The sequence below is a fragment of the Hemiscyllium ocellatum genome, chromosome 11, assembly GCF_020745735.1.
Source record: "Hemiscyllium ocellatum isolate sHemOce1 chromosome 11, sHemOce1.pat.X.cur, whole genome shotgun sequence".
In the NCBI taxonomy this organism is placed as follows: Eukaryota; Metazoa; Chordata; class Chondrichthyes; order Orectolobiformes; family Hemiscylliidae; genus Hemiscyllium; species Hemiscyllium ocellatum.
In genome coordinates, this window is record NC_083411.1 from 85,317,163 (window position 1) to 85,893,878 (window position 576,716).

At 39.4% G+C, this 576,716-nt stretch overlaps 2 protein-coding genes across 9 annotated transcripts; one reads left to right on the forward strand and one right to left on the reverse strand.

The window, feature by feature from the left end:
• Positions 1–24,762: 24,762 nt before the first annotated feature.
• Positions 24,763–401,732, reverse strand: dacha (dachshund a). 6 transcript variants are annotated; one of them, XM_060832649.1, is made up of 12 exons: positions 401,212–401,732; positions 226,568–226,683; positions 167,768–167,899; positions 120,607–120,779; positions 110,477–110,612; positions 104,804–104,884; positions 67,310–67,455; positions 62,810–62,957; positions 54,949–55,092; positions 53,387–53,455; positions 51,627–51,666; positions 24,763–25,596 (listed from the first exon to the last, which is right to left on the reverse strand). In XM_060832649.1, coding segments are annotated over exons 1-12 (1,629 nt in total). In that variant the 5' UTR covers positions 401,655–401,732; the 3' UTR covers positions 24,763–25,595. The 6 variants fall into 6 exon arrangements, with proteins under 6 accessions (XP_060688632.1, XP_060688628.1, XP_060688633.1 ...); XM_060832645.1 differs by having other exon boundaries at positions 110,477–110,687; XM_060832650.1 differs by lacking the exon at positions 401,212–401,732 and adding an exon at positions 400,713–400,808 and having other exon boundaries at positions 110,477–110,687.
• Positions 401,733–406,291: 4,559 nt separating this feature from the next.
• Positions 406,292–515,250, forward strand: chm (CHM Rab escort protein). Of its 3 annotated transcripts, XM_060832214.1 has the most exons (16): positions 406,292–406,363; positions 427,253–427,319; positions 436,000–436,072; positions 437,071–437,116; positions 441,066–441,187; positions 443,505–443,946; positions 445,182–445,298; positions 449,555–449,675; positions 454,107–454,329; positions 477,382–477,459; positions 492,385–492,489; positions 494,131–494,191; positions 495,943–496,039; positions 498,667–498,765; positions 505,412–505,581; positions 514,129–515,250. In XM_060832214.1, the coding sequence occupies exons 1-16, from the start codon at positions 406,343–406,345 to the stop codon at positions 514,438–514,440; spliced, it is 2,154 nt and encodes a 717-aa protein (XP_060688197.1). In that variant the 5' UTR covers positions 406,292–406,342; the 3' UTR covers positions 514,441–515,250. The 3 variants fall into 3 exon arrangements, with proteins under 3 accessions (XP_060688197.1, XP_060688198.1, XP_060688199.1); XM_060832215.1 differs by lacking the exon at positions 437,071–437,116 and having other exon boundaries at positions 406,298–406,363; XM_060832216.1 differs by lacking the exons at positions 406,292–406,363; positions 427,253–427,319; positions 437,071–437,116 and having other exon boundaries at positions 436,032–436,072; positions 441,043–441,187.
• Positions 515,251–576,716: the final 61,466 nt, after the last annotated feature.

Consider the following 576,716-nt stretch of genomic DNA (forward strand, 5'->3'; position numbering starts at 1 on the left):
TGGTCTTTTGTTTTCCAGTGTCAGGAGACAGATTAGATATAAAGAGCATTAAAAAAACTATGTTTAATTAAAAAAAATTCAATGTTTTTTTTAAAATGTTGCAACAAGCAATAATGAATGACCACCAATAGTAAGTTGCCTATACCTTGTCCATCATGAGTTTGTTCATGGAAATATTCATATTTCCATCAAACATTTATTACTCCCCACTATACTGAATGTTCTATGATTGGATAGTATTCTTATGTAATTTTAAATGTTTAGAAAGCAATTTTTTAGCAACAAATCTAAAGAAGATATAGATGTAATATAAACAGCAAAATGTTACTGTTCAGTGATAGATGGAGTAGCAGAATAAAATTGTAGTTTTGGAACTAGGATATTAATAATTTTATATTTAGCAAACTGAACAAATTTACACACTGGCATCTGGTCAGCAAAATAGTATTCAAGTTAGGAGAAAATGGACATCTGGCATGAATTCATCTTTTTTATATTTAAATAGCTTTATTATTTCTGTCTGTTCATCTGCTCTTAGGGAGTTGCATGTAATGAAGCATGTAGCAGTAACTAGGCTATACCTCAGCTGGGAAATGCCAAATGATATTATGCATTTCTTAAAAGTATGCTTAGGATTTTTCTTTTCTAAAATGTGAAGGTAAAAAGAGACAAATTGAAATTTTTTTTTGAAAGTAAGTTACCAAGAATTGTATAATACTTTTCAAAAACGTTGCATGTTTCTCTTGTCAGAAGTTGAGCTCTCTGGAGACTTTATAATCACATTTGTACCATGAATACTTAAAGATTGTAAGATTATGCAGATGTTCAAGGGTTCTGGGGAATCTCAGACAGCCTTTATGCTTTGAATGCCAAATTTGAATTTTAAACCACACCTTTGAGAAGTAGCACAGGGCAGAGATTTTGGTTATTTTCTGTTTGATCAAGCAATGGGCCTGTGTGTTTGAAAGCAAATGAAACATATACAATTTTATTTGCATATTATTTCTATATTTGTTTTATTTACTTTGAAAACTAATCCAATTTTCATCAAAAATCTTTGTTTGAGATAATTTGCCTGCATAATAAATGTTTTAAGAACAGAGAGATAGATTAATTTGCAGAAAACTTGTACCCACTCTCCTCGCTTGCTGTTGGAGTTGCATTCCTGAAAATTGCAACTTTATAAGAAACATTTATTGCTTTGGGAATCAATGTTGAAACTGGAGTTAGGAGAAATCAAACATGATACCTGTACCCTATAAGGTGAAATACAGGGCTTCAAATGGTGAAGTTTTTATGTTGGTAAATGAAAAACATTAATTTTTTTAAAAAATGTTTAAAAATCTGGAAAGAAAATGTAACCTTTTATGCATAGTATCTCCTGTAGTGGATACTTCAAAAATACAGCTTGGAGTGCAACTATCCAGGGGTATTTATTTATTAGGTTTGGTCGGGGGTGGGGTGCATCACTTCTTCCTGGCTGTTACCAAGTGATGTTTTTTTCAAGGAGCTACAGTACTCCTGCTCAGTGGATGCCAACTGCAGGGTCCACAAGGGCCACCGCTTAGTGAGGCTGTTCCCCTGTCAATGTGATGTTAATTGTGGCTCGTTAGTAATCATGGCTTGAGCCTGGTGGGGGAGATGTTAGATTTTGGCTGGGCTGGGAAAAAGGGTAATGACCACTCCAGTCTGGATGGACTTCAGTGGCTCCCATGACATTACACTTGTCATGGGCCACAGGAGTTCCACAGTTCTGGCTGCCAACTTGATGGAGTTGGGAGGGAGCCACATTGAGGGATGTGTCAAGTTCCATCATGGACTGTCGCTGCTAATCAGGATTGGGGTAGGGGAGGGCCCCACGACCATTCTGCCATGTCTGGTGCTATCCTAGGTACGTAGTGGAGGAATGGCAGTGCAGCCTCTTGTAGGTAGTGAGCTGTTGTCGGGCAGCTCCAGTGGATGGTTTAAAGCCTGATGCATGGGGCTTGCCTGGTGTTGATCTTGGGATAAGCAGTGTCGAACAAGGAGAGGCTGCAAATTAGAAAGCTGGGCACATAACAATCTCAAGTCGAAGATTGGAAGAGGTTATGCAGAAGTGACACCCATCAAGTCGGGTTCAGTAAATCATGAAACAAATCTTACAACATTGCAGTGCAATTTCAGTTTTCAATCCTCTGTCAACATAAATAGCTAAACTTAAGCAAGGACTTCCTATACATCATTTCTGTGCATTCCTTGCAAAAATAATGTGCAATATTGTTTTGTTATGGATGCTAATCCTTAGAACAGATTGTTATTTTTGTGGTACGCATTCTACGAATAATGTGAACTAGAAATGTCAAAATAATAAACATATTTGCAGTACTTAATCCACTGACTGTTTTTTTTATGCAATGTATAGGAATATTCAATGGATGCATATTCTTCAGAATGTTTAGCTTTTGTACCATTGATTTAAGCTGTTGGACAATAAAGAAATGATGTCAGTTATGGTGAGGATATTGAGATTGCTGATGTTTGACTGCTCCCAGGGAAAAAAAAATCAAGAAAGAAGAAATTAGAGCCACAATCTCTTCGATCCAAAGATTGTGCCCTAATATTCATTACTAATCAAGCATAGCTGCTATTTTGGCTGAAGTGCCCACTTTATTACATTATTCTGAAGAATTGACTTTTGATTTTGGATTATAATTTATATCAGCAGTGACAAACAGGTAGTGTTCCTATCTCGGTATCAGAAGGTCCGGGTTCAAATCCTACCTCTTCCAGATGTGTGTCATACCGTCTGTCACAACACAGGGTTAGCCGCGCCCCCCCGCCCCGAATTTTAAGCCAGCGACACAGAAATGATTTACCCCCTACAGTAGTCCGTGAAAATTAGAGAGGCCAAGAACTATTTAAAGTAAAAATTAACAACTTTATTTCTTAAAGTAGAACAGAAAATAATTAACTAACAACTATTTATAACTCCTTCCTCTAACCTATCTTTTACTTTCGGATATAGGTTTAGAGTGAGAGGGGAAAGATATAAAAGAGACCTAATGGGCAACTTCTTCACACAGAGAGTGGTGCATGTATGGAATGAGCGCCAGAGGAAGTGGTGGAGGCTGGTACAATTGCAACATTTAAGAGGCATTTGGATGGGTATATGAATAGGAAGGGTTTGGAGGGATATGGGCCGGGTGCTGGCAGGTGGGACTAGATTGGGTTGGGATATCTGTTCGGCATGGACGGGTTGGACCGAAGGGTCTGTTTCCGTGCTGTACATTTCTATGACTCTAGTCGATAAAACCCCCGAGTAAGATTTACCAAAACTTCAGATTTCAACCAGGAAGCTATCAAGTCTTCCCTTTGCATCTTCCTCTGTAGATTTTCTTCAGGATTTCTGTTTGACAGGTCATTGACAGATAAGGTACCTTTAAGAGAGCTGTGTTTCGGGCAGTCTGCACATGCTGCTGACTTGGCAGTTCTCTCCCAACTGTTTGCGTTTTCCCGGTCTTATACCCCCAAAGCATCAGATTGTGTCATTGGGTTTTAATATTATCAATATACTAAATTCAAACTTGACTGGAGTTTGGTTTTTTTTGGGGGGGTATAATTTAAACTGATTGGCCTAATGCAAATTTGGTTGCATCTCCAGGCAACTAGCTGCAGGACCGAAAGGTTACATTGTACCTTATTCAGAACAGTTGGTGCTGTCAGGTAGTTCTGCTAGGTTTTAATTTTCTTAAAGGTACAGTACACTTCTACACCTTCATAATATCTCTGAACAAATTGATTAGAAAGTATCTAAGCATATATTAAGAAACACTTCTTGGGGTTCAAGTAGTGCAATGGTAGTATCTCAGTTTCTGGGCCAGGAGGTCTGTGTTCAACTCCTACCGCTGGAACAGTGAGATAACTGTTCAAACAGATTGAGTTTACAGTGTTGTGGTTTAATGAGGAGGCGTGAGCTTTTAGTTATTATCTCAGTAAAGATATGCTCCAGTATTATCCTTCATTAACTGATTGTCTAGAGTTGAACAATATGTTTACCTAAATGTCATAAATTTATTCCAATTTTTATTGAAGTTGTAACTAAACATGCAGCTGTTTTTAAAGATTATATACTTCAATCTTTCCAATGCCAATATAGACCAAACGTATCTAGCAAAATATGTGAGAAAGGAAACTGTGGATAAGTGATGAAGCAGCATTGCACCAAAGCTTCAGTTTAACTGTTAGCAACATGGGTGTGTGGCTGTAAAAGCTGGGTGCAAAGGAGGTTGCCTATTAAACCCTCAGAGGATAATAATGCTTGTACGACAAAAGATGTCATGGTAAGTTCACACTTGTCTACAAGACTTCAAAGATATAATATAGAAGTTGAGTGTACCCCTGTTGATTTCACCAGTTAACTAGACAATAATAATCTATTTTGGTTTCTATTCCTTGATGAACACAATCTCAATTTTTAAAACCTCTAAGATCATTTCACAAACACAATAGTAAAAGCTAGGATAAAACAAAATTCTGATCTTCTGAATCGCCACTGTTTGGTGGAGACCCAGCTTATTCCCATGTGAAAGATATGGAAAATCATGGTTAAGCTAATTTAAAAGACCTATTGGAGAATTGACCAGCCACTAAAGTGGCATCAGCCCAGTTATTTTATTTAGAACCACATTTTCCAGACCCTTGGAACCTATTTTGTTCCACTCCCTCTGGACTTAGCAACTGGAAAATGGACGATTGAAACACAGTACTGGCTGATGATCACTTGTCATATCTTCAAAAGTTAAGAACTACAGTTAACACATTTTAAAATAAAGAAGTTGAATCTCGGTATTGCTGTAGCTAAGTCTCGGGGCCTAGTTAATTAACACACATCTGAAAATTCGAAGATTATAACAGCATTTAAATTCTGCAGCTGTTCATGTCACTCATTTTTCTGGTTTCTGTACTTGGCTGTTGTCCAAATGATTTGTTCCACAGTATAAATTTCTGTTTAATTTTTTTTAAGATCATCCAAACTATCAATTTTAAAATTCTTGATCAAAAGAATTAAAGGGAAGGTTTGCTGTGGCTTATGAATTTGTCCGTTTCCTGGTGAAGAAAGTCAGAGGTTGCAAATTTCATTTCCTTACTGCTAGATTTTGTTAATACCCATGACATTTAGGTCCAAATTGTAGTGTGTAGTGCATATGCATACTTCTGATGTGAGCCATATTAGGCAACACTTTATTGAGGCTGTTAGAGCGCACAAGCAGAGAAAGGTGTGGATTGGATCTGAATGAAGGCTCTGTTGAAAGTATTTAATCAGTTATGAGCTTAATTAAAAAGAAAGAAAGAACTTCCAACATCTATGGGGTACTACCTAAGCCATTGGCCTAGAATAAATAAAATCCAGGAAGTAAATGTTGTGCAAAGATTGGTTTGTGTGAGATTGGTCTTGTGTGAAAGGGCATGGCCCCAGTATTAGCGTAGAAGGGAACTATTGCACTGGGAAATGTGCTGGGACTAATGTCCTGGTGAATCAAAAGAACTAGGACTACAGTGAGGGCTTTAAACAAATTGGCTTGAGGGGGTGCTTAGGAGAGGCTTACAAAGCAAAACGATAGGACAGCATAAGAACTATTTTGATAACGATACGAAGAATGGGACAGGAAGGTACAGCATACACAAACATAGAAAATCAGCAATAAGTAGTAAAGGGGGAAGTAATGGTAAAAAAAAATCAATGAAAGACCCTTTACTTGAGTGCATGTAGCATTCAGAACAAAATAAATGAATTAATGGCATGTGAGATTAATGGGAATGATCTTACAGCCATTATAGAAACAGAAGAAGATTAAAGCTGGAAACTAAATATTCAAGAGCATGTGACTTTTCAAAAGGCAAGAAGGAAAGGGGGTGGTGAAGTAGCTTTTCTTTTAAATTACAGAATGGAATAAAAACAAGAAAACGAACTTGGATCAGACAATGTAGAATCCAAATAGATGATGGTAAAAATTAATGGGGAAGAAAACACTGGGAAGTGTTGTCTATAGGCCCTCCTCATGGTAGCTACACATTAGACCAGAACATAAGTTAGGAGATAATCAGGACATGTAAAAAAGGCAGTACATTAATCATGAATGGATTTAATCGTCATAGAGATTGGGGAAGTCAAATTAACAGAGGTATCCATGAGGAAAAATTCATACTGTCTATTTGGGACAGTCTCTGTGAACACAATGCTGTGGATTCAATTAGTGATCTCTCTATTTTAGATCAGGTGATATATAATGAGACAGATTTAATAAATAATCTCCACATAAAGGATCCCCCAGGAAACAGTGATCATAGCATGGTAGAGTTTAGCATTTAGGTGAGAGAGAGAGAAAAAAAACTTGCATCAGAAATAAGTGTGCTAAACTTTAAGTAAAGGTAATTTACAAAGAAATGTGGACAGAGTGAGCTAGGGTTGAGTGGGGAAGCAGTTTAGCAACAAAGATATGCGAAGAACAATGGCAGACATTTAATAAAGTAGTGCATGGCTCCCAACAAAGATATATTCCAGTGAGGAAGAAGGATTCTAGGAAGCACATATGTCAACCATCGTGAACCAGGGAATTTAAAGGATAACATGACATTGAAAGACAGAACAACGTGACAAAGATTGGTGATAAGTCAGAAAACTTGGAAAATTTTAAAAACTAAAAGATTATTACAGAACAATAAAAAGGGAGAAGATAAATGTTGAGAGTAAACTTTCAAGTAATATCAAGATGTGCAACAAAAGCTTTTTTCAAATAATAGAGGAGGGGGGGGGGGGAGTAAACAAACTCCCTAAACAATAAGGTTTGGGAAATAATGGAGAATCAGGAAATGGCAGAGTTCAATGAATACTTTGCATCGGTCTTCACAATACAAAATATTAATATATTCCAAAATTACTAAATAATCAAGGGGCAAAAAAAGGAGAGGAAAGAAACTCAATAACAATCAGTAAAGTACCAGGGAAACACATGAGGCTAAAGACCAAAAGGTCCCCTGGGCTGATACAACATATCTTAGGATATTAAGAGAAGTAGCTACAGGGATAGTGGATGAACCAGTAGTAATCTTTGAAGATCCCTTAGATTCTGATAAATTCTCAGTGGATTAGAAAACTGCCAATGTAAATTTTTTATTTTAAAATGGTGGGAGACAAAATAACAGATAAATATAGATCAGTTAGCTTAACATCTGTATTCAGAAAATATCAGTGTATGATAAAGAATGTAGTAGCAGAGTATTAAGTAATACATAATATAATTAAGTGCCAGCATAGCTTCAAGAAAGGAAAATCATGTCTGACAACTTTATTAGAATTCTTTGAGAAGGGGACAAGCAGAATAGATGAAGGGGAAGCAGTAAATGTAATACATTCTGGATTTTCAAAGGCATTTGATAAGTTACCATATGTTAGTCTACTTAATGGTGTAGCAGGTAGTATATTACTGTGGATAGAGGATTGGCTAACTGGTAGAAGACAGAGAGTTGAGATAAGGGAAGCATTTTCAGAATGGCAACCTGTGACTAGTGAAGTGACACAGTGATCAGTGCTGGGACCATGATTATCTACAATATGCATGATGGAAGTGAATGTACTATAGCCAAGTTTGCAGATGACACTAATAAGTGGACAGGCAAGTGGTAAGGTCAACACAAAGAGTCTGCAGAGGGATAAAGACAAATTAAGCAAGTGGCCAAAAACTTGGCATATGGAATGTGATGTTGAGAAAAGAAGAATAGAGGAGCTGAATATTATTTAAATAGGGGAAGACTGCAGAATGCTACACCATTGAGGGATTTGGGAGTCTTTGAGCATGAATCACAAAATCTAGCATATGTATTCAGTAAATAATAGGGAAGGTAAATAAAATGTTCATCTTAATTCCAAATGGAATGAAGTATAAATATTGGGAAGTCTTGCTCAAGGTATTATTTAGACTAAACCTGGAATACTGTGAACAGTTTCTGGGTCAGTTACCTAAGGGAAGATATATTGGCATTGATAGTAGTCCACTAGGTTAATTCCAGCTGTAGACGGACTGTTTTATTACAGGTTGACCTGGTTGGGTTGGTACTCATTGGAGTTTTTAGAAGAATGAAAGGTGACTTTACTGAAACATACAAGATTCTTAGGGACTTGACAGGGTAGATGTGGAAAGGTTGTGGACAGTCTTGGATCAGAGGACATAATATCAGAATAAGGGGTCACCCATTAAAAGCGGAGATAAGGAGGAGTTTCTTCTGTCTGATGGTAATAAATATGTGGAATTCTTTACAGCAGACTACTAGAGAGACTGGGTCATGAAGTACACCAAAAAGAAAGACTTGACAAAATGTTTTCAGGATGAGGTACTTCAGTTAGCTGGTTGGATTGGAGAGGCTAGGTAATTTTCTTTAAAGAGAAGATTAAGAGGAGTCACTGTAGATATGTTTAAAGTCATGAGACATCTCAACAAAATACGAGATTCCCATTGTTCCCATTGGTGGATTGTTCAAGAATTAGAGGACACTACTATAAGGTGACTGATAAAAGAATCAAAATGAAATAGCAGCAAATGTTTAGGATTTGGAATGAATTTCTGCAATGTTGTGGAGGCTGGTTCTATTGCAGCTTTCAAAAGGCAATGAGATACGATGTTATTTTTCCTTTGGTTCTAAAGTCTGTGGGGTAAGGGCTCGGGAAGGGGACTGGCTGAGTTGTATTTGAATGGACAGCAAGGATTGAAAGACTCTTTTTGTGCTGTAGATGAAACTATGAATGAGAAAACATTTTGCTTGTTTGATCAGTGAGTGAAAGGCAATGACCACAAACAGAAGTAAAGTTTAAGCTCAAACCTTTAAGTCAAATTTCATCTAAAAATGTGTGGTGTCACTGAAAGTACTCTCTATCAAACACTGTTCTTCAAATAATCAAATGTTTTCACACTGTAAGCAAATTAAAAGTTAATAAAGATAAATTATCCAGTAGCATATGGTTCATCTGTGTCAAATTAGAAAGAATCAGGCTTAATTTGCATTCTCAGTTTGTGAGGAGCTTTAGCTAGTTCAGGAAAGATTATGGATTAAAAAGATAATTTTGAATGGCATAATGGAAATATATATTAACCGGATCTTTTCATGCACTATAGAACGTTGCATATGATTTGATTTTTCTCCCCTGATATTTCAAAGCAATATTTCAAGAATTGTCTGAAGGAAATTAGGATAAAATGCTTTCAGATATAATTTTTCAACTTTATTCTTTATTAATTAAATTCACGAGTAAAGCTAAAACACCAAAACACAAGAAGTTTGTTTACTACGGCAAATAAATTCAAGGGCTTAGATGCCTTGAAAACAGGGCGAATAATGAAATATTTTGTTAATGTCTTGAATACCTCATTTGTTTTGTACTTAATGTAGAATCATAATACTTTTGATACTAACAAAATGCAATGTGACATATCTAACTCAGGTAGCCATATACTGGAGAAACAATTAAGAATTGCCTTAAAATGTGTTCTCAAAATGGAGTCTAGATGTATTAGATACTAGGAAAGGAAGGTGCTATTTACAAGTAGATTAGATGTTATCCAGCACTCTAGAATCCTCCACAACCAGAATTATCTACTAACCAGAATTTCTGGTATTAAACAAATGCAAATTATCATGCTATAACACAGGAGTAAATCATTCAGCCTCGGGGGACTACACTGATGTTTATGGTTCACTCACCACAAACCCTCCTCCTAACCTGTCAGCTTTCATTCTGTTCCTTTCTTTCTCATGTGTTTATCGAGCTGCCCCTTAAATGTATCTTATAATCTCCTCAACCACTTTGATCAACATTCTAACCAGTCCCTAGGTCAAGAATTCTGTCAAAAATCCCCCATTCGATGTGATATATCTTCACTTTTAGACAAGATATAAAACACTCCATCAAAACCAAGGGCTGAAAATGTTTGTAAAGGGAGGTACAGATTTTCTGGATCTATATGAAATCCTTTGTAAGTAAAGGTCCAAGAAGCTAGTGAGTAAACAGACGACACTCACTTTCAACAGTGTAGCATGGAAATATCTGTCTGCATGTTATCTGCTTAAGTCTTTGAAGTTAAAAATCACAACACCAAGTTATAGTCTAACAGGTTTATTTGGAAGAACAAGCTTTTGAAGCGCTCCACTTTGTCCACCCCAGTCCAACACTGGCACCTCCAAATCATAAGTCTCTGGTCAGTTTTAAATCCATGATTCATCACATCAACATTTGGAAGCACTTATAGAGGTGTACAGGACAGAAATAGACCCTTTGGTCCAACTCATCCATGCCGATCAGATATCTCAACCTAATCTAGTCCCATCTGCCAGTACCTGGCCTATATCACTCCAAACCCTTCCTATTCATAGACCCATCCAGATGCCTTTTAAAATGTTGCAATTGTACTAGCCTCTACCACTTCCTCTGGCAGCTCATTCTGTACATCCCTCTGTGTGAAAAAGTTGCCCCTTAGGTCTCTTTTATATCTTTTTGCCTCTCACCCTAAACCTTTGCCCTCTAGTTCTGGGCTCACCCATCCTAGGAAAGAGACTTTGTCTGTGGACATAGATACCACTATTACGCGTGGGGACACTTCCCACCTTGTGCATGGCAGGTACTCATGTGACTCAGCTGAAAATGTGTTGCTGGAAAAGCGCAGCAGGTCAGGCAGCATCCAAGGAACAGGAGGAACATAAGCCCTTCTTCCCAAAATGTCGAATCTCCTGTTCCTTGGAAACCTCATTCCTGAAGAAGGGCTTATGCCCGAAACGTCGAATCTCCTGTTCCTTGGATGCTGCATGACCTGCTGCGCTTTTCCAGCAACACATTTTCAGCTCTGATCTCCAGCATCTGCACATCTCACTTTCTACTCATGTGACTCAGCCAACATTGTCTATCTTATACGTTGCAGGCAAGGATGCCCGGAGGCATGGTATTTGGGGAAACCGAGCAAAGGCTACGACATCGGATGTATGGGCACTGCACAACAATTAACAGACAGGAGGGTTCCCTCCCAGTTGGAGAACACTTCAGTGGTCCAGGACATTCGATCTTGGACCTTCGGGTGACCACCCTCCAAGGTGGACTTCGGGACAGGCAGCAGAGAAAAGTAGCCAAGCAGAGGCTGCTAGCTAGGTTCTGACCCATAGGGAGGGCATCAACCGGGACCTTGGGTTCATGCCACATTACAGGTGACCATTATTGCACTATACACACACACACACACACACACACAGAAACCCCTACACACACACCCACACACGAGCACTCCTATAGACACATACACAGGCGCGCACACAGACACCCACACACCCCCTTACAGACACACACACTCCCATATGCACCCCCTCACAGACTTAAGACACTTATGCACTCACTACACACACATACACTTTCTCACACTCACAGCCCCCAACCCAGACAGACACACACAGACAGACAAAGACCCACATGCACACATATTTTTTGGGGGGTGAATTTGTACTTGCAGGGTTACATTGTACTTTGCTCAAAAACTGCATGAATTCAGTTATCTCACTTTTTAGATTAGAATCAATCTAAACATCATGGCATAGACAGAGAACACGGGGGCCAACACCTTCAACATATTATTTAGCTATCACCATTGTTAACAGCTAACCTGAGAATGCAACTTTTTAAAAAAAAGTTTTGTGATTTACACATGAAAGAAGTGAAACTATCACTGTATTCTAACAGATGAAAGGCTTAACAGACAATCAATTTTTCAATGTATAATTTCAGTTACATCACACTGTAAAATTTTGGCTATAAATCCTGTGTGTTAGGATTGAGGCCTTCACTACCACCTGATGAAGGAGCGATGCACCGAAAGCTAGTGTGCTTCCAATTAAACCTGTTGGACGATAACCTGGTGTTGTGTGATTTTTAACTTTATCCTATCTATGCCCCTCATGATTTTATAAACCTCCATAAGGTCACCCCTCAGCCTTGGACGGTCCAAGGAAAACCTATAGCTCAAATCCTTGTAAATCTTTTCTGAACCCTTTCAAGTTTCACAACATTTTTCTGATAGGAAGGAGACCAGAATTGCATGCAATATTCCAACAGTGGCCTCGCCAATACCATGCACAGCTGCAACATGACCTCCCAACTCCTGTACTCAGTACTCTGACCAATAAAGGAAAGCATACCAAACGCCTTCTTCACTATCCTATCCACCTGCGACTCCACTTTCAAGGAGCTATGAACCTGCACTCCAAGGTCTCTTTGTTCAGCAACACTCCCTAGGACCTTACCATTAAGGTGTATAAGTCCTGCTAAGATTTGATTTCCCAAAATGCAGCACCTCGCATTTATCTGAATTAAACTCCATCTGCCACTTCTCAGCCCATTGGCCCATCTGATCAAGATCCCATTGTAATCTGAGATAACCTTCTTCGCTGTCCACTACACCTCCAATTTTGGTGTCATCTGCAAACTTACTAATTCTTATGCTCACATCCAAATCATTTGTATAAATGATGAAAAATAGTGGACCCAGCACCAATCCTTGTGGCACTTGACTGGTCACAGGCCTCCAGTCTGAAAAACAACCCTCCACCACCACCCTCTGTCTTCTACCTTTGAGCCAGTTCTACACACACACAGAGTGATAAAGGTTTGTAACTCTCCTCCACAAATAACAGTTGATGCTAGGTCCATTGTTAATTGTAAATCTGAGCTTAATTTTTGTTCAGCAAAGCCATTAAGGGATACAGATCAAAGGAGATACATGTAATTAAGCCACAGGGCAGCCATGATCTCATTAAATGGTGGGACAGGCTCAAGGGGCTGAATGGCATATACCTAATCTGGTGTTCAATGTACCAAACTTATATTTACACATTTAATCACTACATTCCTTTACTGTATCAATCAAATCACTTAAAATGCAGTTTTTTTCTAATGACTGAAGCACAGCCAGTTTTTAAGACCCCAACAAGGTGAGTGCCAAGGCTGCCAGTTGCAAAACTTCACATTGCGGGCTGACATACAGATTTGCTACTACCATTCCTTAGCCAAGCGATCTTCCCCAAAGGCAAGATGGCCCAGGTGGTCAGGCTACCAAGTATGTAGAAACCCTGAAATGCTGGTACTGCGTTGGCCTGCTGAACAAGTGGCAGGAGATCATTTAAAGTGTCTGTCTCTAGCAGCCAATCAAAGTGGATTGGGATAGAGTTCAGAGTGTAGGTCAAGGGAGAAATGGTCAAGAGTGGACAAATTGGAACTCCATTCAGAGAGGGTCAGAGCTGGAGTGGGTTGGTGGGATAGTGAAACACACTTCAGGAATGGTGTAAATCAGACCATTCTTCAGAAGGGATTCAGATCATCAATCAGGGTGGAGATGGGTGGACAGATCGGAGCATGTGTTGGTGTCTGAGGAAATTGGAAGGTGAGTCAGGTAAGATGAAGTTTGGAGTGTGGGGCCTTTGTCTGGACAATAGGAATATCCGTTGTGGAAAAATAACATGCAAGATGTCTTGCTCTAAAAAGCACTTTGATTGATTCATCAACAACTGCAACGGTGAAAAACTGACACATTGAGATAAGGTATTTTCTTTACAAATGTTAGCACAGTCTTCCATTATAAATGTTGACATTGGACGTTTTAATATTAAATGTTGACATAGAAAGCTTGAGTCAAAATCTGTGATATGAGAAGTGTGTGGGCTATGTACAAGAGTTTCAATACTGTAAAAATTAAAATGCATATACAGGGTGACACTGAATTGAGATATTGCAAATGCTGTTTGTCCCCAGAATTTACATTTTTTTCACTCTATTTTGTATACTGTTCTACAATGTTTTCTTTGGCTGGTGAACTGGTGAAGAAGCCATTGTGTTTCTGCAGTAATATTAAATGGAGCAGTTCCCTCTTGATCACTGGGGTTAGCTACTAGGGTGTCTGAGAATAAGTCCATTTGCGTGAAGAGGACCCCATTTAATTGTGATACAACACCGGAGCTCTATGATGAACCAGATCATGGATGTGATACTGGAAATGAACAGGAAGAGATGCACCGTGGTTCCAGTATGGGTGCTAACAGTTCTGTCATGACCACAATCAGAGAGGATTGAGAGCAAATGGCCAGGAAGGTCAATTCTCAATGTCAATCTCAGAAGCCTTGCGGCAATGTTGCAAGTGATAAGATTCAAAGCACATTCACTTGAACAGAGTTAAAATTAGGTTCAAGAATTTGAATGAACTCATGACAACAGTTAAGATATCTTCTATAAAATTTCATTCCCACCAAACCACCAGCCCCTCATGCCACTGGATATGCCATAGTCTATCACTCACTTAGCAGCACTCACTGGGCATTCAGGACACATAGCATACAATTCCTCTCCCTCACCCTCACACACATGCCACTGCTGCCAACGTCACTCACAGCCCTCTTGCCACATCTAGAAAGCTCCACCTATTCAACAATGGCAGACTTATTACACAAAAGCAGTGTAATGTATTCATTTACAATTGGCCCCACTGTTGCAGTTCAAGGTGGCACAAAAGGGAGAAAAGCCAAGCTAGTGAGGGACTGGATGTTTCACCTCCTGAGCCCTGGGGAGGAGATGGTTCTCCACATCATGAGGTTGACTGCAACATAGCCCATGACATTTGACATTGACGACAATATTGGTTGAGGATGATGGTAGGTTCTTGCCTTATCTCCTTTAATTCCCAGCTCACCAGCATCTTGCTATCTAGCAACGATGAAGAAGCTGCTGATGGTATGACCAGAGATCTCTTGCTTTTGCACCCACTGACCCCTTCCCTTATAATCAACGTTCCCAATGCAATTTTCTGTTTTCAGACACATTAGGCTGACTGTCCAACCCTAGGCGGAGAAGATTTAGTAACTCATCTTTCTGAAGAAACACCATCATTTGATCTGCCATTCTTAAACACCAGCCACTGGCACTGCATTCAATTTCAATCACACATAGTGTTGGGATTAGTATGTACTGAGTCACTAGACACGAGTTGGCATCACCAAGCTTGGGAGAAGATGGTTCATCTCCCATCTCACAGCTGGTTGTGGTTACATACCAGTTCTGCTGTAGAATGACATTCCAAGAAATATTAATAGGTAAATACCTTTAACGCAAACTAAAATGTTGGCTGGTTAGGAAGGAATCAGGAAGCACAGCAGAGTCTGGCTGGAACTTGGTAGAGGGAATTACAGCTACTGATCCCTCACTACAGCCTCGGATCCATTTTCCTGTTGTGCTGAAGAGCAGAGAAACTGGAGTTGTTGCTCCCATTGCTGTTCCAGTGTTTATGATTAGATTCCCAATAGTGTGGAAACAGGCTCTTTGGCCCAACCAGTCCACACCGACCCTCTGAAGAGTAACCCACCCAAACGCCTCCCTCCTAACTAATGCAGCTAACTCTACGGGCAATTTAGCAAGACCAATTCGCCTAACCTGCACATCTTTAGACTGTGGGAAGAAACGGAGCACCCGGAGGAAACCCATGCAGACACGGGGAGAACGTGCAAACTCCACACAAACAGTCACCCGAGGCTGGAATTGAACCCGGGTCCCTGGCGCTGTGAGGCAGCAGTGCTAACCACTGAGCCACAGTGCCACACCATGTAAGGCAAGTTACCAAATCCTTTGTTCCTCTACGTGAGAATTTGGTGACTCTCCCTGCCAGATCCAGGAACCTTCCACAAAATCTTCAGAAGCACTCCAGGGTACTTTTCAGTAAGAACAAGTCAAATGTCTGGCCCTTTAAATAATGTTAGTGCCGCTAACTGCTTTACCCTTGATGATCGCATACAACCAGTGCAGCTGTGCAATGTCGTGGTTGTACCATTTTAGAACATAGGACATGTCCACATCAATGCCTTTCACTACATGAGATGCCAAGCAGGCCACACTAGAAACTGCTGACAGTGTCGCAACGTACACCCAGGAAAGTGGGTCAAAGAAAGTGAGGCCTGCAGCCTCCGTCCAAGGCGCCAGAGGATCTTTTCAAATTCAGCAGAGATTTTCCTGCACATCCACCCTCCTCATCTACTGCATCAGTTGCTCTCGATGTGGTCTCTGCTATACCATGGAGACAGGATGCCAACTCATAGGAGCATTTCAGAGAACATCTCTGGGACACATGCACCCATGGTCGGCACTTCAACTCCACCTCCCAGTCCACTAAGGACATACAAGTCCTCCTCCACTACCAAATCCAAGCCACCCGACCATTGGAGGAAGAACACCACAGCTTCCGTCTGGGGACCATACAATCACATGGCATCAACATCAACTTCACTAGTTTCCAAATCTTTCCTCCCACCACCTCATCCCAGATGCAACACTCCAACCCGCCCTCTTGAACAGACCTACCTTCCCACCTAGCCACTCCACCATCCCCTCTAACCTTGCAAAATCAGCCCCCCCCCCACCACCACCACCACCTGCATCCACCTATCACCTTCCCAGCTACCCTCTCCCCCAGCAGCCCCCTATTTATCAATCACTCCCTTGGTATTCCTGCTGAAGGGCTATACCCGAAACATCGACTCTCCTGCTCCTCAGATGCTACCTGACCCTCTGTGCTTTTCCAGTGCCACACTTTTAGACTCTGACACCGAGGAAAGCAGTCACTTTCAAAACTGTCTTTTCTAGTGGCATTAAGGGATATGAGTTTTGTGCCCTAAATGGTTGCCCTGGGGTGTTGGTTGAAAATCTGCCTTAAAACCTGGTGTTGGTAAATTTGAGGAGAAACATAACTATATTATATTCTGGCATTTGAGTTTTTACCCAAATGGACAGCAACCAATTTTAGCTTGTTCCTGCAATTTTAAGTTGCAATTCCAAAAGTCATGCTACCTCTTAGTTTATTATTCATTATTTTTCCTATGTGAGCAGCAACGATCAGTGCATTCCAATTCCGGTGCTCAATTGACTCTTCTTGGTGCAACCATTAGCTTATTTTGATGTAATTCCTACGAACAAATGACAACAAAAAGCAAGATCATCAATTAATCATTGTTTTGGATTGTGGCTGTAAGTTTAATAGACTGTTTGCTTTCACATCTTCCTCAAAGAATCAGTCTTGCAAAAGTTCTTGATGTTTAAAATTCAAGGACTGGAATACTAAATGAGTTCAGTTAAGAGACTTCCAGTTTTCATCATTTCATTTTGTCTCCATAGGTTAAACAACGTGAAAACTCACCAACTAAAGCTCAAAGTTTCCTTTATAGATGTGTGTTGGTTCTCATGTCATTTTTAATTTGATCTTGTGATTGTATTCCATTTACATCACTCAGCACACGTGTGTTGTGTTTTTTGGTTTCTGCACTGAATTAGACAAAGTGGGACCTTTTATTTATGTCACTTTTTGTATGGAATTCAAATATTTAAAAAGGAGTTAAGAAACTTCTCTTAATTAGAAAATGGGTTTTTGAGGAATATCTATTAAAATAGTTCCATGTTGCACACTTCATTCCAGATCATGATACTTCTTGTCCTTTATTTCGTCTAACATCACATGTTCTGTCACCTTCGTTCTGTTCAAATAAACAGAAATGAGAAACCTTGTCTTTGAAAGGTCTCAAAGCGATGCTAGGATTAGGTTCCTGTAACTACTTGGTGCAATCATATAACATACTTCTTAAACACTGTCTTCATGGAGAAAATTGTCTCATTTTGTCTCTTAAAGCATTTCCCAAACCAATAATAAGTGGAAATTACTACAACTGATAAACTTCGCTATCCAAAGACAATTGCTTCACCGATCGAAGTGTTGCCACCTTTCACTTGCTACTGTTGTGATGTCTTAAAATCAAGTCCTGCCTTTTTGTACATTTTTATATATCAGATAAAATATAGGGAAGCCATGGCATAGTGATAATGTCACCAGACCCAGTAATCCTGATTCCCAGGCTAAAATAAAACAAAGAACTGTGGATGCTGGAGATCTGAAACAAAAACAGAATTGCTGGAAACTTTGCAGCAGATCAAACAGCATTTGTGGAGAGAAAAGCAGAGTTAGTGTTTCGAGATCCAGTGACCCTCAGGCAGAACTGAAAGCAGCCATGAAACAGTGATATTTATTGCTGACAATAGCAAGGTGGTGTTGTGGGTGGGGAAAGGAATGTGATGAATAGATGGAACAAGTGCCAAGAGAAAGAAAAAAAAGCAGAAAAAGGGACAGCTGGTAGAAAGCCAAGAAATGGTGATCATCTCTGAGAGAAAATCTGTTATTTCTGCATCTTGCCAGTTTTTTCCAACTTCTCAACTATAGTCCTGACTGATTTATCCTGCAGTGTGGGTATGTTGAAATTTGGGATATCAAACTGGTCCTTCATCCCTTCACCTATATTTCGGAATTTACTGCGTTTGAACCATGTCTTTCCTAACCTGACAGAGAAGAGGGGAAACCTGTTTAAAATCACAGGAGAGATATGAACACTGAAATATATCTAAAGCAGAAAATCATTTAACCAAATGTTTGTTGTTAACAGGTAGAGTGGAAACCATTTTAAAATCACTAAGGAGACATGACGGGCGGCACGGTGGCACAGTGGTTAGCACTGCTGCCTCACAGCGCCAGAGACCCGGGTTCAATTCCCGACTCGGGCAACTGACTGTGTGGAGTTTGCACATTCTCCCCGTGTCTGCGTGGGTTTCTTCTGGGTGCTCCGGTTTCCTCCCACAGTCACAAAGATGTGCGGGTCAGGTGAATTGGCCATGCTAAATTGCCCGTAGTGTTAGGTAAGGGGTAAATGTAGGGGAATGGGTGGGTTGCGCTTCGGCGGGTCGGTATGGACTTGTTGGGCCGAAGGGCCTGTTTCCACACTGTAAGTAATCTAATCTAATGACCACTGTAACATCTGTAAAAGGGAAAACTTGTTTAATTTTATAAAGAAATGATTGCTGTGAACAGATGCAGAGGAAATATGTATTAAAGCACGAAGAGATGTGATCTTTGTGGAATGTGCAGAGCAAAGAATTGATTAGCCTTAGAAAGAAAGTGAACGCTATAAAATGCATCAACTGGTTATTTGTCTAGTTTCACAATGAAATGCAAACTTCGTAATAGTTTTGAGTTGTGCTTAGTTATATGACATTCAGAACAGTGAAGGAACTAGCATGATTTACCATTTACAATTGTGTAAAATAAACTATGATTGGGAAGGCAGTCAGTTTATGGGCCATGTCCCCCATGTGAATATTTGTGTAAAGTACTCATCGTCAGACCTTCAAGTCTCTCCATTTCTCATGTCACTTGAACACTACAATTGGCCTAGTTGGCAGAATAAGCTACCAGTGGTAGAACTTCGTACAACATGATGAGCCAAGTGAGTGAATACCTTTATTTGCCACCTAAAGATAGGGTATTAGTCCAGCGACTGGATGAACAAACCACTGGGATGGAGAAGTTGGATGGGAAAGGGTGGAACAAGCCAACGTATTGATGCACAAAGCTGAGGGCCAATGATGGATAAAGCCATGAGGCAACAATCACTAAGGTGTGCGGTGGGAGGGTATATCCAGACCCACTGTGTGAGAGGGCCAAGAATCACAAAAGGGCAGGACAAAGAATGGACATCAACACAAGGCAAAGCCACATGAGGCGGTTGACAGTGAAAACAGTGGCAAGTCTAAAAATAGCAACCTTAATTGAGGATCCAAGGGGTCAATAACTGAATTTCTGGTGGACAAGAATACAAAGGTAATTGGTAAGATGATGGAAAGGCCTGGAATCCCAGGGTCCACCCAATGACAGGATGGACAATGAAACTATCCTAGTTTGGGTAATTTGGGTAAAAGCTGGGAACAGGCACGAACAAATGTCACTGCTCCTTTGCACCCTGAGAATTAGTTTCAGATGGGATTCAACAGTTTTGAGCTAGGTGATTTGGAGTATGGATAATCTGGGGTGGTGTGGGGAGACCATAGAGATGAAGGAGGAGTTAACAAGTTGCTGTATCTGTTACCCCGATCCACAACTAGTGCCATAAAGCACCAAGTTGCTGGATCCAATACTGGTCATGTCTCGAGAAACCAAGTCAATTTAGTTTTAAGAATGGAAATCCTATTAAAATGACACACACAGCCTCCTCCAAAGCTTTCAATCTTAACTTCAAATTGGTCATTCACCTCTCATCCCACTTCTATTAACATTAAAGGTGGACAGATTTCAGGGAAGTGGGATCCTATTTTAGACAATTAACATATTAGAATCTCATCCAAATTAAATCAATCAACCCAACTTGGGAAGGTCAAAATTATCAGAGTGTGTCCATTCCCATGCCTTCTCGAAGCAGCCGTTCAAACAAAAAGTTTAACAATGAAAAACATCTTTTATTGTACTCACCAGCTCCCATAATATGTCTCAGACTATTCCTCAGTAGAATACACGTATCCCTTAAGAAACGAGCAAACCACCAGGTGTTGCAAATGTTCATTTTTCAAATATAAACAAGGTTCAGGAGAAGCATTAGAAGTAATCATTTTTTTAAACCTTCTTAAGGTTGGAAAAACAATCTTTTTTTTAAAAGCCTTTATTTCTGGAAGTAGCATTAAATTAGGATTCAAGTCAACTTATTTATATTCAGACTCCCAGTGCAACACAATCAAAAACTAGGCAGCAATAACTAGGCTAAAGGAAGTGTTCAGATTAACATCCAATGTCTAAGTATTGATCAACTTTATTAAACAGAAACTAACAATCTACTTTATATTTCTGAACAGCTTAATCAAGATGATCACCTTGTGATGATTAAAGACTCTCAAACTTCACCAGAGTAAAACTTAAATGTTTATCTTATGACACCGTCCACCAACTTTAGGATATATAGTTACACAGCCCCATAAGGTGAAATGGCAGATAAAAATAATCAAATATGATGTTCCTGCCATAGTTTAATAGGGGTGATGTGTTCTGCATGGCAACACTTATAATGCTTGTGTTCATATTACAAGATTAATAAGAGATCATTTGTCATACACAAAAAGCACTTTTCTCCTCCTCAAATGGATTACTTTTAAATAACCTTTTGACAGAGTCAATGAACATTAGTCAGTTGGCAAGATCTAGTTTCCACCATAAATTGAATAGCAGAAATGTGTTTTTCCAGCTTTGAAAAGACTATGCAATCCAGATGCCAATAATCTTGATGCTTGTCTTCACTATTATCTCCATTTAAAACAAAACAGTAAAGTTTTATGAATTAAATGGATGCAGTTCAATAAACATTCTTTTTAAAAAAAAGCTTCTCAGCAATTTGTTGACCGAACAGCTTTCTGAGACCCACAACCTGGCACCCTTCAAATTGTTTTCAGCTGACCCAACAATGACTGGTCAGAGTTCAGTAATAGGATACTTATCACATGCTGATAATTAAACACATTTCAAAGTGAATTACATCTTTCCCTAATATGTGGAACAAAGTCCTATGCAATAGAGAGATTCTAATTTGTCTCAGGCTGAAGGAGATTCAGGTGTTGCTTGTTTACTGCTCTGAACTTCAGTTTACCAAAATGTGCAAAACCTCCAGTAATGAGAATTCAATGAAATTGTTCTTACTTTATTTGAGATCTTCAGACAGGATGTACAGTATCAAAAACTGAATGAAGCCCAAGTTTGGTTTCATCACCCAAAGAAAATATAGAGTTACCTACAATGGAAATTGATTTTAATATCTGTAATTTAATATTCTGCAAGATTCGGTCTCTAGTTTAGGTTGGTACCTTCATTTAAAAATTGAAGAATCATGTTGGAATTGTGGGAGCAATATGTGGGCAGTGGGAGGAAACAATTGCTGGCTTATATTTACAAAAGTACACTTCATTTATGGTATAAAAATTAAATTGTTGCTTCAAACCTCTGAAGCTATGGGATTGGCTGGACTTGTATATTTGGTGTGTGATCATTTTTAGTAGGATTGGTCAGGCAGAAAAAAAGGGGAGTTAAGCTTTGTCATTGTAAGGTGCTGCATTTTCTTCTGTATATTAGATGCATATTCTAAAAATTTGCATTGGTTTTCTTCCTGTTATAAACAATTCTATTTACTCATTTTTATCACCAATAGGAAAAATGAATGATGTTCACATTTTATAATCTGATTTTACTGTGACTATTATACATTTGTGTGCAAAATTGATTGGCTGAATGTTCAAGATGTTCATGTTCACTTTGGTACAATCAGTGCTGGAACACATCATCCAGTTGTCCTTCATTGTGTCAAGTGGCATTGGTGAGCAGTGGTCACTACTAAGTAAAAACAATGACTGCAGATGCTGGAAACCAGATTTTGGATTGGTGGCGCTGGAAGAGCACAGCAGTTCAGGCAGCATCCGAGGAGCAGCAAAATCAACGTTTCGGGCAAAAGCCCTTCCTCAGGAATAAAGGCAGAGAGCCTGAAGTGTGGAGAGATAAGAGAGAGAAGCGTGGAGAGACCCTCCTCTAGCTTATCTCTCCACGCTTCAGGCTCTCTGCCTTTATTCCTGATGAAGGGCTTTTGCCCGAAATGTTGATTTTGCTGCTCCTCGGGTGATCACTACTAGCTGATCTTGTGGAGATCTTAAATCCATTGTGCGCTTAAAGTACAAAATTACAGCCAAAACTATTGAATGAGCTCAGACCAATGAAAATAGCAAGTAGTTTAAACCAAAAAGTTAGAATGGTTTCAGATTGTGACTTGGTATTGTCAGAAAGATGAAATGTTTTGATTGTATAAAAGAAAACATTGTGGATGCTTTAAATATGAAACACACAAAATCAGAAATTGCTAGAGAAATTCAGCAAGTCTGGCAGCATCAGTGGGGAGAAAATGGTTCTGAGGTAGGGTCACTTGTCTCAACATTTAACCTTGTTTTCTCCCCACAGATGCTACCAGACCTGCTGAGTTTCTCAGCAATTTCTGCTTTTAGTGCGTTTCAGATAAGATTTTGGGTCTGTCAAGTGTAATTGCACCCATCAGAACATTGCTGCCACTCTATGCCCAAATAAGAATCCAGGCTGGAAGTTCAAATACTTGATTATTAAAACAGGTGCTGATTACATTTTCCACAATGAGAATGGAGCATAAACAAATTGAAGATCAGCCATATTTAACAGCAATGCCATATGAAAGGAAATGATTCAGATCCAAAACAATGTCATGAATGCTGGAAAGGGAATTGGTGTTTTGGTTGAAGTAACAGCAGCTATAAGGTCCAAAAAAGATGCCCATAATGTGTTTTGGCATTTAAATTCACATGATGGGAATTGTATGATGTGATTAAGAGAACAATGTAATTAAGACATTCTGATTCTGAAAGTCTAATGCTGTTCCCCACGGCCATCTCTGCCTACATGGAGATTATCATCTATTTCTGAAGTGTTGCTGATAGCTTACATAAACTCAGAATTTTAGTGAGATGAAATTACTATTTGGGCAGGATTCTAACTTTTGATGGATCAAAGCTGACTTTTCAATAGTTTGTCATAGTATTATCAGAAACCTAATGACATTTCTGTTATCTGCCACCGCATCTGGGGTATGAACTCTCCCAAAAAGCACACAGCAAAATTTATAGTTCATAGTGCCTCATGCTGCACAGGTAATATTTCCACTGTTGTCGATTTTGGGTTCTTATGCCCTGAATAAGAGATGTGTAATCAAAATGGGTTTAATAGCCAAAAGCATGATGAAATCCAGTCTTTTCATTGAACTACACAATTCAGAAACGAATGACTGCACGATTGCTTTTGAAAAGGCCTAGCTTCACCAATGTCTGAAGAAGTAGGGGCAACTTTTTTCACACAGGGTGATGTGAGCCATGGACTGAGCTACCAGAGGAAGTGGCGGAGGCTAGTAACATTGCAACATTTAGAAGGCATTTGGATGGATATATGAGTAGGAAAGGTTTGGAGGGAGATGGGCCTAGATTGGGTTGGGATATCTGGTCGGCATGGACGGGTTGGACCGAAGGGTCGGTTTCTGTATTTTACATCTCAATGACTCTAAGTGCATAACTCCTAATCCAAATTTTTTAATCCTGTAGATGTTAGTGTATGTGTTCCTGATGCACTTACTGTCTCATAGCTACCATGTGAGCATCTTATGTTCAAATAAGTAAGATGAATACAGTCTCCTTAAATGATATTGCCTATTCTTTCAGCAGATTACTTAAATTACAATATTCTATGTGCAAAATGTGACTCTGACAAAGCTACTTAAGCGTGTGCTACCTGTACGAAATCTTAAAATTTCTATAACAAAATTCCAGCTATATTCTTGCAGTAAGGAGTGGAATTTTCTTTGTATAATTTTTCTTAACAATGAGGTACAGAGTGTAACTCCTAATCCATCGGTGTACACATTAATAAAGCAAAAATATGAATGATCTGAATTAACCAACACAGTCTCTTAATTTACTTCGTTATTTACAATTAATTTCTTCACTTAGTGATGATTATGAGGGGAAATGTTCCTATGTGGAACAGAGTGCAGACATAAGCCATTTGCCACTGAGGTTTTTTTACAGTGTTGTATTAAGTTGCTTGTGTAAGCTTTCTTTAACAATGTCTGCATGTGATGTGCAGGGGACTTATGGCATTTTTATTTGACTACACAGCTATAAACTTAATTATCAATATCAGCACCATTTTTTACTGACAATCTGAATTGAACAGCATGGGACAATGTTGTTGTGAACAGTTTTGCAAAGACAAAAGACAAACTGCAAAGTTCTATTAACATTGTATCTTTACTAGTTAACATTCCTTTCTCTGATCAGAGTTGAAGTTTCAACTAAATATTCTGAACGAAAGTATGGTAGCGTACACGAGCAACTAGCCATTTAAAAAGGTTTCATTTCCTAACATTACTACTGCATAAATTTCACTTCCCTCCCCAATATTTGAGCAGAGTGTAAAAGATGTTAATGATAAACCAATGCGTCTCTTTAAGATGGATCACAAAACCAAAGGACGTCATCATTCGGCAAAACATTTGTTACTTTCTCCTTTTGTTTTAAAAGGTCATTTTTAAAATAGACCAGTTTTCACAGAGAAAGCTTTATTCATAATTACAATAGACAGTTTTGTTGCAGAATTCCTTCAGCTGTAACAAAGTCCTTCGGTTGTCTCTGGGCTAATTGCGTTGAACAGCCTCGAATCAAGCTTATTGTGCTGTAAATTCATCAATTCATAAAGTCACTTCAGTCTAAGTTGGCCCTCAATGTGTTCTTCAAAATAGCATAACACACTACTTTTTAATCAGCCAGTATGTCTCTTGCTATGTACATCAACTGGCGCAGCTAACCTGTTACAAAAACATTGCTGCATTTTGGCAATATTACCTGCAGCACAGATGATGCTACAGCACTAATCCATCACATTGGGTGTGTTTTTAATTTTTTTTAAATTATGAATCCTGTAGACAAATGTGTCAACTGAGGCTGCACTGAAGGAAAGAGGCTTGAAGTACGTGCTGTACCCAGCCGTGGTTTCACTGGAGTGTGGAAACGTTGTCAGTACATGGTTGAGTTCAATTTAAAAATTGTCCATCAATACAGAATGGATGTTTTCATGTATGATCTATCTGCAAGAGAATAAAAACATTTTAGAGTTTATCAGGCAATGAAAGAATTTAGATTTAAAATTGTGTGGTAGTGCAGGGAAAGGACTGTGAAGTCTGACCACAAACAGAAAGTGAAACATAGTGGAATAAGAATTCAACTATTCAACCCATCATGCAAATTCTGTTTTTTTTGAGAAAAATGACCGTGTCCATTACCACATGATTGAACCTTCTCTCAAGTGAATCCAGTTTGCTTTTGCATATTTGAATTTAATTGCTTAGTGATGATCTAATCAACAACCTAGAGAGTGACTTCTTCCGGCATAGTGGAGTCACTTGGGGACAGTATTGGTTGAGTGCTGCACTTTATCTCGCCCTGGATTGTGATCGAGCTGAGGGCTCCTGTTGAACAAGAATTTCAGCTCTTTTTGTTTGATTAGAGTTGTACCTCTAAGAATGAATCCACCCAGGTTCTGATAAGAGGTGATCAGCCAGAAACATTGGCTCTATTCTTTGTCTTCACAGATGCGCCCCTGTTGAACATATCTAGACTTTTTTCTGTTTTTACTTAAAATCTTTCTTTTGACTAGCCTGTACAGCTGTGCACAATTTGTTCACACTCTAATTATCTATTTCCTTGCATAAAACTAAAGCAAAGTGTTTTTGCCCTGCATTCACCTGTCTTTTCAATATATTTCATACTGTATCCATAAACAAAACTTGCACCTTCAATGTTTTTAAAAGAAACCATGCTTTTTTGCATTCTTATTAGTCTGAGTGTCTCTTGTGCTGGAACTGGCAATCAGTGCTGCTAATGACATCCTTTGTGTGACTCTTGACCATTGAATGCTCACTGCCCCTCAACTCTGTCACTTTTTTTTAGAATTTATAGAATCCCCACTGTCTGGAAACAAGCCCTTCGGCCCAACATGTCCACGCCGACCCTCCGAAGAGTAACCCACCAAGACCAATTCCCTTACATTTATCCCTGACTAATCCAGCTAACCTACACATCCCTGAACGCTATGGCCAATTCACCTAACCTGCACATTTTTGGATTGTAGGAGGAAACTCACACAGACACGGACAATGTGCAAACTCCACACAGACAGTCACCCGAGGTGGGAATCGAACCCAGGTCCCTGGCGCTGTGAGGCAGCAGTGCTAACCATTGAACCACAATGCCGCACTTTATTCACCACTATATGCACCAGATCTGATTACATCCTAAACAAAACTTATACCTTGAAAGTATATATGAGTTTGTTCAAAAACTAAAATAAAACAAAGCACTTGATTGGAGATCTGAAACAAACCCGTGACCTACAGTCCAGTCACCCACCATACTAAAAACATTAACTGTTTTCTCTGCATAGATGCTGCCAGACCTGCAGAGTTTCTCCACCAATTTGTGCTTTAGTCAGCATCGCAGTTTAGATTCCCTACAGAGTGGAAACAGACCCTTCAGCCCAACAAGTCCACACTGACCTTCTGAAGAGTAACCCACCCCCTCTGACTAATGCATCTGACACTATGGACGATTTAGCACAGCCTATTCACCTGACCTGCACCTCTTTGGAATGTGGGAGGAAACCGGAGCACGCAAAGGAAACCCACGCAGACACGGGGAGAATGTGCAAACTCCACAGGGCAGTCACCTAAGGCTGGAATCAAACCTAGGACCTTGGCACTGTGCGGCAGCAGTGCTAACCACTGAGCCACCGTGCCGGCTAGTTAGCTCAATTCCAGTGTTATTTTACATGAGTAACTACTTTTGGCATGTGACTGCATTCCCTGCAAATGCAACAGCAACAAACACAACTTTTCCCTGTCAAACTAACACTAGTTAGTATCACTGGATCAGATATCAGGTAATTTCAACTCTTTGTATCAGAATGATACATTATTAGGTTCTTGGAGCATCCTTGCATCTCATTCACTACCAACTACATCCAGGCTAATTTTTTAATTTGACTGTTCTTTTTTAAGTCTCTTTCTTTTGCATTTTGCCCCTAATTTTTGAAATTTGGGATGAATGTATTCCCCTTCTATTGTGCTTGTTTATTCAATAGAAGATACAATTGTGTTTCTTCCTCACTCTCTTTTACTACATGGGATTCGGGGAGAGCTTACCAACTGGATGCAAAATCTGTTTGATAGTAGGAGACATATTGGTGGTTGAGGATTGTTTTTCAGAATGGAGGCCTGTGACCAGTGGTGTTCCGCAGGAATTGGCGTTGAGTCAATTGAGTAGTTTGTCATTCATACACAATTATTTGTATCAGAATTTAGGAAATGTGGTTTGTAACTTTGCAGATAACCAAAACTGGTGCTATAGTGGACAATGAAGAAGGCTATCTCTGAATATAAAGCGATCTTGATCAATCGGGCCAATGAGCGAGGAGTGGCAGATGGAATCTAATTTAGATAAATGTGAAGTGTTATCTTTTGTTAAGACGAACAAGGGTAGGACTTATACAATTAATGGTAGGGCCCTAGGTAGTGATGTTGTACAGAGAGACTGAGAGGTTCAGGTACATAGTTCTTTGACAGTTGCATTACAGGCAGACAGGATGGTTAAGAAGGTCAGGCAAGTGTGCAAAATGCTTTCTTCATTGCTCAGACCAATGAGTGTAGGAGTTGGGATATGTTGCAGTTGTACAGAACACTGGTGAGGTCAATTTGGAGTACTATGTACAGTTCTGGTTGCTCTGCTATAAAAAAGAATATTATTAAATTGGAGACGGTTCAAAAAAAAGTACAAAGATGTTGCCAGGACTGGAGGGTTTGAGTTATGAGAGGCTGGATAGGCTTAGAGTTTTTTCACTGGAAGACAGGAGGTTGTAAGGTGACCATTATAGAGGTTTATAAAATCGTGAGGGACATAGATAAGATTAGTAGTGAAAGGGCTTTTTCCTAAGGTAACGGAGTCCAAAACTAGAGGCGATATTTTTAAGCAGAGAGGGGAAAGAATTAAGAGTCCTGAGGGGCAGCTTTTTCATACAGAGGGTGTTTCCTACTTGGAATGAACTACCTGAGGAAGTGGTAGATGCAGATACAGTTATGGCATTTAAAAAGACATTTGGACATGTACATGAATAAGAAAGTAATATAGGCCACACACACACAAATGGAACTAGTTTAGTTCCATACGCAAAAGAAACTGGCATGGACGGATTGGACTGAAGGATCTGTTTCTGTGCTGTATGACTCTGTAATGGTACATGTTCCCCATTGCTATCCAACACAAACAAACGCAAACTTCTTCTGAAGATGCTAAAAGGATTTAACAACGGATCAGAAGTGGGTTAATGCATGCCAATAATCCAATCCAACAGTTGGCTTAATTAGTCATTATACTGCATTATTTCTGAAGCAGAGCAATGTTTGGGTTAATAGCATATAGAGAGCTCAGCTGACACCTCCACAGTAAAGTGTCATATAATTTCAGATGCACTGAAAATAAGTATACAAAGGGGCAATTGTGCGCGATGCTTCTTGATTCCACTTTTTACACTAAAAAAATGCAGAATTAACCAGAAATTGTGTAGTGCAACAACCCACATTGTGTCCAACTTCCATCTACCCCAGATGTCCCTATTTAGAACCCTGTGATATCATCAAAATTCTCCATTCCTTTGTGCAATGGTGAATCGTACCGTATTATGAAATCTGTAAATGAAGTAGGGTTGTTATCAAGCATACCAGTTATGAAGTGACAGCTTTAATTCTGTATTTATCTTTCAACACAATTTGATTAAATAAAAAACACTGGATCATGATTTTATCCAGTTTTTCAATCTTAATTCTAATGTCACTGTTTAGTTCGTTTAAGAACAGGAAAAAGCTAATTAGTAACAGAGCTTTGTGCATTTATCATGTTTTAGAGCCTACAACATGGTCAGAAATGTAGGAGCAGGAAGGATATAAACAAGAATAGCAAACAGGAAGAAGACAGAATGGTAATTCTCCAGAGCATGACCAACTTGGGAATTTTATGACGACAAGATTTCATTGATACTTTATAAGTAGAACGTGTAGTCACGTCCTTGCTTGGATGTGTAGCAGAATAATTCAGTCTATGAAACATACCATGTAAGGATATATTCCCGTGGGTTGTAAAACAAAAGCTTTTTTTTATAAATAAGCCTTTCAGTGCCTAAAGCTGCATAGGCAAACACTGTAAATGTGTAAACCACATTTGATATCTCGGAGCTTTATCTTCACCTGCAGGAATCTTTCACTTTATGCATCAAAACAGATGCACACTCCAACCTCCCATCCTGGAAGAATTATTTACTGGTTTAATAAAGATTTTTTCCACTTTGATTTCAGATGTTCTAGCAATTCATTCCTCACACTTATACAGGCTCTGGCTCATGTCATGGCAGGAGCTGTTGCTTGACCCTTCCAGCTGAATGTGTGAACACTGATGAATCTTGTCAGCTTTAGGTCCATTTGTGCTTTGCACAACAGCAAGACCTCTACTCTGCTGTTTTATTTTTAATTTGATGGAAGTCATTTAGTTGCATAATTCTACTTATCTGATTTTAATGTACACGTTCATTGCTTACAATTTTTAATTTTGTCAATTTGTAAATTCCACAAATATGACTGTCAATATTTATGTATAGATAGATATTTACTCATTTTAAGTATTATGCATTTTGAAATGCTTAAGTTGCTTACTATGTGCAGTAAAAGCATATTAAAACTTAAACTGGGAAAAGGTTGTTCATCCGTGGACTAAATGTGTTAATTGATTTTAAAAGGAACTAATACCACACCAACGCTTCAGCTGTATTGCTGCTGACTCCACAATCAGAGTAAAATAACTCTCCAGAGATGAACCAAATAGAGAAGCTTGAGTCTTCCCAGTGGCATGAAGAAAACGAGCTTCAAGTAATCTCAGTAAGACAATTGCAGGAGATTTCGTTAAAAACTTGAACAAAAGGCACATTGTCCATATAACGTCAAAATTTCCCACTATTGTCTAGAAGGAAGATTTTATATATAAGGCTGAATATTTTAAACAATGTTATAATGGTCCATTCTGCATTTGAATACATAATATAATGACTGACTGCAATCTGTTTAACTCATCATTCATCACTGAAACATTTAAGTGGCTTGATTCTATGTGTCTTCTGCCTACATGGGAATATACAATAATCAAGTTTTCTCTCTGTAATTTGTGCTATTTAACTTTGAGTAACAATATTTAATATTATTGCTAGTTTCCTGCTTGAATGGTGACTATACATTTATCTGTTAGTTTTAAATGTCAGTGTTTTCTTTATCATGCATGAATTTTCTTCCCCTTCTTATGTGAAAAGGAAACTCCATGTGTTGTGGCCTGATTTTAACACCGGTGAGCATCCACCCCATGAAGATATCTGAAGCCAGTGAGAAATTCATAGTGCACTTGATAGTTCTTGAAGCACAAATTGTTTCCTGTGAGTATTAGCTAAGGAAACAAACTTCCCCAAATATGTGATACTTTGTCCGTTTTCCCACTTTTTATGTCCTGCCGTCATGGAAAAATAAGATTTTCAATTCCCCCACTAACCCCATTCCATCTGCCAGGGATTCCGTATGGATCGATTTGAGATCTTTAAAGCAGCAATGGAGATTTCAGGAAAACTGTCCAATGACCCAGGGCAGGTAAATTCACAACTTCAAATGGGCAGCTGATTCAAAGCTCTTGATGAAACTACAGATATGGATTTGATTTTGTACACATGCCTAAACCAAAGTTGGAAAGATGGTCTGACCCAGAATCTAAGTATAATTTCCTATGATTGATTGCATTACCTTTTTTTCTGTAGACTCCCTATTAGCAGAAAATAGTAAGTAATTAGAGAGAATAAATTACCCCAGTTGAATGAAGTGGTTAATGAGAAGTTTGCCTCTCATTGGTATGTCTTTGAAAATTGATAAATGTGTACTTTAAAACTGCACAAGTTCAAATAGCTTCCTTCTGTGGAGTAATTTCTGTTGGATATTAGCAGTAAGGAAATTAACCTATCCTCAGAAATACTTTTGGAAATGTATTTGTTTGATTTGACCTTTTGACCAATCAAATGTTGTAGGTATTCAAAATATCCAAACCCTTATTTGTAACTCTTGGATGTAGAGATTTGTTGTACGGCATTAACATTTTCATTTTCACATTTCGTAGTGTTTCCTGTGCAACAATTTTCCTGTTCCACTAATGTGACCTGGTTGCTGATTATAGTTCTGCATGGTAGGGACAGAGGATGAAGGGTCAGGAGCCAGATTCTCATGCTGAAAGTGAGACTCTGAACACTGGACTAATCCCATCTCCGTGAGAGATGGTGGACTTTTTGAGGAACCCAGGCCTGAAGTGGAGGCAGACCAAGTCCAGAGCGAACAACCTAAATAGACCATTTCTATTCCTAAAAAGTCTCCGCCTGGGGCGCTGAGGCAGTTAGTGGCTCCCCATATATAATTTTGAAACACTTTAAACCGCCCCCTCACTCATTACCTGCTTTATAACAGAACTTCCAGTTCCTATTCTAATGGTTACAAGTCATTGTTTTTATTCAAGTAGAATATAATTTTAATTAGATTCTCTTATTACAACAATGTTAGTTAGAAAATGTTTTTAATCCAAGCATTTAAGAGTGTTCCACTGCATCAATAGCTATGCCTTGGTTCTTGCGTGTGGATGGGAGTTGAGCTGATGTTGGATGGACATGTAACTTCACAAAGCCAAGTGCAGCAGGTAAGAGGGTTTTCATCAATGTCCAAAAAACCAAAAGAACTGGAAATGCTCAGCATGTCTAGCAGCATCTGTGAAGAGAAACCAGAGTTAACGTTTCGGGTCCAGTGACTTTTCCTCAGAACTGTTCGGAGGAAGAGTCGTCGGATCTGAAATGTCAACTCTGATTTCTCATTAATATCGTGTCATGTGATTGGCAGCTAGGTCTCTCTGCCTAAAATGGATTTTAAGTGACTTGGCAGACATGCTGTTTTGTCATCAGGCATGCCTGTGTGCACTCAGGTGCTAAAGTTACACTGAACATACTAATATACTATAATAGTATCTTCATAGCATTTATCTAGCCTTGTCTGCTACCATTTCCAGACTTCAGCTCATCGTGGACATTTGCTGTAGCAATTCTCTAATTGAGCAATTGGTTTCCAAGTTTAACCACTCATTGCATTAAAAAAAATCCATACTTTAATGTTGATTCTTCTCCTAGTCACCTTAAATCAGTGGAGAGAGACAGACACACACAGTTAATGTTTAGTTTGATGTGATTCTTCACAACATTGGTTTCTCTTTCTAGAGCTGTTGCGAGACCTGCTGAATTTTTCCAGCATTTTTTTTTAATTTCAGATTTCCAGAATCTGAAGTTATTGCTTTCATTCACCTTGAATCAGTGTTGAGTTCCTGACCTTTTTCTGTCAAAGCAGTTTTTGCCAATCTCCTTTGTTAAAGTCCCTCATGATTTTGAACATCTGTAAAATTTCAACTTAACCTTTCAGAAAGCAAACACTTCAGCTTCTCCAAACTACTGGTGTAAATGAAAACCATCATTCTACGAATCATTTTCATCAATCTTTCCCTCCTTTAAAGCATTCAAATGAAAGGTAGTGCTCAGTATTGGACGTAATAGTTCAGTTGAGGCTTAATCAGTGTTTTATAAAGATTCTTGTCAACTTCCTTGCCTTGCACTCCTATGCCTCTGTTTATGAAGTCCGGGATACGGTGTGGGTCTTGTATGCTTTTTATTTTAATCATTTTTTCAACATACCTGCCATCTTTTGTTATATATACCCCCACGTGTCATTTATTCTTGCACACCTTTAGAAATGTGCCCTTTATTTTGTATTTTCTTTTTGTTTTTCTTCTCATGAAAATATATCATTTTGCAATTCATGGCATTAAATTTCTTCAGTCAATCATTTCACAAGCCTATCTGTCCTCTGGATGTGTATCACTTTCCCATCCAAGTTCACAATAGGGTTTTGTAGTCCTCTGCACATTTTTAAATTATGCCTTGCGGTGGACCCAAGTCTCGGACATGAAATTGAACCAGGAAAGTAGTGGCCCTAGTTTCAATACCTGAAAAAAACACCTTCCTCTAGTCCAGTAAACAAACTGTTTACCACTATTGTTTCCACCCATTTTGCTCTTATCAACACTGTCATAACATCAAAAATGTTAAATTAATCACACTTCTTACCTTGTGACAAATTTGTGCTGGCTTTCTTTTTAAATGAATCTACTTGTTCAATTCCTTTCCTCTGTATCAGATTATCTAATCTGTAGCTGCCATACTTTTTCCTCTACATCTTCTTTTGAACATTTGAAAGGATGGAAGTATTCAGCTGTTACCTGCCTATTTTGCTCACAAAGCATCCATCATTGAGGCTAGTTATTCTTGAACAATCTCGGATTAAAAACAAGTTATAAATATGATCTGCAACATTCTTGTTTTATGCATAGCTATCAAACTGTGAAGAAACTGATGACTGTACAGCTTTATCCTCACTATTACAGTACACAGCATGTTGAACAATGTTGGAACAACTAAATTTGATTCCTTTTTGGTGACTAAACTGGTAATAAATAATAAGGAACAAAAACAGAAATTGTTGGAAAAGCTCAGCACGTCTGGCAGCATCTGTAGAGAGAGAGTTAATGTTTCAGGTCCAGTGACCTTTCCTCAGAACTCCACAAATGGATGCTGAGTCGATTAACTTGACCATTATAGACATTTTAATATTCACCGAACTGCCAGCTTATCTAAACTTTAAAAAATCTCCCACTGTGGTTCACCGATTGTGATGCCTTTGTTAAATTAACAAAGGTGTAGACATTCTGGACCTCTTCATATTCTTCCTCAATTGCAGGCTGAGAAAATCAAATTATACCTTTTGGAAAGAGGCTATATTACATCCTGGTTGAAACTTTTTTCCGACTTTTTTTTATTTGTTTCTTCAACAGAAAATGAAAATGCGTGCAAGGGAGAATACAAGCTGTAATCTAACTAATCAATTCTATCCAATCTGGACTCCAAACAAGAGCCTGGCACTCAAACGTAACAGAAAATTAGTTGTGAATCCTCTTGAAATTCATGATTCTAATTGCCAATAGAAATGTTCATAATTGAGTACTGCATGATTCAACTCTTGTGCAGTTGGTTGTTATTAGTGCTCACAATGTTAAAACATTTATTTTGCTGTTTTATCTGATGCAATAAGCCAAGTCAATTTGTTTACATTAAAATATTAACTAAAATTTACCTTGACTTCACTAAAAGTGGACGAATGTTTCTGAGACAATAGTAACTTGACTGTGAACAACTTGAGAAGTCCACTTCTACCTCCTTCCCAAAATCCACAACAGACTGTTCTAGTTGCTCCATTTTCAGTCTGTTCTTGCCAATCAGAACCAATGTTTTCCTATTTCAACTCTCTTGTTCAAGGTAGGTAGTTTACTTCCTTGCAAACTATTCTAAAGAGGCAAAAAAAATGATCTTAATGTTTTCCAGAAAGAACTCTGGAAATTCCCCTTGGATATCTTAAACACCTTGCAAAGCTGCAGAAGGCCATTATTTGAATATCTTCTTCTCTTCCATCCCCAATTTATGATGGTTTAAAAGCTCTCCACTTCTTCCTGCGCACCCAATACCACTTGTTCTTTGCTTGGTTGAGCTCATCCTCATTTTGTGTGATTTGTTGCATTTTATATTGCCTCACTTCCGCCATGTCAGGTGTAGTTATGGCTGGATCCCAGTTATGGCTGTACCTTTTGAAAGGTACGTGAAACATTCTTTATTCCAGTTCTATTCTGAGGAGGGAGAGTGGGATGCATCTACACCTCCTTCCCTGATACACAAATGATGTCAATGGTGCTTCTTTCTGCTCTTGTCTGGAATTGGAGAAAATGTAATCACCAATTTTCCATCCCTCTCTCTCACCTGATCCATCTTTAACCCTTTCCTTCCTTCAACTTGCTGTTTTTCATTTCTGGATGTAAGTTGTCCACCAAAATCTACTATAAACCGAATGACTCCCATAATAAAGCCCTTCTCCACTCTATACAACTTGTCCCCACCAGCATCTTTCCCCCCCACCACCACCTCAACTGAACTCTAGACATATTCACCCCTTCTTCTTTCTCCCTCTCAGAGCAATGATAGCGTTTTCCTTGTCCTCAATCTCCACGTTACATGTCTCCATATTCAAAGCATCATTCTCTGTCATGTTCGCTACCTCCCAGCAGAATACAACCACCCAACACATCTTTATTCCCTCCACTGTCAGCATTCCACATGGATCATTTTCCTCAAATAAGGACCCCTCCCCAACCCCCGACATCATCCCATGCAATTCAACTTCCTTTTAACTTAATCTCTCCCCTTACTGTCCAAAGACCCAAACAGACCTTCTAGTTGAAGCAATGATTTACATGTACTATTTTCTATCTATCTACTGTGTTCACTGTTCACAATGTGGTCTCCTCTACGTAGGGGAGACCAAACACAAACTGATGGCCACTATAGGGAACACCTCTGCTCTCTCTGTATGAATGAACCCAGCCTCCTAGTGTTTGTAATTTTGATAAGAAACTTGCTCCCGTACTAACATTTGTCCTCTGTCCATTGTAGCAGCCCAGAGAAACTCGATGTAAGCGGGAGGAACAGCAACTCCTCTTACACCTGCAAGAGTCAATATAGAGTTCAAAAATTTCTGCTCTCCACCTTGACTTTAAACTCTCCCAGTCCTATGGCTTGTTGCCATTGCTCAGCTGAGTAGACACTATTTTACATCTCTATTTGGTGTTTCAGCATTCCCTTTTACACTCTGAAACCTCACAATCAGTTCCACTCTCCTCTCCTACCCTTCTGTCTAAAGTATTTAAAGAAAAACATTTTTCCAGCTCTGAAGAAATCACAGCGGACTCGATGTTAACTCTGCTTCTCTCTCCACATATGCTGCCAGACCTGCTGAGTTTCTCTAACTCAGTGTAAAATTTTGAATCCATAATTCTTCCTCAGTCCAAACAATCCATAATTTCCTCCTCTTACTGAAATGGTAGCCTTTGAAGAATGTGCCCAGCACAAAAATTTCCTGTACTTGGCAAGTGTAATAGTTATCTGTTACATGGGTGGTGACTTTGAAAGCAATTGTTCAAATACTCCCTAGCATCAAAGGAAATTTATTTATTTTTTGACCTAAAGGATTTTGCTGCATTGTCACATTCCTACCTTACTTATCTCATTCATAATCCACATCAAACAATGGCTTATGATTCCTTCGTTAATTTAATTTTTTTAAAAATCTGCCTCTGTGTTATAACAGACCGAAAGAATGCACTGTCACTCCATTCTCACTATTTTATGGGTCACAATATCAAATAAAAATACATTTTTGAAATAAATACTATTTCAAATTCATGGTTTAAATGACAAGATCTAATTCAGTGCAGTTACAGGTTTATTATCAAAACAAAGCTTTTTTAATCATTGATTAAAGGAGACAGAAACATGGAAGTATAAACCCCTTTGCAAAACAAGAAATTTCTTCTTTACCTAAGAAAGTACCAATGCGCGCATTTTGGGGTTATTTAGTTACAGCTTGGCTTTGGTCAATGAGTTATTCTTCAAATCTAATGATTACATGTCAGAAGTCTGCTGCTCTGATTCTCTGACACATGTGGCAATGCCTCAGAATAATGTTCTGGGAATATAGTTCAAATCTCACCATAGTGGCTGGTGGAATTTGAAGTTAATTTTAAAAATAAAACAAAAATTCTGCAATAAAAAGCTAGCCTAATGGAAACAATTCAGCCATTATTTGATTATCGCAAGACGTCCCCCATCTCCTGCCAATCCCACCTCAGAGTTGTCTATCCTGGTCTGTTGTGACTCCAAGCCCATAGAAGTGTGGCTGACTCTTAACTGCCCTCCAGGCAATTAGGGATGTGCAATAGGTGAACACATTTTTGTTAAAAATCTCTAATATCATTGTCCCCAAAGTTCTACAGACATTAGCTTGCTCAGGAAATACATTTTTGAGATGTGTCTTCAATCACTGTTTCAAAAGAACAAATGGGTTTCACCCTCAGCTGAGTGTCAGGATTTTCTGTTTAGAAATAAGGGATCAGCTGAAAAACTTGTTCACAGAAAGATTTTTTCCAACTGAATAAGAGAAAGTAAGCACCTTTTCAAGCCACTCACTACTCAAAACAGCCTTGGGGAATCTAAGCAAAGCTAGTGTATATTGTCAGTCCTGTGATTTATAGAAAACCACTTTTTATTTGGAGATTTTTCTGAATGCTCACAGGGAATCTTCAATTTCTTTTTTTTTGAGAAAACCACTCCAGGCATTTCCAGAAAACATAGTGAAACCATTTTCCACAACGTTTCAAAATTTAAAAAAAGTTAAACTCTAAGCAATGTTAAATAGAAAGCATCTCCCAGAACAGAAGTAATAGGACCATCAGTGACTGGCAAATAAGCTCTCTGCATGCATTGTTGGAAGATGATGTACTTAAAGCTCTTTCGTGGTTCAGCAAGCTTATTCAGTGAAAGGTTCAGGCTTTCAAGGTGGCTCAGTATTTGATCCTATTCATTGATCTGTGCTGGGGCAGTGCACTACTGCATTAGGGAGGTAAAAACTAGCTTCTGTTCTATTAAATGTAGAAACATATGTCTGTATGTGGATATTGTATAGGCCTAAGTTAGGCTTGGCAATGATGCCCATACAGTTTATTATTATGCTTATATTCACCATGAATTGGAATTTAATCTCAAATGCATTCCCCATGTTCTTCTGGAATGATATACTTTCAGTAGAGGAAAGGAGACTTTCAAGAGAGAGAAGTAGAAATTTGAAAACAAAAGAAATCTTGTTGTTCACTAAGATCACTGGAACCTCTTTTTTGTTTACAGAGGCAAAACACTGCTGAAAGTTTTGTGTAAGGTTTACATCTGGGTCTTGAATATTTGGTTTGGCAAATCACACTTGCCTTGTTATGTGATCTACTAATTTAAACTATTGACTCCCGAGCCCATTGCATTCTAAAGAATTTCATCCACTGAGCACTATTCTCCCTGCATCTGTACTTAGTCAATAAAATAATGTTCAGCACTTTTTATTTGCTACTCTGTGTACAAATTAATTTAGAAAACTGCGTTGATATAATGTGCGGCTGGGGATTTTGAAGCAGCTTTTAGCTCTGTTTGTGAAATGGAGTCAGTCCCAACAAAGGTAATCAAAATTAATGAAATCAGTCGTCAGTGCCAGCCCAGCAAAATTCTGAAGTTTGACATAGAGTAAAGAGAAATAATTAGATTTCACTGGTATAATGGATAAATAGTAGGAGGCCATTAAGGGGAAACGTTCTGTGGTCAGCCACTGTCAGTACTGTTATATACAGCCTAAAAGCTGCAACTGAGCTTGAACAGATTCTGCATCACTCAGCACAATACAACGGGGCACCGATAATTTGAAATGACTTTGTTTAAGATGCATTCTTCCAGACCCATCACATCAGATTAAGCACTTTGCTGTGGAGGTCCTTGAAATTTTATAAAATCCAACTTTTTCTCACTGTTGCTTGATTTTAAAAAAAACATGGTTTGTTTATTTCTGCCCTTACCTTCACCTCTCTCTTGTGCATTTCCTTCAGCTAGGAAGGTGACACAGCCTGACCTGTAGCACACTTGATCCGGTCAATTCTCCAGTTACGAGTGGTAAATACTATGCTTGTATATAGAGTGATGATTTGGAGATGCTGGCATTGGACTGGGCATGTACAAAGTTACAAATCACACAACACGAGGTTATAGTCCAACAGCTTTATTTGGAAGCACTAGCTTTTGGAGCACAGCTCCTTCATCAACCACCTAATGAAGAGGCTGTGCCTTGAAAGCTAGTATTTCCAAATAACCTGTTGGACTATAACCTGGGTGTTGTGTGATTTTTAACTCTGTATGTAGGGTGAACAGCTGAGGTCTATCTGCCCTCTTAAACGGATGTAAGAGATCCCATAGACTCTTCAAAGAAGGGCAGATCAGCTCTCCTAATCTTGGCTCTCATTTATCCCACAGCTAAAATCACCCAATAAAGATCTGGTCATATACCTCCTTGTGTTTGTGGGATCTTCCCGTACTAGAAAGTACTTAATTAACTATAAAAACCTTTTGCATATCATGAAATAGTGAAAGGTGTTACAGAATTTTTAAAATTTTTTTTCTGGAGCTCAAATCCTTCAAGAATTATGTTTCACATAATGTCTTGTGTCCCAATCCTATTCAAGTGTGGCAGTTGTGACACTGTATTTATGTTATGTCCGTGATTTATTCTGGACATTTGATTGCCCAGGACAGTTACAATTACTGTTTTATCCTTTCATTATAATCTGAATGAGCCCCAAACTTTTGATTGTAGCTTTTACCGCTTCTATACTCTGAAATTAGTTTTTCCATTTAAAATAAAATTGCACCAGCCATGATTAAGCATAGGTGTTTTGAAGTCGTAGGTTCTTTTGCTGGGCTGGTATGTGTTTCTGCAAATGTTTCATCGCCTCACTAGGTGACATCATCAGTCTGTCATTGATAAGGTGTAGGTGCTCTGTCCTGCCTGGTATTTATGCTGTTCCTTGGTATTTGCAGTTCTGTATCTGAGCGATTTGTGTACGGGATCCAGTTCAATGTGTCTATTGATTAAGTTCTGTTTGGAGTGCCAGGCTTCAAGGAATTCTCTGGAGTGTCTTTCTTTCGCCTGTGCCAGAATGGTTACATTGTCCCAGTTGATTTCGTGTCCATGTGGTTGGAAATGAAAGAGTACTGGTCGTATCTGGCAGTGGCAAATTGGCGTTTGTACACTTTTATGGTCAGTTTTCTTCCTGTTTGTCCTATGTAGTGTTTTTCAGCCTTTGCAGGGTATCTTGCAGATAACGTTCAACCTATTGGATGTGGCTGTCAGGTCTTTAACCTTTTGTGAGGAGCTGAGGGAAGGTGCTTTCTGGTTTGTGGGCCACTAAGATTCCCAGGGGTCTGAGTAGTCTCTGATATGTCTTTGATATATGGTACGGTTGCTATCGTGTCTGGTCATGGAGTGTTTTCTTCTATGGGTTTGTTCCGTAAGTAACGGAGGAAAGTGCTCTTGGGGACAATGCAAGAATAGAGCTCACGCTGTTGGTACCACTCTGCACTGCACATCAACCATCCAGATAGCTGAGCTAGCCCTTTGGCAATATAAATAATCACACTACGCCTTACATGACAATATTCCTGTCAGTTCAAAACCCTTATACTTTTGTCCTGTATTATATATACAACTCCATATTCATTTGGTATGTAGAAATGAAATCAAAATGCAATTGGATTGTAATTTTAACATGGATCAGTATTTTCTGATTATCTACAAATTGTTGCCATGATCCAGTGTTGAGATTTAAACAAATGCCTCCAATGTAATGGTAATGACCTTTATACCATTAGCCTTTGAATCCATGCAGTAAATAAATTAGAGTTGTGTTTTGTTTATAAAGTCAATCTGCAAAATACTAGGCTATATCTGTTATTAAAGAACTGTGGGCAGGAATGCAGGATCAAAGTCTCCAACAGCCAATAGGATCATTCAGTAATTGAGCACAGATGATTGAATAGTCTACTTTCTTAAATTGAACCTGCAGCCCAAGAGCCTGCCAACAGCTCTTTAACATTACTGCAATCCTTTACACTGGCTGAAATTCTGGTATTTTAACAGTATTTTGTTCAAATGATTTTCCCACTTGCTGTAAAGTTTGTATCATTTCAGCCAGCAGAACTATATTGCGCATATGGTGACTGTGGGCAATGCTTCCTGAACTCATTCTCCCATGATTTGGACGTGGTCAGGATCCTAAGCCAGGACTATGAGAGCAGGGCAGGGCAGGGGGGCAGGCAGTTTCTCTCTCTCTTTTTTTATTTATTTCTTTCTTCATTCACAGAATGAGGATATTGTTGACTGGGCCATTATATATTGCCCATCCCTCATTACCTTTGAGAAGGTGGTGGTCAGGAGCATTCTTGATACACTGCAGTTCATTTGGAGTAGACAGATAAACAGTACCAGTATGAAGTGTATTCCAGGATTTGAAGCAGTGACACGGAAGGCAATATATTTCCAAGCCAGATCTGAGGAAAGGTGACTAGACCTGAAATATTAACTTGATTTCTCCACATAGATGCTGCCAGGCCTGCTGAGCATTTCTAACAATTTCTGTTTTTATATCCAAGTCAAGATGAGGAGTGACTTGGAGATGTTCTTATAGCTGGTTATGTTTCCCATGCATCTGTCCTTCTAGATGAAAATGCCTATAGGTTTTGAAGGTGCTGTCAAAGGAGCCTCGATGAATTTCAGCAATGCATCATATAGAGAGGACGTGGTGCTAATATTGTGAACTACGTTTACCTAGATGGCATGAAGCTTCTTGGGTGTTGTTGAAGCTACAGTAATGCAGGCAAGTGGGGGTATTCCATCACAACCCTGACTTGTGCCCGTATAGAAGGCAGACAGGTTCTGGGCATTCAGGAAGTGAGTGAGTTACTCACGACAGTATTTCTAGCCTCTGATATGCCCTCATAACCACTGTATTTAAAACGCTAGTCAAGTTCATTTTCTGATCAATGGTAGTCCCTACAATGTTAGGCAGTATTGGTAATAGTTTTGAATGTCTGAGGCTGAATATTACATTCATTGGCTGATAGCTTGTCAGGGGAGATGGTCAGCACCAGAGATTGGCTGTTTTTTTGTACTGACTGTCCTGACTGACAGACTGGTCAGCCAATAAGCCTGGCCCTGATGTTTGGCCCTTCTGAAACCGCTTTCCTGAGCCCTGTGGCACTCCATGGCCCCCAATACAGATTTGGGAATCACACACGAGCTATGGTTTGAGAAGCCCTGCTGCACAACTTGTGCTACTCTTTAAAAATGTTTAGGGCACAGTCCTTAAATTTGACTAAATCCTCAACACAAATTCCTTAATAGAGTGTGCATCAATGGAAACTGTTTAAAAAGTAACTGAAGAACTAAAAGTTCCAAGTACTGTATGCCTTAATTACAAATGCAGACATTTAAATAATTATATGTTTGAATGTGTTGTAATTTGTGGCTATAGGTTACAAGCTGCTGCAGAAGCACTGATTTACACTAAAAACAGGCTTGAAATGATTGTGGGTGATATCCTTTGGGTGTTTGATAGAATTGTCACCAATTTTCTCTATGAACTAATTTAATTGGCTTCAAGTTATTTAAGATAATTTAATTCCCACAGCTCAGATGAAATTGTTAGAAGTTTGTGAAGAACAATATTATGTAAAAGACCATTTAAAAATATTTTTCTGTATTTTTGGTTATGGACTGAAATAGGAAAAGAACTAGTTTTAAAGATTGAAGGATTGCTTACTTGTTAAGAACAAGGAACCTTACACTCATTTTAAGTGCTGTTACACAACTACTTGTTTAAGCAGTATTGAAATCTGGTTATGGATCAAACAGTGTACAAGTGGGCAATTGACTGACAATGTATAGCTGATTGGTAACTGATCACCATACCACACACCAATGACAACGGATTCTCGCCTACCAATAACTGTCTCCCAGGTAGTTGAATATCTTGGGAATATGCATGTTTGGGAGAAGCCATCAGATGCCCCCATGGCAGGAGCTGTCTCTTTTCACTCCTGTGTTTGTTTTTAAAAAAACACTTTAAGGAGGTCCATCTCTATTTTTCCTTTTCACAGTTGCTATAATGTGTGGTTCTTTAACCAGTAAGTCAGAGACTTTTAAGTACAAGCCAGCCACCCCGTGCCTTCTGCAAACAAATTAAAGTATCTGGAGGAAAATGAAGGAGTAACATGACCTAACAAGCCAAAAGAACCATCTTTGTGAATTTTGTGATGAGTCTGGCAATAGGAGGGGGACTGATTTTGAGCGTGAATGTAGGTGATATCTACAAAATAGATAAGTGCTACCCCAGTTGGGTGTAACAAGTGAGTCAAATTTTCAAGCTGATGTCTCCAATGCCACTCAGAATCTCTGTCAAAGATTTTTTTTCATTCAGCCTGCAAAGATGAACCAACATTCCTTAATTTAGAGACTTAGGATTTAAATTTTGCAGTGAACTGAAGTATATTCTCATAGTGTTGGCTCATACATGGAAGTCAAGGCTGCTGCACATACCAGGTCTCCTTATTGATTTGCCTTACTTGTCAGATAACTATTGTCTTTTTATTGAATGAATGAAACTATTTATGTAAGAGCGTAACAATTTCCACCACAAGAAGTAAACCAGCAAATAAATAGTAATGGAGAACTTAATTTGCAAGTATTACTTATGATTCTTTCCAAAAGAAACAGAAGACCAAAAGTAATATTCTTGCATCATGACCACAACGTTCTGTTTCTCCCCTACTGTAGAGCTAGAGTTAGAACTGAAAAATGTGAACCAAGACACGTCAAAAGCTGAAATAAAAGCAAAATACTGCAGACGCAGGAAACGAGAATTTGCAAAGTATTGGAGACAATCAATGATCAGGCAGCTACTGTGGAGAAAGAAAAACAGAAACAGTGAACACCGAGTCCAGCTTAACTCTTCTTCAGGATAAATAAGTCATACTGGATTCTCAACATTAATTTCTCTCCACAGATGTTGCCAGACATGCTGAGTTTCTGCCATACTTTCTGTTTTTATGCCAAAAGCCAATTGTATTTATTCCTGGCTAAGAGCTTGAATCACAACTGCCAGTGAACCAGATCAAATGGACTAAGGGGAATGCTTATGGTCCACTGGCCTCTATTTGTTTTATATATATTTTTATGAGCCCATCTGCTTCCTCACTTGAGCCAATAGGGGGAGAAGTGTTCCTAGAAAATGGGTGATTTAATGGTGGAAGAAATCATTTGGTTGTGTGTGATTGCACTTCTGGATCTAGAAAAACATTTCCAGAAATTTTGATCCACTACTGTAATCCTGATGGTACCCAATGGGTAATGGCACCAATCTCCGACCAAGTTCCAGCAGGAAAGTGGATGAGGCCCCATGAAATTTCCATTCCCAGCATCAATTATCTGAAATTCTACATGAATAGAATCTATTTATGGGAAAGCATATACAATCTAATTCAAATTTGTTTTTTTAAACAAAAGTTTCACCTTTCATAAGTAAAATCACAAAGTAAAAGCTATTTAATATAGGAGCTAAATTTTTCTGGTCGGTTTCCTTTATTGAGTTTCATAAATTTGTCTTGTTGCATTGAGTACAAAGTACCTGTAACTACATTTTTAATCAGTGAAATGAAGGCCTCAGTATCAGTGGTGATTGAGAGCTTTCTTTCCTTCCTTTCTTATAAAGAACACTGATTTGAATATGCAAACACATTCAACATCTCTGCTGTTCCAGTTCATTGCATTTCAGTAAGAATTAGCACATTATATTGCACAGTCAATATCTCTTTGGTATTGTTCTAGTCTGTCTGTACCATGTATGAATCACTTAAAATGGGGGCAGGAGAGGTAAATAATGGTCGGAGTTAAATGACCGTACTCCTCATCCGAGGCAGAGGGACATTTCATTGACTAGGAGGATCTGGGAGTGGACTCTACTGCATTTCCACCTCCACCCAGAGCAGCCTTTCCACTGGATGTTAATTCAGGTCTACAAGTGGCCAGTTAAAGCTGTTTAACCAGCTTTGTGCAAAACCCTGTAGAGCAGCATTTTTTGTGGTAAGTACATGGATAGGAAAGGTATAGAAAGATATGGGACTAGTTCAGTTTAGGAAACTGGTCAGCATGGACGAGTTGGGCGAAAGGGTCTGTTGCTGTGCTGTGTGACTCTATGACCCTGAGTATCCCTCCCTTTGATGTAAGAGACTCAGTTATCTGATTAAGGCACCTTTTCTCTCAGAGCATAAGTCTGCTGAGGTGGCCCTGCACTCTATTTTCTGACTCCCAGTTAAAGACTTCTTTCTTGCCACTCCTATTCTGCCCTCGTTCAACTGTGGGCTGCAATCCTTGTCCAGGCCTTTGGTATCAATCACCATTCCTGTGGAGGTCAGGCAAGGAGAGCTGCCAGTGGTTGTCTGATAGCCTTTCAAAGCAGCGCAATTTCAGCCTCGATTGGCCATTTGAGGCACCCTGACAAATGTGACTTAAAGCACTGAGCAGGTCTCTAGTTGGCAGGTGTGATCCCCATTAAATTACCCTAAGTATGTCCTGTTTCATGGTTTTCAAATTCACTAAAATCTGACCCCTATTACCCAGTGTGCTTTTTGATGTTTGGGGGCTCCAGGTTTGAAGAGATCTCCAGGATTGAGGCCCAGACTGGCAACTACACTTGCAGCCTTGGACCGAGGGCAATAATCACTTGCTCCAATAGTTTTCTATCCAATGGCTGCTCTTAGCCACATGGTAGTGAAGGAGAGAACTGGGGCATCAGGTACATAATTCTTTTAAGTTTGCGTCACAAGTAGACAGCGTGGTTAAGAAGGTGTTTGAGTACAAGAGTTCAGACATCATGTCGAGGTTGTGCATGACATTGGTGAGGCCTGTTCTGGTTTTCATTATAGGAAGGATATTATTAAGCTTGAGACGGTTCAGAAAAGATTTACCAAGATGTTGCCAGGAATGGAAGGTTTGAGTTATAAGGAGGGGCTGGACAGACTGGGACTTTTAACGCTGGAGTGAAGGAGGTTGCGGGGTCACCTTTGTAGTGGTTTACAAGATCATGACAGGTACAGATAAAATGAATGGCAAGCATGCTTTCCCTAGGGTGGGGGATATCAAGACTAAAGAGCATACATTTTAGGTGAGAGGAGAAAGAGATTTTAAAAAAAGAGATGAGGGGAAACTTTTTTTTAAACACAATGGTCCATGTGGGGAATGAATTTCCAGTGGAGGTGGTGGATGCTGGTACAGTTCTAACATTTGAAAGAGATTTCCATAAGTACATGAATAAGAAATGTTTGGAGGGATATGGGCCCAAGTTCAGGTAGGTAGGACATTTCATTTGGGATTATGGTCTACATGGGCAGGTTGGACAGAATGGTCTGTTTCCATGCTGGATGACTCCATGAGAGAGCAGTAGAGCAAACTGTACCCATTTACCAAATCCAGTCGGCATTGTTAGTTAGCATGATAAATCTTTTTTCTTTAACTGCAGAATAAGCCCAGAGGTACAGACATTACCCTAAAGCAATCACAAGGACAACAGGGGCCTCTGTAACTTCCCCTTATCCAACATAATTCAATGTGGACTTGTAGCTATCTGGCCACAAACTCTTCAGCACTTTTATTATTAATGGGAAATGTGGAGAGAGATTTTGTGTGCACTCTGTAAGTTTTCAGTTTGTTGATATGCTTGTGATGGTTTGTCCTTAAACACCATTCCATCCACCAACGAGCTTGTCTGAATCTTGCTCCCAGGCTGTATTCACAAAATACAGAGAAAACCAGAATTCTGCTTGTGGGTGCAGAGATGCAATTTTTTTTTATCTCTGAGGTGCTGCTAGAAGCAATATAATTTTGCAAAAATGTTTGTCCGTTTTCACTGCAATACCACATGCCCTCCATGAAAATTAGTCCTGCACAGGTTCTCCGAACTCTTTTCATTATTTGCATCAGCACTCAGGAATTTACTGATCTCCATTGGAGAAGGTGTATGGACAGTAATGACAGGGTAGGTCACAAAAACACATTGCAGTATGCTCGGTCAAGATCAAGGGCATTCTGAAGGTACCTAGGGAAGATGTGTATTGTACTCTGTCTGTAGCATGCCTAACCTAACATTGTGAATCGTGGACCAGAGAACACTGTGTGCTATGAACTTTAAACATCATGAAGCACTGATTTAAAAAGACAAGTTTTGGATTTAAAAAAAGGACATGATTAGTTTATTTAATAAATGTCTCTTTCTATTTTCTCCAGTCCTTTGAATACAACAGTGCCTGAGGTTGCTTTGTGCTGAATTGTGATTTCAGATATCTTGATGCAAATGAACATGCAATTAATGTCTCACATTTTTTTTCTGCCTTTTTAATCTATTCAAAAATCATTCGAACAGGGTAAAAACCCACATGTCATCTAGTGTTAAATACTATCAACTCAATCATTTTTTTTAAAGCTTTGGTTAGCATTCCTATAAATTGTATACTTTGTCACCTAATCCAAACTCTTTCAGTCTTCATTTTGCATATAATAGCCAGATTTGCCCATGTTATTCAATCTTTCATTTAGCATTCAGACAATTGGGCTGAATTTGAAATGGATCTTGAAATGTAGGCTAACTGCTGAGAACCTCGCAGCTCATGAGTGACAAAAGGGCATTTCATGCTCATGAAAGAGACCCTGTATGTAATTCATCTCTGCTAGTGTTATGCCCTCTATATCCCACTACAGTCACTAACTATGTTGCTATGGTGATACCAAAGGAACAGTTTGAATGTGCAAATGTTTTATTGCAGTTCAGGGAATTTGATGTCCAGAGTAGAACTTGCTCAAAATGCCTACTTTTTCATTAATGTTTAACATACTTGTAAATGCTTCTGTACTATACAATTACTCATTCAACTAAATCCATAGTATTACCGATTCTGATCCCATTTATGTGAAGTTGAAGTAATGATTTAATACCACTGAAATCCTTCCCATTTTGGAACAGTGAATGTTCTGCTAAAGGAGTTAAGTAGTGTGCGGAAAACAAATTTAGACGTTTGTTTTTAATAATCTGAAACACTAAAAGTTGACTTGCAACCAATCTCTACAATATTCTAAACTGGTTATGTGGATTCCATTGCAAGGATTTACAAACATGTTCTGTTGAGCTATATTTAAGTGACTAAACCTCTGCTTTTACTGCATTGCTCATCTTTCCTTCATACTGATTACGCATGTTAATCAGCTCATATCACCACATTCTGCATCTGATTAACCGTTACATTCTACTCCCACTGACAAGCCCGGTGATCGTGTAGGTTTCCATGATATATTGCTTAAATTGTAAAAATACTATGTATTTATCTGAAATACAGCAGTGAGGAAAGGTATAAATACTGAAACTGGAATTTGCGTTTTCATGGTCAATTGCTGGGAAGGCTGCTTGGAGATTGTCACCATGGTTTCCTGCATCTTACCTAGGACATGTTAATTGAAGAAAAATCTGAGGAACACTATGGAAATTGCAATGTCTCTCTAAATTTAATAACATTTCCCACATGCATTTGTTTTTCTGAGCCACTGATTATGAAGGCGGACTGTTGGAGGGCATGGGAGTCCAAAGTGTGCTGTGCTAAATTGTGACTTGAGTCATTTTGATAGAATGATAAAGACTTTAAACATTTTAATATCAAGTGAAACAGCAACTGTGAACATTTTTCACCACTTGGTGAGGAATTTATTCAAACTCAGTGACAGGCCATTTGCACATGCTAGTCAGGGCACGTAAGATGTTGAGCAGAGGAAAAAAGAAGCTGATTTTGGTCTCTAATACTTTTTTTAAAATAATGTGTTCGTGAAACTCATCAGGTTTTCTCTTCACCTTCATGAGAAGATAAATATCCCATGAAAAATTGAGTTCTATTTTTCCACAGAGTGTCCACAAAGCAAAAAACAATTAAGTACTTTGTTTGGACACACATTTATATATTGTATACTTGCCTCTTCCTCCCAGCCTACTGCCCCCACCTTCTCATATTAAAGAAACTCCTATTTGTCACTTTTTCTTACCATCTCCCTTGATGAGGGTGTGAAAGATTCATCAAATAACTGGCCAGTGTAGGTTGGGATGTTTGCTTGGTGAACTATGAGATACCACAAGCTCCAGTGAACAACACAATTCACTGTAAATCTGTGCACACATTGCCATTATCTTTCTGATCACGTGCAACATCATGCTAAAACTCTAACAATAATATCGCCCAACCCCCAAAGACCCTTACAGCTGAATACATGATTACAAGCTTTCAAATGCATTTTCCCCATGTATTGTCCCTGCAACAGTAATTTTGAGATTGAGATTCATCAGCTACTTGATGGCTAAATGTTTTGGAATACTTGAGTAGTTGGTGTCAGCCACCCTTGTTTTGGACATTTTACAACTGCATACCAAGCTTACTCAAACTACTTAGTCCTTCATATGAAGTTTGGCGCTGTGACTGTCAGAAACTGTCAACTCTGATGAAAAGTCACTAGACTTGAAATGTTAACTCTGTTTTTCTCTCTGCAGATGCTGCCAGACTTGCTGTGTTTCTCCAACACTTCAAATGGAGTGTTTTGCTGTTTTGCTTCAAATTTCCAGCTTCCGCAGTTCTTTATTTTTATTATGCCAAAGATGTGGACCCAATTTAAGAATAAAATTAGGAAAACTTCATAACTTTGTCCTAGATTATTCTGAGGGCTGCAGGAAGCCTGTTCCATTATTGTAAATCCAGAAAAAATAATTCTATATGTAAATCCTATGTCATCAGAGATTGGATGCTGCTGTTATTGAAGACAGACCAAAGTGTCCATCTCTGTCATTCTAAAGCATTGTGGTCAGACTGATGTTGGAATCTGCAGAATAAGTGGGTATCAAATCAACCAATAGTTGTAAAAGATGCCCCTAGAATCTGCAAATTCACATCTTCAAGGCTTATTTTGGATATGTAAAGACAATGATACTGCATTTTAAGATGCCCATCCATGTCCCACTAGTTGGTCAATTAGTCAAAATGTTTGACTGAACTAGAGTTAACTGTTAAGTTACACAACAATCTTGAATGTAAAGGAAGAACTTCAAGCCTTTCAGTGGGTGCCACGGTGGCACAGTGGTTAGCACTGCTGCCTCACAGCGCCAGAGACCCGGGTTCAATTCCCGACTCAGGCGACTGACTGTGTGGAGTTTGCACATTCTCCCTGTGTCTGCGTGGGTTTCCTCTGGGTGCTCCAGTTTCCTCCCACAGTCCAAAGATGTGCAGGTCAGGTAAATTGGCCATGCTAAATTGCCCGTAGTGTTAGGGGAATAGGTGGGTTGCGCACATTGTAAGTAATCTAATCTAATCTAAAACCTTTTTGGAACAGACATATTTAAATCCATCCTTGACAAATGTGACCATCATCTCAATTAATGAAGACGTTGAATAGGGTCCATACCTCATTTCTTTTTGAGAGAAGTATTTAGTTCAATTTCTTTTGTGTGTGTGGTATTTTACAAATGGAATTTTTTATAAAGCAGTTGCAGTTCAACAAATATTATCACAGAATGAAAAATAAACAAGGGTAAAAATTCAAACACAACTTCTCAATAGGCCAGACCTGCTGCTATGGTGAGAGCCTTTAGATAAACATGATGGGTCAGCAAAGGGGTTAGTCAAGATTTCCATTATTGTGTCATTTCAAGTAGTTTATGTTAGCTTTGTCACTTAAATATTTAATTTTGAGATTTATTAAAAAAGAACTCTCTAAATTCTCCATATGATCAAACAATTACAACTTGGAGAAGTCCTTCTCAAAAGACTTAAAGTGAATAACAATAGTAGGACAAATATTAAATATCTCTAATATTCCAATTTTGATAATCAGGTTAATAGTCAGCATTTTTCCTTTTTGGGGTCGTAGATGATTGAGAAGCTTATTGTATAGCTAGTTTCTTCTGAAATTTCCCTTTAATTTTTAATGAGTAAATTTATGGATGGAAAAGTTACTGAGAATAAAAGAAATACAAACAAACAAACGAAGTCTAGGAAAGGAAGAAGTAGCCTGCAATCAAAACTCATGTTTACAGCATATCATGTGTAATGAGAAACAAATCTGGGTTCAACATGGGTACATAGACTTTTCCTGTGGGAAAATACAAACAAGCAAATATAAAAGTCCCTCAATCAATGGTTGTTGCTCTGTGAATGTCGGGTCAAACAATAAAATCCAAAAAGGAAAGGACAGTGAAATTCTGCAACATGTCACCTGAGTTTGTTGGGTTTTGAGTCCATCTGGCCCAGATCTTGAAGTCAGCATCAGGTACTGACTGTGAATTAATATACTCCACTTACCATTTTTCATTGGAGCCTTTGCACATTCTGATACTAGCTCCTGAAGAGAGTCAGAAGATTAATGTCAAGCATAACTCTGATGCGGTTGAGCTCCTTTGCTTATCAAGAACTGAAAACAAACACTCTTTTTAAGGTCTGCCTTCAATTCACTGACTGTGTTGAATGGAGTTGTAAACCTCAAATTGCATAGCTTCACCCCCACTGACCACACTAACACCCCCCAACTGCTGACTGTGCTGCTGCTATCTTTTGTTCCATCAAAAATCTCAACACATTCCTTTATCTTCTCTGTCCCCTGCACTCCCTAACAATGCCGATTCTACTGACATTACCTGGACAGGAGCCAGGGTTTTTTGGTAGGTGAGTCTGGGAAGGGAGATTTCAGGAGTAGGTGAACACTCTCCATGCAGGAACTTGGGCAAAACTGGAAATCGGAAGTTTCAATTTCTGCTCCAAGTGCAACAAATGTCCATGAGTTGAGATTTCTACAGTCCTAATATGCATTGTAATATGAGTTCAGTTGAAAAGATCCCCATATCAGAAGATTTGGGATTGTTCAAAGTTTTGGAGAAGATTTGTAGCTCGGGTGCTCGTTGTTGTGGTTCTGTTCACCGAGCTGGGAATTTGTGTTGCATACGTTTCATCCCCTGTCTAGGTGACATCCTCAGTGCTTGGGAGCCTCCTGTGAAGCGCTTCTGTAATGTTTACTCCGGCATTTATAGTGGTTTGTCTCTGCCGCTTCTGGTTATCAGTTCCAGCTGTCCGCTGCAGTGGCTGGTATATAGGGTCCAGGTCGATGTGCTTATGGATTTAATCTGTGGATGAGTGCCATGCCTCTAGGAATTCCCTGTCTGTTCTCTGTTTGGCTTGTCCTATAATAGTAGTGTTGTCCCAGTCGAACTCATGTTGCTTGTCATCTGAGTGTGTGGCTACTAAGGATAGCTGGTCGTGTCGTTTCGTGGCTAGTTGGTGTTCATGGATGCGGACCGACAGCTAATGGTGGCACTATAAATGCCAGAGGAAACATCACAGAAGCGCTTCACAGGAGGCTCCCAAGCACTGAGGATGTCACCTAGACAGGGGACAAAACGTCTGCAACACAAATTTCCAGCTTGGCGAACAGAACCACAACAATTTGGGATTGTGTCATCTTTAGTAACATGTTGTGTCAATGTTTCGCTAATATTTGAACATAACTGGCAAATGATAGTTTAACCATTTGAAATGGAAAAGAGAATGTATACTCCCTCCACTAAAAGTAGAAAGTGCTGGCTCGTTGATTCGGTGGTGTCAACAACATAGTATTTGTTTTCTAATTCTTGTACTGAAGCTCTCTGGTTACACGAGTAAATTTCTGTAGATTTTTTGCCAAGTTGTTGCAGAAGGTAAACTATGGCATTAAGGATGAAAATTAAACTGGACAATTCTTATACCGTTTAAATTGTGTGCTCTTAATTTATGATTGATCAGCATTGCTTGCTGCTCTGGGTGAAATTCGTGCCCGAAAATTGGGCTAGCTTTTAAATGGTACAGAACATGTGACCAGGAGGACAGGATAGAGAGGGGAATATCTGATCACATTTTACTCTCTCTTTGCTTCCTTGTTTCAAATCATTCACCATAGCAGAATGGAGCTAGCATTTGTTATATATTAGAAAAGATAAAATGTCCTAAACCTCTTTTTTTATTATATCATGCCCCTTTCGACCTCTCAACGCTCCAAGTTTAGTACTTTAGTAAGGGATACAACTCACACCCACCTTGTACTGTAGCTGTGGTATCAAGTTGAGTCCCACAGTGTTCAGCTTCCATCTCGGGAATTACTGCGTCTAAAAACAGGAAAATCAAATCAGTTGATGCACACTTTTCAACTAGCCGCCTTTTTTCTTTTACATTTCTATCTTTTCAGATGCTACGATTACTTGTTGTGTATGTAATATCCTAAGTTGAAGAAGAGTGAGTACTGGGTTGCATGAGCTTATCATGTGATCACTAATGAGCAAAAGGGTTTAGTTCCAACAGTTCAGTAACTCTATTAACCTCTGATCCCATCAAATCCACAACGTGCATAATGTTCCGAGGGTAATTTTTACACACATTGGAATGTGTGTGACTATAATTAAAATGTGTTCATTATGCATAATGAAAAGCTATAACATAATTTGGAAATGAGTCCAAGTCATGTGAAAAAATCATTTAATTCATTTGTTATTATCCTCACAATGTGATTTTCGGTGTGGCCATTCCTAGGTGATGCAGATTAACTCCACCGAAATGACTGTTTTGCCTTTAGAAATGAGACAAATTTGGAAATCATACTGAATTTCCGTCTCTTATAATCTTATGCAACAATTTAAATCAGTATGTTGATAACATTTAATTTTGCTAAAGGAATATATTCTCTTTAAGCCTACTAATAGCCCTGCATGGAGATAATTCTTCAATGTTTACCAATCTTCCTTTGCATATTTTGTAGTTACTGGCATTTTGCACAGGAACATATAATTAAAAGAAAATTTAATGTTTATTTGCACCTGACAAAATAATCAAGGGAACAAATCAGCACATTATACTCCCTCATGGCTGCTGTTTTTACAAATCCTCCATCCATAACTGGGTAATCAATCATGATACAAGCCCCCTATGGAAGACTATGCAAAGAATGTTCCCCATTTCCCCAAAGCAACAAAAAAATCAATTACCTTAAATTTATATTCAATAACGATGTTTGAAAAGCTCAACATCATGGTTCAGTTAATATTTAAATCCTAATTTGCCAAATAAACAACTCCATATGGCTAGCATTTTAATGGTTAAAATTGTGCCTAATGTCCCTCCTTCAGGGGAAAAATGAAGAACCTTAATTCAGTGCTCAAGGAAAAAGAAGCTTGTATTTGTGGTACACACCCATGTTTGGAAGTGATGGTGGTAACAAGTGTTGAGTTTTTTTTCTCCAGTAGCTCTCCTTTCAACTCAAACTCCCAATCAAAATTATGTAAGAATTATTAAAAACTGAACATGTTGGAAATAACCAAGTATTTTCTGTAAAGACTTTTTAAACTGACATCTGTTATCAGATTTAATATCACTACTTTTTTGTTTTATTGTCCATCAGTAAGTTTACTCACACGAACTGTTCATTCTTCCCACAATTATAAAGACAGCTAACCCTTCATCAGTTCTGATGGGGTGTCTATCACTACAACTATTATTCAAAATTTTCAATTCCTTTTCATATTTTTAATGAGCCCTGATGTGCACTTGCCCCTATTTGATTTTCGATCACAAGAGTTGCATTATATAAAAAGTATGAGAGTAGTACCATTGAGCACCCTGAGACTTTCTGTGGATGTAGCCTGTTGTAAAGCTTGTTCCACTTGCTCTCGTCGTTTTGACTCAAATTCAAGTGCTTCTTGTAATTTCCTCTTTGCCTTTTTCTCTTTCTTCAGTCGCTTTTGAATTGTTGCTGGATTCGTAAAATACAAATTCAGAGCAATGTATTTATTTTTATGGTTCACAAGACTGAAAATGTAACATAGTCAAGATCTTTCCATACACTTTTTTTATTCTGCACACTTAGGGGAAAAAAAATGAATCTCACATAATAAATCTTGAATTTTAAACAAACACTATCTATTGCATTTCACTTGGATATACCGAACATTCTGTACCAAAGAGATGTAATTTCTGTAAAGATTTATATTGTGGGTTTTTTTCAACTCATTACGGGTTCCCATGCTTTCTACTTCAACTTAGTTTCCTCCAATATAATTATTTATGCAATAACACCTTTTCACTGTTTTCAGGAAGTAAATCTGTAAAGAATCTTATGTTCATACTGTGATTGTATGTTCATTACATTGCTTGTTGGCCAGTTTAGTCACATGAGCTATTTTTCTCTCCGCCTTCAAAACTGATATTCCAATATGAAGGACTGAACTTTTATGAGCAAATAATTGTTGGGACATACAAAATCTAATCAGGTACTCCAAACTTGTGCATTGTTTCGCTGTGGCAAAAACTGAAAAATCTGACTGTCATGAGAAATTTGAACAATTTTTTAACGAATTCTAATTATAATGTTTGAACTGTTGCAATAAAAAAAGGTGAAAGTGGAATCAGAATGAGTAGACAAAAGAACATTGAAAAATGCTGATTAAAAATTTTGGTCTGCTTGGTTATCTCCATGTGTTCAGTGGTATAATTCACTCTGTTAGTGAACTGCCTGTTTTTCTTAAGTGGAGTCCCACTTGTCCATATCTACAAGCACTGTGGTGGAACCTAGGAGTGTAATGGTGAAATCCCCTTGTGGCTTGGAGTGAATTTTTGTGCCTTAAGCATATGCAATCTTCTAATCTTTGTGAAGCAAACACATGCTAACTACTTTAGGGAATCCCAGCATGAAAGCGATAACTAACTTTGGTGAACACTCACGTCATATTTCTCCTACCAGGACAGAGCTTTGTCTCTTAGTGCTGAGTTATTATTGCCTTCTGTTAATTTGCAGTGTCCATGTTTGAATTGAAGCTTTTCAAAATTTAACAGTATGACAAGGTGATTTGATTATGTTAGGATGATCATACATTCCTTCGTTTGCAAATTCTTCAAAGTGACATATTTTGAATTTCAAATAGCTTAACTATCACTAGATTGTAACTCTGGATTGGATGATCTGGAGCAGGAAACCACTTTTATTTCTTCTCAATGCTACTGAAGACTGTATTTTGTGCAGGTTCTAATTTGTCAAAACTGGCTTGTGCTGGCTAAAACTTGGGTTACTCCTCTAAGGTATTTGCGTCAAAATAATAATATTATCCAGTTCTAGCTGCAATAATGAAGCTAGAAAAATTTAATGAAATAAATGGACTTCATCTTATGAGGAAATGGTCTGAGCCTTTGACGTAGCAAGACAATAGGACGAGTAATCAATGCAAAGAAATAATCCTTTAATTTCAGTTAATCTCATTAATGGGTATGATTATGATTTTTTTTGTTAAGTCATGAAAGTTCAATGATTGTCATTTATATTGACGATAAGAAGGATAAAGTCATGGTTCAATATGGAGGGTGCTGCAATTTGTCTACTTTGTGAAATGAAGAGCAAGAATTCAATCATATTTTAGAATATAACTAATTTCCAGATGGCAATTCTAGTATTTGGGGAATTGCAGATTTTTATTTGGAGCAGCTCCTCTCATAATGAGAACAAAGATCACCTTGATTTAAACAAGTGAGAGAAGGTGTTTGAAATTCAAAGTATGCCATTTTGAAGAATTCACAAATGAAGAAATGTTTCATTATCTTAACATCATCAACGACCTTGTTATTGTCACATGATATGAATAAAAGTTTTTAAAAATTCAATATATTACTACTTTGCTTGTGGCCTGACCTTATATTTGTTCTTATGGATGAGATCATTATTTTGACCAGGTATCCTTGAACAGGGTTTATCTGAACATCTAAAATGCATTATTACCAAACGGTCCTTCAAAAAAGACACTGGTAAAATAAAATGATGGTCAAATAAACACTGATTTTAATTGCTGAAATAATTTCAAAGCTATCTTATGAATCACTGTGCAGCTTGTTTCAGCAATGCTTTCCCCCTCATTCAATCAGCAGCGATAACAAATTATGTCCTCTCTTCCTGCAAAGTTACAACGATGAAAGTAATTCCTCAATAGTGTGTGAAAGTGATCACAAAATAGGGTCACCATTTAGAAAACTCTTTTTCAACACTAACACTGGCTCTTGGGATGGCTGACACCATTGTTTTTAATACTGATACCAAGCTTTGTTGTCAGCTATTCACTCAGTGCTTCTCCTTAGCACCAATCTGAAATTAAACCTTCTGTTTGCACCATCTATCACATTTGATCCCAAGATGAGCTTCTGGCCTGATATACATGTGACACCATGAAGACTGCCTAGTTTCATCTTTGTAACACACCCCCAACTTCAGTTCGTAAGCCCAAAACCTCATTTATGAATTTATTATCTATAAACTCGATTATTCGAATGCCCTCCTGGCTGGTCTATCCTGGATTTTAAAATTGTCATCTAAAACTCTGTCCATGTATTACCTCTTGTTGTTTGACATAATTGCACACCAGTCAAGAAATGTTTTGATTTTTGAAATGCACAGCCTTGCTTTTATTTTCTTCTCTGGGCACATTCCTTCTGATCTCTAATTTCCTCCGACACTCTAATTCTCACCACCAACTTTAATTGTGCCACCACTAGTGACTGAACCTTCAGTTACCCATGTCCCAGATACTTGAAATTCTCTTGCACTTTTCTCCACCTCTTATCCTTGCTATCCCTTAAGACATTACTTAGAATCTCCCTCTTTGAGCATGCTTTTGATTATTTCACCTGACATCTCTTTTTTTTGTGGCTGTGTCACAATCTGTTTTATGATGATTATATGAAACACCTTGGGGCCACGTTTTATTCACAGGTATGATTATAAGGTAAGTTATATGAAATGCACCTGCATTGCTTCCTGCAAAGCAATGCAATTGCTATAAGCTAGTGCTAGAAGGAGCCCTGGTAGTATTGTAATTATATCATTAGACGTAGAAAATCTTGTAACTGGTTATATAAAGCTATTGAAAATAGTTACAGCTGATTTAGAAATATATAAATATATGAAATATGGCAGACCAAATTGACCTCTTCTATTACTTGGGTTTCAGATGGTTGTGTTTATTATTATAGAATGCATCTCTCATCAAAAATAGATCTATATTGTTAATGAATAAACTGATCCCAGATTGAATAAGGTGACAGTAGCTCTGCATTTATGAATTGCAGGTGAGGGGTAAATGCTGTCAAAACTGTAACTGGGAGTTGAAGGTATTCTAACAGTTTAAATACCAGTCTGCAATGTCAGTAACAGACAGTAGCTGGTGGTGTTTAAATTGTAAGTTAGTATTTGCCTATAAACAGCACCCAGAAGGTGACAACATTCCTGACTGGTACATTTAGACTTCCCTTTACTTCTATACATGTAACAGTAAGTGCAGGGTTCTTTTGATGCTGAACAGTAGCACAAGTTTAAACAGCTGTTTGGCAAACTATCAAAACCACATGTGTTTTTTTCCTCCCCTAACAGTGTACCTGTAGTATTACAGACTGTGCACATACTTATCTCCACAAAGCGAGAGAGCCATGTCATCAATTGAAGACTTCTGAGTTGACATCACACCTTACCAGATATAATTGTACAAATACTATTTACTTTTTGGCTGATAGTGAATGATGTAGAATGGGCCAAAACTTGTATTGGTGTTTATTCTTTACACCAGTTGAGCCAGATGGCCTATTATGCTGCTGCAAATTTTGTGACAAAGTTATCAACCCATTTTAAAAATTAGACATGTGAACTTCAAAAGTCATATAAAAGTGCAAAAAGATTTCAGGTGACTTGTACTTTGAATAATGTCATTTGAATCTACATAGATTTGAATTTACATAGATGACTTAGCATTGGGGACCACGTACAGTGTGTCAAAGTTCACAGATGACACTAAGATGAGTGGTAGGACAAAGTGCACAGAATGTTTGCAGAGGGATACAGAAAGGTTAGGTGAGTGGGCAAGGGTATGGCAGATGGAATGCAATGTTGGTAATTGTGAGGTCATCCATTTTGGCAGGAATAACAGCAAAATGGACTATTATTTAAATATGGTGCAAAATTGCAGTGTGTTGCTGTGCAGACGCACCTGGGTGTCCTTCTGCATGAATCACAAAAAGCTGGTTTGCAGGTGCAACAGGTAATTAAGAAGGCAAATGGAAAATTATCCTTCATTGCTAGAGGGACAGAGTTCAAAAATAAGGAGGTTATGCTACAGCTGTATAGCGTGCTGGTGAGGCCACAGCTGCAGTACTGTACACAGTTTTCAAATCCGTACTTGAGAAAGAATGTACTGGGACTGGAGGGTGTGCAGAGGAGGTTTAATTGATTTGATTCTAGAGTTGAGCAGGTTAGCTTATGAGGAGAGATTGCATAGATTGGGACTGTTGAAATTTATTGGAATTTAGAAGAATGAGGAGGGATCTTATAGAAACATGTAAAATTATGAAGGCAATAGATTAGGTTCCTTACAGTATGGAAACAGGTCCTTTGGCCCAATAAGTCCACACCAACCTTCCGAAAAGTAACCCAGATTGACCCATTCCCCTACCCTATATTTACCCCTGACAAATGCACCTAACACTGTGGGCAATTTAGCATGGCCAAGTCACCTGACCTGCACATCTTTGGATTGTGGAACGAAACCAGGAAACCCACGCAAACATGGGGAGAATGTGCAAACTCCACAAGTCGGTCGTCCGAGGTCAGAATTGAATCCAGCTCCCTGGCGCTGTGAGGCACCAGTGCTAACCACTGTGCTACTGTGCCACCCTAAGAAGGAAGCAGGGAGGGTGTTTCTACTGGTGGACGAAACTACAATTGGGGGCATGCCTACAAAATAAGGTGGGTGTTGGGATTTAGGACTGAGTTGAGGAGAAACTGCTTCATCCAAAGGGTTGTGAATCTGTGGAATTCCCTGCTTTGTGAAGCAGTTGAGGCTACCTCATTGAATGCTTTTAAGGCCAAGATAGATTTTTGAACAGTAAAAGAACTTAAAGGGTATGGTGACCAGGTGGGTAAGTGGAGCTGAGTTCATGGAAAGAGCAGCCATGATCTTATTGGATGGTGGAATGGACTTGAGGGGTCCTGTGGCCCAATCCTGCTCCTATTTCTTACATTTTTATGAAACGTGTTTCTTAGATCTCAAATGATAGGAACATCAATATTATGAAATGGAACAGCTGGAGTGCTTTTTGTTGGTTGTAAACTATTGTTTTTTCGGCATTTGCGGTGGAGGATATACTATTGCATAAACATATAAATAAAACTTTAGTTTGGCATGTTTATTTGGATGCAAATTTGTATGAGTAACAGAAAATGTACCACAGTTTGCATGCAACTAATTAAATCAAAACAAAACATTAAATTTAATGAAGAAAAATTATATATGTGTATCTAGATAAAATTGGCAGTGGACTGATTCCATTTTGGTTTTCTACAGCACGACAATGGAATTGACATTCTAGTGACAGAGAGTTGGTGGAACAATGCAGTATAGAGCAAATGAGAACTTTCAACCAAAATTTGCTATCTGTTGCATCTACAGTATCAGTACAATGCGGGGCCAATTCGAAGGAAGAAAGATAGTGATTCTTAACTTTGCCCACATTGTAATGGTCACCCAAAAGTAATTAAGACTTGTAATAAGTAGGATGATTCATTTATTGTCTTTAATTTAGCGATGGTGTGTAATGTGAGGGGACCTTTAAAAGGAAAAATAAAACTTTTTTCTTAAAACAGTTAGTCGTTGGACAATGTCATGAATATAGCAAGGATTTGGAGATGAAACTGGTGAAGTCCTCCTAATAGCTGTAGACTATAAAGTGGTATGTAATTGGAGTCAGGGTACCTAAATGAGCAGGAACTGCCATTGGCCTCACCTTGATGGGCTAATGTTGTCCATAATTGGAGTGGCCAAACTATTTGCTGTTTCTAGGCGTTGAATTGAAACCACCGAAGGTAACTATAACAACAAATCCAGTTTTTCACATCCCTGCTCACCACTCACTGACCTGATTCACAGGCTGCCTCCCCAACACCCACCCACCACATTCCTGGAACAGCAACATGGCCAGGCAGGAATACAAGAGGATGATCTTCATCAAGCATCATCATTTGGTCTCTGACTCTGAGCTGCCAGCTCAGATACTGACATTATTTTCAAGGGTAGAGCTGAGGCAGATTTTACATGTATTCAGTCAGTTTTTATTAAATGGCTTGCAGCCAGAACAGGGAGAAAAGGTCTCTGCAGATCCAACTCACCTACTGTACACTGTTGATCAGTAATAGAGGGAAGGAATAAAGATTTGCAATACTTTAGTGCCATTTGTGATCATAATATTTAATAGCATTTTGCAATGTAGTTCCTACTGTAATAAGGTAGGAAGCACTGCAACAAAATGATTTGCGTAAAAGAAGTTCCCACAAACAGTAATGTGATAATGATCAGATATTATTTTTTGATGTTGACTGGAATATAAATATTGACCAGAACTGTGGCTGAATCATACTGGTGCCTATTTCCCATACTCTTCAAAATCATAATGTGGGATATTTGCACACTGCTTAGAACACGGGTGAGGCTTTGATTAAATGCCTCACCCATCAGTACTGCTGCAGGTATCACTTTTTGATTTTTGTGTTCCACTCCTGTAGTTTTAGAGGGAGAGTGCTACTAACTGAGCAATGAGATACTTTTTAGAGAAGGGAAAGGATACTATAAAATGGGGAATAGAGGCTGTGTTGACTCCTACCACGAACCAATCTTGGATGATGTGTTGGAAAATTGGAATTGGTCAAATTAACTTGTTGCTCCTCTAGTTTATTCTTCTGGATACATGGAGAAAGGGAGGTGCAGTGGCCTACTGAGGGAAAGTGTGGCGTAAAATATAAAAGACCTCAACCAAATAGGACACACTCTGCTAAATATTTCAAATTTTCTCCAGAGTGAGGAACCAATAGAAATATTGTGGGAATATCCTAATGGTCTGGTTGATGAAATTGCATATGGTTGCACAGCCCTCATTGCTTAACATCCAAGTGTGACTAGATTACACATCTTAGCCATAAACCAGGGTGACTGAACAGTTTCTATTGTCTAGAAACACTGGACTAATGTGGTTACGGAAATACTGGTGGACTGATACAGAATACAGGTTTTGTGGCTGCTGCCAGGATACCAAATATTAACCAATGACCCAAACCTGCAGGAACAAAGTCTTTTTATTTATTCCAAGGATTCTTCCCCCTCCCATAACTTGGGGTTTGGCACCTCTGTTGACTATTTATGTGAGTGAACTTGTAGTTTGCCACCTTTTACCTTCATCACCATCAATGTCACTCTCTGGAATCCATTGTCAGAATCTTTGTGCTGTAATGCATTTGTCCATAAGGGCCTTATCCCCTACTGAGCTGGTCGCCTCTTCATCTTACGCACCCATTATTATCTTTGTATCTGAAGTGTCATCAAGCCAAGTCTAACTTGTGCAGAGCATTAAGCTGTTATCGTTTTTTTAATCTGCTTCATTTTAACGAGACCTACCTCTATTGTGCTGTTCTGCTGTGAGTTGCCGCTCTAAGGTTTCTCTCATTTCTCTCTCCCTGAACAGCTCCAGTTTGAGTTCTTTCTTCTCCTGTTGTATCTGCTTTTCTTGCACACGTGCATTGTCTACAGCCACCTTCAGCAGGCCCTATACAATCACAGAACAGTGCTGAAGTTAGAGCAACAAATTCCCAGTAACACAATTCAGATCCTTAATATAAGTTTGGAAACAGAAATGTTTGTTTTTGCATATTTTTACAATCTTCCAACTCTTATCTAACACTCTATGAAATATCCTACCAAAAATACAGCCCGGTGCATTACTTAAATTAGAAGTCAAAGTTTTTGAGGAAGGAAGAAAAATTACCAATAATGTTCACCTCTGATCAGATCTATTGGAGTTAATAAGTGTGATTCATTTTCAGTCTGAACTTAAGCAAAACAACAAATGTTTTGCATCTCTGGCCTTCTGAGACAAATTGGACAGTTTTCAAAGTTTGGGAATCTTGAAGGTTTTTTCAGTCTGTTTGGCCAAGAACAGATCACTATTATTATAGGAAGTACAAACTGTGGGTTTATTAAGTGCTGGGTAATTTTCTTAGGTGAAAATGACCAGTGTGCACAGGCACAGGGCACTTCCTGACCTGGGAAAAGAAGTTTAAGTTTGGTCCAGAGGCAATGTAAAGCTACAACTTAGATAAACAAATGCCTTGTGGTGGCTAAGTTTATTTTACTTGATAAAAGTTTAATTATTTGTCAAAAATCCTCACATTACAGAATGACTAATATCTGAATGTATAGGCTGGCCACAGGTGACTTTCATACTACTTCAGGCATCATCTGGAAAATACTTAGAGGCCCGTGCGTCCTCAACCATTATCATCCATAATCTTGCAGCAATTTTAAAGTACTTATTTTTCAACCAATCAGAACTAAGCTCTTGAGCACACTTGTTTTCTATATTGCAGTTACTGCATAAAATATTAATAGCTTTGCAGTTTTAAGCCTTTTTCAAAGAATATGCAGAAATCAACAGCTTTAGTGGTCTCTGTGCAAAGGAGAGTATTTTTGCATTTATTCAAAAGAAGGAAAAGGCTCCAGTAAGAAAAGCTGAATTAAATATAGGATAACAGGAGGAAGAGGTTTGAACAGTAGTTTTTAGGTAATTAAAAGCAATAAGAGAAATGGCAAAGATTTTAATGAGTTCATAGTTACTGATAACAGCCAACATTTACAGGGCACAGGGAGCAGGTAGAATAAATTAGCATAAATACGTTTAGAGGAATGTAATGTGACACACAGCTGGTTGTGATGGCTGAAAGAGTAACATGAGCGAATGTCACTTGAAAGAATGTTAAAGATTTATAAATCAATTGGTTAAGAAGTAGAATTTTTTTTTGCAAAGAGGAGAAAGCTGTCTATATGCACCTTTTGAATATAGGAAGGAATATTGTGAAGGGATTCTGAGAACTTTTGTGCAAATGCTGTTGATGCAGTATTGAAGAAATTGAGCTATTGGGATTAAGACATATTGAAATTTTACAAAATAAGTTTCAAAAGAGAACACTTTCTACAAACTATTAATCAAGGAAACAACCTATTGAACATGCAACCTTGCAAATAGACCTTTTTTCTAATATCATATTTAAATTGGATTTGCCACCCAAAACTAGGTTGGGGTTTGTAAATATTATCTAAATGTATTTTTTAATTTAAAATCAAAGTGTTTAATTAGACTGAGCTCATGCCGATGTTATTTATTATGCAACACATGAGATGTTGAATGGCTAATGATATAATTAATCATTATTAACTACAATTTTCCATATTTGTTGCATCACTGCTTCCTGTGATTAGGTCTGCCTTTTTTGATGGGAGGAAGGGATTATATTCAAGCCTGTTCCATAACTAAAGCAATATCCCAGCGGACTGCTCAATCAGTATTGCACTGTGGAAAGTTGTTGGAAGTCTGTTAAGCTAAATGCAATCTCTAAAGGACTACAATTTGTGATCATTTGGGACATGATTATGGGCCAGTCTGATTAAATGACTCTCTTTCAGCCAGGACAATTTGATGTCCCTAAATCTTATTAAACAAATCTCTTAGTTGTTATCTTTTTTTTAAAACCAGAAATTAGTCTATCAGTCATCCGTGAGTTATGCAAAAACATATCACATCTATCTTTTTATTGAGAACTTGTTAAGCCTGGTCACACTTGGATTGCTTCACCGATGCTCTCAAGTTACAGAAAATAGCATTTCATCTGTACTTAAAATTGCCATTACAAATTTCCACAGTAATTCTATTTAATTTTGCATAATATTTCCCCACTTCTTGTACAAGTGAATTAGCTGAATGTCAAGACTCTTCACACTGCTGCCAATTTTGTGCCCTGAATTTCAATCGGCAGTAACATGTCCTAACCGATCATCATTGTGCCTCATTCTCTTTTTTTTCCCATTGTGTCTTCACTAAAGTAGAACATTTTGCCAGGGATTGCCTGTTTATAATGCATATGTTGCTCATGACAAATCAACAATCAAATTCATAATGAAAGTTTAGGGAATTAATCAAAATATACAGTTGCTACACCACAGAAGTGGGACTGATTCAGCACTCCCCTTAAACAGGAGGAAGAACAAGGATGTTGGCAAACAACAGCATTGAGAAGACAGAAAACATTGAAAACCAGGATGGAGAAGCCAAAACCAATGAAATAAAATAAACTGGGAAATTTAACAGAAATGTGCAAGTGCTTCAGGGTCTAAAGTGGTTCCTGGAACTGATCACCAATCTGCACGTGTAGGAGAATGATGTATGAATACAAGTTCATCCCTTATCTAAAAGATAGTGGATGCCCAATAACCGTTAAATGCATTTCACTTCAGGGTTTACTGCAGAAGGAAGGACACAAGGGATATGCATATTCTTCTTTTAGCTTTATAAACATAAATGAAAAAAAAAATTCCCATCAATTTACAGGTTGATCATGTGTTCATCAAGGACAAATAATGCTGTATTGAAACTAGGAGCAGAATGAAACTAATCAGGGTATATTAAGGTTTCCTTCAAAAAATAAATCAACTTCATTTCAGTGTGAAGGTCAGTCAGTTGAAGTCATTGCTTTATTTTCCATTACACTCTGGGTTTTTATAACAGACAATGGCTAAATTTATAGACAAATTTACAAACATTGCAGTAATCAGCTTTACTGTAAAATTATTACATTTTGATTCCCATGAGCTTTAAAATTTTCAGTAGGGGAAATTACAGAAGTCCCTGTTTTGGACAGCAACTGTGTACTTCTGGATTACAGTCTGCAACTTTAACGACACACTGATTTATCAAAATTCTGTCATCAGCTACAATATAATATTGCATACTGTTTTAAGGTAATCAATTTTTTAAAGTGCACTTTAAAGTATTTAGATAACAACATCAATAATATGTTGTACATGTTAATTCTATCTTCACCTTTTTCTTCTGTAGATGAATTTGTTTTCTTCTGTACAATTTGCAGCCAATTAATGCCTTGCAGAAATGCTAAGCCCGCCCATCAATCCCTCATCAAGGGGAATGAAGTTTATTTCTGTCTACCCTATTTACGGCCCTCATAATTTTACACATATCAAATACATTCCCACTGCTCCCCAATCAGTCTCCTCTGCTCTAATGAAAATAACCCTAAGTCTATCTTTGGATTCCAGAACTGCAGGTGATAGCCATTGGCCTAACCGACATGTTATACAGCTACACCATAACCTCCCCGTTTTTAATTTCCATGCGCCTCCATACTTCCAAGTTCAAAGGCACTTGGTCCCAACATTAGGAGGGGAAGGTTAGAGGGGACTCCTGAGAACTACCGCTATGCCTTTGTAATGGACCCTATGTGAACCCCACTCCTCCCTACTTCCCACTTTCACTCGCCTGTGCCATCAACGATCATGGGTTTTTGGATGATGTCATACTGGGAACAGGCAACCTGCACCAGCATCCCACCAATGGCATTCCTCAGCAATGAAGAATGGCCAAACTCTGACCAACAGCTCTTGTTAAGTGGGCCCTGGGGGTCCTTGATCCTTGGGAACACAATCACTTTGGTCAGTGCCTGAATAGCACTTAATCCAGGTGATTCTTCCCAAAAGAGGTGATGTGGGGCCTTTATCACCTCCATTATGTATGTATCTCTCTTTCAACCCAAAATTGATTAAGCACAAGTTATCACCCTCAGCTCAGTGTGCATTTTGTTTGCATTTACTGTGAAGCACTGTACAATCTTGCTATAAATACAAGACATATTTCCTCTTTTAACATCAGGCATTTTAAATTCACAATTATGGATGTCCCCACCTTCCGCTGCCACCGCATCTGCCCAGTTGGGTTTCCCTCCCATAATTTGATTGCAATGGGATCGATGTGCACTTCAATGTTTAGAAAACCATTATATCACAATAAACACACAGTAATGTCCTTAGCTTTTTGATGCTATTTAAGTTTACCTGAATATTGGTTAGAAGTGTTTCTATTGAAGATAGTCCATCAGCGAATAAAAATGGAGCAGGAAATCCAGGTGGCAAGGCTTGCCCAGCCATGTGAAACTTTTCAATGCTGGTTCTGATGGCAGGCATCATGAGCTGAGTCTCATCTACACAGCATAGAAATGAAATCATTAAGTAATGAAAGGATTCACAGCACAAAACAGTATAATTCTAGAGCATGAAATCCATGTGGAGCAGCAGGCATTTGTAACTAGATGATGCAGCTAAGAAATGGCACATTTGCGCAAAGAGATCAAAATGTTGAAATCACTATTGTGTACCTTAGCATTCCTTTAGCTCCTTTCAATTATTTGATTATTTATGAACTTATAACCAGTGTTTTGAAGCTGATGAGTTGACTGGGTAAAGAAGTTACTGAGAAAGAACATAGATCTATGACATCAAAGACACAACAGTGCAACAAACAAATGTCAGAACTCTGTCCACCACTCTCCCTTCAGAATGTGTAACTGAATTTATATTCTTAATATGTGGGATATGTGTATCCTGCAAAATATTAAAACACCAGTGTGCAAACATTTTTTTAATGACCAGTTTAGCCACCTTGCTTTAGAAAAAACATCACCAATCATTGGAAAGTGCCTAAACATTCTTGAATAGAAGTACAGCTCCTGCTGCATGGGCTCCCAATTAATTATTGTATATTTTAAAAGCATAAATTGATATGATATTGTCTAAATTTTAATTTCCCCAAATCTCTTGAAGATTCAATGTTTAGCTATGACACACAATGTTATTTCCCATTTATTACTCCATAATTAGACTTCTGATTCCTAATTGCATGTTAAAAAAACACCCCTTGATCTGTAAAAAATGAACCTTATATCATTTTATTCAAAGCATTACCTTTGATTCACAGATAAAATTTAACAAAGCATAGTTTTTGAAGTCCTGCCATTCACTTCTCTCTGCCCTCTGTGTTCATTGAGGAAAAACCTGAGGCCACAAAATAGATGTTGGTGTCATAAATACAGGCAACTTAAACTCTTTTTTTTCAAACTGGTTTGGGGAATACTATTCTAGTCATAGAGTCATAGAGGTGTACAGCATGGAAACCCTTCGGTCCAACTGTCCATGCCGACCAGATATCCCAACCCAATCTCGTCCCACTTGCCAGTACCCGGCCCAAATCCCTCCAAACCCTTCCTATTTCATATATCCTTCCAAATGCCTCTTAAATGTTGCAATTGTACCAGCCTCCACCACATTCTCTGGCAGTTCATTCCTCTGCGTGAAAAAGTTGCCCCTTAGATCTCTTTTATATCTTTCCCCTCTCACCCTAAACCTGTGCCCTCTAGTTCTGGATTCCCCAACTCCAGGGAAAAGACTTTGTCTATTTATCCTATCCATGTCCCTCATAATTTTATAAACCTCTATAAGGTCACCCCTCAGCCTCCGATGCTCCAGGGAAAAGAGCCCCAGCATGTTCAGCCTCTCCCTACAGCTCAAATCCTTTAACCCTGGCAACATCCTTGAAAATCTAAATCAGCTGTAACTAACATACGGAATGCCTGTTTCAAGGCATTGTAATGCTAAGTAATATCTTCATCATAAATTACATCTAAATCTATGGATATTACAACATATCTTTCCTTATCCCATTAGCTCAATAACTGACCATTTGTCTGTAAAGCAGAAGACTAGTTGCTTGATTCTTTTGACACTATCCAAACTTTGTCTCTTGACTGAAGAGTTTCACCATCAGAGCAAGTTAAATCACTCTTTCCAGGCAATTCACCAAACAATATTAGGAATGTCCAAGGTCTAACCTGTCTTGTTTCCTAACTCAAAGCATGATCTATGATCAGAAGTCTCAAAAGTAATTTTAAAAAACGAGAACAAAATGCATTTCTAACTCTGAATAAACAATTTCCCAGTTTTCTGATTGCAATGCTAAAATGAGTGTTGTTTTATACTGACCACGGTTAATGGCTTGCACTGTTTTTGCAATGGTTCAAGTTCAATGTTCAATAAAGTTTTCAATACTTCTTTCCCATAAGCAAACAGTGTTGGTTTATCCATCTCCAACAATTCAGTGAGATAAAGTCACCCATGTTTCGCCTGGTATCTAGAGATTGCTTGTCATCCTTTTATTAAATGTCTTCCTGTTGTTTAAAATTTCATTTTTTATGTTTGGTTTCAGTCATTGAAAATATCTGAAAAGTTGCCAGGAAATCGGTCTCCACAGTGCTAGGGGCCTGAACTGGTATAGCTGCTTTTCAATCTACAGCTGTCACTGCTGAAATAATTCATTGCAAAACAGCCTGAAAACTGAAATGTAAAACAAATACGGATGGTAAGATATGAGGTCATATAAATTTTGTGGGCTGCATGTCTGCACTGTTGCAGGATTTTCCAACAAATGTCAATACTTGCATATAGGATTCATTTCAAAGCATTTAAGACAATTTCCCTTTTACTGACTAAGTGTAACAGTGGACATGCTGATGTTGACTAACTCCCTGCTCCCACAGGATCACGCACCACTCTTGGTAATCAGCTTGTTAAGAACTGATTAGTGAGTTCTTGATGCCAACAGTGGCTTCTCTGCTTGAGGCTAGCAGCTTCCTCATTCTAAAATCGATTGGTTGCGTTATCCTCTCCAAGAAGTGGATGGTGGGTCAGTGACTCACTTGCTTCCCTCAGAGTGGAGGTAACAGCGAGGGAGGTGTTAGAGTCATGAACAGGGTGGTGGCTTTTAGCAGTCACCTTCCTCTGTCCCCCACCCCCCCAAATGCCCCCCCATTCGCAAACTGAGCAGGCAGGTCACCCTGGTTACTCCAAGCAGGTGACCAGCACTATTCTCCCCTGCTGGGAACGCAGGTAAATGAAGAGCTGATGAGTCAAAGCCCTTAAATGGTCAATTAACTGACCACTTAGAAGATGTAATTGCTTTCAAGTCAGGAGTCCCCCTTTTGAATATTCTCGTTCAGTGCTGGTGAGAATGTGAAATGAGAATTTCTCCACGACCAACTCACCAGACTGTTTCTCATTCTCACCACTTCTCTCCTCATCTCCTGGGGAGAAAAGTTCCATTCTAATACATTTACATTTCAAAATTCTATTCAATTTGAAGATAACAGCACGTGTGCTTTAGAATTTTTAAAAAAATCTGTTTCTCTCTCTCTGCCATTTTCTGGTGATATTTTAGAATGCTCTTAGCATAAATGACCAACTTTGCCTCTTGCCTCCTCCTTCTCCATGGGTCCTGACTGCCAGCAACATAGTTTTTGAAAAAAAAATTGCTAAGTACTTAAATGTCTAAATTATCTCAGTCTGTTTCAATGATAATTCAGTTTCCAATAATTTACTTTTCTCACGTGGGCAAACATTTCATACCTTTTAGTGAACAGGGAGTATTTATACAAGCAGGAAGGAATTGTTTTGTACTTTTTCTAATCAGTCTGTTTGGTGATGTTATGACACACATCTGAAGTAGGTGGGACTTGAACCCAGGCCTCCTAACTCAAAAGTAGCATCACTACGATTGTGAACACAACAGCTTCTTGGCCATGAAAGAACATAACAGCTTTCCCGCTTCTGCATGTTCAGGCCAATGGCAGGGGGTGGGAGGTTCCCCACCACCCCCATTACGAACTTTAAATTCAGTACATCACGATGCAGCTACACCGAAGTTGTTCCATAAAGTTAGCAAGGGTAGTCTGTTCAATGGGAACTAACTAGCCTTTCCCTAGTATCCACTCTAATGAGTCCCCTTAGTGTTGCATATGCATTACCAAGAACACCTCTCATTCTTTTAAACTCCAGTGGGTACCAGCCCAACCTGCGTAACCTTTCACACACAAACTAACCGCTTCATCCTAAGCATCAGTAAAGTGAACTTTTTCAGACCAGCTTCTACCATTATATTGCTGCAAATGTGTTGCTGGTCAAAGCACAGCAGGTTAGGCAGCATCTCAGGAATAGAGAATTCGACGTTTCGAGCATAAGCCCTTCATCAGGAATGGATTCCTGATGAAGGGCTTATGCTCGAAACGTCGAATTCTCTATTCCTGAGATGCTGCCTAACCTGCTGTGCTTTGACCAGCAACACATTTGCAGCTGTGATCTCCAGCATCTGCAGACCTCATTTTTTACTCTACCATTATATTCTAATGCAAACTTTTTCCAAATAAGAAGGGCAAATTGTTCATAGTCCTCCAGATATGGTCTCGCCAAGGTTTTCTGTACAGGTGCGGTAAAACTTTCCTACTTTTACTTCCCATTCACATTGTAATAAACACCACCATTTCATTTGCCTTCCCAATCACCACCTGTACCTGCTCGCTAACATTTTGTGATTCTTGTAAGAGGGTTAATGCTAATTCTGCCTGATGCCGTTGTACTCTTATTATCCTGCTATAGCCTTTTGAATGAATTTTACCAATTTCCATTGTCTGATGTTAGGCTAGTTGGCCTGTAGTTTCCTGCTGCTTGTCTCTCTCATTTCTTGAAGAAAGTTATGTTAGCTATTTTCTTCAGAATCCAAAGAATTTTAGAAGATGATAACCAAAACTTCTAAATCATCTCGTCAGTCATTTCTTTTAAAAGCTTGGGATGTAGGCCATCTTATGTTCTTAGCAAGGCACGCGGACCTGGATGTTTTCCAGGCACCTTTTCCATGGTGACCATTGACATTTAAGTTCTTCCCTCACAATTGCCTCCTAGTTTTCAAGTATCTCTGGGATATTATCCATGTCTTCTACAGTGAAGACTGACACACTCTGCTTGTTCAATGTTTGCATTATTTCCAGAATTTCTGGCATCACATTTACTTCATTGCAAATCGATTTAAATCTGCGCCCTCTTGTTCTTGAAATTTTTGTGATCTGAAGCAATTGTCTGCTGTCTACTCTGTCCAGACCCCTCATGATTTTGGAAACCTCAATCAATCTTCTTAGTCAACTTCTCTCCAAGAAGAGCAACCCCAACTTCTTAAATTTTAATGGAAGTGACCTAATCGCTGGAACCATTCTTGTAAATCTCTGCACTTTCTCTCTCCAATGCCCTAAATAGTGGCCCACAGTATTCCAGCTGAGGCCTAACCATTGTCATATGTGGGTTCAACATAATCTTGCTCTTGTAATCTCTGCCCTTACTTTTGATTAAAAAGCCTGGGAAGCTGTGAGGTTTACTAACCGCGCTCTGTACTTGCCCTGCCATCTTTTTGTAACCCATATACATATTGTCTTTCTGCTCCTGTAGCTCCTATACAGTGATACTCATTTTATTTCAATAGTAGGATGGCAAGGTAGAAAATAATAATCAAGTAGTGTGAACACCTATAAAGAAATTATACAGTGAGGGATAACATGAGAGAGATTTCTTTGGATAAGACTGCTTTCACAAGTGAAATAAATTACAGATTATTTCTCCCAGCACTTTCGGATTCCATATGATTTAAAAATGGGATTTAACTTGCACAATGACCATTTAAATATAGGCGTTCCTAATTATGGAAATTATAATTGGTAACCTGTTCTAGAACTACACCAATATTATTCCGGTTACATCATAACTGGGTTATGAATAGAAAAATGGAAGGAAAACTATGAGTCTAAGCAGGAATTTATATTTACAGCATGTAAATTGAGTGGATCAAGTTTGGGATTTTTGTTTGTTTTTTGGTTTGGTGTTTGTCAGTCAGTGAGGGTTGATGTTGGTACCAATACCCAATGAAGATGTAACGGCTGTTTTGATGCTGATTTTTAGATAATGGCTGAGAATAAGAATTTTATGGAGGAAGAATGAAGAAAACTACTTCCACAAAGTTTTTTTTTTACACTCAGTACTACCAGGGGTTGAAGTTTTGCCATGTCCTTTTCAATTAGTACAGGCTGAGCAGGTTAGGAGTGTGTAAAGCTATTTAGATTCCACACAGCAGCCGTTACTGAGGGGCTGATGGCTTGTCTTGAAAGAGAAATCTGTGACTTGTGCCAAACCCTTTCACTTTTCCAGAAGGAAATGAACAATCACAGGAGCTGCAGGCTTAGCACGTAGGGCTGGGTAAACCTTAACTGCCTTGATATTGACCTGAACCTAATGCTGGAGGCCATGAGGGAGAGAGGAAAGATCCTCCTTCTCCTGCAGTGTTGCTAGAAAAGGCCATTGTAATGTGCAGTAAGGATCCTTTCTACTTCACTGCCATCATCCTCCAGCTCAAGTTTGTCAACCTTGTCTTCTGCACGTACTCAATCTCTATGAGCTGCCTTCTTCCAGGTTCACTTATCTATGGAGCACCATGATGTAGAGAGTACAGCAGGTCACCAATGGAATGGAAACTCTTGCAGTTGGAAAGTACCACCTAACTGGTCCTGCCATCAGAATCCCACCTTCAGAAGCCCTATGACTGACTTGTTCAGTACCTCTCCAGTGAGCAGGCTGTATCAGTCACATTGCACTTGTGCCTTTTTCTGGGGTTCACAGGATAACTCGTCCCCAAGGATGCATTTTTGAGATTGACAATGAAGGTCTGGAGCATTCTGGAATGGTAACTCCAATTTTAACAGTAAATGTGTTTGACTCCCAGTGCCTTCCTGCCCTGTATCCATCTGCTACACTAGGTTCTGCCCCTCCTGTGTTGCCCTTTAATGCCACATGGCTGAAAATCCAACGTTACAACAGAAGCTTCTGTTCTGGATAAAGTGGCTGCTTCAGTGTCCCTCATAGCCTTATTCTCCTACTCTTGATGCCCCTGTGATGCCAGATTGTTGCTGAACCCTTTATATCTTTAGAGCTCAAGTGATGAGTGCCCGTTGTCCCTTCAATCTCTGCAATGCCAAAGCCATCCCCTTATCAAACATCCAGTCCCCCTTTACCACACTAATCAGGAGCCAGGGTGATACGCTGAGGCAGTCATGAGGTGGTTACTCATTTTGTACCTGCCTCCCTTCGGTCTGTCAGCTTTTGTGTTTGTGCTTTTGGTGGGGGCAGCATAACAGGGGAAAGCCATAGTGGTCAGGTCTCTGGCACTGAGCCTGGTTCTGTGGCTTAGAAGGGAAGGGGGGAAATTAGAAAAGCACTACTGATAGGAGACTCAATAGTGAGAGGAATGAACAGAAGATACTGTGGTCATGAATGGGACTCCCAGAAGGTTTGTTTCCTCCCAGGTGCTAGGGTCTGATCAAGTCTACAAGATTCTGAAGGGGGAGGGTGAACAGCCATTGGCACCAATGACATAGCTAGGAAAGGGATGAGGATCCAAAAAGTGATTTCAGGGAGTTAGGTTGGAAGCTAAAAAGCAGGATGAGAGGAGTAGTAATCTCAGGATTACTAGCTGTGCCATGAGCTAGTGAGGCAAGGAACATGGAGCGTAACAGCACAACATGTGGCTACAGAGCTGGTGCAGGAGGGAGGGCTTCAAATACAAAGATCATTGGGGTACCTTCTGGGGAAGGTGGGATCTGGAGATGAAGGATGGGTTGAACTTAAACTGGAGGGGCACCAATGTCCTGGATGGGCAATTTGCTAGAGCATGTCAGGAGGGTTTAAACTAGTTTGGCAGGGGGATAGAAACCAGAGCTACAGAGTTGTTGAACAGTCAGAAATAGAATGCAGAGAGTCTGTCAGGAAAGATGCACAGTTGATAGGGCAAAGGGATGAGTCAGAGTGAGCCTGTTTCAATGCAAGGAGTGTCAGGCATAAGAGTGATGAATTTAGAGCATGGATCAGCACTTGTGACTATGATGTTGTGGCCATATCCGAGACAAATGGATTTCACAGGGGCAGGAATGATTGTTGGATGTTCCAGGGTTTAGATTTTTTTATGCCCCACCCGGTTCATTTTAAAAGAGGTGGGGGAGTAGCATTGTTAATTAGAGAGTGCATCACAGCTGCAGCAAAGGAGGTTGTTGAGGACGGTTTGTCTACTGAGTCAGTATGGATTGAAGTCAGTGACTGGAAAGGAGCAGTCACTTTATTGGGTTTTCTATAGACCCCTCCCCCCAATAGCACCAAAGAGACAGAAGAACAGATTGGACAGTAGATCTTGGAAAGGTGCAGATGTAACAGAATTGTTGTTATGGGTGACTTCAACTCCCTAATATTGATTGGAACCTCCTTATGCTGATGGTCTGGATGGAGCCGATTTTGTCAGGAGTGTCCAGGAAGGAGTCCTGACTCAATCTGCAGATAGGCTGCCTGGAGGAAGGCGATGTTGGATTTAGGGCTTGGCAACGAGCCAGGCCAGGTATCAGCTCTCTCAGTGGGAGAGCATTTTGGTGACAGTGGCCTCAACTACCTCACCTTTACCATGGCAATGGAGAGGAATAGGAACAAACAGTGTAGGAAGGTATTTAATTGGGGGAGAGGGAATTATACTGCTTTAGACAGGAGCTGTGGAGTGTAAATTGGGAATAATTGTTCCACGGGAAGTGCACAACAGAAATGTGGGGGCTGTTTAAGGAGCAGTTGTTGCGCATGTTGGATAACTTTGTCCCACTGTGACAGGCAAGGAATGGTAAGGTGAAGGAGCCTTGGATGACTAGAGAAAAAGGAGCTTCTCATTAAGAGGAAAAAGGAAGCTTACTTAAGGTTGAGGAAGCAAGGATCTGGCACAGCTTTACAGGATTACAGGGTAGCTAGGAAAGAATTCAAAAATGGACTGAGGAGAGCTAGGAGGGGGCATGAGAAGGCAGGAAGGACTGGAGAAAACTCAAAGGTGTTCTATACTCATGTGAGGAATAAGAGAATGATCAAAACGAGGGTAGTGCTGATCAGAGACAGTGGAGGGAACTTGTGCCTGGAGTCTGGAGAGGCCCTAAATGAGTTTTTTGCTTCAGTATTCACGAGAGAGAGAGAAGAGAGAGAGAGAGAGAGAGAGAGAGAGAGAGAGAGAGAGAGAGAGAGAGAGAAAGAGAGAGAGAGAGAGAGAGAGAAAGAGAGAGAGAGAGAGAGACCTTGTTGATAGAGAGATCACTGCGGACCAGGTTAATAAGTTTGAACAGATTGATATTAAGAAAGTGGATGTGCTGGAAATTCTGGGAAGTATCAAGATAGATAAGTCCCCAGGACCGGAGCAGATATATCCAAGGTTACTACGGGAAGCAAGGAATGAGATTGCTGTGCCTCTGGCGATGATCTTTGCATCCTCATTCTCTATGGGAGTAGTGACGGATGACTGGAGGGAGGCGAATGTAGTTCCTCTGTTCAAGAAAGGGAATGGAGAAATCCCAACGAATTTCAGACCAGCTAGGCTTACATCTGTGGTAAGCAAGGTACTGGAAAGGTTTAAAGTCTGGTTGAAGATTTGTAGCTTGGGTTTCCGTTGTTGTGGTTCTGTTCGCCGAGCTGGAAGTTTTTGCTGCAAACGTTTCGTTCCCTGGCTAGGGAACATCATCAGTGCTATTGGAGCCTCCTGTGAAGCGCTGCTTTGATGTTTCTTCCGGTATTTATAGTGGTTTGTTCTTGCCGCTTCCAGGTGTCAGTTTCAGCTGTAGTAGTTTGTATGTGGGGTCCAGGTCGATGTGTCTGTTGATGGATGTTCTTGCCACTTTGCGGCAAGCGGCAAGAACATCCATCAACAGACACATCGACCTGGACCCCACATACAAATTACTGCAGCTGAAACTGACACCTGGAAGCGGCAAGAACAAACCACTATAAATACCGGAAGAAACATCAAAGCAGCGCTTCACAGGAGGCTCCAATAGCACTGATGATGTTCCCTAGCCAGGGAACGAAACGTTTGCAGCAAAAAAACTTCCAGCTCGGCGAACAGTACTGGAAAGGATTCTGAGAGATAGGATTTATGACTATTTGGAAAAACATAGTTTGATTAAAGATGGTCAGCATGGCTTTGTGAGGGGCTGGCCATGCTTCACAAACCTTACTAAGTTCTACGAGAATGTGACGAGACAAGTTGACAAAGGTCGAGCAATGGATTTGGTGTATGTGGATTTCAGTAAAGCATTTGATAAGGTTCCCATAGTAGGTTCATTCAGAAAGTTAGGAGGTATGGGATACAGGGAGACTTGGCTGTCTGGATACAGAATTGGCTGGCCGAAAGAAGACAGTGAGTGATAGTTGATGGAAAATATTGAGCCTGGAGGTCGGTGACCAGCGGTGTCCCACAGGGATCTGTTGTTGAGCCTCTGTTCTTTGAAGTTTTCATAAATGACTTGGATGAAGATGTGGAATAGTGGGTGAGTAACTTTGCTGATAATACAAAGGTCGGTGGTGTTGTAGATGGTGTTGAGGACTATTGGAGGCTATTGACAATAAGACATTGACAGGATGTAGAGTTCAGCTGAGAAGTGACAAATGGTCTCCAACCAGAATAAAAGCATTTTGGAAGGTCGAATTTGAATGCTGAATACAGGGTTAAAGACAGGACTATTTGCAGTGTGGAGGAACAGCGGGATCTTTGAGTCCACATACATAGGCCCCTCAAAGTTGCCACACCAGTTGACAGGGTTGTTAAGTAGACATATGGTGTTTTGGATTTCATTAATAGAGAAATTGAGTTTAAGAGCTGTTAAACCACACTTGGAATACTGTGTCTAGGCCTGGTCACCTCATTATAGGAAGGATGTAGATGCTGTGACAAAGATGCAGAGGAGATTTACCAGGATGCTGCCTGGATTGGAGGGCATGTCTTATGGACAGAGGTTGAGTGAGCTAGGGCTTTTCACACTGGAGAGAAGGAAGAAGGGAGGTAACTTGATCGAGGTGTATAAGGTAATGAAAAGCATAGATGGAGTAGATAGCCAGATACTTTTCCCCAAGGCAGAAGTGGTTGTCATGAGGGGTCATAATTTTAAGGTGATTGGAGGAAGGTAGAGGGGAGATGTCAGAGGTTAGTTCTTTATGCAGAGAGTGGTGGGTGCGTGGAATGCACTGCCAGCAGTGGTAGTACAGTCAGATACATTAGGGATCTTTTAAGCGACTGCTGGATGTGCACATGGATGGCAGTAAATTGAGGGATGTGAAAGTTAGGTTGATATTAGATTAAGATTAATGCTCGGCACAATATCTTGGGCCAATGGGCCTATACTGTGCTGTACTCTTCTATGTAACCCGTCTGGCCATTTTTTTTTAAAACAGAAAGCAAAAAATACAGCCTTACAAATTCAACCAGTTGCTAGTTAGCTCAATTGACAAGACAGCTAATGTATGGCTTGGAATAATATGAGCAACGTGGGTTCAATTCCTGCTCCAGCTGAGGTAGATGTAGAAAACTTGCTTTGTGCTCTGCCCCATGTCTGATGCAGAATGATTCCCTTTAATGTGTGCCCTCTGTCAGAGCTGGTGATTTACTGCTGATATAAAGACCGGCATCCTTAAAATTATCCCGGTGCCATTGCAGATTTTGAGTGACGCTAAAAAAAAATCAGACCTCAAGTTCCAACTCCGCTTTCAGGTATCTGCTGCCTACATCTGGTTAGAGTAGTAATTGCCTACTAACTTTAGAAGGGAGAAAAGATGAGAACATAAACTTAGGATGACCACAATACTCCAACATATTCTTAAATGATCCTCCTATTATCTTGTCTCTATTGCTTTTTTTGTCCTATAGCAACAATGGAATTTCTAGTGGTATTGGTCTCAGCCGTGTTTTCCCTGTTGTATCAAAAGATTAATAGTTATTTAGTGTTCTACAACAACAAACTAATTCCTGTAATATTTATACATAATGTGTTTACAACTGCAAATCACTAAAGTGGTTAAACAAATGTTTAGAATTTTAGATTTCCTTTCTGGGCAGGCTTTGAAATCTCTATCAAGGCTGATTCCACAGTCAAATAAAAAGAAGTTCTGGTATTTCTGGATGTGAAAATAGGTCATCTTTTCCTGGTTATAGTTTTCATCATGCAGCAGAATGGAATATGGGGCATTCTTACTACTTTATAACAGCACCAAAGAATGTGACCTGTGTGGCTGAACCGAAAGCACACATACTTTTTTGAGAGTGACAAACGGTACACTTTAAATGTATTCAATGAGATGGTTGATTTTTTTTTTGTTTTCCAATGCTAATTCTATTCACAATTTTAAGATTTGCAGCACAATGTAATTACTTCTCCTCCACCTCTAGCCCAGTCTATATTAGTCTTTAACTGCCATTTAAACTGAATTGATATTTTCATGCACCCAGCCCATCCCCCATTCCCTAGTCAGTATCCCATCAGCACAGGGAAATAAATAGAAGTGTGAAAATAACCGAGGTATGATTCATTCTCATAATCTGCCCGTGGAGAAGCAGGAGGAGATCACACACTAGATTGAGCTTCTAGAAGAAGACAAATAGGACAGGTATGGCACTAAGGGTGGGAATTAGGATGACAGTAGCAGAGGTCACATCGATTTTCAATGATAAGATAACCTCTTGCTCTCTCCTACCTATTATTTATTGACTGCCTATCGCACAAGAGAGAGGTTTTAGATGTGTTCTTAATGACATCATCAGGTTTCAAATTTCTTTAAATGTAATTATTTAATTGTTATTTTTCCCTTTTTTTGTCAATCTCATTGGAAAAGATTTTAAAATATTTAAAATATTTGAAACGCCTTAAATTGTCTGCTATCAAACTTCCAGAAACTGCTTGTCGGACAAAAGGGGCAGACTGCAGCCTGGATCCCAACGGTGAGATTTTAAAGCACATCTGTGATTATTTTGGGTCATAACTTCCAATTTCAGTCATTAACAAGTATTTCTGGTGCCGGGCCTCATTTTTGTAATGTGTTCTCTTGACCTTTCACTCCTTATGCATGATTTTCCGCAGCCGTTTACTGGTTTGATCCATGATGATAACAATGAGGCCCTCAAAAATAACCAACAATTTTTTTTCGGTACTTCTATAATTGAATCAATGTGCAAAATGATCACAGTATTTTAATGACCGATTTGTCTGTCTCAAAAAACATTTTCAGACTCTTGCCTTAGGCCAATATGGCCTGTTAAAGTGATTTGACTTGTGTACACCTATTTTGGGATTAATTTCAAACAGCATATGGATGACCAGCCATCACATTTCTACATTGATATTTTCAGCCAAGCTTCTCTAGCTACATTCATTTTTTTTTATTGTGGCATGGCTGATAGTTGAGAGAATTTGGCAACACTTTACAAAAAAGACATGTGAGGTGAAGCAATAAATAGTATTTTTTTTAAATGGCTACCAGCACAGCCACTGTGTAGTCACAATGTGAAAATTATTTTACAACCAGAAATTGCAGCATTTGTAAGGCCGAAAGCATCCATTGATTTATAAGTTGTCACCGTGGGCTGATCATTCAAAGATATGAGAGATTTTGCATTGTATACACAAGCCTAATAGCACCCTGGCAGCCAGAAATATTTGAGTAGTTAATGTGACCAAGGTCAAAATTAATCCAAAAGGGTTTAATGTTTTTTAAAAAAGTCTACAGATCACTTAAAGATATTTTTGGTTCATTATTCGCATAATATACAGAGTCCAATATTTTCAAAAGTTTGATTTGCTAACCTGCAAAATGATCTATTCAACCTCTTTTAGCTTAAATGACATTAAATCTGTCAAAATTAGTTCCATCTGTTCTCATGATTTTACCACAGCGTTTTCATTTGAAGGTGGCCTTTCAAAAGGAAAGTGTTCAGAAATGTTTCAAAAGTTGAAGCAGCCAACAAGGGCCAAAATCTTTGTCAAGCCCAGCTTTTTGAAAAATACTAAACCCGCAATTGGATTGTGCCATTCACTTGTGACCAGCTCATCCCAGTTCTGTGAAGTTGGGTGGTTTATCACCCTCACCTTGACCTCCTTCCACCTATCCCACCTCCATCGCCCCTCCCCCTAGTCCCTCCTCCCTACCTTTTATCTCAGCCGGCTTGGCTCTCTCTCTCTTATTCCTGATGAAGGGCTTATGCTCGAAACGTCGAATTCTCTATTCCTGAGATGCTGCCTAACCTGCTGTGCTTTGACCAGCAACACATTTGCAGCTGTGATCTCCAGCATCTGCAGACCTCATTTTTTACTCGAAGATTTTAACCTACTGCGAATCCTCTTACAAGGATGCCTTCCTTGAAGAAGCTCTCTTCCTCCCTCTACAAGGATTTCAGTGAGTCCCTCTCTCACTGCACCCCCCAGGTCATCTCCTCTGCACAGAAGCTCTTCACCGCCCTCCTAACCTGCAATCCTCTTCCTGACCTCTCCGCCCCCACCCCACTCCGGCCTATCACCCTCACCTTGACCTCCTTCCACCTATCCCACCTCCATCGCCCCTCCCCCTAGTCCCTCCTCCCTACCTTTTATCTCAGCCGGCTTGGCTCTCTCTCTCTTATTCCTGATGAAGGGCTTATGCTCGAAACGTCGAATTCTCTATTCCTGAGATGCTGCCTAACCTGCTGTGCTTTGACCAGCAACACATTTGCAGCTGTGATCTCCAGCATCTGCAGACCTCATTTTTTACTCGAAGATTTTAACCTACTGCGAATCCTCTTACAAGGATGCCTTCCTTGAAGAAGCTCTCTTCCTCCCTCTACAAGGATTTCAGTGAGTCCCTCTCTCACTGCACCCCCCAGGTCATCTCCTCTGCACAGAAGCTCTTCACCGCCCTCCCAACCTGCAATCCTCTTCCTGACCTCTCCGCCCCCACCCCACTCCGGCCTATCACCCTCACCTTGACCTCCTTCCACCTATCCCACCTCCATCGCCCCTCCCCCTAGTCCCTCCTCCCTACCTTTTATCTCAGCCGGCTTGGCTCTCTCTCTCTTATTCCTGATGAAGGGCTTATGCTCGAAACGTCGAATTCTCTATTCCTGAGATGCTGCCTAACCTGCTGTGCTTTGACCAGCAACACATTTGCAGCTGGTTTTTAAGGTAATGGTTCAGAAAGCATGAAATCTGAAGTTGCATTATCTCCACCCAATCTGACAATGTGTCAGAATCATTTGGTGGAGAATCAAGTTGTCTCCTCCGGATTCTGATGGAGAATAACATATTATCTCTTGCTCTTTGCAAAACTGTTGCAATAATGATTAACTCATTTTTAGATTTGTACCTATAGCGATCATACTTTGAGCTATGACTTTTACATAAGACCAACGTCACTTCTTTTGAGACTCACAGGTGGGTTATCCTCTACCACCGATAATTCAACAGAACCCTTACACTCGGCATGTAGGGGGAAAGGTTGGAAGTGTAGAAAGGAGGAAGAGTTCATATGGTATAGTGGTAGCGTCCCCACCACTGCACCAGGCAGCTCCAGACGTGCAAAATAGTTTCTCTCAATAGACTGATAAGAAAATATCTAGAAAGGAGTGAACAGTTCCAGTGCAAAAGCTCTCAGAACCCAATGTGGCATTAACAGTGAATATCATCATTTCAGGTAAGAACAATGGAAGAATCTATCAAACAAGAATAAAAAGGAAATTCTGAAGACAAATGGGTTTTTCACTTTTTAAATACATTACTGTAATAAGAAGATAGTTAGAGAGCAGCCCTCATGAAAGAAACAAGGGAGTAAAAGAAGCCCTTGAGAAGCCAGCCTTCAGGTCAGGGCCGGTGAGGGGAGCAGAACAAGAATAAGCAAGAATTTTTTTTTGTAATTTCAATGGGTTGTAAATCTTTGGCATTCTGTCCTCACAAAGGGCTGAGGAAGTTCTCTCTGTATGTCTAAAGTCAAGCTTTAATACATGTCTGATGATGAAAAGAGTTATGGGGATGGTTTGAGGAAAAAGCATTGAAATGTTCGATCAGCTGCGATCATATTTAATGATTTGGGTTGGAGCAATGGAGTATTCCTGTTCCTGTGTTCTTCACGAGCCACTCTGAGGAGCCCATGTCCCAAAGCACACCCAGTCTGTGGAGCTCTAAATAATATTAGAGATTTCTGAGGGTAAATGGGCAAAACCTTAAATGGTGCAAAAAAATCCACATAGGCTTGGAAGGATAGAAAGAAAGGGGAGTATAGATATTTTCAGTCAACCTGCTCAAACATATTATGGGACACCACTGGAGCAGGTGGGTCTTGAACCCAGAATGCTGCACCACAAAAGGCACAGGAAATGAGCATTCCCCCATCCTTCAAAATGAATGTCACTACCATCATTTTTCATAGTGTGTGGCCAATGAGGATCAAAAAGACAAGTTATACTGAGGTTCTGGTATTGGTCAACTTGTAATTGTGCAACAAAAAAGTAAATTGAAATGGATTTGAAGAAAAGATTAGATTAGATTCCCTACAGTGTGGAAACAGGCCCTTCGACCCAACGAGTCCACACCAACTCTCCGAAGAATAATCCACCCAGACCCATTTCCCTCTGACTAACACACCTAACACTATCGGCAATTTAGCATAGCCAATTCACCTGACCCGCACACCTTTGGACTGTGGGAGGAAACCGGAGCAAACCCATGCAGACACGTGGAGAATGTACAAACTCAGCCAGTTGTCCAAGGCTGGAATCGAACCTGGGACGCTGGTGCTGTGAGGCAGCAGTGCTAACCACTGAGCCACCGTGCCATCCCCAAAAGGTCTAGCAGAAGAAAAGGTTGAATAGTCTGAAGATATGTATAGCTCCGATCTTGAATTTGCAGATTAAATGTACGTGTCAGATTTGTTTACTTAAAATAAAAGTTGTGAAAAAGGAACTTTTTTTTAAAATCCCACTGCAAAATTAAGAAAACTTTAATTTAGCCCAAAAAGAAGAAAGAAGCATCCATCTTAGCTGTAGAAGGTAGAAAACCCCTTTCAGAAAGTAGGAAATCACATTTTGACTATTAACTAAAGTAGGAAAAAACATCAGTAACCAGTACAGGTATAAAACATTGACGTTCAGTATAGAATCATAGAGATGTACTGCATGGAAACAGACCCTTCGGTCCAACCTGTCCATGCCGACCAGATATCTCAACCCAATCTAGTCCCACCTGCCAGCACCCGGCCCGTATCCCTCCAAAGCCTTCCTATTCATATACCCATCCAAATGTCTCTTAAATGTTGCTATTGTACTAGCCTCCACCATTTCCTCTGGCAGCTCATTCCATACATATACCACCCTCTGTGTGAAAAAGGTTGTCCCTTAGGTCTCTTTTAGATCTTTCCTCGCTCACCCTAAACCTATGCTCTCTAGTTGTGGACTCCCAACCCCAGAAAAAATACTTTGTCTATTTTTCCTATCCATGTCCCTCATAACTATAAACCTCTATAAGGTCACCCCTCAGCCTCCCACACTCCAGGGGAAACAGCCCCAGCCTGTTCAGCCTCCCCCTGAAGCTCAGATCCTCCAACCCTGGCAACATCCTTGTAAATATTTTCTGAACCCTTTCAAGTTTCACAACATCTTTGCGATAGGAAGGAGACCAGAATCGCATGCAATATTCCAACAATGGCCTAACCAATGACCTGTACAGCTGCAACATCACCTCCCAACTCCTGTATTCAATACTCTGACCAATAAAGGAAAGCATACCAAATGCTTTCCTCACAATCCTATCTACCTGCGACTCCACTTTCAAGGAGCTATGAACCTGCACTCCAAGGTATCTTTGTTCAGCAACACTTCCTAGGACCTTACCATTAAGTGCATAAATCCTGCTAAGATTTGCTTTCCCAAAAAGCATCCTCTCATTTATCTGAATTAAACTCCATCTGCCACTTCTCAGCCCATTGGCCCATCTGATCAAGATCCTGTTGTAATCTGAGGTAACCTTCTTCATTAAAAGTAAAAAGTGAGGTCTGCAGATGCTGGAGATCAGAGCTGAAAATGTGTTGCTGGTTAAAGCACAGCAGGTTAGGCAGCATCCAAGGAACAGGAAATTCGACGTTTTGGGCCAGAGCCCTTCATCAGGAATGAATGATGAAGGGCTCTGGCCCGAAACGTCGAATTTCCTGTTCCTTGGATGCTGCCTAACCTGCTGTGCTTTAACCAGCAACACATTTTCAGCTCTAACCTTCTTCATTGTCCACCATGCCTTCAATTTTGGTGTCATCTGCAAACTTACTAACTATACCTCTTATGCTCACATCCAAATCATTTATATAAATGACAAAAAGTAGAGGACCCAGAACCGATCCTTGTGGCACTCCACTGGTCACAGGCCTCCAGTCTGAAAAACAACCCTCCACCACCATGTGTTGCAGTCCTGTTTGGCTCAGTGCTGTTGGAAAGGACTTCCAGGATTCTGACCCAGTTACAATGAAGGAATGGTGAGACAGACCCAAGTCAGGTTGGTGTGCAGCGGGCGGAGTCGCCATCCTTCTTTTGCCTTTGTTCTTCTGGGTGATAAAAGTTGCAGGTTTGGAAGGTGGTGTCTGTGAAAATTTGAACTATTGCATCTTGTATTTGGTATACAGTGCTCCACTGTCAGTAGGAAAGAGTGTGAGTGTTGGAGTGGTGGATGTTATCGATCAATCAATCAGGCTGCCTTCTCCTAGATGGTGTCAAGCTTCTTGAGAGTTGGAGTTGTACTCAGCCAGGCAGGTGGGCTATATTCCATCACAGTGGCTTGTATCATGTAGACTGGCTTTTGTGAAATGAGTTATCAGTCACAGCATTCCTAATCTATGACTTGCTCTTGAGCCAAAGAATCTATATAGCTGACCCTATTCAATTTCTGGTCAATGATAATTCTCAGAATGGTAAATGGGGGATTCAGTTACGATGACGTTAATATTCATAAGCGGCAAGAGTTAGATGTTTTTCCTGTTATGGATGGTCATTATCAAGTACTTTTGTGGCTTGGATGTCACTTGTTAGCCCAAGCCTGGATGTTGTCCTACTCGTGCTGCACAACGGACACTGACTGCTTCAGAGCCTGAGAGGCTGTGAATGATGTACTCTGTGTGACCTTGGGCAAGCATCGTCACTTATGAGATTATGATGATGGAGGGGAAGTGAAAGTTATTGGACCCGAGGCAGTACCCTGAGGAATTCCTGGAGCTGAGATGGTTGACCATTATGCAGGGTAAGACTTCAACAAGCATCCCCGTTTCCCCACTAACTGTAGTTTTACTAGGGCCGCCTGATGCTACACTCATTCAACAGTGATTACTACCTCATATCTTGAGTGCAGCTATTTTTGTGGAGAAAGTGAGGTCTGCAGATGCTGGAGTATCAGAGCTGCAAATGTGTTGCTGGGAAAGCGCAGCAGGTCAGGCAGCATCCAAGGAACAGGAAATTCGACGTTTCGGGCATAAGCCTGATGAAGGGCTTATGTCCGAAACGTCGAATTTCCTGTTCCTTGGATGCTGCCTGATCTGCTGCGCTTTTCCAGCAACACAGTTGCAGCTATTTTTGTGCACATTTGTCCACAAGGTTATAATGAGGAGAGGAGTTTTCTGGCCCTGGTTCAACCCAACCTGAGTGTCAATGAGCAGGTTATTTCAAAGCTTTACAACACCATTCAAGTCAAAAAGCAATTGCCTGGCCCAGAAATCCGGTATACAGCAGGAAAGAAAAAATACCTGCTCAATAGAGCTGACATCTGACATGATGGAAATTTCTAAGACTAAAGGTCCCGCAGATGAGATGAGACAGCTACCTAAGTTGGCAGTAAGATTTCCTCTGTCAAGGGAATTCACAAGATTAAGCATCCTCCAGATAAGTTAATGGATCAACTACCAGGTTTAGCAAGAATGACTTCCTTCACAAAGTGCATCCAAAAGGTAAAACACTCTCCAGAGAAATGGTTAACTGATCAATCAGGGTCAATAGTGGCCTGAGAACCAGTCTTGCGAGTCAGAAGGGAAGTGGACATCACAGCTGATAAGACAGAGGGATGTCATGATAACATCAGTTCAGTTGCTTCTCACAGTTTGAAGGGCCATCTTTACCAGCACCCTTCCTGATATTGTGCACTGCACACATCCCAGGGAACTACTGGCTTCAGTAGCACTCTAATCGAAATCTCATGCCCAGCATGTTTGTATCTGGCTGTTCGGTTCCTCTAACGCTTGTCAAAAACATTTCAATGATACCATTCAGTCTCTTTGAGATCAGTGTGCATAATTAGAAAAGCTTAAGCAAAAACCATTAGAGCATTGTTAGCTGCTTGTTTTAAAAAAATGCATATCGGCTAGGAACATGTTCTTCTCTAGTATTTTAAAGTCTGAAATATTTCCAACTTTTTTTTGTCTGACAATTAAGTGCTATGAATTCACAAAACTCTCGTGCTGCACTCAGTGAGGAAAAATAGCTATCAACAATACCTTTTTGCTACCTTTGAGTGCAAAACTAGACAGAGAGAATGCATGTTTTTGTCATCATTTGCTGGGAAGGGTTCTGACATAATTGTGGACACTATCAACCCAGTTCCTCATGGATGTGGACCCGCAGCACAAATTTGCTCTTAATTCTTCATAACTGTCAGACATCTTAATAAGGTTCACACAGTAGGTTGATATGACAGCTATCAGTGCTGACGATTTAGTCCTTTGCATTTGTTTTGGATCCAATATAAAAGAAGCTTTATTCTACACTTAACCATTCTTGATATTTGAATTAATGTTTTCAAATATTCATTTCTTCAACTATTTATTGATGCAAGGTGCATTAATTGAAAGCTAGGAATAGATTTGGGTGCTTTTGCTATAAAGCTATCTATTTGATAGATTTCAAGTCGGGTAAATTCAAGTATAGCCAGCTTTTGCACACACAATGGCAGGATGTTAAACAACACTAAATTTAAACAGTTATCTTTTGTCATGCTTGTCATAAAATGACATCTGATCAAAGCTCCAAAGGGCATTATCAAATAGAGGATATTGTGGTTAACCAGTTGTATATGAAAATGGATTGGTTAAATTGTAATCTTGCTCCATACAGTGTTTGGACTAAATATTGTACATTTTTTTTGCATTAGCTCATCTTTGTTTGAGGTTAAGGGCAATGCTTTTGGGGCACAATCTGCTTTATTATTGCCCCCATTACGTGAGTTGGTGTTTCTCTAATAACTGGTTCCCTCCATCCATTTTAAGTGACAAAACTACTCTATATCTGATCAAATCAAATTCAATATATCAGATTGAATTTATAAATGGTAAAAATAATAAAATCAAGATGGATAACACAACTAACAAGCATTTACTGGTCAAAGCTTTCTCTGATCATATTTCAAGTGATATTGTATGTGCTTGTGAAAAAGGTAGGTTTTCTCTCATCCTCCTCTGAGCTAAGTAGGACAGCTGCTGTATATTTCCATTCTTATCCATCTAATTGTATCCTGAGAATTACTTTACAATGCGTTCTCTTCCACCTCCTGCATTGTTCCTTTAGTGTCCTCCCAAAGATCTATCTTTGAATCCCACCTATTTGTCAACTGACCCCTGGCAACATGCATATAAAGGCAAAACATTAATTTTCTTACAATACCCTGATTAAACCCATGCCACCTCACCACCATTTCTCTCAACTCCATTGTTGCTTGCTTCTCAGGCTGCTTATTTAATACCCTTGGCTGGATGAGCAGAAATTTTTCCAACTGGGAAGACCTGAAGGCATTATTTTCAGTCTATGCACCAAACACTGCCTAGCTACCAATTCCATCTCTGCAGCAGCATGTGCTTCTGCCTCTCTAACATCACCTGACGTTTCCCCTATTTCCATAAGTTTACTGCTAAAACACTAATGAGTCTGAGTCACCTGTAGACCTGACTATTTCATTGCACTCCTAGTTGGTCTCCCAATGCTATCCTTCATAATGTTGAGCTCAGCTGTCTGTGTGTTCACTTGCAGCAAACCACATTCCGCATCACCTTTCGTATTTGTGGATCTAATACATTGACTCTTGGACAACCTTGTTTCCAAATCCCTCCATGGCTTTGATGCTGTCATCTCTAATCTCCTCTAGCCCTGCAATCCTCCAAGGTATTTGTGCTGCTTTAATTCAGGCCTTGGGTGACTTAGTGGTTTGCAATTGTTCCACCAGTTGTGGCTGTGCTTTCAGCTCTTTAGGCCCTAATCTCTGGAATAACCTCTTTGCACACTCTGCCTTTCTGTTTTCAGGGCACATCTAAAACCCATCATTTTGGCCAACTGGTCTAATACTTCATTTTATGACACTCCTATAACGTGCCTGTAAGTTGTTTCATTGCAATACAGGTGCTCTATAAATAAAAGTTATTTGTGTTGAATATAGGCTCCACATTTGAAAATGATTAAATTAGATTCCCTACAGTGGGGAAACAGGCCCTTTGGCCCAACCAGTCCACACCGACCCTCCGAAGAGTAACCCACCACCCCGACTAATGCACCTAACAACTATGGACAATTTAGCATAGCCAATTCACCTGACCTGCACATCTTTGGACTGTGGGAGGAAACCCATGCAGACACGGGGAGAATGTGCAAACTCCACACAGACAGTCGCCCAAGGCTGGAATCAAACCTGGGACCCTGTGAGGCAGCAGGGCTAACCACTGAGCCACCGTGTCACCCACTAAATTGCTCGCCCCTCTTGATTTCATAGACCATGGGTGAATTTTCTTTTTGTTTTAGTGACTAAGTATGGACATAGACATAGAACATTACAGCGCAGTACAGGCCCTTCGGCCCTCGATGTCGTGCCGACCAGTCATACCAATCTGAAGCCCATCTAACCTTCACTATTCCATGTACGTCCATATGCTTGTCCAATGAGTTAAACAAAGCAGGAAGTACGTCTGCTCAAAGGCAGGGCAGGTTTTCCTGTGTGATTATGTTCTTCTCAGCTTATTACACATTCATGTGTGTAAAATTCTAAGTTTATGATAATTTCTGAATCTCACTGGGTTCCAGCAGGTTCCAGCTTCCAGATTCCATATTTAAAACCAGCTGGGCAGCACTTCACTCTTGACTATCACACCCAGCCATCTCCCCAGAGACCAGCCAAAAAGCGGTGGCAGGCTTCAGCAAAGCATCCCTAGATAGTCTCCTGAAGCAGGCAATCTTTCCCACTGAATTATAGTTCTTTCATTTCATCCCTAAGAACTCAATTCTCTCTCTTTCCCAAATACAGCACCTAAGTTCCAACCTCAAAGACCTGATTCCTCCTCTCATTGCAGCCTGAGGCCTGACTGTCTAAAACATATGAAGATCGTTTCCTTTATATCAAATGGTTAAAAGGTGCTGTTCATTTACATTTTTAGAGTAATTCTAGGAGTATATTTACCACTCTTTTAAACTTCTATCAAAGAAATTGTCCAATAAAGATTTACAATACTTTGATACAATTTCAATTTTTAACTTAATCACGCATGATAAATCTACCTGAGTAAACATATTGTTAAGCTGAGATCAGTAACACAGACAGACATTCTAAGGCTGCAAGACAAATATAGACAGAAAAACCTTTGTATTCAATGAAGATGACTTGATTAAATCTCAGAATGGCTGTTACAGATATAAGTAGTTGAAAAAGCATTTCCTTTTATTTTTGTGCTGCTAATGAATGATAATGCATTTTATTTCAAGAGAACTTAAAGCAATAAATGTACAGTTCTCCATATTAATAGTTCAACTGCTGAATGATTGATGCACCACTTTATCTGCACATTAAATCTATCATTTGCATACTACATAATAGGTTTGGTGATCAAAATGGTATTACATAATATTTCTTCTTCAAAATATTTTTGAACTAAATCAGGTTTTTACACAGTGGTTGCTATTCTTTAGGAATTTGGGAAGTTAGTTTGTTGGGTCACTACAATGTCACACAATTCTATAGCATGCATCGTGTGCAGAGAAATAGCCCAAAAAATTTGCAGGACAGTGACAAAGTGTATACACTGAAGAGAAGACGAAGTAGAACGAAAAAGGGAACAGAAAGTTTAACAAAAACACAGGAAAGCAAAGTGGGAGGTAATTAGGTTGAAATGTCAGGTAGAGAGTTTACATCAGAAGGTAAGAGTGCATAGTAGCCAAAAGAGTGTTACTAATCGTGGAAAATGGAACCAATGCTAGTGAGAACACAGATGATGAGGAGGTGCTGGTGTTGGACTGGGGTGAACTAAGTAAAAAAATCACACAACACCAGGTTATAGTCTGATAAGTTCATTTGCAAGTACTAGCTTTCAGAGCATTGCTCCTTCGTCAGGTAGCTAGTGGGGCAGGAAAACTTGTACTTGCAAATAAACCTGGTGCTGTGATTTTTAACAGAGAGAGAGACAGTGGACTTGTAGCTACAACTGCCAGCTGACAACTCATTATAAAATGTAGGAGCAGAAGTGGGTCATTCAATCCATCATCTACTGTTCAATGAAACCATGACTGATCCAATCATCCTTAACTCCACTTTCCTGCCTTTTTCTTACAACCCTCAATTTTCTTATTGACTAAAAAATTGTCCATTTTAAAGTTGAATATAGTTAATGACCCAGCCTCCACAGCCCTCTGCAATGAAGAATTTCACAGATTCACTATCCTGTGAGAAGAAATTTCTCCTCATTTCTGTTTTAAATATGTGGCCCTTTACCCTGAGATTATGCCTTCTTGTCCTCGACACGTCCCATAATGGGAAATAACCTCTCCACATCTGCTATGTCAAGTCCCCCAAAAATCTTGCATTTCTGAATAAAGTCGCCTCACATTCTTTGAAACTCAAATGAGCACAGGCCCAACATGCTTGTATATCAATCCTTAGCTAAAGGGGGAAAAACTGTTCACAGTATTTCAGGTGTGGTCTAGTGTATTCTTTAGCAAGACATCCCCATATTTATAGCACAGCAGGTCAGGCAGCATCCAAGGAGCAGGAAAATCGAGGTTTCAAGCAAAAGCCCTTCATTATTCCTGATGAAGGACTTTTGCCCGAAATGTTGATTTTCCTGCTCTTCAGATGCTGCCTGATCTGCTGTGCTTTTTCAACACCATTCTAACCTTGACTCTGATCTCCAGCATTTGCAGTATCCATTTCTGCCTAGTCCCATATTTATACTCCATTACCTTTGAAATAAAGGCCAACATTCAATTTGCCTTCCCTATTACCTGCTGAGCTTGGAGGTTAACCTTGTGATCAGTGTAAGAGAACTCCCAAATCCCTCTGATTAAATATGGATCAGGTCGTGGTTAAAATAGGGGATGAATAGAGGAGCTAAATATTACTCATAGGGAGAAAGACTGCAGAAAGTTACAGGACAAAGTGCTATGTAAGAAATTGTTAGTACACATGTCTCCTTGCAAGTCCCGAAGCACTAAGCAAATTTCCTTTCTGATTAATAATTTGGCAAACTGGCAGTTTGTAAGCTAGCACTGAATCATCTACATTTGCTGCGCTACTTCCACAAATATATATAATTGAAATAACCTAGCATATTTTAACCTTTTGATTTTGTTGCAAAGCAAAAATTACTTAGCAGATGCAGTTAATAATTTTTAATCCTCTGATTGAAATGTTTCCTTGAATTGAATATGCAGTTAATGACATGCACAAGGGTTATGAATCACTCAGGTAGCTTGTGCTGATAGGCTGGCTATAGTTTGGTAACCTAGCAGTTACTATCTTAGAATCATGACATTCCAGTGATACACAATTTGGGTGTACTATAGTCACAAAGCAATGAAAGTTAGATTGTTGTGTTGTCCATAATGAATCCATTCTCTGTCATGTAAGCAAGTCCCTCTTTTCCAACTTGCAGCCAAATCTCCCACAACACAACGTACAGAAATAAAATGGGTCATTCCATCACCCTAGCAGCACCAGTTCAGTAAGCTTTATGAGACCATAGCAGTTTTCCTTAATGGCCTCAAAATAAAATTTCACTGTTGTGTGGCACTTTGTCAAACAGCTTGCTTGACTGAATACTGATCAAGTTCATCCAACTGAGGCAAGTAACAGCCAGAATACTGAGCTATTAAACTGCGTTGCTCTGCCACAAACAAAGTATCTGGGACAATTTAGCAACTCCTTGATCTCATCATCTTGACTACATCCAAAGTCTTCAGTTATAAATTACGTAGAAATAATCTGATTGTCCAGGAAAGATGTTCAAACCAGCCCAATATTGTGAAAGTCATCTGTTAAAATTTAGGTGTTCTGGCAAATTTAGTACATCAAATATGATATTTATGATGCTGGAATGTACATTCCCAACTTTTCCATTAATCGCTTGTAAATATTTTATGAATTGAATTACAGTTAGAGAAACAGATGGAGTAAGGAATCCATGAAATATTATGCACATTATTCCATTTTTCTTTTAATTTTCCTTAAACGATGTGTTTTCCATACTGGGATCCCTCTGTCACTTAACATAAATTATAACAAAAACCATTCTCTTCACAGTTTCTGAAAGGAGAGCTTTAAACAGGAAAGAAAATCTTCGCAGATCAATGAACAAATTCCAATGAGACTGTGATACATATTAATATAGTTGGTTATTAGTTTGGGCTAAAGCTCAAAAAGGTTTGCTAGTCAGCTTTCTCAATTTGTAACTGTTTTTGGGACTCTTGGTCATTACCAACATCCTTTCTCATATGCTAGTATTGTTCAACAATCACTTCTGTCAAAAGCATAAAATGAAGCTTCTAATTGAATTATATAAAGCTTAACTTTCCAGCTCAATCACCATCTAAACACTTGCGAATTATCTCCTTGGTCCATTAGTAAGTTAAACATTTAGCATCTATCTAATATTACAATCCATTATCATATAAAAAGCAATACACTGGTTTAATGTTGTTTGCTGAGTCATGACAATCTAATCTAGTGTTTTTCTATTTGCCTGTAAACATTATATATGCGCTGAAGGTACGCTGGGTCAATAAAGCTAGTTTTGCAGTAGCCCAGAATTTGTTGTGGCTATGTACCATCCGTACATTAAGAGAGATTAATTCAGTTCTGCTGTTTGATGCAAACAAAAGCTGAGCAAGACCATCAATTATATAATCTTAACAAGTCCTGCAATTTTCTTTGAATAAAACATAAGGAAAACACAAAATAACCTTGGCTGGAGTTAAATAATAAATACAAGTTGAATGATCTGATTTGCTTTAAAATGTACAAAGTAATTCAGCTTTTGCATTTCTTTTTCTACACTCTTCATTGTACCTATAGTACAGAGGTAGAGATTTATCAGTGGACCAAAGCAGTTTGACTGCCTGTTATGCCTGGTATTTATTCAATACCACTGACTGCAGTAACACTGAATATCAGGCCCTGTACGTAGGGGTGATTGATCCAATTCCATTTGTTTTATGTCACCATGTGAGGTGAATGTCTGTCCCCTGGAGTGCAATAGTTGAATGCTGTTGCAAGTACCAGCAAGGTACCTATTCTGTTGTGGAGGAAATAGAAAAGGAGTTACACAATGCACTACAGTAAAACTGAGGCAATCTTTTGGTGATTCCAAATTATTCGGCATGTGGAGTGCACCTGGATATTTCAAACAAATAAGCTTATGTGAATGTTGTCCATGGGTATTGAGCTGAAAGTGTGGTTCTTGAAGAAGTCAATTCATCCACATGACTCAACATTGTCCCAGAAATCAGAGACAGGGATCTACCTGATTTAACTATTATGTTCCCTGCTACTGGGAGAAAGTGAGGACTGCAGATGCTGGAGATCAGAGCTGAAAAATGTGTTGCTGAAACGTCGATTCTCCTGCTACTTGGATGCTGCCTGACCTGCTGCGCTTTTCCAGCACACATGTTTCAGCACCGTTCCCTGCTACTATCAACAGGTTTGAGCTATGCCAAGTCTGAGAGATCAAAGCAAAAGCAAAATTATTATTGGCATAAGAAAATACCTTGTTTGAACTGAGACAGAATCTGGTTGTCAGTTATGAATACTAAACATTATGTAATGACTGAGTAAACTGGTGTAGTGAATTGAACAGGAATTAGTAAGATGCTATGATTGATAAAGTAAATTAAAGGAGGGGGAAATGAGACTCCTTCTAATCTTCTAGTTAAGGTGTTAAGATAATAGTCTGAGCACAAGGACAGAGACCATTATCACTAGTAAATATCACATGTAGATAATATTAAATTGACAATAAATATGACCCTGAACCAGTACTTAAATCCAGGTAATTTTATAAATGGATAGTTTCTACTCAAAGCTAATGGACTGTGGCTGTTGTCTATATGTGATTACGTGAAAGTGCCCAATGAATGTTTAATACAAGATCTTATTTCCTGCAAAATACTTCATAAATGTGTTTAGACTGAGTATGTTTGACGTTTAAAGATCACGACCCATGTTAATACCTGAATGTATTGAAATTTCACTAATGTGAATGCATCTGAAGACATATGTCTGACTTACTTTTAAACAAAATAACCAGACTAATAAATAGTAAATAATCAAATAAATAGATTGGCAATTGATACATTCATTGAGAAGAACTTCAGACTTCACCAGATATGACTGCAAAATGAACATTTGCCACTGGAAGAAGTGATTTCAGCTTTTCAGGATAGAATTTTACACTCTATTTACAATGCGCCTTAATGAAAACTGAAGTAAATTATCAAAACTGATAAACAATCCTAATTCCCAAGCAGCTATAGATTGTTCTGCCATTGAGACACTATGATTAAAATCATAAGCAAACTTAAAATATAACACATTTCCTAATAGATGTATACAATATATTTGCATTAATGACGACATAAGAATGTGTACAAACTATTTCTGTTCTTTACCAAATGAAAGTGTGTAAGCCTGTCCTATTTTATCTTGTGTAAAAATGTGATTTTGTTACTCTTATTGAGATATAAGATTATGTATGGAAACCTAGATGATTGTGAATGCCCAACTGTTGATTTTTGTGTGAACTTCGAATACAGGCCATCAGCAAACATTATCTGCTGCTGTCAGCCCTCCTTTGTCAAACCTCATAGTTGCTGACACTGACCACAGTATCTGAATTGATTATTTGGAAGAGTGAGTGTACTGTTGGAGGTTATTCAGCCCACTATGACAGTACTAGCTTAGAATTCCTAAATAGTCCCACTGCCGGCCTTTTACCCTGCTGCCAAGGTAATGGTTCTCTCAGTCAGCAGTGATCCAAATCCTGCTTAGGCAGCTTCTGCACCATGCATGATCAGTTAGTTTATTCATGCGGTTTGATTCAATGGACACTTCTCTGCCTTATCCACTTTAAACTTCTATTTAGCCAGATATGAACATTTGGCCATTAGCCAACATTTTAAATGAGTAAATAAACAAATCCGTTGGATTTGTTAATGGAACATGACTTTTTTTTTGAACGATGGTAAATTGTGGAAATTAGTCACTTCAATGTAATTATTGGGTTTTTTTAGGATGGCCATGAGTCATTAGGATTTCTGGCTCCAGTTATGCACCAGGTGTCAGGAAATTCCAGAACAAGTAATGTTGCTGGAATTGATCCCAGTTGTCAACACAACCATTGTCAGGACAAACTGGCTCCGGCTTTGTGAACGTGAGTCTGGGTAATGGTTTAGCCGATTTTGTTGACCAAATTCATACTAGTTGAAAAGAAATCTCACATCATCATCTCCTGCAAGAGGTACTGTTGAATTTAAATCTCTAACCAATAATGATTATCTGTCTGCTGTTGGAATACAACAACAGGTGAAGATGAGCTGTTCAACATTATTTCCTTGATGACATTTTAAATTTTTTCTCAATAAGTACTTCTCATTTGACAAGATTTATAAAAGGTTCTGTGAGTAATGAAAACATAGCAGCTGCAGTCTGCAGGAGATTAATTAGTTATATTGGAAGAAACACAGGATGGAATTTTCTCCTCATGCATCTATGAATAAAGGGGGAAACTCTGTTGCATTTAATAGAAAGCAGCTTGGTGTTCCAAGAAGTTATGTGGTATTGTGCCATCCTATCTCAGCCTGTGGAAAGCCCCATGGAGTGCTAGTATAAAATATAGAGTCAAAACAGTTTGTGGGCAGATATCCAGTCCAGGCTTTTTTCCTTTCTGCTGCAGGAGTTGGCTCCTAATGCTGCAACAGTTTGTCAGGCATCAAGCATCTTCTAATATCACACTCAAATGCTTATTGTTCCTTCTATGACGTTGTGAGGGCAGAAGGCATTGCCCATCTGTCCAGTCCTCTCATAGCTTCCAATTCTTGGATTAAAGGAATATTCAGGAGATTAGCTAATTCAATATAGTCAGGCACTGAACCTGGAACCATATCATTCTGTACAGTTCAGCTACTTGCTGAACTTTCAGGATCACAGAGCACTTTTCTCCAAACAGAAAAATATGCAATCAAGTTAGACAAATTTACTCCTTATTATTTGGCAGATCACCACTCTTATCTCAACATCAACCTGTTTTAGTGCATTAACAAGAAAACCCTTTAATTCCTGCTATAGGAAGGATGTTGTGAAACTTGAAAAGGTTCAAGAAAGATTTACAAGGATGTTGCCAGGGTTGGAGGGTTTTAGCTGTAGGGAGAGGCTGAATAGGCAGGGGCTGTTTTCCCTGGAGCATCAGAGGCTGAGGGGTCACCTTGAGGATGTTTAGAACATAGAACAGTACAGCACAGGAGCAGGCCCTTCAGTCCACGATGTTGTGCCCAACATGACTCCAAATTAAACTAATCCCTTCTACCTGTCCTTGGTCCATTCCTTGCATATTCACATGCTTATCTAAAACTCCCTTAAAAGGCCCTATTGTATCTGTCTGCACCACCACCTCTGGCAGCATGTTCCAGACGCCTACCACGATGTGTTAAAAACTGTTTATAAAACATGAGAGGCATGGATAGGGTGAATAGCCAAGGTATTTTCCCCAAGGTAGGGAAGTCCAAAACTAGATAGCATACATTTAAGGGGAGGGGGGAAAGATTTTAAAAGGAACCTAAGGGGCAACCTTTTCACACACAGGGTGGTGCAATGTTTGAAATAAGCTGCCAAAGGAAGCGGTGAAGGCCGGTAAAATTACAACATTTAAAAGGGCATCTGGATGGGTTTAGAAGGATTTGGGCCAAATGTTGGCAAATGGGACTTAATTAATTTAGGACATCTGGTCAACATGGACAATTCCATGTTTCCATGCTGTACATCTCTATGACTCTCTAAACTGATGCTTTACTATTAATATTGGGATATTTGACAGATAAAGTTGTACCTTTATATTTTAAAGCCACAATTTTCAGATCTTGATGGTATGAGATGACCTGAATACTTCAGGAATTAAAACTAAATGCTATTCTCTAAAAATAAGTAAATAAATATGAAGCAGGAATGCAAAGGTTATGTGCATTTTAACAGGTTTCAAACCAGGGTGTATGTGCCCCTACATTTAAAACATAAAATTAATCACTTTAATTGAGTTGTTTGGGTTCACTCGCACAGTTTTTTTTAAAAACCATGTATTCTGTGTGTATGGATTTAAAATAAAATTACTCAGCAGCTTGTTGATATTAAAATATGGAATTTGTCCTTTTTATTTATATAAAACAAAACATGTGAGCTCAGACTAGCCACAGGGCTGTCATTAATCTTTGCAATAAACCGCTCCAAATAGCAGTAACTGTTGAGCATTAGTTCTGGTTGAAATTAACATTTTTCAACCGTCCAGTGAGGCATTACTGTGTTGGTGCATTAGAACCAGCTTTCAGCATTAAAAGCTGCAGAAACTGGCTGTAAGATGTGTTTGGTTACTAGCCAGGGCAAGACCTCTGAGAAGGAAAAAGAAAGTCACTATTTCCATAAGATGAAAGCAAGTAGTAAAGATAGTTCAGCGATATGCTTAATTGGCAGACATCAAACATGAGGATTAGAAGCACTTGTGTCAAAAATCTGAAATGTGAAATTAATTTCCAAGTTTCCCTGCTTATTAGAAATGATAATGTTTTTGTTTGTAGCAAACCTTCTGACACGCTTTGCACCATCAGTGGAATAAAAAGGTTCAATTTTCAGAAAACATTCAATGCCGATTCATTTGCACCACACTATTAATGAAAATGATTTCGTAGGAAGTCATCATTGAAGTTTTGGCTGCATAATTGATTTTGAGAAATGTAAATGAGATTAATCTGAAAGCTTGGTCAGAATTCTGCTGCTGCCTGAATATCCAACTTATCAGCTGTGATATCAAAACAGTATCTGTCAATGTTTAGTGCCCCATATCAACAAGGAATTTGAAGTTTCTTATTCCTTGTAAGAGGTTACATAAAGTTGAATTGGATGCACTTTAATTGATCCCAACTAGTGACCTGTCTAAATACAAGCCTACTTGACAAGTAATTGGTCAAATTTCCATCTCCATTTCAAATGTTTCTTCCCTAACAGTACTGTAGACACACGCACACAAACACACACACACACAGCATTTCAAGAAGGTGGCTTTCCACCACCTTTCTTTTGTTCTCCAGAACAATTAGGGATGCACCTTAAATACCAGCAATGCTTACATCCCATGATCAAATAAAGCAAAAGTTGGAAATCATATTAACCCATCTTGACATACACAGTCACTTGGGCCTTATAGAACTTATATTAGTGTGGTTAGGGAAAACTGGATAAGAGTTGCAAGACTGCTGGCCTTTATTAGATTGTAACTTTGACAGCAAACACAAGCGGTTGCTTAGTAATTTCACATGTTTTTACACTTATTAAGCACTGAGCACTTCTCTTGATAGAAAGATCAGCACTATTTTGCTCAAGGGCCTTTTGACCATACAGTGTTCTGCTTGGTATTAATGGTATTCATAATTCATGTTTCAAATCATTGAGTCTGATAGACCAGTGGTGTTTCAATTCCAGATTTGCTGGCATACTGCTCGGCTCAAGGCCAGTGTTCTGAGTTTCAATGGTGTGGCTACAAGAGCTAGCATTTGGGCAATTTACCTCCTCCACCTCTCATCTGGCCTTCTAGGCACAGCATTTCTTCTCAAGAGCAGGAGAAAGGAAGGATGCACACATCTGTTCCCTTGTTGCTAAAGATGTCACACCGTGCACCATTGACTTTGTCAAATACCGACAGGGCGTGACAATCAATGTGGCCTTGAAAGTCTTGACTTCTTTTAGTCAATTTCAAAGATCAGCTACAGACTTTGGTGGCATCTTACAGGTTGCTGATGCCCTCGTTGCCAGGGCAGGACATTATATTCATGTTACGGTAAGCATGATAGCTTGGGCAGCTGGTGATATTATCTCTGAACACAATAACTTTTGTCAAACAAAAACAGAAAATGCTGGTGAAACTCAGCAAGGGAAAGAGATGAGTGGAGAGAGAGGGAGAATCAAGGAATTATTCTTAATAGGAGCAGAGAGTGGATGAGATTGGGTTGGCTGTGAGAAAAGCAACTCGTGTCATGATGAGGTCAAGTTTGAGGATGGGGTAAAAAATGTGAAAGGATGGAATCTGGCTCTGAAGTTATTGAACTTGATGTTGAGTTCTAGAGGCTGCAGGGCCCCCAGGCATAAACTGAGATGCTGCTCATCAACTTCATTGCTGAGTCTCACTGGAACACTGCAGCAGGCCTGTGGCAGAAATGTCAGCATGCAAGGCAGTCACCCAGTCTATGTTTCAACTCCCCAGCCTATTCCCAGAAATGGAAACTAAGAAAAGGAAGAATCTAAGATGGACCAGGTGAAGACAGGAGCAGGGTGGGAATTGGAAGCAAAATTGATCAAATCTTTCAACTCTGGATGAGAAGGAAGCAGCATTGACGATGTCTTCAATGTACCAGAGAAGGAGCTGTGGGGAGAGGCCCAAGAACGATGGGAACAAAAGAAGGTCTACATCATAGCTTTCTCTAGATGTGCGTTCAATTTCTAGGAAACTGCTATGATTCTGTTAACTTCCAACAGATCTGAGATCTTCACTCCAATCCCAAAATGATAGATGAATCCTATGAGACAAAGAATACCCCTTGAAGATGAGGCTGCTAACAACTCTATGGAAGCCGGAGATGGAAGAACAGATGCAGTACTGCCAATCCCATCACCTCATTAGGAACACCATTGAGAAGGTCATCATGCTTCTGAGGATGGCATTCCCATGCCTGGTCAGTTTGGGTGGTATTATCTAATACTCTCCTACAAAGCATTCAGTTATAGTGGTGGCATGCTGCACTTTCTATAATGTAATCCTCCAGAGAGGTGTGGACCATAAACTCTGAAGTCCTGGAAGAATGATTGTCAAGAGGAGCAAGGGTTACAGGGAGAAAGCAGGAGAATGGAGTTGAGAAACTCACCAGCCATGACTGAATGCCAGAGCAAGCTCAATGGGCTGAATGACCTAATTTCTGCTCCTATACTTTCTAATCAATTTATGATCTCATCCAGGGAGACTGGCTGGAGTAAGAGTTCAGATGAGAAGAGGGAGATGACACGGAAATCAAGAGTTTCTCTCGAGATGATTAAGGTGGATCTCCTTGTTACCCAGCAGGAGGAAGACCTCCCTCTTCAACCTCAGTCTCCAGCATTAGATCCAGGTTGACATCAATGAAGTGAGATCTGTCCTGCCCTAGATGCTGGACTTCCTGCTCTATTGTGATTTCTTGCTTCCTTCTGGTGCTGTGGAAAGGTTTTGTCACAAGCAGCTGATTTCTTTCTGAAGACAACCATCAGCCTCCATAATGGCTCTCTGAGATGACTAAATGAGTCCCACAGTTTCTCTGAACTGCTTCCATTCCTGATCTCATTGGCTCTAAGTGGACAGGAAACTTGTCTCTTATATCAATTAAGGGTTTAGCCATGAAAAAAATCTTTTAACTTTAATCACTTTATCCCATGGGTGGTGGGGGGAGGGGGGAAGGGAGGGTTCTGGTCTCATTGTGTACACTTTCCTATTTCCCACCTACAAATCAAAGATTAAACTCTGGGCATTTGACTTTTAATATAAATGGCTTAAATAACTGGGGGAAATTATAATCCATCCACAAGGACGGACTGCCATTGGAAGCTTCTAAAAGTTGAGCATTTATTTTAATACCTTTCCTACTTAAAACTCTCATCAGCTAAGTTTCCTCTGGGAAACTCTAGAAGTAAGGGAGGGGTAGATGTGCCATAACCCAGAGATGAGTGCCTTTCAAGCACTGCTAATGGACTAGAATGAGCAGGAGTGTTTCCACCAGCCCAACAAGTTAGCTTATAAACCACCCACATGCTCTCACCACCATCCCCCTGTCATTTCCCCTTAGTATAAAAATGTATTCTTACACACCTCACCGACCATCCTCTTATCCCATTCCTGCCTACCCACCCACCCCCACTTGGGCATTCCTACCCAACTACAATCAGGCTGGTTCTCTGACAACAAGTCTGAGAAAAGAGTTATGACAATTAATGAACAAAGCCAGGAAGTATCCTCTCCACATCCCCCAGCATTGAACATACTGTGCAATATATTTTGGGAGCAAAGTAAATACTGGGAGCAATGTCATTCGAAACTATTTTAAACAGTCCACTTTTGATTGAGTTCTTGCACTGTTATAATCCCACATAAGACATCCCTCAGACCCACTGGTATCAAAGACCAGCATCACAGTGGGGAGGAAAGAAACACACTCAGATTTGCCATGGGTTCTGTATTTAGTTCACCAGTACTAATTACAGGTGCACTCTAAAACAATTCATATTCTTATCTCAAACAACATATTACAAATTGCTGTAGAGAATTTCAAATAGCCAGTACCAAATTGCTTCTGATGTGTTTGTGTGTAACTCAAAAGGAGAATGTGTTGATCAATTCCATATGTTTTATCCCCATTTTGCATACACTGGCTATTATTCAGTGTAGTATTTCCTTAGTATTGCCAGGGCCCTCTCTGCTTTCTTTACATCTGTGACAGGGTCACATCTTTTTGTTGCTTTAAATGTACTTTGTATCAGATTAAGAAAAAAAGATAAAATGTTTCAAAGTTCAAGGCATGTCCCGTCCTGAAGAAACCTGGCCATATCGAGAGTTTTGAGCCTACCTTTCTTTTCTCTCCAAAGATCTAATTTTACTTGGCAATGACAAATTGGAAGCTTACAACAGGGAAACTCTGAGACTTCAAACTAAGTGCAAGACAATAAGATGGCTTTATAAGTGAACATATAAATTTGCATCCTGCAGTTATTATTGTTTGAAAATAACTGCACAAATAATATGTTGGGAATTTTAGCCACTAAGAAGTTTTCAATATCTTTTTTTTCTCTAATCCATTCATTTTTATGCTCTTCCCACCTCATGTCCTTTCTCAATATTGTACACCACTCTTCAAGAATAATAGGGCAGGTAACTAAACCATAGGCTTCTGTTAATATTCTTGAACATGGTGCAGAAGACCCTGACTTGCTTTCTGTAAAAAGTACTTCTCTTCTGCTTGGTATAACTTCTGATGACCTGTTATGTGAGTTGCCATGGGTATTGTGGTTCGGGATCCTCTTTGTAATACAACATTGCATTTACATTCTCCAACACTGAGTAGCCATATTAAGCTTTTATTAAACGTTACAATCTGATCCAAGTAATGATGTACATTCTGTTTTCGTTCCAGTGTGCCCATGTTTAATAATTTCCAAAGATGAGCAGTACACTGAAGAAGGAATCGTAGCCGAACATTACGTAGCATCAGTCAGATTGCTTCAGATTTTTCCCTCTTACATGATTTTCTTCAGTCGATTTTGAATCGCTTTTAAACATGAATCATAAATTACAGCTCATAAAAACAAATTTTGTCCCACATACACAATGCCTCCATTATTTTATATTTAAATAATCCCACCTAAAGTGAGTTTCACAGCTAAAAGACTTCAGAAACAAAGCACCCCAAATATCTTAGTGCTCATACCTCCCCTACTTCAATTCTCTTTCCCTGGGGTCAACTCTGCAGGATTTTAAATATACACATTGGGATTTATATTAATCTTGTTGAACAAGAATAGCTTATTGTTCTGTAGAACATTTTGGATCAATGTTTACATCAGCAATGAGAATTCCTGTTGAGATCAATGCTTAATAAAAGCAAAAGCTTTATTGGAAAATCCTACTTGCGCTTAACTGGAAGGAAATGACTGCAGCTGGAAATGTTAGGCAACAATACATCAATCCTAATGTATAAAATATGTGGTCCTTTATTTGGGCATTTTTACATGGTAATATTTGCCTAATTATAGTAACCTTTACATGTCAGAGTAAATTATTAAATGACCCGTACCTTTTTTGCTTAAAATCGCATCTGCAATAGCAGCAGTTCTTATAAATGTACAGGTTGACATTTTGCGAATATCCATGAAACTAGCTCACCAGTGAATTCCTTCTACCTGCTATTTTTAGGTCACCCATTTATATATTCCCATCTGCTTTATTTTAGTGGTGACTTTAATTCTTAAAATAAGCCATGTACATTTTTCAAGCAGAAGTGTAAGACAAAGATGAGAGAATTGAGATGGTGAAAAGAGTGGGAGAAGAAAGATTTTCTGCAATTACATTAAAAAGTGATAAAGCTTTTGCTGACTTATCTGAATATGATCTTTCTAATCTCTTCCACAGAAATTGAGATCAAAGAGTATTCAGGGAGCTTTAACAACATGGTTATATAACTGTTGTCTCTCACTTCTCTTAAACTAATATTAGATTAGAAAGCTGTCCTACCTTTCTCCTTTTGACTTCTCTTTATATTGGGTCCATTATCATGGTCAGTGAGCTCTCCTTCTCTAGTCCCAGGCTGACCAGCTGTTGGCAAAAAAAAGTAATAATCTAGTTTATTCAACTGAACCAACACCAGAAATTTGTATTTTTTTTAATCCATTCACATTACATTGTATTCTCACAAATCCCAGATATTTAGCTTCTTATTAACCTGGGTCTCCTACCTCAGTTCCTCATCAGGAAGATATTTGAGTATTTTTTTAAAAAAACAAATATCTGAGCACATACTTGTAAGCAATGCCACATCTCCCCGCTCTGTTGACATATTAGCTCTATCGTATGTGATAATGCTTTTAAATATAAACTAATGATCAAACAGCTTTTAACCAACCAACAGAATAGTTTCCCTGCCCATTAGAGACTGGTTAGTTTTCATTTTCAGTGATGAATAGTTTTATGATGGACAGGCAATCTGTCCTGTAATTCACTGTCTAAGTATTGAAGATGACACTTACCCTTTTACTGTATGTGATTGTGTGTGGTATTGATCTTCCTCTAAATGATTCATTTAGTGTACAGCGTCTGTTGTCACACTTGAGAAGTTGCATCTTGTGAATTCCACTATTGCAAATTACAATTTCTGACTGGCTTCCAATTTACATTCACAAATCACAAAAGAAGAAACCGGCAGCATGCGAAACAAACTTGGAAAAAGTTGATAACTAAACGCTGAATGACGAATCACTAAAACAATGGGTTGAATTTTACAGGGGTGCAGAAGGAAAGTCAGCCAGAGGTCAACTCATTCCAAGTAACCTCACCATCTAGCCACAACCCACTGTGCATTAGGTGAATTACTTCTGCCTGTCAGTGGGAAGGGGTCCCTAGTTTAGGAGCTGACAACTAACACAATCAACTTGCAGCACACTTAAGCTCAACAGAGGACCCTGCGGACAGCACGAACCCTCCTAAAGCGGAGCATGGCTGTCCCACAAAGATATGTTTAGGACAGGATGGGATCCTAGACTAGAGGAAGATGGATTGGGGTTATCCATTTTGTAGGAGAGCCAACATGGGTATCGCCAATGGACACAGGGCAACATGATGAATGATATGCCCCCTTTACTTAGTGCCTTTTTACCACACGTGATTAAAATACAGCCTATTCAATTCTGCCTGACTGCACACCTCAACCATATTTTGGTCAAGGCGATTTATTTTTCAGATCGATAAGCTTTCTAACAAACTTAATTGGCCTCTTAATTATTTAAAAATGGTGGGTGGACTGCTGATATCAGCACCAGCACACCACCTGTATTTCTGGAGCTCCACTCAGAAGCAGAAATGAAAGACTGTAGGCTGGCCACTCGACCGGATTTAAATGCTCTCCCACGGAAAATACACCTAGCAGGGGCATGCTAAATTCAACCCAATGCATTAATCATGTATTTACTGGGCTTAAGACTTTCAGCAGAACAGATATTAAATCATGAATTTAAGATTTTAGTAACTTGCTTATAGTGTCGCATTTCAGATTTTGAAATTGTGGCTTTGTTGCCTCCAGCAGGGTAATTTACTTGATGAGGTAATGCTTATGTTATCGCTCTTACAATATCAATGCCTAGTTTCTTTATAATAGGAAGAATTCAATAGATTTGTATTAACGCTAACTATTACATTTTGCAGGCACTAAGTGTCTGGACTGATATTCAGCTATTATGTTACATAGAACTGCAAAGCCCTCTTGAATGTCCAACCTGTCCATCGTCCTTCCCACCTATCTGCTCCACCCTTCCTTCTGACCTATTACAATTACCATCTACCTGCATCTACCTATTGCCTTCCCAGATACTTTCCCCACCCATCCCAACCTTCTTATTTATCTCTCGGTCCCCTTTCTCCTCCTCACTCCATCCCCCAAACATCCCTGAATAAAGTCTTATGCCTGAAGCGTCAACTTTCCTGCTCCTTAGATGTGGCCTGACCTGCTGCACTTTGACTCTGCTCTTGTAGTGTGCCATGTTTCAAGTGATTGTGGAGTAAGATGCAGTATGACACCTTTTTATACTTTCAGGTCACATGTAAACATGCAGTGGTGATATCACGATCATGTCTTTTAAAGTACACTGATCTACAACCACATTACAAATGCCTGTACAATGTTTCTATTGCAGGACTGCACCTATCTTGAACCTTCTGATCATGCAACTTCCCAGACCTTTCACAATTAGCAAAAAAGATTCGAGGAGGTAGATTTTCAAATGCTTGCAAGGTTAGAACCCAAAGTAGGTGCAACTTCAAAATCACCATCTCACAGGTCATCTCAGAATCCCAAATTGGGATTAGAGTTTTCTTCAAGGATCGATGTGGGTAGGAAAGGTAGGGTTGGCAGGCATGCATTGGAAACAATCTAGTTCACTATCAATCATCAGCCCACTAGACTCTTGTTAAGAAACTTTTTACAGAGCATCTTCAGTCTTGAATGCAGTTTGGATTTCAGCAAACCCCTGCATGTTTGTGCCCAGCTGCTGAGTTTATCACTGGTACATTAGAATGTTCAACAGAATGCATGGAAAACTGAGATTTGAGGAACCAATGATCACTGGTACAACTCAGTACCATTTCTTTTTTGTTGGAATGGTCACTGTCCCGACATCCAATCCCTTCTTTTCTACTGAGCTACCTCCGAGAGTTGCCAGAGGCTGATGTGTGCTAGCTACTTGCCTTTGTTGCTGACAAGAGGCAGGCAGCTCCTATCTTCTGTAGACATTTGATGTCACTCGGACTGAGAGCCAAGCCTGCCCCCTTTCTAATTAGGCACTTATTTTTTTTAAAAAGGGGAGATTGAGATAAAGTGGTAATGGCACTGGACTGGCTATCTAGACTGCTAGAATTTAAATTCAATTAATTTATCTGTAATTGAAAGCAAGTCTAACTAATGGTGCCTGTGACAGCTAATACTTATCACTATAAAAACTTAGATGGTTCACTAATAGCCCAATATGGAAGGAAATCCTTCCTACATGTGGCTCTTGCCATCTGAAATAGTGTAGTAAGCTACTCAATTAGGGCTGAGTAACAAATGCTGGCTTTGCCAATGATGCCCACATTGCATGGAAGCACAAAGAAGAAAAATTTTAGAATACCATCACAAGGACAGGGCTTTTAAGGAACAGAATCAATATACTGAATTCTTAGTTTGTGAGCTAGATGTGGATTTTCAGAACAATCACACCCTGCAGATGTCTGTTCCTGCAAATTGCAAGGTTTTTTTTCGCAGTGTTGCAACAGCAAGATTGGGTGTTCACAGAATATAGCAGGACATATTGGAACAAGTTTTCCCTGCATCCTGGTCTCTCCATTGAAAATTGCTGGAATAAATGGTGTCATTTCTTTTATGACTACTTCTGTATAAAATATTAAAGATAGGATGTGCAACCATTACACTTTCCTTCTCAGAACTGTATAAGAAATGGCAATCTAGATTAAGCATTCAAGTCTGTGGAGTGGGTTTTGCAGCTTGTAACTTTGATTCAGACATAAAATGGGACTGCTGCACAAAGATGAACAATTATCCACCAATTGCTACAAGCGACCTTTGTATAGGATTATGAAATATGATGAATTCTTCAATTCCCCCACCTCTCCCAACATAAAACATGTATTTATTACCCCCTGCACTGCTTGCTAAACCCCGACTCATCCTTATTATTACCTCTTCCTCTTTGAAATGTCTGTTAAATGTCAGCATCCTTCTCCCTCAAGATTCAACTCCACTTATCTCACCTTTTGAGCTCCTAATCTTTCCCACTAACCCCTTCCAACTCAGGTAGTGGAGGTGAGAAGCCTCAAACACTTGAATTTGTTTCCTGTCTTTCTAGGTTCTCTGAGACAACTTCCTTTCATAAATCAGATTGTATTTTCCAAATCAATCAAGTAAATCAGAAACTGTCTTTCTTTCCATTTATCTTTCTTGCCGTTGACTGCAATTTATTTCTCTGTAGGAGAAATTAAAATCTGTATCTTGGATGTAATGTCCTATCCAGCCTTCAGTAGTACACATGAGAATTTGATTTGATTTCATTCTGTACTAACATTAAGTTTAAGAAGAAAAATCTTTTCTCCCTATTTCTCTGACCTTGGATTGGTATCTATCCCTTTCTGGCCAGCTATTCTGCTCTTGTTCTAAGTAATTTTGAACTTCATCCTGTTTCACACAGTTTCAGAAGTGTGTCATAAAACAAAAAAAAAACAAAAGAAGATGATTGTAATTTGTGCATCAACACCCTATTCAAACCTCACCATGTCCTAAATATAAGCTTAATCTCTGAAATTGGTCCTTTTTTTAAAAAAAAAGGTTAACAAGAAAACCAACAACTGAAAGTTTGAAAAGCTATCAAAACACACTTGAGAATTTGGCACTGTCAAAAATATTGTTCATATCCCAATATTTTAGAGAAGCTGAAATCCTCAATAAGAACTTTAATAAAAGCATCAGGTCATTTGAATTTATACATTTAATGATGTTATTGCAGCATATGCCTATTCACATTTATTCTGACCTCTAGAAATGGTAGTCATTAACAAAGAAAAAAACATAAATTTATGAAAAAAAAATCTAGAAGTGTTTTGAGAACTTTCTGAAAACCCAAGGGACAGAATACTTTTCACAATGACGAGGTTACAGAAAAGAACCAATTACGGCTATGGGCATAGAAATTTTGATGTGGGAAAACTTTAAAACAAATATTTATGCAGACAAACTCTGTACATATCTAATATAAATATTCAATGGGTTTTGACATTAATTTCCAAATAATATGATATATCAAAGTTTAAATGTTCAATAGTTACAGCAGTTGCATTTTTTAAACCTAGTTTTGAGTACAGAATGTCACTATTCATATAAAAAGTGACAGCATCTGAAAGGACTTTATATTAAAGCTTGAAGCTCTTTGCGAAAAAATACTAGTAACAACATTTACATGCATGCTTTGTTAAAGGAGGAATATTGCAAATATATTAGTGAAAAGCCTATACACAATAAGAATTTAATCTTGCTTATTACATGCAGAAATTTCTCAACGTATTTACAGTACCTCTCTCCGCTGGTGAAAAAAATTGTAAAACCTCTTAGACTGCAGTGTTTGTCAAATGCTTTTACAAATTTATTTCCAATTCCCTTTGGGAGAGACTTTTTTTTTTACAAATAACCCCAATTACACATGTGTTGTGGGACACACTGGCAATTATCTTGGAAAATCTACCTGCATGCATTGATATGTATTTGGAATTCTTCTATATATTCGTACAAGCATGGCTACATTTATTTACCAATTTTCTAATGACTTGCCATTTCCTAGTATTTAACTGGATTATGATATGATTTATGGTAACTTCAAGATAATTGGTCTTGGGGCTAAACTGAAATAGCAACTTCTTTTAAGATTCTGATTCATGCCAGCATGTAAACCCCCAACAAAAGTAACTATTGAATTGTTGACATCATTATTCTATCTTAAAATAAGGTGATAATTAAAGCCTTGAAATATGCATTAAATCACTAATGGGTTAAACAGTCTATAAATTTCAGAAATAATTAACTCACATAAACAAGAGCTGGAATTTTTGGGCTGCGCAATAGTTCAGACAGCTCAACAACAAGAACTTGCTTACATATTCTGTCAGAGGCAATGTCATGTTGGGATGGTGAGCTAGACACACTGCTGCTCTGATGTGAAGAGGGGTGACTTCCAGGTCGATGACTGTCTTCAAGGGATGGTGCTGGGGATGGGCTATTATGAACCCGCTCCTGGTGGCAGAACAAAAATTCAAGAGGTTGTCCAAGTAGATGAGTGTAACCTTTACTGGCTTGTAGTGGCATTCCCTACATTCCGAAATACAAGGTTAATTTTCATTATTCATTCAGGTTTGTACATACTTAAATATATTGTTATTACTGATGAGACTGTGGAAAACACTGAAGTTACACATATAGCATTTTCAACACACTTCCATTCAAATCCAAAATTCACAAAATATTATGTTCTTATTTAACTCATCACCTGGGTGGTTTCTGTGCATTTATATTCAAAGTTATGTATCGATTATATTTCCATTCCAAAGAGAAAATGAATCTCTCTGCACCAGTTTGCCTAAATGATTATGAAAGATCTGTATTGAATAATAATTTACTTCAAGTAAAATTGGCTAAACAACCTACTGGTCCAATTTTATAGTGCATAGAACATAACATTCTTTCTGACACTATGCTTCACGCAACATGTTTGCTTCACATTGTAAATGATTTCCATTTTCAATATATTCTCGTCTGTGTAGACTGGATGCCGATACGATGCACATGCTTTAAGTCGAACATAATGTTTCTGTTAGTTATATGAAAGTGATCAAGTAACACTAGCCGAATAGTGATTTGTGTGCTCCTGTTGACTTAAGTGAATGTCAGTCTGGAGGTGTCAAACATTCAGCGTCTGAAACAGCTCAAGAGAACTTGCTAGATGCAGCTTTTGATAGAAAAGATGGGCTGAATTCAACATAGAAACTCTGTCCAGAGACTAGCAATGCCTACTCAATACACAGACATACACAGTCAAGTTCCTATGTATCCAACTTTCTGCTCAAATGGCTGAAGGACAGAAAGAGGCAACAGCAAAAAGTTGGAACAAAATGAATGTGACAGAGGTATCTCAGAAAGCATTGCTGTAGCATGGGTTTCATAGTTATGTAATATGAAAGTCATTACATGAATGTTTCACAGAAAATGAATTCTCATTTTACAAAAAAAGAACAAATTGCAGATTACTATAAAACAATGGTTTCGTATTGCAGCAGAAACAGGTCTATGAAGTACAAAGGTACTTTCGAGAACAGGGTTTTCAAAAATGATCTGATAAGTAAGCTTCATTATGGATGCAACTAAAAAAAAGCCTTAAATCACTGCAGCTAAGGTTCATAATAAGGCATCATCTACTGCAGATCAGATAATTCAATAATTTATGACAATATCATAGGTTTTCAGTAGCTGGATCTTTCAGTCCAGTTCCTAGCCAATAAGCAACCAATGATATTCAAGTGTGTTTCACCTCCAAAATGGATAACATTATTAAGGAAAGTCACAAAAGGGCCACTTTAAGTATGAAATGAAATATAGAGTGGTTATGTTAGTCAGAATAAAACAAGTGTAAAAGTTGGAAAGAACTGTATACAAAAACAAGGCTTTATCAGAATGCCTGCATAATTTCACAACAAGGAATTCAATAACTATTGTGAACTCTTGTCTTTTTATGGCTATAGATTCATGCAATGTGTACTTAGAGCCAAGGTGTTTGTTTACAGGTGAAGCTTATTGGTTCTCAGCTATAACTGAGCAGGTTTGAACTGGACACAAGTTACAGAGACACAGACACAGAGAGAGAAAGAGACAGAAGGACGTGCATTTGTTCTCCCTAGCAGTAGATGGCTGTTTTCTGCAATTAAAAACTCAGTTTAAAATTGAAGAAAACCAGATAACTTTCCTTCAGCAGTTGCTATGAGGTATGACTCTGAATTGACAGATTCACTCAGAAATGTTTCTAACTGGTCATCTTGTACTTCTGACAAATCAGTGGAAGCTAACAGACAGAATCAACTAAACAAAATCAGGAAGCAAGGACTGGCTTTCCAGTTTATTCTACCTCCACCAATAATCCATCGCTATCACAATGGGATATAACACAACATAATTCTTAAAAATTGAAATAGGAGGTAAATTTGAAAGCAGAGATCAGTTGGCTTCAATCCTACATTTAATAAATATGAAGACCACAGATCAGAAACAGAAGTAGGGGAAGGAATGCAGATGTTCTAGCGCCCTGAGAAAGAGTAGAAAACTGTGACCAATTTGCTTTGATAGGGAGGAGGACAGCCTGTTTAGTACAATATAGTTAGAGACTGGAAGAAAGAAATACTGTTCCTAAGAGAGATGAGGAAGGTTAAGGCAGGATGCAAAAGGTAGGAAAAGGCTGTCTGCTAAATAACAAGCTTTAATGATATGTTTGGGAGCGTGGTGGGTTTGTTGGTCTTCCCTGATGAGACTAGTCTTTAAATTTTGTATTTAAAAGAATAAAAATAATTTTCAGAGAGGATGATGCTGCATGAGTGTTAAAAATGCATTTTCATTAATTTTGCTATGTTTTAGTTTCTTAAATAGTGCTTCGTTTGACGTGTCAGAGTTTGTTTCAATGAGAACTGAATATATTTTTAAAGTGTTTAGTCCAAGGAAACTGGAATTTCCCCAGAGCTATCTGAGATCTAAGGGTTAACATCTGCTCACAGCAGCACACTCAGGAAATGTAGAAATTAATTTTGGTCTTGCAGCACTGAAAACAAATCCCAACTGTATAATAACAAACATATCCCATATATGTTCATTGTACGCTTCATTTGTCACATAGTGTTCAGTGAAGAAGTTTTTGCAGGCTTTGCATAGTCAACAAAGGGGGTGAGGTCATGCATTTCCATTATGACCTTATTGACCCTCACAGGTAATAACGCTGTGTTTAGCAGACTGAGCTGACTGGCTATTTGGCACAAATACTCTGAAAGGGTTTAAAATAAATTACATTCATGAATAGTAGTATTTTATTAAACTGGCCAGTGAGCAGGTGCTAATCCCGGAGAGTCCCACATATGTACATATTTTGGAAGGGGGAGCGCACTAAATTTCTAAGCATAACCCAAATAAGAAAGCATAGATTTTATTATTTAACAGCGGTAATTACAGCTTTGACCTCTCTTTTAACTGTATCTTCTTCACTCCAGCATAAGACCTTACTTGCTCATGCACCATGGTGACTGCTTACTATTTCAAAGTGGCATTCTTTTTTGTCCACCTACTTCACTTTCTAAAAACACTAAGTGAAATAGTTGTGTCTCCAAAGTGGATTGCAGCTATTTCTGAATCTAGATCCAAATCTATCCTGGACTTAAAACAAAAGATTTGAATTTATTTAGTGACTTCTTGTGTCTCTTACAAATGCCTTAAAATGCAGTGACTTAAAGGTAAGTGTTTTCATTCATGTAGAACCACCGAACAACAGTGAAATGATTGACCAGGGAGATTGATTTGTCATGGTTATGATTTCAAAAACCTAGCTGGGTCAACACAGGAGGCATAGCCTCAAACTGTCCAGCTCCAGATTCTGGAGATTCAGCCTAAATTTTACACCTCAAATTTTGGCACCCAGTTCAAATCCAAAATCATTAAATGGTGAAAGTGCTGTCAATTGCGCCAGGATGACACCAATCTATACCTACAACAACTCCAATGGCTTGTTGGTTAAGTCAGGAATAATTACTTCTGAGAATCCAGGACTAGTTTTCACCTTGGTCTAGTGCTGAGATGCCAATGTTAGGGAGCTGCAATGGACTTCAGCAGCTCTTGGTTAGAAGGGGAAATGGTGCCCAGGGATCCGCTCCTGATTACAGTAATCCCCTTCATGTCAGGAGAGAATGAAACTCTGCTGTGTATAGTTATCGTCATTTCAGTTTATATACAGTGAGGGTCAGTCATGAGTAAAGCCTGTTTGGACAGGATAACACCCTAACCAGGTGCCTTCAGAGTACAAAAGATTGAGAAAATTGAGGAATTACAGGAATAAACTTTTAAACATCTATTCCTAGCAGTACTGAAGTGGGACTCTACATCATGAAAGAATCTTTCTACCATCACAAGGGCCATGATTTCATCATGTTCAGCAGAATTCACAACTTCTCATACTGAAAAAAAAGAAGTCAATGTCCAAACCATGACCTAGACAATAGCAAAGATTGGCAATGAACATTTGTATCCACAAATGCCAGACAATGACCATCTTCAACAAAAGAGAATCTAAGCAACCCACCTTGACATTCAATGGCATTACCATCTCTGAACGCCCATCAAATTCCTGGAGTTTACCAGAAAACTAAATCAGATTAGATGAAGGGCTTTTGCCCGAAACGTCGAATTTCCTGTTCCTTGGATGCTGCCTGACCTGCTGTGTTTAACCAGCAACACATTTTCAGCTCTGATCTCCAGCATCTGCAGACCTCACTTTTTACTACAACTAAATCAGACTAGTCATCTAAATACTGTGGCTACAACAGCAGGTCAGAGGTTTGGAGTTCTGCAGTGAGAGATACTCCCCCCACTGACTTCTCCAAGCCTGTCCTCTATCTACAAAGTACAAGCCTGGAGAGTGATGGAATACTCCAGATCTGCCTGAAGGAGTGCAGCTCCAACTACTTTCAAGAAAATCAACACCACTGTAGGACCAAATAGTCCTGTAACTCCATTCTCTGCAGCACTGTGGGTGTCTCTACATCACATGGACTGCAACAGAGCAGCTAACTGTCACCTCAAGGGTAATCATGGATGAGCGATGATCTAGTCAGCCAAATCTACATCCTGAGAATGACTGGAAGTTAATTAAGGCCCCTGAGAAACATTTAAATTTGAGACTAGGTAACTATTTTAATGCAATGTTATTTATTGTAAGGCATGAGTAATTTAGGAATTACATTTAAGATAGAACTAAACAAACCTATTATCAGTCAGTGAGCTAATGAGTCGACATGCATTCTGTTACTCAAGCCCTACAAGCAGCGCCTCATTAGGTAACTACTATCCTGTGAAAGTCTGTTTTAAATCTGATAAGTAACTATATCATTTGCTAAATAAATCAAGTGACTAATGGTATGACATTAAATCCAGCAATGAGAGTTTAATGATGAAAGTAATCATACATGTGTGAGCAATTGAAACTATCTTACCATACTGAAAGGAAACAATGTTGAATGTGTTTATACCAAATCATTTTCTCTGGTTAGGACAGCTGAAAAAAAGAATACTGTTTTGATTTATATTGTGTAAGCATTGCTGATGGAATATTTATTATTACGTGGTGAATCACAATTATCAGAATGCACTTCACACGGTCAATTATTTTTGGGCTTTAGCAGCCTTTAAATGGGCTGTATGGTGGCTGAGTGGTAAGCACTGCTGCCTCAGTGTCAACAGTTCCAGTTTCGGGCAACTGCCCTGTGTGGAGTTTGCACATTCTCCCTGTGCACTGCGGGAGGAAACCCACGCAAAGATGTGCAGGTTTGGCGGATTGGCCATGCTAAATTGCCCAGAGTGTCCAGGGGTGTGCAAACTAAGTGAATTATCCACAGGAAACGCGGACTTGCAGGCACAGGGCAAGGGGTGTGTGTGGGTGGGACACTCTTCAGAGGGACCACGTGGACCTGATGGGCCAAATGGCCCGCTTCCACATTGTAGGGATTCTCAGATTCTAAAATAAATGCTGTTATTGTCCTACAAAAATAAAACAGTGAGATAGCTAATAGACTGATGAATTTAATTTTATGATATGAAAGAAAAATGATTGGCTGAGAACATTGGAAAGCTGCCTATACGAAATGGAATATAGCTTTATTGTCCAACAAAACAGCAAGACTGAGCTTTAATTTAACATCTCATCAGAAGGAAATGATTGCCTGACTAAAGAAAATGGTATTCATTTCTCCCAGTAGGAATCCTCACAATGTAAAGGTTGCGATTCTAGTATTAGCACTGTCATGGGTAAAGGGCAGCTCACCACTAATTATGATTGTCAATAAAAAGGTCACATTCCATTGCAGAAAGCAGTGATTTTATTTTTGCGTCCAACTATGAAAACAACTAATACAAGTTGTGACAGGTTTATAAAGGTTAAGGTGATGACATTATGATTTTTGCTTCTAGCAATGATGCTATACTCTAAAGGCTTGAGCCATTACTTCCTGTCTTGACAGGAAATATTTTCTGAACTGTAAAATGTTTTGAATGCTGTGATTTGATCTCCATATTGTATCTGTACTTTTTTTTTAGAAAAGGAACTATTTCCCATTTTTTTTAAAATTGAAAACTGTCAAATGCTACAGCCTGTCAATTACTCTGTAAATGTTACTTTGTGATTGCTATCAACTACTCTTAATTTAATGGAGGCATTAACCCATTGCTTTACATGGAGAAACTATAGGTTAAATTTTCACTCCTGTGCTCGGAGGGTGGAGTTGCATTTCTTGACTCTGCAAACCCAAACCAGCAGGAAGTGACCCAGAAGTTGAGATTTTTATTTTGGGATGGAACAGTCTTTCAGACCCGAACCAGACAATTCCAGTGGAAGGCCTACCTCCATGTCCCGGTGCTGTACATAACATTTTAAAATGTTAATACACTTCACTCCCCATGCCCCATACATAACATTGCATAAGCTCTATGCCCCTCATTAACTCAGCATACCCTCCCTTTCACCTATGCCCCTTACTGAACTCCATGGCACATTATAATGCCTCACAAACCTCTCCTAAACTAGTGCTTATGTATGCACCCCAACCCCTACTCTCTGCCCTTACCTCTATGATATTAATTCACACAATCTGAGCCATGAGCAAACTTTGGGATCCATAGTAAAATTAGAGATTTATTTCATTTAAGTATCTATTGCACTGTTCAGTGTGTATTAAAAAATGACTACATTTAACTTACTTCCACTTCTTAATTTCATTCAAAGTGTAAAACACTTTATAACAAGAAGCAATAAAATGTGAAATTCCACTTCTAAGCAGTTGGAGTTGTCAATCAAACTGAAATAGCAGGTACCTTACAGTTAGAATGTTAATTGGGAAATCAGTCATGTAGCTCTAATCCAGAAAAGCTTCCAGTTTATATCAATTTACAAAGTGAACTAGCAAGAGTTTTTTCTTTAAACACTCCAAGACTTTATTTTTAAAAAGACACCAGATCTTAAAATGTTTTGACACTTTTGATAGTTTTTTTTAATGACTGGTCTTCTTGAGAATCACTGTTCCAAATTAGTTTATATATATTTTCATGCTTGCTTTTAACAATTCCATTGGGCACTTGGTCTCCCTCAAAAGTATCCCATGAGCAAATCCACAGTGGTACCTTATCTCTCCAAAACAGGTACCCTGAATATCCAAGCAAAATCAAAAAGTTTACAAGTGCTTCTATCAGGTGTAATCTATGCATTTTGTGTCTTGCACATACAGAGTACCAACAGTAGAGACATCTGCTGATTTGTACAGCTGCCTCAGCAAAATATGCATTTGTAAAGCAGGTCTTCCCTCTATTCCCATCACTACCAAAAATGCTAGATGCCTGATTCATGAGTGGGGCTTCCAATTTTTTGGCCACATCAGTATTTTCACCCCAATGGACAGTCTTCCCATTGTGAAAAAATTCAGGCCTATGTATTTCCAGTGTTTGCATTGTAGCCAAAGACAAACTTCAATGCCCATGCATAATATCCAAACAATTCCTTGGAGAAAAAAGCTACTGTAGTCTACTGACCTATCACTACCACAAAACATGTATAAGATGTCAATAAGATGGCATAACGGCATTACTCTGTGTGTAAGAAAATTAACTTTGGTCACAAACCATAAGATGCAACAGCATAAAATTAAAAGTTCAAACTCTGCTCAGATTGACACAACACTATGAACTGCAGTGATTATTGACCTTCAGAATTCTACAATTCAATAACTAGCTCTCAGTTTGTAAATTCTGGCTTTTACTCTTAATGGACAAGTAACACGCAAGCGCATTTAGAAAACTGAATTGTCATGGGAAAGTTTGGTTATTGCTTTAAAATTTCTAACCTAAAATGAAACTTATCACCATAACTCTAAGGTTGGGAAATGATATTGCCTCACCATTTGCTGGTATGGGGCATCTTACATAGTTGCATGACTGGCAACACCTTTCCCAGAACCCTTCAGCTCAAAAATGTCTTGTATATTGTTGAGAACACATGTTGATAATGGCGAAGGGTTACAGGACACTTGAGGCTTTGTTGAATAGCCAGTAATCTAGTAATAAACAAATAGACAATGAAGGAGTGTGCATTTGATCGTGTGAATTCAATGTCAAATTGGGTTCAGAAGTGGAGAAAAGATTTTAAGAGAGCAGAAAGAGGAACACAGACAGTGAAAAAGAATAATTAAAATTTCAACATGCAAAATCTCCAATGACAAGTTACTGCAGAAAAGAATGAAGGTTCACACTTTTTTAGTTGTTCACTTTCTAGACCAGAGAGGCTGATTTGAAGTAATTAAGTTATTTCAAAATTAAAAAGGTACTTATGATGCCAATTATAAAAGTCGCATTTAAGCGACAAGTTTAATGGAAAATTAATGCATAGATGCAGAAACTTTATGAAACTCTGAGGAAATTCAAGGGAAAGATGCTTATTTCATAATGCTAATAGCAGAGTGATGCAAATCGTTCACTAACTTATGGCAATTCATAATTTACAGGGTTTATCCTCTTCGTCTTTGTCTTTAGCTGATTTATGCATTAATAATTGCATTCATCATTATTTTTCAGTAAATTTCAGTTCATTAACTTTCCTTTAATGCAGTTACTTGATTAAGAAAACAGTTTAAATCAGAGGAGAATATTTGCATTATGAAATATATTATTGATATTCTTATTTTTTTAAAAATGTATGCACCTGTGAACAACACCTTGAAATTTAACTAATTTTCTCTCCTTGGGAGTATTCTAAAGATTTATAGTAGGTGTTTGGCATATATCTTGAAGCAACAATGCAAATAATTGCATGTTGATTCTTCAGATAGTGTTTTCAGGGCTGAAATTAAGTTGAAGCAGCTGGAACATCCCAGTACTTGTTAGGTACTGTTATGCATTCATCATTTTGCTGCTCCAACTTCTTAGATCGCTGCAAAAATGCGAACTTCTGGATTACAACAAGGAGGCACATTAGGTCATGAGCAGGCATCCAACATATTACTTTTCTCAGAATAGTGCAGGGCGCTGCTTGAAAGAGAGAGGATAATTACTCACTGAACTGAAGATTCCTAGGAAAATGTTCTTCTATTTCAAAACATACATGTGGGTAGAGATTACATTTTTATGCTGAAAAACTTCCTCTAGATTTTTCATCTTTGCAGAATGATAGTCAAGCTTGCAGGTGACTTTGTCACAGAATGGTTGTGCATCCAAGAGGAGGAAATTGCAGGGCAAGGGTGCCCACACAACTCTTTTGGACCTCCTTGTAGGTCAGTTACAGAACAGCAAGGATAGATGTGTCAACACCCACTCTCAGTTAGGAAAGATATATTAAATGGTAAAAAGAACAAGATGTAGGGAAGTAAGGATTCCAAAGTAGATTGTGGTGAAGTGGAAGTTGCAGTTGAAATAAAAAAAGAATAAAGTTCTTTTAAAAGAAAAGCTATCAGCCATTTGAAGCATATCTAACACTATCCATCCTAACCTACCCACCGCATACCCACCAGTGATGAGGTTAAAACAAGGACTTAACATCTTAAAAATATGCATCATGTGATATACAGTACTGATTCAATATAGATAAGGAAACTGAAATATGAATGTTGATCTTGGCTTATGGAAAGGCCCAACAGTTGTTTTTAATGTATCAAGCTGTGTGTGTGTTCAGTTATTTGTATCCTGACATAAAGTCAAGTTTACACACTGAAAATTTCAAGTCAAAGTACTGTACAATTGATTTGTGATTCATTCTCTTATTTTGCAACTTAACCTCAAGAATTAAGGCTTTTGACTCCCTTCATTCTCAATTAATAAGTCAGGCCACATTTGGATGTGGAATAGCCTTTGGAAAAATAAAACCGTACATCAGCTTTTTAAAAAATTATTGATTAGAGGCAAAAACATAATCCTGATTACTAGCTATTTCTACACAGAGATACAATCTTACCTTAATAACAGAAGCTCCTGCTCGGGAAAGGGGACTGTGCATTTGGGCTGCCACTGCCATGTTAGCTATGGTGCTGAGGTGACTCATCTGGCTCATTGCCATGGTAACCGATGCAGGAGGTAGGCTGACAGGGATGAGGGGGTGGGGCATCATCATGAATGGCAACTCTAGTCCTTTCAAATAGGGAGAAAAAGAAGATTATACATATTAATGTCTTTATTTTCTGCTTGAATGTGACCTGTATTCATTTCTCCTGTTTTTTTGTTAAAGTGAACCATCATTATCACTCTGATTAACATTTTGTGGTTTTTGTGACAAGTATATGTAAGAACCCTCGAGTATCTGACAGCAATGTCAGTACAGATTTTAATGTTCCACAGTTGTAGCATTGGACCTGTGGGCACTTCTTTTGTTTGGTTAACTTCGAACCAGCATCTCAGTAATGAAGGACTCGATGATATCTTAATACCTAACTAGCCCACGAGGCCTATATTAAATTTTTTTTTGTCATAGTTTTAATATTACTTATCTGATCTCTAATGAATAACCATTTTCTGTAAAGGGTTCACCAGATAACCTATGAGTAAATGCATCAGATCAGGCAAAACTTTGCTAATATTATAATTGAAAGTGTAAAGAAATGTCAGCAATAGAATTTCATATAAATAACAATTATGACTGAATGGTAACAATCTGTCTTGTACCAAGGCTGATATGAGCAATAACAATTTTAGAGAAGTGGTGGCATAGTAATAATGTCACTAAAAATCTCAAACACCAGATTAATATTCTCAGAGCATGGTTTCAAATCTCACGATGGTAGATGGGGATATTTGAAATCAATAAAAATTTGTGATTAAAAATTTGGTCTAATGGAAAGGCAGCTTGTCAGAGTCCCGGAGGACCAAAGGGCTGTTCTCTCATAAGAAACATATGACTAGTGGTAGGTTTAACCTAAGAGTCACCATGCTTCAGATGAGAAGCAAGATTGAGAAGGCAGGACTTTCATAAGAATCTTGGCAGGAATGTGAATCAGACTAATGGTGACCACATAATCATTGTTGATTGTCATAAAATCTCATCTGGCTCACTAATGTCGTCTTAAGAATGAGGACTGGCACCCTGCCACCCTCTTCCCCCACCCCTGCCCCCTTACCCAGTGTGGGCTATATGTAACTCCAGTCCCACAGTAATGTAGCTGACTCTTAACTGCTGTATATAGTCAATAAATGCTGGCCATGCTTCGGCCATCCACGTTCTACAAATGAGTTTTGTTTTAAAAAGTAATGAAATTTTGGGATCTCCTCCTTAGTACACATGCTTCTCTTTTAAACTCAGTATTATGCTAGAAAATTAACTTGTAAAGTTAGTGTAAGTTACTTTGTACAACATACATTTAACATTGTAATGGCTACATTGTTTAAGAAAACATTAAATTGTGGCCATTTAGAGAAACGTGTTTGTGAGTATCTTTACCCCATTCTCAAACACAATGTTTATTGATAAATGTATTCTATGAAAGCTGTTAATTACTCTATGATGGCTGTCTTCCTGATTTTTCTGGTGCACATTTTTTAACATTTATAAAGAGAATAAATAGGGTTTCTTTCATATTTAAAAGACAACCAATGGCAGGTTATATTTAATTCGTACAACACTAAAAATATAGAACTACATCTGATGGATAATGCATGCCATTAACAATGCTACTAAATAGGCTATTTGTAATGTGGGGCAGACAGTAAGATGCACACTGAATTTTGAAAAATAATCTAAATTAGCTAAGGAAACAGTTGGTGTAAGTTTCATTCAGTCACAGTTGGACATAGAATCAGATCTTCTTCACTATTGGGGGATTATCTAATGCATGCGAAAAGTTGAGGAAATAATGGTCCTGAAGCTAGATATAAAAGGGTGACCTTTGCCTTTGGAATCTATCATGACTGGGTTCTTTTCACATTAACCAGCAGTCACTGGTGATCAGGGGAAGCAGGCAATTCATCTATTAAAGGCAACTTTGGAGCCTCCACAGAACTAGTTAGTTACTTTAACATCAGAGGTAACTATCAGCAAACAGAAGTTCAATTACTTCCTGCTAGAAAATTGTGCCAAGACAATTAACAGGAACATAATCAGAAAATGCCATAATTTTCATTATTTAATATCTTTTTAAAATATTTGCATTGCAACTAAATAAGAGCATTTAAATAGAAACATCGATTCTCCTGCTCCTTGGATGCTGCCTGACCTGCTGCGCTTTTCCAGCAACACATTTTCAGCACTGCAACTAAATACTCTAGCACCAGATTTACAGATGGTGTTCTAATCAAGGGGTATTGTTGATTTAATCCATTATCACTTCTAATCATAAGTCTATTTATTACTGTATTCCAGTAGAACAACTTTTCAAAGCAAATTACAAAATTTTGAATGGTCACATGAGAGTTGACTTCCACAAGTTCCTTCGGCAAATTTGAGCATATCTTTTTTGTGTACACAGCATCATATGTGTTGTGCATTTTGCTAAAAGTTCATTCTTCTTTTACTTGAAACTGTATATCAAGGAGAATCAGCTTCTGTTGCTATCGAATAAACCAAGTATGTCACTCATAATGGCAAAGTTGAAATGAGAGTGATAGGAGGACATGATTTGGCAACAGTGATAATCTTTATTCAAAATGATATCAGTATTTAACATAGGTCCTTTAGATAGAATAACATCTTGGTTTGTAAAAATTTATGTTGTCTTGCTGGCTTCCAACAGCTGGAACATCGATGCGCATAAACCTATAAGATTAAAATGGTCAATTTTTGAATGGATAAGTAGCCTGTACATTTTAAATAGCCTTCCAACATGTTTCCATCTCTCGATTGGAATTCAAAGCTACCATGTTATTTTGTTTTATTTGTTATTGGTTGAGATCTTAATTTTTGTATCACATATATAAAATAGAATTATGTACAGGTTTTCTTTTATATACAGTATGTGTCTATAAATATAGGCACAATCTCCTTTTTCCCCTAAGTGTAGGAGTGTGTTAACTGGTGAATAACATGGCACCACTCCCAGTGAAATAGCTCATTGGATCTCGTACCAATCAGCTTGTTACAGCTGATGGGCATGTGAGGCAAGTACCTCGCCCTATCACAGGTCTCGACACTGGCAACCTGGGTCTACTAACAAACCTAGAAACTTCTAGTTTCTATTTGAAGTTACTAGCTTAATCCTCGGATCCAGTGTTGGAAAGGTATTTATCTTCTTTCTTCTCACAATGTAGAAGATTGGAGTGTTTGTTCTCAGAGGTTGACCACTGACCATCCCCACCCCAAAGCCTTGGCTTCCTACTGTCTGCAAAGTGTCAGCAGGTAAGTTGTCTTGATTTCCCAACTGAGTCAAGAAATATACAACTGACCTTCTCACCCAGCACCAAGGTGGTGAGAAGGGCCGAAGCTTCTCTCCAGAGCAAACTCACCCAATTATCTGCTTTTCTCACCATGTCTCTCCCCACTGCCATGGAGGGGGAAATTGCACTGTGTGCCTGTAAGTAGCGAGCATTTCTGGTAAAATACACTCCCAGCTAAATCATATTCCATGTTCAATGCCATACTTTGCGTAAGCCCAGTTATCGCTGAAACAACATAATATAAAAACAATTGATTTCTGGTGCACAAGCTTAATTATTGAAAATGTCGAGACTTTATAGGTTGGTAAGTTACAGCCCATATAAAAATAGAAATTTTTAAAAAGAATTTTGACTCCATTTTTAAATAATTGAAACTTAAATGGAGACTATCTTCCTTTGATATCAAAATGGAGGCCTGGATTGCAAAGCTCAGAAATCCCTAAAGCATCACTGCACAGAATGGAGCCTCCACTCCATGGCTCTGTTCCTGGTGACAAGGACATGGTTATTCAGTTAGTGGAAGCAGGCAGCCCACGTACGTACTCTCATAACTGAGACTCCCAAGCAATTGAAATTTCTCAATGGCATCCTGCTACTCCTGGAGAGGGAGCCACAGGCCATATCAATCGCCCTTCTCTCATTCTGATCCAAAGCTGGTAGATTTCCTCCCACAGTCCAAAAATGTGCAGGTTGGGTGAATTGGCCATGCTAAATTGCCCGTAGTATTAGGTGAAGAGGTAAATGTAGGGGTATGGATCTGGGTGGGTTGCACTGCAGTGGGTCGGTATGGACTTGTTGGACCGAAGGGAGTGTTACCACACTGTAAGCAATCTAATCTAATCTAATCAAGAATCAAAAGATGATCTCGCGGAAGTCCACTACACTTCAGTTCTTTTTTCAAGGCCTACACGTAGTCCAGAACCACACCTACAATTCCCACAGACATCCCTCAGCATTCATTTAAATGGCACGAGCTTTTTTTGCAAGGTTGTTATAGCAATCGAGGTCAACATTTAGTCAGAGAAGTAAATAGCTCAAAGGAAATCTCAGGATATGGGTACTCATGACCCAGTTGGAAATATTATCGAGTGGGGTTCTTGGAGTAATCTAAAATCTCAAGTGTTATTAGACAGCAGATAGAGAGAGCTTGCACTGCATTATTCATCAATGAAAAACAGCCACAAGGCTGAACAAGGCACAAATCTAGTAGATCCAGATTCCATCTCAAATTCTGACCACACCAGAACCCCATGCTAAGAAAGGAAATTCTGTATATGGGATAAGACCAGGGCAAGTACAGCTGGAATTTGATCAGGAGTTGAAGGGGAGGACTTGTTCAGGTGTCAATTCAGCTGCATGTACTGGTGTTAACAGGTGTACATAAAGTAGATGACATGCGAACACTTAGTCAGACTTCAATGCAACTGTCTCAACCATTTAATTATGGATGATTGTCAGCTCTGTCATCTTGGCGTTCAGTTTTGGCAGTAAATACGAGCTCATCCATGAATAACATTGCAATTGGAAGGTCACTGAGATAAATGTTGAGGGAAAAGCTTGAAATATAACGCAATCATTGCCAAATCAGTAGCTGTTGAAGTCAAGGCTAACATGTTAAGATATATAACTTTGCATAGCTCCATTCTTCTTAACTATTCAATTTGTTCTGTGCAGGTGCATTTTTTTTGCAAGCCTGCATTAATCTCTTGTGGAATTCATGGGAAGAACTGTTATCCTTTCTTTACATAGTTAAGTATATTTCAGTCCATTCCCTGCTTAACCATATTCCAACAAAAGCATGGTGGAAGTAACTATTGAAGCAATACAAACCATCTTCCTGTATATCTTTGTTTGGTGCTTAATCAATAATAGTCAGTAGTATTTAAATAACTCCTCTATAATTTATGACTACATTTTCAAATACCAGAAGCAGGCAAATTCAACCCCCTTTCCCACATCAGTACCACTACACATACAGATGTCACACATGGATATTTGGCACATATAAATCACAATGTTAAATTGCACTTGTATGCAAGTCATTTCCCTATAATTAGAGTGTTTACAAATAGGCATCAAATAGTGGTTTAATGTACCAGATTGTACTGATGATGTGATGAGTTGTTTGGAGTTCCCAAGGAGACCCATGGGTGTTAAACTAATTGCTGCTAAGAATGAGGATCCCTGTGTTCATGACTGGCTATAAATCCTCCCATCCCTGCAGGCCAGGGAATTCCTCGTGAGTTTGATATTGTTATTCTTGCTCAAGGGTTAGATACAAAGAGTATTTTCTGATTGACAGTCAAGCTTAACATATGACGTGAACAGAGCACCACAATGTCACTCTAATATTATGGATATGTCCTTAATATATAATCAATTTAGACATTCTGCTGTAAGGTGCAGGAAAATTATAAACTGTGTTATTTCGGTTTCTGTTCCAATTTTTGTCCCAATCTTTCCACTCCTGAAAGGTTTGGGGATATGGTTTGTGAAATGTGTTACCGATGAATGATCATACTATCTGGTGGCTTTCTGAAATTTAAAGTTTATTTTTTGTGCCCTTTAACCCATTATCAGTCATTTTCTACAGACATAAATTATTTTGGCATCCTTCCAAAGCTACCATTCACACAAATATAGCACAGGCACACACATACATCACTAGACCTTAGTGGTCTAAGCAGGTGAGTGTCTGCAAGATTGTATAATCAGACAGTATGGCATAGCTGACTATGTGTTTTGACCTTGTGGTAGTGGGTAACTTACTTTTTCCTTACCCCATGAAGATGAACTTTTACCTCAAGAAGGTGAACAATTGGATCAAAATTAAACACCACCTGAGGAAACCTGACACCTCACTGAGCAATTGAATTCATGAATACCAGTTAAAATTAGGTAGATATGAAACAGTGCATAAGATGATACATTACATGGAACTACGCTTTGTTAGATTAGCTGTGGCTATCATATCATCCACTAGTGGTGTTATATTTTAACAGTAATGACTTTAATACTTGCTGTTCAAATTGGCAACATGAGATCTATAACAAGTATACTTCAAATTAGTTTAATCATGCGCCTGAATTTTCAGTTAGCTTTTGTTCAATTTATTTGCAACATGAGAATTCAGGTCTCAAATGGTTATTTAACTTTTTAAAGTGATAGTTCATTGTTTGACAAAATTACACTTTGGATAAGATTTTACAGTGATTTTATTGGTGCTTGCCTATTAAAATGTTTCAAGATCTGTCATAGAATTAAAAAAAAAGGTACTTGGGAAGCTGGTTCTATGTGTAAATAATTTGCATTTTTTTAAAAAAGCCATGCTTTTTTTGAAGCTAAGATGAGCACACGGGTCTACTCTGGTTATGTGTTCCTGGTAATCTATTAGTGTTCATGTAACACCACCAATATACGATCTATCTATTCCTTTAGACTAAATTCAGTAATATTATCTTCATTATGCTTGTGTTTGTCCTTTTAAGACACATTTTCAACAACTACTGTTGTTGGCTTTATTCAATGGTCTGTGAAATGCAAGTTTTCTGATTTAACTCAAGTCATTTAACAGGATATTATCATTATTTGACACAGGCCACTGTTTTGGAGCCAGTGTATTGGTACTGTGCTGCAAGGATAGCAATATGCTCTGCACATCAATAACAACCATTCGCTCCGTGTAGACTATCGCAGAAGGAGAGTGGTTTTTATTAGCTTCCTGAAAGGTTAAGCAAAGTTAAAGAAGTGGGTCATAAACTGAGTTTCTTTGGAGTCTCATCCTAATCATATTTAGTGTCAATTTTATCAATTTTCCAATTAATTTAGAATGAGAAAATACTTACAGTTTAAAAAATACAGCAATGGTAAATAATAGAAAATATCCAAACGAACCCTGGTGATCTCAATGAAATATTTTAAAAGACATTATTACATACCAAATATTGGATATAGTACATATCAATATCCAGTTTAATATTCAGAATTCTTCCTATTTTTGAAATCTTTATAATAGTCTAGATTTATAAATATACAGAATAAAAGAAATATGCCCTAGAAAGCAATACAATTTGTAAGATGCATCATTTCAAATTTGATTTTTTTTTGCAACCTTTTGCTTCCAATTATTTAAGTATTGTTAGAATAATATATCCATTCAATTGTTTAAACTGAATGTACTGGTGATGCTCAGTGGAGTAGTCATGTTGGAAATTAATATTTTTATTGCATACTGGTGTGTCATATTTAAAATGAGAACACATTAAATTGGTAATAGAGAAATCTTAAAATCAATGTGCATGAGATTGCTCATTATGCAGATAGAGATCTGTGGGTAAACAAGCAGGTGGTGTTTTTCATTACAGATTTGAAGACTGATTATTTTTGATGATAATATGAATTAAATTTCTTCTCTGTAGAGTTCTGACTATTACATAAGGGAACATTCTTAATAGATAGAGAATGCCTACAGCAACACTAATGGCTTTGGTAAATACCTGAGGCAAATGTGCTGTCACCTTGACATCCATAATTCACTGGATGCTTGCAGAGAGATATTTGTAGTGGTGTTTTAATTATAACCTTCTGACCTTAAAGAAACAATGGGATGTCTTTCATTGTAAGTTAACACTTGGCCTAAATTTGAAACTAAGTCAAATTTATGACAGATTGGGATTATAGTGTAATCATTAATTGTATTGATGTTTCCCTTGAGCTTTTCACTCTCAAGTATACATAAAGTTTAATTGAAGTTGAATAAGTTAAATAAGGAGACAAATTCTTCATAACAGGTAAATTTAGTGGTAATGTCCATTATTTTTCAAACAAAGCATGATTACTACTTGAAAAGGACTTCGAGGTAGAACAAAGGAAGGAAAATCCCTGGAATAGAAAACTATTCAATGTTTCAATGCTGGAACTGTCAGACTTTCTGGATGGAAATAATCCAGGTTGGTCAGATTTGTCTCCTGCCCAAATCTGCCTTGTCACCTTTTGTGGTGTTAAAGTTCTGAAATTTTGCTAGCTGTACCTACTCTGATTCAATAAAACCAGCATTGAGTTCTCTATCCTGGAAAACCACTAATATAAAACAATCTGATTTAATGTTATGTTCCTCAGAGTACTTTATTTTTAGTATACTGGACTTTGTTCGTTGGATAAGGCCAACGATTACGTATTATAAAAGAAAAGAATCTCGATTTAAAACCTAAATATTTTGAGTTCAAAGCTTCTATGGCAGTCTAGATACTCAAGATACTTGCCAATATTATGGCCAGCAACAAGATCAATAAAAAATCTTTCATGTTGAGAGATACTTACTTTCCTTCAAATTAAAATAAAAACAAAATGTGATGTACACCATGACAAAAGAACAGTTCAGTCATTCTTTAAAAGTACTGAATAATAACACACCAATCCATTTACTTTGTGGAGTGTCTATACAATGAATTGCTATGAAATGCACTTCACTGTGCACTGTCATGAAAGTTTGATCAAACTCTAGTTTTAGAGCCTAAAGTGGTTTATAAGTGCACTAAACCAAGTGGCATGAGATCACCTCTTGGAGACTCATTCTCACAGTCTCAGTTTGCACTAACAGCAAAATAACTTCATGCTTCATTTGTGTCTTTTCCTAGGAAAAGAAAATTGGAAGCAAAACACTTCACCACGGTTGATCCTGTCCTCAGAAACATCTTATGAAATACACTGAACTCAAGCAGCAGGCCAATTTGTTTTACTTATGGGTAAGTACTTATGGAGTCATAGAGATGTACAACATGGAAACAACCCTTCGGTCCAACTCGTCCATGCTGACCAAATACCCCAACCTAATCTAGTCCCACTACTTGTCAAAGATTTTTGCAGTATGTAAAAGTCAAACTAGTAATGGGTTTTAATAACTAACTTATATGTTGACTAGCTTGCTTTTACCAACACTGCAATGTTTGTGGATTAGAATATCAGGCTTAGCAGCACACAACTCATTTAAGAAAACATTATAAAATTCACAAAGCAAGTTTGTTGAAAAGTCAAAGATAGCTCCACAAAATAAATGAGGAACCTGCTTTTGTAATTCAGCATCTACTAATTAAAACATCATTCTCTGGCCCCCGTGGATTCCCTAAATCCTCTGGATAACCCACAGCAGATTCACTAACATGTCAACATGCTTTCAACAGCTAGGGTTTAGGGATGCTTCTTTTCCTAAATACGTTTGAAATAATCTCTAAAACAATTTTTTTTTCAAAAGGTTAGGGCATTTAGAACAGTTGACTGTTTTCAGCCTGGGATTCTCACCTACAGGTTTAATTTCCCACAGTTGTATTTGATCTTAACAGCTAGATACTAGACTGACAATCAACTAGTTCGGACTTGGTCCTAATTACCAATGTAATCAGTGCCTGGTGGATCAATATCAAGGGTTCAGAATCCGTTGACAGCAGTCTTGTTATCCCTACAGATTTATGGTTCATTACTTCCCATTTCCAACTAAACTGGAGCTCAGAGTTGTGCCAGCTGGATAATTAAGGAGGAGTTGGGATTGGTGGGATTTTGTAATGTCTGTGCTTTGCACATTGCACACTGTGAGAAATGTACATGGGTTGAAAATACAAAGGAGTAGAGGTATCTCCCATTAGACATTAGAAATCAGGTGTGACTTAAGACAGTTCAGATTCAGAACACGAGATGTTGACCCTGCAGCACACACTGAGCATGTTTCTATACTGTTTGGCTCCACATGACTCTATGCTGGCACCAGCACAATTGCAATGAGATTAATCCAGAATGGAAAATGTTAAAAGAAAGTTTACAGGAATTCCACAATAGTGCTTAATCCCATTCTTAACTCCATTGCATTCCAGAGGATGGAGAGCTTTACTCATTGTAAACAAAACAAAGAATTATTTGGAAATAACAGGCTTACATTTTTCTCTCCATGTGGTGGAGGGGGATGGGATGAGAGTAGAAGATGTGCTTACTGTTACATGGAGTATTTTTGGCTTCAATGTCATAACTGAACCTTCCCAAACCAGGTACAACACTGGGCAGATTGGGTTCAGTTCAATAATGTGTCTCAACTCAGGCAGGATAATAGCAAGAAAGACAGGTAGGTAGAGCATTGGAGATGTCTACTGGCTCATTGTCCTGGCCTGAGTCCTATCCTACCAAAATAGCAGGTTCTGCTGCTGATTCCTTGCTTCCCACCACCCCCCCCCTCACAACTCCAGACAAAGAATGGGGACCTTGCCCTTTTGCTGAAATGCCTCCATCTACTCCACTGTACTACCCTCCAGCACTACCTGGTGAAGATGCTAGAGACCCAACATTACTAACGAATGCATGAGAGAAAGCAGAGAAAAGGCTTCTCATCCCTTTGTTTCAGCTCTAATGACTCACTGATTTGGTGCAACAGCTAATCCACCTGAACCTTATGACATCTGCAGGTGGGACCAGCAGGAAATCTGGAAGATCGCTTTTGGATCAATGGACTACTCGTTCCAACATCCAGGTGAAATTGCCAGGGGACGATGAGGAACAGAAGAGATCTACTCATTCTGCAGCATGAGGTAGCCTCCTGGTGGTGACTGGCTTTGTTAGTTTGGGTAAGATCAGGCCTGCTGCCAGATTCTCCCAGTGTGTGTGAACCCCAACAGTTCATTGGAAGGGGTTCAGGAACCCTTACCCCTTCACCGTGGAGACACACCTCGGTCATAGAGCGGGAGCTACAGCCTCAGGCCACCTGCAGAGCCACCTCCATGGTCTCTTTGCAGTACGGCTGCAAATCGTTTTAATCATTTTGTCTATTCTTCACCTTCAGGCTCCCTTGATGTCCTGTTGCCTTGGTGCCCATCTCTCCTGTCACCAGCACAACTCTGTTTGCCATCATTGTGCCAGCTGGGTCAACTCTCACTCCCCAGGTGGTGTCTAAACTCAGCCAGCTCCAGAGAGATTGCTTGGGACAGGGGAACAAGTATCAACAGCAGGGTTGGAGTTCATATTTGGTCCTGGCTGTGGTGGGTTAATCAACTGTCTTTAGTCATGCCTCTTCAACTGAAAACAGGATGCTGCCTGACCTGCTGCACTTTTCCAGCAACACATTTTCAGCTCTGATCTCCAGCATCTGCAGACCTCACTTTCTCCTCATTCTACATGATCAGCCAAGCCAGTACCCTGTTCCTGCTTTCACTCTCCGAATCAACACACTCCCCACCCCACCCCCAATATCCTCTGATCTCTTTAGCCCCAAAAACTATACTTTTTTCCTTGTTGAAATCATTCCATGTTTTGGCCTCAACCTCTTTCTGTAGCAGAAACTCATCACTCTCTGGGTGAAGAAATTTCTCCTCCTCTCAGTCCTAAATGGCCTATCTCTTATCCTTGGATTGTGACACCAGTTTCTAGACTTCCGAGCTATTGGGAATACCCTTCCTGAATTTCTAGTCTTGTTAGAATTGTATAGGATGCTTTGAAATCCCTCTATGCCCCAACCCTGCCATTCTACTAAACAATAATGAATATAGTCCTATTTGATCCAGTCTCTTTTCACATGTTAGATCTGCCTTTCCAGGAATCAGTATGGCAGTCTGAGACAGGTCCTTTGCCACCCGCAGCAGTGACCCTGGTCCCAAGAAACTGGTTTAAGATTTTGGTGGTACCAGAAGGGTGAACAAAAGTTCTAACCTGCCAGAACATCACTGTCATGAGGCAAATCCACTCCATATTTTAAAAGTTATGTACTACCATCTAATGCTCTTGTAAATTGTGTTAAGTCTGAACCTTTTTATTTGAATTCTTACCTTCTTCCCAAAAAAGCTATTTTTATCTCATCATTTGGTGCAAAGTGGAACTTTACTGATCTGTATGCCTTTTACCACTCCCAAGTGATATAGGTGCTCTCTGAACCATTGGTATGTTATGGCTGCTGTACAGTGAAAAAGAGATTATCAAATCACAGTAATGCCACTTGAAGTCACGAGTGTTTAATGCAAGTTGAAAGCTAGTATATCTAGAATGAGCTTAACTGTGGCTCAATAGTTGCGTCACAATCTATCTACGAATAGTAATAATTAATGTTCCAGTCTGCTTTGTGCTGATATAAGGGATTCAAGCTGATGAAAGCACTCAGCTGTACCTCATGTTTTAATCAACTCTCTGACAGCCCTTCCTGCATAAAGCACACTAGAGTGGTCATTATAACCATATTTAACCATCGGTCAAGTGTGTAAAGATATTATGATAATACTCAACATTTAAAAGATTAATATCAAGAAATGAATATTTAAATCCATACCTATGTTCCCAAACATTTAATCTTGTGAATCTAATCGTAAGGTGTCCTACAATTTTTGCTGAAGGGCAGTTTAACTTGGTAAAGAGTACTGATGGTACTCTGATATTGTACTGGATTCAAGAACAGACAGTCTTAAATAGCACAATAATTTTCTTATTTTTCTGCATGATAGATATGAATTGTAAACCCAATGATAAGCTGGGCGAAATAGGATAAATGGAGATCTGAGTAGATTAGCATACGGTCCATTTATAACTGCAGATTCCTGCATGATTTCAAGGATATGTTTGCTGCTCATTTCCATCAATCAAGTTATTGCTGTTTTCCCCCTTTGTGTTCTCTCCTCATACACATTCACGTCAGAATTCCTGAAGAAATGTAAAATTGGACTCAATACTGACTTTCTTTCTCTCTATATAGATGTTGTCGGACATGCTGAGTTTCTCCAGCTCTTTGTTTTCGTTTCAGTATTTAATGCCTCTCTTTGCCTGGGCTAGTCTGGACACAACTGGGCATTATCTGAAGTTTGCAGTTGACAGAAGGTTCAGGTCACTATTGGCATTTAGCCAGAGGTGGCTGAGGGAATGACCACACAGAAAGTCTGGAAAGCAAAGCCTGAAGTGGGCTTCTTGGGACAACCCATTTATAGTTAGTGTCTGATCAATGAGCTCAGGATCAGAAAGAGTGGGAGCTGCAGAAATACACTCTTACTCTGCCTACAATTACAAACCCACCTCCGAAGTATATAACTTCCATCTGACCTTCTGTAACTATGGGTCTGGAATCTCTCGTTGGCATTGGGCCACTGGTGGGTACTATGCAGCAGCTGCCTCTATCTCCCAGCGGCACTAATAGCAACAGGACTGCTGGGCCTCTGTTTGTCCACCAGTGTCTGAAGACCAGGATTTCTGGTCTCTCTGGGCCTCTAACGCAGGCGAGATCTAATGCTTGCTGTTTTAATAAAGAACAAAGAAAATTTACAGCCCAGGATCAGGCCCTTCAGCCCTCCAAGCCTGAACCATTCAAATGAACTGTCTAAACCTGTCGATCAATTCCTAAGCATTTGTATCCCTCTGCTCCCCATCTACTCATGCATCTGTCCTGACACATCTTAAATGAATCTACCGTGACTGCCTCTACCACCTCTGCTGGCAACGCGTTCCAAGCGCCCACCACTCAGGATCAGAAAGAGTGGGAGCACTTGTGGTAGGCTTTCCCCAGCAAACCTGATGGAGGGCTTCTGCCTATTCTCCAATCACTAATTAAGACCAACGTTGCAAGCAGTAACTTCTGCCTGTAGAGTCTATTTGGTATATCTTGAAAGGATGGAGATAAACAGATAGAGGCAGTCTGGGTTTCTATTTCATGAAAAAGAGGGCTAAGTGGTAACTTAAATGAAGCCTTTAAAATTATTTAAGGTTTTAGCTGTTACAGGGAAAAGACAAAGGAAGTGGAGTTAAGGGTTATCAGATTAGCAATGATCTCATTGAATGGTGGAGCAGACTCAATGAGCTCAATAACATTTCTGCTCTTACACCTTATGGTCTTATAATTGAATGGGCAGAAAGAGTGCTTTCCCTATGGGTAACTGCATAACTAGAGGGCATCAAGACAAGATAGATTTGGTTTTGTTTACTCGTGGAACCCTGGCATTGCTGACAAGGCCAGCATTTATTGCTTGCCCTTAGTTGCCCTTGAGAAGATGGTGGTGAGCTGCCTTCTTGAATGGCTTTAGTTGACGTGTTGTAGACTGACCCATAATGCCTTAGGATTTTGACCCAGCAACAGTGAAGACAAGCAACATATTTCCGAGACAGAACAGTGAGTGGCTTGGAGGGGAACTTGAAGGTGGTGATGTTCCTATGGACCAGCTGTTCTTGTCCTTCTAGATGGAAGTGGTCATGGGTTCGGAAGATGCTGTCGAAGGATCTTTGGTGAATTGCTGTTGTGCATCTTATAGATAGTACACATTACTGCTACTGAGCATTGGTGGCGCTAATCAAGCGGGCTGCTTTGTCCTAAATGGTGTCAAGCATCTGAGTGCTGGAGCTTTATTCATCCAGACAAGTGGGGAGTATTCCATCACACTCCTGACTTGTGCCTTGTAGACTGTAGACAGCCTTTGGGGCTTACAGAGGTGAGTTACTCTACAATGGGGGACTCAGTAATGGTGACACATTGAATGTCAAGGTACGATGGTGAGATTGTTTCTTATTGGAGATGATTATTGCCTGGCATTTGTGTGGCATGAATGTTAATTGCCACTTGTCAGCCTGAATATTGTCTAGATCTTGTTGCATTTAAACATGGACTGCTTCACTATCTGAGGAGTTGCAAGTGGTGCTCTACATTGATGATTGCACAATGAACATCCCCACTTCTAACCTAATGATGGAAGGAAGAGCATCAATGAAGCAGCTGAAGCTGGATGGATCTAAGACACTACCCTGAGAAACGTCTGCAGAGATGTCCTGGAGCTGAGATGATTGACCTCCAACAACCAGAGCAATCTTCCTCTGTGCCAGGTATGACTCTAACCAGACAGTTTGAATTCTGATATCCGTTAATTGTTTTGCGAGGACACCTTAATGCCAATCTCGATCAAATGCGACATTGATTTCAAGAGTTGTCACTCTCACCTCAACTCTAGAATTCAGCTCTTTTGTCCATGTTTGAATCACGTAGCAAAGTCAGGAGCTGAGTGGCCCTGGCAGAGCTCAAACTGGGTGTCACTGAGCAGATTATTACTGAGTAGGTGCTGCTTGATAGCACTGTTGATGACACTTTCCATCACTTTAATGATTACTTCTATCAATAAAGAAATTCTATTGGGAATTTAGGAAAAAAAAACTATTTACCCAGAGAAGAGTTAAGAATGTGGAATATTGTGACTACAGTGAAGTAATTGAAATGAATAGCGTAGATTCATTTAAGGGGAAGCCAGAGAAGCATATCAGGAAGAAGGGTTTAGAGAGTTATGATGATGCTTTTAGATAAGAGAATACAGGAAGATGATCAGGTGCAGTATTAAACATGAACTGCTTAGGTTCAATGACTTGTTTTGATATTATATATCCTATATGATCCTATGTGATAAATAACAGTTGAAAGTTACCCTCCAAGTCATGTATTGTACTGTCTTGAAAATACATTACTGTTGCTTCATTGTTGCTGGGTCAACATCTGAATTCCCTTTCTAACAGGGCTGCAGTAGGTCAAGATGACAACTTACCACCACCTTCTCCAGGGCAACTGAGGAAGAGCAATAAATGTTTATCTAGTAAGCATCATCCACATACCACGAACAAAAGCTGATATTCTGGACATAATTACACAAATTAAGTATACTTCTCAAAACAATTGTCCTTATGAATGTTAGATACTTTGTGTTATATGACATGGAAATGGAAATCAGACCACAAATAACTTTATCAATAGCTTCAGATGTATGCAAGTTCAAAACTAAGTTGATGAAAGATGTTTTCCTCCACATGCTCCACTCAGCGTCGCTCAAAATGGTTGGCACCTTTAAGAGTGTTCTTCGTCCAGGTCATGTTGTGTAGTCCAAGCAATTCCCACATATTGGTGGGCATGTTGCCTTTGTTCAGGGAGGTTTTCAGGGTGTTCTTATTGTGCATCCTCTGCCCTCAGTGATCAATTTCCATTGCGGAGCTTGAAGTAGAGCATTTGTTTTGGGAATTTTGTGTCCTCTGTGATGGATATAGGAATTACAAGGCTATTGAGAAATTCAGTTTATAATGGAGAAAGTAGAGTCAGATCTTTTATCTTGACAGACTAATGATGCCTGTTGTTATCTACTGATAAATGATACAGCAACTTCACAGCAAGAAGCAGAGCAGCAGTTAAATGCTAGTATCTAGAAGTATCTGTCCATGTTGCCATTAGCTTCATGGATGCAGCATTTCCCTGTATGCCTCACTATTGGCATATGTTGAATGCTGTAGCAATACATTTATATAGTAGATATGAACTAAACCCACCAAAATATTTAGTGAGTAATTAGCAGAAAAAGTATCCTTTCCTTTAAACAGTGTGATAGTGTTAATCACTATGTTTCAACATTTGAAATGAGAGTTAATGATGAGAAAAGTGGAGTTTCATTCTTTCTAGTCATGCTCTGTTTTAGGAGATTACAAAACATGTCAGTTTTGTTTTTAAATCCTTTCCATTTGCCTTTTTTTATCCTCCCTCTCTCAATACAATCATTCTCTCTCTCTCTCTTTTGTATTTCTGCACCTGACTTGTCATTGAGTTCACGAACTTTAATTCACACTCCAATTCTTCCACTGTTTACCTCCAAATCCTTACACCTGACTGATTAAAATATCATTCTTTTGGTGGCCCTATACATTCAAATTTTGGATGCCCTACTACTCTCTTTGCAAAACTAACACTGAATGCTGCCAGCAACTGTTTCAGGAAATATGTTTTCAGCCGAAGGGTGCAAGAGTAAGACTAACGAAAGGCAGATATCATTAGATCTCTTCTACAGTCAAATCTGGTCCAATTTCGATACTCTACTCTGGAAAGTTAAGAAAGTAATAGCCAAGCTTTTCCACCTCAGTGTTCAGCAATTTCTAGTGTTCCAATGAATTAAAAATGAACACATAAACAAATCATTTAGTAAAGTATCATATATAACGTACGGTCATAATTCTATAATTAAATCTTCATTTATTTTTATACAAACCGAAGTTGCTGGTAAAGCTCAGCAGGTCTGGCAGCACCTGTGAAGAGAAATCAAAGTTAACATTTCAGGTCTCCGAGCGGTTCTGAGGGAGGGTCGCCGGATCTGAAACATTAACTCTGATTTCTTCACAGATGCTGTCAGACCTGCTGAGCTTTTTCAGCAACTTCTGTTTTTGTTTCTGATGTACAGCATCTGCAGTTCTTTTGTGTTTTTCTTCATTATTCTTTAATATCTATTAAAAAGTTTCAACCTTAGTCAACTGTACACAGTTTCTGAAAACAAACAACCAGATAAAATCTAATAAAGTAATGAAGATGTCATTACCAATTTAACTGATGTGGTCTTGAGTTAGTTCAGCAAATTATGCACTGTAGAAACATTTAAAAGATGGTGGCATGAAATAGACTGGTATGGTGACCCAACATTATGTTGGCTTACCTTGTTTCCTTGGGCTACTGATTGAGTGGCCCATGTGAAATTTCTCAATGATATGGGAGTATGCAGCTGCTTGCCCAGAATAAAAATGCTGAATTGGCATTATTCTGATGCTACACAGTTCAATGAGCTATTGTGATGCCAGGATGCCAAATGTGGCCATTACCAGATCCTGGCAACTTCTGCATTATGCAGTCCTGAAAAGAGAACAATATAAAGGGCCAGGCAAGCTGGTTGACATTAAGTTAAACTTGCAAATTTTTTTTTCTCAAATTTGAAAGTTGAGTTTTATTGTATCTTTACACAGGGATATCAGAAGATCTGTCCACACGAAGACTGCAACAGGTGGCATTGCCAGTATCTATGGCTGCTGCTTGCCAGGGTGAAGAACAACAGAATTTGTGAAGAGGGAAAGCTCTGTTCTGCCCCACGGTCTGTCAACTTTGAGTCAAACTTCTTCAACTGTGACCATAGGCAGCCTGACAAGCCAACAACTGCACCCAACACCTCTATGTAATATTACCTCACTACGACCTTGTATGCTGTGATCATCATCAGAGTCCTCTGCAGTACGACTTGGCTGGCCACCTCACCTTTAGGTGAGGAAGAATACTAATGCTTTTATCTCGCAGCCTGGCTGCAGGCCATTCACGCCCAGCGACACTCTGTGTGCTGATCCTGAGCCTCCAAGGTGTGTGCCATGGCGGTAACTGGGCTCGTGGCTCCACATGTTGGACTGTCTCAAACTGAGATTCATGTGATTGGGCAGGCAGCAGTTCTTGGGTATCTGAAACTCAACTTGGTCTGAGGGAACAGGGCTGGAGTGGGAAATATGACAAACATTTTCACAGCATCAGGACGATTTGCCTTTCATGACAGACAGCAGGATGAAGGCAACTCAGGATACACGAGCAATCATAAAAACAGGAACATATCATCATCATCCTCATCCTCAATGTACTCAGCCACACTGAATGCATCCAGCTCAAGGCATTTTAAAAAAACTCTACTCTTCCAAAGAATGCAGTTTACTTCAGGTAAATACATCAAATTCACCCAACTCCATATATTTCTATGGTGAGCATCTGGGTGAGATACTGGTATAATGCTGTTTCTCGAAGTGTTATTCTCAAATAGTAACTTCCGAATTTCCCTGTTTAGCAATGCAGTCACAGTTAGTTAATGTATGATTTCCACAGAAATAACTAAGTGCTGCTAGCTTTACCATTAATTCTACCACACACCCAGGTCCAATGATTCAGCGTGGTATTCTGAGGTAAGATTATTTCGACATTGTACTATTAAAAAATACAGAATTTTACTGAATAACTTGTGAGAACTGTATAATTCAATACAAATATGAAATGTATTATGCTGAAAATTACTTAATTTGCATGAATCATAGCATGGCATTTCATTAGTTACATGTAGCCTTTTCTGGAGAAACAGAATACACACCTCTGCTATGCTTATTGTTCATTTATAGAACAGAAAAGGATGCATGCTTTTTTATTGCTTTTAATAACAATTTTATGAGTATGAAATAGGATTTAAGTGTTTATATTGGGTCTGTCCCATAAATCTCAGCAGTATGTCTTTTTAAAAATGAAAAGTTTTATGGATCTCAAGACATAAACATGTAGATTTCCTGGGACATATAAAAATAGAAAGCAAATTGTAGCTGTACATGTTGCAAACAAAGCCTCCCTCCTTCCTGGGCAAGAATGCATTCCGGTATTTTGTTTGATGTGTGTGTATATTTAGAAAATCAAACATGTCCTGCCCAGGGGGCTCCAGGTGTAGCTTTTACTCTGGCTTTCTCACCAGCTCCTGCCTGCAAATAAAGTATTTGCATCAAGCTGAACCAATAGAGTTACAATACCTTTTATGACCAAAGGCTAGATATGCAAATTTTGGTCAGATATAAATTGTGACAGAGGCAAGGACTTAAATTATTGAGTTCAGAAATATAACCTTTCTGCATGTCAAGGTAATCATGCAATTATGGTCATTTCGCTTCAGCAACTCATCATTTATTAGGACCAGTCTGATGATTCTACGACTGTGTCCATTGTCAGCACACATCTTTCTCAACAGTTGTGAAATGCATGGTATAATGCAATTGTACAGAAATGTATCTGTACTAAGCACAGTTTATTAAATGGAAAGTTATGTTCAGAGGAAATTGTATGGAACCCATGGAATTACTTTTAGGCAGTGATGTGCACCGTGCTAAGAAATTGTCAGATTTTTTACTAGCGTACACCTTAAAGTCTGATTAATGTGCAACTTCCTTCTTACAGAGAAAACCATTAAAAGTGTGGGGCTGACATTTACTGATATTGTGGCCTATTGTTTAAAAAGGAAAATGCTCTTCAAATATTATGTGGGAAATCTTTCCCTCTCATGTACCTCTCTACCTTTTGCTCCAACGGTACAGTGTCCACATGCCCGGTAGACTGCAGTCTAGAAATGATGCAACCTGGGAGTGTCATTTGCGAGGCCAGTTTCAAGAACTTACCAAACAATTCTGCAAAAGCAATTAGTATGTTGACCCATTCACAGTTTGATAAACACCCTCTTAGGCAGCGACTAAAATCTTTTTGGTCTCCCCATGACAATATAACATCCAGCCGTTCAGCCACAAGGGTACTTTTCATGCGGTAAGGAAGACAGATGAACAGTACAATTCTTCACAAATAGATGGTGTCATACAGAAATGGATCCTCATCTTAAAATTTTTCATGCAAAATCAGCAACAAGATTCTGAGTAGATGGGAGTCTTCTCATCAGCATTTTCATAACAGACACAGTCCTTCTCTGGAAAACTGGCTTGCCATCTTTTTGTACAGTAATACCACCTGGATGATTTTGACAGCTCACAATACTAGTAATACCAGAGTTCACTAACAAATTGCATGTGTTTGTCATATTTCTTCTGAGCACTGCCATCTGCCAGGAGTGGTATTTCATGGTTCTTCACCCTGGCTCCTGCCAAGGAATCATCTGGCAGTACCTAATGCTGCACAAAAAAGGGATTACAGAAGAAATACAACTGAGAATATTGATAATTTTCAGTAACTGGTGAAGAATGAAGATGAATGAGGCAGCGGAATGAAAAGCAATTAGTTCACCAGCCTTTACAGCTGTGTTCTTGGATTGGCTCCCCTGGCCTTTTATAACCAGCACACACACCCAAAAGGAAATCAAACGCATTGTTTTCAAATGGCAATTATGTTTTTGTAAATGCCCAAAATCTCTCATTTCAATATTGAACGAGTGGTTTGCTGCACCGATTTGTTAATGACATTCTCAGTAGATCCCTTTTTGTTTGTAAAACTTAATGGAATGAAAATATGAATATTTAAAATGCTGTGATTTTATTTGATTAGATGTATGACAAAAATAGTCAATTTCTCTCACTGTAGGCCTTAAAGCAATGACAGGGAGCTGATGACTTTGTGGCATTATCACTAGACTATTAATCCAGAAATCCAGGGAACATTCTGGGAATCCGGGTTCAAATCCTACTATGGCAGATTGTGGAATTTGAATTCTACAATATTCTGGAATTAAGAGTCTAATGCTAACAGTATTCCATTGTAGGAAAAGCCTTTTTAGTTCAATAATGTTCTGTTAGGGAAGGAAACTGCTGTATTTACCTGATCTGGCCTACAGACAACTCCAGCCCTACAGCAATGTAGCTGACTCTTAACTCCCTCTGAGGGAAAATTGCTGGCATGGCCATTGATGAGCACAGCTCATGAATTAATGATAATAAAACTTACACACTGCTGTTTAAAACAGCTTTTCTTTGTCTCAAATGCAGTACCAACGTTAAAATCCTTGATCTACCCCACCCCCCCCACCTCATGTACCTCCATCTACTGTTTCAATAACACATTAGAATCACACTTCTTGGGCGATGCTGCAGGAGCTGTGCAGCAGCCTTTCCTTCTGTTTCCACTTGCTTTCCTTGTCATTGATGACTAGTAAACATCGCATTTGAATAGACTGAGAGAATTGGACTGAATGAGAATGTTCATCGGGGCTGAAGTGTTCTAGTGATCCCTTCAGATCCCTGCATCTTCATGAAATGTTCTGTAAATTTTCTGAGCAGAAAATACCGTCAATCTACTAACACTACCATTCCTGAAAAATATTGTTTTATATTTTGAAAATAGGAGCAATTGTTGCTCTGTCAATGTACATTTAGGGCATCCCATTTACAACTGCACTGCAGGCCAATTACGTAGGAACAACTCTGTCCTTAAGCTGCATTGAGAGCAATGAGATATACATTCAATGAAGTGTCAGCAGCCTGGATCCAAAAGAATGATCAGTTATGGAATTCAGAAGACATGATGTGGTGGCAGCAGGTGTTCATGAGTAAGCCTCAAATAGTTGAAATGAATTTCACGTTGAGTTAGATGACAAAACAAAATCAGAGAGAAAAGCTAAGTGGATCATGCAAAAACAAAATGACCACCACTGCAAAAATGTGCACACACCTTTGGCGCACAACAAATTGTCTTGCAGGCATTTGAGAAATGTACACAAAAAGTCAAACTCCCATTTAAATAGCTGGGAGATAAGTAAGTGACATCACAGTAAAAACCCAAACAAAGCTCTGTCTGCAGATGTGTGCTGAATTTTTCAAAGTCATGTCATTGGATCCACTGATGTGAATTTCAAAGCCTAAAGCGGGAAGCAGGTAAGCTTATTGCTAATTTCTTTAAGACTGAATGATACACAGTCAGAAAATGGAAATTTTAAGGAAACAGATGAAAGGCATTATCGTACACAGGGCTCTGCATCCCTCAATATATAAAAAAAGGATTTGATTAGCAAGGGCAAGTTTGCAATTTCACACATAGCAGACACTGCAAGAGTATGAATCATGTAACTGATCACAAAATGTTAGCATTCAGGTCACTGGGAAGGCAAACAGGTTGTGCACCTTTGCAATAAGGGAACAAATGTAGGAAAGTTTTGCCATACCTGTAGAGGGCATGACTGAAACTTTGCTTGGAATACTGTTCTCTGTCTCCTCACAATAGGAGGAATAAACTTACATTGGAAACAATTCAGAGGTACCCTAGGCTGATTCTTGGGATGATGGGACTGTTTTATGAGGAAAGATTGAATTGGTCCCATATTCAGTGGAGTTTAGAAGAATGAGTGATAATCTTAGTGAAGCAGAGGATTCTGAGGGGATTTGATAAGGTTGATACTAAGAGGATGTCACCTCTTTTGTGGAAAATATGGTACTTGAGGCGTAATTTAAAATTAAGGGATCTCCCATTGAGTAATTTCTTCTCTCTGAGATCGTTCATCTTTGGAGTTCTCATCCACAGAGGTCGGTATAGGTTGGGACACTGGATGTATTCATGGTTGAGTTAGATTGATATTTGACTGACAAGGTTGTCAGGAGCTATAGGGGCTAGGCATGAAAGTGGGTTGAGGCCACAAACGTGGCCATGATCGTGTTGAATGAAGGATCAGGCTCAATGGGCTCATTCCAGCTCCACTTCAGCTGGTGTGGGAATTAAATCCATGATGTTGGCTTCACTCTGCATTGCAGACTACCCATCCAGCCAACTGAGCTAACCAACTCCCAGTCACATAAGTACAAACTGAACTAAAAGGAGAGCTTGAGTTAGAGATCCAAGAGATGGAACTTTCGAAAGAATTAACCAGAGTTTCAGAACCAAAATATTATGTAAATTTCATCATGGTGAGTGGGATGTTAAATGGATAGCTAAGATTTTGCCTGGATCCTAAAAATACCAAACCAAACACTTAAGAATAATCACTACCCTATCGTAATGCTGGGAGAGGTTGCACTCCCATTTGCAGAGACAAAAGCTTTCAACAAACCTGATGCCAGAAATGGCAACTAGAACAGGACATCTGACAAGAAATTTTCATTGTGACTGCTGACAACATTCGACACCCTCATTCGCCAATATAAGCTCCCACGCCACCTTTTGAGGTCAAAAGGTGAGCCAGGAGGTGTTCCAGCAGAAAATAAATTGAACAGTCAGAAGGCTTCAAGGAGTAGCTAACACAGCTGATGATATAACCAGAAAAGGCTATGATCAAGCTAAATGCAGACAAATGCATTGCAAAGAATACCAATCCTTTGGAATAGTGTACACATCTGACAGATTCAAGTTCAAAATCTCACGAGCATCTCAGAAATGGAAGCTTAAAATGAAGAGAAAAAGTCGAAGTTTCCTTGGTTTGCTCCAATACAAGTTCTTTCACATTAGAACACAGAAAAAATGCACAGGGGCTAATTTAAAAAAAAGTTTAGTCCCAGTGGCTAGACCACATGTGAGCAAACTCAAAGGAATACCATATAAGAATATAAGACTTCCACATTGCAACAGGAGAAAACTCTCTGCAAGTAGGTGCTGCTACAGAAAGACTGAAAGCAGCTTTGTTGCAAGAAGGAAAATTAGATGATTTGCATCCCATGTTCAGCTGTCAGCTGAGACCAGAGATGCCAACATTGCAAAGGAGCTTCAGACACTAGTGTGAGAATATCAGGAATTTCATAATTAGCTCTGTAGGACAAAGTTCACAGTGACAGTTATATCATCCTCCACTGGAGAAAATCTACAAGAAAAACACGTAGAGCACTCGGAAAACTGTAGAAGCTCCTCAGAGACTTCAGTTAGAAGTTCACTCTAACCACAAGCCAGGAAAAGTACCATTGCCAGCTGATATCCACAGGACAAACAAGACGCAAGATCCAGGTGCAAAGACTGTATAGATCCATCATGTAGTCAATTTCAAACAGCTGAAATTGAGTCTAATTAGAGATGAGATCAGCAAAATTGAAAAGTTGCAGATGTTTTCTCAGCAAGTGTTCCCTACAGGGATGGTCTGATAAGATACAGAAAGTACAAGCAATGTCAGTTCAGTCTATCAGAGGAGGCACCTCTCTCGAAGACAGTGGTCTGTTCGCCTGATCTAGAATAATGATGCCCAGACTAAATGTTGTCAGAAGATAGGCGAAAGGCATGTGGGAAAAGGGAATTGTAAGTCAAAGCCAAAGCAATGCGTTTAGTAAACGCACTTACAAATACATTGGAAGAATGATGTCTAAATTTAATGTGAACCAGAAATATATGGATACACATCAGAAAATGATAATAGTTATTCAGGCACCACCAAGACCATGGCATACAGTTAAAGTCAAGTGGCATTTCATAGTTGGAGACAACTACTAAAAATTCTCTTTTATCTAAGAGGCAAAAGGTTTGAAGGCTACGCCATGATCTCAGCAGTACAAATTATGCTTGCTGAACAAGGGATTCCTCGAAGAGTAACACATGACAATAGAATCCAATTCAACTCGAGAAATTCAGGAATTTACTGACCAGTATGATTTCAACATGGGTTTATAGAAAGGCATGTCCAGATGGTCAAGACAAACCTCATGAAATAGTGAGCCACAAATGAAGATCCAGAGGATGTCTTTTTGTCACTTTGATCTACAGCCCTCAAGGCTGACAAGTAATCATCGTAGATCTGTTGGATGGAAGGGAGTAGAAGGCAACCCTGTCAAGAAAGTGCATTCCTCCATGTAAGCAGGAGAATAGGCAGATTGCAGAAGGTCAACAAGCTTGCTATCTTCCTGCCTGAGCTGTTAAAAAGACAAACAATACATGTACATGATCCAATCAGGAAACCTGGGACCCACCATTATTTTAGTGAAGTTGAGACTTTAAAGTCAAAGATCCTGGTGACAGAAGCCAGTATACAGATAAAAAAAAAGAGTTCATAATCAATCTGCACCTGAGCTGGAAATGCAACATGATTTATGAGTAAGTTATATCAACATCATCAAGTGGTCCAAGGTCAATAATATCACCAATAAGTGGCACCACTTTAGTGACATCAAGCACAACTTACACAACATTAAGCAATAGTTACGTCATCTTTGCAGCATGCCAATTCACTACTGACAGTGATGAAAGTCACTTCTAATAGATGAAGACACAACGTTGTACAAACTAAACAACACCATGAATAATATTGAGAAAATAAAATAAACTTCTGCTTTTTTCTCTCTTTTTAGATTAATGGCAGGCAGTGGGGGTGAACATACAGCTTTAATGGAGACTTGTTGCTTCAGCTTACCCATATCAACCATACAAGCTAACAATATCATGTGATATTGCATTGCTTTCTGTGATGCCATTGTTGTGATGATGGATCAAAACCCCAAAGTATTGATGGATATGTTGAACTATTAACTCCAATTTGTTTTCTTTTAAAAAGTACTGCTACAGTCAAAATATGACAATGGATGTAAATTCAGTGACTGTCTAGCAGAATCCTGTGCAGATCCATGGAATATCCATACTTCAGAGAGTCAGGGATAATTCTAACAGAAAGACTGAAAAAGAACAGAAGTCAGACTGCCCACACCTCTCTCAGCAGAAAGCCATCTCAAACAGTCATGTTTGTGTTTTACACTTCCAGGAACATAGAAAAGAAAGAAACACAAAAAATTTCCACCCTGGATTGTGTATGTTAGTGGCCTGATATACCAGTGTGTGCACTTGTGTCTGTGAAGGCCAGTTTTACAGCAGCCACTTAACACCCTGGTATGCCAGTTAAAAAAAGGAAAGGATATTCTTTCGCTCCAAGTATTAGCCAGCCAATGTCAAAAGGAACTAGGGAAAAGAATGCCAATCAGCCTGCAAAATCAAGAATTTCAAAATTAAATGCTCAACTATCTATGTCCATGTTATTGGTGCCATCCAATATAACAGATGCAATGACCTACTATCTACTGTTCACACAAAGATTCATCTGTATACCTTTACCTTTTAGATTTTTTGGACTCATTTCTTATTACTAATCTGTGTATGGTTCAATATTATTTATTCTTCTGTTTAGTAACTAATAAACCCACATTTTTGTTAAGTCAAGAAATTGGCTCCTTGTAAAATATAAAGTTAGTTTGAGTTTGGGGAAAAGCCAACAATAAAGAAAGGGATTCTTATTAAATTAAGCTTGCTATGACCAAACAAGGAGGCAAGCAGATAAAGAAGTGGAGGTAGTTCTTCCTTCTTCACCCAGGAGCATAAGAAATTGAAATATACCTTCTGGATCTCTAACAAATTGGGGAACCTCACCTAGGAACTGTTTATACCAACATAAATCAGCATAAACAAATTTAAATTATTATTTTCAACATACTAATAAATACACTATCAATAGTTTTAACTAATTCTCAAGATATGCAGATTAATTAGACAAGTACATTTTTAATGAGTTTTTAAAAAATTAATGACTGAAACACTTGTATTGATCTAGAGTCATTATATTTTTGTTAAAGAAAGAGGGATGTTACAGATAACTTGTCTGGAGACATTATTATACATATCTGGAGCCAGTGGGACTTGAATACAGGTCTCCTCACCTTAGAGATAGGGACAATACAACTCTGCAACAAGGACTCCACAAGATGGATGTGATGCTGTCACAAAATTTGCAAAGAAATAAGAACTAATTGTTATTAACAGCTACATCCAGAATGCCACAGTTACAGCAGCACTGTAGGCAGGCACTGAACTACAACATATGCAGTGCTGAAAGAAATGCATTCAGTGAAGCTCCAACACAGAATTTAAAAATATGATCATTTTAAATTTAGAGGAACCAGAAGACATGACTGATCATCTCATAGAATTACGAGATTCCCATTCCTGCTTACTACAGGAAAACATTACATATGGTGGTTCTATACTAACATTTAAATAAAAGCTAATACAAGCAAAATCATATTTTTCTTGCATATTTGTATTTTAATTCCAACAAATGTTCTGCAAAGTCTTCATGTTTTCCCACAACGGTGACATTTATTTAATGCATTACATACAACAGTGCACTCCAAACCCTCAACAGTCAGGTAACTGAATACGAAAGCAGCAGTATGTACCAGATTACTGAGGTAATCAAAAGGGACTGCCTTTGAGTTTCGTAAGGGAAGAACAGAGTGGGGATCTGGGGACAGCATTCCAGACTTTCAATAAGAGCACTGCAACAGCACAGGGGTATGGCACAGAGCAAAAAGATGCAAAGGAGCTCTAATTCGGAAAACCCCTGCTCTGAAAGATGTAGCGTATGGATGTGGGGGAAAAGTGTGTTTGAGGTGGTAGTGGTAGAGATTTGATTATTAGTAATGACCCCAAAAAAAGAGGTGAAACAGTAATGAAGGAGGTAATGTGTTTAATATCAAATGGATTTGGAATTGTGCTAGATGAACATTTTAGAATTGATATACTTGTGAAACTTTTCAAAAAAGGAGCTTTGCACCCCCCCCACCCCCCCAACCCAACCCCCAATTGCAAGCAAATAATTCACTGATGATTCTAGTACAATATGAATCCTGACTAAGATTTTCTCCTCCTTACTTTTGTGACATATTTTGTAGGAGTATCCTGGCTCGAAAACAAACCATGCTACTACAGTTATTTGCACATCAGTGTTTTTCTTTGCCCTGCAATACATTTTCACACACCTTATGGCAGATGAAGCAATGTAATGTCCTGAGTGACATTCAACACAGTCAGTGTCGACTTAAAATAGATTAATCAAAATTGCACTAACCTTTCTTTCCAGAGGAGAAATGAAGTAAGGATTAATATTTCTCTTGTGACTAAAATCAAGAGCTTTTCTTAAATCTTAAAGTTAGTTGTTCATTGGGCAAAATAAGCACAAGAACATTGTTTCTCTCTTTCTGTAACAATGCCTGATTGCTTATCAGTCACAAATTCCTAGTCATTTCTTTCAACGTGTTTTTTTTAAAACTCATTTTCCCTGTTAAAGTACCGATCTGAAATATCCAAATCTCTCTACTGGATTTCCAATTCCTTCCCCTCTCTTCCTGCTTCCCTATCTGCTCCTCAGTGCGCCTCTCCTTCTCTTTTTCATTGTGATACATCATTCCTTACATTGTCTTTTCTTCCACCTCCCACAGATACTTGAAACCAGCCTTAATATCATGATTGACTGTTCTTGGGTGCAGGCCCAGACATTAGAGACTGGCAAGTGAGCCTGTACTCGACCAAAAGTAAGGAGGAAACATTGGAAGGGAGTGAGGTCAAATATTTGGGTTGTAGTACATCTTGAGACCGACCACGTGGTCATTGTACACCGCTACAATCCTGACAAGTCCAGCCACACCTGAAAGGTACTGCAATATACATTGCTCTGTTATAGCTCGGACTGGGAGAGAAGGTACAAGGAGATTGTACTGGGAAGGAGGATTAATAGAGAAGGCAGGATCACCTCATCCATTCAAATCCCACCACCATCATCACAAATGCACAAGAAAAACTCTACATCATCTACAAGTTAGATGAGTGCAACTCAATATTTGGCAGGACCTTCTAAACCTGTGGCTCGATGGGGCATAATGGCCCGCTTCTCCACTGTAGGGATTCTATGATTCTATAACACTTCCTCTGAACAGATCTAGGCTACCTAGATCACTGGTCCCCTATGCTACAGGCAAATTCCTTTAATTACAAATAGCAAGGCTTTTATATGTCTCAATTGATTCCAAACTCAGCTCCACTAAACTGGCCAGAGTCTCATACGTTGAAAAATGGAGGCTCATTTGCTTCCTGCAGCTTTCACAGACATGGAAATTCCAGCTTTTTCCTCAATAAAATGGTGTATCTTGAGTTGAATATATCTTCTGAAGGTTGGCAAATAATATGTCAGATTTACAGATCACCCGTACTAGACTGTCAGTTATAGAACAAAAAACAGTATAGTGGAGGAACAGGCCCTTTGGCCCATGATGTTGTGCTGAACATGATGCCAAATTAAACTAATCCCTTCTGCCTGCCCTTGGTCTACATCCCTCCATTCTTTTCACATTCATGTGCTTATCTAAAAGTCCCTTAAATGCCCAATTGTATCTGCCTCCACCACCATCCTAAGCAACATTTTCCAGACTCCCACCACTCTGTTAAAAAAAAAACTTGCCCCTCACACCTCCTTTGAACTTTCCCCCCTTAACCTTAAAAGCATGACCCCTAGTTTTAGACATTTCAATTCTGGCAAAAAGGTTCTGACTGTCAACCCGATGTATGCACCTCAAATTTTATGGACTTCTATCAAGTCTCTCCTCAGCCTCCACAACTCCAGAGAAAACAACCTGACTTTTTCTAGCCTCTCCTTATAGCCCATCCAAGCAGCATCCCAGTAAACCTTTCTGCACCCTTTCCAAAGCCTCCAAATCATTCCTGTAATGTGGCGACCAGAATTGAATGCAATACTCTAAGTATGGCCTAACCAAAGCCTTATAAAGCTGCATCATGAAATCCTGACTCTTGTACTCAATTCTCCGACCAATAAAAGCAAACATGCCGTATGCCTTCTTTACCAACCTATCTGCTTGCATGGCCATTTTCAGGGAATTATGGACTTGAACCTCAAGATCCCTCTAGACCTCAATGCTGTTCAGATCCTGCCATTAACTGTGTATTTTTCCTGAACATTTGATCTCCCAAAGTGCAGCACCTCACACTTAACATGGATTAAACTCCATCTGCTATTTATCTGTCCATTTCTGCAACTCATCTATATCCCGCTGTATTCTTAGTCTGAAATGTATACACTGCATAAATTGCATTTAGATGTATCAATGCAACAAATTGTTAATTGGCAGACTTCACCAGTTTTGATTTCAAAATTAATTCATATTAAGTAGTAAGTGCAAATGATCAATTTCCCAGCAACTAAAGAGGAAAGTAATACTTTCCATATACAATGGTAATGCATCTCTTCCTTTGTATAGTTTGTACTCCTAACAGATGAAGGATAATGGTATTTTCTTACACCTAATGGGATGGCCAACTAGCTACATCGTTCCTGTTAACCTGTGCTCTGAAGACTGGGAGAGAAACATGAGATGTACACTTTCCGATATTGGATCTAAGAGCACCCGAGATGCACCATCTTGATTGTGGTATGATTTGCCTATTGGAAAAGATACTACCATCACTGTAAGTTACTGAGCATTTCATTAACATACGATTGCAGGGATCCTTTCATTGCCTATTCAGCACATTATTTGACATTTTATAATTCGTACCAATTCTGAATGAATCTCATTTCCAGTGGAAACAGGCCTATGACTGAACTTAATGGTTTTGGCTGTGGCCCCATCCAAAGGCCGGAAAGCTGGGAGCAACTCCGTGGTTGCAATTACACATTTCCTGACAGAATTCATCGGGCAGTTAACTGCCTGCCATTGGACCCTCTAAGAGTGAAGGTTTCACCTCCAATAACTCCTGGTTAATCATATGGTCAGCAGCTCTCGAGGCCCATCAGTGCGACCTGGCATGTAGCCACTGCTGGGACTACAGAGGGCCCCAGACCGGTGACAATGGAGGAGACCTTGGAGTACAAGTAGGTTGGTCAGCTCACCAAGGACAGTCAGACTGTCTTCCGCCGATACAGTAATGGGTCATTGTGTAAGATGATGGGGGAGGGGCTGAAAATGCGTTGCTGGAAAAGCGCAGCAGGTCAGGCAGCATCCAAGGAGCAGGAGAATCGACTTTTGGGCATGAGCCCTTCTTCAGGAAGAAGGGCTCATGCCCGAAACGTCGATTCTCTTGCTCCTTAGATGCTGCCTGACCTGCTGCACTTTTCCAGCAACACATTTTCAGCTCTGATCTCCAGCATCTGCAGTCCTCACTTTTTCCTCTGATGGGGGGAGGGGGTCCTTTCCATGGGGCAGATGTTCTTGGCATCAGAGATCTCCTCCATGAGCCAGAAAGTACCGAGCCACAAATGCCCCATGAACAACTACCACAATAGGTTGCCCTTTTACTTGGTACCCTCCTCACGTGGCACATGTCATCCTCTTCCTTGATGGAATTCCAGTGGCGGTGGGAAAACACTTTTTAATGGTCATTTATTTAACAATTTACGTGCTTCAATTTGCCCCGAGGCAGGAAATCCACCCTATACATTGCTTAAATCAACACAGCCAGGAAGGCATCAGGCTTTTTACTTCCCACCTTCTTTCACAACACTATGGGCAAAAACCTAGCCCCTTCCCAGGTGGGAGATGGAGAGTTGAGCACTGCCCTATGCAACTCCAAAACATTAGGAATTGGGGAACTGGTGCAATAGGTGTGAGATTCAAAAGATTGAGACAGACGTAAGTATAGCAATGATCTGCACCCGGGAACACTTGACCACGACAAGCTCGAGCTGCAATAATATCCTTAGCTTTGAAGCACAAATGCATGTTGTTAATAAAATAGTTCACTTACTGCCAGAACTGTAAAATACTCACAGTAGAGACAACAATTAATCTTAGTCAGTGCCAAACCTCATTTACTAGAACATTCTTTCATTATTGCTTATTGCTAATTGTTTTCAATTCCCAGTTCTTTTCAAGAGCACTTCATTCATTATAGTATAAATCTGATGCCACCTCTTGTTATTTGTCCCTGCCTAGTCCCCCCCACATAGCATGTATAATTCAAGAAAATGTCCCAGTTTTTTTTTTATAAAGAGCTGACTGTGATCTTGTCAACTTCTCCATTGTTTCATAAAGAAAACAGTCACTCAGAGCTTAGGATGTTCCTGGATTAATTTCCAAACATAATGTCTAAACATTAATCTAGAAAGCTCACAACTGACAGTTGTGCAAAACCAATATCACTCGGGGCTGCATGACACTAATCAGGATCGTTACAAACAGTTACACAATAGTAGCTTGCAAACACATAACTATTTTAGCGTAGGAAAACATCACAAAATACTTTCAAGGGGTATCAGAAATAAAAAGACACCAAACATTTCTAGTGGATATCCAGAGCACTGGGTCACAGTGATAAGCCTTAATGAGACCCTTAAAAAAAGTAAAGAAGGTGGAAAAGAAACAGTATTCAGTGAGTGAGTTTCAGAGCATGGGGTCTAACTATCTTAAGCAACTGTCACCAAACGTTGGCAAAGGAAGGGACAGATGCACTGGAGGAAGCTGGACGGAGTTAAGAAATAGGGATGGTTAGACACAAAGAATGAATCTTGAATGAACCTGCAAGGACCTAAAACTCAGGTTTTAAAAAGATGCATGGGTCAAGAGGCTGTGAGAATGGATTATCTCAAAGTATCATCAGCTCTTCTTCAGCATATTCGGTTGAAGAATCCTGGAAACTATGCAAACTTAAACGTTAATGCAGAATTTCCAAGGAAATTTAAAGTTATTGTGAGTATGCCGCTACCTAAACAGGAACATTTCTGGGATTTCTTAGAATATATAGAATTTGGACTGGACTTTGTACCAAACAAGCTGGCAAACATTTTTGCAATAGAATTGAAACAATGTGAATCATCCTCAATGTTATTTTGAGGTCTTTTGGTAAAAGCCTTGCTGCTATGACTTCAGGGCCTGGTCCACAGAAATCATTGAACTCCTTCAAAAAGTCTGCTGAGAAACGAACAATCCACCAGCAGACCGTATGTGGGAAGAAAGAAGCTATTAAATTCTAGGAACAGTGCAAAAATAAAATTCAACAGTAAAGAGGCTTGTTTTTCATAATTATTACTGGAGCCACTTTGATCATGCTTACACAAAAACAACCTTGGTTTATAAAAAAAGCTCATTCTCCCTTTGATACAGAATGTTTATGGATATTTTCTGCATCCGTGATCAAAGAAGCAGGTCAAACTATGTTTCCTTGCGTTGTTAATCAATTTGAAATTTATGAGGGGCTGAAATATGCACAACATACATCAGCCATTACACAGCCTGATATACAGTTTCAGGATCAAATAAAGGGAACTAATGCACTGGCAGTTCCACTGTTACTTTGCAGTTACTTTAAATAAACTGGATGCACTGATTTTCAGCACCAAATATCACTGCAAAGATATGGTTCAAGTTTCTTGCTATGCACTCAAGCTAATATGGAATAACAAGAAAGGTAAATGTAAAAAATTGCAAAACTTGTTAAATGATGCATTGTGTCCAAAGGCCATTTAATTTGGGAACTTACAGGTTGCAAACCAATTTTTATAAATTATGTTTGGTTTGAGTTCTCCTGATCACTATACAAATCACAGCTTCCTGCTATTTCTAATGTGTTTTTACTAGATTGCTTTACTAGATTGAATTTTTAATGCATTGCTATAAGCTATCCAAAATACGGTCCCAATACCAAAACACCACTTTCCTTCTCATTTTTGCTTTCCAGTTTCATCAACAAATGTGGCCCAGAGGTCCCTAGTTCTGTCTTATACAACTCCCATTCTGCTCCCACTCTGACCTATCAGTCTTTAGCTTCCAAAGTGTTTCAATCAAGCTTCAGGAACATTACCTTATCTTTGACCCTAACAGTAACTGTAGAGCTTAAGATCTTGGACTCGTCTTCTATTTTACCCACAACTGGAGACCTAGTAACACAATATATGTCTGTTATATCTGGAGACAAAAGAACATGGTTGCCATTTGAGGTAGGGACCTTTTGATGAACACACAGCTGATAGAGAAAGGTGACACCCTTGGTGTGGTGTTGATCTTTTGTTTGTTCTCTAGGTTATTGACACAGCTCTGGCTAGGATATTACACTTTAGTTCTCTCATTACTTGAGGAGGCTGTACATACTTATTGAGAGATTTGACAACCTTTAAAACTGATGGACAGTGATCTCAAGTTAAGTTGTCAGATGTATAATACCACGCTAAAATAAAAGAACTGCGGATGCTGGAAATCTGAAACAAAAGACAGAAACTGCGAGAGAAACTCATGGTGTCTGGCAGCATCTGTGGAGAGAAACCCAGTCAACGTCTCTTCAGACCTGGAAATTCTGAAATTGACATAAAGCATCAGACGAATCACAGATGAAAGGAGAAATTAGTGGTAGGAATAGAAATCTTCCATGGGGCAGGAACAAGTAGAAACAATGGGTCTCCCAGGTCCCCTTGCCTGGGAAGATGACAGATGCAGGTCTATAGGGTCGGAGGGACTATGAGCTTGGAAGCCATGTGAGGGAGGTGGGGAAGAAAAGATCCCCACACAGGATAGGATTAGTAACTGTCTGAAGAAGGGTCACTGGACCCAAAATAATGTTAACTCTGATTTCTCTCCACAGATGCTATCATAACCTGCTGAGTTTTTCCAGCAATTCCTGTACTCCTGACAAAGGGTTGACGTCTCCACCTCCTGTTGCTGCCTGGCTTGCTGTGTTCGTCCAGCCTCCCAACTGTCCACTTTGGATTCTAGCATCTGCAGTTTTTTTTTGCCTCTTTGAATAACTCTCAGGCATTGGGTTTACCACTCTCCTGCAATTTCAATTGCTCTTATTTTCAAACCTTTACCTATGGCACTGCCATAACTAGTTTTAATCCTCCCTCAAAGCCAAAGTGAACATTCTGCTCTGTTGTCAGCGGTGAAGGTGGAAAGATGCCATCTGTGTTCAATAAAATCAGAAGCTTTACTTCAAATATGGTATGTCTCTCTTCCCTACTGCTTTAAGAGTGAAAGGCAGTTCTCATCTAATGAAGAAGCATCATAATTTGAAATTTCACTTTGAATAATGATCATTCCCCCGCCCCACCCCATCCCACCCTATCCCTCCCATCCTTTTGAAACATGTCTGCTTGCAATCTATCCAGGAATATACAATACCCATGGGGTCTAATCCTTTTCTATCAATGAAGCTGAAATAAAGCAGTATGTTTTGTCGTAAGAGGATCACCTAAAAAATACACAAGGGAATCATGATTTTTCTGCTGATGTGGACATTTGGTTAGTTAAGAGCGAAGACCTTTCAAATGTAAGTTTGAACGGAAGTCACACACCACTTTACTTAAAAAAACTATGTTTGCAACTCAGACCTCCATCACACTTGAGGCTCACCAAAAAGAATCTTGAAGTGGGATGGCCACTGACTGCAAAATCCATACTGAGCTGATTTTAATTTTCTTTGAGATAAATCTCAAAGTCTGGATTTTGTTAGAGCAAGATGACTTTCTCCATGTCAATGAAATGGAGTTGGCAGCACAGAGGGACACCAATCCCTTGCTGCATGTTTAGCCCAATTGTTCATCACTAGAAAATTTTGCTGTATAATTCTGACCAGATGGGCCCTCAAAATAGTCAAAGTCACATTAAAAATCTGATGAAAGGCCATCCACCTGAAATGTTAACTTCGTTTCACTCATGACAGATGTTGCCTGATCTGTGAGTGATTCCAGCGTTTTCGGTTTCGATTTTTAGATTTTCAACAATAGCAGTATATCATCTTGTGCCCATGAAGTTTTTTATTGTGGCTAAATCTTAAGGTTATTTCCTTTAGATGGCAAATATATTAGACTTTTCTGATGAAATGAGCATCTTGCCTAAGTTACCAACAGTTCACAGAATTCAATTGTAAATTGCCTCTCTTTACATCAGAATATTGGTTACAAAGGTATGTAACCATTTCTCTCTCTGTTAGTGCAGTGTTCATCTTGGTCTAACTCATGTAAAATTCCTAGATAATTTAATGGTTGAACACTTGGTTCTCAACTTGATTTTAAACTAGAGCTTTTGATTCAAAGTTGAAGATTGTTTACATATTCATCTAAATACTGACTACAGTGCAATGCAAATAGACTTTCCATATAGAGGTTAATCATTTGAACAGTTAAAGCATCTAAGGGATAATTTGCATAATATCTAGGTGTGAAAAGAATCAAATTGAAATGTTCAATATCTCCTGAAATATTTCAAACATAAAGATTTTTCACTGTACGTAAAGTCAAGTGAAATTATGAACTTGATTATACTCGCCAGAATCAAAGCTGCTGTTCAACACTAAGATACCCTTGATCTAATGATGCTCTTAGGAGTTAAGGACTCAAAGTGACAACTTGGGCAGGATTTTCCAGGTGGCTTCTGAACCCAGTATCCAGTAGGGTCAGAAGCCAGAAGACAGGTCCACCAATGATTTCCTCAAATTAGACAGACAATCAGAAGATAACCCTGTAGCTTGAAAGAAGTGGTAAGCTGGCATAGCAACTGAGTGCAATAGACATCATCCAAAATGAAACTGTACTCTCTCCAACTTTGTCAGACTTCGAAAGAAGCTGTCGCAGGATATCACGTTGTGGTAGGGCAGTGAGGAGGTCAACCTCTCTACATGGTCTGCAGCTGCTGCAGAAACGAGCATGCCAGGACTCTTCCATGCTTGCCTTGGGGGTGCTGGACCCCTGATCAGCCATTTCCATGAACCTAAATTGTCTCCCACCAAATTGGCCTTACTAGGCCTTAAACTGGTTTAATTAAATCCAGCTCTTTGTGTGCAGTGACATAGCTGCAGTCTGACCAGTAGGAGGGAAACGGGTAACAAGAAACACAGTTTTCCCTGTGAAATGCTTGACCACTCCATAAAAATAGAAAACCACCTTAAATGGGCTTGACTGTGTGCTTTTTTTGTGGGCCACAAAGGCCACACAAATGACATCACAAATATTCATATTCCTCATGCTAACCAAACCAACCCTGCAGCTTGCACAAAGTAGTTAAACTGACCTTTCAGTCCATCACAGCTGCTGGATTTCTCAATGTTTTTCACAACTATCAGTATAAATTATAAAACCCTATTACATTAAGTTAATAGAAATTCTAACCAACAGGTTTAAAACGTTTTGCAAAAAAAAGTTAGTAGAAATTTGAATTTGTTCTATAGAAGCCCATTTTGTTTCCATGTGTGTGTGCCCACTTCACTTCCAGTTCACTTCCACGCGATCAACATTGAAATAGTAACGGATGTTTGTAGCTCTTGTAAAGCTATATCTGTTTGATGACAAAGTTACATCTGTTTTATTGTTTTAAATAGTTTTCCAAGAAAGGTGAAAAATGACAAATGTTCTTATATCACATAAGGTTTAACGCTACGACTTTATAGAGCAAATTCAAAATCCTTTTGGGCACTTTAATGAGCAAGCCTAACATAATATGTGCTGACTTGGCTGGGTACCAATAAGCAGTATGAGTGTCACATCAGGTGATAGGAAATCAAATCTTTCTTGATTCATTTATTTTCATTTTTATACTCTCAGCAGTGAAACTTTGTGTATTTATTTCTGTCGCAGTTCTTAAGTTTGTTACCATGGCAGCAAAATGAGATTTTATAAATCTGACTCCTGTTTACAGACTCCACTTTAACACCACTCATTTTATTATAAGAGCATCATCTGTTGGAAATATGAACAATTCCCACATCTAATTACAACCAGGATTTCAGGGTCATTAAACAAAATACATTTGCATCAGCAAGAGTGGAAATGGAGACTAAAATCACAGAGCATCAGCCATGAACTTGCACTTGATTTTCTTTCCTTCCGATCTTAAAATTTCCTCCTTGACCTTCTTTTTGATTTTGTATAACCTTATCTCTGTGTTTCAAAATAATGTAAAATCTTGGATTAATTGCCCTGAATATGAGACAGAAAAAATCTGATTCGCATAGACAACCTTTTATAAGCAATTCCTTGGGACTTTAGTTAACAAATAGTCCCCCAGTTACATACGATGTATTTATAAATCTGGTAGTACAAGATTGTTTTAAACATCACATTTAAAAAGCGGCTTGGCTGTTTAATTGGCATTATTTTATATTCTAAATCAGTGTCACTAACATCTTCTAATTTACCTTGACTTTGAAATTATGCTACATGAAGATCAGCACACAAATATTTGTTATAAGCCAAAAATCAAATTTTTGCACTTTACATCATCATATATAAAAATTGTTAGGCCCTTATCCTTGCGGTGATGTTAATTGTATCAAAAAAGGTCTTGTCCTTTAGGAGAAATTCATTTGTTAAATAATCTTTTTGAAGATGACAGAATTCAGAGTTTGAGAAATTCAGACAGAAAGCCTGAGAGCTATTTTTAGAATAATGTTGGAAACACAGGATAGGTACGTAGACTTAATTACAAATATATCTATTTTAAATTCAAAGAGTATGTGAAATTTATCATTTTAAAAATGGACAAGCTATTAAATTAGTCATAAAGGAAATGGCAAAATATGTGTAGCAGTTACACCCGAACGTTCCTATGATCCGTGCTGGAAATTTTGTGCAATATTCAGTCGAGGCCGTTTTAAAAGAAGTTACCTGGAACTTATAACATCATGAAGGGCACAGATAAGGTGAATGAAAAAGGTCTTTTCCCTAGGTTCGGGGAGCTCAAAACTAGCAGACATATTTTTAAGGTGAGAGAAGAAAGATTTAAAAGGGACCTGAGAGGCAACTTCTTTTTAACACAGGGTTCATGTGTGGAATGAACTGCCAGAGAAAGTGGTGGATACAGGAACAGTTACAATGTTTAAAAGATGTTTGAATATGTTCATGAATATGAAAGGTTTGGAGGGATATGGTCCAAGTGCAAGCAGAAGGGACTAGTTTAGTTTGGGAACCTGGTGGGCGTGGACTGGTTGGACTAAAGGGTCTGTTTCTTTGTTGTGTAGCTCTATGACTATGAGAAAAATCGTTATAACATTTAGAAAGGAACTATTTGAGGTTTTGAGAGAAGCATGGTAACAGTAAGTGAAATTTATCTTGAGCAGGCAATTTTATAAAACTGTTGCAAGAATTATGAAGCATCATCTTTTGTGCAATTAAAGTAAGGAAAATGTGGGCTATATCAGGAGCTAATAAGTGATTCATTTCAGGTACGCATCATAAAAGATTCTGCTATGAATTGGCCTAATCTGCATCCACCTTTCTTTGCTGGCTTTGCAATCGTGGTTCATGATTTGTTAAATAATACATGTGATTCTCTCTTAAAATGTCAACCTTTAGTCCCAATCCCACTGCAGTAACTGTTGTGATGTTGATTTTCCCTGACAAGATTCCATTACAATTGACTGCCCAGCAGATAAACTTGTAGATCAGGAGCTAGTCAGTTTCTTTCACCTTCAGCTGGCTAGACTTTCTGTGTTTCCAGAGCTGTATTCTCAATTTCCAGAGGGCTAAGATTGCGTGGTAAGATGCTTTCTACTTTGCTGGTAGATTGAGCTGTCAAATGCAGCTCTTCTGTCATCTGCTGATCCAACTCTACCTTTTTTTAAAATTTGAAAACAAAATTAGTGTCTGCAAAAGTCAGCACACTTCATGAAAGCATTCAGACCTCCTCTAAACAGCTATTGTAAACACAAACAAATATCCAAGCCCCTTGCATGTAGCAATTGACCACTGGGTACTTCCTCCAAATAATGCACCACTCACAGATTTGTTTCTGTGCTGCATGACTCTATGGATAGGTACATGGATAGGAAAGGGTTAGAGGGAGATGAGCCAAATGCAGGCAAATGGGACCAGTTTAGTTTGGGAAACCTGTCAGCACAGATAAATTGGACCGAAGGGCCTGTTTCTGTGTTGAATGGCTCGATGACTCTGCAAGTTCCAGTGGCAGAAGAGGTCTCTTTTCCATGGATCTTGTGAATTGCTGCCATATTGATTGCCTGTACTGTTGCAGGAACCTTGTTCATCCTGAAACTGGCAAGGCAGAGCAACTACAAACTACTCTCGTTGAGTCAGGGCATTATAAATTCAGAGGTATGTGACTAAACTACAGTTATTTATTTTTAAGAAATGAGAAAACTTCCATTTATATATCACCTTTCACACTGTCAGGATTTCCCAGGATATATACAGTCAATGATGACTTGCGATAACTTACAGATATATACAGATAACTTGCAAAGTTATCATTGCTGCAATGTGGGAGGTTTATGTTACATTTATGAAGTGAGTTGTATGTTTTGACAGAGGCACACAAATATTAAAAGAATATTGTATTTTGTGTCTGTGATTGGATTGTAGAGGGCAAGAAGTTTAAATGATCACGTGGGCTGAGATGATTATACTGTGGGAGAAAAAGCCATCAGCCTGCAATTTAAAAGAAAACAAGTAAATGTAGTGACTTCCGTAGGAACTCCCTATTTTCAAACTTTATCTGAACTCCCTGTTTTGCAATCAACCCTGTTCAGTATTTTCACATTGTAATCAGGATTTAATGGATAATGTTCAAGCTATCAACAATCATTGCAACTCCCCTTTAGTCAGGAGTGAGTCATGAGGCCATTTACAAGTAACATTAAATCTAACAAATATGACTCAGATTCTTTACACCATGAGAAAATTAAAATTTTTCCTCTTGAACTGTGAGGCGCTTTCAAATTCTGTTGAGAGAACCAGTTCAAATGAAGTGGAAATAGTTTAGGCATTTGAGTTTCAAACTAATGGGAATTGAATCTGGCATACCAGGAAACTGAGATTGCCTTATGCTGTTTTGAAAAAAAGAACATTGGTGTAGATTTTTCCATCCTGATGTTAAGGTGGTGAGAATAGGATGCAATACCCAATGTACTAGACAGCAATCATCTGAGATTGACCCATCTAAATATTTCCAAATAACCCCCAGACCAGCTTACTCTGGCATTAGAAGTTGGATAGTTGTATCTGCCATCAGCCATTCTAAGGCTACAGCCAACATTGAAAGTATTGTAGCCACACTGACATAAACAGTAACATGAAGAGGAAAAAAAAAAGTCTTTCCCAGAGCTTTGTGGGAAAAAGGAGCTACTGGCCCTAAACTAACAAATGACCATGTAAAAAACTGGGGAAGGTAACAGAGCCTGCGAGCAAGGGATGGAGTGGTACAGATTCAAACCCCTTGTTTCAATGGTTGGCGATGTGAAGGTTTTGTTGAATGGTCATTTGTTGAGAAAGAATTGACAATATCGGCATGAACATCTTTAAAGGTGTTCATATAATCCAATAATTGTACAACAGCCACTTGCAACATGTATAATTACTTGCTGACAGACAGGATGTGCTGCACACTGGATATGTCTGCCATTATGGAGAGGTTCCTTAGCTTTATTTGTCAAGACCATTTGAAATTATAGAACATTACCTTGTACCCTCAAAAACAAAACCATGCTTTGGCCTTTCTGCTAATTAATAGTCTCTCTCTACTTTTCCTTTGGGAGTATTAGAATGACTATCACTGATGCACTTGTCATTCTTTGAGCTTGAGGTTTAACTCTTCAGTGTGTAAGAGATTGTCATATTCCAGCTTCAACCCTTCCTCCCCCATATCCCTGTTCAAGTTGATGCTAATTTGTATATGCTGGTGCTAATTTAAATCAAAAGGGACATGTTCTGGTACTGTAATGCTTTGTTCTTCCTTATTTGCTGTCCAAATTTCAATTCGGTTGACCAGGTCATCCTTGTCCAATACCTTGACTGAAAGTAGCATTGCATCTCCAGCAATAGCTTCCATTTTGTCCTAACACCTTGACCTGCCGATACCTCACAATCATCCATGTTTGCTGCTATCCTACACCTCAATTACATGTTTCCCATTAGGGAAGCATCTTCTTTCTGAAGTGGGTACCTGTTTCATGCTCAGTCTGCAAAGGTGCCAAGCCATCTACACTCACTCTTAAGAAAGGAAGGCTTGCAGAATCTTCAGTCCATCAGGCAGCTAAGAGCAAATTGACAATGAGTTTCCCAACCGAGCACCCTGGCTAACTGGAGCTGCTGGCCAATCAGGGGCCATAATACTCAGCAAGTCACAAGGAGTCTGTAACTGTTTCCACTACAGCTATATGTATTGAACCTCTCATCCAAATATCCATTTCTCTTATTAATACTCATGTTGAATATGAATATATACTAAAAGATATACATAGGAGGGTTTGCATTGTTAGGCATTGTTTACTTTGACTACAGCAAGGAAAGTAAAATGGTAGGACACAAACTAACCAAAACAGTCTTCATTAAGCCATTCATTCTTTCTGCAGAATTAGAAGGACCTAAGATGGTGGGAAAATATCTAGTAAGAGGGAAATTACCCAAAATAATTTTTAAATATTTATATAGGGTGATTAGAAGTGCAGATTCTTATCGACTATTCATTGACATTCATGTCATGTTTGGTCTGCCAAAAGGTCAATCTCATTGTTTGCTGATGCTTCATCCTGAGCCATTTTCCTTTGGAGCTATTGTCAGTGGTGGTCTGCCATTGCCTTCTACTCTCAGGTGCAAGGCAAAGGAGATGGGTTCAAAGCTACATCAGCTGGAACAGAAATTGAATACGTGCTTGTTGATGTTATTTTGCAACACATTCATAATTATCTAGCTGAATTATGTAATGGACCCCTTTCTTGAATCTGTTAACAGTAATTACTAAGATCAGCATTCATTTTTATTTCCTAATCATAATTTCTATTTCCTTTGGTGCAATGTAACTGTGCTCAACAGGTTAGCCTGACTGCAGATTTTTTACCTGACTCATAGCTCATTTTTAGTCCGCTTTGGTAGCCAGTGGATTTATACTGAGACATTGCCACTTAAATTTGTTTAATTATTAATACTAATCAGATAGGATTTTTAAAAAATTACAACCAGATTAATTCCAATCACAAAGCTGGTTTATACTTTTGACTTGTTTATTCAATTTCACTTTTTACAAAGGTGTTAGCAAAGGGTGAGATTGGCTAAAAATATTCTTGACTATCCCTGTGAATACCCACTGCAAGTTCAATACTTAACTGAAGGCTTCCATTTTAATGCACTAAAAACAATTAAGTAGAAATTATATCACTGGAAGTACATGGATTTTATAACTGCTGTTTATAAAGCAGAAGATACTCCGCTGTATGCCTCTAAAAATAATTTCAGATTGTTTGTGCAATTTGTTCCAACCATTGCCTATAAAAAAAACATTGTTAGGATAACAGTCAGAGATGGAAACTTTCAGAAATATCTTTTTCTTCTTATATGGCAAGTAGCAGAATCAATCAACCAACTGTTTTGTGTAAACTTGCACACTAGTGTTAATATTTTATGGATTGCAAAACCCAGGCAGTAATAAATTGGAAGTAATTTACTAAAACAATAAAGCATGGTATTTTGAATTTGAAGCACAGCAGAACTGTAACAAGCTGCTAGTCATCAGGGAATAGCAATGCAGAATCATGTAAAAACCATTGAATATGATAAAACTACTGCAGTTAAAGTAAAAACTACTCAAGGCTGTTGCAGAGTTTCCTGCCAATCCAATGAATCCTCAAGCAGACACTGTTCAAAGGGCTTCGCTGTTTATCACAAGTGAAAATGATCTGTAACTGATACTACAATTAATCAAAGTACAAGGCTAAAGAATACTGAACTGTTTAATACTTGTACTCACAATGTACAAGTTAATATAAATTATTGAAAACATTTTTGATGCTGCAAATCATTTTCCCAGCTGTTTCTTGTAATTAAAAGCTGAAACCTTGAAGGTATGTGATTGCCACGTAGCACAAGTGGACCAGATTTACAGATCTTGTAGATTTTATGCATGGGAATGTAATGTTAATCCCAGTCTTGTGTAATCAATCCTATTTGCACTATGCAACAACATTGTTATATTGCACTGAATTCTGCCTTAATTCAGCATCTCTCAACATAAAAGCCAATTCAAAATGAATTTACATCTCATAAGAGTGGCAAATTAGAATTGATTCTAATCCCACTAAATCCATCATTTGCCTGACTGCAATACATTGGAAATGTGTACATTCCACCACCTTTCACTGATATAGATTCTTGTTCAGTAATTAAGCAAGCAAACTCCATTTGTGAATAATTCTCCAAGCTCTCTTTCCAAGACTCCAAGATGAAAAGGAAACCAATTGTTAATGCCATTCATTACTGGAATATCCCTATAACGAGCTTGTATTCCTGCACAGTAGTTTGTCCTCTTTCTTACTGACTACTAGAAAGGAATTAAGTCCAAAATTAAGGTAAAAGGTGCACACAAGTACGAACAAGTGTTTGTGAACAACTTTGTTTCTCATTTTCAAATTTTTCTCACTAGTATTTCACCAAATGACATTTGTCCATGTATATATTTATATATGTTGCACACACAGCTTTTACAGAACCACTTAATGTCTATTTGCATTGTCATACACACTGGAGTCAAATTATAACAGAGTTAAGCTAAAGGTATTTTTGATGTCAATAGATTGAGTCACTCAGATCCCATGCAACAGATATCATAAACGAATGAACATCCAGAAGACAGCAGTGAGAGGCAGCTAGCTTAGGCAGTAGCTGACATTTTTCCTTACTTGTCAACTAGGAATACAGGTGAATGCTTAAGCTCCAAAATCAATAGCAGTTAATTAAAATGTGCTTTCCTACTTAAAAGTATAATTTTAACAGTGCACAGATGCAGTAGTTTGTTCCAGTTGTCCCATGTAAAACCTTGTCATAAGCTATTAGATAACTGTCAAATGTAGCAGTAGTTTACCTTATTCCCAATCAGTAATTGATTGATACTTGGGATGTGCCACCCTTTCCATTGACACTGATGTGTTATTTGTTTTTAAATTTGATCTGACTTTTAGAAAACTAAAATAGGATAAAATCCCAGTTTCATTTAATCCAAATCTCTTTGTTCCCCTTTGCAGAGTTCATTCCAAAGTCTCTTGACCTGTCTCTTTATTTGAAAGCATCCAATTTCTTTTCATGATTTTCTAGAGTCTGTCAACCTACAGTCTCCACTTGTCATATTGTTTCTGCCTTGTAATCTTTCTTGTCTTTATTCTGCTCATCAATCCATTCTTAGCCTTATAGTCTATCACTTCTTCAAACTTGAATATCTTCATTTCTCAGTTTTCCATTTGTTTCCATTCTCTGTTTCTTCCTTTCCTATCTTCCCTTGAAACATCATTCTCTAACTTTCCCAAGAACCTGTTGTCCCTTCCACTCTAAAACTGGGATGCCAATGCTCTGTATAACTGGCAATTTTTTTTTTGTCAATTATTAATCTGATGATTTGTTTTTCTACAAGCCTCTGACTCCCAAGAGACTTGAATCTCATTCCTTGTATCTCCTGGAACACTGTACAATCAAGCATGTATTATGGTCAGGATACGTATTAACTTGTCAAATATTGCATATACACATTTGAGATGCTGAATGGCTAACTATTCTTAGACTGAAGTCACATGTTTTATTTTGTGAATGTAGTGTTCATGGAAACCTCAAATAACCATTCGTCTACTGTAAGGGATTTTGAATCACCCATTAATACTTTCAAACATTGACTTTTGACCAGCATCTTATACATTGTTTTGTGCGAGTCAGGTGAATTGGCCATGCTAAATTGCCCGTAGTGTTAGGTAAGGGGTAAATGTAGGGGTATGGGTGGGTTGCGCTTCGGCGGGTCGGTGTGGACTTGTTGGGCCGAATGGCCTGTTTCCACACTGTAAGTAATCTAATCTAATCTAATCTAATCTAATCTAAACATGACATGTCAGATAGTGAGACTTGATCAATATTCTAAGCTCCAAAAATATTTTTTTGGTTTGGATCCATTACATAAACATTGAACAGATATTCACCCTGATTTTGCCCTTGAACCAAATGAGTTTGATTATTTTCTTCACCTTTCAATTCCAATTATTCTTTCTGTGCAAATTGCTGGGTGTGCAAATGATAATGGCACGGTGAGGGGAAACAAGACTTCTAGAACCTTGGTGAATGATATGACAGAAAGTCAATCTCCTGAACAAATTATGCTTAAGGATAGCAAATGAAAAGAACAGGAAAGGGAATTAACTGTACTTAGGTGCGGAAAAAGAAATAATGGGGGAGAAAGAAATAAGGAAAAGTAAGAAATGCATCTTTTTAAATTGAGATTTCACATAACCTCTAGGAATGATTTATCTGCAGGAGTGAGACTTCATAGTTTTGACTGTTCCCATTCTGTGCCTACAAAATTGATTGACATAACAGATCAATACATTCTCCCATTAACTTAGTTGTTATATATTAAAGTAGCAGCCCTATCTACAGTGAATTTGTTCTGTACTTATGGTGTCAAACCAACAGTTCCTTGACAATCATTTGGAGATTGATAGCAAATGACCAGTTTTTGTGAGTTGAGGTTGGCACTGATAGATCAACCTACTTACAGGCAATTCACAACTCCTCCCTGACACATATTACAGTGCTTTGTTTTAACACACCAGTAACAGTGTCATGAATTTGCTGTTACTTCATCAGCAGAATTTGAGCCAGTGAATTTGTGAATATAATTTATAAAGTAGTAGATTTTGTTAGGATACAGAATGACATTGTGTAAGTGAAAATAATATTGTAATATTGACAAAATTGCAAAACGTCTGAAGATAACTTATCGTGACAAATTAACTCCAAATGACTATGTCTTAAGTGGGTTGTACTTACAAGCTGAGAACTCACCTGTACCAGAATTAAGTTCTTCATTTTCAGACTCTGTGCCATTTTGACTACCATTACCATGGAGATTATTCATTGTTGCAAGCTTCAGCTTTTGTAACTTCATCGCTTCAGCCATGGCTGCTGCTGTTAAACCTGGTAAACAAGTGATTAAGGTAACATGTCACTACTGTGATTCACTTACTGTGGTACGGAAAATTGTTAAAAACATTGCAATTGCGCAAAACACTGCTGTGCAATTAATAAGTACCACCTATTGAATAATTAATAAATGGGAGACAATCTGAAAGCTATAACACTGAAACTTGAACCTAGGCTTCCTGATTTCAAGAAAGGGACACTACCGCAGTGCAGCAAGAACTCCCCCATTGCCCGATATGTTGCTGTTTTTGTGCACATCAATTCAAAACTATGGTTTAATTCATATAATCAGACTGAACTTGCAAACATCTATATAATGTGCTCATATAGGTTCAAGCTTAAATATAACATTTGCAATTAGAAAACGTAACTTAAAATGGGGGTCTTTATTGACATTTACATCCACTCTTTCTCTGAAGTCCCAAGTAATCATTTCTATTCTGACTGTCCAAAGCAGAGGAAAATTATTTGGATAGAAAGTGAGGATCTTTCCACTCTACTGTCTTGACAAAGGAAGAGGCTTTGATTTGTCTCTAACTATTTCCCAAACCCCATAACATGTTACGGATAGAGGGAAGAAAAAAAAACAATTTAGGGATTTTTCAAAATAAAAATCACTGAAATAAAATTTAGGTACAGTACAACTGGTGAAGATGTGACTTTGAAGAAACAACAGTCCACTTTATTCTTAAAGATGTGATATAGTAAGTAAAGACAAGGTCCTTATTTCCCTGTTGTGTTTATAGGAAATAGACAAGTAAAATTATATGCCAATACATGGAGAAACACCTAAATAGAGTACAGTTTAAATGTTTCCTAATATTAATGATCATGTTGATACATTATGAATTAATCACAAGGAATCACTGCAGTAGATGACAAATAATGACCTGATCCCCTTTGTTAATTTTTTTAAAAAATAACTCCAATAGTTCGCAACACAAATATTGTCACACAGAGACAAGCAGATGCCACAAGTTAAATTTCATGGCAGCAATGGAGAGCCGGGCACCTGCTACCAAAACTGGAGGCATCCTCACAACCTGATCTTTTGGGAGATCCTGAGGGGAATGAGTCCCCAAATGGCAGTGAGAACTCTGCCTGCAGAAGAGCCATTTCATTCTAGAATATCTCCCAGGGGAGTAAGAACCCTTCCTCAAAAGCAGCTGATCAACATGACGCCAACTGAACCAGTCAATACTGCTTTTCTGCTACCAGCTCCTACAGGTTTCCAACATCAGAGGTCAGTGACTACTACTGATAATTCTCCTGAGTCTCCATTACGGAAAGAGGTAAGTAGAAACCGAATGAAGGGGACATCCTTAATTATGCTCTGAATGCCTTTGAAGGAGGGAACAATTCCCTCCCACATAAAGTTGTTGCCTGGGCAGTTTTATCCTCCATGATGAATTCCCCATCCACCACTGGTTGAATGCTGCCAGTGGTGAGATGCAGCCCCTTAAGGGCCTCAGTTGACATCTAGGCAGGGTCCAGCCACAAACCCTCCTGTACCTAGTTTAATCGGGGTTGGTGGGTAGTCAACAAAGTCTCCAAACATCACAGCCTCCAAGTTCACCCTCGGGTGACAGGGCATTAAATTCAACCCCACCATTTATTTTCTATGTTGTAACAGTGACAGCTCTAATGACTATAAAGAACTCTGAGATGTCCAGTGCTCATGGAAGAAATAAAAACAACATAGGGATTTTTCAAAATCCCTAAATGAAATGATTGAAATGACACACAAAGTCAAAAAGAAGACAGTTTAAACGAATATTTTTGAAACAATGTGTTTTTTTTCCCTTGTTTTTGGTCTTAAACAGTTGTTAAATACGAAAGCTATTCAAAGTTGGAAATCAGTCCATCAGCCCCTTTAAATCAAAATGACAGGTTAATATCCCAGGTGTAGATTCTTCATCGGAAGTGGAAACATTAACCAATCTTTGTTCTTTATGGATACCGAAGCACTTCACACTTGCAGCAGAGAGAAACTTCTTTCAACTTTTCAACATTTGCAGCAATGTCCTTATTCATCAAAATGTTTGAAGGTAACTATGAATTCAATGTTTTTCAGTTGACATAAGGCCAATTTTACTCAAGTTTTCTTGTACTCTAATTTGGCAAACTAACTGCTCAAACACCATGAAAATGAAAACCAGTCAGTACGGGTTTCCTCTTACTTCAGTTTCTAGAGGCCTTCAGGTTCTGTAAATTAGTATAAACCTTTTTCTGTGTGTTCAATATTTAACAAAATCATTCACTTGAATGGTGCGTACAATAAATTATTGTTTTTCATTTAATAAATCCTGAACAGTAACTTATTAACTGATTCGTTTGGATTTTGTTTTGCAAGTTACAGAAGTATTGACATCTCAACTAATGGATTGCCTATCATACTCAGCATTATAACAATAGGCAATCTCCATAAGACAAGCCCTATGGATTCTTATATCACAATACTTGTTTTCATTTACTTAATATAGCACTGTAAAATTCTAATAAATGTATAACCCAATGGGAAGAATGTTGCTCTTTTGTTAGAAATTTTGCAAACTAACGAAAAGGTCAGTTTAGTTGCTTTCCATCATTTAATCATTCATTCAGTAATCCAATGTAAGCATTAATAGAAAATAACTGGTACAAAAGCACTTTCTATATAAAGGTGGTAAGACTTCTATGCTGTTATCTGTGGGTGAGATTTGGCAAGCATTGCAGTACACACAAAGTACTGATTTTCCATTATAATACTGAATATTATAATAAGACATGTGGTTTAACACTTCTCCTCAGGCCCACTGAGTTAGATGCACTTTCAGCCCAGTCTACATCTGTGTCTTACCCGGACATCCAATTCTCATCAAAAGCAATATACTCTTGACAATGGGAATCCAAAATAAAAATAGAAGATGCTGGAAATACTCAGCAAGTCTGCCAGTACCTGGAGAGAGAGAGAGAGACACACACAGCTAATGTGTCAGGTCAATCAGCAGTTCTAACAAAAGGTCAGCAATCTGAAACATTAACTATTTTTCTCCCTTCCCAGATGCTGCCAGACGTGCCAAGTACTTGAAGTCTTTTTTGCATCTACTACCATCATGACTTAGCACACAGTGTGCTCAAAGATGTTACAATTTGCTGGGTGTATTGGCTGGTCTGCCAGACAGCCTCCTATTACCGCCAATGAGCATGGAGGCATCTAGCTCCTATGTAATAAGGTGCATGATGCAGAGTTTGCCCTGTCTGCAGCCACTTCCACATCTCGGTTATAGCTGCAAAGCTGGGAGCATTGCATTGCTGACCCCATGCCTGTCACAGTCTTCATGTGGACAGACCACCTATTTCCCAGTTATCCTGTGACGATGCAACAACAAACTCTGGCAAGTACACTGGAGCACCTCCAAAAACACCCAGAACTTTCCACAAAAAAAGTTTCAAGAGTTGAAATAAGCTACCATCAGAATTCCCTTTTTCCTCAGGGCTCCACTATGCAGGGCTTGTCAAGAGCTGCAATTTGCCAGTATTGATATCCTGGCATCAGGATGTCGGGACAGTACTATTTCCATCTGCTCAGGCTCACATCAGGATTGTAGCTTTGCGATAAACACATTGCATATAGTGTCCTGCGGTACTACCTACCTGCCTGTTAAGGAAACAAAACATATCTGATTTCACATCCTCAGGATTGCGGTTAGTGTCAATGACCTTCTCCCATAATCCACCACATGCTGGATTTGGTATCCATCTATTTTTAATTTAGTATATATGCTTTACAACTTCTGAAAATACTTGCAGTAAAGAAGACTATTATGCAAATAATTGTAGTTAATGCAAAACCCTTAATCTTTTAAGCATGAAATGTGAAACTCTTTAAATTGAACACTAATTTTTTATAAATGGCTTCCTTATAACTCAATAGGTCTTTCAGATAAACAGATGGTAAGTTTGCAGAAAGAGGTCACTTAGTGTCCCTGTGGCTGAGAAATGAGTTACTCAGTGCAATCCCACTTCCCAGAATTTGGTGTCAAATATTAAATGTGAAAGGTAAACACTAGATTTAAATGTGGTTTGGTTTGCCACTCACATAGGCGTAAGTGGGTACTGCATATGCTGGAGATTAGAGTCAAGATTAGAGAAGATCTTTTGCCCGAAACATCGATTTTCCTGCTCCTCGGATGCTGCCTGACCTGTTGCGCTTTTCCAACAACACTCTACTTTTTCTGTTCACATGGGGTGAGTCAATAATCTCATAGTAAGAGGGCAAAAGCTGAATGATATTTGCAACTCAGTATTATTGTGGTGAGGCCTTTCAGTCTGTGTTAATAAGGGTCAGGGAAGTGTGAAGTAGACACAATCTCTGAAAGGTAATTCTTCAACCTCTTGATAAAACATGACATTAGAACTCAACAGTGATCCTGGAATCTTTAGAAATTAAAGAATAATTTCCTCAGATACTGCATGTGAAAACACTCATAGATGCTTTTAAAAAGTTGAGTTCTAGTCAAATTTCCTATAACATTTCAGTTAATTTGAAACAAACAGATTTGGAAATGGCAGATCATCCAATCAAACCTACAGGAATGTGTCCAATAATATTTCAGTAACCCTACCTTACATAGACATCTGCAACCTGGACGAAGCAAGTGCTTTAACCAGAGGAACCTGCATTGACTCAGTGGGATCATGAGGGTCAGAGCAACGAGCAGATTTGCAAATAAAAAGGGCACAAAGTATCTGCTGGAATCTCATTTGAAACAAAGACACATTTTAAAGCCATAGTAAGTGTATTAATTTTCCTGTATGATGGGTATTTAAGGAGAAAGTGAGGACTGCAGATGCTGGAGATCAGAGCTGAAAATGTGTTGCTAGATAAGTGCGGCAGGTCAGCAGCATCCAAGGATCAGGAGAATCAACGTTTCGGGCATGATTCCTGAAGAAGGGCTCATGCCCAAAACGTCGATTCTCCTGCTTCTTGGATGCTGCCTGACCTGCTGCGCTTTTCCAGCAACACATTTTCAGCTCTGATGAGGATTTAACTATGTTTATTTTTTTAACACGTGTTATTGAACCAAAAGTAATACATCAAATGCCTGCTGTCTGATTTACCCTTTACAACTCAGGATTTTGAAAATGCAAAACTTCTGCAAATCAGAGACAGCCATTTGTTTTATCTGTCAGTTCACTTAACCAACTATGAAGTCATGAGAATCTTTAAATCCTTTGAGGACTGCGGTATTTCAGCCTCCAAGTCATAAATTGTAATGTTTCCATTTCTTCACAATACTCTAAGAATAAATTTGTGTTTTTAGGTTCTGCACCAAACTAGGTTGAAACATTTATTACAACAAAGTCTTGGAAAATTCACTTGTGTAAAATGCTTGCAGATATTAAATAAATAAATTGAGTGTTTTGAAAGCTGAATAGATCTATCAGTACTCAATGGATTAAGTCCTTGGAGGATCACAAGACACTTGGACCTCACTACACCACATAGGATGTTTGGTCTCTCTGGCCTGTACAATAACATAAAACTCTTACATGTATTATTGTCAAGGTACAAAATATAGAACAACAGATTGTTGGGAATGTAATACAAAGGTACATGTTGCCCCAAGAGATTACACAAGCCTTTGTAATTCATCTCCCTACCATCTGCTATTTTTAAGCCTTTGTCTCCCTAAGTAAGCCAAGCATCAGCCTGGTTTAGTGATCAGCAGAACTGAAAACACAATGTGTAATTAACAAGCATACGATAAACATATGACTATGTTGGAGATGTAGTGAGATAAAAAAAGTTGTAGTTATGTAGCTATCCAGAATTCCTGGCTCAACTACTGAATATTCATATGCAGCGCAATTCTCTGTATATTGTCATTTCATCACCTCTCCCACATACTGCCCCAAATACACATTCCTCATTGTGCTCTCTGAGTGAAATTATTTAGGTTGACATCAGCCCCAGTTTCTTGTGGGAGAGACCATCTCTGCCCCAGCAAAAATTCTGAAATTTGGCTTGACCTGTTTTATAGTGGTAGGGTAGGATTGGAAGTGAACAGCAGTTTGTGCCTGTGTAGTTCCCAAAGGCAACTGACCAGTCAAATAACCAGCTGCCTCCTCTAAAATGGGACTTTAGAATCCCATGGGTACAGAGATTAGACAAGAACAGATCTGTTCTAAATGCCTCTTTGGAGGGCTGAGGTATCCCTACAGGGCATCTCGTAGATGGGTGGGGTGTGCAGGGATCTTTTTGGGGGTGAGAGCACCTGGTATCATTTTGGGGGAGGAGTCAAATACCCTTTGGAACAGTTAACAATGGAGACAATTATCCATAAATGGTCAATAAGTCCATGGAAACTGTCCAACTTATCAAAATCTGTCAACAAGTGTCAACTTGTGCATAAGTGTCCTGGAGTATCAACGTGTGGGGGTAACCATTGACCAGAAATTGATCTGGACTAAGATACTTAAATACTGTAGCTAGAGGAATAGGTCAGTGGCTATGAATACTGTGGCAAGTGACTGACCTTCTGACTCCCCAAAGCTTGTCCACTACCTACACGACACAAGTTAGGAGTGTAATGGAATACTCCCCACTTGCCTGGATCAGTACAGTTCCAACATTGAAGAAGCTTGACACCATCCACCAGAAGCCCAGTTGACTAGCAGCCCATCTAACATCTTCAATATTCACTCCTCCCACCAATGACACAGAGTAGCAGCGATGTGTAAAACATGTTCTGCAACAACTCACCAAGGCTCTGTAGAGATCACCTTCCAAAACCATGACCTTTACCACCTAAAAGGATAAGGTTAGCAGATACAGATAGTTCTCCTATTACGTGATGGTTGTGTTCTTGTGCAACCCCACATTATAAAAACAGCACTTAAAGTGTTGGTGATGTAATCGTGTTACAGATATGTTTGAAGAGTTCACACTTTAGAAACAATGTCCCCAATTTGTCAATTGCATTACACCAAAATAGTGTTAACAAAATGTGCATTATAGCAGAAAAGACCAAAACTTGCAAATTTCCCTTCAAGCCACACACCATTCTGACTTGGAACTAAATCATTATTCCTTTACTCTCACCAGGTCAAAATGCTTGACCTCTCTCCCGAATAATGCTGGATGTCCCTCCACCACATCGACTGCAGTGGTTCAAGAAAGCACCTCACAATTGTCATCTGCAGCACAACTAGTGAAGGGCAATAAATACTGGCCTTGCCAGCAATATTCATATTCCAAGAATGAATGAAAAAAAAATCTCCAAGTACCAATTCGGGAAGGAGAAAAGTAACAGGCTTAGATTCCAACATTTCAGGCTATACTCTAGATAGAAAAGCACTGTAATTCAGTCTTTTTCTTCATTCCTGGGATGTTTGAATTGTTGATTAGGCTAGTGTTAATACTGATTATTGCCCATGCTGGATAATAGGTGGGTTGGCATGGAAAAAGAAGAGAAATAAGTGAGGGATGAGTTGGCAGTACTTGGCATATGGGTATAAAAGATCATGGGGATAATGGATCCATATGGGTAAAAGATCCATGAGAAGCAGGCATGGGCTTGCAAAGATAGCATGGAGGGGCATATATTGGATGGATCAGGCATAGGAGGTGTGAGTATTATTTAGTTTTAGACTTTGCATATAACACCCAGCTGAGGCCCAGCTTGCCTCAGGGAAGAGCTATGCTCTTTGGCAATTCTCACATCACCTGATCCTATTTCTAGTCCAGACCCCAGCCGTGGACTGAGTATCTGAAGTTCAGCTGGCCATTTTTAAATGAAACCAGACTAATGAAACTAGGCTTTCTCTCACCTCCATTCCCCCAATCCAGGGAGAAAGTAGAATCTTAGTACGCATTTCAAAAACCCACTCTTGTACTTGTGCGCTTATTTAGAAGGTTGAAAACTCATTTCACATGAGGATACTCACAGTCAGCAACTTCATGACACTAGCCTGGGCTTGAACATGTGCCCGAGAGAAGCGACCAAACAACATGGTATTTCACCAGACACATTTTGAAGATACAGTTTTCAAAGTATAAATATTTATAGGCACGGAGGCAAAATGTTGTCTGTGGATAGTAGTGTTTAATGGTTAATATCAATTAAGCTGCCTGTGATATATATCTCTTTATAATTTTCAATGAAATATAATAGTTCTCTCTCTCTCTCTCTCTCTCTCTCTCTCTCTCTCTCTATATATATATATAAAGTCAAAACTGTCAGCAGAATTCCCACATTCATTCAGAACCTAAAGGGATGAAAATATATGGCAATAAATATATGTAACAGTTTCTTTTCCTCTTCCTCACCCTGAAGGGAACATTTTATTATCTCAGTCACATGGAGGTTTTCATCAAGTAGAGTCTTTGTAAACTTGCCACAAGTGAACTCTCTGTGGTTTTACCTGACTAAAATCTGGTTAGTCAGTTAGGAAATGTATACTTGCAGTATTTTTTTTCTTAATCTCTCCTTCCCAGTTTTCCCTCTTCTGACAATAATTATTATCCTATAACACCAAACCTTTTGCAATATCATCTGCCTTCACCTCGTGGTTTTGCTGCGAGCTTCAGGATGATGTTATGAGTTATTACATTTCAAAATTATTAAACTATCTTGGATTTCAGCAAATATTAGTCACTTGTAAATAGCTGTTGATCTCCCCTGTTTGGGCTGAGGCTGTTTCTTTTATTCATATCTGATTTATTACTGTGTTCCTTGCCTGCAGAAGTGAAAAGACACAATGACATCGCTTTAACATATTTTATAGGTCATATCAAGCACCTATTATATTGAGTAGCATATTGTTCTAACACTGGATCAGCTCCAGTTAAACCTTTTTTGCCCTCCTTTATGGGATACAGACATTGCTGGCTACGCTAACATTTATTGCCCATCCCAAATTGCCCTTGAGAAAGTGAGGGAAAGTTGCCTTCTTGAACTCCTGCAGTCCATGTGGTGTAGGTACATCCACTCAACTATTGGGATAAATCTAAGACCTGCAAAAGTAGGCACTGGAAAAGAAGCTATGTTGATTGAAATGGAACAATACATGTTGCTGTAAGTGCTTCAGTGAATCACCTAATTCTAACAAAGAAAGACAAAACAAAAGAGTTGGTGTTGCTGGCATTGCCTCAAGCTTCTGATTCAAAGGTTGATAGGTGCAGAAGCTTTTCTGAAATAATATTTTACAAGATCTTACAACTCAATGAGAATGGTCAAGAGCACATCTTTATTTGTAAGCATCTGAGTAAATGGAAAGTCGGATGTTGGTGCAAAGATTCTGCTCCAATGACATCCTCAAAGTGTTTAAAAATGGAATTTTCTCCTTTGGCTTGAGGCACTGGCTATTAACTGCGCAAGTGATTTAGTGTATGCGTTTTAACAATGTCAATATGTTATCTTTTGCTAACTACAAGGTAAAATTCACAATAAATATAAGTTTTTGACAATATAATGTGCCAATAAATATTTCAATGTACAAAATAAATGTAGACACTTAATGCTTTCAAATGTTCTCTCAGTTTTGTTTCCAGCTGAAAGCATCAAGTTTTGCAATAATCAGCAAGAAAACAAAAGCTGTGACTTTCAAATGCTAGAAAGTGTTGCTAAGCTACGAGCTCCAAAACTCAGAACAATCATTTAGCCAATATTAATTCAAACGATTGTATCTTTAAGTTAATTTATCAGGAATGACTGGCAAACTTATTAAAATTGTTCTGGAAATCTGATAATTTTAAATGTGCCCAGTTATTCATTCATCACATAGATTTCATCAGCATGACTAAAGCTTCAATCAGAAACATGAATATTATGACTTTAAAAAAACAAATCGTGCTCCTATACTTGGCCCATTACTCAGCATCTAATTTGCAGCTGACCTATAGGACTTGTATAAAAGCTGACAGGAAGATTACTTTTTTTTAAACAAGCCAAATTAGATGAAGTTTTGTTAGGATTTGAATTCATAGTTTTGACTCTCAGAGTTCAAATGCAACCGAGTTCAGGCATCTTAAAGCAGCCCATTAATCCAAATAAATTTTAAATGGGATCATAGCCCTTTGCACATTAGCATGAAGGCCTTTCTGCCAAAATGTTGACTGAAAATCAATTTGTTGAGAACTGCTAATTATTACAACGAAAAAGTGCAAAGGCCTATGGAGTCAATATATTTCAGTACGAAATTTAAAGACTTATTTAACTGTACCCAACTTGTGTAAAAATACACAGGTTGGTAGCACCGTTAAGCGAAGTATCAATAATATAGAAATATAAAATGTTGCACCTGTTTGAACCAAAAATGAATTGTTTGTCAAACTATTGAATATTTAAACTCCACAGTAGACATTTTTATTAGTCTTGCTTCTTACACAAAGATTCTCCCAACAGCACACACATTTCAATCCTGACAAGCAAATTAACTCTGCAGGCTGAAATATTGAGACCTACATGGGAAGATATTCTGCACGAAGTATTGTTCACTGAATACAGTTCACTGAATTCATTCATGGGATCTGAGTGTCACTGGCAAACTCAACATTTCCTGTGAGTTCCTTGAGTCGGTACAACAATTCATCAACATTAGAGTGGTGCTGGAAAAACACAGAGGGTCAGGCAGCATCCAAGGAGCAGGAAAATCTATGTTTCGGGCTAAAGCCCTTCATCATTACCTTAAAGATACAATAGTTTGAATTAATATTGGCTTTTGCCTGAAACGTTGATTTTCTTGCTCCTCACATGCTGCCTGACCTGCTGTGCTTTTCCAGCACCACTCTAATCTTGACTCTAATCTCCAGTATTTGCAGTACCCACCTCTGCCAACAAAAATGCGTCATTTTACTTTCTATTTAAAGTAGTGAATAACATTTCAATATTTATTTTATATAGTTTTTAAGTCCCTAGAGTTAAAGATGAAAATGGACTTTACTTAGAGAATTTCAGAATGTTGGCCAAAATTGCTCTACAATTCTTTTTTTCAAAAAGAACCTGCATTTATATAGCAACTTTAAAATTTCAAGGCATCTCAAAAGGCTTTACAGCTTGCAAAGTATGTGTAGACATTGTTATAATATTGGAAAGACAAAGTTTAAATTGGTCAGATGAATGGGATTTTCCTCTAAATGTAAATTGAATTTTACATGGAAGAGGCATTTGAGGGCACTTTGAGCTCAAAGAATAGGTGAAAATCTACTTATCAGGTTTCTATGCAATAATTTCTGCATTTGTATCTGGAACTGGCAATCCTGATTTCAGAATGCTGCAGTTGTATTGGAAAGATCTGCCATTGTCATTTGGTCTGGAAGGAAATTTAAACTCTGGATGAAATGAAGTCTGCATTGTCTGAATTGAATGCAGGCAGAGAAATTCAATTTAATGTGGCATAAGAACATAGAACAAAAGAACTAGGAGCAGGATTACGCATTGCTGCCCCTCAAGTCCGCTCCACCATTTGATAAGATGATGGCTGATCTCATCTCAGCCTCAACTCCACTTCCTGCCTACTCCCCATAATCCTTCAACTCATTACGAGTTAAAAAGCTGTCTATTTCCTCCTTAAATTTACTCAATGTCCCATCATCCACCTCGCTTAGGGTAGTCGACTTTTTACATTTACCCTTTGAAAGAAGTAATTTCATTAAAAAACTGAAAGAACTGCAAATCAGAAACAAAAACAGAAGTTTCTGGAAAAGCTCAGCAGGTCTGGCAACATCTGTGGAGTGAGGTCAGAGTTCATGTTTCGGATTCGGTGATCCTTCCTCAGAACACCGGACGTGAATCATTAACTCTGACTTCTCTTCACTGAGAAGTCAGATCTGCTGAGACTTGCTGAGCTTTTCCAGCAACTTCTGTTTTTGCTTCTAACTTCTCATGATCTCTGTTCCAAATCTGCTACCTCTTATCCTAAAACTATGACCTCTCGTTCTAGATTGCCACATGAGGAAATACCCTCTCTGTCTATTTTTTCTCACAACAGCTTCAATTTATACAGTATCATTAATGTTTATGTTAACATTTGTATTAAACTATTTCTAGCATTTCTAAGGCACAATATTTCACATTTTATAACTTGATATCTGTTAGCCAGGCCATCATTTCATGGTAAGTCAGAGGTTTTGCAAAAAAACATACATTTTACTTCAGTACTGTATTATCATTAATAAAAGTTTACACCATTATAATGAAACTATGTGGAAACTAAGCCATATTATAGGATATTAGGACAGAAGCTTAAAAGCTTGGACAAAGAGGTAGATTTTAAGGCAATCGTAAAGAAAGTAAGAGAATTACAAAAGTAGAGCAGTTCAGGGAGAAATTCACAAGTTCAAGATCTAGGCTGTTCCATCAGAGTCTGTGACTGGAATCCAGCTCAATTCTTTTATTCAGTTGATACCTAATACCTAATTTCCCCTGTGCCCCAGGCCAGCAGAGCCTGCTGCATGAAGGGATCACTTCAGTGACTGGCCATTCCACATCCCCCCCACCTTACCCACTTTTCACACAGAAATCTTGCCAAGGAATAAAACTGGTTTCATTCAAAAGACCTGTTGTTTTATCAGACGCTGGTTAAAAACAAATTCTAAAATCAATATCTTTGCATATTGACTCCAATGATGGTTTTTAAATTTTTTGCTGACTGTGTTTTGCTGTGTCTCTCAATTTGTGTATATAGCAAATCATCCTTTAATCCATAGGCACTGGTATCAAAGGAACTTGGTTGGTTATCTCATCTGATCACCAGTGAATTACACATCTAAACTAGGGGTTAATTGCCAGATCGAGGACAGTATGACATGTATAAACATACAGGCTTCATGCCACATTAGACTCAATCAGCTTATGAAAGCCATTTCTAAGCTGCAAACAAAAGGAAATAATGTTGAGAAAAACTCATTTTTTTTTATAACAGTAATTCTTAACACTTGTTTGTGTTAACATTTATGCCATAATTAACACGTATATCAAGCTATTTCTAATGTTTGTGAAATTCAATATGCCACATTTATAGCTTGATATCCATTAGCTAATTTCCAGGTCAGTATTTCATGATAAGTCAGAGATTTGCAACAACTGCATATTTTACTCCCATGCTGTATGAGCATTAATTTATCAATGTTGGGAATGAAATTGGGAAAAGCACAGCAGATCAGGCAGCATCTGAGGAGCAAAAGAGTCCACGTTTCGGGCTTAACCCATCTCTTGCTCCTCCAATACTACCTGACCTACTGTGCTTTTTCCAGCGCCACATTTTATTGACTCTGACTTCTCCAGCATCAGCGGTCCTCACTATCTCCGAATGAAATTGGAAAGAAAGACCAAGGGGTATGTAAGAACTCCAAAGGTAGTTTAAGGATTTTACAATATTTTGAAGGAAATCTTAGGATTCAGGGAAGGTCCTGGATTCTAGAAACAGTAGAAGGTTAGGTCTCAGGATCTCCCCATGAGTCACCCTCAATGCCAGCACACTTGACTATTCCTAAGATCTGTGGGAAACAGATGAGCTCAAAGGGTTGAATATTCCCCAGTCTCTGAATGATGGATACTGGCAAGTCAGTTGGGAAAATATGGCAAGATCAGCCAAACTGAAATTCTCAATGTCTAAGAAAAGAAGTTTGATTCTGCAACCTCCATTTGAATGGTGAGACGAGAATCTCGTTAGAGTGGCAAGAGGACTCATTGTATCCATTTGCGTGTATTAGCATGCCATTAGACCTAATGTCATCTCATTAATATGCAGCTTGCTATTCTTCCACCCACAGGATAGAAACTAGACAGCAATAAATCCAAACATGAAAGGCAGAGCGTGTACCTTGCAACTACAGCTCGCCACTTGTTCTGAGAGATCTCTATCTTTGATATATATTACCAACATCTCACACCCCATTGCCAGTAAAGATCACCAATGCTGTCTACAGAAATTTGCACTGGACATGGATCTACCTCACTGCACCCCCATGGCACATCTCCGACCCCATTTGCAATACAGTTCAGTACTTCAAGAATGCACTGTGGAGGGCACCAGCACCTTTCATTGCAATGCTGCTGCCAGGACACTTTGTGCACATGGGCAGGCACCCATCTCATGGACTCAACCAAGGTGCCCCTCAGAGATCTTCATTTACTCTCTTAGTGCTCCCTCACTTTGTACCTCCTTGCATAGAAATCAGTCAAGGGTCCAGTCACTCTGGGCTGCCTGTCCAAATTGGTCATGGGGGTCAACCTAATGAATATGGTTTATCAGGGATCATTACTGCTTTAATGAGGTTGGGAAAGTCAGTTCTAGTGATTGGAATGCAGATGGGACAAGAACTGGGAAGAAGGGAGAAACTCAGCATATAAGGCATGGAGGCAATAGTGCTTTGGAGAATGTGAATTACTGGTGGGGGGAGTGGGGGGAGGAATCAAAGGTCTTAACCAACTTGGCTTTAATGGAGGGGAGAGTGAAGAGTCATAGTTGACTGACTAAGATGTAGCATCAAGGTCCAGGAGCAATCTTGGGACATGAGGCAATAATTCATAGTGGTGTTTGAGAACGTGTGGAAGGTCAGTACTGATGGAGTAAACTGACAGTGCACGGAAGAAAGAAAGGAACATGGAGGATTAGGAGCACCCCTTGATTACTAGGCACAGCCTGTGACTCACGCTCTCTATCTAGTGAGACTTTCACTGCCTTCCATTCTCACGTGAATCAAAAATTCACAAAGGAAATTAAAAATAGCTGCCAACACAGTTGGAGTGCACGGAGTAGGGATTATTTTCTCCTATTTGAGTACATGGGCTCTACTCATAAGTGATGTGAGGCTTTTAAGGAGCAATTGCATCAATCATGCACCTTCACAGTAAAGTTTCAGACTATCTATAATCATAACATCCTGCGTGCAGAATGCCTGCAATGTCCAATTCTTTGGGATGGAAATCCAGTCCGCAAGCAATCTTGACCGTGTCTTTAGTCAGTGCGAATTGAAAGTGGTTGCCCTTGTGAAGAAGAAATAATCACAAGCGTCATTGGGTACCACCATGCACAAAAAGACAATCCAAGCTCCCAAAGGCTGCACGGGGGCATTGAGCTAATAGCTCCTGACTTTCTGTACTTTTGCTGTTGTTGGATAAAAGTGAATATTTTCAATCACATAAAGGCTTTCCAATCCGTGATGTCTCCACATTGAACAATGATTTCCGGTAAAATTCAGCCCATAGTTTTCCAGACGTTCTGCAATCATATAGCACTGAGAATGTATTCTGAGGATTTGTTTGTTCTAAAAAGGCATTGTATGGACTATGGGTACTGAACTCAAATTACTAACAGCCGCACCAAACAACAGACCTCCATCACCCTGCCATATTCCTGTCTAATAATTAATCTCCTCCTGTGAACCAACCATAGCCCCTAGTCCATGCTCAAGTAATCCAACAACCACTTGCCCCATTGTCTTTACTTTTTTGCCTTACAGCACTAAACATAACTTTTCCACTCCTTAAAACTAATGGACGGAAGTTCAAAGCTGGGAAAAAGTCATTTCCTGATGTTCTCCTGACCTTTGCCAGAAGCACAGAAGCTGAAAATACAGGAAGACCCATTAGGGAGTTTGGCAACTGTAACTACAGAATTCCATAAAGAATTCAAATTTAGCCAAGAAAATATTTAAAAGTTAACTTTTAAACTATTTCCAAGTTTACAAATGTACAATGAAACTGCAAAAAATGATCTGGAATAAATACATTATTTAACTAATTAATTAATTGAGGCACATATATAACAATGGTCATTTGAGTGAAATATATAATGGAAATCGGTAGGAGAAAGTGAGGTCTGCAGATGCTGGAGATTAGAGCTGAAAATGTGTTGCTGGAAAAGCGCAGCAGGTCAGGCAGCATCCAAGGAACAGGAGATTCGACGTTTCGAGCATAAGCCCTTATTCTTGAAGGAGGGCTTACGCCCGAAACGTCGAATCTCCTGTTCCCTGGATGCTGCCTGACCTGCTGCGCTTTTCCAGCAATACATTTTCAGAATGTATTGCTTGCACTTTTCAGACCTTGGTGTACAGGATGCAATTTCAGAATTTGCTAATGATATGAACATTTGAAGTGTTGTAAGCTGTAAGGTGTATCATTAAGTGAGATAAATGTTTATCAAGCAAAGTTTTTGAGGGATATGGGCCAATGGAGTTAGGCCACCATTCAGCCATGATCTCACTGAACGGTGGAACAGACTCGAGAGACTGAGTGGCCTACTCCTACTTCTATGTTCCTTTGGTGGAGTGGGTAGACAGGTGGCAGATGAAGTTCAATTTGGAGAAATGTGAGGGGACACAACTTGGTTAGAAGAACATGAAGTCAATATAAACTAAAGGATCAAACTCTAAAGGGGGAGCAGGAATAGCGGGACTTGGGTTCATATGTGCATAAAAGTTTCAGGACCGGTTGAATTAATAAAGCCTACAGTATCCTTGCATTTATTACTAGTAATATATACTACAAGACTAAGGAGCTTACTTTGAGATTATGATGTTATTTGGATGTCAGCTGGAGAATGATGGGGGTTTAGATTAGAGTGGTGCTGGAAAAGCACAGCAGCTCAGGCAGCATCCGAGGAGCAGGAAAATTGACGTTTCGGGCAAAAGCCCTTCATCAGGAACAGAGGCAGGGTGCCTCCAAGGTGGAGAGATAAATGGGGGGAGAGGTGTACTGGGGAGAAGGTGGAAAGAATACAATAGGTGAATGGGGGTGTGGATGGAGGTGATAGGTCAGAGAGGAGGGTTGGGGGAAGGTAGCAAAGAGTAGATGGCCTGGGGGTTGCAGTGAGAGAGAGAGACTCACTGAGTTTCTTGTGGAGAGAGGAGGAGAACTTCTTCAAGGGTACTTTTGCCTAGCTGGAGAATGACGTCCAGTTCTGGGAACCACAGCCAGGAAGGATGTACATACCTTGGATAGAATACAGAAGAGGTTTATGAGAATGGTTTCAGGGATGAGGAATTTCAGTTATGAAGACAGTAGATAAGCCAGGCTGCTCACCTTACAGAAGGCGGAAAGATGATTTAATGGAAGTATTCAAAATCATGAGGGGTCTGGACAGATTTAGAAGGGGGAAAATGTTCCTACTCCTGAAAGGATTGAGAAATAGGGAGCACTTACAGTAACTAGTAAAAGACACAGGAGTTATACAGATAAATGCTTTTTCATGCAATAAGTGATTAAGTCTGGGATGCATTCCCTTGAGAGTGCAGTGGAGGCAATTCAATTGAAGCATTCAAAAAGAAAGTAGATGGCCATTTGTAAAGGGACAATATGCACAGATATAAGAGAAAGGTGGGAGAACGTGCATGGATATGGAGGAAAAGATGGGAGAATGTCATTAATTGAGATAGTCTTTTGAAGAGCTAGCAAAGACACAAAAGGCTGATAGTTCTGTAACCATGTGATTCTGGTTTGTTTGCACAAAACATTAAAGTTTCAAACTTAAACATATAGTTCTTTATACAAAACCATGCCAAATATGTAGAACATGAACATTACATCGCAGTATAGGCCTTTTGGCCCTTGATGTTGCGCCGACCTGTGACTACTAATTCTTTAGATCTGACTAAACTATAAATGTAAATGTTTAATGGTTCTTTAGCTGCATAGATGCTCAACTCAACTTGTTTCTTGTAAAGAAATACTTAAAGTTCACAAACCAATATCACCACATCAGCTTATTATATATTGAGAAAGACTTTAATGAATAATAAAGGTGTCCTTTAATAGTGCTGCTATGTTGCTGATGGTTCTTTGAAATCCATATCTCATGACAATGATGCAGTGCTGATTCATACATCAAATGCTTGTTATCGTGAATAACAGAAAACACGGAAACGACTACCTTGTCACTCCTATCTACAACAAAGCACCACGCAAACAGTCTGGATGAGTATGAGAATATAAGAGATAGAGTCTTGTGTTGACCTCATGAGTATGCAGATCTGTCAGTAGTGAATCCTTAAATAATGAGGATTAAATACTCTAACAGCTTCACAACAATTACTTAAATAAGCAAAAGTGTACTAATGCAGTGTTTGTATGGAGAAACAAGACTAACCTCTAAAGAGCGGATAAAATTTTTAATGTTAATATAGAAAGAGGTACTTGACATTTTGCTTCTGTTGAAAACTCGCTAAAATTTCAATAAATTATATACTGTGAAATTTTTAAGCTTATTTTGCCAGATTGCAAATATAGTGAGCCAAAATGAAGCTGGAGCAGTACAGATACACTTATTTGGAGTTAATTGTCTCAAACCCAGGACATTGCTGCAGGACTTGCTCAGCACAGTGTCAAACTATTATCAGTACAGAACTGGGGATGTTCACTCTATATTGCGGTTATCACTGTATATGGGTTTGAAGGGTTAATACTAGTTCAGTAAACACCACCCTTTATGATGTTGCAGGGACTTGGTCAGAGTGAGGAAGCAGCTTGTAGGAGATGCACTGAGGCTTGAATGCTTCTAAAGTCACTGTAGTTGTCTAGATCATATTCATGCAATCTGTGAATAGCTGCAGTAGTGCAATAAACTCATTGTTTACTCAACAAGACTCTTTCAGTTTGACCAGCAAGGTCATTTTCCTAAGGCACAGTTGACCATTTAATACTTGAAGAAATCCACCCATAACATAGTGGCAGCTGCAAACAAGAGAAAACAGCTATACGGTCTACACCACTCAAGATAATAAAAGCATCTGCAACTTAGAGTCAGATCACAATGATACCAATGAACAATTACGCAAGACAAATTCAAGTCTGACTGAAGTGGTTAAGAGACAAGTTCAACCAAAGTATCCAATCTTTTGAACTTTTAAAGAAGAATCCCCAATAATAATAATGGATATTATATCACATCAAGAATGAATCTCCAAGTAACTGAGGACATGAACAAGCTCATTTCATCAATAATTTAATCGCTTAAAGGTGACAAGAAATATTCAATGAATTGAAGTGTTAAGTTTACGTACTCCATCACAGACCTACTAATGGAATGAGAACCAAATTCCGCTGACACAAATTTAAGGTATGGTGCATATAAATGCACAGAAGACACTACTAAAAGACAAATGACATGCAAAATATTGAAAAGCAAACCAATTGGCTGCTACAGCAGTGACATTTCTAAAGAACAGCTGTACATCATTGAAGCTCTCCAAGAAAGAAATACAAGATCTTCCTGTTCAAGACGGAACCATCAAGAAGGCAATCCAGGTCAACTACCTTCTAGCCAACAAATTATTATTCTTCCATATCCAAGTCCAAGTCCAAAAGAACATGTTCAGGGAGATCAGCAAAACCCCCAAATAGTGTGAATTTGTAAAGTCAAAGACTGAGGGGACTGGGGGTGGGATTACGAGAATAGACGACTGTATGGCATATCAATTATGGAGTTAAGAAAAGCTTTGTTGCACACAGGGCTGAAGAAGGAGTTCCTACTAAACTGAATTCAATAAGCACAACCAACATGTTGTAGTTATCATGCATTGGTGAGGATAAAGAAACAAGTGGAAGAAAATAATACTGGGACTAATGTGCTCCTGACAGTCACTCCAGTCATGTAGTCATGTTCAATGAAAGTCATTGCAATTATGCAATAAAGTTTACACTTTATCTCAACAAGATTCTTCTGGAAAGGTGGATATCCTAATCCACACTAGGCTGCCTCAGGCCTGAAGGAACTCACACACAGTCAATAGATTCTCAAGCAATGAAACAGTCTATACCTGGGTACAGTAAGATCTACGCAACAGCCAGGTTTGGAGTAAGAAATAGCAGGAATATATATGTTACACAAGTGTTATATAATTGGGAGGTCCATCAAGAGTCTAACCATTTCCACTGGCCATTCCATGGTATGAATATTGCTGAATCCCATACCATCAGCATTCTGTGGTCAACTTTGACCAGAAATGTTGCTGGACTGGTTATATACAATGGCTACAAGAATGGGAGAGAGGCTGAAAATGCTTTTGTGAATGACTGATCGCTTGTTTTCCTAAAGCCTGTCCAGCAACTGCAATGCACATGTCAAGGTGTGATGAAAAATGCTCCATTTACCTGGATGGGTTCTAGTAATACGGGACAGAAGATCATTGAAAGAAAAATCTGCTTGATCAGAATCCCTTCCATCATCTTAACCTCTTCATCACCAGCAGAAGTCTATACCATCTATAAAATTTGGAGCAGCACTCAAAGATCCTTCACTAATACATTCCAGAGCCGTGACCTCTACACCTTGTGGGCAAGGGCAGCAGATGCATAGGCACCTTCAAGGTCCTACCAGCCTGGCACTTACTGCCATTTTCTTCATCTTCACAAATCAAATTCCAATGTAACAGCACCCAGGCAGTAAGTACATTACACAGATTACAGACATGCAAGGTGCAACTTCTCAAGGCTTGAAGAATATTTGCTGGCTATGCATAAATCACGTGAATTAATCCTTCCTTTTAAAAAGGTTTCACGAGAAATTCAGTGGCATAAAATGTAGCATACTTCTGTGGCTAAAGGAACCAGCATAGTTTATAATCTGTGGAGGCCATGCAGCGTATATCAGAGACACAAATGCACATAGCCGTCTCCTCTGTATTTACCCAAACACATCAAAACAGCTCTTTCCTAACAGCCCAGCTGGTCATGCCAGGACCTGTATTATCCAAAGTTAATTAAAGGCCAGGCATCACAAATAGATAAAGTAAATTTGTTGAATTTCTTCTAATGAAAATATCAAAAAGTACTCAGCCAAGGATTTTACAAGGATTTTGGTGTATTTGTTCAGGGTTTTTGCCACATCCTCTCAAAGGCCGTAACACTTTTGGGGACAGTAGTCACAATTATTGTAGCTCTGCTGAACCAGAGGGAGATGGAGCAGGCGCTGTAGGGAAGAAATTCACAAGTGAACTCCTCCTTACCCCTCAAGATGAACAGGAAGATGGCCCAAAGCCGCGACTAAGGGCATCCTGTGTACATAATCTGTGTTCCTCCTTATATATCCTCATCAAGGTCTTCATTTGAGTTCTCTGCAATGTGACTTGTTTATTACCTTGTCTCCTCGTGGGCTGGTGAAGGAAATATGCCTCACTCCTAAACTGGTCTAGCTACAGCCCACGTTTTGCCAATTGATTCATCACTTGCTGACCCAGCTCTATGCTAGACTCCAAAATAAAACCAATTTGAGATCTGAGCTGTTGGCTGTGAATGTCAAGTGATGGGGCCTCTTAATCATGGCCATACTGATACTACTCCTCCTCCTAAGGCTTCTGGGACAGGGGAGTAGCAGATTTTGATTGTGTAAAAGAAACACATGGAAAGGGAAGTTTCTGAGAGAGAAGAGGACTGGGTTGTAAAGCAACAAGGTCCATCCTCACACTATCAGCCACGTTCTCATCAAAGCAGTTCACAGAAAGAAGTGCACTATAAGTTGAGTAAGTTCATGAGACACAAACATACCATCATTGTCAGTATCCTCACTAATATCAGCTACTGCATTGCAGCTGGTACCGTGCTATAGAAAGCCATAACATTCAGGAACCTATAAAGATACAGGCACTCTTCCATCCACCAATGCTGCTCTGACCCTTGTATCAAGTGCCATCCTATTTATCCAACAAGTGAGGGTGATGAATGTCAGCAGCCCTGTAGCACTATATTTGGACGAAGCCTCTGCTTTCATGGGATAGCTCTCTCATCATTGTAGGTAAGGTGTCAACTTAGAAATTACTGTTAGAGACAGGCTTGTAGGAGGCCTAATGAAAAATAACATCTGGGCCAAAGTTTGAACAAAGGTAATAAGTGATGTAGAAGGAGGCCTGTGCGTGAGACCATGGCTACGAAAGTGACAGAAAGAGACAGTTGCTAATTGCAATGGAGTTCTCTGCCTGAGACGGCAGTGGAGGTTCACAGGGTTTCTGTGAGATCTAGACCAATGCTGCAATATTCACAGAGTCAGAAATTTAGATGCTACCATTGCCATATAGCCACCAACTATTTCGATGTCCCCATTTCAGTTAGTGTGGCTGTGACTAAGATATCGTGAGATATTCACACTGTCACTGGACTAGAAATCTCAAGGCCATAGCAACTGGAGGTGTTTAAATTTAATTCATAATTCTGGAACTGGAAATTATTAATGGTAACCATGAAATGATCACCAAGTGTTGTTGAAAATAAATCTATTTGGTTCACTAATGCTCTTTAGAGAAAGAACTTGCCACCTTTACCTCAATTGTCCAGATTCAATTGTCAGTTGTCCAGACTCTAGGCATGCATAATGTGATTAACTCTTAATTTTAGTCAAGAACAACTAAGGGCAGACAGCAAATGCTGGCAATGCTTACATCCCAGGAAAGAGTAATATACATCATTGAGGAGAGCTAATAGTCATAATGTTCCAAATCACAGCCATGCATCGAAACAAAGTAGCCTTAAGTCATAGTCATAGAGATGTAGAGCATGGAAACAGACCCTTCGGTCCAACCCATCCATGCCGACCTGATATCCCAACCTAATCTAGTCCCACCTGCCAGCACCCGCCCCATATCCCTCCAAACCCTTCCTATTCATATACCCATCCAAATGCCTCTTAAATGTTGTAATTGTACCAGCCTCCACCACTTCCTCTGGCAGCTCATTCCAGACACGTACCACCCTCTGTGTGAAAAGGTTGCCCCTTAGGTCTCTTTTATATCTTTCCCCTCTCACCTTAAACCTATGCCCTCTAGTTCTGCACTCTCCAACCCCAAGGAAAAGATTTTGCCTATTTACCATATCCATGCCCCTCATAATTTTGTAAACCTCTATAAAGTCACCCCTCAGCCTCCCACGCTCCTGGGAAAACAGCCTCATCCTGTTCAGCCTCTCCCTATAGCTCAAATCTTCCAACTCTGGCAACATCCTTGTAAATCTTTTCTGAACCCTTTCAAGTTTCACAATGTCTTTCCGATAGGAAGGAGACCAGAACTGCACACAATATTCCAACAGTGGCCTAACCAATGTCTTGCACAGTTGCAACATGACCTCCCAACTTCTGTACTCAATACTCTGACCAATAAAGAAAAGCATACCAAATGCCTTCTTCACTGTCCTATCTACCTGCGACTCCACTTTCAAGGAGCTATGAACCTGCACTCCAAAGTCTCTGTTCAGCAACACTCCCTAGGACCTTACCATTAAGTGTGTAAGTTCTGCTAAGATTTGCTTTCCCAATCTGCAGCACCTCGCATTTATCTGAATTAAACTCCATCTGCCACTTCTTAGCCCATTGGCCCATCTGGTCCAGATCCTGTTGTAATCTGAGGTAACTGTCTTCACTGTCCACTACACCTCCAATTTTAGTGTCATCTGCAAACTTACTAACCGTACCTCTTATGCTCACATCCAAATCATTTATGTAAATGACAAAAAGTAGAGGGCCCAACACCGATTCTTGTGGCACTCCACATGTCACAGGCTTCCAGTCTGAAAAACAACCCTCCACCACCACCCTCTGTCTTCTACCTTTGAGCCAGTTCTGTATCCAAATGGCTAGTTCTCCCTGTATTCCGTGAGATCTAACCTTGCTAATCAGTCTCCCATGGGGAACCTTGTCGAACACCTTATTGAAGTCTAATTCATGAGTATGGAAATCTTCAAATGTGCAAATGATAGATATGGGGATCAGAGATTGATGTTATTGAGCAGCAGGATAAAGATTTGCATAGTCAGATTGCAAAAACAGGACATGCGAGTTGAGAACAGATGAACATATGCCCACATTAGAAATAAAAGTCCAATTCACAATTTATTTTCACCACTAATGCAACCACAGTATTGACTTTTATCTTGGAAGGACAGTCCAGGAATTCCCAATGTCACATTTCACATACACAACACTAGTATGAAGCCAAATAATTATTCCAATAATAGTATTCCAGTTTCAGGCTGGAAGATGATGATTCATTGCAATAGCAGCCATTGGTAGTACCAAGATGAAAAAATGTCTCCCTAGTGGGAAAGAATTAACTGAAGGAAATACAGTTAAACTGGGCCGAGTTATTCATCGGAAGGATCAATAAGATCCCATCTGATATTGAGCAAGTGCCTTGCACATGATTTGCTAGAAAGAGAAAATCTGACAAAGAGAGAGCAAGAAAATCCTCCAACAATACAAATTCCTCTGATAGCTAAAGTGAAAACAGAATCTTTAGAGCAAAGTGAGACAAGGGTGTCTGATTAAGACAAATCAATCAGTGCCACAACTGACTGTCAATGTAAAAATTCAGGTTCAACAGTCAGAAATGTTGATGGAGCATAATTAGACTATTGGATATAGATGGAGAACCCCAAACAAAAGGACTAAGAAGCCAAAGAGGTTACTGAAAGCCTCTAGAAAGGAAAGGGAAAAAAAAGCAGAATCTTCCTGAAAGGCATCTGCAATGGTGTATTAATTGGGAACCGACGTTGTCTTCCAAACTCACGTGTATTATAAATCTGCACTGGACATGAAAAATGACAGCAACTCCACCTGTAATGGGTGGAGGTTTTTTTCTGTTTGAACACTTATGAATGATGCAAGGCCCTTTGTGAGGCAAATCCATTGACTGGGCACTTTCACAGTAGAGACTGAAGTAACTAGTAAATATAGTTAACCTGCATGCGAAATGCACACAGTGACCAACTGTGCAGAGTGCAAATCCTGGCCACAAGCAATCTCAACCATGTTAGTGGTCATTACAAATTGAAGCTAGTTATCCGTCTGAAACAGGAGTAGTCACCTTTGGTCCACTATTCCACAAAGGCAATCCGAGATCCCTTGTGCACAGGAAAGGAGCTGATTTCCTCTCATCCTTAACTATATTTGCCAATGTGCTCATATACAGAATACCTGTGATAGGATCCGGGTTAGCCTTTCTTGGACAACATGGGAGTTGGGAAAGCTATCTACAATCATTGAAACTTACAATCTCCTGCTGCATTTGCATGGCATGGCTGATGGTACACACATTGGAATAATATATGTAGAGGCATTCCATTGTTCATTGGAGTTCTTGAGGTCCCACTGTATGGAAGACTACACTAAACTATCATTTGTGAGTGATGTGAATTATAACCACTCATGTTACGATGGACAAGTTCAGATTCTGATATTCTACTGACCATGATCAATGGACCCAGCCACAGTAGAGATTATCACCACTAGGGCCACAGTGTAACAGAGAAAACAGAGGAGGAACAGATGTTCCAGTAAGACCAGGATCAGCAGCAACCTCCAGGGGCTGTTAAACAACCTCCACACGAAGTGCACAAGTCACAGTGGAAGGATGCACAGGAAGCCCAAAGGCTATTGCCTTTGATACTAATGCACCCAGAACAGTAAGGTATCATGTCACTGCAGATTGTGGATGTCCTGGGACACTGCCACAGAACAATAACTGCGGTTAGAGTGGAATCTGTGACCTTAAGGAGTTGGTGGCCATCCTATGTCAGTGGCATCAAGGTAGTAACTGTGGTAAACCTCAATGTAATTGACTGCATCCAAGAATCCAATCAGGGATCTATGAGGGATGTTATAGACCCCCAATAGACAAGTGTACAAATGCTGTTATTCATGCAGTTTGAGCAAGATCTTACCATTTCAACTAGTTTCTCCATGGAAAGTTCAATGCTGCAGCCCAGGACTTAAGCTTTGCCAAAACATCTGGCTTCTACCAAGCACTGGGCACAATAGACTGTACACGCTTCACAATGACAGCACCATATCATATCTCAGTTGACTTCACAAGCAGAAAAGGGTTCTGTTCCATCAGTGTACAAGTCATCATTGATCATCAGTACCCGATCTTAGAAATCTGCAGCAGGTATGGTTGCTGCTATGATGTATTCTGGAGAACTCCCATGTTCTTGCTTCCTTTCAACAGCTATTATTGCTGCATGGAAGGCAGCATGAGCAGGCTGCCTTGGTCGGATGGTGCATAGCTAATGAGGTAAGCTGCGAAAATGAGCATGACAAAACTCATTAAGACTTTTGGTGAGGAAACACTCCATGAAATCCCCAAAATTGACACCTGATTTAAGGTAAAATTCAACACAAAGTTTCTCTTTTCATAATTTATTGTCAATTGTAGTTAAACACATACGAATGTTAAGCAAAAATAATTCTAACATGTACATTACTAAAGCAGTCTCAATCATATCACAGAAGCACAGAATCCGTCCAGTGTGGAAGCAAGCCATTTGTCCCATCTAGTCCAACCCTCCAAATAGCATTGTACCCAGACCCACCCACCCAACTCTATTCCTGTAACCTTGCATTTCCCATAGCTAACCCACCACGCCTGCATATCTTTGGACTGTGGGAGGAAACCCACGTAGACAAGGGGAGAATGTGCAATCTCCACACAGTTACTTGAGGTTGAAATTAAACCTGGTGCTGTGAGGCAGCAGTGCTTACCAATGAGCCATCTTGTAGTCCTAATATATACATTTGATTGTGTTTACAGTAAAAATATTTATGCAACCCAAACTGTTACAATTTTTACAGAATTGTCATTGCTGTTGTTTTAGTCATTTTGCATTCTGAGAACTTACCTGCATGTCCCATTTTAAGTCTTAAAACATATAAGTTAAGTGGGATGGGAGTGTAGTGTATTACAGGATCATTCAGTTATATGGCACTCTCTATTAGGGTGCCATTAGTAAAGGTAGTAAAAAATTAACTTGGTCATAGAGACAGGATAGTTTTTCTGACTGGAGTTCTGTGACCAGTGGTGTCCCACAAGAATCAATGCTAGGATGGCCCTTTAAAAGTGAGAGGAGGAGGAATTTCTTCAGCTTGAAGGAGGTCACTCTGTGGAGCTCATTGCCGTAGAAAGTTGTGGAGGCCAAGTCTTTGACCCATTAAGGCAGAGGTAGCAATGTTCTTGATTGGTAAGGGGATCAAGAGTTACAGAAAGAAGGCAGGAGAAAGGGGTTGAGAAACCCTGTTATAGGTGGCACAATGGCTAGCACTGCTGCCTTACAATGCCAGGTTCGATTCAAGCCTCCAGTGACCGTCTATGTATAGTTTGCACATTGTGCCCATGTTTACATGGGTTTCCTCCGTGTGCTCCAGTTTCCTCCCAAGGTCCAAAGACATGCAGATTAGGTAAATTTGCCATGCTAAATTGCCCAGAGCATCCAGGCCTGTGTAGGCTAGGTGGATTAGCCATGGGAAATTACAGGGAGAGAGGAGAGGTGTGGGTCTGAGTGGGATGCACTTTGGAGGGTTGGTGTGGACTCGCTGGCTAAAATGACCTACTTCTACACTGTATTCTATTTTTTAAAAATCAGCCTTGATTGAATGGCAAAGCAGACTCAATGGGTCGAATTACCTAATTCTGCTTCTATGTCTTATGATCTTATGGGATCTCTGCTGCTGGTCATATATAGAAACAATTTGGATGCTTAGTAATTTTCCAGATGACACAAAAATGGCTAGAGGTGTAGATAACGAAGAAGTTTGTCGAAGGATAAAGCAGGATACAGATCAGTTGGCAGGTTTGGTGGAAAAATGGCAGATAGTGTTTAATCCAGACAAGATTATGTAAATTAGGAGGTCAAGTGCAAGAGGAAAATATATAGTAAGTACCAGGAACTTTAGGAGCATTGATATATAGAGAGATCTGGGGCTGCAAGTCCTTAACTCCCTGAAAGTGGTTACACAAACAGTTAAGGTGGTTAAAAAAGGCATATGGCATGTTTGCCTTCATTGGTCAGGGCATCGAACATTAAGGTTGGCAAGAAGCATTGCAGCTGAATAAAATTTTAGTCAGGCCACATTTGGAGTATTGTGTGCAGTTCTGGTTGACACATCAGTGGAAGGATGTAGAGGCACTATGGAGTGTGCAAAAGAGGTTTAGGAGGATGCTGCTTGGATTGGAGTGTACCAACTGTAAGGACAGGTTGGACAAACTTGGATTGCTTTTACTAGAGTGCCTGATGGTCGAACTGATAGAAGCATATAAAATTGTGCACAGAGTGCATAGTTGGAGTCTTTTTACCCAGGGCAGAAATTTCAAATGTCTGGGGACATAGGTTTAAGGTGAGAGGGGAAAAGTCTAAAGGAGATGTAGAATCATAGAATCCCTAAAGTGCAGAAAGAGGGCATTCAGCCTATCGAGTCTGCACTGACCCTCCAAACAGCATCCTACCCAGATCCATCCCATCTCGAAAGTGCCACATTTCCCATGGCTAACTCACCTCACCTGCACATCTTAGGGCACTCAGAACAATCTACCTAACCTGCACATCTTTGGACTATGGGATGAAACTGGAGCACCCAAAGGAAACCCACTCAGTTATGGGGAAAATGGGCAAACTCCACACAGTCACCTGAGGCTGGAATCAAACCCACATCCCTGGTGTAGCAAGTTCTAACCACTGAGCCAGCATGTGAACCACATGCGAGGCAAGTTTTTATAAACAGAATGATCAATTCGTGGAATGCATTGCCAGGGAGGGTGGTAAAAGCAGATACAATTGCAACATTTAGGGAGCACTGTGACAGCCACTTAAAAGATACAGGGAATAGAGGGATATAGAGCATGCACAGGCAGATGGGATCGTTTTAAAATGGCATATGGTCAGCACAGATTTGGTGGGCTGAAGGGCCTGTTCCTGTGCCGTACTGTTCTAATAATGGCTGTCTGCAATTGAATGCATGGTGTTTAAGTCAGTGCAAAACTCCAGCAGTCAATCTGGAACCCACTGCTGCACTGTGAGTCATACAGCAGGATTTTCTGAGGTGGCAAACTTTTTAATCTCCAATTTATCTTTGAGAGACAGCCTGCCTTTGCTTGTACTATGTGAGGAGGAGATGCTACTGCCAATGTCAGTTGCTGTTTGTAGCCCATACTAGCAAAGTTGAGTGAAGGAATTTGGTGCAATCTACTGTGCTGAAATCATTCTGATGGGATGGGTAGATCAATTATCTATTTAGACCTGAATGAATATGATTAAATTTCATGCCCAAGATCTCCTGGCAGCGCAGCTCTAACCTGCAGAGTTTTGAAATCAGTGTTGGGTGATGTACTTGATCAGTTAAATAAGCATTTAAGCATCTTAAATGATCTTGCACTTTGATTGCATTCCTTTTATGGCTTCTTTGAATATTGATACAAGCTCAAGTCAGATTTTGTAGTAACTGTAAATCTATGTTTATTTTTACACTATACACAATGGCAATGCTACAGCACAGAAAGCTCTGAACTGAGCTGCAGTCTGATCTCCTACTGGAAATTTAACACATGACCACTGAGGTCACAGTGACATCACTGCTTACCTCAGCAGTCTATTTGCAAACCACTCTTCACTGGAGATATGGACAACACAAAAAGGTTGCTGCTTCTCACTAGCAATCTGCGAATATTAGGAATCAACTTTATAGCGTGATACTCAAGCAACTAGACCAAGTAAGGATAATACAAGAGAGACATGAACAATTTAGATTTTTATATCAATCCAGCAAATTTTAATCATTTTGTCTGCAGTGCAGGAGAACCAGATTTATGGAGTTCAATTTTACAGTTTACGCTGATTGTGTGTGAATTCATGGCCTCTGGGATACTGGTCCAGCATTATAATGACACATACCTCTGCTTGCAGCTAATTTTGTTAAGATAGGCAAATCCCCTGGCCAGACAATTTATTTTCTAGGATCAAAGACTACAGAAGAAATTTGTGGAACATTTCATGAAGAAGCCATTGTGCATTGGAATGGAACCACAAAGCTGGAATGAAATGTTTGCATACATACAAACACACCAATTAGATGCAGAGGTGAAACCATTTGGCCATTAATTCTGCTCTGCCATTTAGTAAGATCATGATTGTTTATGTTCTGAATTCCACATTCAAATTTATCTCCGAGAACCTTTGAATCCCCTGCCTAACAAGGATTTAGCTTAAAATATTCAATGATCCTAGCCTCCACTGCCTTCTAAAGCAGAAGAATGCAAAGTCACAAAACCCTCTGAGACAAAAAAAGATTCTCCTCATCTCTGTCTGAAAAGGGTGACCCCTAATTTTAGGGCAGTATCACTCTGGTTCTGGACTTACTCACAAACGTAAACACCCTTTCTTCATCCACCTCATCAAGACCATTCAGGACTTATACATTTCTATTAAATCACCCATCTGCTCCTAAATTCCAGGGAAAAAAAGCCCTGCCTGTCCAATCTTTCAAAATCAAACATGGGGGGATTTTGACTTCTAATGGGTTTCCAACAAGAGACCACTGATGCAAGTTCATTTCACATTTAACTGCAGTATACCAATTTCAAACATACTGGCATGCTCCTATTCCCTATGTGCTCAGACCAAAGTCAAAATTGCTTTTGGAGCTCGATGGTGTCATCAGACACTAATTCATATTTGTGAATTAAGACCGTGGCTGCCCAGAAATGTCCTTGGAAACTGGAAATAGCTGGTGACAGGCAGCTTTCTGTGAGAAAATTGTCAGACCTTCTTAATTTATACAGTTGAGTCTGCATTAAAACCGCTTGGTTTGCACTGGCCCAGTCAGATCCAAATCCCTTTAAGTGTCTTACATGGAAGAAGGGTTACATTGATTGGGGCAGCTAAAAGTGAGTCAGTGTAGTTGTCAATGACCTGGTCCCATAGATGCTGGTTAATAAAAAGTCTGCTGTATTTATAAATGAATCCAAGCGAAGGTGGGGCAGTATCTTAATGCGAGTGCCTTCATTAGAAACAGCAGAATGTATATTTAAGGGTGAAGAAATACTTCCTGGCAAGCCCCCAAACTGTCAGAGGATGTCACAAGAAAAACTTCTAATCAAACTGATAATAAAGGATCATAATAAAGGATTAAATAAGGGTTTGGAATAAGAACATTCTGAAATGGTACTGTTCAGTGCCCTTCGAAGGGTCAGGTTTGGGTCCGTGTTGTTTTTAGTCCAACAAATAAGGTAAAGTAATGCAGCAATTGTCAGTTTAATTGAGGTTGCTGATAACCTAAACAAAGCTTGGAATTACAGTTATGTAGAAATATTGAATTTGACTGTACACTGGGCAGATAAATAGCAACTGAAAATTAACAGTGTTGTAAAGCAGTTGAAAACATGTCACACAGTGATTGAAATTAATATGGAGCTATTTTTACTAAACAAAGAAAGTAGCCAATAGAATGTTGGAACATACGACCAAAACAATAGACAGTATACAGAAGTTATATTGTGGTTTTATAATTTCATGTCTACAGTATGACATTTTGTTTTCGTAAAACAAAAAACCGCAGACATTGGACAGAGTGCAGAGAAGTTAGGCTAGACTAATAATAAGTAAGAAATAATAATCAAGTACATATTATCATTAATATATAAAATTGTAATGTATAGTTTTCACATGAATCCAGAATATTAATATAAAGGAAGTTGGGGAAATGAGACAAAGTACAGAAATTTAATGTGATGATTTTAAAAATAATATACCAGATGGGGTAACTGAGACAAAAATATTTGGGAAGTACAAACTGCAAATTGCCTGTTTTAATGGTGATTCAGGGGACAGAAGTGAAGAGTTTTATTGAAGTGTCTTTCGTATATCTGCCTTTTTCTAAACAAAATTACTTTAGATAGGTTATTTTTTTTCGAATTGTATCACAAAAGAGAGAACTTACTTCACTTCCAGATTCAGCAAGATCTGCTAGGTATTGATTTAAATTAAAAGTAAATTAAGCTGAGAAAGCTTCAGACAATTGCCAGTTTCCTAGTGCCTTCAATTATGTTGCTATTATGCATATATTTAAATCTTCTGGATCTTTACGTTTATAAAAAGGAAACAAGTTATATTACTTCTTGTAGCTTGTTTTCATTTTTGTCTGACCACAGTTGAATTTACATTAAACCTCTAATTTTGTCATCATGCTGCTATTGTGTCCTACTTTGGTCAGATAAGACAAAATGACAAGAGAATAATTCTTTACTATCACACTCCAAATAAAATTGCCTTTAATAGTGATCAAGTATATATTCTTATCAACTGTGAACTTGTAATGACTTTAGATTACAGTTCTCTATACCTGATTAATTACAATAACGGTGGTGTATTGAAGCTGTATTTATTTTTCTTATCCTTGCATATCACTTTACACAGGCTTTTCATCAAAGAGGCAAAACCAGTCAGTAAGCTGGTAGTTAACATGGTTCCACTGACCTGAGGCATTTTTTCCAGTTAATAAACCCTGAAAGAAAGGTTCTTTTTAATTCTTGTCACTGACAAAAAAATGTTGTACAATTACACCAGTGTTCCATCACATATATCAAGGAGTCCTATTTACTCACAATCTCCAGCTGCATAATGCACAATAGTATGATTGTCTCTGTGAGAATTTTTAAACAAAACCTTTTCAAAGGGCCAAGATCAAAAAGTAAAATTAATAGATGTTTTGCAAAGGTCGTACTCAGAGAAACTGGAACACAGAAGATGAAAGAGAGTCACTTACCATGCAAAGAAGTATAAATCTTGCTTTCACCTTAGCCAAATGGTCTCAAGTTTTAATGTTAGAGACAATATTACACTTCTTGACAAAAACCCTCCTAACATGTATCAGCTAAGATTTTGTTTGCAAAAAAATTGAGCTCAGATTTTTTTGAATTTAGAAATAAAGTAAATTAGAATATCAAATTGTTAGACAATATTCTTTGTTTGAAATCGGCGAATCATAATCTATGGATCAGATTCTTTGATGGTGTCTGTTTGAATTTTGTATCTTGTGCAGTTTTCCAACAGTGTGTAGATATTACAGCCACAGAGATTTAATTTCCTCTGTGTGTTATAGTTAGCAGTCTGGTTAACTTGTTTGTGCTAACATTGTTAACCTGTCAGTAAATTGCAACATTAAACAGTACCAATAGTAATTCCACTCAAACTGCATTAAATAGTATCCTAAACAACCCACTGAGGAAATTAAATTCCATAATGTTAAAATGGTCCAATATTACATTGTTTGTTATTGGTTCAGCACCTGCATAGCTTTTTTATTTCAAATTAGAAATTTGGTTTAGCAGCTTATCATATTCAGGTACAAATCCACCAAATGTAATTGTTTCCATATTTTCACACTTCTCATTTGGCCTCTTAAAACAAGGATTATTACCTTTCTTGCAGATCTCAGCTTCAAAAGATTAAAAGAGCTTTAGCATTGAAGGCCTCTTTACTCTCCCATATTCTTAGGATGTTACCATGGAATAACTTAATTACCTTTCATAAAGTTAAAAAGGAAACGTTTAGAAACTGTTGCAGTGCTTAAATCTTTTTCAAAAGTCTTATTTCTCATTTTTCAAGGCAGCTGATACTACAACATTACATGTTAAGATCAAGGAAAATTTATACTCACTCGAATTTAACTAAGACGGGCCTGTTGCTAAGTGGCTGACTATATGGCTCCTGGCCAGACCTGTTGCTCCACGTGTCTATATAAAAATGAGATGACCTATAACGTTGGAATAGCTTTCCAGGCTGCCCAGACACACTGTAACCAAAGCATTGGGAATACCAGGCTGTGGCTTTGTCTGACAGTAGAATGTAATGGGGTTGCCAGCTACTCTTTCAGTCAGGACATATTCCAGGTCGGGAGGGAAGGCCTCAATCAGAGGGATGCCAGAATCTTTAGAATAGCTGTCACTGGGGAACTGCACCATGCCAATTTGGAATGGCTCCTGTTCGTGTGCTGCTCTGTGTCTTCAGTTTTATTATGGTAGCCCTCAATTTAACACTGTTCAGAGATGTGAAGGAAACACAAGGCTTCTACTTCAGCGCTTAAGGCTTCTGCCTGCCTTCGAACCTTTCAAACCCAATGACTCTAAGCAAACAAATAATTCAGTTATGGTGCACAGATTGGTCTGAAAGAGGGCCATGTCCAAATGCTCACCAGTTTCATAAAGCCCTATTATATCCTTTGCTCAGGAGTGTTTGTTGCACTCTTTAATAAAGATAGTTTAAAACTTTGTTCATTTCCTTGATGAGTGATGACAAGCCCATAAGAACACTCATGCATAATGTAAGCCCACTGAAATACAATGTCAGACAGTGCTTGCAGGACCCATCTCCAGAAGTGCTCTTTACCCAAGCTCTTAAATGGCGTAAAACTGGCTGCTATGTCAGGGCATTCTATTCCTGCCACAGTAAACTCAAATTACCAATCTGACTGATAAGTTAGATGCAATGATAACCACATTTGTAAAATAACTATGTTTAAACAGCTCTGTCCATTTTGCTTTCTAAAGTTTAGGCTGTTAACTATTACTGATGTAAATTCTGCACAAAGTGCTGCAAGTTGCATGAGATGAATAGCCAATCGACCTGTTTGATTATGGTATTAGCTGAGGGAACATGTTTATTTTTTATTGTTTTAACTTCACCAGAGCAGAGGAGCAGGAACAGAGGACTTCATTTCCATGTTTCATCTAAGAACAGTAGTTCCACCAGTGTAACAGCCTCCCAATAACTGGGCAGGGGAGGCTTCCATCCACAAACTCTGACCCAGGGAGTGCAGTCTTACCCATTTAACCAGACTGATGCACTGAAACAAATAAAATAATGTAGCTGCAGCGTGAATCTGATGGAGTTTTGTTCCATTGGTGAAGAGAGTCTAAAAACATTCAAAATCAATTGCTTTGAAGAGTCAAGTCAACAGAAAATGTTGAAAATTCAGAGCAGGCTAGTAAGTAATGCAAGAGAAAGATGTTAACAGTTATTGAGGCACTATTCCACAAAATCTGAACTCTAAGATACATTGCTATTTCGAGCATTCCATTTTTTTTTAAAACAGTGCATTAAGAGCATGAAATGAATAACCAATGTTATAGAGAAAATAAGTTTGAGGAATTAATGAATGTTTAGCATTCAAGTAGTTAAACTATGTAACGGAGATGTGAACGAGAGAAATTGTGTGGACTTTGAGAACAGTAAGGATCTTGACCTTCTGGAAGCATTGCAGCTTGTTTCCCAAGCATAAATCATTGCTCATCAAGATATCACTTTCCTTTATTATTCATTATGGAAAGCACAGGTTTGAACCTTCTGATTCACTATTCTTGTATTTCAGAGGACAGCTACCAAGAATTATTGTGAAAATGGAACAAAAGAAATGGGTTTGTTGATGGCCCCCAGCTGTAATCATACCTTTAAATCTTGCATTGTGAGAAACTCAACAGTAAAAAGTGGGGCAATTTGGAAAAGATCCTTTTAAACTAGTTATTTTTTTCTAACAATGAATAGAGCTTATGTCCCTGTCCCTTGTATGGAAGCTGAAATAATGAAAAACTCAGTGCATCATCAGCTATACTGCAGTAATAAAGTAACTGTATCATTATACTTTGAGAGAACAAAAAATCATCCATTATTTGACTTTCATGTGCCTGTGTTTTTTTTTGTAAATGACTCATAAAGGTCCAGATGATGAACACAATGCATATAAATACACAGCAAAAGAAATGGGATGTGGGATATTGGGAACTATTGAAATGTGATTCCCTGTGAATAATTTCTACTATATGGGACACTTGAGAGGTGTGGTTGCCATTTGCTTACGAATGTTTCACTCAGCTGTGACTGGATGTTTGCCACTTTCCAATTCTCTAGTACGTCACATGTATAATTGAATACATTTAAAAAGCAATTCAGCAATGAGGTACTACTGACTCTTGCTGTAAATAAGATAGCAATAAACTGCTAATCATTACAGAGAGCACAACCAGCCTGTGGGTCCATATTTTGTTGAGGTGAAATTACAATGGAATTAAAGTGGATTATTTTTATCAAATGGGAATAAGCTGTTAATTACCTCCCTGCTGTACCATCTTTTTCAAAATTGCAACTGTTATTAACTCTAGATTAAACTGTTGAATTAATTTCCCACTTACTTGCTATTTCCAGACATTTTCTTAATTTACCTAATAGACTGTTTAATGCAAAATTATATTAAAGCACTTAAATTATTGGAAGGATAAACAATTAGGAAATTGCTAAGACTCATTTGCATGTAAAAATATTATTGTGCTTTCAATTACTTTCTTGGAGAACTGGGCAAATGACCAATTTATAAAAGAAACTTCATTAAAAGTTTACTGTCGAAGAAAACAATAGTTTCTAGTTTTTTTTAATACAAATAGGCCCAGCATAGGGTATTCTCGTACAAAGTATAGAAATGTGAACAATACACCCAGTCTTGATTTAGGAAGAATGTTTTAAAATGAACTCACCACTTCAGATTTGCTCAAAAGCATATGACAACCGTGTGTATGTATACTACACATCACAATGACAGCATGTGGCATCTGGTATGTATGTGTGAGTATGTGTATTTCATGTCAAAAAAGTGTACTGTTGATTCAGTTGAAGAACAGCTACTTGTTGTGCCAACAACCTTAGCAAACCTCAGTGAGTTTATTTTCAGAATCCACTTGGCTATGCCAGGGCAGCAGGTTCAGAATCTGCATTGCCAACATATATTTTACCACAAAATAAATACAGCTCTACCTGTGTTGATGTTACTTCAAGGCTCTTGCTACGACAAGCAGTTAAATCCTCAGAGAATTTATATGGACCAACAAGGCCAACTGAAATATTCAACAAGGAGAAAGTGAGGACTGCATATGCTGGAGGTCAGCATCGAGAGTGTGTTGTTAGAAAAGCACAGCAGGTCAGGCAGCATCTGAGGAGCAAGAGAATCGACGTTTCGGACCGAGACATCGATTTTCCTGCTCCATGGATGCTGCCTGACCTGCTGTGCTTTTTAAGCAACACTCTCTCGACTGAAATATTCAACAATACCAGGGCAAAAAAATAAGAGAAAAAGTTAGTTGTTATAAGTATGTTCACTTTCAAAAATCAAGTTACTAACTGCAATAGGTGCTTATCTATTTGTTTCAGAAATTTGGAAACTGAGTACAACTACTGAGTAATCGGTCTGAAAACCTTTGTTTCTACTAATTTCTACAGTGTTTCTAAAGTGTCATCAGTCTTCTAATTAATATGTACATTTTACTTTTTCTTCGTAACCTCATGTATGAAATTTATTTTGTTTATTGGTTGTTTTATCTTCACTACTCACTCCCACTGTTCCTACGTTGTACTTTCTCTGGCGAATGGTGGTGTAAAGACTTCTGACTTCACTGTTAGCCCATGTGCCCGTTGCACTAAAAGTCATAAAAGATTTTTTCTCCTCGAGTAAGATTACATGTTGGATTGTCAGGGTAGTTTTCCTCAGTTGCTGATGAAACTTCAGAGGAAGTGCTCAGATGATATCATGGTCTGGAAAGTCGACTGCTGCCAAATCTGCAGCAGCACTTTTGTTTTGCTGCATAGTAAAAACCCAGATATATTTGTTTTGTTTTCGAGATATTGGTGTCATTGGCAAAGCCAGAATTCATACCAATCCCCAAATCTCCTTGAGCTTGTGGTGGAAGGCCACTTGTGTGGTTTGCTGGCTATTTAAAGGCAGTTAAGAATCAACCACACTGTTCTGAGCATAGTCACGTAAACCCTAACTGGCTAATGACAGCAAATTTCCTCCTTTGAAAGGCATTGGAGAATAATCCAATAGATGAATGATCATTATTGATGAAGCAAGATTGATTTCAGATTTATCAATTCATTAAGCCGTTGTCGTGGGATTTGGCATGTCTCTGAGCATTCACATGGGTCTCTGCAATGTTACCAGTAAAGTACTGTCCCTAAGACACATAACACTTTCTAGATTTGGACATTTGGAATATTTCTAACCAGACTCCACTGAATTGCTTGACCACATCTGCTCAAGCAAGATTACTATCCAAATATGGATCAACATAAAAATGCAGAGCCTGAAATATGCAAAAAGTGTTCAATTGCATTTCCAAAACAGCCATTCAATCAGGGGAACCTTGCACTGATTGTCCTATCCTATGAAATTGAAGGAACTTGCTCTTCCATTGCTTGTATTACTTGTGAGAAGCTGTTCTAAAATATTCTTTACAAAACAATTCAGATACTTTAGGTTGGGGAACAAGGAAAAATCCCCAGGTTTCCAAAACATCTAGAAGGAAAATCTAAATGGTCTTCACCGGAAATGACTTTCTTGAATGTCACTGTAGGTGGAATTTCTGTGGTGTAGTTCCTGTTATAATAGAATATTACAACTAGCTTGACTTATCAGTGTCCTGATAATGAGATGCTGATAAAAATATGGGACTCCCATTCACAAACATTACTAGAATTCAAGAATCTGAAATCTGACAGCAAACAAGGTCTAGTGGTCAGGGCAGACTGTGCGTTGTATGATTAAGGTTAAAAGAAGAAGAAATAAAATTAAGTACTGAAAAAAAGGAAATATATCCACCATAACTGAACAACGTTTCATCCCCACATACGTAATAATGACCTTGGATTCAGTTCAAACAGTTGATCCTCAAAAGTTGCCAACACAGTCAAACTGATTGGGATATGTTCACTGATTTGATCTTGAACTAAGCAAAGTGAAAATTATCTTGTCATGAATGAACTAAATTGCTCTGGTGTTTTCAGATTCTATTTAACTAAGTAAGTTAATCATACTATTACTACGATACTTACTTTAATTTTTGAGATTTTGGAACTTTTACGCCTGTTCCTTTTGCTTTAGAAAGTCAGGACAGCCATGGTTGTGGCAATTTCATACAGAATTACAAGCTTCAGGTATTAAATCATGCTATGTGAAAAGTGGAGAATCCTGCTGGATTTGTTGTGGCATGTTGCAATGTGCCAAATTATCCTTCATCAGGTTGAAATTCCATGGCTCTATGATCTGTAAACAGCAAGAAAGCATGTTCGGAAGAAAGCTACAAATAGTGATTATTCAGATCATGACTTTAAAAGAACAATAATAGCTCTTTGCTCATCTCGTGATCGCAAAGTTGGTCAAAAAATCAGTTTGTCAAGGCAACAAAACATCTTCAAGTAAATGTAAGTGGTAATGGACAGCAGTAAGTTGCTTTGTGCAAAGTTGCTCTCCACAGAAACACTATCATTCAATGCTGGATTATAAAGGCCATTTAAACAAACTCATCTGAAGAACAAAAAATTGGGGATATAACCATCCCAAAGTATAGTCAAAAAGCTCGTGGCAGTCAGGCCAAGACCAACGATGACTGAGTTCTAATCTTTTTGATCCTACAAAACTTGTTTTATTTGTAATGGATTACATTTACAATAATTTTATGCAATTTTACTGCCTACTTTATTAAGCACATAGTCCAATCCTCCTGTGAAGTTGCTAAATGTTTCAGTTTTGCACATAATCTCCATTTATCATTCTTATAGATCAGAAAAAAAAGAAATTGAAACTGGGCTGTTGCTCTGAATGGTTTCCATTTCACTAAACCATTATGAAACAGTCCAGTTCTGAGCACTCAACAGAGAGAAATTAATGCCTGATTCATGATTTCATTGTATTCGCCTATAAACATAACAATGTGTTTTTGATGTTGAGATAGAAAAAGAGGCTATGGCTTGGAATCTAATGAATTGAATGGGTTTGATTGCATGATACTTCACATGCTTCATAGTTTATTGTTTTTTGCAGTAATGTATTGTTTTCCTCATTATGATGCAGAAGTAATATTATATATTAGGCAAGTGATTGTAAGCCAGCAATGTACAACACAGTAGCATACAATAATGAAAAACAACATTGGAAATGTATATGGACAGAATGGCAATGGAATGTGGAAAGATCAGTTTCTGACTGCAGATGCAGCAGTGAACAATCCACTGGAAGTAGTAAGTCGTCATTTGACATATAGAATAGTACTTGTGTTTTTATCTGATTGATTGCAATGGTACACGTTTGGTTCAAAGTGCTGCTGTTGCACTGAACTTTGATACAGAATTATGGGTGAAAGATCTCCCATTTTGTTGGTAGTTCAGATTTCTCTGCTGAAGGAAGTGCAGCTGTCTTTTCCTAAAGGAAGAAGAAAAATCACTAGATGTAATCTTGTGGAGTCCCGCTCTAGCTTTTCCCATTCAGGCACTTGAGAGACCAGCAGCAGACCATTCGCTGGGATCAAGGACCCCAGGAGGAGAACTACCAACCAGTGAGAGCTGCTGGCCAATCAGGGGCAGAGATCCAACTGAACCTGCTCAGATTTCCATATTGAGATGTCTTGTTCAAAATAGCTTGTTCAGCATGTTTGGTAAGATAGCAAGCTGAATATTAATGAGGTGGGTTGCACTGTAAACAAGATCTAATCCCTCTTAATTGACAACTCACCGCTGCCCAGAAAGAAACTCACCTCGGCATGTATTAAAAACATAAAAGAAGTGGTGAGATATTCTCGCCATCGAGATAAGCCTTGGTGCACCTTTTATCTGATTCTGACACAAATCTCATCACAGCCCAAGTCACTTTTGTCTTAGAATAACATTCTCTCTAACTAAACGATGGCAATCAGCTTTGCACTAAATATTTTAAAAATTATGTTGGGAACACTAATTGTACAAATTGATGTCCACATCCATGAATTTGGGTTCAAGACAGACTGGTTGATGAAAAGCCAAAGCTGAGAACTATCTTCAGGGTTGGGCTTCTTGATTGTATTATTTATTATATATTGTGACTAAGTGCGATTGTATTCAGAGATTTAAAAGGCATGGTATGTGAATATGAAAGATTCAGATGGATATGGGCCAAATGCAGGCAAATGGAAATAAGTGACTACATCACTCTATATCCCAGAAGCTCATCTTACATTATAGAAAGAATGTTCCATGAATTGTATTATCGAAGGCCAATCCTCAATTTCACATGTATCTTTGCATGTTCTTTTCTAACATTCCCAAAGGTAAACTTCAGGGGGTTTCTGCCTAGTTTTCCATGGTTTTCTCCCTTTCTCTTAATTCCACTCACACTGTGCTATTTATGCCCAGAGTGGAGCAGCTCAATGACATCATTGCAAAGTTAGTCCAGCGTCCTTAAGCCCTGATACATTGAACGCAGTTCTAATGTTACAAAAGGACCAAAGTGTTACACTCAGGAAACAAATGGCACTAAGATTGGCAGGTAACAATGATATGTTTGAATCATTTATGCATGATAGACTATAAAATCCTCATGTGAATTTATTAGTTCATAATTTTACAGACGGGAAGAATTGCTATATGCATTCCCTAATGACACTTCACTTATGATCTTGTGTGATTTGTTTTTGTGATCTTGTACAAAACAAGAGTGAATAGTGAAGTCAGGGTATTACCGAGAAGTAGTGATCAAACAAACATTGTGTAATCTTAAGTGAACTCTTACCTCAAAATAAAAGGTTAAATATTTGAATGGTATTTATATGAGACATCTGTGATCTTGATTCCTGAAGGGATAGTTGATGAGAGACCAAGTTGTATCTTCACTTGAAAGTCTACTGAACTACAAGTTAATCAGGTATTGCAAGGACACTGTTAGGCCTACCTCTGGTGTCAAGACCCCAGGGACAAGAATAATGGCTACCCAATAGCTGGAGGCTAATCAGGCATTGACAACTCTAATGCTTCAATATGCCACAAGGGAAAGGGGTGTGTGTGTGTGTGTGTGTGTGTGTGTGTGTGTGTGTGTGTGTGTGTGTGTGTGTGTGTGTGTGTGTGTGTGTGTGTGTGTGAGAGAGAGAGATATGGAGAGGTGTCACAGGAAGAAGGGGCAGGCAGCTTGGTAGCAAGGGCAGCAGGGTGGATCTCAGCAGCTCCACACCTACTTTGGTGTTGACTTGCAATGATTTCTTTCCTGAAACGTTGATCTTCCTGCTCCATGGAGGCTGCCTGACCTGCTGTGCTTTTCCAGCACCACACTCTCGACTTCCAATGAGTGGCTTTGATCAAGGCCCTTAGCTCCAACCGAGCTGGCAAACTGCCTGCACATTTCAGCTGCTAAACACACCACCTCACAGGCCAGCCTGCCACCAAGTTAATGCCAGCAATGGTGGCTTGAGGCCCTTAAATGCTTATGGATCTCAATTGGCAGCAGGCAGATCAAGTCAACTATGTTTTCCCTACCCAGAACCTAACTTTGAGAGAGGAGGGACAAGGGCAGAATCAATATATGCCACCATCTCATCTCATTAAGTGCCCTTCAGCCTCCAATCTCGGCCTCAGCAAGAGCAGACGTTTCCATACTATCTCCGATGTAAGGATGTGCTATAAATTTTCATTACGACTGTTAGAATAATTGATGTTTCAAGTCGAGCCCTGTTATTGGCAATTTCAATTCATCATTCTTTCCATCAAAAAGGTGCACACAGCTGGCCATAATTTCAATTTGAGAGTCCTCCCATGGTTTTTAATGTACAATTAATCTGAAGTGACATGAAAAGTACATATTCATGAAGCAATTTTTTTTTAAGTCACAACAATGATGAAATTACTATTATATCTAATCAAAACAAAAAAAGAGATTCATTGGCGAGAACTAGAATCATAAGAAAAGGGACAATAGCCTTAAGTGATAAGAATAAGTAGAAGATACTTTTCATACTAAAAATGACAAGACACAATGTTGGTTGCAGTGAAAGCTTTGATAACCCCACCTAAATTTGACCTCACAATACTGTCTTTCTTTAACGCCAAGAAACTTAAATGGTGCAGTGTCCCACAATGTCACTAAATTGTGTTTATGCAGGAGCTGAATAAATCTAGCTCCATCCATTATCAATGTTATTCAGCAAAGTTGGTGTATCAGGTTCAGAACCCTTCATCAGGACTGCTGAGCAGTGAGCAGTTTGTCTGTTAACCATTCTGATTTCAATTTGGATTCAAGAATGAAGAGCAACAATTAATATTGTGAACACAAAGACAGAGTTTTTTTCAATCCAGGGTCAACTTCAGGGACCTCTGTCTTTGTGTTCACAATATTAATTGTTGCTCTTCATTCTTGAACCCAAATTGGAATCAGAATGGTTAACAGACAAACTGCTCAGTGCTCAGCAGTCCTGATGAAGGGTTCCGAACCTGGAACGTCAACATTGCTGCTCCTCCGATGCTGCCTGACCTGCTGTGCCTTTCCAGCTCCACTTTATATCAACTGATCAATGCTTAAATTGGTTTGTTTAATATGGGAGATACAGAGATGCAAACATTTTAAATGTAGAACTTTGGAACTGATCAGCAAGTCCGGCAGCATTTGTAGAGAGAGAAACAGTTAAATGTTTCAACTACAACTCAATTCCTCTCCTCACACTTGCAGTCAAGCTTCCTGAGTATTTCCAGCATTTTTTGTTTTTTAAGATCAGCTTTCCAGAATACAAAGTATTGTACTTTTGTTTTAAATGTAGATTTCCTCAGCATATTGTCCATCAAAAGAGACAGTTAATTTGATAATATTCCTGACTTCAGATTTAATTACTAAATTCTGAGTACATACTAAGGCAGCAATCCATGACTGCTTGCCTTCAGTAGTTGACTCTACATAAAATAGCTAGAAGTGTTGCTAGCAAATGGTTTCTCCCCCTTACACCAACCATGTTAGCATTACTTATATAATCTAATGTGTTTTGATAGTCACTATTCTGGAGACTATATCACAAAATACAGCTGAAATATTACAACATAGTACTGTAAATTGGGCACTAAAGCTACAGGTTCTGCCATATCCAGCAACCAACATAGCTCTCTACTGCTGTTCAGAGAATGATCTTCCCATTTGAACATCACATCTTTTGTCTGATCTCTCCTTAAAGTCCTCAATATGTGTCACCCTCCAAAAGTGACTTTCTCATTGAAATCCCCTTCCCATTCCCTTCATGTAGTGTGAAACCTCCCCCAACCTAATCCCTGACAGCCTGCTACACTCCTTTGCTCCAAAGCTTTCTGGCATTGTTAATAATTCCCTTTGCACAGGATTTATTTGCCTTCTCTTCAAAACTGTCATCATCATCATTCTCAACTCCTCTGTGCAATTGAAGTATCCCATCTCTCAGCTTCCTTTCCTCAAGGTTCTTGAGTGCAACATCATTCCCCAGTCTCATTCATTTTCTGACCACTCACTGGTGAATCCCTTCAATCCCATTTCCCTTTTATCACAACTTTGAAACTCCCCTGACATTAATCTGCAATATTTTCCTGTGCAACAGCAAGGGGTACCTGTTATCTTTCTTTTTCCTCTGCAATTTCTCTGTAATTTTCACTGACATGACCTTTCTTCTGTGACAATGTCCTTCCTTGATTCCACAGCTACTGACGTTAACATAGCCAACATTTCTTCTAGAAATAGATTCTTCTCTCATCCCTGTAGTTAACTTGGAAATATCCCAAGGTGCTGATCCAATTCATTTTTATGTTACTGCTCAATGGTATTAGCTGTAGGTGTGAGATCAGCTTCCATATGTATGCTAATGATACTGAGTTTTCAGCTATTCCATCAATCTTGGGTCAGCAACAACCTGTCATCAGATTGCCTAGATGATCACGTATTCACTAACTTAACACTGGAAATGCAAAATCTATATTATTCTCATCTAAAATTCCACAGTCTTTTCTTGGGTTTTACTTTTCCTGTTGCTAGCTGCTAAAGCTGAACCCTGTTATGTGCACTGTCAGTGTCCTGATGGCACAAGCTCTACCACTAAGCTCTATTTTATCCTGTTACATTATGATGCCTGACTCTGCCCCTATCTCGCAAGTGTTGCTGCTGAAACAATCATCCACGTGAAACTCCATCTGATCTCAAAGCCATCTGTAATTCGGCTGCCTTGCTACTCCCATCTGCATCATCCAATGTGACCAGAGTCAAAAGACCAAGCAGTTCAAGCTGAGATGGAAACTACACAGGGCAGCAAAGATATGGTGGTATGAGATCATGGAAAGACAAGGCTATCGGACCAATTGAGGTAAAAGAATGAGAAACCAATGATGATTTGCAAAAGACAGGCTTATTTCCTTTGTCTTCCCCACTCTGTCACACTTGTAACAATTTCCTCAACTCTTACTGTGAAATGCTGTTCCCAAACACCCCGAATTGCTACTTCTCAAAGCCCATGGGTTGGACTTTTGACACCAGTTGGAGGCAGGCAAGAGCTGAAAATGGCTCCACCAGTTTCTACTCTGCATTCTACCTCTGGGATATTTTTGCAGAAGCAGGATTGGTGGCCAACCCTTAGTTGGTTGATCTCAGTAGGAGCCTAGTGGAGACAAATTAAAAGAGGTTGACCAGTCAGTTTGAGTGCCTATGGACAAGTACCCAGTGCAAGAACAGAAGAGGTCAGAGTGCTAGGCAGCCCAGCAACCCTCCCAAATGCCTGGGTGCATAACCATAAGAAATCACAGACTGACCTCCCATTCCTGAATAGTGAATGCTGCTGAATCCATTTGTTTTAACAAACAATTTTAAAAGTTGGAGATAGGGAAAAGTTCATTTTGAAACATTCTCACCCTTACATTGGTAAACACTCGTTGCTCTTTTCAAGCTGGACAAAAGTGAGGACTGCAGATGCTGGAAACCAGAGTTTAGATCAGAGTGGTGCTGGAAATGCACAGCAGGTCAGGGAGCATCTGAGGAGCAGGAAAATTGATGTTTCGGGCAAAAGCCCTTCATCAGGAATAGAGGCAGGGACCCTCCAGGGTGGAGATCTCTTCACCCTGGAGGCTCCCTGCCTCTACTCCTGATGAAGGGCTTTTGCCCAAAAAGTTGATTTTCCTGCTCCTCGGATGCTCCCTGACCTGCTGTGCTTTTCCTTTCAAGCTGGAGCCCATCTACCAACCCTAACTCAATGCAAAACCATGTGCCTATGCCAATAAAAAGGGGAGTTCCCTCGGAAATTCAGATGAATGGCTGGTTCCCTGATTTGGGTTTGTCACGCTGACACAGCCCAAACCTCCTTTTCTGCCCCAGAGGAAAAGTACAGCCCTATGTCTTTGACTGCTTTCAATCATTTCTCCTAACTCTTGTATAACTATTCATTATTTGATTCACCACTATGTCGTTCATTACAATAAAGATGCAACATGAATACAAGTGACTGCTGGCATAGAATAACCATTTCAACTAACCCAACTTAACCAAATCCATTGAGCTATTTAACTAGTATACAATGATTCAGCTTCATCCTATGCTGGTATGAATGAATCAAAAATATAAGACGCAACAACAGCTTTTTCGTGATTTTGTGACTAATGTGCGATAGGAAACAATCTTTGTAGGCTCATAGTATTCTATACTTAACCTTTTGAATATTTCCCACATGTTTTGAACTTATAAACATCATTAGCACATCTTTTGTGAAGAAGCTGAAAATAAAATTGCCTCTGGACATAGACACTAAGTTTTGAAAAATAAAATCTGCGTGTGTTTCAGCTAAATGAGCATAAAATAGCCCGTCTAGGCTAAATTCCCACTGACAAGATTATGGGATCGTATGCACAAACAGTAGGACTTACATTAATATGATATTTTAGATTAAAAATGTTGATGTAGCAATGATGCTGTATATAAACATTGTACAGTAAGCATTTAGGATGCTAGTGTAAAATTATGCAGTAATCAAAACAGAGTCTGTGAGTAGAATCTAAGAATAGGAACATCATGTCAGAGCTGCTCTGCCATCAGATTTATATGGGAATAACATGTCGTTTATGCATCAGCACACAGCAAAGGAAAGCAATCCCTATGAAGCTAATCTAATAATAGACTGTAAGTTAGTGATTACTGTTTCATGTAAAGTAGTTCTTGGTAGCACTAATGGCCTAATTCTGAGGGACTTGCTACTTACTGTGGTGAGACTGGTAACTGGAACAGTTCTGACAGATCTACAGGCTCAGGTTTACTGCATGGATTAGCTTGAATAGCCATATTAAATGAAACAGAATAAAATAAAAACAATTTTACACTGAGTGAAGGCCTGACTTATAGGAACTGGCAGCTTCTGTGGCCCAAGGCACAGAATTAGTTTTGCCACTCGATAATTTGACTGATTCACTTCACCGCCCAGAACAGGACATTTTATGCTTGATTTATATGTAATCAAGTCACCTGCTCAGTGCTGGGAAAGGCCAAGTCAATCCTAATCTGTTGAGTACGGAGTATCTGTTAAAGATTACAACACATCAACATGTTTCCTGCCATTCTACAGGGACTTTATGAACCAAGATCTTAACTGTTTCTGTCCTTGGTCTTTGCAAGCTGCAGTAACATCATTTCTCTCACTGTATATAATGTTAAGACAAAGTTAAAACTAACCAAGTGTAATTATGTACAAATTTGATTTTAAGCTATTACTGGATTAAACACACCTTTGCAAAAGACCATTTGCTAGAGTTTGCATTTCAGCTGTTTCTTGGACCTTGTGTGGCCAAACTACAGACTATTTGTGAAAACATTGTTGCATTGATTTTGTAATTGTTCACATTGAAAATTGAGAAGATCTCTTGAAGGAAATGAATTAAGTACTGTTCAGAAAGGTGTAATTGAACCTTTAATGCTGTGGCTGGTTTGCTGTAGTCATGTCAACTTTAACTCTGCTGTAAGTGTCTTTGAATGCGGTCTGCAGGTGTGATTAAACATACATCACTTGAAACATGATTTCAAAGTGGTGCGGCTGAAGAATGAATTTTCTGAGCTGTAAGACAGACAGCTTCTGGAAGAAACAGCAAGAAAAGAGCAACAAAATACAATGTGCAGCTTTGAATTACTGGGTAGTTAAAGTGGCTGTTCATTTTCCACATTACTGTGGAATTAAATGGAGCCAAGAGACAGAATTGGAATATTACCATTCTCAGTGGGAGAACTCTAAAACAGCTTCAGAATATTTTTCTAAAATGCACTGACATTAGAGGTACAATTCTGCTATCAGAGCTGGAGAAAAGTCACTTTAAGCTGTACTGCAGCATAGATCTCTTGAGGTACAGGAAAGCTAGAAGGAAAAGATTTTGCTGACTTTCAAGTTGCATTTTGACCCCAAACTAATGTTACTGATGTGCAATATTTATCCAACATCAGAGCTCAAGTAAAGAGTATGAGTATTGATCATACATGACTGCACTTAACAACATACTGAAAGTTTTGCCAACTGAAATCATAATTCCTCAGGGATTGAACTGTCTTAGACTTAAAGGGACCCAGCCATGACAGCATGTCTGTTCAATGAGGAAAATCTTCCACTCAAGATAAGTAGTGACCTGTGTAAAAGCTCTGAGGTTGCCATAATCAGTTCAAGTGAGTTAATGGTGAATAGACAAGGGTTTGCATTGTGCTGAGAGACATTCCAGGCCAAATGAGAATATAATGGTTAAAGAAAAGAAATTTTTGTAGAAAAGCCAACAGAAAGATCAAGGCCAATGGACAGGATGTGTATATTGCAGAGGGTATGACAAAGAAGCAAAGGAAGCAAGCTCAGCACAGTAAAGTAGCGCTGTAATTAGAAGAAGCTGAATCACTTCGTAAACCAGTTTTTAGAAAGAAGCAAAAAAAGTCTACAAATAGCTGGAGACATAACAGCTGGTGATTCTGAATCGCTTTAACCATACAACAGTTTGCAGCCATCAGGTTAAAAGGTATAAATTGTTTGTGACCATTAGATTGATGACTGCAGAAGGAAAGAGTCAAGCGAACAGGAAGTGTTAGATAGGCATCTCTGCCTCTTAGAGCATCATCAATTTTGCAAAGCCATGCAAAGTCATTCAAGATTGTGACCCAATAATGAAGCCCTCAGAATAAAGCTGAAGATATATGATGGAACAATACGTATGTCAAGAGGAGAAATTAACCTGAGAGCCCAATGTAATGGGAAGTGTGAACATCTGGAGCTCCAGATACTCAGCATTAAGCAAAATCTACTCATCCCAGCTGAAGCAAGTCTAAAGCTTGAACTATTAACCCGAAAGAAGCCAACAGAGATTTGAAGCCTTTCACAGACCACTAAACCATTAACTGCCAAACTGTTCCTGAAAGGTTGCAAGACGTTTTTACCGCCTTGGATGTCATCCTGATGAATATTATTGTGAAATGGAGGACCGCGTGAGCCCAATGCAGCATCTGATGAGGAAAGCTGCCTTCAACCTGAAAAACAAGACAGAAGAACTGGAAAAGGAAGCAGCAATCAAGGAAATGACAACATTTACAGATTGAATTAGCAGCATGGTAGCAGGGAATAAACCTGGGAAAACAGATATCCAATATAGATCTAAATGATCTCAATGAAGCTTTGAAGATATCTCACCCCCATTGAAGAAATTTTGCTGTAATTTGCCAGGGGGTGAAGGACTTTACTGCCCTCAATCAGAAAGATGGTTACTACCAAGTGAAGCTGGATGAAAACAATAGTTTCCTTACCACACTCTCAATCCCAACCAGGAGATAAAGATGACTGCAAATGCAGCATCTGCAGTTTTTTTTGTCTCTGCAAATGCCATTTGACATTCCCACTGCTTCACAATAGTATCAACACAGACATCATGAGGTAGTCAGTATTCCTCCAGGAATGGAAGCTATTGTGGATGATCTACTCATCAGTGGATGTTGAGAATGGAAGAAACCATAGCACATCATAATCAGAATCTGATGCAGCTGCTAGAGGAAGCTCAACAGAAGAATCCAAGAATGAACAAGAAAGAGGTACTATTGCAGATGCCTTAAGTACTAAGATTATGTACTGACAACAAACAAACTTCACCAATTATTAACAATGTAAGAGCTGTAACAGAGATGCAGCAGACAACAAATATAATAAAGACAGCACAATGATTTGTTGGATTCATGATCTTCTTAGCAAAGTACTTTCCTAATTTGTCATCAGACTGTGAACTGTTATGCAATCTCGTTGTTAAGGATGCTAAGTAAGAACACAAAGCAGCCTTTACTAGAATCAAACAACTAATGACAGCAATGCCAGTGCTAACGTTTTACAACATGAATGAAGATGTCATCTAGCACTATGATGTTAGCGAGACAGGACTTATCCTTGTGCAACCAGTTACATTTACATCCAGGGTGTTACTGCAAATTGAACACTGCACTCAGATAGCGAAAGGGTGCCTTGCTATCGCATTTGCTTGTAAGCAAATATTAGCAGGACTTATACACTTAATGGTAAGGTCCAAGAGAGTGTTGCTGAACAAAAAGACCTTGGAGTGCAGGTTCATAGCTCCTTGAAAGTAGAGTTACAGGTAGAAAGGCGTTTGGTATGCTTTTCTTTATTGGACAGAGCATCAAGTATAGGAGTTGGGAAGTCATTTTGCAGCTGTACAGGATGTTGGTTAGGCCACTTTTGGAATATTGAGTGCAATTCTGTTCTCCTTCCTATCAGAAGGAAGGACGTTGTGAAACTTGAAAGGGTACAGAAAAGATTTACAAAGATGTCACCAGGGTTGGAGGATTTGAATAGAGGCTGAATAGACTGGGACTGTTTTCCCTGGCACGTTGAAGGCTGAGGGGTGACCTCATAGTAGTTTATAAAATCATGAGGGGCGTGGATAGGATAAATAGACAAAGTCTTTTCCCTAGGAGGGGGAATCCAAAACTAGAGGGCATAGGTTTAGGGTGAGAGCGGAAAGATATAAAAGGGGCAATTATTTCACGCAGAGGGTGGTGCGTGTATAGAATATGCTGCCAAAGGAAGTGGTGGAGGTCAATTGCAACATTTAAAACGCATCTGGATGGGTATATGAATAGGAAGGGTTCGGAGGGACATAGGCCAAGTGCTGGCAAATGGGACTCGATTAGGTTAGGATATCTGGCAGCATGGACGAGTGGGACCGAAGGGTCTGTTTCCATGCTGTACATCTCTATGACTCAATGACTGTAAATAGATTCATTGAATCGGAAGGCTACATATATTGATGAAACCAAGGAAACTATGCAACATGATGCAATTCTCCAAGTACTGCAGGAAGTACTGGTGAAAGAACTGCCCGAAAGTTTCAAGGACATACCTGTTGGCCTCAGAAATGTACTGAGCATCCAGAGATGAACTGATAGTCTAAGATGGATCTTGCACAACAGAAATAAAGTCATTATCCCCAAGAAGATGAGAAAAGAGATGGGGAAACATACCCATGTGAGCCATCAAGGAATTGACAGCACTCTGAGAAAGACAAGTCGTCTCATGGTCAATCTATCAAATGAAGGACGATTTAAACCATTGCAGTGCTTGTAATGAATACCATGTTTAGAAAGCTAAAGTGATTATCACACGTGGCAACCAAGAGAGATGATGGATGAAACTTAGAGAACCTCCACATTCACAGGAAATGATCATCTTTTCCCCATCAACCACCATATTGGAAGTGAGGTTAGGTCATGTCAATAATGTTTGATGAACCCGGTGAGATCAGAGGATGCCTGAAAGCACATTTCAGTTCTTATTGCATTCCAGATCTTATGGGGAGTGACCATAGCCTTCAGTGCATAACTGAATAATTCAGCCACTCAGAAACTTAACACCATACATCATTGCTGCACGACATCCAATCAAATGGAAAGACTGAGGGGGATGTGAAGTTCATCAAAGGGATCATAAAAAAATTGAGCAACTCCAGCATTGTCTTTTGAAAGGCAATCCTAGAATGGAGAAATACGTTCAATGAAGGCATGGAAAATAATCCAGTCCAAAAATTAATGTCACATCATGCACAAACTACTCTTGAAATAGTGAAAACAATGAAGTCATATATAGTAACATGTGTAAGATGTGAAACAATAGAAAGCCACATTTCACTTTGATAAAACAGCTACATTATTGCCAGAGGAGCTGAGCATTGTAAAGTCAGAGTGCAAACATTCAACAAACCTCAGCCCACATGGCAACCTGGGACCTATGTAAAACAATCACCACCTTGAATTTGCATGAGATGAATAGCCAGTTATATTGTAGCAACTGAAGACTTAGGAAGAAGCTATGCTTTTACAGACGGCAGCAGAGCTGGAAAAGATGATCTACTCTCCTATAAGTAACAAATGAGCAACAGCTCCAGCAGTCTACGGTTTCCTCCCAGAACAGAAATGGATCAGGAACAGCACTGTATGTGGCACTTATAGTCCTAGAGAAGCAACATCACCCCAAAAATGAACCGATACTAGAGGAACTGCAAACAACAAAGTACATATGTATCATTAGGAGACCTACATGATTTAATGAAGATGTATGCAATGCATTTGAAAAGAGTGGCAAAAATAGAACTGATGACAGTTAATGCACTGTGTAGGTACTGAGTCATAACTTCTCTCGAGACTTCGGATACAGAGTAATTTGCAACTAACTGCAAATGACACTGCTTCTATTAATATAAAGAAGTTTGTTTAGAGAAATGCAACTGTACCTTTCATTTATTGGTTAGCTTGTCATAGTCACATGGTATCCATCACTACTGTAAGTGTTTCTGTATGCAGACCATGGGAGCTATTAAACACATATCAATTGAAACGTTTGAATTGGGCATGACCAGACAAACAGCATAAACAGCTACAACATAAACTTTACTTTTGCTCATTATTTCATGAAATTGAAATGTTTGTCAATTGGAATCATTTTAAATCATTTTACTTTTTATGATTTGAATCAGAATCCTCTCATCTAACTTGCAACATAAGACGATCATTGGGCCCACTGGTCTTTTGCTCCAGTGGAACATTCAATGATATATTTCATTAAGCAGAAAATTATTTCCCTGTATTTGGAATATGGTAACATGGCCAGCAGAAATAACTATTCTTCAACAGCTAGGCACATCTGAGCCCAATCATGTCACCTCACAGGAATAGCAGGCAGCATTCAGGCATACAAGCCCTGACTAATTCTTTCCTCTATCCTAAGCCATTACATGAGCCAAGCTCAGCAGAATTTAGCATAGATGGAAGTCAGAACTTGGGATGTTCTGGGTTTGGAAGTCTCAATAATACATTGGTCAGCATGTTAACCAGAACAGACAATTTATGATTGATAAAATGCAAAGTAATAGGCTGCTGAAACATCAGATATGTGACAATGACTTTGGAATAAAATATTCCATTCTGAGCAAAAGAATGTAGAACCATTCATGGAGTTTAAACAGATATTCTAATTTCAGGCAATTACTGAATTATGTAAACTCAGCTCACTAATTAATACAGGTCAAATTCCTTAATTTTTTTCCTAAACTCTTAAATGATTCTTTTTATTTTAGAAAAAGAACTAAGCTTGTTCAGTCCAGTGCATTCTGTGGTTGGATTCATGTCGTACAAGTGCATGATTAGACACAGCCCTGTCATTAACAATTAAAGGTGACCTTGTCATATCTAATAACTGCAAAGCATCTACACTCTTTCAATGCTTAAAAGATTGTTGAAAGTTTTCCTGAACCTCTGACAGTCTGTCAGTCACAGTCTTGTTTGTTCTGTAATTTGCATTAGGAATTTCAGACACACATTTCCATTTTGTATGTGTAAAAGCTACACAAGACAAATCCTGTTGAGTTGTTTTGGGGCAAACCAGATGGGGCACAGACACTGTGGGAAGTGTGATTTATCACAATGACAACAGCTACCTTAGCAGCCTAGAATAAGTCACTTTTTTTTCTCATGTAGGCAGCTTTAAGGTGGAAATATTGGATTTTAGAAAAGCATATTTTAAATTAAGTTTAAGTCATATGGGCGGCACAGTGGTTAGCACTGCTGCCTCACAGCGCCAGAGACCCAGGTTCAATTCCCACCTCAGGCAACTGCCTGTATGGAGTTTGCACATTCTCCCCGTGTCTGCGTGGATTTCCTCCGGGTACTCCGGTTTCCTCCCACAGTCCAAAAATGTGCAGGTTAGGTGAATTGGCCACGCTAAATTGCCCATCGTGTTAGGTGTAGGGAATGGATCTGGATGGTTGCTCTTCGGAGATTCAGTGTGAACTTGTTGGGCCGAAGGGCCTGTTTCCACACTGTAAGTAATGTAATGTAACCTAATAACTTATTATGTTAACCCATTCCCATTTAGTTATTTGATGAATATATATTGCTTTTAAAGTGAATTCATAGCCATTTGGGGCTACATTGGTTCCAAGAATAATATATTTTGAAATCAACTAACTAAATTAACATGAATTGTGACCACTCATTATACTCCCCTCAGACACCCTGAAACCTCTTATAACTCTTTATGACTCCATTGATGAATGGAAAATCACTTAAAGTGACATGTGTAGAATATCCCTCACTTTTCCTTTATTTGCTTAGATGTCATATTATTTGTTGTTACTGCAGAAGAATGAGAGCCACATTCATATCTTAATAATTAAAACGGTCTGACTGTCAACAGCTGATATCAACAATAACATTCACTATGGTGGTAGGGAACAATTGGTATGTTCAAATCATCACAACTGCATGAGGAGGCAGAGATTGGTTACACTTCTTTGCATTATGGTGAATATCAAACACAAACTTCTTCAGTCAGTGCCGTTTGAAAGCTGGCTTTCATATGCTTTTGCTTCTCTTTTCACTCGCTATTTACTTGTAGTTTGCCTGGGTTTCCATCTCTCCTCACTCTCTTCCAGGAAACGGGGTTCTGTGAAGACTTTCGTCCTTTTGGAAGTGGTAGGAAATGGAAGAAGGAGTGCACTTCACTCACAGGCCTTACATTTGTGCAACATCACAGGATAGGCAAATTCAAGGATCTCGTGCTTGGCATCTCCTGCCAAACAGGCTTTCAACAACTCCTACACCAAATATGTTACTTCTTCCAGGACACACAAACAATTTATTGTTTTCAGCTGTGTTAGAAGTATTAACATCTCAACAATAAAAAACCTGATCCTCAAACCTAACATGAAAATAGTTTCAATCCTTTCAATAGAAGCTTTTTTTCTTTATTTTGGAGAACTGTCAAGTACAATTCCATTATCATAAAATCAGAGAATGAATGGTCAAAACCAAATTAGGTGCCCTGGCATAGAATCCTTCATTGTAATTCAAATTGGATGACTAATTCTGAATTATTTGTTCCTTCAATAACACATGCAGGTTCAGCATGGATTCCCAATGGCTTTGAAAAGTGACAGAAGGGACAATAGCACAATCCCCTCTTTTTTCAACTCTGCAGAATGACTTATGGGACACTGTTACTCAGTAGGCAGACTCTCACAAAACTCTGCACAGCTTCAAATGGAACAGTATCCACTAGCTCAATCAATGCCCTAATGGTGTCACTTATTGCCAAGCAAACTGCTGCTACAGTGCTTCAACCTCAGGTAAAAACTAATTTAGATTGTGCAAAGTGGCTTTGCAAGAGGCCTCAGCACAACAGTTACTGAATGAATCCCAGTACCATCTGAGTGTCTGCTCCAGAAGGTGCAAGAACCCTGGCTTCCACCCCACTGAGGGAAAAAAAAAGCTTTTACCAACTGGAATTCTTATACAGTAATTTAGTTATTTAATCATATGTACAGAGGAAATTAAAACGTCCTTCTTATTAATTAACAAAAGATGATCATTTATGATCACCGGACATTTCTAAAGAACTTTATAAGCATGAACGTTAAGGTTGGAAGACAGGAATCACAGCAGCAATTTGTACCCAAGAAATAATTTGATTTTGTAATGTTGACTTAGGGATGTATTTTGTCCAGAAAACTGGAAATGGTGCTGCTGCTGTGAAACCCTCTATATCAGGCTAACAGAGTAGTCAGGGCCTTGGTTTAGTGTGGCATCTAAAAGTCAGTATCCCTGAAAGTGCAGCACTCCCTCAGCACTGCACTGGAATGTCAGCCTAGATCACACATCAATTTTTTGTTAAATATGAAAACTAATTTTGAAGAAATTTGCCTGACACACAAATTGTTCAGAGCTGAAAGACAAAAAATTAGCAAAACATCAACGTTCTTCTTGGAATAAAAAAATCAATAACTGAATTACTTATTAAAAAGAAAAGAATTGCTTTTGCCTTTGTGTTTTGCATAATATTGCGTGATATCAGTAAAACCATCTTTAAAAAGTATTTAGCTTAAAATGCTGCGGACAAAAATAATTTTCCAGGCCATAGATTTTCATGATATAAAAATAGCTTATAAATGCATATTCAGAATAATTTATTGTTTTCAGCTGTACTAGAAATATTTATAGCACAACTATAAAATCTGATCCTTAAACCCAAGGACATACCCCATCCAAATAAGAGACAGACAACCTAACAGTTTTATTTCAAGCACAATACCCTTTCTTGTTAAGAAATTCATTTGAAACTATGAAACCTACCACCTTGGATCAGAAAACTATGGTATTATCCAGTTATTTAAGTTGAAATTCAGTTGACTTATTATTTCTAGATGTCTTCATAAAAATAAAGAACCAGCTGCTTAAGATTCCAAATCACAAATGGGATGTTAAGAAGCCGAATGCAGGTCAAGAGCCATAATGTACCAACGTCCGGACGAGATGGTTGAGCTCAAGTCATGGAAAGGGTACTTTAACAGAGAACTTTCTGATTCTGAGGTGAAACTGTTGCCAATTGAGCCATGGCTGTTAGAAACTACATCCATGGGCCAAGTTTAAATTGAGTCAGTTCAGGATTCTCGTCATCATTAATCCATTAAACAGTACATTTGGAAAACTGTCCTAGACCTCTGGTACTCAGTACACCAACTCTAGTGAGTTACGGCATAACAATGGACTGAACTTTAACAAAATGGGAAGAGAATGAGATGCTTTGTGGTTTGAAATGCTGGAAGAATTTAACAGTGATCCTACTTACCTTTTCAATATTCCAGCTAGACTGGGTTGTAAGGCAAGGTGGATTTCAGGCCTTCAGTGAAGGCTGTAGCCAGCAGAGCTACTGAGGCAAATAAAGTAGGCCCATCAGTTAAATGGAAAGGCACTTACCTTCAGGATCCCGTGGTCTTCCCTCCCTTATCAATCGCAAAAAAAGATCAAATCAGATCTCTAAAGCTTACTCAAAGAGGTATGTTTTAAGATTGTATAGAGGCAAACTGATTTGGGAGGAATCCCAGAGCTCAGGGACTAGGCAAGTGAAGACATACCCATTAGTGACAAAATGATTTAAATCAAGAAGTTCAAACAGTTCAAAATTAGAGCAAAGATAACAGATCACAGGAGATAGGGAGGGCAAGATAACAACAGGACTTGAAAAAAAATGATGAGAATTTTAAAATGAGGGCATGTCTTAACTGGTTGCCAATATAGGTTAGCGGGCACAGCGCTGATGGGAGAATGGGATTTGGTACCAGGAAGGACATGGGCCGAGTTTGGGACGGCTTCAGGTTTACCAAGAGTAGAAGCTGGAGACCAGCCATAAGTGCAGTGAAGCAAAACCAGAAATTGCTGGAAAAGCTCAACAGGACTGACAGCATCTGTGAAGAGAATTCAAAGTTAATATTTTGGGTCCAGTGACACTTCCACAGAAATGTTAACTCTGGTTTCTATTCACAGATGCTGCTAGACCCGCTGAGCTTTTCCAGCAATTTCTGTTTTTGTTTCTGATTTACAGCATCCACAGTTCCTTTGGCTTCTAAGAGTGCAATAGAATTGCACATAATGTGTGCTTCAATGATGTAACTTGAGAGTTTATACAGCTGACTCAGTGAACCATACAGACCGGCATGACATGGGTTTGATCTGTCTGGGCTGAGCCAGTTGATGGGGAGAAAGTGAGGACTGCAGATGCTGGAGATCAAAGTCAAAACGTGTGGTGCTGGAAAAGCACAGCTGGTCAGGCAGCAACTGAGGAGCAGGAGAATTGACGTTTCAAGCATAAGCTCTTCATTAGGACATTCCTGATGAAGAGCTTATGCTTGAAATGCCGACTCTCCTGCTCCATGGGTGCTTCCTGACTGGCTATGCTTTTCCAGCATCACACTTTTTGACTCTGAGCCAGTTGATGTCAATCAAGGTAGCTTAAGGTTGAACCAATTGCCCTCAGAGCTTTGGGTTAATGGGAGAGATTGGGTTAAACTCTCTTATTTCTGATTCTTATGTGCACTTTGTAGGCATCAGCTGAGGATGGACTGAAATTCGTTAACCCGTTATTGAACAAACTTGAATGTTGGACACTTGTTAAGGTATCAGAAAAGGACCTCAACCTATGCAATTCTATTCAATGGAAAGCCAACACATTAGACAAGGGGAAAAACTGGAGAAAATTGGCTAAAGATTTTCTTTCAGAAAAAATATATTATTTTATAAATCGCTCTTTTATAAGTTGACTGTTAAATCATAGATGCATCATGAAATAACATACATAAAATCTACAAGATCAATTTCATGTTAAAAACATTTTAAAACAAAAGATGTACTTTCTGAGAACAGTACGTGAAAGCAATCTAAGTTTACTAAATATGTTTAATGGACAAAGACACAGATGTTCATTAAATCAAGGTCTAAAGAACTAAATCCCAAGCAGTCAAAGATGTAAGTATTTAGAAGCAGCACTTTCCTTGACTTTTAAATGATAGAAGCAAATGAATCTCATCGCATCTGGGAGAAAGAGGCAATATATCTTGAACAAATGAATTGCAAAAGTGACATTGGATCTGAAACAATGTAACAACAAAGCTATATTGTTTTTTATGAATACTCAAAAAATCCAATATTCCAACCTCTGGCAAAATATAAAACCCCCTGAAGGACAAGCCTATTCAATCAATATTAGTTCATTTCAATTGAAAAGCCTTACAACGTCTGTGCTGATGATTTTATGGATTTCATTACCTGTTGGCGAGATGATTCCTGGTGATAAGAGACCTGGGACTGCATGGGACATAATGCGAGAATTTTCTGGCAACGTGACACTCAGGGTACGTTTAGGGGGCCTGCCAGGCCTTGAACTGTCAAGGGAGAAAGAAAGAAGCGGTTTTAATTTTTTTTGTTGGTTACTTTCAAACAAACCACATTTAAGAGTGATGGCCAAAAATAAGTCTCACAAACACTAGTAACATCCATTTTACAGGAGTATGAAAAATAAAACCAATTTACAGAACATCGACTAAGCCTTGTTCTAGTCAGTCTTTTAATGCCAATTTTCAGGGGAGTTGCTGGGGTGGGGGGGTAACACAGAGCAACAAATTTGAGCCTAATCTTTATTCAACATTATTCATAATCAAAGGGATTTTATTACTGGAACATGTTAAATTAAATGTCTTTATTGCACTACAGGGACTTTTTAATGCTATTGATTTCCTAACAAAAGCAAGAAATATAACACAACTTGGATTCAAATTATGCTGGACAAGTTTTGAAAAGCAGAGATCCACAACTACTGTAAAGAGTAACAGTATAGAAATTGTGTAAAGACCTCAAATAACGACCAGACTAAAATGATTAGATTAGATTACTTACAGCGTGGAAATAGACCCTTCAGCCTAACAAGTCTATACCAACCCGTCGAAGCACAACCCACCCATATCCATTCCCCTATAATTACCCCTTCACCTAACACTACGGGCAATTTAGCATGTCCAATTCATCTAACCTGCACATTTTTGGATTGTGGGAGGAAACCGGAGCACCCGAAGGAAACCCATGCAGACACGGGGAGAATGTGCAAACTCCACACAGACAGTTGTCTGAGGCGGGAATTGAACCCAGGTCTCTGGCGCTGTGAGGCAGCAGTGCTAACCACTGTGCCACTGTGCCGCCCATGATATTAAAAATTGCTTCAAGTGAAATTAAAATCTGTGCCGATGTATTCATGCAAAAACGATAAGGTTTGAGTTTTAAAAATGTTTTACGACTGCAAGAATCAAAGTAGAAACGTATCCAAAAGGAATAATTAAAAAGAAAACTTAATCTGTTTTAAATTGATTTCCAAAGCACACAAGGTGGTTGTCAGAAAATGATGTTGGAATTGGAACTGATTGTTTAGATCACAGCAGAGAAAGCGTTGGTTTGCTCAGCCATTTCCAGAGAGTGAAATGAAACAAGTTTCTTAAAAAGAAACACAGAAATATTTCCCAAGTTTCCAGCAACTTGGTACAGCTGAGCAGATGGGAAGGATAACATTGTGGTCACAAAAGATGAAAGTGAGATTTGTTTTACTAGATAGTTGTAAATAAATTACTGACTTGTTCAGGGATTAATAACTTTATTCTCATTGCCTGAAGGTCTCATTTGTGCTCAATCCTCGACAGCAACGCAGTCCGAATCATAAATTCCCAAACAGATCAATAGTGTGCATTTTCAAGTGTATGGGAAAAACAGGCTGCAAGCAGTGCAAAAGATTTTAATTCAAAATAATTCATATCGGAGGTCTTCAACAAAATGAAACATGCTTGTTCGTTCAATATTAATTTAACAGATTAGGAATTTGCAGTCAATTTAATGAAGGTTATTTAAACCGTCAAAAGCAGGATGATGCAAAACAACTACTTTTAACGAGGAGTTTTAATGAATCCTTTTGAAAATAAGTTTCCGCTATAAAGTTGTTAAGTGTGACCAGGTTTGTTGACACAAGGCTGCCATTAAACTTTCCTAATGTTCAAGGTACAGCTTTATTCCACAGTAAGTGAGAAATACAGTTTTCTAATGGTTACATTTTCTGACTCCTGTTTTATAGTCAAAGTGCAAACTAGACTTATCAAGAGCTGCATCTTGATTTGGTTCATTCCAAGTCAAGTTGAACTGATAGAATTAGATGGCTGAAAACTACATTGAATTGGTATCATGTGTGTGCACATACTGTACATAGTACCATGAATATACTCGATACAAATTCCCTCTTTCAGATACAATATTACATAATTCACACTTGTTTACTTCAGGCTTTCAAAGCTATTTGATGCAAAATATTTCACTTTTACTCTCACTTATTTTTAATGTTTCTGTTTCCTCACTCATTATAAATATCTGTATGAGAGTAAGAAAACCTCCTGCTCTCAGATCACAACCACATGATTTGCAAGGACGTGCATGGATGACACCATGAGGAATTGACCCATGGACTGCTCCTCTAGTCTTGCACAGAAATGCCTAGCCTCAGTTTTTTTTTGTTACTTGCCCACTGCATCCAGTGGCAGGGTTAACAGTCAGTGCCAATCCCTAATTGCTCTGGGGAAGTTGGGGTGAGCTGCCTTCTTAAATTGCTGCAGCTCATGTCGTGTAGGTAAATCCACAGAACCGTGAGGAAAGCAGCTCCAAGATTTGACCCAGCTACAGTGAAAGAATGGCAATCATTGCATCTTGGACGATGAGTGACTTGGAACTGGGAATTTGGTTGTCATGTACTGTCATCACCCTGTGCAATGAGCAAATTGCTTAAAGGACTCTAACCACGAAATCTGATTCACTGCTTACTGTATCACTCCACATTGCCACTGAATATTGGAGTATCAATGGAACATACATGCTGCTTATTTTAAAAAAGAAACCAATTTTTATTGCACATTATTGTGATCCCTATTAAATACTCAAGGGAGAAACTGCTGCTGTTCACTCAAAATCTACGCAGAGCAAAGTGCCCTCTTTTGTCAAACTGGCAGAAGGTGAATTATCTGTCATCAGAATGCCGGTGTCAAGTTTGGTACAAGCTGAATGTTGTGACTTTTGTTTTCTCCTCACCGCGAGTGCTGGTTCTGGCTTCACAACATTACCTCTGGCTACTTCTAACCTGGCCAAGCCCTTGTACTTCCTGGAAATGCCTGCAGACCAGCTACACAACTGAGTGAGCTGAATTTGCCTGGGCCTTTACGAACATGCTGGACAGCTCACTGGCATCCACAGCTTGGCAGTTCCCTATTGATGGGGCTCAAGGCCCATTCTGCAGCAAGCCATGATCCATGGTTATTCAGCATAAATTTCACGGGTGCCACATACTTCATGATGGTTTCTAACAATCAAACATTTTTGCCCCCTTAGTAGTTATCAGGTTCAAGTAAAGCATGAAAAGACAATGCAACATGGGAAGTAAAGGGGTGAATCCCCTGCAATGTGTAGCAGCAGAATAGTTAATCCAACCTGGAACCAACATCAATCATTGTTTCCTGGGGCTGCAGTTCCCTGCCCTGTTATTTATAAGTTGATGAATTTGTGAATATTTCACACAAAGGTCTCAATAAGGGACCAGATCTAAAGGAAAACAAGACATCACCATTTACAGCTTCCTGGGAACTGTGCTGAGATTTCCTTTTTTGCTTTGTCTACCAATTTGGAATGGGTCTAAGGGAGCCACTAAAGAGAAAGACTTAGCTCTATATAACACTTTTCAGGACATTAAGATAACTCAAAACATTGGCCGTTTTTCAAATACTTTTAAAGTGTGTCATTGACGTCCAGTAGGAAATGTAACAGTCAACATGTGCACAGCAAACTCTCTCAAATAGCAAGACAATAAAGACACTTGTAATAATTTTGCAAGGCTACTGCATTTCCCCAAGTCTGGAAAGTCATTTCGCTGCTCAGTGTCCAACTTGCAGTTTTTGGAGAATGTGTGCACGTGTAGCAAGACTGTCACTCTAATGTACACATTCAGCATATATCCAACTAATGTACAGGTGCACAGGAGTTACAGTGACAAAGTTCCCATATTATATAAAGACTTGGTATAGGTGAGCAGTAAAGACAAAGGGCCAACTCTTACCATACTTTGGCAAAGTGTCATTTTCATTGAGCTTCACGGAAGGTTTCCCTGTGCAAAGTCTAGTGAGTTTTCCCGTGCTATCATCTCAAAGCCACCTCATTAACCACCTACCATGTCCCAGTGGTGCCCCTCCCTCCAAGGCTAGTCTAATTTTCTCTTTTGTTGTAGCTAGAAGTACTCACCACTGGCTAGTATTTTCCAGGATATCCCACAATCCCTGGCACTGGCACCAACTTTGAAAGACCATAGTGCTTGTCTGGATGCACAGTCAGTCTGGAACTGCACTACCCTGACATGTAAGGTGAAACAGGTAACCGACCTTGCAGACAGAAATCTGGAGTTGGTGGACGGATTGGTGAAGAAAAATATCCACCTCCTACAGGACTATCAGAGCAGCCCATGATACCCCCATACTATACCAACCTGCTGTGTGGTTGCCACCAAGGTCAGTGCAGTCACAACCATTTAAAGGAACCCAGCAGTGTAGGAAGATTGATTACTTTCTCTGCTCCGCCAGGTTAAGGGCCACCATCTTGTCTCTGTTACTTCATATTCACTCTCTGTTACTACACACACCTCCCAACACTCTACTGTTCTCAATATTGCATGCAAAATCTTTCCTCATTTGCTCTTACCCACTCAACCTTCATACAGCTGTCTTGTCATGGATGGTGTCAAGCTTCTTGAATGTTGTTGAAGGTACACATATTCAGGGCAGCATTCCATTAAACTTCTAACTTGTGCCTTGCAGATGGTGGAATCGGGTGTGATGAGAAAGGCAGTCACTTTCAGCTCCTTTGTCCGTGCTTGATGACTGCTGGCAACCATGACAAGCTTCCGGTCCGTGTGTCTGTATTAGTGTCCAAATGTACAGTGAGTCTATTAGCACTGGCTGAGGAGGCAAAGTGCTGAAAAAAGCAAGGCTGCAATGTTGTGAGCATCCAGCTAGGTGCTAAATAAATGAGTGCGAAGAAAGCACGCGAGTAGCTCTTGTACATAATTCCATCCAGTCCCTGAGCTGGGTACAGGATGCATGCAAAGTGCCCTAGCAATAGCATTACAATGATATTTGCTGGTGTGCTCCAAGTGCAGCATCTATGTGTAGAAACATACTGGAAGTGGATCAGCGGGGTTCCAGGGTGGGGCTGAGAATCTGGAATGTGTTGGATGCCACCATCTGTGGACATGGGTGTGTTTTGCCATTGCCCACGGAGCGTGCCTTGAGATGATGGTTCTCAATGTCTAAGATGGAAGTCTAGAGGTACAAGGAGTCACCAGGTACCTGCTTTGACTTCCAAGTTGGCAAATGTCAGCTGGTTACTATCACATGGCTGCTGGAGTAGGAAAGTGCATAATGGGGTAAGATTAAGTAACAATAAGTGTGATAATAAGCAATATTCCCCATTAATAAATCTCTTGCCACTCAGGAGCAAATTTCCTGCCTCAACACGGGGAACTTAGTGGGAGATGCACCTTGCTGTTCTCACCATTGAGAAAGGCCTTGCTCAACCTCTCACACAGTTCTCCCAAGTTTTTGCCATAGCCCAAGTTCTTCATGGCCTTGAAAGATTCTGTCCAGAAGAAGGATTAGTATTTAGCCTTATTTTGCCTAAACCCATAAAAGTACACACACACACCCTTTTGTATTTTCAGCTGCAATTACTGAAGACAGCCTTCAGTCTGGCTGACACTTTCTGACAGGTATGATGCCTTTCTGTGTTCAGGAATGGTGAGTTGGAGTATTAATCAAGTCAAGCCAAATCACACATCAAACAGCAGCTGAGGTCAGAAATACTCTACTCGATATGCAGTTTTGTCTGTCCTTCCAATTTCCCTTGCCAGTTATTATCCCTCATCAACAACTATTTTAAAGATTACCACACAAACAATGAAGGTGAAAACTTGTATTTATGTGGAAGAATTACACAATAGTGTTTGGTCAAAGTCATGACTGTGATTTTGTCATCCAAGGTAAGAGGAAGTCCATACAAATCCACGGTAATGAGAATGCACTGTTGGTCTCTTTGAGCCAGCTGACCAAACTATCCAAGTAAGATGACACAAATTCTTGCTGTACTAGTAATCCATATCACTATTCACCACGTTATAAAAGCTCACTGCTCTAGTGCTCAATATAAGGCAGAGTTGCTTTCACCTTTCTCTTTCAATATTTGCAAGTGATCTGCTTAGTCTCGTTCAGTGGAGAAAAATCACTGAATAGACTTAATAGAAGAGGTGTTCATTTTCATGATGTAGTTTGTCGTATAATAGTAAGTGCATGCAAGTTTCATTAATATGATAGACATTATTACAGAGATCATGAGAATTTTGCTTAAGGTACTCCTCAGCATTGACTCTTTCAGACTGTAACACTTTTAAACATCCTATGATCTGTATGTGAGAAAGAAACTTAAGGAAGGTTTGACAAAGATCATTGAAGAAGTCAGTACTTGCTTCAACGATTGATGCATAGATTTTAAACTTAAAAAAAGAGTTGGGGTAGGAGTCCCCTGAGCCTATGATATACTAATACTCCACAACACTGACAGAATACTTCCTTTCCAACACATGGTAATGCACAGAACAATATGTATAAAACAGTGCACTAAACATCTACAACAGAATTGTATTTACATCCAAAAAATATATGAAATGGCCTTTGAGACATTCATTAAGAAAAGTATGATGTGAACAAAATATTGGTGTTTGCTTACTCAGTACTATTGGGCCAGACTCTTAAGTTGTTACGATGGTGAATTTGTCAACTTTTGTTGTCATTACAACTGTGAAACTGACAGCAACTCCTGGAGTCCACAGGTACACAGCAAAACGCAGAAACCAGCGAGATGCTGTCAGTGATTCCACCAGCTTTACACAGGTGCCCTGGCAAAGTACCACTGATGGAAATTTTCAGAGCCTACTTTAATGGATAAAAGATATTCATCTTTGTTTAAAAATCCTTGAAAATCTTGTGCCTTGTTGAATGAGACATAATTTGTTTTTTTTATTTAAACCATGTACCAGAGGTAATTATTACCTCTGAACAGTCTCACTGGCCTAAAAAAGCTATTTTTACATTAGTAAAATTTCAAACCTCTCCATTTTGATTAACAAATTATCAGTTTTAAAAATGAAAAAAATCAAACTTTTTTTAGATGATATAATATTTCAGTTTCTCTTAATCCCATGACTCTGTCCCACACTTTACATTAATATTTATAAAATGATTAAAATGTGAAGATAGGCAACATATTTACATTCTACTTTGTGGGCTCTGAGAATTCTTCAAAATGATTGGCTGCTACGTCTGCTTGAGGACATCACTCTTACCAATCTCAAGAAATCCTCTTGAAGCGATGTCAAACTCAAAGTACCATTGGGAAAGATAAAATCAATGCCACAGAGATCAATTTACTTCAGAATCAACAGCCAATACATTGTTTCTTCATTTACAACAAAATCCAAAGTATTATCCCAACAAATGGATCCAACCAAAATCTAACTGAAGTATCATTCGGTTATGGCTCCTAACATGTAAACTCCAGCTGGACCATTTACGTTCTTGATGCTTCATTCACAGAGCAAAAACAGATTAAATAAAGCAGTAAAACTATTGCATCGACATATGTTTAAAGCCATTTTTACAGAAATAGTGTCATACGGCACAGTAACAGATTCTTCGGTCCAACTAGTTCCTACTGAACATAATCCCATCTGCCTACTGCTGCCTCATATCTCTCCAAATCTCTGCAGACAATCATGGACTCATACAAATACACACACAATCAAAAGATTGTGACTACAAAAGGTAATTTGATAACTAGACTTAGGTCTTCATATTTTCAGAGATCTTCACAGGTTAGGTGGCTCTGACTATTGGGACTTTGCAAAAATTTGTGATGGGCATCAGCTATTCACATGTCAATGATTTGAATGTGGTATTCTTGCTTCTTTGATCACAGGTTGGAATGCAGAGCATAATTTCAAAATTTGTAGATGCAACAAAACATGGAAATGTTCTAAACTGTGAATAGCACTGTGTAGAACGTAGAAAAGAACATAGATAAGTTGGTGGAGCATAGGGACCTGAGTATAGATATTCACGTCATTAAAGGTGTCAGTACAGATTGACAGAGAAATTCATAAATCATATAGTATCCTCAACTTAAATTAATAGGGGCACAGAATACAGAATCAAGAAAATTGTAGTCAACCTCTATGAGATACTAGTACGAACTGAGACAGGGTACTGCACCTAATTCTGGGTGCTGCACTTTAGGAAGGATGCAAAGGTTTTGGAGAGAATGCAGAAGAGGTTTATGACAATGGTACCAGGGATGAAGATGTTGAGTAATGAGTACAGATTTAAGAAGCTAGGGTGTTCTCCTTGGAGAATTAGAATTAGCCTTATTGTCCTATGTACTCACATGAGTACTGCGAAAAGTTTACAAGTTGCCACTTAAGGCGTCATCTGAGGTACAAGATATCTAGGTACAGATTCTTAGGAATAAATTAGAAAAATACAAAATCATAGGAGTAAAATAGAAAAATAAAAGGAAGAAAAAGTTCAGAGTTAAAGTCCTTCAACCCTAATCCGCGCTGTCACCTAGCCTCCAGACTAGAAAAGAAATAATAAAGAAAAGATATAAATCTTCTGAACAAAGGCTCTACAAACACATATACAGGGCTTTTGCAAGGAGTCTGCAATATGCTGTAGCTGAAGTCCTTGCTCCAAGCATTGCCTCTGCCACAGCCAAAACCCCCCAATTCCCCAGGGTTCATGTTGTGGGCCTACCACAGGCAGGAATCCTCTCTGGGCATCGCCACAGTCAACAACTCACTGGGTTCCTGAGTCCAGGCTCTCTGCCTACCTCATTGTAAATATTTTAGCAGCTCTGTTAAATTAGTCATAGATCCTACTATGCGAAGCCTCTTGAAGGTCTCCACAACTGTTTTTAACAAATTGATGGTCATGGACTTGTCCTTATTAATGTGACCAGGTGGTGATACCAGTATATTGAACAATTCAATGAACATGGCAAATTATGCTTGTGACCACAAGTTTCTCTTCCCTGCACTCACCAATTCAAGTTAATTGTGTTCAAAGGGGGAAATGTCAGGAACTAGCTCGGCACGTCTCTGCAGGAAGGGAGGAAAATTTCAAGATCGTTCATTTGGAATTTTTCACCTATATTAGCAGACAGCTCAAGAGCAACTATGGCAGAGGTTGGAAAGCAAGACTAGGCCTGATCTGACAGTCGAAGAAACTTAGAGGAGAAATATGTTTTAAAATATGGTGCATTCTGATTTTCATTTCTTAATATTGACAATCTGTACCTTTAGTTGTCTACACAGTGAGCTCTCAAATCAGGGTGACAAACTATCTCAAATTTTAAGATGTGGTCCCTCACTTTGGTTGTCCTGCATTCCTTAAGGGTCACCCTTAGTTTCAAATTTCTAACACAGCTTGTGAAAGTTTAAGCCTTGGAGTCTCAATTGACTGATTCAAATAAAACTGCATTGTGAAGCAGAGAGATGATAATACAATGACCATACAAGCTAAGATGCAAGTTTTGGTTGCTTCAAAGTGAACCCCTGTATCCCAATACAACACTCCTCCAATCCATTGCCAGGCAACTGTGATGCTCACCAGCTCACAGCAACTGGTGCAACTCCATAACCAGTCTATCCTGTCCTGAGAGATTAACTATTCTGAAAAGAGTGATAAAATGTGTTCACTTGTCAAGGAGGCGTATGCTTGGTTTTAAACCTTCCCAAAGCTGCAATGTTTAGCGGCTGCATTATTGGAAGACAAAGGGTGGAATATTACTTGAAATGTTAGTTTGCTCTTTCTCTCTGGATGCTGCCTGACCCGCTGTGATTTTCAGCATTTTTGTTTTTGTTTTATTACAGATTCCAGCATCTGCAGTCATTTGCTCTTTCCTCAAATATTATTAGGAGTTTGAGTGACAAGGACAATGGCATGGTTCATGGTAGAACCAGACAAGAAGTCTGAGAATAAAAACCTGTCTTGACATAGAGAGCATCTCGCTCCATTTTTATGCTTCTGCGGAACAGAATGGCAGATTTCTCACTAGGCAGCAGTGAGTTGCCAATTAATGATGATGCTAAGATTTTAAACATCTTATTAATGACACAACTTGCTTCATTAATTTTAAGCTTCTAAACTTACAAAAACATGCCAACAAGCTAGGTACAGAGAAATCGCGACATGGAAATTACAGCAGGTAGCTGGCCACTTCAGCTTCCCACTCCCTCAAAATCATCTCCATGTTAAACATTGGGTACCAACATCTCAGGGTACATTTCATGGGCACCAGCCACATACACCCCACGCACAAATTGGCATTGGCATCTGAAATGTGCAACCCTCTTAAAAGCCCTCACGGCATATTCCCGAATCCACATACTGCACCTCAATGTTGTACCTCTGGCTGCTCTGGCAACAAAAATTGTAAAGCTGCAGCGAGGACAATGTGTCGCATTGAGGGACACACAGCCAGCTCATGGACTGGACCAAACTGCATGCTGGGCTGCTCACTCACGGTCATAGTGTTTACTCAGAGCGTACCCAGATGCTCTCAGTAAGCCTACCTTGCATTGCCTTGCCTTTCTTGCACTTTTTCCCTCAGCCAGAGCTACCAGGTTCACAATACTTTAGTCTTGCTTTGCTAATTAGCACAGACATGAAACCAAAAAGCTTGTCATGGTTGTCAGTAGTCCTCAGTCAAGTAAAAGGACATAACCTTTACTTAGGTAGTACTCAACATAGCAAGTCAAGGGCAGCATCAGAAACCAGCCCAGGAGCTGGGAAATGGTCAGTCAGCTGTTGGGACCATCAGAGTTAGGATCCTCTTCTCTTGAGGGGTTGAGAAGCCAAATGTCGGACAGCACAACACTCTTCTTGAATCTTTCTGCCCTTTTGGGGGCTGCTTTCCTCAGAGAATGAGAGAGAAGCAGATCTTTAAGGAGATGACTGTGGATGGCACAGCTGTTACTTTTGAAGTAGAGTTGGAAATGTCCCAAATGAGTGGCAAGTAGTGCAGAGAACGTGCAGGGTTAGTGGTGTCGGGGTTGAAGGGGCTGACCGTGAACGAGGTAAGATGTATTGGGCAATAGTGAGTGTGGAGAAAGTGAGATCTGCAGATGCTGGAGATCAGAGCTGAAAATATATCGCTGGAAAAGTGCAGCAGGTCAGGCAGCATCCAAGGAACAGGAAATCCGACGTTTCAGGCATAAGCCTGAAGAAGGGCTTATGCCCGAAACATCGAATGTCCTGTTCCTTGGATGCTGCCTGACGTGCTGCGCTTTTCTAGCAACACATTTTCAGCAATAGTGAGTGTAACAGAGCACAGACCTTGGCAGAACGTGGATACAGCAGTGGTAATAGAGTGAGTGTGAAGTATCAGACAGAAGATAGTGGCACTTATATTGGCACAGTTGATGTTCTTCCTATATCACTGGTCAATCCATCAGGCTGCTTAGATTGCATTGATTCAGGTGGGAGCCACTGACTGTAGTTATGGCCTCCGCTGCTGTAACTGGAAGAAAGAGGAAATCTTTATCTGCACCACTCTGTTCAACAGAAAGTGAGGCATCAATTTCCTTCTGTCATGTCTGGGACAAACGTCAGGAACGATGCAGGGCAGTTCCAGATTATTAATGCCTGTCTGGGTTCACACCTGGCTTTTAAAAATGACAAGTGTGCCAGGGATGCCAGTGTTTTGGTGGATGTCAGGTGTGTGGAGAATTGTTCTAGAAATGGTGTGTGGTAAAATGGGGATAGAATCACATGTGAAGGATGCCATAAGGTTAGGTCAGTAGTTAATGAGATGTGTTTGGTAAGATGACAAAAAGACTCTCTAGGTCATGAGGCATGAATACTTCCAAAAAACTTAAGGCAATTGACATTTAGCCAAAAACATTGCAATACACAGCCCATCAGTTCATGGATGATTTTAGAAGAAAGAATTCTTATCAACCAAGCACTCTTTGTTTATTTCTATTTAGGTATCTCAATAACACCTTTTAGTGTTTATCACAGAGCCCAAGAACCACAAAACTAAAGTTCATTTTTGCAACACTCGGATGCTTTGAAATGGAAAGATGTCTCCCATTCAGTTCTTCTCCATTTCCCACATAACTTAAGAAGTTAAGATCTGAAAAGCTGGGAAAACCGAAAATATTAACAGCTTGTTAGTGGTCACCATCCTTGCTCCAAACAAAAATGGTGCAATTGGTGTTTTACAGCAAGTGTCCAACAGAAATAACGTGTCCCAGTTAAAAACCTTTGAAACTGTCAACTGAGGGACTTCAGGCAAGTACGTTTTGAGAAACCACTGGAACAAGAGACTATGGAGAACATCAGTGTAAATAACATATATATCACTTTGAAATCCCTTCAATCAACAGGAATACCTAGCTGTAAAAATATGGCACTAATTGAAGATCATGATTATCTTGAGTATGATTCACTTTTGTTTAGTAACTGCACCAAGGATTTGATCTTTTTGTTTTTCATATAACGAAGACTGTAATGCAGTCAGGCAGGAACAATTTGAGAAGTGCACAGCTGTATTTGAGGGAGCTACTAAAGAGCACAATTGCGTCTGGTGTGAATTCAATCCACCCTACTGTGAAAGTAATTCTATTGTTGTCAAAATCCTGAACACACAGCACTTTCACAAGAGGCTGAATTACTGTCATTTTATGAATAATCTCTGCCTACAATAGTTTATTGATAGCTTAAAAGGTGAAGTAATGTGCTGGGCAGTGTATTTTTCCAAAGGAACTGGTGCTTATTTAATTTCTTTAAAATAAATGAACATGTAATTAGCTGTAATCTTAAGTAGTGTGGTCAACAGAAAAATAAAGTGCAGTATTAACCTGCTTCAGAATTAAGATGGAGAGACATGTTCTTCAGAATGTTATCAGGAGTCTTTAATTCACTTAATTGACTGTAAAGGTTTATTAAGTTTTTAACATTTATAATAATTTATTGTTTGTGCTTTGCTCTCAAGATAATCTTTCATGTGCAATTAAACATACAATCGTTTCATATATGTGACTAAAACAGATGTATTTAGAAAGATTCTTTAAGAACTCTCTGTCACCATACACTAGAAATCACATTATTTTTAATCCCAGTGTTTGCAAACTGAATTTTCTTGGGGAAAACGTATGTGGGTAAAACCACAGCCCATTATTTTCTTCTGTGGGAACAATCCTTTTTAGCAATTCCCAAACATTCAAGTTTCCAAATACATTTAGTACTCAAAGATTTGTGTTGGTATAAATGAAAAGATGTATGCAGCAAAATCAGCAAAGGAAACAAATCCTGGTCTTCCCAGCAATACCCACATCCCCTACATGAATTAAAAAATTATCTCCCTATCAGTGGGTGTGAAAGCTTATCAAATATAAAGCGCTCCTGGTCGCCAACAACTTGCTCTTCCCTGCCCCAGCCTATCCCTCAGCATAACTACAGTGGTGTTGGGTGGCCTGCTCACCAGTGAGGCCTTTCAGAAGACAATCAATGACCATTTAAATGTGTCATCCAGCCACATTGGCAGGATAGGTCCATGTCAGCAGCCAAACTGACATTTCCCTGAAAGTCTTAGGGGATGGGTGTCCCTCCTTAAAGCACCTTACCCCAAAGAAATTACCCCATGTTATCGCCATGAGCATCTCTATCCCTCTTCACCGCGTCCACTCCTCGCTGGGCCCTACGAGCTTGGCACACAGCAACATCATCAAACACTGATTCAATGTCACAGACAATGTCCTCTTGGTTGGCTGGCAGATCTCCAAGGTGGGATGTTCTGTCCCCGAGAGGCAGAAATCCCACCTTCAACCTTTTCATGAGCTTCTGCCTCTCGACTATAACTGGCTCCAGACCAGCCAGTGCTTTCGTTTACAGACTTGGCCGTTCCTGGCAATATTTTAGTTGGGGGTGGCAGAGGTGCAAAGATGCCTTTAAGATTTCTTACAAAAGACATGTCTTATTCATAAAACTTTTAAAAGGCTTATCATGTCATGATTCAAATATGACATTCCATAAGATATAGCACAATTGAATTTCTTTTAATACATCAGGCACGACTCTGAGGTGCCTCACTACACTTGTAATTGTAGGTTATATTCACAATCTCCATTTTATGTCTAAGATTCTGTGCTGCATACAATCCATGGGGTTTTCCACAGATTCCAGCCCTTTGGTGTATTATGACAGCAAGGCTAACCTTTCCCCAGCAGGCCTTTGCAAACTTTCACACATCCTTTAGGGATATGGTCCTGAAACTTGGAATGACTAGTCTGTGACATTTGGTCATCATTTTTTCTGCCAATGAGGCAATCTGCCATTTTTCTTTGACAGTGTGCTCAGAGCCCATCCAACATCCAAGGATTCACCATCACCTTTACTTTCAAAGTGTTTAGGATATTATATGTCGAACATTATCTGGTGGGTTTCCAACCACGAAGGTCATGTGGCACAGCCGAAATAAAGCATCCCACAGCAACATGGCCAGCTCCATGCTTCACAACTCCAGGATGCCTAGAACCTCAGGAAAGAATGACACTTGGTTCATATTGAAGGTCTAGGCACGACTTACTTCAGCTGCACACAAAAGTATCCATTGAGGTGAAGATAACATTAAAAACATTCTTCTACAGGAGATTTGTACATTGTGTCCCTGCGGATATAGAACATTTTCAATGTCCAGAGGAAGTGGAAGATAATAAAAGTGATTGTCACAATGCCCAAAATGTTGCATGGGCCATTCCTGTGCAAAGTAGAGTAATACCAAGAGTACCTCACAACTGATGACCAAGAGACACTGGTAGAGCAAAATGTCTTGGTTAAACATCCGGGGTACCCAAAACTCTTCTTCAGGAAGTGTCACAGTATGACAACCGAAAGGCAAATGGACCCTCAATTCAATACTACACTTGGAAAGCAGCATCTCCATCAGTGCAGTACTATTTAATGCAAACACAGAAATTAATGGAAAAGCTCAGTAGGTTTGGCAGTATATGTGGAGAGAAATCAGAGTTAACGTTTTGGGTCAAGTGACCCTTCCTCAGAACATTTTAAAGTTGTACTGGTTTGTCAACTAGAATACTTGTCTCTGGAGTGGGACGTTTTTCTGATATGAATGTACTACTCGTGGGCTACATAATCAGCCCTTGCACAATATTCTTCAACTTAAAGTCATTGTATTCCTTGTGACCTTCAATTATTCAAGTCCACAATACAATGTCCTTGGCAAAATGTATCAAATAGTTCAATTTCTTTGGAGTTCCTCATTTAGGTCTTTACATGAGGCAAGTACTCATACATGCCATGTGTACCTAGTCTGCTGCCTCACTGGCTCTTTCACTACTGCCTAGCCCATCTTTCTGAGATCAGAGATCATCCACTAGAAAATAACCATCTCTGGCTATGAACCAACAATCCAGAACTTGCCCACAGCAAGTGGCTAGTGGATTTTGTCAGCTTTAAATCTGGGAGAGGTATAAAGCTATCCAATTGGGAGCAATACTAAAATTTCAAGTTCAGAGTTTTGATTCAACGTTGAGTGCTCTGAATGCACCATTGTAGGTTCAGAGATGATTCAAAAGAAAACGATTGTGTTATCTCATGTTGCACACCTTACTTCAGTTTGTTGCTGGTTAAAATGTAGTTTGAATCTTTTACTAGTTTAGAGGCAAACTGCAATCAGAGCTAGAAGCAACATGACACATTCTAGCTTACTGATGGCCAAACAATCACACTGCAGAATAAATGCACTCTGTTACATTACTAATCTGATTACAGTCATCGATGCAAAATGAACAATCAACATTAATCACTTTTGTGGCTGTTCAAGCTCTTAACTTGATACTTTGCGTTATTTATTGTAATGGGTATACAAGCAAATGCTGTTTTATTGCACAATATGGACACAGTACATGATGTACATGATGTCCAGTTTATCAGAGACAATTTTTCACTTGTTAGCTCTTTCCGTTGGAGTAGCGAGCTGCAGAAAGGTTGGGTTAGAACCAGAAAACACATGCTTCCTATCTGTAAGAGGCCACCTGACCATCAAAGCCCACTTGGTTGTAAATCTCCTTATTTCTCAGTATAGTGTACCTTCTAAAAACAACAAGGTCTTGATTTTGATGATTGCATCATGTAACAGCCAGCACACTGGAAATTATGTTCCTTTCGAATGATCTAAGCTTGCTTCATCACACCTTGCTCATAAATGATTAACACACATGTCTTGTTTCAGTATTGAGCTGAAGAAAACATCTTAAAGCCCGGCATAAGGGGAATGCAGAAAAGTAGAGCACAAAATTCAGCCTGCAAAAAATGTATAATTTATTACTCCAGCTCTTTGCTAATGCATTTATAGAATTTTTTAAAAATAAAGCTTGAAACCTATAGAAAAGAAACAAAGAATTGTGGATTCTAGAAATGTGAAACAAAACTTGCTGGAGAAACTCAGCAGGTGTGACAGCAGCTGTGGAGAAAAAGCTGAGTTAATGTTTTGCTTCGGTGACCCTTCTTCAGAACTGTTTTTCAAAGTGAAGATGAGCTGAGCCATGTGGAGGAGGCTGGTGATGGATGGGGATGGTTCAGGCCTTTTCTCCAGGAAGAAGCGGACAGCCCTGAGACCATCCTGATGAGAGATGGAAGTCTAAATGGAATGCACATCCATGGTAAAGAGGCAGTGGCTGGAGTCCGCAAGCTGGGATTGCTAGAGCCCGCAAGCTGGGATTTCTGAAGCTGACATAAAGCATCAGAAGAATCTCTGAAGTGGAAAAGAGGAGAAAAAGAATCGAGTCAAGAGAGGAAGAGGTAAGTTTTGTCGGGCAGGAGCAGAAACAATGGATATGCCTGGGCAGCAGGTTTTTAATTTTATCTGACGCATATGTAGAGACTTTGACAGCATGAATAAGCATATAGAATATATACAGAAATACACAGACACAGTAAATCTGAATGTGGCAATATTTCAAAAAAAAACTTTCAGTATGCTTAAACAATAGATAAAAGGTAGTAATCCCAGTATTTTAGATCTAATGTATTCACATTTTTAAAGTAGCAAGTAATGCCTTCTTACAGAGCTTGATGTTCAAGACCAACCTCATCTCCATCGAAACATCGAAACATATTGATTATGAGAATATCTTTCAGAAATTCTCACATCACTAAAATACTTAAGTAACTATACCAATGAAGAATCTGACAGCCTATATCATGCTGCTTTTTTTTAAAACTAAAACTGGGCTCCTAACTGACATGGAACATTATGGCACAGCACAGGCCCTTCAGCCCTCGATGTTGCTGGACATGTGAAACCAATCTGAAGCCCATCTAGCCTACATTATTCCATTTTCATCTGTATGTTTATCCAATGACCATTTAAATGTCCCTAAGTTTGGCGAGTCTACTACTGTTGCAGGCAGAGTGTTCCAAGCCTCTACTACTCTCTGAGCAAAGAAACTACTTCTGACATTTGTCCCATATCTATCACCCTTCAATTTAAAGCTATGTCCCCACATGCTAGGCAAGACCATCTGAGGAAAAAGGCTCTCCCTGTCCACCCTATCTAACCCTATGATTATCTTGTATGTCTCAATTAAGTTACCTCTCAACTTTCTTCTCTCAGATGAAAACAGCCCCAAGTCCCTCAGCCTTTTCTCATAAGACCTTCCCTCCATACCAGGCAGCATCTTAGTAAATCTCCTCTGAACCCTTTCCAAAGTTTTCACATCCTTCCTATAACGCAGTGACCAGAACTGTACACAATAATCCAAGTGCAGCTGCATTAGAGTTTTATACAGCTGCAACTAACAATGCCACATCTACCCTTTTACAATCTTCTCTGTTCCTATTGAAACATCTAAATCACGGAATCTGCAACAACCATTCCTGTCCCTGCTCTATCCATATCTCCAAAATGGCCACAACGTCAAAGTCCCAGGTACCAAACCATGCTGCAAGTTCACCCACCTTATTCCGGATGCTCTTGGCGTTGAAGTAGACATATTTCAAACCATTGTTGTGGTTCTGTTCGCCGAGCTGGAAGTTTTTGCTGCAAACGTTTCGTTCCCTGGCTAGGGAACATCATCAGTGCTGTTGGAGCCTCCTGTGAAGCGCTGCTTTGATGTTTCTTCCGGTATTTATAGTGGTTTGTTCTTGCCGCTTCCGGGTGTCAGTTTCAGCTGTAGTAGTTTGTATGTGGGGTCCAGGTCGATGTGTCTGTTGATGGATGTTCTTGCCGCTTCCGGGTGTCAGTTTCAGCTGTAGTGGTTTGTATATGGGGTCCAGGTCCATGTGTCTGTTAATGGAGTTTGTGGATGAATGCCATGCCTCTAGGAATTCCCTGGCTGTTCTCTGTCTGGCTTGTCCTATGATGGTAGTGTTTTCCCAGTCAAATTCATGTTCCTGGTTGTCTGAGTGTATGGCTACTAGGGATAGCTGGTCGTGTCATTTTGTGGCTAGCTGATGTTCATGGATGCGGACTGTTAGCTGTCTTCCTGTTTGTCCTATATAGTGTTTTGTGCAGTCCTTGCATGGTATTTTGTAAACTACGTTAGTTTGGCTCGTGCTGGCTATTGGGTCCTTTGTTCTAGTGAGTCCATGAACATCAGCTAGCCACAAAACGACATGACCAGCTATCCCTAGTAGCCATACACTCAGACAACCAGCAACATGAATTTGACCGGGAAAACACTACCATCATAGGACAAGCCAGACAGAGAACAGCCAGGGAATTCCTAGAGGCATGGCATTCATCCACAAACTCCATTAACAGACACATGGACCTGGACCCCATATACAAACCACTACAGCTGAAACTGACACCCAGAAGCGGCAAGAACATCCATCAACAGACACATCGACCTGGACCCCACATACAAACTACTACAGCTGAAACTGACACCCGGAAGCGGCAAGAACAAACCACTATAAATACCGGAAGAAACATCAAAGCAGCGCTTCACAGGAGGCTCCAATAGCACTGATGATGTTCCCTAGCCAGGGAACGAAACGTTTGCAGCAAAAACTTCCAGCTCGGCGAACAGAACCACAACAACGGACACCCGAGCTACAAATCTTCAACCAGACTTTAAATATTTCAAACCACCTTCCTGCTTGCCAATGCATTCTTGTGACCTTGAAACTTTATTTCTGACTTCACAGCTCTCAACCTCCTAGACAATGGAACTACAATTCAGGTTCCCATTCCCCTGCTGAATTAGTTTAAATCCTCCTGAAGATCATTAGCAAATTACCCCTCTGCCCCCGGGATATTGGTACCCATCTGGTTCAGGTGTAGACCATCCTGTTTGTAGAGCTCCCATCTACCCCAGAATGAGTCTCAATTATACAGGTATTCTTAATCTTCCCTCCTGCTCTATCCCTTCAGCAATGTGTTCAACTCCTCTCTCTCACTATTCCTCACCTCGCTAGCATGTGGGATGTGGAACAAACCAGAGATAACAACTCTATTTTCTCAAGCACTAAGCTTCCATGCTAACTCCCTGAATTTCTGCCTTAAATCCCCATCCCTTTTCCTATTTATGTTGTTATTGCCTGTGTGAACCAGGACTTGGGGCTGCTCCCCCTCCCCCTCAACAGTCCTGAAAACATGATCAGAGACATCATGCACCCTGGCACCTGGGAGACAACACACCAACCGTGAGTCTCTCTCATTCCCACTGAACCTCCTATCTGTCCCCCTAACTATGGAGTCCCCAATGACTAATGCTATGCTTATCTCCCCCCTTCCCTTCTGAGCAATAGGGACAGACTTTGTGTCAAAATTACAAAGATGAACATCAAAGCAGACTGCACATTTGCATCAATGTACTTTCCACATTCCATTGCCAATAAGCACAGTCTACCTGCCTGCGAAGGTATACTGGAAGCCACTGTTTTCTGGTGGTATGAATGGAGACCACCATGGTGGAGACCCATTAGCCAAGCATCCAGTCAATCAACTGGGTGGAGTCAAACATTAGACAGAATCATTTGGACAATGGGACTCTGGACATTAAAGGAATTGTCCAGATATAATATAATCATGTAATCCATACACCTGGGATCTCATTACACCATCAGCTTATTTGGGCAACTGGGCATTGAAGAAAGAGGATCTTCAGACAAATGAGCAAGACCTTTTTTGTTTAAGCATTTTATGTCCCTACAGACTTGATCAAATAATTGAGAAACTGGGGAAGCAAGATCCCTCTATGTATGGTACCTGTCCCTCTCTTCATATAACTTGCAAGTTTTGAACCCCTGCCTATTGTTTCTTATTCACCCTGTTCTGCAATCAGAGATGTGTTTTAAGTAACAAAACCCAGCAGGTGCTATCTTAAGGAAGAGATCAATTACCGATTAATATATTAAATCACTTTGATGCTAAATGTAGAAGGACCACCAAGCTCAGCCTGAAGCTAGCCAAGTTAGCAACTTTCAAGCGTCATATACACTTTCACATTACTGGACACAAACTTGCTGGGTCTAACCACTAAATATGTAACCATCTTGTGTATGAGTGCACTTTGCACATGCATGTGTGTTTGAACATTAGGATGTTTTTACTAAATTTGTTAAACTGAGTTAACTACCTGAGGGACAGGATGTACATGAAAGGCAAGAACTGATTAGGGATAGTCAACATGGCTGTGTGTGTGGGAAATCATGTCTCATGAACTTGATTGAGGTTTTGTGAAAAAGTAACAAAGGGGATTGATGAGGGCAGAGTGGTGGACGTGATCTATATGGACTTCAGTAAGGCGTTTGACAAGGTTCCCCATGGGAGGCAAGTTAGATCTCATGGGGTACAGGGAGAACTAACCATTTGGATACAGAACTAGCTTGAAAGTAGAAGACAGAAGGTGGTGGTGGAGGGTTGCTTTTCAGATTGGAGGCCTGTGACCAGTGGTGTTCCACAAGGATCAGTGCTGGGTCCACTGCTTTTCGTCATTTATATAAATGATTTGGATGTGAATATAGGAGGTATAGTTAGTAAATTTGCAGATAACACCAAAATTGGAAATGTATTGGACAGCGAAGAAGGTTACCTCAGAGTACAACAGGACTTAAATCAGATGGGCCAATGGGCTGAGGTGTGGCAGATGGAGTTTAATTTAGATAAATGCGAGGTGCTGAGTTTTGGAAAAGCAAATCCAAGCAGAAACTATACACTTAATGGTAAGGTCCTGGGGAGTGTGGCTGAACAAAGGGACCTTGAAGTGCAAGTACATAGCTCCTTGAAAGTAGAGTTGCAGGTAGATAGGATAGTGGTATGCCTTCCTTTATTGGATAGAGCAACGAGTTTAGGAGTTGAGAGGTCATGTTGCAGCTGTACAGAACATTGGTTAGGCCACTTTTGAAATAATGTGTGCAATTCTGGTCTCCCTCTCATCGGAAGGATGTTGTGAAACTTGAAAGGGTTCAGAACAACTTGCCAAGGATGTTGCCAGGGTTGGAGGATTTGAGCTACAGGAGGACGCTGAATAGGCTGGGGCTGTTTTCCCTGGAGCATTGGAAGGTGAGGGGTGACCTTATAGAGGTTCATAAAATCACAAGGGACATGGATAGAGTAAATAGACAAGGTGTTTTCCCTGGGGTGGGGAAGTCCAGAATGAGAGGGCATAGGTTTAAGGTAAGAGGACAAAAATTTAAAAAGGGACAAAAGGGGCAACTTTTTCACAGAGGGTGGTACAGGTATGGAATGAACTGCCAGAGGAAATGGTGGAAGCTATGCAATTACAACATTTTAAAAAGGCATCTGGATGGATATAAGAACAGGAAGGGTTGGTGGGATATAGGCCAGGTGCTGGCAAATGGGACTACATTAGGTTAGGATATCCGGTTGGCATAGATGAGTTTAACTGAAGGGTTTATTTCCATGCTGTACATCTCCATGACTCGATAAGTACAATATATGAAGAAAAAATTTGAAACGGCCACTTTTCTGATCCAGTTAATTCTAAAAGTGTTCTTTTAAATGTATCTTACAAGTGCAATATTTACTGAAACTTGACTATGTGATTCACAGTTCAGATGCTATGGAAAAAATTTAGAGAATAGGCAAACAAGCTGCATTTCCACCTATACTTCACTAATCAATGGGTTCCCAGTCTGGAATATAGGGTTCTTGGAAAGTGAGTGCTTCTCCTCCACAGAAAACTGCAAGATGAATCATTTTTGTATATACCTTAATAGACAGAATAAAGAGAAGACATCAATTTATATGGAATGTCCCACAGTACTTGACAGCCAGGGACTCAGTTTGTTCAGTTGGCTGAATGGCTGGTTTGTGATACAGAGGGACTACAACAGTGTGGTTAACTTCCTGTATCATCTGAAGTCACCATGAAGGTCCTGAATTCTCTACCTCACCACTCACCTAAGGTGTGCAAACCCTCATCTTAAACTCACTCCCTGCCGTCTCTTTCTAATGAGACAGCAACTCAATGGTCCTCTGGGACTTTGGTTACTGTATTTTTACTTGAGAGCCAACCTTGTATTACTGAAGTACTGTTACTGTTGTAAAGCAAAAACTAGCACACAGCAGGATCATAGCAATGTTTCAGCATCGTGGCTCAGTGGTTAGCACTGCTGCCTCACAGCAGCAGGGACCTAGGTTCAAATCCAGCCTTGGGTGACTGGATGGAGCTTACACATTCTCCCCATGTCTGTGTGGGTTTCCTCTGGGTGCTCTGGTTTCTGCCCAGAGTCCAAAAGATGTGCAGGTTATGTGGATTGGCCATGCTAAATTGCCCAGTGTCCAGGGATGTGTCCGTGGGGTGGATTAGCCATGGGAAATGCTGGGTTACAGGAGATAAGGCAGGATGTTCTTCAGAAAGTCAGTGCAGACTTACTTGGCTGTGTGGCCTGTTTCCACACAGTGGGGATTCTATGGATTCCAAATAGGAGCAGTAGTAAACTATAGCACACTTTTAGTCTACTCTACCATTCAATAAATCATGGCTGAACCTTTATATCAATTGAAACCTCTTTGCATTCTCTTCACTGCTTAATTCCAATTTAATTTCATATCATTATTAACCTTGGATATGTGTTATTCTTTCATGGGTTCATGTAGGCATTACTGGTAATCATTTGCTGTCCATCCCTAATCACCACTGAAACTGAGCGGATTGCGAGGTCATTGCAGAGGCCAGTTAAAAGTAAACTATATTGCTGAGGGGTAAATGAAAAACTAGGTAAGGATGGTAATTTGCTTCCTTAATGAACATTATTGTTTTTATTTCAATCACTGACAGCCACCATTACTGAGACTAGCTTTAAATTTGAGATTTATTCACTGAATTCATATTCTACCTGATGAGAGTTGGCCCTGTAGCTAATCCAGTGACAATCTTACTATGTGCCACTTCCAATTACAATCTATTGTCAGTCTCCTATCTGAATCATTCATTATAGGTTGTAAATAACAATTGCTCAAATTCTCAATTTGCTCATTCTAATAGTTGTACTCTGGCATCCTGATTCAGGTTGAACAATAACCCATGATCATCTGAAATTGTGGTGAGTGAACTAATGCTGAACCAAGGCTAACCCCTTAGAAGCAGCTTATTGCTTTTGGAGAAAACAACACTAGGTGTGGAGAAACCAAACAAAAAAGTAAATAAACAAATAATTTTCCAAAACTAAAAGGAAGTCTTCGTCATTCAAAGGCAACTGCACCAATCTCCAATAAATGCAATGTGTAACATTTCCCCGAATAGTTACGAAAAATAAATCCAGGAATGCCACGGCAGGAACAGGTTCACGTTTGTAATTCCCCATATGGTTAGGTTCTTAATTAGAGTCATGCCATCAGAGTAATACTATTCTCCATTGGGAATAAGCCAAACCAAAAACTGAATCAACCCTGGTTCACAAATGTAGCTTCCAACAAGTGGACCCAAGTGTGACACAAGTGTGTTCCTTGAAATAGGTCCCATGAAGTAGGTCACGTGCAGGTGATCTGAGTCCAGAAATACTGCTTGTAATAGAAGGATCTGAATAGGAAGAAATTAAATTATATAACAAGGGAAACGGAGTTTGTGGGCCAGATTTTTAGTAAATATAATGGTGAAACTTTCAACATTGATGTATAAAGCAGATAACTGACGGCCAGTACAATTCGTGCAGATGCAGAAATTAGCAGGTCACCTTTCCAGGTATCCTGTTCCTCCAAAGGCTGAGCAATAGTAGCAACTCATCAAGAATTTCACCATTGAAATACATGGAAAAACCATCAAGATGCTATATTTATTTTGTATCAGCACACATATATGGGCTGAGGAGTGGCAGATGGAGTTTAATTTAGGTAAGTTAGAGATGCTGCATTTTGGTAGTGTAGACTTCTTCAAAAAACTCAATCATCTCCATAAGACATGATTTCCCACACACAAAGTCATGTCGACTATCCCTAATCAGTCCTTGCCTTTCCTAATAGATGTACGTCCTGTCCCTCAAGTAGTTAACTCAGTTTAACAAATTTACTACAAACATCCTAATGTTCAAACACACATGCATGCACAAAGTGCACTCTCACACAAGAAAGTTACATATTTAGTGGTTAGACCCAGCAATTTTGTGTCTATTAATGTGAAAGTGTCCTAGAGAGTGTTGCTGAACAAAGAGACCTTGGAGTGCAGGTTCATAGCTGCTTGAAAGTAGAGTTGCAGGTAGATAGGGTAGTGAAGAATATATTTGGTATGCTTTCCTTTATTGGTCAGAGCATTGAGTACAGGAGTTGGGAGGTCATGTTGTGGCTGTACAGGATTTTGGTTCGGCCTCTTTTGGAATATTGCATGCAATTCTGGTCTCCTTCCTGTTGGAAGGATGTTGTGAAACTTGAAAAGGTTCAGAAAAGATTTACAAGGATATAGCCAGGGTTGGAGGATTTGAACTATAGGGAGAGGCTGAATAGGCTGGGGCTGTTTTCGCTGGAGCATGGGAGGCTGAAGGGTAACCTTATAGAGATTTATAAAATCATGAGAGGCATGGATAGGATAAATAGACAAAGTTTCCTTTCTCTGGGGCAGGGAAGTCCAGAACTAGAGGGCATAGGTTTAGGGTGAGAGGGGAAAGATATAAAAGGCACCTAAGGGGAAACTTTTTCATCAGAGGGTGGTGCGTGTATGGAGTGAGCTGCCAGAGGATGTGGTGGTAGTTGGAACAATTGTGGCATTTGAGAGTCATCTGGATGGGTATATGAATAGGAAGGGTTTAGAGGGATATGGGCCAAGTATTGGCAAATGGGACTAGATTAGATTAGGATATCTGATTGGCATGGACAATTTTGACCGTAGTGTCTGTTTCCGTGCTGTACATCTCTATGACTTTATGACACTATATATGCTTATATGTGCCTAGGACTGACAGCCTATGACTGGTGGTGTACCAGGCATCGGTGCTGGACCCATTACTGTTTGTTATCTATATCAATGATTTGGATAAGACTGTACAAGTAATTTGCTAAATGACACTAAAATAGGCGGTATCGTGGACAGTGAGGAAGTATAACAGAAATTGCAGCAGCACTTGGATCAGCTGGGGACGTGCGCGCCGAGAAATGGCAAATGAAGTTTAATATAGATAAGTATTAGGTCTTGCATTTTGGAAAGTCAAATCAATGTAGGAGTTTCTTGCTGAATGGTAGGGCCTTAAGGAGCGTAGTGGAACAGAGGGACAGATGCACGGTTCTCTGAAAGTGAAGTCACAGGAAGACAGGGCAGTGAAGGCGGCTTTTGGCACACTGGCTTTCATTAGTCAGGGCACTGAATAGTAAAGTTAGGAAATTACGTTGCAGTTGTACAGGACGTTGGTTAGGCCACATTTGGAGTATTGTGTTCATTTTTGGTCACCTTGCGATAGGAAGGAAGTTATTAAACTGAAAGAGTGCAAAAGAAATTTACAAAGGTGTTGCTAGGACTCAAGGGACTGAGTAATAGGGAGAGGTTGGACTAGCTAGGACATTTTCTTTAGAGTTTGGGAAACTGAGGGGGGATTCTTATCGAACAGCATAAGATCATGATATGCATGGATAGGTATCCAATCTTTTTCCCAAGGTTGGGGAAATTGAGGACTAGAGGGCATCACTTTAATGTAAGAGGGGAAAGAAGTAATAGGACCCTGAGGGGCAACTGCTTTACACAGAGGGTGGTGTGCATTTGAAATGAGCTGCCAGGAGAATTGGTAGAGGTAGGTGCATTAACAACCTTTAAAGGCATTTGGACAAATACATAGAAAGGAAAGGTTTATAAAGTTAGTGAGGATAGACATTTTGGTTGCATGGATCAGTTTAAGCCAAAGGGCCTGTCTCTATGCTGTAGGACTCGCTGACTCTATACATAAATTCACCAGAAAATGGTTAAGACATGTCCATTCCAGTGTAAGTCTTCCTAACAGCATGATAAATCTTAATTATGTCAAACAATCTATCTAGCACTGAAAATTAACTTTGCCAAATATGGAGTTTCATTCATTCAAATTTCAATTATTTTAAGATTTCTTTTAAAATTTCCAAACTGAAGACGATATTTTACAACTACTTATTTAAGGTGAGGGATAAAAGATTTAGGAGACATAAAAGGTAATTTTTTCACGCAGCGCGTGATACGTGTATGGAATGAGTTGCCAGAGGAAGTGATGGAGACTGGAACAGTTACAATATTTAAAAGGTAGCTGGATGGATATAGGAATAGGAAGGGTTGAGAGAGATGTGAACCAAATGCTGGCATATGGGACAAGAGTAATTTAGAATATCTAGTCAGCTTGGATGAGTTAGACCCTAGGGTCTGTTTCCATGCAGTACAACTCTATGACTCTATAACTGTTATTTCCTGGTTAAAACTCTGAGCTGTTCATTCCACAATCTTTCAATCCAAATAATTATGGGGATGCGTTCACACAAGTCCTCAATGCTGTGTCGAGAGGGCAGCACCTTTTGAACAGGAGCCTCAATGCAAAAGTCCATAAAATATCAATGAGCAAGTGGAAATATAATTGATCTGCCTAATATTGTTAAATAAACAGAAAATAAAACACACTGAATGACTAATCCCAATAACAGAGGAAACTTCTGTACTCATTTTATTGAAAACTCTTGAATAAAGATACTCTTTTTTTATTCATCATTGTCTAAATGATTAAATCAAAATTATCATTAATTATTTTTGTAATGCCCCAAACTGCAAATCTATTCATTTTGAAGAACAATTTCACACTCTAATCCCATGAACTGTTACATTCTATTAAATTCTACTAAACAGAGTGAATCCAGCAATTTGCACTTTAAGATGTGTGTCTACCTGCAACAATTTACCTTCTTTTGGAATATATTCCCATAAATCAGATTTACTGATTTGTTAACTATCCATCTCTACCACCCTGTCAGTAAAACAAAGCTTTGCTCTATTAAGATCCACAAAGTTGGATTTTCCATAAATCCTTATCCACCAAGATCTATCCATTTGTTGTTCAGCCCCAGGACGAAGGAATTGCCAATTACACAGTAACCATGTAAATGTGGCATAAGTAGCATAAAAACAAAGACTACATGATTACTGCAACATTCCTTATACATTATTATGGAAACTGGATATGCTGACATTCAAGCTCGTGTACCTTTTTCCTCCAGGTTTTAAATATAATGTTAAATAGTAGCATCAATGTGAAAATGGCCCAACACATTCATTAAGTCTTAATCCATTCAGGCATATTCCTTGGCTAAAGAGCAAACATATCTAACACTGATCAAGCCTGGCTGACATCTTGATGAATTGCTCTTACACGGCTTCATAATCTGAAAGCCGGGTATATTTGGTCAGCTCTTTAGTGCTGAAAGAAAGGCATAAGCTGCAAAGTTTGTCATGTGGTGTTACTGTCAACCATCAATGTCATTCTGTGCCTCAGAATAAGAAAGAATTCTCAGGCTATTTGTATTTTATGGCTGTATGTATTATTTTGAGTCCAGTTATACACTACCGTGCATTCAGAGAATATTTTTGGGTTGCAATGTTTTGGCATGCGAAGCATGTAAATCATTAATTGCACATCATAGCTCTGCTGTTCCATTAAGCAGGGGTATGAGAGCCAGAACTTGAAAATTACTTCTTACATAGATGCCTTATAAATATTGGCAAAAAACAAAACCTAGCATTTTTGTAAACAAATGCAGAAAATGTATTTTCACATCTATAGAAAGTTCTGAACGATTTAATGCTAGTTGAAAATACATCCTCCAAAATCTAACAAAGCAGAGAGAAAAGTTAACCTTGACTGAGTGGAACTACATTTAGTACTTGGAATTATGTGGAAAGACCAATAATATGTCATTATAGGGCTGCTGGTCCCCAGAGTGACCAGGTAGAACAGTAGTATTCAATGTTTATAAATGGTAAAAACTCTTAACATCTCATGTTAATGTACATAACCATATTAAAATGTAAAAAGTTACCAGTTACTGCGAGCTGGATTGGAATATTCATGTTAGCAAATGATTTCTCCAAAATTAATCTTAAAAGCAATTGCAGCACACGAAAATTGATTTTGAGAACAGTTCATGGTAATCCTCTACAGAGAAATTGTAAGAGAAACGTGCATAGCAAGATATGATGGGTGGTGTTGAATTAATGGGACAAATGACAATAAACATGACTAACGATGTGTAAAAGTTTGGCATGATTACAGACCTGATACAAAGGTTGACCTGTCTTATAACATTAGGAAGTTAGTAGTAGATTTTTGTCTCGGCATAGAGTTAACATTGCAGATCCACCATGCCTGTGAGTGACCCACGGATTGCCAGTAACTGATCTTTGGGCCTCATCTCTATATTCGGGCAAGATGCCGGCATTTAACACATCTCTCAAGACTGCTTGCCCAAAGGGAAATATCAATTAAGGGCAATGTTCCTCACTGGCACAAACCTTTGGGAAAGTCTTGCAAGTGAGCTGGAGAAGGCTCCAGGGAAAGCTTGTGGGAGTGACAATGGGGTTAGGGAATTAATCCTCTTGGCTCTGCCAGAAGATGCTATTTTTAAAAGGGTCAAAGGCACCGAAGAATTCTGTGTAAGGCAGACTGAGACCAGGTCTGCTTATCCTAACTAATTTCAACAAGGGATCCTTCCTCAGTCATTAGGCTCTTCATGTGTGGATCCTTATTTTTAGACAACTGTTTGGGGAGGGGTTCTGTACCATAGAATCTCCCAGTGGTAAGGATGTAATTTCAACTGTGTCCACAGAGAAGAACTTGTATTTATATAGTGTTTTTTGCAACTTCAGCAGTTGGGGGTATGGGGATTTGTCCCCCATACTGGTTTACAGGCTATTGAGTACTGTATGTATGTTCATATAGAGCAGGATGCCAGAAAACCAGGAAATAATGTTGGATCATCATTTCTTTCAATTAGGAGCAACAATATAGGCATGGTTTTCATGTACCCACTCAATGATGATTTATTATTACATTCCTCAGGATTGGTGGACTTTCTTCAGTCCTTTAAATTGGTTTCAACATGATCACAAACACTTCAAAACCAGTGCCAGGAATAATCTGGATAGACAATGTCTCTGTTGCTCCTCAAGACCTCCAAGATGGGAAAGCATGTTCACTTCACAGGTTAAATGGCTGTGACTGTAAGTAAGTCATCATGAATTAGTTCATACGTTCTCCAATTTTTCAAGTGGGGAACAATGTTACCTGATTTAATTCTAATTCTTACAAGGGATTGCTTTGGTCCAACTCATTTTTTGACCTGCAATTCAATCTAACAGCGAAAGCATGGATTTTTGCAAGAACCTCTCTCAGCCACAGTTAAAGGAGTTGTGCAAACAGTAGCTTTTTTGCAGAACATGCATTGGGTTTTAAAGTACTGAGATTAACACAGCTATGCTTCCAACCAACTATCTCTAAAGTGGCAAGAAATTTATTAATTTTGTGAGTATCAAGAGATGGAGGAGAAAGTGAGGACTGCAGATGCTGGAGATCAGAGCTGAAAATGTGTTGCTGGAAAAGCGCAGCAGGTCAGGCAGCATCCAAGGAACAGGAGATCCGACTTTTCGGGCGTAAGATTCCTGAAGAAGGGCTTATGCCCGAAACGTCGAATCTCTTGTTCCTTAGATGCTGCCAGACCTGCTGCGCTTTTCCAGCAACACATTTTCAGCGTATCCAGAGATGTCTGGTTTGTAGTTTCTGAACCTCAATAATCGATTATGCTACTCTGCATTTTTGTATTGAAATGTATGTACTTTTGGTTGGAATATGATTTGTTCTTATGTGACTGGCAGTATGGATGCCTCATCATTAATGAAGAGTTCCTAAACTGATGGCCATAGTGTGGTCTGATTAATTATTAAATTGCTCAGTCCAGTGAGAATAGAGTGTCGGATTTGAACAGATATAGCAGCATTTTCACTGAGTGGAGGTACATATTTGTGTGCGTATGTTATGTGTGTTCCACTTCTGATTTTATATTGTAAATAAATCATATCAAAAGAAGTCGGAGTCCACAGCTTTCACTGCTGCTTCATCCCAAGCCATCTTTTTGGCAGCTTGCTGTTGTTGTGCCAAATGAACATTCACAGTCGACTAGAACACCTGCCAGCCCTCAGTGCTAATGTGCTTCTGAGAAAATAATGATGAAAACTGAAAACATATCTCGAAGTGCCAATTTACTGTTCTAACCTTTCTATTACTCTAAAGCAAATTTACAACTTCTTAGAACGATGAAAGGGACGGCTAGGGCTAACTGTATTCACCTGGAAAGTGGTGCATTGTGCAGGGCCGTCTGCGATATTTTTATCTGCCTTGTTTTGGAAAGAGAAAAGGGACCTGAAATGTATCACTTCACTAAAGCTGATGGCCTTTGAGACTGCCAGCACAGAGCATTTTTTTTTCCACAAGGTGAACTTAACAAGAGATCGGAGGATCCCTCAGGATGAATAAAACACATTTTCTCCTTTTGTTACACATGGATTTACATTGTCAAAATTGAGAAGAGTTCTTTCCTGAAGCAGCACAGGTGCTTCCCGTTAGCTTATTGTACAGCCATATTCTGTTTAGCTAAATGTCAACACCCCACAATCAGATAACATTGAAAAGTGCGAGGCATCTTCCTTGTACCATTTTGTTATTTCAGTAATCTAACCACTCTATCAAAAACTGGAATATAAAAAAATGCTCAAAAATGAGGCCAAAAACTTACAAGTCAGGGTGCCTTTGAAGATATTTAATTAAAATCTAATCCTGCATTCTTAAAGGCTCACATAAATTAAGCTGTCATTCAGGAGATTTATGCATTCGCATTTGCATATTACATACAATTCATCAATTACTCATGTTTGAAAGCACTGCCTTTCCCTGGGAGCTGATTGCCACTGTGCCAACATGCAAAATGAGAAACAAACTGTGCCCGCTGTACCTCTGGAGGAAGCTACTTCCATATGTCCATTCTTTACTCATTCCGCTAAATAACTCCCAAAAAAAAACCACAGATTGTACACTACAAAAAGAAAAGCAGCATTAACTCCTTCAAGTACTTTTCATCAAATATCTGCTTCGTGGCAATGGGCCCAATTTAATCTCTTCATTGCTTCTCTCTTATTTACATACAAAGACAGGAATTAATAGCAGGAGTAGGCCATTCAGCTCCGCACCCCCGCTGTACTGATCAATATGATCAGAGCTGATCTGATTACTCCATAATTTTTGTGATGGGTGTGCAGGAAAACAAGGTATCGGCTAAAAGTTAGGCAAGCTTAATAGTTTTGGAATTAAGCAGGCAGATAAGTGAGCGAAAGCTCGTGCTTTGTGCTGCTTCAGAGGGCTAATGTGGCAAGGGTGTCAGGCTGCATCTCCTAAAGTGGCACCGACACCAATCATGCAAACCCCTATGGCAAGACCCGAGTGCCTCCTCAGTAGCTCCATTCTTGCCTGTTGTTGGTGCAAATTTTAGGTTTAAATGTATTGCAGTTCCCGAGGAATTGCTGATTTTTCCTCACTATTCACTTCACTGTAAGACTCAGGTTATCGATGGTCATTTTGTTATCGCACACAGGTGTGGAACAGATATTCAGAGTACTGCAACAATGAACAAATAATCCTCGCTTTTTTTTAGATGATCCCAGGAGCCTGTGGTTCATTAATTTGTTTAACTTCACATAAAATGTGATTTGCATTCATGTATGCTCTTATATTTGGTCGTCTGTCCTGTTAAAATTGTTTTTCAAAGCCTCAGTCAATTTGAGCTCAGTACATTCAACATCAGTGACTTACTGCAGGCAGTTGGAACACTTGGCTATATTTTATCCCCCGTGGAGAGTGGAGTGCAGGATAGTGGAGATGGGCACATCCTTAACACTGAGAATTGTAATTTGGAAGATTCTTTTCCCCAAAAGGCTCTTTAGACTAAGTCAACATCCAAGATTGTGATTCAGAGATTACTGTTAAGGATTTCTAGATTAAAGGGAAGAAATTTTGAGGTACAAATAAGCCTAGGTCTAATTGAAAGGCTGAACTGGTCAAGAGATTTTATTGGCCACTTGCATTTGCAAAATCCTCTGACATCACTAAGATGCAGGTGCCTTAATAATTCAATGGTTTGGGAGGAAATGACATTATCAGCCTTTGTTCTGGTACCTAGCAAAAGCAATATATTAATATCAACTCAAACAAAAGCTAGGAAGAAGTTTACTGTAGGCTAACCACAGCCTCCCTATTCTAGACAACCATCAGAAATTTCTAAAGCAAATATTGCAGACGCAGGAAATCGTAAGAAAAAGTGGCAAATACTCAGCAGGTCAGGAGACTTCAACATTCAAGGGGAAAGAGTGCTAAAAGATGTCTTGTGGGCTTTGGGATGCTGATGTAAGGGTCCAATAGGGGTCCTTCTGATCACACATACTGGGAAACAGCTGACTGTGATTTTTCTGAATTGTCCAGCTCATGGCCTGAATTGTGGGCTCAGTGTCCAATTAAAGGCAAGGGATGTACTCTTGAAGCTGAAGATTCAAAAGGAGATTGACCAATACGGAGGAAGAAAAAGCTGGCCTTTTGAGGAAACTGAAGAGACTCTTCAGTATTGAGGCAAAGGCCCCTTTAAGCTGAAGACCCCATCTCTCCCAGGGCAGATTCTGAACTTTAAAATAAAATGCGCCCTTAGCAGTCAGGCCATCTTTAAGGTCTATCTGAAACCAAGTAGGCAAGGAGGGCCTCAAAGCCTGCTTGGAGCTCTGGCACTCCCAGTCTAGGCTTGGAAGGGTGCCTCCAAATAGATGGCTAAGTCACCAATGCCCCCAGTCAGCCTCTGACATTGGCCTTAATAGAATTTTAAAGCACCTTAATTGGCTGCTTGCTGCTCAAGGGCACGCAGCCTCTGGGAAACAACCCAGGAGTGCGATGGTGCTGGCAAACTGGCACACCAGCCAGTGTGAAATTTCTCACCCACCCATATAAACACAAGCAAAACTTGGATCTATGCAGGTATCTATGGTGACAGCTTATATTTAGAGGATGTAAGTGGAATTAAACGAGAATTTTGCAATATGAGAACATGTACAGACATGCGGAGGAGTGTGATAGTTTGAAAATAATTCAGCCTTATTCAAGGGACCACAGATCACATAGACAGGGATGGAAGAGTACCGAGATTAGGCAGCCATGATGTAAACTAGAAACTTCAACTGTGAAAACAATCATATCCTGCCCATCCATTAAATCCCTCCAACTTCAAGTGAGCATTATATAATATTGCATGGAAACAAAGATTACCTTTTCCAAATTTTTAATGCACAAAATTTTTTTACAGTGTGTGCCCTGTATAATGCAGTAACCTATTACAAATGCAAAATAGTTATTTATTTTCTGTGATCAGCAGCAGACATCTTAAGTAAATAAATAGAAACAGATACTTAAATGGATTGATATGTTGATGTTCTAAGCTTATATTAATCTGTCTCAGTTGTATTTATTGCTCTCTTCCCACTGGATTGCTCTCTTCTCTGGATTGTCAAATTGATGCCTGGCTACTGTTCTGCAGGTCCTGCTTAGAAACCATGGGATGTATGACATTACCATGGACAATGGTTGGAACCTACATTTTGAAGTGACTGCTGCCTTAACATTTTTACTTTCCTTAGTGATAATTTAGTGGTTTGTGTGCAAGTCCCTTGAACGTTAGAGCTAAGACCTTGGAAGATTCTTTTTACTCACGATCATGAATTAAACTTAAGGTTCTCAACCCAATTCCTGGAGTTTCCAATTTTCAAGAAAATATTCAAGGGTGCAGCTAGTTCAAGTTACGAGTCCACACACTGCATTCCTGGCCTGGCCAGCCCCATCTTGGGATAAATATGTCCTATTGCGCCACAATTTCCATGGTCTTGTACCACCATTTCAATCATGGTTCAATGAATCCCAGAAACGTCATGAACCATAGTGTGCAAATATTTTAAGAGGAAGTTTGAAAGTCCCACCATGACAGGCTATCTCTCCAGTGACTCCATGGGGTCCTCCATGCTCCCACCAAGGGCCCACATGCCCTATATCAAGCACTATGTTCACCTTCACACCTCTCATGCTTCCCATGTCAAACTATGGCACTTCTACATCCATTCACCCACGAACTGATAGAGCCATTTACTGCACAAAAGAATCCCACTTTGTCCATTGAGTCCAGGGCAATCCACCTCCTCCTGACGTCTCCATAGCCAAGCACATTTATTACCCTCAAGTGCCCATTCAATTTCAATATTAAATCATTAATTGATTCTGCACCCACCACCTGCAAGGACAATGAATTCCAGATCATCGCCAAATGCTGCATACTTTATCTTCAGGTTACCTTCTCGAAGTCCATCATAATCTTGCACAGCTCTAACAAATATCTCTTCAATGTCCTTTCCCCAAAGGACAACCATCACAGCTTTGCCTACTCCTGTAACCAAACCCCAAAACCCCAGCCCAGAACAATTAAGGTGAACAGTGTCTTAGAGGAAAGTGAGACAGAACAAGTGACTTAGTGGAATCCATACTTATAACTAATTTCAAAAAGTTCACTTTAGATGCTGAGATGATCAGTAACTGAGAAATCATTTTCAAGGACTAGTGATTCTGAAAGCAGGAATATTTAGCTCCAAATTTCTCTCAATGTGATGTACTATATGCTGAATCTATAAGCCTTAATTGCAACTTAATGCATTGAAACTTAACTTGTACAAACAGATGAATTAGAATAGGAATAGACTATTTAGCCGCTTGCTCTGTCATTTTAAAGATTGTGGCTGATCTGATTGTAATCTCAAACCTAGATTCATATCTAGTCTTTATAATATTTCACCCCTTTGCTCAACAAGAATCTACCTACCTCAGCCTGAAAAATATTCAACAACTCAGCTTCTAACACCTTTTCAGGAAGTAACTCCCAAAAACTTTCAATCCTAAAAGAAAAAAATAATTGCCTCATCTAAGCAGTGAGCCCCATTTCTAGATTCTCCCATACAGGAAAGAGTCTCTCCACATCTAATTTGTCAAGATAACTCAGAGTCTTGTATGTTACAAATCAAGCCATCTCTTATCATTCTGAACCACAGCAGAGACAAACGTGGCATGTCCAGCCTTTCTTTATGAGATAACATGCTCACTTCAAGTATTAGTTGAAAAGTGTGGTGCTGAAAAAGCACAGCAGGTCAGGCAGCATCTGAGGAGCAGGAAAATCGATGTTTTGGGCATAAGCCCTTCATCAGGAATTTGGGGGTGGGGAAAGAGGGCTGACAGAAAAATGGGAGGTGGAGTGGGACCGGGGGAGAAAAGTAGCTGGGAAGGCAATAGGTGATAGGTTGGAGCAGAGGGTGGAGCGGATAGGTGGGAAGGAGATGAACAGGTGGGACAGTTCAAGAGGACAGTACTGACTTGGAGGATTGGATCTGGGATGAGATGGGGGGAGGGGAAATGAGGAAACTGGTGAAATTGACATTGGTGCTGAGTGGTGATGAGGCGCCCTTCTTCCAGGTGTTGGGTAACTGGGATTTGGCAGTGGAGGCAGCCCCGGACTTTTCGACTGATCTTCAGCATCTGAGTCCTCACTTTCTCCTCATTTCAAGTATTACCTTGTCTAAACCTTGTCTAAAGTCATGGAATATCTATGAGATGGACTTTTGGAGCAGCTAGTGGTACAGCCCACTACAGAACAGGCAACTCGAGATTTGTAATGTGTAATGAGGCAGACTTGATTAGGAAGCTTAAGGTGAAGGAACCCCTAGAGGGTAGTGACAATAATATAATAGAATTCACCCTGCAGTTCGAGAGGGAGAAGCTCGAGTCAGGTGTAATGGTATTACATCGGACTCTAGCTTCTCCCTACATCTGAGTGAAGATAACTATAAAGACATGGCCAGAGTTGATTGAAAGGGGAGCCTAGCAGGGAAGACAGTGGAGCAGTAATGGCAGGAGTTTCTGGGAATAATTCAGGAGGCACAGTGGAAATTCATTCCAAGGAAAAAGGAACACAATACTGACAAGGGAAGTCAGGGACAGCATAAAAGCAAAAGATATAGCATACAATGTGGTGAAGCCAGAAGATTGGAAAGCCTTTAAAAACCAACAAAGAATAACTGAAAGAAAAAGTGGAATGGCGAAGATGAAATATGAGGGTAAGCTAACTAGTAATATAAAAGAAGATTGTAAAAGTTTTTTTGATATATAAAAGATAAGACGAAGGCAAAAGTGGATATTGGATGACTGCAAAATTAGGCTGGCTAAGTAGTAATGGGGAACAAAGAAATGGCAGAGGAACTGAATAAGTACTTTGCATCAGTTTTCATAGGAGAAGACACCCACAGCATACCAGAACTTCAAAAGAGTTAGGGGGCAAAGATGAGTGTAGTGGCCATCACTCAGGTGATGGTGCTGTGGAAGCTGAAAGTTGCGAAGGTGGATAAATCACCTGGATCAGATGGACAATATTTCTGAAGGAAATAGGTGAATAGAATTTAAAGACATTGGTGGTGATCTTTTAGGAATTGCTGGAGTCAGGGAGGGTTCCAAAGGACTGGAAAATGGCTAATGTAATACCACTGTTTAAAAAGGGAGGCAGGGAAAACATAGGCTGGTGAGCCTGACCTCAATCACTGGCGAGGTTTTAGAGTCCATTATTAAGGATGAGATCGTAGACTTCTCAGAAGTGCATGGTAAAATAGGGCTTCATCAAGGGTCTTGACAAATTTGTTAGAATTCTTTGAGGGTAATTGGTAAATGAGACAAAGGAGAGTCAGTGGACTGGATCTATTTGGATTCCCAGAAGGCCTTTGACAAGGTGCTGCACAGGAGGCTGCGGAATAAGATAAAAACTCATGGTGTGAAGAGCAAGGTAGTGGCATGGAGAGAGGGTCGGCTGACTGGCAGAAGGCAGAGAATAGAGATAAAATGGTGTTCTTCAGGATGGAAGCAGGTGTCTAATGGAGTTCCACAGAGGTCTATTGGGACAACTATTCACATTATACAATACCTATTCGGATGAAGGAACTGATGGCATTGTCATTAAGTTTGCAGCTGACGCAAAGCTAGGTGGAGGGGCAGGTATTGTTTAGAAAGTACAGAGGCTACAGAAGGACTGGGACAGGCTAGAAGATTGGTCAAACAAGTGACAGATGGAACATAATGTGGGATAATTTGAGGTTATGCACTTTGGTATGAAGAACAGAGGAAAAGACTTTTCTAAATGGGAAAAGGCTTCAGAAATCTGAAGCACAAAGGGACTTGGGAGTCCTAGTTTAAGATTTTCTTAAGGTTAACATCCAATTTAGATGACAATTAGGAAGGAAAATGCAATGTTAGCATTCAATTCAAGACAGCTAGAATATAAGAGCAGTGATACATGCTGAGGCTGTGTAAGTCTCTGGTCAGACTATAGCTGGAATATTGTGAGCAGCTTTGGGCCCTGTATCCAAGGAAGGGGGTCCACAGGGGGTTTACAAGAATGAAAGGCTTGTCATATGAGGAGCAGATGAGGACTCTTGGTCTGTACTCAACGGAGTTTAGAAGGATGAGGAAGGATCTCATTGGAACTTGCAGAATACTGAGAAGACCGGATACGGTGGACATGGAGATGTTTCCATTGGTAGCGGAGACTAGGATCCGAGGGCACAGCCTCAGAATGAAGGGTCGACTCTTTAGAACTGAGATGATAATTAATTTCTTCAGCCAGAGGGTGGTTAATCTGTGGAACTCATTGCTGCAGAAGGCTGTGAGGGACACGTCATTGAGTCTATTTAAGATAGAGTTAGATCGGCTTTTGATTGGAAAGGGGTTAAGTGGGTACTGGGAAAAGACAGGAGAATAGGGCTACAAACATATCCTAGGAGAAAGTGAGGACTGCAGATGCTGGAGATCAAAGCTGAAAATGTGTTGCTGGAAAAGCGCAGCAGGTCAAGCAGCATCCAAGGAGCAGGAGAGCCGATGTTTCGGGTATGAGCCCTTCTTCAGGATTCCTGAACAAGGGCTTATGCCCGAAACGTCGACTCTCCTGCTCCTTGGATGCTGTCTGACCTGCTGCGCTTTTCCAGCAACACATTTGCAGCTACAAACTTATCCGCCATGATGGAATGGCAGCGCAGACTCCATGGGCCTACTGGCCTAATTCTGCTCCTATGTCATGTGGTCTAAAACTGCCTCCAACATCCTTTGTTAAATAAGATATGTACACAGTAATTCAGGTGTGATCTCACCACTGCCTTATATAATTAAAGCCTAACCTCCCTACTTTGGTATTCAGTTCTCTTCATGATACATATTACATTCTATTAACTCTCCTAATTACTTGCTGTACCTGCATCTTAACATTTTGTGATTCATGTATAATGACACATAGAACCCTCTACATTTCAGAGCTCTCGAAATCTCTCAGCATTTAAATAATATGCTTCTATTTCACTCATCCTGCCAAAACTGACAAATTCACATATTTTACTCCATTTGAAAATCTTTTCTATAACTTTTTGTAACCTGTTCTTTTCCTCTTCACAGCTTCCTTAGTTTCCTATCTATCTTGGAATCATCAGCAAATTTGACTATTAGACCTGTGTCCCTTCACCCATTATGTTTGAATTGTCAACAACTGAGGTCCCAGCACTGATATGTGTGGCACACAACTCATTACATCTTGCCAACCTGAAAAAGAGCCATTTCAGACTAATCTCTGCTTCTTGTTAACAAGCTAATCTTCTAGCTATGCGAATATGCTACCCCCTATACAATGAACTTCTACTTTTTGCAATAAACTTTGATGTACCCATATCAAATGTCTTCTCGAAATCTATCTACAGTACATCTATCAGTACAGCATGTGTTACCTTCTCAAACAACTCCAAAACATTAGTCAAACACAATTTCATTTTCACAAAACTATGTTGACACTGCCTGATTACCTTGAATATATTGAAATATCCTGATATAACTTTTTTGGTAATATTTCTGACATTATGTTTACAAGAGATGCTCATACAAACACCAGACTTTGCTTAACAGCTAAGAAGTATCAACAATTTTCTAGACCAGTGGTGGCATGAAAAAGCGAGGTCCAGCCACTGTCTGCTGCAATCTGATCAACATGATTTAAACTGCTGAAATAACCAAGTTCTGCCTCATGACAATGGGTTTGCTTCTGTGCTATGAGGTGGCACGGTGGCTCAGTGGTTAGCATTGCTGCCTCACAGCACCAGGGTCCTGGGTTCGATTCCTGCCTGTCTGTGTAGAGTTTGCACATTCTCCCTGTGCCTGCGTGTGTTTCCTCCCATAATCCAAAGATGTGCAGGTCAGGTGAATTGGTCATGCTAAATTGCCCGTAGTGTTAGTCCGGGGTAGGGTTGGTGAATGGGTTTGGGTGGGTTTCTCTTCGGAGGGGCACCGTGGACTTGTTGGGCCAAAGGGCCTGTTTCCACACTTTAGAGAATCTAATCTAATATTGGAACAGCAAGGCTACAATAGTGGATGAAGGAATTTCATAGGGGTAGTGTTGACTTTTTGGAAGTAATTGTGCTAAGAAAGCAGAGAAAGAATTGCAGGCTTCACAAATTCACACAGAAATATTTCATAGTGTTATATCAGGGACAAAATGCTTATTACCTGGCATAGTTGATAATCACGTGACATTTGGCGCACTCACACATCAAAACTATTGTGCTAAACGCCCCAGATAAGCAAAATCCTGGCTACATTAATAAGCAGGGCGGCTCCCTCTGGATGGATGGGGATGGTGAATGGATGAACATTTTCTAAATCATCATTGTAGCAGCTGGGTTAAACCACCACAAACATGGTTTTACACAGATCATTACAAGCCACTAAACAAACAAAATGACTGACTTCTATTTCTAGAGCAATGAATCTTTTTCTCCACTACTTTAGAATACAAATATTTTGAAAAATGTTTTGTGAGCATATTGTACAGACATAGAGCTGTACAGCATGGAAACAGGTGTTTGATCTTTGGTCCATCTTGCCTGTGCCGACCAGATATCCCAAATTAATTTGGTTCCATTTGCCAGCACTTAGCCCATATCCCTCTTAACTCTTTGTTTCCATGTATCCATCAAGATGCCTTTTAAATGTTGTAACTGTACCAGCCTCCACCATTTCCTCTGGCAGCTCATTCCATACACACACCATCCTCTGTGTGAAAACATTGCCCCTTAGGTCCCTTTTAAATCTTTCCCCTCTCACCTTAAATCTACGCCTTCTGCTTTTGGACTCCCCTGCCCTATTTGGATGACACTAAAAACATTAAAACTGGTCCAGAATCCACAACAAATTCTAACAATTGGACCCCCTTTTCAGATATATCCATCCCAGACACATCAATATTATGAACATGTTTAAATCCTAATATTGAGAACTTTCAATAGATTTCAAACTTTTCCCACTTCCAGTTTTTTTTTACTTTCAACTCTTTTCTGAAATATGATGGTTTAAAAGTTGTTAAAATGTGCATACATTCCCATTAACTGAATGAAACTAATGACCTGATCATTAAAAACATCAATTTAAGTCAAAATGAGACAATTTTCTGCATATGTGTAGCAATAAAAAATATGAGGAAAATACACATGAATGCATGGATATAACTAGCCACAATTTTCCATTCAGGGTCAATGTATAGTAGATCTCACAAAATCATTTGCAACATTCAGTCTGACAGCATCTGTGGACAGAAAGCAGACTTAACATTTTGGGTCCAGTGACCCTCCTGCAGAACTAAACTGACGATGAAGCTGTCCATATAGTTCGATCATTGATTTAAAACATCCAAATCCAATTCATCTTTTTAAACAAAATCCAGCCACATTTTAGAAGGATTAATTCTTCCTTCTTAAGACTTTGCTATGGTGTTAACAAATTGTCCAAGATGGTCAATATTTCTGCTCATTAACATCATAGCATGGTATGGTTGAAGGAACTGAGCATCTCTAATTTTAAATTTTTTTTGAAATGCACACACAAATTGGGCAACAAATTCTTCTATCAGATTCTCCATTTCACAGAAAAATATAGACAGATTAGTTCTATTTCTGTTCCTGTTCTAAAATGCCACACACAGCGCAGGTTATGACTAGGTGAAGTACGTTCATCGAGTCTTATAGGACAGAAACAGACTTTCAGTCCAACCAGTCCATGATGAACATACTCCCAAACTAAACTAGTCCCACCCGCCTTCTCCTGGCCCATATCCCTCCAAACATTTCCTAGTCATGCACTTATCCAAATGTCTCTTAAAGACTCTAATTGCACCCATATCCACTACTGCTTCAGGAAGTTAATTCCATATGCAAACACCGTCAGTGTAAAAGGTTTGACCCTCGTGTTTTTTTTTATCTTTCTCCTCTTACCTCAACAATGTGCCTCCTGGTCTTGAAATCTCCCATCCTAGGGAAACGACAACTACCATTAATCTTATCTATACCCCTCATGATTTTATAAACTTCTATAAGGTCACCGGTCAACCTCCTACACTCCAGTATTTTTACTGTCAGAATCTATATAACAGCCTAATGACTAGAATATAAACCAGTGTTGGACAAACCACACAACTAAGCATAACCCAGGCTGAGTCTGTAGACTGTGCAGAGTTAGTGGTCAAGGAAAATACAGTTGAAAATATAGAGTGGTGTTGGAAAAACACAGCAGGCCAGACAGCATCCGAGGAGCGAGAGAATCAACATTTTGGACATAAGCCCTTCATCAGGATTACACTAGCACAGGCTTCCAGGTTTGGTGGAAGGGGGAACCTACTCTGAGACCCTGTGCCCACAATGGAGGCAACACACCTCCCCAAGATCATACCCCCTACTTAGTTTTTCCCCTTTTAACTCCACAACCCCCTCCCCCCCCATGCCTCTCATTAGTGTCTTGCAGCTGTGCCTGTTCCAATCCCCTTCTCTTCTTTCCCCTTCTTCTTTTCTTATTCCCTCTCTCTTGCCCTTCCTACTATACTTTGGAGTCTCCCATTTACGCTGGAGAAAAAGCTCTCTCTCAAAAGGTCACAAGTGTTTGAAATTCTTTTCATTGGAGGGCAGTTGAAGAGGGCCACTGAATCTTTTAAGGAAGGGTTGGACAGATTTTAAACTAATAGGAAAGTCAAAGATTACGGAGGCCTCAGCCAGATCAGCTATGATCATATTAGGCAGCAGAGCAGAATTGATGGGCTCAGTAGCCCATTCTGCTCATAATTTGTATGCTCATTACTTCCCCTTGCACACACCCCACCTCTCCACAAATACACGAGTGCCACTGATTAGCACAATAGTACAAAATAACTCATTGCACTCTCAACGCAATGCCATCTTTATTGAAACCTGTTTTTAATTTTTTCTCAGTTATGCTGCAACAGGGCAACTATAATTAAAGGTCCTCTTAAATTAAAGGTCCTCTTAGAATTCCCCTTTTACTAAACTGGATTCCTTTTCTCATTTCTGTAATAATTAGTCACTGAACAGTATATGACACCAAGCAAAGATTAACTCAATTATTATTTTACATAATCCATTCGCAAGTTGGTGTTTCATGGGTCACCCATTCAACTTGCAAAGTATATTATACACACAGCAATGCACAAGTTATGTTTGTACTGGTTCATAACCTTCACATCTACTCATCACATTGATGCAGAAAAAGGATGAATATTAAAGTAAAAATTCCCTGGCTTTTAAATAAGTTGAGCATTTGCTAATTGAAGCATAAAATCATTCTTGAAAATTGCTATGTTTTTGATGAAGTTCTGCGATAAAATGGCAGGCAACAAACAATTTGGACACTGGCTGAATTTTACCAGGCCCTGAGCATTTGGAATGAAGATGGAAAGGCTGGATAAACAGTGGCTACGCAATGCATCTTCTTGCCCAGCGTTAAATAAATTACAGAGTTGCTGAGAAGTGGGTAAGTTTCTCTACAGGAGCAACTTGACCCATTATTTCCACTTCTCAGAGAAAATCATGTCTGCAATATTCCAGAAAAGCAAACTACTTCAAATGCTGGAAATTTGAAATAGCAATAGAAAAGGCTGCAAATGTTTATGTGGGTGAATGTAATATATGTTGTAAGGTCACAAACATTGATTGGGACTTTCTCAGGATCAACTAAGTTCCCACACTGGGGATGATATGTAGTCCTCAAGTCTACCTAAGAGGGCTGAAAGACCAGAAGGGCAATCCTCCTGGTTGCAGCTTGTTAATTGGCCATCACAGGACACAATATCCAGCTCCCTGCACTTCCGGCAACACTATGGTATTGTCAAGAGGCTTGCCCACTGCTGAGACTGCAAGGAGAACAAGAGGGTGCCTCCAGTTTGAGGCATCATCAAAGGGAAGCTTGAACTTTTGATTCTCTGCTGGTGCCAGGTAGGGAATCCACGCAACTTGAGACCTCTCCTGCAAAACGGTAGTGGCCTGTGAAAATAGTCCTCAACCAGGCCTTAAATTGGCTACATTCATTGCTTTCTTCTGGCCAGTGGGCAAACAGGTCATTCTCATGATTGGTCTGTTAAAGATCACTGCATATTGCTGACATTTTACCAGTCCCCCAGCCACATCACTCCAATCTGCCAAAAAGCCAGTAAAATCTTGACCATTAAATCTGTTTCTCTCTCACAGATATCATCAGACCTGATATTTTATTTCTGCACTTCATAAACCCTATCTCATTTATTTTTTTCTTCCTTTAAGTCCTTCTAGGGCTATACTCAGACCTTCCCTGTCTGTGAATATTACTGATCTACCCATTAGTGAATATTAATGACAACTCACGTCAATGAATATTACAGATAACCCCTAAAACTAAACATTTCTGATCTGACTCTCCATGGATATTGGTGTGAGCCCCAAACCTGGAATATTTCTGCAGCCCTTTCAGGGAATACTTATTAAATATTAAACATATTTGACATCCTCTTACATTTCTTACTCTGCAAAAGTGTCAATGGTCTTTAGAAGTTTTCAATCGAGAATAGCTGACAGATCCCAGGGATGGAGAGGATTTGTGTGAGTAAGCATTTGTTCAGCTTAAGTAGTAAAACAAATTAGACAGGCAAGAATGGAGTAATTATATTAAATAGGAAACCAAATCTCTAAAGAGCTAGGTGTTCAGTGTTGATTTGATCAATGTTGGCTTGTAGGATCTGGAGGTCGCGGGGTACACGGATGAGAGATCTGACCAAATTCTGTTTCACCTGCACAACTCCTGCCTCATTTCATGGACAATTTCAAACACCAGAATCCAAAGCAATTCTGAGTCCATCAGCCAGACTTCAGTGAAGGTTCTATAAGCTTAGTTGCACATCTGTGTTTTATGTTATTTATTTTGTCATAAAATTCCCAGACTGAGAAATTAATGACCATGTTTCTAAAAGCCTTCTTAGAGAAAAACATTTTTCTTAAACTTCTGTGAATTCTAATAATAAACAGATGCAGCATTTGTTCACTTCTTGCTTGAATTTCTGAGTTACTAAACTCCCAACCAGTTTTACTTTTAATGAGAATTCACGTACTGAGCTTCTGTATTAGCTAAACTCAGGGAACAAGGAATTCAAATCCGATCTTAATGGATACAATTAGACATCTGAATGAGACTTTGTACCAATAGTGCTAACAGGCTTTCCCATGATGTGTATAACCAAGTAATTCTTTCCTGCTTCTCACAAATGTGCAATTAGATCAGGAGAGTACAAGAATATTCCATTTTAATTGCTTTTTCTTATTTTTTCTGCGGTCCTTCTCAAGATAAGAAATTGCACTACCTGAATAGTAGTATCTTGAATATTCACCAATTTTTTGGGAGGGGGTCTCCGGGGACATTTTGCTGCCTCACTAGAGGCAAGCTATTTGCTATTGCCTGGGGGATTTGGTTTTTTTCACCATGTGACCAGTCAACTGATTTTGATTGGTCCCCAAATTAATAACCAGAGGGAGGACTTGCCATCCAATTAAGGGCTGCAGGCTGGCTCTCAAAGTTGTCGGGGCCAATGTCTTTAAAGCAGTGAATAAGAGGGTGCCCCAAGATAGAGGCGCACTCCTCCCCTTCAATCCTTTTAAAATTGAATAGCACTGCACCCCGCGGCCAGGCGAACTTGATGCAGAGCCTCTTGACAGGGCAGCTGTGATTATAGCTGGAGTCAGGCAGGTGGAGTTCCCCACAGTTGTGCCCCGGACAGTTGCCAGCATGCTACTTCCCAGAACCTCCACAGTTCCACAGGGAGGCCTAGAAGCTGAACTGGAGAACTCCCGTTAGCCTCTAACAATGTATTTAAATGGCCTGTAATTAGTTGAGTCAGCTACCCACTTGCTTGTGGCAATCTGTGCGCTCCCTGACCCCCCATCCCCCTCCACCCCTCGCCGGAACATGGACCAGAGTAGAAATGGGCTAGGATCCTGCTGGGAAACAGTATGCTGGACAACAGTCAGAATTTAGAAAATTCTCTCACTTCTGGGCTCGCCTCATTCAATGCCTCAAGTTCAGCTCCAGTTGTCTCTGGTGTGTGGACACAGAGCCAACAGTATATCAACATGGAGAGAGTCACAGCTTTACCTCACACTTTACCCATGCATTTTCCATTACAGTTCACTGGAAGGCGTGCAGGAGTCAAGATCATTGATGATCGGTTGGGGTCATGTGATTCTCTTAATCACTTGGAGCAAGGGTGGCTCCAACCGTACCCTGTGGAATGCCAACTAATCCAGCACAAACCAGGAAGTGATTATGGGAAAATCTTCTTCAGTAAGGCTGAACACTTTAGCAATTCGTTCCATTAGGAATTAAGGAAGCCATCATGGTTATTTTCAGTGAATCAGAGGCCAGCAGATAGATAGATAAAACTACGGAATACATCAGATGCTGGATTGACTCTCACTTTTTTTTTAAACCAGCTGGCAGATAACAAATGGCAAATCAATTCAAATGCTTAAATATCAGTAGTAACATATCACAAACACATATTTTTGAGGAATAAATCAGTATTATTTATAGAGTGATCAAATTTTATAACAAAGTAATAATCCAATTATCTCATAAGGTCTGTTTGCAAAACAGTTTGACTTACTCTTGTTACAATTAAGGGATTTATTTACTCTTGAATGTGAGATCCCCTTACTTTGACATCTTTTTCTTTTAGGATTACAGCACATGCAATGTGGGTCTGATCCCATAGGTGTTTCATTTGATCAGCCAATCCATGGGTTAACATTCTGCCTTCTACACAATTTGAGCAATGCCATGTATCAATTTCATTGCTGGTGTGATGCCAATTTTGTAGGCTAAATATCTGAAAAACTAGATGATCAAATCAAACAATACATTTCTTCAATCATTCATAATAAACAGAACAGACCATGATGAACCAGCCCGCGCTTGCAAAACCCAAAACAGAACATTTATTGTTACATATAATTCCTTGATTAGCGAGCACATGCTATTTAATCCTGAGTCCAATAACAACTTTATGAATAACTTAATTTGAGATAATCAGTTACACCTATAATGGAGCTGATTTATTCTTCTTAGAAGTGGCATCCATTCATTTCAGGGACCTATTCTCTGCAAACAAAAGGAGAATGTACAAGCCTCACCCCATTTTTGGATTATCTAGAAGCTTACAGAGTCTGTAGTTGCCTGTTGTTTTCTCTGCGGTATGCCTCAGCCAACCAAAAGTTAACTTGTCAACCGAATAGCTTTCATTTGGCCTACAGTATCAATTATTATCATCATTTGAAATAGGCTGTGTTGGTGGCCAACGTCACCACTAGGTGGAGCATGGCATGCGTTTACCAAACTGTTGTTTCTACAATCAATCCTTGTCAAGTGATGCTGATTTACAACCAAGTCAAAATATTTATTCCTTTGATTTTTTCTGATCCCAATGCATTTGAAGAAGTTGAACCAATGAGAGAACCACCATGTAGAACATAAAACAATAACTTTTGGGGAGGGGGTGGAATAAAGACAGTGTCACTGGACTAGTAATCTAGACATGTTTTCAAATCCCATCATGGCAGATGGTGAGACTTAAATTGAATAAAACCAGGAATAAAGAGGTAAACTTTGACTGGCCATGAAATCTTTGTCAATTGTTGTAAAAACCCACATGGTTCACTTATGTCTTTTAGGGAAAGAAGTCTACCATCCTCACCTGGTCTGGCCTACATGTGACATCAGACCCATAGGAATATGTTTTACTGTAACTGCCCTCTGGGTAATAAATGCTGGCCTTGCTGAACAAAAACTTGAACAAAACTTGTTCAAAGTGTGTTTCACTAATGGCATGATGTGACGATGCCTGTAATTTTGCATGCACAGAGATCAGGTGGTGCTCTGTCTCCTACATTCAGGACAAACAGACTGTCTATTTAAAATGTGGCATTCCTACACTTTTCCTGATGATTGCAAAACAAAAGGCTTCAGTAATATGTCTCTTTTTCCCCCGAAATATTCAAATTCTGCACAAGGCGAACTTGACACAGATTGAGTTACTGCAGGCTGAGCTGTCCTACCATCTCACTTCAGCACATCCAATTCGCTGCTCATTATGGGTTACAAAAATGACACTGATTCATATTTCAATGCATCTGATCAAATTTATTCCAAAAATGGAATCAGATATACAGCTGCATGTAGTGATAATAAAGGGTAACTTGGTGATGCAATACTGGCCTTTGGGGAGTTATTTCACTGCATGCATTCAAAAATGTGACATGCTTTAGCTTCTGGTTTGATAATACATTAAATATTCAATATATCAGTTCAACAGTCTACTAATCAAATGTCGTATTCATTTAGATTGTAGCTTGGTGGAAATGAGAAGTAATCAGATTCACTGTGATTTTAGTAAATGGTAGCGCAACCTCAAAGGGCCGAGCGGTCACGTCCTGCTCTGAATTCATATATTCGAATGTTTGTATGACAGATATTTCCCCCGTTTCAATGATTCATTGTAAATAACTTTGTGATGATTGTCGCTGATGAAAAGCTCCTCAGTTCCAGTGCCTCACCCATATACACAAAGATTTTGCCCGTCTTAATGCATGTTTCTCAGGTCCATGATCTTGCTCACTAATCAACATTCCATCAGATTTCGCCACAGGAAACTTACTCTCACTTCATGTCGACATCACCTTTCACAACAGCTTCAACATACAAACTGCAGGTCCGACTAAGTGAAGGTCTCACTCAATTGCTTTTCCTCATTTTATTTCTCAAGCTTAAACCGAATGTTTATTGATTACACATCTTTTGTTAATAAAATGCTCTCCTAACCCTTTCCAGCTCATAATACCATATTTAATGGAGAAATACTGAGAACAATGAACACTTATATTGGAACATTAGGGAACTGGAAGTGTGTTCTATTTTGTTTTGGCAAAGTTGTACTGCACCAAGGTTAGCACAACAAAAGCAGCAATTTGTTCCTGTGTTTGTGCACAGGGTAGAAATACCATAAGAGCCTGTCTAAAACTAAGACAGCACAACTGTTCCTGAAGTACTGATATAGTATCTAGAAAAGCAACTGAAATCTGGATTATCCCATTCCTCTTCTTGATGATATAAATGATGTAGAGGGCAAAAAAGTAAGACAAAACTAAAGTAACAAACAGCTTGCAAAAAAAATCATGCGTTTGCGAGAAACTTGGGCTGCCATTAGCACAGGAATGTTAACATCCAACGCTTATTAACTTGACTGCATTCCTCAGATTTAATTCTCCAACTCCATCAACAAATGCAGGAAATTGTGGACAATGCAAATGGATTGTACATTTGGCAACAAAAATATTTTCACTTTGTTGGAAAAGTCAATCCAACAAGAAGTGCGATGTACAAAGCATTTTCCTTTATTTTGTCAGGCAAGAGCTTTTCAACTATTGCAGAATAAATGATAAAATACAGAGTCAAACACTATGTCTCTTTCCCTGAATAAACTGACCAACCTGAAAGAAAGTCTGCATCATTTTCCAGGATAAATTTAGCTCCAGTTTTAATTGGCAGCTTTACTCTCCATTATTATATCCAGTATTTATTTCATTATTATGGTTAGATAAATGTTGAGCTAAAAGAAATCAGACAGGATGAAATCTTCTTCTTTGTGAATACTTTAGTGAATTCTCTTTGCGATTTCAGGCAGGTCTCCCATATTAAGTGACAGCATTTTAACTGGTCAGTCTGTTTAATTGTCATGTGTGAACCGGTAATGATCCAGTGAATGTTTGTTTTACTACTCTGACAAACTTAAAAAAATATTTAAAGTGTTCTTTCTTTGAAAGCTTTTCTATTAGGCAACAAATCTTAGAACGGGATTCTGTTGAAAGCTGATCAAAATCATTGTTCACAAACACTTATGCAAACACAACAGAGGATTTCTGCAGAAGAAATTGGAGCGAGTGGAAATCAGTAATTTCCTTCGCTTTCTGTTCTCCGTTTGCAATGTCCACTCAGCTCACCGATTTATAATTCTGTCTAAATTATATTGCAAGAGTCAATTTGTGATGATGAGCCAGGTGGCAAAAATTGTAAGGAGTGTCAAACTTTCCCTGATTTCTTCACTCCTTGCCTATAACAGAAACTATGAAAATTCTCTGTCACCTATGTGCAAGAATCTTTATGAATGGTGATTTTGTAGAAACTAAAGCATGTATTCCACCCACAACGTCCACGGAAACTAGCATTCTGTGCCAGTCGTGCAATTTCCAGAGAAACAGCTCACTTGCCTTCACAACGCTGCATGTGGGTGCAAGGTAAATGGATACACCAGTTCTTTATGAGCCTGACTGATGAAGAACATTCATTCATGGAAGGAAATAAAAGCAGGGGTGCATTGTAATCATAACATTGCATAGCAAGATGACTTGCAAAATGCAGCCATACTGGATATGTAAATTTCACAAAGAAACTCATACATCAAGCTACATCACTGAATCCATTTAAGGAATGGTATATGTGGCATTAAGGTAAAGTACTTATAGGGTTTGCTGCCCCACCAGCTTCAAAGTCATTGCTGCTAGGTTCTAGCCTCTGCCAAACTCATCAATGTAAATCAACACTGATATCTCTTTAATAGGACCACAGATGGATGAGGTTATGAAAGATTCAATTAATAATTGTATTCCAATTTTATACTTATGCATTTGTAATTTCCACTGTTAAACATACAGTGGATCATAGTTTGAGACAAATAGACATTTTCATGAGATGGATGCGACAGTAATTTATACACATGATAAAATGTTCAAATGACGAACATGTCCTAAGCCATTTTATTAATTTTTAACGTAAGATCATTAGGTTAACCGGCAGTTGTATGAGCAAAATCACCTTAAAATTCAGTTCTTCGAACAACAGGTGCTCTTACAGATTGCCAACACTCATATTTTTGTAATTACTCATGGTCCCATATTTTATTCATTTAACATAATTACATACAAGGTTCTGGAATTATTTTTCATTGTACATCTGCTTTGAAGACAGAAAAAGTAGACGCCTTGGTGGGGATCATTTATTTTGAACCTCAATATTCAGATCTACATACAATGGTTGCCAGCTGGGATTTTCTTTTTAAAGTAATTGTATACCTAGAGTGACTGAATATGACCATTAAATAAAGACGACGGGCTTCCAGCAGTGATCTTTCTTTTTTTTGTACTCTACAGCCATTTAGACATCAATTCTAACTTTTCAGCATTTCTCTGTACTGTGTTTACTGCCCTCTTGCTGTGTGATTAGCGACTCCTGGTTTTATTTATATGTTAATAACATGGAACCATAGCTCATGCTGCATTCTGAGTGCCAAGGATGCCACGTTGCAGAAACAAAATTAGCAGCTAGGGAAAGAGTCAACGTCCTTTCTGCCCTGTCTAATTAGCAATAGCCTTGTGCTGTCCATTAACGATTATATAATAACAACCCTTGACGTTGCACGAATAGCGCAGTAAATCAGGCTATTCCCTGCTTAAAAGGATCCAGTGTGGGTATTTGAACAAATAAAACAATCTTGGTCAAATGCTAAAGTGCCTCAAGTGAAACAACTGCTGGACATAAAAGTGTCATTTGAAAACTTAACTAAACCAAAAGATGAACACACATTAGCTGTAGTGGTACTGCAATAGACTTCCATCTCAAGGGGAATGCAGTTAAAAATTCCAACTTCAATCATTTTGTGTTGAACCATTAGATCGCCCACAGTTAGGCATCATCGCTCAAAGAACTGGAGGAAAACAAGAACCTGAGGTAACTCTGAGTTGTGCAGAAAATACGCCTCCTGTCAGATGGCCATTGAACTACACTGACACTCATCAGGAGAAAACTGTACATCAGAAAGTCACGTCCATTTGGCTGTAAGACAACTGACAAACAGCTTAGATTTTTTTTAAAGTAAATGAACACACGAGAGAAAAAGGGAAGAGAAAGCCGTGCCAAAAGATTGAAATTAGCTAGATGGAATGGGAGAAAGGTCATGGTAAGTATAAACATCAACACACAATAGTTGGGCCAAATGGCCTGTTTCTGTGCTGCCTATTCTATGGGACAGTATTTAAGGAAAAGTAATTCTAGACAATGAAGCTTTTAAATGGATTCTCTGAGAATTTCTTTTATTTGTGAGTTTCCTGAAATTACATTTTTTTTTAAAAGACTCACACAATACATCAGATTGGGTCATTTGGTTTAGGGACCTTTAAGAATAATACGTTTCTGAAAAGAAACTTTCTGCAAGTCTTCTCAGAAACAAATAAACTTTTAAGTCCCAGGGAACAGGGCTGCTTTTAATACATTTCATATCCTTTCAGTTTAGTTCTGGTTTGTTTTGTTTCATGTTTAATTGATTTGTAGGCAGCCGATGTTTGTCTTATTCATGCAGTGCAATTTGAAATGCAAGGTGGGTGTATGGACAAAATGTCATGTTCAAATCCAGTCCTATGAATTATGGAATATATTAGTTCTGTTGGAACTAGGTCTGAAAAGGACAATGCTGTCAACACACATATCAGGCCTCTCAGGAAATATGATAACCGCACAGACAGAGCAGTGTCCCCTGTTGAAATCAGCACAGCATATTTCAAAATACTGTACAAGTAGTAATAATCAAATTCATTGCAATGCAACTGAAACCAAACAAAATTAAACCATTTCAAACTAATTTTAATTCATCTAATATGTCTTCAGTGCATCTGGAGGTATATCAGTCCACAAGAAATTTCAATCTATTCTCTTTGAATATTGTTCAGGTATTACAAAGAGCATTCCAACTCAAAGATTCAGAAACCATCTTCTATAATCCCTCTCCTGTTGTTAAAGGACCCGGCTAAAGGTTTGGACCACTTTTCCCTGAAGTGATAAATTTCCGTTGAGCTCAACTACCCAAGTGATCTCCATCAGCTGAAGAAAATTCAAAGTCACAGAAAAGGCAAGCACATGCAATCATAGCTTTCAAACAAGAATTGGAAATGTACTTGAAAAGGAACGATTTGCAGGGCTATAAGAAAAGAGAAGGTGAGTGGGATTAATTAGGTAGATTTTTCAAAGTGCCAGCATCAGAATATTGAGCTGAATGGCCATCCTGTGTCCTTATTATGCCAGTTGAATGGGTTTAGATGTTCTAGAAGAGATGCAAGCTGAGTGCAATACTGAAGATGACAGAGCAATCAATGGAAATGAGGGACTGTATGCTATCGCAATAAATACTATGGATAGATTTACTGCACTTCTGTATTAAAGTCATATATTTCAAAATACAATTTCTGTGCCTTCTGAATAAATTGATACATATAGCTGCTGTACTTTCAGACACTATAAATGGATTCCTCCCATCAAGAGCACGATAACAGTTTTCTGTCCCGAGGGCCTATCCAATACATGACCTCTATTCACACCATTGCTGAAACATTCTAAAACCCAGACAAGAAGTTACAGTTTTGTGAAAACTGAACAGATGACAGGGTGCTACAGCCACAGAAGTGAAAGAATTTTGATTTTAATTGTAAATGAAAATGTAAATGTATGCAGGGATGATATCAGAACTCACCCTAATGTTGGATTCACTCCTGCAGCGGAATAATAAAAATTGGCTCCATAGTAGCACTGGAATTCCAAAGATCCATTCGGTAAGAATTTAAATCTTATAAAACACAATATTCTATGCAATGATTTTGTTTCAAAGGTTCACGTCATCCATTATGAAGACCTAGCTTGGTATTTTTAAATAACACGCTGTAAAGATTCAAGTCAAAATATATGAAAATACTGACTTCAGGCTATTGAAGACCAATCATACTTTGGTAATTTACTGGCATTTAACCAAGATGTTGTAATGTTAGTCTCTCAGTTAAGGTGTCTCTGCAAAGATATGAACATTCTCAACTCAGCTCCCAATGGTATAAATCCATACACTAGGAGTCCATAAATCAGCACAACCAGGCAGATTAAATCAGGTAGGCTGCCAGGAAGACTGGTATGCAAAATTGAAAATGTTCTACATTTGGGGTGTTATAAAGATGTGGGTGTACTATACCTTTAAGAAAGTTAAAAGCTAGCAGAACTACCTGACACAGCACCGAGTGCTCTGAACAAGATACAATGTAACGTTTTGGTTGAACAACTCTATTAGCTGGTTGCCTGGGGACAATAAAACAAATTTGAATTAGGCCAACCAGTTTAAATCATACCCTGAAAAATACCAAACTCCAATTCAATTTGAATTTAGTATATTGACAATCTTAAAAGCCAATGACACAATCCAATGGTTTGGGGGTATAAGACTGGGGAAAATTGAACATTTGGGAGGAGAACTACCAAGCCACCAGCATCTGCAGACTGGAATAGCTCTCTCAAAGGTATCTTTATCGATCAGTAACCCGTGAAGCAAAGATTTCTAAGACAGAAGAAGACATAACGAGAAGATTCGACATCTGGCTGGTTTGAAATTTGAATTTTGGTAAATCTTAATCTGGGATTTTATCAGACTAGTATTATAGAAGGGAATGTAAAAGATCGGTTAGAGGAAGGAGTTGTAAATAGTTGTTAGTTAATTATTCTCTGTTATATTTTAAGAAATAAAGTTGTGAATTTTTACTTTAAATAGTTCTTGGCCTCTCAAATTTTCACAGATTACTGCATTGGATAAATCTTTTCTGTGTTACTGGTTGCAACAGGGATTAAATCTAAACTTTGTGCTATGATGATGAAGCCTTATTCTTGTTTTGACCTGTGCTCTAGATTGTTTTGGATGCTGTGTTCTATTGTTGGGTGAAACACTTTGAGGAGTGTTACACTTTCAAAGTACTGGAAACATTTACCTACAATTTCTAAGATAAAATAGTAATAATGAGTGTTGAATTTGAGAAATGACAAATACACAAACCATATAAAGTATGTTGAGATTTGTGGGCAGATGATTTACCCACAGACCTTTTTTGTAATGAAAAAGTGCAAACATATGAGACACTTTGTGCCAACTATCACTGGAATCAGAGATTCCACAAAATATACCATGGTATATGATGTATGACTGTGCTCAGATTGAACTTAATGTTGAATTCTTTACAAAAATGGTAAACTAAACTGAATTTATTTCAATGCAAGAGGCCTAACAGGGAAGGCAGATGAACTCAGGACATGATTAGGAACTATCCTAATGTCAAACAATTTAATAATGTTGCATAGAATAGCAAGTACTACATCGAGTAGCAAAAAAAATTGTCAATAAAGAGTTGACAAAAAAAACACTTTTTTTTCTACAAATAAGAGATATTCTTGATGCCCCTGTAATAATGTTTGGCAACTATGGAGGTATTAGAAAGCTTAGCTCTCTGACTGAACTAATATCAATAAATACCAATAACGCACACATGAATAGAGTGAAGTTATAAATTAAAATTAATTTTTTTAATTACTAAGACACCACATCACCTTTATGATCTTAAGGCTTATGTTAATGGGAATGGAGCTGGGCAGGAAAGTTATGGTTGCAAGGCAGAACCTTCCTGTTTAACCAGTTTTATAGCCCACCCGTGGTATAGCATTGCCAGCTGAATGGGGGTTTCATCATTGAAACGATTCCTAACTGTAGAATTGCACATGTTGCTTGTGCACTTCACTGGACATGGATAAAAGCAAGAGAAAAGGAGTATGCAGTTAAATTGCACACCACTAATGAAATTTTGCCCTTGAGTATAAAAGTGTTTCCTAGATGTTGGTCCTGAAAGATATGCCTCAATCTTTTGGCCATATCTGCCTGTTTGAGACACCTGAACAGTGCAAAAAGCTTTGCTCTATCTGCCCCCCACTTATTTACAATCATAGAATCATAGAGATATACAACATGGAAATAGACCCTTTGGTCCAACTCATCCATGCTGACCAGATATATAAATTGAGTCCCATTTGCCAGCATTTAGCCCATCTCTCTCAGCCCTTGCTACTCATATACCCATCCAGATGCCTTTTAAATGTTGTAATCATATCAGTCTCCACCACTTCTTCTGGCAGCTCGTTCCATTCATGCATCACTTTCTGATGTACAGAAATACTTGAAATCAAACAGCAAAAGCAGTAGCTGTGAATTTTGACTGCTGTGTCAGACAACTGCATAGGTTTGTTTTTCTTTTAATTTACTGACCATGTGGTCTCAGCCTTTCACTCTCTTCCTCTTTTTTTAAAAATGCCATTGGAGAAAAAAAATCAAAACAAAGTCACAAAACAATGCATCAGCTTATAAAACAGTAACTACTGCTCCCAGAATTTGAGGAAATCAGCTCCAACACTGAAAATACCTGGAAAAAAAGGAGCGGTTCATAAAGCCACAACATTTTTACATCCTCCATCTTGGATTACCTAAAATCCTTTTTCTTTGAAACAGATCAAATTATTCCTTAATGTTTTAAATTCCAGGAGATACAATCCCATTTTTTGTATTCACTCCTAATAATTTAATTTTGAAATCTAGGAAATGTTCTTAAATTTATGTTGCAATGCCTGCAGGGTAAATACACTTGCTGAACTACAGTGCCAGAACTGAACAAGTTCTGCTATGGCCTAACTGGAGTTTTGTAGCTATAGCTGGATACATCTTAAATGCGAGTCATTTAGTTGTAACAAAAGCATATTATTTTGGCATCTTGATTATCTCTGTCTCTGTTGGTAACATTTTAATAATCCTACTACACAGGTTCCTAAATCTCTCTGGTTCACTCTTGCTTCTAGCTTTTCAGCTTTTAGAAAGTACCCTGACCTCTCTCTTTTAGGTCAAAAGTTGAAATTTTGCATGTGCCCAGTTTTATCAAATGAATTCATTAATATCAATTTGGAATGTTATACTTGTGCCTACTCTCCTTTTGCCTATGTCTGTATGATTTGATTAGTAGCCCTCTACTTGCTCATCTAAGCCAGTTAACAAATACAGTAAAGTGCTGCACAGATCCTTGTGGCACACCATAAGTTAAATACTGACAGTAGAATTTCTGCCTATTATCTTCATCCCCTGTCTCCTGTTGCTCAGCCAATTCCCTAACCAGGTCAATGACTTGCTTTGAATTCATTGAGCTTTAACTTTAGCAGCAGTCTCTTACAAGAAGTTTTATCAAATACCTTCTTGTCATTATCAAATTGCCAGACCCAGTTGTCTCAGCAAACCTGGTCTTCCAAACTTATTGATCATAGTAACATTGGACAATCTCATTACTGGAGTTCTTGTTAAACCAGTCTTTGATGTTGTCTAGCTACTTCCTTCAGCTATTCTTCTATTAATCCCTCGAGTGGGGAGTCAGTATTCCAACCCTTTTGCATGATTGCCACATCTGAAGAACTCTCTTCTTTTCATATTATTGAAGAAGTCTCTTGTTTTTCTGGCCTCATTCAGTATTTTGCTAAGTCTATAGACAGAGGGTTCTTGTTTTGAGACTACATGTGCAGGCTGACATAGAGAAGCAAGAGGAATCTCTTGGATTTTCTTGCGTGATTAGTTTCTCAGTTAATTGTGTGTGCATGCACAGGTAAAATGCCAAGTCTTACAGCCAGGATATTCTGAAACTGCCTGGAGTTTGGGGGTTCTAGTGCTCAGGTGCCATTTTTAAACAAGGCCTGGACAGCACTTCACTCTCTGCAACCCAGGAATTTCACTCAACCTCCACTCAGCTGTCACGGAACAGGCAAAAAGCAGCACCATCAACCCCTGCAGGTTGTCTCCCTGAAGGCAGTCTCAGAGATAAGGCAACTTCTTCTCCCATGGATATTGGCAAGAGGCCATCCTGACTGACAAAGACAACCTGGACAGAGGTAGCTGTGGAAGTCAGTGCCCATGGGTGGCTCAAAGGAACCTAGCTCCGGTGCAAGAGGATGAGGCATCGGCTGCACTTCGCCTGGATATGTACCACTGCTGATTCAATGCTTCGTACCAAGTGTCAGTTAGTATTGTAAAAATGCCACTGCAGAGGTCTGGCACACAGCATGTTGGATGCCAGGCATATCAGTCAGATATCTCATACGCAATCAATTTTGTCAGTTTATTGCAAGTATCACTGTAGCAAAACAAACACCACAGTGGCACTGCCTGTTGCACATCTGCCCAAGGTTTCCTCTGTAAAGACATTCAGCAGCTCAAATACAATCAGACAATTGACTTTCCATCACAACTAGGAGAACATGTGTATCAGACAGCTTTCCACCACAGGCTTCTATGGGAAAAGGATACATCCACAAAAAGTGGGTGTTTGATAAGCTTCTTTTTGAGTTCAGTCCCACTTGCTTGCCTGGACAGGTTAGCTGGCATCAGTTAATGTGGCTGTCTGGCTAGACAGTCTTGTCAATCTAGTCAGGCTTCACTCCTAATACTGTCATCTCTTGCACAAAGAAGCACCATGGTTATGAAGAAGTCTGTACTCACTAGAGCTTTGAGGAAGAAGTCTACCCTTCCAGGTACATGTCTCACAGAGATAGCTGGGTTTATGCGAACACACATGTTTCCCCTTTATGGCCAGCAAAATTGTGCTCTTGAACATAATTGCAATGGGTTGGGTTGTTAATAACCGTGGTAAAAACAATGACTGCAGATGCTGGAAACCAGATTTTGGATTAGTGGTGCTGGAAGAGCACAGCAGTTCAGGCAGCATCCGAGGAGCAGCAAAATCGACGTTTCGTGCAAAAGCCCTTCATCAGGAATAATGCATGACATGCTACAGAATGAACAAGTAACAGCCAATCCAGCTGAAAGGTTTTGAGAATTCAATAGCAAACTTTTAACCCACTCTCAGGAAGCTTAATTTTAGCCCCTTGCCATATTTCTAAAAGTTCTGGGCAAGCTCATAAAATTCCACCCTATATAACTAACATCCTCTGCCCACTTACATTTTCCTGTACACTATTTAGTCACATCTTCAATAAACCTATCTGGTATTTCAGCAATCACATACCTTTGGAAATCCATGCTGGTTGATCCCGATCAGTCAAAAATTTTCAAGATGTTCAGCCATTCCATTCTTAGTTATAGACAAATGAGTCTGCAACAATTTTGACTCCCTCTTTTACCTTTCTTCAATGGGAGCAACAGGTGCACTTTTCTCATCGAAAGGAATGGAACATCGAATGGTCATGGTATGTTCTCAGCTACCTCCTTTTTAACCATGGAATGAGATCATCTTGCTGTGGGGATGTACCACTCTTTAGTTTGATCATTTTCTTCATGATTTTTAATTTCCTTACATTAATTTTCGTCAATGTCTGTTCCTGATTCAAAGTTTGTTTCCTTGGTATGCCCACCATGCTGACCTCTTCCTCAATTGTAAATACAGATACAAAGCCATCATGTAACTTGATTGCACTTTCCTTGTTTTTATTGTCACTATTATCACCATTGCTTCATGGGTCCCATAGTGCTCCTGGTGATACCCTTTTTCCTCATAAAGATGTATAAAACATATTGATTTTGATATTTCTTTGATATTTTTGGTATTCTAATTTCTTTTCTGTTCCCTTTTTGTAGCTCTTACTTTACAGTTTTTGCTCTTCTTTTTCTCTCATGTGAAACTCTTATATTTTGTATTTTTACATGATTTTTTATTTTATTTCTATTTCACCCAATCTTTAACATCAATAACACAAACTGCTGGAAAAAACTCAGCAGGTCTGGCAGCATTTGTGAAGAGAAATCAGAGTTAACGTTGTGCATCCGGCAACCTTTCCTCAGAACTCTGAGGAAAGGTCATTGGACCAGAAATGTTGACTCTGATTTCTCTTCACAGATGCTGCCAGACCTGCTGAGTTTTCCCAGCAATTTCTGTAGTTGCTTCTGATTTACAGTATCTGCAGTTCTCTTGGTTTTTCTTCAGCCATCAATGGCTGTTTCATTTTGTAAGTCGAGTGTTTTACAGCTTAGGGGTATAGATTGGTTCTGCATCCATTGATTTCTTCTTTGAACACCACCCCCCCCCAACTAATCATCATCTTACTCATTTTCTCTCTTTACTTCACAGTCTGTTTGATCACTGACATCAGCTTTACTCAAATGGAGTATCTAAGTAGCTGTTTCCCTTTTCTCTCTTTAAAAACAAACATAAGTCTTATTAATTATCGTTAAAAATTACACAACACAAGGTTATAGTTCAACAGATTTAACTGGAAGCACTAGCTTTCAGAGCACTGCTCCTTCAACAGGTGGTTGTGGAGTTCCACCTGAAAGAACGACGCTTCGAAAGCTAGTGCTTCCAACTAAACCTGTTGGACTATAACCTGGTGTTGTGTGATTTTCAACTTTGTACACCCCAGTCCAACACCAGCACCTCCAAATTCTAATTATCGTTGCTATTCAGTAAATATTCATGCCCTATTAATCTGTTAACTCAACTATCTCATTATCTGAATCTAAAATGGCTAGACCCTTGTTAATTCCAGAACATAGTGTTGCAAGAATCTATCCTGAACTCACTTAGAAATTTGATAGCTTTCAAATCTGAGTGAATTTCCTCATCCAAATATGTATGTAAAGTAAAACTCACAATAAGACCTAGTGCATTGATTTCCTGTCTTGATCATTTTTTGCTTAATTCTTAGAATTGACTACCACAGTCAGTGACCACAGTTCATTCCATTTGTTCCTGATATCTATGTATAAGGACACTTCTTTAGACCATGCACACAAACCTTTCTACTCTAATCCAGTTTCTCTTATCATTTCTTACTTCTAGTTGAATTACATTCCATCTCTTAGTGTTCATTTTTTCCTATCCCTCTACTGGTGCTAGAATCCCAAATGGAATCACTCTTTTAGCCACCTGTTCACATCCTCAACCTATTCATCCTTATACCAATCTGTAAAGGGATCAGGAAAAGCTTCAGTGATTATAATTATTTAAATTATTTCTTTATAATTATTTAATTAATTAATTATATAAAATTAACTCTGAATTATTGTATTTTCTGAATAAGACCTCTTCCGTGCCCTTCCCTGTGATGATGATTCTTACTCATATCACTAAAACTCCTCTTCCCTTTCCTCTCCAACATCCTTTCAAGCAGTACAACCTGCCCATCACCCTGTCATTAGATAAGGAACACACATGGAAAATTGTCAACCCTACTTTAACAGGATGCTACTCATCCCCTTAAATTGAATAAACTACTAACTTACAAAACTGTTGTTGTAGTTCTGTTCGCCGAGCTGGGAATTTGTGTTGTCCCCTGCCTAGATGACATCCTCAGCGCTTGGTAGCCTCCTGTGAAATGCTTCTGTGTTGTTTCCTCCAGCATTTATGGTGGTTTGTCTCTGCCGCTTCCGGTTGTCAGTTCCAGCTGACCGCTGCAGTGGCCAGTATATTGGGTCCAGGTCGATGTGTTTGTTGATAGACAACAGACAATAGACAATAGGTGCAGGCGTATGTCATTCTACCCTACCAGCTTGCACCACCATTCAATATGATCATGGCTGATCATCCTTAATTAGTATCCTGTTCCTGCCTTATCTCCATAACCCTTGATTCCACTATCCTTGAGAGGTCTATCCAACCTCTATTAGTGGGCAGCACGGTGGCACAGTGGTTAGCACTGCTGCCTCACAGCACCAGAGACCCGGGTTCAATTCCCACTTCAGGCAACTGACTGTGTGGTTCTCCCCGTGTCTGCGTGGGTTTCCTCCGGGTGCTCCGGTTTCTTCCCACAGTCGAAAGATGTGCGGGACAGGTGAATTGGCCATGTTAAATTGCCCTTATTGTTAGATAAGGGGTAAATGTAGGGGTTTGGGTGGGTTGCGCTTTGGCGGGTCGGTGTGGACTTGTTGGGCCGAAGGGCCTGTTTCCACACTAAGTAATCTAATCAACTCTTTCTTAAATGAATCCAGAGACTGGGCCTCCACTGCCTTCTGGGGCAGAGCATTCCACACAGCCACCACTCTCTGGGTGAAGAAGTTTCTCCTTATCTCTTTCCTAAATGGTCTACACCATATCTTTAAGCTGTGTCCTCTGGTTCGGCACTCACCCATCAGCGGAAACATGTTTCCTGCCTCCAGGGTGTCCAATCTTTAATAATCTTATATGTCTCAATCAGATCCCCTCTCAGTCTTCTAAACTGAAGGGTATACAAGCCCAGTCACTCCAGTCTTTCAGTGTAAGGTAGTGCCGCCATTCTAGGAATTGACCTCGTGATAGAATCTGTGGATGAGTGCCATGCCTGTAGGAGTTGCCTGGCTGTTCTCTGTTTGGCTTGTCCTATAATAGTAGTGTTGTCCCAGTTGAATTCATGTTGCTCGTCATCTGCGTGTGTGACTACTAAGGATAGCCGGTCGTGTCGTTCCGTGGCTAGTTGGTGTTCATGGATACGGATCGTTAGCTGTCTTCCTGTTTGTCCTATGTAGTGTTTTGTGCAGTCCTTGCATGGGATGTTGTACACTACGCTGGTTTTGCTCATCCTGGGTATCGGGTCCTTTGTCCTGGTGAGTTGTTGTCTGAGAGTGGCTTTTGGTTTGTGTGCTGTTATGAGTCCTAGTGGTCGTAGTAGTTTGGCTGTCAGTTCAGAAATGTTCTTGATGTATGGTAACGTGGCTAGTCCATTGGGTTGTGGCATGTCCTCATTCCGCTGTCGTTCCCTTAGGCATCTGTTGATGAAATTGCACAGGTATCCATTTTTTGCCGAATACATTGTAGAAATGTTTTTCCTCTTTTTGCAGTTCTGGTGTGCTGCAGTGTGTTGTGGCCCTTTTGAACAGTGTCTTGATGCAACTTCTTTTGTGTGTGTGTTGGGGTGGTTGCTTTCGTAGTTCAGGACTTGGTCTGTGTGTGTGGCTTTCCTGTATACCTTTGTGGTGAATTCTCCATTCGGTGTTCTCTGTACCATCACGTCTAGGAATGGGAGTTAGTTGTCCTTTTCTTCCTCTCTAGTGAATTGGATTCCTGTGAGTGTGGTGTTGATGATCCGGTGTGTGTTTTTAATGATTACAAAAGGAGTCATCCACATATCTGATCCAGAGTTTGGGTTGAATTTGCAGTAAGACGGTTTGTTCTAGTCTTTGCATTACCACTTCTGCTATGAGTCCAGAGATGGGTGAGCCCATGGGTGTGCCGTTGATTTGTTCATATATCTGGTTGTTGAATGTGAAGTCTGTTGTGAGTCATAGGTCCAGTAGTTTGAGTATGCCGTCTTTGTTGATAGGTTCCCCGTCTTGCTGTCTGTTCTGTATGTCCAGCAGGTTGGCTATTGTTTCTCTGGCTAGAGTTTTGTGATGGATGTGAACAGTGCCATTACATCAAATGAGACCATAGTTTCTTCCTTGTCTATGTGTATATTTCTGATGATGTCCAAGAATTCCTGTGTTGCCTGTATAGAGTGTCTGGATCCGCTGATCAGGTGTTTCAGTTTCTGTTGTAGTTCTTTTGCCAGTTTGTGTGGTGGTGTCCCTGGTAGTGATACTGTGGGTCTGAGTGGGATGTCTGGTTTGTGCACTTGAGATCGTCCATAGAATCTGGGGGTGTTGTTGCTTCCAGGTTTCATTCTCTGTCGGTCAAACCTGGCTATCTGTCCGTTTTTTTTTTGCAGGTTCCTCAGTGTGTTGTTTATCCTATTGGTGAGCTCTGGGGTGGAGTCAAACTCCCTCTTTCAGTAGGTGATGGTATCTGCAAGTAGTTGTTGCGCTTTCTGGACGTACTGTGCTTTGTCCAGGATGACTATCATTCTGCCTTTGCCTGCTGGTAGTATGATTATGTTCTTATCATTTCTGAGTGTTTTTAGTGCTTCCCTCTCCTTGGTGTTGAGGTTGTGCGTTTGTCTTTTCCTTGTTATCAGGGGTAGGATACTTTGTCTCACCGTTTGTTGTGTCTCCTCTGTCAGTCCATTGTTTCTGAGTGTGCATTCTAGTGCTGCTAGGAAGTCTGCTATCTTGGCGTCCCTGAGGTTATAGTTAATACTGGTATCAGGATCAAGGCGGGTCAAATGAGGTCTCGTGTCACTTGAAGCATGGGAATAGCCCAGTACACAAGCAGCAAGCCAACGAACAAGTTCAGTGCCAAATTGCACTGAACCAAATTGTCCAGGTAAGTTAACTTTAATTGAGAAAAATAAAAACAAAATGCCTGGCATATTCTAAAAATATCTGGTTTAAAGGCCCTACCAGTTTTTAGACAGCCAATACCTTATCCATTATACATACTCTCATTCTTCCTTTGGTCAGCTTCTTGCACTAAAAGGTGCCATGGTCAACATTCTCATTGTCCAATCAGTCCTCATCCTAATCCTCTGAGAAATTATGTTCCATCGGTTGGATAGGATCATTTTCAGCTGTTCCTCATTCTTGTGGTTCTGTTCGCCGAGCTGGAAGTTTTTGTTGCAAACGTTTCGTCCCCTGGCTAGGAGACATCATCAATGCTCTGGAGCCTCCTGCGAAGCGTTTCTTTGATGTTTCTTCCGGTATTTATCGTGGTCTGTCCTTGCCGCTTCCGGGTGTCAGTTTCAGCTGTCCGCTGTAGTGGTTGGTATATTGGGTCCAGGTCGATGTGTTTGTTGATGGAGTTTGTGGATGAATGCCATGCCTCTAGGAATTCCCTGGCTGTTCTCTGTCTGGCTTGCCCTATGATAGTAGTGTTCCTCATTCTATATCTCATCTGGATTCTCCTCACTGTATATTCCACTGACTATACCAACCTGGTTTCAATCCTGTATCTTTCTACAAGGTCTGAGCAAACAGGGTAGAATTAATCACTCCTCCCATAAATGACAGAATGTCTCCAACTTAACCTCAAGTTAGTGAGTGAGAATCCAAGAGGTTAAAACAGACACATCTCCTGTAGGCCTATTCACTCAGGACAGTGTTGCTTTCCACAAATTCCCATACAGATTCTCAATTACCATGTCACTGTGAAAATCCAACCCAGTGTGTCAGCTTTTGTTACAGTAAGTAAGCCTTACTATGATTATAAAAGGTGGCCGAGTGGTATTATTGCTAGACTGTTAATCCAGAGACCCAAATAATGTTCTGTACACCTGGGTTCAAATCCTGTCATGGCAAACAGTGGAATTTGAACTAAATAAAAATCTGGAATTAAGAGTCTAATGATGACCATGTATTGATTGTTGGAAAAACCCATCTGGTTCATTAATATCCTTCAGGTAAGGATGCTGCCATCCTTACCTGGTCTGGCCTACATATGACTCCAGACCACAGCAATGTGGTTGATTCTTAACTGCCCTCCAGGGTAATTAAGGATGGGAAACAGATGCTAGGAGAAAGTGAGGACTGCAGATGCTGGAGACCAGAGTTGAAAAATATGATGCTGGAAAAACACAGCAGGCCAGGCAGCATCCGAGGAGCAGGAGAATTGACATTTCGGGCATAAGCCCTTCTTCAGGAAATAGATGCTGCCTAGCCAGCGACGCCCTCATCCCGTGAAAGAATAATAAAAAAAGGTGTTGGTGAAACCACACTTGCAGTACTGCATGCAGTTTTGATCTTATCTAATGAAAGCATGCTTGTCTTCCTGGAAGTGCAATGCAGTTTCACTCCACTAGTTCAGAGGATGAAGGAGTTATACTATGAGGAGATATTTGACTTTGCCTATATTCGCTTGCGCTTAGAAGATGAGAGCTGGTCTAATTGAAATAAGGGCTTCATGAGAGAGGTGAAAATGTGTTGCTGGAAAAGCACAGCAGGTCAGGCAGCATCCCAGGAACAGGAAATTTGACGTTTCGGGCATAAGCCCTTCATCAGGATTCCTGATGAAGGGCTTATGCCCGAAACGTCAAATTTCCTGTTCCTTCGATGCTGCCTGACCTGCTGCGCTTTTCCAGCAACACATTTTCAGCTCTGATCTCCAGCATCTGCAGACCTCACTTTCTCCTCCTTCATGAGAGAGGAACAAGTTTTCCCATTTATAAAATTCTGAACCATGGACTCACCACAGGATAGTTTTTTTTAAGGATTGAGATGAGAAGAAATTTGTTCACCCAAGAGTTGTGCATCTTCAGAATTCTCTGCTCCAAACAGCTGTGCACACCAGATATACTGTCTGGAGTATATTCAAGACAGCGGTCACTAGTGTTTTGAGTACTGAAAGGTATAAAGATACAGTGAGAGTGCAGAAAGATAGATGGAGGTAAATCAAAGCTTATACTCTTATTGAAAAGCAGAACAGGCTCAAAAGGTCAAATGGCATACTCCTTTGCCTATTTTGTACGTTCCTTCTGGCTTTAAGAATATTTAAATTATATTTTGGTGAATACGAAATCACAATTGATAACCAGTGAATGAAAAAGTACTAGCCACTAAATTCCCTAAAGAAACTTAACATTTAATTGTAAGCATTCAGTAAGTTGATAATGGCATCACTTCCGAGTTAACACTCTGTTTGACTGTTTTTTCTGCACTGTTCCTTCACTGAGCTCTGCTGCTGCTGGCTCACATGCTCTTTTTAAATCTGTCAGCCTAGATCCTGTCTCAAGATTACACAAACTACTAGAAAATGTTTAAGGCAAAAGAAACATCACTTCTCCCCTGTGTACACAAATACAGCTTTCAATCAAATTTGGAATTTGTGACTCTGTTCACAATGCAATTGCTTAGCTATGTAACCTGTGATTAAGCTTCTTTGTTTCAGCATTTGCTACATGCTTAAATCAGCGGGAGCAAAACTGAGGAAATGCCAGACACAGAAGTGCAAGTGTGTTACTTCTTCCTATGTTACCTCCTCCTAGGTTCCCACCAATGCACTGTCTTTAACAGACACAGAAAAGCAGCTAAGGATGAGAAGCCAGTGGAGGATCAGAAACATAATGACGAGGTTTGCTTACAACGGAGATTGGCATCTCAATGTAAGATCACAGAAACTTGAAGCACCCTGCATCACTTCCCACTCCTAGCAGCCCTTCATATGTAGCTTGGCATTTACCTCAGAAATTTAATATAACTTAAAACTGAATCTTCTGTTATGAGGACAGGCCAAAGCTAGTCTAGAGTTTACCCTTCCAGAATCTTTTTTATTTTTAAACCTTAAATCTCAAAGACAGGATTATGATTAATTAAATGCGATACATACATTTATTTCACAGATATATTAGAATATCCAGAGCACGAGGTAATCAGATGATTAAGAAGTTTGTGCAGGTTCAGATCTACCTGATACAGACGAGAAATCTTCTCGCAGTTCCTTTAGATTCAATAGGATTTATACCAGAGTACAGACCCTAAAGATAACTTCCAGCATCATAAGTTTGTGGATTTTCAATCCTATAGTTTCTGCAGCCATTTTGCTGCTCCAAGTTCATCCAAATCTTTTGAGACTTAGCCCATTTATTTTCTCTCACACAAGTCTGCTTTAGGGTCATGACATCTTCTGGCATTAGGTGGCAACATGAATAGACTGCCATCAGGGTTTTGTTGGAGTTATACTCCTCATACAGAAGCAAAGGAACAGTTTTGTTTAACATAGAAAATATCCTTAGAATAAGCAAATAGAAAATTTGAAGCTATGACGTTGAAACGTTTACCTTTGCTTTCAGTACATTAAAAGTAAAGGCTAAGGAAAATAACATAAGAAATTGGGTAATAATCGAAACAGTAAAGAAATTTTCAATATAACCAGCAATATTATGCAAATTTGAAGAGTTACTATGTCTTTCAAGCCCACAGTTTCATAAAAGTAGGTTTTACTTTTACATTCATGTGCAATTCATGTGTCATTTGCACAGTACTTAAATAAGAGCAAATGGATTAAGATACTCGAAGACTGTTCTGAAAGGTTTCAAACAAACACCCCAGAAGTTCGTAAAACTCTTTTATAAAGTAGCCAAAGAACACTGAGGTTTTGTTACCATAGTGACAGCTCATAAATCATTACTTATTGTCTGCCATTATAAATGTGACAGGTTCACACTGTCATAAAGCTCCATGCACTTTCTGTTAATTTTGAGGTGTTTCCATACAGCATTTGTTTTCCAAAAGAAATGTCATGACAACCACTGAACACTTAAGCTTGTTACCAGGTACTGGGCTTTTCATTAGGCAATCTTTCCATCCCTACCCCATTCCCTTGCCATTAGGCAGTTTTTTGCATTATTGAGTAGTTTACCAGTTCAATTTAGAAGTACATTTCTTAACTTGCAGAAAGCATAATATGCTCAGCTTAGCAGAAAATATAAGGGCATACCAGTTGCTATGGTGACTTAAACAGATCAATTTTCTGTCATAATTCTAAAGGAAATACTCTCCTGTGGTTTAATGTACTAATTACCAATGCAGAATGCTTGCTAACATGTTCAGCTCACAGTACAAAGTTGTGCATGGCTAATTCATGAGCTGAAACAGTTTTGAGGATCGGTACAGAATGAGTAATGTCTTTGACATCTATGCACTCCTTAAAGGTTGTTTTCATATTCTTTCATGCTCCCTAAACTCGGTTATATTGTACTCCTTATGGCCAAGAACTTTGTATTGTACATCATCAATATCCAAACGCAATCTTAAGATTTATCTTTATCTGAATTACTAGGACACATTTCATTTCTAATGAGAAACATGCTTGCTTCAGCCTTTGGTGCTAACATATGGTTCATCACTGCTCAGTTCTGTTCATTTTGCTCCTTTTGTCCTGCAACACACTAGTCCTTTTCAGGGATGGATAGTCAACTTTGTTCCCAGTGCTTTCTTTAAGTTATCCACGAACCTTTTCATCGTGCATCCGTCTTGATGAGGCACAGAGTAATGGCTTGTTTGGAAACAATTCAGAGTGGAAAGGGGCAACACAAACTTAGATCTAATCAATTTATAAAACTGAAGAATTCCCTTCATTTTAATCATTAAAAAATGTGTTTTATTGAATACACATCTGTACCAAGTCCCTGACTTCTAATTTTCTTAAAAATAAGGATAAGCGAATTAATTGCTTAACAATTAACCATAAATCACAACTCGTGTTTCTTATGGGTGACCATTACAACTATATTTTATCATTACTGTTTTGGTTTTATATTCCATCATTGTGCAATTTAAATTTGAAAAACACAAAATAAAAATATGCTCATTTATATTGTCATAAATAAAACATACTTAGCACAAATATAACTTCATGTCTGTTGTTTTTCTATTTATCTAATGTTTGGGCAAACTACACTTTTTATTACATCATAATTTCTGAACCTTTATTCAACAGAAGCTGACAAACTGTGCCATACAACTGCCCAATAAATGATTGTACACACTGCCCAAAAGCTAGGTATATATTGTCACTAGACACTTATAAGCTGCACAGCAAGTATGGGAGAATTCAAGGAATAAATACACGGAATCAACTTTCATTTTGGTCATCTTTCAGAGGGACATAAAATCCACCTGTAAGAAGCAATTGGCATAAAGACAGACCAATTTAACATTTAATTCGTCGGCTATCAGCAAGAACAATGCTCCTTTTGGTCGGCTCATCAAGTAGATAGCAAGGATCTTGTGGCATACTGCTATATCTCTACCTTTTGGCCAAAAGACCTGGGTTCAATGCTCACCTATACTGAGGCATCAAAAATGATTAAGTGTATCCAAGGGGATGGCAGTGGAATGTCCAGGCAGATGGGTATTTTCTCCATAGGTGTGTGACTGTGACAACATGGCAAAGCCTATGGCCTGAGAGAGTGTGGTCAGCCAGATGGTCAGTTCAGAGGCAAAATAAGGAATTGTCAGAGGACTTATATGAAACAGAATATCCAATCTCAAATAAACAGAAACCTTCACCTTCACTAGGAGTACATGATGGTCTGGTGAGATTATTGCTGGACTCAAGAGATCCAGGTGATGTTCTGGGGTCCCGGATTCACATCCTGCTATGATCAAACCTACTCTCCTTGGCTCTTTTGCTCAGCCATTTTACTGACTGAAAGACATTTCGTCTTAAGACCTTACCTTTTTGCTACTTGGACAGGTTCTGCTGTTTTTTCTTTTCATATCCAGAAATGGTTTTACATATGACTGAACAAGTTCTATTTTCCCATCACTAAATCACCCCTGATATTTTTCATCCATGAGGTTTAGCTGATCAAGGTTTAAGTGACGATTTGTAGCTCGGGTGCCAGTTGTGGTTGTAGGTATGTTCGCTGAGCTGGGAGGTTGATTTGCAGACATTTGGTCCCTGTCTAGGTGACATCTTCAGTGCTTTGGAGCCTCCTGTGAAGCGCTGCTGCACTGTGTCTTCTGGGATTTATTTGGTTTTGTTTCTGCTGCTTCCGGTTGCCAGTTGTGGTTGTTCATTGTAGTGGCTGATGTATTGGGTCTGGATCAATGTGATTGTTGGTGCTGGTTTAGCTGTCTCTCTCTAGTAGTAATTGTGTTTCAGCTGCTAACTCTCAGATCTTCTTAAAGCATAATTCTCTTAAACTGATAAAATTATAGTTGATTTTTTTCTCTTCTAGGTCTTCTAGTATTTTTCTCTTCATGCTGGGAATCTGGTATGTTACATTCACCATGGTTTTCCAGGTAGTATATTAGCATGGATAGAGAATTGGTTCATGGGCAGGAAACAGTCCGTGGGGATTAGGGGTTCATTTTCAGGTTGACAACCCATGACCAGTGGACTTTCATAGGGCTCAATGCTGGGTCCACAACTGTTTACATAATATATAAATGACTTGAAGGAAGGAAATGAACATACATTTATGTCTGATACAAAAATAGGCGGAAAGGCAGGTTGTCAAAGTGACATACAGAGGAACCTTGATTATCTGAAGGACATGGGGGGGGGGGGGGGTTTGTTCAGTTCATTGAATGCCAGATAATTGAATGCAGGATAACATAGTCTCGCCAAGCATCAAGATCTTGTGACCTTGCCGGACAATCCGAAATTCGGGTAATCGAATGCTGGATATTTGAGGTTCCTTTGTAAACAGTTTACAATTGATCAGTTAAGTAAGTGGCCAAAATGCTGGCAAATGGAGCATACTGTGGGAAAATGTGAAGTTGGTCATTTTGGAAGAGAGAGAACAAAACCAAAATTCAAATGAAGAAAAACTGCAGAAAGCTGAAAGTCCAAAGGGCCTTGGGGGTACTTGTGCACAAAACACAGAAAGCTAGCACACAGCCTCAGAAGGTAATCAGGAAGGCTAATGGAATGTTGGTCCTTATTTCAAGGGGGTTGGAGTTGAAGAGTAGGGAAGTCTTACTGCAATTGTACAAGTTGCTGGTGAGACCACATCTGGAGTACAGTGAGCAGTTTTAGTCCCTCATTTAAGGAAAGATATTATTTTACTGGAGGCAGTTCAGAGAAGGTTCCCTTATTATGATTGTCGGATGAGCAAACACTGAACAGATTGGGACTTTGCTGACTGCAGGTTAGAAGGCTGAGGTAATCTCATTGAAACAAATAATGATTCTGAATGGGCTTGACAGCTTAAATGCCAAGTAAATTCTTCCCCTCATGGGAAAGTCTGGGACAGAAAGATTAAGTCTCCAAATAAAGGGGAACCAATTTAAGACTGAGATGAGGAGGAATTGCTTCTTTCAGAGAGCTCAGAGTCTTTGGAATTCCTTGGCACGGAGAGCAGTAGGGGCAGAGTCCTTGCATATATTTAAGGCTGGGATAGATTCTTGTTCAGTAAGGAAATCTGGGGTTATGGGGAAAGGGCAGGAAAGTGGATGGGAGGAATATTGGATCAGCCACGATCCTGATGAATGGGGGAGTAAGCTCGAAGGGCTAAACAGCCTACTCCTGATCCTATTTCTTATGGTCTTATGATAACAACAAGAACAACTACATTTGGTCAGGTATACTTGTGCTGTACATAGGGAATGGATACATCTGCTCCCTCTGGAAACTATAATCCTTGTCTTCACAAAGACTGTTTGGTTCAACCTATTCTGCTGATGACATACTGTAACATGAACATAGAAATCAGAAGCAGAATTAAGCCATTCAGCCCGTCAATGCTGCTTCACCATTCAAAAAGATGATGGCTAATTTGATTGTATCCTCAAATCTGTATTCCGACCAGTCCCTGATAACCTCTCAAAATCCATCTATCACTGCCTTAAAAATATTCAAGGGTGCTGCTTCCAACACTTCCTTAGGGAGAAAGTTCCAAAGACTCATGACCTATTAGCCCTTTCAGAGCAATTAACTCATACAATGGAGGTGTTTGTAACAAACTGAATTAAACAATGGGTTTATGAAAACATCGCTTACATCAGTCCATGAAACCCCCACAGACATGGCTACATTAGATATCTCCAGTTACCTACAAACTTCCAAACTGCTTGAAAATTATTAGTTCTTCAGGTATGGATTGAATTTTGTACCCAGTCACTTACTAACGAATGTGGTGTCTATTATTCTCCACTAAGGAAAGGAATAGCAGCAGACAAGAAGTTAGATAACCTTTGTCTTCACAGTTCATCGTTCACAACTGAAATATTCTATAATGAAAATACATAACTGGAAATAACATGTTATTCTGTGCAGGGGCTTTTTCATTTCTTAATTGATTGGTTACCTGCTGTTTACAGCACTACAGCAACAGGTTAAAGCTTGAAAATATATTTATATCTAATATTTCCTCAATAATAAGATGTACCAAATTCAAGGACAAGTAAAGGAGAAAATATGCTGGGAGTCTTCAACTGCTTTTCGTGATCAGCCAAACAACATGAATGATGCAAGGGCAGGTATACTTGTAATACACTTGGCAAGTCCTCTCAACAGAAGACAATAGCACAGATAGACAAGCTAACTTGTGCAGGGTAAACGACTTGACTTTGCAAAGTCATCTAAAATCAAGGACGAGACACTTCAGTGTTCAGTTCAAAAATTCATTGGCTTAAAATGTCATTATCCAGAGGTGTCCATTCTGAGCAAATATAACAGGCTTTGCCATGATCCAACACTTAGATCATTTCTCATGGAGACAGAATTGGGACTGGGTTGACAGTTACCTATGAATTGTCACCAGTTCGGCCCAATAAAAGGCACACTATTAAGCCACATTGCACACACTCCACTGAGATTTCCAAATAGCATGCGAGCTCCCCCGTCCCCCCACCATGAAGCATGACTAAGAGATTGAGATATCCTCCTGTTGGCAGACGGAGACCAATGCTGCATGAAAGCACCCATCTCCCCTCAGCACCTGGAGAAAGCACCATAGTTGTGGCCTCTGTCTGCACAGTTGAGGGGTTTCTGGCCTCAAACATTTATAGAACAACAGAGAGAGCCTTCAGTTTGATTCATGCTATCTTTTCTTCCAACCTACAACTCACAACTATTGACACCTTTTGGTTACTGAGCCTCCAGCCTTAGGAGGCCACCCATTATTCTTAATTTGTCAGGTGTCTCAGAGGCAGGCACTTAATTGTCTACCTCCTCAAAAATCACTTACAGGGTTCTGCCATGGCATCTCCTCATAATGCATCCCGGCCTCAGAATCTAGACCTTGGAACAAAAATCAAGCTGATTGATTTAGTCTTATTAACATAACAGTCCTAATAAAACTGCTGGGAACTTTAAAAATATCATTCAATTGTGCAATACTGAAGGAGGCTGTTTGACCAATGATGCTAGTACCATCTCATTGAAGGACCTTTTCAATTAATTCCACAGCCATGCCCTTTCCCTCTGGCCTTGCAAATTCCTCCAGAAATTTGATCAAGATTGATGATACATCCCATAGCATCTACAGTGTCTGGGAAAAAAAAAGTCAGTGTTTGTTAAGTGTGTTAATTTGTGTTGATTTAGTGTAATGATCATTTGGAATGTGAGTATAGGTTAGGTCTACCATAAAAATGCAGATAAAATAGGTTTGAATCACAGCTCCTGTGCAGTAACCAGATTCCGTTAATCAGGGTTATTTACCTTGAACTTGTTTCAAAATTATATTTATTCATTTCAATCTCGCTAGTGAAAACCCAGCATCATCAAAACCTAGCTAAATGCAACAAATAAGATAACAGTAATTTGTGCTTTCCTGACACAGTAATTAATACATAAATATAGTCAAGGAAACAAATTAACGCTCTTCCTTTTTTAAGTTTGTCGCTGTCACTGAGGAAGCCTCTTGAGACAAAAAGTTCTTGGCTTATGCTAAGCATGTTATGCTGCATCTGGCAGTGTTACTATTTGTAGTGAAATGCCACATAAAGCAGAATTTAATCACAATGTAGGTTTCTAATTGCCCCACAGTTTCTGTGAGCATACTTTGAAGCAGATTGGATTACTTATTAATATTGCAAGAAGTTCATTGTTTTATTGTTTTATGACCCTAGATTTGGTGAATTTACATAACTGTCTGCAATCTGGAGGAAACACAGCTTGTTACAGGATGAGATTATGCATTTTCAGTTTCCTATTTCTCTAGAATGTTTCTTCGGATAATGCAGCAATCCAAAGATTTCTGTCAACCCCACTGAATCTCCTCCTAGCAAAATGTAACACTGTTTTTAACCAAAATGATTTCGCAAACTCATCCAATAAACAACCCTCATTGTTATTTCCAGGCAATGACATCCTGTGCTGAGTTTTGGTGAAACAGTTCGATGACCTGAAATTTCAGTATGTCATTAAGTCATTGGAAAGGGAAGATCACAGAGTTTAGAACCAGTTGACAATTTGCTACTACCTATTTTCTATGGCATCTGGTTGAATTTCAGGATATCTTGGATGCAAGAGATATTGCACCTTATGCTATGGAAGTTAGGCTTGGCAATAAGAACACCAATGGTTGCGATGTACAGGCATATGCATTCACTGTATATAATCTATCTTACTGGTTATCCACTGGTCAATACTTAAAGTAGACAGTTGGCAAATTCCCCACTGACAATCCCAAAATAGCCATGAGAACTCAACTGCAGAGCCAACCACTGAAACATAGAAAATAGGAGCAGGATTAAACCTTTCAGACTTTTGAGTATATTTCACCGTTTAGTACGATTATGGCTGATCATTCAACTAAATATCCTGCTCCCACTCTCTCCTTTGATTTCTTTTGCCCTCAGAACTATATCTAAGTTGTTTGAAAACATTGAATGCTTTGGCTTCAACCACTCTCTGTGGCAGAGAATTCCACAGACTCATCACTCTCTGGGTGAAGAAATTTCTCCTCATCTCAGTCCTAAAATAGTCTACCCCATTTCTTAGACTGTGACCCTTCGTTCTGGACTCCTCAGTCATCAGGAACATTGTCATGGTCCTGTGAAAATTTTATCAGTTTCTAAAAGATCCTTCTCATTCTTCTAACTCCAGTGAATATAATCCACATCAATCTAGTGTGCCATCTGTTCATTTGTCAGTCTGCCATCTCAAGAATCAGAGTCAAAAAGTGTGCTGCTGAAAAAGCATAGCAGGTCAGACATCATCCAAGGGGCAGGAGGGTCAATATTTCAGACATAAGCCCTTCATTAGGATCCTGATGAAGGGCCTATGCCCAAAATGCCAACTCTCCCGCTCCTCCTGCCTGACTTTTTTTTAAGATTAGATTACTTACAGTGTGGAAACAGGCCCTTCGGCCCAACAAGTCCACACCGACCCGCCGAAGCGCAACCCATCCATACCCCTACATATACCCCTTACCTAACACTACGGGCAATTTAGCATGGCCAATTCACCTGACCCGCACATCTTTGGACTGTGGGAGGAAACCGGAGCACCCGGAGGAAACCCACACAGACACGGGGAGAACGTGCAAACTCCACACAGTCAGTCGCCTGAGGCGGGAATCGAACCCAGGTCCCTGGCGCTGTGAGGCAGCAGTGCTAACCACTGTGCCACCGTGCCGCCGTGCCGCCTTGTTGTGCTTTTTCTAGCGCCATACTTAATCGACTCTGATCTCCAGCATCTGCAGTCCTCACCGTCTCCCTGTATTAGTCATGATTTGGAGATGCTGGTGTTGAACTGTGGTGTCCCTGTAATAGAGTTCTCTTGCTATGAAGACCAACAAAACAACTGCCTTCTTCACCACCTGCTGCACCTCCATACTTACTTGCAGCAACTGATGTACAAGGACAGCATGGTCTTATTGTACCTCCACCTTTCTCAACCAATTGTCAAATCAGATAATAACCATGTCTTCTTGTTTTTGCCACCAAAGTGGATAACCTCACATTTATCCACATTATTCTGCATCTGACAAGCATGTGTCCACTCACTCAACTTGTCCAATCACACAGTATCAGCTTTGTATCTTCCTCACAGCTCACCCTCGTATCCTGTATTGTGTCATTTGCAAACTTGGAGAGATTACATTCAGTTTCTTCATCTAAATAATTATGAGTAGTTGGGGCCTAAGCATTGACCTAGTACCACACTAGTGCCTCCCATTTGGAAAACGATCTCTTTATTCCTATTCCATTGATGCTGACCAATCGAGGAAAATAATACCACCAAAGATGTTTTTCAGGAGCTGCTCTTCCAATCACAGACTCACTGTTTCTGGAAAGGAACAACCGATCAACAGAGAGAAGTAGCCTCTGAATGGAGGAGCCATGAAAAGGTGAGTGGTGGCAGTCAGCCAGGCTGCTAAGCCAAATATACAGAGTGGGACAAGTGTGACCAGGGACCACAGGAAGGGGATGGGGGAAGAATGGAAAACATGGCTGGGGTTTAGTGAGGCAACAAATCGTGGAGTGTAACTATGAAGTACAGGAGAGTAGCTTCAAATGGCGTGAAGCCAGCTGCAAAAGATGGTGTGGGAAAGGAGTCACAGAGGTTGCAAGAGAGTCTTCAAAGGGCAGCAAGGGGCTGTATAATGAGGAGAGCATGTGCAAAGAGAAGGGAGAGGCTGTGAAAAGGAGAAGTAAGAAGGAAGACTTTCAACAAACGGCTGTGGATGCTGTTGTCACAAACTCTGCATCAGTTATCTAATTCAATTCTGAACGGTTTATTACATAAATATTTCAATCAGTGTTATCACAGCTCAAAGCATCTCACCTACTATGAATTGCTGGAGGTGCAAGGAATATGTTAAAGACAAAGCTAAAATCTGTGAACTAACCAATCCATGACAAATGTGTATATGGTACTCTATTATGCTCTGTTGTGCTTTGACAATTTATGCACTGTGTTGTCTAGGAAATTAATACTTTTCTTGTGTATTGTGGCTTTGGATTTAATGGTGTAGTGATAGTTATTGGGGATATTGTTGCATTCTTCTAATTCTGCTTAAGTTTAAATATCCCATGCTCAGCACCAACACTGGAGATAATGTTACAATTTGATTGCATAATTTAGTAAGAATGAAATAGGAGCCCCTGAAAACCAAAAGGTAACACCCAAAAATCAAAAAGTGGTCATCAATAAAATATCAAGAGGAGCCCTCAAAAAGAAAATACTGTCACTAATGTGCCAAAAACATTATCTGTGCCCATGCTAAACAGGAACCAAACAGACTGGTATTCTTTTTCCACTTGAATTCATAAATGGAGAAAACCTAAAAGGTTAAAGGTGTTTAAAGTTTTTAACATAGTTCATCTAAAGCACTTAGAGGTCCAGATGCGTCCACTACAAGAAAAACTAAACACATGTTAATATTTATTCTGAAACACAGAACAAGTAAAAGGAAACCAATTTTAAGAATCAGATTTGCTTTCAGTGACTAGTGTTTAGATATCATGGTAATAATTCAGAATAACAAGCATTAAAGTTAATTCATACTTGTCTACCTAAGATGCTTTAGGTTACAAATCACACAACACCAGGTTGGAGTCCAACAGGTTTATTTGGAAGCACTAGCTTTCGGAGCACTGTTTCTTCATCAGGTGGTCAGGTCACAACCACCTGAAGGAGGAGTGGTGCTCTGAAAGCTAGTGCTTCCAAATAAACCTGTTGGACTCCAACCTGGTGTTGAATGATTTGTAACTTTGTCCACCCCAGTCCAACACCAGCTCCTCCACATAATAATGTGACCTAATAATCCATGGTTTACTTTTAAAATATATTCTTATTTTTATTTACTACATTTCTTCCGTTTGTAGAAGTTTCACTATCCTGGACATCCACCTTCTGCAATCTTAGGACCCCTAGCAATTAGCCAGCAAACATGGCTAAGAGATGTGCTCATTGGCATTTTCCCTATAAGGTAGATGAAGTGTCATTCCATTTCCCTATGGTTAGCTTCCTGAACTATCTCAATCTAGAGATAATTCTAGATTTACAAAAGGATCTTGTGACGAATGCCAGCACTCCTCCGAAGTTGAAAGTGCTCCCATCAATGTTATTGCAATCTGACTATATCTTTGAAGAGGAGATCTAAACTATTCATTTTATATAAATCTATGGCACGTTTGCCACAGATCCTCCGGCAGAGATCATGTCTCATGAATTTCAATTCTCTCTAATATACAGGTATCATCACTGAGCTATAAATCACAGGAATGATAGAAAATCAATAACAGAGCAATTCCGTCTATACTCTTGACAAGAAAGAAATCTGCTGGAATGTTGCTAAGTAATTAAGAGAATTTTGCTACATGTTCGAAAATTAACCTGTACAAAATTCAGACAGTTGGATTGCAGCATCACAAACACACTCCGCCAAATGAAGATAACACAAATAGGAAAATGAAAACTTATGAAGTTAGTTATCTCCTGTGTATCACTAATAGAGTTGAGTCTATTGAATTGTCTATTTTTAAAAAGAAAAATGCCACTAATTCTTGGTAAACAATCAATCACTTTTGTCATGTCAACATGATCTATTTTCTAGATTATAAACTGCTCTAGAGATAGTTATTACCCTCCAGTCTTACCAGGGTCAGCTGCTCTTTATCAATGCATTTATTAAAAATGAAGGGCTAGAGTTAGCACGGTTGTGTTCAGCCACAACCCCCAGAAAGCAACTGTATTACTCTGGAGTTATAACAGAGCATGGCCCGTTATTCACTAGTTAATATTAGCAGTGGCTCAATTTCAAAGCATATCACTTGACAGCCCTTGCTCCAGGCTGTACCCTTGTCAAATTTTCTACAGAAAAGCCTGCTCTGGGACTCTTTACAGCACTACCGTTAATCAACAGAAATTATGCAGCAAAGAAAGTAGAAGGCCCTCCATGCGACCCTGGGGACACAGAAAGAGGGAACGACCAGTGCACTTGGAAACGCTGCTGTAACTTCCAAATGAAGCACGAGCACTCCGGGGACTCAAAATTGGGTCTGACAGTCTGTTACCACAGGTGCACCATTTTTACAAGTGATAGCTCTGTGACTACATGACTTCCAGCTGTTGTGATCAGCCATCAGTCTGCATTAACCCTACAGTACCTCTTCTGTGGTATGTCAAGCTGCAGCATTCCTAAAATGTAAAAGCTAATTCCAAAAAAAAAATTTCTTCCTTTCATCTGTCAGAAGAGATCAGTGACAGAAGATTTTCCACGGATCGTGAATTAGCTTTCATTTATTCCAGTCTCATTTTCCTCCATTCATGTGAAGGTTAATAGTGAAAATTGTGAATAGAATTTCTGCTGTTCCTTCTACTCTGTTAGTACATATCAAGCAAAAAGATAAATACCTGTACTGTGTGCTGTTGAATATTTATGAATGTAATAGTTTAAGTACATAAAAGTAAAATATCGAGACTATTTTGTAGCTATGTTCTCTATTTCCCTAATGGAAACAGCAACAGATCAATACAATTGCCTCATTCGAGATTTCAGTTTGCTCAGTCATATCGTGTAAACAATTTATATGCATAGCTATTATTCCCATTGATTGTTAACTGTTTTATCATAAGTGATGAGGCAAAGAATTCCTGTTGTTCCTACCTACATTCTATCAAAATTTATACTAACTGTCACCTGGACATGTTGAAGATAAAGTACCACTGTGTGATGACCTCACTGCAAAAGTCATTTTATAAATTAAATTTCCCAAACATAGAGAAGGCACCTCCAGCTTTGACATGCTCACCCCGACCTGCAATTGTAGCTTGCTGCTCCTTTCAAGCAGGACTTCGAAAGCTTGAGCCTACAGTTTCTGGATCCCTCTGCCACCATTCCCTGCCGTCCTTAATTGGAATGATGAGCCCAGCCCCCTTCACCTTAGCGGATCGCCCACAGACATATAATAATGTGCAATCTCTTCCCACGCACCTTTCAAACTGAAGGAAGAGCTTAGAAGTCCACAAGAGCATTTGTACCCGTGGAATTATTTCAGCACAGGGGAAACTATTGTCACTTTCTGTAAAGCAAATCTCTCAGTCCCATTCCCCCACTCTATTTCCCCTGGCGCTGGTATGGAGAAAGCACACATATTTTTTTGTGGGGGGAACATTAACATGGAAGTTGAACTGCCAGAACTGAAATACCATGAGAGTTTTGCAACTAAAAGTAATTTACTGTGTGATACAAGGGGTGTAGGTTTGCTTGCTGAGCTGTAGGTTTGATATCCAGACATTTCATTACCTGGCTAGGTAACATCATCAGTGGCGACCTCCAAGTGAAACGAAGCTGTTGTCTCCTGTTTTCTGTTGATATCTTTCTCCAGGATGGGGTTCCTGGGGTTTGTGGTGATGTCATTTCCTGTTGGTTTTCTGAGGGGTTGATAGATGGAATGGCATCTAGATCTATGTGTTTGTTTATGGCGTTGTGGTTGGAGTGCCAGGTCTCTAGGAATTCTCTGGCATGCCTTTGCTTAGCCTGTCCCACGATAGGTGTGTTGTCCCAGTCGAAATGATGGCTTTTTCCATCCGTGTGTAGGGCTACAAGGGAGAGAGAGTCATGTCTTTTTGTGGCTAGCTGGTGTTCGTACATCTTGGTGGCTAACTTTCTTCCTGTTTGTCCTACGTAGTGTTTGTGGCAGTCCTTGCATGGAATTTTGTAAATGACATTGGTTTTGTCCATGGGATGCACTGGGTCTTTTAAATTTGTTAGTTTTTGTTTGAGAGTGTTGGTGGGTTTGTGTGCTACTAGGATTCCGAGGGGTCTTAGTAGTCTGGCTGTCATTTCTGAAACTTCTTTGATGTATGGTAAGGTGGTTAGGGTGTCTGGTTGCGTTTGGTCTGCTTGTCGTTGTTTGTTCTTGAGGAATCTGCGCACTATTATTTGAGTATCCGTTCTTCTTGAATACGTCGTATAGGTGGTTCTCCTCTGTTTTCTGAAGTTCGTCTGTGCTGCAGTGTGAGGTGGCTCATTGGAATAGTGTTCTGATACAGCTTCGTTTGTGTGTGTTGGGATGGTTGCTGGTGTAGTTAAGTATTTGGTCAGTGTTTGTCGGTTTTCTGTATTTGCAGGTTTGTAGTTCTCAGTTGCCCTTCCTTTCGACTGTGACGTCCAGAAATGCGAGTTTGTCGTCGGTTTCTTCCTCCTTGGTGAACTTTATGCCTGTGAGGGTGTTGTTGATGATGTTAAATGTCTTTTCTATCTTGTTTCGCTTCATTCTATGTTGCTTCTTGAAGCTGTGAGGGGTATAATTTGAGACTGAGTGGCACCAAGAATCTTTTGAATTGAGGTAATTTTGCCTGACAACAGCCCACTGATTGGTTGAGCTGCAGTGTTAAAAAGCTACAAGCTCCAGGGCCTCTGAGAAGAGAAACATCAGGAGCCTGCAGGAAGAATATATCCACGTCTCCCACACTCTCTCTTTCTCTCACTGCAAAACAGACAGGAAAAGCATGAAAGCTTAAAAGGACAAATTCTAAAACAGGAAAAGACTGAGGTCCATCAGATCAACCAGTGAATCAAAGAATGACTGTCACCCGTCAGACAACAGCAGGTCACCATTGCTAAAATCAAAAAGCCTATGAGTAAATAACTTTCCACATTCTGGTCTACATATTTGATCCTTAGAATTTTGGTTTATATTCTGTCTCTGCCACTACATGTGTGTTGAACTTTTAGCCCTTTGACTGTCTTATTCATGATTTTTAAGGCTTAAAAGCTATATAGATTAAATTGCATAAAAGTAGATTAGATATTTTTTTTTAAACTCTACTTTTTTTAAAGGTAAGTTTGTTACAAGATATTGTGGTCATTTTCTATTAATGGCAAAACATCGTGTGAATTGCTATTCAGGACTAAAGCGAACAGTCAGGCAAATTGGTCATTCTGGGAGCTTCATTCAAATGTTATAGATGAGGGCATAGTTACAATGTCTAAAAGACACTTAGATAAGGACATGAACAGGAAGGGTTTGGAGGAATTTGGACCAAGAGCAGGCAGATGAGACTAGTTTTGTTTGAGATAATATTCAACATGGACTGGTTGGACCTAAGGGTCTGTTTCTATATACTATGACGATATTTATACATTAGATGACAGCTTGTGGAATAGAGGGGCATGACTATGTTGTAATCTTTCCAGATGTGAAAAGGTATATTTCAACTCAAATACTTAACCAATTTACTTTTAAGTGGTTTCCTGTTCTTAACCACCTTCTCTCTCATACTGTGACAATGCTGCCCCTTTAACAAGGTTATTTTGTCCTTGTTTTTTTCCAAGAGGGGTTGTAAAGTTAGTGGTGCAGAAATGGCTGATAGAAACTGCTTATATAAACAATCAGAAGCCTTTAGGTTTTTTTTCTTAAAACAGTTGTACAATGAATGCAGAACGGCCAGTTCTCCAAGTTCAGGTTTATTTCAAGCTTGGTTTAGTTTTACCAAGCAGTCAGAAACTGCTGGGTACCTAGAGAAGCAACTACAGTGAAAAGAGGTTCCATGCTTCAAAAGAAGTCTTGCCTGAACTTTCTCTCCGAAATCTCCCCTTCCCAAAAGAACCTGTGTTTGAATTTACCATTTGCCAAGAGGTGGGTTTATGGGATGTTGCAGGAATTGGAACAGCTCCTTCATAAGTTACAGTATTGTGTCTGTTGGGTTATCAAATAAGTTATTATTCTAATTTTTTTTTCTTTTGCTCGTGTTTTGTCCATAGTGTTTAAATAAATTCTGTTTTGTTTAAAGTGAAGTGGTTTGACCAGCTGCATTACTCTTGGAATATCCACTTTACATGGGCCTAACAGAAAAGGTTAGAGTCTGGGCTACCTTCTTATAATGTTTTGACAGGGTCTGATCTCGTCCATAACAATATTATTTCCTGTATTTTTATTCAAAACTTTATATCTTAGTCCCTAAATGTTTATATCATCAGCTAATGGGAACAGCTCACGTTTGCCTACCTTACCTCAAACTGTCATAATATTGTGCACTTTCAGCAAAAACACAGAAAATGGTTAAGGGGGGTGGGGGAGAAAGTGTTGTGGCACTGTTAGTCAAGGACAGTATTACAGTTGCAGAAAGGGCATTTGATGACTCATCTACTGAGGTAGTATGGGCAGGGGTTAGAAACAGGAAAGGAGAGGTTATCTTGTTGGGAGTTTTCTTTAGGCCTCCAAATAGTTCCAGAGATGTAGAGAAAAAGATAGTAAAGATGATTCTGGATAAGAGCGAGAGTAACAGGGTTGTTGTTATGGCAGACTTTAACTTTCCAAAAATTGACTGGGAATACTATAGTTCAAGTACTTTAGATGGGTCAGTTTTTGTCCAACGTGTGCAGGAGCATTTCCTAACATAGTATATAGACAGGTCAACAAATGGCAAGGCCACATTGGATTTGGTAGTGGGTAATGAACTCAGCCAGTTGTTAAATTTGGAGTAAAGTGAGCACTTTGGTGATAGTGACCACAATTTACTTTAGTGATAGAAAGGGATAGGTATGCACTGCAGGGCAAGAGTTCCAGCTGGGGGAAAGGCAATTACAATGCGTTTAAGCAAGATTTAAGATGCAGAAGATGGGGAAGGAAACTCCAGGGGATGGGCACAGTTGAAATGTGGAGCATATTCAAGGACCAGCTACTGCGGGTCCTTGATAAATATGTACCAGTTAGGCGGGGGGGAAGTTGCCGAGGGTGGGAGCTGTGTTTACTAAGGAAGTTGAATCTCTTGTCAAGAGGAAGAAGGCGGCTTATGTTCGGGGGAGATGTGAAGGCTCAGTTAGGGCGCTTGAGAGTTACAAGTTAGCCAGGAAAGACCTAAAGAGAGAGCTAATAAGAGCCAGGAGGAGACATGAGAAGTCATTGGCAGACAGGATCAAGGAAACCCCTAAACCTTTCTAGAGGTATATCAGGAATAAAAGAATAACTACAGAAAGATTAGGGACAATCAAGGACATTAGTAGGAAGTTGTGCATGGAGTCTGAGGAGATTGGGGAAGCACCAAATGAATTTTTTTTGCCGGTATTCACACTGAAAAAAGATAAGGAAAATACTGAGATACAGGCTTCTGGCCTAGATGGGATTGAGGTTCACAAGGAGGATGTGTTAGCAATTCTGGAAATTATGAGAATAAATAAGACCCATGGGCCAGATGGGACTTAACCTAGGGTTCTCTGGGAAGCCTGGCAGGAGATTGCCAAGCCTTTGGCTTTGATGTTTATGTCATCATTGTCTGCAGGAATAGTGGCAGAAGACTGGAGGATAGCAAATGTTGTCCTCCTGTTTAAGAAGGAGAGTAAAGATAACCCTGCTAATTACAGACCAGTGAGCCTTACTTTGGTTGTGGGTAAAGTGTTGGAAAAGGCTATAAGAGATAGAATATATAATCATCTAGAAAAGAATAAGTTGATTAGGGATAGTCAACACAGTTTTGTGAAGGGTTGGTCGTGCCTCACAAAGCTCAGTGAGTTCATTGAAAAGGTGACCAAACAGGTGGGTGAGGGTAAAACGATTACTGTGGTGTATAGGAATTTAATAAGACATTAGATAAGGTTTCCCACAATAGACTATTACACAAAACACGGAGGCATGGGATTGAAGGTGATTTAGCAGTTTGGATCAGAAATTGGCTAGCTGATAGAAGACAGAGGGTAGTAGTTGTTCGGAAATGTTCATCCTGGAGTTCAGTTACTAGTAGTTGTACCACGAGGATCTGTTTTGGGGCTACTATTGTTTGTCAGTTTTATAAATTATGTTGATGTAGGTGTAGAAGGATTAGTAGAAGGGTATGGAAGGTTAGTAAATTTGCATCTGACACTAAGGTTGGTAGAGTTGTCGATAGTGATGAAGGATGTTGCAGGTTACAGAGCGACTTGGATAAGCTGCAAAGTTGAGCTGAGAGGTGGCAAATGAAGTTTAATGTGAAAAAGTGTGAGGTGATTCACTTTGGAAGGAGCAACAGGAATAAAGAGTACTGGGCTATTGGTAAGATTTTTGGTAGGAGAGATGAGCAGAGAGATCTCGGTGTCCATGTACACAGATCCCTGAAAGTTGTCACCCAGGTTGATAGGGTTATTAAGAAGGCGTACGGTGTGTTAGCTTTTATTGGGAGAGGGGTTGAGCTTTGGAACCATGAGATCATACTGCAGCTGTGGTGCAGCCACATTTGGAGTAATGCGTATAGTTCTGATCACTGCATTATAGAAAGGATGTGGAAGCTCTGGGAAGGGTTCAGAGGAGATTTACTAGGAGGTTGCCTGATATGGAGGGAAGGTCTTACGTGGAAAAGCTGATGGACTTGAAGTCGTTTTCATTCGAGAGAAGGTGGTTGAGAGGTGACTTAATTGAGACATGTAAGATAATCAGAGTTAAACAAGGTGGACAGTAAGAGCCTTTTTTTCAGATGGTGATGGCTAGCATAAGGGGACATAGCTTTAAATTGAAGAGTGATAGATATAGGACAGATGTCAGAGATAGTTTCTTCACTCAGAGTAGTAGAAGCGTGGAACGCAGTGCCTGCAACATTAGCAGACTCGCTAACATTAAGGGCACTTAAATGGTCATTGGATGGGCATATGGACGAGAATGGAATAGGGTAGGTTAGATGGGCTTCAGATTGGTTCCACAGGTCAGCGCAATATCAAGGGCCAAAGGGCCTGTTGTGCACTGTAATGGCTCTATGTTCTATGTTCTACTTGAATTGAATCTTCCCTGAATCTCCTTGGCTTCAAGAATACCCTCAAGCTAATTTGCAGCTAAAATTTCTCATTCTTTGAAACATTTTGGCAAATTTCCTCTGCACCCTCTCAAGGACCATCGCATTCTTTCTGAAATCTGCTGACCAGAACAAGATGTGATATCTTTTTATCATTCTACTAGAGGTCTACAAAGTTCAACATTGCTTCCCAGTCTTTGTTCGATACTTGAACCTGCAAAGCACAAAAAAAATTTCTCAATATATTCTGTTCCTTTAGATGAATCCACGGAAAGTCCTAGATCCCTCTCTCTGCACAGTTTAGAACATTGCTATTAAGTTTGCATTCCCTCTTCCTATCCCTTCCACTAAAATGAATCATCTCACACCTCAATGTGTCAAAATCTGTCACTGTTCATTCTCCTAATATTTCTTTTTCTGTTAAAGTCAACTGCTATCACCCTGGCTGTTTGCCATTCCTCTAAGTTTGGTATCAAATACTGAAATTTTACTCCGTATTCCAATACCTGCATCATTTATTTACATTGAAAAAAAGGACTGGTCCCAGCACTGACTGTTTGGAAATACCACTACTTCTGTCCTCCCATCTGAAGAATAATTACTTACCACGATACAATATTTGTTGTCCTTAAACCCTTTTGTTTATCCTAACTGGCACAGATCATCCTTTTCTATGAGCATCGTTTTTCTTAACTGGCCTTTTTTTTCTCCCAAAATAGTTTCTAAAACCTTACCTGCCACATGCATTGAACAAGCCTATTGCTATTAGGAATGCACTCACACACTCTCTTGAACAAGAGTGTTTTATTTTCTACTCTCCAATGCATCTGGGAAAATGGAAAAAGTATGGCAAGCCCTTCTCCCCTCTCCACTCCCGAGCAGATTGCTAGCCAGCTGGATCAGACTTCTCCACTCTCACCAGAGTCACACTCCAACATATCCTGCTGATCAATTTCATCCTATCTATTATCTGTATGATCACTGCTTCTAACAATCTTTTATCAACATCTTCTTCCCTATTTAACCTTAATACAAATTACTCATTCAGTATTCTAACCTTGCTTTCTATATCTATGTATCTGTCAACACCTCAGTTCCCTACAGGGCCTACCATGCTTCTTGATAACTCTGTAGTACTTCCATGATACTGGATGATTGTTGAGTTGCTTTTTATGTTATCAGTCATTCCATTTCAATTGCCAATCTTATGTTCCTCTTCATTTCTCCTCTTGACTAACTACATTCAGCCTGGTTCTCACCCGACATGCCTAAGTTTTTAAATACATGAATTTTCATTCTGATCTTGACAACAATCAAAATGTTTTTCAACTGGGGTATTCTCTGTGATACTTTTGATTGTAAATCCCTGCTTATGAAGTGGTGATAGTTTTGGCAGCATGCACATTTAGGTAAACTGAAGAGATCTGACTCTGAATTAATCTGTATGCAGTTACTGCACCATATAATTACAACAGAGATGTTTTATGATCAATAAATGTGTTGTGCATTTTATTGTTAGGTAATAATGTTCAGGCTATGTAATGCATTGCAAATACAGAGATGAGCACTCTGCACATGCTGAATTGGGCAGTAAAGTGGAACTTCCAGTTATGTAGATTGATGGATGCTTTGCATTGTTAAATATACTACATTGGTTACTGCATACTAATATTCATGTTAAACAAAATCTAATATATTCAATGCATATTATCTAAGTTCTCTCAGCCCAATGCTTCACTGACACCATAAAGTTCACCACCCCACTTTAATATCACCATCTACTTGAAGCCCACTCTTGATTCCTCAGGGAACTCAAATTTTTAATCTCATTTTCCCTCCTAAGGTTTCTTCCCTTATTTAGAATACAAAATGGAGAGGATTTATACATTTGTTACATAATCCTTAAATTACACATAGCTCCCATCTGAGGTGCTGCATTCAATTTTGACAATGATGATGGTTTTTCATGATGAAAACATTGTCCTTAGATGGACAGAATGATACAATTATTGTAACTATTCAGAGGGAGAATCTGGACCGAATGAGCCCAGTTTTAAAATTAAAGTAAGGTCACTTCTGTAAAGAGGAAAATAAAAATCTGGAACTCTCTCTCCTGAAAAGCTGTGAATTATAGGTCAATTGAAGTTGGTAAAACTGAAACAGATTTTATGATAAGGTTATCAAGGGATATGGAACAAAGATGAGAATAAGGAGGTAAGGTCAGGAGCTGTCTAAGTAAATGACAATGTAGTCTCAAGATCTAACTAGAGTACTTCTATTCCAGTGGTCCCACTACCCCATGAAAAAATGTTCAGTCTGATCAAATTTGACCTGAGACTATAACTGATCCAAAACACCCATAATTTTTTTGAGACCCAGGAAGTGATGAAATCCATAATTTTGGAGGAAGTACTCCAACTCAGTGAAGACATTATGGAAAGAATTTACATCTCTTTTTAGCTGCAATATAATCAGATCTGAAGTGTTTACGCTTAACAGGAGATCAAAGAACATTACGCTCCCCTTCATCATTGCACCTCTTACATTTTTTAGTGCTACCTTAATAGAGGCATTAAAATACTGTATTACAAATTTCAAGTTATATTTTAAAAAGCAAACATAAAATCTGTTAAGATAAATGCAACATCTTGCGTGACTTTTGGTAGTGTCAAATATGAACATTCACATATTCATTACCTTTAAAAATAGGTAATCAACAAAACAAATTGTAACATACCAGTTGATTTGTCTCTCTGTTTTATCATCAATAAAAGAAAGATTGAAGCTCATTGGGTGTTTGAAAAATTGAAATACATTAAATTAACTTCTCACTGTATTGTAATGGCTCCTCATTCAACAGAAAGACCTCGAAATAAAATAAGGGATGGCAGGAGAGGTGATGTGGCATAGCTGCAGCACATAGGAGTTCCTGGACACCAGTGTGATCTTGGGCAAACAGATCTTTAGCTAGTATTTATAGCACAAGCAGCTTTCATTCACATTTTATAAGCTAATGCAAAACTATGAACCCTATTACACATTGGAAGGGAGCAAATTACCTGGGTACTTAGTATCCATAGATGGCTACATCCCTCAGGATAAGGCCTTCTAATTTGATCATGGTCAGGGAAAGGAGGGTGTGACTAAGTAAGGCAGGTAAAGGGGCCCAGGAGGCAGAATACAGAAGGCTTTCCAATTTTCCAACAAGTCTGATGCTCTTTCTTGTTGTGATGAAAGAGAGGACGGCACGGTGGCACAGTGGTTAGCACTGCTGCCTCACAGCACCAGAGACCCGGGTTCAATTCCCGCCTCAGGCGACTGTGTGGAGTTTGCACATTCTCCCTGTGTCTGCGTGGGTTTCCTCCCACAGTCCAAAGATGTGCAGGTCAGGTGAATTGGCCATGCTAAATTGTCCCTAGTGTTAGGTAAGGGGTAATTGTAAGAGTATGGGGGGTTTGCACTTCGGCGGGTCGGTGTGGACTTGTTGGGCCGAAGGGCCTGTTTCCACACTGTAAAGTAATCTAATCTAATTACAGTAATCTAAAAAGATAGAGGACGTAACTGACCATGGTACATAGTCTTTCATGTGGGGAAGCAGAAAGGAATGTCCATGCAGCAAAGGATAGTAGTGAAGAGACACTGCACCCAGGCACAAGGCCAGAAGGTTATGTGCCCCCGGTCAGGACATCTGCTCAGGATTCCACCAGAACTTGCAGTGGGAGGGGAGAACTCAGTTAATATCAACAACACAGGCAGGGCATGGAAAGAGACTATGCTTAAACCATATGAGCAGCTCCGCTCTGAATTGAAGAGAATATTAAAAGGTAATAATCCAGAGATACATGCCAAATGAAAAAGAGCACATAGGGGGGAAAAGTGGCTTAAAGATTGAGGTGGGGAAAGTGGGTTCCACTTCATGTAACTGACATCAGTATTGGGCAAAGCAGGGACCGCAGCAGTGGGATGGTCTGTAATGGAACCATGCTGGGGTGGTGAAGTTTATGCTGGGGCCTGGAAAACCATGTAACTATAAAAATAGAGAGGCCTTTAAACTAAACACAGTCTTGGTGAAGGGTCAATGGGTTGATGGAAGGCAGGAGCACAACATACTAATATGGGATATTAAGGTTAGAGAACAGCAGGAAGGGACGGAGAGAATAATACAGGACAGTTTAAAAATAACAAAATAAAATAAAACTAAGGCTATATATCTGAATGGTGTAGGTTTCATAGCAATGTAAACAGCTGATTGACAAAATATATATAATCGGATAACCATGATGCATGGTAACAAGGATAGGTCCTGAATATTTAAGCGCATATAACATTAAAGAAAATTAGTAGGCAGGTACAGGTGGAAGGGGAAAACTATCACGGCTGGCACTGGTGCAATCATTAGAGATAACCTTAAGTCAGGAGATTAGGAGGTAGAATCGGTTTGGATTGAGAAGAAGAATAATAGGGGCTGTTTACAGACTTCCAAACAGTAACCATGGCGCAGAATTAATTCTACAAAAAAAAATAGACACTTGTGGTAAAGAAAAGGCAATAATCATGGATGATTTTTTACGTTTCAACTGCGATCATTGTCTGGATGAAGATTTCGCAGAATGCTTTTGAGATATTTTCTTAGAGCACCAGGTTCTAAAACCTACCAGGTTATACTAGACTCAGGATTGTGCAATATTAGAGGGTTAATGAATGGCCTCAGAGTATAGGTACCCCTAATTAGCACGGACTACAATATTTAACATTGAATTTGAAGGGGAGAAGAAAGGGTCTAAGTCTTAAACTTAAATTAGGGCAATTACGTTGACATGACAGTTGAGTTAGCCAAGGTGGGACACCATAATAAGTCAGGGGATAAATGAATAATAAAGCAATGACAGACATTTGAAGGGGATATTTTGGAATACTAAGAATGAATATATTCCTATGATAAAAAAACCAAAATTGAGAACACATCATCAGTGGTTAACTAAGAGGTTAAGGAAAACAGCAAACTTAAGAGAAACGCATATAATTCCACAAACGGTGAGTGGCGAATATAATTGGGCAGAATATAAAGAACAGAGAATGTCTGGTAGATTAATCAGGAGAAAGAAATCAAAGAATGAGAGGAAACTGGCTAGGAATATAATAATGGATAGCAAGTGTTTTACAGATATTTTAAAAGCAAATCAGGAAATAAAGTGATAGTTGGTTCTCGAAGAGTGAGAATGTGGAGTATGAAACTCAAAACATGCTTCAATTGATCTTTTTCAGCTGGGAAGAGAGTGACAAGGGGAGTCCTGCTGATGCCGATGCTGGGGCCTCTACTTTGTACAATTTATATCAGTGACTTAGATAATGGGAGCAAAGGCATGGTAGCTAAATTTTCAGCTGACACAAACATAGATAGAACAGCATGTTGTGAAGAGGATAGAAGGAAGATGCAGGTAGTCACAGCTGAGTTGACTGAGTGGGCAAAATGGAGTACAAATTGGGAAAAGTGAGAAAATGTGAGGTTATGCACTTTGGCAGGAAAAACAGATGTACAGTATTACTTAGGTGGAGAATGACTGCAGAGTTTCAAGGGCAGAGGGTTCTAGGTATTCTAGTACATGAGTCACAATATATTAGGTACAGCAAGTTCCTTTATCAAAGAGAAATTGAAAACTAAAGTAAGGGGTTACACTTCAGTCATGCAGAGAAATAGCATGATCTGAAGTAAGTGTCTCAAAGGAGGTTCACAATAAGTTAATATCTGAGGAAAGGTTGGAGAAAATGGACTTGCATTGGTGTTTAGAACAGTGATAGGTGACTTGATTAAAGTTTGCAAGATGTTGAATTGCTGAACAGTCTTGACAACGCAGGCATTAGAAGAAAGTTTCCTTGTGTGGGTGAGTCCAGAATTAGGAAGCATAGTCTAAAAATTAACAGTCACGGGTTTGGAGCAACATTTTCCCTCTAACAGCTGCCAAATTTTTGCAACACTCTGCCTCCAGTGATGTTGGGGTTGTCTTAGAATATGTTTAAGATGGAGGTATATAGATACTCGTTAGGTAAAAAAAGAGGCACTGAGGTTAGGGTGGAAAATTGAAATTCAAACACAAATCAGGCATGATTTTATTATATGACGAAGCAGGCTACAGGTGCGGAAGGCCTATTTCTACCTGTAATTTGCATATTCATATCTCAAACTCTCAAGCTGTGAGAAGCCACAAAAGAATGTTTATTGATAATAACACACCACCAATTTTAGAAAAGAACTTTGAACTTGTAACACAATCACACGGGTGAGACAGCAACATTTCGTCTACTTCTAAGACAGAAAAACAAAAAAAGACACAAAGACACAGTCCTTCAAGGCAATGGGCGACCATCTGAAAATCATCAATCTCGCTGCAAGGGAAAACAACCAATGTAGTAAACAGCTATACTGGAAAGTGAGAGAAGGTGTCTGTCACAAACTCCAGTTTCAGGTTCAACTGAAAGCTGACCATCTACAATAAGAACCCTTGGAGCATATTGAGAGTCCTCTGCTTTTCAAGACCTTCCATCCAGCCAAAGTGTCAATACATCTAAGAAATTACAGATCTATTATGTAAGTGAGATGGAGATAATAACATCTTGTAATTGTGTCATTCAAGACACAGATACAAAGATATTATCTGTGTAGTTGACCATTGGGTATATGGGTCCCTAGGGCATTGACTTGAGCCTGACAAAACTCACTCACAGCTGACTTTTTCAGGCACCAGAGGTTATAAGTCTTCATCCCATCAAAGCAGGCCATAATTAGGCAGTAAAAATGAATGGGCAGGGTGTTAATTCACTGCTCCAAACCACCAAAGAATTCTACCAGAGAATGTGTTTATATGAAAGTCAGCCTAAAGCAGCAGTCTACCAACTCCAAGGACCCTTGGTGGGGGACAATTTGATTTAGGTCAGGCAGCATCCAAGGAACAGGAGATTCGACGTTTCAGGCATAAGCCCTTCTTCAGGGCTTCCTGAAGAAGGGCTTATGCCCAAAACGTTGAATCTCCTGTTCCTTGGATGCTGCCTGACCTGCAGCGCTTTTCCAGCAACACATTTTCAGCTCTGATCTCCAGCATCTGCAGACCTCACTTTCTTCTCGATAATTTGATTTAACCCATGCTCATTTACACAAGAAAAAAAACTTGTACATTGCAGGCAATCCCTTTAATTTTAAAAGTGAAATGCAATGCTATTTAAACAGGAAGGAATTATAAGATTATGCTCTTAAAAAAATACGCAATAATGCAAGGCACTTCTGTGATATATTTCAGAATATCAAACATATGATGTTGTCCAACACTCCTTGTTCATATATTAAGCTGCTTGGGATGAGTTCAAATGTAGCAGATGTGACTACTGCAGCAGGATCTTTCCCCAGGAGGCCAACAATTTTGAGAACAGGCTGCTCACCGTCTTCTGTATTCTTCAGAACTTGTGCTCACTGCAACAGTCTGGCCTTGTGCTGCTTCTTCAGGCTGGAACTACTGCTTTACGGTGTAGATTGGGACTGCCTGAGAAGGCTGTTTAAGGCTTCAGCAAAACTTACAGGATTTTGGTGCTGGCAGACCTCACTGACAGTGTGAATAGTTGCACAAAATAGTGATTTAATCCTCTGTGAACAGACCATACAGTCTGTTCTAATACAGATTGCTGAGCAGTTGGGATTCCCATCAACTGGGACACAAGAGGCTAAAAGTCAGATGAGGGTTGACTCTCAAGATACTGACACATGCTCCTTTTCCATCCAGGTCCCTCAAAATATTATTGAAGCAATGCAAGGTTGGCAGCACTAGACTTTCAGACATGACCATAGTATCAGAGCTATCTGAGGATTAACATTCTGAGGATTCTCATTCAAAGGATCAATACCATTACCAACTTTGCACAGCCACAATATCCAATAGCAACAAGTAACCATAATTACTCTTCCAGATCAGGAAGCTGGTAGTGACTTTTCTTAACATCATTTCCAAGGGAGTCATGTAATTAAGAAAACAAGACTTGTCAGAAACAAATATGCACTTTTTAAATTTGTTCTTAGCAAAAACTACATTTGCTGGAAAGACTATGGAATAGCTTATTACTCTTCGAAGCAAACTGAAATATGGCAGTGAAGCTTAAGCCAAGATATTAGCTTGCCGTAATTTTAATGGAGGCAAGTGGTGGGATTGTTCAAGTAAACTTCAAACTACAATCTGGTTCGTGGCAGATTGTGTCAATTGCTTGAATTAGTTCTAGATCAGAACAGTGCATAAAATTAATTCTCTACACATCAGCTCCTTTCATAATGACATCCTTCCCTTCAACATTAAAGTTCATGTGCCATTTTAACTCTGATGGATTGTGCTTTGACTTTCCAAATATCTGTTATTACTTCCTAAATAATGGATTTTAACAATTTCTCAATACGACACATTAAACTATCTAGTCTATAGTTTCCTACTTTCTGTCTCCCTCCCTTTTTGAATAAGGACATGATATTAGGATTTTTTTTCAATCCCCTGGAACCTTTCCTGCATAAAGGAAATTTTGGGATTTATAACCAATGGATCCATTATCTCTGCCACGTTTTATTTTAACTCCCTAGAATGTGGCCTATCAGGCCCCGGGGAATTCAATCCCAATAGGAAGTGAGGAGAAAATGTTTCAAATTATTGTCACAAGATGGAATGATCCACCTGAAAGGGTTGATTCAAAGATGAGTTTAGAATAGAGTTGTTGGATATGTACTTAAGGATAAGGAACTTACATGTTTATGGATACTAAGCAAAGTTATAGAATAAAGGTTAAATGTTTTGTCAAAGACCTAACATAGATGTTGTAGTATGTTTCTATACCTTTTTTAAGGAGGCCATAGGTGAAATGGTTTTGTTGCAAGTGCCAACTTTATACTCTTAGAAAGTGAATTTAATCATTCGTTTCTAGTCTGATCCATTGATAATCTAGGAAGGAAGATAGAATTCTCTGTCTCGCGGAAAATAAAATGTTTCATTACTGAGTAACACTATTGCAGTTAAACCGTGATATTAACAATAGTTGCTTATTACATGGTCTCCTGACTGCTACATGGACAATTGCATGTGATTTCAACGTAAAACAAATCATAGATTTTCAAAATATAACATCTTTAACTTTGAATAGGAATAACATTTTAATTGTCATCAGAACAAATTGAGTAGGAACAATAATTCCAAATCCAAAAGAAGTTCTGTGTCATTTAACACTGATGTCTGTCACTTCTCCAGTTAGTGGTTGTTTGAATACGAAACAGTGCATATCAGTAAAATTACTTGGATGACTTGTAGAAAGAGTCAGAAGATGAATCAGATGTAAAGTATGTTATGTACACTTGGAACTTGCCCCTTCCGCGATGTCTGCCATTTTGAGAGTACAAATCTTTACAGCTGTTAGCTTGAATTGCAGTGAGTTTGAACATCAATAGTTTGACAAGATCAAATGCCCCTCCATTATGGTCTACTATTACTTGTTTATATTAACTATCAACATCAGATGCATTGAAATTGTGATACCAAGAACTGTGCATTTTCTGATACGAGTGGCAGGATTTGGCCAACTAATATTCCCTAAGCCCAAAGTCATAGAGAAGTACAGCACGGAAACAGACCCTTCAGTCCAACTCGTCCATGCCGACCAGATATCCCAACCCAATCTTGTCCCATCTGCCTCCAAACCCTTCCTATTCATATATTCATCCAGGTGCCTTTTAAATGTTGCATTTGTACTTGCCTCCACCACTTCTTCTGGCAGCTCATTCCACGCATGTACCATCCTCTGTGTGAAAACGTTGCCCGTTAGAACTCTTTTAGATCTTTCCCCTCTCACTATAAACCTATGCCTTCTAGTTCTGGACTCCCTGACCCCAGGGAAGAGACTATGTCTATTCATCCTATCCAGGCTCCTCATGATTTTATAAACACCTATAAGATCAGCCTCCGACGCTCCAGGGAAAACATCCCCAGCCTATTCAATCTCTCCCTATAGTTCAAATCCTCCAACCCTGGCAACATCTTTGTAAATCTTTTCTGAACCCTTTCAAGTTTTACAACATTTTACTGATAGGAAGAAAACCAGAATTGCACGCAATATTCAAAGTGTACCTTTTATTACTAACAGCCAGAATAAGTAAAAGTTACCTTTTACTGTTGATGAGGTAGTATAACTCAACCATCAAACAAAGTGTTGCATCTACAATTACTCAATGAGTTTCTGAAGCCAGGATCATGAGCAAATATGATGCAAATTATTACAGAGAAAATTGAATGGTAGTGCAAACAAAACAGAGATTGCTGGAGAAACTCAGCACGTCTAGCAGTTAATATCAGAAATTCTGAAGAAGGGTCTCTGGACTTGAAACATTAACTCTCTTCCCTTCACAGATGCTGCCAGACTTGCTGAGTTTCTCCAATAATTTGTTTTGGTTATTTCAGATCTCCAACATCTGCAGTCCTTTGCATTATTTTAAAGAATGGAGGAGTTCTGGGTTCAGATGAGATATTAAACAAAGGACACTAAGTGTCTGTTTTTCAACAGGATGTTAAAATATTCCTATTTTTGTCTTGAAAACAAGATAGAGTGGTTTCCTTGTGACTATAAACACAGTCTTCAAGCTAAAAAGTCAAACAAGCTTTGTGATTTTTTTTATGCTTATGTGGGGATGTAGCTACATTGAAATTGACAGTTACACTTTGTGTGTAGAATGCATTTTATGCATTTCAAGAGGAACCATGTAAATGTTAATCTTTAAATAGATTTAAATAAAACGATCAATTATATTCAACTATCAACTCCAGTGCTAGAAAAATTAAAGAAAAATGGAAATCCTTGGAACAACTTGAGCTTGTACATTTCTTCCTCCCAATTGCTGATCTTACAGTTTAATATAGATTCGCATGAACCTTCTGAACCATGGTAAGACAGCAAAATAAAATTTTGTTTGCTCGGTGGAGGTTGATGCAGAAATCTTAGTGTTGGCCCCTTGGAAACTGACAGTCTTTTAACAACTCAGCTGGAGGAAGGATTTCTGTAAAGCTAGCATCCAATTTCAGCGGGGAACAGGGAATGTAAATGGAATGTTGGCCTTTATCTCATAGGGAATGGAACATAAACATTGGGAAGTCTTGCTAAAATTATGCAAAGGCACTAGTTAGACCATAGCTAGAACGACGTGAACAGTTCTGGGCCCCTTATCTAAGGAAAAATATATTGGCATTGGAGGCAATCTAGAGGAAGTTCACTTTGACCCCATGCATGCAGAGATTTTCTTTTGAGGAGTAGTTGTGTAGGTTGAGCCTGTACTCACTGGAGTTTAGAAGAATGAAAGGTGACCTTATTTGAATATATACAATTCTTAATGGGCTTAACAGGGTAGACATTAAGGGGTTGTTTTAACCTTTATTGAGTGTCAAGGACCAGAGGGCATAACCCCAGAGTTAGAAGTCACCACTCAAAACAGATGAAAAGGATTTTAGTTTCTCTCAGAGGGTGATGAATCTGTAGAATTCTTCTACTTTATCAAGTAAACGAATCAAGAGTTATAGAGAAATGGAAAGTGAAGTTGAGGATTATCAGATCACCCATGTTCTCATTGAATGTCAGCGAACCTTTGATGGGTTGAATGGCTTACTTCTGCTCCTGTGTCTTCTGGTCTTAATTCATGGCTATTTACTTGCAGTTTTAGTCAGGGCTTAGAGGCATTGTCAGTTACGATAGTTGCAGTCTAGTTAAGTGTGTATGATTGATAAACTTGTATCTAAGCTCTCAATTTTCCAGCTTTACAGTCTATGAATGTTTAGGAGGACGTGAAACATTAAAGAGGATGTGGATTTTTGATTGTATTGGGAGGTTGGGGAGGGCATTGAAATGCAGGCAAAAGTGACAGCATTTCCAAAAAGAAAACTAGACCTTTCAACAAAGCCAAACTAGATTCAGAAAGAGACGTTTTGAAAATACTCTCGGGCTGAAAAAGATTGTTTCCCCCCATCAACGTAGACATTTCATGACTCTGCATTAACGGCTTACTTCCCACATCGTATCTCTTCCTCTGCAGTACATTAGTAGCTGTTGGGAGGAAGGATACAGATTTGCAAAACAAGTCTTGGACCACCTCCAGAATTTTGCTGTTTGTAACAGAATAAAGGTGACTGCATCTTCACATCTTATTCTAGCATACTCAACAATCATTTTTAAGTAATCAGACCATGCCAATGGATTGTGAGGAGATGTGGATCTTGGGATTAAAAGTACCATTTAGCAGAATGGTGCTGACAACTCTTTTGGTTTAGTTAAGTGACTACACCACCACCTTAAAATTATCGAAAACTTTCAAACTACATTTAGGGGTTAGAATTCCATTTTGATATCTCTGATACATGTACAAACATTTTTGTATGAGGTCACTATTTTGTTTGATTTTGACAATCACTACATCGCTTATTATAAATGGATTCACATCTTACTTCTGTGAAATTTTTGGTTGCTACTTTAATTATGTAAACCCAATTGGATACAAATGTTGCACAGCCTGACCCTTACAGACGTTAATTACCTAAAAGCCTTTGAGTGTTAATACAAGAACATGCTGGTAACCAAAATAAGGTTGTGACAAGGACAGTGATGCTGTTCACTTGCAGGATATTCAGGATAGCTGTGAATGCAAGTTGGAAGTGCAAGATGAATGGGCAAAGACCAGTGACATTTAAAAAAAAGATTCAAAGAAAGATCTTAACTTTCCTTTAAAGCTTATCAGTTTACATAATATAAAACTTTGTTCCACTAGAAATAGAGAATTTGAAATCCATATCTTAGAAAAAGTGACTTGTGCAAAGTTCTTTGTGGGGAATCAAGACAACAAACATGGGATATGTTGGTTGGAAAATAAAGTGACGGCAGACAACAGGTCAATACAGAAGTAATTAAATCACACTTTATGGAATGAATTGCTGGCTTGGATTGTAAACTTGGATTAGCTTCTTTAGCTCCAGTCTGAAAGATAACAAACAATTCGTGTAATTCTTGCACCTACAGAATTAATCATACATTTTCAAACATTAAAATAGAAACTAAATAGATCCTGCTTCAAAGGTCTGAAGCCAATATAAAACAATAAGGAGTTGGTTAGAATAGGACCTGTATTGTATCCAAAGGCAGATTGAACAGAGTGCCTTTTCTTGATCATACTCTTTTATATTTAAATGATTTTAAGTTTCTGGATTTCCATTGCAACTTTGAGTGACATTTCTTGTGGTTTTACCTTTGGACATATTTGGGGTCGTGATTGTTTATTGCTCATTCTTGTTTTCAAATCTAACTGTGTCCTCACTCCTCCCATCTTTGTGATTTCCTTCAGCATGACAGATCTTTGCATTATCTGCACTCATGTATTTTTGGTCTCTAGGGCAGCTGATTTTAAATGTTGCACCATTAACTTCAGGTGCCTGAGCCCAAAGCACTGGACTTCCCTTTCAAAACACCCCTTCCCCTCTGCATCTTTTTCTTCCTTTCAGACATTCAGGAAACCTTGTATCTTAACCCGAAATCGTCTGGGGGCACATCTCCTTATATGACTAGCTATTACAATTTGTTTGATAAGTTTCGCAGCAGTATTATGAAAGGACTTTATAAATACAAGCTGTTATTGTTACAATCTATAGAATACATTCATTGGGCAGAATCCTCCCAGGCCCTGCATGACATGGGCTATTAGCAAGTCTTCGAGAGCAATCCATGATATATCCAGTGAGGAATTTCTCAATGTCAAGAACAAGTTGCATTTTCCAACCAAGTCCCAGATTCTCACTAATGAGTATGAGAGACCTATTAATAGGGAGTACTACTCATTATCATCCTCATTATTACCTAATCACACCTCATTAATACGCAGGATTAGGTTCTCCCACCCACCAGGTACAAACTAAACACTAAAGGTTCTCAACATGAAAGTCTGAGGGGGTGCCTCGCAATTCCAGTTCACCCCTCACACCCCGATCTTGGGCAACACCTCAGGGCATGCTGCATGGCAGCAACCAGATACTACATCGCATGTCCACAGATGTTGACATCTAACAGATGCTAGATTCACTTCCTTATTGTGGCACATCTCTGATCCACTTGCAGTGTGCTTCAGTATGACTATGTAGCATTTTGCAGTGTATTGGCACCTCTCTCCAGCAACACTCATGGACACGGGGTGCACCTGGTTGCTGCCATGGAGCATGAGCTGCAATGTTGCCCAAGATGGGGGTGTGAGGGGTGAACTGGAATTGTGAGGCACCCCCTCAGATTTTCATGTTGAGTTTAGTTTGTATCTGGTGAGTGGGAGAACCTAATCCTGCATATTAATGAGCTTTGATTAGGTAATAATAAGGATGATAATGAGCAATAATGACCAGGCAGAACCTGGGGGCTGCTAACACTGTCTCTTCACGTGCAATCACTTTGCACACACATGGATGCTCACAGCGTTCCTGCCTCACTTCGCGAAAACTTACAGGCTCACAGTACATCTGAAAGTCAGTGAGCTGGGACAGTGGCTGATGTTTTCTGGGAAGAGGGTGAGGACTTGAACAGGAGGGATACTACCTTCTGCACGGGACAGCATTCCAGCCTCAGTCACTACAAACCATACAAGTTGCCAGAGTTCCAGGAGATGAGAGTGGAGTGCAATAATCACTGACTGTAAAATTGCTGGTGTTCAACATTTGGTTCATTTCAGTTCAGAGAGGCGAGGCATGTTCTGATTGTTTGATTTCTGTTTGTTGTTTATGAATAAAGATGAATGTTTGAATTGTTTGATATCTTCCCTGCATATGGTGGTCCCACACTGAACAATGTTACAACTCTGGGCTATGATCTGCATTGCAGAAAGAGTAGCAGGGATTTGTAATTAAACGATGTGGCCTGATACTTGCTGTTAGAGGCACTGATTGTGATTGCTGAGCCACTTGTTGACAGTGAAGGGCAATTCCAGACTGTCAACACTTGTGTAGGTGCATGGCTGGTAGGCAAAAATGGTGACAATGCCAGGAAATCCCAGCAGAGGCAGGAACACCAGGCTATGGCATGTGAGAGAATCAGGCTGGCATTGAATGAGAGGGATGTCATTGGGATAGTTAGCTGACAAAATGTGTTTGGACGAGAGAATGAGATTAGTTGCTCACCTTCATGGAAGGAAACCTCTGCAAAGCTCAGTGAAAATGATATGTAGCCAAAATGTGCAAAGATTCAATCTTTTGAATTGAGCAACTTACCTGTTTAATCACATCAGCTGAATTCAATGACACGTTTATTGTCAGGTTCATAATCCAGACAAAATGTCAAAAATGCTTGATTACTCTACGCATTTACTGGAGTTTCTAGTTAGTCAATCAATAACATGTTAGCAATTGTCTCGAACTCGGGGATTCAATGAAACTTAGCTCTTTGTTATTTTAGATTTAAACTGTGTAAAGATCTTCACTTAAGTAAAAATCCCTTAGGAAAAACAAGCCAACACTAAATGTTTCCTATTTGTTAAGCAGTCAATAGAACCAGATTACTTACTTTTAGGCATAGTGTCTGTCATCTGTCAAATTAAGTTCTACTCCGAAATTGTGACAACTTGCCTTACTTTTAGGAATATAATTTTCCACTTCCCAAAATGTCAAGACGACTTGTTTGGATAATCAATGGAAGTGCTGGTCCCTTTCACAGAATTTTTAACCCTGTGCTATGTGAATTTTAAATCCTTTATTCTTAAAAAAAAAAGAGTGCCCCCATGTGGTCTGTATCAGTTACTTCCAACCACGAATAGCAGGCAGCTTATGTTTTGACCAGAAATTCAACGTAAGAAACTAACAATATGTTAGATCATATACAAAGGTTGAATAAATTCCTTGCAACTACACAGTAAATATATTGTCATAAATAGTTACTGATTACGCATAAACATATAAACAACAGACTAGACAGAATACACACTATTTAACATGTTTACCATTCTTCAGTTCATATTCATGCACCATGCAGAAAATCTTCTTTGCAGCTGATAACGATAGAGTATGCATTCTACCAATAGTCCAGCAATACTTTGTTTGGTAACAAGTTACTGAAACTTTGGATTTCATTAGAAACAGAACTATTTTATCTACCATGATCAAAGAATGATAGAACAGGATTCAGAGGGCAACGTTGCCTATCCTTTCCCTTTGTGTCAAATGCTGCCATTTTTCCTTCTGTTTACATGCCAGAAGAATCCCTGTTCTTTTTGTACATTTAGACCACTATAAATAGTGGAAAAAAATGTTATGTTAAATCCTTAGACTGTTGAAATTCAGACAGTACCTTTGGAAAAACAGTATGGATGAAGTCTGAGTACAACAACATTCATGTACGAACAGATGGAGGTATATTGTGTGAGTAAATCTGGCCAACCATTCACCTCACTGGCACGTGGCAGTTTTCTATGTCCCACTAAGGCAATAGCTTTTATAAAACAACAGTAGTTCTTAACAAAATAGATACTAGGTTATATTGCATGCATCTAACCCTTCTTTTAGGAAAGAATAGGTGTAAATGCAGCTGTCCTTGTACCATAATGTATAAGGGTTGTAAATACGAGGGTTCAAAATATGTTTCTCTTTTGAGGGCGACTCCTGAGATTTTCTCCAAGGCTACTTTCTGGTTCTCACCAAGTCCTCTATTAGGTGATACAATCATGTATGAACAATATTTCTAGCAATTTTGCTGACATATACATTTGCTTTAACAAAGAAACAGAATTAGAAGAATTCATCAATATTTTCAATAATCATCACCGTCCCATTAAACATAATGCCAAAACACATGTGCAAAGTATTACTTGGCTCGTCTTAGCTTATTTAGATTGCCACAAGACATTAGACCAAGATAGCAAAAAAATTAAATTGTTAAAAATTGATACACACTTCTACATACAAAAAGCCATCACCTAAGCTTGCTTTCAATAGACTGCTAGCATTACAGCTATATGGCTGCATGTTTATCTCTAAAACACCTTAAACAATTTACCAAATGTGAGATGCTTTTAGATGCGAGAATAGATCAATACAGATATTTATGAAACAAAGCTGTTTGGCATTAAATTGTATAATTAACACAGTGTAGTACAATTGCAGCCATTATTCATTTGTCAAAGAGGTATAAAATGTTGCTTCCCCCTTTTGCATTCCCTCTACTCCTTGGAGCCCTTCCTTCCCCTTCTCTCCCCCTTTTAACTCCTCTTTGCACCTTCACTCTACCTTTGTAGTTTCTCCCCGACTCTTTGCAGTTCCTCTCCCTTCCTTTGCTGCCTTTCCTTTGGCAGTTTCTCTCCTCCTTTTACAATTTCGCGACAGCTCTTATCAGTCACTTTACCTCTTTGGCTACCTCATTGGACTATCCTAGCCTCCAGCCTCTGTTCCATCAGTCCAATGGCACAGCAGATGCCTTTTCCCTCTGCCATACCCCCCAGGCCCTGTGACCTCCAACCCTGCTACATAAGACCTTAAGACATAGGAGTAGAAGTAAGGCCCATGGAGTCCACTCCATCATTCAATCAGGGCTGATGGGCATTTAAACGCCACTTACCCGCATTCTCCCCGTATCCCTTAATTCCTTGCAAGATTAAGAATTTATCAATCTCTGCCTTGAAACATTTAATGTCCCGGCCTCCACTGTGCTCCATGGCAATGAATTCCACAGGCCCACCACTCTCTGGCTGAAGAAATGTCTCCTCATTTCTGTTTTAAATTGACCCCCTCTAATTCTAAGGCTGTGCCTATAGGACCTAGTATACCTGCCTGACGGAAATAAATTCCCAGCTTCCACCCTTTCTAAGTCATACATTATCTTGTAAGTTTCTATTAGATCTCCCCTTAACCTTCTAAACTCTAATGAATACAATCCCAGCATTCTCAGCATATGTTAGGTCTACCATTCCAGGGACCATCCATATGAATCTCCGCTGGACACGCTCTAGTGCCAATATGTCCTTCCTGAGGTGTGGGGCCCAAAAATGGGGTCTAACCAGAGCTTTATAAAGTCTCAGTAGCACATCGCTGCTTTTACATTCCAACCCTCTTGAGATAAATGACAACATTACATTTGCTTTCTTAACCACGCATTCAACCTGCAAGTCAACCTTCAGAGAATCTTGGACTAGCACTCCCAGATCCCTTTTTACTTTGGCTTAATGAATTTTCTCACTGTTTAGAAAATACGCCATGCCTGTATTCTTTTTTCCAAAGTGTAAGACCTCACATTTGCCTCGATTGTCTCCAGTCTGGCAGCCTTACTCACTACTGCCATTTAGCTTTTCACAACTCCTCCACTACTGCGCTTCTCCTGTCCTGTGTTTGTTGCTGAGAAGCTCCTGTGTATTTTGAGAGTTGATGTTCAATTCTTCAGCTCTTTCTATATGAAGCATATGTTGAGGCCCTCCTAAACACAGGACACAAAACTTTCCCAGCTAAAAATGTGTTGCTGGTTAAAGCACAGCAGGTCAGGCAGCGTCCATGGAACAGGAAATTCGACGTTTCGGGCCAGAGCCCTTCCTGATGAAGGGCTCTGGCCCGAAACGTCGAATTTCCTGTTCCTTGGATGCTGCCTGACCTGCTGTGCTTTAACCAGCAACACATATTTAGCTCTGATCTCCAGCATCTGCAGACCTCACTTTTTACACAAAACTTTCCCAGACCTGTTGAGTTTCTCCAGCAATTTCTGTTGTGAGGAAGATGCAAAGTGGCTTCAGAAGGATTTGGTCAGGCTTACTGAGTGGGCTCGAATGTGGCATCATGACATAACTATCATATCTCAAAGTAACAGGCTTTTAGGAAACTATGGTAAAATCATACCTTGAGTGCCACAATATGAGGAATTATCTAATCATGGGATAGGAGCTAACGTACTGGCATTGATTAATGATCGTCTGTTAAGCATAGAGTAAGAATAAATAGGTGATTCTCACATTGCCAGGTAATGATTAGTGCTGTACTGCAAGGATCTGTTGGACTGAAGGGTCTGTTTCCATGCTGTACACCTCTATGACTCTACTTGGAATAAGTGTAATATTTCCAAAATATGCAGATGATACAAAGCTAAGTAGGAGTTAACTAAAACAAAAGAACTGCAGATGCTGGAAATCTCAAAACAGAAATTGCTGGAGGAACTCAGCAAATCTGGCAGAAATCTGAGCAGAGAAAGCGGAATTAACATTTTGAGTTCAGACTTCACGTTCTGAAGACGGGTCACTGGACTTGAAACGTTAACTCTGTTTCTCTCTCCATCGATGCTGCCAGGCCTGACCTTCTCCAGCCATTTCTGTTCATGTTTAAGGAGGAATGTTTATTGTGAGGAAGATGTAAAGTGGCTACAGAATGATTTGGACAAGCTTAACGATTGGGCAGGAACATGGCAAGGAAGATAATGTAGAAAAATGCGAGGTTATCCATTTTAGTAGGTGAAACACATGTGCAAAGTATTTCTCAAAAAAGATAAATGACCTTTGGAAATGGACACACGTTCAGTGATGCCTCTCCTTTTTTAAAATATTTGAAGTAACTCTTACTGTCCATTTTTATGTTACTTGTCAGTTCAGTTCAGATCATTCATTCATTTACGGGGTATAAAAGGACCTAGGTGTCCTTGTTGGTAAGTCACTGAAGGATGGTGCAACAAGCTATTAGGTAAGCTCATACAATGTTAGCCTTGAATGCAAGAGGATTTGAGTTTAGGAGCAATGGAGTCTTCTTTCAATTATAAAGCAGTGAGGGTAGAACACACTAAGTACTGTCTGCAGTTATCATCTTTTTATCTCAGGAAAGATATTATTGCCATAGAGAGAGTGCAACGAAGGTTCACCAGACTTGTGCCCAGGATGACAGGACTACCCTTTGAAGAGGCATTGGGCAAACTGAGCCTGGATTCTCTAATGTTAAAAACAAGAGGTAATCTCATTGAAACTTAATATAAGTTCTCATTGAAAAATACCTAAACAGGTAAGATGCATGTAAGATGTTTCCCCTGGTTTGGGAGTGGAGAACCCTGGGGCACAATTTAACAATAAGGGAGATTCATTTGAGGTCAAGTTGAGAAATTCCACAGATTCACTACACTAAGAAAGAAGAAACTCTTCTCATATCTGCCTTGAATGTAAGACCTTTTATTCTGAAATTGTGCCCTCTAATCCTAGGGTCTCACCCCCATGGTGAGCCCCCTCAGAATCTTTCATGTTCTAATAAGGTCTCCTATTATTCTCCTACACTCAATGAGCACAAGCCCAACCTACTCAACTTCTCCTCATAAGGAAGAACTCCATTCCCTTTGGAATAAGGGCAAACAGCCTTCCAAATTAACTACTGAACTTGAACTTTGTATCTCATGCACAAGAACTCCAAAATCTGGCTGGTCTACAATTCTGGAGAATGTCTTCTTTATTTAAATAATATTCCGTTCCCCTTGCCAAATTAGATTCCATCTGCCAGGTTTTTGCCCATTGGTTGAAGTTGCCTATATCTCTCTGTAGATTCCTTGCATCATTCTTGCTTCCCACCTATGTTTCCACCATCTGCAAACTTTGCAATAGTACATTCACTTGACCCATGCAGGTCATTAATATATGTTGTAAATAATTGCAAAGACAGGTGCAAAGTATTTGTTCAATAGTCTGTCATCTCCTGGCTTCCCATTACTAATTCCCAGCCTCATTTCTAAGGGCTGCCTCTCCCTTTTTAAAATATTCAAAGTAGCTCTGACTGTCTGTTTTTATGTTACTTGTCAATTCAGTTCAGATCATTCATTCACTGACACAATGAAACAGACTTATCTTTTCCCAAATATTTCACTGTGTTAGTGAATGACTATAGGCGAAGTAAATGGGTAAGGTGGCATGTAGTGAGGCTAGGTCAGGTCAGTTGGAGAGTTTGGAAGATTTGTGTTTTGACGGGAGAGGGATTTGCAGGGTTGTTGGAACTGGAGAGTCAGTGGAGTGCGCTGGAGGGCAGGAGTGAGGCAGTGCTAAATTAAAATTAGGGAATGGTCAGCCAAGTAGCTAAACAGGAATTAGAACTTTTTTTAATTTGTGTAACATATTTTGAGTAATTTCCAAACTTGGTTATAAACTAGTGAGTGCTTTAACTATTGTTCCTATCTTCTTACAAAAACTAGGATACAATAATTAAAATGAATGTAGGTCAACTTGTCATTATAAAGAGCTCTGCAATCTCTGGGTTTGGAGCCAATGTTACTCAATTGAATAAAAATCAAAATAATGCACACCTTGGAAATCCAAAATACAAGTAGAAAATGCTGAAAATGCTCAATAGATCAGGCAGCTTCTCTGGAAAGAAAAACAGAGTTAACATTTCAAGCAGGTACCTTTTCGTCAGAACTGCCGAAAAGAGGAACAGATTATAAGGAAATTCAAAAGTAGGGAAAGGGATAAGATAAAACACAAGGGTAATGTCTGTGATGGAGTGAAAGGCAGGAATGCTTTAATAGTAAAATGAATAATGCATCACAAAATGGGCTGTCAATGGGACAAAGATACACAGGGCCAGAGAAATTGTCAATGATAACTGTGATGGCAGTGAGTATATTCTGGGATTGTCGAACTCCAAATTGAGTATGCAAGGATGTAAAGTTCTGGCAAAATGTTATGAATCTACAAAGTTAAGAATTTTCTGGAGATGATGCCTGACCTGCTGAGTATTTCCAGTGTTTTCTATTTTTATTTCCCTCATCTGGAATGGGAATGTCTATTTCTGATAACTTGTGTAATAATTGTTTACTGGCTCACTGCCATGTAATGGCTGAAAATGTGTTGCTGGTCAAAGCACAGCAGGCCAGGCAGCATCTCAGGAATAGAGAATTCGACGTTTCGAGCATAAGCCCCTCATCAGGAAATTTCCTGATGAAGGGCTTATGCTCGAAACGTCGAATTCTCTATTCCTGAGATGCTGCCTGGCCTGCTGTGCTTTGACCAGCAACACATTTTCAGCTGTGATCTCCAGCATCTGCAGACCTCATTTTTTACTCACTGCCATGTAATATTGAGAAACAAAGTCCAAATCAATTAAATTCAAAATGCTGATTATCATCAGTGCATGCTTTAAAGTTATTCTGATATTGATCTTCCTGGCCAGAGCAAAGATCTTGGTTTTATATTAAAACAGGTTCTTTTCTCAAAACATTTGAATTTCAGCAAATGCTTGCACAATGTAGTCTTTGATCATGCAATAAGTTAAAAATCTGCTTTCTGATAAATAAGAGTTTCTGCCACCGTTCTAGAATGATTTATCTGCTGCTTGACTGTTGTGTTCTTGCAACTGGAAGTGCAAAAAAAGAGGATTTGTAGAATGAAAGTGATTTGTTGCACTGAGCTGGTAAAAGGTAGTGTAATATTTGTATTCTGAATTTTACCAGTTCTCCAAGTTGTTGGAGTTTTGAAATACTCATGTAAGCCATGCCAATGGTACTAATGGCAACAGCAGAAAAGCAGAATGGTCATGTTGGATGCTCTGTAGAACATGACAAGAGTTTCTTCAAAAGATCAAATATCTCTACAGAAATTTCATCAATGATTTACCTAAAGTATGTGACTGCTAATGATAAAACAAGGCCGAAAATATTGCACCAAAGACAAATATAAATCAAAGTAAACTTAAGATGTCAGGTGCTAAATTTAAGACTAAGCACTAAAATAGTGAGGCATGATGACCTGCTTGAGCAAAAATGTTGCTGTTGCTTTGGGACATTGATCATTGATATCGAAATATCAACCTGCAATTTGATTTTGAGGTCACTGAGATTAGCTTCAAAGAACATTTTAACAGAGTTACTGTTACAGTATTGCATTGCAGGGAATTTGGCTTTAAGTAAACATCATTTCAGAATTACAAATGTGCCAAGTTCCTTGTAGATATAGACTTTATTTTGCCTCTGAAAACAATGGTTATATAACATCAAACACCATCTTAGGTCCTACGACCTTCAAGATATCTGAGTTATTTAAATTCTAGCCTCTTGAGATTCCCTGATTTTAATTGTTCCACCATCGACAGCCTGTGCACTCAGCTACAGAGGTCCTAAATTGGGGAAAAAATCTTGGATGCTCAAGAGGCCAAAGTTAGAGGAACAAAGATCTATTGCCTTAATATCTCCTGATGTGCCTTAGTGTCAAATGTTTGTCAATAACTCTTTGAGAAAGTGCCTTGGAATGTTTTGCCATGTTAAAAATGTTACACATTCAGGTTGTGGATGTTATCAGATACATCATGATCTGTAGTGATTATGATCATTATGACTATTTCACATGAACTGAGCTTACCATGAAAAGCAATTGCAAAGTCTCAGTCCGCTCTTTAATGGTCAGTTCAAACAAAACATTTAGACACAGTGGTGATATCCACAATATATGCAAACTTCATCTTAAAATGTCATCATTAAAAGAAATCAGAGGATATTCACCAATTTTAGCACAGTGTAACGTTATAGAGTCATCAAGTCATACAGCACAGAAACAGGCCCTTTGTCAAAACAGTCCACGCCGTTCGTAATCCCAAACTAAACCAGTCTTACTTGCCGGCTCCTGGCCCACATCCCTCCAAATCTTTTCTATTCATGTACTTACTGAAGTGTCTTTTAAACATTGTTACTATGTCTGCGTCTGTCACTTCCTCAGGAATTTCAATCCATATGGAAACTGTCCGTGTAAAGAATTTGTCCCCACGTCTACCCACTATCCTCCACTGAAAAAAGTCCCAGCCTTTCTTTATAATTCAAGTCATCCATACTCGGCTACATTCCGGTCAACCTCTTCTGAAACCTCTCTAGCTTAGTAGTATCCTTCCTGTGAGAGGGCTGCCAGAACTGAACACAGTATTCTAGAAGAGGCCTCACTCATGTCCTGTAAACCTCAACATGACTTCCCAGCTCCTATACTCAAGTTACGTATTATTAGCAGACTTTTTTTTTATATCTTTTGGAAGATATAAATCCCATTATTTTCTCAATGTTCTTAGGTCTATCAAACTAAGTAAAATTGGCTCCATTGCTCCAGCAACACTAGCAAGAGTCATCACTAAACAAAAAAAAAAATGGCTGTAACCATCTCTCCTAATTTTAAATGAAACAAAGAACTGTGGATACTGGACATACAAAAGAAAAACTCACTGCTGCAGAAACTCAGCAAGTCTGGCAGCATCTATGCAGAGAAAAACAAAGTAAACTTTTCAAGTCCTGTCACCATTCTTCAGAACCTAATTTTACTTATTTTGCAACTATAAAGTAACCTGATTTGGATGTGAACAAACTAACACTCCTTCTTACCTTCTAAGTATAAAGATTTAGCAAATGTTATAATTTGGTCGTCTTGTCTGGGATGATATTACGAGTTTTATTTTTAAAAACACAGTCAAGAGATCCAACAGACGGAGAGAACAAAAACAACAGGATTTACATGGTTTCTGACAAATAACAAGATTATCCTTCACTGCTGAGTTCAGTTCACTGAATGGCTGGTTTGTGACATAGAGTGATGCCAGCAGCTTGGGTTCAATTCCTATATTGGCTGAGGTTACCATAAAGGACTCTGCTTCTCAACTTCTTCCTTCACCTGAGATGTGGTGACCCTCATGTTAAAACACCACCAGTCATCTTTCTCTATTGAGAAAGCAGGCTTATGGACCAGTCAGGCTTCAGCTACTGTATTTTTTAAGAGATTCTCAACCTCCATTCTTGATATTTTTTAACCAATCTCTGGAGCAGATGGGGCTTGAACCTAGGCTTCCAGGGTTACATGAGAACGTAGAAATAGGAGCAGGAATAGACCTTCTGGCCCATCAAGCCTGCCCCCATAATCAATAAGATCATGACTTATCTTTTCATGAACCCAGCTCCACTGACCCACCTTCTTAACAAAATCCTTAACTCTTATACAGTTCGGAAATTTGCCTTAAAAACATTCAACAAGGTAGCCTCAACTGCTTCACTGGGCAGGGAATTCCACAGATTCACAACCCATTAGGTGAAGAAGTTCCTCATCAACTCAGTCCTCAGTGTTACTACCACTCACTACCAAAGTCCCATCAACCCTCACTTTTTTTGATCAACTGGTTGGGACATATTAGGTCACATCTCCAGGGTACATGGGATTTGTACCCAGGCATTCAGGCCCAAAGGCAGGGACACTATTAATTTGCCACAAGAAACATCAACCCCCACTCCTACCTATGCCGACCTATTAGTGGTACCTGGCTTTTTGTGAGCCACGCAAATTATCAAATTTTTCTGAAGTGGTGACTGAAAAATCCAGTTACTCCAGAACTTGGCCTTTTCTAACAGCGCAGAGATAGCTAACTGTTCTTACGTTCTACAGAGTCTATAGATTCATTGCAGTTCAGTTGTCTTTACCACAATATTGTTCAACAACTTTGTTCTGCGTGGAGCTTTCTTCTTTCTCTTTCCTAGAACTTCCTGTGTCCCAACTATCTAGAGATATTCAACCGCTCTAGGACTTCAATGAGCACTCCAGCCATAGAGAATGGTCTTCCCTGCAATACAACTAAAAGACAGAATTTATATGAAGTCTGCTCTCCCTTTCTCTACCTGGTATATTTACCAACTTTCAGTCTCTGTCAGTCTCCTTTGAACTTCTATCCAGTGAACCCTGAACCATCCTGAGGGACTATTTAAAACCCTGTCATTAGACGTAATTGGGCATTGCCACCTATTGACTTTTGGAACTGCTTGTTAGATAAATATTATCAATCATAGATGGCTGGCTCATCTAATCCAACAAAAATGGATATAATTAGAGCATTTCATCACAGAAGTAACTCACTAGGAAGTACTGTACTGAAATTTGTGATGGGGGGTTGGCCATCATCATTACCAACCAAGTAGCAGCAAGGTTCTAGGATAACATTAATAAAACCCATATCATATGGCATTATCTTTAAACTGTCAATGAAACAATTGTACACACCATGCACATTATTAGCCCACTTAAGTTTTTCCATTATCCTTGCTTTCAATGCTTTGATGCTTTTAGAATGTGAACCCCAAAGGTGAACTTCAAACAGGACACATTTAATCAGAAATGAGGTTGCAGTTATTTGGTGCTAACTAGAACGGTCACCCCTCAGCCTCCAATGTTCCAGGGAAAACAGCCCTAGCTTATTCAACTGCTCCGTCTAGCTCAAATCCTCCACCCTGGCAACATCTTTGTAAATCTTTTCTGAACCCTTTCAAGTTTCACAACATCTTTCCGATAGGAAGGAGACCAGAATTGCGCACAATATTCCAACAGTGGCCTAACCAATGTCCCGTACAACCGGAACATGATCTCCCAACTCCTGTACTCAACACACTGTTGTCAAATCCTAGGCATTTGAATGATCTGGTGATGTCACTGGAAAGTGACAATTATGTTCAGGCAATCTCTGCCTTTCCCACCTTTGCTGACAGCATCCAAGACCCCTTCCATGTGAACCCAACCTCAGAACCACCACCCAACCGTCACTCACCTACGCATGAATCCCTCGTCAATCCTGGGCCTCAAGCAGGCGCAATATTGCCAGCAGCCACCTCTTTCCCAGTGGTGCTACTATGCAATAATGGCTGCCCATCTCTAATTGGCCAGCTACTCTCAGAGGACAGGACTTCCACTCTCAATGGCATCGATCCCAGGAAAGGCCTGCTTTGTTGTCTGGATAAGCGTCTGATTTGCACTAAATTTGGTCGCCCTTGTTGAAAAGAGACAACGTGAGATTCTTGTCTGTTCCTTAGCTGATGGGTGACAGCCTCTCAGCTTCATTAAATATGACCAGTATTTATTGATAAGCAATGCTGTCTGGTGATTGTTAACTGCGACTGAAGCAATTTGATGAAATCAGTCCATGTGTTTGAAATAACGTTCCATTTTCTGGTCAAAATATTACAGAGCGTACTGTTGGAATATGGCAAACAAAAAAAAATGTTACTGATTAAACAAAGATACCATTTAAAATCTCCAAAAGATCACAGCAATGAATGTACTGTATATTTGAGCATTCTAGGAAAGTTTGTTGTGAGAGCGTAAAGATTTTTGCTTGGTAAAGAAGTTCTGAGGAGCGATTTACATCTCAAATTGGATTTCTGTATTAAACTACTAAATATAGCTAACACTGCAGCTCGCATTATTATCATACTGTTAAATTTCAAACACGATGAGGAAATCATACATTACCTCAGCAATGAAATTGCATCTAAAAATGGCAATTACCTGTGTTGCAGAGGGACTATAATCATGCTAATTTTACAGAGATCAATATAAACAGCATGGTCTGTGAAGTGTTGGTATATTTAATTGGACCTATTATAATATATTAACAATTTAGACATTTAATTATTTGTGGATAGAATTCTACATTGTATTAAAAGCAAAACAAAAATGTGGGCTATTGGGGCAAACATTGATTTCTTTATCAAATACTGCTTTGAAATGTCCATTAGATGACAAAGGACATTTGTAAGTCAGCTGAGAGTGGTAGGTCAATGATGAGAGGATAGGATTATTCTTTTCTTGACAGGCTCCAATCCTTCATTCTTCGATAAACAGATGTTTGAGCATTATCTGTATGTCCGCACCCCAGCAGTTATGTCAATTCAACTTTTTTGATCAACTCCCCTTTTCATGTCTTAGTTGCATTTAATTCATATCAGTTCAATTGTCTGACACTGAATGTTACTCTCCCTGACCCTTATCCAAAAAAGAAACTATTTGATGATAATTTGAAGGTAAGATTCAAGGGGAAGAAGTTCAATTTCTTTTCTATTAATCACACTACATTTCCCTTTGAACTTAGTTTGCTATTCCTATCTAATGAACAGTCTGACATTAAGAATATCTTCATTATGTTATGTAATACAGAATATTTTGCTGCTGGCCTTCTTTCTGGGGTCTACTTTCTTATTAGATATATGGTGCCTTTCATGAGCCATTGCAATAATATAGACAAATACAATTTGTAATTTGATTAGTGCAAACAGGAAAATTGCAAATGCATATCACCCGTTAGGCACAGAAACACAAAATAACACATCAGTGCCAAGTATTGTTAACACTCTCTGCCTTCTATGTAACATCACTTAAAACTAAAAGGAGCATTATTTATAATTTTGTTAGGAATGCTCCAACAGTGAAAATCTTGCAATACCCAGCAACATTCTTTTGGTCGATCTCGTACATCTTCTAAAGTAATTTTAGTGCAAAATGATCTTACTCCTTGTCACTCCTTCATGATATAGAATTATTGATGTGAGTTTGGGTAATGTAGTTTGTTTTTCTCCCAGAGCAGAGAGTTTATGGAATTTCTGATACAATGAATGCTGACTCTCTGTACATCTTCGAGAGCAAGCTCGACCTGAACACAGATCACACCATGTCGATAGCCTTGCCTCTCTAAATAACGTAGATTCCCGGGTTGCATTGCTCAGCTGAGCAGGCTGAATGGCAATTTTATAGGTATGGTATTTTTTTCCTTATTGAGCCTGGGTACTTACTCTTGTTTTATTTTGCCACTTCCAAATTATTCCATGGCTGAAGGACTGCAGAGAAAGTGAAGAAGAGTTTTTAGTCTTGATGCTTCAGCCATCAGAGTGTGGAACTAGCTGACTTTAACTTAGCCATCAATTTCATTTTTATGTACACCAACTTATTTTATCATGTGTCTGTTATAAAAATCTGGCATAGTGGTCATCTCAAAGCCAAAAAGGTTTTCTTTCATACAGACAATACAGATAGCTCATGAGAAAACAGCATGATTAATATTTAGCTGTAGTGATACTGGAGCACATTGTAGATTCTTTTCAATCAGGAGCTCACTTCTCATCAGGTACTTTCTTTAATGTGCATCTGCATCAGTAACGCAATCTGCATATGTGAGTCCACATTGGCACAATGCATGGCTAAATCATTCATTGCTGCTTGTTCATACATGCACTTATATCTCACACACATGCCAACACCATTTGCATGTACCAAATAGTCTCACGCAGCAAAATTTAAGTTACTTTGTTCTATGTTCTGACAGTATCGATTTCTAAATAAAAACATACAGGAATCATAAGTTCAAATCACTCTGAAAAAAACAGAGCAATGTGCAGAAATACTAATACAGTCAAATTGTAGGTGTTAAAATATCATTTATGTACTAGAGAGTTAACTTTCAAGTTCTATTTTAGAAAACATGCCAGAAGCTGCTTGATCTATAAATTATTCAAAACCAGAAAGGAAATTAATTGTAAATCTTCGCGATCAACAAAGTAGGATCAATGTTTTATGCTTCACTTAGGATCAAACCACAGTCACATGTTTATGAATGACAATAACACTCAATATAGAGAGAAACACACAACTTAGCAGAAAGGAAAGCTATAGTGGACAATTTTCCAAGAGCCACCTGAAGTCAGAAATCAATACAAAGCTTTGATTGCAAGAAAGAACAGACACTGGGCATAGCAATTACCATTTGGCTTGCATTAATCTTACAGCTTGACCTTTGGAATTGTACAATGTGTCTGTAGTCTATGAAAATATCAATACATGTATTGTTTTTGATGTTTGTCTGCACTCTTTCAATTCTCCTTTATTCATTTGGTTTTCTGATATACCACACAAATTACATTAATATCATACAGGGTTTTCAATTTGCTCTATAAGCAAGTTTAATGTATCGAAATATCTTTGCATTTGATGTAGCTTGATGTTCTTATCATTAATAGATTACTGATTTCAGTGTGAAAGATAACACATCAATGCCAAATATTTAGAAACATCAATTCATTTTCTTAAGATAAATGAGTTCAAATGTGATTGGTTTAAAATGTGTAAAATTATGTTTATCATGACTTCACTTTAATTGTGAAAACAAACTCAATCACACAAATTAATTAAAAATTTCTTATAACATCTAGAAATGATTCCTTTTTGCTTAATACTTTCCCAAAAAACTTTATTCTTATAAAACTATGCATTTTGAAACACAGCCTATCATTACAGAGGTAGGTTCACCAGTCTAAGCTCTTCCCAATGTGTTACCTGATCTTGATGCCATCTATTACTGTAACAATGACAAGACCCTTATCAAATAAAAGGCAGCTTCCTCCCTCTACTTAATCAATAGTTATTTCCACATGCCTAACTCTCTCAGGCCAAAGGAAGAGGTTGAATAGACTAGGGCTTTTTTTTATCTGGAGCATCGGAAGCTGAGGGGTCACCTTACTGAGGTTTATAAAATCATGAGGGGCATGGATAGGATAAGTAGACAAAGTCTCTTCCCTAGGGTGGGGGAGTCCAGAACTAGAGGGCATAGGTTTAGGGTGACAGGGGAAAAATATAAAAGAGACCTAAGGAGCAACTTTTTCACATAGAGGATGGTGCATGTATTGAATGAGCTGCCAGGGAAAGTGGTGGAGGCTAGTACAATAGCAACATTTAAAAAGGCATCTGGATGGGTATATGAATAGGAAGGGTTTGGATAGATATGGCCAGGGTGCTGGCAGGTGAGACTAGATTGGGTTGGGACGAGTTGGACCGAAGTGTCTGTTTCCTTGCTGTACATCTCTATGACTCTTATGGCCTTCAGACTGTGTTTTTTAACATTCTGCTCTCCTATTACGTTAAGGTTTTCTGTTTTCTTACTTAGAGAATTATATATCTATCTTTTATACAAAATAGGTGTTCCAGGCTGCAGCTAAACTGGAAGGTATTTTTGTATTGTTCAATGTTCAGTAAACACAGCTGAGTCACAGTGCCAAGTACATCTCATATTAAACTAAACAATACAGAAGCTCTGCTCATGTATGCTCCAAACCACAAATGCAGGACTGTACTCTCTAGATAGTCTTTTTTGACATGTAAAAGCAGGCAATGTTTGCAAAATCCAACTAGTGTGAGAACACCTAAGTTAAGATTAGGGTTGGCACCTGCTTCACAAGACTCAGGTGTTGACAGCAGAAGAGCATCATAACAAGAAACAATGTTGAAGTTATTGGGGCAGGGAATAAATACATTTTTAAAATAAAATCTTGAGTGCTCTTGCATTAGTTCACTTTGATATTACCAGTGTTAATATTCAAGAGATGATCCAATGACTGACGACACTACTCGTGAACTGTTCATGCATTTGTCACTAATGCAAGGATTTCTTAAAGATGTGTGCAAGCAGAGATGGGAACATTTGTTTCAAGACATAGTGGCAAACATAAAACCAACTGGTGAAACTACAAACTCAAAAAAAAAACATGTTTGCGCCTAAGGGTTCTTGAGAGTGTTGACTCAGATTATGATGCACCCTGTGTGATTCATTGACATGGATTCTCCCATTGGTTTTTGAAGTTAACGCTCACCAAGAACAGATTTTTCCCAGTTTCAGGGGGAAGCCTAGAAATATAAAGAATCAGGTCAGCAGATGGATACATGGATAAGGGCGGCACGGTGGCACAGTGGTTAGCACTGCTGCCTCACAGCGCCTGAAGACCCGGGTTCAATTCCCGACTCAGGCGACTGACTGTGTGGAGTTTGCACGTTCTCCCCGTGTCAGCGTGGGTTTCCTCCGGGTGCTCCGGTTTCCTCCCACAGTCCAAAAGATGTGCGGGTCAGGTGAATTGGCCATGCTAAATTGCCCGTAGTGTTAGGTAAGGGGTAAATGTTGGGGTATGGGTGGGTTTTGCTTCGGCGGGTCGGTGTGGACTTGTTGGGCCAAAGGGCCTGTTTCCACACTGTAAATCTAATCTAATCTAATCTAAAATTCCTCTCTCCCTGGGTCGAAATAATCAGCTGTCAATGTCAGGGCTGATTCAGAATTTTGCTGGGATCCTCCAAAAGGTGGAAGGGACCTCTACCGAGGAACAAGTCCAGCAGATTCCTGGGGGTAGCAGCCCAACTTGGAACCACCAGGCTTCCTGTTTACAACCCCCTATTTTCCCCCCATAATCCTTGAAAGGTGGGCCTGGAAGTGGCTCATTAGTGGGCTGCCTCCGAGGAGATCTTGCAGGCGGCACCCTGATGGACAGTGCTATGTTAGGGGATCCTTTAATCAACATTTTTAAAAGGTCACAGGATTTCACTCATAGTTTTCCACATACCAAATGAGAAGGATGGCAGGTTTCACTCCTGTTTGGAACTGAAATAACTGCTGTTTTAGCTCAGTTGCCTTAGTTGGCTAGACAGATGGTTTGTGATAATGGGTGACACAAAAGCTGCACCAACTGAAGTTATCATGAAGGTTCTGCCTTCTCAACATTGTCCCTTAACTGGAGGTGTGGTGACCATGAGTTTAAACCTGCCACCAATCGTCTCTCTCTAATGAGAGAGAAGTTCAGTGGTCCTCTGGGACTATAGGGACCAGACAGAAAGTTCTGAGGAAGGGTCATCGGACCTAAGACATTAACTCTGATTTCTCTTCACAGGTACTACCAGACCTGCTGAGCTTTTCCAGCAATTTCTGTTCTTGTTTCTTATTTACAGCACCCACAGTTCTTTCAGTTTTGCAAAGAGATTACGGGGGTGAAATTATTCCTCTCTATTCAAAGTTTGTGAGAAGATTTGTAGCTCGGGTGCTCGTTGTTGTGGTTCTGTTCACTGAGCTGGGAATTTGTGTTGCAGACGTTTCGTCCCCTGTCCAGGTGACATCCTCAGTGCTTGGGAGCCTCACGTGAAGCGCTTCTGTGATGTTTCCTCCAGCATTTGTAGTGGTTTGAATCTGCCGCTTCCTGTTGTCAGTTCCAGCTGTCCGTTGAAGTGGTCGGTATATTGGGTCCAGGTCGATGTGCTTATGGATTGAATCTGTGGATGAATGCCATGCCTGTAGGAATTCCCTGGCTGGTCTCTGTTTGACTTGTACTATAATAGTAGTGTTTTCCCAGTTGAATTCATGTGGCTTGTCACCTGCGTGTGTGGCTACTAAGGATAGCTGGTCGTGTCGTTTCGTGGCTAGTTGGTGTTCATGGAAGCGGATGGTTAGCTGTCTTCCTGTTTGTCCTATGTAGTGTTTTGTGCAGTTCTTGCATGGGATTTTGTACACTACATTGGTTTTGCTCATGCTGAGTATCAGGTCCTTCATCCTGGTGAGTTGTTGTCTGAGAGTGGCTGTTGGTTTGTGTGCTGTTATGAGTTCTAGTGGTCGCAGTAGTCTGGCTGTCAGTTCGGAAATGCTCTTGATGTATGGTAGTGTGGCCAGTCCTTTGGGTTGTGGCATATCCTCGTTCCGTTGTCTTTCCCTTAGGCATCTGTTGATGAAATTGCGCGGGTATCCGTTTTTGGCGAATATATTGTATAGGTGTTCTTCTTCTTCTTTTTGCAGTTCTGGAGGCTCCCAAGCACTGAGGATGTCACCTAGACAGGGGACGAAACGTCTGCAACACAAATTCCCAGCTCGGCGAACATCTTCCTCTCTATATTGTTCTGAAAAGAAATATCAGTCACATTTTCAGGAAATCAGTAGAGGAGTTTAACCCATCCTACAATCAGTTCAGGGGACATTAGGGCATTACAATTCTAATTTGCAAAACAGATAATGTGTACACAAAGAGATAGATTGTGCTCGAGTGCTTTAAGAGTTTGGAATAAATCAAACATTCTGCTCAACAGAACAATCCCTGATCGGCTGGCACCATTCAAATGTCACAGCAAGAAAAGTGTCATTAGGATGGAAAATTTGAGGTGATTTCAGGAATTTCTTTCAGTGAATTTTGAAATATTCCTGAAGAGTTTAAATAGCATGGTTAGAATCTATGGAAGGACTCGGGTTGGTAGACTTGTTATCTTTTCCTCTTTAATGCTTTCTTATGAGATATTAAGTATTTAGACCTATTGCCATGCAGCTGACGAGTCAGAAATACCCAGATCTGAATAAACATAACAGGGAAGCTGCAACAGGATCTCTATAGTTGGCTTTTAATGAACCTCTACAAATAAAAACACCAATGCCGTAATAGCATTTTGAAGATATAAGAACGTTTTTTATTTACAAGGTTCCACTTGACAACATAGCTTTTGTACAAGATTGCCGGATTAGAGACAGTGCTTACATTGTCATCGCTCATGCAGAAATATCACTGACTCTCTCGCCAGCTCTTCTCCACTTTTAAATAAATCCTTACAGGTAAAGGTACCAACCATACAACAACCAACCCTTTCTTTCAGTCGTACGTACTACCTTGCTTATTATCAGATCTGCCCCAAAAGAAACAGAATTAATTTATTGTAGCCATACACAGTTATATGTAACAGCTGGTCACAAATGTTTTCCTGACACCCTGAGGTTTAAATGGACAATGAATACACCAGACAGCTGGTGCATGAAATCAATAATGAGAAAATGAGTTCTACTGTATGTATGTTTTCTTTGTCTGTTTCAAGTGGAAGGCCAATCATCTTGTGAACTTAAGGGCTGAAAGGATATATTACAGGTATCCAATTAGCAAAGGAGAACATCTGGAGGAACAATGTAACAGGAGAAGTAGAGAAGCTATGTATTGCATTAGGTATATGGGGAGATCCATTAATAGTTCAATTCCCGCGCCCCACACCCCTCCCCCAAACTACAAGTCTCTCAAAGCCGAGTGATTCATTGCTTATTTCACAAGCCTGGGAAAATCTAAATTGCATTTGTTCAGAACAAAACATTCAGCATGACTGAATAAGCAGTCAGACATAAACAACAATCAATGTTCCAGCTATTTTCTTTGCCTTTAAATTTCAGATTACTCTCTAAGATACTTGGTGACGTTTACACTGAGGCTAAGCACCTTGCCACTGGGCTGATAATTACTGATGTTAATTTATTGTGTCATTAAATTTTACTGCCTTTTTATTTATTCTCATGATGAAAAGTACAATAAAAGAGGAAAAAAGAGACCAGACTGAATAGTTTATCATCTGTCTTTTATCAAATTAAAAATACATTTATTTCTTCAGGATTTTCTTTACAAAATATTTTTAAAAGAAACACAGCTTATCTAATAGACATAAGATTATAGCATTCATAAAGAACATCTTCCTTAACATTAATAAAGCAATTGAATAAAAGGTGTCATAAATGTGAACACATCACAGGAGTGCAAATAATATGAACATTAAATGAAAGATTTCACACTTTACTAATGCCATTTTAGAATTAGCATGCCTACAGTGTGGAAACAGGCCATTTGGCCCAACAAGTCCACACTGACCCTCTGAAGTGTAACCCACCCAGACCCATTCCCCTACCCTATGTTTATCCCTGGCTAATGCACCTAGCCTACACATCCCTGGACACTATGGGCAATTTACCATGGCCAATTCACCTAACCTGCATATCTTTGGATCGTGGGAAGAAACCCATACAGACATAGGGAGATCATGCAAACTCTACACAGATAGTCGCCCAAGGTGGGAATCAAACCTGGGTCCCTGGTGCTGTGAGGCAGCAGTGCTAACCACTGAACCACCGTGTTGTGCAATGCAGTTCAAAACAAAACCATTCAGCCCAACCTGTCTATGCTATCTCAGTAAATTCAAAATGAAGCCTTTGAAATTGAAGAAACAGTACTGTTGTACAGTTTAAATGACCACTTGATCTTCGCACAATCAAATTATTCACTGTTCTAAATCTCGTGAATTGTTTTGTGATGCAGCACTTTAATTAATAACAATTATAAAAAGTGTTACTTTCTCTGACAATTATCATCATCTTCCAAATAAGAAGCTCACTCAGTTTGTGTTTGTTCCTTTACTATTTATTCAAGGAGGCAAACTTATTGTAGAGCCGAAAATGTGTTGCTAGAAAATCGTAGCAGGTCAAGCAGCATCCAAGGAGCAGGAGAATCGACATTTTGGGCATGAGCCCAAAGAAGGAACCTGAAGAAGGGCTCCTGCCCGAAACATTGATTTGCCTGCTCCTTGGATGCTGCCTGACCTGCCACGATTTTCCAGCAACACATTTTCAGCTCTGATCTCCAGCATCTGCAGTCCTCACTTTCTCCTCGAAACTTATTGTAGATATCACTTTCAATTTTGATGCACACAGTGTTGAATAGAGACACTTCAAGTGAGTCAGAACTTGTAGGAACAACCTAGTCAAGTCTCAGTCACTGTTGATGAAAATCAATCATTTTGGCTTGAAAATGTGATCAAACACACTGTGTTTATCTCGTATTTTGTGCTGTATTTTGGGCCACCACCAGTTTCATGGAGAGTAAAAGTGTCAGTTAAAGTGTGTATCATAGTTATGAACAGTATGAGAGGTATTCACTCTGGGTCACATTCACCACAATTAGGCCAGCTTAGCTTCCCTTTCCATTCTATAGGCATGCAATGATTCAATACATCAAAGCTATTCCTGGCATGGACTTTTACTTGTCCATCAAATCTCCTGATGGAAATAAAATCTGAAATTCTAGTTGCAGTGCAGGCTGTTATTGTATTTGGGCCTTATACCTGCCAGATCTTAGTGCAACCAAAGTTTGGGATCTGACATGCTTGTTGCACACTGAGAAATGGCTAAGGCTCTGTGATGAGATGAGTTGCATTTAAAGGCACTGTGGAAATTGAGACGGAGAAATGTTAAGACGCTCGCCCTGATACTCAGTCTTTCTTACACTCAGTAGTGGTGCAGGCGGACTGGAGAATTGCAAGCATTACACCCTCACTCAAAAAAGGGTGCAAAGATAAGCCAAGTGGTGACAGACCAGTCAGTTTAACTCTGGTGATGGAGAAACTTCTAGAAACAACATCTGTGGTCAAAAACACCATATGCACAAATATAGTTAATTTAGGAAATTAAGGGATAATCCACATATTTGCTCAAACTTGCTGGAATGTTTTGAAAATGCAGCAAGCAGTGTTAATGAAGGTAATGCTGTTGATACATTGTACCTGGACTTTCAAAAGGCATTTATAAGCTGCTGTACAACAGCCCTGTGTAATGAAGGATGTAGTGATTGGGACCAGGTGGACCTTGTTGACTATGAGGTCCATAATTGACCGGGGTTAACAACCCCAATAAAGGAAAGCCCCAGCTGACCAATGTAACCAGATGTTTTAGAATCTCATTAGTTGAGCATGTACTCCAAGCTGGCAAGTAGGAATAAATGAAGGATGACTTGATGAGGGGACCTAGCCTTTATGCAGTTATTTCAAAGACTCATGATATTTTAGTATTATTATTTGAAAACTTGTATTTTATATTATGTTAATTAGGAAAGAACATCACATTTGTATACGTGTAGATGTAGGTTAGGAATGATGTTAAAGTGTCTGATATTTGTTCATACATACCTTTTCCATAAGGGTTTACAGCCTTGAAGTAGAACTTGAGATAAACAGTTCACGTGTGAGAAACCAGGTAAAAAGATTTTTATTCCCTTTCTGTGTACTTCCTACCAAAGTCAATCACCTCCTGTTTCTCTGTTTTGAACTTCACCTACCACCTGTCCATCCATTCCATCAACTTGTCTTTGACCTCTTAAGTTCCACTGCATCCTCTTCACAGCTCACAATACTGCCAATTACTATTAATAGAGTATTGGGAAAAGTAAAGGTCCCAAAACTGATCCCAGTGAACCTTCTGCCATCCCAAAGAACATCAGGGAACCACTATTGTCTGCCTTCTCTCTAAAAATAAAGAGGGCAATCCTCAAGGGGAAAACAGGTACAGTAGTACGTGGGTGTACAAATATATAAGTCATTAAAAGCTAGCAGGACAATTTGAGAGAGTTAAGAAAGTTTACAACTAACAAAGGCTTGGGAAATATGGGGCATTTCAAAAGCAAGAAGCTTATATTCAATTTCTCTAAGACAGTAGTTCAGCATCAGCTGGAGCACTGGGTCCAGTTGTTGGTGTACTTTCAGAAGGATGTGAGAGCATTAGAGAGGATGCAGTAACGATATACAAGAGTTCCAGGATGAAAAGCTTCAGGAGTGAAAATAGACCGCAAAGATTAAGATAGTTTTCCCTGGAAAACAGAATGCTAGGAGAAAGTCTGATGGGGATATTCAGAATGGTGGGGTTTGGAGGGTGAAATTGTTCCTGGTCATGAAGTAATTTGGTATTTGAAGTAATTTGGCAAAAGAAGCAAAGGTCTGGAATGAACTATCTGAAAATGTGGGTTCAGTTAGAGCACCCAAAAAAACATCAGACTGTTATTGGAAAAGGAAGAAAGATGTGCATGTTTATAGGGGAAAGATTAGATTAGATCAGATTCCCTACAGTGTGGAAACAGGCCCTTCGGCCCAACAAGTCCACACCCACCCTCCGAAGAGCAACCCACCCACACCCAGTCCCCTACACCTAACACTATGGACAATTTAGCATAGTGTCACCTAACCTGCACATCTCTGGATGCATTTTACAGAAAGTAGTGGTATGATATGAAATGCTTTAGTGACACAGTAATTAGAGTGATGGATGAAACAATGGAAAAAGTCACAAATTAAACAGAGTAATGTTCCTTTCCTTGTGTGCTCATTGTGTTTAGTTTTCTTTAAAATCAACTTGTTTGGACCTGTCATGATACACTTGGAGCATCGGTGGAACTTGAACCCTGAACTCCTGACTCAGCGATAGGGATACTAATACACTGCCACAAGATCCCTCTCATTGCATGTATTCAGGAACATTTGGGGTTAATATATCAACAAGCAATGAAGTTATTTCCAATAAAAGTAATTAGACTCTCCATTTAAGATAAACACACCACTTAAGAACATGCTTGTGAAGTGTGCACCAGTTTTCAAATGCAATGTTGGTCAGAAGTAGCAAAGTTATCTTCATTCAACACAAACTCTGCATCCTGATAGATCTACAGTACAATACCAAGGATAATTTTCTTTTAAGTGTATAATTTTGAAGTCTATACACACAATGCACACTTAAGCAGTAGATTAATGGCCCCATTCTTGTCTTTGTAAAAGCTAATGTGTTAATTGTTCATTTAAATGGGTTTGTTTAACACCTCATTATTCACTAACTACTGGAGGGTAGCTAGAGTAAATGTCATATATCTAAGTTTCTTTCAGCTGTCCTAAACTGTCCATATTTTACAAACATAACAGAATTTTCCAAATAAGTCAGTTTTGGACTTGTAATATGGTTTAAACAAGCACTGTCAAAGCAAGTATACAGTTAGTTTTTTTTTAATCAAAAATCAGGTTACACACAGTAATCTTGACTTTTTGTTAATTTCCCTAAAACTCAGATTAAAAGTACCAAAATAACAATCTCCTCTTAAAAGAGGAACTAAACATAAAGAGGTTACGAAAACATATTACTCTACTTAAGTTAAGTTTATAAATGAATCATATTTTCCACATGATCACGAAATACTGGAGGATTTCCCTCCCTAGCAGTATTGTGGGTCTGTCTATCTACAGTACATGGATTGCAACAAGAAGGCCACTCACTGCCACCTTCTCAAGGGCAGCTAGGGATGGGTAATACATGTACTGTCCATATTTCCACAAATGAATAAAAATAAAATTGTTGTAGTGTGGTTTTGTAACATCTGTCTTTCTCCTGTCTCTGTTGACAAGGATTAAACCAGGAGCACCCTGGTGCCAACCTATTTGTGGCACATAGGTTGCTGACTGGACCAGCATTTATTTCCCATCCCTAGCTGCCCTTGAGAAGGTGGTAGTGAGCTGCCTTCTTGAACCACTGCAGTCGAAGTGCTGTGGGTTGACCCAGGATGAAGGAATGGTGGTATGTTTTCCAAATCAGGATGGTGTGTAGTTTGGTGGAAAACATGCAAATTGTGGTGTTCCCATGTATCTGCTGGTGTTATCTTTCTGATGGAAATAGTTTTGGGTTTGGAAGATTTTGCTGAAGGATGTTTGGTGATTTTTTTTTTGGTCCATATTATAGACAGCACACACATTGCTGCTTCTGAGTATTGGAGGTGGAGGGAGTGTGTGCTTGTGGGGAGTGATGCCAATCAGCTTGGTGCTGAATGTTGGCCTGTCTATATACTGTGTCAGGAAACCATTCTGCACACATTGGACAAAAACTGACCCAGCTAAAGTATTTCCAGTCAATATTGGGAAAGTTAAAGACCTCATAAACAGCTACCCTGTTAATCTCGCTCCTATCGAGAATCATCTTTGCTATCCTTTCCTCTACATCTCTGGAACTATCCAAAGGCCTATAGAAAACTCCCAACAGGGTGACCTCTCTTTTCTTGTTTCTAACCTCAGCCCATACTACCTCAGGAGAAAAGTCTTCAAACATCCTTTCTGCCACCATAATACTGTCCTTGAATAAGAATGCCACAACTCCCCTTCTTTTACCATCTTACTGAAATATCTAAATCCTGGAACCTGCAACAATCATTACTGTCCCAGCTCTATCCATCTTTGGAATGAGATCTCCAAGCCTGTAGATGTGGAAAGATCTTAATTTTGGTGCTTGAATGTATGCATCTAGACTTCAATCCAATCTCTAATACTCTGGACACTGAAGACCTGGCCTATCAGCTGTTTATTCATCCCATTTGGAAACAAATGAAATAAGAGCAGGAGTAGGCCATTCAGTCCATCAAGCTCCACCACTCAACACGATCATGTCTGATTCTCTACCTCAACGTCATAGTCTTGCTCTTTCCCTATACCCCTTGACACCTCTAGACCCTAAAAATCTATTTCCTTCGTAAATACGGTCAGTGACTTGGCTTTCACAGCATTCTGTAGTAGAAAATTCTACAAGTTCACGACCTTGAGTGAAGACATTTCTCATCATGTGTTCGAAAAGGCTTACACATATCTTGAGACCATTTGCTGTGTAAACTGATTGTCATGTTGGCCTAGAAAACAATCATGACATAAAAGTAATTAACGGCTGTAAGACATTTTGGGCATGTAAAAGATATGCAGCTAAACAATCTTTTGATAAGTTATTTGTATATTTGAAGTAAAACTGTTTTAAAACATTGTTGTGCTTGTATCATGAAAGCACTGACTTGCTAGAGCAACACTGTTTTGACACCACGGTGACCCATCAGCACGGACACAAGATCCTTCAGCCCTGGAATGATTTCACTGTTGTCCTCTGTCACTTTGAGCACTTTGAATCAAACTGGCAGATTCCAGTGCAAACCAGCTTCCTATTAGTTACTTTTGTTTCATGTCACATACAAGGCCAACGGTGCAAAGTAGTCTTGCAATTATTCTTTCATATTATGTGCAGTGTTTGGTCTGCACCTATATTACAGCTTGAATGGCAACAGGAGAATGAAACTGCTGTCCAATCTACACTGAACAAGGATGGTGACTCCACTGACTTCAGTAATAGAAAGGCTGATGCAAATTCTCACTTTTAAAGTTGTGTTTAATCGCTGTACAGAGCTGAAAATGTGTTGTTGATTAAAGCGCAGCAGGTCAGGCAGCATCCAAGGAACAGGAAATTCGACGTTTCGGGCAAAAGCCCTTCATCAGGAATGAATCGCTGTACACCCTATTAGGAATTAGAAGAACTGTCAGCTTTTGTAAAAACCAGTAAAAATGTCGGACAGAGACTGGTTCGTGATTATTCATGCCTTACTTCAATGTTTGTAAATAACTCTGTTTTCTTCCATTCTGCAACAACACAAGTGGACAGTATAATCAGACCTTTTTATTTGTATCACTGTTACAATACTCTTGGTATTCCATTGACTTGTGAATAGCTGGTTGGATGACATCATGCTTCAATTACATCATGCACAATGGGGAAAAACTACACTTTTAGTTTAGCTGAAGCTGTCCTTGTTAAGCAAGAAGATCTAGTCAATTCTTCAGCCATCAGAAAAAGCTACTGTAAAACTGCTGGGAAAATCTTTCTGCCTGTTCCCTTTGTGGAATACTTAACAGATGGCTTAGATAAAAGCCAAATAATTGAATAAATCTCACCTCGTTGATTGCTGTTTTGGTAAAGAATTTCCATCGACTTGTGGATGAAAATGCTACCTCAGCCTCCAAAGAATTACAGATCCTTCATCATAACCATGTTGCCAGTGGCTTTTAATGTACGAGTGTGACTGATTCAAACGTGCTTCTTCCTCAGTCCATGTGGGATGTTCCTCAATTCTGCCTAAAACTAAGGGTGGAATATTTTGGTTACCCCACCCCGCCACACAAAACGTCAGCAGGTAATGCACTCAGATAGCTACTGTCCAACCCATAGCTATTTAACATGCCATGGAGTCTTAATTAGCTCAAAATGGGACTTGCACCCTCTATTTGAAAGCACCTGTTTCCCCCCATTTGCCATAGCCAGCAGCTCTATCTCAGCAGTGCCATATTCAAGGGATGGCCATTCCTGAACTTAGTTCAGGATTCAGACCTGGGACTGGCAAGTGCCAGGTAAGGAGTTTCTGGGGCTGTACTTGAGAAAGACTAAAAGTGTAAGGAGGGTGACTTTCTATATGATGTGTCTCCAAAGGCACAAGAGCCCAAGAAGGAGGTTTTGCTTCTCTTCCTCCCTTGGCTAATGCCATAGTCTGCCCCCACCACCGATCTGGGTAAAAGAGCAGCAGGGGAGGATGAGGCATTTCTGTGGTAATTAATTGGCCACTTTGGCACTTCAACAGGCTCAAGGCTGGGCAAGTGCAAGTTATCTCAATGGACCCATGTATATTAGGAGCTAAGCTGGGCAGGTAGGTGAGTGGTGTGCAGGCCAGACACTGTATTTTATGGGCATCTCCGCCATTAAAGTACACCAACAAGAGATGGTAAAGTTTCACCCTAGATTTCTTAGTGGGTACACATATGGAAAGTCTGCACAATTTCTAAAATCACTTATTGCATTCTTTGCTCTAACCAGTCATTCAGGTTGGTGGTGTTACAGTGGTCATGTCATTAAATAGGCAGTTCAGAATCCCAAGCTCTGCTCTGGGCATATGGGTTCAAATCCATTGCTGGAGAAACCCAGCAGGTCTGGCAGCACCAGTGAAGTGAAAACTGAGTTCATGTTTTCTGTCCAGTGACCCTTTTTCAGAACTACATTTTAATCACCCTCAATTTCTCTGAACAAACTCCACTGATTTTCCCAATGCCCTTCCAACCTTTTGCTCCATAAATTTCAACTCATTTAAAATGCAACTGCTCAAATCCTATCCTGCATTGAATGTCATTTACCCATTACCCGTCCTTGTTGATTGACACATTTCTACATCTGCCAAACCATTTAAGTAAGTCTTCATTGTTATCTCCAAAATTATTCCCCAAACTTTCCCACTCTAACTTTCATACCTTTTCCAGCTTTCTGACCTACCCTGCATGCATCAGTTCTATGGCCCGATGTAACACTCTTCAAATCCATTCCCTCTTCTCACTTTTTGTCCCACCACTAGTAACAGAACCTTGGTTCTGAAAATTACTTTACTAAACTTTCTCTCTTCATCTAAAAGTGTCTTTAATATAGTTTTTCAGCCTTTTGCTCCCCTCTCTGAACTCTCTCACATGGGGTGGCATCTGTTGTCCTACCTTATTTTCCCCATCTGTAAAGTATCTTGGCGTGTTCTTCTATGCTTTTAAAGGAATATGTAAAACTATGTTTGATGTTGGTATTGTCCCGAACATATTTCAAAGCTTACATGCAAATATGTTTGCTACACAAACTAACTTGACCATTTCCTCCCCAATATTTAACCATCAGTCATTTATTTTCTTAAAGTTATATTTCTTTCAATACTTGTCATCAAAGCGACCATTGTAGATGCATTGATTTGGGCTCCCACCACCATCCTTGTTGACTGTACAGTAACTGTTCTGTGAAGCTTTTTAAAAGTACTGAAAATACTCTGACAGTAATGAGGGCACTGAAAATGAGACAAAACCCATTATCTTGAAATTTAAGTACCAGAAATTAGGGAGTATCAGAGATAATTTCTAAACATATATACTTCAATTGTTGCTCCAGCTTTGAAACTGAAAGAACGTTTCAGCATCTCAAAGGGTTGCAACAACTAAATTATCAAGTTTTCTCACAATGATGTTAAGACATTCCAAATGCAAAAGTTACAGAGATCAACATCCAGTTGGTCTAAGACCCTGTAAAATATTGAAAAAATAATGACTAATTTTTAAAGTCTTTCCAGAGGATGTTGATGAGGCTATTGTATATGTTTTCACACTGATGAATTTATGGCAAAGTGAACAAAGCTAAAATGTACCATGGTCTTCTACTTTCCTTACAAAAATACAGAATAAAAATGATTGAGCATTCTAAATGTTTCATAAACTCCCAGGGCAATCATTTTATAACAAGTGATATTGCATTATTGCTTGCTATATTTGAGCTCAAACCACTTATTTTACACAAGATAAATTTAAATGTTCATATGTATGACTGGAATGTCTTAGCAGGTGAGTGCTTGATCGCCCAGGACTATTTGTTTGGTTTTACATATTAATGGTCAATATGTAGGTGTGATTACTTAACCGGTTAGTCTATAGATTCAGATAGCGTCCCAGATAGTGAGATCCCTCTTGGTGATCATTTTGGTAAAATGTTGCTGTGCCAACATTATCAGAAAATTATCAGTGAGAGGTGTGAGTAGTTTCAGCTCACCAATTGGTGAGAAAAACCTTATTTTGCACTGGCAAGTTACGACAAAATTTCTGCTGTCATGTCTTTTTCAAGTAGCTTTCCTCGAGACATTTGAAATACCAGACGGAAATTGACAGCAGTGCAGGTTGTCTCACAATGCATACAAGAATCCTCTTAGTCACTGCTTACTCCATCCACAATATTCCCTCTCTCACTCCATCATCCTCACAAAACAACCCAACTTAGATTGGCCACTCTGCATGTTGATAAATATGGTGCCAACTTACCACCACAATCTTCTCACTGACCTGACCCAGACAGGTTTTTTTATACAGGAATAATCCAGGAGACTTGTCAATATTCACTGTACATACAGTATTGCATTATCTGTGCTTGTAAACAAAGAACCTTCAAAATTCACTAAAACCTAGATTCATAAACATCAATAGTGTTTGTAGTTATGGTTTATTCATATTCCCTTATTTTGTCATTGACAGAAAGGTTGTATCCAAACAGTTTCTTCCTCAAGGTAAAACTGAGCTGACATTTCAGATATTAAAGTTCCATAAAAGCATGTCAGTATGTCGGCTGATTCTAAAACTTACCATGTGTACAAATCAAGAATATAAATCACATAGAAACTTGCTAATTCCTATTCAACGTAGATGTGTTGATTGGCAGACCAGTGTTCTCAGCATTTAATCACAGTCAGTTCTTCATTCTTAGCTGCCAATAGCCAGAATCTGTGTCGTGGAACAGAACAGACTACCTTGTGGAATAGTGAAATGAAGGCTGAATCCTCAGTTTTGCTGAGTTCTTAATCCTGTCAGTTTGAAGAGGCATCAAGTGGAGATCAGACACTTCCCCAGTGAGAGAGGAAAAATTAGCAGCTGAATCCTTATTGTGTTATTGGTGCACATATCTTTGGCAAACAACGTACAGGAGAACCGGTGAAGACTTACACTTAGTCACTAAATTGCCAGAGAAGAAGAGAAATTCAGTTAAAATTACCTGACACCCATATCCCAATGGCAAGAAGTACTATATCTGCCTCACATTTCCACAAACATTTTAGTGATGATGGAATTCCTTCGGTGAAACTTAATTATTTCCACTTCAAAAGGCAAAAGGATGGAGCATTTATTTTAATGCATCATCCTTTTAGTTTTCTTTCTGTATAGAAAGGGAAACCATTGAATCAAACTACCTAACACACATGTTGCTATAGTTATTGCAACTATAAAAAATAATCCTATTCACAATGGAGTGTTAGTGAGCATAATCTTGGACAAGAAGCAAAATTTACTTTGACCTATAACCTAATGCAATCTATCCAGATAGCCTTTCCTCAAAATGAATGACATTTTGGTGAAATAAGATTTCCTTGGAGAACAAAAAAGTCAACCTGAAAATCATCAACAGATTTGGTAATGTTTATAAGAAGAGATTTTATCACCCAAACAAATGAGTTCAAGATTCCTTTATTCAGCTGTTCATGAAGGTCAACTTTTTAATAGCATTGTTACTGGTTCCCAGAATTCACGATCAGCTGCTCACATTTTACATTTTTATGCCAAAAACATACAATTTGACATTAATTTTATTGTGGTTGATTTAGCATAGAATACCAACTGCTTGCCATTGGGAAGAGATATCTTCAAATAATCACTAAGGATGAACTGGCATTTCTAATTTTCAGTCTTCTATTTTTACTGCAACTGTCTACCATCATTGTATAATGCATATTTAAATAAACCCATAACTGCACCTGACTAACATTTGATTCAATAAAGAGCAAAGTATTAAGAGATGCAAACAACATCAGCAATTTACTTATCATCCTATAAATAAGACAGCTTACATTTTCTAGGAGAACTGCCTCCTCGCGAAAAATTTGCTATTCTTGTATTTATTTATAATTCCACTACCAGAGAAATACATTACTTACACTTTCCTCCACCCCTCTCATACCAGGCTGAGACAAGTCCTTCAGAATAACATTGACAGGCTATTAAGTATGGAGAAGGGAATTCTCAATTAGACCTGGCACTATCTTCATTTAATATCCAGATCTGTACATTCAGTAGCCAGTGACCTAGAGTGGGAATACTGTAAGATACCCAAAATGCTAAAAGTTACTGTGACTAGTCTGGCTGAGATTCACAAGCACAGAACAGATTGTGGATCACATTTGGAATCACTCCCTGATCAGAATGCATCAATTATTTTCTGAGTAATGTGACAGCAAGATTTGCAAGAGTGATCTAATTTAACAATGGAATGCAAAATGTGCCAAGATGCACCATTGCAATACATGCACATAACACCACTGTGACAAAAATGATATGCCGCTCATCTAGCACCTCTTGTCTTGACAAAAAAAACCCTACATTTCCTGCATACACTGTCCCTACTGTTGTTTTAAACACAGTTCCTTTGCAATTCCAGAAAAAGGACACCTTGGAAGCAAATTTATGAATGCAATAAAATATATAAAGGCAGGAATTAAGGACATGGAAAATTCCCTAAATCAGCATGCTGTTGGAATTCAGAAATGTGTTAAGCAAATCACTAAAGAATATTGCCGAGATTAGCAATGAACTGTTAGACAAAATATTTTTTCCCTCAATTGTACCAACTTCATTAGTCTTAGTTTTATTGTGTTAAGCCATGTGAACTCAGATTTCCTTTTGTTTATCTTTGATGCTTCAAAAGATCATGTTAAGAAGATGTATTGGTAACAAATATCCTGAAAGGTATCGAGAGCAATGATGGTCAAACTCTGCGGTAATTTTAAGTGTTGATATGATCCATATGGTGGATAATGTGGACAGTCTACTGGATGTGACAGAGATGAACCACTCAGTAAAGGATGGCTTTTAACCCACCCCCACCTAATGTGTCATTTCGTTAGTGTACAATATTCCCTTAACTAAACAACCAACAACCAAATAAAATGGATGCACAACTCAAGCAGACAAACATAAGCAATAAGAAACCTAGGAAACAAACAAGACTGAAGGGAGACAAGTAATCAATCCCCGTTTGCTTCTAGCAAGACTCAACTTTTGAATATTTCGGAGGCAACTAAACATTTTGCAAAGAACTCTGTTTTCAGAACTGTCAGTTCATGATCAGCTGTGTAATTAACAAAGTAGCCCTTGCATACCTCACGTAATAATCAAGCATTACTAAATATTTATATACTAAATTAATCAAAGAGACTCCATGTTCTTCAAAGTCACTTGCTGTAATCAAGTTCCCATTCCTAACTGGCTTACATGATTCCAAATATACCACAAGGTCAGAAATTTTTTACATTCTTTGATTAATGCTGAGAGCTGCAGCATGTTTAGACAGGGTCAGGACCTGGGCAACATTTAATCAAATTTCTCTGCTGTCTGTCCCAGTGGAGCACAGAGAGAAGAAGTCTCTCATACCGAGGCTGCACTTCAAATTTCCAATTGTTTACACGCTGTTAAGTAATTATTTCACTCCTGAACCTAGCCTTCAAGAGACACTGACCTCCTCAGAGAAAATTAGCGCTTACTCAGCTGCATATAATCTAGGTTTTTTTTCCCCTTTTGCGAAAGTGAGGGCTCAGCCTAAATAGTTCTCTGTATATATTTTAGTGTATAAGTCTGTGTTAATGATCTCTCTAATTGTGTGCTTATTTGTCATACATGAGAAGGCTCTTCTTCTTATTTGCTGATGTCATCATTTTACACTGCAGTATCAACCTTTTTTTTCCCCTTTGTGTGAAGTTCACATTACCCTTGTGGTTACACAAATTACTCAATATTTGTTCAGGAGTTTCAATAACACGCTGATCCTCTACATGTCTCATCTCCAGGGCAAAGAGCAGAAATGAATACCAAGCAAGAAAAAAAAACAGTTTAACTTCTGTAAAAACTCTTAACACTCATGCCTCTCTGGAGAAAGAAAAAGGCTGAAGGTTCTACAAATAGTGAGAAAAAGTGCAAAATCAAAGGCTTGATTTCTGAAATTTAAAGATTGGTTGAAGTTTTGACTGATACCTCTGATTTGGTGGTGCTGAGCCACCTCTGCATCAAGCTAACTACTTCTTTCCAATGTGCATTTTCTGTTTTAAATTGAAGATTTTATCATGCAATTTAACTTGGCAAAGTTGTATTTGTATTTTGTGCCAATGCACCTACAAAAAGAAACTGCAAAAAACTTTGCTTTTCAGGATTTGATTAGCTTTTCCAAATCAGTAGGTTACATAAATAACACAAAAACAAACTACCATAGATCTTGAAAATCTTATACAAAATAACAGTCAGAGTGCATTAAATGTGTCAGCTTGACCCAGTTGATTAGTACACTCAACAGGTAGAAAGGTGTTGCTGCAAGTCCAGCTGCGGGATTTCATCACCGAAGCAAGGTGATCTGAGGGAATGATGCATTATTAGAAATATCATCTTCAAATGAAATGTTAAGCTAAGATGTGTCTGCCAGTTCAATGAGTCAGATGGATGTTAAGGGTTCAACTGTATGATTTTAAAAGCAGAGCAAGGGTGGCTGTGGGACAGCTGGAATTCTCTCATACAGCCAACATCACCAAAATAGATTGAATAGTTGTTCATCTCATCATTGATCAGCACAAGTAAAGCTGTTGCTGGGATTGTAGAACAAATAATAAATTCATTTCTGGTCTAGCCCATTACCTGAGTCTGCACCTCTTGAGTCACCCAAGCCATCTTCCAATTCATCTGGAGGTCAAAGATGGACTGAGTCCATAGGGTCACCATGTACAAAACTCTGGAGAAGTGGGGGAAGGATGAAGAATGGGACTGATTTTACTGTGGAAATGTTCAAAATAGCTGGACTGTTCCAAATCATTTGTTCCTCATGAAAAACTTTGCAAAGGAAAAACCCTTTATACCACAGGTCCATTAGGGTGTGGTCAGCACATACCGTCATTAAAACCCTACAGGAAAAGGTGAGGGTGGATCCTATCAGGAAGTTGCCACAGCAGACTATCAAATTCATTTGGCAGAGTGCCTCATCACCAGAATTTTCCAACAAGCACCAAGACATAGCTTGGATGGTAGTGAGAAGGGCAGTGCCTGGTCTACGTGCGCCATCACACACTGCCCTCAAAGCAGCTGCATCGGTGAACAGACTGTCACTCATCTCCTTCTGGAACGTGCCTTTGCATTGAAGGTCTGGAGAGACATGCAATGGTATTTGTTGAGGCACAAAAGCTTGGGGCAGCTGCCACCAAGGCACACTGGAGAAAAATTACTTTCTAAGGTCTTTCTGCCAAAGTATAATGAGGGTCTGTTCAGTTGTCTGACCCTCTCATTGCCTCAAAATGAATGGAAATAGTTTCCTGCATAAGTAGAAAATGCCTTTGTTTTTGCAACTGCAGAGCTCTCAGAAATGTCAGTTAAAATTTGTTTTTTTCTTTCTCTGCAAAGATTGTACAAACTGATTTAAAAGCTTTGTGTGTACCTTGTAGACTTTTTAAATGAACAAAGTATGTTCTTGAAATAAAAACATAAATTCACTTCAAAGCAACTCAGTTTCTTTCCTTTATGTTCCTCAGTTGTACACAAGAGATTTCATGGCACGATTAGGTGAAGAGCAGGGAAGTTATTCCCAAAATTTATTCCTCAGTCAAATTGAGTAAAACAAATTATCAGGTCATTTTTACATTGTGATTTGTGGGAGCATGGGGGACAAAATTAGAGGCTACATTTCATAGACTGTAGCAGTGACCACACTTCAAGATTACTTGATTAATTAAAAAGCACCTTGAGATATCCTGAATTCACAAAAAACACTTTAAAAATGTAGGAATTTATTTTCTTTTTATTATATGTGAAGCATTTAGGATTTGAAGAAAACATGGTAAACAATTCATGCTTTCTATTCAGCTCAGCAACGTCAAAGATTCTTTTTATCTTTCCTTTTTTTTCCCATTTTATCTTGTTAAAGTAATTTCATATTCACAGGAAATCGTTTTATTATATTATATGATAGCTATTGTATGACAGGAATCTGCTTCTGGTTTGAAAGTCACAAAGGAAAGTTGATACAACAAATGGGATTAAAATGGAAAGGGAGTTCCTGCTGCTTGTCTTCTGACTAGTATATTAAATGAATAATGACACATTTTGCTGCAGAGCTTTCAAGCCTCTGAGGTAAGCATCCATCTCAGGACGTGGATATTATGAAAACTGTTAACACAAACTGAAAGGGCAGACTCTTATAGGAGCCTGAGTAATGTGGGAGAATCACATGAGAAGTTGGCCAAGACCTAATGCTGAGAGTAACTCACTGCATTTTCAGAGTTCTGAATTAGCACTGAGCGGTTAGCATTGCTGCCTCACAGTTGCAATGACCCATGTGCCATGCCAACCTTGGGCAACTGTCTGTGTGAAGTTTGTAAGTTCTCCCAGTGTCTGCGGAGGCTTTCATTGGGTGCTCTTTTTCCCTTGCACAGTCCAAAGGCGTACAGATTAGGTAGATTGGCCATGTTAAATTGACCAGTCATGTCCAGGGATGTGTAGGCTAGCTAGTTTAGCAATGGGAAACATGAATGTGAGATAGCGGAGAGAAGATTGTGATACTTATCCTGTCCGAGCATAGAAGGTCCCTGACTTCTTCCTTCATTGATAGACATTCCTTCAGATGGCTGAGATAGTAATCGTCTGTGTGGCAACCATGGCCCAGGCCGGCAGATTCTGAGAATGTGGTGTCCTCTGCCAGTCCTGGGGCATGAGGATGTCCCTTCCCCATCCCCAGGACCTCCAGGTACCAAAGTGGGGTGCCGTTTTCCCTTACTTACCAGGTATGCGGCAGATATCACAAACAATGCAGGGCAGCCCCAGGCTGCTGATGATTTTTCGGATGCACAACAACAGCTTTTTAAAGATGGCTCAGGTCCCAGGCATGTCAGTCTATTCTAAAATATCCGGTGAGTAGCAAGTCCCCAAGAATGTCAAGATGGTAGAGTCAGATCAGCAGTTGAAGGGAGGGATGGCATGAGGGTGTGGTAGATTTGAAGCGAGCTTGGCCCTACCATTAATTGTCGAAGCAATATCTCACATTTATTCAGCTTGAACTCCATCTATCATTTTTCAGCTCAATGACCCATTTGATCAAGATTTAAACTCATGCGGCAAGGGGCTGGGAACCGGATGAGAAGTAGACAGTGAGGTGGAAACTGGAGACTGTAAGAATCATGAAGATAGCATTAATAAGGGGAAGAGTAGGCTGAAAGCAGATGAATGCAAAAGAACTGGTGGCCTGAAGTGCATATACTTTAATGCAATGAGTAAGTTGGGTAAGGCAGATGAACTTTGGGCTTGGATTGCTGCCTGGGAATATGTCATTACTGAAAACACAGAGGAAGGAAGGGTATAATTGGCAACTAAATGTTCCAGGATATAGATGCTTCAGACAGGACAGGGAAGGAAGTAAAAGGGGGGGGGGGGGCGGGGGGGGGGAGTTGCATTGCTGGTCAGGGATGAAATCACGGCTGTGTTATAGGACGACACTATGGAGGGCTTGAGTAGTGAGGCATTATGGGTGGAGCTGAGAAATTAGATGGGTGAGTTACATTGTTGGGGCTGTATTACAGGCCTCCCAACAGTGAGCGTGAGGTAGAAGAACAAATAGGTAAACAGATTATGGAAAGGTGTAGAGGCAATAGGGTAGTGATGATGGGAGATTTTACTTTTGCCAACATTGACTGGGATACACTTAGTGTCAGCTTTCTGGATGGGGCAGAATTTGTAAGAAGCATCCAGGAGAGTTTTCTAGAGCAGTATTTCAATAGTTAGATGAGGGAAGGGGCCATATTGGACCTGGTTTGGGGGAATAAGCCAGGCCAGGTGATAGAAGTTGTGGTGGGGGATTTCTTGGGGAACAGTGACCACAATTCTGTAAGGTTTAGAATACTCGTAGACAAAGATGAGAGTGGTCCTAAGGGAAGAGTACTGAAGTGGGCCAAGGCCAATTATATCAAAATTTGGCAGGAGCTGAGAAATGTGGATTGGACATAGCTATTTGAAGAGAAGTCCACATTTGATATGTGGGAGGCTTTCAAAGATAGGTTAAAGATAGTGCAGGATTGACATGTCCATTGAAAGCAAAGGATAAGAAAGGCAAGATTTATGAACCATGGATGACAGGAGAAATTGTACGACTAGTCAAGAGGAAAAGGGAAGCATACATAAGGTCCAAGCAGCTAGGAAAAGAATGGGTTTGGAGGAATATCAGAAGAATAGAACCAGTCTTAAACGAAGAATCATGCAGACTAAAAGGGGTCATGAAATAGTTTTAGTGAGCAGAATTAAGAAGAATCCTAAAGCCTTTTATACTTATATAAGAAGCAAGTGGGTAACTAGAGAAAGGATTGGTCCACTAAAGGATAAGGAAGGAAGGCTGTGTGTCGAACCTGAGAGAATGGGTGAGATTCTGAATAATTACTTTGTATCAGTGTTCACTGAGAAGAGGGACATGATGAATGTTGAGATTAGAGAGAGAAGTTTGATAACTCTGGATTGCATTGACCTAAGTAGGGAAGATGTGTTGGGTAGGCTAGAGGTTATTAAGGTGGACAAATCCCCAGGACAGGATGGGATCTATCCCAGGTTGCTGAGGGTGGCAAGAGAGGAAATAGCTGGGGCCCTGACAAATATCTTTGTAGCATCCTTAAACACAGGTGATGTGCCGGAGGATTGGAGGACTGCTCATGTTGTCCTCCTGTGCAAGAAGGGTAGTAGGATATTCCGGGTAACTACAGACCAATGAGCCTGACGTCAGTGGCGGGAAAGTTGGTGGAGAAGATAGTGAGGGATAAAATCTATTTATATTTAGAAACAAATAGGCTTATCAGTGAAAGGCAACATGGTTTTGTGCGGGGAAGATCGTGTCTTACCAACTTAATAGAGATCTCTGAGGAAGTGACCAAGCTGATTGATGAAGGAAGGGCTGTGGATGTCATATACGTGGACTTTAGTAAGGCATTTGATAAGGTTCCCCATGGTAAACTAATAGAGAAAGTGAAGTCACATGGTGTGCAGGGTATTCTAGCTAGGTAGATAAAGAACTGGTTGAGCAACAGGAGACAGAGAGTAGTAGTTGAAGGGAGTTTCTCGAAATGGAGAAAGGTGACCAGTGGTGTTCCACAAGGTTCAGTGCTGGGGCCACTGTAGTTTGTGACATGGATAAACGAGCTGGAAGAGGGCATTGCTGGTATGATCAGCAAGTTCACAGAGGACATGAAATTGGTGGAGTAGCAGAAAGCATTAGGGACTGTCAAAGAATACAGGAGAATATAGATTGGAGAGATGGGCAGAGAAGTGGCAGATGGAGTTCAATCTAGGCAAGTGTGAGGTGATGCATTTTGGGAAGTCTAACTCTAGAGCGAATTATACAATAAATAGAAGAGCCTTCGGAAAAGTTGATGAGCAGAGAGATCTGGGAGTTCAGGTCCATTGTACCCTGAAGGTTGCTGCTCAGGTGGGTCAGAAGGCACATGGTATGCTTGCCTTCATCTGACGGGGTATTGAGTATAAGAGCTGACAGGTCATGTTAAAATTGTACACGACGTTGTTTCGGCCGTGTTTAGAAAACTGTGTACTGTTCTGGTCGCCACATTACCAAAAGGATGTGGATGCTTTGGAAAGGGTGCAGAAAAGGTTTGCAAGGATCTTGCCTGGTATGGAAGGTGCTAGCTATGAAGAGAGGTTGAATAGATTAGGTTTATTTTCATTAGAAAAAATGAGATTGAGGAGGGACCTGATTGAGGGCTACAAAATCATGAAGGATATAGACAGGATAGATAGAGATAAGCTTTTTCCCAGGATTCAATAACAAGAGGTCATGCTTTCAAGATGAGAGGTGAAAGGTTTAAGGGGGATACACGTGGCAAGTACTTTATGCAGAGGGTAGTAGGTATCTGGAATGCGCTGCCAGCAGAGGTAGTAGAGGCAGGCACACTAGATTCATTTAAGGTGGGTCTGGACCGATGCATGAGTAGGCGGGAAGCAGAGGGATACAGATACTTAGGAATTGGGTGACAGGTTTAGACAGTAGATTTGGATCGGCTCAGGCTTGGAGGGCTGAAAGGCCTGTTCCTGGATTGTAAATTTTCTTTGTTGCTTTTTTATTCTTTTAAAACCTTAGAAAACCTTCTTCAATGTTATGTGGTTTTATCAACTGAAAGTTAAACTGTTTGTAACTGCTTTTTAATCTATTATACTGTGATTATACCTTGTGAAGTATGTTTATTCATTTTGAAGTTAATAGGAAAATATAGATACAAAATTGAAAATGCTGTTCCAGAGTAGTAAAATCCATATTCTGATCGGCTAGTAAATATGTAATGTGATCCACCATTACTGTAGTTTAAATATGCACACCCCTTCTTTACCTCTAATAGGAAACAAGTTGATTATTAAATGCTACAACTATAGAGTTTCCTGAAAATTTGGCTCACATTCATATGTTGTAGATTCCTTCAATAGATTCATGCATTATATCAGAAGTAAGGAATCAGGTTTTTAGCGCTTTATATCCATTAATTATTTTTTAAATGTAGTTATTTTTGTCAAATGCAAGAGTCAGTTTTGCACAGCAATATCCTAGAAACAGCAGGTGAGATATAGGAATGGTTTTGACAGATTGAATAGGGAAAGGAAATCTCATGGCAAAGAGGTCAGTAATCAAATGGCACAGACTGACATTCAGGGATGACATGGACAGCTTTATTTTCAAAACACACTAAGTTGTGGTGATCTGGAATGCACTGTCTGAAGTAATGGAAGCAAACACAATAGTGACATTGAAGGGAGATTTGAATCAGTACTTGAAAGGAAATGGTGCTATGGAGAACAGCAAGATAAGTGGAATTAATTGGGACGTTCTGCCAAAGAATGGGCATGGATACGTTGGGCCAAAAGCTGTATCGTTATCCATTTTCGTGATGTTAGCTAATGGTTGAATGTTTACCAGGGCACCTAAAGACTCTTCACCTTCTACCAGCCATTCAAAATGTGCCAGGAAATTTTTTTGTATCCACCTGAACAAGTAATTTAGTTCAGTGTTCAATTTGAAACTATGCAACACTCATTGCATGTTGTTTTGAAGCATCAGGTTAGGTGATACAGTCATGACAGTGAAGTTCCAACATTCTGAAACACAAGAAGGTTGATCAACACTGAGCCAAATAAACATTTTGGATTTTTTGTTTTACAAAAGGAAACTAAAGGAATGTTTATCCATATTAAAACTTTTTTGTCTTCTATTCAATTGCAATTTCAAAGTATATTTTCTATGTACAGCTTATTCATAACAAGAGCAATTGTCATACCATTAATACCAAATAAATTACATTTGTATGAAAATTCTGATGATGGACAAGTAGCCACCTTATTACAAATGTTTCAGTTCATGGTAACAGCTTAAAGTCAGGTGGTCAAATGTAATACTGATGGATGATGTAATAAACCACTAATTAAACTAACAATGGAGTGGAAGGTTTGACACTCAATAAATATCAAGTCAACTGTGATACATTAGAAAGATAATTTCCTGATGAACAGAAACAGTGCTTCTTACCAAATTCAGACGCCAACTCTCTCTGCTTTGGGCATGCTGGAAAAACCCACCGCAAAATTTTCCATGGGGACCATATTTCTATATCTATTTACTCACATTCCTTCTGAGAGAAATGTAATTTTGTTCAAATGTTCCACCAAATATTTCCTTTAGATCTGTGTTCAAGATAAGCTGTCTGGTTAAGTCAGACATGAAAACAATGAGGATTCTTTTAAAAATTATTTAAAATGGCTTGTTTTAAATGTACATTTATTTTAAACCTCCCCTCTTCCCAGTATCAAACTCATCTCAGGTTGGGTTCCTGCACTGAATAAGTCACCAGGATCAAGGTCACAAAATCATGAAAAGTTGCTGGTCAGGAAATTGTGCTCCCATGGATTAGTGCCAGGAACAGAAAAAGAAATAAGCAAAAAAATGTTGTTATCTCCAATGCCTCATCAGTAAAATTATGTTTATACTTAAAAAGGAAAAGAAACTGCGAATGCTGAAAATCTGAAATAAACAAAAAATGGTACAAGCAAGCAAGTCAGTCATCATCTGAAAGAAGAAAGACAAGCTAACATGTCAGATCAGTTTCTTCATCAAACCTCCTTTGTTTGACATGGTTCTTCATGTTGCTAATAGGGTTTTGTATTATTTCAGCATATTCCACAGTTATTTCAATCATATTCATAAGAATTTCACAGGGATATGCTTCTGGGGTAGGAGTTCCTGCAAGATTGTGCTCCAGTACAATTTGCTTGAAATCTACACAAAGGATCATAGAACTTGAAGTGCAAATTACATTCAGTGTGACCCAAATTTCATGACCATTCACACTAGTTTGAAAGGCACTGCGCTGGAAGCTGGCCCCAGCCACAAACTAGCCCCATACTGAATCAATAACCATTGCTAATTGAGTTTATTTGCAGGCCTTTCAGGAGACTGAAAAAAATCTTTTGGATGCATAGACACTAAGAAGAAAAGTTTTCAAAAAACATTTAAGTATATTTGATTTCAATTTGCTACGAAACTGCTGTACACCAATATAATCACTTACTATGAAATTGGCTGGTGTACATCAACATAACCAGAAAATTATTGTGTACATTTTATTGAACATCATTTTAAGTCATTTAAAATCAGGTTACTCATGGGTGGTGGTTGACACTGTGAAAAAGTATGCATATTTTTGTGATAAGCTCATTTTCAACTTAGTAGCGTTAATAAAACTGCATCAGGTTACCGGTAATACATCCAAAAATATCTTTGACAGGAATTTACTTTCTGAAATTGGTGATATGCAAGAGTGGAAGCTCATAGAAAGAGAATAGTTCTCTAAATGGGTGCAAAGATTGTTACTTGTAATTGCATCCAAAGCAGAAGCTGTAGTTTCCAGTATTTCTGCTGAAAAGCATTATGAATGTTACTTTTCATTTGAATGTTATTAATCATTTGCTCATCATACACAATAGTAGCACTCCTATTTTCCTACTGTATACAACCATCACAACCTTAGCATGTGAACCCATGACCTCAAGATAGAAAACGCAGTCATATCAACTGACAGTTACAAAGAAGTGAGTTAGTTAAGTATGATACTTTTTAATTAAATAGCTTATTAACTCTGACCAGCAGCAAAGTTAAAAGTCAAAATGAACAAGTCTGCAGAGTTCTGTACAATTATTACCTATTGACTGACACAAACAAGGACATTGTTCAAACTGACCTGAAACAGTCATTGTTCCAACTGGCCCAAAAGAGCAGGGCTACATTGAAATTCCTTCTTCTGAGAGATATTGCTGATTAATACATTCCGAGACATTTGTTGTCAATAGCATCTTATTCTGCCTGATGAAACTTCAAATTAGTATTGACCATTTCAAATAATTACATTCTTTTCATAATTGAACAAGGGGAAGAAGTTAATAGCTAATCAAACACAATTCTATTATCATTGAGCATCAACAAGTACATGTCAGTTTCAAGGTATGTCTGCTAATGTTCTCTGCTAAGAGAAATCACACTTAAACTCTGCTTAAATATTTTGCTCACCTGAATATATCCAAAGCTTCTATTGGATAACTGACAAATATTTAGAGCAGGTCGTTACTTTCCTACTGACCTAGTATTGAAAAGGTAACCTCCCTAAATATTGTGTTTTTAGTCATGCTGCTTTCCATGAAAACTATAAGGTTATAATGAAAAGGGGGATTTAACCCCATATGCCTGGTCATAGATTGGGAGATAACCAAATAAGACTCAGCGTCTTATTTGTCAACAATCTGCTATCTTGTTGTTGTCTTCTATTTTCTGGGCAGATGGTAAGGAGACCCACCTGAATGAGAAGCCTCATCACTTAAAAGATTAATACGTCTAGACAGAAGAAATCTGTGCAAACAATTTTAAAGACATTTTGTTTTGTTTCTCTTGAGGTACAAAGGTGCTCCTCTTGGCCCCCTGAGAAAGGTCTAGGCTTCTCTTGTCCTGACCTTCCTTGTAAGTCTGTGTGTTTAGAAATTCAGATCCAATGGCAGGAGAAATGCAGTTTTATTTGAGGGAGATTAATATGACATTAGACAATTTTGGTCAATACAATCTAACGTTATTTGGTCTGATAGAGGAGAATATATTAAAGTAATCAATAGGCTATGTTTTCTTGTCGACATGAAATGCTAAGTGCCCAAAGTCCAATCAGTGTTACAGCTCAACTGAGGTGAATTTCTGATCAGGGGGCTACACCTGGATTGTACCTCATTTTTGGCTTGAGATGTTTACTGGGGATGAGTGAAGGAGAAGCAACATAGGCAATCTGTCTGCTGTATCAACTGGTGTGGTCCTACTGACACACCAGGAAAGGGCTGAGAGCTCGTCAACCAATTCAAAACCTTATTTTGTAGCAATCCACTGGGACCACAAATCTCTTTCAAGGCAATAATTCTTCAGTCCAGGATGGATCGCTCCCTGGGTGCCAGCAGTTTGAGCAACAGTGCGGCATTCCCCTTCCTGCCAACAGTTTGGGACTCTGAGGTGTTTATGCCAAGTGCGTCAGTGATCCCAGCCTGAGATGTGACAGCGTCACTGCCAATGGCAACGTGGATTTTCTTTCAGTGAAACTCTGCAATTTCACAGCCCACGAAAACTGATTGTTAATTACCTTTCAAGATTAACTCAAAAACTGTTTTATATGAAATTATTTTGTTTGCTATTGTTGCAATGATTTAAAACCCATTCAACATTTTACTTATTGTATGCCATCGTCATTTCTAAGCGAAAATTATGAAATGAATTGGAGAGGTTGGGACTATTTTCTTTGGAGCAGAAAAGGCTGAGAGGAGATTTGAAAAAAGTACTCAAAAACATGAGGGATCAAGATAGAATACATTGAGAGAAACCATTTCTACTCATGAATGAATTAAGACAGATAGAAGGCACAGATTTAAAGTCATTGGCAAAAAGCAACAGCGATATGAGGATTTTTTTTCATGCAGCAAGTGGTTATGGTCTGGATCAATGCATTCAGAAGAGATGTAGACTATTATCTGCAAAGGAAAAATGTGCAGAGTTAGAGAGAGAAGGTGACAGAGTGACACTCGGCAAATATTCATTGAGTGAGCTGGTGCAGACATGGGCGAGATGGCCTCCTTTTGGACCAATGCAATTCAGTGAAAATTAATTTAAACTTAGATTTCAGTTAAGCATTGTTTCATTAACTTTAACATCTAGAAATTTACAATCTTATCTTCTGGTCCAAGCTCACAACTGGGCAATAAGGATGCATATGAACAGAGAATCCCAAGGATGAACAACAAATTGGCCCTGATTGGTACTTTCGATTTGTGTTCACTGGGGAAGACACAAGCAATCTCCCTGAGGTAACAGTAGCTGAAGGACCTGAACTGAGGGGAATTTATATTTGCCAGAAATTGGTGTTGGAGAGACTTAGGTCTGAAGGCTGATAAGTCCCTGGGGCCTGATAGTCTACATCCCAGGGTACTGAAGGAGGTGGCTCGGGAAATCGTGGATGCGTTGGTGATTATTTGCCAGAGTTCGATAGATTCAGGATCAGTTCCTGCGGATTGGAGAGTGGCTAATGTTGTACCACTTTTTAAGAAAGGAGCGAGAGAGAAATCAGGAAATTATAGACCAGTTAGTCTGACCTCAGTGGTGGGAAAGATGCTGGAGTCAATTATAAAGGACGAAATTACGACACATCTGGATAGTAGTAACAGGATAGTTCAGAGTCAGCATGGATTTATGAAGGGGAAATCATGCTTGACTAATCTTCTGGAATTTTTTGTAACTCTGAAGATGGACAAGGGAGATCCAGTGGATGTAGTGTACCTGGACTTTCAGAAATCCCTTGATAAAGTCCCATATAGGAGGTTAGTGAGCAAAATTAGGGCGCATGGTATTGGGGGCAAAGTACTGACTTGGATTGAAAATTGGTTGGCTGACAGGAAACAAAGAGTAGTGATAAACGGCTCCCTTTTGGAATGGCAGGGGGTGACCAGTGGGGTACCGCAGGGATCAGTGCTGGAACCGCAGCTTTTTACAATATATATTAATGATATAGAAGATGATATTAATAGTAACATTAGCAAATTTTCTGATGATACAAAGCTGGGTGGCAGGGTGAAATGTGAGGAGGATGTTAGGAGATTACAGGGTGACCTGGACAAGTTAGGTGAGTGGACAGATGCATGGCAGATGCAGTTTAATGTGGATAAATGTATGGTTATCCACTTTGGCGGCAAGAACAGGAAGGCAAATTACTACCTAAATGGAGTCAAGTTAGGTAAAGGGGCAGTACAAAGAGATCTGGGTGTTCTTGTACACCAGTCAATGAAGGCAAGCATGCAGGTACAGCAGCTAGTGAAGAAAGCTAATAGCATGCTGGCCTTCATAACAAGAGGGAGTGAGTATAGAAGCAAAGGAGGTGCTTCTGCAGCTGTACAGGGCCCTGGTGAGACCACACCTGGAATACTGTGCAGTTCTGGTCTCCAAATTTGAGGAAAGACATTCTGGCTATTGAGGGAGTGCAGCGTTGGTTCACGAGGTCAATTCCTGGAATGGCAGGACTATCTTATGTTGAAAGATTGGAGCAACTAGACTTGTTTAGCCTTGAGTTTAGAAGACTGAGAGGGGATCTGATTAAGACATATAAGATTATTAAAGGATTGGACACTCTGGAGGCAGGAAACATGTTTCCACTGATGGGTGAGTCCCGAACCAGAGAACACAGCTTAAAAATAAGGAGTAGGCCATTTAGGACAGAGATGAGGAGAAACTTCTTCACCCAGAGAGCGGTGGGTGTGTAGAATGCTCTGCCCCAGAAGGCAGTGGAGGCCTAGTCTCTGGATTCGTTTCAGAAAGAGTTGGATAGAGCTCTCAAGGATAGTGGAATCAAGGGCTATGGAGATAAGGCAGGAACAGGATACTGATTGAGGATGATCGGCCATGATCATAATGAATGGTGGTGCAGGCTCGAAGGGAAGAATGGCCTACCCCTGCACCTATTGTCTATTATACCTTTTCAGCAAACTCAAGCAAGATGTTGCTGCTGGACATATCACTGCAGACACTCCAAATGAGCAACTCTTTCCCTTCTATTTCTCCTGGCCCCAAGGCGTGGATTTTAAATATATTACATTTTAAAGAAAAAAATATTTATCTGCAGTTGCCAATCGGGGGGCCAAAGAAAAATTCTGAGCCTCTCAAAGAGGCCATCCCTACCTTATTCATTGTAATTTTACAATGAGAATCTTAAACGGATATTAAGTAATCAATTAAAATCTTTAAGAGGACTACAGCTTTTTAGGTATTCTCCTTTTAAACTAAATCCAACAACAATAACAACAAAGATAAAATAGCAGAAGCTGGAGATGAAGCCTACATGAATGTGAATTTATCAGAAGATTCAGGTTGTTGCTATACTTGAGTGACTCTAATCTTCTGGAAAGAATGAATCTATGACTAACCTAAAACAGAAATTGTTCTTTGTATCCTTAAAGGAACACTTTCAATTACACAGCTCCATTTTAGCATTAGAGTGGTGAATTATGGTTCATAATATTTATGCTTTGCAGCCTATTATGGAACAACATCATCAGAATAATGGAATATGTAAGTTAGAAGGAGTGAGCTACTTCCAATATCTCCGTGATGTTGTTCAGTTATAGCCCACACATCAGTAAATATAATTCATAATTCTAATGCTAAAGTGAAGCTGTGTGTAACTGAGAGTGTGCAATTGAATAGCTTAGATGCATAATTAATAATATGCAAAGCAGAAGATTGTGTAAGAAAATTCACCCTGATCCATGGAGGACCAGACACAATAAAAAATCATTCATCACACTTTAATTCCAAGCGGGAAAAGTCAGGTTGAGGTCTCACCAAGGTAATCTCAAACTGAAGTATAACCTCCCTAATTTTGTCTTTAATTGCCCTCAAAATTCTTTTAACTCGGTTCAATGTCATTCCATTGAAGACACATTTCTCATGGAATCCAACAAAAATATTTGTGAGCACTGGGCCTGGAGGGATTCCACGGCAACACAAAATATGTGACAGCTACTTGCTCATTCATTTATCAGGTCAATAAACAGACCAATGAAAGTCAACTTGCCTGGTTTTAATTTTAAACAAAGCCTAGATGTTAACTGCCAATCAGCATTACTGGGTGCAATTTCCAATTCAAAATCTCGTCGAATCAATTCCACTTGCCAACCAATCAGCACTCTCCTCTCATACAGTATAATTGTTGATTGATTGTCCCATTGAGTTTGTATTCTTGTGGAATGTCTCGACAATAGCTATGAATACAGAGCTGAATATTATTTAAGGGCAAGTGATGGTGTACTGTACAGCAGACTCTGATAATGTTCATGGGACCTGGGTTCAAATCCCATCATAGTAGAAAATGAAATTTGAATTAATTCCAGATTTTAAAAAAAATGAAGATTCTAATGATGAACATGAATCCATTGTCGACTGTTGGAAAAACTCATCTGGTTCACTAATGTCCTTTAGGATGGAAACTGCCATCCTTACCTGGTATGGCCTACATATGACTCCAGACCCACAGCAATGTGGTTGACTTTTAACAATCCTCTGGGCAAATCAGGGATGGGCAAATGGCCTGGTCAGCAATGTCATCATCTTAAGAAGAAAAATGAAGGAAGACTGCAGAAAGCTAGAGTACAGAGGGATTTTGGGAGTGCATGGATCTCATATAGCAAGCGAAGAGGTTCAGTAGGAAATAGGAAAGGCAAATGGAATGTTGGCCTTTACTTTGAAAGGGAATGGAGTACAAAAATAGGGAAGTCTTGCTAAATTGATACAAGGCATTAAACAGACCACAACTGGTATAATGCAAACAGTTTTGGTCCCCTTATGTAAAAAAAATATACCTGTACCGGTATGGGAGGCAGTTCAGAGAAAGGTCATTAAGCTGATACCAGATATAGAGAGACTGTCTTATCAGGAGAGGTTGAGTAGGTTGGATCTGTACTCATTGGAGTTTAGAAGAATGAGAAGCAATTTCATTTAAACACCGTAGGATTCTCAGGGGACTCGGCAGGGGAGATGCAGAAAGGCTGTTTCCACTCATGGGAGAGTTTAGGACTAGAGGACATAATCTCAGAATGAAGAATTTTAAGAAAGAAATGCGGAGCAATTCCTTCTCTTAACAAATGGTGAATTTGCAGAATTCTTTTTCACAGAGGATTATGAAGACTAGTCGTTGAGTATATTGAAGGCTAGATAGATTTTTAATCAATAAGGTAATCCAAGATTAGTGGGGAAAAGGTAGGAAGGTGGAGTTGAGGATTCTCAGATCAGCTATCATCTCTTTGAATGGCAAGGAGACTCATCAGACTGAATGGCCTTCTTCTGTTTCTATGTCCTATGGTATTATGGATGGTAAGACGGAAAAACTTGGAGAACAGCTGTCTTTTTCAGCATTATTTAAACTGACTTAAAACAAAATTTTCCTTTTACAAAAATATGTTGCCTCTGCCTGACTCCTTCGAATTTTAAATGCCCTACTATAGCTTCTTTATGAATAGTTTTTAATATCTTATCAAAGATGTTAACCTAACTCGTCTATAGGTTCCTGCTTTCTGTCTCCCTCCCTTTTTGAATAAAGGAGTTACATACACTACTTTCCCAATGTAATAGAACTTTCCCCAAGTTGTAACAATTGTGGAAAATTAAAACTGACTATTTAATTAAGACCCAGGATAAAGGTCATCAGAACCCAGGGATATGTCAGCCCATAGCTCTGACAAATCTGTTAGTTAACAACTATAAACCTTATATTCATGATTCATTCATATTGAATGAAATTTTTGTGATAGAACACCTATCTGTGAGTCAGACAGTATTTGAATTAAAGGCCCATTTCAGGGACTTGAGTCCATGATCCAGGCTGACACATCCCCAATGGAGATTCTGATTTTTTCACTGTGATATTAAACTAAAGCTCTTAAGTGAAGATAAAAGATTCCAAAGTTTAATTTGATAGAAAGGCATGGGAATTCTGCCATGTCCCAGCTCACATTTATAAGTTAACCAACATAATTAAAAGAAACTATCTAGTCAAATTGCTCATTGCTGTTTATTGGATTTTACTCTGTGCTTTTTTGTTGCCATTATTTCCCTAAAGTAAATTGATAACTAGCTTTAAAAAGTACTTTACTGTATTTAAAGCACAATGGACTGTCCTGATGAAATGAAAAGGTTTTAACTAAAAAGTCTTCACTTTTTCTTTCCAGTAAATATAGTATCAAATACATTAAAACAAGCATCTCATGTACCTACAGGGCAAAACAAGCCAAATGGGAGGCAGAAGCTAAGCTGCTTCTGCCAATAAAATATTCAGTTGACAAATGTTCACGAACTAGAAGTACTTTTAAAAAAAATGCAACCAACATGCTCAAGTAACACCTCAACACTGTTATAGCCACTGTCTTTGTTTTTCACTCAGACAAGCATGTGTAAAATGTCACACAAACAATGTAATGCTCTAAAAAGCTAAAGACACATCTCACATGTGTTAATGCTTTTATCTAGGACCACTTCTTCTTCGCCCTAGATTTAGGACATGGTGGAATTTCCAACAGATTTGGGTAAGTTCCCTTGTACGCATGTGTAAGTAAACAAACCATAACACTAGGTTGTGTAAAGTATAACTCTTCACTCAACTCTGATGACGAGATAATAACCACAGTGCACTCGGCAGTCAGACTAAATACTTACAAATAAGATGTGATGGGGAAGGGGCAAAAATAACTTTTTTAGGAAAATGTTTGAATGGTTTCAGTCAGTTATAAAAAGCTGGTACTGATGGTCTTTTACACATCAGTAATGGGACCCAATGCTTAACAAGGGAGCGGACACATTTATCAGGCACTTTGATGTTGATCCTCAGCAGTCAGCTAGTTATGCCAGGACCAAAAATGTTCAAGTGTTTGTTTCAGGTGACTTGATATGAGGTAAAACCCTCGAGGTTTGTTTTCAGGTCACAATACCTTTGCCAATAAACAGAAATACACAGTGAGGAAACAAGGGAAAAGTATAACACTGGGAGAAAGGAATATGGGAGATAAGCAGGCGAAATATGTAGAAGTCGAGAAAGGTGATGTCAGATCTAATGGTCTTTCTCATCCTGAAAATATATAAAAACTGAAAAGAACACAGTACGAGATGGATAAAATAAGGTCATTGAGTTTTTTGAATAATAACTTGCTGCAATCAGTATAGGGGCTTTTCTTCCAGAATACTGCACTCATTTCGTGAGCATAAATCAGAGGAAAAGAGTCACTTACTATGATAGGTCTCTGCTCACTTGGCATTTTAAAGGGATGTCGCGTACATATTAGCACATGGGTGGATGGTTGAAGGAGGCAGCCATAATTAACGTGAATTGAATGACAAATAAATGACTTCAGAATGTCTCGCTTTGCTGGGTGCCTGCCTGCAAGCGGCCCTAATGCAGCACTTTCCTTTGTAGGTGGGCCTTTGAGATTGTTTCCAACAACCAAATTGAATAGGCTCTCTGCATTTTTCGCACCCTTTTTCAAACAGGTTATAATGACCTTTCCAGCTCTAGCCAGGAAGAATATATTGGTGCTATTACTGAATAATATTCAGGAGGCTTTGAAGACAGTAGCTATTACCACCACTGCAGATCTCTTCTCAACTGCACTTTTGGGTGCACTTCCATTCTGAAGAATGTTCTTATAGGGCCAAATGTAAAATGTCCTGAACTCAGAAATACCAACAGGTTCAGATCCATTCAGTTAAAACACATTTTCAGTTCATTTGCTCTGCACTGAGTTTCGGTGGAGGCGTGGACGATGTAATTGATCCTTACATTTGCGAGAGGCCACATGTTTTTCAGTATCACAGGGTAAGCAATATTTTTATATGCACTGATATTGTGATTGCGTGGTCACAATGGCTAACTGATGTTGTACTGAAATCGCCCAGAAATAAACATCATAAATTAGATTGCATGGACTGAATTCTGGTTCAGGACAACAACTCACAACTGCACTCCTTGATGATACCAAGATCCTGACCATTCCGGGAGAGTTTCAAATTTTGAAAAAATTTAGAAGAACTGGAGAGAATTAGATTGCTCAAACCTCTTACATTTAAATTAAGATTAATTACAAAACAAAACTTGGCTCCACACTGTGATAGACCCAATAGTTACAGATGGTATTGAGATTTACAAATTTCTTTGTGGTTAATGTTTATTCAAATGTGTGAGGCAAACAAGCACTAGCATAAGGGAGCTCCTGACCTTGTTCTCCATAGCTGATCTCCACCATATTCAGTATCCTTGCCATTAGCTGGACTACCAGTTCTAATCAGTAAGGCCACCCTCATCATGGCTACCACCTGCATTTGCTGTTGCTGGTGCAAAGCAGGCAGGTCTTGTCACTTGGAGGTGCTTCACATCTCTCATCAGCAACTGAAGTTGTCCCTGGCCAACTAAGCTACTCACATTTAAAAGTTGTGTCATAAGAACAAAACACTGAGATATGGAATCAGAACATGGAATTCATGTGGATGCTGGATTCCTGCTTGGAAAATCATTGAAGACTAGCTTCAGAAAAGTGGTGTCTATTGGCTTATAGTTTAATGACACTTATAGAGTCATAGAGATGTACAGCAAATCATTGCAGTATTAATTTGACTAATGACTCAAAATTAGTCAATGAGCCATTTTGGATGTTGAAACGAGTCCTGTCCTGAAATGGTCTTGTACCATGAAAATTGAGCCAACAGCTGGAATTTAAAATGTACTGTGGTATAACATCAATCCCTTTCTGATAATCTGGACGGCAGTATCAGCACCAATGAGAAACTTTAATAATCACTTTAGCCAGTGATTAATCCACATTTATGTCTTACCCCTGATAAGCATTAGCTTGCAAAGTCATCTTCCATGAGGTGCTTCATCAAAAGACTGTTGGAAGTCAAATTACAACATATTACATCAATTCTGGGCACCAATTCTTAGATAGTCAATGGAATTGCTTAAGCAAAAGCTACTTTGGTTAAAACTGTGCTGACTGTAAGTTATTGGATGTAAGAGGATCCTAATGTTGTCTCTGATTAGTGGGTCCATTAGTTTTATAATTATAGAGTTTTGCACATATTTTTGAATATGGATTTTACATTTGCCTTTTTCATTATTGGAATCTCTTCCTCAAAATGACCATTAGTACATCATACATCTCTTCCCTTATATTCCTGAATACTCAAAAGTATAGCCTATCATCTAGGAATTTATTGGGTTTCAACTTCTTAAGCCTATCTTGAACCTTAGCATCACTAACACAAAAATTCCCAGAGCACATATGTTTGATGTAGTATGATATATTACTGTGTACTCCCTGGTTAAAATGAAACCCTTCAAAAAAGTAGAAAGTTAAGACTTTAGCCATTTCCCATTCATCATCATGTTAAATGCATTTTGAAATCCTCAGTGATTTTCCATTTCCCTCTCTCCAACCATAGTTTTTATAGCATAAGCTGATATAGCCTTTCTAACTGACTTGAACATGTAATATTTTTGAAATGCTTCATGTAATTTCATATACAGACAAATGGTAACTTTCTCTTAAGTGTTGTAAATTTATCCCATTTAAATCTACTTTAAAATTTGCTTTCATTTATCTGCTTTGGGCTTTTAGCTTTAGTTTACCTCAGAATGTATTGTCTTTTATTGGTTTCAATATATCTACATAATGGGCTGAACTTCATAGGAATCAGAAACTCCAGCCATGTGAAATGATAGTGCACCTTGAATCCAGACGAGCAGACAACAGGCTTCTAGTGTGATACTACTAGCCATTGCCAATTAAGAGGTGACCATCAATTGAGGAGGACAGCCCATTTCTCAAAGCTGGAGGCTCTAAAAGATGGCTGCAGCTCGGCAGCCACAGCAGTGCCCCTAAGAGAGATGGCTACTACTGAGGCTGCAAGGAGAAGGTAGGACCTTCATGTTGAGGTGCCATCATAAGGTAGGTTCACATTGTTCTTTAAATATGCTCAGGTCAGCCAAGCAAGTTCCAGTAACTGGAAACTGAGCCCCAATGGTGGCAGGGTTTGTCAGGGGAGGGAATCGTCCATGACCCATGGAGTGGTCAGAATGGAAAGCTGTCCCACTTCAGGAAGTCACTGGAAGGCTGATATTCTCCTCACTCAACAGTAGTGGAGGAGTGCTTCACAATATTGAAATACCAGTAAATCCTGGTGCTGTGGTGACATGGTCATTAACTGGCTGAGCCACTGCTGTTCCTGTTTCTGCGACATCCTGTGGCAGCAAAAAAATGTCAAAAGTCTACCATTGACTTTTTCTAAAAAACAATTCTTCTTCCTCCCAACCTGTCTCCAATTGACCAGTAAAATTCAGCCCAGTGTTTTGAAAAGATTCCTATTTATCCTCAACCTATTTATTCATTCATGGCTGTCCAATCTACACAGAAGTAGATCTCAGGCACCTGTAGTTTTCCTACCCTTTCGTTAAAACTAATGTCACTGAACAACTCAATATAAGTTAAATTACTAAAATTCAGTATCTCAGTTTGTGGAAATGAATTTTATCAGGAACATTTACACTGTATAATCTCTAAAAGTTGAGAATCTTTCATGTGTTGCACATATCCTTTCAAGATTAATTTGAACTGCAGTTAAAGAAATGCTGAGTTAGGTTGGGATTGTAGATAAGATCACTGGCTTCCCTTTCTTCTAACGATGTGATTGGTAAAACACTATGAGGATTTTTGTCAGGGTTTTAGTTTTATGCACTTCTGAAGCTGCATTTCTCCTTCCATTCACTTGAACAGCTGGAGGTGTGTGGGCTATTGGGCCAAGTCACAGAATATTTTGGCCTTTAGTTCCTATGCCAAATAACAAATATCCACATTTTAAATCACTAACATTGCTCCCTACATAAAGTGTAGTAAAGAATTGTCAGTCCAATGACAGGAAATACTTGTAAACGTAGCTTTCTTTCTCTGACCAACATAGCCGCTATAGCATTGCTCATGCTGAGACGGTATGTGCTACTTGGTCACTATATGGATGTTGCACCCTGTAATGGATACAGAGATATGGCCACTGAGTTATTATGACAATCAAAAATCTTTTTTATTATTTCACAGATTTCAAAATCTATATTTTGAGCATTGAATTGTGTGCCTCAAAAAAGAATACTGGCAATATGGAGTGAACCAAAGATGTGTTTTTAGAGCACAATACTAGTATAATGTTGGCACCAAGGAGTCAATTTGTGCAAAGCCAACACCTACAATCATCTGTTTCTATGATGTTGTTTGACGATTAAATATTGGTCACGATACTGGTAATAAATCTCCACTGTTCTTTGAAATAGCATCAGAGATTCTTTCTTGTCCACCTTTAAGGACAGACAGGACCACTAGTATGTTCTCAACTGAAAGACAACAGCTCCAACAGTATAGAATTTCCTCTGTAAAATTGGAAGGGTTGACCTTATCTTATATGTTCAAACATGCAGCAGGGCTCACATTGACAAAGTTCTAGCACAGATATGACATTGCTACAGACAGAGACACACCGAACTAGAGCTTTCTCAGTTACCAGCTTCTTACAGGAAATAAATATCCCACCTATTTTTGCATTATATTAATGTTTGTTTAGCAAAGGAGTTACCTAAATAAGTATTCATTTCCGTTCAAGGTTGAATCATTAATTGTAAATGTGAACACAGAGACTGGGACATTTTCTGGTTGATGTGGTATTGCAAGGAACCACCATGAGTCCGATGGGGGAAGCCTTTCAAGCACTCCCAGGGCCACTAAGAGGCCTTCCCCAAGACAGAGCCCCAGGTTAAGGCCATCCCGTGTGCTGAGAGGTGCTAGCTAATCAGGGGATACAGTTCATCACTGTTGCCTGTGTGAATTGCTAGCACCCAGAAAAAATGCCCAGGATCACTCTGGGATCTCAGCGTTCACGCCGAAAGGTGACCTTTGCATGAGACCAGGATCTTCAACTCGGCAAACAGTGCCTGATGACAAGAGTTCCTCCAGTAGGCCACAGAGAAATCTGACAGCCGCTTTCGTAGGGCCATTTAACCCTTCAGCCACCAGTTAAACTGTGGTGGGCTCAGGGATAACGGGTGTCAATCGTTTCATTAATGAGCCTAATTGACACCCTGCTGCGGGTGAGTGAGAATCCAACCGTTCTGCTCTCCATATTAATCAGGGGACATTTTGTCATCACTAGGAGACTAATGCAGGCTTCCCACACAATTAACTGAACCCAGCCTCCAAGTTTCCCATTATGGCGAGCTACATTAAATCCAGCCCGGTGTGTGCTCTCAGCTCGTTGTTTTTAATTTGTGTAAAATTAAGGTTTCTTTAAATGTTAAGTTCATCAAGTTTATACTCAAATCGGTTTCTTAAAGAAACAAGCCATGAAAAATTCTTATTCACTGAAAATGAATTTGTCTCTACCAAGCAAAATACATGTTAGATTGCTTGGAATCCGGACATAGACAAAACCTGACATAGGTGTATAGGCAGGAACATCAATAAAATAAAGAAATGATTTTCAGTCATCTGAGGAGGCAGAACCAGAGATGGACAAGACTGCAATTTCCCCGAGTTGGGTACCACCTTTTTGATGCAATCTGACATCGTAATGATTTTGGAAGAATCAGCACATCCTGTATGCTAGCCATCTACCCACATGTGCTAAGTAACCAGAATGCCAATGTGCAGTGCAAGTGCTGTGAAGAAGGGACACAGCATTGGTGCAGATCCCCAGGCTCTGGGTGCACTGAAAGGCAGGTACTTCAGGTCTTTGTACCTTAGAGATAGTTTTGGTTGCACAGACTGCAGGATCTGGGAATGGGGTGAGAAAGTTCTGAGGTAATGGGGAGCAGTTCATGCATGCACTCAAAGTCTGGCCTGACAGACTTCTTGAAGTAAAACATCAATGAAGTTATTGAGAGGCACAGAATGTAATACATTTGACAAAATTAATTACTTTATTGGTGAATGAGATCATTTTGATTTATTTGAAATCTTGTTGTTAGTATTGGAATATTTGTATTCCTAAGCGGAAAAGGTATTTTCACATAAATGTACTGAAAGTAATTAAGTCTTCCAAACAACTTAAAAAGTTACACTTCTTAAAAAAGACTGATGGTCCGTAAATGACATAAGAATCTAAAGGTTACTAAATTGAACCAATTGATCCACATACAGAAAATAGAGCAAGTGGTCTTAAACGAAGACAAAAGTACCCAAAGCTCCACTTCAGCAGCAGAACACACATAACATGTTACATGCTGTAATGCTCCCTCGGCAACAGAAATTAACCTGCAGTTGACCTCAGCATCAAATGGCTGCCTTTCTATCATTATTTCATATACTTCTGACACTTTTTTGAAATGTGATGTTTGAAGTTTATACACAAGTAGAAATAAAATATGAAATGGTTCCTTGAGGAATTCAATGTGATTCTGGAGATTGCCATTTTGAGAAAAAATACAGTGTAGTATGTGTGTGTATGTGTGAGAGTGAGCGATAGAGTCACTTCTTTTAAAAAGACACGTTAAATTGTGTTTGGTTTTTAACGTGTTAAGCTTCAAAACTATTCACTGATTAACGTTGTATCTTTCTGTTAACAAGCTGTTAAACAAAGCTTCTAAACAGTGTAAGCATTATCATATAACTCACAGTTCAATTTGTCTCCACTGGCAACATTCCTAATGTCTAGAAAATTAACACTTAGGTAGAGAATAATGGTACATTAAAAATAAAGTCAGCACTGAGAAATTCATTAACATTATTGCATCTTACCAAAGTGAAAATTCACATTGATAGTACAAAAGAAAACACAATAATTAGTATTGTAAAACAATTAATTCGAAGTTAAGTGCAACAGTGGAAAAGCAAAGTCACTTATAGGAGCAACATGCTCTTAAAAACATTTTGCTGCTTAACATGTTCGTGTATTGACAATGCCTTTCTGCAATGAAGGTTCAGAACAGTGTCTTAATTGAACTGTCTGCAGTCTTGAATTGTGGGGCAAGAATCTAGAAGTCTTAATGACTGTTTTAAAAATCTACTTTCAATTAGGTTGTTCAAAAGAATTCAATAAGGATATACAGATTAGTGCCAGGCGAACTGTGTAAGTCAAAAAGTCCTTTCAGGATTCCTGTGTTAATGATTATTTACAATGAATCATGCATTCATTGTTCCTCTGTTCTGACATGATCCTTTATTACTGTCTTTTTTTAATCCACACAAATGAGCCTAGTGTAACAGCTGTGCGATCTTAATGACAATTTCATCTCAGTTTTAATGGTTTGGAGCAAATAATTAAAACCTGTATTTACCTTCCGCTGCTTAGCTGCAATTCAGTGTTTTTCATTTTGTATCCAAGCAATGACATATTGATGTCACAGATAATAAATCACTCCAATTTGTTCGTCTCTGTGAACAACAGCCTTAATCTTCATTTATGACTACAAAGTCCATTTCATGGAAGCCTCTGATAAAATACTCAATTACCATTTTTCTGCCGCATATACACTGCACAATTCAATTGTCATGCTGATAAAATGTTCAGCTTAGCAGATAAACTGGATATAATTCCAGCAGAACAAATGTCAGGAACATTTAACATAAGCACGAATTTGCTGATTTCTTTACCGTCTATTTTCAGTGAACTGACACCAGGATTCGATATTTTTTGCCTAAAGCTGACAATTAGAATATTTTCCTGACACCTGCTCCCAACAGTAAAACACTTAATATATTAAAAATTAATAAGGCACCAGACTGCTAGAGTTCCTGGGTCATTCAGAACAAAGATTACAAGGCACAGAATCTAATACAAACAGGAAGTAGAGGAAAGAATGGAGAAAGCAACTGAATGGTATGCTTAAGACAGAAAAGCAAGAAAAATGACAAATTTCAATGGAACTGTTATTTATTCACTTGATAATTCTTTGTCGTCTTGAATTTATAAATGTTATAAAAAGGATTTGATCCAATTTATTTTTTCCTTGCTTGTTGAAATAATTTTTAATTGAAACCAATACATTAACATTATTTTCTATTATGTAAATTTTCATGCTGCATTTTCTTTCCTCCTGCAATCATCTTCACAATTGTATATAATGACTCTGAAATCCAACTTGGAATTGCCTCACTAACTTATTCTGCACACACTGCCTCTATGGAGTCACTTCTCATACCCTCCATCCCATCTACACACTCACTAAACTGACGCCATCTGGTGTTGTTCCAGAACCAAAGATCACAATCTGCCAAGTGGAATATTTTGACTGAATTAAATGAAGATATCTTGCACCAATTATTTTGTGTTGGTGTATCAGAAAATAAATAAACGAAAGACATTTTCCAGAGACAGCCAGACAGAATGTTTGTGTCAAACAAAGAAACCCCAAGTACGCCACTGATCTTAAATTCTACAGCAAGTTATATTTGTTTCAGAAATCACATAAGTGATATCTTCTTTATAACACAAATACTTCATGATGGTCATTGATCCTGGAATAAAAGTTTGTGTATTAAGTGAAATTACAACTGTATAATTTGTAAACCTTAACAAATTTAAAGCATTGCATTTAGCAAATAACAATAAATCTGACTGCACTTAACAACAAAAGTAAATTATTCTTAAAAATAAGTGTATCATCTGCTGAAAATTGGCAACTTTTATTTCAAAAACATGATTTATGAATTCTAGGTGGAGTTCAGCCTTAGAATAATTTTTATTTGGAAGTTTCCCAATTTCATTCCTTTTTCTCCTGTTCTGAAGGTACTGACTATGATTAGATTCTGGTTCCATGAGTCTCAGTAGCTTTCCTGTTTCTGTATTTATACTTATATCTCCTTAACCATTTGACTTTCCCATTTCACATATCAGTCATGAGGACAAACAGATAAGTAAGTGATCCATTCAAACTCTGATGCTCATGGATTGGTTCATAAGATGTAAGTGAGTAATATGCAGATTGTCTTACCCTCTGAATTGTTGCTCTGTGAGGGGAAAACAGTTACTATCCATCCAATATCAGCTTGCTAAGATCAGGAACTCAACAAGCAAGAGCTCAGAGGCAAACAAAAAAGGCACATCCTATCATGCTCTAATGCATGGGACACAGGACATGCACAGTGCAGTTAGAGCATGAATTGAGATTTGTAAAGATCCTCTATCCATAAATTGAGAGAATGTATTGTAAATTTTTAGCTGCTGTGGTTACAAATGCTGGAAATTTTTGCAAACAAAAGCACACAAAATTCTTTATGAAAGATGTTCTCTATTTGGAAAATCTGTAGGTTGAGAACTTAAATTAGTAAGTTGTTTGAAAATAGAGCTGAAAATGTGTTGCTGGAAAAGCGCAGCAGGTCAGGCAGCATCCAAGGAACAGGAGATTCGACGTCTCGGGCATAAGCCCTTCTTCAGGAAGGGCTTATGCCCGAAACGTCGAATCTCCTGTTCCTTGGATGCTGCCTGACCTGCTGCGCTTTTCCAGCAACACATGCTCTGATCTCCAGCATCTGCAGACCTCACTTTCTCCCGTTTGAAAATAGAATTTGCTTTGAAACATGCAACGTAGTGCTGTTCTGCCAGTGAGGCAGTAACAGTGTTTGATTCCTAGCCAGAAGGTAACAAACAAAAATTTCATGACTTCATTCCGATTGCCGCCACAGGGTGAACTTTGCTAGTTTCCAGTCAGACTGCTGGTGAGGCATTCTGCATTGGTAGTAGGGTACAGTGAGGAATTGGCCCGAAGTATGTTGTCTTGCTTCAAGTGAGCCACCTATAGTCAAGTGCCAGACGTGATGATCTGGAGAGTTTTGCAGTCCAGATCATCCAGCCCATGTTAGCAAATTGGATGCATGATGGCAGACACACTACAGAAGATGAAAATAATGGACAAACACAACATTTGTAAACATGCATAGTTTAATATGATACACAGAGGAACTTCTGATTTTTTTCAGCCAAGCCCAGTATATCTGTCACACAATGATTAAAGGAATGTGGCTACAAAATTGGAAAACACACTGTAAATAGATATAAATCATCAAACAAATGAATCATGAAATGAATATGTAAATTGTGCATTTAACCTCTCTTTACACAGCACTGACTGTCATTCTCTTGTAAATTTAAGACCATTGTAATCTTGCAACTCTAAAAATGCTTTGGTTAAAGCATGACACATTTAGTAATAAGTAAACAGTGAATTGGAACCCCTAAGCAATTTGAATCATTATTGGAATGGGGTGAAAAAGGCATCACATTCATGTGCTAATGTAGGTTCAAGATATGATATGAATATTTGCCTAACAAAAACCCTCCTGTCTTTTACTTGGTGAAAAAATAATGAATGTCAACATAAAATTCCCTTTTCTGCCCTTTGCTCATGGCTGACGTTCAATTATAACAAGAAAAACAGCAGCTCATCTCTGTGCTGGGAAAGAAAATGAGTCAGGCACTGATTTATAGCCCGCTGAAAATCCATCCTTGTAATGGACCAATCTTTACATGAGACTGCTATCCATTACTTTAACTGGGGCCTCCCTGCCCTGATGGTGCTATAGGACATCTGTCAGCACCAAACAGCTTCAACTAAACAATGGCATCAACAGACAAATTTCCTTTTATCTCAGTGTTAGTGAAAATCTTTGGACTCATCGTCTAATAAACCTGGCTTCAAGTGATTGAAATAATTTAATTAACCAATTTAATTTGTAAAGGAGAGGCTGCAGCTAAAGCTGCCGTATCTGCTTTCAAACTGACATTCTTATTAAGTCAATTTCACAAATTCAAACTCAGCCAACCAGAGATTTCCCCATAATTGAGCTGACTTCTAGCAGGTCCACCACAAAACAGTCGGTTGGTTGGTTTCAAATTTTCTGAACAAACACACAATGGGGGAAAAGTCTTACATGCACAACTTCAGACATTTTTCCGCACCTAACAGCTGGTGACATGCTGACCCTCACAAAAAAAATTGTTGAGGATTCCTTTTTGTCCAATTGTCCCATGCCTATAGCTCTTTGCTGGAGTGCCAGCATTTCAACTCCCCCTGTAGTTTTCTAACACTGAAGCCACAGCAACTTGCATTTAAACTTTTTTTTGCCAAAAAAAGAAGTAAAAAAATGTTATCAAATATTGACTGATCTCCTCTTTAATAAGGACTTCTGTCCATTTTGACAGAAAGAAAGTATAAGTCAAAAAAAATCTATAAATATTATTGTGCTCAACCAAAAACAATCATGTCCAAATTAACCATTCTCTTTCATTGTTCTCATGTAGAAGGCTGCTCAGCAGTTGTTTTACATTGAAAGACTATCAGGCAATGTGTGGCTGCCTTGTAGATATTATGGATGTGAAATTTACGCAGTAAAATCCTGTGGGCTTTTTTTCATGAAGCTATTATAGTCTATGAGACCCATGGGATTTTTTTTAAACACAGGGCATTTACAAATAATGAGAGGAGTTGACATAAAAGGTAACTTTTTAACCTAACATTTGAATCAGATGTTTGATTTTAATGTTGTAACTGACCATACACTTTAACCTAATGTTAATTATTGTAGCAGACAATATGATGTCACTAAATCGGATAACAATGGACAAAAATAGAAATGAGCCAATCTTTACTGTAATAATCTGGAATATTAGCTTGATATCTTCCGTGGAAATTAAACAAATCCAAGATGAATTTGTTGAAAAGTTGAACAATTTTTTTTCATTTTATTTGTACAAGTGATTTTTTTTTAATCATTTTGTTTACAATTTACTATTAGCTCTTCTCATTTGAATCAATGCTTGCCTTTGTTTATATTTTCCTATTAGATCTTTAATGTTGCAGTTCGTCCCCTCTTAGCTAAATATAATCTGTAATGATGCAAACATAAAATTAAGAAGTAAATAAAATACTGAATGTAACCAGAATTGTCACACACATGATAACGCATATCTATCTGAAATCCTAAATTCCAGAAATTCATTGCTTGTAAAAAGTTTTAAAAGCTGTTTTTTACACATGAACCCTTTGAATAAATCAAATAGGCATTACTCTAATTCGAACACATAAATGTTATTTGTTGGTTTGTTTTCTTCAAGTGGCCATGTTCAAAATTATTTTTCATGGTAAAACCTTTTCTTATAATACTTTTATCATTTAAATCTTATTAAAATAAGTTTTTTATTAGAAAAAAACTCCTATAAATTGTCTGATTATCCCAAAGCAATCTTGATTTTTTTCCCACCTAGTACAGCCAAGAATATCATTAGCAAACAACCAAAGAGATTAGTGGAGTCATAGACTCTTTTGTCGTATTTGAATATGATGTCAGTCTGGGTTGCACGGCTGTCTGGACTTTTGAGTCAGTGAAATGGTCATTAAAATGAATGGAGAGGCTGCCAACAGTGGCTACTAATTTAGACTGTTAGAGTTCCATTTAAAATTTTTAGAGCAGAGGTTTATTTTTATATGTCCATTTTCCAAAATATAATAGTGTCATGTATCAGCTACACTGCACTCCCATCTTTCTACTGATGATGCAATTGAACTGTGCAAGCAGTTAAATAGCTGAGAACATTATCTCAAACATTTTTATGTATAGCAGCTTCTGTTGATGTCAAAACACAAAATGGAACAGTTATACTGATTAGGATGATAAGAGTTTTGTGGTCACTGAGCATCATATCTGAAAAGGATCTGGCTTCATCCTTGTTACTGATTAAGGCTGCACATATTTCCAAAACAACCAACACTCACAAGTGATCTGCCTGATCAGAATGACATATTTATTGCTTCATTCACTGGCCTTACATGCAGGCTGAAAAATCAACATTTGAGTCATAAATTTTCTCCAAAGGCAATACACTGTGCATGAAAGCAGCACTGGCTGGCCTTTACCAAGGCTGAACGTGATGTCTTAAAATCTGCCAAGGGCTGATTCAAGGAGTGGGTGCCTTTTGACATTGTAAACTAGTGATGCATTTGGACAGATCAATAGCACTGTTTTAAATTATCGCAGTTTCCAAAAGTTCTATTAATAAAATGGTTGTTAGGTTCCTGAATTCTAAACACTACTGGCTTGAGTCTTTTGGCATTCCTAAAACATAATTTTGGTTGTTCAAGTAAGCCAATTTCTGGGGGACTATAAATCTGTTTCAAATGCAAAATAGCATAAAGAAAAATGTATTTCACATTGTCTGCATGATTGAGTCAGGATTACAATAATTTAGTTGGAATGGAAAAATAACAATTAGGTCTTGGAGTTTCTGATGCAGGTTGTATCAGCACACATACAAATATATACAAAAATGAATAAAAATGAGTAAATGGCTCATACTACTGCAATGACTCCTCACAAACATTGTAATTTGAGTTTGATCACAAATCTATTGCTTTTGTGCTCTGGAAAATGCTATAAGATGAACAATTACACAGTGCGCTTGTTAATTTTTAGTGTCGCCTTTAAAGTATTGATTATTGGTGTTTCTACATCAATCAAATAAATGAAGGCCCTAATGAAATGAACTCCTCTCTTCCACACTCTTGGCATGCTCTAAAATATGTACAAATTCTATCCCACCTTACCTTGTATTCTTGCAGTGACAAGTGTAATAAAGCAGCCCAATAAATTTGAAAATAAATGTTTTAACATTCCATTTTTACTCTTCAAGTGTCATCAAATCAGCTGGAGATGTGACATCAGTGATATTCTGGAAAGCATGCTAAAGTTATTGTTTTGTTGTAATTAGCAATTAATTGAACCACTTACTGTTGATAACATTAAAAGTTTATTAACTTTTCTATAGATTGTTATTATTGATTGCTTCATTTTATACATGCTTGAAATTGTCCTGTGGAAAAAAATCATCATGTAACACACAAGTGGACACAAATAGGAAGGCAACTGGACAGCATCCAACATAATAGCAGCATGCAACTCTTCTATTTCTGGAGCACTTTCTCGGCAATTATGTGTTTAGTTTGAGTAATTGGATCTTTTTTTGTGTGAGCACTTTAAATTCAGTATCTGAATTATTTCCAGTGTCCAGGCGAGTATTTCAACTAATTTCTATCTTCACCATTACATGTAGCACAGTTGTGCTTTGAAATTAAATACAGCATATATTAGAACATTTCCAATTCTATAGCAAGTGCAGATTTGGCAAATACTTTCACAAATCAATGTATGGTTAAAGCAGCCCACTGTACCTATGCTGATTCTGTAAAGGAGCAATTCACTAGTGCTGCTCACCTAACTTTTCCCCTTGCAAATGTTTCCTTTTCAGATAATCACCCAATTCCCTTTTGAAAGCCAGAACTGACTCTCCTAACCACATGCTGAAAGAAGAAGATTAGGAGATCAGCTTAACTCTATGTCCTTTGGTTTTTAATTATTCTGTTTTATTCCATCTACACTGCCCAGACCCCTCATGATTTTAAATACCTCTACACAATCTCCCTGCAACCTTCTCTTCTTCAAGCAGGACCACTCCAAGTTCTCCAGTCTTTCTACGTAACTGAAGTGACTTATCCTGGAATGATTCTCATTAATCTTTTTTTTCCCCCACATTCCCACGGCCTTCACACCTTTCTGAAAGTGTGATGCTCAGAGCAGGGCACAGCATAAAACGGAACCAACTTTTGACAGAAGTTTAACTTAACTTCCTTACTTTTGAATTCTATGTCCCCCAAGATAAACTGCATGATACTGTAAGCTTTATTAATCCGTTTCACAATGTGCCATGCCATCTTCAATTATTTATACACATATCCAGCCAGGTACTGTTGCTCTTGTATCCTTTTTAGTATTGCATCATTTATTTTGTATTGTCTCTCTTAAGTTCTTCCTACTTAAATTAAATTAAATTAAATTTCATCTACCACTTGTTAACCTATTCTACCAACTTAGTCCATGTCCTTTCAAATTTTGACACTGTCCTCTCAATGGTTCACAGCAATTCCAAGTTTCATACCATTCACAAATTTGGAAATTGTGCCCTATACCTCAAACGCTGGAATTTTAATATCAGGAAGGACAGGAATTGCTGGAGAGCTCCACTCTAAACTTCGCCATTCCAATAACATTCATTCACCACTACTTTTTCTTTCCTGTCCCTCAGCTAAATTTGTATCCATGCTGCTACTGCTCTTTTTATTCCACAAGCTATGATTTTGTTCACGTCTGTCATGTGGCACATTATCAAATGCCTTTTGAAAGTCAATGTACATCACATCAACTGCATTATCCTCATCAACTCTCTCTGCTGCTTTCTCAAGAAATTCAATCAGTTAAATACAATTTGCTCTTAACAAACCCAGGCTGGTTTTCATTAACTATCCTACATTTACCTGTGACTATTAACTTTGTCCCAAATTATCATCATAAGTTCCAACCAACAAGGTTAAACCGACTGACTTGCAATGGCTGGGTTCATCTTGACATCTTTTTGAGTAACATTTGTAATTCTCAGATCTTCTGTTCAAGCTGATACTCAGCAAGATTGGAAAATTATGGCTAGTGCCCCACAACTTTTGTCTCTCTCTTCCCTCAGCATTGTTGGATGCATCTCATCCAGTCTTGGTGCTTCATCAACTCCAATTACTGACAGCCTATTTAATACCTCCTCCTTATCAGTTAAAACCCTTGAAGTGTCAAAACTACTATCTCTTGCACCAGGAGATCCGGGCAGCATCTTCTTCTTTACCAGATGCAAAGAACTGATTTAGTTCTTCAGTCATGTCCCCTGCCTCCATAGGTAAATCCCTTCCTTTGGTCCCGAATCACATGTTCCTTTTACCATCTTTTTCTGATTTATATGTTAATTCAAGCCTTTGGATGTCATTTTACGTAAGCTGCCAATCTCTTCTACTTTTGCTTTGCTTCTCTTGCTTATTTTGTCGACTCCCCACCATACTTTCTATAATCAACCTAGTTTTCCACCTGACATCGGTAATAAACACATTTTCTACCTCATTTTAATCTCTATTTCTTTTATCATCCAGGGAGCTTTGGATTTCTCTTTTGCTGAATATACATTGAGCATAGTAAAAGTCTTTTTAAATGCAGCCCACTGTTGTTACAGCTTAGTCGACTAAGCTTTATTCTGATTTATCTAGTCCAGATCCATTCTTACCTTATTTGCCAGTGTTGGCTTTCCCCCAATTCATTATTCCAAATCTGGGTTGCTCCTTGTCCTTTTCCAAAGCCAGTCCAAACCTTATGATGTATGACCACTTTCCTCTAAACAGTTCCCTACAGATAGCTGTCCTACCTTAGTTCTAAGGAACAACTCAGGCAATGTTTCCTTTTTCATTTAACTTACTCAAAGTGCTACTGAATCAATTCTCAGAACTTTTGTCCCTCTATATCTCTTACCACCAAAACTATCTCAGAGATTATTCTGAAGTCCCTAATTACAACTACTCTGAAATTCTTGCACTTTTCTGTAATCCCTTTGCAGGTTTGGTCCTCTAAATCTTTCCCCTAATTAGTGCGCTATAGGCTACACATCAACCAATGAAATTACACCTGTTTTCTTACTTAGCGCTAACTGAATCAATTCTATCCTGATATCTCTGGGATATTCCTTCTCATTACAACAGTCTCTTTCACCAATTCTGCCACTTCTCTTCCTTTTCCTTCTTTACTATTTTCCGGACACATTGTATCCTGGAGTATTGTATGTTCAGTCGTGCCCATCCTTGAACCAGTTTTCTCGTAATACCACATTTCATTTTTATCTATTTACCTGTGGCTGCAACTCATCAATCTCATTTACCAAAATCTGCTCATTCATATACATGCAGTGTAATCTTCTTGCAAACTTACACTGAACACTCCTATTGTCTTATTATTTCCTGCTCTAGTATTATGTGACTCCCCAGAAAGTAGATTCATCTGCATAATCCTCTCTAGTATTTCCTTGTTCCCACATCCCTGTCAAATGAGTTTAAACACTTCCCAACACCATCAGTTAACCATTCTGTTTCGGTGCAATCCAACTGGCTGGTCCCATTGTCCAAAGAATCCAAACTCCTCTGTCCTGCACAATTTCTCCAGCCATGTGTTCATCTCTCTACCCTATTTCAAATTTAATTTGTACAAGCTACCAAGTATGGAGATTACCATATGAGGTCCTGCTTGCTAACCTGTCTGCTCAACATTTGAGTACAGAACACATTTTCAACTCTGCCAATTTTATTGGTACCAATATGGTTCATAACTGCTGGGTCTTCACCTACTCCTGTCAAGGTGCTCTACAGCTGTTTAATCCTCATATCAGAGGGATAACACATGATCCTAGATTCTTGGTCTGCAGTCTTAAAAAAGTTGTCTATTTCCCTAACCATCAAATCTCCTCTTATTATTGCACTTCCGGTCTTCTTCATTCCACCTTGTAAAGCTGAATCAGCCATGTTGCCATAGACTTGGGCTTGGCTGCATTCCTCAGAAGAACCATCACTTTCAGAACTAAATCCTGTTTGGAGAGGATTCCTAAATCCCCAGCCTATCTTGTCTTAACTCCCATTCTCTTTCTCATCGCATATCTTTAAGCTTCAAGATACTATCCATAAATATCTCAACCATGTTGAGGTTCAGTGGTGATGCATATGTTCCACGGAGCCTAAGTTGCTGCAGCTCATGTCCTGTACATCTGATTATTCAGGACACCACAAATGTCCAGGAGTTCCCATAGGAAAAAGGATGTGCACTCTGAAGACTGGAATGGGCCTACTATTCTTCCATCTACTAGAACTACACTCAAAAAAACCTCAACAGATATTCCCTTCTCTTCTTCTGCTGATACTTAATTATGTCAAGATTAATAAAAAAGCATTACTTAACCACTATTATCAAAAACGAATTATCCGCTCCTGACATGAACATTTTAACTTTGGACCAAAAGGAACAATATACAATACTCACCAGCCAATCAATTTTTGACCTTCCTCTGGTGCCAAGTTTGATTGTCTTTCTCTTACTTCAATGATCCTATTCTGCTTCTAAGTGATCCCAGTCCACTTCACTGTGATTCCAATCTGCTTCACAAATTAGCCTCATTGTGATCCCTGCCTGCTGCACAATCTTCCCAGTCTAATTCAGTGATACTTGCCTGCTGCACACTCCTCCTGGTCTAGTTCCTGCTTTATACTCCTCTGTGTCTGCCTTACAGTGATCCTGAACTGCTTCACTACGATCCTGATCTGCTACACACTGATCCTGAATGGCTACACACTCCTCCTGGTTGATAGCAACATCATCCTGAACTGCTTCACACTTCTCCCATCTGTTTCACATTCTCCCAGTTTGCTTTGCCGTGATCCTTAACTACTTTGCTATGGTTCTGACCTGCTTCAGAATGGCTCTGAACAGCTTCACACTCCTGCTGATATGCCTCAGCATTATTCTGAATTCTTCACACTCGTCCCAATTTGCTCCACAGAGATCCTGATCTGCTGCATGAGACCATCTCCAGTCATCTGGTATATTTAGTATTCAAATGGAATTTATCTGGTATTTTTGTTCATGTTTTGATTTAGTGAATGTACGTCCAACATTCAAACTGTCTTTTCTTATATGTATTGGCTTACCAAAAGACTTGGGAGGAACAGAATTCCAAGGCAGATGACACAAACTCAAGAACTTATCCACAGACGAAATGAAAATGCACAAAATGCAAATGAGATACTAAATAGACATCATCTGAAAACTAACAAGATGTCTGTGAAATTATATGTCACTATAAGACCAATACATTGATTGTTCAATTTATAGCCAGGGAGGGAATGTTTTTATTTTGAATGAATAGATATTACTTTCAGTTTGACTTGGAATAACATGAATTTAGTGTGAGTTTTGCGTCAGTGTTTACATAGAAAGCTATCTCTAGTCTGCGTACAATACAGGGTACATTAAATTAGTTGCCTGATGCATATACAAAGTGTTGACTCATGGGTAAGATCCGCAGATTTACAATCAACCATTTATACCAATCTGATACAAAACTCCCATTTCGCTACTCAAGCAGATCAATGTTTCAAATCACATTTACTTTCTCAGATGTAGTTATACATTTAAACTGACCCATGGCAGCTCTGAAGGCCTTTTTTTTGTAAATTTTTAGTCAGATATTACATAGCTTCCAAATTAAGCATGGTAGATCATTAACGGATCCTATTAAGCAGACATCAACTTAAGTCAAAAACCTTCTTTAATTCTGTAATTATTACTTATTTGTGCAAAAAAAAACAGATGGCACCATGTTCAGAAAAAGGGAAAAGAGACTTTTGACCTAAAGATATCGAGGAATGGTGAGCTACACTTAGAACCCCAACTGCTTTGTGACTGCTGCTTAACATCAAGTTATGTTACAGTACGTGGTAAAAATCATGTAAGTCCTAAATATTAAGATCACAAGTGTTACAATATAAATATTAAAATTAATTTACCTGGTCAACACAAAATGCTCATCTTTAGTACACTATCTTCCTTTTCAATTTAAGATACTTCTGTATTTAAATTCTAAAGACATTTTTATGTATAGTACAGATAGTTCCATCATGTATCATTTTAAAAATACCTTGTAAAATCTTAATGATAATTTGTAATGGTTACTGTGCTCTTGTCAGATACAGGTATTCACTTTGCTTTTTAAACATAGGAAATTGTAATCAGCGCAATCTGTCAAAAAAAACCCTATGGTTTAAAGAACATACAATCAACACATACGATGCGTTGTTGCATGTTTCAGCAATAAAGATCACTTCTTTTTAACCAGACTTATAAAATAAACCTTCTCCATAATTCTACTATTGTCAACAATCCAAATTGCATATTAAATATGTGTTACTCAGAACATTATTTTTAGGCTCTTTCATTTGCGAATGATCATAAGACAGCATGATATCTGTTTGTGATTCAAATATAAACATAAATTTCAATATCCAGTATCATCATTTTGTAAACTTACAAACAGAAGCTCTTAGTTAGAACAGTATTATGAATCACATGAAAAAAGCTCTCATTTCAAATACTTTGATCCCTTAAAGTAACTTGTAACAAAGAATGATTAAAGAGTTGGGAGACCCTTATCTCCCTGCTCCATCTATTGTGTTTACAAAAGAAACCCTCATGTTATTTTTCTTCTCTTCAGGCTGCCACATGAATCTAAAATTTAACTTTATTTTATCAGCTGTGCTGAAACTGTAAGCCAGGTGTTCTGAAACCTACCCACGCTCTGGAAATTACATCAGGGGTATGGATTACTCCTATTGTGGCTTCAAAGAAAGCAATAAAATGTTCCGCATGCTCTCCTTCATGATTCTTAATTTCTTTCATTTTATTTGAGCACTCAAAATAATTTTGAAAGACATTAAGCCTAAATGAGCCTGATATAAACTTGACTTTTCAAAATAAAGAACACCCACTCATTTCCTACCACCACCCCATTATTACAGCCACTGAACTCACACTGCACAGTAACACACAATCCCAGTCAGTCACAATAGTATTATGTGTCAGTCAAGTCCTTTCACAGACTCACATCAACTAATGGTTTAAAATATATCAAATGGTGGAGTCTCAAAAATACCTCTTCTTTTTTGATTAATTGAAAAGAAATGTTCTGATGTAAAGGTCATCTGCCAATAACAAAGTAATATAGTAAATCATTTGCACATCACAAATAAATTCCACATCAGTAATTAAAACCACGCTTCTTGGCTTGTGCTATCAGCTCATCAAATTCATTCCTCATCTAGAATAACAGATCCACATCTGCAGTCATTATACCACGCAAGATAAATCAATCCAGTGAGTGATGCTTTGGGGCATCATGTCTCCCTTTAAACTTCACTGTATTTATTTCCACATGACACATTTGACATTATATTTACTGTAGGCAAATTAAAACCAACATATTACATTGCAATCAACGCACAAAATATACTTTGACTCAATCCCATTAGTAACACTACCTACTGTTTACCTTGGTAATCACATACCTGGCATTAACCTTGGGCAACTATGTCTCAACTAGTTTAAGACAAGATTTCAAATTCTGAAAGATATCAAAGCATTCTAAAAATAATGTTTTTGATCTTCATGAATTCTGTTTTAGAAGTAGCAAGTTTTTGTATTATTTTGCTTGTACAGCTATTTCATCTTGAAATTCATTCATCATAGAAGAAATCCTGCACAACTTATAAAAACCTGTTACCTTACTCCCAAGCTAGCATACCTGAACAAGTAATTTATGTGGCATTTGTTTTATTACGCAGGCAGCCTTTACAGAAATAGCAAAAAAGTTAATTTAACCTCTACTTTTATTAACATGTATATTTGTATATATGTTAACATTTATCTTGCAGGCTATTTTCTGGAATTATGAATGTCAGTTCCAATTTTATGCATTTCTGATTGCATATACCCAGATTCAGAAACATCTATTCAGGACATCACTCCTAATTAGATGATTAGTGCTCCGAAGGACGGTGGATGGGTCATTTACATAATTTAATCATAAAAAGTTAGCAATGCATATTTCTATATGCATTTGTACAATTATCTTCCTTCCTCAGGCTGTGATATTAATGTGATTAAACAATATTTCTGCAAACAACAAGTGTGTACTCTATTAAACCTCTGCTAGAGGCAAATGAAAAATTAATTTTTGCAGACAATCATTTTTTTCAACATGACTAGTAAATGTAGCCCTTCTGACAGAATATTTCAGAAATGTGCTTTGCAAAAGGCAAAATGACATGGTGGCTAGAAATTATGTGGGTAAAAAAAAACTGCTGAGCCATTACACCCAAGTATAACAATACAGCAGTGGAAAATGCACAGATGTTCATCAGTAATGCAATTTCCATCCAATTTCCTAAATGCAGTCCCTAAGTGCAAAATAGCTTAACGTTATGTTTAGCTTGCAGTTCTTCAATAAATAATGAATGCAATAAAACCAGCAGATCAATTTCAAACCTAGGAATTATAAGGGATTGTTTCACTCGCCTACCATTCCTGGACTGAAAAAAGTTTTCTTCTAATTCATTGAGTTTGACAGGTCTGTCAATTGCAAAGTTACAGTTTCGCAGAACCCTAGTTGACAATACATGCTTACCATGTATATATCTGTCAGGATAACAAGCTAAGGATAACACAGAGACATCAAAACATGCACAGAATCCATATCCGAGGCGATTCATTTAGATCTACTCCTATTGATTTATTGTACAAACTGCAACATCTGCAGTCTGAAAAGACGATCTTGAAAATTAATTCGCGATCAATTCAAACAGAACAAAGAAAAAAAAAGTGCTGCAGATAAATCAACCCGCGGTTTAATTTGGTACCTTGGTCTATTTTGCATCTCGAATGATCTGCTAATTGTGAACGTCCTTAGTACTTTCGCATAAGTTTTTTTGGTGTTTTTTTGTTGATTAGAAATGACAACAGCGAGTCCTGCAGGCTGAAACAGAAAACATACAACTCCCCACCCCCGCCCCCAGCAAAGCGGCGCTGATCCCCATTCGCAAGAAATTGAAAGCAACCTCACATTGTTTTCCAGTAGCAAAATCTGGAATCATCAGCCACCTTTCATTGCCTCGTTTAACTTTGTGCGTGCACAGCCCAACCTTGTGCTAGTTTTACACATGTACAACGAGAGCATAAAAAGTGATGTTCTCGCTTACGTGGGTATCATATGCTTCTCGTAAAACGATGAATAGATATAATTAGAAAATGTTTTCATATTGGATGACCGAACTTGTATTCATTCCGCTGATCTGGGTTCCATGGTTGCAATAATACAAGGAGCTTCAGAGAGAGGGTGGGTGAGAGAGCGAAACTGAAACGTGACTGGGGACGAACCGATGAGTTTGTAAATTGCGTTAAGTGCCAAGGCTGGTGATTTCCCTCCCCACCCCCCCCCCCCTCGTTTTTTCAATGTGCTGCACTAGTTTTCAAGACTTGATAGATCTCTCTCTGAATGAGAATCCCACAATGTTTCTGATCATCGAACAATCCCCACTCCCCCCAACCCAAATGACAAGCGGTTAAAAATTCCCAAACAGGTGACAATAATGAAAAAGGGAGATGGGTGGAAATATTGAAAGGGGGGGGGGGGGGGGGGAAGTATTGTGGAAAGAAAAAGAAACAATGAGGGAAGACAAAAAAAAAGACGGTGCTTACCTCGCGTTGGTGCAATCGTTGAACAAAGTTTCAAAGTCTTTCCTGGATATGAGTTTACAACGGTTGACTCCGGGCTGGATGGCTCCGAGTCCTCTGAGGATCCTGACCTGCTCCACGGTGCAGACCACGGGCGTTATATCCAGTCTCTTTAACTTGGTGTAAACCGTATGCAAACCGCCCACCAGATGCTTGAGGAAGAGATCAAAAACCTGCGGGAGGCAGATCAGCTCCTGCCCGTCCACATTGAAAGACGCCACTTTGACTCCACGGAGCTCGACCATCTTACACTCGTTGCCGCTGTTGAGATTGTTCCCAATGCTGCTGAGTTTGGGAGACTCCGAAGGGCTGGTGTACACCGAATCGGTCCGGTACAAGCCTCCTGTTAACGGGGTGGAAGTGGGTGTGAGAGGGGGCGGCGGGATAACGGGAGCTGACACAGCCATGGTCACTTGTCCACATGTACTTTCCTGTGTCTCTCTCTCTGTGTATCTGTGCAACGTAGTAAAGAAATGAGTGAGAAGAGCCGCAGTCACCCACTCTGCCCGCGACCGCGCCCCCCGCATTGTGACGGACACGGTCCGCATCAAATCCGCAGCACAGCTGCCCTGGGCCCCCTCACCATTGGACGTTTGCGGCGCTTTTCCGCCAATCAACGGCCGGAGGGTGGGGCTTCTAGCCGGCCTTTGCTGAAATACGTGCTGAGCATACATCAATAAATCAGTGAATGGGCAGGAACTGCTCGCTTCAGCTTTAAAGCTGCATTCCCTCCTTGCTTTCCTGAAGTTTCAGAATTAAATTCTATCCCACATGACACCCGCGCACTTTCTTATTTCATTAGAAACGCTTCTTTTGAAGAAAAAAGCTGTTCTGAATGAATTTTCCATCATCAGAAGGATGGAGGATGTTTTAAAGTGTGGGCATATTCGAAAAGACAACTCTCAAGACTGGCCGAGTTCAAGCATTCTCAATGTATTTTAGTTCTGTCCGCCTTAAAAACCCAGCGTTTCAGTCTTAGAATCAAAAGATTGCATTTTTATCACCTTTGACACACAATAAAGTTATTAGTACATATTCATGTCAACAAAGCATTAAGGACTGTGGATCGAACAGGGTGAAATAAGTAACTAATCTTGAGTCTTCAGATCTTCAGATGCCGCCTTGTGTTTGGGTCACAAAACTTAGTTCGGAATTGTACAACCCGAGATGAATTGCTGCATGAAGTGGAATCATCTACAAAATACACACCGTAGAAATCGCATGGATAATCTATTGATTGGGATCGAAAACTAAAAACAAACTTCATTTTATATCAGTTTGAATAGAAATAGCCCAGGGGTAACCGAGGTCCAGCTAATGTTACCGTAAAGCTCAATGCAGGCACTCTGCCATTCCGCAAATAATATATTCACAGAAATTCCGTTTTGTAATTCCTTTGATAGTGTTACTGGCATATACTTTTGACAAAAGAAAGAATGACACTAGAAACACTCAGCATGTCAGGCAGCATCGGTGGAGGGAGAAACAGAGTTAACCTTTCCCGCTAGCAGAGCTTCCGAGTGTTTAGCAGACCCTTTTTTTTTGTTGTTTTTGTTCCACTTCAGATTTTCGGCATTCGCTGAAGTATTTACCCCCCACTGCTTGGAGTTCCAATGGGCAGGGTGAAGACGTCCGACGCGTTTGCGGATTATAAACAGGTGTACAAATAATACCTGCTTATTTGAAATCTTCTGACGCAAACCACGGGTTAATTTTGCGGAGTGAATTCAAATGGAAAACGTGTATTGTTGTTAACCCAGCAGATGGCATGTTATCTAAAAATAGAGAGAATTCGAAGATATGCAGAGCAGAGAGGGCGATTCGAGAATAAAACACAAGGCTTCTACACATTTAAGTTATACAGATGTAACAACCAGGTGGTCATTTCCGTCTTCTTCCTTTGAGATCAAACTAGCCGACTGGAATAGGCGTCTGGAATGTCACCTTGGCTGGTAAATACTGAACTAAGCAATAAATCTGTCTATTGGCATTATTTGTAACATGTGAATAATACGTCAATAGAACTTATATAACTGGAAACGAATACCTGCTACAGTGGCTATTGGTTACGTATTTTGCGAATGACAAAAAGATAATTTGTAACGATAGCAACGGCCATGAGGACAAATCATTTTGAATGTATTAACATAATTAATTCTCCTCCCGTTTCGAAATTTCTTAAAATAAGCTCAAACGATTTTTTTTTGGAAAGCAAACTACAATTGGTTACATTTCACACAGTTAGGAAACTGTTGTGTGAAGACAGCACGCATGGCTGGTTCAGAAGCAAAATACTGCAGATGCTGGAAATGTGAAATAAAAACAGAAAGTGCCGGTGACACTGAGCAGATCTTGGCAGTATCTCTGGACAGAGAAGTTCGTCGTTGAACTGAAACTTCTCTCACCGCAGATGCTGCCAGATCTGGGTAGTATTTCAGCGTTTTATTTAAGGGCGGCACAGTGGTTAGCCCTGCTGTCTCACCATGCCAGGAATCTGAGTTCGATTCCCATCTCTGCTGACTGTCTTTGTGGAGCTGGCATGCTCTCCCACAATCCAAAGATGTGTTGGGAGCAGGAATTAGCCACGCTAAATTTCTTATAGTGTTAGGTGCATTAGTCAGGGTTAAATATAGGGGAATGAGTCTGGGTGGGTTACTTTTTCGGAGGGTCGCTGCGGACTTGTTGGGCCAAATGGCCTGTTGCCATACTGTAGGGAATCTATAAGTTTACTTCTTTAAACTTTGTTATAAGAAAGTGGAAAGTTCTCAAATCTGAAGTGGGGACGCATGCCTGATAAAACTTTGGAAATAGTGTGCGTACAAGTGACAGTAATCAAATTGGACAAACTTAGCCCCTTTTTTTACACCGTCTTTATCACTACTTGTCTTGAGGGTTAGTGACTTGTCTGAAATTCTTAAGAATCATATGTCATATTTTAAAATTTTTGTTAAAAATCAACAGTGATGATAAAACTCTGACCTTAACTGTAAAGCAATGGGTAATAACAGTTCAATCATAATTATAATAAAGATATTTGAGAAGTTGTTAGTTTTATTAATGGTTTTGTTCATTTTATTTCAGAACTATGTATTGATGTAGCGCCTTTAATGATCTGAGAGTTTTCACGGCATTTACAATACAACCAAGTCTACAGCCACCTGATGGAGAAGCAGCGCTTCGAAAGCTAATGATTCCAAATAAACCTGTTGGACTATAACTGGTGTTTTGTGATTTTTAACCAGGCACATTGTTCGCGAATGTTGTACAGCCAATAATGATTTGTCAATCTTGTGGACAATTTGGCATGTTATAAAGATAACATGCGTATCAGGGTGATGGTCAGTTAACTGATTCAAACTAATGATTTTATTCTCCTTAGCACATTTTGTTGAAGGGGCTGTTTTAGTTAGGAAATTTGCAAACTGATCGTGTTACCCAGTCGCTAATGTCAGCTTGAAAATTATATACAGCTTTCCTTTCTATCTCGTCCGATAACCCTCGCCGCTTTAGCTTCTCAATAAGGAGATTGTGTTTACAAGCGTGTTTGTGTGTCCTTTGTTGCCCGAACCCCAGGATGGGCGAGATCGGCTGTATATTAATACAAGCATTAAACACTGAATATGAAAATTGAGGAGGTGGTGGTGGGCAGATGTTTCAGCGATAGCTACATCGCTAAAGTAAGCAAAAAAAAGCAAACTAACTTTTCTCTTCGACACATTCTGTCAGATCGCTGCTATAACCCCTTACTTACCCTCAGTGATATTCCAGTGCATTGGAAACAGACGTCATATCGTTTCATTCATAAAAGTATTACATTTATTCAATGAAATTGAGTTTTCTAATCGCATGCTGAGTAATCACCCCTTACTGAAAACGACCCCTCTAAGCGCCTGTCGAGTCTACCGATGTCAAACTGTAATTGCGCAGTATTTTCATTTAATTCAAGGAGATAAGGGTGCGGTGGCGTAGTCTCGGTAGGTTTAGCTAAAAAAAACTAAGATTTACACACAAATGCTGGGTTACACTGCTGACAGAATTCAAGGTCGCATGATTACAATTGTTGGCAGCGAAATATTGCGCTGTCATTCAACAAAAGAAACTTGATATCTCCATTTACATACCTGTAACATTAATCTGATACATGCATGCTGCATGTCCATTTTATTTGGAAATATGGGATAATTTTGCCACAAGCAAGCGAAACGCTTTTTTCGGGTTGACAAGCTAGTATCCTACTTAATGCCAAGGCGATTCGATGGTGTACTAAAGTGGAATACCATCTAATTCAGTTTTCCACATGTCCAATTTGCACTTCGCTGTAGAAATCTTTCAACATCGCCACAAAGATGTGCTATTTAATAAAATGAATGTGATTTTCCGAGTAGACATTTTGCATTTTAAACTTCACAAAGAATTGAATTAATTATTCTTTCGTCGGTTGCCAGGCAAGACTAAGGGGAAAACCCGAGTTATTTATTTTTCAATCAACTTTCCAGAAATTAGTCAAACTCAGGAAAGGGCCAGAATTCCAAAATGATAACATTTGCGACAAATACACTGTTGAATTCAGTTAATTTTGCTAAAAGAAAGATCACACCAAAAGATTTCTGGATTAATTGGAATGCAACATTGAGAACTTAGAATGATTTTAAATTGATCATTCTATCGAATTCTGATTGAGTTACGGAAGTATCGACGATAGTTCGCATTGTGGATATACTTATTAAAGAACTAATCAATACAGCTACGTTCTTTTCAAACGACGAACTATCTGTTGTTTTACAATTCCAAGTTTGATATTGCTGCTGCCATGTCATTTACTTGTTTGCAAAAGTTGGGAGCGGATAGAAAGTGGCTGCACCATTGCTTTATGCCAGGATTTATAGCGTAACGTTATGTTGTGAACGGTTCTAATTGACGGAGCCCTTGTGTGATTAACTGTAACAAGTCTGATGTTCGCGGGACGATTGGCAGAGCAGCGGGGCGGATACCACCTCGATGGACAACATTGCGGGGCAGAAGGGGTGTCGTCATTTCCGGGCTCGGCGTCACGTGCGTTATGTGAAGATGGCGGACGCTCTCCCGGAGGAGCTGGATGTGGTCATCCTGGGTACAGGTGAGGAGCGGCTGTGTCCGGTCCGGGCTGGTCTCTGCCGCAGGGGTGGTAAAGCTACAGTGGGGGTGGGGGTCGCCGATTGCCGGACTTTGGAAAGTGACAGGAAGCTGGGTGTTGGTCTAAACCCGGACCCCCCCCCCGCTCCGGAGCAGGCAAGAAACCCAACCCCGTCCCTGTGTTAGCAAACAGTGTCAAAGCAAAAGCATGACATTTACATGTCTTCACAACACCTAGACGGGCCCAGTGCAGCCAACCGAGTACTTTTGAATTGTAGTCACTGTGTCTCCCATCGCCCCCCCCCACTTTAACAGTCCCTCGAGTTGAGGATGCTCCACCAAAGCAAAAACCCCAAAGAACTGCGGATGCTGGAATTCAGAAACAACAACAGAATTTGCTGGGGAAAAAAAAACTCAGCAGGTCTGGCGGCAGATCTGTTGAGTTTGCCCAGCAGTTTCTGCCCCTTGTTGTTGAGGATGCTCCAGTGTGATGGGTTTTGTGATGACTGACAAGTTCTGTGGAGGCTGCCACATTTGGAGCAGATAAACTTGAAGGGTTATTTGGATGGGTATTCTGGAGGTTTATGCATGTTGTGGTTCTGTTCACCGAGCTGGAAGTTTTTGCTGCAAACGTTTCGTTCCCTGGCTAGGGAACATCATCAGTGCTATTGGAGCCTCCTGTGAAGCGCTGCTGTGATGTTTCTTCCGGTGTTTATTCCGGATAAATACCGGAAGAAACATCAAAGCAGCGCTTCACAGGAGGCTCCAATAGCACTGATGATGTTCCCTAGCCAGGGAACGAAACATTTGCAGCAAAAACTTCCAGCTCGACGAACAGAACCACAACAACGGACACCCGAGCTACAAATCTTCAACCAGACTTTTTAGGTTTATGCATTTCCTGCAAATACTCGACTTTACCCCTGCACACTCCAAAATCTTTCAATGTGTTTGCTGCTTACCTGGATAACTGTTTTGGTTGGTCACAAGTCAGTTGTACAAGTTGGCATATTTGTTTGACATCTTTAGGGATGCTTTTGACGGTATCTCTAAAGCATTTCCATTGTTTCTTGGGAGTCTTTTGCTACAACTAATCTGAGTAGAACAATTTCTTTGGGATGTTGGCAGCAGGCATACTGCTCAACACAGCTGGTTTTGAGTGATCAGTTCTCTGCTTCTGGGCAGGTTCATCTGGAAGAGGTTCCTGATCTTGCACTGCCTTTTTTTGCCACCTGGTTTGGAGGTTCTTACGAATCAGTTGGTGGTATTAGTTCACCAGTGCTTTGACGTGCCTGCTACAAAGTCTCCAAGGCATTTAGGAACACTGAGATTACTGCTACTTGTAAACTGTTATGATAGTTTCAAAGTTGAGCTCTTGGTTCTCAGTCTCTCTCTACCACTTGGCCAAATGCTGTGTTAGCAGATTGGAGGTGATAAATTTTTCTTTGTGTTTAATGAAGTTGCCCATATGTCTGCCTACATCAAGATAAGGCTCCCAAGATACAGAAAATCCAGGATATTGCTTTTGATCTTAATTCAAGGGGCAGGCTTTGGCTTGTGGGAGGTATTATGAAGAGGACTGCAATCATTGCACCCTATATCGATGATTTGGTAGTATATGATAGGTTTTTTTTCTTCTTGTGAAAACTGAGGTCAACCTTTATGCTGCTGTCTTCATTTTTCCTCATGCCAGTACTGGGTATTACCTCAAACAAATGATCCACATGTGGAAATAATTTACAGAACAGATGAAAATCTGCTTGATCTACACTGGTCCCAATCCAAAACAAAATCACTGTCAGTCTTAAATGTTCTGTATACCAGTGAATCTTGTGTTGTTTCACTTAGAGCTCAAGCTCATTGTTGAGACTCCTTCAAAGCATGTGAGGAAATGGACTATTTTGGTTCCCACATTGAAAATATACGAACAACTTATTGTTGCTAACCATCGGTCTACTCTAATTCACCTTGGCTGCATCTGTGCCTGCTCTGAGGCTGTGTGCATGGAGATCATTGTGGATAGCAGCAATGACTTCTGGTTCCCAAAGTCGATGCCCTGCAAAGACCTTGAGTGTTCCATACAGAAAAATGAAATTAGAGGGAACACTGATATTTACCAGCTTGCTCTGTCACTTAATAAGATCAAAGTAAACTTTGCACGTTACTCCAAATGTGGTCTCACCAATATCCTGTTCTGTTGCAGCAAAGCAATGCCTACTTTTATGTTCTGTTTTCCTTGCAGTATTACCATGCTGCCTGCTGTTCCATGCATTACAGCAGTGACTAACTGGGGGTTTGTACTGGTTCTCTTTGTGACAACCATGACTTAGACATGGTGATCATCACATGATATATTTCTGAGAGCAGCCAAATTTGAGGAGGATATTCCATGAACCTTCTGTTTGTTTTTAAACTGTCTTTTTCCTGTCATTGATCCATTTGTTAGCCATGAAGATAATGTGCCAGACTGATCTAATTTAACTTTTACTTCAAACTTCTCCTGCTCTAAAAATTTCTACTTCCCTACTTGCAATTTAAATGTTTTGTTTTCAAAACCTAGCTAGTCATTGCACTGAAAGCCAAGTTTCAAAAATTTGAAATTCGTTTAGTTGCAGACAGGTGTTTAGACAATATTAATAGAAGATATATTTGTCAACATTTTAAATTTTGCACCACAGACCCAAACATAGTTTATTAACTGGTCAATTGAAAACAAGAGCATTTGCTTGTAATGTAGTTTGTGGGTGGCATGGTGGCAGTGGTTAGCACTGCTGCCTCACAGTGCCAGAGACCCGGGTTCAATTCCCGCCTCAGGCGACTCTCCTTGTGTGGAGTTTGCACATTCTCCCCGTGTCTGCGCGGGTACCTTCCGGGTGCTCCGGTTTCCACCCACAATGCAGGTTAGGTGAATTGGCCATGCTAAATTGCCCGTAGTGTTAGGTGAAGGGGTAAATGTAGGGGAATGGGTCTGTGTGGACTTGTTGGGCCGAAGGGCCTGTTTCCATACTCCTAGGGAATCTAGTTACTCCATAGCAGTTTCTCCTCTCTCTTAACTCAACATTGCATCTCTGAATAATGAGAGGATCAGCAACATCAAAATACTGGCAGCAGCATCAGCTGCTGCCTTCTCAAGCATACATTCCTTTTTTGAGTAGATAGACAGACCATAGTTCTGGCAACCGCAACCACAACACAGTCTACAGACAGAATATCAACACTCGAGTCAAATGAGCACCAGTGTCCAGGATTCCCAGGTTTTAAAGGCAAGTCGTCACCGACATCTACAGCCTTCTGGAATGAGGTCACCTTCCCAGTGGGACAGATGGATATATACTGTCAGTGGTCATTGTTATGGACCAGCCCAGATCCCCTTAAAACATTTCAAGAAGGTAACCCAGACTCTGAATTTTCATAGTGTTTTCAGCACGTGTAAGGTGGATATTCTAGGAGTGGTCAAACCACTCAGTTTTAAACAAAACAGCTTATTTACAGATTACCGAATGAAACATGAACAAAAGAGAACAGAATATAGAATAATTTACCTTGTCTGAAAACCCAAGTGACTCTGTTGCGACTTAACAATGCTGTTCCAATTTCCTGCAACATCCCCAGAACACTCCCTTGCCAAAAAACATAAAATCAAGCACAGTTTCTTACAGGAGAGATGTCAGATAGAGAGTCAGCCAGAAAACCTCTGTTGAATCAAGGAACCTTTTTCCCCACCAGCCTTCTTTGACTATCGGCTTCAAACTAAACCAAACTAGAAAGAAAACCTGCACTGAGAGAACTGGCCATTCCCCTTTCATTTTACAACTAATTTTAAAAAGAACAATCTGAAAGCCATTTCTGATTGTTGACTTCGGCAGTATCTGTTATCATTATTGAAGCAGCCAGTTCAGTCATATTGGCATATCTACTTTTATGACTCCTTTGAAGAAGAAATAAAGGCAAAATAACCTTGTTAAAGAGGCTGCGTCATCACATTGTCAAGCCTGTGGAAGGCATTCCCTTGTCGTCTTCTCTATGGTCTCTGCTCACTCGTGTTGTTTGCTTTAGTTTTCCTTGTTTGCTTTGCAGCATTTGAGAATGTTAGAAACAACTTGTGTGGAGAGGAGGGAAGGTCTGCACTTGCGGAACGTGACTGTCGGGCATGCATGTGAGAAGACTGTATGGTGACAAAAGATAGTGGAGGGTGTATCGGCTAGAATGAGGATGTAAAGAAATACCTGAAATGAGAGGAACGTATGAAGTTTGTGTTGCTCTGAGGCGTATTAAGCAGAAGAATGCTGGGAAGTCACACGAGTGTGGCACCCAGCACCTGAACATGTTATGTCACTCGCCTTTCCCACCCTCCTGAGATCCTAAAACCTCTTGAACAGCAGTAGAAGATGCTACATCAGAATTCATTTGGTATTAAGGTTTTAGGAGGATTAGAGAAAGCCTAATGCAGTCTTTCAAACTTTCTCCCACTCTGACCCCATTTTTAATGTGTGAAAACTGGAGCAATTTCAGTCTGAGGAGTTGGGTAGACTTACTGACTGGGCAAAATGATTTTGTACTCAATAGTTAGAAAATGATGGGGTCTTGGAGTTAAGAATTGTACATGCACAGTTTTTGGAGCCCCCATGCCACTGCCAGGGATGCACCATTGACCACAGTGCAGTTTGACTTTGGTGACTTCTTTGGACATGCCCATGAACAATCAGCCAGAGTGCTGACTTGAGTGGCCAATTGAGTTAGTATAAAATTTCTCATTGAAGAACAATTTAAGGTAGTAAGAAAGGAAATATCCTGCCCAGACGGTTTGTTTAGTACTTGCCATTGCAGCTTTTGAGATCACAATCTCTAGTGATTGGTTCACGATTGTGTTTAGGAATTGGAGGAAGTTAAACTGTCCAAATCTACATCAGAGATTGTGTGTATGAGTTAAAACTCCATGCTGTGGTACATGTTTGAAGCAATTTTATCCGTGAACATAATTCTGGTTACTCTGACAGTTACAGTCACATAGAAATTATTCTAGCATCACCTGTACCTTTTTGGAATAGATTTGAGTTGCCACCTCAGAAAAAGATTTGCAAGTGGCATCTTCTTCCTTACTCAAGAATGTGAATTTGGCATGGCTTGAAAATATAGACAACAGAGCAGCCACTATAGCCAGACAAAGTTGATTGTGGAGTGCCATTTTTCTTCCTTGCCTTTCTCACCTCAGGCAAAGCAGGTCTTGCCTACAAGATCTATCTGAAGGTGGGATGGAGGAGGTCGACCGATGAGTACCGATTTTGTCTCGTTACAGTAATGTCTTGAGGATTAACAGGTTTAGGTACAAAATCTTGCAGTCTGATTGAAACTTCACTGTTCACCAAAACAAGTTGAATACAGTCTGGGAAAATGAGAGGTTATGCACTATGGTCAGAAGAGTAGAGGTGTAGATTGTTTTCTAAATGCGGAAAGGCTTTGGAAATCTGAAATGCAGACTTAGAAAATCCTGAGCTAGGACGCCTAAGATTAGCATGTAGGTTCGTGTGGCATATAGCGAAGGCAAATGCATTTTTAGAATTCAATCTGAAAGGGCAGAGATGTACTACAGAGGTGATATCAGACTCTAGTCATGCATAGGGAATATCGTGAGCAGTTTTGGGCCTATATCTCAGGAAGGATATACTGGCGTTGGAAGGGATCCAGAGGATACTTAAGAATTATCCTGGGGATGAAGGGCTTGCGTGACGAACAATCGAAGGAGGGTTTGGGGTCTGTACTGGAAGGAGTTCAGAAGACTGGGAGTGTGGGAGATCTCATTGAGACTTAGAGAATATTGAGAGACCTGGATAGAATAGTTGTAGAGAACATCTTTCCACAAGTAAGAAAGGCTAGGACCTTAGGGCAGGCCTTCAGCGTGAAGAGATGACCCTTTGGAACTGAGATGAGGAATTTCAGCTTAGAGGGTAGTAAATCTATGGAACTCATTGCCACAAAAGGCTGTGGAAGCCAAGTCATTGAATCTATTTAAGATAGAGGGAGGTTCTTGATTGGTAAGGTGATCAAAGGTGACAGAAGGCAGGTGAATGGGGTTGAGAAACATAAATCATGATTGATTGAATGACAGAGCAGACCAGATGGGTCGAATGGCTAAATTCTGTTTCTCTATTTTATGGCCTTATGGACTATATGCATTAGGCAGCTGTAAAAAAAAATTGTCTTGATTGTAATCTTTATTACCTATAGTTTTATTGGAAAAGTAGTTTGGTAAAACAATTGTTAGGTAGAAGTTTTTGTCCTTTTCATAATGCTCAAAACTGGTTAATTACAATCGCTCGAAGGAGCCTGATAAACGTGAGATAGAAATGTAATTGTTTGTATTCTGAAAGAACATCAAAAATATAATTTCTCTGGTTCTGATGGTGTGTTCTCCTAATATAAATCTTTCTACAGTAGAGAAGTAGAATGTTTGGTGGAAAGATGTATTAAATACAAGGAAAATTGTTTTTCTTATCTCCAATCCAAGTTAGAAAACAGATAGTCATAAAAATATGACTAGTTGTCCCAATATAACATCCATGAGACATAAAATTGCTACAACTTCAAACTTGATAGTAATTCCTGTTTTTGTTATGATCGCTAATTTCTGATCAGTATTGATGTCAGTCATGTATCAGACTTTGGAATTTTACCAAGCCTCGGATGATTTTTAGTTTTTGTCTACATTATGCAATGCGAAAATCGAATTAGTTCAAGATTTTCCACTATACTGAAGGGAGGGGCACTTACAAACTGCAATTGGTTGCCTAAGAATTGTCTAACCAAAGTTTTTAAATAACATTAAAGACTTCACAATAGTTTGAATATTGTGAATTTGAATTGAAAAAGCTTTTAAAATTCACTTTTATGATTTTGTTTTCAATTTCTTTACTTATAAAAGGTAAACCCAAAGGAAGTCGTGTTGCATGAGGACGGAGTCTTCAACTGAAGCTTGTCAGTTAACTTGGCTCAAATACTCAATATGCTTTTTGCCCATGCTCACTATCCAGGGAATAAACATAGTACGTGGCTGCCATATGCTTTATGTCTTGGTACACCATTTTTTAATTTGTTGATAATGAATATCAGAATGAGCATTCATGCTTATGAGGAGAAATTGCATTAGCCTAATGTAGATATGTTTGATCAATCATCTGTGCAGACATGTTATGAAGCTCCTCTAGAGCAGGTGGAATTTGACCTTGGGCTGTCTGGTACAGAGATAGGGCACTACCATTGTGCCACATGAGCCATTATATCTAGGTTGTATTCTAAGTTTAGATGGTTGAAAAGTAATTGAACAAATGAGTTTAAAATGAAGAAATTTGGCGACCTATGTACAGGTTAAGTATTTCCTTCAATTTAGTTGTTTTAATTGAACAAAGACTGATGGAAATCTTAAGTCTTCTCATCACATGTAAGCACACATGCACGTATGAACAAAAAAGGCTGCTATTGCTGAATCTATTGAAGTTTCAAACAGGTTGTAAGGTAAGAGTACAGAAAAGTAGGAAGCAAAAGTAGCTAAATTGAAGTGCCTATCAGTCATTCTTGACTAGAATGATGGAATAAGATCAAGGAATTGAAAGGTCTGCTACTCTTAATATATTTCTGAACATTTTTCAATTTAAAACAAAAAAAAGTTTGATTAACCATGCTTTACTTGCAGATTTAAAGGCTGAATTAGGAGTTTTCTTTATATAACTAATCTTAAATTAGGCAATTTTTATGCAGTTTGTGTTCTAATTTTATCTCCTCCTGAAATGAGGTGTATTGTAACCAAGCAATGTATAAAAAGCTGCAGGAAAATGTGGAGTAATGCTTTTACTTTGAACAAGGTTTTGATTAGAATTGAGAATGTAAACAAAGCTTTTCAAACTATTGTATACTATTTCTGAAATTTCCTTTTTGTACTAATGGCCTTATTGGTGGAGTTTTGGCTCTCTCCTGGCTTCTGAAGTAGTCTTTATTTTTCCAAGATTTCTTCAGGTATAATTTTCTGTTCTGAATGGTTTCAACTTTAAGTTGCAATTCATTCGTGTGTGCCTATATTTTAGATTGGCTTTTTTAAAGATATTTTTATTAGAAATTTAACATTTTTACAAGTTTACAAAAATAAACAAAACTCTCAAATACAAACATTGATGTACAATTAAATCAAATATACAATAGTCAAAATTTAACAAAGGAAAAAAAAATTACCAAAATAAAAAAAACAAAACTCAACTTTCTACTAATCTAACCTATAACTAACCAGAGTGCATACTTAAGTCTCTTACATGCTCAGAATGTAATAACATCAAATGTAATAAAACCCGTATTCGTGCGGGATTCCTCTCCCAAGGGGCCCCGGAGCTGCCAGGTTTGTGATCTTCATTAAATAAAAGCCCTTGTTAGGATGGCCGAAATATCTGCATTTATGTAATTCAAAAAGGGCTGTCATATTTTATAAAATATTTCAGTCTTTCGGTGCACCATATTTGTAAGGAAGTCAAGGGGAATACATTCCATAATTAATCTGTGCCAGTTTGAAAGTCCAGGGGGGCCCTCAGCCACCCAGTTCACCAAAATATTTTTCCTTGCACAGAAAGAGAGAATAGAAAATAGTCTCTTCCCGTGCATATCCAGGGAGGAAAAGTTTGAAAAGCCCAAAAGGAGAGACACAGGGTCCACTCTAATTTCCGTTCCTAAAATTTCTGTCAGGGTACTTGCTACTTTAATCCAATATCTACGGATCTTATGACAAGTCCATAGGCAATGTACAAGAGTGCCCACCTCTATTTTGCATTTGGGACACATTGAAGATGCTCCTGCCTTAAATTTTGCCAATCGAGCCGGTGCTATATGGGCCCTATGAAGTATCTTCAGCTGGATAGCCTGGGTTCTGTTACAGATAGTAATTCTTCTAGCATTTTCCCAAATATCATTCCACATTTCTATAGAGATTTCTAGTCCCAAATCTTGATCCCATGTTTTAAGCAGATTGTCCATATCTCCCAATACTTCATCATGTAGTAAATGATAAATAGTACTGACGGAGGATACCCCCACTGGTCGTAGGACATTACATTCTCTATCTGATTTATAAAGACTATCTATTAATGTAGTCTTCTTCTGTATATAATCTCGAATTTGGAAGTATCGAAAGAGGTCTCCATTAGGTAATCCGAATTTCTGACGCAGCTGTTCAAAAGACATCAGGACCCCATCTTTAAATAGGCCCCCTAAACATGAGATACCCCTGGATCTCCAGAGTTTAAAAGTGGCATCTGTAAACCCCGGTTGGAATCCCCATGCCCCTACTATCGGTGCATAGGGGAATGTTTTATGTAAATTACCCTCATTTTGCCGCATTATATTCCAGGCCTTAATTGTGTTTAGTATTATGGGGTTTTTACAGTGATCTGTAATGATTTTCCTCTTGTCTGAAAATAAGAGGTTAATAAGTGGGTATTTTACTTGAGAGGCCTCGATGTCCAGCCAGATTGATTGTGGGTCGGACAAGACCCAATCAGCTATGTAACTTAGTAGGGAACTTAACTGATATTTCCTAAAGTCTGGGAAGTCCAGTCCTCCCCTTGCCTGTGGAAGCTGTAGCTTCTTCAGCTTAATGAGGGGCCGTCTATGATTCCAAATAAAGGAACCCAGCCAGCCATATAATTTACGTAGGGCCATCCTTGGCAGCATCACCGGGAGCATTCTCATAGGATATAGGAGACGGGGCAGAACATTCATTTTAATTAGTGCTATTCTACCCAACCAGGAAATTGGAAGGTCTCCCCATCGCTGGAGGTCCTGCCTTATCCTTTCCAGTAATTGCACAAAATTAGCCTTATACAACTGACCAAATACTGGAGTAATAAAAATACCTAAATATAAGAAACCCTCCAGGGACCAACGAAAGGGAAAAAGGGATCCATCCACTAAGTGGGGTGTCATAACCAGGCCACCCATTGGCATAGCCTCCGATTTTGAAAAATTAATTTTATAGCCTGAGAATGCACTAAATGTATTAATAACTTGAATTAGACGAGGTACGGACCTCGAGGATTATTGAGGAATAAAAGAACATCATCTGCATAAAGGGTAATTTTGTGTTTACCTGTACCAATCCTCGGGGCCGTTATGTTAGGATCAGTCCGTATAGCTTCTGCTAGTGGTTCAATTATTAGCGTAAATAATAATGGCGAGAGAGGACATCCTTGACGGCAGCCCCTACCCACACTGAAGCTATCCGAACCTAATCCATTGGTAACCACAACTGCTTTGGAATCACTATACAATGTTGAGACCCATTTGGTAAACACCTGTCCAATGCCAAACCTTTCCAATGTGTAAAACAAATATGACCATTCAACCCTATCGAATGCCTTTTCCACGTCTAATGAGACTACTACTCCTGGTATCTTTCCCTGATGACAGGCTTGGATCATGTTCAAAACCCTTCTAATATTATTGGATGATCTACGGCCCTTAATAAATCCCCTCTGATTCTCCTTTATAATGTATGGCAGTACCCTTTCTAGTCTCAGTACTAACATTTTAGAGAGGATTTTAAAATCTACATTTAGCAAGGATATTGGTCTATATGATGTCCAGTCTTCTGGATCTTTTCCTTTTTTAAGGATGAGAGAGATATTCGCCTCTTTCAGCGAAGGTGGGAGACAGCCCTGACTATATGCATAGTTAGACATGTCCATAAGTGGATCAGCCAATATTTCTAAATTCTTTATAGAATTCAGCTTGAAAACCATCTGGGCCTGGTGCCTTTCTGCTCTGGAGTTGCCTAATTGCATGAAGTATTTCTTGGACTGTTAGAGGAGCATTTAGGACCGATACCTGTTCTGGAGTCAAGCCGGAAAGGTCAAATTTTTTAAAAAATGACTGCATCCTCCTAGTCCTATCTTCACAGTCCTGCGATTTATATAACTCAGAATAAAATTCTCTAAAGATCGCGTTAATCTTTTTATGATCATGAGTCAGAGTACCTGTACTTTCCTTGATAGACGTAATAGTCTGAGGGGCCTTCTTTTTCTTTGCAAGAAATGCTAAGTATCTACCCGTTTGTCGCCATATTCATATAACCTTTGTTTTGCAAATAATATTTCCCTCTTAGCCGTTTGAGTAAGCGTAGTGTTTAGAGCTGTCCGAAGAGCCGTAATCCTCTGCAATTTTATAATAGGTCTATCAGCGTATGCTGTTTCAGCTGCTTTTAAGCATGCTTCGAGCAGGCGCTGTTGCTCTCCCTTCAGTCTTCTCTGGGTCGCTGAGTAGGAGATGATCAAACCTCGTGCATAAGCTTTGATGGTCTCCCACATCATTGATGGGTTGCTAGTCGTACCTGAATTAATTTCTGAAAAAGTTTTAAATTCTTGGGAGAAGTACTTTACAAATTTACTATCTTTTATCAGGAAGGGGTCCATACGCCAATGCCGAGCGGATGTCCCATTGTTCCTTGCCTTAGTTTCCATATATACAGCGGCGTGGTCAGAAATTGCTATAGTACCTATTTTACGGATGATATAGAATTTAAAAAAATCGATGGGGCAAAAAACATATCAATTCTTGTATGACATTTATGTGGATTAGAGTAGAAAGAAAAATCTCTACCCTGTGGATGGAGACATCTCCATACATCTACCAATCCTAATTCTTTATTCAGATCCACCAGTTGCCTAGATCTGGGAGATACTCCAGCAGCACTCTTGGGAATCCTATCTATTTCCGGATCCATAATACAATTAAAGTCTCCCCCTATAATTGTATGACGGGCACCAAAGGCCATCAATTTTGAAAAAGCTTCCATTATAAATTTAAAGGGGTGTGCCGGGGGGCCAGTACAAATTTAGAATCCCATATTCCTCTCCATTTACGAGGGCTTTAATCAAAATATATCGTCCAGATTCGTCTTTTATCTAATTTAGAATTTTGAAAGGGAAATTCTTCCGAACAAGAATAACAACTCCCCTGCTTTTTGTGCTAAAAGAAGAAAAAAAGGCCTGATCAAATCCACCCTGCCGTAATTTTAAGTGTTCTTTATCCGACAGGTGTGTCTCCTGTAGGAGAGCTATATCAACTCTTTCTTTCTTAAGATTTGATAATATTTTCTTCCTTTTAACTGGCGAATTACTCCCCCTGACATTCCAGGTGCACCACTTAACTGACTGATCAACCATAATCATCTGGGCAGATCTGAGACCCCTCGGGAGGGGAAACCCTATCTGGAACATCCCGAGCATGGAGCATATAAAATTTACAAAAATAAAGGCTCTCTAATACACTCAAAACAATATAATAAAAAACTATTTCTAAATGAAAAAAATACAAAACGTACCTAAATGAAGATTTTCCCCCTTGTTCCCAGGGAGCGTCACTTCCTCTCCAAAAGTCCATCTTATTCTCTCCCAACCAATGCCCCACCCTTGACCCAGGTGCTCCTCAATAAAATGAGGAGAATTCAAATATAATACAAAGCTAGAGTTAACAGTGAGCACCCTACCCCCGCCCACACCAACACCTGAGTATATTTGGGAATGTTAATACCATATATAAATATATAACTATAAAATTGCAATCTCAACAAAGTAATAATTAAATATAATAGTACAAAATAACAGGGGAAAAACAACCCCGCTCCCAAAGACAGAAGTGAAATAGAATAAGGTAACCACCTCCCCCCACCAACATTAACCAAACGCCCCAGCATGTATATACATACGTACATACCCACATATATACATAAAGTAATAAAAGAAAACAAACCCATGTGGGGGGGGGGGGGGGGGGGGGGGGGAGAAAATCAAATCCCTCTCCCCGCCCCCATGATAATATTAAACAATAAGGTAAGAAAAGAGAGAAACAAAAAAGGTGGGGGGATGTAAACCAAAGTAGAGGGAAAGGCAAACCAACATCCACTATCTCTTACAGTTTATTTAAGAGAGTCCAAGAATTCCTTAGCCTTCTGTGGTGATCCGAAGTTATATATGGATCCTTCGTGGTTAAAGCGTACCGTCACTGGATAATGTAAGGAGTACTGAGTATTTAAGTCCCTTAAACGCTTCTTCACCTCATCGAATGCCTTCCTCTTTCGGACCAGAGCTGGGGAAAAGTCCTGAAATAGCATGATCTTGGATCCTTTATAGATCATGGCTTGGGGATCTTTTCCAAGATTTCTTGAGGCTTCCAGAAGCATCTGCCTCTCCCTATAGCTCTGCAGCTGGAACAGAACCGAGCGTGGGCGCTGGTTTGAGCCGGGCCCACGTATTGCGACCCGGTAGGCCCATTCCACCCTTACCTGGCCTGATCCAGCATGCAGATTTAAAAGCTGTGGCAGCCACTGCTCCAGGAATGCTGTAAGCTGGCCTTCCTCTTCCCGTTCGGGAAGGCCCAGCAAACGAATATTTTTTCGACGACCTCGATTATCGAGGTCGTCAATATGATTTTCTAAGGTCCGGACTCGCTGCTCGAGAGTCCGGACCTGATCGGTGGCAGATTGAGCTGCAGTCTCGGAGGTCGCGGCCCTTAACTCCGCCCCTCTGACTCGGCGCTCGAGTTCCTGGATGTCTCGGCCGTGCTTCTGCAGCGCGGCCGAGAGTGATTCCCAGCAATGTCGGGACCCCTCGATAAAGGCATCGATCTTCGCGTCCAGCTTGGTGATCATCTCCACAAGGCTTGTTACCATCGGTAAGTCCCCTGGGACGGCTGTGGACGCCTCTGCTGCAGCTGAAGAGGGAGAGGGTGGGGGAGGGGGTCCTGCTTGTTGAGAGCTGCGGGTTCCCTTCCCTTTGGTCATTTTTACTAAATATTAAACTATTTAAATGTAATACTAAGCAGCTATTTAAAGTTAACAGCTATTATGAATGATTTGGTGAGTGTGGTGGGGGTGGGTGACCCACTTTGCCCAAGTCTTGGGAAGAGCACTATAGACTCAGACTTGCTGGGTCGCCGCCATCTTGGATCCCCGACTTAGACCGGCTTTTATTCGTAAATAATATTTCTATGGATTAAAGTCAGAATGAGTTTCAAAATCATAATTGAAGAAAGTGGCAAGTAGAAACAATACTTGAGCCCTCTTTGCATATGTTATAGTCATAGAGATGTACAGCATGAAATTAGATCCTTTAGTCCCACCTGTCCATGACGACCAGATATCCCAACCCAATCAAGTCCCACCTTCCAGCACTTGGCCCATATCCCTCCAAATCCTTCATATTCATATACCCATCCAAATGCCTCTTAAATGTTGTAATTGTACCAGCCTCCACCACTTCCTCTGGCAGCTCATTCCGTACATGTACCATTCTCTGCGTGAAAAAGTTGCCCCTTAGGTCTCTTTTATATCTTTCCCCTCTCACCCTAAACCTATGCCCTCTAGTTCTGGACTCCCCAATCCCAGGGAAAAGACTTTATCTATTTACCCTATCCATGCCCCTCATAATTTTGTAAACCTCTATAAGGTCATCCCTCAACCTCCAACACTCCAGGGAAAACAGCCCCAGCCTGTTCAGCCTCTCCCTGTAGCTCAAATGCTCCAACCCTGGCAACATCCTTGTAAATCTTTTCTGAACCCTTTCAAGTTTCACATCGCCTTTCCGATAAGTGATTTGTACTTTGGGGATCTTGGGTTATTTAATTTCCTTTCATGTTCTTTTGTAAGATTTCTAGTAAAGGCACCAGGTTTTTAATATAAATGTTTATTGACGAGATGGCAAGTAAGACAAGACTTCAAGAAATCACGGGAAGTAGAGAAGTGCATTGGCTTAAGGGAGGGCATTGCAGAGCTCAGTGCCCAGAAGCTGCAAGACAGTTAGCAATAATGAGGTGTTGGGTGGAAGAAATAGTATATTTAAGGGTAAAAGATTCATGGGAAAGTTTGTATAGCTTGAGGAAGCCATGGTAAAGATGAGACATTTTCAATCCAGGAAGAGTTTAAAACCCAACAAGTGAGCGGATTGCAAGTGGAAGCAATAGGTTACTGACAGCTAATGTTGGACAGAAGATACAGAACATAATTATGAGCACTGCTAGGCCATTCAGTCCCTAGAGTCTGCTTTGCAGATCAATAATATCGTGACTGATCAGGTTGTGCCCTCTGGTTTCTTTCTCCCTGTACCCCTTGATTCTTTTGCAAATAAAAAATGTGTTTAACTCTGTTTAGAATATATTCAGTTGCCCAATGATTCACTGTTATCTGTGAAAGAGAATTGCAAAGATTAATAATGTTCAGAGAGAAGAAATTTCCTGAGGGAAATAGCCTCTTAGCATCTACCTTATCAACCTTCCTCTGAATTCTACAATAAAATCAACTCTCATTCTTCTAAACTTTGAGTACAGACCTAACGTGTTCAAGCTTTCCACATAAGGCAATCTCTTCAGTGAACTTTTATGATGCTGCCTCCAATGCAAGCAGTATTCCTTCTTTGATTGAGATTGAAATTGCCCCATTCAGTTTATGCAAACACTCCCTACTTGTCTGCAACTCTCACCCACCCAATATTCTCTTTGCCTTCTATTGTATCTGCAAGTTAACCCTTTTTGATCCTCGTACAAGGACATCCAGATCCATCTGAATTGCAGCATGTTCTAGAGTCTCTACTCAAATCTACTCATTCATTCTTTCCACTATAGTGGTTGACTTCATATTTTCCCATATTTAACACCATCTGCCATGTGTTTGCTCACTTGCTTTATCTGTATCCCCTTTATCTGTATCCCCTTGTAGGCTTTGTGTATTTAAGCTGGCTTTCTAGAACCGTAAGAATTTAGGGTGCGCTAACCTGTAATTGTAAGATCTAAATCAATGACAATTATAGACTATTTGTTTGAAAAAGTCACTAAGTTTGTTTTACCCAATAATTACAAAACTCATTCCAAAAACAAATATGTTTTCACAAATATTCAAAATTTTAAAGTTTATCATAACTAGTGTAAAAGAAATAAAAAGTGACTTTTCAGCTCATTCTCTTTGGGATGCCAATTTGTAACTCTAGTTGTCTGGACACATGTCTCCTGTCCTGAAGCTTCTGTTGGCTGAAGTGTTCCTTGTGCTTTCAGTCTTCCTCCTTGTACCCTAATCCTAAGAATCACTACTTAGTAATAACCTTAACCAACAAGCGTTTGACTGATAAGAGACATCCTAGACTGTAATTGAATTAGCTTTATTGTCACATGTACTCAAATGAGTACAGTGAAAAGTTTATAAGTCGTCATTTATAGTATCATCTTAGGGACAAAGATACCTAGGTGTTGGCTTCCTACGTGCATGAACCGTTCATGGTTAATCTAGAATTGGCTTGGTAGTTTATGCTCATTTGTGTTGTTTCTTTACAATAGTGTCATCTTACTGATATTGTTTCCTGTTGCTCATTCTTTGATATGTCAGTCACTTTGTAAGATCATCCCTTTTGTAATAGCTTGTTTTTAAGTTACTAACTCCATCCTTACTGAGAGCAGACGGCAGCAATGGCACTTTTTGAGTATTTTCAGAGTATGTAGTGTTACCTTCTCGTGATTCATTATCATCCAAAATGTCCCAATTTATCAGAAAGATGCTGTCTTAGGTTATAAGGCTACTGTCACATTAGAGGTAGAGAGACAACTGATGGTGGTTTTACCTGAGGGTCACCACATGTCAAACGAGGGGAGAGACTGAAGAGAATCCTTCATGGTAACCTCAGTTGGTGCAGTTGGTGTCACTCTGCATAGCAAACCAGTCATTCAGTCAATGGAGCTAAACTAATCTCCTGTAATAAGCACTGTAGAACCTGATTCAAAGTGATAAATAAATATGTGGCCCATGCCTATTCAAATAACTTTAAGTAGGAAAGAACTGGCCCTGAAGCCGGATTTCTTTTAAGCATGCAAGGAGATTGAAAAGCAGACATCTCAGGATTACTCCAACTTCTATGTACTTGTAAACATAGAAACTGGAGAACTGAACAATTGAATGCATGGCTAGAAAACTGGTGTATGAGGGGTGAATCAGCATTGAGGCTGTTTCTGGGGCAAGTGGGATCAGTATGAGCTTGGCAGGACTGGGGTTGACATCTTGGCAGGAAGATTACTTGTGCTGTTGGGGAGGGAATGTGAGAGGGAGCACAGATTTGAGCAAGACAACTAATCGATATGGTGGATCGGGCAAATACATTAAAAAAAATGACAATAGACACGCAATGGCTAGTATTTAAAGAAATAACACAATGTCTACAAAATGTAAGCATTCCTTCAGGCACAGATGCTCAAAGAGATGGATGAATCAACCTTTGTTAACAAAATCTAGTTAAGGATTGCAGTTGATCAAAGCAAGTGGCTTGTAAGAATACAAGAAACAGTAGTAAGATTCAGGATTGGGAGAAATTTATAACCCAGCAAAGGATCTGATGAAACGAAGAAATGAATGCAAATTAACAGAGAACATAAAGGCAGACTGTAATAGCTTCATTATGTATACGCAGAGGTAAAATTGGATCAATTTTGTTTGGGGACAGGAGAATTTGTGGAAAATCGAGAAATGGTGGAGAAAGTAAATTTTGTATATGTCTTAATGGACGAAGATACAAAAAAATCAGTCACATACTAGGAAATCAAGGGATTTGTGTAACTGAAGAGCAAAAAGAAATTGGGATGAATAAAAGGATGTACATGAAGAATGTGTTGGATTGAAAGATGTAAAATCTCCTGGATTAGATGATTGGTTACCTATCTTGATTCAATAGATTCTGAAGAAGTTTCTGCAGACTGGACGTGGCAATTGTAATCCTGTGATGTTAAGAATAGAAGGAATGTTGGGAAATTCAGACCTTGTTAGCTTGAGGTCTGTAGTACGGAAAATGTTAGAATCTCAAAAGGATGTGGTAACTGAACACTTAGAAAATAATAGTAAAACAGGGCAGAATCAGGATGGATTTATGGAAGGGAAATGATATTTGAGAAACCTATCAGATGTTTTGGAAGATGTTCATTGTGAGGTTTGTAAAGGAGATCCGGTGGATACAGTGTATTTGAATATTTTTTTGATAAGGTAACCTCAAAGGACGTTATTAAATTTCAAGTACATGACATCGGGTGTGAATTAGTACGGATAGAAAATAAGTCAATAGAAAGCAGAGAGTTGGCATAAGCGCATCATTCTCAGAATTGCAGGCTGTTACTAATGGGTACTGCAAGATCAGTAATAGGTCCACAGCTGTTTATAATCTATGTAAATTAAGTATATAATTTGGATTGCGAATCATCTATAATATTTCCTAATTTGTTAATGGCAGCAAACTAGCGGGAAATGTGAGTTTTTTTTTGAGAAGGATGCAAGGAGTCATCAAGAAGACTTGGACAGGTAAGTGAATGGGCTAGTATCTGGCAGATGAACCGTAATGTAAATTAGTGTAATATTATTCACTTAGATAGTTAACTAACAGGCAGAATATTTCTTATGTATTGAGAAGTGCAGATATCTGGGTTTATGCTTAATATTTTGGTCTTGACTTAGAATTCAGCATGCATGTAGGTTACAAATATTGCTCTGGAATTATAGATAAAAATACCACTGGATTGTCAATATCAGGTTACACACAGGTTTTCTTCTCAAACAAACTTAAGATGGGCACTGAACTAAAACACATTCTCGCGTTATAACTGATTTTCTTCTCCTTTTATATTTGTTCCTCCACCAGTTGTTTTGTATTTCGTGTTTAATCTCAGCAGTGCGCAGCAACATTCACTCAAATCTTGCTTTTCCTTTCTGTAACCCAGGTGACCTTTGAGCTGTATAAACCTAAATGTAAATGCAAACATTTCTTGTGAGGTGCATTTCTGTTTCAATCTAGCATACTTCTAACTTTTGACAATGCATGTTGATGCACATACTCAGTGTATTACTACAGAATCACCTGTAGACATGCAATTTCAGAAAGATCATTGAGTTTTTATTAATAATTGATCAATATGCCCAGTAAATTGTACACTAGGTTTCTCCAATGACAGTTTTACCTTAATGGTTTAACAATATTTGTATTTCATGTGATTATGAAACTGTTCTCCTGTGCAATGCCTATCGGTGTCAGCAAATATGAGGCTGGATTGAGAATTTGCTCTCTTTGAACTGTCAAATGGAATGCAAATTTAATAATGTAATCAAGTCTGTATCAGCAAATTAACGCAGCATGAGTAACAATACCTATAATAGTTATGGCAATGGTTCTCTCGTTGCATAATTTCATTTTAGTCTCATTTAGTTATCCTTGGTTTGCAGTACAATCACAACACTAGTGTATTTTGAATTGGCGTATTTTTTGGCTGCAGTGGGACAAAACCGATTTGTAATTTAGCAGCATTAATTTTAAGAGAATTGAATTGAACTGTGAACACTTAAGATCAGCACTAACCTTCCAAGTATTTTGTCAGAGGATTTGCTTTCCAACCTATTTCATTACTACTCTGATTATTTCTAAGAATACCTATCAGCAAATATGTACTAAATCATGCATGCAACTTCTGTCTTTTAGAAAAGAGACATGCTAAGTTAAATATGTTCTTGACCAGATATGTAAAATTATAGAATATAGTAGATCAAGCTGAAAGGGTGAGAGAGAGGCATTAAACCACAAAGGTCATTATCCAAAAACATTTGATCTGTTTTCACAATGCTGATCCCATTTCCATTGCTGAACAATCAGGAGTAGCTGAAGGTGGATGTCTTACAATGTGTCAATAGGTCAGACCTGGACAGTAGCAAATGCTGACAGCCAAGAGTCAGTTTGAATCCTATCAGCAGCAGCACAGACTTAGACTGCCCCAGTATTAACAAGCATAGTAGCTCTCAAAGCACTTACTTTATGTTGCATAAAATTGACTCTTTCATTTGTTTGATGTTGTCTACAGAGAATTGAAAGGACCTCCTGTTGAACTCTTTAACTAATGTCCTAGCTTATTTGAAGTAAACACAGTAAAGGAAGTGAACTACAATAAACAAAAAGTTCTGTAACTCCAGCTGTTATTGTCATACCCTTGGATTTTGATTGTAATAAGAGTAAAAAAGAATTTTGAGCAAGATAAGTTCAATTTTCAACCTACAGCATGCAATATTTGACATTTTCTTGACCTCTGAATCTGATTTGTCTCCTATTCCTTCATTATATTTGTATTTATTCCACACGTTTTATCACAAACAATTTTACTCAGTCTTTCATTTTAACCATTTAGATTGAAAAGGTTGGATGATTAATTCAAATAAGCTTGATGCGATGCAGGGCAGTCAAGACGTGTATTAAAAAGGATGTTTAAGTGTCCTTTTGCTTTCAGTGAATAGAAATGTCATCAATCTATGCTTATGAATACAGAATGAACCAGTGTGTTCAATGCTGTATGATGGAAATGTTAAAAGGCCAAACCTTCCTACATTGTATCTTCCTTTGGAAAAGGAAGATACTGGGTCCAGTTGTCAAAGAGGCAAACTTTAAACACTGAAAATGTAAGTCGACTATAGCTAATCATCATATGGTTTTCCAAATGCTGTGTTGCCACTTCCTTAATATATTTCAGCATTTCCTCTAATTGTAAGGCAAAGGAGGATTTTTTTTTATCACTCTCCTCCTTTTGAAAAGGGGTTTTATAAATCTGCTATATTGTTGGACTCTTCAAAAATCAATGAGTAGTGCTGTGCTGTCCCATCTTGTGCTTTGCTGTTTGAATGATCATCAGCTGAAATGACTTCCAAAAACTTGCTTCCAACCTCTCTGTGCAGAAACAAATTAGGTCACAAGTTGAATATAATTTAAATTTGACAGATTACTTTAAGGCTAGAGTATTCACAGGAATATATCTAGTTTCTGTATTCTATATTTGAGCAATGGAATGCCTTTTAAATTTACTTCTATTGCAGGTCTGCAAGAGTCCATTATTGCAGCTGCTTGTTCTCGAATTGGCCAGAGAGTTCTTCATGTTGACAGGTAAGCTACAGTATTTTGCAGTTTGGAAGGAAACCAGTCACTGCGTTCCTGCTGTCAGTCTGTGATCAATTATCAAAGCTGTGTCCTTGTCTGTAAAAATACTACTACCTCGACTTGAATCATTTTATGTTCTGCAACCTTTTATTGAACATTGTGTAAAATGGATTTATTCTACTGCTCCAGTACTTATGTTGGTAAACCGAAATGAGATGCTATAATCACAGTTGCATATTTTGTTTTACTTCATTTCCAAATTTGAGTTTCTTTATACTTTTAACGTAAGTTAATATTTTTATTACTGTTTTGTTTCACAAATGATGTGTTTCGAGGCTTTTATTCCATGAAGTGCAATTCATTCTCATTCATTCTAAATCTGGAAATTCATATTAAAGGGAGTTGAAAGAAAGTACTGAATCAGTGATTGATTGATTGATTGTTTTGGTTTCTCAACTGAACCTTCTGAACTAAGAAATGGTGATTAAAAGTGACTCAGCCATATGTATATCGTTTGGTTGCTATTTTGTTATAGTCAGATGTGAAAGGCATTTTTGACTGTCTCCATCCTTTTGTTCCAATCCATATTTTCATAAGCAGATGCGTGGTAGAGGCAAGACTAACAAGAAATAGTAAATCTATTCTATTTGGTTTCCAAATTACTTGTGAAGAAATGAGAAATAGTCAAATGGAAGATGAGATTGAACAGTCAACATACCCTTTTATGCGTCACGAGTAATTTTAAATATGGGCTGAATTTTTCTCTTCGTGGCAACCAAGTTACTCCTGCCTTTGTCGTATTTGTAATTTCACAGCTTCTTGGGATCTTGCAGTGACAGTGACTCAGTGGTTGGTATTGCTACCAGTGCCAGGGACCCGGGTTCGATTCCCACTTCGGGCGACTTTGCACATTCACCCTGTGTCTGTGGGTTTCCTCCGGGTGCTCTGGTTTCCTCTCTCAGTCCAAAGATGTGCAGGTCAGGTGAATCGTCTATACTAAATTGCCTATAGTGTTAAGTCCATTACTCAGGGATAAATATAGGATAAGGGAATGGGTGTGGATGGGTTACGTTGAGTGTTGGTGTGGACTTGTTGGGCTGAAGGGCCTGATTCCATACCGTAGGGATTCTAATCTTATTGTCATTTTGAGAGTAGTTTTGGTATGGCGCTCTCTACAGGGGAATTTTCCACCTGTGTAAGCTACTTAAGCATCTGTGTTAGTTGTTAGTCAGATTAAAAATTTGGTTTAAAATCACCACAGACTTATCATTAGGAAATGTGTGACCGTTTAATTCGATGTCAAATCAGGTAGAGAATGTAAATTATAGAAGGAAAGATTGGATTTAAAATAGAGGTGAGATAAAGCAAAATGTATTTCCTAATTAAAAGTGTGCATCTCAAAGTTTTTATTCCAAATGGTGATTTTGGCAGTAATTTAAGACTCACTGTTAAAAAAAATTTACTTAAACTGAAAATGTTATCCTAATGTCTTTTCCACATGCATATAGTGGGTATGTAGTAGTATCACGTGAGCCAACCCATATCAGTGTAAACTGTAGCTTCTATTATCTTGGGGGCGGCACGGTGGCACAGTGGTTAGCACTGCTGCCTCACAGCACCAGAGACCCGGGTTCAATTCCCGACTCAGGCGACTGACTGTGTGGAGTTTGCACTTTCTCCCCGTGTCTGTGTGGGTTTCCTCCGGGTGCTCCGGTTTCCTCCCACAGTCCAAAGATGTGCGAGTCAGGTGAATTGGCCATGCTAAATTGCCCGTAGTGTTAGGTAAGGGGTAAATGTAAGGGTATGGGTGGGTTGCGCTTTGGCGGGTCGGTGTGGACTTGTTGGGCCGAAGGGCCTGTTTCCACACTGTCAGTCTAAGTCTAAACGATCAAGGCAACTCTGACAACAACTTCCTGAGTTACACATCTTCAATTAGAGGAAGTTGAAGTCTGACCTACGCTTCAACAATAATAGTGAGCACATTGCCATCAATTCGCAGTGGAATCTGGCCCACAGTAATTATTTGTATATAAATTTCATATTTTAAGGTCTGAATAAATTCTGAATTTTAGTTTTGACTAAAATTCTTATATGAAAAAAATTGAGCCATTAAAATGACTAAAATAAATATGGAGCAAAAAGCTTTGGAATATTGAAACTATTTATTTGATTTGTATTCAAGAGGTAAAAATTAGGTTAAAGGTTTACTTTGTCAAGATGTCACCTTGGAAATGCATCTCAAGGTGCTTGGAAGGCCTGCCAATTTAAGATTAGTAGGAAAAATTTCAATCTCAGTGGTTCTGGAAACTGACAGATATCTGATTGGAGAATAAGATGATTCAGCTGTGGAAGTGCATTGTTTCACTTGAAGGACAAATCAAAAATGATAGGAAGTTTCTGAAAACATGTCTTTTCCTGCTTTTTGAAGCTTTTTATAGTAATGTATTTCAAGAACACCTAACCTGTATTTTTAAAATCAACCATTCCAATCTCTTGATTTTAACAATTGTAGTACCCTCAACTGAAGATACTTATTATTCTCGTTTGCAGGTATTGAGGAAAGCTAGGGAGCAAAGAAAAAAAAAAGGATGAAGGTGTTAGGGGTTGCAACTTTGCTCAGGAAGTTAATATTGCACTGGGGATGAATGATGTAGTGGAGAAACCAACACCTTTGTAAAAACTTGGATAGAATAAAAAGGATAAAATAATGCCTAGTGTGTTAGTTGGGTAAAAACATCATAAACAGATTTGTCAGAAGAAAACCAGCCCTAATGGACTTTCTGGAGGCAAGGTTGTGGTAATAAATCTCTTCACTAGAAAAATACCTAATGTAGTAAAAGGGCGCACAAGTGATTTTTCAAAAGGAATGTGAATTCGAGGATAAGCAAATAAAGTTTATGGTTCAAAGTTTGTGAGAAGATTTGTAGTGTGGGTGCTCGTTGTTGTGGTTCTGTTCGCCGAGCTGGGAATTTGTGTTGCAGACGTTTCGTCCCCTATCCAGGTGACATCCTCAGTGCTTGGGAGCCTCCTGTGAAGTGCTTCTATGATCTTTCCTTCTGCATTTGCTGGAGCGCTTCACAGATGCACTTCACAGGAGGCTCCCAAGCACTAAGGATGTCACCTAGACAGGGAACGAAATGTCTGCAACACAAATTCAAAGCTCGGTGAGCAGAACCACAACAAAGTTTATGGTAAAAGAAGTAGATACGTCACTCAAACCAAATAGTGTGAATTCTAGGCTACTAGTGAAAATTTCAGAAGTTCTGGCCACAACTTTCCAATCCGCTTCGAATATGTGGATAGTGTCAAACCACTGAAGCATTGAAATGTTATAAATCAACATTTATAAATCATATAAATCAAAATGTTATAAACCTTTGAAAAAGATTTGAAGAGGGATGAAGCCAGAAATTGCAGACTGGTCGACTTAACGTTTTGTGGTGGGGAAACTTGGAGATAGTGGCAGTGGGATCGGTGAATATATGTCATAAATAGAAGGTGACAGGTAAAAGAAACCAAGCTAAAGTGGGGAAACATTGTGTCTATACAATAAGTCATTGTAAAATAGGCTGCTTCAAAAGATCGTGGAAAGAATTCCAGGAGTGATGTTCAAAATAATTGTTGAAATAACAACTTGTTTGTGTATTCCTTCTGCATTCATTGTGTCTATGTTTTCAGTTCTGACGTATGAAGATTCTCAAGATGGTGCAAATCACATAGCATTGGAGAACTTTTTCATCCCTCTTGGGAAACTGGTTTTGTTGCTTTGGGAATAATATTAATTTCAGCTCTGGTTGTCTTTTGTGTGTCGGTTTCATGAAGCTTGGTCAACCTGAATTGGTCAGCTTATGCCTATGCCCATTTAAAATTTGTTTTTGCTCCTTTTTTGAAACTATTTCGATCCATTAACTCAGATGGCAAAATTCGAGGTCAGTACTCCATATTTTCTTATTTTAAAGCTACAGAATCTTAAAAGTGACTTAATTCACATCCTAATAATTGTGTGTTTGTTTGTGCAGGTGCTTTCAAATTTTGTGCAAACAAAAGATGATTTAACTTTAGAATTTATTATTCATCATGTGAAGCAGGTGGAGCTGTAGAATCAGGGTGTACTTTGGGGAGATGGTGAGGATCCTGAGGTGGTTGATCTTTTGTATAGGCACAAAATTAAGAATGCCAATCATTGAGAAGCTCAGGAAAAGCGCAACAACTGAAAGAGTGGAAGACACTGTTTCAGCCATTTAAAATGGACCCAATATGGTGCCATTATTTCAGAGCAGAATGGTCAGCAGAGGGAGCTAAATATTGCGGCAAGATACCATTTTCAGCAATTCTGCAAATTCAAACATACAGTAAAAGAAGACAGCCAGAATAAGTTTGCAGCAATTGCAGAGGACAGAAAATCAAAAGTAGAGATTGAAGCTGAAGGTTTCCTAAACAAAATAAAAGATCTCAATAATTGTACTCTGCAGAACTGGAAGACAGATTTTGTGCAGGAGGTGAAACTTGAGACATGGGCTGGTTTCACTTTCTTAGAGGATCATTGGATTGACTTAAAGAAATCTATATTCAACTATCCAGGTTAAAATTGCAGCGACCAGGAGATGCAAACTTCAAAGTCAAGGACCAGATCACCAGAACTCTTGGACACAGGCAAAAAAAAAAGTAATGCAACTTTGAACACCTTGAGAACCAGCAAATATCTCTGAGCATGCATTTGTATAGAAAATTGGTAGTAACACAATGACAGTGGAACAATGTTTTATTAATGAATTTACTAACTGGTTTGGGGTTTGAGAAAGCTGAAGTGAGAATATGTTGCTCTGCTTCCCATATTTTTAAATGCATCTACTTGTTTACATCTTTTGACATAATTTGATATGCTGCATCAAAGTATAATTTCATCCATTATCAAGCTGACAAAATGGTATTCAGGACTAGTGATTGGTTTGGGGACTATCAACAGATTTTGTGCTAACCTGACACAGCTAAACATAGTGATTCAAAGGAAATGCATCCAATGTCTTCTGGATGACAGTCTTGTGCCAATCCCACTATCTGATAAATACACTTTTACCAAGAATCCAAGTTGCTCACAACATACATTCATGTCTTTCAATTGGTATTGTTCTAACCAACTTCCGTTAGACATATCCTCTCCGCTAGAAATCTTTTAACATGCAGTGTCCGATATCTTAGAAGGCAAAGGGGTATTCATTTTTTTACGTGGACAACATGCTCATCCACAGTGTTATCAGAGAAGTGCAAGACCACTGAATTCACAATGTTTTAAGAATATGTGTACAGGTAGACCTCTCTTTGAATAGGAAGTGAAGAAAAATCACTACAAGAATCTTAATTTTTGCTACATAAATATAACTTATGAAGGTTGACTCCAGAATACCAAGATAGGTCAAGAATATCCAGAGTCCAAGTGTGTGGAGACTTGGTATAGTCAAGCAGGTGGTCCCAAATCTATCTGCAATCAACAAGCCTTTTATGAGACCTAGTGATAAGGCGTCAGCAATAATATTGGAGTGTTAACAAGTCCTTACTTTCTCCTAGCTCTTGCTAAGAGACAGCATAGACCCAGTTGGCTGAATTGCAAATCCTCTACTGCATGTTCGTACAATTCTGTGAATTTGATTGCTATAGCAGAAGTTAAATAGTGCTTAAATTAAATTGATTTGTGAATTCTTATCTGTATTCATTATTTGCTAAAGCTAAATTGTCACTTGGTACTGATCTTGTCGAAAAGTGCAATTAGCCTGTGAAATGTTGAGAAATACAAAGCTTTTATCTTGGTGCAGCTGATTTGAATTATTCTTCCACTGTTATATCAAGCTTCTCTTTTTTCTTTCTTGTTCCTGCTTTTGGGGAAGAGTGTTCTGAAATAATCCCATTTCTCCCCCTCGAAGTTGTAATAGTCTACTTTCATGAATGTAGCTGGAGATGCACTGATCTTGTATGAGCATTTAGTATATTTCTATCAAATTCATCTGTCTGTTTTATGGAGTTAACTATTTTAAATGAAGAGCTCTGTTAAACTAGTGAGAAATACAGGGTTACTGTCTGACTTCATAACACCATTTGCAGCTTATTTCCAGCAGAAACATAGATCATACAATCTGAAAAAGTAAATCTTCTAAGCACTGGGGCTAAAATAATCAAGAGTTAATGAAGTGCTTAATTTGATTTATACAATATCTCATTATGTAATTGGGTTTCTAAGGATTTTACTCAGTGGATGGAATGAAAGTAGAGTTTGCAGCTGGAATAATTCCCTCTAAATAGAAAATCAATTGGGGCTTTTGTCTTTCAGTAGTACTGTCCCTACTTCTGAGTCAGGAGTGCTGCTGAGATATCAACATCTTTTCAATAGATTGATTTTGAAAAATAACTAATAAAATTTATCCTCTTGCTGTGCTTACGCCTTGCTTGGTTGAGATGGATTACTGATTTAATCTTGATTTATTGTTTTAACTCCCAAAAGTGAGTGTGTTTTAGATGGCATAAAGTTGGGAGCAATCCAAATCTCAGAACACATACAAGTAGTTTTAGGACGCGAGCCGGTTCAAGATGGTAGCAGAGTAGGACTTCTGTGCTGGAGCGTGTCCGCTTCAACTGCTCTTTTTCTTACTTTTTTCCCCCTCTTTCCTTTTGTTAACTTACTTACCTTGTCCTGAGCTTGCAATGCATCGGCAAGTTGAGCGATCTTCAGCCGGGCCAGGGTGCAGAGGAGAGTGAGAGTGAGTCCTTACTTTTCCAGAGTAAGCAGCAGACCTGGAGTCAGTGGTTGCTACATCTGCCGAAGTAGTGCCAACAAGTCAAGCCCAGTGGTGAAAGATGGCACCTGAGGATCAGTGACTTTGGTTGGGTCCAGTACTTGCAGTGGTGAAGCAGAGGCAGAGGGCATCATAGTAGCATTGAGGTTGGCCCAGTGCAGAAAGATGCAACTCTGACATTGGTGGGTCCAGCACAGGAGGCAGCATGGTGGTGGCAAAGCAGCAACGGACCAGCGGTAAAGATGGCACCTGAGGATTGGCGACTATGGTGGCAAATGGTTGGTGCAGACATCATTGATGATGAGCTGGCTCAGGACTGATGGAACCTCTTCAAGCCATATCTTTCTTTCTTTTCTTTTTACATGATTCAAATTGGCGCTGTTTGAATTGAATTGAATTTATTGTCATATGTACTGAGTGAAAAGTTTTGTCTTGCAAGCAATACAGGCAGATCAGAGTTAAGTAGCATAGATAAGTAAATAATGGCAAAAACAAAAACACAGGTACAGGCGAATATGAAGACTTTGTGAGTCCATTCAGTATTCTAGCAAGGTGTTTCAAAACCGGCAGTACATGTGTTCGGGCTTTTGTACCTTCTCCCTGATGGTAGAAATTGTAGAAAAGCATTACCAGGGTGGGATGGATCTTTTGAGAATGCTGGCGGCCTTTCCTCGACAGCGGGACTGGTAGATGGATTTTATAGATGGGAGGTTAGCCTTTGTGATTGTCCGGGCCGAGTTCACCCATCTCTCTAACCGTCTCCGATCTTGAATGGTATAGTTGCCATACCTGGTAGCGACACATCCCGACAAAATGCTCTCTGTGGCGCACCTATAAAAGTTGGCAAGGGTTTTCACTATCATGCCACATTTCCTCAGCTGACTGAGGAAGAAAAGATGTTGTTGGGCCTTTGTAACCAGTGCATCCGCATGAAGAGTCCAAGAAAGCTTGTTGTGGATGACCAGTCCCAGGAGCTTGACATTCTCCACTCGTTCCACCTCTGCGCTGTTGATGTGTAGGGGAGCATGAGTAACATCCTGCCGAAAGTCAATAATATCCATGGTTTTGCCGGCATTGAGAGCTAGGTTGTTCTCAGTGCACCATTTTACCAGGTCTTCCATCTCCCGCCTAGTTTGTTTCGTCACCATCTGAGATTCGACTGACTATGGTGGTGTCATCAGCGAAGTTGTAAATGGCATTAATATGGTATTTGGCAATGCAGTCATGGTAATAGTGAGTAGAGTGGAGGCTGAGTACGTACCCCTGGGGGGCTCCAGTATTGTGTTGGTGAGGATGAAATATTGTCCCCAGTTTTCACTGATTTTGGCTTGCGGGTCAGGAGACTGAGGATCCAGTTGCAGAGTTTTTTTTCATTTTTTTTGTGTTTTAAAGCACAAGTGACAGTAAAATCAAAATTTAAAACGTGGACAATCAATGTCGTCTCATGAAGTAGGCTGCCATTTGAAAAATTTAGAATAGCGTTACTTTCCTTATTGTAATTGACCACTTGAAATTTAAATATGGCTCATTGTGTTTTCTGAGAATTTAAGAAACTTTCAACTAAGCCTCAGTGATGCTATGGATCAGAAGGTAAATGTCTCTCCTTTTTTACCAGCCATTAATTGCAGATGCTTTTGTTTTGACCGCACAAAGGTATTTAATAATACCATATGCTGTCACTGTTTAAATGGATCGAAGACTAATGGCTTGTGCAATGATGTACCTAATTATTTGAATTAAGCACACCTTTTACATAGTTCAACCAAACTGTCAGACTGACGAGTCAATGTGACCACACGAGGAGTAACAGAATGCAGATTTTAAAATTTCAAATCTAAAGTATCTTGAAAGAATTGGTGTCTTAAACTTTGTTGTTAATGAATATTTTGGATTCTATGCAGGAGGAATTATTATGGAGGCACCTGGGCAAGTTTCAGCTTTTCTGGATTATTGTCTTGGATCAAAGAATGCAAAGTAAGTCATGTTTTATTTGGAAGCTTGTGTGAAATATCGCAGTAAACAACTTAGTAGTTGCACTTTCTTGAATTAGGTGAACTTGAGTGTACGTTCTGGCTATTAAACTATTTATACATAAAGTATTCACTTCATCAAGAAAAACATTTTCTCATGTGATCACTGATTAAAACAGTATTCTGGTGCTGTGGGACATTAAAGTACATTTTAGATTGTCTGCCTGATATTTTTGTATCCTTTTACAAAAACCAGTAGTGTTGAAGTTCTTGCTTTTCCATATTTTTACTCAGTTACACTTGCTATTTCCTATCCAGAATATACTTTTAAGTCTAGGTCATTCACAAAATGAATCCATGCAGCTGCCCTAAGTTAGTGTACCAACATGCTGTCTGCGAAATTTCAGGGTGTAGTCCTGCTTGCTTTTTCAGAAACTCTGTGCTTTTAAATCACCAGGTGATATTGCCATGAATGCTACTTATCTCTTAATCAGGGAATGACATTAGATCCATTGTGCAGGAGCATAAAATTTGTCTGCTGCACACTGCTGTTGTTTTTCTGAGAACTGGAGTTGGATGCAGTTCAGGCTGAAAAAGCAAGTGGGACCACACCCTGAAATTTCTCAGACAACATATTGGTATACTAAAGGCAGCTTTAAAGCTCTGAAGAGATTTTGTTCAAGGTAACCCTTCCCTAAAAGTAGTCAAGGAGGAAAATGTGGCACTTTTGGATTTTTTTTTGTTCAGGGAGCTGACCATCATTGTGATGGAACCATTTGTCCTGAAATTATGCCCATCCCTAGATTCTGTAGGAGAATACCTGTCAGAACTTTAGAATCCTAAATGTTTTGGTGTGATCACCACTCATTTTTCTAAACTCCACAGAGAATAAGGCCAGCTTACTCACCCCTGTTACCATTGGATAATCCTGATTTCATACAATAACCCTGTCTTCTCGGGCTAATCTGTTAACCTTTTTACTGTATTTATTTCCAACGCAAGTGTATCCTTCCTTAACTATGGAGACAAGCTGCACACAGTATACCAGGTATGATCTGAGCAAAACTGTGTACAATTGTAGCAAAGCTTTCTTATTCTTGTACTCCTTAGCAATAAAGATGTTTGGTTTCCCAACTGCTTGTTTTACCTATGTGCCAATTGTTTGTTCTTTATGTGTGAACACACCCAGTCTCTTCAAATATCAAAAATATGCACATTTCACTTCACTCCTTTTTTAAAAAAATCTTATGAGCAAAATCAATTACCTCACACCTCTCTCATTTATACTCCATCTACCACCTTGTTGCCCGCTCGTAATCTGTCACTATCTCTTTGCAGTCTCAGTTCATCTGTTGGCTTACATTCACATCAGCTTGGCACCATCAGCAAATTTCGATATCTTATTTTTCTTTATCAAAATCATTAATATAGTTTGAAAACAACTGATGTCCCAACACCAATCCTTGTGGTATTCCAGGAATCAGAGCCTGCCAACTTGAAAATGCAGCACAAGCTAATTCAGAAGTATGTGGTCTAAGAGTTATGACCGCCTCCCAGAAGATTGAGGAAAGAACATTCGTGAACCAGATTTATTTGCAATATTCAAATGTTTTTTTACCTAGTTGCATTGGGCTAGCTTTTTATTCCAACATTTTGGTGAAACCAGAATTCAATATCTGCCATGGTGGGATTCAAACTTTTGTCTCCAGAACATTTTCCTGGGATTCTGGATGACTAATCCAGTGACATTGCCACTAGACCTCCACCTCCTCCCAACATATTTCAAATCAGAAGTGGTATGGGACTTGGAGGGGAATTGATGTGTGGTGGGGTTCCACAAATCTGCTGTCATTGAATCTTTTTAGATACTAGAGGATTGATGGTTTTGTTGAAGGTATGCTGCAAGTGCTGTAACCTCATGAATTCCTTCTGTGAATTCCTTTGGCTCCAACATGCTGCTCAACTGTCTTGTTTGATAATGTTTGCCTTCTCATCTTGTAGTTTATTTGTAGAACATGAACACAGCGAAGATAAACTTTACTTTTTTCACGCTCATCATTGATCTCAGATCTAGTCTGTTTGTGGGTACTGCTGTAACTGGGAATTGTGAATAGCAGTGCAGACTGCTCAAATCAGTATTCCTTCAGGATACAATGCAGTAATTATCTGACTACTGACTCTTCAAAATTTCCAGTCATCTGATCAAACAGCTTTCTCAATTTCAAGAATTTTCCCTCACCCTCTGTCATCAAAACAACAGTTATACTTAATTCTTATAAATAAGTTTCAAATGTACCACAACTGGCAAACTTGTTAATCCAAAACTTTTAAGTCCAAATTATTATGTAATGAAGTGTCTATCACTGTCACCATTTCCAAACTGCATGTATTCTGTCTTCCTCTGGTGTTGATTTACAAGTCTCTGTTTTTAAATGCTTCAACATCTAATTCAGCTCAACTGTTGAGTTTTGCCTTACTGTTTGTCTCCTGCTTTGTCTACTGTGTTGATGTTCATTGAGATTTTTTGAAATGATGGTATAAGATTGACTTAGGTTCAGTTTAGAGTGAAAATCATACAGTATGGAAACACCCTTTGGTCCAACCAGTCCATGCTGACCATAAACCCAAATTAAAGTAGTGCTACCTGCCTGCGTTTAGCCCATATCCCTTCAAACATTTCTTAGTCATGTACCTGCCCAAATATCTTTTAAACGTTGTAACTGTACTGATGTCCACCACTGTTTTAAAAAAAAATCAATTGTCCCTCATTTCTTTTTAAAATCTCCTGTCTCACCTTAAAAATACGCCCCCTGCTCTTGAAATCCCCCACAGTAGGGAAAAGGCACCTACTATTCATCTCATACCACTGCCATGTGAAGCTCATTCTTTAAATGACCCAGCCATGGCAGTTCTGAGTTCCTTCCAAAGTCCCTTTTATGTAAAATGAAAAGCCTTCAAATGTGCTTATTGCTCTCTGTTCTGTAACAATTCAGTATTTTTCCTTTCATGTATTCTATAAAATGTTACGGTTGGGCTGAAAGGAGATTACAAATTGATTGCCACAAAATGATTTCATGGCAATGCTAACTCTGATCCAACTCATTTGTGCCAATGGTGTAAGTGTCAGTACTCCAGTATACATGTGCACTAAAGTGGTAGTCTCCCACAGAATTTGTACAGATCATTACAAGACATAGAAGTTTACATTTGAAGTAAGTAGTTTTGTGACAAATTAGTGGTTCACTTTATATTGAGCATGCAATATTAATCTATTACCCAATTTTTTTCCCCTTTCTACCGAAGTGGGAGAGGAGAGAAGAATGAAAGAAAAGTGATTTACAAAAGAAGTGTGAAAAATTGAACTAATTGTTCTTCGGCTACAAGCCAATAAATTGGAGTTTATCACATCTTCTATTGGCTTTTGTTTTCTTTGCTATATTTTGCTGAGAGCAGCCATGACAGTGCAACACTAGAGTTTCCAGGCTATTGTCATTCCGGTAACATTTTAGTGGCTATCGAAATTGGAATATCTGCTAACTTGGTCATACGTTATCTGGCAACATTTTAAGCTGCAAACATTGATTCTGCTGTTGAGTGGCAATATGAAAAGAATGCATTATAATCTCCTGAGCTGAAAAGTCAACTTTGCCACATATGTTAATGTGACATGTATGCTATTTCTTTGCTACCTGTCCTAGTCTTCAGCTGGGTGACCTTTTTCTTGTTACATTTCTATGATGCACACTGCAATATTATATTATACTTAATGTAACAATAGAAGTGTATTTTTGTGCACTTCCTGTTGGTAGTATTCGGCATTGTGAAAATGTCTGTTCCAGTTCTGCGAAACATAAATTAACACGTGGAATTTTATTTAAGATTAGCTGCAATGTATTCTGAATATATGAACAAAACTTTTTAATGTTTATTTTTAAATTTGTTTAATTTAATAAGTGAAAGTTATTGGATCTCTAGCTTAAAAAATTGGCAAGTGGAGTTAATTTTAGTTCCTGTCACTGACCATTCAAAAGAATGACCTCCAGATGATGCATCTGTGCAACAGTAATGGCAATGTGCAACAATAATGGCAATATGCCCAAGACACACACTGCTGATATCTTTAGCAATAATGGTTCCTTTTTGTTCATGACTAAAGTGTGTGTGTGTGTGTGTGTGTGTGTGTGTGTGTATATATATCCTCTTGACCTCCTTGTATTCATACTAAAACACACATTTTGCCTTTATTAAAATATTATATTAAAATTACATGCTCTTGATACTTTTCAATGCGAATCCAAGGGAATTTACATTGAAAAAAGAGAACACTTTTATTTTGGAAGGTCAACGTGAACCATTTCTACAAAAGCTAGCAATTTTGGCACTGATTTAAAAAAGTTAATGTTTATGCTTGTGTCTATCCATATATTTTAATTCCTCATACTTTTAAAGCCTTGTGATATGAAAATGATCTAAAATTGAATATTATGGCATGATTTTACATTTTTTGATTGAAATGCTTTACTCAACTTTTACTTAACTTTTACTTGTAAAAGGAATAACCATATTAGAGATCACATGACATACTGAAAGCTTTCAAGCATTGGCATTTTAGACATGACATCTTTACTATTAGTTATCAGCAGTACCTTTTTTTTGCTTGTGTTTATCAATACATTTCAATTCCTCAATCTGCCTCACAGCGCCAGAGACCTGGGTTCAAATCCCAACTCGGGCGACTGACTGTGTGGAGTTTGCACATTCTCCCCGTGTCTGCGTGGGTTTCCTCTGGATGCTCCGGTTTCCTCCCATAGTCCAAAGAATGTGCAGGTCAGGTGAAGTGGCCATGCTAAATTGCCCGTAGTGTTAGGTAAAGGGGTAAATGTAGGGGAATGGGTGGGTTGCGCTTTGGCGGGTCGGTGTGGACTTGTTGGGCCGAAGGGCCTGTTTCCACACTGTAAGTAATCTAATCATTAGTTTGATTTTCAACCCTACATCAGGAACACACTACTGACACAACAGAAGCTGATTGGAAAGATAAGATACTAGAAGGAGAAGATGCCATTCAACTTGGTCTGGTCGATAAATCTATTGAGAATTTGGAAGTCTTCTGCTATGCAAGGTGTGTTTTTCAAATGTTATGTTTTTCATTCATAGATTTCAGTCCACTAATTAGTATGCGAATGTCTCTCTGGTAGACAGAGATTTTCGCTGCAAGCACGAGTGTGAAATTTTGTTTCAGAGAGACCTTGAAGATGTGGAATAGTGCACACAATTTACCAAAAAAAGAATTCCCTCCGGTTTACAGCTGAAAGATCAGGAGAAGCAGAGGGATGAAATTGCTAAAATTCAGCCTCTATATTTAGAAAATAACATGGCTAAAATGCCAATATAGTAAAAGATGTTTTTGTAATCAGGAAGTAACCTTTGCCTGCATTGAGCTCAGCCAATTTAACTTGCTCATAATTTTCCTTAACATTCTGGGTGCTCACACCTGTGTGCTTGCAGTTATAAGCCTGAAGGAATTCATTCTGCTGTGGTAAATTGCAGCCATAGATGCACAATTATCAGAATATCTCTGATACCTCTTCCTGCTTTGCTGGAGAGCTAACAAAGTACCAATGAGTTCTCTGAAGTCCATGTCAGCATGTTGTTTTCTGAAGTGGTGAAGATAGTTATAATAGTTGCTGGGGACTTTTTAATAAACCTTTTGAGCTACTTTTGCAGCTTTGAATACTATAATGTAAAGCTGATTTGAAATTGAAGCTTGCTATTGTTGTACCCTTTATACTTAGTAACTTGATTTTCAAGTTCACGTTTTAGGCATTGTTATCTCACCGGGTAAGATATGATTTGTATCTATGTATACAACCTGTACACATACCTATCTGGAAAGTCAGCCAAAGCTTTTGCATCAGCATATTGTTCATCAGAGTCTAGATGTGCAATCTTTCCCTATTAGTAAACACTTCTGTTTCTCCTTTTGTTGTTTTATGAGTTTTTTTTATCCTTTCTAAAAATGTGTACAAGAAGTTTTAGCCCAGGTATTTTGCTGTGTTGACATGATGCTTTCTTATTAGAGAGACAGTGGTAAGCACAAGTTGTGGTTGGTATGATTTCCAGGTTAAAAATCTGGGTCTCAAGCATGTGCATGGTTAAGGACACAGGTTTCTGCTTCTGGGAAACCATCTATATAAAATGGCTTTATGCTGTGGGCGCAAGATAAATGTCTTGAGCACAACTCCACCGTTAGTGATCTGCTACTCTTTAATCCAGCCATGACTTCTTAAAGTAAGTCTTGCACTCCTTTAGTTTGAGGCTGTTTGATTTCACTTGCACTTCTTTGGCTGCTGGTCTAAATCCAGGAGTCGATTGTTCAATGCTCCTTTTTTAAAAAAAACTTTTTCACTTATGATACGCCATTGTCTAAATCAAAACCAATTTTTTAAAAAGTTTGACTTGTTCTGCCTGCAAAGTTCTTGATCATATTAGTACATTTTGATGAGCTTGAAGCCATATTGTGCCTTTTGAGCTAAACTTAATTATGTTTACTGATCTCCCACGCTCATGTCAATATGAAAATAAAATTCTGCAATCAGTCCTGGCATGTTTTTGTTGATAATCCAAATTACATCATGTTTGTTATATTTCATAAGATCTCATCTCCAAGAAAAATAAGAGTAGGCAATGTATGCCATTATTTTATGCATCAATTGACCAAGAAATTTATCATGAAGTCGAAGGTTTTTTCTCCTGGGCAGTGAATATCTTGGTGAATCAATATCTGGTGACTTTAAATTCTTGATCCTAATTGTGCCCTGTTTGTATATTTTCATTAGAATATCTTCTAGAGGATGGATGTAACATGAAATTCTGCTTTGGCATATTCCTGCATGCAAGATGTTGAATTATATTTTTGATTTTGTTGTCTGTCTTATTTTTGTACCTGGAAAATAAATTTGCACTTTGTCTGTGCTTCGCTTTCCAATATCTCATCCAATGCTTGACGCTTGTGGAGCTTTTAGAATTACTTGTTGAATATATGAAGTTACCTACTGTATATCTTCCATTGTCAAGATGAACTGTAGGGGAGGGGAGTGGGGAGCTTCTGCTGTTGTCTTTGTTTTGTGATGTGACGTTTGGAGGCAGTCTCAGCTCAGTGGCTCGCTGAAAAGTTTTATGAAGATCACCAGAATTATATGTCAGACTTTCAACCATTGTACTTCATCCCTTCAGTACAGTATCAGATTTAATTTTTTTCTGGAATTTCACTATTATCATACACCATTCCACGTTGAGAAGAATTTCCTTATCAGTTCTAATTACCTTTTACTGTTTTGAACCTGTGTACAAACACCATAATCACTAAAATGAAGGATAAGGATCACAAAGTGTGTATTGTGGTATTTCTGATTTGTATTTTCTTTTACATTTGATAGCACAACGACAGACGAAGATGTTACAGAAGTAGGATCTCTTGAAAATAAGCAATCAAATATGGATTCTAACACTGGAGCAGCGAATGCAGGAATGAAAAATCAAGATGAGAGAAATCAAACACACACAATTCTAAGCAGTGGTGATGCAGAATCTCCTCTAGAAAACAAAGATTCCTCACACTCTAAGGAGGAAGTTTCTACTGAGAAAATTGAATCAGAGGACAAACCATGTTCTTGTAATATTCCTTCATCTGTAGCCACTGAAATATCTCTGGACACAAAAGGGATCGCTGATGGTATAGCTACAATTGAAGTGGAAACTGGCAATGTAAACCAATCTATTGATACCTCTGATCAACAAGTGAAGAAAGAAGAAAAAATAACAACTTATTCACAAATTGTAAAGAATGGCAGGAAATTTAACATCGACTTGACCTCCAAGGTAGCAATTTGATTTTGCCCACTAATTGTTCATGGCGTTCACACAAATTTCCTAATTCAGCTTATAATTAAAAATAAGACTTGAGATTTGTTGGGTTTGCTCGTAAGCAGAGAGTTTGTGTTCTTATTGCTTTTCCTCTGTTGTCCTTCTGAACCGTCAGTGTTCTCTTTATTGGTGGGAAGAAAGAAAGACATAGTCTTACAGCACGGAAACAGACCCTTCGGTTCAACCAGTCCATACCAAACATAATCACAAACTAAACTCGTCCCACTTGTCTGTTCCTGGCCCATTTCACTCCATACCTTTCCTAATTCATATCTATCCAAATGTTTTTTCATCTTTGTAATTGTACCCACATCCATCACTTTCTCAGGAAATTCATTCCACGTGCAAACCACCCGCTGTGTTTAAAAAAAAATTTGCTTCTTATATCTTTTTGAAATCTCTCTCCACTCAACTTAAAAGTGTGGTCCCTAGTCTTAAAATCCCCCATCCTAGGGAAAAGAATGCAACTACTAACTCTACCTATACCTCTCATTATTTTATAAACTTCTGTCAGATCGCCTCTCGTCCTCCTACACTCAAGTGAAAAAAATCCCAGCCTATCCAGCCTTTTGTTATAATTATCAAGCCCTCCATACCTGGCAATGTCCTGGTAAATCTGAATCCTCTCCAGCTTGATAATATCCTTCCTATAACTGGGTGACCAGAACTGGTCACAGTATTGCCCAAGAGGCTTCACCAATGTCCTCAACACCCTCAACATAACATCTCAACTCCTTTTACTCAAGGGACTGAGCAATGAAGGCAGGCATGCAAATGCCTTTTTTAACGTCCATGTTTTTTTATCTTTGAAGTTTGCATCGCAACTAAACATGCAAAAGTATTTGTTTTCTATTTCGAGATTTCTAATCTCCTTTATTTATAATCCTGTAAAAGTGAAGGATCAGCAAAGGAGTTTGAATGTTTCTTGATGTGAAATACATTTTGTGACCTGTATAAACCTTAATATGAATAAGCTATATCTTGATTTGAAAGAACAGCAAATTCTTCAATGTTATAATGCTGTAAATACATAAATGTGATTTCTCTATTAAGTTGTTTGTTTTGGTATAAATTTTGGCATGATGAAAAAAATACCCTATAACTTGATGCAGTATCTGACCATTACAGTGATCTGAAAACCAGAGTTTCAAGCCTGGCTAACTGTAACCAGTATATTTGTGTTCTTCCAGTTTCTGTATTCCTGTGGCTCCTTGGTCAACCTTCTTATCAAATCCAATGTCAGTCGGTATGCAGAATTCAAAAATATTACCAGGATACTTACTTTTCAAGGAGGAAAGGTTGAACAGGTATTCGATCATTTCTCTTAATTGTTTCTCGCAATTAATAGACTCTGGGTGAGATGCAGTCAAATGCATGAACCCCAGTGCATTCTTTAAAATCTAGAGTGCCTTAAGTTTTAGGATGAAGGTGGATCTGTGTCATTGCCTTGTGGATTGTATTGCAAGTATTTTAGCTGCACGATATGGAAAAAAAACTGAAGTATAGAAGGTAACAAGTCATCGAGCACAACTTTGCATGTGTATTTAATCGAAATAAATACAAACTTTGGATTATAAATTTGGAGAGGGTTTCTTTTGACTACCATATTTGGGCCTCACTGCACAGTTTTCTTTATAGCAAATGTGAATGCTATGCTTTTACTAACAAAATAGCAAAATATCTAACTTGTATTTAGATTATCTCTCTTCTTTTGTGTCCCACTTATGTTTTCAGGCATTGCTTGAATTTAATGCTTTTTTAAAAGCAAGCAGTCATGTTTTGATTCATAGCTGCTGAATTATAAGGGACAGAGGGGGAATGTAGATTTTTATGCTTATTTGCCATCTGCATATTCTCATACTTCCAGAGAATTATGTATCTGATCTCAGTGTCTTCTTGTTCACCCATATCTTTAAGAATCTTTCCATTGTATGTGTATTTGCTTTCTCAATTTTTGCTTCCCCAAAATTTATTACCATTTGGTTTGTCAAGTCAAATTTCACATGCCAGTTTTAAACCCATTATCATAAAAATTCTTGCATCATGCTAAACTTTCCTATCCTCCTCCTTGCTCATTGGTGTCGTTGACCTGTGCGCTCTCTGCCCATGTTGAAGTCATTTATTTATAAAGACTGAGAATACATGTGATTAGAAGTTGAAAGGCAATTAAAGAAAGAGAAGCACTGTTAAGAGAGATGTGACATAGGGAGCAAATATAGAAGGCATGCAGCAATAGGTGGGTGCACATAACTTCTTAATTTGGGTTCCTTTTTGCTGTTGAGTATCTGATTTTATTTCTGAGGTTCATGCAACTATTCATCAAAATGCTCAGAAATGTTAATTTAGCTAGTGCAACTGTAATTAATAGCCCATAAACTGTTGAAGTATTTATAGCTGACACATAACCCCAAATAGCTCTCAAACCCACAAAGTAACAATGAAGGCTCTACCTCAGCATAAGTAGAGAAGAAGCAATGCATGAAATAAGCTTTTCTCATGGCATTGCCTGATGAGAGCTTTTGTTCATCACCAACACTCTGTTTTCCCTTGCTGTTTTCATAGTTGAATTGCTACTTTTATCTGAAAAGTGAATTACATTTTTGCAGATCTTTGCATTTTATTAAATCTAGAATTGAATATTTTCAATTGGCTGAAATATTTGTAAGTCTTTAGGAACTTTTTAATGCATTGGAAGAATCATAGTTCATGGTGTTCTTCAGGATTATATTGTTATGAGCAAAATGATGAGTTAGATATTAAAACATTGACACAGCTAGCTTCCAGAAAGTATTACGTTTTGACTAAAATAAGGGCTGATGTGACAAAAAGAAAAAAGTTGTTATCTCTTTGCAATATCTGTACATGATGTTTAGTCTCAATCATAGTATTTCAACTCAATTGCCTTACCCCCTAAATAATCAAAGTTCCACATTGTGGAAATAACAGTTATAAGTCCTTTATTTTGTTCCATGTTTTTTGGTGCTGCATCTATATAATTCTGCCATCTGTGATTTGAAAACTTATTTTGACTTGAGGTTCCTTTATATCCAGCATATAACCTCGGCTAGTAGACACCAGGAATAAAAGAAAAATGTGCTGTGTTGTTTTATTTTGCTGGTTGAGACACTTTTTTTTGCCAGTGAACTTTTTTTTGCATAAAATATTTTGTCAATATAATTTGTCATAAATAAAACTAACAAGTCATTGTAGCCAAAGCCTAAAGTGAGGTGCTGATGTTTCTGGGTTTTTTAATCTGAATATGTACTGAGTGGATATTTTATTTTTTTCTTCCTTTTGCAGAAGCTTTATTGTGCTTTAATTTTGTCAGTTGATTGCAATGTCTTCTCACTTTTTGCCTCCAGTCCACACCGACCCTCCAAAGACTAACCTACCCAGTCCCATTCCCTTACCCTATCATCCTAGATTTACCCCTGCCTAATGCCCCTAACCTACACATCCCTGAATGCTATGGATGATTTAGCATGGCCAATTCACCTTACCTGCATATCTTTGGATTGTGAGGGGAAACTGGAGCACCTAGAGCAAACCCACACAGACACTGGGAGAATATGCCAATTCCACACAGTTCACCCATGGCTGGAATTGAACCCGGGTCCATAGCGCTGTGAGGCAGCAGTGCGAACCACTGATCCACCATGCCACCCTGATTCTTACACAGAAGAATCTTAGATTGTATATACCAGATCTCTGCAGCCAAGATATGTTATGAATGCATTGTTTTATGGTCTGAACAGAAATAATAACTCAGGTTTTCTGATGATCAGACAGTAGTTACTCCAGTCACTGAGCAATACCTCAATGCTTGGACCTATCCAATTTAAATGATTTGAATGGATCTCATGGAATTAAGTAACTAACCATTCAGGGAAGATTAGACTGTTAAATATCTTAACTCCTATTCAACTGACTTGCCCGGAAACCAGCACCCCCAACTGTACCTCTCCCAGACTCCAGACTCCTATTCCCAGTTCCTGACTGACGTCCTTTCCATTCCCCCGGGTCCCATCACATACATGCATACATACACATGCATGCACGCACACACATGCTTCCCACCCCAACCACCACCCCACAAAAGCGATCGACCTCTGTCTCCCCTGCACCTCTGAGACCTACTTCCTTTATCCCAACCTCCAGGCCCAACCTGACTTTTTTGTTTGGTCTGACTTCCACAGGAAGTGAAATCCCACTCTAAATCCAACCTAGTCTAAATACTGGATCACTTACTGTCCCCTTACCCATTTGGTGCACTATCTCTGCTCAACTGGCACTCAACCTGCCCAACATCTGACCAGCATGAGAGTGCCACTCCTCAGAAATCAGGCTCAACATTGTTAATGAATTTGTTGATAACTTCAGAAATAGAGGCTGGTGCAGGCAGTTGTTGACACTCAATAGTGTAGAAAATAATTAATGTGAATGTAAGGTTTCTTATTTTGATTACCAAGCTAGCCCTTTCTAGCAACTGTGATTAAGCTACTGGGCGCTGACCATTTTAAACTACATTAGATTTAGTTGAGCGATGAATAATTATTGCACAGGTGATGATTTTTAAAATTGAGATTTTGCTTTACCATTAGTGGTGCAGGAATGTGGATGATGCAGTAGAAAAGAGCACCTTCATAATTGCAACTACTTTTGAGTATTATCCAAACAATATAGTCTTGGAAATGGTTGAATTGTGATTTTTGACTTCAAATCTGCCCAGCATATGACTGACATAGCTTATTTGATGAGTCAGACTTCAATTATAAATTAGGCACATCATGGATATTTCTCCTAATAGGGCATCAGGATAGGTTCAGTTTGTTGTCAGCACCTGATTGTTCCCAAAATTAACATAATTGAATGATATAAAATATTTCTCTCTTTTTCTGATTGATTGAAAGGAAAATCCATCAAAATGTCAGAATTAACCATAACTAAAAATTTAAACCACGAAGAATTACTTACTGCTGCACTTCATTTTTAGAATTAAATTCACAGAACAGTCCATAAAATTGTGATGAATTAGCAACATTGTAGTAATTTCCTTGAGTGGTTCACTTAAAAATTATTGAACTTTGCTGAGTTGCAAAGCAAATTGTACGTATATTAGTCATCTGAACCTACAAAGGTACCTTGTTTAGCAATTTTGTATTTTTTTTTATTAGATGTAGATATTCAATTTTTAGGCATGAGGTAAATAATTAGGGCTCACTAAGGACTACTTTGCTGCATTGATGTACTGTGTATGTCCATCAAAGGCAAAGGAGTTACAGGAGTTTTGTTTACTATTTTGTTTGAAATGCAGGTTAATTTTTTAGCCCATTACTTTTGAAACCTGTTTACAAGGTCTGCTTGTTAGAGTGATAACTATTTTAAGATATCCTAGGAACCGAAAATAACCTTCATACCAAAAGGAGGTTATGGTTAATTGTTTTGTGTTCAGGAAAAAAAATCCATGTTGCTGGTATTTTCAAGAACTGATCAGTTACATTTTTGTTGTATTCTTCAAAAGTTAAAATTTATTGTCCCTTTTAAATTTTCCCATCATTCTTAGGTACCGTGTTCCCGAGCAGATGTGTTTGCCAGCAAACAACTCACTATGGTGGAGAAACGAATGCTGATGAAATTTCTTACATTCTGTTTGGAATATGAGCAACACCCAGATGAATACCTAGGTACTGTACTTTTATGGCTTAGGCCATGCTGTATTTCCAAGCTTCTGCCATTGTGTTTGAGGAACTGTGCGCTCACTGCAGACCCACTTTTATCCGCATATCCCCTGCTATTTTGTATACTGATCCCCAACTTTTGAAAAAAATCCGTGATTTATAGTATATTGAAATACATAGTTTCATGTTGCTAACTTCCATGTTCAAATATATTTTATTGATAGTCTGTTTCCTATTAGAACTTTTCAGTGTATATGTGTGTCAACTTTTTTTCACAAGGTGTGTTAAATAGGGCTTTCTGATGCTGTGTAATATCATAGTTAATTTTTCACATTGTAGTCCTGCATTAATGGCAGTTGTTTTTGTTAAGTTAATCCTTAGATTTTGGCATCTCCAAGAAAACTATTCTGTCTGGTTCTTTTCTTGTTTTCTTTCTCTCTCTGCCTGTTTCTGGGTGAAGCAACTGAGGAAGTTTTCAAGTCATGTGCTATGATTCCATAGCCAACGCTGTTACAGCACTGAAATTTTTGAAACAGGAGAATGGATGTTGCGGGCATGAGTCCTGAAGATTCTCCTGCTCTTTGGATGCTGCCTGACCTGCTGCGCTTTTCCAGCAACACATTTTCAGCTCTGATTCTCCAGCATCTACAGTCCTCACTTTCTCCTCGAATATTTTAACCTACTGCGAATCCTCTTGCAAGGATGCCTTCCCTGAAGAAGCTCTTTCCAGCATCTGCAGTCCTCACTTTCTCCTCTGAAATTTTTAAAAGCCAGGAGAAGCTAAATTATAAAACCTAACAGTCTCAGATACATAGGAGAAAGCGAGGACTGTAGATGCCGAAGATCAGAGTTGAGAGTGTGGTGCTGGAAAAGCACAGTAGGTCAGACAACATCTGAGGAGCAGGAGAATCGACGTTTCGGACATAGGCCCTTTGTCAGGAACGAGGCTTGTGGGTCGGGGCTCAGAGATAAATGGGAGGGGGACGGGGTTGGGGAGGTAACAGGGAACGTGATAGGTGGATGAAGGCAAAGGAGATGGTGATAAGTCAGAGGGGGTAGGGATGGACTGGTCCGGAGGGTGGTGCCGTGTTAGAGGTTTGGGACTGGGATAACATGGGGGAAAGGGAAATGAGCAAGCTATTAAAATCCACATTTGTCCTGCGTGGTTGCAAGGTTCCAAGGCAGAATATGAGGCATTCCTGCTCCAGGCGTTGGGTGGTAACAGTTTAGCAGTGGAGGTGGCCCTGGAGCTGCATGTCATTGAAGGAGTGGGAGGGGGAGTTGAAGTGTTCAGTTATATGGTGGTGGAGTTGGTGGGTGTGGGTTTCCCAGAGATCTCTGAAATGGTCCGCAAGAAGGTGTCCTGTCCCCCCGATGTAAAGGAGACCACACTGGGTGCAATGGATGCAGTAGATGACATTGGTAGAGGTACAAGTACATTTCTGAAGGATGTGGAAGGATCCTTTGGGGCCTTGGATGGAGGTGAGGGGAGTGGTGTGGGCACAGGCTTTGCACTTCCTACAGTGGCAGGGAATGGTGCCAGGAGTGGGGTGTGGGCTGCTTGGGTGCGGGGGGGGGGAGGCGGAGGAACCTGATGAGGGATTCGCGGAGGGAATAGTCTTTTCGGAATGGGGAGGGAAATATATCTCTGGTGATGGGTTCCGATTTGAGGTGGTGGAGGATGATGCGTTGTATGTGGAGGTTGGTGGAGTGGAAGGTGAGGATCTGGGGGAGGTTCTGTCCTTGTTGCATTAGGAAGGTTGGTGTTCAAGGGTAATAGTGCATGAAATGGAGATGGGTTGGAGGGCATCGTCGACCATGTGGGAAGGGATGTTGCAATCGTGCAGGGAGGAGGCCAGCTGGGACTTTGAGGTGGAATTGGTCAACCTGAGAATAGATGCAGCGGAGACAGAGCAGTTGGGAATAAGGGATGGTGTTTTTACAGGAGGTAGGGTGGGAGGAGTTGTGGTGTAGATAGCTGTGGAAGTTAGCAGGCTTGTAGTAATGTTTAGGATTAGGTTGTAGGAGACCGTGATGGAGAGGCCCAAGAAGGGGAGGGAGGTTGCCGAGATGGTCCAGGTGAATTTGAGGTCAGGGTGGAATATTTTGGTAAAGTTGATGAACTGTTCAACCTCTTCATGGGATCACAAGGTGGCGTCGATACAACCGTCAATGTAGTGGAGAAACAGGTGGGGGTGGCGCCAGTGTAACTGCAAAAAATGGACTGTTCCACTTAGCCAACAGGAACTGGATGTCCATGGTGAAAATGAGGTGTTGGGAGCTGGGGAAATGAAAATTTTGGAGGAGGTGACAGATGTGAGTGATGTCAGGAACATAGGTGGGGAGTTTCTGGACTAAGGGGGACAGGACTGGACAGGAAGGAAGAGATGAGTTTGGTGGGACAGTTGCAGGCTGAGACAACGGGTTGACAGGAGCATTCCAGTTTGTGAACTTAAGAAGGAGGTAGAGTCGGGCAGTGCAGGGTTCAAAGACAATGCAGTTGGAGGCTGTGGATGAGAGATCCCCAGAGGTGATGAGGTTGTGGATGGTCAGGGAGGTGATGGTTTGGTGATGGAGGTGAGGTCATGGTCAAGGGGGCAGTAGGAAGAGGTGTCTGCTAGTTGCTGCCTGGCTTCAGCAGTGTAGAGGTCAGTGCCAACAACTTCCACCCTGACCTCAGATTCACCTGGACCATCTTGGCAACCTCCCTCCCCTTCCTGGAACTCTCCATCACCGTCTCTGGTGACTGACTAACCACAGACATATACCACAAGCCCACCAACTTCCACAGCTACTAGACTACACCTCCATCCACACTAGCTCCTGTAAAAACGCCATCCCCTATTTCCAATTCCTCTGCCTCCACTGCAAGTGTTCCCAGGATGACCAAATCCACCTCAAAGTCCCAGGTGACCACCACCTTCTACAACTGCAACTTCCCTGCTCACGTGGTTGGCGATGTCCTACAGCGTATCTCCTCCACTTCATGCACCACTGCCCTTGACCACCACCCCTCCCAACGCAACAGGAACAGAACGTGTTCTTCCCCCCCCCCCCCCCCACCGTACTTACCTTCCACCCCACCAACTTCCGCATACAATGCATCATCCTCCGCTACTTCCATCACCTCCAAATGGACCCACTACCAGAAATATATTTCCATCCCCACCCCTATCAGTCATCCGAAAAGGCAGTTTCCCCTCGCGACTCCCTCATCAGGTCCATGCCCCCCACCAGCCCACATCCCCCTCCTGGCACCTTTCTCTGCCACCGCAGGAAGTGCAAATCCTGCACCCACACCACTCCCCTCACCACTGTCCAAGGCCCCAAGGGATTCTTCCACATTCTTCAGAAATTTACCTGTCTGTCTACCAATGTCATCTACTGCACCTGTTGCACCTGGTGTGGTCACCTCTACACCAGGGAGACAGGACGCCTTCATGCGGACCATTTCAGAACGTTTCTGGGCCACTCACATCCACCAACCCCACCGTCCCGAGGTTGAACACTTCAACTCCCCCTCCCACTCCATCAAAGACATGCAGATACTGGGCTGCCTCCAAACTGTTACCACCTGATGCCTGGAGCAGGAATGCCTCATATTCTGCCTTGGAACCCTGGAACCATATGGGATAAATGTGGATTTCAGCAGCTTCCTAATTCTTCTCCCTTTTCATCCCCCCCACCCACACACCCCCTCCCCCCCACCCACACCCCCCCCACCCCCAAAACACACTCTCTCACACACACTCTCTCTCACACTCTCTCTCACACTCTCTCTCACACTCTCTCTCACACTCTCTCTCACACTCTCTCTCACACTCTCTCTCACACTCTCTCTCACACTCTCTCACGCCTAAGTCTCCAACTCGGCACCGACCTTCGGACCCGTCCATCACTGCCCCCTTCTGACTTATTACCTATCGCTTTCCCAGCTTCCTCCACCACCACCACCCAGCCAACCTAACTTCCCTCCCATTTATCTCTCAGCCTCAACCCATAAGCCTAATTCCTCATGAAGGGCTTATGTCCATTCTCCTGCTGCTCGGATGCTGCTTGACCTGTTTTCCCACACCACAGTCTCAAATATATGTTTTGAATTAAAACATTTAGATAATTTTAATAATGCCTATCTTTTCAATCTTGATCTTTGGTTACTCATTTATTTCTCCACCTCTCTCTCACACTTCCTGCTTGGCTGCTAACCTTAATTTTAAAAATGTGACCACTTCAAATGTCTTACACCTGTTCTCCAACTAAATATTTTATGGATGAAGGTATTTTTTTGAGTGCACTTGTATTTCTGGTTATTTGACTTTAGGTCTTTTGGAACCAGTACCCAAAATGCTTTTGATATTTAAATCGCGATATCAAATCTGAAAGTTGGGTGAATGAAACAAAGTACAAAGTAATTTGTTTGCTGTGTTTAATCCACAGACTTTCAGGACAGTAGGTTTTCAGATTATTTGAAGACAAAGAAATTAACTGCAAATCTACAACATTTCATTCTGCATTCCATCGCTATGGTGTCTGAAATTGCTTTGACCACTGAGGGACTCAAAGCAACTCAGCACTTCCTACAGTGCCTTGGGCGCTATGGGAACACGCCATTCCTCTTTCCCTTGTATGGTGTTGGAGAAATACCACAATGCTTCTGCAGGTGTGTAGATTTTATTCTTGATATCTGAAAACTCTTTATAGCTTTTCATAATTTTCATATTTGAGATTTGTATGAGTTCCAGCAAATGTCTGAAGTGAGTGAAAAACAGTACGAGAAAAGTTTTGGTTAAGTTAAAGTTGGGCAGTGTTTTAGCATTTTTTTGTAAATTTAGAAATTGATGACCAAATGTGAATGTTACATCACCTGGTTGAAATTTTAATTGTGTCTTCGAAAATCATTGACAGCGTAGCATCATAATAATGGGGGAGGCGATGGCTTAGCGGTATTATCGCTGGACTGTTAATCCAGAAACCCAGATAATGTTCTGGGAACCTGGGTTCAAATATCACCATGGTAGGTGGTGGAATTTGAATTCAATTTTTGAAAAATCTGGAAGTAAAAGACTAATGATGACCATAAATCAATGGTTGAATGTCAGAAAAGCCCATTTGGTTCACTAATGTCCTTTGGGGAAGGAAACTGCCAATCTGATCTGATCTGGCCCACATGTAATTCCAGACCCACAGCAATATGGTTAACTCTTAACTGCCCTCTGGGCAAATTAGGGATGGGCAACAAATGCTGCCTAGACAGTGGTGCCGTCTTTCTGTGAATGAATAAAGCAAAACAAAAGGAAGCATAAAAGATCAATGGTTTTATTCACTGAATATGTAAATGTTAAAAAGAATGAAGCAAAATCCAGTTCAGAAGCAAGCTATTAAGTATTTTAAACCTCTTGTTTATCTGTTTATTCCTGAATTCTTATAGTAACTTTTAAAAAGTTAATGTCGGTTAGCGTTATTAAGAAAGTAGCTCAATTGTTGAAAATTTTATGTTCTATTTAACTTTTCTCTCATTTCACAAATTAATGCATTGCTCATTGGGTCATCTTTGTTCTGATTAGCCCTAATTGGCCTTGTGAAGGCGGTGATGAACTGCCTGTCTAAACTGCTGCTGTCCATAGTGCTGTTTAGACTGGAATTCCAAGATTTTGACTCGATCATATTAGAAGAATGTTCGCATTAACCACATTTTCAAAAAGTACATTCCAGATCTGAGTTGTGAGATAAAGTTTCTGCTTGAATCATATTTGGCACTTTGACAAATTGCTTGAAATCTGGACCCCCTCCTACCTGAGTGGCTCACACAGCTGTTTTTAAGAGGGTATTTTAGAGTTGACCATGTTGCTGTGGGTTTGGAGTCGATATAGGCCAGGTAAGGATGCCAAATTTTGTTCTCTGAAAGACATTTGTGAACATGTTCATTTTTTCTACAGTTAATGATGATACTGAAGCTACCTGAGACTTAATTAATTGAATTTAAGTTCCTCCCTCCTGCTGCCCTGATGTTTAATCAATGTCCTCATCACTTTCGCTTGGGCCTCTTGATTGCTACTTTAATGACATTGCTATCTATTACACCCACAGACTCAGTGGCTCACCTTTTTTGTACTTAAAACAAAATATGCAGATAGCAAGTTCGTAATTAATTACGTACAAGGATGTTACACAGAAATTACTATATGTTCAGAAGTGCATATGTTGGTTTTTTTGGAGCCATCTTATATTTTACAGCTGATCCTTATAAGTTGTAATGTAGTGAGCAAATTCATTTACAAATGTGTGGAAAAACTGGCTGAAATAAGTTTGCTTGTCACAGATTACAGATGTAATTTCCAGGAAATTAATGATAAACGTAGGTGAGCTTTTACATTAGGAGTGTTTTGAATTTTGAGCATTTCTGATTAGACCTTCAGACTGACATAATTCATTTGTAGAGTTATGGTCCTAACCTTTTCAATTTTTTTTTCTGTCTCTTTTCTTGTGTTAGTCTATATCTTTTGGAAGGAAATCATTGCTATGTGGTAGGATTAATCTTGTGCTGCTTTATTCAGACTAGTTAGTCTTTTATTGTGTATAGAGCAAGATGTGTTTTCAGATGAATCATGAGCAAAAAGCTAAATTCTTCCTTGGCTGCTTTAAAATGTAAGCTGAAAATGTGTTGCTGGTTAAAGCTTTAAATGTAAACCTATGTGTGAGATTGGAGTGGAGACTTTTACTGAAAAAGTGATTGAACTCTGCCAACTTTTTATTCTGCTGAAAATGTGAATTAAATTAGTCATGCTAATATTATGCACATAATAATGGTTAATAGAAAATTAGACAATTAACAAACACTAGAAAATTGTACTTTCAAAGATCAGTAAATTTGACAGTAAAATGCCCTTTAATCTGGGCGAATGACTTTACTCAGTTCTTCAGCATTAAATGAAACGTATAAGTAAATTTCTACTCTGATTGAAATGAAAGCAAGTTAATCTGTCGATATGAAGCAACTGTCTTATGGATAATTTGGAAAAAAATATAATACATCTCCAATTTTTTTTATGTTCACGTGTTGCGGTTACTGCCACAATGAACATAAGTTTTTGCAGTTTTTATCAAGATTTGATTGCATGTTTCAATGCACTATCCATCTAGTCTGTTATACTTATCTATTCAAGTACAACACACATTATACGCATTGTTTTGGTAAGATAGTTGGTAGTTAGATTTTGAGTGTTCAGATTTTAGTGAATTGAAAAGCAAATGTTGTAGATGAAGGTTCTGTCTACCAACTACTAGCCAGTCTTTGTCATGTGTTGTAATTGTGTTGTGGTAGAAAGTCATCAGCGAAATGGTTTTTAGTATATCTGAGGTGTGTTGCTTCTTATTACAGATGACCAGGACTGTTAGAGCAGTATAAGTTACAATTATGATTGAATGGCAGAGTGGACTCGATGGGCTGAATGGCCTTACTTCCACTCCTATGTCTTATGGTCTTAATGCCTCCTTATCTGAAACCGAAAACATGATCTATATTGCTAGAGGCCAAATAATGACACTATTTCCCAGTGTGAGAGTTGATAGACTTAAGGTAATTAGTGTTGGTCCTTTATGGAAAACATTGGTTGCCTTGCTTGTGTGTAGGATATATCCACATAAGTATGATACTAAACAATTATATTAATCAATGTAATTTACATATGTTTTAATATGGCAAATAATCATTTTCAGAACCTACTAATCCATCGAATTATGGAGCATGAATAGGCAATTATGCACCTCTTGCATGCTCCACCATTTAACAAATTGAAATTGACCTCATTTGTGACCTGAATTCCACATTACTGCCTGCTTCCAATAACCTTTGACTCGCTTTGTCAAAACAATGTTTCAAAGTTCTGGAACTCTCTTCCAAACAGCATTTGGTATGTGTGTGTACACTTACACAAAATGGACTGCAGTGGTTCACGAAGACAACTCACCGCTATCTTCTCGAGGGCAACTTAAGGTGGGCAATGAAACTTAGCATATACAGCGATGCCAGCATTACCTTTTTCTTAAATTAATCTACTTTTGCCTTAAAAATATTCAGTGTTGCTTCTATATTCAGTAATACAGGTCAGGCACTTGCATTTTAGAATATGCTGACCCATAGGTGCATGGTCACCTGAAATCAAGTGCAGTCAACAGTGTGAACATTGTAAATGGAAGTTGAAATGAGCTGTGCTAAGAGGTTCAAGATGTAGGTGGACTGGGGGTTGTGTTCAGGCTTAGAATGCTATCTGATGCATGATTGAGTTTATTTATTTACTTGTGCAACTTCGGTATCACTGGCTGGGTAAAGGTGGTGGTGAGCTGTTGCCTTGGAGTACTGCAGTCTCCATGTGCTGTCAGTAGACCCACAATGGTGCCAAGGAGGGAATTGCAGAATTTTGACCAGGCAACCCATTTGATCTATGCACTTGCCATTATACCAATAAATTTCCAAGATTAACAATTACCACTGCAGTACATTAATGAAATGTAAGAAATGGGCAGATACAACTTTCCTTCTGTGATGTGCCTCAAATTACAGTAGATGTGCTTGGCACTGAAGTCAACAGCCCATGCGCCATTTTAAAATAAACAATTGTTAGGTCTATTTACATCCAGCAGCACCAACTATTCGGTTCTGGTCTGCTGAAACTGTTGACACTCTTTTTGAATTTGAGGACAATAAAGAACTGAGAGAAACCAAAAATGATTGGAAAGACTCAGCAGGTCCAGCAGCATCTGTGCAGAACTTGCATTTCTGATGGATTGGTACCTTCTTAAAATGATTATTCGCCATGTTAAAATCCCTATGAATTAAACTAATTCTATGTATAATTTGATGTTTCGTGTCATACTTGTGAGGATACATCCTTGCTACATTTTGTTTTGTAACATACAGTTGTAGTTCTGAAGAGTCGTCACCGGACTCAAAATGTAAACCATCCTTTCTCTCCTCAAATGCTGCTGGAAATGTTGAGTTTCCCCAGCAATTTTTGTTTTTGTTTCAGGTTTACAGATTCTACAGTTCTTCCTTTTACATTATAAAAGGGTTGAGAGGATTGTAAAAGTAGCGTGAAATTAGGAATAGGTGATGCCCAGAAAATAGTTGGGAGAAATTTCTGCAGAACAGAGTGAAAGAGAATATGAAGAGAGTGGAAGAGATTCCAATGAAAAATGTAAAGGCCAGAGTATTTCTTTTGAAAAAGAATTTGGGCATGAGGCATAATGGAGAACAAATGGTGTGTTAGAACTCTCACTGATTTTTAAATATTTTACTTTTATGCTATTATCATAATGAGTTATAAGCTGGAAATGATTTGTGGACTTTGGGACAGCTTGTTGTGTATGGACCAAATAAGATTATTTTGTGAGGCTAAGCCTGGAGGCTAGTAGCAGGCTGATTTCATGATTAATAAGATTCCAACAGAGACAACAAGCCCAGGAAGGGCATTATTTCAAAAACAGAAATGGCTAAACACCTGGGAACGTGTTCGAGCAAGCCTGGAAGAGACCTACGTTTAAGCAGCTGGCAGATGTTGGATGGTAATTGTGGTCTTGGGAGGAGCTGATTGGTTTATCAAGACAAATCTCAAACTTTCATTTTTGCAACTGTTTTCTGAGAGATGGTTCTCGGCTGCTGCTGAGACAGCATGAAGATTTTGAATGCTCCTTGCCTAATCTGCAAGGCCAGCTTCCAGAAGTCCAAAGACTGGAAAGCTGAGATGAATATCTGCCTTTGCTTGGATGATCTAAAATGGTAACCCTGATGACTGTTTCAGAAAAGCAACCAAGATCACTTTTATACCTGCCAAACAATGCACCGTGAAAGCTATTTAAGTGATCTAGCTGGTTTCATTATTTTGTTTTATTTATCCCTTTTAAGTGTGTGTGTGTGGTTTTCTGAAAACATGTTTCAAGTATAAATACACAGATATTAATCAGCTTACCATGTTTAATTTTCTCACTGCTAAAGTTATTGCATACTTAATAAATAGTTAAGTCTTTTAAGATACAAAACCAGTGTCTAGAAACTTATTGTTTTCAGTGTGGTTAAAAATCATTGCAGTGTCTATTTGGAAGATCTTCAATGGTTTCATTTTTCTGTGTTGCAAATGTATGGGTAGAAAGACTGATTTGGTTTAGCTGTCTGACAAAAGACTGCTTTTTTTTGCATTATGTTTTTTAATTTGTCATTTTTGGCTGTCCCTTGAATCAAGGATGTCTCCGGGTTGCAAGTTTCTGCAAAAGAAAGGAGGTGGGGGAGGTATGGGAAGAGGTGGGGAGAGAGGAAAGGAAGGGGTAGGAGAGAGGAAGGAGAAGTGAAAGAAGGGAGGAGGGGGAAAGGAGTGTTTGAATGGGGGAAGATTGGGGTGAGAGAAGGGAAAGAGAGTGCGTGTTGAAGGGTCAATGATAGGGGAATATAATTTTAAGGAGAAAGACCAGAGGTTTAGAGGGGATTTTAAGGAAGTGAAAATTTCAGAGATGGTAGTGAGACTTTGGCATGTGCTGCTTGAGAGGGAGTTGATGCAGGGAACTTCAAACCTTTAAGTAGTACTTGGATGAACACTTGAAATGACATAATATTTCAGGTTGTGGGCCAAGTACTGGAAATGGCACTAGTTTTTGTTGGGTGCAGATTTGATGGAATGAAGGACCTCTGACCACAACAGGGTTTCTCGTGACCTCTCCTTCCACCCACCAGCTTCCGTATTCCGTAGACCATTTCCATCCCCAAACATACCTTGTCTTCCTCTTTCAGCATTCCAGAGGGACCACTCCATCGATGATATCGTTGTCATTGCTCAGTCACCTCCAATATCCTGCAGCTTTGCTTTGGCATCTTTCCATGCAAACCCAGAAGATGTAAAATCTGCACTGTTACCTCTATCCTCATTGCCCAAATCCCAAGCACATCTTCAAAGTGAGCCAGCAATTTGTGTGCTACCTTCAGTCTAGTCGACTGTACTCACTACTTACATGTGGTCTCCTCTGCATTGAACCCTGATTGGTGAGACAAAGCTCTAATTGTGTATCTGCTTTGTGAAACATCTCGACACCTGCAAGTGTGATCCCAAGATTCTGGTGACCTGTCATTTTAATTCTTAACTTGCCTTTGTGCTGACATTTCTTTGCTCCCATGTTGCACTGTTCCAGTGAAGCTGAAAGTAAGCTTGAGGAGTGGCATCACCTCTTTTAATTAGGCAATTAATAGTCCTTGATGATTTCACCTATTTCAGAGCTCAGATCTCAATGTCTGCGCATTTTCTTTGCATGTGTAGATCTTTACACACTACTTTTTTGTTTTCTTTTGCTCACCAGCAGCAGACCACCTCCAGGTATATCTTTACTCGTTTTCCTTTTTGCCGTCACCATTCTGTATGGCTCTGCAAAAGTAAGTCTTTTGGCATTCAATCTTTCCTATCTTGCACCCTGTGTCCTTGTCGCATCCATCCCTCCTCCAGTTGTGATGCAAGGTGACAGGTCTGAAACGTTAGCTCTGTTTCTCACCACAAATTCTCTATAGCCTGAGATTTCCGGATATTTTTTTAATTTCAGGTTTCCAGCGTCATCTCTTGATTGTACCACTTTTGGCAGGTTTATTATTCCTCACTACTGCTCCTAAAGTTTGGATGTTGTTTTCCAGACTTTCCATTGGCTAGGAACCTGGAAATTGTTTTCCAGCCAATAAGTGCTTGGTTGCTTACAACTTCTAAATTAATAGTGAAAGCAGCGGGCAGAAGAAAGTCACAAGGGGAAGGGTTCAACGAGAGAATTACCATGTGAGTAGAAAAAAACATAACATGAAAACAACAGTCCTTTAATGAGTTGAAGGAGCAAGAAGTGAATGTGGGGTAATAGAACAAATGAACAGAGGTAAATTGGATTGATTTATTAAAAACAATAAATCAATATTTACATTGAATAGCTTTAAGTGAAAAGAGATTATTCCTGATTATCATACTGATGGAGGTAATCTGATAACGTTTGCCACTGTAAAGAAGTGTCTCCGCACTCGTGAACAATTCTCTTTAGCATAAAGAGCCTAGCAAATAGCTTAAGTACTTTTCTTCACAACTGTTGTAAATCTGTAGTCTCTTTGAAGTGACAGACATGAATTTCAAAATGTTACTCATAAATGTTTCATTCTACCCTCCTTCAGTTTGGATTTAGGGTAGATTGACATTTTCTTTTGTTTGAACATTTTAGTGAAACACCTAATTATCTAAAATGTAATTGTTTAAAGTCCAATGTTTGTTTGGGTCACTGAAGTAGAAGCAGTTTACAGCTGTAGGTGGCTTCATATGCTTTCACATTTCTCCAAGAGAACTCCCTTAATCCTATACTTTTTATTTTCACCAGTATGATTTAAGGTGAAATAATTTCTATCTTGAGTTTTAAAAACATCCTGTTATTGTAACAGAAGCAAAGGTAGCCCTCAAGCCTATTTAGTTCTTGTTACATTAGCTTTTAATTAAGAAAAACAACTAGTTAGAGGCAGTATTTTCTCTCCATTAATGTAAGTGTGTAATGAAGATTTATTTTGGAAGTGACCTTCACTGTATTAGCAGGAACAGTAATCAGCAGAATTAATAGAATAATCAAATTATACACAGAACCATTAATCATCGTGAATAGTGCTGTCAGAGTTCAGCTATTAATGGGTCTTATTGTTTAGCAGCTGCATTAAAAATTGCTTCCACTGATTTGTCTTGATAGGAACTGAAATGGCATTTAAAGACTATATGAAGCACTGTGATACAAGGTCTGAAGTTTCTGCAGTTGTTAATTTAGTCATAATGTGATTTGATACTGCAAGGCTAAAGGTGAGAGCAAGTACAGTTTTAGCATCCTCTTTTAGCAAATGAACACATCATTGATATTGGTGGCAGTAGTTAGATGTTTCAAGTTGTGATATGTCTTTTGAGGGTTAATAGCATAAAAAGGTTCCTCAAGTCCACAGGCCACAATTATCTGGATAGTTTTCTGTACATGATTAAGACTGGAATGGCAGTTGTCTTTGATTTACTAATAGAAAGGGTAATAGAGATGGCCTTTATTTATTCATTAATGGCAGTGCATGTAGCTTCTTTTAAACCATTTCAGGGGCAGGCGAAAACCGGAGAACCAATATGTGGTCATTATTTGAACTGAAGAAAACATGCTTACTCATCCAAGTGACCTAATAGTTTGATTTCAGAATCCAATAATCTGTAAGTTAGTTTTTACTCGTCCTCCTTGTATATAACTGTTTACAAGATGGCATGGCATTATTTCTGTTGGGCAGACATCCAGATTTTTCTTTCAACACAAAAGCGAAACATTGCAGACACTACAAATCTGAACCAAAAAAACCGATGGTGATATATTCGGATCTGGCAGCAACTAAGGAGAGCGAAATAGAAGTAACACCTCGGGTTGATGCTCTTTCATTAGAAAATTGGATAAAACCTAAATTTAAAATGTTGAATGACTACAGGGGAAGAACAAGGAAGCCTGACAATTTGGACAGCTCCGCCAAAGAGCTGGTGCAAGCATAATGCACAGAATGGCCTCTTTCTCTGCCTAATTCTGTCTGAATTCAGGTAGATGAGGGAAAGTCATTGATAAAGCAGTCAAACTGATTGGGCCAAGGTGCTCTGAGAAACTCCCACAGTCATGTTCAGAGATGATTGATCTCCTTTAAACTCTCCTTCATGCCAAGTATGACTTACAGGTGGAGAGTTTTTCCAATCCTTTTTACTAAGGCTCCTTGATGCTGCGTGATCAAAAGCTGCCTTGATTTTTAAAGGCAATCCTCTCTCATTTCTTCTACACTTTGACTCCTTTGAGCCAAGTCTGCAATGATATTTTGGGCTGAAGTTGTCATGGTGGAACACAGCCTCATGTTAGTGAGCAGGTTACTAGTGAATGTGTGACTTGATAAGCGTGCCAATGAGGCCTTTGTTTACTTGGTGGTAACTGGCTAAATGGGATTTTTCCTGCTTTTATGTGGATCTGAAGCATCTTTTCAATTTTTTTTCATTTTGTGTTTTAGCAGTGTGAGAGCACGAGTTGTGCTTTAGAATTAGCCATAAGACATCAGCACAACAGCCAGTGTACAAGCGCTTGCTAAGCCCAGCACATGCAACCATTTCTTGATCTTGTATGTGGTTAAATAAATTGGCTGAAGTCTGGTTTTTGTGATGCAGTGGTTGAAATGGGCTAGCTACTTGACACTTCTGGCTGAAAATAATTGGCCCTGTATGCAATCTGTTTTATATCTGTGACCTGCCAAGGAAAGAGTATGCTGCGCAGTCTGTACCTGCATATTCTATCCCATTTTCAGCCTGGCACAATTTTGTAAATTCACATTTCATGAGGTGGAACTAGTTGATAGTTGATGTGTCAGATGGGTATTAAAATAATAAATATTCTCCAAATGGATGTAAGTAAATTATGCAGCCATTTAGAAGAAAAGGCCTTCCAAAGTGTGTATGTCCTTTTTCAACACCAACGTAGACCATTAGAGCTGCTAAAAATGGAAGATATTTACTGTTTGTAACGTAAAATTCAGCACCCATAGCGTAATGATTTCATTGACAGAATTAAATGTCGGTCTGTAGTTCAGATAAACGGTCACTGGGTCCGCAGTGTTCATTCTGTTTTCTCCCCACAGATGCTGCCAGAAGTGTTGAATTTTTCCAGCAGTTTCTGTTTTTGTTTCTGATTACCAGCAGTTCTTCAAGTTTTTTTGTTAATGATCTATTAACAAGGATTTTCTCTCTTGCCATAAATTCCCTGCTGTATCCTAACTTTCAGACTGTCTACCCCCTGAAATTGTCCTCTAGCTGCAGGGATGAACAGGTCACCTATGTTCACACACAACAACTGATTATACTTCTGAATTCTGGGTAAGCAAAGTGTATTTTCGGAACAAAATTTTATCCTTTGAGCCTGTTCTGCCATTAATTTAACGTTAAGGATTATTTATGGCCTAACTCCATGTAACCAGCCTGCCCCATATCCTTAATTCTTTTGAATAACAAGATTGATCAATCTTAGATCTAAAGTTTAGAATTGATCTGATGCATTAGTTGACTGTGCAAGAGCATTTCCCACTTTGACCACTCACTGGGTCCATGCCATGTTTCATAACATACCTTCTAATTCCTGGACTATACCCCTTCCAGTCCTGTTCTAGACTCTGTGTCTATATCTTACACATTGCCTTCCCTTAATGTCTTACACTCTGATCAAATCATCCCCCTAATTTTGAAGATTTTAGGCAGTACAACTCTGGTTTTGATCATTGCTCCTTATAAACGTAACACTTGGAGTACAAGTATCAATCATTTTGGCAAGTTTACACAGCAATTACTTCAATGCCAGGATATCTTTCCAAACATGTGATAGCTAGACCTGCTGTCAGTATTCCATGTGTGGTCTGACTCTGTTTTCTCATTATACTCAAATGTCTATAGAAACTTAGTTATCTGTAGTTCAAACTTTTATTGACAATGAGTGGTATTTTCCCTGTGTCTTAGGAAATTAGGGCAGGTCAAACTATTGTGTTTAAACAAAATCAATACGCTTCCATTTCCTGGAAGTGGTTATTGAAGTTTAAAACTGTTTCTGCACTGGGGAATCTAAGGACATAAATGACTTTCTGTTTCAGAAAAAAAAATTATTTAACACCAGTTTTGTATTGAATTGAATAATTGAAGCTTTCTTAAACTCACATTATCACACTATAAAATGATGGAAGGTATACTGTGACCAGTGATTCTTCCTGCAAACATTTCCTGTGATATATTGTATATTTCATGCAATTGGTTTTCCATGCTGTTACTCACATGTTGTGGGGCAGAATGGGATGCATTGATCATCAGCTTACAGAGTACATAAGCACAACCAAGGGATGCAGTGTTCATCTAAACTTAACTGTTCCTTTTGAAGTTTGATCTCATCATTGGAGGCAGAAATAAAATTTCAAATTACTTGATTAAAGTCCTATCAGAGAGGAAGAATTAGTTGGACCAGTCTGTGACACAACTATAACAATGATATTAAAGACTGCTGGCTCTTGAAATGGGGCAATGCTCCAGCCAGGTGCTGGGTGAAACCCACATTTAGGGGAAAAATTGCTTTAGGAAGTCTTAAAGGCTTACCTAACAACAGGATCATGGCTGTCAAGATGCTGCTCATGTACAATTACCTGTCCTTTCCTCATAGCCCTTGATTCTCTTGATCAAGAATCTGTCTAACTATATGCATTTTTCTGTGCTGTGCAAAAATTGCCAAAAGCCAGGCTGAAACCATTCAATTGTTTTTGTCATTTATTGAACAGCTGTATCTTTTGGGGATGTGGGTCGAACAGTTTTTTTTTGGATCTTGGTACTGATCAGCAGTTTAAAGGGCTTTACTGTAAAACAAGATGTTTTCCAGCATTTCAGAAGCAAGTATGAAACAAAACCTCCAATTACATGCATACAGTTGACTAAAGGTAAAATATGATAGCAACATTGATATTTTAAACACTGTGTATTTGATTTCATTCTATCCTGTTTTAATGCTAACGTCATTTTCTGTTAACAAAATAACAAGATACGATTATATCTTCTTTCACTTGTGATTTGTATCAGCCATTAGAGAAAAGTTAACTGTCTGAATAATAAATTATACTGTGGGCAACTGCTTAATGTGGCATTGACTTTGCTGAAAGCTGTCCCAAATCAGAAATAGTTGGTTTTTCAAAGCTTTAACCCACTCCATGCATGCATGTTGCCTGCATGTTGTTCGTCTCTTACTATTCCGTTCCCTAGGTGAAGGTAGAGGTGAATCTCCAAATGTCTTTTAAACTATCATGAACTCAGCCTATTCAATCTCAGTCTAAGATAAGTTTAGAGTGGTGACTGAAAGGCCAGTTTTTTCTTTGAGGACAAGAAATTCAAGTGGATATGAAGAACCTATTTCCCTCTAGCAGTGGGGTCAACAATCAGGTGGTATAAGGTGTCGAGTTAGTGTCTAACCAATTTAAAGGGATGTTACGAGGGTTTTTTATGCAAGTGGTGGTGGACACCAGAAGATCATAAAAGCAAATTACTGCAGGTGCTGGAATCTGAAACCAAAAGAGAGAATGCTGGAAAATCTCAGCAGGTCTGGCAGCCTCTAAGGAGAGAAAAAAGCTGACGTTTCGAGTCTAACTGACCCTTTGTCAAAGCTAGTTAGACTTGAAATGTCAGCTCTTTTCTCTCCTTACAGGTGCTGCCAGACATGCTGAGATTTTCCAGTATTTTCTCTTTTGGTACCAGAAGATCATTACCTGAAAGTGTGGGAGAAACATTCAGTTTGTTTTTTTTAAACAAAACTTTGTGCATTTGAAGTAGCACAATCCCCACTGGGTTCCAGGTCAAGAGTTGGAAACTGGGAGTGGGGCTCTACTGAGACTGTGGGCACAGTGGACTGAATTATCTCCTGGGTCATAAAGTTTGTGCTATAATTTCATTTTACATGGTTAGCATGACCATTCCATTTCCTACACGCTCACCCCTTCTACTTACTCCCAAAATTGTAATGGGTGGCACAGTGGTTAGCACTGCTGCCTCACAGTGTCAGAGACCTGGGTTCAATTCCCGGCGACTGACTGTATGGAGTTTGCACGTTCTCCCCTTGTCTGCGTGGGTTTCCTCCGAGTGTTCCGGTTTCCTCCCACAGTCCAAAGATGTGCGGGTTAGGTGAATTGGCCATGCTAAATTGCCCGTAGTGTTAGGTAAGGGGTAAATGTCGAGGTATGGGTGGGTTGTGCTTCGGCGGGTCGGTGTGGACTTTTTGGGCCGAAGGGCCTGTTTCCACACTGTAAGTAATCTAATCTAAAACATTTCCCTTTGTTTTCCATCTTCTATCCTACCAGTTGCCACATTCAATAGATCATTTTCTACCTCAGTCGTGATACCCCTCCCTTTCAGAGCCATTCCCACCTAAGCACCCTGAAATTTCCTGCTCCCCACCAGATGTACTTAACGTTCAGAGCAAAAAGGATTCCGCATTGTCGTCCACCGCTTCCGGTTACTTGTCATTTTAATTCTTCACCCACTCTCTCTCCTTGTGCTCTGCTTTCTTTACTGCTTAATGGAAGCTTGAAGAATAGCTTCTTAGTTTTGGCACTTGTGTTGTGGGCTCTGCATTAAGTTTAATAATTTTAAACTGGGCCAGAGATTAGGATTTTATCATTGAACGGCTTCTGGCACTTATCTGAACATGGAACGTTACAACGCAGTACAGGCCCTTTGGCCCTCGCTGTTGCGCCGACCTGTGAAATTAATCTGATGCCCAACTAACCTACACCCCTCCATTATTATCCATGTGCCTGTTTAAATGCCATTAACGTTGGCAAATCTACTACTGTTGCAGGCAGGCCATTCCACACCCCTACTACTGAGTAAAAGAAACTCCCCCTGATATTTGTCCTAAATCTATGTCCCTCGTGTTAGCCTTCACGATCTGAGGAAAAAGACTCTCGCTGTTCATCTACACTACTGAGAATTTTACCATTAGCCCAATACTCTGCATTCTTGTTACTTCCAAAGTGAACCACCTCACACTTTTCTGCATTAGACTCCATTTGCCATTCAGCCCAGCTGTGCATCTTATCTATGTGTCTCTGAAACCCACACCATCCTTTGACACTATCCACAAGTCTGCCGACCTTAGTGTCATCTGCAAATTTACCAACCCATCTTTCTACATTCACCTCCAGATTATTTGTAAAAATGACAAATAGCAGTGGCCCCAAAACAGATCCTTGCATCACGCCACTGGTAACTGAGCTCCAGGATGAACATTTCCCATCAACCACCACTCTGTCTTCATTCAGTTAGCCAATTTCTGATCCAAGCTGCTAAAACACCTACAATCCCGAATTTCCTTATTTTGTGCAAGAACCTACCATGTGGAACCTTGGCAAACGCCTTACTGAAGTCCATAGACACCACATCAACCACTTTACCTTCATCCACCTGTTTTGTCACCTTGAAGAACTCTGTAAAGTTAGTGAGGCATGACCTACCTTTCACAAGTGTTGACTGTCCCTAATCGGATTATTTCTTTCAAGATGATGATAAATCCTCTCTTGTAACCTTTTCCAACATCTTGCCCACAACCGAAGTAAGGCTCACGAGCCTATAATTACCAGGGTTGCCCCAACTCCCCTTCTTAAAAAAAGGAACAACATTTGCTATCCTCCAGTCTTCTGGCACTACTCCTGTCAGCAATGGTGACATAAAGACTGAAACTGATCTGCTATTGTTGTTTATAGCTTTAAGGTTTTCGCAAAGATGTGTAGTTCGGGTTGTGGATGAGGTGGTTGGTTAGCTCGCCAATGTGCTGGGTTATTGTGCAGATGTTTCGTTACTGTGCTGGGTAACATCATCAATGTGAGTTCCGTGTATGGAGATGAGGGAGAGTGAGTCATGTCATTTAGTTGTCAGTTGGTTTTTGTGAAGTCGGTTGGCTGGTTTCCTTCCTGTTTGTCAAATGTAGTGCTTGTTGCAGTTGTTGCAAGGGATTTTGTATTCCATGTTGGTCCTGCATGTTGTGGGTGTGAGGTCCTGTGTCCTGGCATATCACCGTACACACACATCAAGAGGGCCATTAATTCAACTTTGACAAAGTAACCATTCTAGGACAAGCTAACCAGAGACTTGCCAGAGTGTTCTTGGAAGCCTGGTTTTCACCCAAAAAGGCCATCAACAAACACACAGACCCAGTGTCCAAACCAGTGTAGAGAAGACCCGGAAGTGACACTCACCCCAATAGACTGGACCACATGAAAACCAAGCAGGACAGAACAACAGTGCTTCACAGAAGTCTCACTGATGTTACCCAGCATGGTAAAGAAAAGTCTGTACGATAACCCAGCAGCTCGGCGAGCTAACCAACTATCTTATTTACAGCTGGTGTTGACCCATTACTTTTCTTTGTTGTCTAATTGTTCTACCTAAATCATGTAATACCTTTTTGCTGATCAACCCATCCAAAATCCTGTTTTTTCTTCGGCCCCTTTTCCACCTTTGAAACTGCATAAAAGCTGTTATGCCTTTAGTGTTTTCTGGTTCTGATGAAATGTCATCAACCTGAAAGGTGAACTCTCTCCGCAGATAATTCAGCATGAATACTTAAAAGCTTTTTCTGTTTTTTTTAGATTATTACTAGCATTTATTTTGCTTTTGACTTATTACTTGTGATATCAGTTGACATTCTGGTCTTTGTATATTTTCCATAATAACTTGTATCAGTCCTGCTGTGATTTGACTATTAGTATTCAAATCCTGAGTGCTGAATTAGGAACAACATTCATCACCTACACTAAATATTATCAAAACTCGCAATTGTGGTTACCATGTGTAAAAGCTATTCACTATTTTAATAATCGTCTAGTGTTTCATTTTCCATATTAATATAAAGTGCCTGTCTTCTAGTGAAGATGATATTAATGAAAGCAATGGCTTAATAAGCTTTTTATAAACTCGAAACATCTATGTTAGTATCGATCAATTTCACACTTGTTGATGAAAGGCTTAAGACAGATTGCTGCTTTATACAACGAGTTTTTTACTGAAAAGATTACAGAAAATCACAATCATGTGTTGAGTTGCATCCAGCAACCCAGTCATTCTGTACCTGCTGTGACTGACCTCCTCCATTTTCTAAACAGTAGTAGAGTCACGGCAAGACTCACTCTTTTTTTGAGAGCTATCTGTACGATTTGCATCTATAGATTTGTCGTCACAATGAGGTTTTGTGATTAAGGTCAGCATTGAAAGGCCCTTTAACTTTCAGCAGGTTTGGATGTTGCTAAATAAAAATTACATTTATTGCTCCCCTATAACTGTCCTTCAGAAGTTGGTAATGAGTCATAACTATTAGTCTTTGTGGTGAAATAAACCCACAAGTAATTATGCTAGACAGGAAGTTTAAATGAAGGCTGTTAGCGGCATTCCAGGATTCCGACCCATTGACAGTTTTTAAGCAAAGTGTTTTCAAATCAGGAAGGCATGTGACTTCAGGAAATTTGAGGTGGTGGTGCTACCATATTCCTGCTAACTTTATCTCTTCAAGTAGCAGATTTGGGCAATGCTGTCGACCAGGAGTGAGCTTCCACAGTGAACAGTACATAAACTGCAGCCATGGTGCATTGGGAGTGGAGAGAGTGAATGTTTAAAGTGGTGGATGAAATGCAATAACGCAGGTTGATGGTGTCAAGCTTTTTGAATGCTGTTGTGCTCATACAGAAAGTTAGAGCTTATTCTGTTCTGTTCCAACTTGTGCCTTGTGAATGATAAGATTTTTGAGTTTTAGAAGGAGATTCAGTAGCTAGAAATTATATAGTCTCTGACCTGCTTTGTAGCCACAGTATTTATGTGGCTGATTCTGTTAAGGTTCTGATTAGTGGTGACGTTAGATGTTGTTTAATGGATGTGGTGGTGGGATTTGACATTTGTTATGACCAAGGTGGGCAAGTATATAGTTTCCCTAGTTCCACTACTCCCCAGGCCGTGACATAACATGAAAATGTTATACCCAAGCCCTGTATGACCAACAGGCCCTGCTGACCGGTTCATCACTTCCCCCTCTGATCTATCCCCCTCTCCCTTGCCTCCATCCACCTATTTTTTCTCAGCTACTGCCTCTTCCCACCACCCCCCCCCCCCCCCCCCCCCCCACCCTCATCCCCCTCCCAGTTCTCTGTCAGCCCCAGCCCACAAGTCTATTTTCTGATGAAGGGCTTATGCCCAAAACATTGATTTTCCTGCTCTTCCAATGCTGCTTAACCAGCTGTGCTTTCCCAGCAACACACTCTCAACTCTCATCTCCAGCATCTGCAGTCCTCATCATCTCCTAATTTATTTTAACCTTTCTGTGAACCTTCTTCTAAGGATGCCTACCTCGAAGAAATTTTCCTCCCCTCTCTACAAAGACCTCAGTGAGTCCCTCTCACTATGTACTACTAACCCCCTACTACCCCCCAGCTCTGAAGTTCTTCAGCCACACCATTCAGCAGATGGGTTACCACAGCCACATCTCCTTCCTCAGTGCCTGCCTACGGAACCATTTGATCCCACATGGACACTGGACCACATTCAGACCAACACAGTTTGGACCTGAACAGGATACCCAGTACACACTACATGTCTAAAACCTTCAGCAATGGTTCTCTTTCTGGACCGTCCCATTCCATAATATCAGTCATGCGCCGCCATCTACTCTACCTGCAGTCAGTTCTACCCGCTCTTGACCTCAGAACCACACTCTCCCAGACCTATAACGGGACTCTGTGTTTCTACACCCTCCAAAGGATTCAGGCGCTCAACAGTTTTTCTCTGCCACATTGGACATCAAAGAACACAAGTTAAACAATTTTTTTATGTACTTCCCTCAATACGCTGGCTTCTCCAAACCTTCTCTTAGCCTCTGGAACTGCCCAGATTCCACTACCCACGTGGCCGCTCCATCCATGATTGCCGGGATGAATGATGACATAACTTCCACCTCCACCGCCACCCCTCGGACAGCAGCCAATGCTGACCACACCACCTCTGCCATCACTGTCCACCCAATCACCTCCGTGCCGTGGGTAAGACTACTGCTGCTGCTAGATTCACCACCCTCAACACAGACTCGTTACGTACCTTGCACATCACTTGCGCCCCAGCAGTTGCCACCGCTGCAGCCACTTCCGTCCCTAAAGACATCACTCACCTCGACACGGAAGACTCTATCGCCAACATCACTTCCGCCACCAGTGACATCACTGGCTGAGAACCAAGCCAAAATGTTGTCCACGTCACTCGTGACATTACTTCTACCCCTGTGGACACTGCTGTAAACCCCACTTCTACCCACTTAGTGAGTGTCACTTCTGTTGGTGACATCACTGTGACCCTATAATCACGCCCACTCAATCAACTGTGTCTCTGTCCCCACCTCCAGCTCCAGTCCCACTCCAAGTCCTAGCTCCCAGCCCCATTGTGTTCACCATTCCCCCAGACCTCCTCCTCACTGAGGACCAATGTCTAGTCCTTCCACTGCCTCTGCTTTTAGACTCACTTTTTCAAACAAGACACCCACCCACTGAGGACTCCTTGTCCCGCCTCCAACACACTCCATCCACCTGGACACCTGTGCTGGCCTGCTACATATCCTTGAACTCTTCATTTCAAAATGCTGCCGTGACATCAACCACCTCAACCTCTCCACCCCCTCACCCACTCCAACCTCCCGCCCTCCCAAACACAGTCCTTCACTCCTGCTCCAACCCCAACCTTGCCATCAAATCTGCAGACAAGGGGGTGGGGCACAGTAGTAGTGTGGCACACTGACCTCTACACTACTAGGGCCAGACGCCAACTTGCAGACACTTCCTCCTACTGCCTCCTTGATCACGATCTTACCTACCATCACCAAGCCATCATCTCTCAGACCATCCACAACCTCATCACCTCTGGGGATCTCCCACTCACAGTCTCTAACCTGATAGTCTGTGAACCCCGCAATGCCTGACAAACCTGACTGCCCTGGTCGACCCATTGTCTCAGCCTGCGCCTGTCCCACTGAACTCGTCTCTTCCTGCCTCAACACCATCCTGTCCCCTTGGTCCAGGAACTCCCCGCCTAAGTTTGTGACACCTCTTTTTCACCACGGACATCTAGTCCCTGTACACTTCAATCAGCCACGACGAAGGTCTCCAAACTATCCGCTTCTTGTCCTCACGCCGTTCCAACCGGTACCCTTCCACCGACACCCTCATCCGCCTGGCTGAACTGGTCCTCTCCTTCAACAACCTCTCCTTCCAAACCTCCCACTTCTGCCAAACCAAAGGGGTAGCCATGAACACCCACATGGGACCCAGTTATGCCTGTCTGTATGCCAGGTACACAGTTACACCAGCCCCCAGCTGTTCCTCCACTACATCGATGACTGTATCGGCACCACCTCATGAGGAGATTGAACAGTTCATCAACTTTACCAACATCTTCCACCCTGACCTCAAATTCATCTCTGATCCCTACCTCTCCTTCCTGGACCTCTCCACACCATTTCCAGTAACCGACTAACCACAGACATCTACTACAAGCCCACTGACTCCCACAGCTACTTAGACTAGACCTCTTCTCACCCTACTTCGTGTCAAACACCATCCCTTATTTCCAATTCCTCCACCACTGATGCATCCATTCCCAGGATGACAATTCCACCTCAAAATCCCAGATGGCCTCCTTCTTCCAAGATTTAAAACTTGCCTTCCCACATAGTTGACAATGCCCTCCAGCGTATCTCCTCCACTTTACGCAGCACTGTCCTTGAACCCCATTCCTCCCAAAGCAACAAGGACAGAACTCTTCCGGGCCTCACCATCCACCCCAGCAACTTTCGTATCATCCTCCGCCGCCTCCAAACGGACCCCACCACCAGAGGTATATTTCCCCGCCACCGCTATCAGCATTCTGGAGAGTCCATTACCTCAGTGACTCCCTCATCGGGTGCACGCCCCCCACCAGTACGCACCCTTCCCTGCCACTGCAGGAAGTGCGAAACCTGTGTCCACACCGCTCTGCTCACTCCTGTCTAAGACCCCAAGGGATCTTTCCACATCTGTCAGAAATTTACCTGTATCTCTACCAATGTCATCTACATTCATTGCACCCAGTATCATCTCTACATCAGGGAGACAGTTCACCTTGCAGATTGTTTCCGAGACCATCTCTGGGACACCTGCACCCACCAACCCACCGCCCCATAGCTGAATACTTCAACTCCCCCCTCCCACTCCAACAAGGACATGCAGGTCCTGGGCTGCCTCAGCCACCAAACCGTTCCCACCTGATGCTTGGAGGAAGAATGCCTCTTTTCCACCTTGGGACCCTGCAACCACGTGGGATAAATGTGGATTTCAACAGCTTCCTCATTCTCCTCCCCCACATTATCCCAGTCCCAAGTCTCCAACTCGACACCATCCATCACTCTTTTTCACCCCCCTGCCCCTGACATACTACCACCTCCCTCACCTTCATCCATCTATCGCTTTCTCAGCTACTCTTTCCCCCCCACCCCCCATTAATCTCTCAGCCCCCTGGCCCACAAGCCTCATTCCTGATGAAGGGCTTATGCCCAGAGCATCGTTTCTCCTGCTCCTCAGATGCTGCCTGACCTGCTGTGCTTTCCCACCAACACGCGCTCGACTCTAATCTCGAGCATCTGCAGTCCTCAATTTCTCCTGGCCAGAATATGCTTTCTTTATATTAGACCTAGAATGAAAAGATCAGGTTTCCAACTTAAACACAACGTTATTCCTGGATTATAAAATAAAGCACGTTCAGTAATCATGCAGAATTGATTAACACAACATTTGTCGTGTGAAAATATAAATGTTTACCCCACTCATTAACTTAAACTCCATGCACTGTAGAGTCCTACAACATGGAAACAGACAATTCAGTCCAACTTGTCAATGCCAACCAAATTTCCCAAACTAAACCATTCCTACTTAGCTACATAAATATTTCATACTCATGTACCTGTCCAAACATCTTTTTAAATGTTGTAACTATACCTGCCTCTACCACTTCCTATGGCAGTTTGTTCCACATAGGAACAATGCTCTGTGTAGAAAAGTTGCCCCTCCGGTCCATTTTAAATCTTTCCCATCACCTTAAAAAAAAAAATTATGCTCCCTAGTTTTGAGTTACCCTACAGTAGTAGGTAAAAGACCTTTTGCTATTCACCTTATCCATGCCTCTCATGATTCTAGAAACCTATGCAAGGTCACCCCTCAACCTCCTATACTCCAGTGAGAGAGGTTCCAGTCTATCCAGTCTGTTCTTGTTACTCGAACCCTCCAGTCTGGCAACATCCTGGTAAATTTTTTCTGAACCCTCTGCTTCCATAACATCCTCCCTGTTACAGGGCGATCAGAAATGTACATAGTACTCCAAAAGTGGCCTCACCAATGTTCTGTGCAACCTCCATATGATGTCCCAGCTCCTATCCTCAGTGGGTCTGAGAGATGAAGGCATGTGTGCTAAACACCACCTTAACTGCCCTGTCTACCTGTGATACAGCTTGCAAAGAACTATGCACCTGAACCCCTAGGTGGTTCTGTCTTTGTCCTCAGATACTTCTCTTTCTGCAAAGATTCTCTTATTTAAAAAAAAGTAAAACATGTTCTGACATTGGTTATTATCCTTGAATACAATTCTTAAAGGAAAAGATGTAGAATGTTCCAAAATCTTTTGAACTGATATTCATGTACATGCGGTCAAATCCCTAAGTATACGCGGGTCTTGTAAGGCTTGCTCAGGAAATACAATATTGTGAAATTCTTTGCTCTTTTAGAAGAGTGAGTGAGTCAGGTTTCACCTTAATGTCACAGCAAGAAGTATTTCAAACAGGAGACACATGCTGAACATCATATTCTGTAGCAGGCATTCCCCAACTAAAAAATTATAAACCAAACTCGATGCCTGCAGGGAATATTCAAGTAAAACCTTGTAATTTAACAGTCAGCTATTTTCCCGGAACTGTATTCAAACAGTTACCTAAAGTCAGCGGATTTTCTTAGAAACCTTCGTTCAGCAATGGTTTGGATACCTCAAGGCTTTTCACTGACCTTTTTCAAGCCTAATCCAGATATCTGCAATCGTCAAAATTCAAGACCTTCAAAAAGTATTAAATCTGAAACCTACTTTAATACACTTTGGCAATGTTTTTGTGTTTGGGTTCTTTATTTAAGCTGGTCAGTGTTTGTGTGGCACAAATGTTAGTTCCAATAATATAGGTATGTAACATCCTTAAAGTTAGTAGATCTTTATTTTGTAGTTTGAGGAGTAGTAGCTATTGTTCGTACCATTGAGAAAACCAGAATTGTCACTGATTAATTAAACTTTTTTGAAAGAGTGTAACTTGGTACAATGAGCAGGTGGATGAAATCCAGTTTCTCATGAATGCTGCATTGAATGTTGGGACAAAACATTTCAGAAAAACATCTCTTAAATCTGGATTGTTGCAAACCAGTGAAATTTGCCTGCCTACAGGTTGTTGGTTTGCAATGTGTATTCCTATTTGTGATCCTGCAAGGCCTGCAAATATTAAATCTAATATGAAATGTTAGTAATCCTTCTGATGTGGTTTGTTATTGGGATAGACAAAGTAAAACATATGAGGTTTAGTATGCTCTAATGCAGAATTGTATCTTGCAAAACTACGTCACTTAATTTAGTTTCCCTGTTTTTCATTTGGTTTGTCATTTGGTCTAGGAGCTTTGCACTGGTCAGTTTCAGGTGTGCTAATGGAACAGTTTATCTGCTTGGGTTAAAAATTGTTTCCATCAAACTTGCACTCAGAGTGCAGAATGGGACACATATGCCTTGGATCTAAAATTGCCAAAAACAGATATGAATTCAGGAACTCAGGTGATTGAAAGCAGAAGGTGCTTTAAGTAGTTACTGTGTTCCTATGCTGTTTATAAATTAATATTTTCAGGAACATATCAATAGCTGGCTACTTATCTACTTTAAACCTGGGATATAGTTAATCGTGAACTGAAAACAAAGACCTCAATCTGAGATATAGCAGTTTTAAGTGTTTTCTTTTATTTCTACATTTTATATTTAAATTTATGGGATATTAAAGGATTTTACAATATGTATTTCGTCCGCAGGATGTCTGCAGTCTTTGGCGGAACGTACTGTTTACGACATTCGGTGAAATGCCTGGTGGTCGACAGAGAAACATCGAGGTAAAGACAAAGGCAATGACCTGCCTTTCACACAGCATATTGGGGGAAGACTGTATAAGGGCTCATGAAAAAGGAGCCTTCTTCTGAGATCATCTAAAGTATTAATCAAAGATCAGCCTTGATTAAAAGTTATTTGTGTAAAGGTCCAGCAAACAGGGAAACTTGGTCTAGAATATAGAAACAAAATTAATTTTCCTGAGATATTACAACAGCTCCTGATCACCCAAGCTTGGAAGACAAATCATTTGAGCTGCCAGAGGCTAGTGATGAGTGATGTTAGTTTTTCCTTGTGGCCTTACCTACACTAATTGATTTTCATCTGAAGACAAAAAGGCTCTGTGTTGTTGCATTTTATAAATTGAGTTCACCAAAAGATTCACCAGATTAATCGCTGTTGATAATGCGTGTCATTCCAAAGAGGAAACGACTTTAATGAATTTTTAGAAAGTTCGTTGTAGCAAACTAGGTCGCTCTTCCCATTTGATAAACCCTTTTGTCTGCAGTGGGGAAAATTCAGCAAAGATTGTGCAGCTGTATATCCCATTTTGAGATGAGTAATAACAGCCCTAAGGTAGTTCATAAGGGAAGGATTGAAACGGACTGTTCAGGGTGGTCACATCAAATGAATTATTCTGTTCTGTTAGTTTCATTTGATTGAAGATATGAAGTGACACTGGCCCATCAGCTGCTAACTTCAGAAATACTTGAGAAAATGTGGTTGTACAACTAAGGAATGTCTGCAGATGTGAAGTACTGCTCCCAAACAGATTTGAAGTTAAGTTGGAATACTTGGGTGATTAAAAAGTGGAATGCATTGAAAGATGTTCACATACCAAACATTCTAGTTTTGAACATGAAGAGTTTAAATATTCAATATCCCTGCTTTTAATTTGGGATGTGGACCTTGAAGTGTGCTACTGCGTAAGCATTACAAAAACGTTAAGGCAAAAACTGTTTTCAACATTGTCTATTTAATTACAATTTCAGAAGAACTGGGCTATTATTTCATGTAATACATCATATATTATCAGAGGTACAGCTTACAAACAAGAAATGATCCATTGGCCTTGCTAGTCTGTCTTGGATTTTTAATGTCTGATGCAACACTTTGCAAACATTTCCCACCATCTTACCTGAGAGAGATGAAAAACCAATCCCAAAATAATGACAGTGACACACTCCTTTGAACATTGAAAACTTCATTTACTAATGAAAGTGACAAAAGAAAAAACATTTTCAGGTTTGATTACTTTAAAGTCATTCATAATTTGTCATTGGGAATTTTCTAGTCACCTAATGGGCTTTTGATTTTATCCCTTCATTACATTATTCTGATTTATGGCTGTTTTGCTGTGATTTAAAACTTAAGACAAATAGAAAGCTACTGACTACATTGGTAGTAGTTCTTCTATGACAATCAATTGGTCAGTTGTAAGAATTATCTACACTTCTGTCTTGGAATGATTCTACGATAAGACGACAATTCAATAGCAGTGTAAATCCCAAATCTCTGCAAGAGCACCCCTCTCAATTTCAAACCCTAAACTTTTAACTGAGCCTTGTAAATGATTTTCTTTCAGAGGCTTATCCAGTTCTCTCTTGAAAGCTGCGATTCTATATGCCTCTGCCAGAATGAAAAACTTTACTTGCTACTCTATCTAAACCACTCATACTTTTGTCAGTCAAATCTCCCCACAACTTTTTCTTCTCTAAGGCCAACTTGAGCTTCAGTCTATTCATGTAACTGAAGTCCCACATGCCTGGAACCATTTTTGACTCACCATCATTTCCTCAAGAGCAGTTTGGCTAAGCAACAGATGCTGGTCTTGCTGATGGGGCTGTCAGCTCCTGAAAGAAATTGGGGAAAATGTGAACGTTTTCTTTGCACTTCTGTAAAGACTTCACAAGCTTCCTGAAGTGACTAGTTGAGGTTGAATCAATGTGTTATTAAGGATGATAGTAACTTCCTTGTTCTTGTCAATGCCTCTTCGCAAAGCTAAGAAATTTGTGTTTTATTTTTACTGCATTCCTGAGCTGTCCTTTCACTTGGAAAACGTAATGCACATGTATACACCCACATTCCCACTGAGAATCTCATCCTTTTTTATACTCTTTTTCATTCTCTCTGCCAAAATGTAGTACACTTACTTACATTGAAACGCATCTGCCAAATTGATCTGTCAGCCTATCTGAAATGAATTGAATTTATTGTCACATGTACCGAGGCACAGTGAAAAGCTTTGTCTTGTGAGCAATACCGGTAGATCACATAGTTAAATAGCATAGATAGTAAATAATAAGTAAACAGCGGCAAAAACAAAAACGCAAGTGGAGGCGAATGTTAAGAATTGGTGACTCGATTAAGTATTCGAATAACAGTGGTGTAGAAACTGTTTCGAAACCAGCTGGTGCGTATGTTCAGGCTTCTGTGCCTTCTCCCCGATGGTAGAGATTGTAGAAAAACATTGCCAGGGTGGGACGAATCGTTAAGAATGCTGGTGGCCTTTCCTTGACAGCGGGCCTGATAGATGGATTCCATAGATGGGAGGTTGGCCTTTGTGATTGTCTGGGCCAAGTTCGTCTCACTCTGTAACCGTCTCCGATCTTGAATGGTACAGTTGCTGTACCAGGTAGTGATACATCCAGACAGAATGCTCTTGATGGCACACCTATAAAAGTTGTCAAGGGTATTCGCCATCATGCGAAATTCCCTCAGCTGTCTGAGGAAGAAGAGATGTTGGATCTTTGTAACCAGTGCGTCCACATGAAGAGTCCAAGAAAGTTTGTTGTGAATGACCACTCCCAGGAGCTTGACACTCTCCACTCATTCCATCTCTGTGCTGTTGATGTGTAGGGGGGGCACGAGTAACATCCTGCTGAAAGTCAATAATGAGTTCCTTGGTTTTGCCGGCATTGAGAGCTAGGTTGTTCTCAGTGCACCATTTTTCCAGATCTTCCACCTCCCGTCTGTAGTCTGTTTCGTTGCCATCTGAGATTTGACCAATTATGGTGGTGTCATCAGCGAACTTGTAAATGGTATTAGTCTGATATTTGGTGACACAGTCATGGATATACAGTGAGTACAGTAGGGGGCTGAGTACGCACCCTAGGGGGCTCCAGTGTTGAGTGTTAGTGAGGATGAAATATGGTCCCCAATCTTCACTGTTTGTGTCCTGTGGGTCAGGAAACTGAGGATCTAGTTGCAGAGAGTGAGACTTAGTCTGAGATCACAAAGTTTAGTAATCCATCTGGAGGGAATAATAGTGTTAAAGGCTGATCTGAGGTCGAGAGTAGGATTCTTATGTAGCTGTTCTTGATGTCAAGATATTCTAGGGATAAGTGAAGAGCAAGTGATATGGCATCTGATGTGGATCTGTTGGTGCGATAGGCAAATTGGAGTGGGTCAAGAGTAGTGGGGAGGCTAGAGTTGATTAATGCCATGACCAGCCTTTAAAAGCACTTCATGACCACTGAAGTTAGGGCCACTGGGCAATAGTCATTGAGACATGCTATATGAGCCGCCTTAGGCACAGGGATGATGTTGGCCCTCTTGAAACGGGCAGGAACAGTGGCCTGCTGCAGGAAGAGGTTGAAGATGTTCGAGAAGATCTCTGCCAGTTGATCTGCGCATGCTCTGAGTGCACAGTCTGGTACTCCATCTGGTCCCATTGCTTTCCTTGGATTCACAAGAAGGAAAACTGATCTGACCTCTGATGCAGTGACTGTTGGGATAGGTTTGTCAGGACTTGTCAGAATAGGTGTTACTTCTCCACAGAAATTCTGCTCAAAGCGAGCATAGAAGGCGTTGAGATGATCTGGGAGGAATAATGTCATCTGCTATCTTGCACCCTCTTTTTAGAGCCTGTGTTGTCATTCAGACCTTGCCATTGTCGCCGGGTGTCTGTCTGGTCTCTAGTTTGGATCAGCATTGGTCTTTGGCTGTCTTAATGGTTCTGCGCAGGTCATACTTGGATTCCTTATATTCGAATGGGCCTCCTGATCTGAAGGCCTCATGCCTGGTTTTTAGCAAGTTCTATATGTCCTAATTCATCCAGGGTTTCCTGTTGGGGAACACCCGGATTGACTTCCTTGGTGTGCTGTTGGAAAGAGTTCTAGAATTTTGACTCTATGACAGAAGAAATAACAGTCTGGTTCCATGTCAGGGTGCTTGGAGGGGAACTTGTAAGATGATGGTGGTCCATGCCTTTGTCCTTCAAGGTGGTAGAAACTGTAGGTTTTGAATGTGGCAGTGAAGGAAAAAGATGAACAGTCGTCATCAACCTTAAACATTAACTGTTTCTTTTCACAGATACTGCCTGACCAGCTGAATATTTCCAATATTCTCTGTTTATTTAGGTTAGCATTTTATCATTGGGAGCTGATCCTGGATCACCCATACACTTGTCCTCTTCATCAAGACTAATCTTCAACCTTACCTCAAACAATTGACGATTGAAACCCTTATCCATGATTTTTAATGTCTTCAAGCTTAGATATTACACTATTTGGAAGGAGAAAGTGAGGACTGCAGATGCTGGCGATCAGATTAGAGTGTGTGGTGCTGAAAAAGCACAGGCAGCATCCAAACAGCAGGAGAATTGACGTTTCAGGCATAAGCCCTTCATCAGGAATCTATGCTCATGGCAGACCCTCCCACCATCCAGCTTATTGCTTCATTCAGAACTATGTTTGTATCCTAACTTGCGGTAAGCCCCTTTCACTGATCGCAATGTGCTCGGCCTGCCATTAGCCATGCGGCTGATGTAGCTACCACCCCCACGCTGATTGATGATGCCACTTCTGCCCCCATCATGGCCACTCCCACAGCCACTTCCGCCCCTCGCAATTCCTCATGCATCACACATGACATCATGTCCGCCCCTCTCATCATCGCTGATGCCACACGCTCAATGACTTCCGCCCGTCCCCTACTGCCGTGGTCACCACTACTTCCGCCCCCACCAGCGCCACTCACCTGCATTTTGCTGACCCGACCCCCACAGACCCCACTGTCACTATCCCCACCCCCCAGAACCCCGAGGGGAACACTACCCTTGCTCATGACTCCACCCCCATTCTCCCCACCATCACACCCACTCCAGTTACTGGCTCCAACCCCACTCCCAGCTCCACACCCACACCAGATCCCAGCTCTCAGCCCTGCCGAGTTTTCACTATCCCTCCAGACCTCCCCCTCACTGAGGACGAACGATCAGTCCTCAGCAAAGGACTCTCCTTCATCTCCCTCCATCCATGCATCAATGAATTTAATACGCGCCGTGACGTCAGACAATTCTTCCGTCGCCTCCGCCTCGGAACTTACTTTCACAATCAGGATTCCCGCCCACTTTCTGAGGACCCCTTTGCCCACCTCCAACACACTGCATCCACCTGGACACCCCACGCTGGCCTATTACCTGCCCTCGACCTCTTCATTTCCAACTGCTGCCGGGACATTAACCGCCTCAACCTGTCTACCCCCCTCCCCACTCCAACCTCTTACCCTCACAACGCGCAGCCCTCCAATCCCTCTGCTCCAATCCCAACCTCACCATTAAGCCAGCAGATAAAGGGGCGCAGTGGTTGTCTGACGCACTGACCTTTACACCACTGAAGCCAACTGCCAACTCGAGGACACCTCTTCCTACTGCCCCCTCAACCGTGACCTCACCCCCCATCACCAAACCATCATCTCCCAGACCATACAGAACGTCATCACCTCAGGAGATCTCCCACCCACAGCTTCCAACCTCATAGTCCGGGAACCCCGCACTGCCCGGTTCTACCTCCTTCCCAAGATCCATAATGGCCGACCCATTATCTCAGCATGCTCCTGCCCCACTGAACTCATCTCTACCTACCTCGACACTGTCCCTGATAGTGTCGAGGAACTCCCCACATACGTTCGAGATACCACCCACACCCTCCACCTCCTCCAAGACTTCCGTTTCCCCAGCCCTCAACGCCTCATCTTCACCATGGATATCCAATCCCTCTACACCTCCATCCACCATGACCAGGACCTCCAAGCCCTCCGTTTTTTCCCCTCCAAACGTCCCCAACAGTACCCTTCCACCGACACACTCATTCGTTTGGCCGAACTGGTCCTCACCCTTAACAATTTCTCCTTTGAATCCTCCCACTTCCTCCAGACCAAAGGGGTAGCCATGGGCACACGTATGGGCCCCAGCTATGCCTGTCTCTTTCTTGGCTACGTACAACAGTTGATCTTCTGTAATTACACCGGCACCACTCCCCACCTCTTCCTCCGCTACATTGATGACTGCATTGACGTCACCTTGTGCTCCCGCGAGGAGGTTAAGCAATTCATCGACTTCACCAATACATTCCACCCTGACCTTAAATTTACCTGGACCATCTCTGACACCTCCCTCCTCTTCCTGGACACCTCCATCTCCATTAATGATGACCGACTTGTCACTGACATTTTGTTACAAATTCACTGACTCCCACAGCTATCTGGATTACACCTCTTCCCATCCTACCTCTTGCAAAAATACTATCCCGTACTCCCAATTCCTCCGCCTCTGCCGTATCTGCTTCCAGGAGGACCAGTTCCACCATAGAACATACAAGATGGCCTCCTTCTTTAGAGACCGCAATTTCCCATCCCACATGATTAAAGATGCCCTCCAATGCATCTCTTCCACATCCCGCACCTCCACCATCAGACCTCACCCCTCCAACCTGGTGCGCCCCTGGTGCTCACCTTCCATCATACAAGCCTTCGCATAAACCACATCATCCGTCACCTCCAAAAAGACCCCACCACCAGGGATATATTCCCCCCCAACCTCCCGACCTTTCCGCCTTCCGCAAAGACCGTTCCCTCCGTGACTACCTGGTCAGGTCCACGCCCCCCCCCTACATCCCACCCTCCCATGCTGGCACTTTCCCTTGCCATTGCAGGAACTGTAAAACCTGTGCCCACACCACCTCCCTCACCTCTATCCAAGGCCCTAAAGGATCCTTCCACATCCATCAAAGTTTTATCTGCTCATCCACTAATATCATTTATTGTATCCATTGCTCCCAATGCGGTCTCCTCTACATTGGGGACACTGGGCGCCTCCTAGCAGAGCGCTTTAGGGAACATATCCTGGACCGCACAGTGGTTAGCACTGCTGCCTCACAGCGCCTGTAGACTCAGGTTCAATTCCCGACTCAGGCGACTGACTGTGTGGAGTTTGCACGTTCTCCCCGTGTCTGCGTGGGTTTCCTCCGGGTGCTCCGGTTTCCTCCCACAGTCACAAAGATGTGCGGGTCAGGTGAATTGGCCAAGCTAAATTGCCCGTAGTGTTAGGTAAGGGGTAAATGTAGGGGTATGGGTGGGTTGCACTTCGGCGGGTCGGTGTGGACTTGTTGGGCCGAAGGGCCTGTTTCCACACTGTAAGTCTAATCTAATCTAATCTAATCAACCACACTGCCCCATGACCCATCATTTCAACTCCCCCTACCACTCTGCCAAGGACATGGAGATCTTGGGCCTCCTTCGCTGCCGCCTCATTTTTCGCCTTGGAACACTTCAACCCCAGGACATCAATGTGGACTCCAACAGTTTCCTCATTTCCCCTTCCCCCACCTCACCCTAGTTCCAAACTTCCAGCTCAGCACTGTCCCCATGACTTGTCCGACCTGCCTAGCTCATTTTCCACCTATCCACTCCACCCTCTCCTCCCTGGCTTAGCTCCTTCATCCCCTCCCCCACTCACACATTGTACTCTATGCTACTTTCTCCCCACCCCCACCCTCCTCCTAGCTTATCTCTCCACACTTCAGGCTCACTGCCTTTATTCCTGATGAAGGGCTTTTACCCGAAACGTCGATTTCGCTGCACTTTGAATGCTGCCTGAACTGCTGTGCTCTTCCAGCACCACTGATCCGGAATCCTGCACTGCGTTCATGATCACCAGGCTGTTCACCATTCTCTTCCTTGTGTTTAAGTTTTTCCATGGTCTGTGCCGTTTCCTGCAGCCATCACGACTCTATTTCTCCACATATGGCATTTTGATTTTATTCATTCTTGGGATGTGAGCATTTATTTCCTGTCCTCATTAGCATTGTGAAGATGATGATGAGCCACTTTCGTGAACCATGAACTAGGATTGAAAAGTCCACTATCTATCAATACTACCTCCTCCATTCTGCACTTGATTTCTCAATGGGAAGATTCACTGTCATCACTGTTCAAGATGCCAAGATAAACATGTGCTGCGTTCATCCTTGTAGTGTTATGGACCAGGCCAGATCCTGACTTTTCTAGTTTTAAGCAGGTGTAAAGTTGTTAATCCAGGAGTGATGCAGCTGGCCCAATCTCTGTTTTGAACAAAACTGAATTTATTCTACACATGAATAAAAGACAACCGAATTTAGAATAACATAACGATTTGGAAACTCAATTGACTCTTGCAACTTAATGATGCTGATCCAAATACTTACAACATCCCCATAAAATTGGCAAAAAAGGTAGAATCAATCACAGTGGCTTACAGGAGATAGAGAGATTCAGCAGGGAACACCTTCCATATAGCTGTTCCTTTGACCAGCAGCCTTATAAAGCTGACCAGCAGCTCTGAACAGCCAGACTGCTAAAAACCAAAACCAAACCAGATCAAAGCTGAACTGGGAGAACTGGCCACTCCCCTTTCATTGTACAAGTTTTTTTTTAAACTTAAAAGCTTCTTTAAGTAGATAGACCCAGCCATCTCAGTAACTCTTCCTCATACAATAATTTTGGCGAAAAAAAATGAAGGACAGCACAACTTTTGTCAAAGGAGCAACATGAGTAGCTTGGGGGTTTCTCACTGATTTTATGAAACAACTGTTGGCTCTTTTGGTTTGCCGTAGAATTTTAGGCAAGCAACTGAGTTAATGGAACAACTGTTTGGCACTAAACAATTGCTATTGATCATTAAAGATGTGCTGTAATTGGCAGCCACGGCCAAATGCAAGTGTAATATTGATAATTGCTATAGTTGTACAATGGTATCGGCTACTGATTGTGGCATTGAGATACATTATGGATGTAGTAAAGAGGAAGAGGAAATTGAGCTCTGCTGCAGCTAACCTATGTATAATTTTAACTTTAACAATTGCAAACTTAATGTTTGGTGTCTAGATAAAATGATAAATTATCCCTGTTATCCTTCCTGTAACTAGTCAATGCTGCTCAAAGACCCACAAACAGTAAAGGGAACAAAAAGAAACTGAAAGAAGGAAAAGAGACTTTCACTGTTCACCTGTGTGCCATTGTTCTGATATCCAAGGCATACTTGAATCTAATCTGCTAGTCTCTAGACAAAATACACTTGGTCCAGTTTCCTTGGATCATTTGAACATTTGCAGAGTATTGAAGATGAGACAAAATTAGAGTTTGTGAAATCTTAGCAGTTTTTTTGAAGTAGTCTGACGTGACTTCATAATCTCTGACAAGTCACTCAATCTGAAATCTATCATCTGTGATGGATGAGACTTTATTTAAAATTAACAGGTAATGCCTAATTCAGATTAATTTAAATTTAAATTAATTTAAAATGCCTTAATGCTATTTTTCAAAAGTTTCCTAAATGGCATTCTTTGTAACCAAAGGTTCTTGTAATCAAAACAGAGGAAAGGTCTAAGAACTGAGAAACCCTTGCACAAAGCAGGGACTGAAGATTTTTGAGAACAAGCAATCTGTACTAAAGTAAAAATGAACAGGACAGAAGGTCAAATGTAGATTTTATGTCTAAGTTTGTGCTGTTTGCTTATCCAAATAACTTAAACTTATTAATCTCCAGAACTAAATTCAGTGATAACCACTAAATAGATCTGAATTCTCACATTCTCTGTATCCTGTTTCCTTCTCCTCCTCCTATTTACATGAGAGGATGGGCTGTAGAGGCAGCTGAAGACTGTGTGCCCTTTTGTGCTCCTACACTGATGAGAACGAGGAGTCTTGACCTCATTGCACTTTCGCTGATTTCTGTAACCTCTCAATTATCTCAGGGACCAAAAATCTGTTGACTTCCACCTTGAATGTATGTAAGGACTGATGCAGAGCCTTCTTGAACAGCAACTTCAAAGATTCACCATCTTTTAAATTAAAACACTTTCCGCATCTTAATTCTAAATGACCAACCCTTCTATTGCATTTCATCTCCCTGGTTCCAGCCTGGGAGAGCAGCTTCTTTGTATCAACCTTCAGAATCTTTTTATGGTTCAATGAAATCATCTTTCATGCTCAACTCCAAAGAGTTAAAAGAAGACAAAGGCAATCTTCTCATCCCAGGAATTAATCTAATAAAAGTTTGTTGCACACCTCCCAAGGTAAATACTTCTTTCCTTAGATATAGAGATCAAAACCATATTTGCAGGTGTATAATCCAAGTGACACTTTGCAGGTGACAAATTGACACTGTATTCTCCTAAACTCCAAACCTTTTGCAATAAATGAGTGACATGCTATTTGCTTTCATGTTTCCATCCATTTTACCTCACTTGAAAGATAATTCTAAGTTAAAAATCATGGATCACTTTGTCATCTCTTTTGAACTGCACTTGATTCAATCAGCATTTCAACTTTCGTTGAGTAAACAAGCCATTACTTATTTGGGACAATTGTGGGTTTGCTTTTATTTTCTTTTGGTTCAGCATTATCAGTCACTAATAAACAGACATCACATTTCATAACATTTGTCAAGTCTGTCAGTGTGGTAACCCAAATTGTCATTTTACTGGACTAATAATCTGAAGACCTGGACTCACGTTCTGAGGTTATCTGGGCAAATTTAATTTATCAATCAGGCATGAAATTTTAGTCTGTTAATAATGATCTTAAAATCATTGGGTTGTCATTAAAAACCTAACTGGTTCACTCATGTCCTTGAGGGAACAAAATCTGCCATTCCTATTTGGTCTGACCTATTTGTGGTTCCAGACACACCAATGTATTTGGCTGTTCAGACAAAGGGTCTTCAAAAATTTACTCTTACGTTGTTTTTACCACCACCAAACAAAACTTCTCTTCTTTCAGCATTTTGAAGATTCTTCTCTCTGATATCCTAATTCACTCCTCTGTCACCCCAACACCCTGACCCTTTTCCATGGCACCTTTCCATACAAACGCAGGCAAGGTTAACACTGCCCTTTACTTCGTCTTGCTTAACTATCCAAGCACTCATTCCAGGTGAACCAACAGTTTATGTGCATTTCATTATTCTATTGTATTGGCTGTTCAAATTGTTATCTCTGTGTAGAACATATCTGTCTCAAGCATAACCTAAACTTTCCAATGGCTCATCATTTTAATTATCCTCCTTGATCTCCTGTTGGCATATCTGCACTGTATTCAAAATAGCAGCAGGATAGGAAGTGTTCAGACTTTGAGTCCTTACGCTCCCACTCACCTGGCTGGACACATTCTTTTTTGTTTTTGTTTTGTTTCTTCTTTATCAGTTATTTTCTGTGACTGCAGTGCAGGTAGGCAGTTGCAAGGGCTTGCTGCAGTAGCAGCAGTGTGGTGGATTGGATGTCTGTTCCTCATGGCCATGGTGGCTGCGGTTTTATTAAAGGCCTCATTGTCAGCGGGTCTGGTCCGTACCTCCCGGTGGAAGTGCGGCAGTTTCAGTGGTGGCTGTTAGCAGTGGCATGGTGGTTCCAGTATGGCAGCAATATGGCAGCTTCGGGTGATGACGGTTTGAGAGACTGCTTCAGCTTCAGTGACTTTGTGGGTCCATTCTGTCCCTCATTGCTTTGATGGCAATGTAGTGGCTTTGATGGTGGCGTCGTGGTAGGTCCATTCCAGAAATCTTTGCTTTGGTGGCTTCAGCCTGCTTTGGTAGTGGTGTCCTGTAGCTGCTACATAAACCCAGATTGTTGTGACGGAAACAAAAGATGAATTTGGTCTTTGTCCCAACTATTTCTCTTTATAATTTCTGTGAATAAAATGGTGTCGAATTGTGGTGACTTATATGCAGCTCATTGTATTTTCATACATAGAAGTGACAATAAATTGCTTTTCTGTTCTGTTGCAATGAGTCTCAGTGTACGTACTTAATAGTTATCTGGACTCAACATTGAATTCAGCAATTTCAAGCTGTAAATTCTGTCATCCATTTTGAATTGTTTTCTCTGCTTTTTTTTTGAGAGCAGCACACTTGCTCTCAGTCTGTCTTTTTTTTAGTGCCGAGCTTTAATTTTCCTTACCCAATCTCCATTCCGATTGGACTTTTAAGACTAACTTTTCTGTCATTCAGTCTCTTCTCTTCCATTCTAACACAGGCCTTCTTTTTTCCTTGTCCCAGTCACCTCTTGTTCAAAATTATAGTTCACAAATAGCCCCATCCCAGTTCTGACGAAAGGTTACAAATCCTGAATCTTAAGCTCTCAATGTGGATAAGGTTAAAAATCACACACCAGGTTGTAGTCCAGCAGGTTTATTTGGAAGCACTAGCTTTCAAGGCACTGCCTCTTCATCAGGTGACTGTGGAACAGGACGATAAGACAGAATGCTTTCAGTACTCTTGGATATCAGGTGCCTTTTGAAAATTTAATTTCCAAATTCAAGTTGCATACGCGTCTTCGTTGTGCACTTGTAAGAAAGTGAAATGAATAATGGTAGACGTGTACTTCTGTATGATATTGAAGTATAAATTAATGTTTTGAGGCTTGCAAAATAAAATAAATACTGACAAAACAAGCAAATTCCAGGAAAAAAAATAGTGAGAATTGACAGATGGGCAATGAGAATTTTTTGTTTACAAAAATCTTGATGTACATGATGGCAGGTATCTTTTGGCAAAATTGTATGAAAAGCTTAATTCTTCATCTGACCCACTATATGGAATAGGATTTGGTTCCATTTTCCTTTAAATTTTACCCTACAAATTGTACTGCAGATTTATTCATTTTTAAACATTAATTGTATTTTTGAAATTAACAGCTGAGATGACTTCTAGGCTTGAGATAAAATCCTTTTATTCTTGGCATAGTGATTATTTGAATATATCATAGTTTTGTATCATTCGAATCCTTTACCTTGTTTCTACACTATAGAAAACAAAAGAATCCACTCTCATTAGCAAAGTTACATCATGAGGTCCTTGAGGTTTTTGCTCCTTGCAGAGAGATTCTCCTGTCTAGTTTTCAAATCATGTGCATTGAAAGTTCTTAAAATGTTTGTGGAGATGAATTCCTATTTATATGGAATGTACCTGTTCTCAAATAAAGTATGCATAATTTCAAATGTTTTCAACAAGCTATTTACAGAGCTAAAATGCTCCATATTTATGATAAGTTCTTCTGATGTTACAATAGTATTTTAATGCATGATTTGGTACTCAACATATGAAGGCATTAGAGAGGGGTTTTACAAGAATGGTTTCAGGGATAAGTGGCTTCTGTTGTGTGCATGAATTGGAGAAGCTGGGGTTATTCTCTTTCGAGAAGAGCAGGTTGAGAGATTTGGTTTGTGTTCAGCATAAGTCTAGACAAAGTAGTCAACAAGATGGTGTTTCCATTGTATGAGTCAAGAAACAGAGGACATCAATTTAATGTGAATGGCAAATGAACCAAAAATGATGTGGGAAAAGAACATTGTTAGACTGTATTGTTAGGAGGCAGATTTAATCATTGTATTCACTTGGGAGTTGGATAATTATATAAAATGACATGTGCAGGATTACAGGAAAAGGGCATGGGAGTGTAACTAGTTGAAGTTGTTTTTCCAGACAGTCATGATAGGTTAACTGACCTCCTGTGCTGTAACCGTTTTCTGCTTCCATTATTTTAATACAAGAGAGAGTGCATTCTCTGTGCACTAAGTAGTTGGGCAGGCACTCCAGGGCAGATGGTAGCACAGTGGCTATGTCACTGGACTAGCAATCCAAAACCACTGACCAATATTCTGGAGAGATGGTGACATTTGAAATCAGTAAAATCTGGCATAGAGAGCTGGTTTAATGGTGACCACTGTCCGTTATAATACAATCCAATATGGAATTTGATGAATGCTGGTCTGGCCATTGATGCCCAGATCTCATGATTGAAAGGAAATAAAAAGGGGGCAACAACCTCCTAACTCTTAACAGCAGGATATCTAGCCAGCTTAACCACAAATTAGGGACAGAAGTGTTTGACAGACTTCACATTCAGTTTTCAGCAGCCATCCCTGCTCCCGTCCTTTTTGTCCAATTCTCCCGCCCCTGCCACCACCGCCCACATATACACACACAGGTTAATTACTAAGGTGGCAGGAAAGCTAAAGTATTTCTCTAGGATCAACCTGACCAATTATTTGTCCTTTCTGCCACCACCACTTTCTCCAAGGAGGGGAATGTCACACCCACAGAGACACTTAATGCTGGGATTCTATAGTATCTGAAAGTTACGAAGATAACTTCATTTGAGCCACAGACAATTTAGATTTCTGTCCAAGTTGGAAACCTTGATCTTGATTTTGTTGCAGTGTTTCTGCAGCTTCCACTTCAGGGAATGGGTTTTGGAAAAGCTTTCAAAATGACTGAATTTTTCTTTGCATACAATTTTTTTTTCTTTAATCTTAAACTTCAGATATGTGGGTACCATTTAATGATATTCACTTCTACTCCCAGCACTCAATTTAGTATCTTGGTGTGAACTGATTCTTTGTAAGACATACATTATACTTTCAGCTCGTTCTGAGTTGTTTAGAATTTTAATTCATCAGTGGTTTCAACTGCTGCCATATCAGTAACACCTACGCAATTGTAGTTAGACTATTAATAACTTCAATGCTGTTTTTCATTGAAGTTTGCAGTTCACTAAAAATGCAAGTTAACTGTTTAATGTATATTGTTTGATCTTCATTTACTTTTGCAGGAAACTTCTTTTGTGTCTGTAGTCTAACTAATTTAACCTTTTTCTCTGTATATTGTTATTTCTCAGGTGTAAAGCTGTTGTTGACAGTAATGGCCATCGCATAAGCTGTCAATATTTTGTTGTGAATAATAGCTACCTACCTGAGGAACATGTTAAAAATGTACAATACAGGTAATTTTTTTCTACATTTAAGAACTGTCACATCAAATATGGAACAACTTCTGTTATCCGAATATCAATTATCTGAATTTCGGATTATCAGAATAAGATCTCAAGGTTGCTAAGTTTGAGATTGGAACCTGGACTCTGTCACTACCTGCCCACCAGTGAACTCAGCAACTTCGCTCCTCCTCTGCCAGTCATTTATTTTCTTTCTTCCTGCTTCTCATTTTAAAATATAAAGTGATTGAAATAAATTTAACAGTGGAGGATTTGGTTGTCTAGCTCATGTGACTGGTTTCCAGAAGGGGATGGAATTGTTGTGCGAGGACCCAGATGTAGACGGCGTTGCACCTGCTTTGTGCCTCGACCTTGGGACCGTTTGTGCGCGGCCGCAGTTTCTAGCCGGCAGCAGCGGAGGATGTGCAGGGCTAGTGATTGCTAGGGGGAAGAGACTCGAAGGGGAAGAAGCAAAGGAGAGGAGGTATTGGAGTCCAGTTGAACGGGCTGGAGGTTGTAGCTCGGTGTACACCTAAGGGAGGTCTTCCCACCGCCTCTGTCTAGTGTAAATGTTTAAATATTGAATTGATTCAACCTCCTGTTAATGTTAACTTGATTTAAGATAGTTACCAAATTCTGATCAGTTATCCAAACATTCGATTGTCCGATCAAAATGCTCTCCACCCATGTCATTCGGATAATTTGAGGTTGTCCTGTAATTTTAAGACATCCTTGTTATAAGGTTGTCAAATGTCTGATTTAAACTGTAATTAGAAAACCATGATGGTCTGCTGAAATAAAATTTAGTTATAATGTTTATAGTTGCATGTTACTTCTCTCATGGTAATGTCTGAGCTAATCAGAGCTGACTTTCCAACCAATTAGCGGTCATTGATAGTACAAATCATTGTGATGTTTGAAATTTGGCATTCTTGCATTTGTCCTGATGAAAGTAAGAAAAAAAAAGTGTCTCTTCTCAGCAACAGAATAAATTTTCTTCAGCTTTACGCAAACTTTTTCCCCAGCACTGAACTATCTTATGCCTATCTAAGTTGTAAATTTGGTCATGTATTTTCACAAAGCATAATGCTGTTGAAAGATACAATAGTACAATCCAAGCTGGGAAAATTTTCATGCAATAATAGAAAGTAGAGAAAAGTGTGCATCAAAATTGACCTGGAAACATGTGAGAAGTTGCAATGGACTCAGGATCTTGTTCATCAACTTTAGTCTTTGTAGCTGAATGTTGTGCAAACCCCTTGAGCATGATGCACACTTTCACAGCTATTTTATCCTCCTTTTATGATTTGTTATTTCTGTGTGATTGTTGGCAGTCCACTGATTTGCTGTAAAGAATTCTATATTCTATGGTAAAAAAAATTGTGTCTTCAGCATTTGCATGTCTGCTGAGAAAAGCTGTGAGATAACTAAATATTCGTTTGGGGATTTTTTTCAAAACCCCTTGTGTTTATTAACTAGTTAATCATTCTACAGTTGCTTTTTTTTAATTACACGTGTTAAAGGCTAAAGTATTGATATCCTGTGTTATGGTCATAATTTGAACATTGTTAAATTCTGGAGATTGGTTACAGTCCTTTTACTCCATTGTTCCATATTTCACACTGCTACTTAATTATTTTTTCTCCTTCTAAGGTATATTTCAAGAGGAGTTCTTATAACAAATTCTTCTATCCTGAAATCCACTTCTGAGCAGGTGATGGTAATTCTTACTGATACTTGGTCTTTCATTTCTTAAGTTTCTATAAAATGTAAATATAACATTAGCAACTAGGCTTTTGAACAGAATATTACATGAAATTAGTCTAAAAGCTAGGCAGAATTTTATCAAGTTGACAATTGATAATACAACTCCAAAGAGGAGTCATTGGACTTGAAGCATTAGCTCAGTTTCTCTTTCCACGACGCTACCAGATCTGCTGAATTTCTCCAGCAATTTATGTTTCTTGTATTTTTAATTTTAATTTTTTGTTTAGCTTGACTATATGAACTTTCTGAATAAGTGAATCCAGTTGCATTGAATGGCCTGCCTCATCTGCCTTGCAGCCTTGATTGCAAAATCCTCTGGAAAATGTGCAGTACAATATTAATTGCTCAATATAACCAAAAATAAATACACTGGCTTAACAGCCAGCTGGATATTATTGTCTTGGGATACAGAATGAGAAAACTATCTTTATTTAATTGTCCTGTCTTCCTCCTTTCCCAGCTGAGATTGTAATGTTTCAATCTGGTATTTGACAAACCAATGGCTGTCATAATAGTGTTAGTACTATTGAATAGGAAGCTCAGAAGCTTAGTTTATTTTAGATGTTCCATTAGGCACTACCATACTGATCAGTTCTTTAGGTCTAAGCATCTTCATTCATTGTGCATCTGGTATAGATGATATAATTCATAGCTGTAATTATCAAATCTAGTTGTTTTCTGCGTGTGCCCTATATTTGTATCCAGTGTTCTTTTGAAGAAAATGAAACACTTAGATTTTGATGCAATGAGCTAACTGACACTGAGATGGACGTTTAAACAGTAGAAGTTGTCATTACTGTACCAGTCCCAACAGAAACACCTTAGATCCTATTTTAACTCAGAAGCTAACTCTGACAAACACATTTACCAGAAACAGGTGAGTGCCTCAAAAATTCAAATCAGGTTCCTGTGATATCATTGAGCCAGGTCAGGACCTGCCTGCCGCGCTCTTGGATATGGCCACATTCCAAGATAAACAGCAGATTGCTGTTGCACTGGGGTATGGCACCACTCCGACTGGAAGCATACTTGCCCATATTTTAAAACACGGTATATAAATGACTTGAGCTTTTCCAAACAAGTTTATCTTCGTAGCTAGATTCCTGAAATCCTGTTCTTTTTTGCAAGTTGACTCACCCATTCATTGTTTCCTTAAATGAAATAAACCTTCATACATCATCAATTCTACAAACTTTCCTATGGGGTGGGGGGAAGAAAAATCAGATATCTAAATTGTAAACCAGTGACTTTTTTTCTTATGGAAATAAAAAATGTGAGCTATGGGATTAAAAATATTCATGATCAACCTTTCCTTGGTCTGAAATATGACAGCTACTGTAGTTAACTAGATATCCAGTTATTTGGAGAAATACAATCCCAATTCAAGGTCAGGTTGGTGGATTTATTTCAGCATCCAAATCAAAGATTTGATTTCTTTTTCCCTTTGGTGACAATATTGCTGATCTTAGGATAATGTACTGATTTTTGTCATTAAAGACAACTTGTGCTAAGATATCATATTAAATCACATCATCCTAAAGTACTCTTTGCTTTACTTTGCAGCTCAATTGTATACAATAAGATACCACAAACTGCCATATGTGAAAGTTCAAATTGAAGAATAAGGTTGATTATTTAGACTTCTGGTATTGTTTCCACTCATTCAATAATCCACAACTTTATGCACTGACTTTACAGATATCTATTTTGACTGTACCTGCAGTGGAAAAAGGTCAACCGTCTATCCGAATCATTGAGCTCTGTCCCTCTTCAAATACCTGTCCACAGGGCACCTGTAAGTTGAGATATTTTGCACTTAATACCTGAACTAACAACGATTTTGCTTTGAAATCAATATCTAATCCTGTTTCTACATTATTTTCATTTTTAAATTGATTTTTAACTGAGTGATTTACCATGGTCAATAACTGTTGAAGATTAATTCATTTATTCTTCAAGCCCCCCAATCTTATGTTGTGAAGATGACATACATGTAATCAGAGTTGCCAGCTGACTGGAACTGAAGTCTTTCACTTGCCCTGAAAATGTGACTCAAATGATCGAATCATGAACTGAAATCATTGTTCTTCCTGCTAGGAGAGCATTACATGACAAATGGCTTCAGCTGCTGTTACTAATTCAGTCATACCTGAGTGACTCAAACGTGTTGGATAATAGAAACTGATGTGGCAGACTAGAGTAGAGGGCAGAATGTAAAGACAGTGCGAAGTACCATAAAATATGGTGGTTATTGTTGATTTATTGTTCAATTGTATAAAGTTTTTATGTGGTACTGGGTCTTTTACTATAAAGAAAATTAGATTCTTATCGCCTACCCCCCTGAAAGAAACCTTAGGCCTTACGCTGTTAATGTTGATGGGGATGTTCCACTTCAAGGAATATTTGATATGTGAACGTGCTTGTTAAGTGAATGGAATCTGAAGAATGAAGCCTGTTGTTGCTCATATAGTTCTTCAATCTCAACTATTCTATCATGCTCAATTTTTTTCAATCAAATAAATATCCTCTTTTATATAGTTCCTTATTGTTTGGACTTTTCTTGAGAAAAGTCCAGTCTCTGAAAACATTGGAAAGAGTGGTTCTGCAAACAAAAAGCTATAAATCATTGCGTAGAATGATATGCAAGTGTTAAGGTGGAATAAAAAAACTACACTTTGAGATGTATGTTTGATGTTGTAAAAACACTAATGAAGAGTTGAAAGAGATCCCTTGTAGACAGTTTTTCAGATTGACAAATGACCATATAAACCACAATTCCTCACAGTAGTCACAGATGCAAATTAGTGCAGATATAAGAAACTCTCTAGTTTAGGATTCCTTTTGCTTTGAACAGATGAGATTGCATAGTGGTGAGTCATTTGCAAGAACAAATTAAATAGGGAAAGTGAATTGTTGGCTCAGCTTTTAACTGAGTATACACTATTTTTGTTCCTATTTTTTGTTAGAGTGCTTTGAAGTTGCTCTGAATGACCGATTTATGCTTTTCTACACAGCCAGATGGTAACATTCATTGAACTTGCTAGTAAGTAGCAAATGTAGCCCCTCTCACTCATGCTATTACTATTTGGGATCGTACCAGTCTTCAGTTTTGTTCAACCTGACCATCATAATGTAACAATTGTCATCTTAGTTTTCTTTTCCATTAATCTTTTTACTTTCAATCCCATATTTCTGTCAAGAAGGAAATGAGTGCTGTTTGGATATAGTTCCACTAACAACATGAAATCTTCTGTACTTAGTTGAGCACTTGTGTGTATCACATATTTTTGATGGAGGCCAAGCAAAGATACGTGCTCCCATTAGCAAATTTAATCTTGGACACATCCAACATCTATGCAGAAGTAGTTTGCAGCCGGAATTGGGGTGTAAGCCGCCTCAAATTTTCTTTCTAAACCTACATTTCCACCTGTCTTAGGTGATTTTATTTGAAAAAAAAAAGCTGATGAACGTAGTTTTCTTGGCATCACAACAATAAAATCTTAGACATTCTGGATCTTTAATCAGACTTTGGTGGTTCAATGGGAACTTGTGGGGCCACAAAAGATATGTATTCTTATTCAGTCAAGTTTTGAAAATTGTAACAGCCTATCCTATGTATTTGAACAATACAACAAACTTCTATGCATGTTGTCTTCATAATTTTGGAGTACAGAAAGTTAATTTCTTTGCTTAACAACTTGTTATTTTTAGGAAAGCAGTGTCTCATTGTCATAAATATTATGTAATCGTTTTTGACACCTCTTGACAATTCAAATGCACAAAGCAGCATGCATTATTATTCTAAATAATGTAAAGTACCAAAGAATTAAGTTCCACCTGTGATTTCTTTGTGTTTGAAAAACAAGCAGGTAGCATGAATTGTATGTGCCCAAAACATCAAAATGTAACTTTGTTTTTGTTTGCAGTGTCAACCATTTATGTTCCTAAATTTATAATGTTCATTTTCATCAATAAATAATGGTGTTTGGGATTGCATCTCTAGAAATCATATCCATACATCTCCCAAGCTCTAATAAAATTGCCTGTACAAAGATCATCATAAATGGCTAACTTGTAATTACAAGTTTCCGTGTAGTTAGTCAGCATCCATGTCAAGTGGAGTACTGTGTGGGGATAAATGTGAAGCCGAATAAGTCATCTTATCTCAAAGTACAAAATATTTAAACCTATACAATGGGCTATATTGCAAAGAAAAGTTGCATTAATTTTCCAATGTGACAGAAGTAAAATTCTAAGTTTATTGCATTAGCTTATTGTTACAGGAGAAAAGGCTGCACTAAAAAATATTTCCTGATTTTTACAATACCGAAAGCTTGTTTTGGGAACACTTGAATTGCTTGTTCGTCTCTGTTAATGTGTTTCACGTTAGTCATGTGCTTTGTTATGTTCTATTTCAAATAGATCTGGTTCACCTAACTTGTCCGTCAAATGGAACTGCCAAAGAAGACTTGGAACCTGTTGTGTCCACACTGTATGCCCAGTACAGTGAAAATGATGCTGGTAAGAACTGAAGACTTAATCACTCCTCAGAATGGCAGAGTAGATGTTTGCATTCAGCCACACTCTCTATTTTGTTTTAATTTGAAATTGTCAAATTTCTATATTGCTTTTTCTTTTACCTGACATGTTCCTCTGGCAAAGATATTAGACTAAAATGCCTATTCCTTTCCTTACCACTTCACTCATTCCACATCTGCTCCTCCTTTAACATCTGTTCTTTCCCCACCCGGACACACCTTTAATGTGAAACCTGTTTTGCATTGTCTCTCAGTAAATTGGTTCTGTTTTGAATTTTGTTCGGATAGGATCATGTTTACTTCAGTTGCCTCACTGGTAAGTACATTTTTAATCACCTTAAGCTCAACAATGGGAGTTTGCCCAGATTTCCTCGGGATTGGCTGTCATCGCTATGGTTAAAGGTCAACAGAAACCCTTTTTAGGATCATAAATGGGATTATGAGCATAAATAGAGTTATGGGTAATGGTTGATAATATGAAACCTTAAATAGTTTTCCCTTGTTGAGACGTCAGTAGACATCACCCACCTCAGAATGGACCATGGATAAAACTTGTGGGAGTTTTACTTCTTAAAACCAGACACTGGAGTTGTTTAGCAAGTCTGATAATTTCTTCTCTCTCCACAAATTTTTCATTTGGATGTAGGTTTGCTTGTTGAGCTGGAAGGTTCGTTTTCAGATGTTTTGTCACCATATTGAGTAACATCAGTGGTGCACTGTGGCATGGCCCACTTTCTATTTGTGTTTAGGTTTCTTTGGGTGTATGATGTCATTTCCTGTTCTTTTTCTCATGGGGTGGTAAATGGGATCCAAGTCAATATGTTTGTTGATAGAGTTCCGGTTGGAATGCCATGCATCTAGGAATTCTCGTGCGTATCTCTGTTTGGCATGTCCTAGGATGGATGTGTTGTCCCAGTTGAAGTGGTGTCCCTCCTCCTCTATCTGTAAGGATACTAGTGAGAGTAGGTCATGTCTTTTTGTGTCTAGTTGGTATTCATGTAACAAATTGACTTGGATCCCTTTTTACAATCCCCTAAGAAAAAGAACAGGAAGTGACGTCACACACCCAAGGAAACCTAAATAGAAAGTGGACCATGCCACCAGTGCTTCGTTTGGAGGCTCACTGATGATGTTACCTAGTATGGTGACAAAACATGTGAAAACGAACCTTCCAGCTCAGCCAGCAAGCCTACATCCAAAACCTCAACCTGAGCTACAAATCTTCTCAAAACTCACTAATATTTCATTTCTATGATCTTTCATATAAGTTCTTTACTCCACATTTCCAGAATTGGCATTATTTTTCTTGTTTTTTTTTAAAGTTTATCTAATTCCATCCCATCTGAGGCAGTATATATCTTTGCTATTCTGTTTATCTTATTTTATGAATTGATAACATAACTTATGTTTTACTGTTGAAACATTGGTGTGCAGTCACTAGGATTTAGTCTCCAGAGGCCTTTTATCAGAAGCAAATATTATTGAGCAATATTACATTATTATAAGACTTGATTGCATGCAAAATAATCTAAAAATTGGTTATCTGTTTGTGATACATTCAAGCTTAGAAACAAATTGTAGAAGCTTAAAAGGATGGGTCTTGAAATAGATCTGAAAACTGAACCTGATTATCTCAATGTAAATCATTGCTTGCTTCTGACATGACGTTACAATAATCGCATACTAACACATCAATAACTCATGCACATAATGAAGTAATCACTTCAAAGCTAGACATTGTGTACAACACCTAGGATCATAATTGTTGTTTTCGTTACATTTTAACGAGAACATATTTGCAAAAGAATGACGTACTATTGTTGCATTATTAAGTCACTTTGCCAAACCCCACCATCTTACCAGTTATTCTGATGTAAGAGCCATTCTAATATCACTTACTTACTGAGTAATTATTACTATAATTTAGCCTGTTGTGTATTTGAATGGAATGGTATCTGTGAGACTTCTGAAATGTAAAGGTACCTATAGGAAGTTGAAAACTTGCTTGTGTATAATCACCTTGGAAATCAATATATTGGAGAACGATAGAAATACTTTATCGTCTGACTATCGTTGCCTGCCCACTGAATAGCAACAAACTAACCAAACATAGGTTAACTATATTTCTGCAGAGACAAGTAATTCAGAACCATGCATGAAAAAACAATGTTTTGCAAAAGTCATTATTTTTCAAATTCGAATAGTAGGAGGGTTTACAAATGAAATATTGAAAATGTTAAGTTAACCAATGGAGACCCTCACTGTAATTGGGACCCTACTCATCCTTTCTCGTTTCAATTTTAGCAATTTCTGTTTATCTCCGTATTCAGTATAGATTTGATTTTAGTGGTGAGCCGAGACTGACAGTGCATTAATGTCTGCTTAGCCTTGATAGCATATGACCAATGTGGTTGATTGTTGTATTGACAACCTACCTGCTGTGGTTCTGTCTCTTGCATCATTTTAGGGTACTACTCTTCTTACTTTTGCAAGTCTGCACATGTATATATTATAGATTATAAATGCAAGCTAAGCCTTGCACGTTTGTTTTAGATTTCACTGCTGCTATGTAAACTGAAAGATCAAAATTTTGTACTCCTTTTCAGTTATTTGTGACAAGCAGTAGTATTCAAGTAATCATAAGTTAACTGCGCAATGTAAACTGAGTGAGTGAACACTAACTAACTGTTGTGGCTTCAAGTTAAAAAACAGAGAAAATGACTCCTCTTAAGAGTTTTGCACTATTTTTTTGAGCGATCCTTATCATTTTGTCACTTCTTATCTGGTCATTTGATGTAGTGATAAATTGTATGTAGTGTAAACCTATTATCTGGAATCAGTCACTGTCAGTTGCATTGAGTGTTCCAGAAATGCATATTACAAAATACAGTGATGCTCTAACTTTTTAATGCTCATAACCTTGACAATGGCTTTGTTAAGCTGGAACTGCTGAATTGGAGATTTTGTTTTGCTGCTGACTCACATTAATTCTAGCTGCATTGAGATTGCCAGAAATTATTTTTTGTCATCCTGACAAAGCAGTTAAGAGTGATTTTCTTTTTTGAATTTTTCAAAGTTAAATTTTAGGCCACGATTTTCAATGCTGAAGGGCAAACTCTGAACCTGTTGGTATTTTACATTCCAAACATTGCTTTAATGTTAAGAGCTTGCGAAAGATGTAATCTGTGTGGTTATTAATTTAATGTAGGTAATAGGGGAATGAGATCAATTGGGTAGCCTTTCACAGAACTGAATGATCATGTTCTATGACACATCATACCAGGATTCTCTGATTTGGAATGGTGCATTTTACTTATTGGAAATTTGAACTTACTATTCTCGGCCCAGAAACAATTATCAGGGTTTGCAATTTGTTTGCTTTTGAATGATTATTTTGCTAAATATGCAGAATCAGCCAGGAAGCACTGAAGGTGTTTTGAGATGGTTTCCCATTCCAGTTGAGAAAACAGAAGAAAAGATTTCACAGTTTAGTTTTGGATGATTTTTTTGATTCACCTATACTGTTTAAAAAAAAAAATTACCAGTGAACAAGAACCCAGTTCAAACTCTATTCAAAAAATACTCAACTGTCTGATGCCATCATGTTACATCGATTGATGTGTGTGCTAAACTTCTAGCCCATTTACAAAGAAGGAAAGCTTTACTTCTCATTTGCTTTACTTAAAGTATAATTGAAATTCTTTTGTTCACATAGCAGAGATAATAACAAGGAACATCAGGTGCAGTTCTGCTCCAAAATATGGCATGCACGAGTTTTCAGCTGGTACATTGCCCTTTTTATCATCTGCCTGTGATTGCAGTGTGTATGGCAGTGGCAGTATTTTAATTAAAATGTCAGAGCAAATTCTATTAGAGCCATTGAGGACGAATCACCAGATCAGGTGAGCACTAGGCCATAGCAGGTCAAAAAGACAAAGGCACCTGAAAGAGCGGGTTTAGTTTCTTCACTGATAAAACAATACAGAAGAAACCTTTTGTACTTCTGAATAACAGGCTCAGAAATGAAAAAAAAAATGCTTTAGCTTTACAAGAAGCAGCTATGAAAGAAGAAAATCACTTTAGTCCCTTGCACACACACTAAAGTTTTTTTGATTTTGAGCTGGTAGTTATACAACATTTACTAAATAAAGCCATGCCCTTGAATTGTATTCTCTTACACCAGTAATTTCAGAGATTTTAATGTGCAGAATAGAAAAATGATGCAGTATTCTCAGTGGATCAACAATAGCAAGGTGATGACTTTAAAACTTACGTACACTTGTGATTATGACTGTTTTAGTGCTGATTTTAATGTTTTATATTTCCATAATGTCTTTTTTCCTGTTCACTATTTGTGTTCAAGCTTTCATCTTTGTGCAGTTATTCCTATCTATCTGGTTTTGATGTTTTTGCTGTTTAATTTATTATTCACAGATGACAGTTAATTCCCAAGTTTTTCTCCTAATTGATGTGAAACTTGTTTTGAAAAACACTGGGATGCTTACTGATGTTTTGACTGTTGTATCTTGATACATGTTACAATAATAATTTACTGGCAGGTCCTCAAGGTCTCAGCAGAGAGCTGTGCTTCCCAGTGAGAATGGGAAGAGCAGTTTGCCTTGAATGGTAGTGGGGTGTAGAAATGAAATTCTGCCTCAGCAAGGTGATAAAATGCATGATAAAAAGGTGACAGTCATTTGTACCCATTTATATATGTATGAAGAAAATGGATAAATGACCAATTCAGTTCCACATATTTTACACCTTTTGCTGACATTGAATTTTACCTCTAAGACCACTATTTTCTTTTCAGGCTCTTCATAGCTTCTCTTTTACTTTTATGCTCATGTCACCTTTAATCTCCAACTCAACTTCACAATTTTTGTCTTTCTCAAACCATCCTCAGCCTTATCTTGAAAGTACACACAGCTTTCTTACCAGTAGCACCCCCAACTTTACCATTTTGCTGTTCATAAACCTTTCTATTAAGCATGCCTATTTTGAGTAAGCAGTCTGCCCATCCAGCGCAACCTCCTGGGGCTCTCTCTCCACGTGTATACATACACAAGATTAAGCTTGTCATCATCTTTGATCACTGAACTGCTCTATACTCGTTATTCACTGATTTACTACCCCTGAATCTGTGCACTCATGAGGCCAATCCCAGACCTTATTTAAATTCCTTTATTTTTGCCATTTTCTGGTCTAGTTGTGATTGGCAAAACTTGGTAAATGAAAAAGCAGAGGGAAATGTGAGGTTATGCATTTTGGCAGGAAGAATAGGGGAGCAGAAAATTGCTTAAAGAAAGACTGTAGAAATCTACAGAACAGAGGGATTTGGGAATCCTCATCCATGAATCTCAAATGGCTCACATCCAATTTCTGCAGGTAAAAGGGAAGGCAAATGGGCTGTTGGCCTTTATTTCAAAGGGAATGCGGTATAAAAGTAAGAAGGTTTTGCTAAAACAATACAAGTCACTAGTCAGACCACAGCTAAAATATTTCAAAATAGTTTGGGTCCCTTAGCTCAGGAAAGAAGTACTGGCACTGGAAGTAGTTCAGAGAAGGTTCACTAAGGTTCATACCTGGTATGGAGGAATTGTCTTAGGAGAGGTTGAGTAGACTAGGCTTCTTTAGAATACAGAAGGATGAGACCCCTTGTGGACCCCCGGCTAGGAAAACAGCCAGTCTGTCCCAGTCATATCAGAATTTTTGTATCTGTCAGTATGGTCCCCCTCATTCTCCTCAACTTTAGTGACTAGAACGCCAATTGAAATAATATTTCCACATATAACAAGTCTGCCAAACCTGGAATCTATTTGGTGAACCTTCTGCTGTACCCCCACCTAAGTAGCTATATCTTTTCTCAGATTAGGAGACTAAACTTGCAGATAGTAGCCCAGGTATGGTCTCAAGGGCTTGTACAGTTCCAGTAAGTCTTTCATGCACCTGAATTTGAAACTTGTGCAATGTAGTCTATTGTACCATTTGCCTTCCCGACTGTTTGCTCTCAGTGATACCCAGGGCCCCTCATACACCAACCTTTCCCACTTTATCACTGTATAAATAATTCATTGCCAAAATGGACAATTTCAAATTGTCATGTTATACTGCATCTGCCAGTTGTTCACCATCGGAGTCCTCCTTCAAAATCCTGTACCCTTCCCCTTCTTGGAAATAAGAGGAAGTTTCTTTCTCATTGATGAGTGTGGGTGATTAAAATAATTAACACAGATAATTATCATTATTTTCTGCTGTATATTGAATTTTAAAATATCTATTTACCATTTAGTTTGTAATTTTGGATATTGTAATTTTTTTTCTAGATCCATTGTAAATTTGCATTTTCTGTAAACATTTGGGAATGTTATGAAAATATAGATTGTTACGAAGTTTCTCCTTCCATTCAAACTTCTGGTAAAGGAACCAGTAATTATTATGCAGCTCCCCTCTGCACACATTGCAGTACTTGCCTGTCTTGTGGATTTTGTGTTCTGTTTTGAAATAATCATAACAAATACTTTGATTTAGGTTGTCAACCGGTGATGTTAGGCCCTAGTAATATACATTATATCTGTGTGTGTGGTACTGTGCTTGACTACCAATATGGTTACTTATTTTTCTTTCAGATTTTGGTGATCATGAAGTGAAAGGGAAACCTCAAGTACTTTGGGCTTTATATTTCAATATGAGAGATACATCAGCAGTTGACAGAAGCACATATGAAGGCCTTCCCAGTAACGTCTTTGTCTGCTGTGGACCTGATGTTGCTCTTGGATTTGAGCAGTCTGTTAAGCAGGTACGGTCAACTGAAAACTATCTAAAATAAACTGCTTATGTTATCATGTGTTTCCCACTTTTAGAATGTACCACAGGCTTTTTGAACGATGCTGTTACCTTTCTGATGTGTCATCACAGTTAAGGAAACAATAATAGCAGTCAGTCTGCAAGGTGAAAATTAAAATTGTTTTAACTCTTCTGGAATAACTTGCTTTTCCATGTTCTGATACTGAAATCTAATAACTTGCACCATGTATTCTGTTTAGAGTAGATAACTGTCATCAAATACCTAAGGTTGATTCATCTTATTTGCCACAGTTAAATCTTGCATACCATTTACCATTGTACACTTGAAGACCTGTTTGAATGTTAAAGAGCCTAAGGGAGAATGAGTGTTGGATTGGCTGGGAATTTTAAAAAGGCAGCATATCTTTGTGTTAAGCAACCAGTGTCTCTTTCTTAAAATTATGGTTCATTTGAAGAGTGTGATAGCAGTTAGGGGAAGTGCAAAATATGCTGACTGCACAAAAGCAATTGAGAAATTTAGAAATGGATATTGGGGAGCCATTGGGGGTTTCCTTTGTGGAAAGCAAAGGAATCATAATGTGTGTTTAAAAGGCAACATATCTAGAAAACCAATTTATTTACGATATTGACACTTTATTAGTACACATAGTGTTGAAGAGGATAATTAAAACCCAATAGAGATGCAAGTACTTTGAATTCAAGGTACTGTGTGGCATTGCTGTGAATATGTTAAAGGGTTGGTGTGACTACTTTGCAGCTAAACAATCAGTGGACAGATGTTTATTACACCTTAGGTGGCAATAAACTGCAAAAAAAAATGAAACAGTAAATGTATTATGTGTCAATTGTTAATTTATTAGCACATGGGGGAGACAGCAATATAGTGGTAATGTCATTGGGCTAGTCATCTAGAAAGCCAGACTAATGTTCTGCAAACATAGGTTCAAATCTCACCATGGCAGATGGTGAAATTTGAGTTTCAGTAAAAACCTAGAATAAAAATCTAGTTTAAAGACACCATGAAACCATTATTAATTTGCATAAAACCCCTGATTAACTAATGTCCTTGGAAGGAAATCTGCCATCTTACCTTCCCTGGTTTGGTCTGCATGTGACTCAAAACCTGTAACAATATGGTTGACTCTGAACTTCCCTCTGGGTCATTTGGAATGGGCAATAAATGCTGGCCTCGCCAGTGAGGCTGATGTCCCATGTATGAATGAATTTTTAAAATATCCAAATTCAAGTGTCTTTCCACGGAAATAGAAATCAAGTTTGACACTTTTGCTGATACATTGCAGCAGCATTTTGGTGTCAGCACTCTGTCAGGTGATACTATACCTAAGCCCAACCTACTTTGTTCAGATGAATATGAAGATGGCATATATTCTAAAAGATCATCAGAGTATCTCTCATAACCCAGCTATTACTTATCCTTCAATCAACATGATAGAAAAAGGGATCTGCTCATTTTTATATTGCTGTTTGTCAGAGTTCGCTGTGTGTATATTGTCTACAACAGTGACTACACTTACAAAATATTTTGTTAGCTGTAAAGTGCTTTGAAGCATCCATCAGTAGTAAAATATATAATAGAATTATAAATTTCATCTGCTTTAAACAAGTTTGACAATCTAATCGGCAGAAAATGAATTGTCGAAAAATGAAAAAGGTCAAATATGTAAAATGTGCAGTAAACATCAGAAGAAACTAATGACTCTGCTATTAAAATGTTCGGTTATGGAGCTCATTGGAAGAATTGGGTAAGAATCTTGTAACTGTGTGTGCTATGTCCATACACACACCTACCACTCATAGTTGCTTTGTACCTTTTTCATCCAGTTCCAACTTGTCCATAGTGTAAGTGTTTGGCCTTAGAACAACAAATGGCTGCTAAGTCATGAGATGATTGCTATCCTTCTCCTACACACACTGATACAGACATACATCTGTAGTCAGTAGATTAGGATGTGAGATTGCAAAGGCAGAAACAAAGCCATTGCAGGGTCTGTCCAGTGTTTGAGAGTAAAAGGTATTAAAAGGTTTGAAGTCTGGCCCTGAGGAGTCTGTCCTTCATTACTACTTTCTTCCTTCCAAGCAGTCTCAATGACCTCAATTGAAAACATGCTTGACTGCAAAGTGTGGCGCTGGGAAAGCACAGCAGGTCAGGCAGTATCTGAGGAGCAGGACAGTTGACGTTTCAGGCATACGCCCTTTCAGGAATTTGGGCATTGTAGTGCAGATTGTGTTGTCTGTGTCAAGTAGTATGTGTACAGCTCTGAAAGAACAATTCTTCCAATATGCCCAAAACATTGATTCTCCTGCTCCTCAAATGCTGCCTGACGTGCTGTGTTTTTCTAGCACCACTCTCTCGACTCTGATCTCCAGCATCTGCAGTCCTCACTTTATACTGTCTGACAGAAAGCAGAGAGTGGGGACAAAAGGGTCCTTTCACCGCTTCCTCACAGCGCCAGGGACCCGGGTTCAATTCCCACCTCAGGAAACTCTGTGTGGAGTCTGCACCTTGTGTCTGCATGGGTTTCCTCCGAGTGCTCCGGTTTCCTCCCACAGTCCAAAGATGTGCAGGTTAGGTGAATTGGCCATGCTAAATTGCCTGTAGTGTTAAGTGCATTAGTCAGGGGTAAATGTAGGGGAATGGGTCAGTTTGGATGGTCGGTGTGGATTTGTTGGACCGAAGAACTGTAGGGAATCTAAGCTAATCTTCTCTGCATGGCAACTGATGACAATTGGTGTTCCACAAGGCTATGTTGGGGCCACTACTTTTCACTTTTTATACATTAACAATCTAGATGAAGGAACTGAGGGCGTTCTGGCTAAGTGTGCTGATGATACAAAGGTAAATAAAGGGACAGGTAGCATTGAGGAGGAGGGGAGGCTACAGAAGGATCTTGACAGTTTAGGAGAATAGGCAAAGAAGTGGCAGATGGAATACAGTGTGGGAAAGTATGAGGTCATGCACTTGAGTAAGAAGAATAGTGGCATGGACTATTTTCTAAATGGGGAGAAAATTCAGAAGTCTGAAGTGCAAAGAGACTTGGGAGTTTTAGCCCAGTATTCTCTCCAGGTAAACTTGCAGGTTGAGTCAGTAGTTAGGAAGGTAAATGTAATGATGGCATTTATTTTGAGGACTTGACTATAAAAGCAGGGTTGTACTTCTGAGGCTCCTTAAGGCTTTGGTTAGACCATTTTTTGGATTATTGTGCACAGTTTTGGGTCCCATATCTCAGGAAGAATGTACTGGCCATGGAGTATGTTCAGAGGAGGTTCACGAGAATAGTCCCAGAAATGAACAGCTTAACATATGAGGGACGTCTGAGGGCTCTGGGTTTATACTCAGAGTTTAGAAGGATGAAGGGGCAGTCTAACTGAAACATACAGAATACTGAAAGGCCTGGATAGAGTAGATGTTGGGTAGACATTTCCAATGGTATGAGAGACTAGGACCTGAGGGCTTGGCCTCAGAAAAAAGGGAAGAGCTTTTAGAATATAGGGGTAAGGAAAATCATCTTCAGCCAGAGAGTGGTGAATCTTTGGAATTCACTTCCACAGAAGGGTGTGGAGGCCAGGTCATTGAGTGTATTTAAGGCTCAGACAGACAGACAAGGGTTACAGGGAGAAAGTGGGAGAATGGGGATGAGAAACTAATCAGCCATGATTGAATGGTGGAGCAGACTCGATGGGCTAAATGGCCTAATTTCTACTCCTATGTCTTCTGGTCTTAAAATGCTAAGCAATTGATGGTTATTTGATTACAATGTATCCAGTTTAATGGTGGCCTATAAGGATTCTTTGGTTGTCCCTGCTACTGCTTACTGCTGGCACGGAAGTATTTGGACATGGGACAGAGTGGAATGACATCACTGTCCTCCTGTACCTCTTCTCTGTTGTCTGGATGTTGATGTTGCCTTCACCAGGTTCCACTCTTAATTACACATTTGTAATCAGAACATTTCTACTGATTATTGTTGTCTATCTTCTTCCTTGTGATTTTTGTCTGTAGATACCTACCTCTTCACATAGATTCCCTCCTTTGTTCTTCAGTCAGCCAATCCGTTCCCTGGCTACCCTCTTGCTTTTTACAGAGAAAACTCGATTATCTGAATACCAATAATCCGAAAATTGGATTATACGAAGGAGATCTCGAGGTCCCAGTAGAAACATTACATTAAAGATGTATTTCCAACAGTGATCACATCTTTTGTTTACAGTGATTAAACATGCACCATCTCCAAATGACTGTCTTCCCGCCCTCCCTCTCTTCCCCCACACTTTCCCTGGAGTTCTGTACAGGTGTGTACCCTAAACCACCCCCCCTCCTTCCCCAGATAATCTCTCCAACATTGTCCTGCGCGCATATGCTCGCTATTTGGAAACTTACCCCACAAAGGGAGCAGCAGCAGTCTTGTTGGTGTCCAATCCAGCTGCCTGGAGAAGGGGGTGAGTGTCTACGAGGTTGAGGGGTGGTGTTGCATGGTGTGCGGGGGGATAGTCTTGCATGGGGTGTTAGGAGGCGGAGGCAGTGTTGGATGGGTTTGGGGGTGGTGTTGCAGGGTGTTGTTGTATGGGGTGGGGGCAGGGGGTGTTGGTGGCGGAGATGGTGTTGGACAGGATTGGAGATGGTGTTGGTCATGGTTGGCAGTGTTGGGTGGGGTTGCAGTTGCGGGGGGGGTGAGGGTGCAGTGTTGGGGGTGGGAGGCAGTGTTGCATGGGAGTGGGGGATGGTGCTGGGGGGCGGGGCCTCGCACGCCGAGTGCTGCTGTAGTCTCCTGAATGGGGAGGAGACTTTACAAGCTCCGAGGCCCAGAGGAAACGCATTTGATCAATTAACCGAATAATCAATTATCCAAACAGAATAGTGCCCATCCATCAAGTTCGGATAATATAGGTTCCCCTGTATATATGTATAAAAAACTTGGGATTCTCCGTAATCTGGTTTGCTAATGATTCTTTATTACCTCTTTTAGCTCTTCTAATTTCTTGTTTAAGTTCTTTGCTATTTTCCCTATATACTTCAAAGGCTTTATCAGTTCCCATCCTCTTAGACCTTATGTATGCTTCCTTTTTCTTTTTGAGCAATGTCATTAATATCGCTGGTCATCCAAGGTTCACATAACTTGCCATACCTATCCTTCATTCTTGCAGGGATGTGCCATTCCTGAACTCTTACCAACTGCAGTTTGAAATACTCCCACATAGCCAATGTGAATATACCCTCAAACAGTCGCCTCCAATCAATATTCTCCAGTTCTTGCCTAATATTGTTGTAGTTTGCCTTCCTTTATTTTAATAGCTTCACCGGAGGACTGCTGTTATCCCTACTCATGAGTATCTTAAAACTCAAGGTTTTATGGTCACTATTGTTCACGTGCATTTCCCAAAACCAGGTCCAGTGTAACCCCTTCCCTGATTGGAATGTTTACATACTTCCTTACCTAGTTCCTTGAAAGTGGAGTCACAGGTAGGTCGGGTAGTGAAAAAGGCATTTTGTATGCTTTCCTTTACTGGTCAGAGTATTGAGTACAGGAGTTAGGTGGTCATGTTGCAGCTGTACAGGACATTGGTTAGGCCACTTTTGGAATATTGCATGCAATTATGGTCTCCGTCCTATCAGTAGGATGTTGTGAAACTTGAAAGGGTTTAGAAAATATTTACAAGGATGTTGCCGGGGTTGGAAGATTTAAACTATAGGAAGAGGCAGAATAGGCTGGGGATGATTTTCCTGGAGTGTCGGAGGCTGAGGGGTGACCTTATAGGGGTTTACAAAATCATGAGAGGCATGGATAGGATAAATAGACAAAGTCTTTTCCCTGGGGTGAAGTCCAGAACTAGAAGGTGCAGATTTAGAGTGAGAGGGGAAAGATTTAAAAGGGACCTAAGGAGCAATGTTTTCATGCAGAGGGTGGTGTGTGTATGGAATGAGCTGCCAGAGGAAGTGGTGGAGGATGGTACAATTGCAACATTTAAAGGGCATCTAGATTGATACAAGTAGGAAGGATTTAGAGGGAAATGGGACTAGATTAGGTTCGGATATCTGGTTGGCATGGACTAGTTGGACTGTTTCCATTTTCCTCTCAATGCCTCTATGGCAAACGCTGAGTTGTGCATTATTTATTTTCAGCAAATGTGTGGCCTCAGCAAAGAGCTCAGGATTACTGCATTAATGTAAAATTTGGACACTTTTTCTGTCTGACATATTTAATCTGTATCTCTCTTTGCTCATCCTCACCACTGTCTGGAGTGCTAACATCAGTGCTGACTTCTCTCTCATACTCTGTTCAAGTGAAAGTTCTTTGTGATCCTGGCCAGTGATTTTCAGAAGGCTTTTTTTTAGAGCAAAGCCAATATTTTTCAGCGCACGTCAGCATATAGCAATTGGCCATGTGAACTTTGGATCTTCCCGTCCAGCTTGCCGTTATAGGTGCTAAGGGTAAATAGGCGAAAGTGAGGATTGCAAATGCTGGAGATCAGAGTCAAGATTAGAGTGGTGCTGGAAAAGCGGCACGGTGGCACAGTGGTTAGCACTGCTGCCTCACAGTGCCAGAGACCCGGGTTCAATTCCCGCCTCAGGCGACCGACTGTGTGGAATTTGCACGTTCTCCCCGTGTCTGCGTGGGTTTCCTCCGGGTGCTCCGGTTTCCTCCCACAGTCACAAAGATGTGCAGGTCAGGTGAATTGGCCATGCTAAATTGCCTGTAGTGTTAGGTAAGGGGTAAATGTAGGGGTATCGGTGGGTTGCGCTTAGGCGGGTCGGTGTGGACTTGTTGGGCCGAAGGGCCTGTTTCCACACTGTAAGTAATCTAATCTAAGCACAGCAGGTCAGGCTGCATCCACGGAGCAGGAAAATTGACGTTAATGGCAGAAGTCCTTCATCAGGAAATAGGGTAAATAGTGTGCTTCTCAGATAAGTTAGATAGCCAGCATATTTGGAAACCATTCCATTCATTCTGCTTCATATCACTGTTGTCAATTCACTTTGCTGATAGATCCAGCCAACATCTGGAGATTTGATCATGTAATCTGGATTGATACTTGAGCACTCCTGAGGGAGTGCTGCACTATTGAAAGATGAAGCCTGTGCAGGGGAACCTGAATTATCATGTGGCACTTCCTTGACCCTCTACAGTTATTTCATTGTCCTGGGAAACATTTGTTTTTTGACCAGAATCACTGGCTGATAATCTTACTATTGTTTGTGGAATATTGTATGCAAAACATTATGCCACATTCCAACTCCACATCTTCAAAAAAATGCATTTAACTGCTAAGCACTTCAAAACTTTTGAGATTATGAAAGATGTTACGTAAACACAAGTTCATTCTTTCAGCCACACTAAACTGTTTATTCACTGAGAGAGTCTACATGGTTACAGGCAGATGAGGAGTGGTGATCAACTCCCTTCTTTTTAAACCCCCCTCTTGGTCATTGGAAGCTATTTTTGTTTTTCATGCACAACTATTGCTCTTCAAAACTTAGTTAACCAAATCAGAATGAAGGTGGTTCAATTCAAGGCTTTCTTGAGTGGAATTGAGTTTCCTGTTAAACTTGAAAAACATAAGAAAACATGCTCTCAAACACATGAAAATGCAGGTAATAAAGTTCTTCATAAAAAAATATTATTCAGATAGGAAGGTCAAAGTTATTGCAGTTCAAAATTTTTGAAATCATTGATTTGCAAGAGTGAAACCTGAGTGACAGCTTTTTTAGAATTGGAACTAGGCTTTATTGTCCCATGTACTCCAGTAAAGAAGTACAGTGTACAAAGTCGCCATTCTCCAGTGCCCTCTTCAGTACAAAAACTCAACTTTTTAAAAAAATGACCATCTTAAATGCACAATCCAGAATTTTAAACACACAGAATTACAAAAACCGAGTCAAGAAATGAATTCAGATCTAAAAGTCTTCAGGTCATCTTATCTCCATTCAGTAAGTGGGCCTCCCTCCTCAAAGCCTCTAGTCTCATTCCCACCCTCCGAACTCGCTCTCCCTGCTGCCGCAGGCCCTCTGAACTGGCTCCCACTACCGCCACCTGCTTGCTCAGGACAATTAACCTTGATTGCTTGGTGAAAGGTGGCATTCGCAAGTTATTCTTTAGGAAGTGTTACCTTTTTATAGGTTGAAAGAGATAGTAAGGGAATGAAGTGCTTTCAGACATCAACACTCCACTGGTGACCTTTCATCTCTCAATATGTGATCGTATTGTGAGTATGGCTAAAATAAAATACTAAAATCTCTTGATGCCTCACTGAATTTTGGTGTCCCTTGATCAAAAATGGTCATTTCAGTGCACCCAGTTTTGTACATTCCATGTGCAGTCATTCAGGTTAGTTTCCTTATTGTAACCATTTTTAGTTAATTAAAGTCAGGTGTTAAAGTTAAGTGATGAAAGCTTAATATCGATAGTCCATTTGCATTGTAATTGTAACAACGTCGATAAAGTGTCTTCCTTCAGACCAGTAATTATTTTGAGTATTTGTTTGGATCAATATTCACAGGACTTATTTCCTCCTCTTTCACTAGGCAGAAGATATCTTTCATCAAGTCTGTCCAGGGGAAGAGTTCTGTCCCGCGGCTCCAAACCCTGAAGATATTATCTATGATGGTGATGGTGCGCAACCAGGAAGCTCTGGTTTTGGAACTTCTGCAGAATCAGAAGCAGTTCAAGCAAAAGAAAATACAAACCCCGAATCTGATCCCACAAAAGATGGCAACAATGAACTGGTAGAACCATTGGATAATAGTGAAGTAGACAGACAATCGCAAATGGCCAACTCTGATGCTGAAGATTTGAAGTGTAATAATGGGATGGAAATTCCAAAGGATGCAGAATAATGTATTTTTGAAAGGTCAAAGTAATGGCCCATGGTGGTATTTTGAAGTTGATGCAAACTGAAAAATGCTGTTAATATATCATAGTGAAATTATAGAGGGCAGCCTTTACATCTTGCAATGGTCCAACTAATTGAACATTCTAATTCGACAGGCAGTATATCCATACCTTACCTAAATCAATGCTGTATTCTGTTGTGTAAAAGTAGTCCTAACAAATAGATCTATTTTCATCCACTTGCTGCTACTCTTCACTTTACTTCCCCATTACCCTGAAAATGGATTAATGTTGAGGTCTATTGACACTAATTAAAAGTAACCGATCTTAAAGATGGGTTTGGAGAAGAATTGCCAAAATAAGCTTTGCTTAAAGCATGTGGATGTTTAAAGACTATTAACATATCTAAAATTAAAAGCTACAGCTTGCTTTGCTGGAACACTTTTATCACAATACTGTTCCTAAAGATTGGGTAGAACTCACTCATGATAAATGATGGAAAATATTTCTTTTGACAAGAAATGTTCAAGCCATTCAACGTTTTGAAATATTGTTTACTGGAAAAAATATTAAGTGCTAATGTTACGTTATGAATATACTTCAGAAAGCAGTGGCAGGTGCAAACAATTTTCTCAGTGGAAAATCAAATAGGTCTATAATGATATGTGATGGAATAGCAGATGTTTTGCAGATCAAGGTACTATTTTCCATGAGTAATGTGTTCAATATCAAAAACATATACTGTGCAATAACCTGTGAAAATACACCTCATTTAATGGTTATGTAAACAAAAGTGATTAAAATGTTGCAAAAAATCATGTCTGTGGTACATTTGTGTGCTCTGAATAGGGTTTCTTGATTTTTCTGATTAACTAATTTTTTTTAAATTAAAACATGATGTGCTTAATTCCCACTGCTGAATTTATGAAAATTCAGAAACTAATCGCAATTCTGGCTACTTTCATAATTAGACTATGGAGCAATTCAAGCAGCTAATACAAATAAATGAAGTAAGTGTCATTTTTGATAAATTGATGAAGAACGTACTTCCATAAGTAGGCATTAATTAGAAGCTGTGACTGGTCATTTTTATGTTGCTTACTTAAAGGTCATGTGAAATACATTCAAAAGGAATGATAGGGGTTATGCCACTATTACTTCATTCCCTTTGTTTCCTTTTTGTTCGTCCACATCTCTGTACATTTGAGTCAGATGGAAGGAAATTAGGAAATGAAGTTGCCACATAAACAAAATGTGTACAACAACTAGTCAGAGACAAGGAATACTGTGATGCATACCTCATCTGACTATTATCTACAAGGCACAAGTCAGGGATGTGACGAAATACTCCCTAATTGCCCAAATGGATGCAGCTCCAATAGCACACAAGCTTGACACCATCCAGGACAAAGCAGTCCATTTGATTCATCAACATCCACGACTGACAACAGTAGCAGTCATGTGTAATATCTGTAGTATGCACTGCAGAATTTCACCAAAGATCCTTAAACAAAGCCTTCTAAGTCCATGGCCACCTCCATCTAGAAGGGCAAGGGTAACAGATACATGGTAACAAGTTCCCTTCCAAGCCACTCCTCATCCTGATATGTGTAGGTATATCACTGACCCTTCAATGTAGTTGACTCAACTACATTGAAGGATCAATGATATATCAACACACATCAGGATGATGAATTCCTTTCCTAAGCACAATGTGGATCAACTTGTAGCAGGTGGACTGCAACAGTTCAAGAAGGCAGCTGATGACCACCTTCTCAAGGGCACCTAGGGACAGCAATAAATTTTGTCCAGCCAACAAAGATCACATCTGACAAATAAATAAGTCAATTTCCTATGTGAAATCATATATCCTTTAATATGTTGGTGTCTACGCCATCAATTTTACAAATCATTTCAATGCAGTAATATTATTGCACCATTCACATTTTGGAAAATGTACAGTTTTTATTTCAATTGCATGACTGCAATAAGATGTTGTTTGGCATACAGTAATATCTCACTCTGATTTTCAAAATGTGAATTTTACATCTAAAATCATTGAGGTCAATTGCTTACCAATGTGCATTTTAAAACTAAATACATGCCATCAGATCTGCATTAAGGATTTTGAGACATATTCAATAGTATAAGTGAATATTGTAATTTACTTGAATTTTTAACAGCAGTCTCTAAATTGGAATATTAATAGCTTACACTTCCATCTGAGGAAAAAGTTTTGAAAGTAGGTGTATCAAATTGTCAAATGTTTCTTTTTCAGCATTATTATATTGGTCATATTTGCACTGAACAATTATAAAAAAAATTTTCATGCACTATAGAGATTTGTTTCTCTTCAACTTAAAGCACATGAGAAAACTATCAATTATCTCTCGTGTGCGTTTGGGAGAAAAGTAGAACAATCTCGACAAATGACTAGCTTTTGCAACAGAACAGTTGTTGGTGAGTTTATTGGAGTTAATCTTCAGGATGCTTTCATTCAGTAAGTTATTGTAAGGTTATCTGCTGAGTGTGTTTTGTTCATAGTCAGTAAATTTGAGTGATGTTCTTTGTAGTAAAGTTGTGTTCATGGATGTATGTTATTTGAAATTATTTTATTTATCTCAATGTCCTTTGGCCCAACATGTCCACACTGAGCCTCTGAAGAGTAACCCAGGCCCATTCCCCTCCCCTATATTTAACTTCTGATTAGTGTACCTAACGTACGCATTCCCAGACACTATAGGCAATTTAGCATGGCCAATTCACCTAACCTGCTCGTCTTTGGACTGTGGGAGGAAGCCGGAGCACCTGAAAGGAAACTTACTCAGATACGGAGAATGTACAAACTTCACACTGACAGGCGCCTGAGGCTGGAATTGACCCGGGTCCCTGGCATGAAGGGTGGGAACCATCATTACAAATGCTAGAGGAGGAAATTTGCGTCAAGATTATTTAATTTGATAATTTATCAAAAACGCATAAATGCTTCCTTTAGAAACCAAAGGGCTATATCTAAATGTCTTAACAGTGAAAGAAATCTAATAATGACACACTCATGGTTCTGATCAAGTATTAGTGAATCAGTCTGCACTTAGAAAAGTGGCTTTTCTTTCCCCCAGTGAGTTATTCTGAACTCAGATTCCAAATGTATTTATTTTATTTTACCCATTTGATTTTAAAATTTGTGTGCCTGGGTAAACCATGTTTACATTGGCCGCCGGATAGATTTGGAAAGACTTCGCTTACGGTTGCACATCAGAATAAGATGTGACAATTTTTTTTAATGTTTTTGTCATCATGATCGATAGCAGTGGTTACCAACTTTTTTAGTATCAAGGCACACTTCAATGAGATGAACAACTCCATGCACACCCACCTTTTTCAATTGAATTGATTGCTTGTAAGCATTGTAACAGAAGTAAAAGTAAGTAAATGCAGTCTTACCAAGTGAGGTTTGCATCCTTGTGCATGTGATAGGCTAAAGAAGAATCAAAAACACTTCAATGCTCCAAAAAAATGTCTTTGTCCGTGAGTAGACACATTTTTAAAATTTGTTCAACTCCACTCTCTGCAGCTAAGATATTCAGGTAAGGAGTAAGCGACTCTTCCTGTCCATGAAAATCAATGTCCTGATAGTTCTTTTGAACTGTTTCTGAATAGTTTTTGCTTTTTTAGTCTTTGTGTTCAGGTATTTCATTGACTGAGTTAGCAGAAAAATCATTTCCTCATGACAAAGTTAGAATCCTAGAGTCATACAGCACAGAAACAGATCTTTTGGTCCAACTTTCTCATACCCTTAAGTTTCCAAACTAAATTAGTCCCATTTGCCTGCATTTGGCCCATACCCCCTCAATCTTTCCTATTCATGTACCTATCTAAATGTCTTTAAAATGTATCTGTACCACTTCCTCTGGCAGTTCATTTCACTTACAAATTACCGTCCATGTAAAAACATTGCCCCTTGTGTCCCTTTTAGATCTTTCTCCTCTTACCTTAAAAATATGTCCCCTACTTTTAAACTCCCATACCCTAGAGAAAAGAGCTTTGCTATTCATTTTATGCCCCCTGCCCTGTGATTTTTAAACCTCTACAAGTTCACCCCTCAACTTCCTATACTCCAGTGAAAAACATCCCATCTTATTCAGCCTCTCCATATAACTCAAACCCTCCAGTCATGGCAACATCCTTGTAAATATTTTCTGAACCTTTTCTGGTTTAATAATAACCTTCCTATAGCAGGGTGACCAGAACTATGTACAGTACTCAAAAAGTGGTCTCACCAACGTCCTGAACGACCTCAACAACATGTCCCAACCCCTATACTGAATGGTCTGAGCAATGAAGGGAAGCATGAAAAATGATCAATATAAGGTTATATTGATAAGTTATGCATTGGTCTATTTTTTTCACAAATTACACTTTTCTCAGTACAGTAGTTATAGTGGCATTCACATGAGAGATTGTAATTTTAAGTCCTATCCAGAAACACACAAACAAAAATCCAGACAGCTACCCTATGTACTATTAAGGACATAATACATAATCAGAGGTTCTGCCTTTCAGATGAGATATTGAACACGAGCTCCAGATGCTATCTTAAGTGTGCATAAAAGGCTCCATGACACTACTTCAAAGAAGAGCGGAGGTATTAAAATGGTAATGATCAATACTTAGAAACCTTAATCAACATCACTAAAAACAGATCTCTCTTTATAACAGTGCTGTGTTCAACAATTAGATTCTAACATTCTAAAATTATAAACAGCAAATCAGAAAGTACGTAACTGTCTATAAAGCATTTGAAACACCATTTTTTTTACCTTTGTCATTCCAACTACACTAAATCTCCATTGTTTTGCAGCCAACTTTCTTGTCATATATAGTCTATATTGCATGTACAAGATTATCCTTTTATGCTCATGTTGTCATGATTTTTCAAGATAGGAAAGGGTCAAACTAAGTGTGAAAGGAAGCACCACAAGAGTGATGTATTCTGCAAATAGAGAATTCTGTGATCCTTTCAACAATAAGTTCTTAAAGCCAGGTACAGCATTTGGGAGGTAAATGTCCACACGTATGTAGTATTGGTAGTCAATTCAAAATAGCACTGCTTCCTGTGAATTTCACGGTAGACTTCATAGCTTGCAGCACTACACCTGTTGACATGCTCTGATTAATAGATATGGAGCTGAAGATTCAATGCATGGCATTGACTGCTTCTTTCACAATATACTGGAATTAGCTGAAAACAACGAATCCTGGAGATCACAGTGGGTCAGACCACATTAATGGAGAGAACGCAAGCTAACGTTTAGAGTGGATGACTTTATCAGAGCTTCAGCTTCCAGATCTGAGTAATAGCTGTGCAATTTACTAGAGAACAGTCAAATAGCTTGTATCCTTGAATGTTCAAGTTGAATTATTGAATGCAAAAAATATTGTCTTAATTAGTTAGTTAACATTGAACCACTAAACCTGCAGCACATATTTAACTAATGTGTTGCTGGAAAACAAAACTGACCATGTTGTTGAAAAACTAAAAGGCCTCAGAATAATTGGTTGATGGCTGGTCATATAGGGTGTTTTTTTTAGATTAGATTACTTAGTGTGGAAACAGGCCCTTTGGCCCAACAAGTCCGCACCGAAGCGCAACCGACCCGGACCCATTCCCCTACACATAACACTACAGGCAATTTAGCATAGCCAATTCACCTAACCTGCACATTTTTGGACTGTGGGAGGAAACCAGAGCAAACCCAGGCAGACACTGGGAGAATATGTAGACTCCATACAGTCAGTCGCCTGAGCTGGGGATTGAACCTGGATCTCTGGCACTGTGAGGTAGCAGTGCTAGCCACCGTGCCGGACAGGACAAGTGAGATCCCAGGCTGAAATCTGGCTTGAATGATTTGTTTTTACTTTTTAGTTTGATGGCTTTTCACTGAAACATAAACACACAATGCTGCTTTAACAAGAAAATAGAAGATTATTATGCAAAAGTAATAAAGATAACATAGAATAAACCAAGTTATGTACATATAACGCATTTAAAAAGTTTGCAACACCATTAAGATATAGTCTTATTAATCCTGACGGCATGCCTTTACACTATTGAAAACCCCTCTCTCACATTCCCAGTTATGAGTATCTGATGGAATCTTGCTTGATTTTTCATAACTAAGCTTAACTTTTCTCAGCTTCACATAAATCTTCAGGGTTTTAACCCAACACTCTTATTTGGAAAGTTTGAATTAAACTCCTTACATTGAGTTAATCTATCTTAACAGTAATATGCTACCTCCCTTTCTCAGAAGCAGCAGTTTTAGATAGCTTAATTCAAACATCTGCAAAACTGCCCAAACTGAAACAAAAAATCTTTTTTCCAAGCTGTGGTGTTTCCCTTAAGCACCCCAAAGATCTTTCCTCGAAAACATGAGACACTATATTCTTTAATTTGTTCATGCATAAACTCTCCAAGTTTAACCATTAAAGCACTTGGGAGACACAAACTCACTTGACACTTATTCAAAATCCTAAATAAATGATATTAAGATATAAATGAATCTCACATCTTACATAACAGGAGTAAATTGCAAAACTACTTGGTCTCCTGAAGACTATTTGTCTGGCTGTCAGTTTGTCTACATTGTCTAGACTGGTAAGTTTTCCATTAAGTAACCCATGTGTATTTAATGCATTTTTTCATTGAAGAATTTTTCCTGTAGAACTGCAAATTTTTTTTAAAAATTAGTCCAGTTTGTGATCATGAAATTGCTTTAAACAAATAGCAATGAATGCATATTGTAAATCTGTACAGCAGCATTAAGTGAAATACTGCTGACAAAATGTTTCAGAACCAGGAAAATAACAATATAGAGCTGAATGCAATATTGTACAATATGTCTTCACAGAGGAACTAACATGAACTTCCTTATATTAGATGTGGGAGTTTATACCAAGTTTGGGCATTCTGTTTTCCTTCCAGTCCTTAAAGCCCTAACTTGGGAAAGGCCTGTATTCCCACCTTTTTTGCAAACTATTCATCAGAAAAAAACTTTTCTAGTACTGAATTACATTTATACTGAAACAATATACAGCCCAATCAGTCTATGCTGATTTCTTTGTTCTTTCCAAGCCTTCTCCCATTCATTTAACTTCATCATAACCTTTTATTCATTTTTTACTTACCCAGCCTATCTTTTAATATATTTGTATTACTTACTTCAACCACTTCCTGTACAATCACACATCACCATCCTTTCAGACAAAACATTTTTGCGAATTCCACATTTGATTTCTTGGTGACTCACATTAACAGCCTCTAGTTTTGTTCTTATCCATTCTGGAAACACTTTGTCTACACTATAAAAACCTTTCATCATTTTAAAGTTCTCTATTAAGTCACCACTCAATCAACCCCTTCCCAGAGAAGAGATTTTGCCTGCTTGTGTTTTTCTGCTAGATTATAGTTTCACAGTTCTGATACTTTTTAAATCTATTTTGCATCTTCTCAGTGTCTTTATGTCCTATGTATCATGTGTAGTAATAAGTGTGGAATTCCAGACACTTAATAAGGAAGTAAAAAAACACTCATGTAAAGTCTTTTCATAAGATGGTCCTTGATTTCTCCTTTGAAATCATCAAATCGTTACAGTGTGGAAGCAAGCCATTTGGCCCATCGAGTCCACACTGACCCTCCAAAGAGCATCCCACCCCCTACCCGTAACCCTGCATTCTGCATGGTTAATCCACCTAACCATGGACACTATAGGCCATTTAGCATGGCCAATCCACTTAACCTGCACATCTTTGGACTGTGGGAGGAAACTAGAGCATCCGGAGGAAGCCTGCACAGACGTGGTGAGTACATGCAAATTCTACACCATCAATTAAGGGTGGGATCGAACCCAGGTCCTTGACACTGTGAGGCAGTAGTGCTAACTACTGAGCCACTGTGCTGGCCCATAACAGCAAAATAGTGCTTTGTTAAAATGTCTCCATGCTTTGTTAAAATGTCTTTATGCTTTCTGACAAGACATTTTTTTGACTAATATGTAAGTAGAAACTGCAGATAAAGATTGCATTACACGTTTCCTAAGAAAAACCCAACAATAACATACTAAAAAATTAAGTAAAAACGTCTTAAAATCTGAAGCAATTAAACACTTGAGGCTAAAACATGCAACTATAAGGAATAAAAGATAAAAGTGGGGAAAGATTGAGCCTCTTCAGGGAACTGGTATAAATATCCATTAATCTAATTGGATGAGGCAAGCCAATCAGTGGGGAGTTGAACTGAAGGAGGCTACTTCTATCGATCAAGGAAAATAAGAATTATGTTTTTTTTTCAAAAAAAACCTATAGAAGTTAAGTCTAAGCAAAAAAAAAATCTTTTTTCATGTTCTCACAGGAGTTCTTGCATTGATATGTAGATAGCTTGAGGAGAATGTGCATTCGGGAATAAATGAGAAAGGACAAACTTGCTCATTACCGTAACTTGCAGCATCCTGTAGTCAAATGTCTCTGCGAGACTCTAAGGCTAATAATTTTGCTTAAGGTATGGATTGAGGTCAAGATAGCTACATGATCTAGACATCTAGCTATAAGGTTGCACTGATCTCTACAAGAGAGGCTGCTGTGATTTCGTTCAGACTACCTCTGATGTAGTGATGAGCTGATGAAGATAGTATGTATAACTTGAATAGAAAAGTTTCACAATTTGAAGGCAACAGATTACGTTACTTTCCAAACAAAACAGCTACAAATAGTGAAATATTGTAAGGATAACATTGTTCCTGAATATCCTTTTAAAACAAAATCTATTTGGTTATACTGGAAAATTCTTTGTCATATCTACAATTGGAGCAATATAAAAATATGGCATAAATTTCCAGAGTGAAGCCACAAAATCAAAAGTAGCCATAATTTAGTTAATTCCACGACCTGTTCAAAGTGTTATTTGATGCTGCAAGATCCTGAAATATTTTATTTCTATCAGAGTTTCTCCCTTCAGATTCATTACAGTGTGCCATTTGAAGTGTGCAGTGGGGTGACATTAATCCATGATGCATGACTTTGTTTCAATTAGCCTCGCTATATAAAGACATTAAGCATTCATTTGCTAATATCACCAGTAGTAATTAGGTTTTAGAATCAATTGCTAATACAATATCAGACACAGCTTTTTCAGTAACTAGCATAAAACTTCCTAATCTTCAATCTAAGAAAGCTACTTGACCTCTCTTTTGCTTTTGGAGTTTTATTTCCAAAGACACAATTGCCTCATACAGGTTCAGTCTATATGACTTGCTGTGTTTGAAAGCACTCTTACCATCTTTCTCTACACTTCTCCATATTACAGATACTGAAAATTCTTACATAAAACCTTTGCCTTCTATTATGTTTTGATCAGATTCACAGAATCCCAGAATTGTTACATTGCAGAAGGATGCTATCCAGCCCATCATGACTGCTGCACTTCTCCGAAATGAGTGTTTCACTTTGAAATTCTCCTGCCTTGGCCCTGGAATTTTGCACATTGTTCTTTTTTTTAAAAGAATAATCTAGTTCCCCCTTTTGAATGCGCTGGTAGAGTCTGCTTCGAGTACACTTTGAGGCTGTGCTTTCCTTAAATACTCTCTGTGTGAAAAAGTCTTTATTCATGTTGCCTTTGCCTCATATGCCAGTTAATTTAAATCTATGCCTTGTTCTTGATGTTTTCATGGTAGCAGTTTCTTCCTACCTACTCTGTCCCAGACACCTCAAGATCTTGAAAACCTGTCAGATCTTCTCCTAACCATCTCTCCTCCAAGGAAAGCAGCCTGAAATTTACCAGCATCTCTTCATAAGTTCTGTATCTCTTGAATGATTTGTGTAAATCTTTTACGCACCCTCTCTCATTCATTTACAAACTTCCTGAAGTGTGGCACCCAGAACTATATACAACATGCCAGCTGATGTTAAATCAGTGTCTGGTATTAGTTTAATATAACCAATGAAATAACTCCACAGAGGGCTGATAACCTGTCACAAAGTCATCCGTTATTTACATTTGCATAGTACTTGACACTGGTTTGGCTTCCTCAGAGCCAACTCTTAGAATAAATAGAACCTCTGACACTTCTGTTTATATTTGTCAGCTACATCTCCCTGTTTGGGGCTGTTAACCTAGTCCAGTCAGGGAACTCATATTCTATCAGTTCCACCTGTTTGACCTTGGTACAATCACTACAATTTACTTTCTACTTTTTATTCATTCATTGGATGTGGGCATTGCTGGCTGGGCCAATATTTATTGCCTATCCATAGTTGCTCTTGAGAAGGTAGTGGTAGGAGTAGAAGGTCACTGCTTTTTTGAATTACAGCAGTCTATGTGGTACAGGTAGACCCACAATGCTATTAGTGGGGGAGTCCCAGGAGTTTTGACTCCGTGACACAGAAGGAGCAGCGATGTATTTCTAAGTCAGAATGGTGAGTAGCTAAGAGGAGAACTTACAGATGGTGGTATTCCCATGTATCTGCTGCCTTTGTCATTCTAGAAGTAGTGGTCATGGGTTTGAAAGAAGCCTTGGTGAATTCCTGCACCTCTTCTAGATGGTGCATACTGTTGCTATTTTGAGGTAGCAATGGAGTGAGCAAATTCTTCTGGATGTGGTACTAACCAAGTGGGCTGTTTTGTCCTGGATAGTGTCAAGGTTCATGAATATTGATGTACACTGTACTTCTATTAATGAAGCATAGAGTACAGTGTGCTTTATTAATCAATCTCTCAATCTGTCCTGCCCTCTTGAATGGCTTATGCGCATGTACATTCAGCTTGTTTTGCTCCTAGAATTGTATTCTTTATGTTTTCTCTCTTTGTTCTTCTCATCAAGATGATTCATCTCATTTCTCCACATTGAACTTCATCTGCCACTTCATCTCCCCCCCCCCCCCCCCCCACCCTCTCCCCACCCCATGATTTCACTAACTTGTCCATGTCCTTTTGAAGTTCTACACTACCCTGCTCTCAGTTTGCAATGCTTTGAAATTCCATAATGATATCTGCTGTATATGCAAAACTACGAAGGTCTCAACATGCTTGGTTAAGAAAAAGAAGGAAGCATAAGTCAGGTATAGACAGAATGGATCAAATGAATCCTTAGAAGAGTATAAAGACAGTAGGATTATACTTAAGAGGGAAATCGGGGTGGGGGGGCAATAAGGAGACATGAGATAGCGTTGGCAAATAGAGTTAAGGAGAATTCAAAGGGTTTTTACAAATACATTAAGGACAAAAGGGTAACTAAAGAGAGTATAGGGCCCCTCAAAGATCAGCAAGGTGGCCTTTGTGTGGAGCCGCAAGAGATGGGGGAGATACCAAACAAGTACTTTGCATCAGTGTTTACTGTGGAAAAGATATAGAATGTGGGGAAATAGATGGTGACATCTTGAAAAATGTCCATTTTACAGAGGAGGAAGTGCTGGATGTCTTGAAACAAAAAAAGTGTATAAATCCCCAGAACCTGATCATGTGTACCCTAGAACTCTGTGGGAAGCTAGGGAAGTGATTGCTGGGACGCTTGCTGAGATATTTGTATTATCAATAGTCACAGGTGAGGTCCTGGAAGACTGGAGGTTGGCTAATGTAGTGCCATTGTTTAAGAAGGGTGGTAAAGACAAGCCAGGGAACTATAGACCAGTGAGCCTGACGTCGGTGGTGGCAAGTTGTTGGAGGGAATCCTGAGGGACAGGAAGTACATGTATTTGGAAAGGCAAGGACTGACTTGGGATAGTCAACATGGCTTTGTGCATGGGAAATCATGTCTCACAAACTTGATTGAGTTTTTTAAAGAATTAACAAAGAGGATTGAGGAGGGCAGAGCGGTGGACATTATCTATATGGATTTCTGTAAGGTGTTCGACAAGGTTCCCCATATAAGACTGGTTAACAAAGTTAGATCTCAAGGAATATAGGGAGAACTAAATATTTGGATACAGACTGGCTCAAAGGTAGAAGACAGAGGGTGGTGGTGGAGGGTTGTTTTTCAGACTGGAGGCCTGTGACTAGGGGAGTGACACAAGGATCAGTGCTGGGTCCACTACTTTTCAACATTTATAAAAATGATTTGGATGTGAGCATGAGAGGTATACTTAGTAAATTTGCAGATGACACCAAAATTGGAGGTGTAGTGGACAGCGAAGAAGGTTACCTCAGATTACAACAGGATCTTGGTAAGATGGGCCAATGGGCTGGGAAGTGGCAGATGGAGTTTAATTCAGATAAATGCGAGGTGCTGCATTTTGGGAAAACAAATCTTAGCAGGACTTATACCTTACTTAATGGTAAGGTCCTAGGGAGTGTTGCTAAACAAAGAGACCTTTGAGGGCAGGTTCATAACTCCTTGAAAGTGGAGTAGCAGGTAGATGGGATAGTGAAGAAGGCGTTTGGTATGCTTTCCTTTATTGGTCAGAGTATTGAGTACAAAAGTTGGGAGGTCATTTTGCAGCTGTACAGGACTTTGGTTAGGCCACTTTGGAATATTGTCTGCAATTCTGGTCTCCTTCCGTTTGGAAGGATGCTGTGAAACTTGCAAGGGTTCAGAATAGATTCACCAGGATTTTGCCAGGGTTGGAGGATTTAAGCTTTAGAGAGAGTTTGAATAGGCTGGGGCTGTTTTCCCTGGTGTGTCGGTGGCTGAGGGGTGACCTTATAGAGGTTTATAAAATCATGAGAGTCATGTATAGGATAAATAGACAAGGTCTCTTCCCTGGGGTAGTGGAGTCCAGAACTAAAGGGCATAGGTTTAGGGTGAGAGTGGAAAGATATAAAAGAGACCTAAGGGGCAACTGTTTCATGCAGAGGGCTGTACATGCATGGAATGAGCTGCCAGAGGAAGTGGTGGAGGCTAGTACAAATGCAACATTTTAAAGGCATTTGGATGGGTATATGAATAGAAAGGTTTTGAAGGGATATGGGCAGGTGCTGGCAGGTGGGACTAGATTGGGTTGGGATATCTGGTCAGCATGGAATAGTTGGACCGAAGGGTGTGTTTCCATGCTGTACATCTCTATAACTCTGCTGTTACGACGCTGACATGAAACCCCTCTGCTAATTAAACTAAAACACCTCGAGAAGATTGCATCTCCTTGTAATCTGTTAAAAATCCCTGATTTCCACTTCCTGCAGCCTTCCTCCCCTTTCTTCCTAAATTTGTCTTCTCCTAGGTCACCGTCTTACTTTTCATTGCGAGTATTTTTAACTATCAAATGCTTTGTTACCTTTGAAATAGATGATGCATTCATAGAGATTTCTTTGAGAGCTTTTGATGTTAGATGGGCAGTTAGCTATGAATAATTTTCAAAACGCTCTCCTTTATAAATCCCAATACTCCTGCCATCTCATTGGTCCAGTATTGTCAATATAATCGAATTTAAATTCAATTAATTTTTGGTATCTTGGGCATATTTTAAATTAACTTTAAATCCAGTTGTCTTAACTTCAAAAAAAAACCCAACCCAAGCTAATGTTAATACCCTACCGCCAAGTGTTACATACTTTTGATTCTCAGTAGTCTCTGACTCTAGTCACAGACACGTTCTGTCAAAATCTCTCAGCTCAGAAAAGCATCCTCTCTCTTACTTTTGACTTCATAACAAGGGCTGAGAAATTAATCATTAATTTACATTTTTATCCATCAACCAATTTGGTATCCATATTGTTACTATTCCATGAGCTGAAACTTTGCTCAACAGTTTGTGTAGCACTGTGGCAAATGCCTTTTGAAAATTCATGAAGACCGTATCAATGGATTTTCACTCATCAGCCATCAAAATCCCAGTTGCAATTAAAGATGATTTTCTCTTCAGAAGTCCGTGGTAGTTTTCTTTAATAATCCATGTAACTAATAATTTTGTCCCAAAGTATTATTTCTAGAAGTTTTCCACCATTGTGGTTAAACTAACTAGCCTGTAGTGGGTGGTCTTATCTTTATATCCTCTTTTGCACAATAATCCAGCATTTGCAATTCTCTAGTCCATTGACACTATCCCCAGTTCTAAGGAGCATTAGACAATTATGGTCAGTGCCTCCACAATTTTCACTCTGACTGCCCTGAGTATTGTCAGATACATCTCATCTGTTTCCAATCTTTACCAATCTTAAATAGTGACAGCCTGTACCACCTCTTTATCAATTGTAAACCTTCCTAGTTTCTGGATTACCTGTTTCACCATAGTCTGAGCAACCCTTGGTAAAGAACGATGCAATTCAATTTAAGAAAAAATTAATTTAATACCTCTGCCAAATTCCCTGTTTCCATGTGTTGATCCACTTCTTAGAACCTATTGTTGTCAACCTCTTCTCAGACTCTCCTGACTATTCTTATTTACATTTTCATCTCCCCCGAACATTCAATATTCAACTGGTTTTCTGTTGAATTTTCTGCTTGACATCTGTCATAACCACACTCTTCTGTCTTCCAAGTAGGTTCTCGTTGTTTGACCAAACTTTTAAGGGATAATACCCTGTCTGTGCTTAAATTGTCATCTTTGAATGGAGCCCATTGCTTAGCTTCTGATTTTCCTGATAACCTTTAACTCCAATTTATTTGGCCCACATCCATTCTTCCCAATATTGAAGTTGGCTTTTCTCCAGTTAATTATTCTCACTCTTCATTGTTCTTTGTTCTTTTCCATAGTTAGCTTGAACTTTATGATTCAATACTCACTGTCCCCAAAATGTCCTCCCACTGACACTTGATCCATTTGACTGAGCTCATTCCCAAGAGGCAGGTTCCATATTGCCTCTGTTTTTCATTGGACTGAAAGCATACTGCCATAGCCGTTCTCTGCCCTTGACACTCCTTTTATACTGTCTGCATTCAGACAGTAAAATTTCTCCATTGTGACCATTCTTTAATTTTTGCACCTGTCTGTAAATTCCTGTAAATATCGTAGTTGTAGGTACGTTCACTGAGCTGGGAAGCTGATTTGCAGAATGTATTTGTCTCGAGCTAAGGAATTAAAAAAGGTAAAGTTATATTACTGGGTTTTAAATGTTCCTGGACACACAGTGTTCAGGAAAGATAATGAGGAGAATCAGGGAGAAAATGAGGAGAGTGGCAGTGTTGATTAAGGAGCACAGAGCCGGGCTGGGATGTTCTAGAGGAGTCAAGTACAAGATTATAGCTTCACAGTTCTGATATCATTTTGTAAATCTATTTTGCATCTTCTCCAGTGTCTTTATGTCCTATGTATCATGTGTAGTAATAAGTTTGGAATTCCAGATACTTAATAAGGAATTAAAAAAACACTCATGTAAAGTCTTTTCATAAAATAGTCCTTCTTTCATGATTTCTCCTTTGAAATCATCAAATCGTTAGTGTGAAAGCAGGCCATTTGGCCCATCGAGTCCACACTGACCCTCCAAAGAGCATCCCACCCCCTACCTGTAACCCTGCATTCTGCATGGTTAATCCATCTACTAGGGAACATCTCCGGGACACCCGCACCAATCAACTACCCCGCCCTGTGGCCCAACATTTCAACTCCCCCTCCCACTCTGCCGAGGACATGGAGGTCCTGGGCCTCCTTCACCGCCGCTCCCTCACCACCAGATGCTTGGAGGAAGAACGCTTCATCTTCTGCCTCAGAACACTTCAACCCCAGGGCATCAATGTAGATTCCAACAGTTTCCTCATTTCCCCTTCGACCACCTCACCCCAGTTCCAAACCTCCAGCTCAGCACTGTCTCCATGACTTGTCCTACCTGCCTATCTTCTTTTCCACCTATCCGCTCCAGCCGCCCCCCCCCAACCTATCACCTTCATCCCCTCCCCCACTCACCTATTGGACTCTATGCTACTTTCTCCCCACCCCCACCCTCCTCTCACTTATCTCTCCACCCTTCAGGCTCTCTGCCTGTATTCCTGATGAAAGGCTTTTGCCCGAAACGTCGATTTTACTGCTCCTTGGATGCTGCCTGAACTACTGTGCTCTTCCAGCACCACTAATCCAGAATATGGTTTCCAGCATCTGCAGTCATTGTTTTTACCTCATATTTCCATATGACGATCTCTGCCTGTGACTCTGCCTGTAGTTTTAGTCATGAGTCTCTATCATTCAGATATATTCACAGCAACCCTGGCATAGACCTTATTGCTTTCCACCTTACTCTGATCCCAGTTATTCACTTATTCCCTGTCCTAGTGCAATCTATTTCTTCGTGTTTTGTGCACCATAGTTTGTTTTGTTTTGCTGTTATATTCTGTTTCTCACACCAGAGTCAGGTTAATTTAACTATCTCCAATAACACTTACAAAATGCCCCACAAAGATCTCAACTTCCCATTGTTTATAAGCAATCCATTTGGTTTCTCCAGGTTCCACCTTCCTGTGGCCCAATATACTAAAGCCTTCCATCCTACTGCACTTTTCCAGCCATGTATTATTCTGCTTCATCAAAGTTGAGGATGAAAGCTGTCCAAATAATTAATCAGATCCTATTTAGGAGTAAGGATGAAGATAAATCTAATAATTCATAATAATTTTCTTATTAATGGCTTGGGTCTTCTCATTGGTTATATTACTAATTATAAAAAAAATCAAATGCCATTCATCTGAGAGAACGGAATGTAGCAAATACACAGCAGTTCAGACAGTATGGCAGATTATTTGAAATATATATATTATGTTTATGTTTTTTTATACAATCACTTCTACCTTCCCAAAAGGAATTCTTAGATTAGTCCTTCCCACCATTCTGCAAGTCCAGGACTAAACTTCAAAAGAATCTGTGTGAAATAAAAAAGATTAGGGTGATATTATACCAGTTCTGATGGAGAGAGTTTAAGACATATCAAACCTTCAATCTTAATCTGGGTTTTTTGTAAATGAATGACAGTGAGTAAGGTGAGGGGATTTTTATTTTGATGTTTATACTGTGATCTGTCTCTTGATTGACTTTGAACATTAAAGATTGATATTACGTTATCCCACAGCAGTGTTTTTGGACAGTAAGACTGCAGGATAGTAAGGCTGTGCTAATGCTTTTTTGAACAAAGTGTATTATGTCTGTTTTTAGCTAATTTCTGGGTCTGCAGATTGTTAAAGAGACAGAAATGGCTTTTCATAGGGTGATGCGCTCTTCTTGTCAGATGTAGGAGATCAGGGAGAATTTGAATGTTCCTGGATATTATGTCTGTAGGAAGTGTGTTGCGAATCCTATTGGAATGCAGGGATCAGTCGGAGTGGCAGTTAGAGGCAGTAAGGAATTTACAAAAGCAAGGGGGTGTGATGAATGGCAGTTCAGGAAGGTGGAGACACAGCAAATGCAGTCAAGTAGATTGTTGACCGTTTGGCATGGTAAGAAAGGTAACCAGGTAGTGGAGGAATTGCCGGTAGACAGGGTGGTGAAGAAAGTATTTAGCATGCTTGCTTCATTGGTTAGAATATTGATTATAGAAGTTGGAGTATCACGTTACAGTGGTTCAGGATATTGGTGAAGCCACTTTTAGAATGCCATGTGAAACTCTGTTCGCTTCCCATAGGAAGGGTGTTGTTAAACTTGAAAGGGTGCAGAAAAGATTTATGAGGAAATTACTGGGACTGGAGGGTTTGAGCTTTTGGAAAAGGCTAAATAGGCTGGGGCTTTCTTCCCTGGAACATCAGAGGCTGAGGGGTGACCATATAGAGGTTTATAAAATCATGAGTGGCATGGATAGGATGAATAGCCAAGATGATTTTTCTTCTTCAGTTGAGGGAGTGCTAAACTAGGTGGCATAGGTTTAAGTCAAAAGAGAAAAAGTTCAAAAGGACCTGAGTGGTAACTTTTACATGCAGTGTGGTGTATATATGGAATGAACTGCCGAAGAAAGTGACGGAGGCAGTTAATATAAAAAGCATCTTAATGAGTTTACGAATAGGAAGGGTTTAGAGGGATATGGGCCAAATGCTGGCAAATGGGACTAGGTCAGATTGGGATATCTGGCCAGTGTGGATGAGTTGAAGAGAAGGGTCTGTTTCTGTGCTGTATGAGTCTGAGAGAACTGAGCCATTAACTGTATTTCTCTCTGTACAAAGATACTCTCTGACTTGTTGAGTTTTTTTTAACCTGTCACTTTATTTTTGTTTCTGAGTTCCAACTTTTAGCTTTACTGAGGTATACTAGTTGAAATTGGGACAGAACGTGACTGTGACGCCTTGTCAATCCAAGGTGCCATCTAATGAGTAATCAGAATCTTGGTGTCTTTATCATCACAAAGATTTAGGTCACAGTGCAGAGAAAGAGAGAGAAGTATAGAATTGAGCTGTGCGGAATTGGTGGCAGTCAAGTGGATGGAGAACATAGAGGGATACTCTTGAGCATAGAGTGAAGAGAATTGTCATATTTAACTTTTGACATTATTCATAATTTTATTATTTTTATGTTTGTAAAACACTTGGCAATGGCTAGTCTGTAATGTATGACTACAACTGTTGCAGAAAAGCCCAGTATTTGGAAATATGTTGTCTTTGGAGTGTGTAAATGCCATTTGAGTGGAAAGTACTAGTCAAGGTAAGACTTGTGACAATGGCTATACAACTGAATTGTAACAGAACTAAGTCATTAATTTTTTGTCTATGCACAGGTACTTCCATGAATGAAATAGCAAGAGTAGGACAGTTACAATTGAGTTATTTTCGGGTGCACTATCTGGGAATTAGATTTGAGCTCAGTACTTTATTTAAATGCCTTTTCATTTTTGAACAATGCTCACTTAGTTTACAAAGAACTTACATATTGAAAGGATAATTGTGTAAAATGTCTCAACTCAGTTGAAACGTGGAGGAGAGAAACAATCTTTTCGCAAGAAGGAAAGGATTGGAGGATAGCTATCAAGTTTTAATTTGAACAAAGATGTTAAATATGTTTAATAATTTGCATCCAGAGTGTGCAACAGAATATCCATAATTTTCATGATTGGAGATAGTCTCAGAGGCAAGAAGACTGAAAGCTCCAGCTTTATTCTACTAATGAAACAAAGCTTTAAACGATGTCTACTCAAACCCAGAGCAAATGCATTTTTAAAAATATATATATCTAGAATATGTTACATCAGGAAGATGCAAATTGCAACAGTGCCTATAGGTAGGCAGTGCAGAAACCACAGGCATGAATTAAAATGTTTAAAATTTTTAACAACATAAAATTATGCATTCTAACTTCTCCAGTTGAAACTAGTTGGCAAGTTAGGAGCATGAATGTTGAGAACACGAATGCTTCCATGGCATCATAAAATTTCATGCAGTGTTGAAGACGGTAATAGAATTGACATAATGTTACAGTAAGTTATTGACTGTTGGAAAATGGAAACGGAGGAAAACCTTTATCTGGATTGTTTTAAATTTATGATATCACCACTTTTAAAGTAAATCTTCATATCTATAAAGTACTGTGCCATACTACACCATTCGTTGTACTGTATTGGACAACAATACTGTATCACTTACAGCTGATATATCTATAAAACCACTTATATCTGCAGTTGGAACATAGTTTCATAAGTAGTACAATCTTTCTCAATCTGCAAAGCAATCAAGCATAAGCTATTTAAATTAATGCATGGTTTTATAGAGAGCAAAACAACTAAAATGTTTTAAGTGCCTTTGATGTAGAGTGTTGAGTTGGGCAATGATTTTATGCAGATTATGAATATTAGACCTGCACATAAAATGCCAGAATTATTCTGAAGTTACAGTAACAAAGTATATAAATTATTCTCATTTTAAAATTCAGGAACAAATGCATGCTAACAACCTTTTTTTTGTAATTATCTTTGACAGCCATTCCTGGTATAGGACATAACTATTCAATAGGATTACTCCTGTGTGAGGTGAAAGGTTTCCCTTATTGATCAGTCCCTACTAAGACTAGATGTGCTCATCTTGGTTTACTCAGAACTTAAGTACCACAATTGATTTGATGTACTTTTATAATTGTATCCTTATAGAAGTGGGCTGTGCCACACATTTAGGGGCGGCACGGTGGCACAGTGGGTGGCACTGCTGTCTCACAGCGCCTGAGACCTGGGTTCAATTCCTGACTCAGGCGACTGACTGTGTGGAGTTTGCACGTTCTCCCCGTGTCTGCATGGGTTTCCTCCGGGTGCTCCGGTTTCCTCCCACAGTCCAAAGATGTGGGGGTCAGGTGAATAGGCCATGCTAAATTGCCTGTAGTGTTAGGTAAGGGGTAAATGTAGGGGTATGGGTGGGTTGCGCTTAGGCGGGTCGGTGTGGACTTGTTGGGCTGAAGGGCCTCTTTCCACACTGTAAGTAATCTAATCTAATCTAAAGTGCATGTACAGCTTCGTTACTTTGTAATCGCAATTGCTTTGGATTTATGGCAACAGCAGGAATCTACTAGTAACTTGTTTTTTTTTTAATTATAAAGGTTAATCGACAGAGTCCACTCATTTTCATTGACAGTAAATGACAATGCAAACCAACAAGGTCCTTGTCTGCTCTAGGTTATGTCAGTTAATCACAGTCAGACCACGCTTAGGAACGTTGCAATTCGCCTCATCGGGGGTGTGGGCGAGGCTAGTTAGTGTGATAAAGAGCAATAATTCCTCATCACTTTCTCAGTTGAATAGACGACCAATGTTCACTGCTAAGTGCAGAATAGCTGAGTGGGCAAGTCCTTGCAGGTGCCCGAAACCATGAAACTGTAGAAGCCAGTATGAGCATTGGGAAAGGTGTTGGGAGAGAAAGTTGTCCAGAAGGAATAACTAGATCATCCATCAACAAAGGATTATGGTATTTAACCATGTACAAATGATTCTAATTTCAACAATTCAACATACATCACAATCAAGGATGTTTTTCACAGAAAACTAATACAGTTGTGAAATGTAATCTCCTAAACACCATTATGAGTAACAAAATCCCACAGAAATAGAATGATTTTAATCAAAGCAAGGGGCTGCTTGGTCAGTTGACTAGTGCAAGGTTCAATTCCTGTTTCAGCTGAGAACGATTTGGGGCCTACCTCATTGCTCAGCCCTAGAGTGAAACCATGGCGCTAGCAAACCTCCAATAATCGAAGTTAAAAATCAAACAACACCAGGTTATAGTCCAACAGGTTTAATTGGAAGCACACTAGCTTTCAGAGCGATGCTCCTTCATCAGGTGATAGTGAAGGAGCGTCGCTCCGAAGGCTAGTGTTCTTCCAATTAAACCTGTTGGACTATAACCTGGTGTTGTGTGATTTTTAACTTTGTACACCCCAGTTCAACACCGACATCTCCAAATCATGTCCAATAATCGAGCGTGACACCTGGAGAAGAATATGAATCACAATAAACTTACAGCTCTGGTCACAACAACATATAACAGGGATAGAATTAGCTCCAAAATAAAACCACCAAGAATTGTTTGAAATGTGGTTTGTTGAAATGGTGAGCAACTGACGTCATTCCTATAGACAAAGCAGAGGTGCTCAGCACAAACAGTCAATCAAACTGCGTTTGGTCTCGCCAATGTAACAACCACAAAGTGACCAGTAACTACGGTGGTCTGGATCGAAAGAGGGGAGGGGAAGCTGTGTTTGATGGCAGTATCCTGTTGGGGTGATGGTAATGAAAAAGGATGCTCCTTTGAATTTGGAGACTTGTGAGTGGAAAATAAGGACAAACAGAAATCTATTGTTATTCTGGTGGAAAAGGGAAGTGATGAGGGCAGGAGTGCAGGAAATGGATTGACAGCCCTATCAACCAATGTGTGTAGGGTGAGGGAGGGGGCTGGTGGGGGTGGTGGTGGTGGGAGAGTCCTCGGTTGAGGAAAAAGGAGGACATGTCGGAGGCCTCCATGCAGAAAGTGGCATCTTTAGAATAGATCTAACATACAAGGGAATAGTGAAAAAATGGAATGGAATCTTTGCGGGAAAAAGGGTGTGAGCAGTGTAGAGCCGAGAGTGTGGTGCTGGAAAAGCACAGCAGGTCAGGCAGCATTGGAGGAGCAGGAAAATCAGTCTTTTGCCCGAAACATTGATTTTCCTGCTCCACGGATGCTGCCTGACCTGCTGTGCTTTTTCAGCACCACACTCTGATTCTAATCTCCAGCATTTGTAGCCCTTACTTTCACCTGTGAGGAAGTGTAGTCAAGGTGACTTTGGGAGCCAGTAGGTTTGAGATGGGACACTGGTAGAGAAGCTATCCCCAGAAATGGAAACAGTCACATCAAGAAAGGGAAAGGGAGAGGTGAGAATTCTATAGATGGCTGTGAGATATCATCGGCCATGTCCACATTTAATTATGTACTCACTAGAGATTTGATATGGTCTATAGTCCAAATGCCAAATCATATGATTTTGTGAATGCTATCTTAACCTCGATTTGTTTTTAATTTTCAAAAAAAAATTAACTGAAAGTCCATACACTGACATACAGTACACTGCATGACAATTGGATAAAGTGAGTTCGTTTTCAGAACTTTTCTTCTGAAAGCAATCATTAATGCTTTGCTCCCTTGTGCCACTTTCCCCATGTTTACATTCTTCATGGTTCCCAGAAAGTAGTTACATAGGTGAAACTGTTAAATTACAGCTCAGAGGAAATGATGCTTTACTGTTCTGGTTGAGCCAAAACTTGAGCCTTTTGTCAAATTCTGGTTGCCAATACATGAGAGAGATTCTCAGTCTGAAGACAGAGTTGGAGGAACTGCAGAGGGTTGGGCTTCAGGTCTTAGAATGAAACCGCTGGGACATTTATCTCTCCCCTAATAAAGAATAGTTGGTAGAAAACATGAAAGAATGAATCTGTTTACTTTTACATGTTATTTGAAAAATGATAAAATATTAATAAATACTGCTCGTTGGTAATAGAGAGATAAACATTTGACGGCTAAATAATGCCTAAGCCTCCATTAGAAATGCGGATTTGTTTTCAAATTTGGTCAGACTGTTTTACACTGTTTACACAGAAGTGCAATTGATGCATATTTTGCTAATTTATTTGAGGGTTAAACAGATATCTGTAGCCGTTTGTAGATACATGCTAAGACAGTCTTCCAATATACTCGAGGATCAAAGTGATCTAATTGTAGTAGATAGGAAAGCAAAGGAGGGTCAGGGAAAGGGAAGGTTTCTGCTACATTTAGGAACTTAATGAGAACCTTACTGTGTTGCTGTATGGTTTAGGTAATCCTATCTTCTCTCTAGTAGCTGCAAAGTAGCTTATATTTGCTTCCAGGTCAGAAAACATTTTTTGGTATTTCCATAGCTTTGAACAGAGATCAAACATTCCTTATTCCAAGAATATATGTCCCAGTGATATTTAAACCCATATGTACATTAATTTGAGTTTGTTTGTTTGTAGAGGAATTTAGTACAAAACATTATGATGAAATAACAACCTTACTTCTGCCTCTATTTGCTGAAGTCTGATGCAAGTAAAAACAAAGTTCCACCATTTCTCAGTCAGCTGCAAGGCATGGTATTTTAAAAAAACACACACACAAAAAAACTATTCTTATCATTAATTCCTGTCTATTCATTAAAATGTCACTCAAAATCATTTCTCCTTAGCTGATATAGTAATGAAAAGAAGAATATTGAAGGGATATTCACTCTGCTATTGAAAGCCCGAAATTTCCTCAAATAATTAGATACTCTGAGGGGGAATCAATTTAAATGCTGATATTTTTAAAATGAGCAATTTATACATATAGTGAGGAAACAAATCAGGGCTTTGTGTGTTCATTGATTAAATACAAATTAAATTACAGGCACTCCCCAATTTATGAATGTCTACCTTATAAATGCTTGCACATAAAAATGCGATACCATTCAAGGTATATTAATATCAATTTTAAGGGTCCAACATGCAAATATTTCCTTGTACTTACAAACGACAATTTTATATTGTCTTGCATTGTGTTCCGACTTGCATATCAATTGACTTGTGACCAGCCTCAAGAATGGAAGCAATTTGCAACACAGCGATTGCCTATGTACTCAATTTTTAGCTTTGAATAGTTGATTATTTAATTATTTAATTAAGTACCTTGCGCATCCAACCTGTCACTTCTTAGACCCAATTTACCATCATACTGGTTGCAAATTTGTCCAAACAAATGTGCCACTTATCTATATGCTAGCAGAGTGATGCAGAGGGAGAATGCTGGGCCTGTAACCCAGAGAACAATGGATCAGAACCACCCTCCATCATTTCAGAGTTCCTATTGCCACATGCTGTACCTTTGTATATTACTGTATAGGGCATAGTTGTGGCACAGTTGTAATGACCCTGTACCTGGACAGGGAAGTCTGGGTTCAAGTCCCACCTGCTCCAGAGATGCGTAATCACATCTCTGACTGGGTTGATTAGAACAATAGTTTTAAAAAATTTGGTATGTTTGTAGCTTGACTTGTTTTTAAAATGAGTCTGCTTATCAGAGTTTTCATTGAGGAGATGTTAAAGTTATTAGCAGAAGGTACAACAACTACAGTTATATGTGACTCTGTTGAAAGCTGCCATAATTCCACAATCAGCAGTAAAGAATAATTTTAAATTAGCCAAGTTGAAAAGTGTCAGCTTTACACCTCTCTCAGCCAGAGCACTTTGCTCCCATGTGAGACACAAACATGCAACTTGACCAAGAATTGACTGAATTTACTGAAGTAAATGAACTTGATTGATGTGCTGCTCTGAAGCTCCCATTTCAAGTCTTCTGGAGGAAGGTTAACGTCAGCTGTAAAAGCCTGCTGTGTTCTATTTGCATAAATAATTTATTTTTTTTGTTAAATCAAATACTTCCAAACAAAACAAAGATTGACACTGACATTGTCACAAAGTGGGCTGTTTCAACAGTATAGTCAGCACAAACACAGTCAGGGCATTTAAAATTGACAAGATCCACTGACAGCTATGGCCCATAATAAAGGATACATAACCAGCAATAACTTGCATTTGTATAGTGCCTTTAAAGTGAACACCCGAACGAATAATGGGGATAAGTAAACATTTCTTTCCATGATTGCTGGTTAAATAGCAGGCTTTATTAAGATAAGCAAAATAATTGACAATGAACCAGATGCTCAGGGAAAATTTATGATTTGAAATTCACTGCCTGAAAAGTTGGTGAAAGTGTCTAAAGGGTAACTCTCAAAAGAATTTGGAAATAAATTTGAAAAGGAAAGATTTGCAGTACTACAGGGAATAGCAAGAGACTTGGACTAATTAGGCAGATGTTCCATTTAACCAGCACTTGGTGGATGGGCCAAATGGCTGCTCCATATCCTGCTTCATTCTATGATCAGCAAGATATGAAGTTGTGAATTTATTAAGCTATAATAGCTCCTTCTTCCAAGCCTTTCTATTAAGATGGTCTCAATTGCAACATAAGCAGAAATTACTCATATCTGTATTTAATGGATTTTAGTATCAAGTGCCCTGTTTTCTAGAATTAGCATCAAACCGTAGTTATGATAAATGCTGATGTCCATTTGGGATAGTCTTCACAATTAAATTCTGAAGTTTCAGTAATTCTGTATTTTAAGATTTAAAAAGTATTCACAAAGTGTACTTTATTGTACTTTTCATTATCACAAACTCTGTTATATTTTACTCTAAGTGACAATTGCTGCATTAAAACTAAATTGGAACTTCAACTATTTTAATGCGACAACTAACAACACAAATGATCTTAGCGATATGATTTTTGGAAGCTTAAGGTATCTTTCACAACACTTGACATCAGTGTCATTTTTACTTGCGAAATGGTTGATAAATCCCTCTGAAAATTCATGACATTTAAGTAGAAACGTTTACAGCTATTTTTATAGTTTAGAGCTGGGGGATGTGAACATGTTGTATTCAGAAATTCCACTGCACATTTCATAAACATTGTTTCTTGTGAATTTATGTTGTTGTACTTTATGATCAAAAAAAGAATTTTCTCTGAATCCTGAAAAAACCATTCCTTATGGACATTTAGTAATATTGTCAACATGCAAAATATGCTCAGTTCTGAGAGATCTCAATAATGTCCAAATAGATTCATGGGCAGGATTTAATTATCTTGGCATCGGGAATCATCAAAATGCTGCTTTCTTTACAGCAAATTCAAATGTCTTGTTTTGAAATGAGTCTATGTAACTTTCCCATAGGTAAGAAGTGGTCAAGGTTACAGTCAAGTCATGACCTCACAAATGTGTTCTCTGAAGTCAGTATCTCTTGGTGTTTTTCAGGTTAGGTAAGTTTTTGGGATTGAAGGAAAACATGCCTTATTTGAGAGTTTTGATTCTTGATGGAAGTCTGCATTGGAGTCAAGAATCTTTTGAACAGGTAAGTGTTAGATATTTTGACAACTTTAAATATAATTATTAGATGCTTTATTTTAAGTCTACTTGTGTTTTAACTGTGGTGATTCATCATAGACCTTCATCCAGAAGGCTCTCCCACAAGAGCAAGTTGATATATTAACTGGCTTGGATTAAGTAGTGAGATATATTAAAGTACTTCACCCATTGTAAAGACGTTCTATCATACATTCAAAACTATTAAATAAATGCTTAGGCAATTTTATGTCATGATATTGACAGTGATTCAAATATCCAGAGTTGTTTAACTTAGAAAAAAATCAACTGCCGAAACTTAATTCAGGTACCTACTATACTGACTTTGAAATAAAACAAAGGCGTTTAGTCGTTCAGTTTCAATCAGCTCCATGGTCTGGCGTTATGAGAGTTTGTGTTGACAACTGAGCACTTTGAGTGGTTGGCTGACTGTAAAATCTATGGCTTGTAGATCAGAAGGAGTATGTGAATATAGTTCAATTAATAATTTTAAAAGGTTGCTGAGGAATCATCTGTCTTTGTGGTTACTACAAGGCAGTTCTTGTTTTTGCAACTTAGTGATGACTTCATTTATTTTCAGTGGAAGTTATGATTTTTCTCAGAGCAGTTTGAATTGCAGTGTTTGATTAGCACTTTATTAGATGTTATGTATCTAATTACTTGAAGTCCATTTCTAATGGCCCTACTTGTACTGCATCACTCTTGAGGGCTGTGTATATTGGGTTCTGGCTGAACGTCAGAATATACAAAGGAGTACAACAGGGCATGAAGGAGGATGGTGGGGACATGGGGGTGAGGATTAAGGGGATAAGAAAGACATGGAGAGTTGGATTGATGTCCCACTGAAAAACATGGGCCTTTTAAACAGCCTGCCTCAATATCTGCACACCTCAAATACTACCTTGGGAGCTGAGCCAATGGAACCCTGGCTGCCTGACATCCCCAGGAAATGAAAATATCATGTGTATGGACACAGCTGATGGTCTTAGGTCTCTGGCTACAGGAAATGGCTAGATTCACATTTCCTGAACTCAACACAAAAATCCAGTCTGTGATGTGCAAACCCGTTATAATTAGCAGTTTGTCCTGAACACTTGGATTAGACATCATTCTTTCATGGCAAGTAGAGTAACTTTCTAACTGTAGTGATTAGAATGATGTCAGCCAGGTGGACCTCCCTGACTGGGGCTATTAACCTGGTCCAATCAGGGAGCCCTGGCTGAAAGATATAAACAGGAGTGTCCGCAGGGAGTGGAGTGCATCATTTCCCCCTCCAACTCTATTTTGATTTAGTCCCTGCCCTCCCCTTCACTGTTTGATCACACAGCATTGCCCTCTGATGTGAAGGGCACTGCTTGTCACTGGCCACTCGGGTGTTTTCCTATTTTTCCTGATGGTGGATATTGAATAAAGATTTGTACACTTTGTGTCTCACTGTGTCTCACACCTGCACACAGAGAAAAAAAAATTACCTGCCTGTTAAAGTGTCAAACTAAATGTCTCTCAAAAAAAAACAGGAGTGTCAGGGGTTCTATACCCTCTGAGCCAGTGCTTGAGGGAGCTAGGTCAGCGTCATGTACTATGTATGTGTATCAGCCTTCGTGGAGTTATTTCAAATTCTATCCTTGTTTGGTAAAGTTCTACAGTTTGATTAAATACTTGATCAGTCTCTTTTTATTTTTCCTAAAGAAACTGTCCATATATAACTATAACTTACTCCAGCATGCACAGGATTCAGAGATGAACCCTCAGATAGGTGTGGGTACGGTTGATAGGCTCCCAGTACTGATTTTTTACAACAACCCCATGCTATTAGCCTTCCAGAAATTATTCAAATACAGAAAGTAACCATTCAAGACCCCATTATTGAACCGATGGAGAGTTGGAACAGATATGATTATGTGAACTACAGACTGAAAATTCATAAGTATACAGCAACAAATCTGCCAGTTTGTAAAAACAATTGGAAACAGAGCTGGATCAATCTGTTTACCAAGTTCAGACATTATTCTTATAACATTGTCAGTGAAGCTTTGAAAATGGTCTCAAGAAATAAATGGATACTATGATCATTTTTGGGATACCTAGCAAAAAGCAGTAAAATGTAATTTAGTAGAAGATCAAATGTTGCAGTGCGCTGGTTAGACTACACATGAATGCAGTATCTAATTCTAGTTTTTGATGCACAAAAGATAATTAAGTACTGAAGGCACAGCTAAGAACCACTACAAAGTTGACACTCAGTGTCAATGGTCTGAATTACGGGTAGGAACTGGATAGAACCTTCTAGATTCAAAAAGAAAAAGAATGATGTGATCTTAGTACAGATACAAAAATATAGGAACATTTAAAATTAATTCCAAGAATACAAGTTTAAAAAGTAGATTTTGGATTGACGACAAAAAATTTCTTTGAGGAAACGACTGACACATGAAATGAAGTTCCTATGGTATAGTTAGGCTGGGAAAACTGGAATCATGGAAGCAACAATTCAACATTGCAATTGCAAGGGAATCTGGACTCTTTAACTCACCTGAAAATGGTGGCAAATAGCCTTCCTTGTTCATCACTGTTGATCTTGTGAATGGCCTGCTTTCTACATTGTAACTACATAGTTATTGGAGTTCTGAAAAAAAATGAATGAAGCTTTGTCCCATAAAGCTACTGTTGAATTATTTGGATTGAAATCCCTTCTAACCACTTTAATACTGCTGTTGTATGTGGCATATTTCATTTCAACCCTGATGCTGTGAAGTGAGTTATCCAAATTAAACATTGATTCTTCTGCAAATCACAAAGGGTCAAAATTAATTGGTTGGCTAAGCTGGATTTTGATTTTAAAACACTCAATCATTACACCTGCATGCCATTGGGTTATTAAATTATGGATACATTTCATAAAATCCAGGTATTTAAAAAATGGGAATTAGTGTGAGGACAGATAATTGTAGTCTTCCCTTCTCTTAATTTCCCTTGATGCCATGTTTGGCTAATAAATAGCGTGCTAATGTCCAGAAGAACTTTTGTTTGGGTTTTTCGATATCAGTGAAACGAAATGTAAACTTAAATGTAAAGTTATCATTCACACAAAGTAAATATCACAGCTGATATTCAGTCTTTCATAATGTTATCATTTGTTTTCTGATCTGTTTTCGAGTTCCATAGCTAGTCAGACCGTGAATCATAATCTTGAAATATCAAGTAACATACAGAAATAGTGCAAAACTGTTAGTTATTTGTTTTGGAAAATATTTTCTTACTGCACAAAATAATTTCCCTTTTTATGTTTTAATGGCCTTGAAATTTTATTGTTCAAAGGTTAACAAATGAAAGTCTAAATCACTCGATTTAAACTCCTTTTCCCCTTTTGTAACTCATGTTCACATATTGATTAGTATTAATGACTCTACTAAACTATAGAACTAAAGCAATTCATATTGACGTACTAAGCATTATGCAGGGTAATTTGAAGATTTTTTTACTTGTAACTAGTAAGTTGGGAGCTGATTGAAAATGTTGCATAGGATTATTCCTTTTAATTGTCTCTAATCCATATCTGCAGAAGTCGATTCCTGATCTATTCTATTAAATGGACCCAAGACAAAAAGCGATTCAGGTATCGAATGTATATACAATTCAGAATATAAAATATGGAATATTTGTCTCTCAGTTTCCTGAGAGAGATTTTCATGTGGGCATGTTTAACTTGTGGTTTACAAAGTTCCTTGTCCATGTTTTTGGGCAGGTACCAGTGTTCTTCATGGTCACTATCTGAATGCAATGTTTGGTGGGGCAGGATTTTGAAATGTTAATGAACTCTGCTGCCTCTTCATATTTTTGAGTCTATTTGAACCTATTACTGCAGTCCAGCATTTATGGACTTGCGCAGGCTCTTGTCTTTTGTGTTAAGACTGGAGAATTTGGAGAGCAGATGGTTAAGAGGGGATATGATAAATGTTTTTATAATCAGGGTCCAGGAAGAGTCTAGTTAGAGAGAAATTGCTGATGCTCAAAAAATAAGAGAATCTTTTGGTCAACTTTAAAATATTTGCTTTTCAAATGAGGCAGTGGTGAGGTGAGAAAATCTTTTTCACTCAGTGAGTAGTTAGAGGATGCACTGCACAGTCTGGGAATGTGATAGAGTCAGGTTCAATTAAGGCATTCGAGAAGCACTAGATGATTATTTAAGGGAAAGACAGGATATTGCCAATAAATCAAATCTCAAAGGGCCATTGCAAACACAATGGGCTGAATGGCCTCCTTCGGGACCGTAATAATTCTATGATAAGACAGGAACTTTAAAAAAACCACTACTACACATGCTTGACTGACATAGTCCACCAGATGGCAGTATATCTCTCACTTTGGCTTGATAGTAAATTAGAGCACTGACAGAACCACAGAGAGGTTGCGATATCTGGTTGTTCTTGGGATTAAATCTGACACCACAGGATGCTCAGCTAATACAGAAAAATGTTGCATAACTAAACAGCTTTTGGTCCACCAACTTCTTTCATTCCTGCTGCTCAGGAGATGCAGTTGGACAAAAGGCTGAATCATGCCTAACAAATGTTTGTTTTAAAGCAAATTGAAGGAATGCAAAACTTAATCAAATACACTCCCCATGCTCTGAATGCTTGGAGCATTGGCTATTATTTGGCGTACACTGACTTCAAACTATATGATTTAAATAAACCAAGGCATTCGATTTGTAATGTTTTACCTACTATAATTGATTCCTATTTATCATAATTTTCTGTTAATCCTATTTTCCACACTGCTTTGTGTCCCATTTATCACCTCAAGTGGGAGGCATCATGTGCTTACAGGGGAATAAGAGAATCACTGCAAAAATTAGTTTCTTCTCTTTCATACACACACTTACTCCAATTACTGTGGGCCCACTGTGCCTCAACACATCTTTTCACTTGTTCAGATTCCCCATGTCTACATTCTCCCCTCCCCCACCCCACCACCCCCCTCCCAGTATTGAAGAGAGGATTCTTAAAATGCATTGTTTACTGACTCCTTGACTGCTCGTTACTTGGTATACCCCTTTTTGTTTGGAAACTGCAGATATGGTTTTTCAATCAAAATGTCAAAATTAAACTTACAAATAAAAATCAGAGCAGAATTTCTATCAACGCTATTGCTGAATATAGGCTTGCCAAAGATTCAGTGAAATTGTGGCTCTCATGCAAGGAATAATGCTTTGGCTATTCTCCTCTTTCGCAATTCTGAACAAGTGTTCAGACTATATTGGCTTTTATGTTAAATTTTACAAAGAAAAACTGGACAGCTCTACCCATCTTCAGTTAACACTACTTACTGTTTTGAAATTGTATGTTAATCCTTCATAATGTTGACCTGATTCTTCCCCATCATTTCCAATTGATTGCAGGCATTAGAATATCGTGTTTTGTGAATTGTTTTCTTTGAACTAACTCTGCAAGTTACCCTTTTCTAAAAGAGCTGACAATCTGTTCACCAACTGATTCTCTATTACGTAATAAAGCAGTAGACCATAAGGGCTTGAGGCTATAGGTATCCTGGCCAGACACTGGGCAGAGTTGGCTCACCCTGCAATATCCTACAGTACATAAAGAATAAATAAGGTCATAACTAATATTAAGCAATTCTTACTTTTTATAATTAGATTAGATTAGATTTATTTTTATTAGATTACTATTTTCTGTTGACTAAATAGCATTTCAGTTCATTGCTGGACTAAACATTTTTAACTCCCTACTAAACAGCATTATGGAAGTATCTTCAACAAATGGACAGCAATGCTTTGAGAAGATGACTCCCTACCAGAGAAGGGCTTTTGCCTTAAATGTCGATTTTCCTGGTCCTCAGATGCTGCCTGATCTGCTGTGCTTTTCCAACACCACTCTGATCTAAACTCTGGTTTCCAGCATCTGCAGTCCTCACTTTTTCCTACCAGAACCTCTCGAGTAACCAGGAATGGAATTTGTTGGGCAAGCAGACATCTTTCTTATTGGCTGGAGAATAAAGAGAGAGCTGAAAATGTGTTGCTGGTTAAAGCACAGCAGGTCAGGCAGCATCCAAGGAACAGGAAATTCGATGTTTCGGGCCAGAGCCCTTCATCAGGAATCATTCCTGATGAAGGGCTCTGGCCCGAAACGTCGAATTTCCTGTTCCTTGGATGCTGCCTGACCTGCTGTGCTTTAACCAGCAACACATTTTCAGCTCTGATCTCCAGCATCTGCAGACCTCACTTTTTACTCGAATAAAGAGAGAGACCAAGATCAGGATAATGTTGGTTCTTGACAGTAATGCTCTAAGGGGGGGGGGGGGGGGCACGTAATACGATTTGGATGGCAGGGAAAGGTGGGCAAGGAGGTACACTAATGGATTTTGCTTCCTTCACCAAGAAAATCCTCTTGGAATGATGTTGACATGAAGCTACTGCCATCCATTGTGTGCAGAATGATACTTTCACAAACATTGCAGCACATTAAAATTTCTTCAAGGAGAAGAGGGACATTCTGCAGCTGGCAATCTTTACATTGGAGCTTCCTGTTCATCCTAGTGTCACAATGGGACTGTGTGGTGAAAGTCCACCTCCACGCATTCTCATCCTGGATACACTTACCTTCCTAACCAGGTACATCAACAAGGTTGGAAACTTCATTGATGTTAAGGATACCTTCAGGATCTTGACCATCAAATGGCAGGTTAAGGTAATAAAGAAGGGTTATAAATGAACAATTTTGCCCCCTCTGCCTAGCTTCACTATTGGGGGATGTTGTGGTCACCAACGCCAACCACAAATGGAAGAGACCAGTGCACTCAGACTCCAGGAAGCTGTGAACAATGCCCTTGAGGGAAAACTCCTAGTGAAAGAAGTGGAGTTGAAGACTTCTCCAATGGAGAAAGTTCAAACCTCATCCCAGGCCAGGTTCTCTAATGGGGCAGGCCCATCAAACAACTTGTGATCCTGATTGGGAGACAGGAGTAGAGCCAAAACAGTTACTTGAAAGACAATTAAATGACAAAACTTTGCAACTCTGTGCAGCAGGATGAGATGAGCTCTAATGTCTTCTTTCAGCAGGCAGACAGATGGAGCTCTGTGGTTAGTAACCTGAAGGCAGAAGCTGCCTCGGTAAAGTAATCACAGCCTGACAATTTAAGAATCCTCTAATCCTTTTACAGAGGACTGCCTGATGTGAAGCCCGCAGCGTGTACAGGCTCTGTCATTCCTAGCTATCCTTCTCAATCACACAGGTCTCAGATGACAGACCGCAGACAGTTTGGACAAATGTCCAACTTTGGATGAGCTAACTAAGGCTTTCGAGTCCTTTGGGAGGAGGAGAACCCCTGCAAGCGATGCCTTACTGTTTGAGTTGTATTGATCTCTGTGGGAGCTGATTGAGTAGGACGTGTTGATGTACCAGTGTGTGTTTCTGGCTGGCAGCCTGTCTAGCTTCAGAAGGAAAGGCCCTCACCTACAAACAGACTGAGGAGGCGGACAAACTTAGAAAGTGATGACCATCTCACTGCTAAATATGACTTTAACATTCTCGCCAAGGCTATGGCCACCCAGATGAAACATGCCCTGGAGTTGGTGATCTGCTCTGCCCAGACCCCTGCTACATTCAGCAGGTGGTACATAGAACATGACAGTGCATTAAGGCCCTTTCGGCCCTCGATATTGCACCAACCTGCGAAACCAATCTGAAGCCCATCCAACCTAAACTATTCCATTTTCATCCATATGTTTATCCAAAAATCATTTAAATGCCCTTAACATTGGCAGGTTTACCCCTGTTGCAGGCAAATCAGGTAGATCCCCGAGTGCTTCAGGGTACTCGTACAGAACAGGAAGCTGGTTCCTGCCTCATTAACCCACACTGGGAGGAGGCTTCTGATAGAATATCACACACCACAACCATGGGTGTACTTACTGAACTGGGGTTTGGACTGGCATTGGATGCGTCTGTCTGATACAAGCATTGTGAAACAGTTTCAATCAATGGAAGGGAATTGGAAAACTTCCCAATCTGAAGTCAGGCAGGGCTGCCCTTATTCCCCAGTCCTGCTCATGTGTTGTACTGACCAGCTATTCGAGTCTGTCCAGTCCAGATGGGCATAAGAGGGTGACAATCTCAGGTAATGGAGGCACTCAGGCCAAAGCTTTCTGTACATGGAAAATGTCACTGTCTTCTGCTCGGCTCTGCTGTCAGGGCACAGACCAATTAACACTGTGACTGATTTGAACTGATCCCAAGGGCCAAGGTAAATTGAGTCATGTTCTTTGGTATGCCATGTTCTTTGGTAACTGGGCTGACTGATTCTTTGACCCTTTGACTGTCAGGTCAGATAACCTGCAGGAGGTGGGGATAGGATTTGTGGGAGAGTGGGTATGTGATTGAAACCTGGAAGATTGAGCGAATAATTTTGGTCAGTTTGAAGCTGGAATGTGGGAGTGAGGCTCCTTATCCTTTACAGACAAGAACCTGATCTCAGGTGACAGGCACTCAGTGTGGTTATATGTGGCACAGGTCTGGCCCATTCCCGAACTCTGTGCCAAAGTGATTACCCAAGTCATCGCCTCCCTTATCAGGAAATCAAAGATGGACTTTATTCACAGGGAATTCAATGTATAAACCTCTAAGTAAAGAGAACAAAATCAGACTCAACATCACCCTTACCCCGAACGCCACCTTTGTACACAGCTGCATCAGGTTGGGTGTAGACCTTCTCTATATAAACACTGTCACAGTTGCTGAGTTTTGCCTCTCCAATGTTGTGAAGATTGAGTCTGGCCAGATTACCTCAGACAGCTCCAAGTAATTGGACGATGTGATATCACTTGTCGCTTGTGGCGATGTTTACGTAGGGGAATACCTTTTACCATGTGTCCATCAGACATTGATCAGCACATAACATCGTCAAGGCCTTTGCAGGAAAGGAAGTGGGCGATTCTGGTGGATGATTGCCTGAGCAGACTGTCAGAATGCCTCATCACCAGAACTTCACACTAAACATTATGATGTACTCTGTAGAATGTGCCTTTGTAAAGAATCTTTGGTGGGAGATGCCACAATCTTTGCTGAGGGTCATCCTGATCAGCTCTGAGATGCAGTATCCTGTGCTCACCACACTTTTCCCTTGGCACCAAGATCAGCATCAACAAATCTTGGCAGACCATCAACTCAGTGAAAAACAATCTTTAGTCTGCCTGAAACCTGCTGGCCTTTACAAGGGGTTGTCCTCTTGTGTTGCAGACTGGCATAATCTAAGGTTCAGGATTACATATTGAGGGCTGCACTAAAACTTCAGACAGTCAATGGGGAAAGGTTACTGTCTAAAGATTTAATAATCCATGCCTTCTGCAGCATTTGTGCTTCAGGACCTTTCTTTCTCAAAATGCCTTCCTTCACATAACCACGCCCTCCACAAGTATTAACAGTGGCCAGATGGCCATCAACTGGGTGAAAGGTGCTCTTTGAAGCTTGTTCATTGATGAATTTCAAGGAGTTGTCAATGTCCCAGTGTTGCTGACTGGCACTTTCCAAGGTCAAGGCAAAGTGAGTAAAGAAATTTCCAATGTTCTTTCAGCCAAGTGACTCCAGGAGGTGGGAAATACAAAATCCCTCAGACTGTAGGATCAACATACAATAAGTCTGGTAAATATTAAATATAATTTGTAAATGTATTGAGTCACAACAAATATTGGAAGAACCAATTTGCACTTCATGAAATGTCAGCTTTGATTTTAAAATTCTTCAAAATTTTAAATTAAAAAAATGTTATGAATAAACATAGAACATAGAACATAGAAATATACAGCACAGAACAGGCCCTTTGGCCCATGATGTTGTGCCGAGATTTAATCCTAATGTAAAATATAGTAACTTGACCTCCACACCCCTCAACTCACTGCTATCTATGTGCATGTCCAGCAGTCACTGAAGTGTCCCCAAAGACTCTGCTTCCACCACCACAGCTGGCATCACATTCCATGCATTCACAACTCTCTGAGTAAAGAACCTCCCTCTGACCTCTCCTTTATACCTTCCTCCTAATATCTTCAAGCTATGACCCCTCGTACCAGTCAATCCTGCCCTGGGGAAACGTCTCTGGCTATTGACTCTATCTATTCCACTCATTATCTTCTACACCTCGATCAGGTCTCCTCTCTTCCTCCTTCTCTTCAGTGAGAAAAGTCCGAGCTTATTCAACCTTTCTTCATAAGGCAAGCCCTCCAGTTCAGGCAACATCCTGGTAAACCTTCTTTGCACCCTCTCCAAAGCCTCTGTATCTTTCCTATAGTAGGGTGACCACACAATATTCCAAGTGTGGTCTCACCAGGGACTTGTAGAGCTGAAGCAAAACCCCGCAGCTCTTAAACTTGATCCCCCTGTTAATGAAAGCCAAAACATGATATGCTTTCTTAACAACGCTATCCAGCACTTGGGTGACAACTTTGAGGGATTTATGTACTTGCACACCCAGATCCCTCTGTTCCTCCACAATGCCAAGAATCCTGTCTTTAATCCTATATTCAGCATTCGGGTTTGACCTTCCAAAATGCATCACTTCACATTTTTCCAGGTTGAACTCTATTTGCCATTTCTCAGCCCAGCTCTGCATCCTATGTCACACTGTAGCCTGCAGTAGCCCTCTATACTATCAACGACACCTCCAACCTTTGTGTCATCAGCAAATTTACTAACCCACCCCTCAACCTCCTCATTCAAGTCATTTATAAAAACTACAAAGAGCAGAGGCCCAAGAACAGAGCCCTGCGGACCCCACTCAACACTGACCTCAAGGCAGAACACTTTCCATCTACAACCACTCTCTGCTTTCTGTCAGCCAGCCAGTTCTGAATCCAGATAGCCAAATCTCCCTGTATCCCATACTTCCTGAGTTTATGAATGAGCCTACCATGGGGAACCTTATCAAATGCCTTGCTGAAGTCCATATACACCACATCCACTGCTCGACCATCATCGACCTGTCTTGACACCTCCTCAAAGAGCTCAATAAGATTTGTGAGGAATGACCTGCCCCTCTCAAAGCCATGCTGATTGCCATTAATCACACAATGCTTTTCCAAATACTCATAAATCCTATCCCCCAGAATTCTTTACAAAACTTTGCTGATCACAAACATAAGATTGACAGTACATTTCTGTGATTAAAAAGACAGCAAACCACCATTATGTCAGTGGGAGAAACCCAGTGTTGGTCACTTCAGTACCTGAAGGGGATTTCATTCTCTCAGCCCTTTCCGGGCATTGACCTTCCTAGTCCTGCCCATCCTCAGGCCACCAGCACTAATGAGAGGGTGTCTGCTGGTCCTAATGCATCCGCAAGAGGCCCACGGTTATGATGGTAGTCAGGTTACAGGTAGGAAGAACATTTAATAAGTGGGTGGTTTCATAAATAAACCTCACTCCCTTCTGGCCTTGACCTAGAATACATTGTGGATGGGCAGGGGGAAAACCTATGGCTAACCTTGCCATCCCACCACCAACTGAGACCTTATAGTGGCCAAGTAATGACCGCATCCTCCCAATCCCCCATCCCTCTGACCCCCCACCCTTGCCCAGACAAGCTTGTAACCATGTGTGTGTGTGTGTGTGTGTGTGATAGCTTCAACTGTATTTGTTGATTGTGAACTGAAATGGGGAAAAGAAGCCTGCTTTAAAACCAAGGACTATGAATGGATTTGCTGCACTCTTTAAAACAAGTTACTGGAACTCATTGGGAGTTGTGCTTACATTGTTGCTTTGCAAGTGATGGGTGAGGTGAGATCAGACACCACAGCACCAGGAGGTGTGTGCAGAGTGATATTCAGCCAGCAACAAGTTTCTGATTGGTTTGTGCAAAAATGACCAATTTTGTGTGCCAGAAGACATCAGCCTGATGCAGCTGTCTGATTGGCTGCTGAGCAGATGAATAGCTTCAGTGTTTACAATAGAAGGCAAGAAGCCTCACAATTCTTGGAAGAGCAACCTCTCTCTATCATCTTTAGTAAAAGTGCCTGAGGCCTGAAGAAAGCCTGCTATTTTCTCCTAGTAGTTGCTGTAAGCTGTTGCTTTTAACCATTGCTAACAGATTTTGTAATGAAACCAGTATGTTCTGCAAATAGGTGAAAGAACGTAGAGAATGGAGATCAAAGAGCAGAAGATCTCGGAAAGAAAAGGAACATCTCATCGAACCCTGTATCCTGGTGCTATTGAATTATGTTTCAAGTTTTATTTTCATTCCATCCATAACACCAATAAATCTCTGATTGCCTGAATCTGTGTGTGTGTATGTGTGTGTTTAAAAAAGGATTAAAATTTCACTTAGTAGAGTTACCTGTTAACAGATATAGTTTTGTTTACATGTCGCTAATTACATTTATTTGCAATAAATAGTGGTTCTTGTTAAGAACCCCTGTTCAGTATTCTCAGATAGACTCGGGTTATTAGCCAGGTAAATTGGGGACTGTGTGTCCTTTGATTAAATCGTTAAGTTTTGTGGTGACCCCAGGAGGAGTGGAATTCACATTCCTAAGTATATCACAACAGGGCGACATGTCAGATTCTGGCGAATTGTCTTGCAATCTCAGGCCCTGGAAACCTGATTGAGGGACATGAGAGCAGGAAGGGAAAGCAGGCTGAGAGCCACCTGCTGCTTTGTGGCCAACAACCTTGCTTCCCTCTCCCCATGGCAACTTTCCCATTGTTACCAACCTGTAGCCTGGATTGCACTATGCTGCTGAGAGTTCAATGCCTGCTGTTCCAACAGCAGCTATCGCTCCCTCCAGTGGTGGTGTTGTTCGCTTATGCCAGCTTCTGATTGGCCATTAGCTCTTGGCAGGTGAGACTTTTCCCACCCCAAGTCCTGAGGGTCTTCGTTCTAGGGCAAGGCCGTGCCACTGTCTGATTGGTTTGGGATCTTTTGGGTTGTCCTGATCAAGCAAGGGCCACAACATCTCAACAGGATTTCACTGAAAGTCTCTCAGGTGATAAACGTACATCAGAACTGGAAAGGTTAGAGATTTGACAGGTTTCTAAGCAAATACATAAAAGGTGAAAAGAGATGGGGAGATAAGAAACAAGTGGAAATTTTGAGATAGGCAGGAGAGATTAAAGGAGAGTCAAAAGGAATGATGGCATAAAGCAAAGGTGATTTTAAATGAGAAGTAAACCAAAGCTGTGTCTAGATAGGTGTAAATGGAGATGGCAGAATCAACATAAATAACTGCTTTCTGAAACAAATGGTTATAATCTGATATTATTGAACTTTTAATATTGAATCCAGAAAGTTATAAAATGCCCATGTGATGGAGGAAGTGTCATTTCTTGAGATTCCATTTCAATTTTATTAGAAGAGTAGAGGATGCTGTGTTAACAGAGATTGAAGTGGGGCAGGGAAATAATCTGATGGTCTGGTTATTATTTTATTGCTCTTTGTGGGCTTTATCGTATGTACCCTGGGCTGTTGTGTTTTCTACATTTCACAGGAACCACATTATCTGCAAAATGTTTTTGATTTCCTAAGATTGTGAAGATCATCATATAAATGGAAGATTTTGTTGTGACCTTGTTTCATCTTACTTCCTTTGAATGCTTGCTTTCAATTTGTAGCTTTAAACTTTATTTTTTTAATCTCACTTATTAACTTTACTACAGCATTTGTGTTGACAATAAGTCTTCTTTTATATTGAAGAACTACACTCCTGTGTGATTGCTCAACAACACTAGAGGGCACTGTTGCTTCAATCTGTCCTCCTGTTAATATATGTTAAAAATCACGGTACAACAGGTTTAATTGAGGAAGTACTAGCTTTTGGAACCACCTGATGAAGGAGCAGCGCTCTGAAAGCTAGCTCTTCCAAATAAACCTGTTGGGCTATAATCTGGTGTTGTGTGATTTTTAACTTTGTACACCCCAATCCAACACTGGCATTTCCAAATCATTATAAATATGCTTGCATTTCTTTCTGAATAAGAAATGTTCTGAACATCACAAAGGTTTCTGGTATATTGGGAATTGCAATAAGACTACATGTGATACAATATAAAGATGTGTTTCTATTCCTTTTGTAGCCCCATGTGTTTGCTTACTTTATACTGAAGTAATAGGCTCTTGAATAATTTTGCTGAGCTATATTTTGTTGTATGAATAACAAGGATGAACTCTTGTACCAAAGGTAAACCAACATTCCTTGTGGTATTTATAAATTCTGATGGTAATGCTATTTAATGAGTTGCTCTTCATCATTATACATGCTTCATTCTACATATGTACTCCCAAGAAGATGGACAATACACAATCATTTTTGCATAACCAAAGAGGGGCCTCAGATGGTTTGTTTGATTCCTACTCTAGCACCCAAAATATTCTTGCACAATCTATGATTTTAGCAAAATCAATCAGGTTGGTGAACATTAGATGTATAGTGCATTTAAAGCCATGACATCAAGTTAACCAAGAACAAGGTGGATGGGATGAGGGTAATAGGTAATTGTGTAATCCATGCACAGGTCTACTGTTCAGATGCAGGGTGTTATTGGCAAAACCAGGCACCATTTTTAAGCAAATTCAGGGGAAAAATGGTCAGTGCTGCTCATTGCACTTTGCAATGAACTAACTTAGCCTAAGAAAGCAAATTTTTCACTTTCTCAAAAGTAGGCCTCATCAAGCTGAGGCATAAAAAGAAATGGTATGACATAAAAAGACAGATGATAACCGGTTGGCCAGAAACATTTTTGCTTTTAATATGAAGACCACGGCTTGAATCCAGATAGGGTAAACCATAATGATCTCGCAAAATACAAGGGGCTGGACATAATTGTTGGAAAATTGCTGGAGAAAACAAATGAAAAATGGACAACTTTCTTAACTAATGCTGCAGAATATAATAAGGTATTGCACTTTTAAAAGATGTTTCACGCAACAGTATGGCCTGTCAATGTGATAACCTCATGCCCTGAAAAAATATAAAAAATGGATCGCATTGGAAATCAAAGGATTGCAGTCAAAGGAAGGAGACCCTGCTAATTGTTGGAAGAAGATCTTGGAGAGTAAGTGATTGGCTGATCTTCAGGTCAAGAATCTACCTCCACTGGCCACACCTGGCAAAGATCATTGTTAACTAAGCTACATTTGGTGAAGTGTTAACATGCTGGATGTAAAGCACATGTTTTAGCATTCTGATGTTAGATTAACTGAATTTGCGATGAGTCAAATTGGATTACTTAAAGCTTTAGTTGTGGTGAAGTTGTCTGTAATTCCCAGTGGCAGAAGAGGAAATCTCAATAAGAGGATTCCTGTAAGGGGAAATTCTGGAAATAACTCTGGATTAACTAAAGACGTGCACGGGTCAAAGACCATGCCAACCATTTGGAGTAGCGTTCCACCACGATACAGTGTGAAAATTCAGGCGAGTTTTCATTCAACATCAAGATTACACTGAGAGAGGATGTTCAGTCCCTGTAAGTATAGCTTAAATCTGTGAGAAAGCTAAAAGTGCTGTTGATTGGAGACAAAGTGAGATTGGTACACCAAGTGAAAGGTGAATGTCACCACAGAGCAGGGGGTTCCACTGTCAAGTTTGTCAATGTTCTGAAGCACAAGGTGGGCACCTTGGCACAGTTGGACCAGCATGTGTGAGGAGGAGAATCGCTGCCTATTGCATTGTAGAAAAGGCTCTCTGAACATGGTTCAAGACAGTTTGAATAGAGAATATTCCTGTCTGTGCTCCAATCCTACAAGCAAGGGGTGTCTTCTGGGCAAAGAGAAGAGGCCAAAAGAAGTTCACCTGCAGTGATGCATGGCCGGACAATTCAAGACAAGGCACAGCATTGTTTTCTGCATGGTAGGCAGTAAGGGTGTGGCTGTTATGGCAGCAATGACAGATGATTAACTGCAAAATGGTACTGCACGCACCTGGACCATGTACACACCAAAAGACATTTCGTACACAGGTAAAACTGAACTGCTTTATTGTCTTCTACGGGATAGCCCTTCCATGTTTAACAATAGGAAAGTGTAAAAGTGGAAAGCAAAGCAAGGAATGTGTCACTGTTATTGTCAACATGATGGGGACAGAAAATCTGCTATTCTTTGTGCTAACATTATAGAGACATACACATGGAAACCATCCCTTCGGTCAAACTCATCCATGCTGATCAGATAACCTAACCTAATCTAGTCCCATTTGACAGCATTTGGCCCATATCCCTTATAAACCCTTCCTATTCATATACCCATCCAAATGCCTTTTAAATGTTGTAATTGTACTAGCTTCCATCACTTCCTCCAACAACTCATTCCATACATGTACCACCGTCTGTGTGAAAAAGTTGCCCCTTATGTCCCTTTTATATCTTTTTCCTCTCAACTTAAACTTCTGCTCCCGTACCTTGGGGAAAAGACCTTGACTCTCCACCCTATCCATGCCCGTCATGATTTTATAAAGCTCTATAAGGTCAACCCTCAGCCTCCAAAGCTCTAGGCCTGGAGGAAGAACGCCTCATCTTCCACCTCAGAACACTTCAACCCCAGGGCACCAATGTGGACTTCAACAGTTTCCTCATTTCCCCTTCCCCCACCTCACCCCGGTTCCAAACTTCCAGCTCAGCACTGTCCCCATGACTTGCCCTACCTGCCTATCTTCTTTTCCACCTATCTACTCCACCTTCCCTCCGCCCCAGACCTATCACCTTCATCCCCTCCCCCACTCACTTATTGTACTCTATGCTACTTCCTCCCACCCCCACCCTCCTCTAGCTTATCTCTCCACGCTTCAGGCTCACTGCCTTTATTCCCGATGAAGGGCTTTTGCTCGAAACGTCGATTTTACTGCTCCTCGGATGCTGCCTGAACTGCTGTGCTTTTCCAGCACCACTGATCCAGAATCTGGTTTCCAGCATCTGCAGGCATTGTTTTTACCTATAAAGAGCCCCAGCCTATTTAGCCTTTCCATCTCGCTCAAACCTTCCAGGTTCAGCAACATCCTTGTAAATTTTTCTGAGCCCTTTTCAAGCTTCATGACATCTTTCCTGTAGCAGAGAGACTAAAATTGAACACAGTATTCCAAAAGAGACATAACCATGTGACATGACCTTCCAACTCTTATACTCAATGTACCAAATGATGCCTTCACTATCCTGTTCACCTGTGACTCCACTTCAAGGAACTATGAGCCTGCACCCCAAGGTCTCTTTGATAGGCAACACTCCCCAGGACCTTACCATTAAGTGTATAAATCCTGTCCTGATTTGCCTTTCCAAAATGCAGCACCTTACATTTATTTAAATTAAACTCCATCTGCCACTCCTTGGCTCATTGGCTCACCTGATCAGGATGCCGTTGTAACCTGAGATAACCTCCTTCATTTTCCACTACACCTCAAATTTTGGTGTCATCTGCAAACTTCTATATTCACATCCAAGTAATTTATATAAATGATGAAAAGCAGTGGACCCAGTACCAATCCTTGTGACACACTGCTGGTCACAAGCCTTCAGTCTGAAAAACAACCTTCCACCACCACCCTCTGTCTGCTATCTTCTGGACAATTTTGTATCCAAATGGCTAGCTCTCACTGGATTCCATGTGATCTAACCTTGGTAACCAATCTACCATGTATAGCCTTGTTGAATGCCTTATTTAAGCCTATATAGTCAATGTTCAGTGCTCTGCCCTCATCAATCTTCTTCTTAGTTCCCTAGCCTTTCCCTACCACCTTTCTTAAATAATGGCATCACATTAGCCAATCTCCAGTCTTCCGGCACCTCACTCGTGGCTATTGATGCTATAAATATCCCAGCAAGGGGCCCAGTGATCACTTCCCTAGCGTCCCCCCATGAAATTCTAGGATCCACTTGATCAGGTCCTGGGGATTTATTGACAGTTATGCATCTTAAGAAGCCCAGCACCACCCCCTCTGTATCATGAAAACTTCTTAAGATAATACTGTTACTTTCCCCAAGTTCTTTAGCTTCCATATTCTCCACAGTAAACACTGATGCAAAATGTACATTTGGTACCTCACCTATCACATTGACAGCTGTGTTGATCTTTAAGGGGCCCTATTCTCTCCTTTGGATTCTTCTTAGTCCTATTTGCCAAAGCTATCTAATGTCCCATTTTTGCCCCCTCAAGTATACTCCTACTGCCCTTATACTCTTCTAGAGATTCACTCGAACCCCGCTGTCTATACCTGACAGATGCTTCCTTCTTTCTCTTGACCAGAACTTCAATTTCTCTCATTATCCAGCACTCCCTACACCTACCAGCCTTGTTCTTCACCATAACAGGAGCAACTGTCTCTGAACTCTCAGTATCTCATTTTTGAAAGCTTCCCATTTTTCAGCCATCCCTTTACCTGCAAATATCTGCTCCTCATCAACTTTTGAAATTTCACGCTTAATACCACCAAAATTGGCCTTCCTCCAGTTTAGAATTTCCAAATGCTTTGTAATTATCAAGACATTACCCCACACAGTATGAGGATAACAAACCACTTGGAGGATCTCCAACTTTTTTTGAGGCATCGATCAGGTTAGTAGACCAAGTATAGATATGGAAGAAAAGGAGGATGATTATCATTACTTCCCACACTGTCCGCAAGAGTACTAAGCTGATAAGTTTCAAAGGGTCACATGACAAATAGGATGTGTAATCAGTAATCTAGTCGGAAAAAGGGATTTAATTTTGTATCAATCTATATGGTGAGGAAGCCATTGTCTTGTCTACTTTAAAAATAACAACTGCTCAGAGACAGAATTTTTATCACATTCCATCACATGACCATTGAACTGTCTGCAAATAGGCAAGCAAGATAATAAACAGCAATAACTTGAAAGTGAGAGAAGGATTCTGCCAACGTTTTCCAACCTCAAATTCATGTGAGAACCAGCCTCCTGGAAATTCAACTAACAAAAGCCTCAAAGCCCACTACGAAATCTTTACATATAGATGCGTTTACACTTTCATTCAAAGTAATCAAGTCTGCCATGAAAGAGAGACTGAGAGGATTGTACAATCTTGTGTATTGTTTTCCTCTTCTTCTGTATTTAATTTTTGGTAAGTGATTTTGTGAACCAAGTGAATGGGATGTCACATTTTTAGACTTTTGAGGGGAAATGTGGGATGAAAATCAGCCTATTTTATGCTAAATCTTCTTTAAAACGCTTGCTTCTTAAATTTTTTAAATTGGACAACCACTCTGCGAATAAGAAATACAATCACCTCATACACAAAACACATTGAAAATGCCAGTGAGAAAACAGACAAATTCCATCTGAAACATTATTAAGTAAATTCATTCTTGTTCTGAGACCTGTTCCCTGTTTTTGATGGTGAACAAGGGTGTGGGTGGCACATTTGTACCCAAATGTAAGCTGACTAAAAAGTGAGGAAAAGTAATCTGTAAATGTGGTTTCCAACTCATCTGAAGTGCATGAAAAGAATTGTTCTAATTTGACGCCACTCCACAGTGAGAGTATCCCAAGATGCTGTCCGTCACTAATAGTCACTGTTAAGGACTTGGAGCTGTCCTAAGTAGTTTATTGAAACAAGCTATGTGGACTTGATTTGCAATATTTTTGACCATTGGCACCTTCATTTCCAAATCATAGTTATTATTTTCTGTACTTTGATATTACATTCCTACACTCTGAACCTTTAACTGAAAGAATATAGTTTGAATTCAAACTAGTGTAATTTAGATAATGCAGTTGGGTCCATATTTTTTATTGGATGTGGGAAGAATTTAACATTTCCCAATGGAATTCTCTGTTTCATAACTGCAACAGCGTCTAGAATGTAGTAAAGTGACTGCAAGTTCCTCTCACGAGTGTTATCAACCAGCTTTTGACACTGAGCCATGTTAAAAAAAAAACAGGGCGGTGAATAAGTATCCTTGATCCACAATTAGGTTTAATGCTGAATCCTGAAGGAGGAGTGAGAGGAAGAGAGGTTTAGAGAGGAGAACCAGCTTGGGCAGCTGTCTTTGCTTTATCTTTCAATCATTTCCTATGAAGTCAACACATGCTTTTGAAGTTGTTCAGCCGCAAAGCCTGACATTAGAATTTAATTGTTCAAGCTGCTGTTGAAATCTCTGCATAATCTTCCACAAGTATTCGCTTACCTCATTGGTTCTAACTCCCAGCCAAGTTTTCCTCTTTCAGAAGAGCTGACTTACCTTTGGGTGGTAAGGTGGGACCCGTTTCTACTTGTCTATCATCAAGTGGCTTCTGAGTGGATTGTTCATATTCAAATAATTATTCTGATTTTATGTTTAGTCCAAAAGTTAAAACAATATGGAATTATTGACAGATGAATAGAGTACCCATGAGAAAACATCTGTGATTATCAGAAACAAAAATGAGACTATGTGGACTTTGACTAATCTTTAGAAAGCTTTATAAAGAAATGTTGTATCTGGAATAATGGCCCGGCACGGTTTCCTTACAATGTGCACCTGAGTGGATCCATAGCTTCTTAAATGGTCTATGTCGTACAACAAGCAGATCCTGCGCAAAGAAAAGAAAGGCAAGGAACATTCTCTTCTATTTATTTACAAATAACAGAAAAGGTGGGAATAAATGTGGACGTCAAAAAATTGCTGTCAGAACTAGGGAATGCTATTTCAAAACAAGGTGACTCCCAGTTAAGTTTGAAATGAAAATATTTTCTCTCAGACAGCCATTAGTCCATTGAATTCCCTTCCCTTGAGGGCAGGCATGGTGGCTCAGTGGTTAGCACTGCTGCCTCACTGTACCAGGGTCCCAGGTTCAATTCCAGCCTCGGGCGACTGTCTGTGTGGAGTTTGTACATTCTCCCTGTGTCTGCGTGGGTTTCCTCCCACAGTGAATTGGCCGTGCTTAATTGCCCATAGTGTGAGGTGTCTCTCACGAGTTAGTGTTAGGTGGGTGTGGGTGAGTTACTCTTCAGAGGGTCGGTGTGGACTGGTTGGGCCGAAAGGCCTGTTTCCACACTGTAGGAAATCTAATCTATGGGGTGGCACGGTAGCTCAGTGGTGCCTCACAGCACCAGAGACCCAGGTTCGAATCCAGCCTTAGGTGACTGTCTGTGTGGAGTTTGCACATTCTCCCCGTATCTGTGTGGGTTTCTTCCGGGTGCTCTGGTTTCCTCCCACAATCCAAAGATGTGCAGCCCAGATGAATTGGCCATGCTAAATTGCCCATAGTGTTAAGTGCATTAATCAGAGGGAAATGGATCTCGGTGGGTTACTCTTCAGAGGGTCGGCATGAACTTGTTGGGTCGAAGGGCCTGTGTCCAAACTGTAGGGATTCTAATCTACTCAAATCAGTGGACGCAGGGCAATTGAATACTTTTGATACTGATTTAGATGGGGATTCAAATGCTGGAGGGAGTAGACAGAAAATTATAGGTCACAAACAGATCAGCCATGTTCTTATCATGTGGCAGAGCAGGCATAAGGTGCTGAATGGCTACTCCTGCTCCTAATTTGCATGTAAGTATGATGAACATTTAATGTTAAGTCATTTTCGGATGAGGCTGGGCGTTCACATATGCAAAATAGTTTGGACACACCAACCTAAAAGGTACACTAATAATATTGCAGTTAATATTCTGTATGGTTCATTACCAACTCTACTTTCTGCACAAGTGCAGAACTGTGAATGAAACAGCAAGTTATGTTTATAGACCATAAGGCCATAAGGAATAGGAATAAGAGTGGGCTGTTAAGCCACTCTGGCCTGCTCCACCACCCAATAGTGTCTTTATCCGACATGTCCACTTTCCTGCCTTTTCCTCCATAACCCATGATTCCCTGACTGAACAAAAAGCTATCTCAGCCTTAAGTATACACAAGGACTCTGCCTTCACACCTCTCTGTGTTGAGGAATTCCAAAGATACTCAACCTTCCAGTAGAAGGAATTCTTCCTCATTTCAGCCTTAAATTGGTGCCTTTAATGCTAAAACTGTGCGTCTGGTTCTGGACTCTCCCACAAGGGGAAGCAACCTCTCAGTATTTACTACGTCAAGCCCTTTAAGAATCCTGTATGTTCCAGTGAGATCACCGTATTTCAGTTCTGATCTTAGTAGCCTGTCAATTTAATGATGAACTTTGATGCAGGTTGTGGATAACTACTTTCCCAAGTACAAGAGCCATTGAGTTAATTTAGCAGCACGTTGCAAAATGTTTCCCATATTGATGAAACCGTTCACATTAATTATCCTTTACCAGTATGAACCTGTTGAATATTTGGACGGTTTAAAGGTTTGTCTATTATCATTGCTGACATATTCTTCAGTAAATTAGCTCATGTGTCGCTACCTGTTTCAGACCCTCATGAAATAGACATTGAGAGATCTGCTCTGTGGCATGGTCACTTGACCCGAAACGTTAACTCTGATTTCTCTTCACAGATGTTGCCGGACCTGCTGAGCTTTTCCAACAATCTCTTGTTTTAATAAACAATATTGATGCATAAAAATCAATATCCAAAGACCATTCTAGAAGATTCACTGACAACTTGGCATTATTAAAGGCTATAAAATTGGTAATGACTGAATTGGAAGCATTAAGAACATGAGTTAATAAAACTAATCAAACCTGTGAGAATAAGCTCTTGTCCCAATTTTATCCGTGACAGAGAGCATTTTGATCTTCGCAAAAATGCCAGAAGAAGTTGGGAATTGATTGTTTTATCAGGATGGTCCTTATTTTATGTATGTACAGTTGCTGGAAGGAGCTGGTCATTTAGATGATCGGCTAACTCCACTCGTAATTGATGTTGGAATCCCAGGGTCTGGAATCCAGAGGTCTGAGGTTAGACCAGGTAGAAAAGGTCTGCTGTTCAATGCGCTTCTTTTGGGTAACCAGAGTACCCATTTGGAGAGCTCAGGTGTGCTGAGGATATTGTTCCGTGCCTCCTGAGGCAAGGGAAACAATGGCCTAGTGGTATTATTGCTAAGTTATTAACCCATTGACCCACATAATGTTCTGGGACACTGGTTTGAATCTGACCATGGCTGATGGTGGAAGTTGAAATCAATGAAAATCTGGGTTTAGAGTCTAATGATGATCCCAAAACCATTGTCAATTATCAGAGAAACCTATCTGGTTCACCAGTGTCCTTTAGGGATGGAAACTGCTATCTTTACTTGTGTTCAGTTCTTTCTTTCTCCTGAGGTCCTTACACACTTGATGCAACAGCAACACACCAACTTCTGGATCACCAATCAGATTTTATTAAGCACAGCACAGAACAAACTTTCTGGAGGAAACTTTAATGCACACCTCGCAGGGCTGAGGGGGTCAGGGCAAAAGCTCTCCCTGAACAAAGGAAACAATTCTTCCTTTATACAAAACCTTTACATCACAATAGGTAATGCCTACAAGACAACCCCCAACCATTTCCCCATGGTCAATGTCATTCAAGAACACAATGCAGTGACTACTTCATCCTCAGAAACAACGTAATGTGAATCATCCTTAATAGCCAGATCTGGTGTAATTTGTATTTTTTAAACTATAGGGAGTAGTCAGAACTCCAACCATAATGTTCTTATTGATTTCTGAATAGAGGATGAAAATTAAATAGCTCTGAATGGCACACATAAATGGCTCTGGATATTAGGAGATGATAAGATAATTTTTAAAAACGTATTTGTAAGTCAGAGGCATCCCACCCTAGCATTGGGACATCCAATTTCCTGCAGGTCAGCAGAGCAAGTTAATGTCTTTAATATCACACCTGTTCTGGCCTACATGTGGCTCCAGATCTAAAGCAATGTGGCTGCTCTTAACTGACCTCTGTGTAATAAATATTGATCTAGTTTGTGACACCCACACTACCCTGGATGAATAAAGGGGATGGGGGAGTGGGGGGGTCAGGGTTCCCTTCTGGGAAGGGGGCATCAGATATTCTTTGAGTGTGGGGTCAGTGATCCTTTGTGCATTGAAATATCCTTTGGGACTGTTAACTTTGGAGAGAAACGTGCATAAACCCATAGAACTTTCCAAATTGTCAAAGACCTGTCAAGAAATATCACCATGTGTCAACATGTGTTTTCTATGAATGAGATTGCCTTTGGCATGCAGTGTAGCTGTAATATAGAATTTAATATAATACAACTCTTGAATTCAAAAACATAGACAGGAAACTACAGGCAAATTAGCTGAACATAGTCATGGGAGTGACATTAAAACTATTATTAAAGATATTGCCTTCGCTCTTACCTGCTGGACCCATGTGATAGTTTTCTGTACGTTGTGCACAGGTTGTGCCCGAAGTCCCTTTGTGCTGCAGCTTTCCATTTGAACAAACTCGGTTCTTTTGGTTTTCCCTACCAAAATGAACAAATTCACACTTTCCCACATTATACTCCGTTTTTTCAATTTATTGCCCGCTTACTTAACATTTCAATGTCTCACTGCAAACTGTTTGTAGCTTTCTCTCAACCTGCCTTTCTGCCTACTTTTATATCTCCTGTAAATTTATTTATAGTACATTCATTTACCTCATCCAAGTCATGAATGTATTTTGGACATAATAGTGGTCCAAGCACTGATCCCTGTGGAACTCCATGAGTTACAGGTTGCCATCCTGAAAATGCTACCTTATCCCAATTCTTTTGTTTTCTATTAGTCAGCCAATCCTCTCTTCATACTGAAATACCACCCCAACACCATGGGCTCTTGGGTTATTAAGTAGCCTTATGTGTGAGACTTTATTGAATACTCTTTGGAAATTCAAATATATTGCATCTATTTATGTACCCATTATCCATCCTGCTTGTTACATCCCCAAAAAATTCAAATAAACTTGTCAGGCATGGTTTTCCTAAACAAAGCCATGTTGTCTCTAATTGATTATATTTTTCATTTCTCAATGCTCCGTTACTACACCCGTTATGATAGACAGTAGCTTTCACCCAGTGACATGTGGCACTGTCAAGAGAGGCAGTGTTTGGACCCCTGGGCGTATACAATTCAGGCAGTCACTTTCTCCCTTACATCCTTACCTTTTTTTAAAATCTTTTTCATCATCTGCTTCCTGTTGCTAGTGGTGGAGTGAGAGTGGGGAAGGGGGGGGTGACATCGCAGAGGAGCGGCCAGAGTGGGACTCTTGGTGAGTCGACAGCCTGACCTGGCAGTGAAGCCAGGGACTCCTGGTTGTAGTGGGCATGGAGTGGGGATTCCAGAAGTTGGTGAGGCAGCGGCTGTGTGGTATGCCCGAAGTAGGGACTTCAGGTATTGGAGAGACGGTGACAGCAGCGATGAAGCCAGGGGCTCCTGGTTGTGGTAGGCCCACAGCTGGGGACTCCTGGTCCTGGCTAGACCCAGAGCTGGGGACTCCTGGTTGTGGTAGGCCCAGAGTCAGCAGCACTGGTGCCAGGGATTCCTGGTTACAGGGCGAGTGTGAGTCAAGCATGAAACCTGATATTGGCAGCCTGTTGGCCGGGGGGATCTAGTGATGAAGACATGGTGCTAGAAGAGTGACAATTCCATTGTTAAGTCCAATGCAGGTGTCGTTGGTTAGCTGACTTGGGACTCATGTGGAGGCAGCTTGCTCTTTTTATTGTTCAAGTATTTGATTGGTGCCAGATTGTGGCAGCAATTAAAGCTTTTCACTGTATTTTACCACATGGTTCATTGTAGAGTACACATGATCATGATTTATTCATTCTAGTCTACCTGACCTGTAGCTATCTGATTTTCTTTCTCTCCTTGTATTTTTGAATAACGGTGTTACATTGTCAGCTTCTAATCCCCTGTGAATTATCCTGAATCTAATAATTCTTGGAAGATTGCTACCAGATTATCTCTGTTGGTTCCACCCAAGGATAATCAAAGGAGGTAGCTCTCAGGACCAAGGCATTTAGCATTCATTTTGCTCTATTTTTCTAAGTGTTATATATTGTAAATTACAGTTATACCCAAGGTTTATAAAAATTAGTTTGTCTTTGAATTGTTTTAATTAATACAGTCAAAATTCTAATCCTGCTCTTCCCACTGCAAATCCTGCAGAAGTACTTCGATTAACTGGCTTGGTCAGCCAGTATCATATGCGTCCTCTCCAATGATGTGTCCTCTGACTGAATATATACTGTAAAATCATGCAAATAATTCCATCAAATGGAAAGAACTCTACAAATATTGGATTAAATTTGTTGGATAAAGAAAGGATTAATGGTAATAATGTCTAACTTAATGTAAGCATTTCATAGCTTCTGATACGAGACACATTACAGTCTCTTCCCTGTTCATTATTTTGATGTCTGCCTATGCACAAAAACACATGAATTATTCAATAACCTTAGTCTACAACATTGATATGAGTAAATTAAATCTAATGCCAACAGTGTGTCTGTTGGGATACAACTTGTTATGTGAACATTTTGTCTTTTGCTTCTTTCTCAGATTTGTAATATATACAAAGCCTATAGTTTTTCTGGAATCTTGTAGTTTGAATTGTAATTGTATTGCACCGCCTTCACAGACCATGGATAATATAAATGAGGGACTCCGCTAGTTCAACTGAGCATCACATGAACTATTCATGGAAGTGGGGAAGAATTATGACTCTCGAACTCCCTTTCTTCAACGTAATTAACAAGTCATTACTAATACTGATAACTTACATGACCCCCCAGTTTTCTATGGGGAGAAAGTGAGGACTGCAGATGCTGGAGATCAGAGCTTAAAAATGTGTTGCTGGAAAAGCGCAGCAGGTCAGGCAGCATCCAAGGAACAGAAGATTCGACGTTTCGGGCATAAGCCCGACGTTTCAGGAACGAGGAAGGTGTGTCCAGCAGACTAAGATAAAAGGTAGGGAGGAGGGACTTGGGGGAGGGGCATTGGAGATATGATAGGTGGAAGGAGGTCAAGGTGAGGGTGATAGGCCGGAGAGGAGTGAGGGCGGAGAGGTCAGGAAGAGGCTTGCAGGTTAGGAAGGCGGTGCTGAGTTCGAGGGATTTGACTGAGACAAGGTGGGGGGAGGGGAAATGAGGAAACTGGAGAAATCTGCGTTCATCCCTTGTGATTGGAGGGTTCCCAGGCGGAAGATGAGGCACTCTTCCTCCAACCGTCGTGTTGTTATGGTCTGGTGATGGAGGAGTCCAAGGACCTGCATGTCCTTGGTGGAGTGGGAGGGGGAGTTGAAGTGTTGAGCCACGGGGTGGTTGGGTTGGTTGATCCGGGTGTCCCAGAGGTGTTCTCTGAAACATTCCGCAAGTAGGCGGCCTGTCTCCCCAATATAGAGGAGGCCACATCGGGTGCAGCGGATGCAATAGATGATATGTGTGGAGGTGCAGGTGAATTTGTGGAGGATATGGAAGGATTCCTTGGGGCCTTGGAGAGAAGTAAGGGGGGAGGTGTGGGCGCAAGTTTTGCATTTCTTGCGGTTGCAGGGGAAGGTGCCGGGAGTGGAGGTTGGGTTGATGGGGGGTGTGGACTTGACGAGGGAGTAATGGAGGGAGTGGTCTTTTCGGAATGCTGATAGGGGAGGGGAGGGAAATATATCCCTGGTGGTGGGGTCCGTTTGGAGGTGGCGGAAATGACGGTGGATGATACGATGTATATGGAGGTTGGTAGGATGGTAGGTAAGAACCAGTGGGGTTCTGTCCTGGTGGCGGTTGGAGGGGCGGGGCTCAAGGGCGGAGGAGTGGGAAGTGGAGGAAATGCAGGGGAGGGCATCGTCGATTACGTCTAGGGGAAAACTGAGGTCCTCGAAGAAGGAGGCCATCTGGGCTGTACGGTATTGGAACTGGTCCTCCTGGGAGCAGATGCAGCGGAGATGCAGGAATTGGGAATATGGGATAGCGTTTTTACAGGGGGCAGGGTGGGAGGAGGTGTAGTCTAGGTAGCTGTGGGAGTCAGTCGGTTTATAGTAAATGTTCATGTTGATTTGGTCACCTGAGATAGAAATGGAAAGGTCTAGGAAGGGGAGGGAGGAGTCTGAGACTGTCCAGGTGAATTTGAGGTTGGGTGGAAGATGTTGGTAAAGTGGATGAACTGTTCAGCCTCTTCGTGGGAGCACGAGGCAGCGCCGATACAGTCATCGATGTAGCGGAGGAAAAGGTGGGGGGTGGTGCCAGTGTAGTTGCGGAAGATGGACTGTTCCACATATCCTACGAAGAGGCAGGCATAGCTGGGGCCCATGTGGGTGCCCATGGCAACTCCTTTAGTTTGGAGGAAGTGGGAGGTACGAGGCAGCGCCGATACAGTCATCGATGTAGCAGAGGAAAAGGTGGGGGGTGGTGCCAGTGTACTTCCCACTTCCTCCATCAAGGACATGCAGGTCCTTGGACTCCACCATCGCCAGACCATAACAACACGACGGTTGGAGGAAGAGCGCCTCATCTTCCGCCTAGGAACCCTCCAACCACAAGGGATGAACTCAGATTTCTCCAGTTTCCTCATTTCCCCTCCCCCCACCTTGTCTCAGTCAAATCCCTCGAACTCAGCACCGCCTTCCTAACCTGCAATCTTCTTCCTGACCTCCCCGACCTATCACCCTCACCTTGACCTCCTTCCACCTATCGCATCTCCAACACCCCTCCCCCAAGTCCTTCCTCCCTACCTTTTATCTTAGCCTGCTGGACACACTTTCCTCATTCCTGAAGAAGGGCTTATGCCCGAAACGTCGAATCTCCTGTTCCTTGGATGCTGCCTGACCTGCTACGCTTTTCCAGCAACACATTTTTAAGCCCAGTTTTCTATTGTCTACATTAAGAATGCTGTAGATTGCCCAGAATTTGGTATTAAACAGTTCTCTGCTCAGTCCCGAACTTTATTCTCATATAACATCTAATTTTAGTTTTGACCCATTCTTCTCACCTATCTTAAATCTCTCCTCCCCAGTGCCAAGCTCTAGATTCTGCCAATTGCAATAAATTGTAAACAAATTGAATTCTGTAAGTTCTTTGTATGGTAATTACTCTTCTATACATCAATGTAGCCTGTAGTGAACCATAGACAGTCCCACTAAACATGCTTTTAAGTAAAGTTGTTAAGTTTTGGTATCGAGCTTCAAAGCAGAAATGACATTGTGTCATTCCATCTATCCCATGTAGTAAGAGATGATTTACCACAGCTCAATTTGAGCAATTGGGAACAAATACTTGTATGTTTTTAATTCCTTACAGTTGATGTTCTTTCTGTAAAATTTTAATAAAACATTACTCAACATGAATTGATCCATTTACTGAGAGGTGTAGCAATTGTAAGTGGAACAACAACAGAAAGTGCTGGAGAAACTGAATAGGGCTGGCAGCATTTGTAGAAAGAAAACAGAGTTATTATGAATTGTAAATGGTGCTTTGCTGATGGAAATTCAGTAAACTTGAATAATATAGCCTTTCTCCCCCTTTTCTCTTTTTCTTCTCATCCCTCTCTGACTTTGGATTCAGTGCGCTCTATACTGTCAGCTGTACCAGTGAATTATATCCATGATAATAAACTTATACATTCCAAACCCATCACTGAATCACATTCTTTCTTTGTTTATTGAGCTGTTGTCATTACCTTTTAAATATAGTTTACAGTAGCCAACCTTCCTTTGTCCCCAAATAATATGCCTCAGTCGTCATTGTTTAACTAATTTCCATGATAAAACTGCATCGTAGAATCATACAGCATGGAAACAGACTCTTCAGTCCAACCAGTCCATGCTGAAAGCAATTCCAAATTAAACGAGCCCCATCTGCCTGTTCCTGTTTTTTTATTCTATTCATGTACTTATCTCAGTGTCTTTTAAATGTTGTAACTGTGCTGCATCCACCACTTCCTCAGGAAGTTCATTCCACACATGAACCACACTCTGTTTAAACAATTTATCTTTCATGTCTTTTTTAAATCTCTCTCCTCTCATCTTAAAATTGGACCCTCTAGTCTTTAAATTCCTCATTCAAAGGAAAGACACCTACCATTCACCTCATGATTTTATAAACCTCTATAAAGTCACCTCTCAATCTCCTCTATTCCAATGAAGAAAATCCCAGCCTATTGAACCTTTCTTTATAACTCAAACCTTCCATACCCAGCAACATCCTGGTAAATCTCTTCTGAACCCTCTCTAGGTTAACAGTATCCTTTGTATAACATGGTGACCAAAACTGAACACAGTACTCCAGAAGAGGCCTCACCAAGGTCCTGTGCAACCTTGACACGGCTTCCCAACTCCCATTCTCAAAGTTCTGAGCAATGAAGGCAAGTTTGCTAAACACCTTTTTAATGCCCTGTCTATATGTGATGCAGACTTCAAAGAATTATGTACCTGAATCCCTAGGTCCCTCTGTTCTACAATACTACCCAAGGCCCTATGATTAATTGTATTGCCCTGTTTGTTGACCAAAATGCAATACCACACATTTATCCAACTTGAACTCTATCTGCCATTTTTCAGCCCATTGACCCATTTGGTTAAGGTGTTTCTTGTAATCTAAGATGACCTTCTTTACTGTCCACTATACCATCGATTTTGGTGTCATCCATAAACTTACTAATCATGCCTTCTTTACTCTATCTCAATCATTTATATAAATGATAAGTGAAAGAGGGCACAGAACTGATCTCTGTGGAACACTGCTGGTGAAGGCCTCCAGTCAGAACCTTCTACCATCACTCTGTCTTCTGCCATTAAGCAAATGTTGCATCCAATTGACAAGCCAACTCTGAATCCCGTGTGATCTAACTTTACTAAATATTCTACCATGTGGAACCTTGTCAAAGGCTTTACTAAAATCCAAGTAAACAATGTCTACTGCTCTTCCCTCATCAATCCTTTTGATAATTTCCTCAAAAAACTCAATCAAGTTTGTGCAAAATAATTTTCCTTGCACAATTTTCTTTAGCTGCAGTTGAATCATAGCCAGCACACTCAAAACATTAGTTTGCTGTCTCTCTATGGATGCTGTCTGACCTGCTGTGATCTCCAACATTTGCTGTTTTAGTTAGGCAATAGTTAATCTCCCAATATTGTAATCCATTAAGACAGCTTTAGTGTGTTTGACTATGGCAACTCACAATGTTTAATTTTCTCTTTGGAAGGGTATTAGAACTGACAGTTGCAATTATACATTTAATGTGGAAAACAGTATATGATTATTGTGGTTCTGCTCGCCGAGCTGGAAGTTTTTGCTGCAAATGTTTCGTTCCCTGGCTAGGGAACATCATCAGTGCTGTTGGAGCCTCGTGTGAAGCGCTGCTTTGATGTTTCTTCCGGTATTTATATTCACGGCAAGAACATCCATCAACAGACACATCGACCTGGACCCCACATACAAATCACTGCAGCTGAAACTGACACCCGGAAGCGGCAAGAACAAACCAATATAAATACCGGAAGAAACATCAAAGCAGCGCTTCACACGAGGCTCCAACAGCACTGATGATGTTCCCTAGCCAGGGAATGAAACGTTTGCAGCAAAAACTTCCAGCTCGGCGAGCAGAACCACAACAACGGATACCCAAGCTACAAATCTTCAATCAGATTTTAAACACTTACGGGCGAGAAACGCTGAAACAAGACAGGAGATGGGAATCCTGCGCTAACCGCCTCAGCGCAACATATGAACAACTCCGGTTCCTCCACGAATGCAGAAAAAGTCAAATCCTTCCACAATGTGTCAAGTACATACCTCCAGTAAATAACCCACAAGCCAGGGAAACAGCCAAGAAGAACAGATTCAGGATGGTCCAGGTAATGATCACAGACGCTCACAACCGACTGCACAAATACAAACAAGAAATTGCGCGCCAAACGGCAAGAACATCCATCAACAGACACATCGACCTGGACCCCACATACAAATCACTGCAGCTGAAACTGACACCCGGAAGCGGCAAGAACAAACCAATATAAATACTGGAAGAAACATCAAAGCAGCGCTTCACACGAGGCTCCAACAGCACTGATGATGTTCCCTAGCCAGGGAACGAAATGTTTGCAGCAAAAACTTCCAGCTTGGCGAGCAGAACCACAACAACGGATACCCGAGCTACAAATCTTCAATCAGATTTTAAAGTATATGATTATGAAAGCAGTCAATGTTGAATAGATATATTGTTCCAGCTGTAGATGTCACAGTACATTTAAGACATAAGTTGCAGTATAAGGACCAGACTCTAGCACAATGCACCTCTGTGTAATAAGCACAATTCCCTCTACTGACTGAATGTTTAAAAAGAAACAGATTCATAACTGGCAATGAAATGATGAGACACAAGTTAGGACTATGATGGAAAATGCCCCAATTGCCTAGATGAGTGCAGTACCAAAAAGCTTGGCACCATCAAAGACAAAGATGCCAACGTGATTGGCACCACATCCACAAACATTCACTGTCTTTGCCACCGATGCTCAGTAGCAGTGGCAGCATCTACAAGATACACTGAAGAAGTTCACCCATGTTCCTTAGCTCCTTCAAAATGCATGACTACTACCCTGTAGAAGGACAAAGGCAGGAGATACATGGGAAGAAAACCACCGAAAGTCCCCTAACAAGTCACTCACCATCTTGACTTGGGAATATATGACAGTTCTCTCACTGTTGGTGGATCAAATACCTGGAACTCCCTCCATAACAATGTTGCGGATGTAGCCACATTACACAGACTGGAAAGAGTCACAAAGACAGGCCATTGCTAACTTTTCCAGAGCAATTGGGAATGGGCATTAACTGCTTACTCAGCTAGTGAAGACCATATCCTTTGAATAAAAAAAACTCCAAAAATTAGAAGGACACCATATTTTGAAAGATGCATTCACTCTTTAATTGCGATGACAGGCACATTTATAAATCCCATATTTGAATTGGACAAGCTATCTGTTACCACTGGAAATGCGTGGGTAGTCTGCCGATGAAATTTAATTGAGACCTAATCATCAAAATAGTTTCGATGTTTCAGTGGTAGTATTGGGCGGGCAGTAGTAACTTCCCCACCCAAGAGCAACTAAAACTCTAACCTCACTAATGAGAAAATAAGCAAACCAAGAAATCTTTCAGGTTCCCACCCATGGAATACGTGTCCCTTCTTATTTCATTCTTGATATGCAATAACTTGCTAAGGATCAGTCAAAGTACACATCTTCATCAATTCCTCCAGTTCATGATGCCAACTGCGCATGTAATTATGTTTCACTGAAACTGAGATCCCATTTCAGTGATATTATGAATTTTGATACCAATGAATTTGCATATTGAGAATTCATGAAAATGCACATGACTTGAATGTAGTTTGAATTTGTGTGTTTACAGCAGTATGTAATGTGGCACACCCTATCAAGTTTCTGCTTGTTGCTAGATAGTTTTCTTTTGCCAGACTATACATTACTTTTATGTTCAGTGTTTAAACTCTGCAAATGTTCAAAAAGAATAACATGCTGCCGACGGTTCTTTGTGGTTTTAACCCAGCCCAATTTAGTTTTTGTTCTTTGCGTTGCTCCATGAGTCATTCCACATATCTTTTCACATGTGTCTCATGCAACAAAGCAAATTAATTCATTTATCTTAAGAGTCCTGTGCTATGAAAATTGCATATTCTTAATATTTGCTGCTTAGTTGAGATGGCAATAGTGTTCAAAATGGGAAAAAATCTTTTTCAATTAACTCTCAAACCTCTTGCACATGAATCAATGAGACCTTAAAGTTCTTGATTATAGTGTCTATTGAGTGAAACAAAATTGTTTGGAGAAAGCACGTTAGAACATTGACTCGGAGCCTTATTGCATCAGACACAGTTTTTTAGCATTTAATGGAAGCTATATATTGACTCAACATACATTGCAATAATGTTGTTTCCTTTATGACAACTCTCACAACACTTCAAGAAAATATTTCATTGCTTGTTTGGAGCTTTGAATGCCCCATGGTTGAGAAAGATGTTATATAATAAATACAAATCTTTTTAATGCGCACGCACACCACCAGTGTGACATCTTCACTCTGTGTGTGTGTTTTTTATCCAAGGTTTTGCACTTGTTGTGGCATGAATAAACTCAGCAGCAAGTATTAAATGATGATGATGTGAGATAGCGTATTGTCTATGGTACAATATGAAACTACAGTATGTACAATAGCAACAAAGAAGCTAAATATGTCTTCAGGCTTTTCTGTTGAGATTATAGTACCAGATAGGTAACCCAAAAAGATCTTTTCACAAAGTTACTAATCTGAAAGACACAGATTTAAACTCATTAAATATTTTGTAATTTTGCAAATACTTAAATTGAAGCCAGGCACTTGAAGGATTTGGGATCACTTGTGTATGGCATTTAACTAACCATTAGCAGATCTGCATAACATTTTTCAGGATCTTATTATTTTCATTCTATTGCTATATTTCTTTTCGTTTTTTTTTCCGTTTTTTTTGTTGTGCTGAACTGGTTAATATAAAATCATTGTTAGAATTTGTCTAAATCACCAACTACACTTAAGATTTAATGGAGCAGTTGTCAAACTTGATAAGGGACCCTTAATAAAAATTCCATGGCTTGAGATGGCTTCAATGGTCAGAAGAAAAATGCAGATTGTGCAGCTGACACCATCTAGGACACGTTCAGACTGTTCAATCTGAATTTGGGCCACAACATCATAGCTCTAGGCTAAAATATCACTCAAACCCAAACTTTTGGAAGTTATTAAGACCTGTAAATTTAAAAAAAAGCCTTTAAAAGACGTAAGACAAGTCAATTCATAAAATTTGTTCAGTGGCAACATCAGCGGTAGTATCCACTGACAAGGTGTTGCCATTAATCCAAAAGGACATGTTGCTGACTACATTTATGAGTAATGTGGTATATCCAATGGCAGGTCTGTAGGCCATATATTCCAATGACTCATGGATTATATCGTGAATTCAGGAGTGGAGGAGCCTCAGCCCTTGACCCTGTCCAACAGGTATGAAATTTTTGCTCCTTGTATGGATGAGGAAAAGGGCTGTGGATAGGATTAGATAAGATGCTCTGCAGTGTGGAAACAGGCCCTTCAGCCCAACAAGTCCACACCGCCCCTCCGAAGAGAAAGCCACCCAAACCCATTCCCATACCCTATATTTACCCCTGACTAACACACCTAACACTGTGGGCAAGTTAGCATGGCCAATTCACCTGACCTGCACATCTTTGGATTGTGGGAGGAAACCGGAGCACCCGGAAGAAACCTACCCAGACATGGGGAGAATGTGCAAACTCCACACAGACAGGTGGGAATTGAACCCAGGACCTTGATGCCATGAGGCAGCAGTGCTAACCACTGAGCCACCGTGCCGCCCAGATGAACCAGCTGAACACGGTACCATGGTGCAGAAGGCCATTCAAGATGGGGGAGCAAAAAGACAAGTTGTTGTTATAGGAGATTCTATAGTTAGGGGGACAGATAGTATCCTTTGTGAGCCAGATTGGGAGTCCCGTATGGTGTCTTGCCAGCTTGGTGCCAGGGTGCAGTACCTCTCCGACTGGCTTGAAACGATATTGGACCGGGAGGGAGAGGATCCAGTTGATGTGGTTCACGTTGGCACTAACAACATAGCAACGCTAGGAAGGAGGACCTGTTTGGGGATTATCAAGCACTAGGAAGGAAATTTAAAAACAGGTCCTCGAGGGTCATAATCTTTGGATTACTGCCTGAGCCATGTGCTAACTGGCCTAGAGATAAGAAAATTAGGGAGGTAAACACATGGCTAAGAGATTGGTATGGGAAAGAGGGTTTCCATTTCATGGGACATTGGCATTAGTTTGGGAACCGGGGAGATCTGTACCGATGGGATGGTCTCCACCTGAATCAATCTGGATCCAGGGTTCTAGCTAAAAGGATAAATAGGGTGGTCACTATCACTTTAAACCAGTGAGTCAGGGGGAAGGGAAAGGGAAAGCAACAGGGAGTATAGAGTCAAGTAGAAGGATAAGCAGCAGGTTAGGCATGTGTGCAGGGTTTAAGTTCAAGGCAGACTAGGAATTAAGCAAAAAGGAAGGATAACTTAAGACA

What these genes read in the sequence shown, in the direction of transcription:
- dacha (XM_060832645.1), bottom strand. Translation starts at nt 401,654, where the DNA reads ATGGCTGTGTCAGCTCCCGTTATCCCGCCGCCCCCTCTCACACCCACT. An exon ending in AGAACTTAATTCTGGTACAG is followed by an intron (nt 120,780 to 167,767) that starts GTGAGTTCTCAG and finishes CCTATTTGAAAG; the next exon opens with GACTAGAGTTGCCATTCATG. An exon ending in AGCAGAACAGCACAATAGAG is followed by an intron (nt 55,093 to 62,809) that starts GTAGGTCTCGTT and finishes TTACGAATCCAG; the next exon opens with CAACAATTCAAAAGCGACTG.
- chm (XM_060832214.1), top strand. Translation starts at nt 406,343, where the DNA reads ATGTGGTCATCCTGGGTACAG. An exon ending in ACATCGACTTGACCTCCAAG is followed by an intron (nt 443,947 to 445,181) that starts GTAGCAATTTGA and finishes GTGTTCTTCCAG; the next exon opens with TTTCTGTATTCCTGTGGCTC. An exon ending in TGAAATCCACTTCTGAGCAG is followed by an intron (nt 494,192 to 495,942) that starts GTGATGGTAATT and finishes CTGACTTTACAG; the next exon opens with ATATCTATTTTGACTGTACC.